At 36.3% G+C, this 530,699-nt stretch overlaps 3 protein-coding genes across 5 annotated transcripts; 2 read left to right on the top strand and 1 right to left on the bottom strand.

Moving 5' to 3' along the window:
- Nucleotides 1–96,959: 96,959 nt before the first annotated feature.
- LOC133525604 (connectin-like) lies at nucleotides 96,960–483,136 on the bottom strand. 3 transcript variants are annotated; one of them, XM_061861917.1, is made up of 6 exons: nucleotides 482,749–483,136; nucleotides 291,899–291,948; nucleotides 229,897–229,939; nucleotides 133,597–133,627; nucleotides 99,324–100,388; nucleotides 96,960–98,330 (listed from the first exon to the last, which is right to left on the bottom strand). In XM_061861917.1, exons 5-6 carry the CDS (start codon nucleotides 100,375–100,377, stop codon nucleotides 97,834–97,836), a joined length of 1,551 nt encoding a protein of 516 aa, XP_061717901.1. In that variant the 5' UTR covers nucleotides 100,378–100,388; nucleotides 133,597–133,627; nucleotides 229,897–229,939; nucleotides 291,899–291,948; nucleotides 482,749–483,136; the 3' UTR covers nucleotides 96,960–97,833. The 3 variants fall into 3 exon arrangements, with proteins under 3 accessions (XP_061717901.1, XP_061717903.1, XP_061717902.1); XM_061861919.1 differs by lacking the exon at nucleotides 133,597–133,627; XM_061861918.1 differs by lacking the exon at nucleotides 229,897–229,939.
- LOC133525598 (uncharacterized) lies at nucleotides 310,227–313,700 on the top strand. The gene is made up of 2 exons (XM_061861908.1): nucleotides 310,227–310,616; nucleotides 310,731–313,700. Exons 1-2 carry the CDS (start codon nucleotides 310,605–310,607, stop codon nucleotides 313,554–313,556), a joined length of 2,838 nt encoding a protein of 945 aa, XP_061717892.1. The 5' UTR covers nucleotides 310,227–310,604; the 3' UTR covers nucleotides 313,557–313,700.
- A 33,204-nt stretch (nucleotides 483,137–516,340) lies between the features above and the next one.
- LOC133525826 (uncharacterized) lies at nucleotides 516,341–517,168 on the top strand. The gene has a single exon (XM_061862218.1). The coding sequence runs from the start codon at nucleotides 516,341–516,343 to the stop codon at nucleotides 517,166–517,168; it is 828 nt and encodes a 275-aa protein (XP_061718202.1).
- The last annotated feature ends 13,531 nt before the right edge of the window (nucleotides 517,169–530,699 follow it).

Here is a 530,699-nt window from a genome sequence, read left to right as displayed (position 1 = left end):
TTGCCTTATGGTTGACTGGTAGAGAATGCCTATTGGCATTAAGTCCGCCTGTTGTACTCTTTTTTATGTGCAATAAAGTTTAAAATAATAATAATAATAAAGTGTTACCCCCTTATTCATAAAACTTTACGGGCCTGATTTAGTTAAATTATATGTTATCCCTTTCTTACAAATACATAAGTCAAAATGACAAATAAAGACAAACGATTCATAGCTAATTCAGGCCAGTAACGCGTTTACGCCATTAGTAACTTTATAATCATGCCAAACTTAAAATAATGTACATAAATATATTACAAATATATATGAATGTATGTTTTGACGACCGGTCTGGCCTAGTGGGTAGTGACCCTGCCTATAAAGCTGAGGGTCCCGGGTTCAAATCCTGGTAAGAGCATTTATTCGTGTGATGAGCATGGATATTTGTTCCTGAGTCATGGGTGTTTTCTATGTATTTAAGTACGAGTATTTATAAATATTTATATATTATATATATCGTTGTTTAAGTACCCTCAACACAAGCCTTATAGAGCTTACTGTGGGACTTAGTGAATTTGTGTAATAATGTCTTACTATATTTATTTATTTATATTATATATATCGTTGTCTATGTAACTACCACACAAGCATTTATTGAGCTTGCTGTGGGACTTAGTCAATTTGTGTAATAATGTCCTATAATATTTATTTATCTATTAAAATAATCTCGATATATTTTTGCTTCTCGATGGACATTTGTCGATAAAAGATTGTCATCTTGGCTACGACTGTCATGGGTGTTATAACACATATAACGATAATAATGCATTAACCAAATTGACTATTTTCCGTGGCAAAAATATAATTTCCACTTAAAATAAGGTCACAATCTGAAACCTCCATCGTAAAGCTTTCCAGAACTAAGTGCAACTGCACTTAGCCCCATGCACCCAGTTTTTAACGGCGCCCTAGTTACATGTCCAATTCCTAAATCAGCCTGAGTGTATGTATGTGTGTGCGAAGCTCCCGAACCATTTACCTAATCCTGTGATAGACGGCCGCACCACCGTTTTATTTTCTGTTCGACTGAAAATTTAAATGTGATCCTATTTTCGGTGGACTGCTGTATATAGGCAAAGGGGATGTTTCAAGGAAGCAAATTTATGTTTTAAGCGTTTAAGCATAGGCAATTATAAAGTAGTTATAATTTACGGAATAGGCAGTTGTAATTTTCTAGGTAGAGTAAACCGTACGTTCCCACGTTTGTAGCAATTTGCATTTGATAGCTCCTTACCTAATCCCGAAAATCATTTAGAAATTACTCATAATTATAACTTTGTAATGAGAGTCCCTTTTCGAAATTATACGCCACTTTCTAGTGTTTTTGTTTGGCGAGTATATATTTTTTACAGTAAATATGGTGCTACTTTTCCGCACTAGTGCGTAAATTAGCAAATTATGTAACTATGTCGAAAATTTAAAGTCACTAGGGTCACTACCCACTAGGGCAGACCGGTCGTCAAAATATACATTTATATACTCGTACATTTGTAAATATAATATAATTAAAATTTAAATACTGTAAAACGTTGTACGATACATGTGCGAATAGGTAATTCGCAACTAGAGTCGATTTAACTCCCTTCGGTCGTGTTTTAATTTATCGCCACTCGTTACGAATTTCCTATTTTTCGCACTTGTATCGTAAATAACTGTTCCCGATAAGTAGTTTGAATGACGATAACACGTTACTTATAATACTCATAAAATTATATTGATGCCAAATTGAAGATTGAAGCACTGAAGTTAGTACAGTCAGCATCAAAAGTAGCGGATCAAACAAGGTTTCAAAAGTATCTACCATTCTGGAATAGCTTAACAAAATGTGGTAGTTCTATATGTAGAACAATGAAGACGCTAAAAGATATACTTTTGGATGTAAATTTTAGAGATTTATCTATATTTAGAAAAGTTATCCGGAATATCAAATACTTTTGGCGCGTTGTTTCATCAGCTACTATTGATGCTGACTGTACCTATCATGATGCATCTCATAGGTAACAATCTACGAATAATAATATATACTCGTACATATCTAAAATGTATTTACCATTTATAATAAGGGACAAACTTTTCATTATTTCTGTACACGCCTAATTGCTTCAAACAATGTCTTTTGCAATTCAAGAACAGTTAACAAACTAAGTTTAACGCGACATATTTTACCCTAATCCCAGCTACAACACAGGGAAGTGGAAACAAAGAAAGGGATATAATAGAATATTCTTTATTATTGAAAAATAAAAAATAAAAACTACATTAAAATATACCTACCTTAAACAAAACTACATAAAGCTAAAAAGGAAAAAGATTAAAAACTAAAACTACAACTAAAGTTATAAATGAAAAATCGGCTCCAGCTCGTTGCCTTGTGGCAAGGTGCCTAGAAGGCTGGCGGCATTGCCGCGCTGGACAGCAATGCCAATGCGTTGTGCGAGGTAAGAGCCGGCCCTCTTGTCACCCGTTGCCTCCACGAGGCGCTTCGAAAATAATAGATAATAGAATATGTCCAAAGTTAAAGTTTATAAATGGAGTGGAGAACGGAAACAACCTTTAAATTGTCGAGATAAGTAACCGAAGTTCGCTGGACGATAACGGATCGTGCTGTTGAGAAAGGTAAGTTGGACTTGTTTGTTTTTGGTTTTCGTTACTATAGTACCCCTCTTTTTACAAAGTTTTTAACCTCTTTAGTTGATAAACTTGCGAAGGTAACCTATGTGAAAAATAAAACAAATCCTTTACGAATCCAACGCTTAAATAACGATATAAAAGGTAAGGTTATAAGATAAACAGTTTAAATTGCTCGGGAAGAAACAGAGGGTCTACCGCGAAAACCGAAATTCGTAAATTGCGGGGATCTTTCTCTTTTACTCTTACTAAGACGTGATTAGAGTGACAGAGAAAAATGCCCGCAATTGACGAATTTCGATTTTCGCGGTAGGCCCTCAGTATGAGGATTCCCTGCGAGTGTTTCTCTTATCCCATCTAACCTTGAGCGTATTGTACCTATTGAACTTGCGGTAGACCGATAAATACTACTAAATAAGTCAAAAAACCCAGGAAAGTAAAACCAGGGCTATCTAACAATACAATTGAACTGAATGATAGTCAACATCATAGATGAAAGCCCTGGCTATCAACCTGAATGGTGGTTTGGGCGTTGTTGGTCTAAAGCGACGTTAGAAGCTTTGTCCAAGAAATCGCACAAGGGTATATAATAAGTATTGGTAGACACTAGCGGGAAGATGTGACTGATTTGCGTGCTTGTAAGGCGCAAACTAACGGTATCACACTTGGTCTCTTTTAGGTAAAACAAGTTACAAAAAACATGTTTTACTTTATTTTATTCCAAGCCACCCACTCAAATATCTTACTTCGATTCTACTTAGATTGATTCGCGTGACTGCAGTTCATTCTCAAAGCAATTACGATTTGAATAGAACCAAAGACGTCTTCCAATTCAAGACGCCTGAGCAACAAAACTGATTCAAATTTGGCCTATTAATACTGTAGAAGTGACAAGCGCAGAGTTCTGCTATAAATTGCAATGGAGCTACTACATTTTGGAGCGAGCAGTAGTGTTGGTAAGAAATCAGAGTTTATTGAATCACCTCAACTTAATTTTTCTAAATCTAATAATTATGATTATACTAAACTTATTTGACAATTTAATTTTCTAAACTTCTATTTTTTTAACAGAGACCCCTAGTAAACACAAGAAACTACTTTTTCATCACACTTACTCGAAAAAGATCTTATTTCATGTACTTAAGGACAAAGGCCTATTTTGTTCCCGCGGGAGTTATGGATTGTAAAAAAAAAACTATAATTCCCCAGGGAGTTGTAGCTTTTTTTATTTAATTATGTCACTTATTCATACAAAGTAGCATAAACGAGTCTTACTTTTAAAATACTGACGTTTATAATTTAATAATTTTGTTAAAATATTGTTACATAATTTTTAATCGTGGCTAAATGCCAAATAGGTCTGTGTCTTCGATGCCTCACCTGTCCAGAAATTACAAAATGGGGCACAAAAGTTTGATATGTCACCGTATTTAAGAATTATTTCGCTTAAAATTTAGCAAGTGTGATGAAAAAAAACCAATGTAAACAAACGCAAGAATCACCTAAAGATGGTAATTTTGACAATATTTGCCGTTTATCACGCTTACTCAATAGTTTCGGTAAAGTTAAAAAGATACGGCTACGTCTCGTGTGACGTCAGGCTTGTCATTGCATAACGTATCATAAAGCGGACTTTATGATACGTTTGACATTTGTACATTTTTCGTTGTGCAATAAAGTTTATATAAATAAATAAAGTGAAGGTCAATAGAAAAGACAAATTATGTAAACAAACCAATTTACATTCCTTCGTAATTTTGCAATTTTCGTGGACCATACCATAATTTGTATTTATATTATATCAATTACTAGTTAAAACTATATATTAATTATTAATATTTCCATGAAAACACCCGTCGTAAAACATTTAGTTTATACGTTAAATGCTAACAAAAATTGACTGATTTGTTTACATTATTTGTGTTTTCTATTGTACTTCACTTTGTTAAACGTGTGGTTCATGATATCTACAAGTTTAAAATTTTAGTTCCTTAGGTCACTGCTAGAGGCCGCCACTGTACAATACAATTTCTCCAAATAAATCGCTTACGCCGTGTCTATCGAGTACGGGATTGCCATCTCATGGTAAGCGCATAGTTGTAGCTTTGTAAAGAGCATATTTCATATTCAAAAACGTTCGATTGTTTCCGTATTCTCTTGCCAAAAATTTCACGTTCAAGCTAATTATCCAATAGCACTTGACGTTTTTTACGAAGGGCAAAATGGTGCTTTAAAATTACCTAGATTGTATGTATCTGAGAACTCTCTAGATATTTCATTTTACTCCTTTCATAAAGCTTGCGGTACCTATACTTCCTAAGGAAATCACAAGTAAAATGACTTCTCCACTGAAACCATTACTAACTCCATTGTATCCGTAGTTGTCTACAAAATGTACCATAGCCGAGACAAATTGACAGCGGGAGTCCCGGCGGTGCCGGACAATTATTGCGTCCAATATGCAACTATCGGTAAAGCCCCCCCTCAAAACTACGACGTTTCAAACCGTTCGAATACTATACTAGAGAACGAGCTTTATATGGAGGCTAGTTTTACTTTAGAACAGATTCAAAGCGTTTTGAAATTGGAATTAGTTAATTGATCGCCATTTTGTTACAATTTGGCGAATGTAAGCATGAGCGGTAAAATTGGTCAGTATCGTGAAATTACCAAAATTGTCCTTGGCATGTTGACTCGTATTTTTGATTGATAGTTAGCGAGTATCAAAGAAAAATACGTATCCACGCGCGTACATCGGAAAATCATTACGCATTACTCTTAAGTTATTTACTCTTACCTAAGTATCAATTTTACATGTTAAACAACCTCTAGTTACTTAAGGGACTAACCCCGAAATCGCGAAAGCGTTTCAAACATTTCGGCTGACTAAATCATAACCATAATACGCACGACTTAATATTTGATAATATTAAATTACATAGATCCGTCAGATTTTGAAACAAACAATTTGACTTTCAAGAACAATTCCTAATGTTATACTATTATTAGCCCTTATTAAACCGCTTGTAACAACCAGAATTCAAATACCAGTACCCCTAGTGTACATTTATTCGATAGCGGATCGTGACTTACGCGTTTACAAAATGAGACTTAACGCAAACGCGTACGTCACGCTACGCTATCGAATAAATTTATACTAGGGGTTCAGGACTACTTCAAAATTCCATTTCGAAGTACGATCAAATTTGGTTAATAAACTTATAGTGCATTATCTACGTGAGTATGGACTATCAAATGCTTAAGATCGGTAGGTATTCTCATTTCAAATTTGAGGTGGTTTTGATATTGACATGATACGATCACTTGCGCTTAGGGTTTGCGCTATGGGAAGATCCGGGTATCCGGAGTCCGGACCTGGATACCGGATTGCAAACCCCACTCGCGCTTATCCGTGCGCGCCAAACGTACTTCGAATCGTGTCATACAAAACAAATTTATGGTAGTTTTGTTATTGATATGATACAATCACTTGCGCTTAGGGTTAGCGCTATGGGAAGATCCGGGGATCTGGAGTCTGGATACCGGATTGCATACCCTACTCGCGTTGGTGCGCGCCAAACGTACTGCCAATCGTGTCATATTTAAGGCATCACGCTTTTACTCAAAATAATCTTGTGCTCGTGAAATATACCTGCGAAATGGGTCGTATCATAACTATATCAAAATCAAGATCTGAATCGCTCCTGTTACCACGCAATTTATTCGTGATTTATTGATCCATGAATGTTTCATTCAGTGGAACAACCACAGCCTCATAAAACAAATACCCATTGTTTTAAAAGCCCAAATTCAACGAAGCAAATCAAAATTATGCAGATTTAATGAAAACGTTTGATTGATTGGGCTTATTCAAATGGTTTGAATGTATAATTTAAAACGCTTGTCAGTTGCGCTAGAATTATAAGAGTACAGAATTCTACGTCATATATGTGGCGTTCCACGGATAAGGGGGACGTCCATTAATTACGCTAGAGGTTTTTGAGGATTTTTTAACTCCCCCTGGGATGTCGTGAGATTTGTCTCGATTCCCTCCCAACCCCCTAAACTCACGTGAGATCTTTCAAATTTTGTGTTTCAAGTATAAATGAGTTTAATTTATTAACCATTTAAACATAGCAAAATTTTTTATTATTATTTTAATTAAGTGTATCTAGTAAAGACGACGCGGACCGAATCATTAAAATATCAATAGGTACTAAATAATTTTACATCTATTCATAGATTTATAGTATATTTATATAGGATAATTACGTCGATGATTTTGACGTTTCTCTCAAATTTTTACGCTATTTTTGCCCAAAAATAATTACGTATAATTTTCCGAATCAACCCTCCCCTCCATCTCCCCCACGTGAGATTTAGTAAGATTCAGCTTGCCCCAATTGAAACAGTAACAGCCACTAAGTAGGGTTTATCGTCTATTACCTTCCAAATTCTAATAACCTGGACACTTGACTGATTTAAACTTTCACAATTTTTACACATTTTTATCTCATAGAAACGGGACTTAATACTAAAATGGCTAAATAAGAATTTTATTTCCTAATTCACGCAATTCAAGTAAACCAAATAGGTAACATTAGTTCTGATTTACTCGGATTGTGTGAATATTAAACATAATCTTTTTTAGTATATGTTGTCCAATTATTAATCCATGTCCAGTTAGGTGACCAGTAATATGAAAGTTTGCGAACATTCATTTTATTACAGTTTAATCTATTTTAAATCAAAAGACGTGTAAAAAATATACCACTATGGAGGTCGTACGCTGGCCTACTAGAATTTGACTGTATCTGAACTGGGATCACACTGCTATCTTTACTGGCCATAAACAGGGCGAGACAAAGTAAGCTAGTTAAACTTTTGAGGTGTTCACGTCAGCAGACTCACTTCGGTTTAGTGATCGCTCAATTCCTGAGACCAATTTGGAAAAGGTCGTAAATCCCTTCAAGATGCTCCTACACTTAAATCTTTTGATTCAAACAGCTTAGATTTAGTAGGACCGTTTGTCTTCTCATCATTGGATTTAAAGTCTTTGTTAGAAAATTTATACTTTAAATAGGGGACTTATACTGATAATAAGGTTTTTGACTTCGTTTGGCAAAATAAATACATACTACTTCTTTCGGCCACCTGCAATGATATTTTGCACGACAAAGCGCGGAATAATTTCTGTAGTAATTATGTTCCCTGAATAAAAAAAAAGTTCAAGTGAGAGTTTATTTAACTCGTGCACCGAGGGTTCCGTACAAGCATTCATCTCATATAACTATCAACACGAAAGACTTATGATCTGAAATAAACAAAGCATATTTATGTACGACATCTATCGGCAAATTGGGTAACTAATTTGCGCGACCTGTATGTGTATTGGTTTTTTAGGGATAATTTATTTTCGTGTAAACCGAGTTCAACAATTTTTATTTTGAAATAAGGTGTTTTTAGTGAAATCTCATACAAATTAAGTATAATAAGCACTTCCAAAAGATGTTAAATTGCAAATAAAATTGTGAAATGATTTTGATAATTAAAAAAAGTTACCAAGATAGAGGTATCATTATATTCTTCTTGTAATATTTATGATAATGTGAATTTTATTTAAAGATTCCATAATGTTTTGTTCGTAACGTAAACTTCGGAGATAAGGGGGGGGGGGGGGGGGGAATGGTATTTGTTTTCACATTTACATTCATAAATCGTTTTTTTTTTCTCAATAAAAACCCACATTGGACTTTTGGAATGTACAATTTAAGATCTTTTAAATGATACCCCACTTGACCTAGTAACTAAAATTTGCCCCCACTTCATAATAATTAATAATAAAAAAAATACTTTCAAAGTATTTATTTGGGTTAGCGTTCTTCATGACTATTCAAAAATTCAAATCGATAGCTTAAGCAGTTCTCAAGATATTCAGCAATGTGACAGACGGACTTTTGTAACTTTTTGGTACGGAACCCTAAAAATGTTTTATGCTGATTAATTTACTAAAGAGCTTTAAAAGCATGTCGATTGATGTGGATTGTGGTTTGAACTGATATGCATGTGATATTAAATGATATCCGCATACTGCATATTTGTGACTTTGCCATACAATATTATACGGGTATTATGATTGGAATTGTCTACATGATAGTTCGATGATGGCAGTGTCTCTGTCAGTCACTCTGTGTTAAAAAGTAACGACTGCATTATCACTTGGATAACACCGTCCACCATAAGCTCGCTGGGGAGTAAATTTTACCTGTCAATGTGACAGCTATGACAAAACTGCCAAGGCATGGTGAATATATTGAATGTATACGGACTGTAAACATATTTACCTATGTCATACCTGTAATGTTTTAGAGTCAAATAAGTTCCTCGTAAAAGTAGAGGTATACAACATTACTGGTACTGATACTGGTACTTGGGGTAACCCCAGTCAGCAGATCCTGCAGCAAGGACTAGGAAAGAGCGACTACAAGGGGGAGGCGATGTTGATACGAAATATCACTGGTAAGCTCGCATGGCTCTGCTGCTTCAAACTAAGCGAAATCAAACAAAGTACGCTCGCAAACCAGCTTATTAAGCAACAACCCCCGCCACCCCGCCGTAGCCACCCGCAGCCTGCCCGCGACACGGGAACACCCAGTAGATAGGACTGGAGTGTAGGGTTTGTCAGGATAGTCTCTCCCAGACGGTAAATTTTTAGCCGACCCGAATACAAGGTATCGTGAAGTCAGCATAGGGTAAATAGATACTATACTTAGTGTGTGATAAATACTTTTTTTTTATTTTTTTTTATTAAAAACTGATCGGCGATTGGCTCTAGTCACACCTGATGGAAAGTGAAGACAGGGCCTAAGATGGAGCTCACCGATTCAGTAGTAGCCTATTCACTCTTGCTTTAAAGAGACCGAGGTCATATTTATCAGGGAATACAGAGGGCGGGAGCGCATTCCATTCTTTAGCCGTCCGTAACAAAAAAGAGGAGGCAAACCGTTTAGTGCGAACAAATGGAATGTGTACCACGAACGGGTGCATTCGTAACTTGGTAATAGGAATGTGAGAGAATATGACTGAGCCGGAATAATCTTATCTTTATTACGTAAAAGTTGAGGTGGGTATACAACATTGTTATTATTACTATATTTATGTAGAGAAGCTATACCAAACAATGAAATTGTCACAATCGCAACCAGCACCACGCGACCAAAACGTCGTAAGCGCCTTGAAATTTATGGTGCTTACACGTTATGGTCGCGAGATTCACGCCCCGCTTTCATAGTTTGCTGTCGCCCGGCAACAACTCATGGTGCAGAATGCAGGTTCTCTGTAATAAATGTTTTTTTACTAAAAATAAACCAAATAAGAGCCCAACGTCATTTATCAGGTACCTGCTCTAGCTAAAATTCTCAAAAATTTTGCTATTTGCTTACCTAAGCAAATCAAGACGTTTGCAGTCAGATATCCAATCCTTACCATTTCCTAGACCAAACTTTTGTTACATGAAAAATATTCTAAGGAATTGAATTTTCTCCTTCCACACAAGAACAAATATTCTTTGTGTAGGGTCGAAGTATTTTCGGTAATGTTTTTTATGTTTATTTTATAGAACAATGAAAATATCGGCCACCTGCGGCGGAAGTCAATTTGAAGTATTGAAAACAGAGATAAAAATGTAATAGTACATTATTTCGATTACTTTTAAGCTTTTTGTCATCATAAAAATGAATTTCGGGATCGCTGTTATTGCCTATAAATAAATTCTAGACATATTATTACTTTTATATTGAAATTTGATCGCAAAGGTACATTTATTGGCTTGCTAAAATTATTAAACGCTTTTGGCTTCTTAATTTGCAATTGTTGGCTATAATTTTCGCCCGCGTTTTTGCCAAAAAATCGATAAACTGACCGTAAGGTCTCTCCCAATTCACTCATCTTCCTCGCGTTGTCCCGGAATTTTTCCACGGCTCATGGAAGCCTGGGGTCCGCTTGGCAACTAATCCCAAGAATTGGAGTAGGCACTAGTTTTAAACCCAGAGGATAAACTAAGTCTTATTGGGATTAGTCCGATTGTCGACTGGTAAGAATTTCTAATAATATTTCGTACATAAGTTCCGAAAACCTCATTGGTTCGAGCCGGGGTTGAACCCGCGACCTCCGGATTGCAAGTCGCACGCTCTTACCGCTAAGCCACCAGCGCTAAACACTCTCGAAATAAATTACAAACCCCTCTTTCACCCCCTTAATGATGAATTCTGGGATTTTCAGGTTATAAACTATATCTTTGTAAAAATTTCATCGAATATACGTGATAAGCCATTTTTTTTCAAAGGCACATATTTTATGCATCTAAAAAGACGAGTAGGTACCGTACTTCACTTTACCGCATATGCAACAATATATGGATATTATAATACTCTACTCTATTAACAGCAATTCACTCTATTTGCGTGATTGACAAACAAATCTTCTTCTTCTTTCCATCCTGTTACCGCCTGTTGGGGTGTAAGGCTCGAATCATTATTGACGAACAAATATCCAAACATATAATATTCAATTACATTTTTAATATTAGTAGGATGATGCCGAATATCAAGTACCTATTTATAAGATAAAATTTCAGCGACACGGAAATTCAGTACTTTCTCTTTGTCTTTTAGGCAACCGACTCCCGTAAAGACTAGTGAATAAAAGATCAAATCGCTTAGCACATTTGCCAACGACGTGCATCCCATTCACTATGCAGCATTACAGTTTTCGACTGCATACTCTTCTTTTACATCAGGATTTTATTCGTTTTATTTTTCTACTAACGAAAGTGGCAAACAAGTAAACAATAGATTAGAATCAGGCATTACTTTGCGGAAATTCATACTAATTAAAATGAAAAAATATCATCATATATTGCTAATCCGCGAAAAATAACGTGCTAGTCAATAAGTGCTAACCCGTTATACTTACTTGCGTATTTTTACATGCAATTAATGTTCCTACCCTCCCCCCGCAAAAATAAATACGCAAATAAATAAAACAATCCACCACCAACAGTAGAAAACTCTGACTGACTTACTGTTGATTTTTATACTTTTTATAATTCCCGCGGGAACAATATATGCCTCTGTCCTTCAGTATATCTGTATGAAATAAGATCTTTTTCGAGGTTGAATTATTTAGTACCTCTCACGTCAAAATCGGGGCGTTAAAATTTAATTATGCGATTTCGCCTTCAAATTGCAAGTTGAAATGAAAAAACTTTGCTTACGCCTTTAAAAATACTGCTGAATTTCTCGCACTAGGTTATTGCGCGCTTTAAACTACTAAATCAATCTTTCTGCAGTTCAGAAACTGGGTCGAATTCATACTCGAATTCCCGCAGATATAAGAAACTAGAGGTGACAAGAGCGTAGTTCATTTTAATGACCCAAAAAGCATTGACTTTCGGATGGCAACTGCAGTTGCATTACTTTTACGACATCACTGCTGCGGCGTTGATGTCGCCGCTGTATTCATGATAAAATGAGTCATAATCGCGGCAGTAATGACTAATGCGACAGTGAACGTCACATTGACAAACACAGCGTCAAGGCTGCAGCAGTAATGTCGCGACAGTAATACAACTGTAGCTGCTATCTAAACGTCACGTTATAGGTGATGATTGCATTACTGTTGCGATGTTATTGCTGTAGCGTTGACACGAGCGGTGAAGCTGAAGAATTTCGCTTCGGTTCAAGTGTTTCCGTAAGTTGATAGTAATCTATAATGTAAGGAAAATAATTAAATTAAATGTAATCGATGTTGGCTGGTATTATAAATTGTAAGCAGCGTAATATATATTTTATATACAAAAAGTACGCTGTGCATATGGATTGTGCTTATCGGTGCGCTAACTGCACTGTGGATAATGACATATTTTAAAATCTAGTTGAGTATTTTAAAGTTCGAATAGGCCTACATGACACATAATTGCTGTAGCGATGATGCGGGCGATGTCACTGTCTATCAGGCCAATTCGAATGTGCACCTGACATCAAAACAATATTGGATAAATACTGAAATCATAGCAATGTGGATGGGCGTCTTGCTCGCACTAATATAAGTACGGTCAAGTCCGAGCGAATCGACCGTGCGAATTACAGCTAATTGATTTGATTCCAACATGATTCAAATATCGTTTTGATGTCAGGTGCACTTCCGAATTGACCTGTAACTCCTTGCTAAAATGTATGTTGATCCTTATGGCATTTAAATCGCGATGAGAAGGTTGAATCCATCATTTACTTAGTCAAGGAAACTGAAAGTGATACCGCGAGCGTCAACGCTGCATGCAACATTAATTCTATAAAACTGAAGGTACCGTTCGGATTCAGACTACACCCACATTATTGTAGCAGTATTACAGCGCGACATTACTGCCGACTGCGTTGCTGCTGTGAATGGGAAAAATTCGGACAGCAACATCGATTTTGACAATTGTGGCAGCAATGCAGTAGACAGCAATGTCGCTCTACAATACTTTAGTAGTAATGCTGGTGAAGTCTGAATGCAAACAATACCTTAACACGTTGAACGTCGCGCTTGTAATTGTGCATACTAAAATCATAAATGCTGGTCAGCAGTGAAAGGCTTAATGCTGCTGCAGTCGTCATCCGAGTGTCACCTTAAATCTCTGCTGTTAGTCATGATGTTTTTTGCATCCGAGTAATGACATACTATTAAATAAATTTCAAAATTGTGTAAGCTGTATGCTTGTAGTAACGAAGTACTTATTGTTACTTCTAGTGACGCTATATCCAGGTAAACCATGATCATCCATCCATCGCGGCGCTCGTCACCGAGTGTCCAGCACTAGATTAATGATTATACGCCGCACAGATGGACTGATGGAGAATTGTTTGTTGTGAGAATTAGTAGAGACAGGGGGCGTTCAGGGCTTGTTCTAATTTAGCTGTAATTTGAAATTTGATGTTTCATCAACGTCAAGGGATCGCGGAAAAATGATAGCGAATTTGTGTCTGACATTTCTTAGCGACTGGCGTTCGCAGGCGGTAGTAAGACAAGCAAAAAGGTTCGCCACATCAGCCTCTCCCAGATCTTTAGGGTCGATTAAAGGTAACTAAACCTGACGTCAAGAACCGGTTTTCCTAGTTTCAGCAAAGGGAGGAGCAGAAGGCAGTAAACCAACCGAAAATGGTTCGCCACAAGGGCTTTTTCTGTTTTAGGTGAAGCTAATTTTAAATTTTATTAATGATGAAAAATTCAAAAGTTATTTATGAGGTGACTGCTGCCGGTTGCATATTTAACGTGATCAGTAAAAATTGGTGCAACTGCAAACCATCTTTCGAGAACATGACAAACGCGATAACGAGAATTTAGTTCTCGAGTTAAACATAGACTACCTTAGTAGTATTAATTGATGTAGAACACTAGAGGATGAACACAAATTCAAAAGCAAAATAGTGGCTAAGTGTGATGACTTGATGGCTAACCAATTCACGAAAAAGAAGCTAAGCTAAGATTTTTTTCTTTAGCCTGTTAAGAAGTCTAGCAATATTAAATATTTGCTGTCTTTATAAGATATACTAAATAAGACAAAAGCTTTTTATTAAAAACTTGTAAGAAAAATGACACCGCTGCACAGCTTTGGCAAGCGCGTGTCGTAATAATTTGCATCAAATAAGCCTCTCTCGCTAACATGCTGCCTTATCAGGCTGTGCATATGAGACCGTTCCGTTTGAGTTATTGCGCCATTATTGTGCAAATTTTGTGCATTTACGTACGTATCGCATACCAAGGTGTACCTTAATGTATAATGCAGGGGGAAATATGCTTGACGCCAAAACTATTTTACGTTTACCGCTTAATCGTCGAATTTTAAATGCGACAAAAAGCTTTGTACGTCTGGGAATGTCGCAATTCGCGTTTTGAGTTGGAAATATTTCTCACACTGTTGAGTGAGTAATTCTCGGTATTTGCATACTTACAACATTTTGTGCTCGCGGAATCACTTAGGACATGAATTTTTAGCGGTACGGTGACACGGTGCAGCTCTTTTAAAAGGATTTTTACCCGACTGATGAAGAGAAAACGTAATGTTCCAAACAATGTTAATTGATGTACTATCTGGAATTTCGTGTATCTGGGTTTTATTGAGTATCAGATTTCATTTTATTACGTAGGTCTTGACGTAGGCATTCTAGTTGAACGGATTGTTACATGATAATATTATTTGTACCTTATTTTCATTGTTGGATAGTATAATGGTGTAAATTATTCAATGAACTAGTGTGACAGACTAAGAAGTGAGCTTAGGATACGAAAGGGAGAACACATTTTTAAGCAAACTATAATTGGTATATGAAATCGGATCGCAAAAAAGAGATGTATTACATTTTTTACAATTCAAGGGTCTCTAAAGATCTGAAATCGATCAAGCCAGGTTACATGTTAGGGAAAAAAATTGCAAATATTCACACAATTTGTACAAGGGAGTCTTGAGAGTAATCATGGCATATGCCACCACTTTATGTAACTCTTAAATGATTTGAAATTTCCAGAATTGAATATTTGATTTATCACAGGTAGTGAAATAGTCAGAACGCTTTGATATGGTGTGCATTTCGTGAATCTGATGCTCAATTTGATATTTAAATTGCATCGGCTTCTAGGTTCAGCAAATTGGAAGTTATTGTACGAGTGGATGCAGTGTTTAACAAGAATTAAAATGGCTCCTGAATTCGAGTATACAGTTTTGTTGGAGGGTGGATTGCAGTTTCGTAATTATTTTATGACTCGTTTAATACTGTTCATGGAAAAAGTTAATACACAATATACTTACAAAATACGTGTTCGGTACTTATTGTGTAAACAATGTAGGTTCCAAAAAGTCAAAAATTACATTTTACTGTGTTATAAAATCACATACACTTAATAAAAATATCCTTTCCACTAGCTAATGCACAAGTTATTATTCGTATTTTTTTATAATAAAAAAACTTTGTTAACAACAGAGGCAACAAAAAAAGTATGATTTATACACTTAATCAAACTAGTTTAGACGGCTTTGAGTTATCAGGGAACGTAGGTCTTAAAAATATATGTATATCTTGACGAATTGAGAATCTACTTTTTTTCAAGTTAGTATATTTAAAAAAAAGCATTTATTTTAGACTTATGGTCAGTAAACATTAAAATCAAATATTATTACTAGTGTTAGTATAATAAAAAACAGACATAACCAAAACTAAAAACTAAACAGTGACTGTTTGCAGTCTCTGCCAACGATTGAGCATGGGGCTATTTTCGCGTTCCACAAACACGCTCAGAATGCTGAAATATAATGTTACTACTGTGATTGTCATGTCATTTAGCGTCCTAGATAAAATAGGAAGAATAGGAAGAAAATTGCAACGGCAATAACGTTAAATTGCCTCAGGAAACGTCAGAAAGAATCAAGAAATTTAATCAAAAAGTTTAATCAAGAAATTTATATTCAATTTAACGTTTCCTGCAGTAATGCAGTCGGCAGCACTACTACTGCAGCAGTACTCGTATTGCAGGGTGACATTACTGCCTACTACATTACTGTAGCAAATGTCAAAATAGGTGCCCGGATTTTTGAAGATTGCGGCCGTTTTACTGCAGTAGTCTGGCACAAGAGTAGTCTGAATCCGTACGGTACCTTAATGCAGCAACAACACAAAAAAATGTCTGTGCCACCGCCCGCGTGAATGCGGCAGCAGTAAGGACCGTATCGAAAAGAAAGTAGACAACTACTTAGTGTAAAAGCTATATAATTAGATCGTGTTTTTGAAAAATAACAAAAGTAAATAGAAATATGTAATCTGAAAAAGGATATTTTTTTAGATAAACAACTGCAATGCCCCTACTTTGCCTGAAATCTGACTTTCCTTTTGATGTTCTGCATGAGGTTTTGGACGACTTTCTTGGTCACGCTTTCAGAAGCCATATGCCACTTTTTTTTAAAGTTAGCAAGGGAAGTTGTAGCCTTAGCATTTTTTTGAAGATATCTTTTCATAAGGGCCCAGTATCTCTCGATAGGGCGAACTTCCGGAAAATTAGGCGGGTTCATGTCTTTCTCTACAATATCTACCTTGTTGGCCTTATACCACTCTCTAGTCACTTTCGCATAATGACAGGAGGCCAAGTCTGGCCAAAATAATGTAGGCATCCTGTGCTTCTTGATAAAAGGCAACAACCTCTTTTGTAGGCATTCGTCGCGGTAAACTTGGGCATTTATAGTTCCCGTAGCGAAATAAGCTTTTGATTTCAGTCCGCATTGACAAATTGCTTGCCAAACTAAAATTTTCTATCCAAATTTTTCCATATTGATCGACTTATCTTTTTGAGAAACCTTTTTATTTGCCGAAACTGTTATAAATTGTGGGCCAGGTAGAGTTTTGTAATCGAATTTACAATAAGTTTCGTCATCCATTATGATACACTGCACTTTTTTTGTAAGAACTCGGTCATAAAGTTTTCTGGTGCGTTTTCGAACAGCAACTGTCTGTTTTTCATCACGTTTGGGCTGTTTTTGTTTTTTGTACGTCTTCAGGTTGCACCTTTTCTTGATACGCTGGATCATTCCTATAAAAGTTTTTGCTTTACGAGCAGCATCCCGAATAGACAGAGTTGGTTTTCGATTGAACATTTGAACGACTCTTCTTTGCAATTCCGGGTCGGAAGGGCCTCGTTTTCGTCCAGACTTTGGTAGATCTTCTAAGGTAACAGTAGTGCCAAACTTATTAATTAATTTATGTACACCTGCGGGGCTAACATTGTATTTTTTAGCAAGCTTTCTTATAGTTAACCCTTTATTTTTCCACCAGTCGTCCAAAATATTTTTTCTCACTTCTAAATTAATCTTCCCCATTTTGACAGATGTGATAGAATGTCCAATTTATTTTTAGTTTTAATAGAGTTAAGAAATAGGTTTATATTTCAATAAAACATATTTGTGTCTATGACGTCCGTGAAAAAAAATATGCAGTTGAAAAGTTGTCTACTTTCTTTTCGATACGGTCCTTATTCCTAATGCAGTAGTCATCCAAATGTCACCTTTACTCTATCGTAACTCAATTGTTTGCTCGGTTAGAATGAATACCGCCATTATTTTCATTATTTATACAGTAACATATCCCATCATTCATAAATACCGAACAATAAAGAAATTTGCATTATCATTTCAGCCGTCACGTTCCACATTCAGCAAAACCTAACGACGTGAACCGGCTTACTCTTTCAACAAAAAACCTGTTTATCAATAATGGTTTAGCTAATACCATTGTGCCCGGGATTAAGGCCAGGCTTATGAGCCACCATTTTGAGAGGAGTTGGATTAAAAATCGCTTTCAATTTATACGGGCTTTATGATATTAAATTTATTGTAATGTAGCCTTTTTGAAACGAGTATTACGGAACGTTTTTTGTCTGGATAGAGTATGAAATGTTTTACTTTGGATAAAATATTTCAAGTTTTGGTATAAATATGTAAAGCAACGTCCACATTAGTACACTTTCATCGTCAAAATTAAATTAGATTTTTATTAAAGAGTGTATTCCACATTGACACTAAATTAGAGCGTGCGCTGAAATGTTTATGACGCATTCATGTATAAAATTGCATGAGATGCATGCACACACAACACAAGGGACTCTGGAGACATTGTGATTATTAAACCGGTTATGAATTTGATCTAAATTGGTTTTTGATATGATTTATCGAAAATGACTACAATATAGCGATAGCGATAGATCATATTCATAATAAATCCCGACAAAAATCATTATCAGTTATTACAATCAGAATAAACTTCCAGATTCCTTTAGAGATGAATAAAACTTTGTGCATGCCTTCAAAAAGTCGTCACAAACTTTTTAAACTTCCAAAATGATTATATTTTGCAGTGCACGCACGCACCAATCTCTACTAATATTATAAATAAGAAAGTAACTGTGGTCTGCTGTCTATATATTAACACTTAAAGTGGTTCGTTGTATATTAATTTGAGGCCCGGGGAAAGACAGGGTACCTAGTTTTTATCAGTCATCATCATCATTCCACGGACACGGAGTCGCGGGCAGATGCTAAATATTTTATTTAAGAACGAGATACCTGTTAGTTCCAAAATTAAATCATTCGGGTCATTTTACTCTCATCCCCCTGGAATCTCATTCCCCTGGCTACACCTATTCGCAAATTTCCAGGAGATTCCACTTCGATGTTTCGGTAGATGGAACTTGACACGAGTTATATAGTCACCAAAAATGAGTAGCTAATAAAGCGAAATTCACTGGGAATTTGCGATAAGGTATGGCAAGGAGAATGATATTTCTGTAGAATGACCCACTTATTACTTTCTTTTTTATGTATCAACAATTTTTACTGTCTTGTCGGTTTTAGCGATAAAGCCGCCTGTTTTCTACGTTTTTATATTGTTTTCGTTTGTATTTTAGTTAACGATAAAAATTTTGTATCTTATTGTATTATTATTGTCTGTTCATATAAGCCTCTTATATTTTGTTCATTCATGACTGCGAGAGAGGCTTTCAAGGCTTATCAAATGGAGCGGAACTCTAACGTAGTAAATATCACGCGTGCCGTTCGTACAGACAAATATGCAAATATGGCGTAAACGACTCAATATATCAAGTTAAACACGCATTGTACTGAATAAAATATCAGTTAGGACCGAAGGTTGTTTATTTCTATACTAAATGGGAATTTGAAATATTTTATAATTCTGTTAGAAGATATGATACACTTGGCAGGACTACGGCAGAATAAGTGGAAATGATTCACAGTGATCGCAAAGGTTGCTAAAATTAGGTCAGTGGGCAAATAGTGGACGATGGTCAAAGTATGCCGGGAAAGTCCTGTCTAGTCCTACTAATAACTAATACTGAATATGTAGATCTAGTATTTCAACTGCGTTTCATTTTTTACAAGCAACGCGTCCAGCCTAAACAGCACGCATCCAGCGTATACAGTATGCGTTCTGCGGACGTTGAATTCTAGTGCCTGGGCGCTGTCAGTTAACACGTTCACGGACAGTCCGTCGAGAGCCGTAAATGGAGCATGGTTCCATTTTTATCACTTTTCACTATGTCCGTCACTTTCGCGCTTACATACTCGTTGGAACGGGACAAATGATATAGAGCCGGTCGGCCCTCTTATCTTAGCCACAGGGCACCAGTATAAGGCCATGGCGCATACTGCGGCACGACACGACTGAGGACGCACGCACGTATTGGGAGCTATACAGGACCATCATGCTATTTTGTGAGAAAACTGAGTGGAATCTCTATCAAACCAATAAAATATCATGCCAAAGAAATATTATTTTATGAAAAAAAAAACCATTTTAGATAAGTATCAGATTTTATCGTTGACTGTACTTTACTTTCGAATGCCAATCAATAATGAAGAAGAAGAAGAAAAATAATTGATTAGCACAATAACATAAGTTAACCAAAAATGATTACACAAAATGAAGAGTTGCGCTAAATAGTCCTCACTCAGCTTGGTGTCGCGGTATGAGCCACATGGCACACTCCGCGACGCTGATTTTCAGTAAGGCCCAGTGGATGGACTAGGTGGCAGTCTAAAGTAAGGAAAACTTAAATAAAATTAAAAATAGAATAAAATAAAATAAAAATTAGCCTATAAGCCGTCTGGATGTTAGTGTGTATGTATGTAAATGTCTAGGCGATTGATGTGTGTCTGTGCACAGTTGCCTAAGTGTTGCATTTTTGCTTAGCCAGTATGAATTTACGGAGGTGGATTTTAAAGTGGACACGGTATTATAATCATCTACAACAAATAATATGGACGCACAGTCTAACGAACAAACTTTAGTGCAATGGCGCCCAAAAATATAGCAAATATGACGAAACTCGTTCTCTCAACGGCTGTCCCTTCAAACTTTCATCAGATGGCTGTTCTCAGTAAAACACGGTCCAACTTGCTCTCGCAGAAACTTCCGTTCGAAACAACAGCTGTTACTTATGTTTGCCGTTTTGATCTTAAAGATTTTGGAATCGGTACCTTTTGCAGTGTTAGGAAATCAGCACAGATACTTTTAAACAAGAAAGCCGACTCTGTTTTAACATTTTCTGTAAACCCGAGAACTAATCAATGGCGTGTGAACCGCTCTCGCTGATTGGTGATCGCAAAATGCAATCATATTCGTGTTTCATTAATATTTAGTATACTTATTAAAACAAGTATTTAAAGTTTGACATTTTAATTACACATAGCTGCGCATAATTTTAGTTTTTTTTTTATAATTTTTATCTCATTTTAATGAATGATTTACAAATAATTTTATATTTTATTAATTAAACAAATGCAGTGAGCATATAAATGCTTTTTACTTCTTACGCTTCTCTCTCGCACTTATTAGTACGTGTGAGGTAGATACAAGTACAGCCTAGTACGGACTTGTGAAAACAACATAGGTATCTATCTTCTGCAGATCATAATTATATTCAAAAAACGTATTAAGTATTAGCTCTTATATTTACTTACTTACCTTCACTGGCTCAGCGACGCTAAGTGGAACTTCGCCTCCGACACTAGATTTTGCTATTCGTTCCTATTATGCGCGATCCGAAGCCATTCATCCGCTGGAATATCGCAAAAGTCTTTCTGGACCTCGTCGATCCCCCGGTACCTGAGCCTTCCGACCGACGCCTCCCAGTTGGTCGCCCCAGATAAGCTCTCTTGGCCACACGATCATCTCCCATCCTCTCCACATGGCCGAGCCAGTGAAGTCGAGTAGCCTTACTCTCGCCGATGATGTTGGGTTTGCCCACCAGTTCTTCCACCTCCAAGTTCCTTCCAAGAGCCATCCTCTCGTCTTGTAGGGCCTAAAATCTTTCTAAAGATTTTTCTTCTTATATTTAAGTCTACTTTATTCTTCTGGCCGTCCACAACACCTCTGGTCTGCAATAAAATAATTTTACAAAAATAGACGACTAAATTGAATAGAATAAAATACGCAAAAGTAGAAAGATTCAATGTACTTACAAGTTCAAACACGATTATTTCTCTTCGTAACTTTATGAACAGCTATGTAGTTTGAAAACTTGTAAAAGCCTTAGGCAATTTCATGTAGGGCTACAAAAAAAGCGATGTGTGTATTTCACAATAAGGGTTTTAAATCTTACATTAATATTAAATATGAATTAAAATTTGAGAACTTCACTCTAATTCCAATTGTCTAAGCATAAAGTCATATGTCATAACAATATTTGTGTAAAGTCAACAATTAATCTTATACCTTTAAACGAGCAATTCTTGTATAAATATATATATATATATATATATATTTCCGGGATCTCGGAAACGGCTCTAACGATTTTGCTGAAATTTGGTATATGGGGGTTTTTGGGGGTAAACAATCGATCTAGATTAGTCTTATGTTTGGGAAAACGCGTGTTTTCGAGTTTTCATGCGTTTTTCTTTCGCCGCAGAATATGGTCGCTAATTTCGTGTTGCCGGCCACTGTCCGTCTGGTCCAGCGGGTTAAGACGCGGACTGCTAAACGAGTGTTACGGGTTCGAATTTCGCCCGGTGACTAACTATTGTTTTTTTTTTATATGTTCAAGTTTATATATTTTTTTTTATTTTTTATTGTTTTAGACAAGTTTAATTTAGTAAAAAAATGTAGTTAAGATTATCACCTATACACCACCATATTACAATAAATTGTTATAACCGAGCAACGCTCGGTCGCCCAGGTACTAATTATATTATGTAAAGTGCCTTCCAGTCATTTAATAAAGCGCCTATATATTGTTGTTGTTGTGTGTTGTGTTGTTGTTGTTGTTATGTGTTTATTGGCAATATATTGTTTTATTATCGCTTTGCCCCGTTGGGTTGCTCTCAAACTAAGCGAGACTATTTTAAAATATTCATCATTTTGTTAGATCTTAAAATTAATCCGACAGTAAAAAAAAACAGATTGAGAATGTTCAGAGCAGTGTAGTGCTGACGTAATAACTTGCATGAGTAAGTAACCGTTAGTGTGGAAAGATTAACTTTGATTTACGAGGTAGGCTAAATTCCTGATACCATCAGCTCTATGATGATTCTCGCAGACATATACTTAAGTAGATCATTCTATTGCGTGTTCACATACCGTCACTTGCCTAAAGGTAATATTCGGACGGCAACTGCGGCAGTGCTACTAATGCAAAGTTACTGCTACGGTTGACGCGGGCGGTGTCACTGTCAATTTCCTTGACAAAATAGCGTTACTGCCCTTTCGCTGTTGCGATTGGAACGTTCAAGCTGTCACTCATTTTATTACAGAGATTGATGGAATCGCTGTGACGCGTCAATGTTGCACCAGTAACGTTGAAATTATAACGTTGGTGTAGTTGCAATATATGAGGTACTAATTAATTAGCTATCGATATTTTTATAGCTGATAGTACTCGGCTCCTGGAGTATATTTAAGTATGAAACATAGATTATGCTTTTTTTTTGATAAAAGCACCCTGTTAATGAGATAATTAAATGAGACCTCACTTAACAGATTCTAAAACCTTTTTTACCTAACGCTTACCTGGCCACTTCACGTTGATAAATCAAATGACACGATGATTTCACATGATGATTATTTTTAGATAAAATTGGAATTTATCGGTAAGTGAATTTATATTTGTGACATTATCTATGAAAAGGGACCTTATTGTCGATGGCGCTTACGCCGCACTGCGTAGCGCGGCGTTGTTTATAATATGGGAGCATCGGTGATAATGACGTAAGCGCCACCGACAATAAGGTCCCTTTTCATAGATAATGTCACATTTATTATTATTTATTATTTTATTTGATACACTAGCAGCCCTTGGAGCTGATGCGTGTATATCGCAGCACTTGTGTTTATTTAGCACTTTTTAATGTAAATTAGATTAAAAATTTAAATTACATTTAAAGTAAATTGTTTTACTGTAAATTACCATCTCTTAAAATATCGGTAACATATTTGTTAGCACTTTATATATGAGGACATGTTTGGAAGTTGTTGCACACTTCGCCAATTGCGCGAAAAACATAAAAAGTGCTAATAAAAACCTGCAAATAGTCTTTTTTGACGTCAAGTCTATCCCGCGAGGTTTTGTGACAGATATCTGAGAGAGAAAGTGAGAAGTACATTATGTAGATCTAATCCGGACAATATACAACCTACGTTGTACACGCGTCTGGTCAGCTGCTAGCACTACCGATAACTTGTTGTCACATTGGGCTTACACCAAGGATCAGCTTTAAGTCCTTATCTCGATTGAAGGGTATTTATAAAACCATTCTAAGACCTGTTGATACGTATGAATTAAAGTGTTGGGCCAAAAAGTTGACGGTCCTTAAATTCTAAAATCCTTATCAATTGCATCAGTTTTTTTTTCATTTGCAGTTAACATTTTTTTTTTCGGTACACCCCTTGGTAGTAAATCGCCTTGGTAGCAATAGTATTGTATGAATTTTCTGAGATGATTTTTTCAGCTCGGGTCCTAATCAGTTAAACAAAAGGCTTTGTTTTTTTATGCAGAGCCATCTTCGGCGCGTGTCAAAGCAACAATGTAATTCAAAAACAGCTATCATGATAGTATTAAGGTTCAAATTGTTATAAGAGCTCATTCGAAGTACAATCAGTCATGCGGGTGGCAAAAACGGCAGGTAATTTTTCAAATAGGCTGTTTCATGGATTTTAATCATATCAATAGAATGATAGAAGTCGTTTTTAAATGAATTTATTCCCGTTTACTTATGACGGGGTTATTAATAGTAGCAGAAGTACTCACTGCATAAAGGAAACAATACCTTTCGTTTAACATTATTGAAGATTAAGTGTTTGAACTCAAGAAATCACCTCAAAAAAATTATACGGTTTTGTGATGCTATAAAAAAGAAGTAGGTGAATGATGAGATGACGGACGATAGAGAGGTACCTATGAAAGAAAAACATGTACTGTGCCGACCACAAATGAATTGGAAAAGGCAAGCAATTAATGAGTCGCAATCTACATGTAACCTATGCGGTAAGTAAGCTGAAGCACGGTGGTCAACATGTTCTGCTATATTGTGTTGATATTTCACATTAGTTCATTATAAATTTGCGACGTCTATACCAATATATGTCTAGACTAATGCCCATTCAGCCCTTGTGTAAAGTAATATCTGTGGCTTTGCTTCCATCAATTCTGCTTGCTTCACGATGAAAACTACTCATATACATACTTGGGCCTGCGTTTATTTACGTAACTAAATGTCTTTTGGGATTTGATTTCAATATAGTAGAACATAAAAAATGTGTCTGTTTACGGAAAAATATAGGTCTTCAAAATAAATTAATACTTATATGTAGGAAACTTTATTTTTTCTTCCCTGCTAAATTAAGTAGCCAAAATACAAGAATAAAATGCGTCTCGCTCGCACTAATACTTACTTATGTATTATTCTGAGCAAAATAAATGCGCTAATGACAGCTAACTGATATGATTCCAATATCATATATTCATTATCGGCTTATATTTATTGATTAACAAATAACTACTTGATCATGTTTTTTTTACCAAGTATTATTTAGTCAAATGTATCATTTGGCTTAACATATAATATTCGCCAAGCTTAAAAGATTACGACCCAATTAAAAACTGGCGAAAAGAAATTTGGTAAGAATAGTTCGTCCAAACGGCAGTCCACCTAATGTCACGATTATTATACGTGGTAGGGGACGATTCCGTCTAAGGCAAAGTAGCAGAAAACTGTTACCTTCTTCCCTGATACGGGATCTCGTGTTAGTTGTAATGTAACTGTAAGCCGGAACAATAAAAATGCCAAGCCACTGTTTGTTCCATTTACGACTGCTATGAAACTGAGATTGGTTTTTATGTTGCATAAAATAGAAATATTACGAACATAAAACTCTAATCACGTTTCATTGTTATTAATAGGGAACTTTGTCAACAAAGCAAAAGTTTTCATTTCGTGAAATGTAGCTTTATTTGACGAAAATAACATGTAACTGATTTTTTTATTGCATCTTCAGTTGGGCTAATGGATGGGTCCATTAGATGCGAGATGAATTGTTGAGGTTCTGTGAGAGGATGGATATGCACGTCCTTCAACTGTTTGAATGTGGTTGTTATATCTTAGTGTGGTAACCTGCCTAGAAACTGTCGATGCCTAATTAGTAATTGTACATAATATTATTAGTTAACCTATTTTTGTTTCAATTTGTTTGTAGTTTTGCAGTGACTTAGTATATACTGTTATGCTGTACAACTATTTTGGAAATAAATAATAATAATAAATAATAATTAGCTCAAACTACAATGACAGGCCGATGTCGCCTGGAGAACTGGTAATCAGTGGGATCCGTAAGTCAAAAATTAGTATTATATAGGTTCTAACGCTCTGGATGCCATATAAACAGCGTCCCAGGGTTGTGTTTCTAGAAGGCGCAAGGAGGCGACTCTAACACTAGGCCCAAAAGGCTGTTGGTCCTGTCACGCACGCGACGCAAATAACTATGTGGCTACCACCAGTTCAGCAGTGACATAAACGCTATCCAGAAGATATCTTATTTTCTATGCATCTCGCTCGTACTCGCATATAAGTGCGAGCGAGATGTATAGAAAGTAAATTACGTTATCGATGGCGTATAAATCAGTTTTGACACTGTCAGTGACTCATGGTACGGGTACTAAAGAATGTAACTATGTACACAATCTATCGGTTATGTATGGTGACCGCGAGTTTTCATAAATGCTTCATAATAGCCTGTGAAGAGGTACTTCATGTGTAAAACAGAGTACCGCTGCACCGGTTTCCATAATTGTTTTCGTACACAACCAAACGAACTAGTTATTCCAAGCCAGCGGCGCGAGAAAGCACCCATTGACATTTGTAATTCAATAGAACGTATATTTAAAAAAATATTCCTTGATTGCTGAACCATTGCGTTATTGCTCAACGAATGCAGATTGGCTGAAAAAACAATTTTATTTCAATAACAACTGGTAAACGAACTAAAAATAAAAATATAATCAAACACAAAAATGTAGGAATGATTCATTTTTCATTTAATGTTTATTAATTATTTATTTTTGATATTCGTATTTAATAGGTATTCATGTAAATTGACACATCTTGAAAATATAAATATAGTATTACTTTTATGAGGTATTTTTTTTCTACATTTAGGTAAGATTTTTATTTATTACTTACATACATTTATTCAGTGTTAATTAGGAATATTTCGAGTCGTTTTTGCGACCGTGAAACATCTCCATGGGCTTTTTATTGACCGAGAGATGTAACGGTCACCGTTTAAGTCTGGCCAAAAATCTCTATAGGTCGCATTTTCCAACCGATTTTCGTGTAATTTTGTAAAGAAAATACACAATTGTATGTTTTTTATCGATATTATTATAGAGCTATATATTATTAACATAATCGGACAGATTTCAAAGAGGAGGGGGCGGGTTTAGGGTCGGCAACACGCATGTAATTCCTCTGGAGTTGCAGGCGTACATAGGCTACGGAGACTGCTTACCATCAGGCGGGACGTATGCTTGTTTGCCACCGACGTAGTATAAAAAAAAAATTTGAATCATTGTTCGGAAAAGTGTAGACATGACTCCAAAATAAATTAATAAGTTAATCAATTAATTAATTTCTTGAAATAAAATTTGAACTCCCGGAGATAATAATTTACACATGCATCAAATTACTAGCAAAATGTTAATTAAAGTGGCGGTTGTCATTTTCGTGAATATTTTTATAAAATAGGTAAAGAAGTTACAATTTTAAAATAACATGGTTATTTACACTAGAAATAATACACACCTTTTTTATACTACGCCGGTGGCAAACAAGCATACGGCCCGCCTGATGGTAAGAAGTCTCCGTAGCCTATGTACGCCAGGAACTCCAGAGGAGCACCACCCGCGTTGCCGACCCTAAGCCACCCTTCGTTGAGCTCTGGCAACCTTACTCACCGGCAGGAACACAACACTTTGTGTAGGGACTACTAGCGTTATTTGGATGCTGTTTTCTGTAAGGTAGAGGCACTTCCCCCAGTTGGGCTCTGCTCTAGATCTGGAATGACATCCACTGGTTGTGCCCTCCCATACAAAGCGAGATGACATTCACAATGCACACCTCAACTAAAAACGTCACATACAATACTTACATCGAAGTACATGGTAAATATCCCGTTATGAGATTATTTCTGACGAAGAAGTTTTCTAGTTCTATAGATATAAAACCTCCGTGGATTTACTTTTTCTTAAAAAATATATTTTTACATTGAAATTTGCCTAATTTGGAAAAGATACTGAATATTTTCTTTAATAAATCGACATTATAACAAACCTGTGTATTTATTGACTAGGAATAAAAATTAAGTTTCAGGTAAGCAATTAATTTAAATCAAGTTTAGAGTCATGTCCACATTATTGCGAGCAATGACGCAATTTTTTTCAATCTCTGATTATTAATTAAGTTTAAAGCTATGCAAATACAGACTTAGGTCTACAGCTTTTAGAGCTACTAGTTACTTTTATTAAATAAATAATTACTATAGTAAAAATGGAAAATATTCCGACTCGATGTTCTGAAAATAAGATATTGCGACCGTTTTTATTACATTATAGATCAAATGTTATATAGAATCGCAAGACACATTCATCTCCTATCCAATTACATAACTAAAAGAATGCTAGCCAAAATAAAGAATAAAAATAACTCTACTTATTCCAAGCGAAATAAACTAAGATTCTCCTACCTCACCTGACATAACAGGTCGAGTTAGGCAAAGTGAAACACGAGACTAAGTGGCTCACTCTAAAGATAATGTGATACTGTTTCATTCTCCAGGTAAAATAAATTACGTTTCACTTTATTTTTTATAAACCTAAACTTATCTCACCCAAAACTCGAACCCTTAAACAAAAATACAAGTCATATTTTTATCTTCTCCCGAGTAATTAACCATTGTTTTTCCGGGCCTTTTTTGTTCTATGAAAAATATCATGGATTAGTCCGGCTAAATTAATAAAGACCAACAATGGACCGAATCGGGCGTATATACTCGGACAATGGAGGAGGGTGCAGTGCTCGTGTATTGCTATTGTTTGGGAGAGTGCGAGCTCAGGCGAATCTACGAAACCTAGAATTATCGGTAAGAGATCGGGTCTAAAATAAGAAGTACCTGAATCAATATTTCGAGAGGAGCAGAGTCATAAAATAAGTTTCGAGTATTTTTTTTCGTGTCAGCGTTATAAGCGTATGCTAAAAACACGCTATACTTAGACGTCCGTCTCGAATTTGGTTCTTCCAAGATCGGTAACTATTTCTTTACTAGCTGTATGAAATCTTCCAATTTATGTTTGGCTGGAATGGCATCTTTCTTTTTTATCTTCCTCGCGTTGTCCCGCCATTTTGCCACGGCTCATGGGAGCCTGGGGTCCGCTTGGCAACTAATCCCGAAAATTGGCGTAGTCACTAGTTTTTACGGAAGCGACTGCCATCTGACCTTTCAACCCAGAGGGTAAACTAGGCCTTATTGGGATTAGTCCGGATTCCTCACGATGTTTTCCTTCACCGAAAAGCGACTGGTGAATATCAAATGATATTTCGTACGTAGGTTCAGAAAAACTCATTGGTATGAGCCGGGGTTTGAACCCGCGACCTCCGTAATGCAAGTCGCACGCTCTTACCGATAGGCCAACAGCGCTTCCTAGGCCACTTTTCTGAATAATACTTGTTGACTACAGTTTTTTTTTATTGCAAATTTAAGAAAAGCATTATACAAATCAAGGCGACAAACGGGGTTGCCGGCCGCGTATTCCCTATCCATGTATATCTACTAGTAATGTACTAATTCTTTTTGCCATTCACTTACTTGTTCTAAAACGTAATGTGTTTATTTTACTCTATATGTACATACGTACATGAATATTGAATATCATTTCAAAACGATAGCCAACTTCGTATTCACTGGCATATTAAAATACGCGTTGTCACAAAATAAAACATTTCAGTGCTGTCGTAAAACAAGTGACAGTTTAATACAAAGTAATGTTATCTTTTCTATCCTAAGCTATGTTCGCTCGCGGGCCAAAGCCAATTTTCATGTAAAAGCAAGCAGCAGGAGCGCTTGACAATATTTTGAATAGATACACTATCGTGCAAGATGCTCGACAAGGCAATTTATTGTTAAGTTACGCTTTTTCCGAGAAGCCTTCGGCGGTAGCTTGTTTTAATGCTATTTATTACAAACAACGTTAAAATTAGAGCGCTTTGTTGAATTTATCAATCTAAATGAATGTAGCAGGTACACACGATAGAAATATGGAAATACTTTTAAATTCATAATCCTTCGCTGTTTTAATACCTTTTAAAACATAGGATATATGACTATAGTTAAATCCTCCTATTACTGAGTTATGGACGTTTTCTATGTATGTATAAGTGTGTACCTACACAACTATCTAACTACGTATTCATCGTATAGTACCCAAAAAAACACAAGGCTTGTTGAGCTTACTGTGGAACTAGCAGGCCAATTTGAACTGACATCAGAATGACAATACATCTTAATGTCATTTAGTTATCGTGCATTGCGCTCGTACTTATTCGTACAAGGTATAGGCGCGACTGAGACGCACAATAACCAATTACCATAGGATTCTGGTTTTCTGGTATCAGTGTGTTCGATTAGGCCTGTAGATTGATTTGTTCAAGATTGTCCTTTAATATTTATTTATTTATTAACTCGAAACAAAGGTAAAACTAGGCCTTGTACTCTGTAGTGCCTACTATAGGTACCTAACTGAAATACCTATATCAAATAATATTTCGTTCATAAGTTCCAAAAGCCAAGTTTGAGCGTACAACCATCGCTTTAAAAAGCGTTTAGGTACCTATCGCTAGGTTACGAGGTACCGAATTTAGATTATCAAACCATCTGCACGTTTTGGGATGAACCGAACGAGATGCATGCTTATTCTTGGTATGCCATGTATCTAAGAAGTGAAAACGAGATTTGTCGGAAGGTGCGGTGATAAAACCGAGACGACAATGGCACCAATTCTTCGGAGCATTCTCCATTGTACAGTCAAAATAGAGCCGAAAATAAACATTGTGTTAGGTAGAACCCAACTCCAATATGCAGTGTGCACTTTACCGGTTTTATATTTTTAAATGAATCGCAAATCGATGTTCTATGGGCGACAATCACAGAGTATTGAACTAACCAGAGTAAGTCTGCGTCCGCGAGTGGGGGACGCGGACGCGAAGCGGTACTATGCGGCGAGAAGCGGCATCCGCGTCCTAGGTGAGCGATTTCCGATTTCCACGTGAACGCGAAGCGGCGCGACGCAGCGCACAAGAAACATAATTATCGTCGGTACCTATGGAAATGGTCCCATGAGAGCGATCTTGACGCAAGCAAAAGATCTTAATTTAAAACGATAATTTCCCTTACACGCTTTTTTTAGAGAAAATATTTATAAAACTTAAGAAAAAAAATAAGTATGTTTGTTATTATTCGCCTATGTTTCTTGCTTACACCAATATATGTGCAATATGTACGAGCAAAGTGCGAGCGCAAATAATAACCAAATCACATTATTTAGACAGCAAAATTGACCTCCTTGGTATGTATGTAAATAGGCCATTGTGTGGAAATATATCTGCGGTCGCCATACTCTTTAAAACTTTATTAAGTATTTCCCTAAAAACATTATTGCTAGTGCCGTCACCCTTAAAATACATTTTATGATATCGGGTTGATAAAAAAACACAAGGAATTATACAAAATTACCGGGCACAACCTTATTTTCTTTATATTAAACGGGTTTCTCTGATCAGTTATTTTATCTGTGATTGTACTATCCATAAATTCTAGTTTAAGAGCCAGTGAATTTACTTTGTTTTAAAATTCAGTGTAAATTGATTCGAAGGAGCGTGGTAAGAATACAAATAGTGGTTTTAATTTTTTTAATGGTACTTTAGGGTATAAACATTATAAGGTGTATTGCTCGTTAATTTCAGTAATAGGTATATTACTTATTTTCAAACAGATTTTCACGCGGAAGTTTTGAAGGTTACCCTAAGTGTAAGTATTTATTGTTTTTTTTTAGTGATCGCCTCTTTTGGGATTCAACCAGTGTTATTTACGTTCATATATCTTTCCTCAAAGATTTGTACTTCCATAAAATCAATTAAATGGTTTAAGTTTATAAAGGTTACATACCAAGACTGAGATTATCTTACGACTAAATTGTTTCACATTTTTAATGAAACTATCCAATGCCTTTGACTCCGTCAATGTATACATATAGAAGGCGTTTAAGCTATTTCCCTACCTTTCCCACCCTTTAATTATAATGAATTCCGGCATTCAAATTATCCTTTATCCTGTCTAAGTTATTTAGGTAATATATGTACGAGTATAGCTTAACGGCTATACTCAGATGGAGTCGAAGGCGGTGGTTAGTTTTATAAATATCTTCCCTGAAGATATAGATATCTGAATACAGAAATAATACATTTATAATTCCTATAATAATATTTATAATTTTTTGAAGTCCCCTTGTCCGAAATAAATGTTTTTTTTTTTTGAATATTCGTAGAATATGGAACGATATGTATTGGTATGAATAGTGTAGATTTGTTCATTTTTCTAGTTCACTTCTGATGACGAAGATACTGTTTTCCACCCACAGTAACCCCTTTACTAACTACTAACTTATCCCTCTATTTACCAAGCTCACAAACCGGGCGGTTCCCTTGAATCAAAACACCCATACGTTACTGTGTAGCCGCAGATCAAGACTTAGTGGGAAAGATTTTATACTCTACGATCGTAGTTCTTGACGACTGCGTTACGATCAATCTATTTTAATTTTAACGCTTGAAGCGTCTCCAAAGTTGAATATTAAATTTAAAATTCGAATAGCGCGCGTTTTAACTACTGGCTCACGTACTACCACTCATACGTCAATTCTATGAAAAGTAGAGGTAAGGAATGGAATCTCCATGTACCAAAAAGTGTTATCAAAAAACCTTAAATAGGTGGCGCTACAATACTTAGAATACTTGAAAAAAAAAAAACAAATTATAGACAGCGCACCTCACTCCGTCAATAACGCCTAGGTTCTTAGCTACTGTAGCGGTACTCTGAAGAGATTTGGAAGTATTATTTATAGCTGACAGCTGGACACTTTACCATAACAGATTTCACTCCTTTTAATTCCACACTCCATAGTCAATTACTTATTTATGGTTTTACTCTGTTGACAGTTATTTTTCGAGTTGTTTCTGTTTTTTCCCCCAATAAAGAAAAAAAAAAGAGTGTGAATTACCGTATGTTTTAGCAAATTATTAAAGTAATCCTGTTAGATTCCCGTTTATTTTGATTAATTTATCAAAATTATAGTATCAAAAAAGCTGAGCATTATGACATTGCTGCTGAAGCAACCTTTATATACTTAACTAGTTTTTATTATGAGCCTTTAATCTATAATACTTTTTCAATATGTAAAATATGTTTTAAAATATGTAAAAGGCGTTAAAAATGTTGATTTTTCTAAGATACGTAATAACTGACACGCTGGCGTAAAAAGGTTCTTGAGTAGCAACTGAGCGCCCTCTCATCAAGGTGGAAAGATTATTCGCTCAAAATTGCAGGAAAATACCCAATAGACTCGATTTCCATTCCATCCACTTCCCTAATTTGAATATAACAGAACCCAAGTACTGTACCATACGGGTAATGACAAAATCTTACTTTCGCTTACACTTCGGCATTCTCCCTATACTTTACATCCCGATTCGAGATTTTTAAATTTATTTTTTATGTCAGAAAGAATACGTAATGCCAAATTGTTACGAAGACGTAACTTATAAGCAGCCCCACCAGCCGACAGGGCAAAAGTGCGGAAAATGGTCGAGTACAATAAATAAGAGCTGCTCTTGGCTAATTGGGGGCTGGCGCATAAATCTGCGCCCGAGGCGAGAGGCGGTGGTGAAACATGTGCCAATCCAGCCAGGAGGAGTTTAAGAGAAAAGGGATGAAGTTATGTGATCGGTTCTCTGTACAAACGTATGTCTGTATGTAATTGCATGATTTCTATAGTAATCTAATGCATGTTAATTATAAGTTAATTGTAATGTTTTGAAAAGATGTGTCCCACCGAGTTTCTTGCCGGTCCATATTGGGATACCCTCCTCCAATTGAGGGGGGATTTAAATCTTCTCGGGTCAGAGGTGTAGGGTTAGAGCCGGTGTAGCTTTATTTGACGTTCATAAGCGCATTGTAATATGCCTACTTGAACAATAAACTATCTTTATCTTTAACGTACTGTCTGGATACGTGGATACTAAGATTATAGAAAATATTATTACGCAATTTGATGTATGTTAACCACAGCTAGGCTTCTTAATTTTATTATTTCTATTTTTAATAAGTTACGAGCTATAAATAAGTTATGTTTTAGTTTGGCTCGTAATTATTATAATAATATACAAAACCTTCAAGAAAAGAGCGTACTGCCATCGTCAAGGCCGGCAACGCACTCACAACCCCTCTGGTGTTGCAGGTGTCCATGAGTGGCGGTAATCGCTTACCATCAGGTGACCTGTCTGCGTCTGCTCGTTTGCCTGCTATCTAATAAAAAAAATCTAAAAAAAGTCAAACGAAGGGACATAGCTATGGCGGTAATGAAGCAACAAATTACGGTCCCATATAAAATGTCAAGGTCAGACAGCCAAAATGTATGAAACAGCTAATTTTTATTTCGTGATTTCGGGGTTGGTCCCATAGTAAAAGTTACTCAGTATAACCTATATATTCACCCTGTAAATTATTGCAGGTGACTAAATAAACAGTCTGTATATATTTTGTTTATTCCATATAAACGCATAGGTATTAAAAGAAACTGGTTCATATATCAGCCGAACCAGAGGCAGTGGTGACAACAATCCAGATACACCATTAGAAATAATTGCGAAGAGACAGAAACACGATGTTAATTTTGAAACATGAAATGTAAATCTGCTTTGCTGGTGTGATATTTTTAAACGTAAATATTTTATGTACCCATACTAAGAGGAAACGTATGTAAAAGCACTTCTCGTAGCTTATTAGAAGCCGACGAATAAATCAATGGCGCTAAAAGCAGTGGTGCCAATAGTAAAAGAGCAATCGCCAATCCAGACCGGGCGTGCCAAGCTTAGTGTGAAGATGAAATTTCGAACATTTGGTAAAGACATTCGATTAAACCGTTTAGAATTCAAAAATGTGAAAGTTTCTATGTTCGGATAATTTTAACGTTCACGCGAAATGGTTACTTAAATGGATTTCGATGAAATTTGGCACATATTTTAAAGCCTGGAAAAAGCATTGTATGTCTTTCATCTCAGAAATTATCTAGGATAAATTAAGGGCTGCAATTTAATGCGAGAGTATTAAGGGAGAGAGGATGGGGGTAACCGTTGGAAAATTTCCAAAGGGCTCGTTTTTTTTCAAGTTTATTTCGTAAAAAAAAACAATGCATATTTAATTTACTTAAAAATTTAAATTTAGTAAAAACTTCCAAAAAAAAGAGCTTTTTTAAACTTTACTGTATTTTTCAATACACCTTATTAGAAATTTTAACAGGTAGGTTAAGGTTGCACGTCTAATGCGTTAGTTTCTGACATTTTATTGACTAACACTGTCATCGGTCATCAGCGGCATTGTGTATGACGTATTTAATTTTTCTGAATAAAACTGAAAAAAACCGATGAAAACAAAGTTTTGTAAAATTCCCGAAAAAACTATTTTTTCCGGAATTTTCATCCCGAGTGGGGGTACGAATTCTACGCAAATGAAAACACGAGTTGAGACTAGCTTATCCTAAACAAATTAAAATAGGTATGTTTATTTGTTGCCATTGAAGCTAAAAAGGAAAACTCATATTTTTTAACCATCCGTATAAAAAATAAAAAAGACTTAATTTTCGATTACTTACTAGCCAGCATTAGCGTTCTTTTCTCGATCATAAGATTACCTCAATGACTGTATAAAATCTTTTCTCCATAGAATTTATGAAGAGGCCCAAATTAAACATTCAGTCTCCTGAAACGGCACATTTACGAGGTAATCCGCCGTATTAATCCCACTTAATGTTATCGCACACTTGTCCTGCTACGTCTATTCCTAAAGTTTAAATTAAACGGTGGTCAACAGTAGTTAAGAAAATTGAATAATAAATTCGTCGTTGTCGTCTCAGCCGAAAGACGTCCACTGCTGGACAAAGGCCTCCCCCAAGGATCTCCAGAACGAACGGTTATTCGTTGCCCTCAACCATTGGTTTCCCGCGATTTTAACCAGATCGTCGGTCCATCTAGTCTGGGGCCTTCCCACGCTACGTCTTCCGGTAATAAATTAATAATCCCTAATCTGAATTAAACATTTCTAAGTGGAAACTTGTATAAGAATTTTCTAATGAATATTTTTAAAAATTGCGGAAATTTAGAGCATGTTTTACAACTTGCACATTGCATACTATTTATTTTTACGTACTCCACTGCCCGCAACAACAAGACCATACTTTTATCATTATTTATAACTAATGTGTGGAATTTGAGAATTAGCTGAGGGTCTCTTGCCTACTGTTGCGACAAGCAAGAAAGTTTACTGAATTTCATGGTAGATGGCTCTGCTCTGCACACATTGCACGATACGAGTTATCGGCTGCGGGTTGTCAAGCTGGGTGACAGGTTTATTTGAAAAATATTTTTTAAGAGGGAAGAATACCTTTCGAATTTAACGAAATAACGGTAATTTTTCTATGAAATTCCATTTTGCTTTTTTGAAAAAAAAAATGTATCGCAAATTTTGAAAAATTGTGTCAATAAAAAAAACAGGGAGAATGGAAACTATTTAGAAGTGGGAAAACGTTTTCTCCTTTTGTATCGCTGACCACGTGGTATATTTCCCTCTTAACCTTGTTCTTCACTACCTAACCAGGTTTCATAACCTTTTCTTAGAGTTTTGACCGCATGTTAGCCAAGCTTGCGCTAGTTGTCTACCATGATTTGTTGTTAATATTCAAAAATTGGTAAATAATAAAAATAAATAAATAAATAAATGAATAGGACAATTTTACACAAATTGACTAACAATAAGCCCCACAGTAAGCTCAAGAAGGCTTGTGTTGGTACTCAGACAACGATATATATAATATACAAATACTAAAATACGTAGAAAACACCCATGACTCAGGAACAAATATCTGTGCTCATCTCATAAACAAATGCCTTTACCGGGATTCGAACTCAGGACCATAGACCCACTAGGCCAGACCATTCGTCGAATTATTTGAATCAGATTGAAGTTAATTAAAAAAATAACGCCGGTTTAAAGCAAAATAAGTGGGAAATAGATAGTGTTATAATTTCATTTATAGATCATAAATTTACTAAAATTTAGTTTATAGAATTCCGAGTTAAGTGAGACTAACAAGATATGGATTTTATGAGTCTGAAATAAATATTTTTTAATACAGTTGCTCAAAAAGTGCTACTTTACGTAGCTGTTTAGCGTGCGGAAAGTTGGATTTCGCGAACTAGTGCTTTTTACTTTTACACTTGTTCCAATTCATGACTACTTATTGATGAGTGTTAATGTTAGTTTCCTTTAAAAGTCGTCATCAACATAAAAACCTACTGTTAATGTAAAAATAAAAAATATAAGCATATTTCATATATTATTACTTACCTCTTCACCATTATAACACGTTTATTTTTTAATATTGAATATTGAAAAACCGTTCTTAATAAGTTGTCTGAATGGAACGGAATAGCTGCCGAAACGCCTGTCAACGCAGAGGCGTTTTTTTTATGGCAAGAATGTTTTAAGTTTCTAAAGGCAACATTCGATATTGTTTTCATACGATTTAAATATACGATACACAAATAATCGTAAATAACGATACTTAGGTAATAATAGTAATAATATTTTATATTTACAATTGTTTCCTTCTTATAGAACATGCATAATAAAGTACTTGTTGTTTTTCTTATTTTTTCGCAATTGTATTAAAAAACGTCGTTCGACTCATTATGCTATGTATTCAATTCAATATGTAGATATAGTTATACAGCTTAAAGGAGAAATCAGTTAATTGTATTCTACCACTCCAGCCTGCGTAGCCAACGTACATATCGTTCACGCTCCGTGGCGAACGAAACGCAACTGTCACAGTCGCACTAATATGAAAGAGTGATAGAGAGAGATGACTACGCCACGCTACGGAGCGTTAACGATTCTAACGTTGGCTACACGGCCAGAACTCTTATCGCTCCTTGCATGTTAATTAGATCACTGTCGCCTATTCCTGAGTTTCTTAGTCGAGTGCCATATTCGGTACGAGAAATCTCGCGAGCGTTGCTATACGGAAGGTCACATTTAGATTGATGTTCCAATTGACTTCTTACCAATCAAGTTTCAAGTTGATAAGTCTGCGCTAACCTTAATTCTGCTTGCAAGACAGCCTGTGTGTGCGACAAAGATGGAGCAACAGTAAAACCTTCCTTGATGTGATTAACTTGATTTACTGGTGGGTCATCCTGGTTTGATTTCATGAAATGGAAGTTTTACTTGTACCTAGTTTATCGACCAAAACCAATGAAATAGTTAAAAAGTAACGGGGTGACTGATGTGACGAAAAGTTACGTCTTAGTTTCCAAATTATTGTAAGTTTCGATTCACGTATTCTATAAAGCGCGCCGGTATTTTATGCGATAAACGCAGCGTTGAACGCATGCACTTAACGGAATGTAGGAAATATAACATTTTACATTCGGTACTCGAATGACACTAAAATGTTGTACGCGGTAAACGGAGCGGCTTAAGCGTATTGTAATTTTCCATAAGCTGCGTATATCGCATAAAACAATACAATACAATAAAAATTCTCTTTATTGTACACCTCAATACAGAAACAATACAAAAAATAAACTATACGCGCTTAACGGTTATCTCCTGGCTATGCCCTCAGTTCGACCAAGAAAAGAAACCATGGATTCAAGGCTCAGAAAGCCGGAGGGTGTGTGCTGAGGTTTTCTTATCGGACCTTATGTTTTAGGAAAGTCTAAAGAAGAAAGAAGTGAGACGACCCGACGCAGAAATATCGCGTGCAATAAACAGCTTTAAGTAAGCCTACGTAACCTACCTACCTACCTATATAAGTTCTAATTACGTTAGTGGTCACAGCTATAGTACAGAATGAGAGAATTATGTACACATACATTTAAAGATTTGAAAAAAAAAAGATTTTTTTTGGCGAAATTCACTTTATTTCATATAACATTTTTTCCTTCTTTTATCCACAGAAATGTGTGGTTAAAATCTTTCAGGTCCCTCGTATTACAGCGTGTATAAGATTTTTAATATAACACGAGTAATATTATATCATCACTAGGTACCACACCCTATTTAACCCAAAACAAAACACCAAAACCCTTAGTCCCCTCATCTTCGCAACCCATATCCTCAGCAATAAATAAATAAATTAGTGTTGCCATTTATGTCCTCGGATGACCACAAAGTTGCCCTGAGAGCACACGGGGGGTGAATAACGAAAGTTACGGGTTGCGCACTAATGTCCAGTTTTGTGGCATAGTTGTGGTGAAAGCAGTAAGTTAGTAATTTAAATTGTCATTTAATTATACCGTGACGCAGGTATTCAAGTGTAGGAACAGCAGAGATTCCAACTCACAGTGGCCGCTTCTTTGCGGTACAATATGTCGAAGTTTTGACGGTGAGAAAAAATCGATTATGTTCGATGCAAATATAATGTTTATGTTTCCTTATTAATTAGTAATTCGGTGTTGTTAAACTCTCAGCTAATACGGTCAAATAAAGTTTATGAACGATTTGCCGTGGATTGATTGTGAAACCATACAAGTATTAACAATTTCACAGCGTTAGTAATAATAAGTTATTGATATATAATTTTAGAAAATAGTTCCGTTTTATCTGTAAAATAAGGAAGCTAATTCAAATTTATATAGGAACATCAAAATGATATTTATTTTTTCGCTCGTACTTGTCCGTATGGCGTCGTCGTAATACAACGCGACTACGCGATTATCGCAAATTCACGCGAATTTTACTCGCGCGAACGCGCGATCAAACATATTGAACTCGAATATGTGTCCTAATTGACAATCGCGCGACCAAGACGCACGGGTAACTGACATAATTTAGATAATATTATGTTGTCACAATGTAAGTTTTAATTAACCGCAAGCTCCATAGAGGTACGCCTAGAATATCACATCTGCATGTAACTTTTAAAACACGCAGGTCAGCCTCTTTCTATTATAATAAGTTAAAAAGAGACTACAAGCTTTTGTATAATTAGTCTGAAGCCATTTATTGTACTACGTTTCGCAATCTGCCTGGACAAGTGGACATACATTAGGTACGTTACTTTTGACACAGATTATATTATAATCTGAATAGCTAAATATTATTGTGCTTACACTATATACTTACTTTACTCTTTGGCTTACACACACATAATTATAATTAAATGGCATGTCATGAATATAATAAATAATAGACCTTGCTCTATTTCTGGCTGTTTCCTCTAACATTGGCCACATTGTCACGTTTTTTGTGGTAACTAATATAGGTATGTGAATTGTCAACTTTGGAGGAAATAAAATTATTTATTTTCTTACTATTCTGAACTATACTGTGGCAAACATTATAACTAGCGTGGGGCGTGCAAATGCATTAACGCGACAAAAACAGATCTCTAGGGAAGAGGGAAGGAAACGGCTAATTATTGAGGCGTTGTGGGTATCAAAAGTTAAATGCATAGTCCGTAATAAAGCTAATTCCTTGGTCGAAGAAAAATTGCAGTGAATGAATTCTCTTGAGGCTACCAGCTAGAAGCGAACTTTCTGTGGGCGATTTTTATCCATAGATATCGAGTAAGGGGTATAAATACTTACTGTCATGAGTGACGTAAATCAAGAAGATATTTTATCGAAAAAGGAAGGTATTGTGAAAATTTAAATTAAAAAACAAGCATCCAAAGATTTTAACGCAGACCGTGGTATGCTCATCTAATCCGTTTGTTTTTTGGGCTTCCTTACACTATTATAGTTAAGACCAAAATTGGAGGACCCACGCGAAATCACCTTTTTATACAAACGTAGTCCCCATTTTCCTCTCTGGATATTAACATGATTGAAAATATTTTAACATGGTTGAATATCAACCACAGCATGCTCTACGTTTGATTTTTTTCGATTTTTATAATTCTTATAAGAGTGAGACTCATTTAAAAATTTGTATGAAATTAGTTTATAATCAAACGTACCCCTACCATAGCTATGGTTAATATACATCAAATTATGCAAAAACATTGTCTAGGATGTCAATATGCAGAGGGGAAATGAGGACTAAGTTTTTATGGAGAAACGTCCCCTTTTTTCTTAAGCTACATATGTGACATTATCTATGAAAAGGGACCTTATTGTCGATGGCGCTTACGCCGCACTGCGTAGCGCGGCGTTGTTTATAATATGGAAGCATCGGTGATAATGGCATAAGCGTCATCGACAATAAGGTCCCTTTTTTAGGGTTCCGTAGCCAAATGGCATAAAACGGAACCCTTATAGTTTCGCCATGTCCGTCTGTCTGTCTGTCTGTCTGTCTGTCTGTCTGTCTGTCTGTCTGTCTGTCTGTCCGAGGCTTTGCTCCGTGGTCGTTAGTGCTAGAAAGCTGAAATTTGGCATGGATATATAAATCAATAAAGCCGACAAAGTCGTACAATAAAATCTAAAAATTTAATTTTTTTTAGGGTACCTCCCCTACACGTAAAGTGGGGCTGAATTTTTTTTTCGCTTTAACCCTAAAGTGTGGGGTATCGTTGGAAAGGTCTTTCAAAACTAATAGGGGTTTTCAAGAAATATTTTTTGATAAAGTGAATATATTCGGAGATAATCGCTCCGAAAGAAAAAAAAATGTGTCCCCCCCCCCTCTAACTTTTGAACCATAGGTCCAAAAAATTTGAAAAAAATCGTGGAAGTAGAGCTTAAAAAAGACATTAAATGAAAACTATAGCGGACATGATCAGTTTAGCTGTTTTTGAGTTATCGCAAAAAGTTTTCCCTTCATAGTAAAAAGACTTACTTTAATTACGTACTGATTATGCAAATTTGCCTATTTGTTTAACTCGGGTGAAAGGTACCATTTACTACACTTTATGCTTCAGTTTAGCTTATTGTGACGGAAGAGTAACTACGGAACCCTACACTGAGCGTGGCCCGACATGCTCTTGGCCGGTTATTTTCTTTGCGATGAGCCATTTATAACTTTATAATTATTTTCTTCTGTTCAAGTTTGCAGTGGGCAGTCTTTGTATTGATATTGTATAAACTTAGAGAACCTTGATGTTATAGAAATTTTGTATACGACACTGTGCACTGCTGAATGAAAATTAATACGCAATGAAAATTAATATTCATTTAATATCTAAACATAACTAAGTGTAAGCCAACAAGAATGTTTTTGCGAAGTGTCACTAACCGCATGTCATTCAACCACAACAAAATGCCTTCGATTTACAAAAACTGTTCCTAATATAAAATCGCTCAATACAGTACTAAAAACTAAAGACGCCCATATAAAAATATGAGGGTTCCCAACATATGTTGCTGCTCGCCAGAATACGAAAGTAACTTTGAAGAAAATGCTCACTTACCTCAATCTAAACTTTTTCTTCAAGGCAAGATGAATTTTAGGCTAAATTCCCAAGGAAAGGCATTCCTGAATATTTGTGAAGGTAAGAAATTTGCATGATAATATCTTTTTCATTCCTCATGCTCGGAAAGAAGGACATTGTTGTTTTAAAAAGTGTGCAGAAAATAATACGTTTCTGCTTTAGAGCACTGTTCTTTCTAAGTACGTTTTTTTTCTCTTCTTTACGATAAACAATTAAAATTATAGTTTTAAATGGATTTGTTGTACAATTTTTATTCTGATAATTAACTCCCCATTCCATAAATCTCGCCACTCCTCCGCGTTATCGCTGCTGAATGCACTCTTGACATCAGCACCAGAGTGTGACTTGTTTGCGTGGAGATGGGCGAATGTGTGCCAGGAGTGTCTGAGGTTCTGTGAGATGATGGATGATAGGCTTTCCAGCACTTGCAATTGATTATTAATGAGTATCTGTTTTTTTTATATGTTTTGTATTTGTATAGTCTAATTATTCGGTGTATTGGCATATGCTGTAATGCCGTGTAAATATTTGAAAAAATAAATAAATAAATGACGATATTTTTACCTAAATTTTTAATTGAAAGGGCCTACCCTCTGGAAAACTTTAAACTTAGCCATGTTCTTTTATAAAAAAAGAAAAGTAGAGTGTTTAACTCGGATGAAAAGCACCATACCTTCCATACCTTGGTTAACAATTTACTACTTTTCACTGTTTAATTATAATTAAGAAAACATACTTCTAATTTTAAAATGACACTGAAACACAAATTTATTATTAATTAGTGTGGTACATCCTATTAATAAAACTTAGCAATCTCTGTTAAATTTTATCTCTTCCTCTCAAACAGGAATTTCAAAATGATGCAAAAGGACAAACGATCAACAAATTGTTGTTAGATTTGACAAACGATTATGAATAACGCAATTAGTGTGCAGATAGGGATAAGACGGAAAGATAGATAGGAATTTCAAGCGTAGCAGCTCAATCGCTGCTACGCATTGCTAACGAGCGCTACGGCGCTACGTCATTGCCGGTAGCATTGTTTTCTCACTACATAGAGGCGTAACGACAAATAGTGTGTCATGAGAGATGGGTAGGGGTGAGTAAATACTGAAGTTTTACTCTGTATTTACTTAAAGCATCCGATAAATATCCGTATTTACTCATTTAGGTAGTAAAAATGATTGCTAAGAGAAAAAAAAAGTGATTAAAGTATTAAATTGTTTTTAGGGTTCCGTAGCCAAATGGCATAAAACGGAACCCTTATAGTTTCGCCATGTCCGTCTGTCTGTCTGTCTGTCTGTCTGTCTGTCTGTCTGTCTGTCTGTCTGTCTGTCCGAGGCTTTGCTCCGTGGTCGTTAGTGCTAGAAAGCTGAAATTTGGCATGGATATATAAATCAATAAAGCCGACAAAGTCGTACAATAAAATCTAAAAATTTAATTTTTTTTAGGGTACCTCCCCTACACGTAAAGTGGGGGTGAATTTTTTTTTTTCGCTTCAACCCTAGAGTGTGGGGTATCGTTGGAAAGGTCTTTCAAAACTAATAGGGGTTTTCAAGAAACATTTTTTGATAAAGTGAATATATTCGGAGATAATCGCTCCGAAAGAATAAAAAAATGTGTCCCCCCCCCTCTAACTTTTGAACCATAGGTCCAAAAAATATAGAAAAAATCGTGGAAGTAGAGCTTAAGAAAGACATTAAATGAAAACTATAGCGGACATGATCAGTTTAGCTGTTTTTGAGTTATCGCAAAAAGTTTTCCCTTCATAGTAAAAAGACTTACTTTAATTAGGTACTGATTATGCAAATTTGCCTATTTGTTTAACTCGGGTGAAAGGTACCGTTTCATCCCTTGGTTAACAATTTACTATACTTTAAGCTCCAGTTTAGCTTAATGTGACGGAAGAGTAACTACGGAACCCTACACTGAGCGTGGCCCGACATGCTCTTGGCCGGTTATTTATTGAAACGTTTGTCACTGACAAATCGTATCTACAGCTAATTTGTGAAGTATCTTAAAGGTCGTATCGAGCCTTTACTTTTTAATTACTAATTATACTCTTTTTAATTTTTTTTAATGAACAATTAATAAAGCGTACACATACGCCCATAAAAAGGAAATGATAACTAATGGTACCTATATAATTTTCATTCCTAAATGTGTATCAAAAAGTATACCATAAGAATTTTCTTTCCATAAAAGCCATGTGAAAGGTCATTGAGACCTCAAAATCCAAAGGGTAAGACGTATAAGAGGCATTTGATTGATATCATTATAAAAATACGAAAGGGTTCCCAAGTACCCTTTCATGACTTCTTCCATTGTGCTCGTCCTTTTGAGGCCTTTTAGTGGCAGTAAAATAACATAAAAACCGGCCAAGAGCATGTCGGGCCACGCTCAGTGTAGGGTTCCGTAGTTACTCTTCCGTCACAATAAGCTAAACTGGAGCTTAAAGTATAGTGAATTGTTAACCAAGGGATGAAACGGTACCTTTCACCTGAGTTAAACAAATAGGCAAATTTGCATAATCAGTACTTAATTAAAATAAGTCTTTTTACTATGAAGGGAAAACTTTTTGCGATAACTCAAAAACAGCTAAACTGATCATGTCCGCTATAGTTTTCATTTAATGTCTTTCTTAAGCTCTATTTTCACGATTTTTTTCATATTTTTTGGACTTATGGTTCAAAAGTTAGAGGGGGGGGGACACATTTTTTTTTTCTTTCGGAGCGATTATCTCCGAATATATTCACTTTATCAAAAAATGTTCCTTGAAACCCCCTATTAGTTTTGAAAGACCTTTCCAACGATACCCCACACTCTAGGGTTGAAGCGAAAAAAAAATTTCACCCCCACTTTACGTGTAGGGGAGGTACCCTAAAAAAAATTAAATTTTTAGATTTTATTGTACGACTTTGTCGGCTTTATTGATTTATATATCCATGCCAAATTTCAGCTTTCTAGCACTAACGACCACGGAGCAAAACCTCGGACAGACAGACAGACAGACAGACAGACAGACAGACAGACAGACAGACAGACAGACAGACGGACATGGCGAAACTATAAGGGTTCCGTTTTATGCCATTTGGCTACGGAACCCTAAAAAGGGGTCTTTATTAATAAAATTGAGGTTTTTGTGATATAATATATTGTCAAGAATGTATTTCTCGTAGTTGTGCACTGTCATCATACTTAACCTCTTCGACGCCGTGTCAAACACAAAAGATGTCACTCGGACGCCGTGTCACCGAAGTATCAAAACTGAAATTGAACTTTATGCATATGCACGTAGGTCTATATTCTGTGTGGATTAAACCGTCGTTCGTGTTTGAATATATTCGTCGTTAGCGCCGAATAGGTTAAAACAGTCAACTGTTAACACCCTAACAGTTTTGAATGGTTCACGTTTAGGTTCACTAGACTTAGATCGACCGGGATATAAACCGTGATTACCTTTTATATTTTTTGAGCTCCCAATATTTCGACGTAGTTACATGCATCATGTTCACTGGTAACTATCGGTCGCTCAATAACAATATATGTAAAAAGTAATGACAGTTTATATCCCGGTCGATCGAAGTCTATTAACATCTTAACTGCCAGTGACCCGCTAGGCGTGTCCTCTGTTCGTAGGCGCTTGTCGCTACAAACCGGATAAACCATGTAATCGGCTACAAGCATAGCGTGTAAGCCCGCGCTGGCAGTGAATGCGCTCGTAATATCCTTGTTTCGTAAAGAAACAGATTAGTAATAAAGGAAAGTAGAAAAGCTTACCGTCTCGAGCTCGTCCGAAAGTCTCGATTCAAACTCGAGATTTGGGAGTACTGTGGGCCCACAGATCTACCAACTGACTTACTGAGATTTACCCTTTGACAGCAAATATTTCCACCATATATCCTACATATATGTGCCTTAGGGAGGCGCTTAGAGACATCTACCGTAAGATCATTACACTTCTTAAGTGAGTACCAGAGTTCCAAGTCATATTGGAAATTTACCAATAACGATGCGCCATACCAACTTAATTTTGTATTAAGCAGAAATGTCTGCAAACGAAAGTACAATGCTTAGCTAAATAAAAGATAAAGTTTATCTCAAATAATTAATAGAATCAGGCGTTACTTTGCGAAAATCCATGAACTGAACTGAACTGATTCAGTTGTCGGACGCTAGACCGTCAACATCTCCAGCATCTCCTGAGGATGCCTCGTAGAGAGGCGAAACACGTGTCGAGGTTTGTTCTTTTGGTGGTGGGTTTATATTTATTTGCGTATTTATTTTCGCGGTGGGAGGTCGGGAACATTAATTGCATGTAAAAATAGGCAAGTAAGTATAACGGTTTAGCACTGATTGACTACCACGTTATTTTTTCGCGGTGTAGCAAAGTAAAATCTCTTGTTTTAATTACACTATGTCGAGCGAAACTTTAACTCGCGACTTTGGGAAACCTGAGCCACTGAAACTTATCCCTTGAAAGCGAATATTTAGATCATAACCTTTATATGCGCCTTAGAGAAGCGCCTAGCGACATCTATAGTAAAATCATTACACTTCTTAAATGGTTACAAGGTCACAGTTCCAAGTCATACTGGATATTCAGCAGCAACGATGCCCCCACACCAAATTAATTACCAAAACGATAACGATAAATAATAACCAAACGATACCACAATGCTTAGAAATAAAGAAAAAGTGAAAAAGTGGTGGGGTGGTAAAGAATAGCTGGGGCTCTGCGGTGACGGAACACGTATTGGATTCGGATTCGACTCATTATATACGTTTCGATAAGGTAAAGAAAAAAGTGCTGGCGAAAGAAAAAATTGTGGTTCAGCGAAAAGTACGGGAGGATATCGAAATTAGTCGTCAACTGAATTTTAACCGTGATTGTGGTTGGTCGGTGCCTCCGAGTTGGAAAACCGTGTTGGGTGCTACGTCGGTGGACAGTGTGGACAAACGATTAGCGAATGACGTAGTGAGTGTTGTGTGCCACCCATTATTTGACAATAATGCCGTAAGCCCTCGCTAATGCAGTTTCTCGCCTCCCCTGCCGCTACCGGCGCCCACGCCGATTCATCGGGCGCGGAGGGCTGCGGCCCGCAGTCTGCGCTGGTCCGTCAACGCAAGCTCCTGACGATACTCCTCGGAACGGAGTGAAACATGTCGAGCGTTTTCGACATAAAATACGTGAGTGACCCGTTTTAACATATTTAATATGTCTGTGTCTCACGGAAGTTTTGTTATTAAAAAAGTGAAAAAACTCACCGTCTCGTGTGAGACTCGAACTCGCGACTCTGGGATACCAGCCCATCACTCTGCCAACTGAGCCACTGAGACTTACCCCTTGACAGCGATATTATATGAAGAATTCGGTGGAAATATTTATTATAATAGCCAGCTTTGGAAATTGATTAAAAATATAGCGTACCTATGTAATGCGAATAATAGCCCATGGAATCGATACATTATATCTAACATCAAATGAGGTAGTTCTGTTTTTTTCTGTTGCCTTACATCATTTGATGTAAGGCAACACCTCTTTTTTGGTACGTAAGTTCTGTACCTATAGTTTAAATACATTTGTTGAATAACACGAATCAAACATACCTACATATGAATTTTATGTGTTTTTCTTCCGTAGTAGGTTAAAATCAGCGTGCAAATGGCAAAGTGCTTTTAAATTAAAAACTCATTTCTCGCTGTTTGGTTTGCCGTATCCTGGAACAATAAAAATAGTTTTTATTGTGTAACTATGCATGCAAAAGTTACATGCGGAGTTTTAAATTAATTGTTCGAGAATGGGAGTTGAATGCAGTTAAAGTACGCGTGGAAAAAGTTTTGGTTGAATTTTTATCCTACAAAGAAATAATTCCTTGGTCCTCATAATGTTCCAGCCTATATTTTGAAAGGTTGTTAAGAGGGGTTTACACAACCTTTGTGTCACATTTTGAACTTGTCACTGTACACTAGTGTTTATGGGACCTATTCCTAAATCTATAAAGTGCTGATTTCAAACTTTAAAGACTTTAAGACACTGAAAATATATGTAAACGCCTAGAGGTTTTCGAAATAAGGGTTTTTTTTATACTACGCCGGTGGCAAACAAGCATACGGCCCGCCTGATGATAAGCAGTCTCCGTAGCCTATGTATGCCTGCAACCCCAGAGGAGTTACATGCGCGTTGTCGACCCTAAACCCGCCCCCCCCCCCCCCTTCCCCCCTCGTTGTCTACAGAAGAATCATGAAAGGATAGAATAACCAACGAAAGAGTTCTGCACTTAGTAAATAAAGTGGTCGAGGTTTTAAAGATAGTTAAAAAACGCAAGCTACAGTAACTTTTTCATATCATGCGAAACTAGAAGTATAAAGTATAAACTTCTTCATCTAATTATCCAAGGAAAGATCCAAGGGAAAAGATCACCCGGACGGAAACGTAACTCATGGCTCAAAAATTTTCGAACATAGTTTAGACAGAGCACACGTTCATTATTCCGCGCGGCTGTGTCTAAATAGCCCTCATGATTGATAGCCGGCCTCCGGCAGGAGATGGCAATCAAAAAAGAAGAAGAAGAATATCTCGGGAGAATGGGGACTACGTTTATTCTCGGGAGAATAGGTAAAAATAATAAAACATAATAATTGTATAATGCAGCTTTGCGTTGAAAATTCTGAGCCAAATAATGATGGATCAATCGAGTAGTTTTTGGTCTGAGCAGTATGAGCTAATGTTTAACCAACGTTTCTAATAAGTACCTGCTAGTCAAGTTTATAAAGGAAAAAAATCTGCATTCAATTTCAATTTCGAGACTATTTGGTTATATTACTGGAATTTCCATTTTTTTTTACATCGAGGGCTTCTTAAATTTTTCTTTTATTGGTGATTGTTAAGTTGAACATGTAGAATAAAATTGCATAATAAAAATAGCAATAATATTATATTATAATAAACTGAATAATATAATAGCTTAAAATTTTACATTAAAATGGAACTCGCTGAATAACTCATGACATGCAACCGTGCATATTCGATTCGTTTGGTATTTTGAGCAACAATGAAGGCATAAATACAGGTTGTTCCAATATTTGAGCACAAAGTTTAAGTTTGCATATGTTGAAAATGTATGGGCGCAAATAGTGATTAACATAACGAATTGTTTGCTAATAGCGAGTTCGGTTCAAGGATTTCATATTTGGCATTTTCATTTTGTTACACCTGTGGTAACTTAAACATTAAATTATGGCTGATTAATTGATTTTCTAAGATGTGTTAAGCTTAAAACTAAATCTCGCTTAGAATTTGACAGGTGATGTAGAATTGTAAATGACACTGCTTGCACTGCCAGCGACTCGCTAGGCAGGCTTTCTGTTCGTAGGCGCTTTTTGATACAATGCGGAAAACACGTGTTATCGGCTACGCTCGTGGCGCGCAGTAAAAAGTTTACATTTGACAATTTTAGTATTCATATGGCGTATAGCACCATCTGGTTCGGCTGCCATTTTAGGGGCATGGTTTTCTCTGAGACATCACTTTTTATACAATTGGTTACTCTTCAGATATGCTTAAGTAATGATTAATTAAACCCACGCATTCGATGCTGATAATCAGTTTTGTGTTAATCTGCCGTCAAAATTACTTTATTTAATAATAATAATAAAGCCTTTTATTCCATATTTCGCATATATACATCTAAATTTTGTTAGTTGGTTGTAGTAGAAGAAAAAAAAAAAAAAAAAACTACCGGCCTTTACCCAGAAGGGGTCCATATTACTTTATTTATAGGTGAATAATTTTTGTACATAAATTAAATCGTTTCTTTGTTTGCATACACAAGGAGAACCATCTTAGAGCGAATTGAACTTACGCTCCTTCCTTATCATCACATTTAAGTTATAAAGATTGTTTTGTATATATTTATTTAATTATTTAAATGTTTAAATGTATTTTATGACATGACGTGTAGCTAATCCATAATCACTAAATTATTTATTATTATTAGTATTTTTTAACATATATAATTATAATGACCTTAGTTATAAGAAATGTAATGTCTTAGGCTAGTCCTGTATTGTTACATTTTGTGGTTACTTGAATAAATTGAAAATTGAAATTGAAATTATATATTTAAACCTGACCTATTAAAAAATAATACGATAATACCTAATGGTACAAAAAAGGTTCAACTTTGGCCCTGTCTGCATACAAAGGTACAAAGGATTGTATGTAATGAAACCTGAATGCTAAACTGACATCTCTATGCACTTGTTTCGAACATACTAAGCAGACATTTCTCGAAGCCTCCGCCTTTACTAAGCGCAACAATATTTGCATACAAAGCCATTGCTTGTTCGACAATCACACAGTCTACCAAATTATAACAATAACCTAAAACCTAGTATTGCCATCCGTTATAATTAAAAGTGGACATGGACGTGTTTAGGTGTGGTTGGCGAGCCCAGTGCAGACTAAACACCACATTATATACATAATTGCCCGACACGGAAAGTCGGAGAGGCCTACTTTCACTCACCTAATGCAGACGCTGTCCAATGGGTAAACCCCTAGACCCTACTCATAGTGTTGTGTTCCTGCCGGTCAGTAAGGTTGCCAGAGCTCAACGAGGGGGGGCCGGTTTAGGGTCGGCAACGCGCATGTAACTCCTCTGGAGTTGCAGGCTTACATAGGCTACGGAGACTGCTTACCATCAGGCGGGCCGTATGCTTGTTTGCCACAGACGTAGTATAAAAAAATTTACGCGACTGTAAATGCTATACGAATAAATAAAGAAATATTGTAAAAGTAAAGTGGCGAAAGAACATGTAGACAGTCGTATGTAGCAGGCCAGTTGAGCGGAAAACGGGTCGCACTAATTAATACAAGTATGGACAAGCCAACGCGAAATGAACGCGCAAATGATAGCTAACTTCGGATATGATTCCAATATCATTCAGATAAGAGCATTCCACGAGCTGTCCCGTACGGACGCATTTTATTTAAGCAGTCAATTATTTTTCTGTACATATTTTTGACCATTAGCCACAGAAAAGGAAACTCTTGTACCTGCAAATCTTCAGAATATTCAACGGTGGACAATTTTGTGCTCTAATATCGGTTTGATGACAAGTGAACTTTCGAATTGCCCTGTAGGTTTTGCCAAAACAATAATGTTAGGTATCACTAAACTAGCTCGTAAATGCTCTCTTTATACTTCAAATACAGATAAGAAAGTTGTATTTTATCGACAAGAGTGGCAAAGTAATCTGATGAAAATTCTAGTTAGGTTTTTTTTAATACAGGGAAACAAAGAAACAAATATTAAAATTATTTTAATACGAATTTATTTAAACGCTATATCTTAACGTAAATTGCTAACGAATATATCGATCCAGATATTTTTAAGAGAAGACTGATATTAATACAGAACCACTGAGCAACATCTTTTGTCATCCATTTTTTCATGTTTGTATATTTTTACAATTGAATTTTGCCACTGAACGATAAGTACTTACTGTTACAATATATTTATTGTGTTTACTTTCATCCTTTCTGGAACTGAAGTTAACAGAACCTCTTTGTACGGTAGAGATATTACTTTGCTTTTACTGACATCCTTAAGTATGTATAATATTGCGAATGAACGGAGACAGTGAAAGACTGTAGTTTTATATCGATAATTTACATCGATAGTTTAAAAAATCATATTTTTCATTAAAAATGCAAACTTTAATAGAAATTTAAGAAATAATTGAACAAAATAGCAAAAATATTTTTCAGGGATTTTGGTATTGGAGAAAATATTTGTAAAAGTTTTAGTCGACTCGACTTTTCCCAAATGAAATATTGGGAATGAAAATGAAAAAATCGAAATTAATATTTTTAATGCTGAGAGCAGGCATCAAAGGCTCTTAAAATACAACTCAATGCATGCATGGCTTACGCCGTATAAAATGTTTTTTAAAAAACAGAAAACATTTTTTTTTTTGCAAAATATTTTATGCACTAGCATTAACTATTGAATAATATAGCGAGAAGGAATTACTGCAAAAAAAAATGGAATCATGGAATTAAAAATTCTTATGATGAGTAACTGATTACTTTGAAAGTTCAGTTTACTTCAGAAGGTTGAACTTTATCTTTTGTTCAACAAGAGTCATTATTGTGTTATCTGCTTATATTACTGGGTTGCAAAACTGCTGAACAGTTGACTGCATGTAATATTACAACTAATTAGTGGTTCTGTGAACTGCAGCCCTCACCATTACCAAGGCTGCTGATAAAAAAATCGAATAACTGAATCGACGAAAATTATCCATATTATAACTTGCCCGTTCACGAGAGTTTCAGAGAAATGTCACCTAGGTATTTAATAGAACAGCCGGGCATACGATAGTATTTTTTAACAATGCTGAAAATGAGACGCTTCGCGCCCGCGTGATCAATTATACAAATACTATTAGGCATTTTTTAAAACATGAACATGAGGCCAATTCAAACTCATATTTTGACAACAAAATAGTATCTAAAGGATACCAGTGCGTCCCGCTCCCACCAATACATGTAACGGACAAGTACATACGACTGCAATGAACGCGCGATGATGAAGATAGTTTATTTTCCAAGTAGGCATATTACAGCGCCTGTACGCTCTAGTTACTCATATTTTGTGAAATAAGAAACAAGACGCCATTTACAACACACTTTATTATATTTAAACGCGTATACATTTTCATTCAGTAAAGGATACTGCAAAAATAAAAAGCTTGACAATCCACCGCCGCTTGTATAGGTCGCTGGGAACGCAAATCGCGCGATGTGTGCAAAGCAGCGCCATCCACAATGAAATTGGATAAACTTTCTTGCTTGCCGCAACAGCGCTTATAAACGTCAAATTAAGCAAACCATTTTGATGTCGAAATTTACGTTCGAATCTGAACTGATCGAACTGATTGACGACATCTAAGTAACTGTCAAATAGTATCGATATCTAGTCCATCACTATCTACTTAAAGCGCAGCAATGTCGAATCAAGACCGGCCCAGGGTTAAATCGGGCGGCTGGAGACACTTGCAATTGTGAAGCTTACTTAGTTTGTTACTTGTTACGGAGCTCATCCTTTAGTAATGATGTGGTGTAGGGAATATTGCCGTGGAAGTTGCTGGCAGTATTGTTTAGGAGTGGTAATAAAAATGGCATTGGAGTTGTACTGATTCGTTTGTTTCTAAGGATTGACGTGTAATCGTGATAGTTTGTTACTTGGTACGGAGCTCATCTATGAAACGTGTTGGCAATATTGTTTAGTAGTAATGTGCATATGTGGCAGGACTAGCATTAGTGTCGGGAAGCCCGTTACATGGGGCAATAACTCTCGTATCACTATCTAAACGTCGTTCAAACACAGCCGGAAAGGCAGTCAGTGCTTCGGTCTTTCTGCTGTACCGATGTCATGTACGAGTAAGTATTATCTGTTCAACTACGCCCGGAGTCAAGGCACGTAACCGGTTTATAAAATACCGGTTTATTTCGGTTTCTTTCGAACTTTTATAAGAACGCGAACGTTTTAAGAACATTGTAACCTAAAAAAACGGTTTATTCGACGAGCGACTAAACGGCCTGCTAGACTGGTGGTGTGCCAACAAAGGAAACCGACACAGGAAGAAACCGGTTTTTATTAACGGTTTTTATAAAAACCGGTTTGAAAATAACGGTTATTCGAGGGAAAACGAAATTAAAAGGTTTTGCGCCAAGTACATGATAACGGTTTGGAAATTTAACCGGTTTCTGAGCCTTGTTGGAGCAAACGGCAACCGGAGTCAGATAAAAGATGTCATCTAGACTAACAGGCCAATTCGAACCTACAGTATGTAACATCATACCTGGGTTTCTGTTACTGCGGGCTGTTCCCTGTATCTGTTATAGTTTTAACTACGTTTTGGTTTTCCTTTCTTTTTTGATTATCAGCTTCCATTCCAACTAGTCCCAGCCTTGTCCCAGCAGGTCGTAAATAAGTAACTTATTGGCAACCGAACGGAAATTCCCTAAACCCTTCTATACTGAATACAGCCCTGAGCTTTCTTATAACTTACTGTTTGCTTATGGTTTCAACTTATTTAATGTATTTTATATTATTTTCCTCAATTTAGCTTATTCGTATGTTTGTGACATGTTTATTTACATTGCTGTCATGGAGACATAATCCGTCAGTTTTCCTTATATGTTTCCAAATTCACTATCAAAAAAATCATCATAGATTTGATGGAGGCCATATTCTTTTAGAAGACTATGAAGGTTAAATAGGTTGTCATTTTCCGAAATAGGTTATTAACTGACTACAATTTCATAGAAGGAGGAGGTTCTGTATTCGGTTGTGGCTATTTTTTAGGGTTCCGTAGCCAAATGGCAAAAAACGGAACCCTTATAGATTCGTCATGTCCGTCTGTCTGTCCGGTTATGTCACAGCCACTTTTTTCCGAAACTATAAGAGCTATACTGTTCAAACTTGGTAAGTAGATGTATTCTATGAACCGCATTAAGATTTTTACACAAAAATACAAAAAAAAAAATTTTGGTGTTCCCCATACTTAGAACTGAAACTCAAAATATCTTTTTTCATCAAACCTATACGTGTGGGGTATCTATGGATAGGTCTTCAAAAATGATATTTAGGTTTCTAATATATTTTTTTTCTAAACTGAATAGTTTGCGCGAGAGACACTTCCAAAGTGGAAAAATGTGTCGTCCCCCCCCCCCCCCCCCTGTAACTTCTAAAATAACAGAATGAAAAATCTAAAAAAAATATATGATATACATTACGATGCAAACTTCCACCGAAAATTGGTTTGAACGAGATCTAGTAAGTAGTTTTTTTTAATACGTCATAAATGGTACGGAACCCTTCATGGGCGAGTCCGACTCGCACTTGGCCGCTTTTTTAATAATTTTATGTTACAATATAACTGGTATAGAACAAATTTTAAAATCTAGAATGGCTCCTCTACATGATGGGCCAGCGTGTGGAGAGCGCAGTGGTGACGGAAGGCTTATGGAGCAGAGCGATGGCGATGGGATGGCCACGATGTAATTTTTTCTTCATGATCGTGTAAGGTACTATTGTAATTTCATACAGATTACAATAGTACCTTACACCATAAAATTCAAATGAGTAGACTCAAGAGTAATCGTAAATTAAAGTTTCATTTCGAGCCTTGTATGAAAACTTTCGTTAGTGCCTATTTTTACCACCTTAAGCGCTGCGGTCACTTTGCTTAGTATTTAATACAATAAGGATAGACTATTTAACTTAATTTTCTTGGAAACTCTTCTGTCACACCGTGAAGAAACCTTTCACCTGATAACCCCCGAAAAAGGTCGAAAAGAAGTAAAAATGTTTACTACCCAAGCCTTATCTCAGACTGCGCATGAAGCTGCGTTTTAAGCCGTTCTTTTTAGTTAGAACCGTCGTAGATTTACGTTATTTCCGTTTGACTGTGCCGTTGAGATTTTATCCGAGTTCTTATGTGGAAACAGTGCCCGTCTGTTTGGAAAGTAAAAAAAATATGGACTTTTGCCCTGCCGAAAGCGTAGCGTCGTTCGCGGTAGGCCCTCTGTTTGCTAATCTTTTAAGCTTAAAATAAATTTAAAAGTGGAAAAATTACTGTCTTGGGTGAGACTTCAACTCACGGCCTCTGGATCGATACTCCAGCGCTCCGGCAATTCTTTGATGTACTATTTGGATATTATTGAATAAAATTAAATATGAGAAATATATCCTAAAACTGCATTTGAAAACTGCATCAAAAAAATATTCGTAGTATTTGGAATCACGACCACTGCATCAGATATACCATAGAAAACAAATGGAAGAAGAAGGAGGAAAACACCAAGAAAAACTTATATTAGCCAAGTAAAAGAGCATATAGGGCCCGTGTTGTACCAGGAAATTAAAATGCTGGCTTCAGATCCACCAAGGTGGAGACAATTTCATAAAGTTGCACCGGCAAGAGCCCCAGATCATTAATAAAAAAAATTGAATGATGATGTATTTTTAATCATTGCCAAGGTGTCATTATGTGTTTTTCTCATTGTGTTAGGGGCTAGAAGCCTGAAATAAATGTTTTTTTTTTCATCAGTTACTTTATACCAAAAAGCGCTGGTAGCCTAGCGGTAAGGGCGTGCGACTTGCAATCCGATGGTCGCGGGTTCAAACCAATGAGTTTTTCGGAACTTATGTATGCGATATGATTTGATATTTACCAGTTGCTTTTCGGTGAAGGAAAACATCGTGAGGAAACCGGACTGATCCCAACAAGTCCTAGTTTATCCTCTGGGTTGGAAGGTCAGATGGCAGTCGTTTGCGTAAAAACTAGTGCCTACGCCAAATCTAGGGATTAGTTGTCAAGCGGACCCCAGGCTCCCATGAGCCATGGCAAAATGCCGGGACAACGCGAGGAAAAAGAGTTACTTTATACCAACAGAATTTGAAAAAGTATTGTAGTATAGTCAACTATTGCTCTCTTTAAAACAATTTTTAATTTTCATTCTTTCCATCTGTGTGTCTGAATATATCTTAAGACTAATTGTTTTCTTTTTTTTAAGTTCCCGACTCGACTTCCGGCCGTTGTCTCCGCGGTTCGTGGAGCAACCTGTACGAGAGCCTGTGCTTTGTTTTTAAATGCAACAATAAATAAAAAGGACACGGTGTAACACGAGGAACACGAAAGATTTTAACCACGCACTTCTGAGACCAAAAGAAGGAAAAAAATATTACGTAAGAGTTTAAGAAAATTTCGCAAATAAAAAATGACTTTTCAAATGTAAAAAGTTAATTTTATACTATAACTGTCACTAAAAATGTATTTTTACGATTTTTTTTAAACCCAATTGGGGACTTCACATACACCTTTGAATTTCTTCGCAGATGTATGCAGGTTTCCTCACGATGTTTTCCCTTCACCGAAAAGCTAGTGGTAAATATCAAATGACATTTCGTACATAAGTTCCGAAAAACTCATTGGTACGAGCCAGGATTTGAACCCACGACCTCCGGATTATCCGGATTGAAAGTGGGGACTATAGCTCGAGCCCTCTTCTACATGAGAGGAGGCCTGTGCCCAGCAGTGGGACGTAAGTATATAGGCTGAATTATTATTATTATTTTTTTTTTAAACCTAGTTTTTGTATAAGGTACTTGTCACTTTTTGATATCTACCAATAAGGATATTTAGACTACGCCCCATAATGGCATCATCGTCATCAAAAAGGTATTTTGCACTTAAGTTACAATACGAAGATGTTTTTTTTTTGTTAAATTGGTATTAACTCTGAAACTAGGCAAAATCCAGAAAAGTTTATATGACACTTTAGTCTCTAAATGTGATCAGGAATACACTGTTAAAATCTTTCGATTTCCTCATTTTAAACGGTGTAATTTAAGCTTCTGCTTGAGGCTTATTTACACCGTGACAAAGAATAGATAACAGCACTACGCATAGAATTCTCACTATCAAAGAATACCGACGTTGTACAGCGGAAGGTCACAAATCATGTTGTCTCTCCTTAACATACGAAGCGTTCTCTTTCTTGCTCTCTATATTATGCCGAGCTTAGTTATTGCTTTAAACAGTCGGTAACTATCAAGCGATATACCACCAATTAAATGACTTATTCGACGTTTTTATTACTGTGAATGGCTACATGCTTATTACGACTGAATAGAAAAGTCTCAGTTAAACGGTACATATGCCCATGACCAAAGATCAATTGGCGGACTCACCTTCACGGCTACCAGCGTACAAGTAGATGTCTACAGGAAATCAAATGATGTACAATATCTTGAATTCGGAAAAAGCAAATAACACTTCGTAATTAAACTTGAAATCGTATATACTTGAAAAGTGACAACCCTAACTTAATTGTTTGAAAATTAATATCTCGTGAATCCTGCAATATTTTTATCTGATTTTTTTTCTTGGTAATGGTGCTTCTTATATACTATTCGTTAGTTTTAAAATAAAATGCGACACTTGTAGGATTGTTGAAAAAAAATTTTTTTTTAAATTGTGAGAAAATTGGTGATACCGTCCTCTAGAGTCATCAATTTAGATTTTTAATAAATGATATCGGTGTATTAAAACCACTTTTATATCAATATGTAAGAATGATTTTTTTGAAAGAGGCATGAAATGTGAGTAATTACAGTTTTCAGGTTTCTATGGAGTTCTATGGATGTTTCTCTATTTTTCGAAAATATCCAAAACTATGATACATAGAACTACGGGAGTTTCAATGTTCGCTATTATTTGATATGGCAGACAAATTAAAGAATTAAACAGAGTTTCGCAAAATTGAGGAAAAATCCCACACTGTGCCCTGTATACAAATGCTGAATAATTGATATTCATCAAATTCTAGGACCATGAACACAGAACCAGTAAAAACGTGGAATACTGCTTAGGAAAGTAAAAAAAAAAATTGTGTCAGGAAAATATAGGTACAGTTTCTTTTGTCTAGTTGTTCGTGCAACCTAAGACTAAAGCAAAATTCACTGTTTGAAATTCACTCTTGAATTTTGATACCAAGTCGAATTCGCGTTTTATTCAAACGTCGGGAGCCAGCAAATGTAAAAATTGACCCAAAATGTTCTATCCAGACTAACTTCACAATAACTTACGCCCTTCTTACTTTCGTAGAAGTGAAGAGTGAACTTGGGCAATTTCGTAACGACTACATGACGAGATGAATTATGATTTTTATATAAAATGTAAAAGTTATTTATTAAGGTAACCAGGATCCACATATTACTTATATACATACCTATTCTATGTTTTACTTATAACTAAGGTTAGTTGTAGGTTTTTGTGGGGCAACACATTTTTTGAATAATAATTCAGCCTATATACGTCCCACTGCTGGGCACAGGCCTCCTCTCATGCGCGAGAGGGCTCGGGCTATAGTCCCCACGCTAGCCCAATGCGGATTGGGGACTTCACATACACCTTTCACATAGACATTTTTTGATTACTTTAATAAAAAAAAAATTGTAAGGTATTCAGAATAAAGTTCAAAGTAGCAAATTCTATTCCAGATCCCTGAATTTCACATATTAGCTTTAAACCTAATTATATGATACCTACAATCATGTCACTGTTGCAGTTTTCGTCGAATATCATTGCACTTTTTCCAAACGTAGTAATTTTAGTACCAATAATTCGCGTCTGTTTTATTATTAATAATTTATTTTCACAAGATACGGTACACAGGTGTTACATTGAATTACTTCTGCCAAACTGCGAAACAATTTGATGGCAGTTAGCTTCGCTTTTAATATAAATTTGTGTCATGTGTGTCAGTTACATATTATGGCTAAATAACTTTTTTTACCGTTAAATATTCATTCGTGGCCTATCAGATTAAATTTAGAATTTTCCAAGCACATGAAATGTCCTTATGCAGTACGAATTTTCCGTTTATAGATGCAAGTTACCAGGTAGAAAATTCGCAAACGTTGCGAATTTTCGAGTAGGAATATTGGACGTATATGTTAGAATTTTCGAGACGTAAATTTTAAACGTACATTTTATTAACATCCATATCGAAATTTTATACTTATTATGTTTAGTTTCTGGACGTTGAATTCATTATTTTTAGTTTAATGAATTTAAAATCGTTAACTAGATAGTTAACGATCTTCTTGTTAATAACCTCATATTAATATTTCATATATTATTATGTGTGTTTGTGACCTGTTTTTCTTTTCTCTATCTCGAATGATACCTATGTGTCGCTCCCTGATTTATATTTCTCAGCATAATATACTCCTAGCTCCATATTTCTAGCATACTCGTACATTTAATTTAATACAAATTTAGGTCGGGTCGTTCGTACCAAAGTTCGCACGTTTCTGAATTTATAGTACACTACTCGCGCATATTCAAAATATTTGTTTTCCGTGAAAATTCGGTTATTAAACTAGTTTTTCTGGCGTAAAATAATTAAAAAATGTACATTGTAATGATACACATTCTCTCGTTTTCTAAATAATAAAAGCATGTAAACATAATTTTAAACACCTTGCCCTCTTCGCAACTACTCATTCTGCTGACTATACCTTTCCGCAACACATTTTCATTCTCGACAGAATTACGCATTTTCCTTTCCTCACACAGCTTATCAACGGCATCTATCGAGCAACAACACTTACGAAAATGTAACGTATTAATCCGTGACATTGAATAACCGACCTTACCTTGTACAGCTTGGATTCCAATTTGGAACGCGGGCGAGGTTTAGCGCGCTACGTGGCATTACGTGCGTAGCGGTGTCGAGGCGTATGGTTAGATGTCGCTACTAGTTATACAATTATCATATCGCGGTCGTTCCGTTGCCTTGATTACTGTTGTTTGATTTTGAACCTTTTTATATAGACATTGGAGTTATATTTACTTTGACGGTTTAACAAGGCCCTAGGTTATTTAGATTTAGCTAAAAGAAAGTTTGTAATTTTAATGGCTAGCCGTTTCATAATGTAGTTTATTGTTTGAAGTTTAGACTCTAGGGTGTTAATTTGCTTTTTAGCTTGCAGTAACGGGATTAAGAATTTATGTGAAAAAAAATAGTGCAGTATATGTATAAAAATTTTGATTACCTGCCAAAAGCCGCTGAATAATTTTTCCATAATAAACTAACGTGGTCAATTTCCTCAATTTGTAAGCCTGTTATCGTTTGATGCTGAATATACAATCGGCATCAAAAGTAGCGGATCAGACTACGCATCAAGAGTATTTACCTGATAGAGATATTTTTTTTTTAGTATCAAAAGTGATATGTATCAATATGTATAACAATTAGACTGTCACTACTCGTTTTGAATGCATAATGGACTTAGAGATATACAGGGTGAAAATGAAGGTCATACTGAACAACTTTTATTATGGGACCAATACCAAAATCCAATGACCAAAAGCTTGAACTATGCTAATTTCCTTAAGAAATTTTTTTTTTAGTATTTTCCCTCTTACTAAAAAAGATTCAACTACAAGTTGCTAGTTTTAACTACCTCCTAGATACATTTTGTTTTAATTAACTTGAGAACAAAGTTAGTACAAAATAGTCTGAATAAAAAAACAGGTTACCCACCCCATAACGCAGTTAACGACTGGTCTCACCTAGCTTAACAAGAGCGTTCAAAACATAAGCGGAAGCGATTTTCCCTAAACTTACGTACGATACCATAATCTTTTATAGAATTAGAATAAGCGCCCCTATAGATAATCTAATTTGTTACGCAGATGACACAGCCGCCATATTTTGCGGCAACTCATGGGTTGATACCATGCGTAAAGCTGAAACAGGTATGAATGCCCTAAAAGTCTGGTTAGACAATAATTTACTATCTCTTAACGTCAAAAAATCCAAATACATTTGCTTCCACAAAACTAAGGCCTCTGAACCGAATTACGAAACGCCGCTGCGTATTAGCTGCTCCCACAACTCGGTCTCTAACAACCTAAGTGAATCGATTAGCCGTGCAGAGTGTATACGTTATCTAGGTGTAGACATCGATCAACACTTCTCTTTTAAAGAGCATGCAGCATCTCTATCTCAACGAGTCAGAAAGCTTGCATATGTGATGCGGCTAATTCGTAACTGTGCCGACGATCGGGTTCTAAGACTAGTATAGATTAGTATTCTAAGATAGTAAGAGTCTTTAAGACCAAGTTCGGCCTGGCCAGCCACATTAGGGCCCATAATCGGCGTAATCCTTAATTGCTGAGGTCGCCGTCATCGAAATCGATGAGGAGGACTATACGTCACATTGTGTCAATCTATTTTGGGGTATTGTATATCGGTATGGGGCGGGGCAGGTACTTCGACGATGCTCAATATAGAAAGGGCACAAAGATCCGTCTTAAAAACATTGTACAAAAAGCCCTTTCAATTTCCAACAGATCAACTCCTCATACAATCCAGCTCTCTCTCGGTTCGGCAATTGTTTATCTATAGGGTAGGTACGATAATGCATCGAAACACGATAAACTCGTCCGGCTTCGCAACTCTCATCAGCAAAAGGACTTTTCGCGTTCCACGGAACAGAACGGAAACGCCTTATGCACGTCGCTTCCCTCAATTCCTCCACCCATATGTGTACAATCACATAGCTAAACTATTCAACGTGCAAAACATGACACTCAAGGAATTTCAAATTGTTGTCCGAAGGTGGTTAGCCTCTCTCTCTTACAGGGAAACTGAAGAGGTATTGAAACCTTTGCAGTAAAATACACTCAGGCACACACCCACCCACCTACACACACACACTCACACACACACACACACACGCACATACACACACGCACAAACAGTAGTATTATTCATCATTATTAATATTAAGTAATGTTCTGCATCCACTCATTCTCCTTTTTATAGTCTTTACCTGCATGTAACTTATTTTAATTATTTTAGTTGATCACCTCATAGTTTGTAATTTTTTAATTTCTCATGTATTATATAGCACCAACTAGTTGTTAATTCGTTTTGCTGTTACTGTCTCACCAAAGTCCTCACGACACAGGCTTGACCTAGTGTGAGGGCTACTGTTAATCTAACCGCAATGTATATAAAATTTATAATTACCTACGTTTGTCAACCCTGCCTCTACCTTGTTAATAAAGAGATTTTGTATTTTTGTATTTTTTGTATTTTGTAATTAGATCGTACAAGCGCACCTGTACAAGAACCATGTAACATAACATAATACACGTTTTTAGTCACTCACGCGATATGTTTCAGAGAGTTTTGGTCTTTTAAGCACTAATAGTGCCGAGCACTGGTTTACAGATGTATTTTACGGATTTTTACGGAGACGCAGGAATGTGTTATTCCGAGATAATGCGATAGCAAAGGATTGTTTACTACATTTGTAAGTTACTGGCCTCGCAGCGCCTTGGGCGCACGATGAAATAACTGTTTGGGAATGTAAAAACGTTAGTTAAACCTTTAAACTAATAAAATTTAATGTTAGTATAATTCACTACAGTTTAAATTCGATTATCTTGCGTAATGTTTTGATATCTGAATTGCAGTAATGACTGCTCTGAAACCATTCTGATTTCCCTGACTTTTGGCGTTAGTTGTAGCCAAGTTTATAAATAATGCATTTGGAAAATTTAGACTATTTACACTTTGTACCTACTTTATGTCCGCTATTTCGTGGGTTAGATGCCCCCCCCCCCCCTCAATATTAACATTGTTGAAAATATGTTTACACAATTTGATTTATATTAACCACAGTTGTGCCTCTTCGTGAGACGATTTTAGATGTATAAATTATTACTAATATTTAGGAGCTTCCAAAGAAGCGGTAGTAGGCTATGCTTGTGGCTTGGTCTCCGTACCCCACCCCCACAAATTTTACCCCTTACGTTGCATTAAAAATATTGTAGGATAATTTTGCACAGATCGACCTAGTCCTAAAGCAAGCTCAATTAGGCTTGTGTTGCGGGTACTAGACGACGATATATATAATATACTCGTATAAATACTCATATACATAGAAATCATCCATAACCCAGGAACAAATATTTGTGATAAACCCAAAAAATCCATTACCAGGATTCGAACCCGAGACACTACCAACTAAGCTAGAAGGCCTTTAAAAGAAAAGCCTTTTCTTAATGGAGCTCAAAAACATTTTAAAACCATGGTTGTCATTCCTGAATAAGCTAAAATTCTGTAACTTAGACCAGCTTCCCAGAATAACTTCCACTTAACCTAGCTATACCGTTAACAGCTATTACGGCAGTTGCCTCCGCATTCACAATTAACAAGAAAAAAATCTATAGGGTAATTCCGGGGTAGATGGCCATAAGGGCGAGATGGCCAATCGAAATATTTCATGGTTCTACGGCTAGATGTCGCTAGTTTTTGTTTTAGTTCGCCGCGCGTCGTGAGTGGGAGCAAGGGTACGGCAAATATTTTGGCGAAAAAAAAGAAGAAGTAAGTAAAATCTGTGTTAATTGTTTTGACAAGTGAAAATATTTCAAAGGAGGTTCATGTTTTAACTTGTGGTGATGTTAGTTTCTCATAATATTGGTGTTTTTTGTTTTTATTGCAAAGTATACGGATGTCGTTATGTTCTAACCTCAAAATTATGCCGATCGAGTTTTGACTTGTTTTCTTTTTAGGTGTGGTCATCTCTCCCGGAAGAAAAGGAGAGATGGCCAGATTAAGTCGGTATGTCATGGCCATATGGCCACCATACACTGATGGTGCAATAATGATGCCTTATTCAAATAATTCATTTTTTTTTAGATGCCAAACAAGTACAAGAGAAAAGCAGTAGCTGTCAGAGGTAATTGGTCAGAACTTTCACTTAAGGCTGCTATTAGTGCTGTGAAAAATGATGGGTTATCCGTGCGAGCGGCGGCTATCCAGAACCAAATACCACGAAAAACGGTAGAAAGAAGATTGAAGAAGAACAATGACAAAAAGGGGCCTATGGGACCATCTTCTTTGTTTGGAAAAGAAAATGAGGATAAACTGGTAGCTCACATTAAAGCATTGCAAGCTAAAGGTTTTCCATTGACAATGACGGATGTTAGAAGAATAGCTTACGATTTTGCAGAGCAATTACAATTACAGCACAGATGTAATACAGAAACCCAGAAAGCATTTATTCCTCCGTCCCCATTTCACCATCGGACTACCAGACAATCGGCACTCCGGCATCGCTTCATGGTAGGTATTCCACAAATACGCACGAAGCGTTTTGCTTCAACATTTCTTAAGCGAACTGCCAAGGAGTGGAATGCCCTGCACGAGTCTGTGTTTCCGCATGAGTACAATCTGGGTCTCTTCAAGGCTAGGGTAAATAGGTATCTCATAGGTAAGCGTGCTCCACCGTAGACCGCAGCAGGATATGACTGGTTGCAAATGTTCCTAAGTAGACACATAGCTATTACACTTAGAAAGTCAGAAGGTGTATCATTGTCCAGGGCCAATGCCATGAATAGAACAGAAGTAAATGCTTATTTTCAACTTCTAGAAAGCGTTTTAATACAGGATAATGAGATGTTAGCACCAAATTGTGTATTTAACATGGATGAGTCAGGCTTGCAGTTAACTCGGGTAAACAAAACAAATGCTATCCGAAGGCTGTCGGATAGCAGTGGCGATGTCCCCCTTGCCATAATATCGAAAAACAAGAAGAAAAAGAACTTGAAAGGGGAGGATAACTGTCGTGGATGCGGAGAAAATTATTACGAAACTCTTCTTGTTGAAGATTGGCTCCAGTGCACGATTTGTATGTTTTGGGTTCATGAAAATTGCACCGAATTCGACGATGCATGCTCCAAATGTGGCCAGGAAAAGAAGAAGCGTCTCAGGGCCAAAAAATAAGACTGAAGAAATACAAATAATTTAGAGTTAGTTTATGGCCATCTTTCCCATAATGGTATGGTCATCATACCCAGATACCCCGGGAGAGATGGCCAAATGTGTTTTTTTTTAAAAACGATTTTTCAATCTGATCTCAAGAAAAAATATTTTTTGTTTGTTTAATTATCTAACGTTGATTGTTCAAAGTTTATAAATAAACAAAGATTTCTCTGATTACTCATATACTTTTTTTTTTATTACGTTCTAAAAAAACTATGGCCAACTACCCCGGAATTACCCTACGACATTTTATTACGCTCTAGCGTGCCTTGGCAAAAACGCGAGTAGTCGCGACAAGTTAATTTAAGAGTATTATTCTAATATTAATTTAATTGAGACTACTAAAATTACTAACTGTAAACGCTTTTGCAATAGGTATTACTGCAATGTTCTGCCGCCAGAGCGCAGCACTAGCACTTATCGTAAACTTTACTGTATCTTAAACAGTTTTTTGTCAAGATTCACAGATAATTTATTACGAATAAATATGATATTGATACATCAAGGCGGTTTGTTTACAGAGGGCCTGCCGCGAAACCAGAGAGTAAAGTAAGTATGCATTGAAGCATTTTTTGAAAACTCATTTCAAAGAGCTATCTCTGATTTGCATCCGAATCTACATATGCATCCGTATGTGTACTTTCGTTCTACATAATATTAGGTCTACTTGGGCGGTTTACAAGTAAATTTTTTGTTTGTTTTCTTGTAAATTATAACAGTGTTTTTGTTCACAAGATACCAAACAAATTATTGTCTTGTAAACCACCCATGTATATCTAATATTATGTAAAAAAAGGTTTTACAAGTATGAAATCAGAATACATAAAAAACAACATATTTTATAGAAAAGTAAGTATATTTATTGCTTTCAATTTGTTATACAAGATAGTAATAGACTAACTAGGTGTCAGTATTTGCAGCTGCTGATTGTTGGGACAGCTCTTTGGAATTGTTCTTCTTTTTACCTTTGTTCATCTTTGTGTAAAATGCTGCATTAGCCTCGTCTTCTGTGACTTGTCTCTAAGTCTGACCTAGAACTTTTTTTATATGAGCATAAACTTACCTGGTTTTCAACTGAGCATTCTTTATTTGACCGTAACATCCAGCTGGACTTGAATTCAAGATATTCCGGAGGTAAAATATTAAGGTTCTTGCTCAGTAGGAGTGATCTGTAGCTCCGTAAATAGTTTGCTTCAGAAATTCATTAAAATAAACACATGAGTAAGGATGTCGTGGTTCGGGTCCTTCTCGTAGCTGATGAATTTCAGGCATAAGTCGGATGTCTTTACGCACGTACCTCCATAGATGTACTCTAGTTCGTCTTACTCAGCGGAATCAAATCGCACAAATATTTGCAGAGTGTCATCGCCCATGTTTGTCGTAAAGAATATTTTGATTGCGCTTTTAATTTTCAGAATCTTAAAGGTCTTTTTGATCGCTAGTTGCAATGAGCGCCAAGGATGGTATTTGAGTATTGACTATTACAATTCTTTCCTTGAAATAGGGATTTCACTCGTGCTTCCTCCAATTTTACTCTGCTCTGATCTGAACTCTAAAATTAATAGAGAAATAATAAGTTAATATCAATCATATCTCTGTTTACATTTTCTTTTTGACAGTAAACAACAGTTGCTAGGTAACAGCATTATAATTAAAGATAGGTCTTGACATACGAGGTATATGCAACTTTCTTAATGTTGTATTCATGCCTTTAAATTGAACCGATTTTATAGTGACATCTGGTGATGTAGTTTGCATAATCGGAAGTCAACTTAACGCAAAAGTAGGTGTCTGGAATCAATTAATAGAAATCGCCTCCATCTTTACATATGTTAACTAAATTTCTAAGTGTCGCCCCCCTGCTAGAGTGATAGGCAGATAACGAAATTTCGATTTTCGTGTTCGACGGTAGGCCCTCTATACGTGCTAGTGGCGCCCCCTACGCCGAGTTTTGCGTAATATTCCCTATTTCACAAAATAATAAAGTGGGCTTTATGAAATATTCTGGTGGCGTAGTAAACTTAAATAATATGAATCTGTGGAATATTTATGTTTTTCTGAAATTCAATCATGCAAGTTAATTGAGTAAGTAGAATATTATTAATATGTATTGGGTCCGTAGCTTTCGAATAAATAAAAAAAGCTTGTGCTATGGGTACTTGGTGACAATTTACATACATACTTATATAGATTAATACATACTTCGATACATAGATAAAATGTTTAACTCAGTTGTCTTGTGTGAGAATAAAATCAAGTTTAGAAAAAAAGATTTTGTCCCAATTGGTGATTGATTCAGCCCATAAGTCATCTGTCTTACGGCAAACGTTTAACAAGTTCAAGGTATCTATATACCTCGCTAATATCATGCTACCCTTAAGAATAATAAACCCAACTTGCTAACGAAATCAAGTCTTTATTGTTTACTAGTCTTTAATGTCATATAAAATGTCGGTTTCCGCCATTTTTACGTTTCGTGTTTAATTGGAATTAGTCAACGAAAAGGCTATTTTGTTGGTCATGTTAGGCATGTTTATGATAACGAATAAATAAGTTATTTATATGATTTAAGACTATTAGTAACTCCTATTTAATATTTTAGTTTTAGCACAATTTTAGCCTTGGTCATAAAATAATTCACTTTTTAGCCATAACATTTTAACTGAAAATGTTTTGCGGCCAAAATTATTATGTTTGGCTGATTAACATTTCTTTAGCCAAAGTAAATTGCACACGAAATGAACTAGAATTAATAACTAGCTATATTTGCTATTTAGTCAAAAACTAAGACCGTATAATTTTATAACAAATAAAAAAAAACAATATAATAAGACAATCTTACACAAATAGTTAGAATATGTGGTTAAGTAGTGGCGTTCTTCTAATTTTTTTTATAAGCTTATAAGGTGTCCCACTGCTGGGCAAAGGCCTGCCCTCTAAAAATATTTTGTTTCTAATATTAAAATAATTTAAAAGGTATTTGGTCGAAGTCCAATTTGCGCAGATTTAAAACAAAAACCCGAATCTGTAACTTTGACTGTCTTACAGGCCAATTCTAACGTACACTGACTTGACTTGGCTGACTGGTAGAGAATGCCTCATAACATTAAGTCCGCCTTTTATACCGTAAGATTTCCTTTTGTGCAATAAAGGTTAAATAAATAATTACACTGGTATCAGAAAGATATATAACTGATGATGTCATTCAGTTATCGTACTTTACGCCCGTACTTGCCCGTACTTACCTATTGGCGCGAGCGAGATGCACGATAACTATCTTATCTTATCTTCTAATTTCCGGGGGCCCTTGCGGATACACTTCGACCCATAGGGATCTTTTGTGTAGTTGCCCCCTAAGGAAAGACCCATTAGCTACTCAAGAGCCTTTTTGACCATTTCCATGTGTCGGATGATGGAGCTTATGGGTAGCCTTTTGAATTCCTTTGGTTCCAGATAGCCTGCTCCAAAGTCCTTCATTCTTTGTCTGGCGAGGGCGTGACATTCACACAATAGGTGTGTTACTGTCTCTTCCTCTTCACCACACATTCGACAATCGGTGTTGTCAGAGTGCCCATCCTGGCCAAAACCCCTTTGACCCCATAATGGCCCGTAAACACCCCTGTTATAATTTGGAGTTGTCTCCTGCTAAGTTTCCATAGCTTTTTGCTCCAACCAGAGTCTACTCCTTGTATGAAGAGCTTTGAGTGCTTTAGACCCGTCAGACTGTCCCATTCTTTTTGGTGTCTGCACGATAACTAAATAACATGATTAAACTATCATTCTATGTTATTGTACGTTTGAATTGGCATGTTATTAGATTACCGCGAAACGTTTGTGGGACAGATTGAGCTGTTGTTACATGCTTATATGTGTAGGACCCTGTACCGTCCAGAATAGGATTTTTTTCTTATTTATCAGAATTTAGCTTGACAAGTAAAGGCAGCTTTTTTCTGCGAACTGTCAAACCTACCAGCTATAATATGTAGGTATGGAGTTTTAATTGAAGCGTGTAAAAAAATAGGTTAGTTATTTTGAATGTCAAGAACACCTTAAGTCGAGTGCTGGTGGCCTAGTGGTAAGCGCTTGCGACTTAAAATTCGGAGGTCGCGTAGTACAATCGGAATAGAACAAACCTCGAAATTTCTCGAACAGTCCTGAAATTTGGTATGTATATATAAATTAAAGGTCCCTTTTTCATGTCCAAACCATTTGATATTTGGGGACCTCGAGGAATCGCAGCCATCTTGGAGAATGTGTACCATCCTGGAGAAATTCGCATTTTACTCTAAATCTAGGTTATCTAGGAAAATATGGTGTAAGACAACATTAAAGCTTATTAATTTTTACACTAAAAGTATTAGATATCGTTGCATAAAAATACATCTTGTTATAGAAAATACGTAATGAAAATGGAGCCTTTAATTTACATACATAACAAATTTCAGGACTGTCCCAGAGATTTCGAGGTTTGTTCTAATCCGATTTTGCTACAATGAGTTTTTCGGAATTTATGTACGGAATATCATTTGATTCGGTAGTTTTTCGGAGAAGGAAAACATCGTTAGGAAACCGGACTAATCCTAACAAGGCCTAGTCTACCCTCTGGGTTGAAGGGTCAGATGGCAGTCGCTGTCATAAAAACTAGTGTCTACACCAATTCTTGGGATTAGTTGCCAAGAGGACCTCGGGCTCCTATGCCATGGCAAGAAGCCGGAATAACGGGTGGAAGAAGAAAAAGCCAAGAAAAAAGTAAAGTCGTCGTTATTAATTGTGCCCACAGCGCCAAAAACAACTATAGGTGTTATGACGGACGCTGTCAAAGTAACTACACTTTCGAGCAAGGTTTACATTAGCTCCCTTGCGCCCGGGATCGTGGCGTTTGAGTTACGTTTTTGTTTATGACAAGCTTTCAAAAATTGTGTGTATGAATTATCAATTGCTTTTTGGTGCTTCATTTCCTGCATGGTAAAATAAAGAAAAAAAAATGAAGAAGAATACTCTTATAACCTATGTAGATTAATACCGCGAATCATAAGGAACGCAGATATTTAAATTTGCACTACTGAATATTAAATCCAAACAGCTAAGAACAAAGGAGGGCAGCAAAGAAAATAAGATTAACATGTACATAAATTTTCCTCAGAATGATAAAAATAAACAGTCGGTGCTAGGGCGGCTATCCAAGCGTTATGTTTTGATAGTTCAGCGGTAAACAGCTGTGGTTAGAAGCTTTTCATCGTGCGGTTTCATAATTTAGTTTCTCAAAGCTATTTCTCAGTGGGAAGAATTGAGATCACAAGATTTTTTTTTAATGTCTTTGCTTTGATCACAGGTTCTCCGAGACAGAGAAATTTGGAAATTTGGAGGAGAAGGGAGGTGGAATAGATAAAATTAATGTATTCCTTAAATATAATGGAATACTTCAGCAGTGCATTAGACACTCCAAGTTTACTCCAAGTTCTTATCAATAAATTCCGATTCTACAACGATTACAAAGGGTAATAACCAGGGCATAGTTTAAGGAATATAATACTCCAAGAACTCACAGCTTCTATAGCAAATAGCCGTGGAGCGTCGACCACGGTAACGGTATAGCGTGATTATTCCTGAGGTCTGTTGATCTAATCAAAGTCTCATTTATAAAGGGGCATAGAAGACTGTTATTTGTGAATATTACAATTATTAATATCTTTCTGCTGCTATAAGAATGTTACAAAAACCTTGATCGTTACTAAATCATTCTCACGTAGTATGGTAACAAAATGACACCACCCTGAATACCCATCGTATTCGGATTATCTGAATCGTGAACTATAAATCTGCGTCTATATGTCTAGAAATCTGTTTGGGCACATCTGCTTGAACCCAGACTCAAAAGGACTTGGTGCCAAGTTCCAATCGCTTACCAAACAAGTCCCAGTATCGGTTTCTGACAACCAATTTTATTTTCCAGTCGCACATAGCAGTTACTGATCTCGAGTTCACATTATAGCGGTGGGCTGAGGATTTGAGTCACTAGCTCGCACTACGATGAGAGGTTGAGTTGACCAGGATTATGGGGCGAGACGTCTCGCGTCTGTGAGAAACGTCTGCTAAAAAGTTTACTATTATTTATTTATCAAGGAGATAACACAGAAAAATACATGGAACGTGCAGGTACAATAAAATGTTGGTTACATAATTTGAATACAGAAGTTTCCTTAAAAATATCTCTCTCACTCTATTGTTTACTAAGCGTGTTTTACGAGATACATTATGTTTGTAACGATCGTAAACTACAGTAAATATCTAATTTACACATTGCAAGCGTTTTGATTGCTATAATGGATTGTTTGGTGTTTTCTATAATAGAAGAAATCACAGCTCAAAACCATTGGCGAATAGAACTCAAGCTTGTTTTGCATTTTTTGATAAGTACTTTTGCATACCCCCTTGTTTGTTTTGCATACCCGCATATAATACTAGCCTGTGTTTTGTAATGGTATTTATTTTGTAGACATTATCTATGCTAGGATTTCTTCAGTATGTACCGTGTATATAATCGAGTTAAAAACCACTATCTACTTAATTCCTAAAGACATTTTTCCTTCCTCTAATTATCTAACAAAAGCGTCATGAAAACAAACTAATAAGTAAATAGAACGGAACAGGCCTAAATGAGTTTACCTTCAAAATCTAATAGCCAGAAGAAACACTTGGGAACTCGTAACGTGCACGCACGTTTTCCATTTATTCCCTAATTAACTTGTTTGGTCCGATCGATGCTAAATTATATCACGTATACGAACCAAAGTGTTTCGCTGGACATGTGTTGCGTTCGAGTTTTCGCTGACAGACTTTTCTTGGCGCGATGTGAGATGCGGTAAAATTTGGATGTGGTTTGGCGTTTTTAAGCCAGTCGTTAACAGGATGATAGAACAATGTTTCTGTAAGTAGGTTAAATACAAGCTATAACAGAGCCTCAATAGCGACAATTACCAGTACTCCTTTATTGATAAAACTTTTAAAATCTTGAGATTCTAAAAGAGAAATGGGATATACGATGCATGTACCAAAGTCGGTATGTAACTTTTATTGTATTATCCACAGATGTGATTTTTTTCTAAAGTATTACCACAAACATATCAAGAATGGCTAAGAAACGTCAGGATAATTGATAAAAACATGTTGATCTTTAAATCAATATAACTTTTTATTACTACAAGCTCTTTATATGTAACCTTCTCAACTCCTTGCTTTCAGTTCGTTGTTTTGTTTGGTTAGCACTGAACATATTTTTTCCTGTTATCTTCTCACATCCGACCAATGGCCACAGATTAGCCAAGATCAGACGTTGGATCGTAAGAAACTTATCTCGTTAGTAAGTAATGTACAAACTGACCAAGTCTTATCCGACGGATGCTTTAATAAATAGAGATTATTGGGCTGTTCTGTTTTATGAGGAGTCCATAAGCTTTAAGAAAATGAGGAAAGTTTTTACGATTATAAAGGTCAATGATGTTTTAGTTGGATCCCTACCAAATGACTATAGGTATAAAATAATGACACGTAGGGTTTTTAACACAGACTACACCAAATAATTTTTAAACGTTTTAGAAGACCTCAAGGTCACCACAAATATTCCTCTAAAGCACTCTGCCACAAATAGTAGTACTAATGAGTTGTATCCTATAAATAATTAATAATTAAATATATTTTTATCCAACTACGGCAAAGCAAAAGGAGGATTATTATATATATTTTTTTACTTACATGAGTAAGGATTGTGAACGTGGATGCGATTTTTTTGTCACATAATTGTATACGATTTTTATTGTGGGCAACAACAGAGTTACAATAGGCTTCAGCTATATTTTATAATAAAGGCTAGTTGTTATACGACTGTTTCCACTTTAAAATGTAAATATTTGCTTTGTACTTCTTTGATGGGTGATTATATAGAAAAATATCATTTAATAGCAGTGTCGTCAAAAGTTTCCATCACAGTCGTGCGGTTAATAAAAAAGACTGACATTAAAGTTACATATCAGCAGATTTTGACATTCCTTATTATTCCTATGACACCAGTAAAAAAACTTTGCATGGTTATTCGTGCGTAGAAAGATTTAATATCTATGGTTGGCTCATACATACAAACATCAGTACCCCTAGTGTAAATAAATTCGATTTCGAAACGTGACGTACGCGTTTGCGTTTAGTCTCATTTTGTATTGGATTTAGAAAGAGCGCGCCAAGCGGGACGTTTTGGAAACTCAAAATCCTATACAAAATTAGACTTAACGCAAACGCGTTCGTCACGTTATGATGCCCATTAAATTTACACTAGGGGTACTGAAGACCCAAAATTGCGTGGTATACAAAAAAAAAGGTTTGAGAGAATGAGCCGTGTCCATTTCAGGGTGATCCTGAAATGAAAATTTATACACGTATTCAGAAAAATTGTAAGCACGTATGACGGCCTAAAATAGTTCTTATTTTTAACAACGTGAATCGCTCCCCACCATTTAAAATGATAAAAGTCCTAGCTTTTATTTAATAAGTTTTAATATCCAAAAACAAAGAAATAAACATACATAATAAAACTTACTAACTACTTAAACTAAAGTCTTAGCTATTTTGAAATAAAATGTAACATCGATGGCGTTCCGATCCCATAGTTGCATTTATCCCGATTGAGTTTACAGTTTTCTTTATCCAAAAACTTTCCGTTTGCCCCGCGTATTTACTAGGTAAATTCCCATACTAAAACAGTAAGGAAGCGTATGTGGTAATCACGGATTGTGATAAAAGATCTACAACTGACGAAAAATACAATCTTGTCTACATTGGATAGCAATCTACAATGAGACGCGACAAAACAAAGGTAGACAACTTTTATTATCAGGGACACTTTGAATACTAAAACCCTATAAGCAATTCCAGAACAGAACAGTTGGAAATAAGAGCATGAAATTACCATCGCAATCGATTTATACAGTTATTTCGGGTTTAATAGAACCCTCAGTATTCTGCGCGCTGCCATATTGATATTACATGACATATCCACTCGATACAATATTGAAACTATGGACTTGTTCCGCTACTGTTGATCAAATAAAAGACTAATATACTTAGTTAGAACTAATATGAAAATATTAGTTGCATTCCGGGAATACCTTCTTTGATATTTTCATTAAACTGTTGATGAGAAAATGCCTTATTAACTTTATTAAGCAAGTTTGATTGCTATTAAGCCTGCTTTATTTGTTAGTTTGTTTATGTATAAGTCAATAAGATTATTTAATCTTGAAGGAAATATATCAGATTAACGAGTCTATTTATGAATATGGTACTATACTGTGCATTACAATTTTATAACGAAAAAGAAAAAATAATTTTAATTACTGAATCACAAAATACAATTTATCGATGATCGGAGCGCTCACGTCGTCAATAACAAAGATGGTCAAACTTAAAAACTTAAGCCAATTCACTGTAATTTATATATTAATTCAAGTCTTAACTTAGTTCAAGTCTGTTATTGTTGTAGTGCAATTAATAACATAAACCTTCCATTTGGTTTTACTATACAAACTAATTCAATAAATTCTAATTTAAATTACACGTTCACATAATTTTTGATCGAATATGAATTAAACTAGAAATTAAATTATTACTCGCTAAATTCAGGTCCCGTTATGTTAAACCGTTTAACTTCCAAGGACTTACTTACCTACATATAAATTTAAACCGGATCCCCATCAGGAAACACAACAAACAATAATTCCCGTTTAGACATATAACCCAAACATTAACGTATAATGAATTTTAGTCACCCAAACGTTTGCAAACCGAAATCCCTTAATCTACCTCACTTGTGTTTCCTCTATCCGACTGATTTTGCAAAATTACCTCTCCTATCTTCACTCAAAACTAGTCTCTATCCCTTTAACTTAAAGTCGAAGACAAAGGTATTGACAAGTTGGTTAGTTTCACGGACTAGAGACGCGTAGGTGATTTGTGATGTCACCTCTCGATTGTCGATAATCGAATCAAGGTATCGAGTTGATTATTTACGCCAAGTGCGTTGGAGCGTGGCTTTGAGATACGTGGGCCGTGTTGTGCATTCTGATTTAGTGGCTGTCATGTGCTCAGGTTAGGCAACAAGAGGGTTGGACTCAGTTGTGAAGGCTTTCCGTTTATAGGTTTTCTATTATTAAAGCTGAAGTCAATTAATATATTTGTCTTACCCAGTGGATACTTATCTATTTAATGGGTGATCTATGAACGAACGGGTCACATAAACGGTCACAGTGCAGATTATTGGGGTACCTCCGGTATCTGTTTTGACTGATATTATTATTATTAGGTACTATACTATTATTACTAGGTGGTTCTTTAGAAAAAGTGTCTCTAAATTTTTTACGTACAGAACAGAATACTTACCAATATGCTAGAAGAAAAATATACGAATGGGAAAACCCTTAAGACCATCCTCCTGGAACATACCAACAGAAAAATTCTTAAATAAAAAGGAAAAGTATTTACAATTTTTACAAAGGTACTTTTTTAGAATGGCTCACAGATGAAACAATTGAAATGCCTTAATTTGAACAAATTATTTCACTTTATGAAGTGATCACTCATTACTTAACGGCTACAGTATATTTGTGCCCCCTTAAAGAAGAAAACGATTGAAATAGCACAATTCAGTTAGTCTAAAGTTAATGCATTTTTACTATTTTTAGCAATATCGATAATCTTCATTCCAAATCAAAATATAGACGTCACTAGCGGCGCGTTCGACTGTGTTCGCATTCAGTTTCCCGCATATCTTGATTGTGCGCTCAAACAAATCGCGGCACATCGCTTTCTGCCTGCCCTTGTTAGCTTCGCTTGCAATATGAATGAGTCCAACGGTACGACAAACCAGTAGCCCGATTCTGTTTTAACGATTTGATATGATTTTCATTGTGATTGTAATATCAAAATTATATCTGAATGAAGTCCGTCACGCATGGATTTCATTCGTTTATGTCTGTAGATGTATTGGTGTGAGCGAAATGTATGTTTCAATTGGCCTATTGATTGTTAGCAACCTTCAGCTTAAAGCAGAGTGGTGCTGACGAAAGGAAATCAGGAGTCGTCACATATAAGTCATTTTGTTCGCCGTTATTAGTGAGCCTGAAATGCCTGAAATAGAGCAAATTGTTAAAACAGTTTCATTCTCCAGTAGACAGAAAGGAATATATATAGACGAAGCTCTCAACATATTTGTCTTTCCAAAACGGTCCATAGGACTGACGCTTATAAGTTAGTATATTTTTCTAGGTTGTCAAAAATGATATTTTTTTAAATTAAAGAAATATTGCATAATTTATGGGCACATGCAAATTTTAAAGTTGAGGTTCAAGAATACCGGCCCACTGCTAGACCAGCTAACCTTACTCGATAGTGTAACGTATCTCCCTAGAGATTATGTTACAATACATCCAATCCAGCCGAACGGTCAAATACTGCAATGTAATAAAACTCGCATGCGAATTCTGGCGCCCTTTAAATGAGCCCTTAGTAGGTTATGAGAGAGTATGTATTTATTCTTGTTTTCTAAGTTTTTTTCTAAACAATCGACGTGCTATTGGAATAACATGCCTGATTGTATCTACCACTGAGAACAACTAAATAGTCAGTTCAGTGGTTTTTATTATAAGGATTTTGTTGATGTCCTTTGTTTTTGTGAGTTAGAGCTATAATAATGGCGTATACTTAAAAATATGTCGACATGACATTTTCGAATCTAGTCATTTAATTAAAATATTGCTATTACACTATTTTTTTCTTAAACATAAAGATAACCGCCAAAAAGATTTATTTAAGCCTAGACTAAAACAGCGTTTTGAATGTCAGTCCTTTATTATTTAAATAATTTTAGTCTCTCACAAATAATTTATGACTCCTATTCACCCCTAGATGTCGTTCTAAATTTGCTTGTAATGAATGTTGGTCTATGTATTAAAGTATATGCGAAGAATCGTGAGCTAGTTGTCTATACGTACCTAATATGTATGCATGTATACGTGAAGTTAGTCGCAATCTGTCATTCGCGTTGATTGTCGTATGATAAATCGCCTGCGCTTTAATGTTAATAAATCACCTCAAATAGTGTTCAAAACTAGTGTTTTCTTATATGCCCTAATACTATGCTTGAATCACTAAATAAATAGTTGGCTCCAAACACTTACCCCCTTATTCATAAACGTGTACTAAAGTTACGGTGCCGAAATCATGTTTGTCCCTTTCCGACGTATTGGTATGATGGAAAGGGACAAACGATGATTAGCGGCATCGAAACTTTAGTACGTTTATGAATAAGGGGGTATAACTCTTAAAAAAAACGTTAAAAAAGTGCCTTTATGAGCCGCAGACCTTGAGATCATGGATCCACCATTTTGAAATGTACCAAAAAGAAATATCGATAAATGATCTATCGAACTAGCTCACGAAATTACACGCAAATCGGTTGAGAAATGCAATCTGTGTTAGAGGAGAATATCCAGACAGACATATGAAAACATTTTTGCCCAAACTGAAACGCAGACCGTATCATAGTATAACTCGCATTTTTTAAAATAATTACCAACGGAATTAATTAATTACAAACAAATCAGGAAGGGAAATCGCAACACGCCAAATCAACAATCGATGGAAGAGGAGGCTAGGGAAAGCTCGTAATGAGATTTGCCGATAATTCGATTCGTTTCCATTAGCTGACCTTAAGTTTGGAGCAATCGGTTTGAGAGAGGTCTATTCTGTGATGGCGATACTGTTTCTCATTGTGTCGATGTTATAATCAAATTGTCGATGGCTTTTATTTCATTGTCATACCTAATATGTAAACGCAATTCACCTATTTAGTTAAGAGTATGACTATGAATATTATAACTAGGTGTTACAATTGAAGTGGTAAATTATGGCTTTTTTTAATGCGATACGTACAAAAGAACAGTTTTGAATGATTCACGGTAAGTTTCACTAGTCTTAAACCTTACCAGTAAACAAGATACATGTACCTGCGTCGAAAGGTCACAAACAATATAAAAGGTAATCAGGGTTCATATCCCGGTCGATTTAAGTCCAGCGTAAACAAGAAGTAGGATTGCATTCTATTCGATTTATTTGCAAATATACTTTCTCAAAAGATAACTTATTTAAGTAGGTTTCTCAATATATAACAGAAAGGCAACTGTACCCCTAGTGTAAATAAATTCGATTTCGAAACGTGACGTACGCGTTTGCGTTTAGTCTCACTTTGTATTGGATTTAGAAAGAGCGCGCCAAGCGGGACGTTTTGGAAACTCAAAATCCTATACAAAATGAGATTTAACGCAAACGCGTTCGTCACGTTATGATGTCGATCAAATTTACACTAGGGGTACTGGTTGAGTTGGAAATTATAAGTCGCGAAACTAATCGGGTTTGAATTTGAATCCACTACCTGCATCCAGCATAGAAACCGCTTGCTTGACCGCCCGACTAACATTACTTTTTAGTTATACATAATAAGCGTAATAAATAAGTACAGAACAACGTTTACTATTTCCCATTTCAATAAAAAATAATTCCACTAAATCTACAAAGACAGCTCCTTCTCGCATCTAAATAAATCTCCAAATCTGAATAGGGCCTCCATGTCAAATTACGAGACGGACATTTTTCCTATTACTGAGTGACAAAAGCCCGTCTTTTTCGTCCATTTCCTTTTTTTGACGCTCCAATTTAATTGGTGCAAATGCTTGTGGTTTTGCCATGGCCTTTCTGCGAACGGTTTCTGTTGTTAGTGATGTGCTTGATTTAAAAATGTTTTTGTCGATAAACATTTAAAACTATTTTTACAGTACATATTATGGTGCTACTTTTCCGCACTAGTGTGTAAATTAGCACATTATGTAACTATGTCGAAAATTTAAAGGGTTATATGTACTGTAAAACGTTGTACGATACATGTGCGAATAGGTAATTCGCATCTCGTGTCGATTTAAAACACTCCCTTCGGTCGTGTTTTAATTTATCGCCACTCGTTACAAATTTCCTATTTTTCCCACTTTTATCGTAAATAACTATTAAGTACGCTTTAGTTTCATCTATAAGATGTGTATACCTCTAGGTCTGGGGCTCTAGGAATGTAATGTAAAATTTGTTTATACACTAACCCCCTTATTTATAAACGTGTACTAAAGTTACGATGCCGCTAACAATCGTTTGTCCCTTTCCGACGTATTAGTATGATGGAAAGGGACAAACGATTATTAGCGGCATCGTAACTTTAGTACACGTTTATGAATAAGGGGGCTAGAAAACAAAATTTTATTTGTGTTTTTATTCCTAGTCATTATGTAGCGAATGCAGAAGACCTGTTTCGATACCTGGCCTCCAGTAAAATTGACGAAGCCCTTTCTTATATGACATTTATTTCAATAATATATATTTAAAAAAAGAATGTGTAACATTAAGCATAAATGTTTCTTCTGTTCAGATTTTTTTTAAACAACCCGTTTATTTAAAGCAATTCTAAAGTTGATAATTTCTACAAAAAACTAGGTTAATGATTGAACCACCAGTGCATTTGTCCAACCCTAATAGTTTTATCAGCTGAGTCTTACACTCGTCGTGTATATCGAACCTTTCCATCACTACTACGCGAATATTGAATGATTCAACAAATCATTATTATTTTTCTTTGAGAGATTTTGGGAGCGTAGGTACCTACTCATATTTCGCCATTCCAGTTGACATTTAGATAGTTTTAAAAATAGGTAGATATGTAAAGTCAGCTGCAGAGATAACTGACCCCCATAGCACAGCATAGATTTTTTTACAGGGGGGGGGGTTAACTATACCTGCAGCTAACTGTACATATAAAACTTAAAAGTGCCCTGGGTTATATTGAAGCAGTGTTCTATATCTCAATTGTCATGTAAATGCTTTACATTTTGTAAAAATTTGACCTTTATTCCTGCAGGAAACGTACCGACCTACGTTCGTGGTGGCTAAAGGACGAACAACACCAAATACAGCACGGTTCCAGCAGTTGTGTGCAAAATGCGAGCAATCGTAGCTGACATTTATAATTCCACACATCACGACACATGGACCCGGGTACGTCCTTAAACTACGTTCAAAAGAGAGGTATGGGCATTGTGAATGTCATCTCGCTTTGTGTGTTAGGGCACAGCGCAGCGGATGTCATTCCAGATCTAGAGCAAAGCCCAACTGGGGAACCTTAAAGAAAACCGCAGCCAAATAACACTAGACCCTACTCATAGTGTTGTGTTCCTGCCGGTGAGTAAGGTTGCCAGAGCTCAACGAGGGGAGGAAGGGTTGTTAGGGTCGGCAACGCGCGTGTAACTCCTCTGGAGTTGCAGGCGTACATAGGCTACGGAGACTGCTTACCATCAGGCGGGCCGAATGCTTGTTTGCCACCGACGTAGTATTAAAAAAAAACCAGCGCGTTAGCGCCTGTGTACGCAGCGAACCGAAGCCACAGCATACATATCTGGTACGTATTTGCCTGAAAGCCACGCAAACATACGTAGCCGCAAAGTCATATTTTCCTCATCGGCTAAAAGGGATGAAGGTATTTTTTGACGTTACACTCGAGGTTATGAAATTGAGTACGAGTATATTTTTATACTGAAATGTATGCAAGTTATGACCGTGGCTGTATTCATCCTTAATTTACAAAGTAGTGTTTAAGAATGAATTATTGAAAATTTTATGCATTTCTGCGTAATATAAAGTAGGCATTATATATGGAAATTTATATTGGTCACAAATATTTAAAAATTCTTAGGTGTATGGAGATTATCAAGGCAATTCGAACGTGCACCTAAGATCAAACAGATATTGGAATGATATTGAAAATGAAATCATATCAGCTGTAATTCGTGCGGGCGTCTCGCTCATATATCGCAGACTCGTCGATATTACTCTACGATAAGTAATATGTGCACATTTAAATACTGTCTGAAATTTGTATAACACAAATTAAACTATACTAAACTTCCAAACAACTAAAATTTTATCATTAAAATCCTATTAATATATCTATTAATATCATCAAGTTAAAAAAAGTATTTAGAAAAGTTTACAGCGTTGGTTTCCATTTTTTGTTCAGGATCAAGTTACGTAAAACTTATTGAATTATTTCGTGTAAAATCTCTTCTGTTTTCAAATTCTCTAAATAATAATAGATGGTTTATATTTAACTAACACCGATTAATTTTCAGTTTCAGATTACAAAAACTTTGTTTATAAAAAATGCCAAGGCAATATTCTACTTACTCCTTACTTTAATTTTCAATGTTTTTACCAATATGACACGTGCAGAAAAGGGTGTATTTTATATCCAGTTTCTTTGACTTTTTTTCTTATTCTTTGTTTTGAAAATTTCACTAATTTAAACATTTTTAATGTTGCAATTAAGGTCGATGTGGAGAAGAGTATACAAAATATTTGTTTGGAAAGACCGTCAAATCAAAGGTCAAGAACTCTCGTATTTGTGTACTTACTTACTTCGCTCAGACGCACGGCCCAATTCGAAGAATAAGTTCTGGTTTAGATAATCAAGGGGATGAAAGTTTGTATATGGTACAGTCAACATCAATAGTAGGGGATGAAACAACGCGCCAAAAGTATCTGATATTCTGGATAACTTTTCCAAATATAGATAAATCTCTAAAATTTATATTCAAAAGTAAATCTTTTACCGTCTTAACCTTGAAACCTTGTTTGATCCGCTACTTTTGATGCTGACCGTACAAGATTTATTTAAAATCTAGGAACTCACGACTTCGTAACAAGATATTTTATAAAAATAGTCATTTCAGCGTTTTTAAAAATTCATCCCGTAATAGGATGACAACAATGTTGAATGTTTGTTTTGGGAACGGATTTTGTGATGGAGTGAGGCATTTGACACTTCTTAGAAAGACAAAAAATTTGAAAACAAGAAAAGTACGAGTACCTTCAGCGTTTTTGATAGTTGATCCACTAAGCGATTTAAAAAGTGTAAAAAAATAACATTATAAATAAATATCCACGCATACGTAGTCGTGGGCAACAGCTTAAAAGTGTATTAAACTTATGCTATGCTTACCTGCAATAGTAAACCGGACATACAAATGAAACTGCCAGATAAATTATAAGCTTGTTTGCCACCACGAAACAAAAAAAAAACAACATTTTACATTTAATTTTATCTGAAACAATAAGACAGCGATAAAAAGACAACTTAACGGAGCGTAAAAAAGAAACGAGACCAAAGAACATCATAAAAACCCCAATTATACGGAAGGAAATTAAAACGGCGACAACTCAATTATTTAGCTTGAACCTCATTCGAGAATAGCGACTGACTTATTGAAATTAGATTTAAATTAAATTAAAAAAAACCGGTCAAGAGCATGTCGGGCCATGCTCAGTGTAGGGTTCCGTAGTTACTCTTCCGTCACAATAAGCTAAACTGGAGCTTAAAGTATAGTAAATTGTTAACCAAGGGATGAAACGGTACCTTTCACGCGAGTTAAAGAAATAGGCAAATTTGCATAATCAGTACCTAATTAAAGTCTTTTTGCGATAACTCAAAAACAGCTAAACTGATCATATCTGCTATAGTTTTCATTTAAAGTCTTTCTTAAGCTCTACTTTTTTGGACCTATGGTTCAAAAGTTAGAGGGGGGGACACATTTTTTTTTCTTTCGGAGCGATTGTCTCCGAATATATACACTTTATCAAAAAATGTTTGTTCCTAGTTGACTACGGAACCCTAAAAAAACGGGTCAAGTGCAAGTCAGACTCGCGCACGAAGGGTTCCGTGCCATTACGTAAAGAAACAGCAAAAAAATCGCGTCTGTTGTAGGGGACCCCGCATAAATATTTATTTTATTCTGTTTTTAGTATTTGTTGTTATAGCGGCATACATGATCTGTGAAAAATCAACAGACAGACGGACAGTGGAGTTTTACTAATAGGATCCCGTATTTACCCTATAGGTACGAAACCCTAAAAAGACGGCAACAAGGTGCTATTTTATTTATTTATCGTCATCTAGAAAATATATATAAGGTTTATCTTTACCACCAAATTCGATTAAATACAAAAAATATCGCTACTTGCATATTGCCTGGAAATTTAAGTTTTTATTGAAATTGATGCACATGTAGAGTACGGGCTTTTTTTCTCTTTTTTTGTTTAAGTTATATCAACAATAAAAATGTGACAACCTACATCAAAAGGGACCTTATGGTGGTCGGCGCCTACGCATATCGGCGCTTCAATACTAATGCGGCACTACGTGACGTAAGCGAAGCAAAACTTGGTCCCTTACTAAAAACAAAGAGATAAACTTGCAAAGCGCCAGAAAGGAATGGAGAGGAGCATGCTTGGTGTAAAATTACAGGATAGAAACCGCAGCTCTGACATAATAACCAGAACAAAAGTAGCAGATATTCTACCCACATAGGTATGCAAAAATGGAGGTGGACAGGTCACACTATATGATGTAAGACAGAAAAGTGGTGCCAAAGAATTCTCATGTGGCACCCTACAGATGGGTCAAGATCGCAAGGCCCTCAATTAACATGATGGGAAGATGAAATTTAACGTACATTCGGAGCACTCTGGACAAGGGTAGAAGGAGTTGAAGGAGGCCTTTACCGACAGGCAAACTGAACTAAGAGACTTCGTATGACTATTCAAGACTAACTTACTATCAAAAAAGAACAGAACAAAGGACTATATAATAATAATATCAAAAATTAAAATGTGACAGTCCACATCAAAAGGGACCTTATGGCGGTCGGCGCTTACGCCGTTATTAGCAGCACGCCAATACTAATGCCCCTTTGATATGGACTGTAACAAATATTAAGGAACGAATGAGAACATCATATTAATAGACAGACATAACAATAATTGAAATAAGAATTGGGTGTGTAAATTATAAGCATACTTTTGACCAAAAATACACATCGGCCCGTTTCCTTTATCACGGCAGTCATGTACACTACACAATTATTTCCCCGAGTTAAATTTCAAGTATGCTGCCATTAATTAAATACATCCATCTTGTAAAATTGGAAGGCGCCCTATCAACGAAGATAGGTTAAGCTATTTTACGCTGCATTGCGGATGCACCCTTCACGATATTCATCACAATGCAGATCCCCTATTCTTATTCTAAACTAAATGACGTAAGGGGAAAACTTCGGTTTTGAGGATCTAATTTTGTTTTTTTTTTTTTTCTTAGAAATTCGACGCTATCTTTAAAATCATCGTTTATAATTTTATTACAACATGATGACTAACCGATTTGCAATTTTTATTGGTCATATTGCTTAAGTCAATATTTGACAAGGAAACATTTAAGCATCTAACGTTTCATTGAGCCGAAATTTCGTAAACTGAACTACGTAACTTTGGTGACTATTGTATGTTTAAAAATCCAGGGTCTTAAACATGGAAGCTTGGTGAGTAGAGGATTGAAAGTCAAGGGATAAACACTAGTAATCAAAAAAAAAAAAAAAAAAACGAATAAATGGTTGTTATCTAGACGCCCAGCTGATGAAAACTTTTATCTATACTAATAGATAATTAAACTAGATGCGTTTAATTGAGAAGGATAAAACATTCAAGCTACTGGATTGTTTTTCTATCTACTTATTGTAAGATTTACGGCGCTTACGGCTTTCTGCCTGCGAATGTTTTAAAGCACCTATCACAAACCAAACGATCTAATGAGACAATTCGTATCCCAGTACACCCTCGAAAGGAAATTTATGGGTGGCGCTTAATGGGATAGGGGAGTTACTTACTCGTTGAAGCGAATTTTGGATGATTTTCACTTGTTTTAAGTACCTATACGTATGAAATTATTGTTAACTACATGATTTTTATGTTACTTATTTTCCTATCTGGATATTACCATAGCCTACAAAAAAAATTTTTTTCACCACACTAACTGGTAAAAGCCCTCTTGTTTATTCAAAAACGAATGAGAAAGTTGCATTACGAGTATATCCACATGTGGGGCAAAGTAATTAGATGAAAATTTTGAGTTGTTTCCTTATGCTAGCTGCAAGCTGGTAGAATAGACTTTTAAACGATGGTTTTAAATGAAAAATTTTATATTACGTTCATTAGGATTTGATTTGGTTTGATTTTTTTTTTGGTATTTCATAGTTAGAATTTTCCTCCCGTTAGTGTGGTGAAAACTTTTGTGTTTCACTCGGAGGCAAAGTTTATTTAACCCTCGTGCCTTAAAACCCTCGTGACGCTCAAGTTTCCACTTCTCGAACTCTCTTGCTATGTTCGTGGTTCAATTTTGGAATCTTTCGCTTGCTCGGGTATCAATATTAGCACGAGCGGTTAAACAACTACTTTGTCCCCTTGTAAAACAACTATTACACAATTTATTGTATGTTAACCATAACTATGCCCTTTTGTTTGACTATTTTCGTTTGTTTGCTATTATTTTTGAGAGTTACGAGCAAAAAACAAATTCCATATAAATATTTAAAAGCTCCTAGTTTTTAAAATAGTCAGTCGTCAACTATCCCCTTAATAAACATATTTCGGCTAAACAAGAAATAACATTTTGTAGTCCAAAGACAAGTTTCGTTGGTAAATTCCACCATGAGAGCGATACAAAGTGTTCAAAGGGTATAAAAAATTTATGGCGGCCAGGAACCGTATTACGAAATGTTTTATTCCAATCCAATACGACTATTAGTGGCCATAGGCAAGAATCGTGCATTGACTAAAACTAATCGAAAAGTAAAATAAAGTATCGGGATGACAGATGTAATGAAGTGACGTCATTATTTCCCTACTTATTAAAGTTCCAAATCGCTATATGCGTGGCTGGAGCACCGCCTTGACGGGTATGAGAATCATTAATTTACCTGAACAGTTCAAAGTTGTCAAACAATATAAAGATGTCAACCTATGATACTTCAATTTTTTTCCTTCACGTGCGTGATTTTCGTTTGTATTTCCTCACTACGTACTTCGCACATAACCAATAAGTAAAATAAATAATTGTCATCTAGGAAGATCCCCAGTAGATCATGCTGGCACACACACTGTGCACCAAGCATATTCACCACACCAGCTCGTAAAGGTTCTCTTTACTTAAAAACTGACGAGTAAGTTGCATTTTATCCACAAGAGTGGCAAAGTAATTTGATACAAATTTGAGCTGTTTCCTCATGTTGGCTGGTGAAATTGACTTTGAAGTGATGATCTTGAATGATAAGTTTGTAATAAGATTCATTAAAAAAATTATTTATAGAGTTTTATAGTTGAAAAATTGGTTTCTCTTGGTAGCAAAGTTAATTTAACCCTCGTAACGCTCAATATTCCAATCAGTACGTTTTCCATACAATTTCGATACGTACGATAAATATAGCCTGAGACCATGGAGAACAAAAGATCGTAAAAATGGTGCAAACTCAGTGCAAATGTTGGGACGTAAAACTTATTCTGTCTTATTTACGTCAGATCTTTTCAACGTGGTGGCAGCAGATTTACGATACGTATAAAACATTTACTGTCAATATTATCTGTAAAATTGGTTGGGTTCCTCTGTCAGGGTGTAAAATATAAATTTCGGGTTTTAAACTTCCAAATGGGTTCCCTGCGGAAGAAAAGATGAAACTTGCCATGAATTTGATCTCTAGTTCCGTATATATCCATCTGTCTACTACATTTTATATCGTCGTCTAGAAGTCACAGCACAAGCCTCATTGAATTAATTTTTAAGAAGCAAAAACGTCTACGTATGATGCTATTAAGCTTAGAATTAAATTAAAAGTAGATTAATTACTGCCTTGGGTGAGACTTGAACTCACGGTCACTGGATTGAGTGGAAAACGCTGGAGTATCGATCCAGAGGCTGTGGAATTAAGTGCGATTGAAAACAATTATTTATTGTTATGTATGAGAAATTGAAAACTCAATGTATGTATTAGGTAATTCGTATTTTTTGACATTTAGATATTATTCTAGAAAGTTTATAGATTAGTATTTTTTATACAATTTTGGTGTTTGACGATCCTTTCGCGAAGTTCTCATTATTAAGTTTGACATATCTGTAATAATTCAATATTTTTTAAGAACAATAATAACTGCATCAATAAATTGCTCTGATTTTTAGATTAAGATGATATTTGTAAAACTTGATGATTTAAAAGTGCTTGTTGCTAAGCCTATTTGAATATAGAATATATTGACTTTGACTATGACCCAATTCGAACTTTAAGCTACGTTCAATATTAGGTCAAGATACGATATGAATCAGATATGTCAGTGTCAAAAGTGATGTTCTTCAAACAAAATAGTCACTTTTAACACTGATATATCGGATCCACATCGTATTTAGAGATATTTAGATTTAGAATATTTGACGTATCTTCAAGTTCGAATCGGACCGTTAGACTGAACAGTGAAAATGACCTTAATAAATTTGCCTGATGAATTAATCGAGAGCAGAGTTTATAACACACCCTTTAAAATCCGTCTTAAACCGTGACGCTAAGTGACCGGGACGTTTACAGTTCATTTATTTTGAACCATAGATTACTATTTACCTAGCACTAGATGGAGCACATGCCACACGATATGGTCTCAACGTTAATGGCTCGTATTTCTGATGATAGACAATCTTACACCAACCGACCAAGTCCCACAAAATACTTGGGTTGAGCGAGTGACGACGAGTGCTAAAGGACGATATATAAGTATTATTCATAAATATAAAAAAAAAACCATGATAAACACACAAATAAATGACGTTACCAAGATTTGAACCCGGGACCTCCTGCTTCGTAGCCACCATGACCACGGAGTACACCATGATATCTCGTTCGAATTTGATGTAGCCCAACTGAAAGAAGTACCACCACATAGTAATCATTGCTAGTTTTAGTCTGCCCGTATTTCATATTTTGATCCTGTTTTTGAGTAAGATTGCCAATGTTAGGTCGCCTGGCTGTGAAGGTTCCTTTATCTTATTAATACAGTGAATCCTTGTATATTTCCTTTACGAGTCATTGATTTATTCTACGCGAAATTTGATATTTACCTCTACAAAAGTATACCTACATGTAAATAGTGAATATTATGCGGAATATTATATATTTACCACTGATCTACATTTTTTTCCTTATTTTGCGTGTGTATATATTATAGATACTATAACAATACAGAGAAGCACTATATTTAATAAGATAACTTTAGCTTAAGGAAACACCGTAAGAAACCCGCTCTAATCGTCTTATAGGTACCTAATGCCTAATCTAGTAGTCAAAAATCTGTGTCCTTAACATTCGCCTATCTGGCTAGCCCGTTGACTAACGTTCCCTTTTCAAAAAGGCTTATGTAACAACACATTCAACGTCGCATAAGTCATCTTATTTACAAAAAGAGGCGACATTTCACAAATCCCGTGGATCCGGGGACTCGAATAAAATTTATGGGTCCCGGGTAATTTGCTATTCCGTAGAAATTAGACGGAGACGGAGGTATAAATCTGTAGTAGGATTATGATATTATTAGGGACGGTAGTTAGGGGTGTTTGAATAGTAATTTAATTTATGTCGATTTGTATTCGGAGTGGAACTGAGTGTTTCTTACTAAAAGATTTTTTATTCAAGCACACGAATGGATGATTTTTATCAACTTATATACTATGTTTGTGGCCTAGCGGTAAGAGCGTGCGACTGTCAACCCGAAGGTCGCGGGTTCAAACCCCGGCCCGTACCAATGAGTTTTTCGGAACTTATGTACGAAATATCATTTGATATTCCACCAGTTGACCAGTCGTTTTTCGGTAAAGGAAAACATCGTGAGGAAACCGGACTAATCCCAATAAGGCCTAGTTTACCCTCTGGGTTGGAAGGTCAGATGGCAGTCGCTTTCGTAAAAACTAGTGCCTACGCCAATACTGGGGATTAGTTGTCAAGAGGACCGCAGGCACCCAGGAGCCGTGGCAAAATACCGGGACAACGCGAGGAAGAAGATCTACTATTTTTGTATACTTATTTTGTTTCACCGTAACGTTATTTTAAAGATGAATGAATGTTTTAATTGATTTGTTCCTGTGGCATTATCATGCGTAGGTAAATACTTTATATCATACTTAACGAAGTTCCATTCGAATAAAATACAGAAAAACAGAAAATTATGCAAATTATATTATGTTACATTAAAAAGACGTCCCAGAAAAGAGCTCTGAAAATGTAAGTAAGCGCCATCTGCACAGTTTTGTACAAACTTGTAACTCTAATGACGTTAGTATCTACTGATACGTATTACTGTATATTTGCATTAGCTGTTAAATGTAGTTCGAGAGGGCATCGTCTAGGCCAATATAACGTAAGAACGGCCCGATAGTTGGTCTAGATACGATATAGATTTTGAATTTTGTTTGAAAAATGTCACTGACATATCCGATCCATATCGTATCTTGACACACTATTTGACGTATCTTAAAGTCCGAATCGGGCTGCAAGTATTCATGCAATTTAATTATACCTTGTACTTATTTTAAAGCTCGTCTTTAGCTATATTTAATGTGAATTTATTTCATCAAAATATCTAAACAATTTAATATGAATTTATCTTTATTTTATGTAATCAAAATATCTAAGCATACTAGTAAAGTTACATCATATTAAGGGATAATTAAAAAGTCTATTAACTTTCCCTCGTCTATATGAAAGTAGCTCGGTTCGGGTAGTCCTACTTTTAAGTGACCTCTCATTAAAGTAATACGTGCTCAAAATTAAATAAAAGTAACTGTCAGCTTTTGGGAAAATATCTTATAAATGCGTTAATTTATTTACTAGGTACATTAAACTGGGGCGTTATTTTAGTTTTTTACTTATAGTGAAACCCATGTTCGTAAAACTTTAGTTCAGTTTACACTTTATTTTTAAACTAGGTACATATATATATATATAAATAAATAAAGTCGTTAAAGGTAGCCATACTCGTCTAATATGCCAGTACGAGCCAGATGCATAGAAATTATGAAAAGAGAATGTCCTTACCTCCAATTGCGAATGCATTTATTATTTATTTATTTATTTGTAAAAAAATAAGTTCTGTTTTCAATAACCCAGTAACAGTACTTTTACCCGTGAAACTGTAAAATAATGTGCGTACTACTATATTATATTTCGTGGAAAAGTAATTTGTTGGTGGTTTTGTTTTTAGTGGTAAAATATTTAAATACAGAGAATACACGACCCAGCGGCGATGATGAAAAATATTCCCGTTTAAGAAGTGTTCATTTTTCCATACAAACAAGAAGAAAATGTCGACTTCTCTGGATTTTGGCCCCAGATGAATATTTTTTATTATGTATTCAATATTATTAGTACCTGTGTCTGTACGTTTCGCTTTTTTGATATTATTATTTTTAAACAATTATTATTATTTCAAAACGGTCAGAAATAAATATTTTCCTTTTTATTCTGTTTTCAAAATTTGGTTATGATTGGTTTTTGGAGGAGGAAAATGTCGAGAACGAAACCTCAATTTCTGAGATTTTTACGCAGAATTTTTCACTGCAGTTGTCGTGTTGATGGAGATAGTTATAATTACCTAAAATTGCCAAATCTGAGAGGGGGTTCAGCTAGTGTTTCGCCTTAAGGCTGGAACAATGCATTCGTTGTTTACGTTCAATGTCCCAGATCTAGAGCAGAGCCCAACTGGGGAAGTACCTCCACCTTAAAGAAAACCGCAGAAAATTAACACTAGACCCTAGTCATAGTGGTGTTTCTGCCGGCGAATAAATTTGCCAGAACTCAACGAGGGGAGGAAGGGTTGTTAGGGTCGGCAACGCGCGTGTAACTCGTCTGGAGTTACAGGCGTACATAGGCTACGGAGACTGCATACCATCACGCGGGTCGTATGCTTGTTTGCTACCGACGTAGTATAAAAAAAAACAACTCAGAAACTAAACAGTAAATTACTTTCCATTAAATCTCAACATTTAAATAATTAAATTCTGAAAAAAAAGGCTTTTTTCAGTTAAAGTAATTTTGTTCAATTAATTTGCCGTCAGAGTTTATTTGTATTAGTGTGCAATCAAATGTTAGCTGTTAGTTGCAGTTTCCTAAACAAGTAAGGTAGGGTCGCCTAAGATCGGACGCTTTTTCGTCGAGTTCGGACCATGATAAAAAACATTGCTTTTATCATTTCCTATAACTATTTTACAAATGGGCTGCTAGAGGAAATTATTAGCAATAAAACAAATAATCTGGTCACTTTTCGTTTAATTCAATACACGCTGTAGATTATACGAGACACGCCTTCAAAGTGACAGAATAGTTTTCTTGACTACTTTTCAAAAAAACCCCTTAATAATACCTTAATTAATTTCACCCTTGAAGCTGTGGCATTAGAGTGCACAAAAGGAAAATATCCGGTCTTAAATCGAAAACAACATACCACAAAATCGTCCTGTAATTTTGCTTGGTGTGGCAAACACAGGTAATTATTATTTTTTTGGCATTTTTAGTCCGATCTTCCCTCCCAAGCATAATATGAGCAAAATTGAGTTTCTCAAACTTTACTCAGTCAGCGTCGGGTAGCAATGTAGCATTCGGAAGATAGAGATTTAAGACCGGACGTAATAGTTGGTATGTGCTAAAATAGGGCTGAACTGAACTAAACTCATAGATAAATATAATTACACTATATACCTAATTCAGAACCCATGCAGATAAATGATGGAAGTAAAAATGGCTGCCTGACAGGTTTAGTGTTCCAGCGCTATTTGAAAATTTTGAGAACCACTGCATTTTTTTTTGTGCTTTAAGATCGGACTATTTTAGTCCGTACTTTGGCAATGGGAGAAAAGTCCGGATCTTTGTTTACAGACGTCCTAGGCGTAAACCAAGTATACAATCCTGGAGAGCACTTGCTAATTCTACACAGAATTCTACTTAAAAAGCAATAAAATGATAAATACTCACCATAATTTTGCAACGAACTTTTGGATTGAAGACCGGATCGCCAAAAATTTACTAAAAATGGCAATTTTTTTTGTCAGCTCCGCTACACGCGACCTGTCTTTAGCAACGCCGTTCGCGGTATGAAGGGAGGGGCAGAACAAAATGGTGGACAAAACTATGTTGCCAGCCGCGAAAAATGTCGCTTCTTTCGTGCAAAATTGTATGTATCCGGTCTTGTGGCACATCCGCTCTTAGGCCACCCTACCTTATTTTATACATTACTTGTGGCTTTGAGATGGATGTCTCAAGTTTCAACCAACCAGAGTTCTTTGCTATAACTATATTAGCTATTTTAATCATTTTAAGTTAAATTGCAAAACGACGGTACTTGAATTAGAACTTTAAAGTTATGGACGAAGACTTATACACAGTTATTTCACATCGCTCAGCTGATGTAGCCTTGTCAATATTTCTTGCAGCACTAAAGTGCAGTCTAAGGTTTTTGTATATTATACATTTGCTATTATACCACATACTAAACAGATATTTAAAACACACAGGCTATTATTATGGTTGAAATGGATCGTGGAATAATGACTCGTAACTACAGGAGTAGCTATTTAAATAAAATTTACAGTACATACTTTACCGCACATTACATAATACACTATATACAATTACATTACATTATGTAACTGTCTAAAATTTAAAGGGGTTTTTTTACTGTAAAATATTGCAGGATACATGTGCGAATAGGCAATTCGTAACTCGTATCGATTCAAAATACTCCCTTCGGTCATGTTTTAATTTATCCCCAATCCTTGCGGATTTCCTATTTACTATTATAAAATTCTTGCCTAAATCAAAACTTGTAATCGTGGTATAGGTTAATTCACGAAATCTGGCGCGGATCTTATATTATGAGTTTGACAGTTGAGTATTTTTTCATAACACAATTCTGTCAAAATATCCAAACTGTAGGTATAAGATTTAAATGAAACGAACGGGGTACAAAACTTTACATCCTTTATTTTTATTCATACAAAAACGCCATGTCAAAATACTTTTTACAATGTTAAGAATAATGATTATAAACGTACAAGTAATGGCGGTGTTATGATGCAAACAATGATAGAGATTTAGAATGGATTATATAGGTAGGTAAGATTTGTTTCGGAATGGGATGAGGTTCTAGACACGTTAGGCATGATTGGAACCTGGCTTGTATTTCAGTGTCTTCTTTGACAGTCAAAACTTTCTCGACGTTTCCCTAACTGCCTTACGGCCCGATTCGAACTTTAAGATACGTCAAAAATTTCCTAAAGATACGATATGGTTATGTCAGTGTCAAAAATAACGTTTTTGTTTGAGGAAAGGACACTTTTAACACTGACTTGTCTAATCCATATCGTATCTTTAGCAAATGTTTGACGTAAGTATCTTAAAATTCGAATCTGGCTGTTAATAGAGATTGGGTCTAAGTGTAAGGCCTGAGTGGACGCTCGAAGCGGAGCGTTCAGCGGGGCATGCAGCGTGGCGTCGGGCTCACAAGTGATTTCAGCAGCGTGCACTTAGGCCGCTCCTATACGTTTGCATTAGTTTAACATGCACACCGCACGCCCCGCTCGGCTGCGCTGCACGCCCAACTCGAGCGTCCACTCAGGCCTTACACTAACACTTTGATAACCATTATGCAAGTTCCACAATAGACAGTTCTCAAGTAAACAGAAAGCGTCAAAATATTGAAGTAGTCTAGACATGCGATTTAAGAAATGCCCTGGCCTTAGTTAACGCATATTATTCGAAAGATCGATTAGAATATAAATGAGTATGTTTGTACAGTCAACGGCAAACATAGGTATGTAACAATTTTCATCTTTTACCACTGAAATTAGCGAAAATTGTACTCAATAATTGTAGCAATAGTAGGTAGTAAAACACATTATTACACAAAATAAGTACATAACACAGAGAGGGTACGATTTATGTGCACCAAGGCGAAAAGGATCGCTTCTAGCTAACCTTTAGGCAACAGAGAGAGATAAATACGAGATGGTAGTCAAACCAAGAGTGGTATATGAAGGCAAGACTTAAAATTATATTTATTAAATGAAGGAGAACTACCTGGCAGTGTTTTCTGTATGCAACTACATAAAAGACAAGGGTACTTCAAGTTAAAATGTAGTTAAACCAAAAAAGTAAGGGCCATTCTAATTTTCTGGACATGTAATACGAGAAATGAAAATTTAATTGTTTAATTATATTAGTAACAAACATTAACGTTTTTTATCAGCATTAAAATTTTACGAAACACGATACAAGCGTATTTAAAATTTATGAATATTTTTTTTTCTTGTTAAAAATAATATGCTCATCCATCAATGCGATGCTTTACCATCAGTCTCGCACTTTCTAGTTATTTGCCATTACAATATCATAATGCAGTACAGTCAGCATCAATAATATCGGATGAAACAACGGTGTAAAAGTATTTGATATTCCGCTTAACTTTTCCAAATATAGATAAATCTGTAAAATGTATGTTCAAAAGTATACCTTTTATCGTCTTAATTGTTCTACATATAGAACCATAACATTTTTTTAAGCTGTTACAGTTTGTTCCGCTACTTTTTATGCTGACTGTAAAATTTTTGATAGTTAATGATTCGATGGTCCACTCGCTTAATACATTTATTTATTTAAACTTTATTGCACGAATGAAGAAAAAAGGTAAAAATGGCGAACTTAATGCCAAACCAGTCAACCATAGCGTCAAACAGAGACATTTGTGTATTTTGGTGCAGGAAAAATTAATAACAAAAAATAAGAAAAACTTTAAACGTGAAGTCAAATAATATTAAAAATATATGAGTAGTTAAATACTACTACTTATATAATGTATAAAAGATAGACTAATACATATAATTATGTACATATACATGATAGTGAACCTTATTTAATTTCTTATGACAGAAGATGCTTGCGAAGTAGTCGTTTGAAAACGTTAGTTCGTGTCATCCACGATGACGCGCAGAATTGTCAAATCTAACCTTTAATAGCTCACATGACAACACGTACGAGTTAAGCCACGCGTCTTCGTGAATGCCACGATCTATACCTTAATATACTTGGCTCGAGTTGGGTTATAATGTCGATATAACTTACTTAAAATGTAAATACATTATTATTATTATAATAGCGTTGCAAGTAGAATGGCCCGATTGTAATAATATACTAAATGACATCTTATGTATCTATTGTGCATATATATTATTTTACGAACATGATTGTGTCTCAGTGGCGTCTAAATATTACAATGATCATGAACTGTCTCGTCTTGTGACGCATCTGTATATATTATAAATATTAAACACTTGAATTTTGAGATAAATTCTATAATCAGTTCTCTCTACAGAACTATATAGTTATGCTGAGTACGGCTTTTTACCTATTGCGTATCTTTAAATATGACATTCAGTTTACATATTATGACTAGAATGAATGTAATTTCTATGATTTTCTTACATTAATGGCTGCAATGCAGTGTTGTTTTATTTCAACTTATTGGACTTAATAATAATTATGTACTAATTAAAACTATTTAACCTTAAGTATCTTATTTACGCCTAATAATACTTATTTTATTTTACAACATCAATTTTCAACGGTGAGTATATTTATTTATTTATTTATTTAAAACTTTATTGCACAAAAGACAAACTTAATGTACAAAAGGCGAACTTAATGCCATGAGGCATTCTCTACCAGTCAACCTTAGGGCAAAGCAGAAAAGATTGTAGGCGGCGCGTTTAAAACTAAAAGAAATTGTAATTGAAAGAATTAGAGTCCTAATACACATAAATTAATTATAAACTACTTAAATACATAAAGACACATACATACATTACATAAATAAATAAATATATATATACATATATATACATAATATACATAACCGATTCGTGAGACTGATACTTAATTGATCTTTAAACTAATCTTAATTGATCTTTAATATAATATATATTCACATTATTGTTTGAATATATATTATATTTATGTGCACTTAAACTAAATTTAATGGCCAATTTTATTTTAAATTGCACGTCTCACCTAAGATGTATTTTAAATGACTTTTTAATTTCAGTTTTGTGACGAAACTTTCGCGTCGTTTAGTGACTATCACTTACTAGGGAATGCCAAACTTCACACACACAGACTACAACCGGTTTCGGTTACGGTTATGGCCAAAAATTACCGATGATCGGTTACGGTTATTTTTGGCAAAAATTATAAGTACATATACATTCTGATTTGATTAAGAAAAAAATACGAAAATAAAGGAAATTAAAGATTTACTTATTATTAGGAAGTATTAGGGAATGTGAGTACATACGTATATTAAGCAATGCTTCGTTTTTAATAAAACACACAAAATAGTAAATGTGAAAATGTGTCCTTAATCATAATATAATATTCAATCAAAATTTTTCAAGAATAAGGGAAGTAAATTTGATATATTTTCGTTATTAAAGTTTACACGAATGAGAAAAATGATAGTCACAGACGTCACAGCCAAAAAAGGCTCCTGCCTTAACCGTAGTTACGAGAAGATCAATTCATATAATCTAAGTCATAAATAAATTACCGAAAATAACCGTAACCAACCGGTTACGGTAATATTCGGTTAACCGTTCAAGTTTACAATAATCGGTTATGAAATTATGTCAAAATTATCGGTTATAACCGATTATTTCGTTCACGGTTATAGCCAATTTGCATTCCCTATCACTTAGTACCGAATTGGTACAATTTAAAATAGAATGTTCCAAGTTTTGTTACACAAAAAGTAAGTCTGTATTTCGCTTATATTAACGACTAGATCACGAAATTGACGACATTTTAAGTAAAGAAGAATGACAAAACGGAACTCCATAATATTAAAATATTCACAGCAATAGCTGTAGCTGAATTTATGTCATGAAATCTGTATGTTTTCATTTCATTTTGTATTGGAATGACTGGATCGATCAGTTGAGGCAATTCAGTAGTCTTCTTAGTTTCTCTAGGGCAAGGCAAAGTGTCAGGTGGGATTTTGAGGACGTTTCTTTTAACGCCCTTTTTTGTGGCAGATATATTATTACTTTGAACATCATCTCCGTCCGTCAAATTAGGTTTGGAGAGCGCAGTTTCAATGGTAAGCCCAGCATGTAGAATGTCTTGGTTATAATCTAGTTTGTTGTCCATCGGGTCCGGAATTTTGTTGTAAGCCGAGCTGACGACGGGCGAGTCCATTTTGCAAGTGATTCCGTCGAGCGACGCTTTGGTGTTCTGGCTTTTTGTCTCGTTGCGGAGAGAGTGCATCCATTTGAGCCGGCAGTCGCATACAAAGTTGTTTTCTGTGAACAAATGAAAACATTACTTAGCTGTGAAATTAACAGGTACACAGATGCCGCTACAAAATGTCGCTTTATCCAACTCTTGTTTTAAGCTGAGTGTTTAAATTTGTTAAAATGATGCTTTTGTATTTTTTTTGGGCAGGTATAATATATATATTTGTGATGAATTGTTATTTTTAGCCGTTTTTAGGGTTCCGTACCCAAAGGGTAAAACGGACCCTATTACTAAGACTCCGCTGTCCGTTCGTCCGTCAGTCCGTCCGTCGGTCACCAGGCTGTATCTCATGAACCGTGATAGCTAGACAGTTGAAATTTTCACAGATGATGTATTTCTGTTGCCGCTATAACAACAAATAATAAAAGGTACGGAACCCTCAGTGGGCGAGTCCGACTCGCACTTGACCGGTTTTCATAAATCTGTTTAATCTGAGATAATATAAATCCAAAAAAATATTTTGAATTACTATAAATTGATCGATCATGACATAATTGATATGTAGTCAAATTCTCGTAAAGTACAAAAATGATAAAATAAGTTAAATATTTAATGTTTTAGATGACGTAAAAAAATGTAAATCTATAAGGATTAAGAATATAAAATACTATAAGTAGGTACTATTAACAATATTTTACCTTCACACCATACTATATCGTACCTAGTTATTCTACTCTATGTTAATTATTCATACTACCAACCTTTTTAATAATTACCTATTAATTATATAAATAAACAAATGTACTTAACTTGTCTGAGAGTACGATCGTAATGATAGCTATTATTTTTCCTATTTTCAAAACACTCGGTAGTACAATGTTTCCCGCTTTCGCTTACTCTCTGCCGCGGGTCTAAGAACACTCCGCGGGATCATAAAAGTAGAAACTTCCTAAGCATTATCAAACTTAATATAACGTCTCTGTTTCTGCCCGCTTAATATTCAACGTATGTTTTAAGTTTGTCAAACTCTACGGGACATATTAAATATTCATAATTACCTTCGAGGAGCAAATTGCTGTTTTGCGGCTTCAAGTTGTCGAATATGGGTCTGATGTTTTCGAAAGTTAATGCGTATAGTTCATTCGAGCGAAGATCCAGTGAGCTCAAGCCACGGGCCCCTTCCAGCCATCCCGAGGGGAGCGCAACCAGTTTATTATCATCAAGGGACAGCTTATCGAGTTGAGACAGCCCATCGAACGCCCTTTCAGAAATAAACTTCAAATCGTTCTTGCCTAAGAGCAACTCGTGCAGGTTCCACAGCTCAGCGAACGTGAATTCAGTGAGATTGTAAATGCGGTTCCTTCGCAGATCCAATTTCCTCAAGTTCGCCAATCCATCAAACGTGTGACGGTTCAAATGGAATATGTTGTTTTTGTTCAAGTCCAATTCCAGTAGGTTAAACGTGCGCTGGAAGGCTCCATCTTTTATCGATGATATGTTGTTTTTGGTTAGAACGAGTTTCTGTAGCTTGGGCAGATCAAAAAAGCAATCCGTACCGATTTCAATAATCATGTTATCTTCGAGATTAATAGTAGTAATGTTAGGCAAATGAGCGAATGCGTATTGTTGGATGGTTTCAATCTGGTTAGTAGACAGAGTGGCTTCTTTTAGATTGGTTAAGTTGGCGAAAGCGAAGGATGTTATTTCAACAATGTTCCCGTATTTAATATTAATGAAACGTAGCTTTTGTAGATAGTGGAGCGCTTTAGTGGGCACGTAGCCTAATGCGCCATCGACTCGGACATTAAAAGACAAAGTTTGGAGCGTCGGTTGCGACGCGAAACTCTGCCAGATGAGATCATCCCGCGGTATGCCGCCGTTGAAAACCCAGCATTCGGCCTTCGTCGCGTTTCTGAGCTCCCTATTATTTTCGCAGTAGCAATGCACTTTGGAATCTCTATCAGTGATATCGCAGATGTTTTTCTGAAAACCGCCAGTCTTTTCCTTGGCCCGCCTCTTATTGTTGTCCCTCGCCTGGACGTTAATTGACATCTCGTTGACCAGCGCAAAACTGATCAGGATGTACATAATTCCTGCAATGCGGCGCTTCATTTTCGTTTAACCTGAAACAAGTGAAAATCGATACGTTAATAAAACAAGAAATCGGGATTACTCTTTCTCAGTTTGTTTTGTTGGATTAAGCCGGATTCAAGTTTTGTATTGAATTTGGAAGAAAGGATTGATTCGACATCTAAAATATTCAACACGGAGATTGCAGTATCAATTTTTGATTGATTCTCGACAAAAGGAATGGTGATGGCGTTACAAAGAGGCTCCTGAACTGTTATTTTTTCAATTAAGTTTAAAATACGCTTGTGTCTGAACCTAAACTTATAAGATTGTGGAATTAGAGAAATATTCATTGTTTAAAAAACTAAAAGAAAACCATAACGATTTCATAAAAAATTGGAAAGAACCTCTTAATTTGCATATAGGTATAATTTTATTAATTTGAAGTCATAATAATACTTCATTAATGTACACATACGGCGATAAAGATCTGGTTTAGATATTCACGTAAGAACTACACGCTAAAACGTAAATTCATAGTTCAATTTACTAAGTTATTTTCGACATCATTGATTATTTAAAACGATTACATCGCGGCTTCCCACCAGTTCGTACTCGTAATACATTAAATTTACATTGAAATCTGTGTCGCCACATGGTTAATCCCTAGTGACGTGCCGCGAGAATTCCATCTTTATAATTCTGGGAATATTACCGATCCCTCGACATTCCCCAAATAAGAGAACAACACTGGATGTCCAAGGGTCCTACTCAAGATGAAAACGGCTGCAGAAAACGAAACGAAACGCTAAGATTAACGTAAATAATTTATAGAAATAATTTCTAGCTTTTCGTTTCGTTCTCTACTTACGATTGTCATCTTGGGTAGATCCCTGGTGTGAAGCTCAAATCATACTCGCACGAAGAGATATTCCTCATTTTCATCAACGCTAGTGAAATTCAGTCTCATCCCATATATTATCTGCTGTATGGTAATAGATATCTTTAACATGCTGCTACCGAACCTTTCCGATGAGACTGTAATAAATAGCTGTTCAGGTGGTAACATAAAGAAACAATAGATAAAGAGGGCATTCGTGGCATTTTTTTTAAAGTGTTACGAGGATAGGAATATAAAAAAAATTAAGAATATTTCCGCTACATTATAAGGAAAATTACTTTTATAAGTGACCTCGTAAAAAATGCACATAGTAGGACAGGAAAATCTTATGAATCGTGCACGAATAACCAAATTAGCGCTAATATTTTATTTATTAATATAATATGTTCCCGTTAACGGCCCAACACTAGTAATCCCTCAAAGAGATTATTTAGTAGGTATGTACCTAGGTAATACACGCGCTCTGGGAATTCGCTATTCCTACTGTTATGTTATGATTTTAATTATATAAAAATACGAATACTATGAGAGGCAATTAAATAACCCTTTTCTAAATTATGGAGAAGATTAAAATTGCATTATGTTATATAAAGTTAAAGTAAGTATCATAATTCTATTTGTAAAAGATATACAGTGTCGTCCCAGTAAGTAGGTGCTTTTTATTTAGGTAAGTAAAATTTTAAAATCAAAAAGTAAATAGTCTTTGATCCGAGTCTGATTTATTATTTTTTACTTTTTCTTTCTCTCCTTACCATTTTCCTTTACCTTTATCTTTTTTTTACCACGTACTTAAAACTGTTTTCTTTATTAAAAACTAGTAACACACAAATAGGTAATTAAAAACAGAACTATAGAGTGTAGATTTTTTTAAAGGGTCGGCAATGTGCATGTGTACCCCAGTTGTTAGGCTACGGTTTCCATATGTTATGTAGTATGCTTGTTTGCCACCGCCGTAGTGTATTAAAAATATATACACACGGTCATACGTATTTTTTGTCATTTAACGAATGTCATACACTCCATATAATTAAAATATAACAGTCCTCCTGGCCTACAGCTCTCTGTTTAGTATTTAGCAATATGCACCAGCTGTATCGCACTCATGATCGCTCTGTGGTTTAATTACATGCATAATTATTGAATTTCACGGTTTGGAATTCGCTTTATCCATTGCTATATACCAAAACAATTGTTAAATGTAATATTTATTGCTTTCGAGTGGCCTTAAAGTATTATTGTTGTGTTTGAAATTTTGTTACTTAAATAAATTGTTTTAATTGGTTTTGTAAAACACTGAATATTATCTCAGTTGTGATTAATTTCTGGAACTAACTGTATCAAAAGATGTATTTAATCTGAAACCTACTTTTGTATAGTTCCCAGTCTTTACGTTTTTATAAGCGGGGTTGTAGGTAATATTGAAAATAAACATGTTTTATTTATATTGTCTTACCGCGATAGTTATTCATGAAATAAAACAATTTAAACGGATTATATGACGTATAATGAATATAAAATACATCCCGACTAGGGTTTGCACGACGGATCTGAAATGTATGAGAAGATCCGTGAATCCGGATAGTTCCATACATTTCGGATCTGGATTGCAAACCCTAGTCCCGACGTTTTGTACGAGTACCAAGTACAGCGTTCGTTGTCTCCCGTTGACCAAGAACGCTATCAAAGCGTTTGAAACATCAAAAGGGTCTTTCCGCGTAACTCGGACATGACAACGAAAAAATAAACTATTGAATTTAGAATGTGTCTGAATGTAGAATAAGCAAATGAGGGTAGCAGAACAAATTTTATAACCTTAAGTCAATAATAAGTCAACGGTTGTCATAATTTCCGACATTGTAAGTGCTGCTTGCGGAATCAACTACGAACGTAAAATAAGTGATTATAAATATTACGACTTTAATTGATTTTTACGCAAAGAAGAGGTAAGTAACCTTTATTTATCTGTTGTCTATTAAATTATTCACGCGGTACTTTGATTACAATTATCATAAGTTGAAAGAAAATTATGTAAGAGGAGAATGAAAATTGCATGTCGTTGAGTAACGTGAGTAACGCAAAAAACAATATTTTTCATTTACTGTACTGAAGCTTTGGACAAATGAACTTATATTGAACACATAGTATATGATTTGGCTTAGATGATGTCATTCTCGCGGTTTATTTCTCCGCAAAAGTGTTATTTTAAAGAAATACTTGACTTGAGATACTTGTAACGTGAGTCACAGTGAATCGCGTTATTGCTACTGTAAAGAGAGTAACTAAATATTTTAATGTATTTTGGAGCTACAATGCCTCTATCAGCGGCAGAAAGGGCAAAAAGAAGAAGACAGAAGCTGAAAGACGAAGGAAAGTATGAAGAGTATAAGAAAAAACATAGGCTTGCCGTCACTGGCATATCAAAGTGTCATATAATGTATTGGCAGTGTGGTAAGTTGGAAAAAGCACAAATATCTCAAGCATTCGACAAAGGTGTAAAAGAAAAACCAGGTTATTAACCCCAAATTATACATTATACCGAAATGGAAAAACAAGATGACATAAACCCACTAGCTGAATAAAAAAATATAATTTATAGCCTTTATACAATTTATTTTATCTAATTCTAATAATAATAAGTAAAAAATATGCTATTTGTTTGCTAGAAATGATAAAAAAATATCAAAATATTCTAGGTAGTCGCAAGTAACGTGATTCACGAAATCGCTGTAACGTGAGTTCGTGAGGTTTTATAGTTTATTTTAATAAGTGTGTATCTTTGATTTCATTTGGTTAACTATTAAAGAAGCTTGATTATTTATGTAATTGTGTTGTTATTTTGTTAAAACAAATTCATTCAATAATCAAAGGGAAATCAATAAACACAAAAGGCGAAAAACTCCGTGTCCATTTCTTGTAACGTGAGTCACAGAGTTATTTTCTACTTTTCTCCAATTTCCATAATTTGTTGGAGAAAAAGTACTTCGACAATTCATTCGCAGTAATGTACTCTGTGATATTATTATCAAGTTTTCGAGGTAGAAAGCTCTTGATCTCAAATATACGACAAGATTGTTAGGAATAGTGACTACAAAGTAACGTGAGTCACCGTGGATTTACCCAAAAAATATTTTAAATGTTCTTTGATGTTATAATATATAAGTTGCACATATAAGGTATATTTTACAATGTTGTTTGCTTACATTATGTTACTGCCTATTTTCTAATTAAATTAAATTAAAAATGTTATACGCGTTATAATCCGTTATTCAAAGCTATTTTCATGTTTTATTAAACTTATTTTTATAAAACATTGAGAACTGAGCTTCCAAAAACTTACAAATCTACCATAAAACCATGACTATTACATCACAAACGTTCTAAACTCACCTCAGGGATGTGATAAGTTAAAACAAAAAGGCACCAGCCGCTCAGAGGCGTCGTTCCAAAAGCGCACTGAATGCTAACAGCGAGTCCAACCTTACTCCAAAGAATCAGTAAAAGAAAACGCCTTTCGATTACGCGTAGGCTCACTCTCTATCTCTCAAATCTATTTCCAAAATCAGTGGTCTCTAACTTACGGCAGGCTTGGATTCGCACCTTAGTTCTAAAATATTCGAGACCCTGTGTGTAGACAAGATGCTAATCGTTAACGCTCCGTAGCGAACGAAACGCAACTCTCTCAGTCGCATTCATATGGAAGAGTGATAGAGAGAGATAACTACTTTACGCTTTGGAGCGTGAACAAGAAATAGTCCAGGTAGCGTAGACAAGATGCCTGTTGTTGCTGTAATAAATCTCTCAATATCAGCCGACCTTTGCGTTCACTTTTTATCCCGTTTTTATCACGTTTAGTGCCATCTACTTCAGATTTTGACAATTTTACAGATGTTAGGACGTCTGCCAGCTGACGCGGTTGCACGAAGTGGGTCAGCGGGTTAAGGAAAAATAGTATGAGCAACGCTAACTGGCGCGGACGCATATTACGGATTTTACCATGTATAATGCACCCGCGTGCGTGTGTCCACTCCGTGCATTCGCGCCAGCTAGCGGACACCCTTAGTAATTTTTTTTGTCTTTTTGATAAGCCCTAGAGAGTGGTTAGGCAAAAATCGAGTTGTCTACTTTAAAATAGATATTTAAAGTTCAATTCACTAACGATTCCTAAGCGATTGGAATACATGGTCTGAAGCCCGCATCTTGATAAAAAGTGAACGCAAAGGTCGGCTGATACTGAGAGATTTATTACGGGGAATCTCTGGGGAGCCAATACATTGCTGGCTGAACTGTTTGGCTTCTAGTGTGACATAGAATGAAATGTACAAAGTAAAATTTAAGTGATAAATACATATACATATTTAAATAGTATATCAAAATGTTAATGGGCGATTCGAAAATATAGTTTTTACTTGAAAAAAACAAAGAGAAAGGTTTTGGATGATTTGTACTTAAAGTCAAGAGTAATTTTGATAATAAAAAACACGTGAATTTATAAGTGGTGATGGTGACTATCAACCAGAAAATATACGTTAGAAAGTTTAAAAAAAATGAGGATTGCTGATTTTGGCAAGTAATTACCGAAAAAAAATTAAAGGATTAAAAATTCTACATTCTTTTCTGAAGATGTATAAAATACGAACTACCCAGTATGTGTAATGAATTGAAATAAAGATTTTTGTAAGTAGAGTTTGGAGGCTATACGAGTAAAGCTTCTACAATAATCTTTAGTACGCCCGTATTCGTTGAGATACATTGGTAATTTTTTAGCATACATACTAGCGACATCTAGTTGAATAGTACGAAACCAATTACTTCAGACATTGTGTAGTAGTTATTACATTTGCCACTATATGTTATATAATTGAGTGAAACCTTTTTGGAATGGTGGGATAAGACGAACACTTGTTTTAGGAACGGGTTTACGAAGGTCAAGATAACATTTTATCGAATTTTTGCTGTTTCAGATTAATATCGAAGTTTTGTAAAGGGTTTTTGTGTATATGACGACCGGTCTGGCCTCGTGGGTAGTGACCCTGCCTATGAAGCCGATGGTCCCGGGTTCAAATCCTGGTAAGGTCATTTATTCGTGTGATGAGTGTGTGTGTTGCTGAGTCATGGGTGTTTTCTATGTATTTAAGTATTTATAAATATTTATATATTATATATATCGTTGTCTAAATACCCTCAACACAAGCCTTATTGAGCTTACTGTGAAACTTAGTCAATTTGTGTAATAATGTGCTATAATATTTATTTATTTATTTATTTATATCTAACAAATTGGATTAGATTGCAATTGGTGTTTTACCAAAAACACTTTTTGAGTCCTTGGTGCTTGTCATATCTGAAGTATATAAGTAGGCACACAAAAATACAGTCAGAAAAAAATGGAATGAGCTATTCGTAATGTTGTTAGTTTGTTGTTTGGGAAACCAAGATGTCGATATAGCACTACCAGCTTTAAAAAAACGTCTGGGTCAAAAACTTTTTACAAGTTACGGTTTTGAGTCTTTCCTATGGACATCATAAAATAAATGGACATTAAAGCCTATTTTTTGTAAATAAGGATAGCTATAAAGCCACTAACGCAAGTGTCGTCTTGTAACCGGGATGCTACTTAAAACATCTGACACAGATTTTTTTTATACTACGTCGGTGGCAAACAAGCATACGGCTCGCCAGATGGTAAGCAGAGGAGTTACATGCGCGTTGCCGATCCAAACACTCCGCACACTCGTTGAGCTCTGGCAACCTTACTCATCGGCAGGAACACATGACACTATCATGTGGGTATGTCATATCATATATCATATCATATATCATGGTCTAGTGCTGCGGTTTTCTGTAAGGTGGAGGTACTTCCACAGTTGGGCTCTGCTCTAGATCTGGAGTGACATCCGCTGTGTCCCTACCACACAAAGCGAGATGACATTCACAATACCGATACCTCTCTTTTGGACGTTGTTTAAGGACGTATCCGGGTCCAAATGTTAAAGGCCTATTATATAGGCATATTAAAACGATCACTGATTATATTCATGAGGAAAGTCCTAGAAAAATGTATGCAAATCGTTTACTTATGTAATGTTTACAGAAAAGACGCCGGTTTCCCAAAAGCTTTTGACCCATCTGTACTAAATAACTGAGTGATCGAGAAATCTTAGTCAAAATAATTTTCCGTACATATAAATTTCATCCTAATTGTTGGTCTAATCTAAATAATAAATAAGTAAATAAAAGAGCTTTATTTGTTCCACACATACTTTAAACAAAATAAATATAGAAATTAAAATAAAATAATTTAACTTAAAATTTGACTTAAAAAATATGTGGGCCCCTTTCGGGTAAAAGCCTACTTCAGTTATGGTCTACTTCATAATAAATCTTCACTTTAAAAACCTTAGCTTACTATTTTTATATCAAGCGAATAAATAGGAAACTACTACATTATTCATTTAAAATTCATTCTGCAGTAGAAAGACAAAAACTGACACCACGCTTGTACACTTTATTTCATAAGTCACACTTTGTAATTCAAATATTCATACATCGTCTTCCAGTCTTATCTTTATTCCATTTTACATGGGTCTCTGTCGTTTTAATCGCGGATTTAAATTTCCATAAGGCTGTTAACATAGGATTTTAGCTATGTCAGTTCATAGAATAAAATTAGCATATCGTATGAGGACGTAAATAATCGCTGCTAAAACTAGTAATGGCTAGAAGATTCTTTTACTATCCGGGGTGATTGAACTACTTAATAAATGTTCATTATTTCGAGGAGTAACGTAAAGTTGACTTCAACGCTAAACGCGACGAGCTGAAAGTACGCCAGACTGTTACCATTCACTACCCTACGTAGCTGGTGTCCTCACGTGCTCTCAATGTGCACAGGGATTTATCTCGAAAATCGGTTACGTCAGCCATCTTCCGGCGCACGAGAGCGCCGAGCTAACTTGGAGTCAAAATGGTCGTCATGGTCGAAATCAGCCAGAAGGATTATTCAGTATTTTATGGATGACAGTTTTGAAAACAGCCTAGTAATATAGTCGAGTTCATAAATACGTATACATTTCTTCACCTTAATACATTGCGATAAGTTGAAAAAATGTATACATGTTTTTGAACTCGACTGTGCAAGATAACAAACGGTTATTGACAAATACCAATGGAAAAGTAAAATTAAGACTTGACAGATGCGACAAAATCACGTTCTCTATTGTAAATAATGTATGTATTAAAATTTAGTTTTGCCTTTTTAGTCAAGGCAGGTCTAGGCCCTGTTATCTAGTTAAAGTTTCAAAATGACAGTTTGAAAGAGGATTAATATGAAGTTATGAACTAACTAAATTTTGTGAAAGACCAGCGGCTGTAGCACGGGCGCATTTTTATCACTTGTCACTATGCCTGTCACGTTCTAACAAGTGCGAAAGTGACAGGCATAGTGACAAGTGACAAAAATGCGAGCGTGCTACAGCCGCTGAGTTTCATAACAAAATGTGTATGGAAACTGGAAAAAATAATGTTCTCGTACCTCCTCCTTCATAGAAACCCGAATACGAGTACAATTCCCTACTCCCTAAGGTACTTATAAATATAGTCGGTTGATCGTACCGTGAATTATGCCGGTTAGTAATGAAATATAAGTAACGACGTAACGACTATGTATACAAACAAGTCATTAAAAATAAATAAAGACATGTTTATGGTAGCTATTCAAATATTATATGTCCCTCTACTTGTTAGGGGTTGGTTTTGAAATGTACAGTCGAGTACACAGATATCTTTACAACCCAACATTTCAAATATATGTCAACGCGACCTTAAAGTCAGTGTCATAGAGGTGTCGTGTAAATATATTATTGGCATGTTGGCTTGTAAAGATGTGATGGTGACGTCGACTGTACACTAGAATTTTTTCGACGCTTTGGTTTTTTTCCATCTCGAGCATTATTATTGTATATTGCTTTTACCCATAATTATTTTCCTACTTGATATTAATTTGTATAAGTAGATTAGTGTACGTGTAGAGTAATTCATATTGTACTTAATTTAATGTTAAGAAAGAAATAAATTTAAATCTGTAAATATTTGCTGAAATCTACTACCTATCTACCTACGTATATAAGGGTGTATGTATATTTGTATAAATAGATTAGTGTACGTGTAGAGTAATTCATATTGTACTTAATTTAATGTTAAGAAAGAAATAAATTTAAATCTGTAAATATTTGCTGAAATTTACTACCTATTTACCTACGTATATAAGGGTGTATGTATATACCCCTACCTCGGTCAAGAAGTAAGTATTTTATAAGTCAAGGAATAACTGGAATAAGTATGAAATTAACCAGTCACAAATGTAACCAATATAATATTAATAAAATAATCCGAAACCATTATATACAATCAAAATAAACTAACTAACTTCATTAGCGCGATGTAGAAATCGCTGTTTCCGGTAAAGCGCCATCTCGCGTAATATTTGATAAACCAGCAAAGGGTAGGAATACGGATAATAAGCAAGGTTTTGAAGCCGCATTCTGCCATTTGCCCACCTGTACTCAAAAACAAACAACAAAATAAGTTCGGTCGCGATTTACCAAATCAATAAAATGAAAAAAACACCATGTATTTTTCCTCAAAAAGATCGATTTAAAGATATAGTCAGTAATTACTTTAGCGGAAGTCACTACGCCATTTTGTAGATTGGACGTCAGGATTGACGGACCTCAGATTAGGCGAGGCAATTAAGGCGCGTGTGTAATTAGATTTTTGTTTTAGCTGAGTTGCTTTAGAAAATTTAAGAAGATCCATTAATTAAAATTTACAATACAATATTGCTTTTGATTTGCGCTTATTTCGCTCGTTTAAGAAATTAATTAATAAGTGATTTAGTTGCGTATTGATCATGCCATTCACGAAGACACATGTCTTGACTCGTATTTTGTCATGTCATTAAAGGTTAGATTTGACAAATCTGCGCGTCGTCGTGGATGACACGTACTTAACTAAGAAAGTGACCTACTGAGAGTAACGTCATCAAAAAGTCATCATCTACGAAAGTGGCTTCTCACGAGTAATATAACTTATTTTGAAAGTGAATTCCCAAGAGTGTAGTTTTCACTCCGCCAAAAGGTGTATTTCTATAAAAGTATTTTTTTACGTTTAATTACCTTCTACTGTTTTAAAGTTGTCACATGCGCTTTGCTGAACTTTTATCATAAGGATTCCGTAGGCAGAAATTTTAAGAGGCCGTAAAACAAAACGTTACCAGTAAGCGTAAAGTACGTTGTTACCAGTACCCCTAGTGTTAATAAATTCGATTTCGAAACGTGACGTACGCGTTTGCGTTTAGTCTCATTTTTTATTGGATTTAGAAAGAGCGCACCAAGCGGGACGTTTTGGAAACTCAAAATCCTATACAAATGAGACTTAACGCAAACGCGTTCGTCACGTTATGATGTCGATTAAATTTACACTAGGGGTACTGTTGTGTTATCAAATCGAACAAGTATATAATGATCACATTCTTTGCATGAACTAAGTAACCCCTTGCCGACCTAGAATTCCAATTCCCACTGATTTAACCAAGTCAAAGCAGAATACAATTTGGCGCACAACAAGTAACACGCAATAATAGCACTTAAAACAATGAACGTAAGACATTAAACGCCTGAAATTTGCCTCATCGGATAACCTCTTTGAATTTACACCACGTACCCGGTCGGAATCCAAATACGTTTAGGGCATGGGGTAGAGAATTTAGCGGAGGTGACAAAACTGTGCGAATTTTTTTACGAGACATATGACGGGATGCCACCGCACGCGTTCTCGAACAACAACGTTTTAGAACAGGAAAAAAGAACAGGAAGCAGTAAAGTTTATGAATATCAGAGATCGTTAAATTGGGATCTGAACAGTATTTCAGTGATGAGTTAGGAGCGAAGAACAAATTTTATACATTTTTTAATGCTCTTAAAAGGGACCAGTGATTAACAGTCCGCCGGACGGTATCGGCCGGTTAGTTGTTCCGAACTGTTAACTTTTTGTTCTAACTGACAGGCCGATACCTTCCGGCGGACTGTTAATCAGTGGGTCCCTTAACTCATACAATAATTACAAAATCCAAAATAATCAATAAAAGGGGCATGGCTATCCAAATAATTGAGAACAAAATATCTTCCATAATGTCAATATTTAGGGCAGAAAATTGAGACTAATTTGTATGAAGAAGCGATCGAGCCTTTCGTCTTAATACCTGCCTTTTAATCGAGTCCAAAAAACAAAAAGGAGTATGTTTTTTTTTTGACGGTTGTCAATGAGCACTTCATCTTGAGGCTAGCTGCCTGGTTACTTCCTACTTGGTAGGCTCTCCCCCCATCTCAGAGCTAGTTTCTGCCACTACCACTGGCCGCTGCTCTTGGCAGAATTGGAAAAATGCATTGCAAGGCTTCTTAGGAGCATTTGGATCTCTTTCAGGCTTGTCAGCTTTGCTTTTTCTTTTAGGTCCAGGCTTTTTGGCACTACCAGCATTTACTTTCTCCGTCTGTTTGAGCACTTTGATAGGTATATTGTAGAAATTTGCATTGTGTTTTCTTTTTTTATTCACAAACACAATAGATATGATGATGAAAACTCTTTTAAGTTGCTGCAAATCACACTATACCTTTTTGAGTCAGCTATGATTGATTCAGACTTATTACAAACCTTCTCCGCTCGTTCCTCCCCCGTGCCGCCGGTTATCATAAGAGTGCTCACCAAAGACAAACTAAGCATTTTCCGATAAAGACTCGTCGGTAATGGGAGCGGGCACGTACAGATAATGCCGGTACACTTTCATATTCTTGTCGCTTGTGCGATTGGTTGCGTTAATAAATTTTATTATACTTGTTCATAATCGAAACGGGAGTTATTAGGCGTTGATACTTTTATCACTATTATAACACTTCTGTAGTCAAATATATTATCAAGTCGAAATATTTATTGATTTTTATATATATAAATCAAACCAATTTTTTCTAAATTATAAATATTAGCCACGTGGACTTGGATCAAGTTTTAAAACAATTCGTTATTAATCAATCGCAAATGGTAATTATCCACTTAAAACACTACTGAACATGCTTCATTAAGTACAAAGTGACGTATTATACTATCATCTCGGTAAAAAAGGTCGTAGCCTAAGGTATTTTGCACTTCAGTGAGTCAAACCACGTTGTATAAATAGGACGCTTATTGGGGATGCGAGATTGGTAGAGGCTAGACTGCAGAGCCTAGAACACCGTAGAAAGGTAGCCTGTTTATCGGTATTCTACAGGATACATTTCGGGGAGTGTGCGATGGGATTACATAATCTTATCCCCCCATCTCCGTTCTGCCACCGTGGGACTAGACGCGGACTTGCGTTTCATCCTTACGTCGTTACTTTACCACTGATTCGCACTAAACGCTACGCATCCAGCTTTATCATGCGAACGGCTAAGGAGTGGAATTCACTTCCTGCAAATCTATTCCCAGTCCACTATAACTTGGACCTTTTTAAATCGAGAGTGAATAGACATCTTTTAGGTAAGCATGTTCCAATCTTGTGAGTGGTCTTCTTCAATTTGGCTTTTCCATACTTGAGCTAAAATTCTGCTGTCCGGTGTGCTTTAAACGCATGAGATCTAAATTATCTTTACAAGTCCTTCAATGGGGTCAAATCTGCAACCTCAGGCCAAGCACTAGACTGACCAACTTAATCTGATCCACCAAGTTCTAAGACTTCGCACAAGTTCACTATAACATCTGTAAAGCACTAAAACTAAGCCAAGAAACACTTGAAATTGGATCCGGGTTGAGCTGACTTATCGTCGGGCTGAAGGCAGTGTATTTAGGAAGCTTATCAAGTGCAGGCCAGCGTTCGTATCAATAAACTAGTCTAAGAGCAATGGGTATAAACATATGATATTTACCAGTCGCTTTTCGTTGAAGAAAACATTGTGAGAAAGCATTATTCCCGATAAGGATTACTGGTTTCCTTCCGGCTTAACAGAAGCAAGAATTAGTGCCTGGTACTAAGGCTTTCGTTGTAGTAAAAATCCAGGAAAACGCTAGGCAGATGATGAGCCTATTAACAATAAAAAAAGCTTTACACAAAGCTCTGCGAAATAGAATACAGTACCTTTATCTAAATCTTCAAGGTATCTTCAGTTAAAATATATGATAATTCATTGTCCTTAAGTTGCCTAATTTTAGTGGTATTGGATAGGGCACGTTGCTTGTAGTACGAACAAACCACTGAGTTTATTAATGGCAACCACGAAGTGCTTAACAGGTAGGCCTATTATCAGGATGGACTGATGATCTGTTGAAGGTTGCTTAAGTATGTTGGATGTTGATAACCAGTTGACGCTCTCCAAGCCTAGTCGGTGACGAAAGAACCTTTATTTGAATCCCGGCTAGGAAATATGTGTGTGATTTGCTCCAGAGTGGATGTTTTTAAGTGTATCTGTATCTATCTTTTAAATTCACAGTTGTCCAATACCCACAACACAAGCCTTATTGAGCTAATTGTGGGGATACTTCTAATAGAGTATATTTGTCTAGTAATATTTAATACTTATTGAGGTTCTTATTATACAGGTTAGCTCGCGTCGTCCAATAAGCAACATGTGAACAATACCAAGCTTGCAACTAGTCTTGTTTGTAACGCGCTGTGGACAGCTGCGGGTCTTGGACGGGCTGAAGCCAACGAGTCTGAATATATGGCTCTGTACCCCTAGTGTAAATTTTATCGACATCATAACGTGACGAACGCGTTTGCGTTAAGTCTCATTTTGTATAGGATTTTGAGTTTCCAAAACGTCCCGCTTGGCGCGCTCCTTCTAAATCCAATACAAAATGAGACTAAACGCAAACGCGTACGTCACGTTTCAAAATCGAATTTATTTACACTAGGGGTACAGAATAGGTTTGGAAATACTAGTCACCGATTTTTAGCATTATTAGTAATCATTGCTAAGTTATTTATCATTTCATGACAAGAAAATATATCCAACGTCACGGCAGCACACACTCACAATATTTTTATTGTTTACATATGTACACCTTTATAGGCAAAATGCGTTAAAGATAGGGCATAATTAAAATAATATTAGGTTAAAAAGAGACTAACTATTGTTTGTCACTTGCGCATCATAGTTGATCGACTAAGAGCAAACAATACAATCGTCACAAGTTCAATTTTGAATAATGTTTCGATAGTTATATATAATTGTTTGTAAAAAATAAACTCAATACTGACAAAGTATATTTAATAAATCGAAATAGAACGAAAAAGTCATATAGTACTTAGGTACTACTTAATAATAACAGTAAATGAAAATATTTTCATAACATAATATGATTACTTTTCTAGCAGCATTTTTAATATAACAACACGTTAAACATCTCCCTAAGAACGTTTTATTATGTCCTATTTTACTTTAGGTTTCCAAACGGCCAAGATATTTATAAGTTGTGAATGATAAATTTGTTTGTTTACATCGAATGTTACCAAATTTATGTCTCGTATTAGTCGGCCTTTTAAACATGTCATAAGATTATTATTTACCTATATTGGAAAAAATCTAAAACCCTTTTAATGTCGGTGGCAATCATATATAAAATAGCCTATGGATGCCTGCAACATCAGCACGTTAGGGATTGTGCACAAATCACGCGAGGTTTTATCGGCTACGTTTTAATCCCCCTCCCCCTTGGTGATATTTGGTGAGGTTCTTGGCGAACCCCCCATCCCCCACATAACCTCACGTGTATTTCTTGTTAATTTTTTTGATCGACCTAATTTTAAGATAAATCGTATTGTATAGAGTAAATCTTGTTTAGACTCGCTATTTTGAAGTGCCAAGTGAAGATTTATGTTTAACAAAACCGAGAAAAAGTATGTGGTAGATATTTTTTCTTAGTTTCATTCACCATAGAAAAATAAACGTGAGGTTTCCTTATAATCGCTCCCCCCCCCCCCCCCCACCCCAACGTGATCACTTGTGATTTTTTCGTGACCCCTCCCCCCCTATCGAACCTCGCGTGATTTGTGCACAAGCCCTTACTGACCCTTTAAAAACAGGTACACACAATTTTTTAAGAACCCTATATCCATATTGGGAATTATCAGTACTTACCTAAGTACTAGTATTTCTGTTAATTTCTAAACAAAAGACCAATTTCATAGCTCCAAGTGTACATCATTTATGCCATTAATGGCCTGGGCATAACCGTTCAGCCATAAGCAGAGCGACGGACGGTGAAAACTAAAATTTAATGCACAAAACAATCTCTTTGGAAATTAACCTTAGTGCACTTTATTTAATGTGGGAAAATTCACCTTATGACAATCCAGCAAGGTCTTTTATTGCAACATTTTGTAAGGTGAACTAAAGTTCTTTTTCCCACTGAATGAATAAAGCATAGGTTTTTCGGCCGAGCGCACGTTTTAGTGTTCCCTACCTAAAGTACCATCACGCATTACTTGTCAATCGTTTTTTTACCACTATGGTGGTAGTGAATAAACGTATGTCCCACTTTGCCATTGTTAGTAGGCGCCACATATACGATCATACCTTTGTCTCCGTCGGATCGGCCTGGTCAGAGTTTGGCGAGTATATAATATAATTTCTTACCATAATTATATTGACAGATTTTCAATATAATTATGGTAAGAAATTAAGTACACCATACATTGACAAATTTCTGCATCAGATAGATTTGTCTGATGCAGAAATAGAACTTCTTAATCACACAGGCCAATTTGAATGTACACTGACATTAGAAGGACATTTGAATCATGTGATTTAGTTGTCGTGCATTTACCTCGAACTTATCCGTTGGTATAGTATATTAAGTTCTTGACTGAATTTCAAGCTGCCGTAATCTAAATTACCATTATATTTCATAAACTAATGCCCATTAACCACACACTGTAGTTATATTAGCTACTCTGTCCACGAACACAAAGCAAAATAGAAAATAATGTCATGATAGTTTTGGCAACGCCCTTCCTACACTATGCCAAAGTTGGCTCACTTTAAAATGGCTGATGGCAGGCGGCAGTTGGAATCCTGTCAAAACGAACATCAGTAGGCTAATTTAAACTTGTATTGACGTTAAAATTATGACATTTCGTTATAATTTGCCCATGCGAATCGCTCGTGTAAATACATGATTGTACATGTACAAGTACGAGCGAAATGCACACTCGAATTGTATTTAAATTTCGATATTTATTTATTTATTTCAAGCAACTAGTGGCCTATAGATAAAACTAACAAACTAACCTTAAAACTGATATACATATTATGACAATATATGAATATATTTTAAACTAAATAGTACAAATCCAATTATGGTTGTGATACATTACGCAGTGTCAGGGAGCCAGTTTCGGAACTGCCGAAACTTGACACCCTTCGGTCAAAACTCCTCTTTGTTGAAGGGTATTTAGACATCATTCCGATATCAAAAGAACATTCGAATTATCCTCGTAGTTCTGGTCTTCAAGCTTTTCTATATCTATACTTTCTCGGTACAGTTTATCAGAGGAAAGAGAAGCTTTCTTGGATTTTGTGCCCTAAGCCAACGGTAAGCGAATAGCTATATCTTGCTGCTACCCGATTAAGATTTAGGTAAACAACTTGTTACGGTTTTTTTTAATATTACGTCTGCGGCAAATAAGCATACAGTCCGCCTGATGGTAAGCAGTCTCCGCAGCAGGCTATGAACGCCTGCATCTCGAGAGGTTACATGCCCGCTTCCAACCTTAACACTTCGCCCTCGCTGAGCTCTGGCAGAGTAGGGCCTAGTGTTATGTGGCTGCGGTTTTCTGTAAGGTGGAGGTACTTCCCCAGTTGGGCTCTTCTCTAGATATGGAATGGCATTCGCTGTACTGTGCCCTGCCACACAAAGAGATGACATTCACAGTGCACATACCTTTTGCACGTAGTTAAAGGACATTCCCGGGTCCCGGGTTTTGATCTTATTTCAATACGTTTTTGAAGATTATCCACGCTGATTGACGCATGCGAAATGAAGTGACAGTCGTGCGTCGGATGCGCGCCAATCACCATTACGAATGTGAAGGTCGTATCAAAACTAGTACAAAACCTGTCCAAAAAATGTTCAATTAGGGGCGTTTGGGAGATTATGCCCCCTTTGCCGCGCTCCTATTCCGCGGCCGGGAAGAATGCGTCAATACGTTTTCACGTAAAGAAACGGGTGTCCAAAGTATATGGTATAGTAAGTGGGCACGGGCTTGCAAACCCTTCCAATCCAGCTTTTGTAATGATGGTATAATGAGATAAAGCGTGACAGACAGAAGGCCTTGCCCGTCATAACGACAGCAGTGAAGTCATAAATGCCAAGTTTTGGTCCACACGAATTTACCCAATCTGCTCTAAAGCCTTCGAGTAAAAAAAACCTTTATCACTCTTTATTTTATTAGATTTTCTCAAGAGATTATAAAAATCTATGATTATGATTATGATTATGATTATGATTTGACTCCATTTTATTCTCAGCTAGCTTCTGTCCGTGACTTGATCTGCGTGGATGATGATGATGATGATGAGTGATAAAAACTACCCAATGTCTTTCTCCGATCCTCAAAGTACGTATCTTCATACCAAATTTTCATATCAAATTTTAGTTTGATTTGAATTCATTTGGTTGAGCTGTTTAAGCGTGAAGAGGTAGGGAACAGATAGACAGGCAGATTTACTTTCGCATTTATAACATGTATGTAAAGTAAGTATAGTAAGATTTCGACATTCTAAAATGCGGAGACTAATCCGAATTGGAAAAATCTTTTCTTATTCTCTTACTTATCGATATTTGTGCATCTTCCCTACATTTTTATATCGGTGAGATCAAGCTGCACAAATATCAAATAGCAGAATCTGTTATTTTCAACATTATCTGATAATGTTCAGGTTTTAAAATTTGATTGCGTTAAGATCTTCCGGGAATTCCTGTCAATAATCGGGTAACTTGACAGGTACATTAGACAGTGAGCCTTCTGTTCTTATCTTTTCTACGGCCCGCATAAGAATGACTGCAAAACGAATGCCACTTTATTTCCCCGATAGGTAAAGCTCCTATTTTTCACTGGAGATCTGCCTGAAACGCAGAAACCCTTGATTGAGTCGTTTCGCGCTTGACATAGTTTTGTACACTCTGCTTTTTCGAGATTGCTTTTGTCTCGCCAACCTTGTGGTATTGCTTTTAAATTACAGCTCTGTGGAAATTTTGTAAGTTTTTTTTTAATTTATTTAGGTAAACAGTCACTACAAGAAAGGCTTAAATATAAAGTATTTTAAACACTGTTTACAGTATGTTTGACCAACACCGTTCACCACTTATTAAGTTTGTCAATAGCTTAATAATGAACAGTACTAATCTAGTTTTAATCTTGCAAATTGTATTTTTTTCAAGTGTACTATAGCCCTAAGTTTTCCTATTATGCTTCAAGAAAGAAATATCACTTTTGCCTATCCAGTGTCATCACGTAGAATATTAGGATCAGTCAAACAAGTACTTTCTCTGACGATTCAAAGAGCGCTTCGGGGACAAAATTAAATGTTATTTCTGTCGAAGTCTAGACTTCGCTTTGACTAGTCAAAGGTCCCACATTGTCGCTTATCATATTATTTGAAAGCTGGCGGTGACAATGGTTCTTGCTGCGGATTATAACACGATAACATGTAATGATATTAACTACATGTTTATTACTAACACAAGTATTGTCATCCTAACTAAGTAGCTTCACTTATTCATTTGTTATTATGTGAACTGTGATCAGTAAACTATTTATCAAGAAATTTGCATTTTGATCAAATCATCGGAAAGTTGCATTTTTGATGAATTTAATTTATTATAATTATGGATTATTTATATTTTTTTAAATATAGGCTGCTGCAACAGTTTGTCTATTTTTATTGTAATATTTTACAAAAGTAGGAATGATTAATCAGAGTATAATAATGTTCTTTACAAACGTTGAATTCCCTCCTCATCAAACCTCAACGTCAACATTCGAATTTTAAATTCCATCGCCGTAAACCGAACCGTAAAACAGATAGAGCGCTCCAGAATCGTTCCGAACTCAAGTGTAATAAGTTTTTGATGGATCTTGAGCCATGATTGCGGCTTTGCTAAAAGGGGGCTGAGTAAGGACATCATCATCTAGTTATATATCGTTCTATAGGTTTTTGGTGCCAATGCCTTGTGCCTGAGCGGTGTGTTTGGGTGCAGTTACTAAATCTGGTTAAATTGATATAGTATATTTGATAGAGATATTACCTTAATAAAACGTTAGTAACTCTTTTAAAGAACAACGCAAAGTAAATATTTTATCGTGACAGCAAAAAGTGCTTCATATAAGTCTTGCTACTTTTTACAAATTTTACGATACCATTACTCGGGCTTCTTGGCCTGGCGACCTACCAAACGTAAGAGCTACTGATCTTTTGATGTATCGGGGTTCTACATTAGGCTCCCGACGCTATCATAAATTGACTAAAGTGGAAGAGTATGTGAAACTTATGATTTATAAAATAGTGTCACTAAATGGCATAAGTAGAAAATCTATCTACGAAATCAAAAATGGTTATGGTAAAAAAATATTTACATGCATCCTTTTCTTCTAAAGAATAGGCATATTGTGAAAAAGGGACCAACTTAGAAATATTTTGATTTAAAAGTAATAAATATTCATAATTTAAATTATTCATTCATGAACAAGAGCTGTATATATAAGTACCTAACATTATGTCTTTCATAAGTTACCCGGGATAAAAACTATTTGACGTCTTGTATCCCATACCAAATAAATTACGTTTTGTTATTTTTGTACAAAGCGAAATCGTGGTTTTAATAAGTTAATAATAACTTATTGATATTTATTACAACTCAAGTAACCAAAAGGTGTCATTACTTACGTTGTTTGCTTCGTATAAGACATAAAATAATATCGTACTAAAGTGGCCAGAAACAGTACAACGAAATTTTGACCCAAATATGTTAGAAAGTTTGTACACGGGTGAAACGCTCATTTTTCGAGCAATCTTTCATGAAAAGGGCCCCGACAGCTGACGACGTCCGTACACGTTATTGGCACCAATTCCCTGGCACGTGCCAAGCTTTGGCCAAACCGTATCGCGGGACAAATACCCGTGATGCACGAATAAATTGTTTTGCTTAAAAAATGTATGATGATTTGTGAATATAAACAAATTATTGTAGCTTTTGAGTTTTATGATTAACTATTAGGAACACGTCTAGCATACTAAATATCTTATGAAAGCTTATGTTCCTGTTGACAGAATTTCCTTTCATCACATGAGTGGTTTGCCACGTCCTCGAATGTTAACGAGTTTCCACCCGTAAAGTCCAATCTGAATTTCGCTCAACGACTTATCCATCCAGGAAATGTTCTCGTAGTTATAATGTACCTTCTTATATACAAAATATACTCATAGAAATTAAAAGTAGTATCAAAAAGGAGTCAATCTTTAAAATAAAATTGCCCAATAATATGGTCAATGGCAATAATTAAAACTCTCGTCTCTAGGTTGCTTAGTAAAATCAAACTAGTGGAGTTTGTAACGGACACTCTAATGAAATGCTAACTATATATGTGCATGAAGCTTACATTATAAATTCAAGCTGTAAATTCACCCTGTCAAGCCTTTCTCCTTTTAATATAACTGGACATATATCTCATATCCTTTTGTTGCTGGCATTTTTAAATCCGCCTGGTTGTATTGGTAGGGAATTTAAGTTTTTACTTTATTGTGCAAAAAAAAAATTCCTTTATACTTGTAACACATACCTTCACAAAGCGACGTCACCTATATATGCACTTTATGCATCAATATCAAAGGAAAAAATTGTCGATACATTTAAGGACAAAGTTGATAAACATATAATGTTTGCATGTGAAAAGTAAAGGCGTAGAAAATGCTTCACAATAAATAATAAAAAAATCAGAGATAAATTTTAAGTCAAATATAAAAATTTAAAAAATATAAATATAAGAACGTACCAACGTATCTGTTTTGCTATAACTATCAAACAAAAAAGCAACTTTTATTTGTTGTTCAGAGAAACATCAAAGCAGAAATGAAAACAAATTAAAACAAAGAATAAGCTAGAACATTCTCAGAATATTCGAATGAAATTGTTTCTGGAGATCACATAAATAACTCAAAGGACAGTGTTTAACTTATACAAATTGTTACAAGATTTTTTATAACAAAGTTTCACGGTTAGGACGATTTTTACAAGCTTTTATTTAACTTGCACTGTTAGTATGTATGCATGTATTGTATTTTAGTAAGTTAGTGTGGGTCATATGTTGGAAGCTAAATTTGACGTACTTCTCGGATGACAATGCAATATTTTGATAACATGAAGCTGATCTGATGATGGAAACAAGAGGTAGCCATGGGAACTAATTGCGTTTGGGGTTCTTAGAATTTTCTTGATGAATATTAAAAGTTGCTTGTGGAAAGAAAAGTACAGTCAACGATAAAAGCTTGTACTAAACATGAATTTTTGGCCAACAACTTATTTAATAGGTACCTATATGTTTTTGATTTGCAGACCATTTGACTGGACTTTGATGTTATCAATATAACTTTTATTCAAATGTGAATGTTCTTCCAGAAACTATATCCATTTGGTTAAATATATTTGCTAACATAATATTAAAGGCATTACAGATAAAGTGTTACTAAAAGATATTTTTATTTTGTTTTAGTGAACATAATATTTGCCTAAACCCTTAGGTTGAACCGCCAGGGTCACCATAAAATTTATATTTGCCAGAATCTCGCAAGTCCCCGCGTATTTGTACAAGTTCTAATCAAAGTCGAGTTTTAAACTCGTATAGAAATAAAGCAAAGATCCAAATGAAAAAAAACATGAAAAATTCCCTTGATTTTAGGAGATTAAAATATTTCTGCTTTTACATGTTGCTATTTAAAAGCCGCTTCTAAAATCTCAAATAAGTATCAAAAATTTAGAATACTAAGTGACGTTTATGACAATGGCTTGGTTGCATAAGTTGAGTTCAATTTGCCACCAAATTCTAGCACTTGTAATATAACTGCACCTAACAACCACAATGTACGTGACTGCAATGCGATATCCTAAACCATTATAGTGGTTGGACAAAGATATATTCGCTGGTCATACAAATGAATCTGCACTATTTGTGGTTTTAAAATTTATATAACTGCGGGAATGCTATTTGTCTGGTTTTTGAGTAGTTGGAATGTTATACAATGATCTACATACTCTTCTTCACAGGCACTACCGACTAGGTTAGACAGGAGACCGATTTTTGAATTTCGATTGCTCGATTTCCTCACTTGAAAATCTGTGTAAAATCGAGAAATGCTATTTCTGAAATACGAGCGATAGAAATTAGGAATCTTGGTATTGCCCACTCGTTTTAAATTTTATTAGTGTAATTTAAATGCCTTGTAGTGAAGATAGTATTTAATGAATTACACGAAATCAAGCGGTCGAAATTAAAAAATCTGCCCCCTGGTCTTCGTCTATAATGACACTCCCTAAGTTTGATTTAGTCAAGTCGGTGAAAAGTTAGCTTAGATGGACTCTTGTAGGTTTTGTTCTCCCTTAAAATACAATGATGGCATATTACCATAAAACCACCGCATGTACACATATACACATATATTAAAGTTGTTTGCTGAGTAAAATAAAATAATCGGTAAATCCGCGTCACTTTTGTTTGATTTGTACCCCAAAATAGCTCCGCAGTGTCCGCGGGCAAAATTCCCTTTTTATACCCCCGAAATCATGCGGAAAAAAGGATGTTCGAATAGAATACCAAGCATGGATTCGGACCAGTATTTAACTGCGCTCACCCGATTACTTCGCGCTTACGAGTCTACAGGTCATAATACGCTGGTCCGTTCTAGACATGAACTTGTTCGTCCTCTTAAATGAGAATAGCTGCCAGAAATTCAATCAACCACCCTAAAGTCGAATGGGACATCTTGGGGAATATTATTTTTCTCCGAACTGACAACCCTGTCTATATTTCATTATTTTATGATGTTGTTTAGTTGTTTAAAATTCGTTGGGGTAACTCAAAATGGTAAAATGATTATGGGAGAAACATATTTATGAATAATTTCGTTTTCTTTAAGGGAGAGGGAAAAAAGCTATATGATTTACAAGAGGGCAAAGTTTTTGTTCAACCCCTTGTACTAATATTGATACCCGAGCAAGCGAACAATTCCAAAGTGCCATGAGTGGTCCTAAAAATGGAATTTTGAGCGTTGCAAAGGTTTCAAGGCACGAGGGTTTAACAAAGTTTGCTCCAGAGACCTAAAATTTTTCACCGCACCAATACGACAACGTTTTAAATATTAGTCATCCGTTTAAAATCATTATTAACATTTTTATTCTACCAGCCATCATGAGGAAAAAACTCAAAATTTGCATCAGATTACTTTGTCACTTTTTGTGTTCTTGATGTATTTGTGTTTATGTATTCCGACTGGATCACGGAATCCGCTCCATGTTAGCTTTTTGCATTGTTATCAATATTACGGCAGTACTCCGAATTTCAACTGGATCAGATACCGGGAATTCGTTCAAATTTTATATCAGTCATCTTTAATATTTCTAATAAAATTATTCATTTGATCAAATGTATAATAATATACGTACGCAAGGCAGTGAAGCTAAAAAAATGTAGTAATAATAATAAAAAGTTTCTTCGAAAAAAATATTTTTTGTTACAAGCGTTTATCCCTTACTGTACTTTTCTTACCACCGGCAACTAATACTCATCGAGACAATTTTTAAAACCCCAGAGACCATTAGGTTGTGCTGTTTCATCACAGAGTTCCTATGGCCACCTTCTCTCTCCATCATCAGGTTAGCTAGATGATACCATTATATTGCATTGTCACTCGACTTACATACGTAGACAAATATTCAGCTCAATCGGAAATCGGGAAGTGGGTCAAATTTAGCTTCCAATATTTGATCCACACTAATACAGTCGCAAACTTAGATGCTAACAGGGCAAGTTAAATAGCTAAAAGATTGTAAAAAGAAAGTTATTTAATGTAGTGAGTACAGAAAGACCACAATCCTATCTATTTTGTGCAACAATATTGTTCAAAAGACATTAAGCTATGTACGTATCTTTAGTAGCTTCATTTCTAAAACCCAACAATAATAATAAAAACATCAGGATACAAAATACTTGCTCTATAAAGATTTCAATCCCGTCCAAATTGAAAGCCAAATTGCAATCTTCTCATTTTGAATAATACTTGAGATCTGTTAACGGATTTATATTCCGTTGAGACTGTCATTATCAGTGAATTCTCCCGATTTTCTGGTCCAATTAGAACAAGGCGATTAAATTTAATATTAATAGAAAAAGACATAGACGAGATTTTTTGGGTTAGCGACTTGTAAGAGATAAGAATAAGATATCGGTTTTGTGTGGATACTATGTTTTTTTTTTTAAATGGTGACTGTTTTCTGGACAGTTCTGGATATACGTTTAGGGCCGGAATCAGTTGGCGTATTTGAAGGTACTGTGAAGGTTAGAAACCTTCACAGTGTCGTGGTAGATAACTGGCAACGATTATTTGAATTCAGAACTATCGCCCTGCTGGCGGAATAAAGATCTGTAGGCGATTCATTCTGAAAGCGGCAAGCATTTATGGTAGTCGATATTTATGTTATTATTGTTTGAAGAAAAAATCAATATTACTATAGATTATCAGAGATCTACCTCGAGCGTTTACAGTCCACACCTCAGATAGACCGTATCCCTTTACAATACTCAGCAGTAGGCAAGGGCAACAAGCTGTATATGATGATGATCGAGTCTAATAAAACTAAAGTAACAATCAATTTATGCTCGTAGCTGGAAACGATAAAAATAAGTATAAACAAATAAATTACGAATCGTAAGCAGCCTATAAAAATGCAATAAAAGTCTAAGATATATGTGACCACCATGTAAAAAAATAGAAATAAAGTTGAGTACACTTTAAAAATTATATTGATTAAAAAGTGGCGTATTAGGTACTCGTATAGAATAGAATAGTACAAGATGATAACAGAAAACCGTAAATCGTACGTACCGTTGTTGACCACATTTGCACCGTTGTTGGCCAACTGAAATTTGAATCAATATAATAGAAACTTGTTATTTTAAACATATATTTTATTGAGTTTTCAAGACTTTGTACGGTAATGTGCCGAGTTTGTGATGGTATTATTATTTTTAATATGAGCGTATTGAAGAGCTTATTGGAAGGTGTTTTTAGTGTTCCATGCAAAAATATGCTCACGGAACACTTATGGGATCACTTCGGTCTTGCAAATGGGTTAAATGCGTTTTTTAAATAAATAGAGTTTTCAGAAAGATTGTTGTCATTCACGTATAAATACCTAAATATTATCAAACTGATTAGAAAACTAGATTAGTAGATTAAACGTTATTTGAACAATTTCAATGTGAATTTCTTTTTTCAATGTAAAATTTACTATTATAATATTAATAATACAAGTAATAGTAGTTTATATGACTGCTACATAATGAAAGGCATTAAAACACAAGTTTAATGTGGGTTTAAAAGTATCACACGAGTGTGTAATGCCTAATTACGCAGAGTTACATACACTATTTTATCTACACACATATTTTAAACTACCAAAGATATGATATATGCCAACATTGGGGCATCGTTGCTCTTTTGGCGGAACTCGGGAATATGTGGCATGTGGCGGCTTAACTGAAATATCGTTAGCGCTCATTTTATTTTTAAACGTAATTTTTGCTATAGTTACTTTAAAAACAACAAAACAAACTCATTATATACTTAAAACTAATTAATAGATAAACTGTACGTCAAATTGGCGGTAAATTAAAATTTAGTTTTTTTCACGCATGTCATGCATTCGTAGTTTTTTTATTTATTCAGATACAAACTAGAGTCGGGGGCATATTTCCGTATCGTTACACAAATTACGTTATATAAATTAAACATGCGAGATTTGTCAAAATTGCATGCAATTTACATTTCATGTCGAACAAAAAATCTCGTTTGATATTAGAACAGAGGTCAAATCGAATTTGCTTTTTTCAGAAATGTTCGAAAGTTGAATGTCATTACCAAATCGATTTTGATGTAGTAACAAAGCAATCACAACATTTTCACAGATAAGAAATTGGTTGTAACAAAACAGTTTAACTTAATGTTAGCCATTATTTACTGAATTTTAAGGCATCATAGGTTTATGATATATGTGTAGATAAAACATAAATTTTAATATTTCTAATTATTTTTTGATTGCTACAATTCTAAATCCACACTACCATACCAATCTCTGAACCATCCCAATGCATTATTGGCGCCTCAGGCGAAATCGATCGGAAGCCGAATTCAATACAAACGTAATAGGATCTGCCATGCACTATCAGATAGATCAGTTCGATTGCTTATTGTGTACGCAAGCGTGAGCGAGTCATGGTCTCACCTTGGACGATCCAATGTATGGTGACCTCGAGGTTAAGACGATGCATTGTAAATTTTGGCGTCAGGTATCTTGATTTATCTCACCACAAAACTTATGAAAGCATTGTTTGGTGAACTGGTTATTCAGGGCATCGACTTATTTCTGTACCTGCCGTTACACGATTGGTTAACTTTTATAGTAGAGAAATTCGTATCAAATTTGTGCAGCGTGCTGGGCGCGCGATGAGATAAATGGTTGGTCGTGGTTATACGCTATCGTTGTAGGCGGGTACGGTGGCCGGCCATTGCTATGCAAGCATCAACAACAACACTAAAGGTAAATCGAGGCATTCAGCGACGGACGATTGACTTGCCGCGAGTCATAGAGTGCGACGAGTGTGTCATTGTGCATTTGAATAAATGTACGGTTCGGGAACCTTTGGATATCATGCAGATAGTAAATGGGACACTGACTTCTGGAGGCCAATTGAAACGTACATTTCGATGTATAAATGCCGTCACTTAGATCATTAGCGCGTGCATTTCGCTCGTTCTTGGCCGTACATGTATTAGCGCGAGCGAGACGTACACCGAACGATAACAAACGGACATTATTGTGATCTTAAAATTAAGTTCGAATTGGACTCATGAATAAAATTATAGAATGAAATAGATGACTGAAATGCTAAAGACGCCGCTGGTTTGAATCTGGACTGGGGTATTCGAACTTGGTCGCTTATTTTTATTATTTTTAATGTTTATTTTCTTGTATGTTTACATACATTCATGTTTACATTTTGATTTATAATACTAGTGTTTCTTCCATAAAATAACACAAACGTAAATGTTAAATAGAATAATTTCAATTGTTCCTGAAATGAGCTGAAGATAAAAAAAAACTGAACTGTAAAATTTGTTTTTGATTTTATATTGAGCTGTCATTACACATTTAAATTGTACTACTAATTCATACGAACCGAGTAGGTATAAATGAGATTTACTTTTAAAATACTGACGTTTATAATTTTTTTTTATTGTTTATGTTAAAAAATATTAAATTTATTGATTTAATAGCCGTTTGTAATTTTTTTACGGAATGTTCAATCGTGGCTGAATGCAGGATAGATGCCTTCGATGCCTAATCTGTCTAAGAATGACAATATCTATGGCGGCCGAATGTTTGAAATGTCACCGTACGTATTTAAGAATTATTTCGCTTAAAATTTAGTTTCTTTACACGCAAGTGTGATGAAAAACACTGTGTGTGCCACGGGTGGTACAAAAATTACGAACTCGTGTTTATTATATGTTGGCCTAGTGGGTAGTGACCCTGCCTATGAAGCCGATGGTCCTGGGTTCGAATCCCGGTAAGGGCATTTATTTGTGTGATGCGCACAGATATTTGTTCCTGAGATTCCTGGTTTTCTATTGTATATAAATTTATATATGTCCTCAGACAATGATATAGAGTACCCACAACACAAGTCTTCTTGGTTTACAGTGGGACTTAGTCAATTTGTGTAAGAATGTAAATTCTTGTTTACCGCCCTTAATACATAATGTACTATACCGTCTATGGCGTTTATTTTGCACGCACAAATTCACCCCCTCTCGACCCTAAGATGCCTCGATCTTTAAGAGTAAGCCACATACACACACATACATGTAGACGTAGACGTAGTAGACATTTCACAGTCCGTACAGACCAATAGCCAGTGAATAACGATATAGATAACCTCCACTTACCCGATAACACAATTGACGACGTTAAAGAATGGGCGTATTTAAAATTGCCGCTAAAGCGCCCTAGGGGGCAGTAACGTTACCCCACTTAAGTTCCTGTTGGGAATATTGGACAGGTCTTTGAGGTGAGATAAACTTATAATGCGTTATTTTGTCTTATTCCACGTTCGTTAATAATATTGAATTTACTAATGGTATCATAACTATGTTACTGTAGAAACCTGTTTTTAGTGAAAACGTGTCTTGTCTAGTTAGAACTAGTTTTAGAAACGCCTTGGCAAAATCGCGTTTTCATATATGAAATCGTGCTTTGGTAAAAATATTTAAAAAATCTGTTAAATTTTCTAATACATGTTGATCTTTTTTTTTTCTTCTTGAATTGATGTCCAATCTTAGAATTGATGTCCAGTTGTCCACATCATAAAAAAGTCAAGCCTAACTTAACCATATCATGATGTGATCAATTCTAAAATGTGTTTTCATGAAATACTGCAGGCGACAGTTCGTTCCACAGTTTAGCTGTGCGAGGCAGGAAGTTTCTGGAGAAACGCACAGTTGAGGACTACCAACCATCTAAGTGGTGAGGATGGAAAAGCGGCAAGAATTTCGAAAAACGAAGTTCCTTGTCACGCTTTAAACATAACAAAATTCGGATACATTACACTCTACAGTTTAATTTTTTTGCTCCTCTAACACCCGGCACACCCGGTATAGATAGTCATAGTGCTAAATAAAGTATATAAGTAATTTTATTGTACATTTTAAACAAAACCGGACAAGTGCGAGTCGGACTCGCCCACCGAGGGTTCCGGACAAACTTAACCTATTTTTTATTAAGATATATTTTATTTTATTTATATAAGACGATATTACTTGCCAAATTTCATACTTCTAGGTCAACGGGAAGTACCCTATAATTTTTTTATTCCCTTGAGAGTGTCGAAATATACCTACGTTTTTTGCGGCATAAATGACCGTAACTTGTTTTTTACTTAAAAGTTTGATTTTTTCACAGCTTGATGGGACTTTACTCCTGAGAACCTATATGGTTATTTCAACTCGATATCTCCTCGTGTTCCTGAAATAAAGGGTCTCGACAGACATACGGACGGATGGAATACAAAGTGATCCTATAAGGGTTCCGTTTTTTCTTTTGAGGTATACAACCCCAAAAACGACCCCAACTAATAACAACTACAGATCCGTAAGTCATAAGAAGTTCAGACGAATCGCCTAATGGTAAGCAATTACTATCGTCCATGGATACCTCTAATACCAGAGGGGTTACAAGTACCGTGGGCGACAGTTCATTCCACAGTTTAGCTGTGCGACGCAGGAAGTTTCTGGAGAAACGCACAGTTTTGGACTGCCGCCCATCTAAGTGGTGAACAACCAAGCGCCTTGTCAATGGAAATAAGATTATTTAACTAGAATTCCATTAAGCGAACAAGCTGAAATTAATATGAAATTATATATTGACGTTATTGGTTTGCTCACTATTAGTACTCTTGAAGGAATTCATTGCATTTAGTTCCTCAAATTGCCGTTGGCGATAGCTGTAGCAAGCACTGACGCTGTCTGTATAATATTATCCTATTATTATATCATCTGCTATAGGTATACTGCCTATAGCTGGCGGACGCAAAGGCTTCGTCTCGTAATACAAAGTTTAGGCCTAAGTTATTCGACCGGACTAAAAGTAAAAACGTTTTATTTTAGTTAAAATTTGACCCAGGCAACATAGCCCATTGCAAATACAATTTATGAACTTAAAACTATTATTTTAAAAACATATGCTGAAAATTTCATATTTTCACGAAATATTTTCTAAACCGTTTATTTCGACGCGAACCATAAAGTTAGCGTACTAAATCACGCGCTATAATTGTTTTTGTTACACAATAGAATAAACTTCTCTGCACATTACCCGGCGCCCAGTTTTTTACTCGACTCATATTTCTTCATAGCACTTAAGTGGGAGTTCATTAAAATCCAGTTTTACTTTATTTAATGTTTTTATTACGATGTGCAAACGACAGTTTCAGAGTGTCGAGGGAACATGAATCCTGGATTTATGGGGCAAAGTTGCCGCTTTATGATAAAGTTGAGCATACTGGGCAAAGTGGACCATTGGCATGCGCTGCAAGGTCAGCGGGTGACTGCTGGGAATTGGGAATATTTGCTTTGTTAAGACATTTGCATCCATATTATGTTCAAGTTTGATGATGTTACAACGGTTTTGCCGTCAAATGCAAATAATGGCAAGTTCTATATGTTAGTTCCTTTTATTTTGACGACAGTGAAATTGACAGCCACTTTTTTAGAATTAGTTATAATGGATACCACGGTTATGGTACTTGCACCCTCCGTAAATAAATTAGGCTACTTTTACTTACTATGTATATACATGTATATGTATAAATAATATTATTTACTAAGGATGTTTGATATTCAACCCCAAAGGTGGTATAATTTGATTTTTTTTAATGATTTTTCGTATACAAAGTCCCAAACGAAGGTATATTTATATACCTATGCAGTTGAACTCCTGACTTTAGTACCTATCTCATAAGGGTGAATTGAAACTGCTTGGTAACTATTACGTGGGGCCACTAATTACCAGTTTGCTGGACGATATGGGCCTGTCAGTTATTCGCAAAACCTGACAATCGCGAATAACTGACAGACCGATATCGTCCGGCGAACTGGTAATCAGTGGGCTCCTTTACACTTATTGATAATATTTACTAAAATACTTAAATGATAGTTTACCGACACACCGTCTTACATGCATTTTATCCGACGATAGGGACAGTTTTCTCCTCAATATTCCGCGCACAATATTTTTCTTCGTAATAGCATGCATACTTGCAAATACTGTCATTAAAAAAAAGAAATACGAAAGGCCGTGGAACTTGTCGTATAAAGCTTTAGTAAAAGGCAGGGCAATTACGCAAAAACATTGTACCTATTACCGTAAAGAGGCGGGTAAAAACCTTTCGTTATGCCTTGCACATGCAAAACATTGCTTTTTACCTAAAATGATGTAGGAAATCTAATTATTAAGTCAAAGCACGTGAAGGAAAAATTGAAAATTAAAATTATGGAATGAAAGTGCACACTATAAAATATAGTACGTCGCTAGAATTACCTCGTAAATGGGTTTAGTTAAAAATGCTCTCTTCCTGGGGAATAAATTATGAAAATTCAATTCAATGTGCCAGTGAACAGACCCAGTATGTAGCTACATTTTGTTTCTGAAATAGTCGGAACTAATATAATAAGTACCAGTATGTACAAAAAACAGCATATATTCGACCAATAATTTAATTCCGATAGTATTTGTTTATCGACTAAACGGTTTTCCAGTTCAGTTACCAATAAATTGATACGTTTAAATTGTTAAAATGCCATAAAATCATTATGAACCATAAAACATCACTTACCATTATGAACCTTAATACATACATTTTTAATGTATATATGTAGGTACCTTTATGAGCATAATTATACACACTTATCCAAACAAATAAGCTTACATCCTTAATAGAGAAAGAAATAGCCTAAAGTGAAATACATATCAATAAATGGATTTCGTTGTTCATGTTTGTCTTTTGTTAGCAGTCTCACTTCATTTAAATTATATTTTGCGAGTTTAAGTGCTTCGCTTTTTAATGAAAATACTAAAATGAATATTTTATTGGCATTTGTCTATTGCCAATAAAAATACAGTTACTTCTCTTAACCTCAAATTAGCTCAAAACTAATCGAGTTCCAAGGTAAAACCTTTAAAAAAATTGTGGAAATATCTGGAAGAAAGTTTTCGACAGCAGTGATATTATCATAATTATTTACCATGAATGTGCTTCAGCCCTTCGCAGAACAACTCATCTATATTTACGCCGTACTTGTGGCATTAGGGTTCGTCCGTCGTTAGTGCCGTTTTATTGTGCATTTGAACAAGTACCAGTGAGTTATGGAGACCTAGAACTAATGCGGTTGTTGATAACGATCTGATGCTCAGCTTTTGTGTGAATGTGACATTTTAGAGGTACATACTTTTGGTTCTCGTGGCTTGATTGAGAGCGAAAAATAGCAACAAAAGAAGTTGAAAATCAGAATGATTTTTTGTGTGAGATGTAAAAAAATATGGATGTGCCCTTTTATACTTTTGATACACTTGCTATTTGCTTAATTTTATACTTTCATTATTGTATGTTTTATTTAAGAAAAATTCAAGTAATCAAGCTGACATGAAACACATTTCATTACTATGCATATACTACACATTACATTATTCCCATAACTCTCAATAATAAATCGACGAACTTTTTCAAGTTTCAAACTTTATCAGTTAACAAATAACTAACTTTTAAATTCTCAGATCATTTAGCTTCGAAAAATATTATTTCGGATTCACCTTCCAATTTGTAAAGCCATTTTAAATCACCGAAAAATTGCATCAGACCGTTTAACAAAATTGTCCCAATATCTATAACTCCAGCGCTCGCCCCGGGCAAAGTTACCTACCTCACAACTTTCGCAAACAAGTAGCGGATTCACTATTACTCTAATAGCAGTTACGTCTAATATAAAATTGGTTTCAGCTGAATGGGCATCGTTCGGACTCCTGTTATTGGATCAGATCCAAGCCGAATACTGCTTGCTTGCCTTTTTTCCTTCGTGATACTCATTTTTATGACGATTTCTGACGATGGACAATTTTCGCGAATAAATTTACTTATCATATTTTACTGCGGCCCCAATAGATTCGGTCTACTATATTCATGTTTATTTATTAGAGATCGTGTCATTCACGATGATGCGTGCCTTGACTCGTATGGACATGTTATTAAAGGTTATATTTGACTAATCTGCGCGTCATCGTGGATGACGCAAACTATAAAGCTCATACGAGTTTGGGACGCGTGTGTACCATATCCCAATAAGTTTGGTATCCTAGTAAATGGAGTCGTTTATGGTTTTATAACATTATTTTCTGGAAAAAAGGGGTAAGTGAAATCATCCAAGGCAAATAAAATAATGAAGGTTGCTTACCTTTTTCAGTTCGATTTTAGAAGGATTGAATCTGCAAAGAAAAAAATATATCCTGGTAAGTTGATATTAGCATGAAACATTTTTTTTTAGTGTTTACTTGGTATATTCATAAAATATATATATTTTATAATACAATACCCATACTCTTTATTGCACACCTCAATACAGAAACAATATACAGAATAAAGCACATTAAGAGTTAAACAGCAGGTGGTCTTATCGCAAAAAGCGATCCCTTCCAGACAACCTTTAGGTAGCGGAATAAATACATTAAATTAATTAATTATTAATAATAATCATAATGGCACATGTTTAGGGTTTATTACGTGACTGAAATCTATTTGAAATAAAGTAATGAAAATCCTAAGTGTCCTGATATTAGTAACTACTTATGATATAAAGGTCAAGACATATAGATATTTTTAATATTTCATACATTAAGGCCGGCGCCCCACTTCAGCGCACGCTATGTACACGACCCACGTTCCTATACAAAATTTCGTGGGCTTGCCCACGGTTTGTATTAAAACGTGGGCCGTGGATGTAGCGTGCGCAGCAGTGGGGCGCCGGCCTAAAGCTACTTCATAGTTTCTTATGAAATGTATACCTGTTTTAAAGCAACATTGCCTTTTTCCGATACATACTAAGATTTTTTTTAGATAAGTACATTATTGTAAAATGGGTTCGTACCAGGAGGAGAATGATGATGATGAGATTAGTGAAAATAGAAACTTGTTTCTCGGTTGAAAATGCGTTCTACGCGTATAATACTAACTAAAACACATCTTTTCGAATAAAATTTAGCATCAAAATTCTGTCCGAAACCTGTCCTTATCTAGAAAGTTCAATGGATCAGAAAATTCATCTTAGACACGTACAGTCAACCGCATAAACGCGCTCCGAGCGTGCACGTAAAACATGATCCAAGTGCTGGTAAATTTTTCATTCATGAACCTGTCTTAGATTCTAATTCACAATAATGGTTGCGTTCGCCCGCGTCATAACGCAACTGCTAAAGGATCCCGTGGGATCGAGGGTTTGGTAAAAATGTGTTTATACATGTAACAAGGACGGGTTACACTGGAAGAGACGGGAGCGAATAAAGTTTTCGAATCATTGACTGGCTCTTGCATCATTTTTCATTAAAATAATGTATTATGTAATACGTAAAATGTCAATTTGTAGTTGGAATACAAGCCTTCGCAAATAATATTCTTATTATGTGTTGAAAAGTATATTTTTTACCTTACTGCGTCAGAAGAAGGGGAATGTTTTTCGAGCTTATGTATGTCCATTTCTTTGGCACGCCCTACAGCCTAAACGGGTGGACGGATTTTGACACATGAGATGTCGTTGAATTTGTCAGAATTTTGGTAGTGACATAAGCTATATCAATTTTGAAAATTGCGCCCGCAAATGCTAAAAGGGGGATGGTTTTTTTCTTACCATAGCAATATGGGTAGCAAATGGAAGCTAGTGAAAAGACCATTTCAAAGGTATACGTAAGCAGTCGGTTTTTTTATGTTTATGATAAAAAATCCTCTTGTTTCTTATAATTTTTGTTGGGTAGTCAAATCTTTGTTTTGGTTTTTTGATTGGACATCAGTAACGAAACGTCAGAAATAAAGTTTACAAAATAAATTCGCGGTTAACCCGGTAAAAATATGTATCATTATTTATGTCAGAAGACGCATCTAGATGTTTACCATACAAACAATGTGTTTTCTAAAAAAAAATTATTAATCTAATTTAGCTATCCTTTTTAGCTATAAACCAAATTCATATTGTAAAATAAAATAAGTTTACATCAAAAAACAAGATTAAAAATAATGACACTCATATACTGAAATATTAAAAAAATATTAATAATTTTCTTAGTAAATGACATTTATTTCAGTATATAATTTATATAGTAGTGTTTTTACTTGAAATAAAAACAAATTAAAATATTTTCTGATATTAATTTTATTTGTTCTAACAATTCTAATTGTAATGTCATTTATTATTTATTTCAATTCAACCACGCTCACACAACAAAACAGGCCACTTCCATACTCTGTACATCATCACACCCTCACCTTATGTTAGCTTAAGCCAAATAATAAAGATCATGTTTTACGAACAAGATTTCACCCCACGTGGCTTCCCTTCGGCCCATCTTGATTGGCGAATACTTTATCTTGATGCGTACTTATTTTTTTAGGGTTCCGTGTTATTGAGGCAACTAATGTAATGAGTAAAATATCCTTATCGACTACATCATCGAACATACATATATAAGTTAGAATGGAATAATATAAAATATGAAGTATAAAGTTAACGATATTATTTTCTATATGTGTGAAATAAAACAAAATCATGTATTTAAAATTAGACATGTTGTTTATTAAGTTGTCATGAAATAACTGTTTTATATTCTGTCAGAGTCCAAACGAAAAACTTATTACACAATATATTTATTATTTAGTAGATTTTTTTGTCTTTCCCATCACCAGACCTTTGGGAGACGTGCGCGAAGCCGAAGCCAACACGTAGAAGCCCTTTTGACACTTTAATTAAAAGTAAGGGGTAAGTACGCCGAGCGGATGCGGATGCCCTGTGAGGGTGTAAAAACTAAGTATTTTGAGTTGATGGAATCTACAATTAATTGCTGTAAATGAAAAAAAGTACTTGGTAATTCAGTTGCTTACATTTTTTATACAGTAGATTTATTATTAGCAATGTTCAAAACATACATAATATTGATATTAGTAATTAAATTCAGCTGAATTTAACTTGAAGCTAGCTAGCTTATCAAACGGAACATTACTGAGTTTAAACCATCATATTTATTTTAATATAAATTAAGAGTAAGTAGGTAGATACAATTGGTAAGTTTTACCTACTTCATGTAAACTTTAATTTTTATGTTTGACAATATTTTAATAATTTTATTAGCGGGTTATCTTTTTTTCTATTATACATAATTAGGAATAGAGACTTAACAGAAAGAGAACCAAACTTTCCGAACCCTCGCTAACTTGCCCAACTTTTTTACGTTTCGATTTTAGTAGCAAAGCATTTTTTATGAACCCCATTTTGTAAATTAAAAAGGGTGGTGGGCTTAAGTTATTTATGAAAGCAATTTAAGTGTATACATTAAGCCAGAAATTTTGTTTATGTCGCACTTTTTGTTTCGCAAATTAATTTAGCGAATTACGGTGATTGGTTTATTACAACGGAGACTTGTTTGAATTAATGAGACAGTTGAAATGGGGCTTTTAAGAGTACTTAGCCCCTTGTCTAATTAATTACTAAGTTGAAGGTCGACTGTCACGTTGTATTGTGTATGCAACGGTTGTTGGATTTTATTATCCTCCTAACACTGAAAGAAGAGAGTTAGCTCCTGGTAGCGGAAAGAAAGGTGTTACGGAAGATCCTGGGACCTATCAAGAGAGATGACGGCACCTGGAGGATCCGTAAGAATGCCGAAATCGAGGAGTTAGTGGCCAAACCCAATATCATCGGCGAAACGAAAAGCCACAGACTTCGCTGGTTCGGCCATTTACTGAGGATGGGTGAGGATAGAGGTGTTAAGAGAGCTTATTTGGGACGACCGACTGGTCGCCGTCCAGTGGGTCGGCCCAGATACCGCTGGAGCGACAGTGTACAGGCGAATCTGTGCCAACTCAAAGCCGATAACTGGCAGGAAGTGGCACAGGATCGGGACAGGTGGCGTTCTCTCGTTTTGGAGGCCAAGACCCTCTTTGGATCACTGCGCCACAATAGTTAGTTAGTTAGTTAAGTCTCGTTATTCTTTCAAAAGGACGAATTTAGGTAAATCGAATTTGAAACTAAGATCCAATAATCGAAGGTTCCAATCCAAACTCAAAATTGCAAAAACAAAAGAAAACATCGAGAGGAAACCGGACTAATCCTAATAAGCCCTAGTTTACCCTCTGGTTCAGATGGCATTCGCTTTCATAAAAGCTAGTGCCTACGCCAATTTCGGGGATTAGTTGCCAAGCGGACCCTAGGCTCCCGCGGCTCGTGGGACACGCTTGGCTTGAGCCGCAGAATGCCGGGACAACGCGAGGAAGATGATGAGGATCGATATATAATGGTTCTGAGTAGACATTTAATATCATAAAATAAAACTTCAAAAGATATAAAAAAAATGTGTTTAGGTAGGTAAAACTCTCAGTAAAATGATCCAAGTATAAATTTTTTATCCCTAAATCTCAAGAATATTTAAATTTATTTTAGTATTGAGCAAACCTCGGGCTGTGTTACTAAAGTTAGGGTGAGAAACTCCATACGTTTGTTAGTGAGTTAGTTAGATATGCTGGGCATTTTCCACAAATCGACAACCATTGTGCCTATTTTGCGTGAAAACGAGGTAGCACTACTCTAGCCACCCCAACTCTTCCACGAAACCTTGTTCCTGTATACTTCTACCTGTTTACAGTCTAGGAGAATATGTTTTGCTGTTTCCTCTGCTTCCATGCGTTTGTTTATGTCCATTTAATTTGTTTTAACGGAAATACCACAACTTTTATAATGAAACTCGGTCAGCGCATTCAAGTGTTTTGATCTATTTTAATGCCCTACCATTCCCTAACCACAACAGTTGGTCAATGAAGTTTTTTAGTAGAATGAACCTGTTTTTTTTAATACTATGATGGTGGCAAGGAAGCGTGCAGCCCACCTGATGTTAAGCGACTACCTCAGCCGACGGATCCTTGCTACTGTAATGGTTACACGCGCTTTTTGTTTTCAAAAAGCTAAAAAACAGATTTGCGCTACAAGTCACTATACATTGTTAACCAAGGGATGAAAGGCACCCATTCCTGTCGAGGTAGTTTGGCCAATATTTCGAGGCTGAAGTAGGCACTATTCACCCGAGTTAAACACTCTAATTTTTATTTCGAATAGAAGGAAAGTAAAATACATGTATATTAAAAAAATAACATGACTTAGTATAACTACCGTAGTATAGACGACCGATCTGGCCTAGTGGGAAGTGACCCTGCCTATGAAGCCGATGGTCCCGGGTTCAAATCCTGGTAAGGGCATTTATTCGTGTGATAAGCATAGTACTTTTTATGGATACTTTCAATTCAATTAACAATTTAGGTAAGACTTTCGTTATTTATGGAGTGCGGAGTTAAGTATTAGAATGGAAACTGTCCAAGAAATCGATTTAAAACCATATTTTAATTACCTATCGTAAAAAAAGAACGTACTTGGAATATATAATGCTCTAGTGCAGAAAAGTATCATTCTCGCATACTTTGTAGAACAACAACGACCTACTTTCAAAGCATAAGAACCGAAATATTTTATTTTTATTTTATCACTTTGCAGTACGTATGAATATTTTACTATTAAACCCATTAAATAAACAATGAAACCTCTAAGGTTAAAACCCGATCCCAAAACTTCCAACTTCCCGAAACCCTAAAAACGTTCCGTACACTTACTTTATCAGCCCTTTGTGGGGTTCTCAAATATTGACGCGTGTCATGTCGAAGTGTTTGCGTACATTGTGCGGGGTGCAGGTTTGATTCCCCGGTGTAATGCAATAGTGTACGTACGTTTATTTGGAAACTCTTAGGCTTGGGGTTCTGTGAAGCATTTAGATTAAAATATATATTTTTTTTGTGACATTATGTTTGAATAAACATACAATAGAAAGCAATCGAGTATCACGGAATGCTTTAAAAGTGTGTCAAAATAAACGTTGTATCATTTAGGTACATCTAATGACTATGACAGTTCTCTCATTTTTTAATTTTAATTTGTCGTATAATATACATGAAGAACCAGAAACATTTTAACCACGCATTTTTTAAGCAAAAAGAAGGGAAAAATGTTGTATGTGTTTAGTCAATTTCGCCAAAAGAAATACTTATTTGTTGGATTTTTTTCGTTGTTTTTAATGTATTTGTACATAAAAATCAAACGTTTTTAGTGAACCTGTCACATAAAATTAAATTATATATTTTTTTAGTATATAGTATTTTTATAGTATGAACTGGACTCCTTCTTGAAGGAGTGGCCAGACATAGCACTGGACAGAGATCAGTGGAGAGATTGGGGGGAGGCCTTTGCCCAGCAGTGGGACACGACTGGCTCCAAATAATTATAATAATATTTTTTTTAGTAAAATCTAGTCATTTGTTATTTGTCACCTTTTTACATCTATCAATCAGAATTTTTTGAAAGCGCTGGTGGCCTAGCGGTAAGAGTGTGTAAGGTTTCGGAACTTATGTACGAAATATCGTTTGATATTTACCAGTCACTTTTTGGTGAAAGAAAACATCGCGTGGAAACCGAACTAATCCCAATAAGGCCTAGTTTACCCTCTGGGTTGGAAGGTCAGATAGCAGGCGCTTTCGAAAAACTAGTGTCTATGCCAATTCTGGGGATTAGTTGTCAAGCGGACTCCCATGAGCCGTAAAAAAATGCCGAAAAAAAAACACAGAATATTTAGACTACTTCCCATAATAGCAACATAGCTATCATAAAGGCGTTTAGCACTAAGTAATAAAATGATAAGGAATCCGATCAGGAATACACTATTAAAAAAATTCGGGTTTCCTGTGAAACACCGTGTATAATGATATGTTAAAAGAATTTTTTCATTTTATTTCTATTATTATATACAAAGCTTATAAGAAAACTTCTGAAATATTTCGACTTTTAATACTCATGGAGTAATAACTTTGTTACTGATATTGATAACTGAAAATATTAAATTAATCTTTGTTTTCCTAATTAATATCAACTGTTTTATAAGTACTTTTTTAAATATTTTCATAACTCAGCCCCCTTAATTGTAATGAGCCCTTTTTGGCAGTTTTTTGCCTTTAAACTATTTATAATTCGAAATTAAACTACCTCTACCGCAAGTTTTTACAACCGTCTCACGCCTGACGAATTTTATTGGAATCGACTGGAGTCTCCCGGGACATTGCAGTACCAGCAGTTTGCTTATGTTGAACTGTAAACTGGATGTCTTTTGGACGGAACATTCTGTATTATTCACAAACCGTATAAAGGAAAAGTTACATGTAAATATTGTTTACCCAGGGTAAGTTATTTAACTTATTGTTTGTCGAATATTTCGTCATGTTACAACCAAAACAATAATATATTTTTATTTAGAATAACAATAAAAAAAATTAACCGTCGTCGTAGCGCAGAGAAAATGGATATGGGTGGGGCACGTTGCAAGAATGGACGAGAGTCGCTGAATGGAGGCCCAGAGCGGACACCCGAGGGAGCGATAGACCACCGCAGCGCTGGGTGGACGATATCCGACGACACAGAGGTCGGGACTGGCTGAATCAGGCACAAGATCGATAGGAGTGGAAGAAGAGGGAAGAGGCCTACATCCAATATTGGATCACCAAAAGGCGGCCATAATGATGATGATAAAAAAAAATGAACCTTGTTTTGGTACTAGTACGTTTTACTATGGCTCTGTACCCCTAGTGTAAATTTATTCAATGGCGTAACGTGACGTACGCGTTTACGTTAAGTCTCATTTTGTATAGGATTTAGAGTTTCCAAAACGTTCCACTTGGCGCGCTGTTTCTAAATCCCATACTAAATGAGACTTAACGCAAACGCGTACATCACGTCACGTAATCGAATAAATTTACACTAATATACTGAAGTGATTAGTGAGTAATAACTTTCTAGCGTAATAAATAATTCTAATAAAATACAATATCGATCCAGAGGCTCGTATTCTTCTCTCACTCTCAGTGAGCGTAAGAGCGAGTAAGATGGATGTACGTACTCGGGACCATAGATGTCACGTTTCTGAATGTTTAATTGTTAAAAGTTAAAAAAAACGTATAGGTAATTTTGTGCTAAAAATGTTACAAAGAAATTGACAGTTACAGTGGCCACGTACACGCCGCAGCAGTAATGTCGCAACAGTAACGCAGCTGCGAATACCTTTTTTCAAAAAAGTTCAAGACAGTGATTGAATTAATAAAATATATAAATATCATTCTTGAGACAGGAGACAGCAACTTTTTTAAAATCCTAATTTTATATGAAGCAATAAAAACACGAAACAAACAAAGGAATTTCATAAATCCAAGTATATTATCTCGTATTAAAACGAATAAAAAATGAAATAAAACTCAAGCAATATCATACAGAAATACTCATAAAGCAAGCTGCGGGGGGTGCAAAGAGGGGTCCTTACTTAACTCACTAGCTAGTTTAAGTAGACCTCTCTTTCCCCCGAAAATTGTACAAAGCTTGCAGTAAAACGTGAATTATATAGATCAATGTATGTTGGTCATATTATATTTTGTTTTCTGGTTTTGTGAGGAAAATGGCGAAAAGGTCATAAGTCGCGGGCACGGCCCACGTGGCGGATCGTAATGAGAGTTGGGATTTTAGAGTATGTTCCTTAAGCATTAGTCAAGCAGGAGGGTGTATTAGTTGGTAATTACTATTTCTAAGCAATTCTATTTGAAAGCAATTTTGGCAACATAATAAATATTAGAAAAATATTTATTGACAATAACAATATACATAATGGATATATACAGATGATTAATATAACTAGCTTATATCTAAAATAGGCCCTTGAGGCATTGTACCAAGGATGCTGGCGGCATTTCCTCGTTGTATCGCAATACTGATACGTTGTGCGAGGAAGCCGCCAACTCTTCGGTCACCAGTTACGTCAACCAGACGTGTCGCGATTTCTCCAACTTGTGCGCGCTGGGACCCCATGGACCGAGAGTTTCAACGCCAAATAATAAATAAATATAAAATAAATATTATAGGACATTATTACACAAATTGACTAAGTCCCACAGTAAGCTCAATAAGGCTTGTATTGAGGGTACTTAGACAACGATATATATAATATATAAATATTTATAAATACTTAAATACATAGAAAACACCCATGACTCAGGAACAAATATCCATGCTCATCACACGAATAAATGCCCTTACCAGGATTTGAACCCGGGACCATCAGCTTCGTAGGCAGGGTCACTACCCACTAGGCCAAACCGGTCATCAAAATCGGTCGGTAATTTAATTATACTTACAATGACATTTCGCTCACGTTTGTACAGGAAAAATTCAAACTCTAGTTAGAAGAAGCAGCACCCCCTTATTTTGTTATATCTATTATGTTGATAAAATACGCCAAGTTTTGTCACTTTACGAGTATATCAAATACAATGGATGCTCAACCACTGAAAATTTTCAACGTTGTATGAAATAAATAAAAAATCTGTTTTGGATTTTTATTTGTTTTCACATTATTTGAAAATGTGATATACAATACAATAAGCCTTTATTTAACAATCTTTTTAACTAGTTTTACAAAATATAATAAAATATCTTTTTTCCTAATTTCGCTTATCTTAAACTTGAAAAACTATTGTTATATATCAACGTTCAGTTTCAGACATCAGAGTCGAGATTGTCTTGATTTCCAGCTTAGACCTCCCCCAAGTTTCTCCAAAGTTCCCGATCATGGGTTTGGGGGATAATGTGATATATAAGTTATTAAGTAAAAAATCTTTTTATTTCTATTTTTTTATAAACTTCTTACTTGAAATTCAATAAATTTAACATCAAAATTAAAAAAAAATAGAAATAATAATGTATTTCTACTTCAAAACTTATACATCACATGTTAAAATAGTGTGCAATTTTTTTATTCATAAAACATAAAACATTTGTGCACGCCCTTGTGATTGAGGTATAGTTACAAAACTTGGTGTATTTTATCAGCATAATAAGTATAAAAAAATAAGCGGGTGCCCAGTAGGAAAATAAAATATATTTTTTTTACCAATCTATTACTCAATAAGACACACTTGTATAAACGTATTAGCAATAAGATGAGATGGAGATGCTGCACACGTGCAGATAGATATGTTTTCTAAGTTGCTAAAAATTATTACATTTCATAAGCCAGCTATTGAGCATAAAGTAAACGTAATAAATAATCCAAATATCCCAAAACTCTTACTTTTTTTGCTATAAAGTCAAATACCTTCAGAAATATTAGATATGTTAAAACATTTTTGACGTCAAAATTTTTCAGAAAACAAAGTCATACCTCTCTCGCAAGATCATGATCATTATATTACCCGAAATAAAACTATACCTTCTGCTGGATGAAGAATGTTCAACGATCTGTCATTACAAATGAAGAACTGTTGGACGAAGGCAGCACTTTAATGACATTCATTGCATTCTTGACCAGATTCTTGGTATACCTTATTAGGAGTTTTTCCACGCTACTTAATTTAGTGTCGCCACTCACTAACCTTTCTGCCTCATTGACTTTTAGTGATATTTATTAGTTGTCAACCCTACCCCAACCGGCTGTCTAAAAAAGGTTTTTTCGCCTAAAAAACTATTCCCCTGTAAACATTTACTAATAATTAAATACAGTTTAACGCTCCACTGTACTATTCAATTCTCCGCTTAGTTGCACGAAAAACGCGACAAAGCATGAGTGATGTATGTACAGTTCACGTCGTAAATATCTGTACAATTTTGAATCTTATCGCTTCGTAATAAGGAGAATAGTGTCTACATATCTTTGACGTCGACCGCGCTATCCCAGTTTCCACTTAATGACCTCCGTTGCCACGCCAATACGTGCGCTATCGGAACGGAATAGAGTTGATAAATTGTTGGATAAGTTTGACCCAGATATCTACACTTTTATCGTCTCTTATAAACCTCAGGAAACGTAATCTTGTATACTCAAATGATATTTCGTACAAGTTCCGAAAAACTCATTGGTACGAGCCAGGATTTGAAGTCGGACGTCATATCCACTCGGCCACCACCGCTTTCTACCTACCTATTTTATATCAATATATTATTTATTTTCATTGATAAGAAAAATCTTAATATCATTGAATAGCATACCAACCTAAGCGAAATAACTTTTTTTGATTCCCTACATGCGCCATTAAGACAAAACATTCGCCATTTTTGGCCAGAGCCTAATAAACTACGGCGTGCATTAGTGTAATACGCCTTAATTCCGAGGCTGGAAACCCTTGCCATTTGCCACCGAGCCCTGGAAACCGCCGAGAGGTTCGTAGAAAACATGTTTCCGGGCGTTAGAGAGGTAGGATGGGGTGTCGTGTTTCGTTTTAACATTTTATTACTATTCGCTAGAGCAAGGTTGCAAGTTAGCATTAGCTGTGTGCACAACATGTTTTCTATGGGAAGAGGATTGGAGTCAGATAGTTTATGATAAGAACGCTTAAAATTCACATATTTGGCAAGTCAAGTGCGATCACCGCTTTTATTTTTTCCAATTGGCACTTCGTAACTACCTACACTAATATGTAAATGTCACAGTTTCATGTCATCTGCCTAATAATACATAAGTAAAAATGCAACTGTGGTTTATTTGTGCTCTTAACCCTTAAAATGAACGTGACTTAATTTTCATTCATCGATAAAGAGATCAGCTTCAAGCATGTGACACATGGCTGCGATTCTCGCTGAATTAGTAGATTGTATGCTTGTTAACCGCCGTTTTTGTTACAAATAAATGTTCCGTGAACAAAGTTTTGTACGGAATACCAAAAAACAGCTAGCTGTAGGCTGTTGTATTTAAAATGTTGCTATGTATTTTTCATGCCACTACGATGTCACTGTAAATAATGTATTGACTTGCAAAATGGCCCTTGAGGCCTACTTACGAGTACAGAATATTTTTTAGAATTTTAAAGCAAAATCGACGTTTCTAAGGAGTTTTTCTTTCATGTTCTTTTATGCAGCTATACCTCTTACATCTCCAACCTCAACCACACAACCTTTAACGTCTAACTTCAAATAAATCTTACCTCCGTAATCTTCAAACGGTCTAATGTTCTTAGCTACCTATAACTCAGCCTGCGGCCGTACACGCATGAAATTGGCTCATCCTTTGCGGTCGCCATGTGACTGTTTACGTCTTTGATCCTTTTGTACGAAAGGGTAATCAAGTGGATGGTACTGGTTCAAAGTTTAGAATCAAAAAGTCGTATTATTGATTTTATTTTGATAAAGGACTGGACAGATTAGTCTAATGTGTAAAGTTAAGTCGTCCAAAATAGATTTGATGTTTTATGTCAAAAGCAAAACAAAATGATGATGAAAATGCGTACCATACTTACCATCACACGATTTTGTTTATTTTTTCTGACTATACCTATTAAAAGAACATTATTTATGCAATTTTAAATAAATCAAGCTGATCTTTAAGTACATTTTTTTATTACAAATCAAGTTTTAAATATAATTTTGTCTTTTTTTCTTGTTTCAGAACGCAACCACTTATGACCGAATATTTGGATAATTGTATTTGTATCATTCACTTCTTTAATTTCATTTGTTCTTTCTCTTATTTTTCAACAACTCCCACGTGTAAGTAACTTCAATCAGTACCCCTAGTGTAAATTTGATCGACATCGTAACGTGACGAACGCGTTTGCGTTAAGTCTCATTTTGTATAGGATTTTGAGTTTCCAAAACGTCCCGCTTGGCACGCTCTTTCTAAATCCAATACAAAATGAGACTAAACGCAAACGCGTACGTCACGTTTCGAAATCGAATTTATTTACACTAGGGGTACTGTACTCCTAGTGTAAATTTGATCGACATCATAACGTGACGAACGCGTTTGCGTTAAGTCTCATTTTGTATAGGATTTTGAGTTTCCAAAACGTCCCGCTTGGCGCGCTCTTTCTAAATCCAATACAAACTGAGACTAAACGCAAACGCGTACGTCACGGTTCGAAATCGAATTTATTTACACTAGGGGTACTGTTCATTTATGTAAGTTATTAGTTATAATGCATACTTCTGTATTTAAAAGTAACTTTTCAATAAGTAATTCATCCACCAACAGTTCCCAACAACTAAACCGTTTACATAATTAATTAGTAACAATGAAGAACATTATTTTTTGTTTTCAAAATTTTGACTATACTTATATTCAATTTCTTTTCACGATACACTATGAATTATGATGCAGGTACCTTGATAATCGTGACAAGGGAAAATCGGTGACTCCTCCCTACACTTCAAAGAGAGGTTTCATTACAATATTTTCTATATAAAAATAAAACCTAATCCGACCTAGGCTGTAAGATGCTCAAAATATTTAGTGTCCGTCCATACATCATGGAACGAATGGAAAAACTTAACCCGGCCACTGGAACACATATTTCTTGCCTCTCGCAAAAGGGTAGCAAAAAATATTTCCTTTGCGATACAATCAGATGGGACTGTTACAGTTTTACGGACGTGTTTGCTGAGAATAGGTTAACAACAACAAACTTGAAATTATATTCCAAATAATACTAAATATTAAGCATTTCAGAATATTAAGACGACAAATAAAGAAATTCACCGTCTACGTCTCCAGAGCGTTCATCCTCACACCCTAAAGCCTAACTGACCTATAAAAAATTCAGCTTACTTTACATACATCGTTTGTTACTACCGTGTATGTGTGAGTGTGTGTGTGTTGTACTGTGTGTGTATATATAGTGTGATTTTGGTGCTGTGATCTAGGATGCCAAAAATATATTAACAACATGGTTTCCCACGGGACCGATTACCGATATGAAAATTGTGAAAAAAATATACCTCTGTTCCCGTAAGTTTCGTCTATTTAGGGCCCTCAAAGTGTCCATTAGATTTTATTTTCGCTATTTTATGGTTAGTCCTATAGAGAAAATTGACGACTATCTGAACACGATTTTGACATTCAGGATCACGACCTCAAAATCACCTAGTATGTATAGTAGTGCAGATGAGATGCACATAATAAGATCAGATACAATTTGGAATTGGCCTATTAATGGTATTCTGTTTCAAAGTAATTTCTTTCCGCTAATGCTCCAGCTACGCGGGCTTCAATCAAAATTGTCAAAGATTACAATACAGCTAGCATCAAGAAGTAACGACCAAAGCTCAAAGTGGCCAAATAAGTAACCCCGCCCAATCCTTATTTCTAAAAAACGCTGAACGCGGGTTCTAACCCTCGTAACAATGAGTTTTTCGGAACTTATGGACGATTATCATATTTACCCGCCTATTTTCGGTGAAGGAAAACATCGTGAACTCCATCGTGTATTAGTCCGGTTTACTAACCGGACTAATCCCAATTAAATGTAGATCTACGATAGATTCCCTTCTGGGTTTGAAGGTCAGATGGTAGCCGCTTTTTAGGGTTCCGTAGCCAAATGGCAAAAAACGGAACCCTTATAGATTCGTCATGTCCGTCTGTCTGTCCGATTCTGTCACAGCCACTTTTTTCCGAAACTATAAGAGCTGTACTGTTCAAACTTAGTAAGTGGATGTATTCTACTAACCGCATTAAGATTTTCACACAAAAATAGAAAAAAAAACAATAAATTTTGGGGGTTCCCCATACTTAGAACTGAAACTCAAAAAATATTTTTTCATCAAACCCATACGTGTGGGGTATCTATGGATAGGTCTTCAAAAATGATATTGAGGTTTCTAATATCATTTTTTTCTAAAATGAATAGTTTGCGCGAGAGACACTTCCAAAGTGGTAAAATTTGTGTCCCCCCCCCCCCCCCCCCGTAACTTCTAAAATAACAGAATGAAAAATCTAAAAAAAATATATGATATACATTGCCATGTAAACTTCCACCGAAAATTGGTTTGGACGAGATCTAGTAAGTAGTTTTTTTTTAATACGTCATGAAATTAAAAAAAAAAAATTTTTTTCATCATACCCATACGTGTGGGGTATCTATGGATAGGTCTTCAAAAATGATATTAAGGTTTCTAATATCATTTTTTTCTAAACTAAATAGTTTGCGCGAGAGAACCTTCCAAAGTGAAAAAAAGTGTGTCCCCCCCCCTGTAACTTCTAAAATAACAGAATGAAAAATCTAAAAAAAAATATATGATATACATTGCCATGTAAACTTCCACCGAAAATTGGTTTGAACGAGATCTAGTAAGTAGTTTTTTTTTAATACGTCATGAAATTAAAAAAAAAAAAATTATTTCATCATACCCATACGTGTGGGGTATCTATGGATAGGTCTTCAAAAATGATATTAAGGTTTCTAATATAATTTTTTTCTAAACTGAATAGTTTGCGCGAGAGAACCTTCCAAAGTGAAAAAAAGTGTGTCCCCCCCCCCTGTAACTTCCAAAATAACAGAATGAAAAATCTAAAAAAAATATATAATATACATTACCATGCAAACTTCCACCGAAAATTGGTTTGAACGAGATCTAGTAAGTAGTTTTTTTTTAATACGTCATAAAATTTAAAAAAAAAATTTTTCATTAAACATATACGTGTGGGGTATCTATGAATAGGTCTTCAAAAATGATATTTAGGTTCCTAATATCATTTTTTTCTAAACTGAATAGTTTGCGCGAGAGACACTTCCAAAGTGGTAAAATGTGTGTCCAAAGTGGGAAAATGTTGAACAAGATCTAATAAGAAGATTTTTTTTTAATACGTCTTAAATTGTACGGAACCCTTCATGCGCGAGTCCGACTCGCACTTGGCCGCTTTTTTAAAAATAAGTGTTTAACTAGTGTGTGTTAAAAAAGGAGTCTACAGATTTTGTAACGGTCAACAACACGCGTGTGATTTGCTTATAGTTGCAAGCGTTTATAGGTTCTAAACAGTTTATTTACCTCATGCTGAAAAAAGTGCCGTCTGCATAAACCTTTATCACAACACTCGATCTAAGTCAGCGCCTTGTTTCTTCCTTTGTGCAGTGTAGGGTTCTTAAGGTGACAGGAACTTAGTGAGGCTTAGGGAGACAAGTGGCGAGCCGTGTGGGTTTGTTTTTGTACGCTTAGATTCTGTTGGGTCAATTTCTGGAGGTTTATTTTTAAAGACACTTTCTGAACTGTTCTAACTCTTTGTAACTTGATTATTTCATAAAGTATGAATATATGTCTAATTATGCTTTTAGAAAATATTGGTCAGAAGGCCAGAAGTTACTTGGACATATTAAGCAAATTTAACCAAAAATTGTTCTATTGGTTATCAATGTTTGTAACTAAATTTGAATGATGTCTCTGAAAAATTGGGGTCAAATGGGTAGCTCTTAAGGTCCTCTGTAATTATCTAATAGGTTTAGTTATTATACACGCGAAAAATGTACAGAGCCCTCCAGTGGCTTTATTTGTATACAGGTATAATGTATTGTCATTACTTAAGACAACATGAATCAAAATATTGAACAAAAAAAGTATCTTGATTACTTCCCAATATACTCATTAATACCAGCATACATTTATCTCCCACCTATTTTTATTTTTCGTACAAATAATGGTTTAAAGGCATTACGACTTAGGATTAGCACGGTTTTCCCAGAGTATTTTCTTTCACCGAAAAATGACTGCTAAATATTATATGATATTTCCATGTTTACCATGTTTCCATGTCATTGTTGTTGCTGTTTAGCGGTAAAACCGCCTGTTCTTACGAGTGCCTCTGTTAATATGTATTATATGTGTTTCTTTGTTAATGATATTTTAATGTTGTGCAATAAAAATTATTTTATATTATTTGTACGTTGTACGATGTAATTATCTATCATATTATTATATAACAATATGATGTAAGCAACTGTACAAACAAGAGGTGATCTACTAAGACCAACAAGGGAGTATTTCTTGCCTTTATTACTTTGCAATGTTATAAATCCAAAATGTTAATAAAAAAAAACGCATCTTTCATAGTAGCGGTAAACCTTTCGCACTCTAAAATGAAATTTACTTTATTTGAAAATATGTAAATATATTTAAATTGAAAATAACTTATAATAAATTAAAATACATGTAAAATATTTTCAGTATATCTATCTATTCCATACATACATTCGTTAGTTTTCGACTTCTAATCGAGGAACTTGGTAGGAGTCGAGGTTAGGACTCCGATCTCTAGTTTCTAATTGCTTTTATCCTAAATTTCCGATAATTTACAAATTCCAGAAAATAATTAACTTTCCCCAAATCAACAGCCCAAATAACTTCCTAATAGTCAATTTCAAATTGAAAATCAGCTAAAAGCCACTCCACAATATCCAATCGAGGAACTGTTCCTTCAAACTGTCAATAGATGTCACTACAAAGCCCGAGGGCTTTGACCAGCGATGACAGGTACCTTGCCCGTGTAAGTCGAAATAACCAGTGTAAGGAGACCTTTAAATGTTGGTTAAGACTGCCTAAATAGTTTTTTTGAAGATTCAACTCAGATTTTAGGAGTTTTATCATGTAGTATTATAATATCATTATTTAATGCGATGGATTTAGCCGGCTGGACTAGCAGATTTTATGTATTTTAAATAAATAATAAATAAATAAATATTATAGGACATTATTACACAAATTGACTAAGTCCCACAGTAAGCTCAATAAGGCTTGTGTTGAGGGTACTTAGACAACGATATATGTAATATATAAATATTTATAAATACTTAAATAGATAGAAAACACCCATGACTCAGGAACAAATATCCATGCTCATCACACAAATACATGCCCTTACCAGGATTTGAACCCGGGACCATCAGCTTCGTAGGCAGGGTCACTACCCACTAGGCCAAACCGGTCGTCCAAATTTTGTAATTTAATTTATACTTTATTTTAATAGTTGTCTATTTTAACTTTAATTGTAATTAATATTACGTGGACCATGTTGTCTGTGAATAAATAAATTATATGATATGATATGATATGATTATGTCGAACTTTTAAGATCATACTTGTCAGAGAAGAAACTAACCTTATTTTCCACAGAAGACTAAATATGCATATTGTCGCGACAAATTTTAGCAATGCACGCAAACTGTCTTCATATTGATTTCTTAGTTTAGATAGACAAGGTATCACCTCTGTCTTCATGTATGTATGTATGTCTCTCTGTAAATGTTATTTTGAGGTTGTGCAATAAAGAGAATTTGTATTATATTGTATTTATGTTGCGACTTTTTTATATGTATGTCTATTCATGTCACAGCTGGCTGTTATTATAAGGGTTTAATTAAAATGAAAAAAACCTTTGATAAATATTTGAATTGTTTTTCTACTCAAGGACCGTATTCAATTTACGTCTTTGTACAAGAGTTCAGATAAGTCTGTCTGAGTCTATTGCTTGCTCGTGCTTTGTGAGCAATTGGAATGAATTTCTTGGAAAGGGCTTATCCTACAACGCAATTGCTGCGTCTAACTTCCTTTTGGGATTCATAGGCGAGCTAAGCCCTGTGAAATGTCGGTTTGGTTAATGTCAGTTGTCAGGCTGTTACGACGTCTATTAGCCAGCCAGTCGGTATTTTTTGCATATGAAGTAGACCTAGTGGTCTAGTTCATATACAGTAAATACCGTACATAAGTATGTATCAAATAATTCGATCCTTTTAAACTACTAAGAGACGCATAGCAAGCGCTGACAGATGATATGGTCGTGTTCATGGAAAACTAAATTGTTTTTTTTTCTTCATTAAATGAATTGCAGATTTTTTTTTTAATTTAGTTCGATTGAAATTCCGCACTATGGCACGTGTTCATATATTTATGGGGCACTGGTTGTCATTGCATGAACCAGTGTCCCATAACTGGGCTAAAGGACGTACCTGAGTAAGATTTTGGAATTCATTACTGTTGACATTTATAAATTAATCCTAAGCTATACATTTTTAATTATTATTTTTATTGTATTTTAATTTTCTTTTATTTTAACGTATATTCTGTATATAGTACTTATGCCATTGTATCGTTATGTGTTGTGTTATGGGCTAGATAAGCCTGAAATAAATGATATTTTATTTATTGATATTACTGGTTTTATAATATACACTGGTTTTAGCAAATTTTGCTTTTGTGTATATTATTTTTTCTTCGATATTTACTTTTGTAATGTTTAACATGTAAAGCCTGACCAGTAATATATGATCACGCGCCATATTGCGGAATTTCAATGGAACTAAATTTTTCATACTAAACTGTCACCCTATACATGAGAATAACAGCGCCCTCTTGACAATGATCTGAATGAATTTGGTCGGGCTTTATATTTATGTGTTATCATTCGCGGCACTAAAAAAATGGGCCCTACGGAAATCCAGTACTAGTTTTAAATATAGAATTATACCCGAAAGGCATTTCTACATTTAACTAAGTGTGTATCACGAGGTGTACACAGATTGTTACGATTTCACGAATAAGTGTCTTTATTTATATTAAAACTGTCAAATAAAGAATGATTCTGAGGGACATGGGTACAGGGAATATAATGACTTTCGCTAGAGTCAGGAGCACTAAACTGCAATTGGAAAAGTTCGTAGCCGTTTACCTCTTTTTTAAGTTTCATAGTGTTATATGAAAAAGGTTTTCAGAGCTCTCGCTCACACAGTGCTACCACGTGTGTTGGCAGAGAGTGGCCTGGAGACCAAATTGTAATTGCAATTCTGACACCTAACAGGCCAGTTGGAACTTACAATGACATCATAATGACATCTGACTGATATAATTTAGTTATTGTGCGTCTGCCAATACATGCACGGAGAATTACGAGTGAAATGCACGATAACTAAATGACATAATTCAGATATCATTCTGATGTCAATGTACGTTCCAATTGGTCTGTCTGACATATTAATCACATGTTTTGTTATCATTCGCGCGTGCATTTCGCTCATAGTTGTCCGGACATGTATTGGCGCGAGCGAGACGGACAGCAAAATGATACCAGTTGGATTGGCCTCCTGTTTTAGTGCCTTGACTTGTTATAGCGAATCCTTTTATAGCTATAATAAGCATCACGGGTTATAAATTAAGCATTCATATGAAATCGAGACTGCTTCAGACAGAACGCATACTTGTGTAATTTTGTTTTATTTTTATTTTTTAACTATCAAAATATGATATTAAGCAAAGTCAGTCAGATGATAGTTTGAATGCTGTTTTAAATTAGAAAAAAAAAACCGTCAGCCGGTTCTATCGCGGTCAGCTTAATAGCTCATGCATTTTCATCCACTCATTTTTTTTTATGTTAATACATGAACATGCAAAAAAAATATGCGCCGTACCATTTTATGTCCGCAAAGTATGCGTAATGTGTAAATTGCGTAATCCGTTTATTTGAAACGCGTGAAATGGACTGCTACATGCAAAGTTTCATGATTTTGTTTTACTACCTAAAAGGTAAAGCGCTTATTTTTTAAATGTTCATGCGACGAGCTGACGTTCTTATCACCGCGATAGAACCGGCTGACGATTTTTAAATTAACAATATCATCTGACAAAGTATCAAACGGGAGGCGATGACTGATTTTTTTTTACGTTGTTTGGTGGCTGCCATTCTTCAACCCACCAACGGAACGGCAGCGGACGTCCACGAGGGTTCATCATACATAGCCGTTAACCACTTTACGAGTTTTTACCCGGGAGGCGATTGGTCATGGACATCTGTTCCTGGCTCGCGGCTAAAATTGATTATTATTAATCCTCTGATGGTAAGTAATCATACAAGTGTTTGAAGCATGACTGACTTAATATCATAAAATATACATACATATCCAAATTCCCCGGTTGACATTACGTTAAAACAGAACGTACGCCAAAAACACGAAACGAATTGGTTAATTCTCACCTTTTCACCTCATAAAATAAAACCAAATTCATGTCACGTCATGTTTACAACCCTAAAATATTATAAAGGCGCGGCACACCAGCGGTACCTATGTACGTTTTATTACGGAATCATTGGTGCGAGAGTGATACACGGTAGTTTATCATTCCCCTGTCATATTTAGCTGTGTTTTTTTGCCAGAGGAAATACGTGGCGGTGCCAGGGGACTGTTAACTTGAGGCTTAACCCTGAAAGTTTATGAATGAGCAATGTTTTTCTTTTACCATGTTTTTGGCGAGAGAATAAAATATTATGGCATCAGCGTTATAGGTACTCGTACATTTTATTTAGTGTTCTGTAAACAGACGCTATACAAATAGCTTCAAATATATCTTCACTACACTAGACTATATGTCTAGACAAGAATGTCTAAAAGCTGACTTAATGCTCATGACATTCTCTACCAGTCAAACATTCTGCCCCACCGAGTTATACAAGAATCTATAAAGTATTCTTTCCGATATATGTATGACTGTTAACAGTTTAATACACGTAATCATTGACAAACCGGATGAATGAGTGGATGAAAATATCGTGTTATAAATAAATTATAAATATTATAGGACAATATTATACAAATTGACAAAGTCCCACGGTAAGCTCAATAAGGCTTGTGTTGTGGGTACTTAGACAACGATATATAAATATTTATAAAAACTGGTACTGATAGTGGGTAGTGACCCTGCCTACGAAGCTGATGGTCCCGGGTTCAAATCCTGGCAAGGGCATTTATTCGTGTGATGAGCATGGATATTTGTTCCTGAGTCATGGGTGTTTTCTATGTATTTAAGTACCCTCAACACAAGCCTTATTGAGCTTACTGTGGGACTTAGTCAATTTGTGTAATAATGTCCTATAATATTAATTTTTGAATATTTATTTATTTTTATTTTTTATTTTAGTTTGTGGATCATATCGGCGTACTTCTTACAAATAATTTAAATGATACTTTTTTGGTATAAGTAGTTACTATATAAGTATTTTTTTGGTACCGTTCGTTAACAGTTTAAAGGAAAATTCAAAATTGATTTCTAAAAAATCCTTATAGAACTAGGAATATAAGGAATGAAGGTCGTCTCAAAAGTTTTGAAATGAATAGCGAGTGAAGCCTCTATTCAGAAAAGTTTAAGCCGATCAGTAATTAAATTAATTACTTCCTTTTTTGTGAATGTAAACGATCGTTTTATAATAAATATTCCCAAAATAAGTAAAGGTAATTGATTACTTTATCGGGAATTTCTTTTTTTTTCCAAATATATCTCTATTTCTGTTTAGATTTATTTCAATCAAATTGAAATTCATCTTTACCGTCTAAAAAAATATTTACCTACCTAATTATTGTTATGATTTACCTGGACCAAAATATACCGACGTATTCTAGAATATGCGATATCTAGATATCAAAGTTCTAGAACTTCATGCAACAGTAAAGTTCAGATTCGAGGCTATTTACAGTCAGTAGTAGTCAGGGAAGCTGTCAAACTGTCAATGTGAAGTATTGGCAGGCTGATCTATGCTTGTGCCGCCTATTGCTCTGAAACTTTACATATAAATGTTAGATAGTTATGACAGCAGCAGCCTTGTGTCAGCGCTGCAGTGAAAAGCATTACTGCTAGGGCTTCTGGTTTCTCGACCTTTTTTATTTCTCGAGGCACGGGAATTCTCGACCAGGATTTCTCGAGTATCTCGAGAAATTTTGAATGTTTCAAAAAACACCATGTTAATATTTTATTTTTTTGCTTTATTACAAATCAGACGCATAGGAGTCGTAGGTGAGATCAATAACTAGATATGGTACCATAAATTGCACTTAATAATCAAAAATTCAACAACAAATAAAAAAGAACGTTCATTTTTTTAGGTAATTCACAAAATGTTAACAACTCACAATATGGTATTTTATTAGGCAAGAATATTCAAGTCAATAAATTGAACTAGAATTGACAAACTTAATGAAGATTTTAGTACCTACGTAATATAATTACTGAACGTAACAAAAAGCTGCTAAAATTGTGCTATTTTGCCAATAGGAATATATCAGGATGATTTTATTTATCAATAGTGTTTTAGATTTGTAATATTTATTGTTACATGGCCCTATAATTCGTATTTATTTCTCGCCTCGGCGAAAGACAAATTTCTCGAAATTTCTTGTCTCGAGAATTCTCGAGCAGAAACCCTAATAACTGTCTCTATTAGGTTTTTAATTCCCTCACTAATTTTATCAAGGAAATTAAAAGTGTACCGCTTTTCGGAGCTGCAATCTCGCAGTAGTAACGCTGCAATATTAAATCTGCAGCAAAAATGCTGTATCACTACAACGTTGCCGATGGCTTGTCTTTTTGGAACAAAATTCCTTTTCGGACGGTAGTCAAATGGGGGCTAGGCGAAAATCAGTGTAAGATTTTTCCATTACGGCCCTCTTTTGTTTAAATTCTTCCACGAGAATGAGTAGCCTAATTTCACTGATTTACATATATCTTATAGTGGCGCAGTTGGCAAATAGCACCTGAGAAACAGGTGGTAACATTGACGATCCGGGTTCGATCCCCGGAAGTGTATGCAGATTGCAGATATTACTTTTTGTATTATTTTTATGCACTTGAATTTCATATTTTTGATTGACTAAGCGAGTGTGAAACTCGAGCTAAGCGTATCGATTTCAGCTTGTACAAACATGTTTTCTTATGTTTAGTTGTTGTCGCTGCTTGTCGCATTTCTGAACTGATTTGTGAAATTTTGTGAGCAGTTTCTATAGTTATTATTTTGCTGATTAATATATATTTTTTGTACTTGTTAATCAATAATATAATATGTTTATCAATAATATTAAACTTCGGTGCAACCTGTTAGCTAGTAGAATTGACTTTTAAATTATGATGATGTTGAATGATAAATACTTATTTCATAACTTTAACTTAAATTTGATTTGGTTTGATTTTGTTTGATATATATATTATTTTTATTTTTATTTTTATTTTTCTGATAGTATTTTCCTCGTGTTGGTATGGTGAAAATTTTGGTATTTCACTCGGTGCCAAAATTTGTTTAACCCTCGTGCCTTGAAACCTTCGCAACGGTCAAGATTCTACTTTGTGTTCAATTTGGAATCTTTCGCTTGCTCGGGTACAAACATTAGCACGAGCAGTTAAACAACAACCTTGCCCCCATGTAAAAATAATAACTAGACGAACTAGAAACGGAGGCCAATTCGAAGATGCACTTGACTTCAAAATGTTGTAATTCACAGGCCAATTCCAACGCAAGGCTTGGAAACCAGTTAAATTTCCTATATCGGTGTCTACGTGTTTACGTGGCACACTAACAGGCCAGCCGGCCGTTTCGTCACTCGTCGGATAAACCGGTTTTTTTAGGTTACAAAAAAGTTATTAAAACATTCGCGCTCTTATAAAAGTTCGGAGGAAAACCAAAATAAACCGGTATTTACCGGTATTTTATAAACCGGTTCCGAGCCTTGTTCCAACGTACACTGACATCAGCGGTGGAATCATGGTTCCATTTTTATCGTCTGTCACTATAATATACTTGTAAGAACGTGACAAGCATGGTTACAAGCGATAAATATGGAACCATGCTGCCACCGCTGAATTATATTTGAGTCATATTATTTGGTTATCGTGCGTCTCGCCCGCGCCAATACATGTATTATTTATTTGGCTGCCGTTTTCTGTTAGGTGGAGGTACTTCCCCAGTTGGGCTCTGCTCTAGATCTGGAATGACATCCGCTGGGTCGTGCCTGCCGCTGCTGGATAATACACAAAGCGAGATGACATTCACCAAGCCCATACCTCTCTTGTGGAAGTAGTTTAAGGACGTACCCGGGTCCAGTCCCGTATCATTTTTTTCTAAAATATATTTGTTTTGATACATTTGATATCATGAGATATCATTTGGATGTCAGTTATATTATAAGTTTGAATTAGCCTCACGTCATTTAAAATACCGAAAGTTCGTGTTATTTACGACGATTTGTCCAATCTAACCTTTAATACTATCCACAATACGAGTCAAGAGGTCATCTCCCTTATGAGACTCACTCATTTTTACAGCTTTAGAACGCGTTATCATCTGATTTCGCGGTAGAAGAACCAAATTTAGTGGACTTAAGTAAAATGCACTGGTTTTCTTTGAGAAACAAAATGTAATCTGACAAATAGTAAAAATAGACAAAAACAATAAAAAACCAAAGACAAAAATAAGTAAAAAAAGGTAAAATTATATAAAAAGTTGTGCAGTCTTGCACAGCATGCGTCTTCGTGAATGGTGCGATCTATATACCTTTGCACTAGTTCTTTTTTTACACAAAAACATTAACATATCTAAGAGTAGATATTAGATATTGAAGTAGCTACTTGCAAGTAAACCCTATCCTCTATTCGCCGACATAATATTCAAATGTGAACGTACAAAAGTGTTTTTACCTCTACAAAAGATAAAAGTAGGTACTTATACAAAAAATACGTTAACAAGCGACCTGTGTTCCATTGATTTTCTTTTAGTATTTTTATACTGATCTCGACTGCTAATGAACGTATATAAATTCTGATGCTGATATCAATTTTTCTGTGTTCTTTGATCTTCGTACTAAAGAATAATATAATATGTTTTGCAAAATACGAGTATAGCATGTTTAGAAAAAAAAATGGATGACACTTTAGATTTCCGAAATGTAAATTTTGTTTTAATTGGCTGAACTGAAATCAGTTTTTTTTGTCTCGTAATCATTTCTTTTAGAGGCTTATGGCCCGATTCGAGCTTTAAGATATGTCAAATATTAGGTCTAGATACGACATGGACAGGATATGTCAGTATTTTGACATATCTTAAAGTTCGAATTACGAAGTACGAATAACGAAGTTATAATTAGATAATCAACATAGTACCTAAATATGTAAATTATAATAGTCGCAATATATGGTATAGTTTCTATTTTCCTCCGTGAGCTTCTACGGGTTATCGTCTTATCTATTGTTTAAAAACTGCAAAGGCGCGTGCCACTATGAAAAAATGGTTAGGCCGCATAGGTAGCGTTTATTGAATTACTACTCTATTGAGCACGGAATAAGATTCATTATGAACTAATACAGAATTCTAACAGAATAGCTGTCTGATCTCTATTGGTGCGTCTAAGGTAGGCGACTAAACGCTCTCAAACCAGCTTAACTTGTGACACTGCGATTCGAAACAAAGATACGTATTCGAAGACCTCGCTTGCACTGGTAATGCGAGCGCACGGCTAGCTAGCGCAAAGGAAGCAATGTTATGTTTCTCGAGGTGCAGGTAAAAAACAGGGCCGGATTTTCACACAAATATATTTGGGTGGTTTTACGTTGTTTAATTTAAAGAGATAAAACATAACACTATTTAAATAGTAGGTACACATCTAACAGAATGGGTTTGTGTAATTACAATAATAACGAGATATACTCATTTTTATAATCAACTGTTTAAACAGTTGTTTGCTAATTTTAAACTTTAAACAGGCTAATTTTAAATAAACAATAAAACAATGGTAAAATAGTAATAAATAAGTCTGAAGAGTTAGCGTTCTTTAGACTTCTAACAAACTGACACTGTTTGTATGGTTTGCTTGAAAGAGTTAGCGTGATTTGACTCTAAACGATATGCATATTTTGTTTTATATTTATTTATTTTATGCATACACTATTATGTATATGTTACTTATTTTTTTGTTGACTCATAATATAAATTTGTATAAATGTTTTACTAAATGTGTACTCTATTGTAAATAATATCTTTATTTTAGTGTACATAATTATAACATATAGGTCTATTTTAACATTAGTAGTGCGGGATTGTTAAATGGATATACATATTTATTACTATTTTACCATTGTTTTATTGTTTATTTTTGTGAAAAACCGGCCCTGTTTTTTACCTGCACCTCGAGAAACATAACATTGCTTCCTTTGCGCTAGCTAGCCGTGCGCTCGCATTACCAGTGCAAGCGAGGTCTTCGAATACGTATCTTTGTTTCGGATCGCAGTGTCACAAGTTAAGCTGGTTTGAGAGCGTTTAGTCGCCTACCTTAGACGCACCAATAGAGATCAGACAGCTATTCTGTTAGAATTCTGTATTAGTTCATAATGAATCTTATTCCGTGCTCAATAGAGTAGTAATTCAATAAACGCTACCTATGCGGCCTAACCATTTTTTTATAGTGGCACGCGCCTTTGCGGTTTTTAAACAATAGATAAGACGATAACCCGTAGAAGCTCACGGAGGAAAATAGAAACTATATATGGGTTAAAATTCTTTTCGTTGTATTATTTCTGACCACTCTATCACACTTGTATTTTCGTCTTCTATGAAATAAATAAAAGAAGTCAAGTGCCATCGCATGGCTTTCTAACTGTAGATTATCTTTTATATGAAAAAAATTAAAAACTAAATTTCATCTCATACAAAAAGCTTCATTCCGTTACATTTCTCGGGGACACAGAGAATTTTGACACATGTTTACCTTCAAAAGTCGTCTTGTACGGTCACGTCTGAAAATATCGATACGAAAAAAGTGCCAATATAATATGTATACACGACTTTATTGTCCATATGTTAAGGTAGTGTATACATATTTTTGTCATATTTTTCGTATCTATATTTTCAGACGTGACTGTATATTTGGGGAAAGGTATCATTTAAGCTTATTTTAAGCCTTTATCTACGCTTAGATAGATTCTACGCCTTAAGCTTTTAAAATTTCAACTTTTATACACCCCACGGCCCGATTCGAATTTTAAAATACGCCAAAATGTTAAGTGTAAGTGGAATTATTGTTTCCTCAAACAAATACGTCACTTCTGACACTGACATATCCAATCCATATCGTTGAAATCTAATATTTGACGTATCTTAAAGTTCGAATCCGGCCGCTTAACTGAACAAAACATTTCTTGTTATTGCCTTACCTAATTGTGACATTATACATCACCAAACTACGGACGTAAAACGTTACTACAGAAAATTCGCTCGTTATGTCATGTTCCCCCTTTTTGCCCGTTTACGACGCTGTTAAGGCAAGTTTATTATTTATTGTGTGTCACAACACAGCAGCGTTTAGTTTGCCCTTAATGTGCCCGAACGTACAAGGAATAGGTTTTTACGCGACTTTTTATAAGAAGTTGAAGTTTTACGAACCTACTTACACTTTTGCGCCGAGATTTTTGATACGCAAACTTAGTTTTTCGTAACTTTTAAGGGCTATTACTCTCGATATCGACGTTTTTGTGTTTATGTTTTGTAAATTTCGATTTTTATGCGAAATCATATTATTTTATCTTAAATATAGTTTAGTACGTTCTTAAAAGGTTAACAAAAGAGGGTTATTTTGATTTCGAAGGTTATTATCGCTCGAAGGTAATTATAATAAAAACTTCTCTGCCAGGAATAGCGGGAAAATATGCAAAAAAAAAAACTTTTTCTCCAATATGCTCGGAAATGTTCACCTTATTGTAGCAAAAATAGTACGGGAAGTTTTTCGTTATGGTCAAACACAAATTGACTCCGCTTCGCGTCGTCCGACAAAATCGAAACTCATCCACGAATTGCCCTTTCCCGGCCTCTGCAATAATGTTCTATAACAGTACATACTTTACCGTATTAGTGCGATAATTAGCACATTACGTGACTATCTCGAAAATTTTAATGGCCATATGTACTGTAAAACGTTGTAAGTACTATACATATGCGAATAAGTAATTCGCAACCTGTAAATTTATCGCCAGTCGTAAATTGCCTAATTTTCGCACTTGTATTGTAATGTAGGTACTATTATAGGGAGTAACGATAATTCTAGTGGTGTTCCACAAAGCTATTTTAATACGTTGAATTACTAGTGCAGGGCGTTAACATTAGCCAAGCATCGCTCTTAATGCAGTCATCGTCATCAAAAATCCTTTTTTTTATATTTACTGTGATCCAATTTTGCCATTCATCTCTGCCATCAAAAAATGGCAGATAAATGAGGTTTTTTTTTCTAAATACATCTAACAGTGGGAATATTACAACAAAACTGTAATAATCGTGTGTTTTTACACGTATTGTTAGCGAAATTAAAGCCAGTTTACACGAGCGCTGTCTCTGAATCACTGACGTTTAAAAGTCCCATATCCAAAATGGCTGCCACGTCAGGTCGAGTTGACATGAGCTCACGGAGACAGGCCGCGTCTCCGCCTCGAGAAAGACGGTTTTTATATTTACTTAAGTAGCTTGACACGAGGCGAGCTTTTATAATGTACAGTTGAGACGGCATCAAAAATACGTTTACATAACACTAGACCCTACTCATAGTATTGTGTTCCTGCCGGTGAGTAAGGTTGCTAGAGCTCTACGAGGGTGCGGACTGTTAGGGTCGGCAGCGGGCATGTAACTCCCCTGGAGTTGCAGGCTACATAGGCTACGGAGACTGCTTACCATCAGGCGGGCCGTATGCTTGTTTGCCACTTACGTAATATATAAAAAAACGCCTTATTGCAAAGGTGTAAGTTGCAAAAATGTAACCATATTTTTGACATCGACTGAACTATCAGCCGCAAAAGTGCATGGCGACTTTAACAATGAATTCTTTCATAATTTCTCCAATTTATAATAATATATTCAGCATCAAAAGTGGCATATCAGACTATACGTCCAAAGTATCTAATCTACCATTCACCGATAGCTTAATTACAAGTGATATATCTTCACATAGAACAAATTAAACTGTTCAGTACCCCTAGTGTAAATAAATTCGATTTCGAAACGTGACGTACGCGTTTGCGTTTAGTCTCATTTTGTATTGGATTTAGAAAGAGCGTGCCAAGCGGGACGTTTTGGAAACTCAAAATCCTATACAAAATGAGACTTAACGCAAACGCGTTCGTCACGTTATGATGTCGATCAAATTTACACTAGGGGTACAGGTATCTTTGAACGCACACTGTCGAGATATATATTTCTATTTGGAAAAGTAATCAACGGTGCCGATACTTTTGGCGCGTTGTTTCATATTGATACTGACTGTACCTATAATGACAGTAAAAACATAAATATGCAGTATCCATTTGTTTATTTGTAAATAAAATAAACAAGTGTAAACTTCATATAAACTCGATATAGTTATCTTGCCTCTGTTTTTTTTATTGTATAGAATCACTACAATTGTCTTGAATAAAGGTTACATTCGGATGGTTACTGCAACAGTGTTACTGCTGTAACGTTAATGCGAGCGATGTCACTCATGTCAGTTTCCTTCATAAAATGCTCTGCTGGTAACATTCGCCATCAGTTGACATCACCTAAGTAAACGTTGCAGCAGTCTTTATTCAAACTTAAGGCGTCGTCCTAATACAACGTGACTACGCGGTTATCCCAAGTTATTGAACTCGAATAGGTGTCCTAATTGACAATCGCGCCACGAGTTAGGACACCTATTCGAGTTCAATATGTTTGATCGCGCATTTGCGCGAGTACAATTCCCACGAACTTGCGATAGTCGTGTAGTCGCGTTGTATTAGGACGACCCATAAGTGGGTAACTGTAACTGGAGCGTACTCGTATCAAATAATACGATTTTTATCTTTTATCTGTCAAGTCGCACTCGAACAAAGTTCGTTTCGTTTGAAATTGGAAACACCTGTATTGGCGCGCTGCGCGCAGTCACTTGTATTTTCAAGAGATACTGAGGGCTCCTGTTCAAGAACGTTTAATGCCAAAAATATAACTAAGTATGTAATAATAAATAAATAAAAATCGACGCAGTTCCACAGTAAGCTCAATATGGCTTGTGTTGTAAAAAGTGCCTAAACAGTAATGTCACTATAAGCATATTTCTGTTTTACTTCAGGCGGGCTGTATGCTTGCTTATCACCAACTTTGTATTTTTTTTTATACTACGTCGGTGGCAAACAAGCATACGGCCTGCCTGATGGTAAGCAGTCTCCGTAGCCTATGTACGCCTGCAACTTCAGAGAAGTTACATGCGAGTTGCCGACCCTAACCCCACCCCCCTCGTTGAGCTCTGGCAACCTTACTCACCGGCAGGAACACAACACAAAAACGCAACGCAACTTAAAAACGCAAGCATTCTCAGAAACCAATTTTAGTAATAATTAATTTGGTTACTGAAAAAAATAATTACCCGGACTTATTGAACAAATAAAAAAAACTAAACTTAAGTAAAATAAATGTAGTCAATATCCACAACCGACTTTGTTGTTATGACCCAACCTCTTGGTTTATGAAACTAGTGTAAGACATACTTCGCAAGTCCCAATTTTAGTGTAAGTAGTTACAAAACATTTTTTTACTGTTATTTCTTTCGGTGTAGGTATAAACTAACCTAACCTACGTATAACCAAAGATATAAATAAGATATAACTCCGTATAAGATAAATAAAATCTAGGAAAAAAACGTGTCTCGAAGAATCAAGAAAAAAATATGCTCGTAAAGATGGCGATATACCTTTGGCCTATACTCGAGTAGATGGCGACACCAGTTAAACATATATCAGTGAAATAACATGGGTCAAATAGCCATACATTCATTGACTACAAAATTTACTGCGATGCGATATTCAAAAAGAAGCTTAAATCCCTTCTAATAGATCAGGCATACTATCGTATTGCCGACTTTATGAGTGCGCCGGTGCGAAATTGACCCAGCAGCGTTTGGAAAACAGGTTTTTAGTACCTAACCTACCTACAAATGTTAGTGTTTCCTTGTTTTGTTACTTATATATAATGATAAGGACATAGATAAGTACTCAATACAATAGTTTTTAGATTTATGACGTGTAAAATGTACTATGTTTATATTTACCAATAAAGTCTGTATTCTGTACTTTGAAAATAGGCCTCTATATTAAATTATCTTTGCTATATAACTTTGCTATGTTATGTTTATTCGAAAGCGCAAAACTACAACTATCAGAACAATTTCACGTGATATGAAGAAGTTTATGTTAATTTAAAGATACTCTGAGAAATTAATGAATTGCCTCGCTCCAGTAAACCGTTTTAAACAAGAGATATATTTCGAACAGTCCAGGAATCCACGTCATAATTTTCGTTTCCAAGACAGCTGTGCTCCAAGGAAATGGATGATGCATGGACTGTAAGTTTCTAGTTTCCAACAATTGAACAATTCCGTTCGAACCCATTGTGTTTGCAAACAAACCTGTGTTTTAAAAACACTGACCAAATGTAATGAACTGCAGTATTTTTGGGTGTTTACAATTGTTTTGTTAGGGTTATAATATCATATGATTTTTTAAATTAAAAAATCCAGTAATATATAAACAGTGACGGAATATACATAGACGAAGCCCTTAGTATAATTTTGACTTCGAAAAACGGTCCATGTTACTGACACTTGTGACCTTTTCCATGAATATATCCCGACCGCAACTTCGAATAGTAAACAATTTTCCGCTATTAAAAAAAAGTTTTGATTGGCTAAAATTTTCCGGCCTTATAATATTACAACCCGACTGAAATTTTAGGATACGTCAAAATTTTCCTAAAATTTCGATAAGGTCAATATAATAATGTCAATATCAAAAGTGACGTTTTTGTTTGAAGAAAAGTCACTTTTGACACTGAAATATATATCTAATCCATATCGTATCTTTAGCAAATGTTTGACGTGTCTAAAAGTTTCGAATTGGGCCGTTTGACGTTGTTAACATGCGCGCTGTAGTTTTTATTCTAAATTTGAGTCAGGCAACAAGGCCCATATTTTATTTAAAATATATATTTACATAATCAATTACAATAGCTATATTATCAAAAAACTAAGCCTAAATTAGCCTGAGGCATTGTTCCCAGGACACTGGCCGCGTTCTCTCTCTGCACAGTGAGGCTAAGTTTTTGTGCGAAAAAAGCGCCAGCTCGTAGGTCGCCAGACACCCAGACTAGTTTAGTAGAAATTTCTTTTACTAGTTTCTTGGTGTCGGACGACCAAGGACCGAAAGTTTCAATCGCAAGTGCCGCAAATACATAATTACTTTTTAAAAATGCATATTTGCGACACTTGGCAATTTGGGCGTCGTCTGCTGCCGTCCCCGGCTTCCTGGCAGAGCGCCGGACATGAGATGGGGCCAGCGTATCAACGCATGTTACATCCCACGCCAGGGGCCACCCCAGGAACCAAGGTACGAGCGAGCAGCCGTCGGGCCTTTTGATTACATATATTATACCTTATAGACAAACATACATATAAATTTTATAAACTTTAAAACTAAACACTATTTGGCGAGTTTAATTAGAAATTAATAACTATGATCTATACATTTTTCGGCACTGTATTGTAATTATTAAATGTAATATTTTTCAATGAAGCTCTTCTGTAATGAATGTGCCAACATAAAGAAAAATGTCGAGCGTTTTTTGACTTAATATACGTGAGTGACCCGTATTAATATACTATACCCGTATTTTGGCGATATGTTTATACTACATGTAAACTACACCGTATATAAAACCGTTGCTATCTTTATTTATACTATCGTAACACTGGTTTGATTTGGTTTTCTATGTGGTGCAATAAAGAATATTTACTTACTTACTACATGTATATAATTTTGTATTATGTGCAATAATATTTACGGCTAATTCATGGCTAGTACGTCCGTACTAGCCGGACTAGTACGGACGTACTAGCCATGAATATATGAATAATTTTATATATGAATACGGCCGGATTCGAAGAATGAGTAAGACACGTTAAAGATCACCGGTGTGAAGTTAGCAGCCAAAGTTAGCAGCCGCCGATAACCCAACCAAATTAAGAAGTCAAAATTTTAAACGTAAAAAATGTCATAGAGAACCAGTAAAAGAGCACCTGATGCATGTAATTACAAAGTAAACAGACCAAAAAGGACTAAAATTAATGCAAAACTAAAATATATTCACTTTCGTCAAAGCACTCATGCTATCTGTAATATTGCCTAGTAAAAAGGTAAGCAAGAGGTTTTCAAAACCGTTTCCATGCAGCTAGATAGCTACATAATCAAGCTAAAGAGCTGCTGAAAGCTTTAAGTGATACTCGACCATTAACTTGGAGAAAAGGGGAGACCAAGGCAAACTGAACACAAAATATTCGAAATAGTTGCAATATTCAAAGATTTTTAGCATGAAGAACGGCAAGCAAGGGATTATCGACCTATGTGATAGTTAGCTAGTAACACAACCTATAAATGATTGTGCATTACAAGTTGATACTCGATCGATAAGACTAGTCAATTTACTGAAAAGTAAAATATTTTGATAATCTAAGTTAAGCGGCTGCTGAGAGCTACAAGTGCTAAAACGGCCAGCAAGAGGTTTTTGAAACCTGAACTATACAGCTAGATCATCAGGCTAAAGAGCCGCTAAGAGCTTAAAGTGATCAAGCTACACAACTGGTCAGAGCTTTAAGTAAAACTAGACTACTATTTGGGGGAAAAGGGGAGACCAAATCAAATATACCCAAAATATTTCAAATAGTTGCAGTTTTCAAAGATTTTTAGCATGAAGGACGGCAAGCAAGGGATTTTCGACCTATGTGACAGTTAGCTAGTGTCACAACATACAAATGATTGTGCATCGCAAGTTGATACTCAATCGATAAGACTAGTCAATTTACTGAAAATGATTATGTAGCTATCTAGCTGCATGGAAACGGTTTTGAAAACCTCTTGCTTACCTTTTTACTAGGCAATATTACAGATAGCATGAGTGCTTTGACGAAAGTGAATATATTTTAGTTTTGCATTAATTTTAGTCCTTTTTGGTCTGTTTACTTTGTAATTACATGCATCAGGTGCTCTTTTACTGGTTCTCTATGACATTTTTTACGTTTAAAATTTTGACTTCTTAATTTGGTTGGGTTATCGGCGGCTGCTAACTTTGGCTGCTAACTTCACACCGGTTTAAAGATCTTGAAAAGATCGATAACTAAACCACATGTCAAAATTGACGTTTATTTCGATTCCGCTGTGATCCCAATAAGATCTATCTACGATATTTCTAACGTCAAAGTGACATTGGTTACCCGAATCGAGCTGCTTCTGACAATTATACCACATACAAATGATATCAAAATGAGAACTTATCTAAACCAGAACTTATTGTTATCGTATCTCATTCTTCGAATTGAGCCGTTTGTCACAGTGACAACAATATGAGGTCCACAGCGGCAGTGTTGGCCGAAAGGTAATTAGAATTGACCAATAACCATTAAAAATTGAACCGTAAACTGTAAACGTCCGGTACGGTTTACGGTTCAATTTGTAATGGTTAATGGTCAATTGTTATTAACATTCGGCCAACACTGCACAGCGGCTGTCATATTGATTGTCACTGACAAGCTACGAAATGGTACATTAATCAAAATCTTTGACTATACAGTCAGCTGCGGAGATAATTGTTTTGACGACCGGTCTGGCCTTGTGGGTAGTGACCCTGCCTATGAAGCCGATGGTCCCGGGTTCAAATACTGGTAAGGGCATTTATTCGTGTGATGAGCATGGATATTTGTTCCTGAGTCATGGGTGTTTTCTATGTATTTAAGTATTTATCTATATAAATATTCATATATTATAATTATCATTGACTAAGTACCCTCAACACAAGCCTTATTGAGCTTACTGTGGGACTTAGTCAATTTGTGTAATAATGTGCTATTATATTTATTTATTTATATTATATTTATTTAATTGTCCGCCCTTCTGTAAAAGGTATTTTTTTTGAGTGAATTTATTAAATATAATACATAAGTAAGTACGAAACAAAATCGTGGTAAAAAAACTTACCATGATTAAATATCGGATAAAGAAGGTTTGTAAATTAACTTCAAAAACGTGGTGTGACTTTGTTAAGTAAAGGAAATAAACTAGAATTCAAGAAAATAAATCCAATTTAACTCGTGTACCCTTTAATCTCAATCTATCGGCCCTTAATTGCCTTTACGATAAATCTCATTTTCTGGAGGAAATTAACTTGGCATTATTTTGACGGAGGATTTAGCTTCCGGCGTAGGTAATGTAAGTCTGCGTAATGACCTAGGGATTGTTAATTACGCTTTGTTCTTGATTGTTATATTCATTAATAATCGTGTATTGTATTTATATATATTGTTGCAGAAACGAGAGCAGAGCAATATCAGGGACAATCTGGGGCGATATTATACAAAGTGGCCTAGTTTCAAACTAAGTTTAGCTGATCTTTTACGTACAAACAAAGAGAATTTGAAATAGAAACTTAGTCGAATGTCAAAGAAAACTTTGTAGCCACAGTAAATTTGCTGCCCTCTTTGGACACATTCTTAAAACTTTTAGAACGCCATTTGAATATGATCCTTATTCTTTCACTGATATGTGTTACATTTGTTAAATATCAAAAAGTAGCGCCATCTACTAGATCAAAGGCCAAAGGTACATCTATATCGTTTCGAGCGATGGCACCACAACCTTTGGGCTATGCCCGGTAAGATAATATGGCAGTAAATTTACGTGCTTACAAAGTTTTCTTTGACAACCCACCTCTATTAGAAATTCTCTTTGGTACAAATCAATGAACTTGACGAACAATCAGATTTTACACGGTGATTTTTAAGTCGTGAACAGTAATCAAATTTCCCGATAAAACTCGGTGCATACAAACGCGGTGCGCTAATAATAAATCACAATTAATTAGCTCGTTTTTTGTTAGCCTAATTTAGTGTCGCTTTGCTGGGCAAGTCGCTTTCTCCACTCAACCCTGTCTTTTGTAGTTTCCCGCCAATCCGGATAACATACGTCCAAGTTTACCCTCGTGCCGCCCAATATATGAGGCATAATATTTTGAAGTATCTGCCACGCACTTAAAAAAAATTTTTAAAACCTCAAGCAGGATATTTTTTTTTCGAGTCTTTGTAAATAAAAATTAATACAATAAGTTGAATTCTAACTTCGTATTTTTAGTTTATTTAAATGCACATTGGGTTTTTAATTAAAATTCGACGCAATAAATATTACATATAAATATATATTTTTAATCAACTTTTATTTAAACTTTAAGGCATGTAATAAACTATTTCTATAACGCAGCCTCTGACAATTATTTTTCTTCTTTAATAGTTACTTAATAAGCAACGTAAGATGAAAAATATATTTAAAAAAATATTACGTACTATTAGTACTTACACAATTGCTTTACGTAAAACTTAATATAATTTTTATTTGTAATAGTACATTACTATAGAGGCCAGGAAACGTAGGGTTGCAGGCCAAGTAGATATGTAGGATAGAGATACGCTGCCGGCAACCCCGTTTCTCGCCGAGATATGTATAGTGCTTTTCTCAAACTTGCAATTAAAACAAAAAATTGTAAGTAGTCAATTTGTTTTGTGGCGACCTACTCGGCTCGCCACTCTACCAGCGGTGTACATCCTTACGCGCGTAAGTCCGCGCGCCAGCGCGATGCGCCACCGCCGTTGCTTAGCAACGAATATGCTAATGGTTGGATGCCAAGACGTTGTGTCACAATTTGACGTTAAAAAACAAAAGAAGGTTGCTTTACAGTCCTAGGTGTGTAAGGCTGTATGAAATTCCTTTACATATATCATCTTCACTCATCGCACCTGATATGTAGTATTTCCGGACCTAATTTGACGTAAGTCATGTCATCATTTCATAGCAAGTTTGAGAAAAAGTTATTGTATGTCTGTTGTATTTCAGTATAACTTTCTTCGGAGATTTATTTTTCACTAGGACTATAAATATTTGGTTTATCACCAGGCAGTTGGTATTCAGGATCACAAATTTATTTTGTGATGGCAAAAAGTCTTCCTGCTTGGTTTCAACAAGTAAATCAACACATACACCAAAAAATAAATTCTCAATAAATAACCTTTTCTTGTAGGTTATAGGAAGAAGGCAAATATAACTAAACTTTATTGGGACAACACAAAATGATAAAGTGCAGTAAACTTAAATAACAAATAAATAAACTAACTAAACTACCTATATTATAAAACTTAAAATAAAAACTTATGTATAAACAATTCTCCCAAAGGAGGTAAATTGATTGCACCACACGCTGTGACATAAATTAGAACTTGGTTTGACAGATTTCTTAACGTCGTATTTTAACAAGTCAAAAAAAAAAAAACGATATAAATATTGCACAATTTGGAATGTTTGACACCTATTTTGAGAAACATATGAAGTCATCACCTAAACTATTCTCACGTATATCTAATACTTCAAAGGATTTTATCCCCAAACGGGAACTGCCCACGTAAGCGACATAAAATGCTGTCAAAAGGAATCCCCGCCCTTGGCATGTGCTCTTAAATTTATATTATACAATAATTTTCTTAGGGACGAGCCCCTTTAAATGGGCAAGTGCCGAGGATAGAAAAAATATACGGGAACCTAACGCCCTTCGGAGACACGAGCCCTTGCGGTCTTCAGAAAATCAGCGGAGCGTTAAATCGCCTTAACGGATATACTTAGCGGCAGAATCACTAGCTGATCTTAAAATGTAAGGACTTATATTAAATCGGTTTAAGGAAACTCAAAAGCATTAAGTAGGTAGGAAAAAAAATGAGGGACGGTTAATGTGATTTCTTGGGGGTTCTAGGATTTAATGGTTGTCGAAAATGATGGTAAAATAAATTCGTTAGCAATTTAAGGGAATGATTTACGTTTTTAATGTCACTGAATTGAGATAGAAATTGTCGTGTCACTCCCGAGGACTCAGTGCGGGTTACCAAAACCTTTATCAGGGATTCAGAGTCACATTCTGATGGCAACTGCGGCAGCATTACTTTTGCAACGTTGCGGGTGCAGTATTAATACTCTGTTAATATTCTTGATACAATGAGTGAAGAATTGAATGCGGCATCGACATCAACGCAATTTATCACGCTGCAACAGTAACGTTGCATCAGTAATGCTGCCGCGGTCGCCATCTGAATGTTTCCTTAACTAAACTATATATGTAGAAGATTAACTGAACTAACTGACAAATATGCATACGGCCGAACCTGGCCGGAGAGCCTAGTCGACCAATCCTTTAGTTGCAACATTCCTTATTTAAAAGCAGCCATCCGAGTTGTTGACCAGAGATATCCCGTCCAGGTGTATAAATTCCATTTACAGTACATATGGGGCTACTTTATAGCACTAGTGCGAGAAGTAGCATATTACGTTACTGTGTCGAACATTTAAAGGGCCATATGTACTGTAAAACGTTGTACGATACATGTGCGAATAGGTAATTCGCAACTCGTGTCGATTTAAAACACTCCCTTCGGTCGTGTTTTAATTTATCGCCACTCGTTTCGAATTTCCTATTTTTCGCACTTGTATCGTAATGTACTATTAAATATATAAAGTTATTAGTATTTTTATGCTTTCAGTTCCTTTGGTTATCATTATTAACCTGCACTCCGATCATCCTGGTAGGTACCTACTAGGTAATTGCTGTTCGCTCCTCAGTATTTACGTATATTATATTAGCGCACGAAAGGGTGCACTACAATTACTATTGAATTGACAAGACTTTTTTAGGTATAAAATTAAAGTCTGCTTACCATCAGGCTTGTATGCTTGTTTGCCACCGTACAAACCGTACCGTTTTTTTTATTATTAATAAGTATTACTTTCAAACCGTACTCTGTTGCTTTATAAATCAATCCTTCAAACCATTTTTTAAGTATTTTATAGTGCCAAGAGCTAACGCAGTCATAACCTCAAAAACGCTTAAAAGAAACATTGAAACCATTCGCAAGTGTGACACAAAAAACTAACGACTTACTTGGCACAAAACATTATGGCGCATGACGCGCCGTTAAACTAATAAAAAGAAATATAATGCGGAGAGGTAAGTGAATCATGAAGCAGGCCAATTCGAACATACACTAACATGTCCATCCATTTCCGGACAGTTACGAGCGAAATTCACGATAACTAAATGATATCATTTCGATGTCAATGTACCTAACGTTCGAATTGTTATGGAGAGCTTAATGCAACCTAAAAAAATATTTCGTTAAATTTTGAAACTTAATCAGGTAAATGGTAGAGAATGCCTCATGGCATTAAGTTCGCCTTTTGTACATTAAGTTTTCCTTTTGTGCAATAAAGTTTTAAATAAATAAATAATCCATCTTATCTTCCTAGTATGTATAACTTTAGAGATTATATCAGTCCATGAAACTGTTTGGTTCAATTTTACCATAAGAGACGATAGGATCAGTGTATAGAGGATTTTTTATCCAAGTAGCAAACTATATATAGTCTTTAAAATAAAATAAGAAACGGTGAACTTTCAATATCAATGACGTACTTGGTGTAAGTTACTTACACTAAATATATTAAAGTAAAAACCTAAAAAAAAGTGAAAGCGGTGGTGGCCGAGTGGATATGACGTCCGACTTTCAATCCGGAGGTCGCGGGTTCAAATCCTGGGGTACCAATGAGTTTTTCGGAAATTATGTACGAAATATCATTTGATATTTACCACTAGATTTTCGGTGAAGGAAAACGTCGTGAGGAAACCTGCATACATCTGCAAAGAAATTCGAAGGTGTATGTGAAGTCCCCAATCCGTATTGGGTTACCATGGAGACTGTAGCCCGATCTCTCTCGCGCATGAGAGGAGACCTGTGTCCAGCAGTGGGACGTATACAGGCTGAATTATTATTATTATTTAAAAACCTTATGGGTTACCAGTTATTTTAGCCGAGCCCGAAAAACGCACTTACTATCAACAAAATGCTATACATATTCTGACATTTCCAATTATCGGTCAAAACGACCATCTTAAAAACTAAAACACTTAAGAAGCCTACATTTGCGAGGAAGCTCTATATATCTCCCAGCAAATATTAAAGTTGTGGCCGCGTATTGTCAAACGTGCTGGCTTGGCGTGCCGCCAAAAACGTCCGAATTAAAACACCCGTATATCACGGAAGAACTTCTAAGGTGGGCGGTGAGTTCAGATATTAAGTAGGTTATGTGGGTATAGCCAAATGTAAAGGCGTAGAATGCTTCGAACAAAATCACTTTTAGTAGCTTATTTTACTCATATAGTTTTTGGTGTCGGCCTGCCAAGAGTAGGAGAGATTTATTTTTCCAAAGCTCGAAAACGACTCACTGTGCGTAGATGGGTTAAAGTAAACAACAACGGGCCAATTTCTGTGTGTTTAATTCAATATTTAATCGGGCTACTTTTATTCATCAAGTAACTTCTTCGTCTGTCGCTAGTTCGCAACTTAATGTGTTGTAAATATGATGTGTGTTTGATACGAAATAAAAAGTTGGATTATGGATAGTCTTCGTTTTAAAATTAACATAAAAAACTTCATATTTACACTTAATATTGGTAGGTCAAAAATTGTTTATTTAACCACTCACATGCTTCATATTTTTGAGTGACTTCTATTATTATAATAAAATAAGGGTGGCAGCTGGTAACTACAGTTACCAAAAGCAAGTTAGTGGTGAATAATATTGTAAAAATGTCAAAAAATTGGGCCTCGAGCATTAAATGCTAAAAAAATTCAAATCGACAAAAAGTTCATTGATTGAGGTTTATTTGACCGCAATTGAGTTGTTTAATAAAGCACTGGAATAACTCAAATTCCATATAGATAAATTTCAAATCTGAGTGATCTATTGCAAAAGCACTAGTCGGTTACTGGTAACCTCGTTTTGCTGAAGTATTTTTAAAGTGTTAGAATGGATTTCATTTCAACAGTTTCATATATTAGTATATTGTCATAGTAACGTCGTTTAAATAAGAGAGCTTTTTGTCGAGACTTCATATTGCATTGTGTACTTTTAAGTTTCTCATGATATTTTCCTACAAGCCACAAACAATATTTTTATTACGAGATCACTATTACGCCCTCAAAAGAAAAAGATACCGCTGTCTTCTACGTAAATATTGGTTCCTTTGGTCTGTGGTCGTGACTATCGTCTCGTTTGAGGGATATAAGACAATATTGATGGTACGCCCGACGTATGACTTTTTACGGCCTACTTCTATTTCCCGACGAACGTCAAAGGTATAATAATGTAGCTATTGGTTGACCTGAATAGTGAAAGTATTCTTGTTGAAAATAATATGTGCAGAGTAGGTCTGTCTGTTTTGACAAACTTTAACCAATTATTCCTGATGATTAATAAGAGTAAAAATTAAACGATGAATACTTTAATAAATGCTTAATTTTCGAATAGAAACTACCTAATTAGTAAGATCGTGCGACTTTTAATCTGGAGGTCGCGGGTTCAAATCCTGGCTCGTACGAATCAGTTTTTCGGAACTTATGTGCGAAATATCATTTGATATTTGCCAGTCGCTTTTCGGTGAAGGAAAACACCGTGAGGAAACCAGACTGATCCTAATGGCCTAGTTGGCCCTCTGGGTTCGCAGTTCAGATAGAGAAAATAAAAATATAATTTATTCAGAATAAATAAACCCCATTTTACAAAACAACTCTTCTGCCAAACTGTTGGCAGAGGGACTATCGAACATAGATGGGCAGACTTAGCTAAATGGCTAGTTACTTGTTAAGTACATTTCATGCCGATAATGGCAGTGGCTTTCGTAAAAACTAGTGTCTATGCCGATTCTTGGGACTAGTTGTCAAATGGACTCCAGGCTCCCATGAGCCGTGGCAAAATGCCGGGATAAAGCAGGGAAGATAATGAGGAACTACGTAATTAGTAACTGAACATGCCTAATGCCTTTAGGCATTGTACATTTTTCTTTGTTTATGCAATAAAGTTTAAATAAATAAATACATAAAACATGCACGGAAGCTCATGCAAAATAATTGAACTTCATACGGCACTCTTTGTCAGTTGGCATACATTTATTTTACTCCAAGAAACCTAAGGTGCCGCCTAAAAAGAAATATAATTACCTACTAAATAAATAAATAATGAAAAACTTAAAACAATCTTAAGTTTTTCATTATTTTCAGTTAGAGTTATTAACTGGTTTGTCAGTAATAAAGCTATTATTGTTCAACATAGGAGACGTTATAAACCTAAGTAATATTATTACAAACTTGTTATTAAGCGGGAAGCGGTGGTGGCCGAGTGGATATGACGTCCGACTTTCAATCCGGAGGTCGCGGGTTCAAATCCTGGCTCGTACCAATGAGTTTTTCGGAACTTATGTATGAAATATCATTTGATATTTACCACTAGCTTTTCGGTGAAGGAAAACATGGTGAGGAAACCTGCATACATCTGAGAAGAAATTCAAAGGTGTATGTGAAGTCCCCAATCCGCATTGGGCTAGCGTGGGGACTATAGCCCGAGCCCTCTCGCACATGAGAGGAGGCCTGTGCCCAGCAGTGGGACGTATATAGGCTGAATTATTATTGTTATTAAGCAAAACACCCGTTGCGCAGCGTGGTTCACGCCCAAACTACTCACAAACTTATAACGTACCCGCCATTTTCCTTATTTCGGGTAATGCCGTAAAGTTTTTCTTGCCTATGTTTTTGTCGAACGCACTGAGCCAGGAAAGATATATGCCATTTTATTCCTGCTACCTGCGAATGACCACGGTTTTTTGGTACGAAACTAAGTTAGGGAAAGTTTAACGAAGAAAGTTGTTAGGCTGCTTTTTGCAAGTAAACTCTGTCGAAGTAACGTGTAACGTTTAAATATATTGGTGGATACGTAACATGTGTTGACTATTTTATAAATGGTAAATTTCAAAGGGAAAATACATGAAAAAATAAAAAAGGTTTTCACTTTTGTATCATAGGCTTTATATAAAACAGTCTTATTCAGATGTTTTCTGCCCTAAAAAATCTGATGGAGTCATATTTTTTGTATGTAAACATAAGGTAGACACCATCAATTTACAGCCAAATAATAAACGCGAAGATAACTGATAACCCCATACCAATACAGATACAAGGACAGACGGCCTAGCTAAGATGACAATCGTGTATCGACAAATGCCAAAGAAAAAAATGTATCGAGATGATATGTGGTACGAAAAGTCACGTGACTGTTTCCATAGATTATTTCAGTTTCGATAGGCGTTTTCTATCAACGTTTTCTATTTTTCTAGTGGCTAAGCCTGCATACCAGATAATAAGTATTGTTGTATATTGCTGTTGTTGTGTGTTGTTGTTTGTTGTTGTTTATTGTTGTTTGTTGTTGTTGTTGCTGTTTTGCAGAAAGCTTGATAAAAAAGTTGTTGTACCAAGCCCTATCAAAGATCTTGGAATTGGACCTTTCGATGGCCTCACGCCAAAGGTGTTTCCCACTTACTTGTAGCAGAAACCATATTGTAAGTTTTGAAAGTTAAGCTGATTGTTCAATACACATACAAAATAAATGTTAACTATTACCAAAGATTACCATGTTTACGAGTATGTTATCTTTTTAATTAGATTTTAGGTTAATAGTCTGTATCTTGACATACAGTTATCACACACATGTGTTACATGAGATACACACAGTTACCTACACGTAAGCCTAAATAAAAGCATCTTTAACAATACTGTTCACCGCTAGTATAATACAGGTTTTGAAGCACCTGCGTACACTAAGCCATTCATTTCCCTGAACTGCACGCGTATCTTACGTACAGTAATCGGCAAACTTATGTTTAAAGCTAACAAGACCTCTAAGGCCAAGTGTTAAGTTTCATTTTCCCGTAACAAGCGTATTATTTTAAATTGGGAATGTTAAAGTGAATAGAAGCTGTTTTCCACGTTAATCTACAAGGCTACTCAGGCGAGGTATTTTGTTATTCCTAGTCCTTTATAAAGTGACATGCCTTGTCTGTAAGATGCTTCAGGCGACTTTTCTTTGGGGATTTTAGCCATTTTATAAACGTTGTTTTCCTTTTTAAGAAATCTTTTTAGTAGTTTTGCTGAGTTGTCAGTTTCAGTGAAAGTAGATTAATTCAAAAAAATCTTGTAAAAAATATGATCAAAGTCTAATAAAATACCTAAGGAAACCTTTCACGGCCAAGATTTTATTTCAAGTAGTTTTGACGATTACCTAATGTCAGATTAAATTTTTTTTTTCAAATCAGGTTTTAATTCGTTGTTTTCAACCGATATCACTGAGACGTCTAGGCTCCGTTGAATTACAAAATAATACTCGTTTGGGCTCGTGTGTTTTGCGATCTGTCCGCTCGCTATGACAGTTGACAACGGACGGAGTGTCGTCTTACAGGTAGTTCGCATTGCACTTTTTTTGTAGTCACAATCACGATAATTGAATTTCTTAGAGCAAAATAAAAACTACATAAATAATTACCCTCGTATTGAATACTGTAAATAACACACTTACTTTAGGTTACACGAGAAAAACTAATCACAAAGGGCAAACAACTATCATCCTCCATCCTAATTTGCGCCCTAATAGTTCAGCCTAGAATCGATTTCAGCGTGACACCAAGAATGATGAGAGACCGCTTTGCCAGGGCATAAATTCTTGTTTGTAACGTTGGCCGAAGCCCGACAAATGGCACATTTACCTCTACTCTGGGCATGAGCAGACGACCATAAATTGTGGCATTTTATGCACATATTAATGATCTGTTTACTATGTGAGTTATGCATGTGTTTGTGAATCGTCGCTTAGTTCACATTTAGTGCCGAAGTTAAGCAAAGCTAGTAAAATGGCGCACGCTTTACAAGTTTACACTGAGATAAGAACAAGGTGAATATTCCAAAACGTTGAATAAGTTACTAATGCTTACTTATCTCAGTGCGCCCGACTACATATGTACATATGATAGATTATTTATACTTTGATTCCTGGCTGCTACCCCAGGAATAAAAAAATATCGATTTTTAAACTATAAAGCATTCGTTTCTAAACGCTCTAATCATGTATTTCTGTTAAGATTGCCAACCAGATCATAAAATTATTTAGCTCGGGTTGAAAAATCAACTCCCTATTCCTCAAAATCCTAATACTACTATAGAATTCTCACTGGCTACTAGGACCGATGTTTGATAGCAAACTCCAATTCGCATGGCGCCCATAGTGCGTTTTCTTACTCACTCACTAAACATTTATTTTAATGACTGTTCTGAACATCAAGAATAATAATTGTGTTAAAATACCACTGGCACATAGATTATAATATATCAAACTAAGCTATACTAACGAAGCTCTTCTTTTTGACGACCGGTTTGGCCTAGTGGGTAGTGACCCTGCCATGTATTTGTGTGATGAGCATGGATATTTGTTCCTGAGTCATGGGCGTTTTCTATGTATTTAAGTATTCATAAATATTTATATGTTATATATATCGTTGTCTAAGTACCCTCAACACAAGCCTTATTGAGCTTACTGTGGGACTTAGTCAATTTATGTAATAATGTCCTATAATATTTATTATTTTTTATATATTTACTAAACGATAATATAGTATTTAACTGTCGCTTCATCATTTAAAAAAGTTGTAATAGTACATTACAACACAAGTGCGAAAAGTAGGAAATTGTACAATACACGTGCGAATTACCTTTTAGCACGTGTATTGTACATTTTTTTACAGTACATAGGACCCTTTAAGAATTTTAAGTGCTAGTTACCGCACTGACCCATGTAGGCCCCAAGACCGCCAAGCTCAGGTGGGAATGGTCTGGACATGTCTGCCGCATGCAGCCGGAAAGGTGGGCCAGAATGGTTACTGAGTGGGACCCACGGAACACCATAGACGGTGCAGGACGGGGTACAGGCAGACCGAAAAGGAGATGGTGGGACGACTTGGACGCATTCTACCCAAAATGGTGGGAAAATGCCGACGACAGGGTCGAGTGGAGAAAACGAGTGGAGGCCTTTGCCCAGCAGTGGGACAATATAATAGGCTAACAAAAAAAAAGTTACCACACTTAAAAAGGCAGTAAAGTAGCACCATATATGTACTGTAAAAAAAGTTTCATCATTGAGGAGTACGAGTACAATCTAGGGTACTTGTAATTATTTGCTCATGTTGCAGGCTACGACCTACTTTAAATTTGATATTTTTCGTAAGTCACATTTGCGCATGTATACTGTAGTTATGTAGAACACATGGAAACATCAAAACATCATTATTATTCTAATACTGGTGTGACATAATAACTTATTTACATCGAGGCGTCGTCATAGCCATAATATTTTGTAGTGCTACTGAACCAAGACGACGCGATGGAGAGGTTGGTTGTTCAGGGCAGAGTGGATGACACAAGACCCAGATTGCGGCCCTCAATGCCATGAACCGACCAAGTGAAAGCTCTCACCGGGTCACCTTTGAATCTGTGCGTGCGGCAGGCAATAAACAGAGAAGCATGGCGGGAAACAGAGAAAAAAGCCGTACAACGACCGCAATTACCACGACTACTCTGACAAGAGTATACGACCACAGATATAATAGTTCTTACGAACAGCTACTTATCTCTCAAAGAAAACGCAACTTCAACGCTCCGCTCCCCACACCGCAGTTCAGTGATCTACTAACACAATTCTGAGATATTTTTATCTTAGCTAATTTTTATGTTGAAATTAATTTTTAATTGTGATTTATTGTCACCCTACCAAAGAAGAGTTTAAAATCTTCTGTCTAAAGTAACAGCAATTAAAAACACTACATCCCTATGAGTCAATTTGTCATTCCCATGTTATTTAATTCCCGTCAAATCGATGACGTACACCTACTTCCCTTTAATAAAAATAGGGTGTCCATGTAATCATTGGTTATTAATTATAAGTTATCTTTACTTATATTATTATTAAATGAACGGTGAAGTAAAGCATAGAATCTCGCGTATTGAATTCTATTTAGGTTGGTAATTACATATTTCAACTCCTGATCAAAAATTAAATTTCATCGTGTATTTAAAAGTAGAAAAATAATAATGACCATTTTAGCCTACTCGATCTCAAAGCCGGTGGTTTTGGTTTCAAATCTAAGTACGGACATATATTTTCGCAGATGTGACAGATATTTAACTACAACATTTAGTTACAATGTTTAAATAGATATATAAAGCGCGCGCACCTTTTTTTTGTACCTAGCAGTGGCGGATCGTTCAAAGAACTCGATTCCCACCGGCTTGTCTAATTTCAGCCCGTTGAGTACTTTCACGATCGGTTCATGGACGCTTGAATGATTGTCACGCGCCGCCACTGGTACCTAGTATTCTTTTGTGCTCCTTATAGTATACCTACCTATCTATACATGTAATTTTTTTTTTTTTCCTTTTTTATTATGGAACGTACCACATTACAAACTATAAATTGCATATACAAATGTCAATCACATTAAAAAAATCAACGGTTATGGAGTGTGGAATTAAGAGGAGTGGCATCTCTTATGGTAGAACTGTAGCAAAAGTGTCCAGCTGTCAGCTATAAATAATAGTTCCAAATCTCTCCAGAGTAGCGCTAGAGTAGCTAAGAACCTAGGCGTTATTGACGGAGTGAATTGCCCTGTCTATGATTTGATTTTTTTGTTCAAGTACTCTAGGTATTGTAGCGCCACCTATTTAAAGTTTTTTGATGACACTTTTTGGTACATGGAGATTTCGTTCCTTATCTCCACGTTCCGTATCAACGGTGATCAACTCTCACACTCAACTGTCACGTTGGCCTGAGTAGATCATTGTTGCTTTTTTGAATGTGATTGACATTTGTATAAGCAATTTAACCTATCTATAGTTATATCATATCATTGCTCCATATCGTCTGTCAGAAACAAACGTATTTAAATTTTTCCACTCCAAACATTACACGTATTTCAAAATCCGTTTTATCTTAGCAGGTTTATAAGCATAAAACATCGTATTAATAAATCATTCAATACCAACCACAAGCCGTCAAGGACAGCTCCAATAGCGGTTTAGATATCAACGAGGTTTTCATGCATCTCTGTCGTTTCACGTCAAATAGAGTGAGAGATGAGAGCGTGTTTCTTGTGATAGGACTAAGTTATTACTGGAACGCAACTTGGTGAAAACAGATAAGTTTCTGTGTAAGCAGTTTTGTTTTGGTTCCATGTAATTTTATAAGGTGACGCGTGCAAAAACATTCAAGTTTTTAGATTTAGGTATTTTGTATAAATATTTCTCGAGCGATGGCGGGGATTAATTACTTAAAAGGCTGGGAGTAGGAAATCTCCGACTGAATGTGACATAAAATGCCGAGCAAAGCAAGTTTAATTTTAATAATTATGTATTTATTAAAACTTGAATGATGACATGCATTGGAAATTTGCTAAAATTAAAATCAAAATCAATTATATTTTTAAAGTACATATTATGAATGCCAAATACAAAATATTGAGCGATAACTTAAATGTGATGCAGCCTTACCACGACTGCCTTTGCAGTGTCATACTGACATATTCGCTAACGTCTGCGTAACTTACTTTTTATACAGCTCACTCGCACTAATATGAGAGGACGAGCGAGATCCATAGAAAGCAAGTTACGCTCACGCTAGCAAATATGTCGGTATCAAACTGGTGGTATGGCTAATGGTGGCAAATTAATGAACTTACTGTGTGTATCCAAATAAACAAAGTGACTCAAAATTGCGTTACTAATAGCTACCTGAAACAAAAAAAGTTGTTGTTAGAAATACTTTCCAATTTCCTATGTATTTCAATTAAATAGGTACGTAATTTACAAGTGTAAAGGGAAACATAAACAAACGACGAACAGTTGCGCCCCAACCACCACTACTAACGCCATCTAGCAGGGAGTAGCAGAAACAACCCTCCGACGAGGACCTAATACTGGCAGCCTCCAACGACGAATAGTGAACCTAGTAGTAACCGAATATCCCGGTAGATGTCGCTTATACGGCTCCGCGCTATTCGTAGATCGCGGTGTTAAGATTTTTCCTGATTTGGTTAGGTCCGCCGACCGAAAATAATTTTGTATCGAATCGTAGGCAAAGATTATTGCTACCTATAGCCCCCTGCTTCCCCGGTGGAACTACGCGCTATAGCTAGTTATCGTCTTTGATAAACGTGCTTCCGTTCCGGCCTCTTACTCCTTGCCGGTTGGGGAACGCGTCGTGTTCGTCATCGTTGTACTACGCTGAATATAAGTCTATTCATTACGACGCATCTGGTGTCCCTTCTCTCCCCGCATGCACCCCCGCTACATCTGGCGCCCAACGTGGGGCGTAGCGAGCTCACGCACTCATTGCTGGAGGTGCCGTCGTAACCTATGAAGGAAGAAGGAAATCCGGAGGTGTCCACACCGCCATCCAAGTCTGTCTCACCGAAGCGCAGATCTTCAGGGCCCAGACTAGTAACCAAACCAGCGCGGGCAGTACGGAAACCGAGGAAGCCCGCGAATATGGCAGTGTCACTGACGGAGGAACAGTTTGAACGTATGATGGCAGCCATGGCACCGAAGCCTGGGTCCCTGACACGCTGCACACTCACATACGACGGAACGAAGGAAACCGACGTCGTGGAGGCATTTTTGGCTGCCGTCAACACGTATAAACGAGCTGAGCGCATATCGGATGAAGACGCGCTCACAGGTCTTCCACTCCTCCTTAAGGGTGCCGCAGCGACATGGTGGCAGGGTATGCGAGACAAGATCGTCACATGGGACGACTTCCAAGAGCGCCTGCGTAGGACCTTCGCACCTAAGAAGCCGGCGTACCTCATATGCATGGAGATTACGAGCGTCAAACAAAAAACCGATGAGACAACAGAGGCTTTCGTGTCTAAAAAGCGGATGCTGTTTTCACTACTACCGCGTCCAGAATTACTAGAGACCCAGCAGCTGGACCTCATTTACGGTCTCCTAATGCCGTATATTCAAGAGAAGGTCCCGAGAACGTCGTTCACTACGTATGACAAGTTCCTGGAGGACGCGGTAGCTGCGGAGCGACTGCGGGACACTTGGAAAAATGCCAACCCCACCTCTGCCTCGACTGCTGCCTCGACTGCTGCTTCAGCATCATCTGCGTTGCCGGAGGCTGCGCACGTTCCAGTCTCTTCGCAAAGAAAACCCAGACAACGCTGCCGGTACTGCAAGCTACCCGGCCATTCACTGGAAGAATGCCGGAGGAAGCAAAAGGCGGATGAACATGCCAAGGCCACGTCCAACGCACCTGCTGGCACCGATAAGCAGACATCAGCACCACCGAGTTCCTCTTCCGCCGCTCTCGTAGCACCCAAGTTTTCTTGCTATGGGTGTGGCGCTCCCGGAGTCGTCCGAAGCAACTGCTCTACATGTCACAAGACGAGGGGAAGCGCCTCTATTGGAACCAGCTTTAGTGCACTCGGTGTGCAACTGGATACCCGTGAGAGGCCGCTAGTTTTCATCTCGACCAAAGGGAAAACAGAGGGAGCCCTAGTGGACACAGGTGCCAAGTCGAGCCTCGCGTCGCCAGAATTGTTCCGCCACCTACGGCAGGCAGGGTGTACCTTCGCTTCGCAACGAGCCATCGTCACACTGGGTGATGGGATACCCCAGTCGCGACCCGTCCTGACGACTGTCGTCGACGTCGAGCTGGGGGGCCGAACAATCCCGACTATGTTCCTAGCCCTACCAGAATCCAGATCACACCGAACACTCTTAGGAGTAGGCTTCATCCAGGATGGACTCATAGTCCTGGATCTGCCTCAATTCACCTGGCATTTTAAGGGTGAGGAAATGAATCCGAACGAACTGTACAGCGAAGACTTTGCTACTTTTGGACCAGCACCTGCATATCAACCTACCGTATGGGAGATTCCGGCAAAGCCCGAAGCAAGCCGAACGGGTCAAGACAACCAGATCTATGGACCTCTATACAGGATTGATCTTGCGCCAACTAAAAGGAAAACTTATGACGAAAGAAACGTCATAACCTTCGACGGGCATCGCCTGGTAGAAGAAACTCTCTTTGAGGATGCGTGCCGTCAAATAGAAGAACAAACAGTTACGTTGTCGCCTGATTCCGCGAACTTATTCCCAGACTCGTCGATCTGCGCATTCGACGCTGCTCCGGATTCCGCCTCCGAGGAGAAGGTGCAAGCACTCATCGAGGCCAATGCAAGCGTTTTTGTGCCAAACGGAAAACCGACGACTCAGACGGAACACATTATAGACACTGGCACCCATGGTCCCGTTGCGGTACCCCCGTATCGTCTTTCACCTACTAAGACTCAAGTCCTGCGGGAAGAGGTTACCAAGATGCTGGCCGAAGGAATAATATCGCCATGTACCTCACCCTGGTCGGCCCCGGTAGTACTTGTCCCCAAAAAAGATGGCACCACCAGAGTTTGTGTGGACTACCGACAGCTGAACTCCATTACCACTCCGGACAACTACCCTCTGCCACGCATTGACGACCTACTACACAATGCCAAGCGAACTCCGTTTATGTCCACACTCGACCTCAAGTCCGGCTACTGGCAGATCAAAGTAAGGGAAGAGGACCAGCCTAAAACTTGCTTCATCACTCCGTTCGGGACATACGCCTTCAATCGCATGCCATTCGGGTTACGAAACGCCCCGGCGACATTTCAGCGCCTCATGGACCGATTCCGCATCCAGCTAAGCAACATCAAGCTGATAGTTTATCTGGATGATCTCATCGTCTTGTCCCCGACCTTAGAGGCTCACTTATCTGACCTGCAGGAGGTTTTCTCCCTGCTAAAAGAATACAACCTTACAGTCAATAAAGAGAAGTGCCGGTTCTGCTGCGCCAAGGTCAAGTATCTAGGCCACTACATAACGCCCTCAGGTCTGGAAACTGACCCCGACAAAGTAAGCGCCATTACCAGCTTACCGCCACCACGCAGCATGAAGCACTTGCTCTCGTTCCTCCAAATGTGCTCCTGGTACAGGAGATTCATCCCGAACTTTGCCAAAATAGCCGAGCCACTAACTCGACTCACGAAGAAAAACATGAAGTGGGACTGGAAGGAAGCGCAAGACCACGCCTTCAATAAGCTACGGGAGCTCCTGGCGACAAGTCCTGTGCTCGCCCAAGCCGACGAAACCAGACCGTACCTAATCAAAACAGACGCCAGTAGCTATGCTATCGGAGCCGTCCTGGTGCAGGGGGAGCAAGAGGACGAGCACCCGGTGGAATACGCCAGCCGCCTATTGAAATCTGCAGAGCGAAACTACACCACCACAGAGCGGGAAGCCTTGGCGGTAGTATGGGCCGTGGGCAAATTCCGAGGGTACATAGACGGGTGCCATACCACCGTGCTGACAGACCACCAAGCTCTTAGGTGGTTGATGTCCTTGAAATCCCCCACTGGTCGACTAGCAAGATGGGCTCTGCAGTTACAGGCTCAAGACCTCACTATTAAATATATAAAGGGAAGAACTAACGTAGTTGCAGACGCTTTGTCACGACCACACTGCGACCCGGGAGCCGCAGAAGAATGCGGAATATGCGCAGTGGCGGTCGACATACCAACAGTGCCCGCAGAGGAGATTCGGAGCAAGCAGGGGCATGACGAATCGCTTGCCAAAATAACCTCAGCGTTAGAGAGTGGTAACGAGGAAGATGCCAAGTATTGGTCTAAGAAGGGGTATTACCTAAGCAATGGGCTGCTATATCGTTACAACCCCTTTGCTGATAACGAAGATGGACAACTGGTCGTACCCGTAGCGGAACAGAAGAATATCATCGTTGTCTATCATGATCAGCCCACGGCCGGCCATTACGGGGCACAGAAAACGATTGACCGCATAACCAGACGTTATTACTGGAAAGGGATGCGTACGCAAATCGAAGCCTATGTCAAGAATTGCATACAATGCCAGCGATATAAACCCTCTAATGCTAAGCCTGCCGGTCTAGTCCAGACAACGGCGATCAATCAGCGCTTTGAGGTCATCGCCTTTGACCTCTTCGGACCATTACCAGAAACCAAGGAGGGCTACCACTGGATCCTTATAGTGGAAGACGTCGCAACCCGTTGGGTAGAGCTGTTCCCCCTAAAGCAAGCCAGCGCGGAAGAGTGCACGAATACCTTGCTAAACGAGGTAATTCTGAGATACGGCACGCCGCGCCGATTCATAAGCGACAACGGAACCCAGTTCGTTAGCCATGTCATGCAGTTAATGACTCACTGCCTGAAGATCCACCATGGTTTCACGCCGCTCTACCACCCAGAAGCCAATCCTGTGGAGAGAAGGAACAGGGATCTAAAGGTACAGCTAGCGATCCTAGTGGAAAACGATCATACCACCTGGGCAGCCATGCTTCCAAGCGTGAGGCTCGCTATGAACACCGCCACCTGCAATGCTACGGGTCATACACCTGCGTACCTGACGTTTGCGAGGGAACTACGTACGCCTGACGATGTGCAGCACGATTTTAAGCACATCATACAGAACGAAAGCTTTTTACCGGAAATAACCCCTAGACTGCTACTAATAGCTGACACTCTTGAAAAGGCTAGGGAAGTGCAGGAGATGACCGAGGAAAGGCGCAAAGAGCACTTGGACCAGAAACGGAGAGCGTGCCCAAAGTACCAGCCAGGCGATTTGGTGATGGTTGAACTACATCCGTTAAGCAAAGCTAGCTTAGGTTATAGCGCCAAGTTCGCTCCTCGACGAGATGGACCGTACGTGGTCAAACAGCGACACGGACCAAGTTCATTCCAGCTTACAAGCCCTAGGGACCAGAACCGCATCATCGGGGTATACCACGCCTCCGCCCTCCAACCCTATAAAGGAACTGACCCTGCGGAGCTACCAGAGCCGGTACGGCCGATTCGCAAAAGAGGAAGACCACGCAAAGAAAACGGAACGCGGTTCTCTTCGTCGGGTCGCCTTCAGGAACCGAGGGGGAGTCTGTAAAGGGAAACATAAACAAACGACGAACAGTTGCGCCCCAACCACCACTACTAACGCCATCTAGCAGGGAGTAGCAGAAACAACCCTCCGACGAGGACCTAATACTGGCAGCCTCCAACGACGAATAGTGAACCTAGTAGTAACCGAATATCCCGGTAGATGTCGCTTATACGGCTCCGCGCTATTCGTAGATCGCGGTGTTAAGATTTTTCCTGATTTGGTTAGGTCCGCCGACCGAAAATAATTTTGTATCGAATCGTAGGCAAAGATTATTGCTACCTATAGCCCCCTGCTTCCCCGGTGGAACTACGCGCTATAGCTAGTTATCGTCTTTGATAAACGTGCTTCCGTTCCGGCCTCTTACTCCTTGCCGGTTGGGGAACGCGTCGTGTTCGTCATCGTTGTACTACGCTGAATATAAGTCTATTCATTACGACGCATCTGGTGTCCCTTCTCTCCCCGCATGCACCCCCGCTACACAAGTTATTTATTATTTTAAGGACTTAAATAAGTCACAAATTCGTGAAATAAACTTTACCGTCTTAAGTTTCGAGTAAATTACTCATTACCAAAAAACGACACAAGCATCTCTCTCGAAACGTTCATCAACTAAGACATTAACTTAATTAAACCACTTTCTCTAATTCAATTTAAATTAGCCAAATGACTTGGCTGTCCTGTCGTCTGTAACCGGGTGGGATTCCAAACGCTCGAAAACGGGCTCAGGAAAAATGGTATTGTGAGGCCACGAAGGTGACAGACATGACATAATTTTGATATCGTAATGTAAGTTCGAATTGGCCTCAGGGTCAATAAAGACTTAGACTAGACAGGATGAACTATTCAACGCTCCACTCTCAATTTGTGAATGTATTTGTAAGCGTATCGTGCGTAGACATGAACATGATAGATTTGTCTTTATTGTTTAACATGTCTTGATTAAAAATTACGAAGAATATCTCTGCCGAGGTCGGAATTAGGATGTAACCTTGAGGTCAATTTTAATGTAAACTTGACATCAAAACTACGTCCTCGACGTCCTTGACGCGTTCATCACTCAGACATGTCCGTACTGTATTAGCGCGAGCACAATGCACGCGAGATTAATAACTAACTGACATCATTCAAATATGATTGTTGGCAATGATGGCGCCTAACGCTGAAAGCGCCATCTAGTGGCTCTCGAAGACACTACGAGAAACCGCTACAACGCCATCTATCGTAGGTTGCTACAACAAAGGACCAGATAGACACCTCCCCGTCAACCTGGACTGGCAGCCGACTTCGGCGGGGATACCGAGCTTATAAAAGAGGCTACACGACCTTCAGAGCTCTCTTGTTCGAGCGACGATAGTTAGGGTTAAAACAACTTTAAATTCCTATGCATTTTGATTAAATAAATATAGTGTATCAGAAGTCTTGTATTTTATTTCTACTTATCATTATAGTAAATTTGATAATATGATGTCAAGTGTACGTTTAAATTGGCCTGCTAATAAGTAACCGTAAGGATCTAAAGACCAACTTACATTGGTTTGCCATAAAGTTCTACTCGCATAACGCTCGCCAACGGCATTCCCGGAGCGATCATGGGACTGACGGCACGGAAATTACTGCCTTTGAATTACCGCAGGCGCATTCATCGGCGCTTGTTCGACGAACGGCAAAATGGCGGCTTTGACAGATTTTAAGACTGGCTGAGAAAAAGTGGAAGAATATTATTATCTATTTTTAGCATACATGCCAAAAGAGGAGGCGTAAAGCCAGGAAATTAGAAGGAAACTAAAAATAAGGCACGCCGCGCAGAATTTGCGACGGTAAATATGACCGTTGTGTGGGTTTTTTTACCTTTTATCCCACTCCACAGAAAATTTTATACCTATACCTACTTCTGTTTATACTTTTACTCATCAGATCCTGCGGCTATATCTCTAGATGTTTTATACTAAAATTATACTGCTACAGGTACTAAGTAGGGTAACGATATACAAGTGAAAATATATAAATGAAGAAATTCACTTTGGCAACTGATCTTGTCTCCAAGGAACACCGATTTATAGGGCCTACTATCCACCCTACCCTTCAATTAAAATCGTGAAAGTTTAAATAAATGTTTCTTTTTATTAAACTTAATGCTCATAATTTTTCCTACTTCGAGGGTTTGCGTTATTCTTTACTTTCTTCATTTTTTTAAGAAGTCTTCTCAATGGTCGCCAATTTGGCAACGCATCTTTTGGTATTACTTTTGTCTATGGGTAATGATAACCGCTTCATTACGAAGTCTATTCGAAGTTACAAACCTAAATTTGTTGATACGTGAAATATCAACTTTGAATAATTCAGGTCGTCTTCTGACTTTACTGAAGGTACCGCATATAGATAACTAGATGTAAACTAAGAGAAAAATGTCCTCTTCTCAAAATATAACTTAAGTATAAAAGCAGCTCCATAAACAGTATACACCTCTCGCCTCGTAACATGGATTCGTAATACATCGCGAAAGGGTGCAAAAAGGAGGTCACGATCGGCGAAAAGAGAAATGCGTTCGGTGTCAACAATGTTCAAGCTATTCTTTATTGGGTAGGCATTTTGAGGAAAATAGACGATAATTTACCGGTATGAGATTTAGTATTCATGCCTTTTACATTGTGCAGGTTGGTTATGATGTGTATCTGTTATACTTTGTTGGTGTTGCTTTTAAATGGGACATTGAGAGAAACCTAAATCTATGTTGGGTAATATATATTTAAGAGTCACGAGGCCGTGAAAGATTTTAGTTTTTTAAGGATATACAATTTCTCAAAATTAATGTGCGTCGTCTGTCAATTTATGACATAATTTTAGTTACATTATATAAGTTCACTTGATACTTATAATATTTTAATATACAGCATATTCATTTGGCAAATTTTATACTTTAATTATGAGTATCATACTGTGTAATTTTCAGTATAGTGAATAGTTCCGATTTGGCAATTCTAAAATAAGTCGTCATCTTCCTCACGTTATCCCGGCATTATGTCATGGCTCATGTGACCCTGGGGTCCGCTTGGCAACTAATCCCAAGAATTTGCGTAGGCACTAGTTTTAACAAAAGCGACAGCCATCTGACCTTCCAACCCAGAGGGTAAACTGGGCCTTATTGGGATTAGTCCGGTTGCCTCACGATGTTTTCTTTCACCGAAAAGCGATTGGTGAATATCAAATGATATTTCGTACTTAAGTTCCGAAAAACTCATTGGTACGAGCCGGGGTTTCAACCCGCGACCTCCGCATTGCAAGTCGCCCGCTCTCACCGCTAGGCCACCATCGCCTTGCAATTCTTAAAAAAGTATATTTGTTAAATAAAGAGCGCTAAAACATCATAATCGGGTCCCACTATCATCGAATACAAAAATATTATCATTACCAAAATGATAACGTCCCATATAAATTCAAAAGGTCCTCCAGTGCCCAGTTGACATTTGTGGTTTTGCAGTCCGTGTATGACCCAAAAGCCGACGACTGCCAACCGCTCAGTAAATAAGGTAAGAGCCAAACAACGGGCTGAAAGAAGTCTCATTTGGCGTGAGTGGCTCATTCGAGGGAGTGTAAAGGTCCCATTTGTTAGCTAGGATGAGTTTTCTAGTCCGTTGTCAGACCGAAACGGAGGTCAGATTTAAAACGGAAATCTCTTGTTTTCAAGATAAGTGGCGGAAGTATTTTTACGTCTTTTTCTTGTTTTAGGAATTCATGTACAAGTTCTTACAGTTACACTTTTCTTGGTGCTATAAATGTAATAGGTCAAATCATTTCAGTACAGTCACGTGCAGTAATATGTGACGCGCTCTTATTGCGGTACAAGCAGAAATAACGATACTTTTATATAACGGTATGACGTCATACCGGTTGAATCCGAAGTATTTAGGAAGTCTAATAAAATTAATTCGCTACCCGTAAATAACGGTACCGATATTTTTTCGGGTACATTAACCGCTTTCATAAAGGTACTTTATCAGCTTAGGCGTCGTTGCCAAGCCGCCCGCGCCTTGTGCCTACTTGGTTCCTATTGGATGAAGCTCTTTTAATTTCTAGCTCTTTTGATTTTATTTAATACTATCAGTTTGGCTATAATATCGGTTAAGGTATATACCGGAAAAATCTTTATTTTAAAACAGTAGCGATACCTTTATATCGGAGCCGCGCGGCCTTATTATGTATCGGTATCATAATTTTATACCGCTACCATACCTTTATACCGTAACCGAAAACAGTCCCTGGGTGTACCCAGGGTGGTTACTTGTAAGTAAGAACGTGTCATATTTTTGCGGGCCTCGTGTCATATTATTGCTGGTGATAATATACATATAATTAATAATTAATTATTACGACATACAGTGTGCGTAACTCAAACCAAGGCTCGGAGCCGGTTTATAAAATACGGTTTATTTCGGTTTTCCTTCGAACTTTTATAAGAACGGGAACGTTTAAGAACTTTATTGTAACCTAAAAAAACCGGTTTATTGGACGAGCGACAAAACCGGCGGGCCTGTTGGTGTGCCACGTTAACATAGGAAGAAACCGGTTTTTATAGCTCTAAACCGGTTAATTTGACAAGAACTGTTCTCATAAAAACCGGTTTAAAAATAAAAAAAATGTTGAATACATGTTTTTTTTTTAATTCAAGGTGAATGTCTCGAAAATATGAGCAACTAAATGACGTATTCTGTCATTTCAAGTCACAGAAAATAATGTGATGATATCAAAAAAATATTGACGTCAATCAGCTGACACGGCCAGTTTTTTCCCAATTTCAGTTAGTTACTCCCAATGTATGTATGTATGTCACTTTATTGCACATAAACAGGTTAACAAAAAACAGACAAAACAAAACAAATAAAATATGTTATTTACAAAGGCGAACTTATCCCTAAAAGAGATCTCTTCCAAAATTCTCATCTCTTCAAAGTTCACCTCTCGGAATAAAAACATAGCGAGGGGTTGAAAAATCATCCTACATTTACCACTCCGTAAATAACAATATAATAAATTCACAATAAACTGACCATGTAAACCATTTGAGACATCTTAAAGAAGAATAATGTAACGTGTAACCGTTACAAAACTATTTCTTTCCGGGCCCGTCCCTACGGGGCACTTGAACACATTTAACACCGTGGCCACTACGGCCCCGGGGCCCAATATGGCCCACATAAATAATGGCCACAAACCCTTGCTATGGTGCTCGGGACATTCACTGGTAATTAACATGGGTTTTTATAGAAAAAGGGGGCAAAGGGTTGGCAACACGCATACTCGTATAACGTAAAGCCTAAGGATGTATAGTCTAAAGACGTTACTATGCCGAAATCCATACTAAATAAAACAAAAATGTTACTTTGCTAATCCGCGAAAGCTATGCTTTTTTCACGGATAAGCAAAGTAATATTTTTGTTTTAATTACATTGAAGCTTTTTTGATACGTACTGACAACATATTCATTACATCAAGTCGAATGAAATTTTTAAGTACAACTTACAGATTTTTTTCTCGTCAGTATTTTTTCCCAACTCCACATTAGGGTCTGTTTCACACGGTCTGAGTAAAGTATTGGATAGCTGATTAATAAATAAATTAACTGCTAGATAAGACTTCATGCAAAACTTAGCACATTATCTACCAGGTAAGATTATTTGAAGATAAGTGACAAGTAGCTTATTCAGGACTTAACTTGGACATTGTGATACCGACCTTAAGCTTAATAACCGTAATTTACATTATAAAACCAGTTCAAACTTGGAATTTTTTATGTGAGTATAGTTCGTGTCATTCACAAATCTAACTTTTAATGACATAACTCTACGAGTAAAGGCACGCGTCTTCGTGAATGAAACGATCTATTTAAATTTGTGTTTTCGACTGTCATTTAATGTTGTTAAGCGCTGTGAGGCAAAACGAACTTACTTATACATAGTAAGTTAAGGTAAGCCACAGCCGGTTTAAAGTTGAGGTAGGTTCATGGCATGACAAAATAATATTAAAGTTTTACAAGAGCTACGTAAGGCAAAGATTATTATTACCATTCGTTGATCAGGTAAAGAGAGTCTGGGATTTGTCAGTATAGGGACAGCTTAGGCCTTGTCAGCATTCGACGCGCCTACGGAAGGTCCAACGCATACTACTTACATACTCACTCCTTAGTTGTGGCCCGTTCGCGATTATCTGAATACACGTTCTTAATTAAGTACTCGTGCATTTCTTATTACATACTCCAAGATTTCCCTATAGTGGTGACCCCGACGTGAACAAAAATACCTATTGATTTTTTCACTAATATTGCTTAACATTACCTATCCGTGCATGACAATAATTATATTTGGATTTTGACACTCATGTTATAAAATGTTTCAAGACCTGAGCAAGCCTCCCGGACTCCCCCTACTAACGTAAGTTCAGGTTATTGGTAAACTCTCTATAGATACTGCTAGGTAATATAGATAAAACTACTTAGTATTTTATATGAAAGAGCCCATTAGGGGCAGCGCAACATGGCTAGGAAAATGTATCTCAAAGTAAACCTCTTATAACTTTTAATACTAAATAAACCATAATCCGACTCAAGGCAACGTTTGTGGAAGGGGATTAAAATATGCATCTATTCATTCAGGCGAAAGAATATTTTGCTTGAATGTTCTAGAAAAGTAGCTTCTAGGTATCTTTTCTTACGGTAGCTTATATTACCCAAAAGACGTCCACTGTTTAAAAACGTATACACAACAATTGGTTATGCGCTACCCTTATTCTGACTGGACATTTAGTAGTGGATAAAACGAGACAAAGGATAAAACGAGACAAAGGAGAAAACGAGACAAAAGTGCAGATGTTGGAAGTCGGGAACATTCATTGCACGTAAAAATACGCAAGTAAGTATAACGGGTTAGCACTGATTGACTGGCGCGTTATATTTCGCGGATTAGCAAAGTACTATTTTTTGATTTTATTAGTATGGATTTCCGCAAATGAACGCCTGATTCTATTCATTGTTTTGTTTTGACGACCGGTCTGGCCTAGTGGGTAGTGACCCTGCCTATTGAAGCCGATGATCCTGGGTTGGAATCCCAGGAAGGGCATTTATTTGTGTGATGAGCACAGATATTTGTTCCTTGTATCCTATTCCTTGTTATGGATGTTTTGTAAGTATTTGTATATGGGCTGTCCAAATTTATTTTTTTTACTATTGAAAAAAACCTAAACTAACCTCTAAAAACCAGTCAAATAACCAAACCAACCAAAATTTGTATATTAAATATATCGTTGTCTGAGTACCCACAACACAAGTCTTCTTAGCTTCCCGCGCGACTTGGTCAATTTGTGTAAGAATGTCCGTATAATTTTATACCTTTAAACGAGCAATTCTTGTATATATATATGTATATATATTTCCGGGATCTCGGAAACGGCTCTAACGATTTTGCTGAAATTTGGTATATGGGGGTTTTTGGGGGTAAACAATCGATCTATATTAGTCTTATGTTTGGGAAAACTCGTGTTTTCGAGTTTTCATGCGTTTTTCTTTCGACGCAGAATATGGTCGCTAATTTCGTGTTGCCGGCCACTGTCCGTCTGGTCCAGCGGGTTAAGACGCGGACTGCTAAACGAGTGTTACGGGTTCGAATCTCGCCCGGTGACTAATTTTTTTTTATTTTCAAGTTTATATATAATTTTTTTATTTTTATTGTTTTAGACAAGTTTAATGTAGTAAAAAAATGTAGGTAAGATTATCACCTATACACCACCATATTACAATAAATCGGTCGCCCAGGTACTATTTATTTATTTCTAGACTTGTCTCAAATTACGTTTATTCTGTCCTAACTTATTGAAACATGATTGAAGCTCTTGGTTGCAAGACGGAACACCAAGAAACTGGGGTCCAAAGTGGCCGAACTTCCAACACCGATAGTAGTTTATCACCCACTAATGTAAAACAGCTAAAAAACAAGTCCCCAAGCTCGTCGCCGTTACTGCATGATATATGTGTGCTTTTATCTGGCCTAGTCAACCCTCGTCAGTGATAGAAGATTGGTGGTGTTTTCCGGTAATAAACATGTCTCTGTGAAAAACCCATTAGGCTGGTGATGTGACGAAAGGTGGTCGAGGTTCTAATGGGAAGTTTTGTTTCCTGTTAAAGGTTGGAAATGTTACTCGGGTTTTTATTAGGTGTTCAGCTGTGTATGTTTTCCGGGTTTGCGGTCGGTAAACATGTTGACACGCGTTACTGTGAAGATAGATATTTAAGCTGAAGTTACCGTCAACGTCAAAATCAAAGGACCATTTGGCAACTTTGTATGGAGCCTGGTCCAAAAACCCATAGAAATGAGAATTATGTCATTATATAGATAGGTACTGCTATGTACTTCATTTCTTTTCATGGACACCAAACGGAATTCTCAACTCTATTGGTTTTTCGACCATTTCAACGCATGAACTTTAATACTTATGTACACTTTTACTACTATACACTCAACGCACCAAAACCATTAAATTCCGCTCAAAATACATGGGGTTCAAATCGGTAGCTGTTTAATTCATTAGGAATTTATAATTTACCTTCGTTTGTTACGTACTAAAAGTGATGCCCTGTAATTATGTGACTGCAAGCGCGATGCACATATGTTACCTACTTAATTAATCAATATCTGATATAGAAAATTTAATCGGTTTCTAGTTCCGTAAACTTGCCGACTAACAAAAATGATTTTAAACCATTTTTTTTTTTACAATAATTTAAAATGTTATCACTAAAAAAATTGTAAAAAATGATTGTATTTATGTATGCGCCTAGCGATACATAGAGAAAAGCGCACAGAGTAACTATTCCTTAAGATCGTTCAAGAAATATCCAGATTAAAAAAAACAGGAAGAAAAGACCTAAAAAATCCTTTGTAAAATTATTCAATTGAGAAATTCCCGTCGCTCCCTGAGATCGCTTTGCGTAAATGATCTTCTGATTATTCTGATCTGATAGACGTTCTTTCGTAACAGCTAAACTTTTATTAACACAGTACACACAAGAGCTGGGGGCACAGATCAGCTCAAAACAATTATAAGACAACTCGCGGTCACTACACATACAATACAAATCCTCTTTATTGCACAACTTTAAAATTAAACAAAGAAACACGCATCATACATGTCAAAAAGACAGAGGTAAGCAATAAGCGGCCTTATCGCTTAAGAGCGATAACACACATAGATAGTAAATTAATTAGGGAGCACAACCGGTTGATGCCCATTTCGTTTTAACATTTTGTTAAGGTTATTATTTATTTTTGATATGGTTTTGAGTGTTGTTATCAGGAATCTCACGCGCACCGATAATTACATCACTCCTATGGCCACTTACAGCCCAATTCGAACGTACACTGACATCGTGACACTCAATTTAGTTATTGTGCGTCTCGCTCGCGCCAATACGGACAAGGAAGTTTATTGTGTACGTTCGAATTGGCCTTTAAGTCCACTTTTCTCATTCATCTACTCTAAGGTAGGTTTATGGCAGCTGCAGTAAGGCCTGACTAAATATATATATATGTTGTAATCAAATTATGTAGCGTTTGATGGTAAGTAACTACTGTAACTAGTATATTAGGCGACATTTTATTGATTAATATACTTAAAACAAAATTATTAATAATAAATCAAGTAAGAAGCGAAAAGAGTTATTAGACTCATGAGTTAAGACCTAGTTATAGTCGTTCGATTTGAAGCTGGCCCAAAGCGGCTAATCTTTTGTCTATTGTTAACTAAAACCGCGTGCCACTACCTGCAAAGCGCGGGCTAGTCCAACGCTCAAAAAACCAGTGTATGTGCGCTCTCCGATAACGCGCCTTTGTTACGCATATCGAGGACACATTTTAGACTGGTTTGGTAGCATTCGACTCGCCGGCACTCAGTAATCGTATAGAGACCACACAAGAAATCGCAAATTATTTTTCCATTTGTTCATTTTGAATCTTATTTCAATTACCATAGGAGTTGTAATTAAATAACCGGTTAAAGGGACCGAGCGCTTTTTATTGCAGGTAGTGGCACGCGCCGTTTTAGTTAACAATAGACAAAGGATAAGCCGCTGGGGGCCAGCTACAAAACTAACGACTATACTTCATGCAACTATTATTATCTTACGACCACAACATAACTTGTTATATACCTCTACTTATTAAACTAAAGAATTATTAAAATAAAGAATAATAAATGTTAGCAAAATGTACGGATAAATAAAATAACATAATAATATTGACACATAGTAATATTGATGATTACATATATTGTTAACCTCGAAGGACTGACTTGGTCTGGTTCGGCGATATTGATAGCCCAGTCGGTGCAAGTGTTATTTTAAACTTCAATCTCCAATGATATTACGACGTTTACTTAACACTTGCACCGTCTAGGCCATCAAAATCGCTGCCAACTTAGCTTGGTTAGACTTTATCAACTGGACACTCCCATTTTGTAAGTAGAAGTAGATGTTAAGATCCATTACAATCTGACGATCGTTCTGGCCTGCTGGGTGGTGGCCCTGCCTGTGAGGCCGATGGTCCCGGGTTCGAATCCCGCTGGGGACATTTGTGTGGTGAGCGCAGATGTTTGTTCCTGAGTTATGGGTGTTTTCTATGTATATATTTATATATTATGTATATCTTCACCTATTAGTACCCATAGTACAAGGTTTGCTTAGTTTTGGGCTAGGTCGATCTGTGTCAGACTGCCCCCAAATATTATATTAAATGTTATTTAGTAATCTGTAATAGGTATGAAAGTATGTTAATATTTTACAAATATATGATACGAGATCACATTGTTTCATGCAAAATAGATTTAATATTGTTTCAACAAGCAATATATCATATTGGGCGTTCTCATCAAAATGAGGCCCTGCCTGTTGACACAAGAGAAAATGAAAAAAGAGATGGCAATAATTCTGCGAAGTATGTAAGCAACTGGTTTCAATTTCTTTTTGTTTATATTTGCAAATAACGTCCTATTTTTAATATAATCTAGCTTCAAATAGCGTAGACATATAGTATTAAAATAATGGTTGGTGCTAACGGTGTACATATCAATGAAGTTGTAATAGAACAATGTTAGTCCGTCCGGTTCGAAGGACCATGTACAATTTTGGACCCTGGTTTCGAAGGGAAACCATGAATCAAACATCTTGTTTAATTAGAAACAAGTATGGTTAATCTGGCTGAACTATTATCCACACAAATCGTCTTACAAACACAAAACAAAATTAATATCTTATGAAATCCACGACAGACAACCGTTCGCTAGTTCTAGAAATAAAAGGCGACATCTACCGGGATTTTGAGTAATCACATGTAATTCGGCGGTGTATATATATATATATGTATATAGGTTTATTTACCCATTCAGTATGAACCGCGATGTTATCGTTTGCGAAGCTTTCCGCTACATACCGGGAAATCGATGTTATACATATATACTACGTGCTCAACATTTTTGACTGACGCTGTAATCTTCATACGTTTATGTAAAAATATTTATTTGGAAATATAGCTGGAAGCAAACAAAATTTATAAATATTTCTCTTTGTAATTATCAGTAACTTTACTATGCTATGAGAACATTAAATTTCTTTAAGTCGGAATGCTGATCTCTGTACAGGCCAGTTTGAGTTTTAGTTATTAAATTTCATTCCAATATGATACTAATTTGATACTGATCTGATACTGATGTGATACTGATCTGATACTTATCTAATACTGATATGGTACTGATCTGATACTGATCTGATACTGATCTGTCAGTGTCAAGAGTGACGTTTTTGGACTCGAGTTTTAGTTATTAGGTCTCAGTCCAATATGATACTGATCTGATACTGATCTGTCAGTGTCAAGAGTGACGTATTTGGACTCGAGTTTTAGTTATTAGATCTCAGTCCAATATGCTGCCGTCCTATCACTAAAACCTATCTAACCCACAAATTATAGTTTTGAGATATGGGCAAAAAACGTTCAAACCCATATCTCTAGAAAATGTGTACATTTCTTCCGGATTTCTTTTGTGCAAAAATTAAAACTAAATTTATCCTTACTTTGTTTGAAAACCATTTCCTCAAATATTATATTATTAATTAGAAAATCACAATTTTGTGTTTTAGTGTTGCAAATAATTACTAAAATATGTGCGATATTACTCCTAAAACACCGTTAAGTATACCTTAACCGTTGTTTAGAATTGAATAACATATAAAAAATAACTAAAATAACGGCCAAGTCAATTTACGTGTTTATAGTATCGTAATTGTGAATTGTGTAATAAACAAAACATAGCTTAATAACCGCAAAGGTACTGAACAATTTTATAGTATTTTATCTGTTAAAATATTACCTAGAAAACATTTGTAATAAACACGTTATTGGACTGTAACCGTTTTTTAGCTATGTAATGACTATACATATTGAAGTAATTTGTATGCATTCCTATACTAAAAGCCCGTTAAATGACGAACTAGTAATGCTCACTAGGTTTAAGTCTTGGAAATATTCACAAAAAAAGGTTTATTGTATTAACAAAATCATGTTAACCTGCGTTATACTACTAAGTTTTAAGAGAAATTCAATATGTTAAATCACATCTGTATCGTATATGTATTTATTCGCATGCAAAAATAAAACCAAAAACTTAAAAAATACTGACAAATCAGTCGTCAACTTTTTAAAATTTTAAAAACGCAAAGTGTGTCAGTCTCAAAAATGTGTTAAATTTTATATAAAAAAAATGTACGTGAAGAAGTAGATTACTAACCATTTTAAGGTGCCTGATCCATGTAAGGCCCAGTGTCTAATGAAGCCCACTTTTGAAAATGAGCCCCCCGCGCTTTAATTGCCAGTTCAAAAACCTAGTAAGGCTAAATGACTACACTAAAACCTATCATTTCTCAGATCCCTATCCCTACTAGTTTTTTATACGGAATTTGTGACTTCCTGAGTTTTACTACGGTAAAAGGTAAGTTAACATACTACTTACTGGGTTTAGAGGCATAGAAATCTGTAGTAATCATAATAATTGTGCCGATTTTGGAGCAGGTGTCTCTGTAATCGGGTGAGTACTTACGAGATGGATACAAATAAGATAAAAAACGAATTTCCAATAATTAGTTACCCACCTTACCTAGTAGGTTTTTATATAGGGCAGCCAAAATCAGCCTTTAACACCCTTCGCATAAAAATAAAGCATTAATCTCATGCAATATGGAATGGCTGTAGTACAATATGCGGAGATGATCAGAGGCTTCACTTTCATAATTCCGTTGAATTTGGGGACCCGCTAAAGTGTGGTAGTTTCTTAAGTTACTTGGAGTTAGTAAATATTACAAAGCTCAATTAATACCTTTTTTGATTTCGACTGCATTAATCTGCACTTCTTTTCTTCTGATTTTTTTTCTCGTTAAGTATAAAAATCTAAAACTTCCCTTCTAATGCATCTACTTAACTTTTTTTTAATGTTCGTCTCGTCTAAGGCCGTTGGAAAAGACGATGCGAGCCAAAACATGATCCTCCCTCTAATTGACCTTATTGATCATATCATCATATGTATCCTCGATTGCTCTATTCTTCTTATATTTTCCAGTCGCTTTGGTAAGATGCCGTTAGAAAGTCCAATTCCTTCTCCTTCTCAAACTACCGCTCTATTTATTTCCATTTATTTGTTTCCTCTCTTAAGTTCTTGTGTGTCTTTTGTACATAAACAGATTACCGTTTTGAACAGACATGCGCTCACGAACCTACGAGTATATTAACCCGGTTATCCTACTCGGCACAGTACAATTATCGCTCTTGTAAAAATACTGCAGATATGGTATATCACGGTGTTATCATTCTTGGATTTCGGTAATGCTTTCAACACGGGTGACTTCGACATCTTAGTAGGCATATTCCGTTCTCTTAATGTATCTCCTGTGACAGTGAACTAGTTTCATAGTTATTAAGTAGGGCGTCAACAGAGGTGGATTGCTCTTAATCTTCATTGTGCCTGCACAGGACGGGGCAGCGTGTTGTCTCCTGTTTCATTTCCTTACTTTATATACTCTAACACGTTATATTTCCTTCTTCTACCACTTTAAACATACTGTCAAGGCTCTTTTACTCATCTACCATAGACAATCTGCACCATGCACATGAACACTAATTTAGAAAGCATTTTGATTTGGACTTTCACGTTACGGTCTCAAGGTAAATCCACTGAAATTTAAGTTATAGTGATAGGTACCTAGGTCAAAGTGTTCTGCCAAGACTGATTTTAGTACCCTACCTGCCATTATTTTTAACGGTACCTATTTAGATTTCCTACTCTCCCCAGGTCTCTTAAATCTCGCTGTTTCTCTATCATGGATACCTCAGATGAGCGAGTTTAGAAGGATTTTTTTTGATATAAAAGCATCACTCCGCATAGTTCGAAACATTACCCCACTGAGATTGCATTAGCTCAATCCCTCTTACTTACTATATTAGTTTATGCTGACACTTGCTACTTAGACCTTTGGAAGACCAACTCAATATGTTTGAGCAATTCCAGCAACTCTCTATTAAGTATATAGTTGCTTTTTAAATTAGATCATGTCTTCGTAGTGGCCATGTTCTCGCTACGTAGAAATCCACTACCGACGTGAATTATCATTGGTTAATCGTTCACCATTTTTGTATGTAAATCGTAGCATTTACTTTCGGTTTTCGGTTTTTTTTTTATATAAGCATGCATCCATCAGTCACCGAGTAAAAAAAGACAACTTACAGCGCACGGCGCATTGTTAAACTCTATAAACTCGTCTGCCTTGCGTAATAAAATTCAAGGGAATATGTTTTACACTTAGCGGGGTTTTAGCGTGGCATTGTTGGTTGGCTGTGTTTAACTGTTGTATTATTATTCTTTTTCTCAAACATAATTACCCGTTAAGCACACTAAATAGGTTTTAGTGATGTATTTGTTACATGAATCGCAATAAAAGTCTTTTACACAAACGGTTAAAGAACGTTAACCATGTTTAAGCATAGTAACTGTTTTTTTGTGTAGTATTTAATAAAAAAAATTGTACTTGATAAAACATATTAATAGTTTTTCCAAGTAAATGTGTTTTAGCTATGTATAACGTAAAAGATTAATTAAAATAAAAAACTGGCTAAGCGCTTTTATATTACTTATAGAAGAATAATGTAGGTTTGCGATTTTATAGTATTGAGAAGTATCAAATTATAATGCAGTTAGCGTGTTAGGTCGAGTCTGTATCTCCGTAACTACAACAGATAAAAATATGATTCCGAGACCAGTCGATAGAGAATTCTTTTCTCTTTTAGAATATTTGTCCAAATGAAAACTGGTATTATGCAGCTTTGAGCGGTTTTAGAGATAGGACGGCAGTATGATACTGATCTGATACTGATCTGTTAGTGTCAAAAGTGACGTTATTGGTTGAAGATTGACATAATGCGCAACTCAGCAGGTCTTCCAAAGGAGATCGGAACCATCTCATATTCGATTAATTTCAGATTCATGTTAGATCGGTATCACATTATATTGTTGGAATTAGCTTGTCAGTTTCATTGTTTTTTTTTTCTTATTTAATGCATGTTAATTATAAGATGTAATGTTTTGAAAAGATGTGTCCCGCCGAGTTACTTGCGGTCCATATTGGGATACCCTCCTCCAATGTAGGGGGGATTTAAATTTCCTCGGGTCAGAAGTGTAGGGTTAGAGCCGGTGTAGCTTTATTTGACGTTCATATGCGCATTGTAATATGCCTACTTGAATAATAAACTATCTTTGTCTTTATCATTTAAAAATTACACTCCATTTTGGACAACACTCGTAGAGCGTTTCACTTGTATTTAATGATTGTGCAACAATCGATGTCACAATGAGATAAAGTTGTAAAGTTCGAATGAGGCCCAATTGCGTTTCTCTGTTATTAATTAATATGTATGTTGGTTTCAACAATGTCACTGTATCTACGGTTTGCGTGTACTGAAGGATTGGTTGAAAGCAACTTTGTTTCAGCATTTCAGGCTAAGCTAAAGACTGCACTCATAAATTGCGGGAACTTAACTTTTATTACAATTACTCTTTTACGTTTATATTCTAGTTGCGAGTAAAAATGTTTAGTGTAACTACTGTTGCAAGTTTGTTTCGTAAAGCAAAAAATATGCATCATGGTAGGCTTGGCAAAGTGCATAGCTATTTACAAACTATAGAAGAATAGCAGCATGTTCAAAAAAATCGTTATATTTAAGAAAAAAAATAACCTAAGGGAAGTACGTTACATAATTGCAGATCTACGTTAAGTTACAATACAATACAATAAGAGCTGCATCACAGAATTATTTTATAAGCACAAAACTAGCGATATAAAAGTGGTCGATTGTTTTAACGAAATCATTAATAATTTTCCTAAACGGCAATAGTTATTTGTGCAACAAGAGAGGAAAGTTGGTTTTCCTTGCGAGTGTTGACTCAAAAACACGAGATGTAAAATAACTTTGCTCTCGTGTGACACACAACCTTTCGCCTCAGTAGTGAGAACATATTAAAGGTTAAAAAAATTCAACATCAAGTAAAGTTAACCACATTTATTTACATTCATGAATGAAAGGCATCATCATTATGATTAAAGCTTGTCTCACTCCCTGGAGTGGGGAAAGTCGCACCTTCGTCACTCCTCGGAGTGAGGAATCACGCACTTTCATCACTCCCCGGAGTGAAGAAAGTAGGCTTTTTCGAGCTGCTGAGGTGAAAAATTTATTATTGACAATATGACACGAGTGTATTTCCTGGAACTTTGCGAATAAAATGCTTAAGTAAGTTCGCCTTAGAACATCAGCGTGCGAGGTGATAAAATATTATAATAATATATACAAGTACGGTACGAGTACAGTCCTTTTCATCACATTTGGAAAATTACCTTTTCTATCAGCATCCTCTTCAACCATTTTGTCCAATGCATTTCTTTTTTCATAAAACAGGGGCCGTAGCCGAGATGACAATCGTTAATATCGAAACAGTAATGCAGCTCCAGTTGCAGCCAAAACGCCTCCTTTAATCGACGAATTCTATTTGAAAAGTAAACAATATCACTTAATTAGGCCCCGACCCCGCAAGTGAACGGCAAACCAACATTACAATACAATACAATACAAATCCTCTTTATTGCACAACCTCTGAAAAAAAATGTACACGGAAAAAAAGCTGCGTAGTTACCTTGTAAACTGCATAAAATAATTATTAAGCATATAGAAACGAATCTCATTGTAATATAAATATAAATATAAAAGAGAGTAGAGACTGCACGATCCCACAGTCAAACCGTGTAAACTGTTTTGTGGGACTCCGTACCTGTTTGAGATGTATGATTTTATTGTAATAATAAATAAAAAAACACATAAAAACATGAAGATAGAGGTAAACAACAGGCGGCCTTATCGCTACAGAGCGATCTCTTCCAGACAACCTTTAGGTAGTGGAGAAGTGAAGCTTAAATTAACTAATACAACAACACAACAACACAACACACACACACACACACACACACAACATTCCGAAGATACGAATTCGAATTTCACATCAGTTGCTAATTTTTTTCATTCTTCTATTTTAAAAAATATGATCATCCAATGGCTCCTTATACACAACCGCAACCCTCCTATGTGAGTCTAGTAAAAAGGGGCTTTAATTCTTGGTCGTATAAAATGTCATCATCATCAAACAAGATTGCCGTAAGAAAATGACGAGTGACGATCACATTTAATAAAACCAAGCCTATTTGATGGTCGCTTTCATGTCGTTTACTGCTGTGGATAAAGCATCCGTCAGTCCTGCATTTACATAGCGATAAAAGCATGAAATGAGGAATAAAAAGAGAATTGTAAATCGTGGGATGTTTAAAACTAAATTTTACAAGAGAGACCCAGTGTACCCGGGTACGTCCTTAAACTACGTCCGAAACGTATCGAATTGAAATGACAACCATATACTCAGGTCATCATCATCATCTCAGCCATAAGACATCCACTGCTGAACATAGGCCTCCCCCTTGGACCTCCACATGTACCGGTTGGAAGCGACCCACATCCAGCGTCTTCCGGCGACCTTAATAAGGTCGTCTGTCCATCTCGTGGGTGGTCGTCCTACGCTGCGCTTGCTAGTCCGTGGTCTCCACTCGAGCACTTTTCGACCCCATCGGCCATCTTCTCTGCGTGCAATGTGGCCTGCCCATTGCCACTTCAGCTTGCTAATCCGGTGGGCTATGTCGGTATACTCAGGTATATGATTTTAATCCAACTGGATACCTCCACGCGTTCCTGAGATAAAGGGTCTTGACAGACAGAAAGACAGACAGACGGAAAACAAAGAGATCCTATACGATTTCAGAGGTTCGATTTTTCCTTTTGAGGTACGGAACCCCAAAAAAGAATATACTTATCTACTTATATTTGGATAAGGTGGTATTTAAGGAGGTTATACGAAAGTTAAAATCTTTCTCTTTTCTACTGATTTTATATTGAAGATATATTAGAAATATAACCAAGGATATAAAAAACGATTAAAAATCTGCGCATCGCATTTTCCGTTATATTCTTCATCTACGCCACTCGATTTGATGGTCTCTTTACAGTACTTTTACGACTGTAGTATAATGCATGTAGGGTAGGTATGTAGAATAATATAAAAGCACATTAACGACCTCATTTCATTATATTGACCTATAAAACTGTTTTTAAAGTTTTCTCGTCGCACTTGTAATATTACGATGGCAAATTGCATTTTGATATATGCGATGTAAAGTTGTTTAATAGCTTTTTTATGTACCATTATCAAGCGATTAAGTACAGAATGCATGTTAATGTAGACATTAACGTACGAAATTTACAGAATTTTATGATTATACATTACAATGTATAATCATAAAATTCTGTGTTATTTAATTGTGGTTTTACATGCCGTGGTCATTACTCATGTATAATTTATTATAATAATTTTATGACTATTCACCTTAGAAGCAATAAAAAAGGGACATTATGCATGTAAATATCTAATAAAGTTAAAGTTAAAGAGCATACAAAATGACAACATCTTCATAGGTTTCAAGTGCACCTAATATAAATACTTTTCACTAATCTGACAAAGATCAATAAATGCTATCTCTTCTCTATAAGTGTGACCGCGGCCGGCATGACATCCCACTTTGTCGCTTGCCATAAGGACGCCTTGTTAGGTTATTTGCATAAAGATACAAGGAAATCTAGTCCTTATGCTGGCAAGCGGCAAAGTAAGACGTTTTGTCGGCCGCGGTCACATATATACATATAAGCTGCCGCTTTCAATATTATCCAATACACAATTTCCCGGTATCCCGCTTTACAAAAGTTGAGTCGAGTTATAAGTTTTGATTGGCTAAAATAAAATGTAATACTCGTATGTGAAATATTAAATATGCAGCAACAACACTGCTCACTGGACAATCGAGTCACTCGCGGTAAAATTCCCGAGGGTAATATTTGAGCTTTAGACGGACTTCTGTAGTTATTCTAGTTCATTGGCCGTAAATTGATAAATATATCTATTAGACACCCGTGTAGCCAACGTGCATATCGTTCACGCACCGTGGCGAACGAAACGCAACTGTCACAGTCGCACTAATTTGGAAGAGTGATAAAGAGAGATGACTACGCTACGCTACGGAGCGTTAACGATTGTAACGTTGGCTACGCGGCAGGCCGCGTAGCGTAGTCACCTCTCTCTATCACTCTTTCATATTAGTGCGACTGTGACAGTTGCGTTTCGTTCGCCACGGAGCGTGAACGATAGGCACGTTGGCTACGCGGGCTGACCTGCTAGCATGAGTTGCATTCTCGCGCGCGACTCCATACATCTGAACGATCGAGCGAGAACGCAACTCATAGACTTTCCGATAGACTGATCTCACGGAGAAATTGAAATTGAAATAATTCTAAATATATCTGCAAAAATGCCTCAAGGACTTTCACAAGCCAATATAACATTTACAATCGTAACATGGACAATCAGCGGCTGTAGCACGGTCCATTTTTATTGCCTGTCACCATGCCTGTCACGTTCTTACAAGTATGCAAGTGCGAATGTGACAGGCATTACATAGTGACAAGCGATAAAAATGCAACCATGCTGCCACCGCTGTAGTCGCACATTACATTATTATAATGTTAAAACAAAACGAAACAGGATGTATATTCCCTAGAAATTGATCTAATACAACATACATCCAAATCATGCATTAACAGCTTTGAATGATTCACTTAAATCGGGAGCTCAATAAAAAAAAAAACAATATAAAGGTAATCACGGTTTATATCCCAGTCGATTTAAGTGTAGTGAAATCATGCATTGTCATTTTTTTTTAATGGTAAAGGAGGCAAACGAGCAGACGGATCACCTGATGGTAAGCGATTACCGCCGCCCATGGACACCTGCAACACCAGAGGGGTTGTAAGTGCGTTGCCGGCATTTAAGATGGGAGTACGCTCTTTTCTTGAAGGTTTGAAGGTCGTATTGGTCCGGAAATACCGCAGGCGGCATTTCATTCCACAGTTTAGCTGTGTTTCAAATTGAACTAAAATCCACGCACTACACTCCTGAAGCCTAAAATTTCACTTTAATTAGCACCAACTTCACTGCCGAAAGCCCACCGGGCCGGAACGCGCACAAAAAGCGAGCACGGCCAATTCCAACCGGGATTGTTTTGCTAAAGCACACCCTTTTTACGATTTCATGCAGTGTGGACGAGCCTCGGGAAATTGTGACAACAAATTTTTCGCATATGCCTCTGTTACGATGATAGGACGCGTTGGTATAACAATGATGGTAAATATTTGAATACACTAGAATATTCGTATTTCTAAATAGTGGTTGGTTTTTTTTTAGATCTATTTGGTGGTTTTGTGTGTTCCTAATTAAAAATGATTTAGAAATTTTAGATAAAGCATTGGAGATACTTTATATATATACCTCTTAAGAGGAAAGTGGACGACCGCGCGTGATCGCTTCTCCATATTCAAACGTAGTCCCCATTTTCCTAATATAGGGTACTATAATACTTAAATTGAATTGTGTAAAAACATTTTTCACAATGTGAATTTCTAGAGAGGAAAATGAGGACTAAGATTGTATCAGAAGTTGTCGTTCACTATCCCCTTAATTGTCTTATTGTCTTTTGATATTCCAAACATTTCTTGAGAAACTAACGCAATTTAAGAATTGCCCAGGTGTACATGAGCTAATAAGCTTAGACACTCCATTTCCCGTCGCTTTCGCACGCGCAAACCTAAGTATATTTCTTTCTCGCCTTTGATGCTGGCGTTATGCATGAACCGGCAGAACACGAGCACATAAAATCTGACGGCCCAATTCGAACTTTAAGATACGTCAAATATTAGGTCTAGAAACGATATGGATCGGATATGTTAGTTTAAAAAGTGACGTTCCTGTCTGATGAAAGTTTTCGTATCCAGACCTAATATTTGTTTTTAACATAAAGACTAAATGAATGTAAAATGGAAATTAAAAAGAAAAAAGTCTTAGGTTTCCTACAATACAAGACGTTTTCAAGTAAAAAGTTGATATTTTCTACTAACGGCCTAATTGAAACTTGAATATATGTCTAGATACGATATAGATCGATATATTGTGTCAGTGGTGGATATATTTATCCGATCTATGGATCGCATCTAAAGCTAATTTTTAAGGTATATTAAAGTTCGAATATATAACGAAAAATACTGGTTATGTTTGGTTATTAACAGTTACTGCACTCAGTCAGGAATGGTTTTTGTTTCGCGAATATTCATGGTGACAGAACTGTCACCCAACGTCAAAGGAATATACATTCCTTTGATATGGAGATTGCTATACCGTTGTAGCCTCCGCTCACGACTCCTCTCAGAAGTCATGTTACCCTTTTACCCAGTTTTCGTCACCGTCTCGTCACAGTTTTAGTCGTTAACGTTTGAATAAAAAATCTAAAAATAATTAAATAAGTTTTTGGTAAAAAAATCATTTCTGGTACAAGCTTTTATCGCTGACTGTACTATTCTTACCACAGGCATCAATCACAATAACCATGGAGGCCATTCTAAAAAACTCCAAACACAATTAGGTTGCGTTGTTTCATCAAGTTCCTATGGCCACCTCCTGTCTCCATCATCAGATCAGCTCGATGGCACCATTATATTGTATTGTCACACCTACATATCTATGTAAATTTTCAGCGAGACAGTCAAATCGGGTAGTGGGTCAAATTTAGCTTCCATGATTTGACCCTGACAAATTTACATACTAACAGGGCAAGTTAAATAAAAGCTTGTAAAAATACCATAATTATATTTAAAGTCTAATTAATATATCATGATATGTTTCAAGCAGGCATAAAAGTCCAAAGTTAAGTGTTTTGTGGCGGTAAATAAATATGTGTAACAGTGTGTATAATTTCCTTACATCTTAACATGCGAAATAGATTAACATCTATATTCAATGCTTTGTGCTGTGCATTGTCTGTTAGGATCAAAGTGACTGAACTGCTTTCAGTGTCCTGAAAATTCCACATTTATAGGTAAATATACAAGTTTTTACACAATTATTTTGTTTACAAAACAAATCCATATTCCATAACTAGTGCTTACTATACATACCTAGGTATTAGGCAATATATTTATTTAAGCATTTACTGGCCTTCTTTTCTTAGCTATATTAGTATTTAAGTTCTTTTCTAATCAAACTGAAAATGCTTTGTTTAAAACCGGTAGGATTTATAGCTATTCTTCGTATAACATGCATTTCTGAGACTAACCGTTCTTGTGCATTCTACCTTAACTCTAAAACGTCACATTATCAAACAAGCTAATATAACATACGTCCTTTTGCAATATTACTATATTACAAGCCTGGACGTAAGAGCCCTGACTTGCAAAACGAGCTGATAGCTATAGCTTGCGGGCGTCATAAAACTGAACAAGATGTTTATTTTAAACCTTCTTGATTCCGATAGTAAAGCTGCAGCGGTTTTATATTACAGAATGCAGTCAATTTCATAAAATATCTACATCATATATACACAGGTTTTTCTTACTTGATAAGAAATATAATGAAATAAATAAAACATAAATAAATAAATATTATAGGACATACTTACAAAGATTTACTAAGTCCCACAGTAAGCTCAAGAAGGTTTGTGTTGTGGGCACTCAGACAACAATTATAATATAAAATAAATATGAAACACCCAAGACTCAGGAATAATAAATATCTATGTTCATCACACAAATAAATGCCCTTACCAGGATTCTAACCCAGGATCATCGGCTTCATTGGCAGGGTCATTACCCACTAGGTCAGACCGCTCGTCATCAAAATATGTATTTTTTTTGTATATTCTACTAGAAACTAAAATAATAGTTCGATTGAGCTCATGGGCAATGGTACTGTCATTTTAGTATCTGGCATATAAAAACAGAATATACTCGTATAAATTGAAGCACTTTAGCAATATGAAGCGGTACGACTATCGAAAAATAACAAAGGTTTTTCGTGCATTTAAATTGGACCCAGCATTCGTTATACACTTGTCAGTACCTACCAATAGTATCTGATCAGACTACGTGTTAAAATATCTCTATTCTTTAATAGTTTTACAAAAAGAAATAATATACCTATGTCTCAATATCTAAAAAAATAGTGTGCAGATATTTTTGAACGCGAGCTGAAGGTATATGTTTCTATTTATAAAACTACTATATAGTTCATGACATGACAAAAGAAGTCAAGGTACGCGTCATCATGAATGACACGATATATAACGGAATGCGGACTGTTGTTACTTTGTTATTAATTTTGAACATAGTGGTTTATTTATTTTACATATATTGTACGAAAGAAAAGTTTATCGTACAAAAGGCAGATATTAATGTCTTAATTAATACTTTATTTTTATTTTTTATTTTATTATGGCAACAAACAGTCATTACATGAAAAGATACAATAAATGGACTACGGAGAAGACAAACAGTGCCGAAACATTTTTCAAGTTATATTGTGGAAACATAGGAGTTGATACTGAGTGGTAAATAGATTCATCGTGCAACACAACAGACAGGTTTACAGCATTTAAACTGATCCATTACTTTATATACATATATGTATATAATATATTTATATTGCAAACTTTACCAATCAACCTTGGCCAAATTCGTAAGAGGTGGATTTAATACCAAAATGAAAAGTATAATATAATACTCTGCCGCCCGCGCCCTAGTGTCATTCGATTGTATACCTTGTTCTCATACGATATGTTCTATAATTGTAAGATATTTCAAAATTATATAATATTCTACTTATATTTAGTGCGGCAGTAGGTACTGAGAGTTGTAAATCAGACTTTGCATTATTGTTTTCTCACGCAAATACAGAGCTTAACAACATTAAGACGTCAAAGGCTACCTCGTCGAGCCGACCCATACTGCCCGATTCGAAATTTAAGATACGTCAAATATTAAGTCTAGATAAGATCTCCTTCTTCCTCGCGTTGTCCCGGCATTTTGCCACGGCTCATGGGAGCCTGGGGTCCGCTTGACAACTAATCCCAAGATTTGGCATAGGCACTAGTTTTTACGAAAGCGACTGCCATCTGACCTTCCAACCCAGAGGGTAAACTAGGCCTTGTTGGGATTAGTCCGGTTTCCTCACGATGTTTTCCTTCACCGAAAAGCAACTGGTAAATATCAAATGATATTTCGTACATAAGTTCCGAAAAACTCATTGGTACGAGCCGGGGTTTGAACCCGTGACCTCCGGATTGCAAGTCGCACGCTCTTACCGCTAGGCCACCAGCGCTTTTTTAAGTCTAGATAAGATATGGATCGGATATGACACTGTCAAGAGTGACGTTTATGTTTGAAGAAATATTAATAATATATTTATAATTTGATGTATCTTAAAGTTCGAATCTGGTCGATATTCATCGTGGATCCCTAAATTGACAGTCCGAATCGTATTTACGATAAGTGCATTTGTATCAAGTCACTAATATTTCATGTCAGTTTTGTGCACAACCGTACATAAGTAGTACTTCCATTAAACTCGCTAGTCTTACAGCCTAATGCCTACCTGCGTTCCTTCCGGCTGGTCGAGCAAATGGACCATTAACCGCGACGTTAGACTTCGACTTTACGCGCGACTGTAAAAATTCCATGTCGCTTTAACGTCCTGTACGTGGTGCCGAAGGGAAATATCAGAAAGTTAATGCGACAAGGGGGCACTTACGATAGTATTGCCAATATTTTGTTGGTTTCTAAGGGATGTTGTTTATTTTAGTGCGCATGATGCGATATCGTTTCGTAGCGCTACGAAATATATTCGTTGCGTAGTGTAAAGGTAGTGCTACTGGTTACGATGTAGCTATCGTAGCCTGTATGTAGTGGCATTCATTCCTACCCACCTTATAGTTCGTGTCATCCATGATGACGCACTGATTTGTCAAATCTAACCTGTAAAAATATGACAATACGAGTCAAGGCAAGCGTCGTGAATGACATGATCTATTCAATGTCTTATTTTGACATGACTGTCATTCAGGAAAGACAAAATAATTTGAACCTTTTTTTATAAAATAACTTACGTAATAATAAAACATACAACTTAATCTAAATGTAGATCGTGGATTACACGAACTATATACCGTTTCGAATTAGTATGAACAGTTCACTCACAGTTAAGTAGTTCGCTAAGCTAAGTCGATATTCAACTAACGATTCCACTCGATTCATTTGCTACGATTTACAAAGGACGGTCTCAGTCTGATCAGGAAGACGATTCGAACATAAAAATATCATTGATCTCATTTTGACATGTCTCGCCCATGTCTATCACTTGTATTTACATATCGGTGCTAGCTGATATGTGTCGTTGATAAAATAAAAAAAATACAGATTCTCACGATGCAGGATTCGAACTGGTGTATTCAGCTACTGCGGCAAATGCCATAACCTCTAGGCCTCACAGTTACGGCAGCACACGTTGTATGACTGGTGCTGGTCTCCTTTTTTGGCTTTACTACGATACATTTTAAGGAATCAAATTAGTTCAAACGGCTGCCACTAGCATCATTGTGCGACAAATTCATAAGATTACGTGGGTTTGTGACAATCACCGCCACTTCTCCGTTAACCAACTTCGCACCTTGCCAATATGCAATCTTAATCTTTGAAAAGTTAGCCCTTTTGGTCATGGTGTATCGAATCGTATATTGATTCTGATATAGAGAGAGAAATGTCGATGCCATCTTCACGAATCACATTACGTAATAAAATATTTTAATTGTACTTTATTTAATTTGGACCGTGGGTTCAAGGCGCGGACAGCATTTATAAAGAGTTGGCCAAGCGCCTAATAGACGCAACGGGTGACGGGAAGGCTGGAGCACATCTCGCCCTACGCGTTCAGCGCGGCAACGCCGTCAGCCTTCTGGGCACCTTCCCGAAAGGCACAGACCGGGGCCAATTAATAGGCTTTTATTTTTTAGGTAGTTTTAATTTAATTTTAGTTCTTATTTTAATATATTTTAACCTGTTATTTATAATATTTGGGTAAATCAACTTTTTTTGTTATTATTTTGTATTGGGACTGTAGTGGTAGTTTGTTGAAAATAATGTTGTATCGCGTTTTACTAACATGCTTAGGTGTCGACCCATTATGGAAATGGCTTGTAATAACTAAGTATACACATAATGCATTGAAATTTAAATACCATAAAATTTGTGTTTTAAAAGTTGTCCAAGGGAACGTTACCATGGCAACAAGTAACACTAAAAAGTTGATCACCCCATTTAATATTGAAAATATTTTTATTTGTTTCTTAATAATATTCGTTCAAGTTTAATGTGCTGAGTATATATTTATCAACCGAAGAATTTCGAATGTCCCTCTTGTACAGCTGACAAATTAGGTACAAGTAAAGAGCTTAGTATCTTTTACAATAGTCAGTACGGTACGTTGAACATTTGAATAGCCATGAATAGATTTACACACAATAAGTATTAGAGCATTACTGAGATATAACTGTCAAAGGTATTATGAATGTTAGACATTTCAAATGTAATATTATAGCCGCATAAATAAAAAATCTATTTATAAGTGTGTTTATTTCGTAGTAGGTACCCATATTAATAGCTCTAATCATTAAAACATTTGTTATGACATATGTTTTAAAGATGACAAGGAAATAAAATAAAACTGATTTAGTTTATAACAAAATTCAAAGGTTATTTAGGTCCATTCAATGTTACACGAGCATTTAAAGTTATCCAAATTAGCATAACTTTGAAAAGGTCATTTTCCATTTCCAAGTTATAATTAAGTAAATAAAAAAAAAAAAACAAAATAAAATTTATTTCGTGAAAAAACACGTATACAATTCATACAAGTGTTGAGCCCTCCTAGTAGGTATGAAGACACCTGTGTCAGGAGGTGCCATTAAGTGATATCAAAAGCACATCCTAAATAGAACCAATGGAATACGAATATATTCATATATGGTTATCTTACAATTATTACTATTGGAGTTTAAGAACAAACCTGAGTAAACAGAAATACTGCTAATTTCCTTTCACGGTCTTGTATATTTAAAGATTTGGAGATATTTGTACTTCACACAATTGAAGGATGACTCACTATGAGAGCTGCGTCTCCTTTTCTATAACCGCAGCCGATCACGTGGTGCTTTCCATAAAAAAATGAAGCTAAGTTCTGGTTTAGATACGTTCTCATTTAGATATCGTTTGTATGTCGTATAATTGACAGAAGCAGCTCAATTCGGGCTACCAATCTCACTTTGACGTTAGAAATATCGTAGATAGATATTATTGGAATCACAGCGGAATCGAAATAAACGTCAATTTTGACATGTCGTTTAGTTATCGATCTTTTAAAATTCTTTCCAAGATCTTAAACGTGTCTTAAGCATTCTTCGAATCGGGCCGTCGGGCCCGGTACTGGCACGGTCTATGAGTCATCCTTAAAGGATGTTTTTACAAACTATGTTTATCATAATTACGGTCATTTTTAAGTAGGTAGTCTTTAAATGCTGCGGATTGCATAGCATTAGAATTGAACAAAAAAACAACACGGTCGTATTATAGGTAGGTGAGAAGAGATTTCTGCTGAGAACGATTGGAAATAGAAGGGGAAATATGTTGAGGCACCTGATACAGCACGATACTTAGGTACATGAAGACTATATTTGAAGGGAAAGTACAATAAAAATGAAAAGGCAGAGAAAAATAGTTATGCGCGTTTTGTACCAAGCTAAAGAGAAAATCAACGTAGTGACGTATCAGAAGCTTAAAACTGAGGCAAAGAGAAGGACGGAATGGCGAATAGTCCACCAAAAAGAGTCAACCTCTTAAAATTATTATGATCATGATGAAAAATTAACACATCTAATTAACAGAAACAAAAAAGTTTCTGTATCGTAATAAAATAAAATCGTTTGATATTTGCTCGGCAGATACTGAGCAACATTAAAGAACGAGGACTTTTTTCAAATAATTCGTCCGAGCTCAAAGAAAAGGCGAGGTAAATTGCTTTAACTCGTGAACTTTCACACAGGAAGTCAAACAGCGACTGTTTCCAGCAAAAGTGGAAATATGAGTCGCACAGCAAGTGTTGTGTAGACCAGGAGCGGGCGGAAAAAATAAAAAAATTGTTTGTACGAAACTTTAAAAACGTCCGGGTCTGGGTTTGTAAACAATTTTAGGTTGTGATAGAATACATAAATATAAGCATTTGTAATGCCTGGTAACTTTTTGCTATCTCGGCTCGGTTTTCAAGCGAGAGTTTATTGTAAAATATTACGTGTTTCTTAAATATTTCAAACATCAGTACCCAAGTACAAAACCTTTAATAAAGTCATAAAAAAATTGTTGTTTAATAAAACAAAGTAAAAATTTCATACCAACAAAAGACAATGTACAGTTTTTTTAGCCCAAACTCTTGACTCAATATGGTGGCAAAGGTGTGAGATTTGATTACAATAGTAAGAAAACTGACCAGATGATAAAGATAAATGGAGTTAAGAGACATGTTAAACAAGAAAAGATGTGGAAGGATAAGGATCCTGGATAACAAACGGACATAATTAATTGAAACTAATATTCTAAACAAACCAAACTGAAATAAGTGTTTGCATTACAGTAACAAAATATTTTGTTACTACTTACATAAAAAATGAGACAGGACTTAAGCAAAATTTATTTATTTATTACCTATACCGCGTGTTTCCTGTAACACGAGCAAATAATTAAACCATATATTGTACTCCTAAAGCGATATAGCTTTTGATTAACAACTTTTAAAAATTATGAAATCTTTAGATTTTATCTTTTTCATACAAATTTAATATTATTTTCAATGTACGCTGACATCAGTGTGTTTGACGTTGCTTGTCACACTTTAAAAGAAACAAAATTCGCAATACATTGCGTCTTAGAATTAACTTCAATGTGTAATAACAATTAAAACATAAGTTATTTTTAAAAGTTGCTGAACAAATGTTTGTGAGTTTGGGGAGTACAGCCTACAGTTTAATTTATTGCTCCTGTTACAGGGAACACCCGGTTTAAGTTCAGTTGTTTTGTTTTTCGTCAGTTATTGACTTTAGCTAATTTTTTTTTTCATATTTCCCAAGCGAGTCTTGTAGTGTAGCTAACTTAATACAAAAAAATTGCAGAAACGACTTAATTTTTTGCTTGCAGCTCCCAGTCTACAAAGTGAAAATATGAGTGCCTAATTCGTGGTGCTCAGGGAGCCGAGTGCCGGAACAGGAACCGGCACGTACCGTCGACATTCACAATCAGAACACTTTTGACTCCAAGTTTCAGTTGTAGATGCTGCTTATGAATATATTTTATTGTGTACTGACTCTATTGGAATTTGTCGGATGATAGTTAAAAAAACAATAAACTATAAAATTTTATTTCACTACGGACCCACGGACACATATGTAGGCAATCAGAACACTTTTGAGTCAATTGTCAAATTTCCTTCCCGCATTGTTGTTTTAGCCTACCCTCTAGTCGGTTTCATGGAAAAGTTAGAAATAAAATTTGAGCTAGAAGAAAAAAATCTATACTTGCATAGACAATATTACAAGATTTGCAATTGTTTGAAAAAAGGCATGCTAAATAAATGATAATGGGATGAGATAATAATGAGAAAGAAATATAGTTTATAAACAAAACGAATTGACGCTCTTTGACTTGAATAAACTTTAAACCAAGTGAAACTTATTACTAAATTTATTACTAACTTAGTCCAAAACATAAGTTTGACAGAAACAAAAGTTTTCCTGCAGCTCCCAATCTACAAAGTGAAAATATGAGTGCCTAATTCGTGGTGCTCAGGGAGCCGAGTGCCGGAACAGGAACCGGCACGTACCGTCGACATTCACAATCAGAACACTTTTGACTCCAAGTTTCAGTTGCAGATGCTGCTCATGAATATATTTTATTGTGTACTGACTCTATTGGAATTTGTCGGATGATAGTTTAAAAAACAATAAACTATAAAATTTTATTTTACCACGGACCCACGGACACATATACATATCGCAATCAGAATACTTTTGAGTCAGTTGCTAATGTTTTGAGTCATTTATCAAATTTCCTTCCCGCATTGTTGGTTTTAGACTGCTCTCTAGTCGGTTTCATGGCAAAGTTAGAAATAAAATTCGAGCTACACAAAAAATCTATACTTGCATGGACATTACTACAAGATGTTCAATTGATTTGAAGAAAAAGGCATGTTAAATAAATGGTAATAAGATAAGACAAGGATGAGGAAGAAATATAGTTAATAAACAAAACTATAGCTCATTGTCTTGAATAAACTTTAAACAAGTGAAACTAAGTTTAATACTAACTTAGTACAAAACATAAGTCTGACGGAAACAAAAGCTTTCCTGCAGCTCCCAATCTACAAAGTGAAAATACGACCCACGGACGCATATGTAGGCAATCAGAACACTTAGTCAATTATCATATTTCCTTCCCGCATTGTTGGTTTTAGCCTGCCCTCTAGTCGGTTTCATGGAAAAGTTAGAAATAAAATTTGAGCTAGAAAAAAAAATCTATACTTGCATAGACAATATGACAAGATTTGCAATTGTTTAAAAAAAGGCATGCTAAATAAATGATAATGGGATGAGATAATAATGAGAAAGAAATATAGTTTAGAAACAAAACTAATTGACGCTCTTTGACTTAAATAAACTTTAAACCAAGTGAAACTAAATTTATTACTAACTTAGTACAAAACATAAGTTTGACAGAAACAAAAGTTTCCCTGGAGCTCCCAATCTACAAAGTGAAAATATGAGTGCCTAATTCGTGGTGCTCAGGGAGCCGAGTGCCGGAACAGGAACCGGCACGTACCGTCGACATTCACAATCAGAACACTTTTGACTCCAAGTTTCAGTCGCAGATGCTCATGAATAAATTTGCTTGTGTTGCTGACTCTATTGGATTTCGTCGGATGATAGTTTCACGCCTGCATTGGGGACTTAAAATTAGGATTTGTGATATACGGGTGGATGGACATATTTACCGTAAAAACACTTTTGAGTTCATTTACACATTTTGCTCTCAGTTGCTAAATCATTCGGAAAGATGATGGTTATTTCAAGACTGCACTAGGAGCTTAAAAGATTTAGTCTGCTTAAAAAAACTGTGTCATATGTATAATATATTTAAACACGGATACGAAGGTACAATTTCTGATTAAATCTCAGTTCCCCGGCAAAGAATAAGAAGTAAAATCGAAGATGTTATAAAGTGGCTCATCTTGTCCTACTGACACAGGGAAGCTACATAAACTTACGGCGCCCATTATAATGACGTAACCGTAGGCGGTACAAATGAGTTTTGTTACGGACTAGCTCGGATAATTCGGTGTTGTTGCACTGTTTCTGGGCCGAGTTGTCCGAGTTTCAGATTTGAGTTTAACTATAGGTGTTCGGAAAAATAGGCAGACCATAACATTTCAAAACGAATGTGGAAAAATATCTATGTTTGATTTTATAATATAGGATAGACAGTAAAAAACAATTATACTAGTGCTTTGTATGCGAATTAAGACTTGTTTTATTTTGTGAATTCCTAAACACTTAACATACGTTGAAACGTAGTTATTTCTAAACAAATACTATGTCCATTTATGTCGAATCCTTAATATTCAAAATGTATAAAGTTCTTGATTTCTAACATTTCAAACAGCTACATTATAAAACCTCAACATTCTTGCCTAAAATCAAAAGTACTTTAAGTGGCTTAAAATTTAAGAATTATTAAGAGCATAAAATGTAGCCACCAAACCACCTTAGACACTAGACATAGAACATATTATATTAAGACGATCGAAGTTACCAAAAATAAGCGGTCCCGTATAAATTTAGTACGTGATCGCTTATTTCAGTTTCGCTTACAAAATTACGAACAGTATTTGTAAGTACTCGTAAGAACAGTAACAGCATGTACCAGGGGGCTTAGCCAAGATAAAAATCGTTGATAGAAAACGCCAATCGAATCTTTTTTTTATTTTGACACTTTTGTGGCATCTGTGTGGAGATCAAATATATATACATAGGACCCATTGCCTTACAGCAATACAAAAGTCGCAAATGATAGTCAAAGTCTGACAACGCTCGCAAATGCTCGAGCCTTCATATTTTACAAACACCTCTGTATGGAGATCTCGTCTTCAATGTAAACGCTTCATATAATGCGGTGTCTGTGTAGTCTGCGTATATAGATTTAATTTTCAACAATTTAATTAAACCATTTGCTATTAATAATAAATCGTGTCTACATAAACTTTACCGAAGTAATTTCTTCTGTATGGCTTCCAAATGTCAAACATAAAGTAAAATAATGTTCACCTTTACACTTCGAATGAAAATTACGAGATCGTGGAAATCTTTTACCCACCTTAAATAAACTTAACGGGTGATTATAATTTAATTTCGGTTTATCTAACCCGGGAGTTCGAAGTTCGACACGAGTTGAGGGCTGCTTGCATTTCTTTGCTTATAACTTCGAGATTTGAACTGTTGTTTTAAGCTTTCGAAATCTGGAGATATTTATTGGTTGGCCTGGAAGCTTCATTATTTATACGGTATCGACAAAATGCTTCTGGAAGAGCAACACAATGATACCGAAAGATATTGATAAACGGCAGCCTTACCGCAAGTCTTTTGAATAGTATGAACGTAGAACGTAGTTAATATGAACGGATGTGAACCTAAAGGTGACGTTGTGACAAAGAGGTTTGGGCACTGTGAATGCCATTTCGCTTTGTGTGGTAGGCTGATAGGGCACAGCACGGCGGATGTCATTCCAGATCTAGAGCAGAGCCCAACTGGGGAAGTACCTCCACCTTACAGAAAACTGCAGCCAAACAACACTAGACTAGACCCTACTCATAGTGTTGCGTTCCTTGCCGGTGAGTAAGGTTGCCAGAGCTCACAGACGGGGCGGAGTGTTAGGGTCGGCAACGGGCATGTAATTCCTCCAGAGTTGCAGGCACACATAAGCTACGGAGACTGCTTACCATCAGGCGGGCTGTGCTTGTTTGCTACCGACGTAGTATACAAAAAAACTATTCCGGCGTTAATGATACCGCTGTATCTGTCAATTTCCTTAGTAAAATGAGTGACGGATTGAACGTTATAATATTTTCTCTCAGACATTTTGCTAAATTTATTTATTTTATTTTTTAGGAACATTTACAGCTAGAGAAACAAAATAGGTTGCGACATAGTAACAGTAAGCCAATTACAAGCAAGCAACTTGAATTTACGGGAATGATTTTTACTTAAACTTGCTGTATTGTTACTGTATTGTTTTCATTAATAGTCCAATTAGCTATGATTAATATCATTTCAGAATAAAAGAAAATCTTATATCCATGAATTTGTTTTTGGCACGAGTCACTTTAAAACGATATAATTTTATCCTGCGGTCTGTATTCATGAAAATTTGCTTAAATAAATGTGAAATATTTTAACGTTGTTGAAAGGGTACAATTTGTAAATGCGATTAACGAGATTCTGTAATGAGTTTAAATGATGAATGTAATTTTAATCACGTTATTAATTTAATTAATTACACTCTGATATTTTGTTTGAGAGGTATTATCTGGTTTGTTATACAACGTTTGGAATATTTAACGATAATTATTACCTACTCCGGTCACTATACCGATCGGAAGTATGGCGATTTGTAAATAGGTGATGTTTCTAGTTTTTCATTTCATTTCATTTCATTTCGTTTATTTATAAACACAACATATTTACACGTCAAACAGTTCAATTAATCGCTTTTCGTTATACATGTAACACTTTATCTTAAGATAATTAATTACATTAGTAGAAATACACTTAGGTTAAGTTATTTTTAAAATAAGCCCACCAAAAAATAGGAGGTTGTTAATAATAAATAACTATCCACCTAAGCACATTTAGTTTTATTAATGATTAGAGTTACATTATACATATATATTAGAGTTATATATATATTCTTATTAATTATTTATTTTTGGTATTTGATGTGTAAGGGTCAACGGGTTGGTCATTTGCATAAACTCTGAGACAGTGTAACAAGCCAGGTCCATTAACATTGTCTTCAGTTTTTTAGAGAATATTGCGTTGCTTTTTGCCTCTTTTATGTTTAGGGGGACATGGTTATATATGCTAATGCGTTTTATGGATATATCATGATTCTAGTATTACATATTACGAACTCAAATTCAACAAAATATCGTTATTTATGCTTACCGGTACAAGTTTGCATGCACCTAGTAGAAATGTTTTATTCTGTAGGATTTTTATGAAAATATACTTTCTAAACAAAGTACTATTTACTTATTACTATTGCTTCCATAAAATTAAGACATGTATTACACTTACTAGCTTTTGGGCACATTTACTAGCTTTACATGTCTTCGCTTTTTACTGATTTTAGGAAAAAATAATATTTGTATTGTATTGTAAATTGTAATTGTAAAAATAATAATATTTACATATATGAAACAAAAACTGAGGCTGATTTTTACTTAATTCACTCTTAAAAAGTATGGGCTTCTTTAGGGTCATGTTGACATTTTTGGACTTGATAATACGTAATAAAATTATAGTTACTCAACTGTTGTAAATTTTGGATGAAAATCAATTACAATACATTATTAATTTACTGGTTTGGAAATGAAAGCACAGTAAGATGATTGTGTTATAAAATTAAGCATAATTTACCAATTTACCAAATTATTTATTTCATTCAAAAATAAGTTACTGCCCTGCTGAGTATCCTCCAACAAGTTTAGAATTTTCAATTTATTGCTCAAATTGAAATCATGTTACCATATTCAGCAGATTACCTTTTTGAGGTGCTAACACAAAATCCCGCCATTAATTACGTGATGATCAAAAGAGCCATAATGTTACTACGAAACATTTGGAGATACGGCTTTTTGGATCAGCACAGATTATTCTATACTTTATTCAAAGCGCGTCGGGATCCACAGGTCAGCCTCTAACCTTAACGGTCAAACCCTAGCTTCATGTTTCAGTAAAACAAAGTCGTAACTGACTAATACTTAAAAATAAATTGAGACTTTATTCCACCAAAAAGTTATGAACCTACATTAAAAATGTGAAAACGTAACGAGAATTTGAGTGGGATTTATGGCGACACGGTAATTTTTTAAGGTTGTGTTTTAAAATATGGCGAGGCTTGTAAATTAAGGGGCTGTTGTATTTTGACGCTCGGAATGGCGAGATAATAAATTGGACATGTTTTTAACGCTCCCTATTTATACTAAAGTTTTGATAGGTACACTTTTGCTTAGTCAGAGTTGAAGCTGTTTTCCAATTTTAAAATCTGTTAAGGATTGATACTTGATAAGCAAGGTGGTAGGTTCGCCGTGAGCTTAACAAAACACTTTTACTATTGCGTCGTGTCTAAAGTCCAACTTCCTCTCGAGCGCGTGTCTCAGGTGACGCTTCGGGCCCTCGGCCATACGCGGAGCTTGGCGCTATTTTACGATACGATCTGAGGGCCTACCGTGAAAAAAGAAAAGCGAAATTTCGTTATCTGCCTCTCTGTACCTCGAATAAGCAAGAGTGATAGAGATATTGGTTGGTGCACACAAATACACCGCGGATCATGTTATAATGCTTATATATAAGCAGATGACACACGGGTCCTGTCAAAATCGTGACATAACAACATCAAATATATCAATATATTAATATGTATGTATTGATAACTGCCTGCTAATTTAGAAAAAGGATATATCATATGTAGGTTCATATATTGTTGCAACTGCTGAGAACCTGGACCAGTTGGAAGTCCAACTAAATGTCACAGCCCAACAGATTCTCAACTGGTGTACCATGAATGGACTACTGTTAAACCAAACAAAAACGCAATTTATACAGTTTGATATATCAGGCAGGTAACGATGTCCGTTAAACATACACCACCAAGGCACTACCATCATCCAGGTGGCAACCACGACATTCTTGGGCTTTCAACTTGACCAGGGCCTGACGTGGGAAACGCAGATAAGCGCGGTATGTGGCAAGCTTAGCAAAGCCTGTTTTACACTGTCGAGGTTAAGCCAGACCTTACATAGCCAGGCGGTGCGCACATGTTATTTCGCGAGTATACAAGCGATTATTCAATATGGTTTGGAGTTCTGGGGACGAGCAGCGGAATGGCAGCGCGTGTTTCGACTGCAAAAACGCGCCGTGCGCACACTAGCTCGCGCTAGATACGACGACAGCGCTAGACAACATTTTAAAGCACTCGGGATCCTAACACTACCATCCCTATTCATTCTAAAAATAGCTGTATTTGCTAGGGAGAACATGTCGCTATACGGCAAGCGAGGCGATGGCGCTGCCCGGGTCACCCGAAACGCGCACTTGTTAAAAACAATCTCCTATAAAATTAAAAAAACCGGAAATACTGTGTATGTTGGTGGTCCGGTAGTATACAACAAGCTCTATCACAGAAGCGGTAAAGCTTAGTTCCTTCGAAATAAAACTAAAAAATTGGCTCGTCAAACAAAGCTTTTATAGTTTTCAAGAATTTCTAGATTATAAAGAATAGTGTAATATAATTAATTAATTTAATTTGATTTTTAGTATTAAATTGATAGATATAAGATATGTATAATTATGAAATTGTGATCTGTAATATCTTTTTACTAATAAATTATGTCTATGTATATGTCATATGGGCGTTAATATTATTATAATTTATATCAAATTCTTCATCATCTTAGCCATGCATTATCTACCTGACATCCTCAACATGATCTTATCTGACTTACCTGATATGTTAATGACGCAATATAAAACAGCAACGAATATAATTATATTTACTTAATTTTAAATAAGAGGTAACGCGGCCAGCGTTATGGGATCTTTGCCGCAGGCAGAGGCTTTAGAAGGGGTATTCTTTTTATAACTAATTTGTTAATTAGTATATCTTTTAATTTTAGTTTTATTTAATATTAGTTTAATTTTTAAGTAGTTTTATTTTATGGCTAGTTTAGTTTTAATTTTAAACTATGTCAAACTTCTAAAATGAGCACATTAAGAACTAGGTCGTACTATGAAAAGTCAAATGAAATGGTTGTTAGATCCTGTTTGCGTTTGATGACATAATAAAATCCGCCGAGACAGGTAATGCTCAATCGGAAAGTAATACTGCGATTCGAGGCACAATAGGTCGGCAATTACATCGCTCTAACTGGGACGCTCGTTTAGTTCACTTGTACAAAAGTCCGTTTTGAATAAATAAGTGGAAAAGTTGACCGAACTCATTTGGGACAAAAAAACTTACATTGAACGGACCACATTTCAAAAAATTCACGATTCAAGCCTCATTGCTTCTTTAGTCCTAAAATATCCACATAAAATAAAAATACAAAAAAATATGATGCTGTAGGGTTGGTTATTTTGCCGAATAATATTTAAAGAACTCATGTAATTTCTTCTTAAAAAATTCTGTCGTACCTATTTAACATGATATCTCATATGAGAGTTTATTAGTATAATATATTTTTGCGAATAATTTTATTCAAAATAATATATTTCTAGGGCCCTGGCAAACGTGTAGGTATAAAAATATTATGAATACAAACATATGTATATTTTTCCGTGCGTAATAATTTTACTTAATAAGTGAAATATTCATTTCCATTGGAATTTGTTACATCCTTTCATTATTTTGTCATTATTATTTGTATTACGGGTATGACTCGTAATCTAGTTTTGTTGGATTTGTTTAGAAGTCAAATATTTTGTTCTTTGCCACTTTATAGTCAATCGAGTATAGAAATTCTTCCCACGGAACCCGCTCCGGCTGGGGAATGAGCTCCCTGCCGAGGTTTTCCCGAGGGTCTACAGTATGGGGCTCTTCGAAAAAGGAGTGTACAGGTGTTTAAAGGGTCGGCAACGCGGATGTCACACAGCTGGAGTTGCAGGCGTTCATAGGCTACGGTGACTGCTTACCATCAGGGGTGCCTGCTTACCACCGACGTGATATAATAAATATAGACTTTTACTTACCACAATACAATTAAGGCCCAGTAACTGCACCTTACATACTATTTCAGTTCAACTTGAGTTCAAGTTAAAAATATGGTTGAAATCAATTAAAATGATAGCAATTTACTTGTACAACTAACTCACCCCGCGTGAACTCACGCTAAAGGTTAGCATTGTCGAACAGATTGATACGAAAGCTGCAATTTGCCCGCAACTCTGCCAGGCCTTGCCTGCGGGCATCGGTTCCCAATGAGACGATAACAAGACCACAATTACTGCGTATTACAGCCCAATTTGAACGTACGCTGGCATTATCGTGATATTTATTTTGAATCGTGTTATTTAGTTGTCCGTCTGGCTTGCGACATTACATGCGCGTATAAGTACCAGCGAAACGCACGATAATTGAATTTTCGCACTTGTATCGTACCTAATGTAATATTGTTTAAACACCATTTTATTACACGTAAGTATTAGTTTTAAATACTACTTACTACCAGTTTAACAACTAAACGAAGACGCGTTCAGGCAGAGGCTAGAGACTAGTAATAATAAAGCGTCGGTTCTCAAACATCTTTCATAATTTTTAAAAAAATGCCCAGAAGACTGGCAGTGCTGCCTCTTTGGATGGCCAGATTTAATCTCTGGCCGAAATAGCTGCCAGCCCTCTGGTCACCTGAAGCATCCCGGCATTTTGCGCTGGGCCCCCACGGTCCTAGAGTTTCGACGCCAAAGGGCGCAAATATGTAGCCCTCGCCGAGGACAGCATATTTTAACACATGATGGCGGCTTGGGGAACATTTTTTATTTATAAGTTTATTTTTAAGTCTATTTTAATTTTTATAAACAAGGACGTATAACAGGTAGTTTAGTTTTAATGATTAGTTAGTTTATTTAAGATTTATTAACTGTATATTTTCGTCTTATGTTGTCCCGATAAAAACGTATACTAGAAATTTAAAGCTACATTTTGTATCAACAAAGCGTTTAGTAAACTATTTACTTATGTGAAGTCGAGGCATACTGACCTGCTACGTATCTATAGTATGAATAAAAGGCGTAAAATCATTGCGAAATTAATTGTACCGTACTCTTGAGTAATAAATTCCAAATTGAAACCAGTTTTCAGTTGTTGTGCATTTTGAGACAAAATATAGATTATTAACTCCCATTGAGAAGCCGTTTGAATTGAACCTTTGTTGCATCAACTTTGTTCAGAGGCTCCTTTATAGTCCTCTCAACAGACGGTCGACATTGTAAGATATTATATAATGCTTCTATGATGAAGCGAACTGTAGCAATAGGTACATAGAATAAGAAGCGATACGGATAGGCTGTTTACTGCAATCTAAAAAAGCAAATAAAATGGCTGTTACTATTATAAACACTTATTAATTTAAAACTTTTAGGAAAATTTTAGTCAGCACTAGTCAGTACTAAATTAATGTCACATATACAATAAATATTTTTTACGATACACATTTAGACTTCATAGAAATAAAGATACGTTGACACTTTCACGGACGACCGTCGAGAGACGTAAATGGAGGGCCTCATGATATGGCACCACGTCTGTAGCCGATGATTTTTATTTTGACAAAACCGCTATCTCGTCCACAGTTTTCATAGGAACAAAAAGAAGACAAGTAAAGTCCCGTCCACAATTTTAATAGGAGCAAAATGAAGACAAGCCGTTTTAGGCCCATCAAAAGGCTTTAGAAAGCCTTTAAAGTCTGACTTACCGACGTTAATGCATCACCAGTACAAGGCCATGACGCATGCCGCGGCACGATACGACTGAGGACGTTAGAGCTATAGAGGAGATGCCGTATCACGAGTCTCTTAAATGTATGAAAATGTATACAAACTGAGCTATCAAAATGTGGCACATTTTTTATAGATAATGTAACGTGGCAGTCCGTCCATAAAAGAGAAATCATCTTGTATGGGATTTACCTGTGCTACAGCAGGCAATTTTGTGAATGGCGCTATGTCCGTAAACGTGTTAGTATAATAGTTACTTATACATATATTATTTAAAAACATCACACTTTTTGTCTGTAGGGTAAGAATAAAAGACTCGTTTAATTTTTTTCAACGCGGGTGATTAACAATATTCTGCACTTGAATGAACTTCCGAAACACGGGTATGTATTGCTGTTCTTTAAGATCGCACAAGCAAGGCATATTCTTGGGCCGATCAGTGTAATTTGATCTGTAGATCTATAATATTGGTAAGAGCGAGATACCCTGAGGGTAAATGTAGAACCTCTTATTGTATGGTTCACTCGTGGAATTTTATTGTATGTTTCCTGTAGACATCGCAAAATTAAGAGAATATAAAGCGAATTAATACGCTGCATCTTAACAGGCGTTATAATTTTTTTTAGTACTTGCGATTACAATAAGATAGCCCATATATACATATATTATGTACCCGCGTCGTTAAATTTTATTGTATCGTCCACAAAAGAGACCTTTTAGTAAAATGTTTATTAGTAACAGATTTTAGCTTGGAATATCAGTCCAATCAGTCTAATCTCAGTTGTACGTTGCTGTATAGGTATTGTAAGCAACCTGCGAGGCACGGCGTTTGGACGCTTGTTTAGTAAGCGATTGGAATGGTCAGAAAACTGTCAAAGGCCGTAACAAAGGCCCGTCCAGTTTGCATTCTGCTTACGTTTGTAAATCGCAAAGTCCTTTGTCGCAAATCTGAACAATGTCGTGCGTGTCGAATAGGTACGAGTATGGGATATTGTTGTTTTGTCGCATCAATTTTTGAGACGCTAAAAATTGGCTTCCGATAGGTTAAAAAACAAGTTTTTGTAGATTGTTTATAACTCGATTAATTAATTCTAAAGTTTGTAGGAAAAATGGAAAGTATAACTATGTTTTCAATTTTGAAATCAGTTCATGCCTCAAAAGCTTAGATACCGTATTGGGCCCTTTTTTATTATTCGGTGTCCTAATTCACTAGGTGAATTAATGAACTACTGTGAAAAAGTAATTCAAGTTATGTCAAAGTAATACAATGAAAAATTTTAATACCTAAAAGATTAGAGGTAAATGACAAATTGCAGCCAAGGATACCTATAAATTACAATTGTCAAATACCTTAGTCAATTTGGCTCCGTTCAATTTGTCTACTCGTAGATATCTGTAACAATGATATAGTACAATAAAATTAGATTAGATGACATTTTTTAAGTTTAAAATTAAATTTAGAATACGAAATAACATCTAGACCTATGTATGGTGGTTAATGATAGGGTGACTGCTATAGTTATAGGCCACTACTTAGAATTGACCACTCTTAATAACAAGACTATTGGCTTGTTTCTTTCTGATTTGTTAACAGTGGCCAATAACTATGTAGTGGCCAATAATTATATCAGCCACCCTATTCCTATTATCACTTGTACTTTTCGACAAGAAATTTATCATCCTTAATACTTTAATCTTCAGTCCAATCTACACCAAATCCCGGTTTCCCAAGATTAACTTCTGTCAAAAAAGACCAAAGCGGCAGCGATAATTTTCCAAACTTAATTATGCTTATTACTCAACCGCCTAAATGCCAGCGACTTATTATGGTGCCACATTTTCAAATAATTCAAGGTATTGTGGCATTTTTGTAATGAGGAACTCCAGACACGCTGTAAACTTTTTAATATTTTTGTGGCATTACAAAATTGGGCACAAATTCTATAGCAATTGTATAATTGGATTTGTACCGAGGAAAATTCTAAGGCAAAGAATTAAATTACTTCAGAGTGACAATTTGACGATCGTAATTGTGAGTTTTGTTACAACGCAAAATTTTATGTGTACCTATAATGTACTTTTATTTCATTGCAAGTTTGAGAAAAGCACTATACAAATCTCGGAGAAACGGGGTTACCGGCTGCGTATCCCTTTACGTCCTCGCTACGCTCGGCCGTCTACTACAATTTGGTTTTTGATCAGAGTATTCGGTATTTTTTTTCTTTTGATTTACAAAACACAAAGATACACTTCCGAGTGCTCGACATTCTATTGCCCAATAGTTGGCACTCTTCTGTCACCTCTGTTGCTAATGACGTAAGATTAAAGATTCTGTCGCTTAAAATTAATTGTAACATAAAATGCAGGTGTCAGAAAATAAATTAAATATGCCGAAAAAACATTGCTCTCTGAAACTGCACGTCAAATCGGCCCGTCACATGTAAATCGTTAAAACAGTATCGGAAACACATTCGATCAATCATCAACGGAGCCGTACGTGGCCGTGTGACAGGTAACAAATGGTAGAAAATATAACAAAAGTATGGGTAATTTGAAAAACATTCACCTGTTTAGGGGAGAGCTGGGCAAGTTGCAAAAAGGAACAGGTGTTTATTAGTCACCTGCAATAGTTTACGAGGTGAATATTTAAGCCATATTGACCATTTTTAGGCAATCCCGAAATCGCGAAAAAAAATGTCATACATTTTGGCTGCCTGACCTTGACATTTTCTATTAAAATTAAATTTATAGCCCTCCTGCAATCCTGGCAGGGTCGCCATGAAGTGTTAGGCGTTAGGGGTAGTAATTGATACTCAGGAGCTCGGTTCACTACTAACTGATTTATTCAAGATTAACAGGGTTTATATAGTAGTAATCTACGTGTACTGACATTTAGTTGACATTTAACATATGCATAAATAATTATTATTTAAGTCCTTCAATTAGGTCGTAACCTTTGCATACATTAAAACTCTACGTCATGCCTACAGTACACCATATGAGTGTTAGTAACATACAAAGTGAAAAATAAAAATTAATATTAAGACTTACAGCTATATAAAACCTAACATGCAAAAGGTACAGTGCGCTGCGAAATTGCATGGAGAAATTATGAATGAATTCATTGACAAAGTCGCCATGCACTATGGCTTATGTTTCTATGGGAATGTAAGTTTTTTTTTCGCGATTTTGGGGTTGGTCCCATAGTAAAAGTTGCTCAGTATGATCCCTATATATTCACCTTAAATTATTGCAGTTGACTAAATATACACCCTGTATTAGGGCTCATATATACGGTGCGAGAACTCTCATACGAGGTTCATTACATTGCGGTATTTGATCATTCGGCTGAACTTGATGTACCGCTAGTCCGCAATGTAACTAAAATCACATGCGAATTCGCATGCCGTCTAAATGAGCCTGACATCAATGTCTTAAAAACTGGGCACGCTAGAAGTGTAATGATTTCGAAAATGTAATACGGAGGCATTTTTTTATTTACCAAATTATTATTGATGGTTCATCTACAAACTCCCAAAGATGCGCTTCATCTATATTATGCCACATACCATCTTATATTCCAATAGGTATACATGTTGTAACACGAGGAACCCGAAACATTTTAACGACGCACTTCTGAGATCAAAAGAAGGAAAAAAAGTACCAAAATTTCGCCAAAAAATTTTTTTTGGGTTTTTTCAAAGTTTTGAATGTATTTGTACATAAAATGTTAATTTTATGGTAAAACTGGCACTGAAAATGAATATTTAATTTCTTTTATTGTAAAACTTAGTTTTTGTAAAGGTTACTTGTCATTTTTTGAAATTTATCATGATGACATCATCCATGATGAATCCATGATGGCATCATCGCTATTAAAAAAACGTTCTTTACAATAAGAAGATGTTTTTTTTTAATTGGTATTAACTCTGAAACTAGGCGAAATCCAGAAAAGTTAAAATGAAATTTTTGTCTCTAAATGTGATCAGGAATACACTGTTAAAATCGTTCGGTTTCCTCATGTTACACCGTGTATTATAATCCGCATATTAAGAGTCTAAGGTCACGTCAGTCTTCAGTCCATTTCATTACTATTAAAAGAAAAAAAAACATTCATATCTGACACAATTCGAGTATGAAGAAAATAAAGAAGAAAAAATCTTACTTACTTTATTTTCCCTGACCTCTTCGAATAGTTTATAAACTATACGATGTTCTGACTTCTTGTTTTCTCCTATCGCGGTACAAATAACATACTTAAACTTTTCTTCGAGAAACTAAAAACCTAGTTACTGTAGAAGATCGCCTGAACAGAGCTACTAAGTTTCTTGTACCTTACTGGCTCGCAAACAATTACGGATTTTTACGTGTAACTAATTTAAGGCACACTCACATTTGTGCTATGCTCACGAGTACTTTAAGAGAATATAGCAGCTGAATCCCTTCTCAAATTTGAGAATTTCAGGTAAATATCTCCGTCGTGCTGACGGGGACGGCTTCTAAAATTAGTGCGATAAGGACAACTGCAGCTCAGGCAAACAATCCTGTGTAGAAATTTCAGAAATCGAGGCTTGATTTTCGACATTTTCCTCCTCCAAAGCTTAACCAATCGTAATGAAATTTTGGAAAAAAATGAGAAAAAACCTATATCTGAACGTTTTGATTTTTGCGTTTGTTGTTGCCGATTTTGTATGCTAGACGTCTGTTTACGGCGCATTTATTTGGCCGTTTTTAGCGCAGTTTGAAATAACCTAGTTCCTAAAGAAGCAACAATATCAAAAAAGCAAAACATAGACACAGATACTGGTTATATTGAACTCATTTAAAAAAAAAACACTTAGGGCTAAAATCCAGAAAGTTTTGTCGAGAACGTTTGTATAGAAAAATGACCACTAAAGTATGCCCTTGAGTCACACGAACCTAGCCACCGTGATGAAATCGAAGCTACGCTCTCATTGTAAGATTCCGCAGCAAACTCAGCTGAATTTCACCTTCCCATACAAATGGAGAATCGTTCTCATTTTAAAACTACGCGTTGGATTGTAACTAAACTGCACATACAATGTCATGACGTCATGATATCTATGCTTGTAATTAGTCTATATAGCTCCTGCTTATAAAACAAACGAAATAGAGCAAAAACAAGTTGTGTATGAAAAACTTAAATTCACTGTTTTTTTTATACTACGTCGGTGGCAAACAAGCATACGGCCCGCCTGATGGTAAGCAGTCTCCGTACCCGACCCTAAACCCGTCCCCCCTCGATGAGCTCTGGCAACCTTACTCACCGGCAGGAACACAACACTATGAGTAGGGTCTAGTGTTATTTGGCTGCTGTTTTCTGTAAGGTGGAGGTACTTCCCCAGTTGGGCTCTGCTCTAGATCTGGAATGACATCCACTGGCTGTGCCCTACCACACAAAGCCAGATGACATTCACAATGCCCATACCTCTCTTATTAATGTCATATTTCTTGAAATGCTTACCGGTATTCAATTAATTATCTCCAACCAAAACTATGCTTCTAAATTTGTTGTAAGCTCCTCTGGAACATTATCGTAGCTACGCGCGTAATTTAAGGCGCTCTCAGGTTTGTGCTATACTCGTGTTTTACAACGTGGGGCTCTGCGGTTAGCCACCGCCTCGTGAGACTAATGTCGCGGGCTCGCTCTAAGGAATCGCCATTAAGTTCACACATTGTAACTTCTGCTAAAGCTTATTGTCCCGCGTCTGAAGGTACTCAGACTTAAAATAATTACGACTTGAGCGTTTGTAATTGTTGACAATTGTAAACCCTTCTTTACCTCAGTACACTGAGAAGAGAACCATTTAATACAATTGAAATTGCATTAACGTTTACTGCTTTTTTCAGTGTAAATGTGTCGTTTGGATGTCAACTGCCTGCTGCACGCTGCATTGCTGTCGTGGCGTTGTTTTCGCCACCGCACTACTGTATGTGTCAATTTTCTTGATGAAATGAGCGAAAGGATCAAAGTCATAATCGCGGCAGTAATGCGGCGGCAAATGGCATTCATTTATCAAGAAAAGTGACAGATAAATATAGTGGCAGTGCATCTGCAGTTGATATCCGAACGTCACCTTTAGGACGTACTTTAGCATTAGTACCTAAGCTAATAAAACATTTCTTTCTCAGTATTATTTTTATTTATTAACTGTTGCTTGGTTCAGAGAAATAGTCAAGTTGCTGAGATTCCATTACATATCTACTTCTTTGTGTAATGATTAAAACGTTATTCATAAAACTTTACGAGCCTGGTTTAGTTAAATTATGTTTTATCCCTTTCTTGAAAATACATAACTCACAATTACAGATAACGACAAACGATTCATAGCTGATTCAGGGCTGTAACGCGTTTATGAATAACGAATAAAATAACATAAGTGGTTAATGGCTGAATTATAAGCCGCGCGCCTTTTCGAAGCCATGTTTCTGTCGCGCTGCGGTGGGCGGGAGTGCGTGCGTGCGATAAGGACAACTGCAGCTCGGACTAAAATTCCCACGCAAAAAAATCAAAAATCGAGGTTTTGTTCTCGACTGTTTCCCCCTCCAAAACGTAACCAATCATTATGAAATTTTGGAAACTGCAAGGGAAATAAATAATCTATAATGCTATGTTTTGATTTTAAGGATATTTGTTGTCATATTTGTATACTACGCTTTTTTTGCAGCCAATTTAATTTAACCGTTTTTGCGATTTTCGAGGCGCTATAAGTTTCTTCAAAATAAAATAATTCAAAAAAGCAAAACATAGCGGCACAGATATTGATAATATTGATCTTATTTGGAAAAAAAATAGGTTAAAAATCCAGAGAGGAAACAGTCGAGAGCAGTATGGAAAAATTGCAACTAGGAATTCCTCTTACTTTTTGATTCCTACCAATATAAATTACAAAATAAACCTCTTAGCTGCGGATTTGAAACGAGATTTCTTCATTTCATTCATTTAGATACCTGCCGACTCTTCCAAATTAAATGTATATATCAGAATTACAGATGAAGGACTATTTCTTGCTTATTCGTGTGAAGCTATAAAAAATACGGACATGAGATCCAGTTACATTACTTGTAATGTTATAAAAGATAGAAAAAAGTTATTTCATTATTATTTCTAAATACTAGCTTCTAGGTACCTGAAATTTCGTCTGCATAGAATTAGTACCTCCAAACCTCACTTCATAGTAATACATTCCCCTCCTATATTACCTCCAAAAAGGGATGATTTCCGAGATAAAACTATTATTTGGCTTTCCCCAGATCTTGATCTATCTCCTTACCGATTTTCATATAAATCAGTTCAAAGGATCCAGCGTGACGAGGTAGCAAACAAACATACAGAGGTATTTTTTCATTCATAATATTAATTGAATAACTAACTAACTAACTGCTTTGGCTCAGCGATCCAAAAAGAATCTTGGCCTCCGAAACGAGAGAACGCCACCGGTCCCGATCCAGCGCGGTTTCCTACCATGAATTGGCATTCAGCCGACGCAGGTCCGCCTCCACGACATCACACCAGCGGTACCTGGGGCGCCCGATCGGTCGACGGCCGGTTGGTCGCCCCAAGTACGCTTCCTTGACTACGCGATCCTCCCCCATTCTGAGTAGGTGACCGAGCCAGCGAAGTCTGTGGGATTTAGTTACGCCTATGATATTGGGCTCAGCCACCAACTCTTCGATCTCGGCATTTTTCCGGATCCTCCAGGAGCCGTCGTCACTTCGGACAGGTCCCAGGATCTTCCTGAGCACTTTTCTTTCCGCTATCAGGAGCTGACTTTCCTCTTTTTGAGTTAGTGTCCAGGCCTCACAGCCTGAGATGAGAATAGGCCGAATGACGGTTTTATAGATTCTTAGTTTTGTACTCTTACTGAGAAGCCTGGACACCAACACTTTATGGAGGGCTGCACTACATCGTAGTGCGTTAATTGAATAAGTTAGTTTAAATTAACTCTTAAATTGCAACACTATCCGATATACAAAACTAATTAAATGCTGACGTGAGATTATACTCGCTTGAAATAATTTTACATTAGGTACGTTATTATCTACAGAACTAATTACACTACTAAGCGAAACGTAATCATGTCATACGTTTTAATTATATTCAACCGATTAAATCTAATTAATATTCATAGTGTATACAATTTAAATACTAATTTGTTTTTGCAACACGACTATAGATAGTTTAGGGATTACTGGAACACATCTTCCTTTAGTGTGAAGAGATCAGATAACATAAACTTTTTTTTCTTTGCCAATGCTTTGCCAAATTTCCACTTCTATCTAACTGAGAGAACATAGCTGGAACACTAAGTAATCATGAATATGAATGGTATGAATAAGAAGCAAAATATAAATCTAATATATCTATCTAATATCTAGTGCTTTTATGCTTTTGAAATATGAAAATTGACGTTAGCTAAAATGCCTAAAATAAACAAACAACCGTACATTTGTACATATTAAAGCGAATATAATAAAAACAAACGTGCCGTAATTCAGAAAACATTGCTAGTCTACATTCAAACACCGTATTGTCAACAAACGAAAGTTTATAAAACAAAGCGCGGACATAAAAATTCATTAGGATTTGAACAAAAAAAACTATTCCTAACTCATGAATGTGGCGAGCCATGACTACGGCAAGTACCGTAAAGCGTAGTAGCGTACGCTAACTTCATTCTGCGCGCGAGCCTGCAATGTGAGCCGAAAAAAATCAAAAATGAAACGTACACAGGAATTTTTAGGTGGAAAATATTTTTCGATGCCATTTTCCTGGTTTTGTTAAACAAGATTTCGGAGTAACGAATGTTTCTGACGGTTCGGCGTTTAAAGATATATATATTTTTGCAATTCTTTCAGTTTAATATTTAATTTGGTTAACCTCTGATCATATTAATTTCTGTTCAATTAAAGTAGCGATAACCTAGTTGATATTTCTAGCATATATCATTTAAAATATACAGAAACTTACTGAAGATTATTTACATTCATTACGTAAAATAAATTTGGTTATCAAAAAAAATAGATGCCCAACAGAGCAGAAAGTTAAATGCATAGCATATCAGGCCAATAATACGGGTATTAGTTGTGAAAGTATTAATCTGGTTTTTATTTATAACGAAACACAAATGGATAGAAACACAAACACTTAAATTAAAAACTTATTAATAAAAAATTGTCCCAAGTCGAGATCGCTTGGTGATTGAAATAAAATAAGAAATGTCCTATTTGCCTTGAAAATAAGGGTTATAACCGGGGACGGTTAATAAGGGTCCTGTGTTTTACGCGAAAACAGCCGTAAGGGAAAAGAACACTCACTGGGAAAACTATGAGGTCGCGCGCACGTTGCATCTCAAACGCATGCCGGAAACGAACTATTGATATGGCGCACGCGAGGTGATTGAGTGATTGATTTAGAGTGAATGTGATGAATGGTGAGTGTATGAAGATTAAGGGGTTCACAGACGTGTGTATGGTGAAGGTGTGTCTACACGTCTGTGTGGAATTGTAGGTTAGGGCGGTGCTACAGGCTCCCCCTTCGGGCCATGGGGACGTCCTCGCCCATGGGCCGACTCACAGGTTGCTTCTTGCGTGGTCTTCCTCTCTTCTTCTCACCAGCTGCAGGTGTAGTAGGAGTGACAGGTGTGCGCTTGGGCGGTCTACCTCTCTTCCGTTGTGGCATGACGGGTTCTGCAGGTTCATCACCACTCTTCTGATGGTATGTTGTCAAGTCTGATACATGATATTTACCAACAGTTTCACCATTGTTTGTTATTAAGTAGGTAGTCGGACTGACTACCTTTGATATAATGTATGGTCCGTCACGTCGGGGTGCAAATTTGCTAGTTATGCCTTTTGTTTGGTTACTTAAAACGTGTGTTTTCAAGAGGACCTTGTCTCCAATGTTAAGATTTTCATGAGGTCTACGCCTTTGGTCTGCATAGATCTTTCTGCGATCCTGTTGTTGGAGATTGTGTTCTTGGGCTTCGGCGAGGTTGTCACTGAGTCTCAACAGGTAGGGCGTTATCTGGGGTATAAAATTCTCAGCTTGGATAACTGCCCGTAGATCATGCTTATTCTCTATGGGTGATCGCATCTCTCTCCCGAAGGCGAGGTAAGCAGGCGACTTTGCGGTGCTTTGGGTGACAGCACTATTCATGGCAAAGCGTACAGCAGGTAGGGCACTCGGCCACTTGGTGTGGTTCCCCTCAACTATGATGGCAAGTTGACTCTTGAGGTCTCTGTTCTTTCTCTCTACTGGGTTTGCTTCTGGATGGTAAAGAGGTATCAGATTCTGCTGAACTCCTAAGGTGTGCATAACTTTCTGCATGACCTGGGACACAAACTGCACGCCATTGTCAGATATCACTCTCCTGGGAAATCCATATCTGAGGAAGACTTCTTCAACCAGGGTTCTGGCGCAAGCTTCTGCTGTTGCTGTAATCAATGGGAAGAGCTCAACCCACTTAGTCGCAGTATCCTCTATAATGAAAATCCATCGTTCTTCTTTTTCCCCAGTAGGTAAAGGCCCAAATAGGTCCATTGCGAGAACCTCAAATCTCTGAGCTGGTACAGGGGTCTGCAGTAACCCTGCAGGCTTCAAGTTGGATGGTTTGTAGCGCTGGCACTCATTACAATCTCGTACATATTCTGTGATATATCTCTTCATACCGGGGAAGTAATACCTTTTACTTACTCGCTGGTATGTTCTTTCAACTCCCATGTGTCCGGCTGTAGGAGCATCATGTAGTTCCTTTAGGATCTCCTTTCTCATGGACTGTGGTATGACTAACTGAGGGTCGTCACTCTCGACGTCAGGGTTAAAGTGGTATAGCACTCCCTGTGACATATAGTATCCTCTTTCAGTCCAGCGTGTAGCAGCCTCTATGTTGTCGTTTTCAAAGTCCCTGGCAATCTTCCAGATTTCTGGGTCCTCTGCTTGTGCGCTCCGTAGGTCTGTAGGTGACATGTGTGGTATATCTACTATGACGGTGCATAGGTTACAGGCATCTTTAGTAATATCATCACACACAGGTCTGCTCAGGGTGTCAGCAACAACATTCTTACTTCCGGGTTGGTACTCAATTTTCAAGTTGTAAGCCTGTATCTTCAGAGCCCATCGCGCGAGGCGCCCTGTAGGCGTCTTGAGGGTTAAAATCCATCGTAAAGGTTGGTGATCAGTGACGAGGACAACTTCTGAGCCTTCAATATATCCACGGAACTTGTCAAGGGCCCACACGGCTGCTAGAGCTTCACGTTCTGTGGTCGTGTAATTCCGTTCGGCGCTCGTAAGTAGTCTGCTCGCATATTCTACAGGTCGCTCGTCGTAGCCTTCCCCTTGAAGCAGGACCGCTCCTAAGGCGTATGCACTCGCATCAACTCTGAGAATAAAACGCAAAGTATAATCAACCTGCCGTAAGATTGGGGCAGATGCCAGACGTTTTTTCAACTCCTTGAACGCGTTGGCTTGATCTTCTCCCCAGATCCAGTTCTGGTTCTTTTTTAGTAACATTGTTAGTGGTCTTGCTATCTTGGCGAAATCTGGTATGAATTTCCGAAACCAGGAGCAAGTCTGGATGAAGGTCTTCAAATGTTTGTCATTGTGTGGTTCCTTCATCTCGTTGACGGCCTTAGTTTTCTCACTATCAGGTTGTATTCCATCAGCTGACAGAATGTGTCCGAGGTATTTCACCGATTCACATGCAAATGTGCTCTTTTCTCTGTTCACACGCAGCTTGAACAGTTTGAGTCTCTGAAATACAGCCTCAATATCTTCGAGGTGTTTCTCAAAACTGTCTGAGAGGATAAGGACATCATCAAGGTAGGCCAGTATTGTCACTTTGGGGAGGTTGGAACGAAATCTGTCCACTAGTCTTTGGAATGTCGATCCAGAGTTTCGGAGACCCATTGGCATCCGCTTGAAGCGGTACATCCCGAGTGGAGTCACAAATGAAGTTTTATCACGATCTTCTACTGCCACTGGTACTTGCCAATATCCAGCACGAAGGTCCAAAGCGGATATGTATTTAAACTTGCCGGTTCCATGTAAAATGTCATCTACTCTTGGTAGTGGGTATCGATCGGGCTTGGTTACCGCATTCAGCTTTCTGTAGTCAATGCAAACTCTTATGCTGTTGTCTCTCTTTGGTACCAGTACTACAGGAGCAGACCATGGAGATTCGCACTCCTCAATGATATCATCTTCCAGCATCTTCTCCAGTTCCACTCGCAGAGCTTCTTTCTTAGGTTCTGGTAATCTGTAAGGTGGCACAGAGATTGGCTGTATATTTTTATTGATCAACTCAATATGATGGACGGCATAAGTAGTTGGTTCTCCCCCTAGATTGAAAGTATCCCGATAACGGTCAAGGAGTGAAGACAACTTGTCCCGTTGTTCACTATTGAGTGTAGTGCCTTCATTATCACGAAGTGCCTGAGATGTCTCAATAGGTTTGCATGCAGCTATGGCTACTGTTTCATCTTCATACTGCAGTTCATACTGAATGTCCGGTTCACCTCTAAAGCTCCAGGTATGGTTATCAAAATCAGTCTTCAGTCCTGATCTGAATATGAAATCCATACCTAACAAAGTTTCATTATCAGTAGCGTCGGGGAAGATTATAAAACTCATAGGTATAGGTTTACTTTTTAAGACAACAATAGTGTCTATGGAGAGTATCTCTTCTACTACGGATCGACCTTTAGCATACTTAATATTTAAAGTGGAAGGGGTAAATGACTTACCACAGCTCTTCATTAATTTGTATAGACTTTCACCTGCAACACTCCTCTTCGCGCCCGTGTCGACGACTGCACGACCTTCGCGTCCACAGACGGTAATGGGAAGAATAGGTCGTGGCCTGTCAGATTGTTGTCTCAGTAGAAGGTAGTCGCTTGGTGTAAGTGTATCTGTGTGTGTGTATATCTCGCGCGCGCACATATCGACAGGCGTCGTAGCCTCCGTCGTAGCAGATGGATCTTCCGTAGAGAATGCGCAGAATGCAACACTCGTGCCGCTCCCCGCAGCGCCGGAGTCTTGCTTGCATCGCGGGCAGTTGGCGCGTATCACGCCGGGGGTTCCACATCCGTAACACGAGAACTTTTCACTTTTTGCAATGTCACTATTGTCGGTAGGAGTAACCGCCGTATCAGAACGTTTCGCGAGTAGCCATTTGCAATTATCTTTATTATGTCCGAATAACTTGCAATAATTACAAAAACGACTTGGTTTTGGTTTCGTACTAGAGTTCGTATCGTTCGGCACTTTATTTTCGCTTGTAGCACTTTGTCGCGTAAAGGTTTTTTGTTTTAATTGTTTACTATCGGAAAACGTGGTATTTGTTGACTTATTTTCGGGATTTCGGTCGTTAACGTTATTTCCTACATGTCGAGTGACAGATCGGCCATTGACAGCGTTGACGTTGACGTTTGGCACATTCGCGGACGTCGTTCCATTCGTCTCGTTCATTTCGGCCAATGAATCTTCGACCGATCGAGTTTTCCGTAGTAGATCGTTGAACGATGTGACGCTTTCGCGAGGGACTCGTTTCCGGATCCGCCGGTTTAACAAGCCATAGACAATGTCGATTTGAATGGTTTCCTCTAACGAATATGGCAGCTGAGCTATCAATGCACGAGTTTTACATATAAAAATTTCTGTCTTTTCGTCATTTTGTTCTTCTCGAAATATCTCTCGAAATATGAGGAAAGGTGCTTTCCGTTTGCCAAATGCATGTTGTAGGTCGGCAATGGCCTCGTTCCACGTTTTGACGTTTTTACGAACACCATTCCACCACGTTGCCGCGAGACCGGTGAATAAAAATGACAATCCGCGTAATGCATTTTCATCGGATATATTAGCACAATCTTTGTATGTCTGAATACCATCGATAAAAACCTCTAAGGCGTCTTCAACGGATTCTTCAGCTCCGCTAAAGCTGAGTTTGCAACCGGCAAAATGTCTGTCACGTTGATGCGTTGTAGCCTGAGTCGCCGTCACTAACTTCTCACACAATTCGTTGTGTGATTGTTGCATTTGTTGCAACAACATAGTTAGGTATTCTTGTGGCATCGTCAAATTAAAAGATGGCTCCGGTGTAGCTGACGTCGAAGATGTTTTAATCTTCGCACCGTTTTCGGTATTAAGATCAGCGGCAGCCATGTCTTTTTTGGGTGGCATCTCGTACGCGATTTCCACTCACTACACTATCTCACAACACAATCCGAACGCTGGGCGCCACGTATAACCGGGGACGGTTAATAAGGGTCCTGTGTTTTACGCGAAAACAGCCGTAAGGGAAAAGAACACTCACTGGGAAAACTATGAGGTCGCGCGCACGTTGCATCTCAAACGCATGCCGGAAACGAACTATTGATATGGCGCACGCGAGGTGATTGAGTGATTGATTTAGAGTGAATGTGATGAATGGTGAGTGTATGAAGATTAAGGGGTTCACAGACGTGTGTATGGTGAAGGTGTGTCTACACGTCTGTGTGGAATTGTAGGTTAGGGCGGTGCTACAGGGTAAGTTCACTTTCATAGTTTTATTTATTAAATTATGTAAGGTGCAAGGTATGGCACCGTTTGTACGGTAACAGCGCAAACAGCAATTATAATTTCACACTTAATTTTAATTTTTAAGGGAATGATGTTATTTTAGAGAAATGTAATTATGAGCGTTACTTTTCTAGCGTAGGTTTATTTTCTGTGCGACAATTATTTGCTAAAATAGACGCAAGTTATTAGTTTAGTTAGTAATTTAATTTTCCACTGAATTTCACAGTAACAAATTTCGGAATGTTATTTAAACGCGTATGTGAGGCATAATTTTATAGGTTTAGTGTTTTCACTTAAAACTTTATATTACTATGAACATCTAGATATATTGAATAATATTATTGCTGCAGACCTTTAATACTTTAACAATAAAAAATAAGTAATAAATACAGTAACAACACCAAAAAACAATTTTGTATTAATCAATCTTCTATTAAGTTCAAGACACAAGAGTTGCAAAAATGTACAGTTAATTTGTACATGATATATTATGTTTTAAGTAGTAAATATAAAAATAAATAGTTCTTACAACTCAATGACACCTATTCGTTTTTAATATCACGTACTGAATATCAGAATCAAATTGATATCATATTACACAATTCCTATGATGATTACTGTCATAAACTTGTTGTGAATTGTATTTCCAATCAACACTCGGACCGTAAAAAGTGTGTAAAAAAGGAGCCATTTCCCATTCAAATCCGAGCGACAACTAACCCGCCGATACGTAGTTAGGCCTGTGTAACCTAACTATCGCGAATACCGAACAGCGATCCCTTGGACAAATAGCTATTTGGAGGTTTGACGTAGGTGTTAAAACAGGCAGTTCACAATAAAATTGGGTCTTGGCTTGACCAACAACGTCACCATCGCCATACATTATGGCAACGGTGCGAGCGTGATGAACGTCATATTTAACTATGTGTATTTAAATAAAAATTTGTTATTATGAATTATTATTTTTTATATATTAAAATATATATATATATATATATATATATATAAATCCTCATATTTCTTCTGCAAGAAAAATAATGCCTATTACAGTATAATCCTTCTGTGCGTTTATCAGTGCAAATAGCGATATACGATATTATCTAAGGACGCACCTTACGGGCAATAAGAATGAGGCCAGTACAGCGGTGATACGCACACGAAACCGAGCCAATCGTGCAATCTAACGCCAGAACGCGATTGGTTAATGAGGTCGCATCACGCGCGCAATTGGTCGCAACTTGTTGCGTTAGACTGCACGATTGGTTCGAATTCGTGAGGGACACCACTGAACTTGCACCATTCTCAGTGCCCCTAAGCCCCGTCCTAGTATAGCAAAAGGCATAGGTGAAAACTTATGTAAAAATGTAATTGAACACTTTACTACTTACCTGTATACAGGACAGGAGAGAGGCTTTTCTTCATAGTTTACATAACCTAGCACTTAAGGACCCGGTTACATTTTTTTTTTACAGTTACCGAACATTAGGTTATTGTACTACTACACCTAAAGGCTCAATGATCCTTGCTATACACGAACCTGTCTCACGTTTAATTAATTACGTAGAATATTTATTATCCAATAACACATCGATTCTATACCTTCGCGACGATTCATTCTGGTTTTATTTCAACAAAAAAGCAGTGGACATTTTCTATGCGCCTATTCTGTGGTTTCGCCCATTGCAATCGACACCGGTTTCGATGGATTCCGCAAAAACCAACCGCCTCTGGCGTTGGCACTTTTTAATTTACACTGCCCGCGTGTGAGCCCCGAGTGTAAAGATTCAGGAATATATATTGTGTTGGGCATTTGAATTTCAAGGTACGAAATAATTACGCCAACATTTTTTAATACTTATAAAAATATTATACACGATGCTTTTTTAAGGTTTGGGTAAGAAATACATTTATGGAAACTGGGCATAGTTAAATGTCAGTTTTTTTTTCATAAAAAGTTATTAGCAGCGTTTTTGTAACACGAACATTATATTTAAATCCACCAAACAATTAAAAACTATGACAAAGTACTTGCGGTTTAGTAGCAAATGTATAAATTCAATACTAAGTACCAATCAATATGTAAACTGGCTCCAAGACAGGTGTTATGATTTATTGCATCCAAAAAGGAGTAAATTAGAATACCGTTTTTTTAAGAAAGTTACTTTATTTAAGCTCAAGAACAGGGGTCGTTACTAACTTATCTTAACGCTTATTATTAACTTAACGGACCTTAAAAAAAACACTTTGAGTCTATGAAAGATTATTTTACCAATAGAATTCAACAATTATAGTTTCATAAAATAATGCACTTTTACTTAGTATCAAAATTATTTCGATATAGGTATGTTTATTACATTTTTATTTATTTACAATTACAATATACTTAATGGATATATACAGAGGATTACTATAACTAGCTTATATCTAAAATAGGCCCCTGAGGCATTGTACCAAGAATTCTGGCGGCATTTCCTCGTTGTATCGCAATACTGATACGTTGTTCCATGAATATAATACATTAAAATATATACTTTAATTTTTAAATAACTGAGACACTTTAACAAGTTTTATAAGAGCGAATATACCACCGCATTACAAATAATTCAAGAAGCATTAGTTGAAGCAATGTATAATTTTCTTTCATTCTTGTAATGTTTACCTTAAAAACAACCGTAAGACCCTTGTACAGCAAACATATCGCAAACATTACTAAGAACTCCACAGCAGCTGTACGTTCCGAGTTCAAATATTTCAACGCTCAAAAATTTCACGAGACGTTGCACAAGCATCACATTTTAAAGAAAATATGTACTTTATAACAAACAATTTGACTCTTTTTGGATAAAGATAAAATAGCTCAAGCGACATCTAAACTGTTTAAGTTTTTTTCCATAAAGAAAAAAGCATATTATTCTAAGGAATGAAAATTTCAATTATCGTAAATTTGATTGCCGTTAATTGAATTGTGCCACATAAATATGAAGTCAATTTAGATTTTTGAAAATAATATCGCGTGCCAATGAATTTTACGAGCACATAATCATAAATATGCGAACTTGCCAAAAATTGTGTATTAAAAAATATAGGTACAGTCAGCATCAAAAGTAGCGGACGAAACAACGCGCCAAAAGTATCTGATATTCGGGATAACTTTTCCAAATATAGATACATTTCTAGAATTCGCGTTCCAAAGTATATCTTTTACAGTCTTTGTTGTTCTATATTAAAGGCATCACTTTTTGTTAAGCTGTTACAGAATGGTAGATACTTATGAAGCGTTATTTGATCCGCTACTTTTGATGCTGACTGTACACCCCTGGAAATTCAATGTCACTTGTCATACTGGAACACATGCAACAGCTAAAAATAAACATTTCCGAACGCAAGCGCCTCAAAACCTTTCATGTTCTTCAGATAAGAAAATTTGAAGCACCCGTCGGTTTCAAAGCGAACTCAACTATTTTTCAATAAGTAACATAACCTTGTATTCCATTTCTCGCGCGAACATGGATGCAAATTCTGATGGTAACAGGTTATGCCAAATGCATAACACCTGGATTAACATCTGGATTTGTTTAAAAAATTATATATTTTATATTTTACTATAGGTGATTTAACTGTACTTTAGATTCACCTAATGTAGCTATCATAATATATGCAGATGTTAGAAGCTCTTTCACCTATGACCTCAATATTGCATTTATTTTAGACGTCTTTATCCCGTGTAACTTTGCAAAAGCAAATTTCTTTTTCTTTTGATGTCAAGCATCATCAATCAGCTGTGAATCGAACCGGTTGGCCGTTTTCGTTCAGGAACACAGTCAGGATTTCTTCAATCGGGACGTCACTTTAACACTAACAGATCATATCCATGACAAATTTTTATCAAATTAATAACCTGTTATAACAATCGGAATACGCATCCCGGACGACTTGGGATTTTCAGCTATACCAGTATAAAAAGACCTTGAGATAACTAGCAACAGTGCGTAATCGAGGAGCTCCCATTTACTGGTTATCCTAAGCTTGCCAGTTTTGAGTAAGCAAAAGGAATCACATACGTTTGTGCCCAAGTTAGTGTTGGTTAAGACTGTAGTCCTTTGAGTCCTCTGCTTTGAAACTCGACTCAGTTTTTCAGACTCACATATTGAGTCTAAACTCGAGTTCTTTTCAACTTATTAGAGACTCGACTCTTTTTTAGAGACTTGAGTCCTTTTCAGAGAAATCTCTATCTTTTTGTTTGCGAAATTTCGAAATGTCTTTAAGTACTAAGTTAGTTATAGCACAATAATACACTAGCGCATAATTTCTTTACTTTTATTTACGTTAAATCTATGAAATTGTTGACGGAGTGTTTATTCGGAGGCTCGAGTCCTTTAGAGCTCTCTTAAAAAAGACTCAATAAATGACTCACCTCGGGACATATAAGACTCGAAAGTTTTTTAAGCGCCGAGTTTCGTAAAAACGAGTCGAGTTCTTCAAATTCAGACTCAAAAGACTCGAGTTCCAACACTAGCCCAAGTACTGTTTAAACATAGCAATACTACATATTGTGTGCCGGAAAACGTTTGCGTTTCCGGTTTTACTATTTATTTTCCTCTCTATTTTGCCTTGTCGTAAAATGTGGCAATTGTTTTAAGGCTTTTGTATATAAACTCGTAAAAACGTGATGAGGTGCGGTCCAGTATTAGGGATTCGATGTCAAGATACCTCACGGGACCTTGCAAGATTAAACAAATATTGACTTTTTGATAATTTTAATAAAACATGCAAAAAAATACGTTTATATGTCAGAATGGTAAAAGTGAATCCTTGTACAGTCAGCATCAAAAGTAGCGGATCAAATAACGTTTCATATGTATCTACCATTCTGTAACAGCTTAACAAAAAGTGATGTCTTTAATATAGAACAACTAAGACTGTAAAAGATATACTTTTAATAAAAAGATATCCAGAATATCAGATACTTTTGGCGCGTTGTTTCATCCGCTACTTTTGATGCTGACTGTACTCGTAAGTTAACCGTTTTTAATTGAAATAAATGTCATTTACTACAGAAAAAGTGACAAAGCCCTCCAGTGGTGGAAGCCGGTATTGACTCCGCGTCTTTAGCTATCGCGGCCAACGGCAACGCCATGAACCCCTAGGTCACACCGTCACGGCGGAACCAGTCCCAATTTACCAACTTATTGTCAGTGTTGGCGAACCGTAACGGACGGCTTACGGTTCAATTTATAATGGTTAATGGCCAATAATGTTTAATTGCATTAACGTTTCAGCCAACGCTGCTTATACTTTATGCGACCTCCGGCCGCAAAACTATTTAGAATTACTATAGGTCTTAAGCTAATTCAAATACTATATGTCAATGAATAATAATAATATTATGTGTATATATATGTATATAAATCTATTGTAGCTGATTTTCCCCAAATATTACACCGTTGTAACGGCGAGCAGTACGTGCTTGCACCTCCTATATGAATCCCATAGCATATATTCACTCGCTAAGTCTTCTCACTCGACCTGCACGTAATAATTTGAATAAGATTATTAGTATATTAATTATAGTGCTGTTTGTATTTATTTTTTTCATTCCTGAACTATATTATTATATTCTCTCAAATTAAGATTATATAAGTACCACTCATTGGCAAGGAACTTGAGTGGTGATTTTCTGGTGGAGGGTAACTGAATTCATGGACTAAAACCGAATTTACAAATAATATTCTCTACTCACTCGACATATATTATAAGAAATCAGCTCCACCCAGCCAAGCATTCACCGATTTTGTGGTCAACCACAGCAACTTCTCACCATCCGCCTCGGTAAAACCTTAGAACTACAACGTACTGTTTCCTATTTATTTATTTATTTATTTATTTATTTATACAAGGAATTCCAACAGCTTTAAAAAATACATTAAACTTTTTTGGTAGTAGTACAGAGCCAATTACAGGAACTCACAAATAGAAACTGTATATATAATTACAAAGTACACACTAGATACAAAAGCACATGTGACACAAGATATTACAATATGAAATATATCAAGGTTACAATGAATAAAAAGAGAGACCAAGAAATAGATATGAGCAATAAGTAAGAACACTTATAACTTATGAAATTACACTAAGATAAACAACTTATATTCGCATTTAGATGAACAACATGGACCGGGCTCAAATACATTAAAGTTACAGATCACACTCCATAGCATATCACTACCTGCAACATGTTATTTAGAAGCATTGATTGACTAGATTGCGCCTTACACTAGGGATTGAGCAATTAAAAACGTCAATATCTAGATCCTTCGACAAATTATTCAAGTTACTTTTTGAAGTAACTTCTAAATTACATCCATTGTTGAAACCAAAAATGTAGAAATTTTTGCGCCTTTTTCTATTACCATTTGTTTTCCAGCGACAACTTGTCCGAGCTATGATAATTAGATCAGTTCAACAGTAAAGCGAACAAAACTGCACAATCATAGCTAATTCCAAGTCACGTGCCCCCAAACGTAAAGCACCTCCTTGTCCTTATTTATAGTCTGCCATTTTGCTCATATCTTCATTCCGCCCGGCGTGTTTCCGCTAAAGTGGCTCGTAGCAAAGAAATACGACTCGGATTATGAAATTAGGAAAAGAATTGGTGAGATTTAGGCGTCTATGCGGTGTTGGAGAAAATAGGGGTATTTTATCTGAAGCCAGGTCTAAGGCTTTGTGAGGTAGCTCTTACTGACCTAATATTATTTTGGAGGCAAATACTGAAAGTTGCACCATAATCATTGAGGAATAGATTATTTTCGCTACTTAAAATCCGTATAAAGAGCAGTCCGTTATGAGGGGAGTTATATCACGTACTCGTCCAAACAAAACGAAAAAATGTTTTTCCACTTCTGAATATTTAATATTCTCCATATTTTTTTAGTATGTTATTGACTCAATGAGAAACTTCATAGGTTTTCCTTTTTTAAAGTTTTGCATTTTTTTTTTAAAACGAAGCCTATAAACCTATAATGCCTTAGTAAGAAGTAAGCTAGAAACTTCCTCAATCGTTTGGCATCCCTTTGAGTCGACGTATGCACTGCTACTTGAAAAGGTTCAAAAAGCCTTCTTGAGATTTTTTTACCGTAGAACGCATGGGTACTACCCCTTCCTATACCCGACGAAGTACCTTCTAGGGACTCTAGGTTACAACTCATTGGAGGTAAGACGCAACTATAATTTGTTGACGTTTGCGTGTAAGGTGTTGCGCGGTGAGTCGGACTGTCCGGAACTGGTGAGTCGCCTGGTGCGACTGCATGTTCCGGACGTTCCTACTGTTCCTAGGCAATCACTAAGACCACGGCGACGCGATCTGTTGGCGGTGCCGGCGGCGCGCACCGTGTCGCGCATGAATTCTTCATTGCTTCGCTCTCTCTCACAATTGAATGCGCTCTTGACATTAGCACCGGAGTGCGACTTGATTGCGTGGCGATGGGCGGCTGTGAGAAGGGAATGCCTGAGATTCTGTGAGATGATGGATGCTAGGCCCTCAACTGTTGTTGTGTAGTTTTACGCTGTTAATTTATATAATTTCATGACGTATTGGTTGCGACTGTAATGTTATGGAAATATGTTTGAAATAAAATAAATAATATATTTAGCTGAAGCCAACGGCATCAAAATTAAAGTGGTTTGTTAAGATTTACTTAGTGGAAATAGTTTTCTCCCTAGGATTGCAAAGCTATTCTTCCCTCTTAAGTAGGTTTTTTAAAGTCATGAAGGAATTTATCACAATGTCCATAAACCTTCACTAGTGTGTGACCTGAATGTTTTTTTTTAATATATTATACGAACAAGAGACGCATTATTGATTTCCAAACTCTACTCCGTACGTATTTATAGGACATTATTACACAAATTGACTAAGTCCTACAGTAAGCTCAATAAAGCTTGTGTTGAGGGTACTTAGACAACGATATAATTATTATATAATATATAAATATTTATAAATACTTAAATACATAGAAAACACCCAAGACTCAGGAACAAATATCCATCCTCATCACACGAACAAATGCCCTTACCAGGATTTGAACCCGGGACCATCAGCTTCGTAGGCAGGGTCAATACCCACTAGGCCAAACCGGTCGTCACAATGTGAAATGTGCATGCCGTATTATCTTTTCAAGTGACCTGCCTTATTTAGACAATAGATAGGTACTTCGTATATATGAAAAATGACAAAAAAACGATTTAATACTGTGAACATTATTAGGTACTTAAAGCAACATTATTGTAAGCATAACAAAATACTGGCAGCTGCCCCAGTCAGATGATTTCGACACACAATAAGTTTTTTTTAGTTTAAAGTAACCTTTGATTTTGCATTAGTCTTTCTTATTAGCTTTTTTCATGTAAATTCGCTTAAGTGGCAGTGTAATAATGCTAATGCTGCTAAATCTGGGATAAAAGGAATTCATCTGATGCTCACTAAGCTCTTTATACTTTTAAAAATGATACTTTATGTCTTGGATCTGTGTTCACTTAGCGACAGAACAACGTGTTGAATTGATTTCGCATGAGACGATGATGATAATCTTAGAAAATAAACAGTGGTCATTGTAATCTTAAATGTGAACTGTCTTTAGATGACTTACAAATTTTTAAATGTGAATAATTTTTATTTATTTATTAACTCAATAAAAATACATAGCAATACTCATTTTATATATTTTTTGCCCAACTGCATGACAGTTCACCTCTAAATAATTTTATTTTAATTTTTTTTTTTAAATATTATTAGGATTCTGAATTAAGGAAGATGTGTGAAGCACTTTACTATATTTTCTTTCGAATTATGTCTGTAGAGTCTCCAAAATGCGATTGCAGGGCTCCTGCGTAGGACCTCGAGCATATATCGTTCAGTACTGTCTACTTGTACTTACTTGTACTTAGCATATGCGACGGAAACACTGCACACTTGTTTACCTTCAACAATACCGTTATGCAATGGACACAGAGCCTTAAAATATCTTTATAATTATAAACGACTGAATGATTATGCCATACGAATACAAAGGCAAATTCTGTATTTAAATTATTACTGGACTAGTATGCTGGTATTGGTATTATTGCAAACATTATGACATATTTAAATGCATGCAACCTGCGTTGTGGCATGACATAAATGAAACATTGTATCAGTTAACTTCCCATATTATCGCCTTCCACTCTGCAGTAAACATGGCTTGCGGCGCCCTATCTACTGTCGACATTGCATTTGATGTTGTAGGTTTAAATTTGCATTAAGTATCCATACACAAAATATTTAACAGGAATCTTCACAGTAGGTGGCAAAGTGATTCTCAAAAGACGGTAGGCACTTTTTTGTGAGTATGAAATGATCATACTCGTATACTTATAAATACTTAAATATACCTATGCTTTACAGATACATATTTATCTTAAGGTAAATATAATAATAATTATAGCAGCCCGCGGCGCTATATCAGCCGACGATAGCTCAATGGAGAAGGCACCGGGCTGTCGCCACCACTCCTACTGCCAAGACCGTGACCACGGCCCTCTACGTCGCCGCGTGAAGAGGAGCGAATACGATGCGCGAGGAGATAGCTAAATAAACTACTGTTTCGCACAAACTGACTTTTATTACACGCGATACAAAGGTATAAAAATACTCCTACAATCCCTACTACGCGATTGAACCGCTTCTGGTTCTCTTCCGGTTGGTTTCTTCTTGAGGCTTCTGGTTGCTGGATCACTCGACGACTGACTACCATTTCTCTCCGTTCCTTCCTCGCTTATATACGAATTTCGTAGAAAAGGAACACCCTTACGATAAGGAGATAAGACGCGTTTCGATTCGTTCTGAATCAAGCCCTCTGATTGGTCGGTTACTTGATTCGGCTTTGTTCGGGTTAAATCGTGTTATCTCGTTATCGTTTACATAACTATAATTCTCACAAATATCTAATTATTGACTTAAATATTGCATAACACGCTAACTCGGTTTCTAGGTCAGTGAAACAAAACAATAACACCTGTCCGACTCGCTTACTTTACGAATACAAAGCCTATTGTTCGTCCGCACTCGGAACAATAGCCCGTTTCTCGACGGTTTACGGCATGCTATTATCTAATAGCTAGGATTACGATAATATGACCTATATTAGGGTGTTAAGCAATTCACGTTCTACGATTATACGTAACATTCATTAGTCTAATTAAAGTAATTACTGCGATAATAACCTAAATATGTGCGTCTCATAGTACAACTGAGCGTAATCGAATTCTGTACGGGAAATTGACTGACCAATCACGATCGAGATTTTCTGTCTCGCTGTTTTTTACCTTTCCTTGTCTTTATTTGCATGTGATTGGCTATAATTATGAACCAATGAATAAGTTTTCTTTATTTTCTTATTCCTTCGTTCATCTCGCTCTTCGAATAAGGAATTGGGATTTAGGGTTTGCGTGACCTAAATATCGAATAATACCTGATATAACGAACGATTACACAATTCTTATGTCTAATAACAATCTAATTATATCTTTGCCCTACCTAACGGATAAAATCTTTATTTCGAATACAGCCTTAATCGTATTTCAACTTAACTAATCTTAGCGTCATCTAAGTTTCCAGTCGCGTCGCTAACATTTTGTCCCCGCAGTCGAAGACTCCTGTTGCATGGGTTGCGACGCGATGACCGCCAGTCTGCAGCTCGGCCTGCGTAGCGTCCCGTGCCTCGTCCTGACGTCTGCGGAGCGGACCCGTCCATCGGGGCCTGGATAGACGACCTCGACGACTCCTTTGGGCCATACACTGCGAGGTCCATTGGGTTCAGCGATGATGACCACGTCTCCCGGCTGGATCTGTCGTCCTCCCTCGTCGGACGATTTACGTGGTGCTAACAGTGGGAAGTACTCTTTCGTCCAGCGCCGCCAGAAGTGGTCTGCGAGCGCCTGTGCAGCCTTCCACTGCTTCTTGTCGTTCTCTTCGTAGACTCCGATCATAGGTAGGTTTGCGTTGTGCAGTAGTAGAAAGTGTGCCGGTGTAAGACTTTCCTCGGATTGCGGGTCGACGTTAACGTGTGTGAGAGGTCTTCTATTAACGATATTCTCGATCTCTGCTAATAGTGTTTCGAAGACTTCTGTTCGCGGTGCTCTTGTATGGAATGTGTACGCCATTGCCGTCTTCACGGTACGCACCATGCGTTCCCAAGCTCCGCCTGCAGAGGGATTACCAGGCGGGATGAACTTCCATTCCATCCGATGATGTAGACCGTAAGCACGTAGCTGTGGTAGCCACTGCTTATATGCTTCTCGTAGCTCCGTTGATGCCGCCTTGAAGCATGTCGCGTTGTCGCTGTACATCGTGTGTGGCCATCCTCGTCGCGCAGCGAATCGTCGTAGGGCGAGTAGCGCGCTGTCCGTCGACAAACTATGCACGCTCTCCAGATGGATGGCTCTGGTGACTAGGCATGTGTATAAACAGACCCAGCGTTTTTCTCTTCGCCGGCCTATTGTCACGTACATGGGGCCTAGATAGTCTTGCGCAGTGTAGGTAAACGGTCGTTGATAAGCCTGTAGTCGCTCGGGGGGTAGGTCTCCGAAGGGCTGCGCTCGCGGTGAAGCTCGACGTAGCTTGCAAAGTGCGCAGTCTCTCGCTACAGCTTTCACTATCGGTCGTAGATGCAAAATCCAATAATCTTGACGTAACTGATTTATCACGGCTTCGTTGTGTATGTGCGCTGATCGTCTGTGGGCTCTCTGAATCAGCAATCGAGTAAATGAGTCTCTGCCGTCCAGTATTATCGGATGTAGTGACGTGTAGAGTACTGGAGCGTTGCCCAATCTCGTTTTCATACGTAGCACGCCGTCGTCGCATAACTCTGGTGCTAGCGTATATAGCTTCGATTTCCTGTCGATTTCGCGTCCGATGTGCAGAGTACGTATTTCGTCTGGAAAGCTTCTCCGTTGACTATTCTGTATCCACATATGCTCTGCTCGCTTAATGTGTTGCACTTGTAGCTGTAGTCTCCTATTCTTGGATTTCAGCTTATCGATGAAAAGTAGCACGTAGGCTGTCGAATTAATCAATCGATCGTAATTACTGAAGCGACGTATATCGGGTAATACGCTTGATGGCTCCATTTTCGATGTCGTAGTCGATAAAACGATTCCTGACTTGACTTTCAGCTTCCTTTCAGGAAGATCTTCGGTGCGGTTTACTGTGATATCTCGGCTCGGCCACTCCACCTCGGCTAGGTAGAGAAACTGCGGTCCTCTGTACCAATCATCCTGTATGTCGATCCTCCTTGTAGGCTTGCCTCGTGTAGCACGGTCTGCCGGATTAAGATCGGTCGGTACATATCTCCATGCTTGACGATTCGATTTCTCGGTGATCTCGGCTAATCGATGTGATACGAATGGCTTATAATTTCGTGCGTCGTCTTTGATCCATCCTAGTAGGACTCTTGAATCCGTCCAATAAATCACTTCATCGATGTCGTATCGTTGCTCGTTGCAGATTGTTTCTGCTAACCGTACTCCGATGACTGCCGCTGTTAGCTCCAATTTCGGTACGGATAGCACCTTCAGTGGACAAACTCTGCTTTTGCCCGCTGCTAAACTTACTCGAACCTCTTGCTCTGAGTTTTCTATGCGCCAATATGCTGCAGCGCAATATGCTTCCGTTGACGCGTCGGTGAAAATATGCAGAGTATATTTCGTAGCAGCTCTCGGTGTCTCGTACTGTCGCGGTATGCGTAGCGTAGCTACATGTTTCAGTGCATTCAGCCACTGAAAAAAGTCTTCAGCTTCTTGGTATGGTAGCGGTGCGTCCCAATCCGTTCCTTTTGACCAAACTCGCTGAAATATTATCTTCGCGCTTATCACGAATTGAGCGATAAGTCCCATCGGGTCGTAGATTGACATAATCGCGCTGAGTAACTCTCGTTTCGTCGGTGGTCGCTCGTGATTCTTTACTGCGTCCGGTACGCGCAGCATCTTCGTATTGTATCCTAGAGTATCGGTGCTAGGATCCCAAGTCATTCCTAGAACGGTCTGTTGCTTCTCGCCTAGATGCGTCGGTTCTTGTGCGTGAAGCTCTGGCTCGATGCTCGCTAACAGTCGCTCGCTGTTGCTCGCGTAGCCTCGTAGGTGAAAGTTTCCCTCGGCGTGAGAGTCTCGTACCTGCGATGACACTCTCAGTAGCTCATCTTCAGTCTTGTAGGACGCCACATAATCATCCATGTAATGATTATTGTGTATATCGTAGACCGCCTCTGGATACTTGTCCTCGTTGTCGGTTGCGTTACGATTGCGCACTGAATGCGCGAGAAACGGTGATGATACGTTTCCGAAACAAACTCTGTTTAGCTTGTAGACTTGCGGCTCCATGTCTCTTCTCGTACCTCGCCACAAGAATAGCTGGCTCTGCTGGTCTTCGGCTCGAATCTGGATTTGCAGAAACATCTCCTGTATATCTGCTACTACTGCGAAGCTCCATTCGCGAAACCTCAGTAGTATACCCAGTAGGCTTTTTAGCAGGTCTGGTCCCGCTAAAATATAGTCGTTCAGACTATTTCCTTGACTTTTCGCGGCACAATCGAATACGGCTCTTCCTTTGCCTTTATTCAAATTAAAAACACTAAAGTGCGGCAAAAACCAAGTCTTATCGGTTTGCGGTGGTTCCATAATACGCTCGGCATATCCTTTTTTCAGCAACTTCTGAATCTGGGCTTCGTAGTCCTCCGCGAAGTCCTTGTCGCGACGCATTCTCGCTTCCAAGCTATGTAATCTTGAACGCGCCATAGCGTAGCTCGGTGGTAGCTTCACGTCGTCTGACGCCCATAGCTGGCCAACCTCGTAGCGATTTCCAACTTTTCTCACGGTTTTATTAAATATATCGATGGCTCGTTGATCGCTCGGACTCACGTTCTCCTTTTGCGTTACGCCTAACGCCTCGATCGACCAATGTTTCTTCACTTGCTCGTTGAGATCTTCATTCCCCATACGGCAGTGTAACACGGTTTGCTCGTTCGTACGAATGATGCGTGGCATTCTACCGAAAAACGCCCAACCTAGTGGTGTTTTCATAGCGCACGGCTCGTTCTCGCCGCCCTGCCTGATTTCCGTCGGTGTAATCAAGTGACTATAATCACCTCCGATTAACATCTGTGGTACGCCTGTTCCGACGTAGCATTCGTCGCCTAAGTCCGCCAGATGTTTATATTTGAGTAGTTGCTCCTTATTGAGCGACTGTGACCTGATTCCTAGGCCATCTACGGTCTTGACGGTAATCTCGTGTTCGGTACCTCCTTTCGCCGGTCTCACGGTGGCCTTAACAGTCTGTGTTATCGACGTGTGCTTGAGATTCCTTATTCCTCGAATACATAACGGCTCGTCTTGACCCACTGCACCTATCTCATCAGCAACGTCTTGATCGATCATCGACAATGTCGATCCGTCGTCGATAAAAGCGAAAATATGCGCTGTTCCTTGCGGGCCTGTTACCGTTACAGGCAACACTTTCAACAACACGTTGTAGTTCGGGGTCGATGACACGTAGACTCGTGGTTCGTTGTCCTCTCGTGGCGTAACTTGCGTAGATTGCGGCTCTTGTGCCGCCGTCGGCTCGATCGATGCCGTAGTAACTCGCGCTACGGCCGCTCGTTGCGTAGCATGAGTCATCGCCATCGCGGTATTATCACGGAGCTCCTGCGTCGTCTCCGCGTGGAGCAGACGATGATGCACGTGCGGACAGCCTGCCACACCGCACCCTTTCGCCTTGCACTGTATTTTGAGGTGCTTCGCGTCCATGCACCTATAGCATATACGGTTGAGCTTTGCCCACTCCCATCTTGCGCCTATGCTTTGTGCGGCTAGCTTGCGACATTCCGGCGTTGAATGATTGCCGCCGCAATACAGGCACGTCGACTTCGATGTACTGGCTTGACGCGTCGCATACGTCACCTTCTGTGCTGTGGCGTATCGACCTCCGGGTGTGGTAGCGGGAATCGGATAACGCGGCGCGGATGTATTCGTACGAGTGCCGGTCGCGCGCGCGTTCGGTGCTGCTGACGGTACCTGCGCACGCCTCGGGGCTGCGCGGGCATGACAAAACGCCATTTCTTGTTCACTTTCCTCCATCAGAAAGTCAGCAAGTTGCAGGATCTCGGGTTCGTCGGTATCACGATGATTGCGTGCGTAGTCGCACCACCTGCTTCGAATATGGGGCGATAACCGGTCCGTTACTTCGCGAATCAGCAACGGGTTGTCGGCGTAGTGTCTCCGATCTATATCCATAATAGTGGACACTATGTTCATAATTTTGATTGCGAAGCTGTTGAGATCGTTCGCTGTAGGTCCCAACGCTGGCAGCTTGCGCAAATCTTCGATTGCTCTGTCTAGCAATACTTCGCTCCGACCAAACTGCTTTTTCAGTATTCGAATAATCATATCTGGACGAGTTGCGGTCGATAGGACGTGTGACACACATGTCTTCGCGTCCCCGCGTAGCGCCATACGCAGTCGAGCGACGTTCTCGTAGTCGGTAAACTTATATCTTCTCGACGTCTCGGTGTACGTGTTGTAGAAACTTCGCCACTCACTCACATCTCCGTAGAAGTGAGGTAGTTCGAAGATATCCTTCGGTGCCGGTCGAGCCGCCATTTGCATCTTCTCGAATAACTGCAACATAGACTCCGCTACGGTTCCTTCCTGAGTGAGCTGTGTACGCTCCGTGTGCGGCGTACGGGGCTCGATCGGTGGCGATAACGATCGCCGACGGTCCTCGCGGCTCGGTGAGCGACGTCGAATATGCCTCTCTTCCCGCGTGGAGCGCCTTGGAGTCTCGTAATCCGGTGGGGGCTCGTTGGCTAACCTCTTCTTGGACTTGACGGGCTCGGTTAGCGTCTTGTCCTGCGATTCGTCGATCCATGTCAGGATGCGCTGGTGTTGCGGTCCGATTTCGCTCCTATCGGATGCCGCGTCGGATTCACTGGCTTCTGCACGAATTTGCAGCTTCTGGGCTTCCAGCCTCTTCTTCACTAACTCGGCTTCTAACTGCAGCTCCTTCTTCTGAATCTCCGCTAGCCGCTCGCTCGCCTCCAGCTCGGCTTGCGAGAGTCTGGCCTCGATGACGGTACTCGCTTGTGAGCGCACGGACTGCGCACGGGTGTGCACGTGCGGAGTGCTCGCCTCCTTTGGAGTATCCTTCGGTCGTTGCGATGTGGTAACGTCTTTAACCACTGTCTTCGGATGACGTAACGGGATCGGTGTAGGTCTCGCAAGACGTCGCAGGCGTTTGTTCAGGTCCCTTCGCCATAGCAACATCGTATCTTGCGAGGGAGACCTCGGTGGCCTCTGGTAGACGTCGTCGATCGATAATGTAGCCGCTGCGCCTAACGGTTCCGCGCTAGCAGCTCGATGGGTGACCGCTGCCGCGTCGGCCGACTCGCCAGGGGGGAGGGGAGGGCGCTCCGCGTCGGCGTCCTCGGTCCTCTCAGCGTGTTCGCGGGCAACCTCACGATGTTGGGCCGCCGCCGCGCCTTCGTCTAGGAAACGCTGCCTGTCTTCGTCGCTCTGTACCGACGTAGCCTTCTTGGTCCGAATTATCGGCATCTTGACGATGTCGCACGATGGGGTTCTTCACGCAGAGTAGAAGCTGATCTCGACGGTCTTGATGGGCTGACAGTTGATCCGGTGCTCGAAGGACCAGGAAAATATAGCAGCCCGCGGCGCTATATCAGCCGACGATAGCTCAATGGAGAAGGCACCGGGCTGTCGCCACCACTCCTACTGCCAAGACCGTGACCACGGCCCTCTACGTCGCCGCGTGAAGAGGAGCGAATACGATGCGCGAGGAGATAGCTAAATAAACTACTGTTTCGCACAAACTGACTTTTATTACACGCGATACAAAGGTATAAAAATACTCCTACAATCCCTACTACGCGATTGAACCGCTTCTGGTTCTCTTCCGGTTGGTTTCTTCTTGAGGCTTCTGGTTGCTGGATCACTCGACGACTGACTACCATTTCTCTCCGTTCCTTCCTCGCTTATATACGAATTTCGTAGAAAAGGAACACCCTTACGATAAGGAGATAAGACGCGTTTCGATTCGTTCTGAATCAAGCCCTCTGATTGGTCGGTTACTTGATTCGGCTTTGTTCGGGTTAAATCGTGTTATCTCGTTATCGTTTACATAACTATAATTCTCACAAATATCTAATTATTGACTTAAATATTGCATAACACGCTAACTCGGTTTCTAGGTCAGTGAAACAAAACAATAACACCTGTCCGACTCGCTTACTTTACGAATACAAAGCCTATTGTTCGTCCGCACTCGGAACAATAGCCCGTTTCTCGACGGTTTACGGCATGCTATTATCTAATAGCTAGGATTACGATAATATGACCTATATTAGGGTGTTAAGCAATTCACGTTCTACGATTATACGTAACATTCATTAGTCTAATTAAAGTAATTACTGCGATAATAACCTAAATATGTGCGTCTCATAGTACAACTGAGCGTAATCGAATTCTGTACGGGAAATTGACTGACCAATCACGATCGAGATTTTCTGTCTCGCTGTTTTTTACCTTTCCTTGTCTTTATTTGCATGTGATTGGCTATAATTATGAACCAATGAATAAGTTTTCTTTATTTTCTTATTCCTTCGTTCATCTCGCTCTTCGAATAAGGAATTGGGATTTAGGGTTTGCGTGACCTAAATATCGAATAATACCTGATATAACGAACGATTACACAATTCTTATGTCTAATAACAATCTAATTATATCTTTGCCCTACCTAACGGATAAAATCTTTATTTCGAATACAGCCTTAATCGTATTTCAACTTAACTAATCTTAGCGTCATCTAAGTTTCCAGTCGCGTCGCTAACAATAATAATAATAAAATTCTTTATTGCACACTACATAAAAAACAGATACAGAAATTGATTACATATACACATTGGTAGGTAACAACAGGCGGACTTATCGCTAAACAGCGATCTCTTCCAGACAACCTTCAGATAGTGAGATGGCGAACGAAGTTAACGGGTGGTGCAAAAAAATAAAAATAAAGAAAAAAAGTAGTAAAAGTACAATATAATACATATACTACACATATAAAGTTAAGATAGACTACATTATTACTATATACAAAAAATATATACATATATATATATATATATATATATATATATATATATATATACATATATAAATGACAAAGGAAGCCATAACAACGACAACGAGTAAATATAACTCTGAAAGAAACTCTGTCCGTCTTTCTGTTATCGCTTCACGTTTAAACCGATGACATTTAGCATATAAATATTTTCGATCACAGGTAGGGGATATAACTCATCATCGGAATCTAGTTATTTTTATTAAATTATTTATGTATTTATTAAGTACTTTACTCAAAGCTTGCTCTTATTGCATTTCTGTCAAAATTGAATGTCAATAAAAACACTTGCCGAGCTCAATCGTTGATCCCTCGTGTGATCCAACGTAAGGATACTCCTCTTTAATTATTACAAAAAACTAAGTCAAAATAAAGTAGCTTGTCCTTCCACTTGGCTTACGAGTATTACCCGTAAGTACCTAACAGCCCGATTCGAACTTTAAGATACTTCAAATATTAGGTTATGGATCGGATATGTCAGTGTCAAAAGTGACGTTTACGTTTAAAGAAACGTCACTTTTGCCACTAAAATATTCTATCCATATCGTATCTAGACCTAATATGTGACGTATCTTAATGTTCGAATCGGGCTGATAATCTTGTTTTAACTATAAAGTACTACGCCATATTTTTTCTATGCAGGAAACAAACTATTTCCATGGGCAGTACTTCATAGTGTAAAAAAAAGATCCTATACGATCCTGGATTTAGTTTATGAAAAATAATCGAATACGTTGCGTCGCCAGCCTATGTGACAGGTCGTGTCGATCATAGACAATAGAATTGTGAAGTGAATTCGGGATTTTAAATGTCATATCCACATGACTTTTATTTTATAAAGTAAAAATATTTATGCCTATTCTTTTTAATTAAAATTCATTCTATGGCAACTGATTGCAACTGATCTTTGGAAATCGTTTGGACCGTACAGATAAAATTAGGGAATATAAAATATGTTAAAATCACTTATGCCGGTGTGTTTTGTTTTATAACAGTAAAACTTGTAGATTTAAGTCCCGTTTGGGTACTTAGTTTTTATTTTTTTATTCACTATGTAAAAACAGCGGTAGCTCACCATACAAAGAAAGTATTTGAAGATCTAAACATGCAATTTAAAAACAAGCATGCATCAACAACTCTCGATAATCTCTCATCTGACGAAATCATAATCCTAATTGGAAAAAGTTTACGTACTCAAAGGGAGGGCGAAGATAATTCACTATTCACATACGAGCTAGAACCCTCTGGAATTCAATTATGCTTTTGAAAAGCCTCCCAATGTATGACGGATTTCCGTTCTGAATCCCGTCTTAAATGATTTTGCTTCTTGAAATCTGTCTCAATTTCGTTTCGTTTCACTCCTCTTTGCAATTTCGCCCATATTAAATTGGAGCGGCCTGAGTGACAGCGGGCGCATCAGCGGTTCAAAGGATGCGGAATGATTGACAATTTAATTGGATACAGGATATTTTAGCCGGGCTATGTAAAGCGAGGTTTAGACTAGCTAGAACTTGCATCCAATTTTCATTACATTACGGTATCTGTGAAAACTTTTGAATCTTAAGCGAGGAGTAGACTAGCAAGAACTTGCATGCAATTTAAGTTACATTGCCGACTATTAAGGTAAACTGTATTCAAAAGTTTGATCAGATACCGCATTTTAATGAAAATTGCATTCAAGTTCTTGCTAGCGTAGACTCGCTTTATAGCAGAAACTAGTAAATATAATGACTTGTCTTTGTTTGTAGCGATTTTTTTTGTTTGAGTGGGACTTTTGATCTACAATATCTAGAGTAAATAAAACATCAGTTATCATTTTCGTATCATAGAGAGCTGGATACAGTGCCAGCCAAGAACGTAATGCTATAATGTGAAACTTTTGACACCATTGTCATCCTCTTATGACTTTTCATTATAAATGGTATTTTATTATTACTTACTGTTACCTACGCTACTCAAATCGAATACTGAAATTGTAATAATATATTGTACAATAATATGTTATGCATGCTCATCTATAATTAATTTAATTTAATTCTCATTTAAGTGAAGTTTTATATACCTTCTTTTGAGAAATAAAGTTCTTAAACCTTTATTTAAGATTTCCTTCTCTTAGATCTATCATTGATTACTGAATGTAAGAAAAAATAGGCAGACGAACTCTCCTTGGCTGTCTTACGAAAATTCTGAAATAAACTCTTATTTAAGTACGTGGAAATCTATACAAGAATGTGTATTGTTGTTTTTTGCTGGTTTGTAAATCAGTCTGGGAAACAAAACATGGGTTTTTGTATGTTGAAAATGGACTTTGGTAATTTTTCTTTACGCAACCGCCAACACTGTAGCCCAGCGCTCTCGACTATAACCATATTTTATATGTGTACGAAATTCGTCTTGCTGCTAACACGATTTGAAATGTCTTTACTGGATTATGGAGGTCTTCGAGTGAATGCCGTTTATTTATGTATCGTAAACATTCCAGTGTTTATGGGACTGAATGATAACTTGAGAGTTAAGATATGGATTAAGTGAATCAAATGCAATTTGTAACTTGAAATCCAAGATCGACAATTTTTAAAGGGTTAGAACAAAAATTACGATTGCAGCTGTTTATGAAGTAATTGCCTATATTTTAGTGTTCCGTACAAAACTTTGTTCACGGAACCCTTATGGAATCACTTCGGTTATGCAAATTGGTTAAATGCGCTTTTCTCAGAGATCGTTTGACGGAGACAACTAAAATTTGGAACAGTTATAGCAATTATCGCCACTTATATTGTAAACTAGCTGTGCCCGCGGCTCCGCCCGCGTGGTATTCGGTCTGTGTCAGTAACCGGCTCATTCACCGCTAATTTCTCTGCCTCTCCCCTGGAGGTGGAACTTGAAGTAAAGTTGACAGATGGATACGCTAGAGGACTGTAGTCTAGATAAAATATTTTACAATTAGGTACCACTTAATAAAACTACACTCCAAAATCAATTGTTATTTTTTTCAAATTCGTCCTTATTCAAATTTTTGACGTGATTTAAAGGACATAGAGTAGTAGATGTATATCGGACAATACAGTTCCACTTTTGTATTTTTTTTACGTCCTTGACTGTACCTATCCAAATCATGTCCATGGAAAATATCATCCAAATCGGTGCTCCAGACCAATCAGTCTAAGCATGAAAAGGTAAGAAATATACCCATAGAAATCCATACTTCCGAACACTATCGAATTTAGGTGTAATACCTATAAGTTAGAAGTAGGGTTAGAGGAAAGGAGAATACTCGTAGATATCAAAAACTTGAGGCCGAGTATTTACATTTTGTTTACAGTTATGTTTATGTATGCACAACTAAATGTATACATATAATTATATCTACAGTTACATACTAATAATTAGGTAATACTAATAATAGGTATGTAATAGTAGGTTCCGTTGCATAACTTCGGTGGCGACAAATTCCGAAGAAGCATGATTGGAACTCCAACTTTCAGGGTTAATGTGTGTGCTGGGAGTCCTGAAGCACTCAATGAGCTAAGGAACTAAGAAACTCTACCACCCGGTAGAGTTCCTTAGTTATGTTGTGACATTGCCTTCATCCAAGACAGTGTTAATGGAATTATATACTGCATGTTCACCTTCGATTTCCGCCTGCTCATTTTTCTGCGTGAGCATGGACCGTTCCTCTATGGGCGTGAGGATGGATCTCTCACAAACCCAAGAATGGCTCAGGTCTCCGTACACGCTACGAATGAAGTTTTCAATGGATGGAACGATCCTGCATAACGTCTCTGGTAGTTGGGGCTACGCCTAAGATCACGATCGTCGCTATAGTTTCGTAACGTCAATGCGTTGTGAGACTTTCGTGAAAAGTTCGCTTTTTTTCGGGAAGGCATTTTCAGTTTTTAGTTCTTATGGCATTTTAACGCGTATGAAATGCGAGTCCCAAATCGTTTGACATTTACACCGCAAACATCAGAGATTTTTTTTTTCATAGTACCCACCTTCGTAGCCATTATTAAGTGCTAAAAGAGGCGATACGTATGAATATGGATACGATAAAATGACGATTAGGTATAATTCATGACGGAGAAAATATTTTTTTAAATAATTATGCAGTTATACGCGTGCATTGATATGTGTGTTGATTTTGCCACTACTTAACTATGTAAGTAAACTCATTTTTAACCGACTTCAAGATTTCAAAAGGAGGAGAATCGAGGGAACTCTTCAAATATGAAAGTCATACATATAATGATTTTTGTATTTTCTTTAACAAATCTAGCATTTACATTTAAAAAAGTGACATTTGATGAAGTGGAACTGCTGATGATGATCAGAATGGAACTCTTCAACGATACACAGTACACGTTTGACGATTTGTCCTCTTCGCTGTGTTTGTTAAGTAAATTAGATTTTCAAGACAAATTTTTGTCAGGTTCGAGTTCTGACGATGGAGTCCATGAGGAATCGAGGGAACTCGTCAAATGTGAAAGGCATACATATAGTGATTTTTGTATTTTTATCAACAAATCAAGTATTTACATTTGTAGAAGTGACATTTGATGAAGTGGAACTGTTCATGATGAACAGAATGGAATTCTTCAACGATGCATAGTTCACGTTTGGCAATTTGTTCTCTGTGCATGTTTGTCAAGTAGTTAGGTTTTCAAGACACAATTTTATATTTCTATCCTATTTAGTTTTTTAAATAATTATCTGGTGCTTTATTTCATGCATGGTGTGAAATAATTTATCTTAAACTCGACATCGACTACAGTCAAATACCCTATTGCGGGTATCTTACCAGTCAACCATAGGGCAAATTTGAAATGTGTCTAGGTGGGTGCAGTGACAAAAAAAAACATGTTACCTCCTTTTCTACATAATTAGGCGTAGGACGCTGTTTTTTTAATTTAATTGTATGAAATCAAAAATCAACAATAATCGTTCTTTCACCGGTCTACCTCATTGAAGTCGGTTTTTTTTCTTAAAAATTATTAGTTTACTTGATTACTAAATTTTTACTCAGTTTCCCAAAAGATGGCACTCTGCAATGTATGGCAATTAATTTACTGTCGTTTAATTTCGTTGTATTATTACATCAACACAATTGAAATTGAATTGATATCCGTACCCCCCCTCTTCTAACTTTATAGTTATTTTGGCAAAATCCTTCCTCGGTCGCTTAATTTCAGCACCATATCTGTTAGTTTAGCAGGGTACTCGATACTCGTAGCACAAAAGTTTGCACCTCCTTCCTAAGTAGCGCCATAAGATTCAGGTGCAAACTTAACTCAATCGAGTGTAGTGGCTACCCCCCATTCTAGGGGTTGAATTTTTATAGCCTATAACTTGGCCGGGCATTTTCTCGACAGATTAGTAAAGTTTGCATCAAAATCCGTTCAGCCGTTTTCTCGTGATGCGAGGTCAAATAAACAGACAAACAGAAAAACAGACAAACAGACAAAAATTCTAAAAACTGTTGGAACGTGTTTTGTTAACGATTCTTAGTATCCCCAGCCTACTTTTTTTCGAATATCTTCCATGTACAGACTTTCGACCCCCTTCAGCTTTATTATATGTATAGATATAGATAAGTCAAAACTGCTTGTTTTTTATTTTAGGGGGGAATTTTGGGGGTTGAGAGGGATAAGCTGAATTTATTTTTTATTAGGAGGCAAATATGATCGAGCAGACGAATCGCCTGATGGTAAGCGATTACCGGACGCCCATGGACACCCGCAAACCAGAGGCATTGTAAGTGCGTTCCCGGCTTTAAGATGGGAGTACGCTCTTTTCTCGAAGGTTTGTAAAATATTATAACTTTTGTATGTATGTTTTCATTCAAATAACCATCTTATACCTATTATTTGAGGTTTAAGCGCGATATTACCTCATATTTCGTTTACTATGATAAAAAATAGTAATTAAGTGGGTTAAATCTTATTGTTTGATTGATGTTATTTGAAAAAATAATTTATGACACGCTCTACCCAACAATAAGACCGATGTTAATAACACAGCAGCATGGCTTCATTAATAAACGGTCAACAGAGTCTAATTTGTGTGAGCTACTTGATTATGTTCTGAGCGCAATGGACAAGAATTATCAAGTTGATGCTATCTATACCGATTACTCAAAGGCTTTTGATAAAATCTCACACTCGGTTTTACTAAAGAAACTTGAAATGTTCGGTATTCATGGTGACTTGTTGCGTTGGCTCACATCGCACTTACGGGATAGAACTCAAGCAGTTACTATTAAAGGGTACACATCTAGTTTTGTGCCTATTACGTCAGGGGTACCGCAGGGCTCGCATTTAGGACCACTACTATTTAACATATATATCAATGATGTGATTAACTGTTTCTTAAATTCTAAAGTGTTACTGTATGCTGACGATACTAAGATATTTACCGTTGTGAAGTCCGAGGCTGATTGCGTCAATTTGCAGGATGACCTTAATAGATTAAACAACTACTGTTTATATAATAACCTATATTTAAACATAAATAAATGTTCAATTATTACATTTACGCGGAAGCTTAACCCTATAACCTTTAATTATACCATTGGAAACCAACCACTCACTAGAGTTACTCAGGTTAGAGATTTAGGAGTATATTTAGACAGTGAAATTCAATTGGTTTCACATATAGATAAGATAACATCTAAGTCTTATAAAATGCTTGGTTTCATATTTAGGCAAAGTAAAGATTTCAAAAACCCCAAAACGTTACTTCTTTTATATAATGCATATGTAAGGTCGTATTTGGAATACGCATCTACAGTTTGGAGTCCTCACTTTTTGGTACACATTAATTCATTAGAAAGTATTCAAAAAAAAATTCTTAATCGTATGAAGTATAAATTCAAATCCTTTCAGCCTGAGAAATTTGAGTCCTTACAAGTAAGAAGAGAAAAGCGGGATGTAATTTTCTTGTACAAATTATTAAATAATTTAATTGATTCGGAAGATCTTCTCAGCAAGGTGTTATTTAGATGTCCTACGTCTCGTACGCGGTCCACTGCTTTGCTATCCGTTCCATTTACTCGCAAAAAATATGTAAACAACAAATTTTTAGCAAGATTATGCAATATTTACAACAAGAAATATTCACACATTGATTTGTTCCAGCATAAGTGTAATAAATTTGTTTCTGTCATCAAACACAAAAAAAAAAACAAAACAAATCATAACAAAAAAATGGTAATTCCGTTATCTACTTCGTAGCTCGTAATAAAATTGTAAGCTTGTCTTGTATTGTTATTGTACCTATTATTTGAAATTTCAAAGTCTAAATAAAAATTGTGCTTGTTATTTTCAAAATTCTAAAGTATGCTTGTTATAATTGTTAATCGTGCTCGTGTATTATCTTATTTACTAAATGTAACTGTTAAATTCAACTTTAAATTAAAAATACCCAAATATTGTACTTTTTTTCGGAGCAAAGGAATTTTGTATTAGCTGTAAGTGGAAACTGTTTTGGCTTATGTTCTAACTTTATCTTGTACCTTATTGTATTATTATGTGCTGTATGTTTCCCAAATAAATAAATAAATAAAATGAACGTTGAAACAATTTAAATAATGAAATGTCATTTTCTCAAATCTAACCAGTAAGTCTTCTTCCTCGCATTTTGTCACAGTTCATGGGAGCCTGGGGTCCGCTTGGCAATTAATCCCGAGAATTTTATTACGAAAGCGACTGCCATATGACCTTCCAACTCAGAGGGTAAACCAGGCCTTTTTGGGATTAGTCCGGTTTCCTCACGATGTTTTCGTTCACTGAAAAGTGGCTGGTAAATATCAAATGATGTTTCATACATAATTATTTTCCAAAAAAACTCATTCGTACGAACCGGGGTTTGAACCCGCGACCTCTGGATCGCAAGTCGCACGCTCTTATCGCTAGGCTACCACAAAGCTAACCAGTTACATAAGACGAGCGCCTCGACTGCCCGCTAATTGGGTACTGGATAGAGGTAGTTATTGGTAGGTCTAAGACTTAGACTGTAAGTAGATATAGGTATAGGTTACTAACATAGTGTTAAGGCTAAAATGGTACTAACAAAATATGGATCGCTTTGTGATCTGAAATAAAGAATTTTTAATTTTTTTAATTTTTTAATTTAATAAGTATACAATACAATAAAATAACACTTTAAAACAGGCTTTTTTTCAATAACCAAGTACATCAAATAATATAAAAAAAGTTTTGGTTATCATCATACATCCGAGAGTCTCTAACTTAATTAACTATAATATTTGTTTATTACCTCTACGTGTGCAATATGACAATACAATAAAAACTAAGTATCTTACAAATAACACGGAATACCTGGTATTTACGGAGCAGAAACTCCAGTATGTGCATTTAAGATAAGTTCAGCTAATATCACGTTAAAATTAATTATCTAAGATAAGCCGGCTACCTGAGTAAGGCTCTTCTTAATTGGTCCGAGTCCTCCTTATTTACCTGTATATTAGTATAAGAAAGATATTTACTTAAGAAAAGACACATCAGGTCTTTTAAGATTAGATTAGTTTTCTTTAATTCATGATTAAATACACTAAAAATTTGTATCATGACAATATTACTTTGATCGTGCAAACATTACATTATAAAATAAACAAAAACCAAAATTGTCTGTCCCAATAAAGATCGTAAAGCATTAAGAAAACCTATCATTTATTAGCGTATTAAATACCTATATATTGGAATTATATATTTATTATATTATATTATAATTATTATAACGAGCCTATTGTGTCCCACTGCTGGGCAAAGGCCTCCCCCCTCTTCTTCCACTCATCCCGGTTTTGAGCTACGACCGGCCAGTCCCTCAAAAAGGAGTCTTAGTTATCCCGCCATCGCCGACGAGGTCTGCCAGATCCCCGGTTTGAATCGTGGGGCACCCAATCCGTGATTATCATGGCCCACAAGTCATGCGGCAGACATGCCCAGCCCAGACCCACTTTAACTATAATATATTTACAACAACAATATACATAATGGATATATACAGAGGATTACTATATATTTCCTCGTTGTATCGCAATAGGAAGCCGCCAGCTCTTCGCTCATCAGTTACGTCAACCAAACGCTTCGCGATTTCTGCAAAAAAAAAACTTGTGCGCGTTGGGACCCCACGGACCTATAGTATCGACGCCAAATGGTACAAAATGGTACTCTCTATCGAGGCTCGGATATTTATTACGTTTCAAAGTTTCGGCGCTTTCCGCCGCTGCGCCAATTTTTACATTAGTCCGTTGGAGGTGGGACGATGCCAGTGTGTCTTGTAGCATGACAACCCGTCAGGCCTCTTGGCATCATGTCTTTATATATATATATCATGTCTTGAAAAAGGACCTGCACTTTTTTGACAAGATAATCCATGGCGTCCCAGTCGGCTCACGTCCGTGCCATAAGAGCATATATTTATTTCCTGTGTGTACTTTCTAAACATATCTATGTCAATTAGATATACAATATGCATCTGATCAAAAAGTCTGCACTGCATTTCTATTATATATATTAAGTCAACAATCAATAATATTACTTGGTATTTTACCCCTACAAAGTTTACGGTTAAAAACCGCGGCAAATTTCAACATCAATAAACTCACCAGCCCACAAGCGGCGCTTTAACAATTCGCACACAGTTCATACGCCGACACTAATCCCTCGACGCTAAAGAAGACGAACGATTGCTATAAAATAACCAACGACATTTTTATTGCGTTCCCAATACAAAAGTGAGTCGTTAAGTCTATCTAATAGCCTGTAATTCCTTTAACGATTGCACAAATAGGTGACGCGGCAGTTTTAATAAATATATAGGGCACAGCTTCCACAATTTATGCTTGTCACTTCGACTTTCATTATAGACTAAGTAAATCTTACATAGATTCTGATGAATAGTTAATTTTCAAAGAAAAGTTTTCTGAACTATTGTGTCCATTAAGACAAAATATGAGGATCATAATCATATTGATCCATCATATCAGCCAAATTACGTCCACTACTGGATATATAGTTCACGATCTGTCGCTGTCAGTCGCTGTCCTCATTTTTCTTTTGCAACTTTCTATATATTCCTACTACTAACCTAACGACGGGATTGCACCAGTGTGCGACACAAGTATTTTTGTACTGAAAAATGTTCGTGCCTCACAGCTCACAGTGCCACACACTGGTGGAAGCCCGCGTTAACGTTCGCATACTTATGTTCTGTATGCTGTTGGAACTAAGGCCCTGGATTATCTAGCATAGCGCGCTACTGTTTACGTGGGAACCGAGGTAATCTCTTTTAACAAAGGATGTCACTGCAATGCCCCAGGTATAGTATGGCCGAAATAAAAGAATATTCTGTCGTTTTGTATGAAAAGGCAAGCAACGGTTGGCGCTTATTTTATAGATGCCAGTATTAAATGGTGCTTCGACGCAAATGCAACTGAAAGGTAATATAAACGACGCATGGATATAATTCTCTATATTTTACAAGCAAATAAGTAAAATAAACAGTACAGAAAAAACAAAACATACAATAAAACTCTACTACTCCGTAGAAAAGTATCTAGTTTGTTTACTATAAACTTTTTCATTTTAACCAGCGGTCCTAGTGCTTGTAATAAAATCTGGCAACTGAATTTTTTCTCACTTTCCTGTTTCGGACTTCCAAAAAAGAGCTATTTGGCCACCCATAGTAAAACAACCTCTGGTAAATACAAGTTATGTACATGCGTTTGAAGTATTTGTGATGTTTCTAAATCAGTCTTTGGCCATGTGAGGCTAATATAGTACATTACGATACAAGTGCGAAAAATAGGAAAATCGAAACGAGTGGCGATAAATTAAAACACGACCGAAGGGAGTGTTTTAAATCGACACGAGTTGCGAATTACCTATTCGCACATGTATCGTACAACGTTTTACAGTACATATGGCCCTTCAAATGTTCGACACATTAACGTAATATGCAAATTTTCGCACTAGTGCTATAAAGTAGCACCATATGTACTGTAAAATATAATACAGTTGCTCAAAAAGTGCTACTTTATGTAGCTGTTTAGCGTGCCGAAAGTAGCATTTCGCGAACTAGTGCTTTTTACTTTTCCACTTGTTCCATTTCATGACTCCTTATTATTGATGAGTGTTAATGTTAGTTTCCTTTAAAAGTCGTAATTAACATAAAAACCTACTGTTAATTTTAAAATTAAAAAAATAAGCATATTTCATTACTTACCTCTTCATCATCATTATAACACGTTAATTTTTTAATATTGAATATTGAAAAACCGTTTTTAATAAGTTGTCTGAATGGAACGGAATAGCTGCCGAAACGCCTGAGGCGCTTTTTCTTACTGCAAGAATGTTTTAAGTTTCCAAAGGCAACATTCGATATTGTTTTCATACAATTTAAATATACGATACACAAATAATCGTAAATAACGATACTTAAGTAATAATAGTACTTATATTTTATATTTACAATTTCTGTCATGCATAAAAAAGTACTTAGTTGTTTTTCTTATTTTTTCGCAACTGTATTAAAAAACGTCCTTCGATACACGTACGGAAATGTCATTCTTGAATGTAATGACATACTTTCCGCACTAGCATCGAAATGTACTATTTTTATTACTTAGGCCATAAGATAGGAAAACTTTGATGAAACAATAAATATTTATGTTCAAAACGAATACTACAACTTAGTATTATTCATAAAGCGTTTGAATGTTTAGGTACAGCAAAATATTAATAACCAATTTGACAAAAACCAGTGACTTGTACAATAATTTACATATTCCTGAATATTCTAATTAAATTTTTATTGATTAAATTACCTTACCGGGTGCTATTTTTATTTTCATAAAAAATTGTGTGTTATTATTCGTTTTGTTTACTACTTGACTAAATGATTCAATTTATAACATAGCCAAAATGACTAATAACATTGCTTTCCAATGAAATAAATCTTAGCTATTTACGCAAATATTTTCTACAAATTGAATAAAATACCTATAAACATGTTTGTTCATTAAAATACAATCAAAAACTAAATATTTATCGGTAAGTAACGATCAGCATAACACGAATAAACAGACTGTTTTTTCGCCAATGAAAACATCCCGAATATCTTTAGGTAACCAGCCTATGCAGCCATGTACTCGTAGCTGACTGTACTCGATTAGGACGTGAATAAAAAGTTACAAACAAAAGAAAGAGTCAAAAAACGAACATAGACAAACTGTCAAAATACTAATCTGCATCTTACCGGGAACCTCCAGACTTTTACACGCCCAAGGCTTAAGCCATCGCCGCCGTGGGCTAACTGAAACGATATTAAAATCGGTTTGATACCTAAGTCGTGTTTAATTTGACATTTAAATTACCTAGATAAGTATAGCAAAAATAGCAAACGTGTAATACGGACCTTTTTGCTTCTATCACATTTATAATAATGGCCCATAGGCCCGTGAAATCCAAGGAGAGACAAACATAAAAATGTGTCGCTTCTATTAGTTTTCAAGCTGACATCTCCATCGCGTGATCGCGTCAAAAAACACTCAATAACTTAGTAAGAAACATTGTGGGCTCTATTTTCAGATGTCGAAGCAGTCTAGTTGTAACAGTATGTCCTAGATGACTTTGATATTATCAGTATCGTCTGCGGTGTAGACACTTTTAACCCCGTGGCAAAGATGTCTGACCCTTGTAACTGTGTTAGCTTAATTTTGTCATGGTTGGTAAGTGCTCAATCCGTTTCAAGAGCGGCTGGAACAACAGAATTATTAAATAGGTACTGTTGAAGATGTGTAAACATAATTATAGTTTCCGAACGAAGAAACGTCAGTTAGTGTACTAATATTGCCACTTGGTGTCGCTACTGTCAATGCGAAACTAAAAATTGCTCACATCACTGTTGTAAAACTTTTATCTTACATTAAAACTGTTATTTAACTAATTCTATTCGGCGTATTATTTCCTCAGGTTATGGGCCGTCCCATAAACGCAATATAGAACTGAGGTTAATTATTTTAATCGTAGTAAAGTCAGTACAACAAGTAATTTGCGAAATAATTTGACCCGGGAACAATGGCTACGTCTAACCTGCAAATTGAGAAGTTAGCCGGTCGTGAAAACTACTCGACGTGGAGGTTCGCAGTCAAATCGTATTTGGAGCACGAAGAATTATGGGAATGTGTTGATCCGGGAGATCAAGTGGATCCCAAGAAAGACATTAAAGCAAAGTCCAAGATTATTTTGTTAGTGGAACCAATCAACTATGTTCATATTGAAAACGCAAAATCATCACGAGATGTGTGGTTAAATCTACAACAAGCGTTTGAGGACTCCGGGCTGTCAAGAAAAGTGGGATTATTACGTGATTTAATCAACACGTCGCTCGATAATTGCTCAAATATTGAAGATTACGTGAATAAGATTATGAGCACTGCATACAAGCTAAGGAATATAGGCTTCGAAGTGGGAGATGAGTGGCTAGGCACACTCATGCTGGCGGGTTTACCTGAGAATTACAAACCGATGATCATGGGTCTCGAGAGTTCCGGCATCAAGATATCATCAGATTTTATAAAGACTAAACTTTTACAAGAAGTGAAAAGTTCAGAGTCATCTGCGTTCTTGACTAAAGGGAAGAGTACTTCTAACCAAAATACAAAGCCCAAAGGAAAAGGCCCGCGTTGCTTCGGCTGTAATCAATATGGACATTTCAAGAACCAGTGTCCAGCGAAGAAACCTAGTAATGTTCAACATGGTTTTTCAGCAGTTTTTTCAGCATGCAATTCGTTGATAAATAAGGATGATTGGTATGTTGACTCGGCTGCGACAATGCATATGACAAGATCTTCAGAATGGATGTATGATTTACAACCACCTCCGGTCCAAAAGATAATGGTGGCAAATAAAGCTTATGTCACGGTAGAGAAAATGGGTAAAGTAAATATTCAAACAGACACATGTAAAGATGGTTGTCCTATCCAGGTGAGAAAAGTTTTATTTATTCCTGAGTTGGGTGCAAACCTGCTATCGGTCAGTCAATTAACAAAAAATGACTGCACAGTGGAATTCACAAAACGAGGCTGTTATATTTTTGATGCCAACAAGAATCTCATAGCAACAGCACAGGCAATCAATGACTTGTATAAGCTAAATGCTGTAACTGGCAGTGCATGTGCTGTTTTTTGTGCAAGTAAGGCAGATATTGTCACCTGGCATAAGCGAATGGCTCATCTGAATATGGCTGATGTGAAGAAGTTAGAGGTATGTGCTGAAGGCATAAATATTACTAACAATAAGCAGAGTGATGCTGTATGTAAACCCTGTTGTGAAGCAAAACAAACACGATTACCATTTCCGCATTCTGGTTCTAGAGCTACTGCATTGCTAGAAATAGTGCATTCAGATCTATGTGGTCCGATGGAGGTACCATCAGCCGGTGGTGCTAGATACTTCATAACTTTCATAGATGACTATTCCCGCAAAGTATATGTATATTTTCTTAAGAATAAAATGGATATTACAATGGTTTTCAAGACATTCAAAGAAGAGGTGGAAAATGAGTTAGAAAGAAAAATAAAGGTATTTAGGAGCGACCGTGGGACTGAATACTGTAACAAAGATTTTTCTGGATTTCTAGCAGCTTCCGGCATCAAACACCAGACCAGTGTTCCATACACGCATGAGCAGAACGGATTGGCAGAGAGGATGATGAGAAGTCTGGTAGAGCGTGCAAGGTGCATGCTTTTTGAGGCAAAGCTGCAGAAAAATCTATGGGCTGAAGCAGTTGCCTGTGCTGCTTATGTCATCAACAGATCACCATCACGAGTTTTGGACGAGGTAACACCATACGAGAAATGGACAGGTAAGAAACCTAACATTTCACACCTTAAGATATTTGGAACTAAGGCTATGGTACACATTCCAAAAGAAAAACGCCTAAAATGGGACCGTAAATCACATGAATTAATTTTTGTAGGCTATTGTGACAATACTAAGGGCTACAGGTTGTTAAATCCTATTAATGGAAAGACCGTGATTAGCAGGGATGTTATATTTATTGAGGATGGTATAAGCACTGAAAATATGACACAGAAACCCATTTCAGGGCCACAGTCGGCCACAGTCCCTCTTAATTCAGATGAACAGACACAGGAGAGTGAAGATATAACAAATACTGATGATAGTAGCATAGAAACAATACAGGATGAAACTACATCATCAGATTCTGAAACATCCTTTGACAGCTGTGTAATGAATACTAATGATGAGACATATTACCCCAGCGGTAGTGACAGCAATGAAAGTTTTGAGAGACAAATCACTCTGAGGTCTCATCAGAAACATTTTGCCCCAGGTAATAATTTCATGTGTGTTCAGATTTCAGATCCACTGACTGTAGAAGAAGCTTTGTCGAGTGCTAATGCTCAACACTGGAAGGATGCTATGGATGAGGAGTATCAGTCCTTAATGGAGAATAATACATGGGAAATTACTACTCTACCACCAGGCAAGCGCCCCATACCATGTAAGTGGGTCTTCAAAACCAAGACAAATGAAAATGGAGCAATAGTGAAGTACAAGGCACGGCTCGTTGTCAAAGGATGTTCTCAAAAACCAGGCATAGACTACACAGAAGTATACTCACCAGTTGTCAGGTACGCTTCTTTAAGATATTTATTTGCCTTAGCAGTTAAATATGACCTAGATATTTGTCAGATGGATGCTGTGTCGGCCTTTCTTCAAGGCGACATAGAGGAGGAGATCTACATGAAGCAACCGCAAATGTATGGCAACAACGGTGAAGAAGTATGCCGGTTAAATAAATCACTGTACGGCTTAAAACAGGCCAGCCGGCAGTGGAACAAGAAGATTGATATGACATTGAGAGAAATGGGACTCTCACGTTCAAAATTAGATCCTTGTATCTATTATAAAATAGTAGATAGTAGTAATATGTTTTTTCTGGCCATTTATGTTGATGACCTCGTGTTATTCACCAATAATCAGGAGACAAAACAATACTTTAAGGAAGAGCTGCATAAAAAATTTAAAATTAAAGATTTAGGAGACATTAATTATTGTCTTGGCATACATGTGGAGAGAGATAGGACCAAAGGCATCTTGTACTTAGACCAAAGAAAATATATACAAGAAGTGTTAAACAAATTTGGCATGTCTGACTGCAAAAGTGTACAAACACCGATGGATTTGAATACTAAGCTGATTGGAACTACCGAAAATGCCGAGATTTTAGATAATGTTCCTTATCAAGAGATAATCGGTTGTTTGTTGTACATCTCACAAGTCACTAGACCGGACATAAGTTATGTCATAAATATGTTGAGCAAATATAACAAAAAACCAGAGATGCAGCACTGGGTTGCACTGAAGCGTGTTATGCGTTATTTAAAAGGCACCCTTGATTACAGGCTGAGCTATAAGCAAAACTGTGAGGAAACCATGGCTCATGGATACTGCGATGCAGACTGGGCGAGTTCAGGAGATGACAGGCGTTCCTGTACTGGCTACACGTTTCTGTTCCAGGGAGGAACGATCAGCTGGAACTCTAGACGTCAGCCTACCGTTGCTCTTTCTACAACCGAAGCCGAATATATGTCTCTATCATCGTGCGTACAAGAGGCTTTGTGGCTTAAACAATTTCAAGAAGATTTGTGGCCTCAACTGAAGAATAAAGCCTTAGTTATTTATAGTGATAATCAGAGCTCTATAAAACTTTCAGGTTCTGACGGATATCATTCTAGGACGAAGCACATCGATGTGAGGCATCATTTCGTCCGTGATAAGATACTTGAAGGAGCCATTGAGGTGCGCTACGTACAGACAGACAAGATGATTGCTGACGCTCTTACTAAAGCAACGTCGCACACAAAACTGGCATACTGCTCTTCCAAGATGGGATTATGTTTAAGGGAGGATGTTGAAGATGTGTAAACATAATTATAGTTTCCGAACGAAGAAACGTCAGTTAGTGTACTAATATTGCCACTTGGTGTCGCTACTGTCAATGCGAAACTAAAAATTGCTCACATCACTGTTGTAAAACTTTTATCTTACATTAAAACTGTTATTTAACTAATTCTATTCGGCGTATTATTTCCTCAGGTACATTTAGTAATATTGCACAGCGTTTCTGCACTCGAGAGCTAAATCGACGGGTCACATTGTATTGAAATTCTGTGTAAAGTTATCTGTTTCTATTGCTCTTTAGTGTTGAATTAATGGCTTAGTAAAAGCCTGTTTGTTTATTTGCATCCAGCTGACAAAACCTGCGTTGGTAATGCAATTTTAGTTAATGGATATTCAAGATATTAACGACATACAATATTTTACCAAGCAAGCGTGAAGTGCTATGTGTTTCAACTTTGGAAAAAATGCTTTCGTATGTCATGTTATGACGAGATAATTAAAAGGATATTTTTGTCGAATCAGTTTTTAGATTTTTCTAAAAATAGCAGAGCCGGGTTACAGCTCACAGAGAGTAAGCCAATTCTAAATAAGTATACTAATTTATAAAGACGTTAAAGAAAACATATATTATTAAATTTAAGTTTAGATGTAAGAGGCGTTTCACTCGATTTACTTTCATTATAGAAAAAAAATCTAATAAATCAACTTTTGGTAATGCTTTGCATATCATTTAGAAATGCAACAACAGTAATGTTGGCGTATTCAGTTGTGAGTAGTGGGAATCAAAATGGCTTCCACTCGTCGCTAAAAGCACAAGTTGTTAAAGGCAGCTTTGAGCATATTTTATCACTGTGTTTGCAGAGGCGGAATTATTATCACAGACTAGCTTTTGCTCGCGACATCATCCGAGTAGAAGAGGTATGGTATTTATACAAATTTGCTACTATCTTTACCTCTAGTTTTATCCGAATTTATCTAGCTTTGGGCCAGGTTTCCATCAAAAATTTTCAGCTGATTTTGCGTTTTTGAGGAACAAACACGAGATATAATTAAATTTGCTTCTCCCATACGCATTTTATACCAACTGACGAGATGACAAATAATAAGCCATCATGTGTTTGAAGAAAATTGCCCAGTTAATTGTTCGTCTGCGCATTTTCAAATCCATTTTCAAACACTTAGGAGTTGAGTTTCAAAACGTCATATACCTATATTATATGTATCAAATAATTTGAAGTGGGGGATCAATTTTAAATGTGCTCTTTTAGTATGTAAATTATAGTACATATGTGAATTGTATCTCCTGTCGGTGATTCTAATAAACAAATAACAATAAGTCTCATCTTGAATGGTTTAAGCATAGTGAAGTAAGTAAGCAATGATTGCTCACTCCGTACATCAGTTTTCTTGCCAAAATGCTTATTAGCGGATTTATCAGTACTGCTACTTGACAATAGATGTCACGACGAACGAAAAGTATAATTCTGAATAATTTTAAGCTAATATTATAACCGGATTAATCGGAACTCTATTATTTCATCTCTTTCTGCTTGTAATATAATATTAGTTGTAAATTGTCGAGCAATATAGTTTTCGTCAGTCGCGACACTCGTGACATCTAGTGTCAAGTAGCGGTACTGATTAATTCGCTACTAGACGCTAGATCTTGACTACGGAAATAATAAGTGTTTTGGTAAGAAAACTGATGTATGCAGTGAGCACTCTATGCTTTTAATTAAAAATTCAAAAATTTATTCCGCAAGTAGGCCTCAAGGGCTCTTTCACAAGTCAATACAACATTTATAGTAACATCATGTAGTGACATGAAATACAACAGCCAATACCTGGGTAAACATTACATTATAATAATCTTAAAATAAATAATTACTACAATACAATAGAAATGTATAGTCTCTATGGGTAAAAACACATTAAATCTGGAGATGTAAAAGGTCCCCAATGTCAGAGTACTAATACTAATAAAATTTGGAGGTGTAAAGTCTCTCCAAGTGTCAAAATAGAATGTATACTAAATAAATAAACCGCGTCTGGACTGTTAAACTAGCAGTCTCATAAACTAATGCTACAGAACAATAATTATTTATTTCTCTATAGTTTAAGCTATGCGTTTTCTGTCAATATTAACCAAACTAGGTATTTAAATAAAAATAATTTAAGCTTCTTCAATGACACAATTGTACTTATCGCTGGAAAAGTACACAAATATACACAGCCCTTTTAAAAATAACAACCCAATCTCCCAAACATTCCAGTTACCAAGACGTAAAACAATCAAACAAGTACGACTACGAGTGACGTGCAGATCTAATTAACACATCTGCCTCCGGAGCCATTAATCACGCCCGCGACTTAATCAGTGCCGACGATTGCCGGACGACAAGACAAGTGTCGTGGCGATAAAGGAATCGTCTTTTACGGATTGTACACAGAAGGGTGCCTAATCGGAATTTTCACTGATTGTAGATAAAAGCGTGGGCAATCCAGTTGTTGAACAGACAATTTAAGGGTTTTTTTAATTGATATCTTATGATTTTAAGAATCAAAAACCACTGATCGTGATCGTAGCTTAAATGAATAGAATTCTGCCTTAAATTTCAAGATTTAGTAAACTTTAACGTCACTCGATAGTTAACAAACTTTCATTAGTTGTGTTATTTAATTTAGGAAGGTTTACTTGTCACTGGTGAGTCATACTAATAGGTTTATTTACTGTTCCACCACATTTTTAGGGTTCCGTAGCCAAATGGCAAAAAACGGAACCCTTATAGATTCGTCATGTCCGTCTGTCTGTCCGATTATGTCACCGCCACTTTTTTCCGAAACTATAAGAGCTGTACTGTTCAAACTTGGTAAGTAGATATATTCTATGAACCGCATTAGGATGTTTACACAAAAATAGAAAAAAAAACAATAAATTTTGGGGGTTCCCCATACTTAGAACTGAAACTCAAAAAATCTTTTTTCATCAAACCCATACGTGTGGGGTATCTTATCTATGGATAGGTCTTCAAAAATGATATTTAGGTTCCTAATATCATTTTTTTCTAAACTGAATAGTTTGCGCGACAGACACTTCCAAAGTGAAAAAATGTGTCCCCCCCCCCCTGTGACTTCTAAAATAACAGAACGAAAAATCTAAAAAAAATATATGATATACATTACCATGCAAACTTCCACCGAAAATTGGTGTGAACGAGATCTAGTAAGTAGTTTTTTTTTATTACGTCATAAATGGTATGGAACCCTTCATGGGCGAGTCCGACTCGCACTTGGCCGCTTTTTAAATAACAGCCGAAACAGCTGTTCGAAAATCAGTTTAAATTTTGAATTTATTGCACGTGATACGGTAAGCGTTTTTTTTTTTGTAAATCTAGGAAATTAGAAGGGAACTAGAAATATGGCGTGCCGCGCAAACCTTGTAACAGAAAATAATGGCCATCTCGCGGGTTTTAACGTAACTCTATATATAAACTTCTGTTCCATTGAATATAATTATTTTGTGATCGCAATTTGTACGGAACCCTCGGTGCGCAAGTCCGACTCGTACTTGGCCGATTTTTATTATTTGTTGTTACAGCGGCTGTCACGGTTCATGAGATACAGCCTGTTGACTGACAAACAGATAGACGGACAGAGGAGTCTTAGTAATAGCGTCCCGTTTTTACCCTTTGGGTACGGACCCCAAAAAACTATAATTTAGCATTAGCCCCCGCTTCATTTTCATTTCATAAGCCGGCTATTATGGGCGGTGCGGTAGTACAGGTACATTTTAAGTAACCTGTGTAATGTTACATAATTCACAAAAAAAAACCTAATTAATATAAAATGATGTTCTTTCAACAGTTACCTACTGTGCAGCGTTGTGTTAAAATGTTTAACGTAAAAGCTGCCCAAGCAAAGAAAATTTCAAAGAAAACAAAACTTCCTAAAACGAGGTCAACTCGAAGTCCTCAAACAGAAAGTAAGACTTTCTCTGTTGATACTTGCTATCTCAATGAGTACTTTCTCGTAAAAGCTATCTTATTGAGTGGAAAAACTTTCGTTATAAGAACTTAGACTATTAATGTTGGTAAAACCGTCTGTTAAGAAAACACAAAATTACGTGCGTGTTTTAATAAAATACTACTTTAATGACCGAGTCTAATAAATTTTAATTAAATGTAAGTACCTGCCTGAAAAGTTCTATGCCCAAATTGACCTGACATTGATTGGGTACAAATGACGAATAAGGAATTCGATACTGCGTTTCCAGGCTCCTTGTAGTTAGGTTTCACTGTATAATACGCCTGTAACCTACGCACAACTTATAGGAAACTAAAACCGGTCTTAGTTTCAGTCTTCTACGAAAATCTGAACTTAGTCTAAGTATAATATAATTTAGTATAAGAACTTAGGTAAACTACAGGGTGTGGGTGGTATTGGCAATACGTAGAAGTTATGCTACGCTGAAGTTATTGGTAACAATAATAGGCAGTATAACTTACTAATTAGATTTATCTATTGAAAGACTATCGGAAACTTCACATTTAATGTTAGCGTTAGGGAAAAATATTAAACTTAGATAATTAAAGGGTAGACATTCGAAATTGAACCAAATTCTAAGAAGGCAACATACATAAATAAATAAATAAATAAATAAATAAATAAATAAATAAATAAATAAATAAATAAATAAATAAATAAATAAATAAATAAATAAATAAATAAATAAATAAATAAATAAATAAATAAATATTACAGGACATTATTACACAAATACATATATTATAGTAAACGAACACATGAAGCGACGAAATGATACTTACGAGTATATACATATTTACTTAATGTCATTAAAGGGTCTAACTCGGTTAAATTTCATAATTTCCTTTACCTTTTATCCGACGTTTCAGCCCTGTTGCACTGGTCACGGAAGACTGACGTCCCAGCAAAATGTCAATGGAGCCAGCAATATATCCTCATATAATTCTAATGTATGTGAGAAGTTTAAATTATAAATAAATAGTGACAGTCAAAGTGTCCACATTTATATTCTGATAACGCAAAGGGTCTTTCAATAATGTCGAATATCATAAAGTTAAGAATATGTTGCGATATTGTCCACTTTGGCTGTCACATTCTATTTCGCTATAGGTACTTATACGATGAAAAGAAACCTGTTTCCAGCATATGGAATAAGATGTATGTAAGTATAAGAAGTAAATATAAAAGGTATGGTGCTGTGTGATAAACATAATGAGTTGTCCGAAAGTAATCGTACCTAAGTGTAGTAAGCGTGTGTGTGTAAATCAGCTACACAATAGGTACACTAACGTATAGGTATAGGTAAAGTTTGTAATATAATTATAGTTATATAACTTTACCAATCAGTAAAACTTTTACTAGTTTTCTAGTTCCAATAATACTCGTACCATGTAAAAAAGCTCAACCGTGTAGTCTCGTAAACATTCACCCAAATTCTTGTCTCAAAACCTTTATTACAGCTAAAAGCCAATCGAGGAAGAGCTTTCGAAGTTTGTTTTGTACTTTAGTTTATGAACTACGTATGGACGTCGCTACGTCTGTTATATCAGGTTTGGTATGGTTTGTACAGTTGGTTTGGTATGGTGTGTATTAAATTCATTCTACAGTCAGCGTCAAATACTTCGTAGCAGTCAAAGTGGCCAAATAGTTCGGTACACCATACTAAATATATGGTGTACCGAACTATTTGGCTACTTTGACTGCTACGAAGTATTTGACGCTGACTGTAGAATGAATTTAATTTGGTGAATGATTTTATTTTGATAGATACCTCGCTTGCTGTAATATAACGGCCTTCTAATCTAGTCGGATTTTTAATTTTTATTTAAGTTTTTATTTTATTTGGGGGAGGTACCGCTGGTGTGATGTCGTGGAGGCGGACCTGCGTCGGCTGAATGCCAATTCATGGCAGGACACCGCGCTGGATCGGGACAGGTGGCGTTCTCTCGTTTCGGAGGCCAAGATTCTTTTTAGATCGCTGAGCCAAAGCAGTTCGTTAGTTTAGGGACTTTTATTCTTAAGACTACGCCTGTCCCATCGCACCTTAATCTAAATTACAATCATCTACGGCCTGACAGTATACTGACTAATATAATTATACACAAATAAATATATCTCCTTTGCCTCCTTCTGAGTTTGGTGTCGCCAAGATGCATTGAAATACGCCTGCATCTAACCATCTAAGATAAGATTGTAACCTGTTAAGTAACCTATGAAGTTACTTAGACTTCATCAATATTTGTCTTTTATCTTCTTTCGCACACATTCCACTAATACATGTTGAACATCTTCTACAATATTGCAAGCTTCGCAGTTGAGGGATAGCTCTTTTTTAGGGTTCCGTACCAAAAAGGTACAAAGGAACGCTTATGGTGCGACTGTCCGTCCGTCCGTCCGTCTGTCACAACGCTAAATATCTCGAGAACCACTAAAGCTATCGATTTGAAATTTGGAATTGTTATGAACAACGCTAACCCCGACACATTCAAAGTATATTTTTTTATTTTATTTTTTTATTGACTATGGAAAATACCCAATATGAAGAGAGGGCAATATTTCAAAGCCTAATGACTGAAATTGATTTATGGAGGTTAATGTGAAAAAAAACCATTCCTCCCCTTATCTCCGAAGTTTACCGAAGAAAAAATAGTTTTTTTTTACAAAATATTAACATTACTATAAATTTTACAGAAAAATATAATCAAACCTCTATCTTGGTAACTTTTTTTTTAATAATAAAAATCATTTCCGAATTCTGTTTGCAAATTAACAAGCTTTACGTGTGTTTATTACACTTGAAATTTCTATGATTTTACATTAAAGACACCCTTTTACAAAAAAAAGATCAATTTTTGAAATCGGTTCACATGATAGAGAATTATCCTCGAAAAACCAACATCATACGTGCACATCGCGCAAATTAGTGAGACAATTTGCCGATAGATGGCGCTGTACACAATATAGTATAGGTACTTCTGATCAGAAGTCTTTCGCCTTTATCGAGATCATTCAAAGTTTGTACGGAACCCTCGACGCGCCAGTAACACGAACTCGCACTTGACCGGTTTTTTTTTTCATCTTAAAAGCGAACTTTTTTAGAGGAATGTGTCCTGAACGAAGTCTTAATCCTATCTTAATCAATTTCCTACTTACCCTAGCACTCTAGTCGGATTTTTAGTGTCATGTGTTTCATCATAGAGTTAAAATTACGGAATCAACTTTGGCGAGTGAACTGTAAATCGATATATAGTTATGCCTGCTCTATGAAGCCGATGGTCCTGGGTTCGAATCCCGGTAAGGGCAGTTATTTGTGTGATGAACACTAGCTTGATCTGTGTAAATATTTTATATTTATTTCGTGTGCTCCAATCAGCGTGGGCAATCAGTAGGTAAGTTCACGGAACTTTTACTTAAGTTAGTACTTATTAAGTTTAATAATGTATTTCAAAGTTGATACTTTATAAACTAGATAACAAGGCTTTAAAACTTCGTTTACCGGAGATTTAGTGCAGAGTGCGATTAATGCAAACTAAGTCTACATTCTCAAGTTTGTTTTAGTTAAAATCAGGCGAAAGCGTAAGTTTTTATCACTTATAATCTAATAATTTGAAATATTAAACTTTATCATTTACGCAATTCTTAAAAACACAAGTAACTTAAAATACAACACGATACATTACTATACACGATACTTATAATACTGTTATAACTCTTTAACTTCTTTATATTTTCTAATGAAAAAAAAAAACTTATCACTTTTTATTAAATATTATTATTATTTTATTATTTAAGCCTTTTATTTCCAATAAAAAAGATACATGCACGAATAAATTATATAAGCATTTAAAACTATTTACGTTTTTCCTTAAGTCTCTTAATATACATAATTAAATTATATTATTTTGAAATTATTGGGTTTTGTTTTTTTTTTTTATATAAAAAATTTTGAATAGTGCGAAATAATTTATAACAAATTAAGTTCTATTGGATGTCCATTTATGGACATAGGCCTCCTCCATACTAGGTATGCCATATTTCCCGATCGATGGCGGCACGGGTCCACGTGACGCCGGCCACGGCCTGGATGTCGTCTCCAGGCCGTGGCCTGGTCTTATTAAATATAGCGCTAATCAACATCACTAAAATTCTTTATACTTAAGTAAAATAATTAATAAATACTACTAAATACATAATATTAATACCTAACTACGGCGCCAACTGTAAAGTAAGACCATTTCGAGCTTACCCTTGCGTCTCGATCCCGCAAAAACACCTTCATACAAGTACGAGTGAAACGCACGCGCATAACAAATACATCATTGAGGTATCAAAATATACGGTCGAATTGGCTTCAATGTATCTTTTTTATTTAATTTAACGAACCTTTTGTTCTTAGTTCAAAAAGTAAGTACCAAATTTAATAGTTAGGTTATGCATTTTCGTTGGCTAGTTTTCCACAACTCCATAATGCGGTTATCTAGGTTGATAGGTAGCTGGCACCCTTGCCAAGTCAGCTCTTTCAGTACGCCAAGTAAACCCTTAATAAGCAACGAAAATTGGTGACTTTGTATGGAAATATATACTCTCTTTTCATTGCTTTTAAGTGTATAGGTAGGTAGGTAGGTAGGTAATCTGTTTTTTTTTTTTTTTTTTTTAATTTGTCTTCTTTGTGGTGCAATAAAGAATATTTACTTACTTACTTACTTACAGCATTCCATTATTTTTTTTACAAAATATCTAATGTTTTTATTTTATTTTGTGGAGCAAATATAATATGCTCCAAATTAAATTGTATAAAGTTATTGCAATAAACATTTAAAATGTATCGACTTTGAAAAGATGAGAATGAAATGAAAAGATAAGAAAAAAGCTAGAATTCATTGGAAAAAAATTAAAAACTTTTTAGCTCAAATCTAAATCAAACACCGATTTTATCAGATCTGTGTTGCGTACAAATAATCAAATACGAGAGTCTGGTTGAAACTCGAAACCCTTTTTCAGTTGAAAACGTTTATGTAACAAGGTTTGGTAAAAGCAATTTTATTAGATGAGCGTTGCTAGGTATAAAACAGACTAACAATAGGTGCCCTATCACAATGGAGATGGAATAGAAGATACTTAATGTCTATAAAGCCTATTTACGAAAAAAGCTGCCGCTAAAATAAGATTTTCAAATTGATTTAGATAATTTTTTTATCTCTGCGTTAAATTTTTGTGGTATTATGACTTTATTATTACCTTAAGGGCATGCAATTCTATAACTAAAAATCACTGACATTTTTAGAATAAACCTCAGTAGACATTTGCTGCAACTAATGGTTAAATACAACCGCCTGGTAGCGGTAGGAGCCTGTGACTTGCAATCGAGTTTTTCGGAACTTATGTACGAAATATCATTTGATATTTACCAGTCGCTTTTTGGCGAAGGAAAACGGATTAATCTCAATAAGGCCTAGTTTTCACTCTGGGTTGGAAGGTCAGATGGCAGTAGCTTTCATAAAAACTAGTGCCTACGCCAATTCTTGGGATTAGTTGCCGAGCGGACCCCAGGCCATAAGCCGTGGAAAAATGCCAGGACAACGCGAGGAAGATGATGATTTGGTTTAATACAGCTGTCAACCGAGAGCAAGACACAAATGAGATTAATAATATTAATCGTTGATAAGCGTGACATTTTTGCAAGCTTTTATTTAATTTGCGCCGTTAGTACGTAAGTATGTATGTATGTTAGTGTAGGTTAATAAAGGGGATCTTGGAAGCTAAATTTGACCGACTTCCCGATTTCCGATTGAGCTGAAATTTTGCATACACATGTAAATCGGATGACAATACAATATTATGCGGTGACTGTTTACCATCAGGCGGGCCGTATGCTTGTTTGCCACCGTCGTGGTATAAAAATAAATGATGACACGGAGCTCTGATGATAGAGACAGGAGGTGGCCATGGGGATTTGGGAACTCTGTGATAAAACAACGCAAACTAAATGTGTATTGCTTGTCTGTGGAAAGAATAATACAGTCAGCGATAAAAGCTTGTACCAAAAATGCAATTTTTGCCTATAACTTATATTCTAAGAGAAAACACTCGCTGATTGCTACTCACTTCTTGCTTATCACCAGCGACAGGACGACCGAAATGGAACTACCGGGGTGACAGTGAAGACAAAACCACAAACACCGTCCCTGTTTCCGAGTGTATTCCTGTGCATTGTTAAACTTGTTATTTAAGTTCCAATTCCATCGCTAATCCCTTTTCACGCTGTAATATAATAGAAGTCAGCCAACCACCCTTACTATCGTAAACAGCGTATCGTAAAAGAAAATTCTTGGCAGTTAAGATGTTTTGTAAATAGGGATGTACCGCAGGCAAAGTTGTGAGCCATAAATGTGTCTAACAAAAGTAACAATGGCGGAGACGCCGCAAAGGGTTGACAACAATGAAAAGAACAAATACTTAGTTTGTCTTGGGAAATTACGTTTGCGGCGGATCGATGGAGGATGGGAACGATGTGTGGTTAAGTGAAAACTTTGTTTGTGTTATGGTGAGGAGATTCTGAATGCGAATTTGTCCACGTACCTAGAACTGGACTTTGTCCGTAATTTGTCTATGTATAAGCTTTCCTAGGGTTATTCATCCAGAGATAACAAAACAAATATACCTAATCTAGAACATAAGGCGTACGACGAGTAAACGATCTGTGTAAACTCCCATCCGATTTTTTAAAATATAATTGATTTTTTAAAATATTTATTAATATACGAGTATATTAATCATAGCTGAAATCGATGTATTCCTGATGCATTTTTTTTTTAAATAAAATTACCCAGTAGAATTAAATTACCAAATAAATATTTAATGATCTTGTAGGTATATCATTATGGTACTTTGTAGATAAAAAAGAATGAGCATTTCATGAGACCCTAAATGTGCAAAAACTGTTTTATTGCCAACTGCTGAAACTCGTATATTGAAAACTAGAAAACACAACCAAAAAACAAAAAAAAACTAATCGGTGTTTATTTTTAAAACACATTTTGATTATTTTTGATTAATAAACTCCATAATAATCGATACTTCAGCTGTATGAAAAAGAGCAAAAAAATACACTAAATAACATTTAAAAAAAGATTGTTAAACATAAGCTAAAGCTAAATACAACAAAACTCACTTACCCATACATAAAAATAAATTTACTTCTTCCGTCTGAACGAAACTTTACGCATTAACGTCACATCACTACGTTCTCCCCATCACATTTAACAGCCGTATAAGCCAATGGAATATCAGTTTAAATTTAGACTTTATTGCGTGAAAATACGGTATGAAATTGATTTGGTTTTCCAATGGCAGTTATGCTTTTGCACGATGTGCTCATAACGCAATGGATCTTTTGTTGAAAAGATAAAAGTTAATGAAGGAAACTCGGTAAGGGCTGAAGAATATTTACCTACTCCTAATTACATGTACGGGAATATTTCAAAGTATTTAAATTTTACAAAGTACATAAAAGGCTTAATTGTGTATGTTTGTATTATTGTATTGTAATGTAGAAGTAAGCGCTGGTGGCCTAGCGGTAAGAGCGTGCGACTTGCAATCCGGAGGTCGCGGGTTCAAACCCCGGCTCGTACCAATGAGTTTTTCGGAACTTATGTACGAAATATCATTTGATATTTACCAGTCGCTTTTCGGTGAAGGAAAACATCGTGAGGAAACCGGACTAATCCCAACAAGGCCTAGTTACCCTCTGGGTTGGAAGGGCAGATGACAGTCGCTTTCGTACAAATTAGTGCCTACGCCAAATCTTGGGATTAGTTGTCAAGCGGACCCCAGGCTCCCATGAGCCGTGGCAAAATGCCGGGACAACGCGAGGAAGAAAAGAAAATGTAGAAGTAATTACGGGAACTTGGTAATGAAATAAAAATATGACAGTTTTACAAATATAAAAAAAAACATGTAAAGTTATTTTGTCTTCAATGCGTTGGGCATTAATCATAAAAGTTTGCCTATTTGACTCTCAATAACTCGGATATTTAAGAGTGATACGGATACATATGTATACATTTCAACTATAAAGCGCAGTAGCGGTCCTTGGGTTTCTTTTCGAGTGATTTTATCTCCGCGGCTCTCAGTAAAGGTATGTATGACTGTTTTTAAAATGTAAGGAACTTGGATACGAAGAACATTAAAAAGTATGAATAATGCAGATGTACAATTGGCAACAAAATTATCTTCAAACTCCTGTATACCTACATTTAACTACATATTAAACGAATACGTAAAAACATAAAAAATATACCCCTTACTTTTTCAGTAGGCCAACTCTCGTATGACGAGAAACCAGCATAGAAATGGCAAAAGAAAACAGATAAATTATATCGGAGCGCGTCCGTATAATTATAGCAGTAGAGATTACTATGATCACTTGGCTATCACAATCTATCTGATGTTATGTAAAGGGCGGATTCTGATTTACCTCTTTTAGGGTTTCCATATTGTTTTGATGCGACCTTGCACTCTAATTAAGTGTGAGAATTATTTTTTTTACAAATGGTTAAATGGGCAATCGTTTTTTTGACATTTCAAAAATGCTGCTATTATTTCTGTGTGCGAACAGTTTTTATCAAAAAATATATTTCGTAACGTAAAGAAACGAGTTAAATCCGGATAACAAGGAAAATCGGCGGCGGATGGCTAATTCATTAAATCACGTCATCAATCATGATCTTTTGACGAATCACGACGCTGAGGTCAAAGCATTCTGACAGCATGATTAAACGAGACATTTTGGTCAGAGCAACAGTAAGAAATTAATAAATTGCTTCAACAAATCATGGTGTTTAGGCAGTCAAGTTTTTAGACGTCATTCGAGAATTACCAGGCTATTCAAGTATTTACAAAGATGAAAATTATAATCTTGATATTTAATAATAATAAGTATTTTTATATATGGTATTTTATAACTATATAAACAACATATACTTATATATAATAAATACCTATATCTATCCTGTCCTTCGCCTTGAAACAACACAACTGGGAACAATTATTGTATTTTTCTCATAGATGACAGCACCCAAGTGTCATCTCAATACAATTTTACGTTTTAAGGTTATAAATTTTATGCAGATCACAGCGGGTACCGTACCCAACTACTCAAAAAATATTAAAGCCAAGGTGACAATCGTATAATAGGCAAACTAATAGATGCGGCGGAAAGTAACGTTATCTTGTTTAACGTTCTTCGTCAAGTTTTGATTAACGTTTTTTTATTTTCATTAGGCTAGGCCCCTTAAGCAGTTTGACCATGGTTTTAATATTTTTTAAGTGTCGTTTTACAATTAATGCTTCGACCCGAAAAAAAAACTATTTACTATCGTAGACCCTAGAACCCAGTTCAAACTTATATTATGATATCGACATGATTTCAATTGCCTATCGGTCTCGCAACAGTACATTTACGGACAAATACGAACCAAATGTCACAATTTAAGTTCGAATTGTCCTCAGTGTCATGTCATAGATAATTCTCATTTAGTTATATCATTAAAAATGTACCTTTGAGGCTTTGAAGATCTGCTTTTGTTGAGACTTGAATACACTCGTATCTGAAACAATTAAGATATGATAAATAAGACTTAATAGATAAAGTTTTGCTGTGGGTAAAGTTTAACATTTTGGAATCATCTTTGACATCACAATTTTTAACATTATTATAATACGAGTACGAGTATGGGCCATTAATATAATCAATATATTCGATTTACCAACTGACGCGTCGAGTACCAAGTATCAAGATGACAAAATACATAGTTAAATATTAAAAAACCATACCTAATTTTATAAAATATATAAAACGGCAGGAGCATTCCGTATACTCATGAAAACTGGCCAAGCCGACGACACGACTCTGGTTGGTAAGTGATCCGTACCATTAGTATAGTTTCTATTTTTCTCCGTGAGCTTCTATGGATTATCGTCTTATCTATTGTTTAAAAACCGCAAAGGCGCGTGCCACTATGAAAAAATGGTCAAGCCGCATAGGTAGCGTTTATTGAATTACTACTCTATTGAGCACGGAATAAGATTCATTATGAACTAATACAGAATTCTAACAGAATAGCTGTCTGATCTCTATTGGTGCGTCTAAGGTAGGCGACTAAACGCTCTCAAACCAGCTTAACTTGTGACACTGCGATCCGAAACAAAGATACGTATTCGAAGACCTCGCTTGCACTGGTAATGCGAGCGCACGGCTAGCTAGCGCCAAGGAAGCAATGTTATGTTTCTCGAGGAGCAGGTAAAAAACAGGGCCGGATTTTCACACAAATATATTTGGGTGGTTTTACGAAATAACGCTAACTCTTCAGACTTCTAACAAACTGACACTGTTTGTATGGTTTGCTTGAAAGAGTTAGCGTGATTTGACTCTAAACAATATGCATATTTTGTTTTATATTTATTTATTTTATGCATACACTATTATGTATATGTTACTTATTTTTTTGTTGACTCATAATATAAATTTGTATAAATGTTTTACTAAATGTGTACTCTATTGTAAATAATATCTTTATTTCAGTGTACATAATTATAACGTATAGGTCTATTTTAACATTACCAACCAGATTTAAAATAAACATAATTGAAAATTATATCAAACAGTTTTAAGACGATAATGGAAAACAGCTTCTCCATACATTTATGGAAAATATTTTTACACAATTTACAATATAGAAACACGTTTAATTTTTTTTCGGTATTTTGATTATTATAAGAGGAAATATCGATAACGAAAAAAAAACATATAAATTTAGCCAGACAGGAGTCCATCAAGCAACGCTTATCCAAGCACATTAAACTTAACATCAATTGGACTAAATTGATACTGAACGTAGTCAAAATTTTAAATGGATCATACGACTACATGAATACTAAATTATATTATTATCAAGATTTATTATTACAGATGCATACCCTTCTAACTGTAAAAATAAAATAACTGTCCGTTACGGTTTACGGTTTCATTTGTAATGGTTATTGGTCAATTGCAATAATTAACGTTCGGCCAACATTGCTTTTAATTAAAATTTAATACTGATACCTAGTTATGCAATCATGTAGAACAAAACAAAAATATTCACAAACCGAAATTCAAACGCAGCTGCAATTGCGCTCTGAATTATTAGGAACTTTTGATACAATAAGCTCTAGATTAAATATGGTTTTATTTCCCATACTGAATATAAAATAATCTCAAACGCGCAGTAAAAAGGGCGCATAATGCAAAATGAATAAAAAATCATGAAACACATTTTAACGGGTGTTCAAACGATATGAACATAATATCATCAGCCTCTCAGTGGCATCATTTATTCAAAGCCTGGCACCTTTGGAATTGTTTTTATCATTTCATTTTTGGCTCGTTTCAGTGAAAATTTTGTCTTTATCATAATTCCTCTTAATATTTGGTTGGTGTGAGGATGTAAACCATATTACCTTTTTAAAATAACAACTAATAAAAACATTCTATTATATTATTCTTATGGCTATTTTGTAATTTCTTTTAATACTTATCACCGTTGAAGATAACTGTTTTAATACTATTTAATTGCTGTAGTGTACATATTAGAAGTTTTTAAGCAATCAATTTTCCTTTGTACTACACCACAATAATCTATCACCACTGACATCTTAATAAACAAATTTATTTCTCTAAATAAATAAAGAGAAAAGTCAACCGCAGTGAAAACCCACAGTCAACTAACTTTATTATAAATAATTACATAGAACCAAGAAACGAGTCAGGTATATGTAGTTTTTAAATATAAAAAGACACAGTAAATATTTTAGGTAAACTTGTATAAATGCAAAATAGAATGTAGGAATTTGCAAATAATTTTGTAAACAGTGTGCTGCGCTGCATCAGCAAATAATTGGCATTTTCCATTTCCTAGTATTTTTCTCAAAACTCTTATTGTATTCAATCTGAGTACAACAATGTGAACCATGATGACGCCATTACAGCATTATTTACATAATCGTTCCTTCTTTTTCCTTCCAAAATAAAATTTCTTAAATTATACCCTATCTCAAGGTCAAAAGGACTAAATTGCTACCTTTACGGATGATTTTGAAGATTTGAAATGGCAGCCGTTACTAAGCAGCCTATATTAAGATACTTTAACATTCAAAATGATAGATATTAAATGTACCTCGATTTTAGGGTGTTTTTATGCATATTTTCGACGTCGCCGACTTTCTTAATTTTCATAGAATTTTATGATAGCAATTTCAAAAGCTCGCTGTTATAAAAGTATCTTAGTTGACAAGATATAAAGATTTTAATATTCGTTGAATGTTACATATATTTATATGAAAAAGTAAATTTATTTAAGATGTTCATGATGAAGAGAAAATTACCGAGAATAATATCATATGTATTAGTAACAGATTTCCTTTAATCCGAATGCCGCCCAGGTTTAAATCAATGCTGAAGTGCCTTTTAGTAGACTGTATTTAAGTATAACGTTGTCTTTGTGCATTTCTGTTACGGATCATCTACTGCAGTAACCTACGTATAATGTCGTGTTTGGCCCATCTACTGCAGTAAAGTTGGTGAAGTTTATCTATCGTGGATTCCTTTAAAGATGACCTACTTTTTCCGTTTTACGACGATCTTGTGTATTCAATGCCTTTTATACTCTAACTTAAAGATACGTCAAATATTATTTCTTCAAACAAAACGTCATTTTTGTCACTGATATATCCGATCCATATCGTATCTAGACCTAATGTTGCACGTATCTTAAAGTTCGAATCGGACCGTAATTTAAATTTTGTTATCTTTGGTTTTTATTTACTTGCGTTGTTTCTTTGATTAAGTCGTCATATGTTTTCCTTATTTCTGTTTTAATTTATTCCCCTTATTTAAGCATATGAAGCAGGTACAATAATACAATGAATAACAGTTTTATATTACAGACGGTTTTAATTACGGAGTTTGTTTTACATAATACCTACGAGACTTCCTTGTTTACCATTCATATCGTATTTGTAAAATATAGACTTTAATAATCTGATGTTAAATACGGTTTGCTACTGCTTAATTACTTTTCATATGTATAAACTGTGTTCTACCGATTCTGATTGATTTATTAATTTGTTTTAATTTGCTTTTGAATCATGTTTATCTTCTATATTTATCTAACAGATACGCAATTTTCTCTTACCCAGAAAAAAACACATTGAGTTTACTCTTTAACTCAGTAGCATTATGTAAAATGTTACATAGGTACCTACATAATTAAAAAATATTTTTTATACATCGTATTAAGTTTCGCGTAACCTAGACTAAAGTTCCCTTTTAGCCCATTCAAGAAACTGTGATAACATTGAACTAACCGAATCAAGCACAAGTGTACAATCAAACAATAAAGTCTGTCCTCTCGCTCCACTGAACAGCTCGCGGAGTTTGCCAAAATCTATTACGTGTACTGTACACACAGCTTCGAACTGTTTGTGTGCCTGCTAAGAGGTTTACAAACAACCTGCATGTAGAATATAATTATTAGGTTTGAAAACTAGTGTTTAATTAATAGAGAAATGTAATGTGTTTGAATGAAACATTAGTGCTTGTTAATGTAGATTTATTGGTATAACTAGGTGCCAACGTATAGGTTTTATTAAATAAATAAACGTAGTATTTATTAATCTAGGAAACTTTGTAACAATGACTCATCAGGTTATAAACTTAGTTTTCGCACCTGCGTTGAGACGTTAATTATTGAATTAATTGTTTGTTTTGTTCAAAATAGACGAAAATGATATTTAGCTTTTAAAAATATTATTATTGTATGTATGTTAGTCCGTAAGGTATGTATATCTGTGGACCTTAGTTACCTGAAAATAAATGATATTTCTTCTTCTTCCTCGCGTTGTCCCGGCATTTTACCAGGGCTCATTGGAGCGTGAGGTCTGCTTGGCAACTAATCCCTAGAATTGGCGTAGGCACTAGTTTTTACGAAAACGAAAATAAATGATATTTTATTTTGTAAAATATAATTTTTACTGCTTCATTTGAAAACGATAAAAAAATAACGAAAATCGCACAAGATTTGATTAGTTATATGAAGAAAAACATACTAAAACTATGGACTATTTTAAATAAGTATTTTGATGGAAGATTTAACATGGAAAATATATTTTTAAAGATTGTACTTGCTGAAATTTTAATATCTGAGCAAATCTCATAGGTTGGTTGTTAAACCCTTGAAAAAATATTTTAAATGATAGGTACTTTTATTTGTGTCATATTAACCTCAAATCTGGCGCTAGTTTTCACAAAACGATTATTATCTTACCTCCCAACTCAGAGGTTTCCCTCTGAGACGTTATTAGGTTTTGTAAGGCTTCCTTACAATGTTTTCCTTCTCCGAAAGGCGACCGGTTAACGTCAAAACCGTACGCATCGTTGTAAGAATCCCATGTGGTTCATGAACGTTAGGTACTATTCACTTCATGACTATCTGTAGATCAAATTGCAACTAAGTACTTAAATCCCTAGTCCGTCCCAATTAGAACTAGTGCTCGACTGAAACCGTACAAAGCATGAGCGTCATCTGAACCGATCTAATTCCTTCTTCGAAGATAAATGATTGCGAACCATACTACACGAGACCCCAAAAAACCTACGAAATCCCACCAAATAGGGTTCTAGTTATTTGGATGCATGTGCAAATCTCACGTAGCTTAGTACTTTAATCTGATATGTGAAACTTGAACTGAATATCGCCTAACAGTATCTGAAATTCTAGTGCTGAGCTAAAATAGCTTGCAATTGCATTGCTAAGCAGTTTCGTAGATGTAATTTGATTTCTAAGTGAATAGACAATTTGTATGTAGGTGAACCATTTTATTTCTTAAACATCACAAGAACCTAAGCCACCATACAATCAAAGTTACGCTCTCGAACGATATTTCGAAACACATTAAATTTGTCAAGGACATTTAAGTAACATATATCCATGTCTGGTCAGTGGTCAGTCGGTTCTCTAAAATTAGTATCCACTTTTCTAATGGCTATTTGGTTACTTAAGTTGCGGCAACGACGGTACCATCGTCCACATTATTAACTGTCCATCGGTGGACCTTATTACAAAAGGCATATAGTTAACATATTTTTTGCAAGGTTACATACAACTTTTTCGATAAACACTGAATGAAAAATATTAAAACCTTTTCATTATTAAGTGATAGTCCGTGCTAAAACAAATCGTTCTTGGTGCACATAAATTGTGTTTCAGTATTTATGAGTAAACAAACCAATATCCGGTAGAACGTCAATAACACAAATCAGAATTTTGGCCTCGTGAATTTCGTGCTTATTTTTGTTTTGTTACTGGTCTATTTAAACATGTTTATTATAAATAACAAGTATTACAAATACAGTTATTCGATTTTATATGCATACAAAGAAAAAGTGGTATTGGGGATCAAATAAATACATTAATCACGATTAAACTTTTATATTACGTAAATATTTCGAACAAGTGAGTTATGAGAACATAAAATGCAATATTAAAGGTATAATATTATTTAAGTATGTTTAACTTTAAAAAAAAATTTTATGTAATTAATATTACGATCCGACATTGCAAAATTTGCTAGCCCAAAGTGGGGCTTTAACATCACAAGACAGTTCTAACTGGCTCTCTCTGGAGGAGGCCTTTACCCGAGAAGGATTTCTTGCTTCGTACGAAAATGCTTAGTGTTAATTTAGGTAAAAATAATGTCATTTTTAATTACTTATCATAATTACTTTGTATATTCTTTCCAATTTTCGAATTATGTTTACTACTTGCAATTAATAAAAAGCTTATTTATTTTATTTTATGAAATATTATAATCTAAGCTCTTCGTCCAAGAAACTTGAAAAGAAATCATACGAAAAAGTCACGTAGCCCTATTTACGATTTAAAAAAATCAAAATGCTCTTATAAATATGTAAACTAAAACACTGTTCCGGGAAAAATTCGAAACAAGGATACATGCAAAAACTTGAAGAAGTACGGAAGAAAGAATATTTCAGCATTATATCAGGCTGATGTGTTTTGCAAAAGTTCCGCCATATATCATTTTCTGTACTTTGGTTTGCCCCGGGATAACTTTGCAGAGAATATTATGTGATTATGCGATGTGTGCTTAAAGACGCTACTTTATACTTTTGAATTATTTACCTTTCAGAACTGAAGTTGTACAAAGTTTTGAAATGAGATTTCTATTGACTTAGCTCGTATGTTGAGATCGTTTTCTACACCAATTTCCATATTTAATGTTATAAGTACTTAACTTTATAACTCTTTTATGACGTCACGTGACTGTTCTGAGAATAACTGAACTCTTTGGTGAATAGACTTGCCAACAAAAATGCTACTCAACATTTATTTTTAAGTCTGTAAACAAACATAAACAAAGTATTTTCAAGTAGCTAAATGACTTATACCCTCTTGTACGAAGTAATTCGTTAGTTTCATTTAATTTTCTTTTATGAATCAAATTTAGTTTTTAGCTTTTTAGGGCATAATTTTAAGATACTTTTATATTTTATAGTTTAAAGATATAAGTGTTCAACTTACAAATTAGGATTTTGCAAACAAATATTTATATTAAAATGATATTCAAAGGCATAACTTTACTGGAACGCGATGAATAGAGAACAAGAACAGTGAAAGAGCAATACTAGACAGAAATAGTATTTCATTTACTATTGGAACGACTATTGTTTGGAACTATTACATGCAGTTATCACACTGAAAATAATATGATCTATCTAGCACACATTAAAGTGATTTTCTTTTAACTGCTTTATACAATATCAACAAATTTTTAAAAAACAGTAAAATACAAAACAATAACGTTATTGAATGAATGAAAAATTTCGGAACAGTAAAATGTATTGTTTTGTTCGATAGGCTCATGTCGAAATGTTTAAAGCATTAAACGTTAATGCAATTTCAATTGTTTTAAATGTTTTTTTTTCTCAGTGCAGGCTATACGTAGCTATGATGAAACTTTATCGTTTAGAAAACAAACAAAACCTCCTCCGAGACCTCGTTGCGTTCCGGAAAAGGACGATTTACGCAACTATCAAGACAATTCGGCCACTGACATCAGAATGATAATTGAATGAAGTTATTTAGTTATCAGTCGTCGCTCGCACCAATATTACGTGTGCGGACAAGTACGCGCGAAATGCACGATATCTGAATGAATCAGTGCACTGTCATTCCGATAACATTGTACGTTCGAATTGGCATGTATGTAGTTAAAGACTGACCAGTAATATATGATCATGCGCCATATTGCGGAATTTCATTGGAACTAATACTAAACTGAACTGTCACTCTACATGAGAATAACAGCGCCCTCTTGACAATGATCATATATTTCTGGTCGGGCTTTACTACCTACTCGGACTCTACATATTAAACTGCGAACGAACATCAAACTTCATTAAAGTACTTATCATTAGCTGTAATACTGCAAACCAACAGGCTATAGGCAACAAACCATCCACTGTGTCTTCTGGATACAATCGTATCTTATTCCAAGTAAAACTCCCAGCAGAATGTTTGCAAGTATTTTCCGAAGTATATCGAGCAAAGTTTAGACACATGGAAACTTCGATGGAATCCCTTCCAACGTCTGGGAATTTCCTGTTACATAATTATGTTTCCGTCTATTTAATCCTACAAAAAACATTGAACATGTTTTGGTGGGATTTCACTTCTTTTTGTAAGTACCAAAGTTGTTTATTCAGACTTCTAGCATCAAATTTTGCGGAAGTCTCATACAAATTCCCATCCCCTAGTATAAGTTTTAGATTTTTTTTGTTGTTTGTGTTACATTCTAATTTCAGCTTTGCAGGACTTCAGAAAGTACCCTAAAAATTTTGTTGATCATCAGTGAGTCATTAACAAAATCGGAGTTTTTTAATATCAATAAAATCTAAACTATAATAGCTATGCTATTGGAACTTTATACGTTTAATGAGTTTACTATGGACATCATATCCTGATTTTGTTTATCTAGTGTAATCTTAACCTAAGTTATAAGGGTTCAAAAATACGATTACATGAGAATTTGGTTATTTCAACATACTTATACACCGTGGGCCAATTAAACCCGACAGATTTTAACCACGCATTCCTGAGGTTATAGGGAGCGTGCATGAACTATAGGAGGCAGCACAGGAGCCGTCAGATTTTTGGCGCGAGGCGTAAATGTGATGTTTATTGTTCCAATGTAGCCCACAAGATGGCAGAACCTACCATGCACAACAAAACACGTGACGTGTAAATTTACATGTTTATTGTTCCGATTCAGGCTACAAGATGGCAGACCCTCCAACGCGCACGGTCCCTATAAGGAGCAAAAAATGTTATATGAGTTTTGGCCAAATTCGCCAAAAAAAAATTTTTTTTGACGAAAAAAAAAAAAAATTCCTTTTGCGTTTTCTGCACACGACACGTTATTTATTTTTACACCTTGGTGAAAACAAATCATTACAACGAATAAGTAAAGTTTTATTTTTATTTACAGACGAAAATTGCGAGTTTACTTTAAAACTTTAATATCTGTCAGTAGGTATGTCTAAACCAAGTCACATAGTGGCAGCGTCACAGCTAAAAAGGCGTTTTTAACTAAGTTATAAAAGAAACAAATTGTCATTATCTCTACAACAAGACCGATTTCAGAAAACATTGTATGACATTTTAGTCCCTAAATGCGGTCAAGAATACACCTTTGAAATCTGTCGGGTTTAATTGGCCCACGGTGTATAACTTTCAAATACATGTTTATTAATGAGTATAGGTACATAAGAATTTAATTTATGTTATACCTTCACTAATGTCGCTTGATATTAGGTATTTTTAACCATTTTTATTAAGATTTTAACTAATTTTCTAAAGGATTGTACTAAGCTTTCACAAGTTACTTTAACTATTTATATTTTGTATTTGAACGCATGTTTTGTTTGACTAACCGTTAATGTTTGTCAATCTCATTTAACGCTGTTGAAACAAGATAAATATAAACATTTGAATCCCCAGAATATATGAGGTGTTTAGATAGAGTCGTCATAATTACCAATCAACGTCATCAAAGAGATGCAATATTTACTTAAGAGTGATTCCAGTGGCTTGACGAGATCACAAGCGCGTTAATGGTTTCGGCAAACCTACGGGTTTGCCTGCGGGCTTATTAGAATTTCTCGATTGACCTCAGTTGGATACTATTTCCAGTACATCTTGCTCGTACTAATTATGCTGGTTATCACGAGTTGCTCTACGAATGATATCGAAATTAGTACCATTTTTAAAGTTCGAATAGGCTGAATGTGAAAGCGCGGTAATTTTATTGTTATGCCTTAAACTTTTTACCCATAGCCCTGTGCAAACAGTGAAAAAGCGAGGAGCAGCTTTATTATAGAGTAAGATGTAATCATAATCACTACTGTGGGTGTCCCGGCTTCGATTGTTCTGCTGGACGCACTTAGTCTCCTATGTGGTATGCGTTCTATGACCGCTGCAGGAGACCCTTTTCCAACTTCTGGCCGAAAGCTATCGTGGGATGTTTCGAGGTAAACTACTAAATCCGACCAAAGAGCAGAAGATTCCATGGACCAACGCCGTTATGTCACCCAAATAACATTTTATTTTGTGTATATGTAATATTTTTATATCTAGCCTGCTCTGAGAGGAGTACATTTGTATTAGTTTCCCTAACTCGCCTGCACTCGTGATACAAATATAATCGAAAGGCCAGTTTGAAACTTTACACACATTTGATCAATGCAAATTGATGTTCACTAGCTGTTCTCTACTCCAATTACAATCCAATTAATAATAATATATGACGTTAACTCTTGTTTAGCTGTCATGATGCTAAACTTGGAGTTTGTCGGGGTTTCAATTAGTACTCAGTCAACTCGATTTTGTTATTGATATGATACGATTCTGACACGGCTCGCATTTAAATTTCAACTGCACTGGCAATGGCGTTATTTTTGCAGCATTGCTGTGGATTGTACTGTTTGCAAAAAATGACAATTATCAACATGAACATTGATTTGGACATTGACTATTTTTCTTATTTTTAACATCGGCGTTGAGCGTTAAACGCGCTCAATAAGCTCGGTGCTGTACAACACTCCTGCGATTTGTTTGAGAACGGCTGGATGATTATTCTCAATGAGTGTTTAGAAATATGCGAGTTACTGACATAATATATAATATAGCGTATTTCTTGACCTGATCTTTATCATGATATTCCATTTGTTTGTTCTTTCCATATCTCAGAACCATGGGATTCCAGACAAAGGGAAGGCATGCATAAGACCGAAGCTAACAGCGCAGAGGCCCTTTTAGACAAACTTGATGTTAAGTAATACATCAGCTAAAACCCATTCTCGGGTACAAATAGATACCCGTAAATCGGTCCCAGTTGGCGTAGAAGGGGCTATTGTAAATAAAGTGGAGAAGAACCCCGGTTATGGTGATGAAGTATGGCTGGTCAAAAGATTGGGCTATTGTAAAGATATTCGAAGACCTGCCATAACAATGTTTACTCGTTATCAAGGCAGGCGGTGACTCCTCACTGACTAGATGGGCCCCTGAAACTGCCGTCTGTTGGTGTCAGCGGCTCAGGCGTGTTGAGAAGTGTACGCCGCTTTCTACCCAGTAGCTGTTAACATTCCAACTGTGCCAACTGGCGTCTGATGCATCTTTCACTTCCCCCCCTGGAGTATTTAGCTCTAACGAGACCTCTTTGGACGGCCACTGAAGGCATGCCAGAGCTGAGAGTCCTGAGCGTCCCCTTCTTTGGGTTTCACTCGAACCGAAAAAATACGCCGGAGACGAAGACCCTGACCATATCTTGGAAGCACTCGTGTCTGCGAGGTCGTTACTCCCATACAGTTCACCGCAAGCAGCTGCCCTGCAGGCCCATTCGTTTATTGTTTTAATTTTTTATATAATTGGTCAAACTATTAAAAAATTAAGGATTTAGGCTATAGCCTGTAAGTGTGGAAGTAGGAGTATACTCCTGTAATATATATAATTAAACTTCACTCTAATTGGAGGAAAAGAGAAAGACGACCGCAAATTGCGAACTTTGGTATAAGCAGTATATGCACAGCGATGCTGCATACTACATTACTGAAGCAAATATCAAAACCAATGTCATATGTTGCTGAATTGATATTTCCTGCCGCAATGCGGTCGATGGGATTGTTGTACAACAACGCTACAGCAGTAACGCTGGTAATCTGAATCTAAATGTAACCTTTACATCTAAGTATTAGCCTACTATGTAATATAAGGGACGGTACCGTTGATATTTATTGAGGTATTAACGGAGTATCACTCAGGTATATTATCTCCGTTAATTCTCTTGCTAATGTAGGTATATAATAGGTAGAATATTATACCCTGCATATACATATAATCTCATTACCAGGATTAACACTATCGACTTGCTTTCCTATACAGTCTTGTGAATTTTAAAGTGCCGTTGTACTAGGTATAGGTAGTCTAAGCCTAAGTGATTTCTTTAAATAGCTGGTAATATTTTTTAATTTAATTAATTTCAATTTCACAAAAGAAAATCTTACTGTAATAGTATAATAATAAATAATAACCAAGGTGGTTGGAAGGGTCAGATGCAAAAAGGCGGTGATCTTGGACACGGCGCGGATAGTCCACCGGTTCCTCTCTCTGCAGCCCTGACCACCGGCAGCTTGGGCCCTGCCTCGCTGCTGGCGGCACCCTAGGTTAGGTTTTTTATTTATTCTTTATATGTATTTTGTATTATTTTTGTATGATTTGTTGTATTTTACTTTTATATTCATATTATAAAATGCCTAATCTAAGACACAAGATTAATAAAGAGAATAATAATATAATAATAATAAGGCATTTTCTACCAGTCAACCTTAAGGCAAAACAGAGAGATTGGGTGATATCGAGAACCATTTTCCTAATGGTGCTCTCACATTGGCTGTTATAAATGTTATATAACATCGTGTGACAAGGACAACATAATCCATTACTATCAATATTATCATGATGTCCCTGTCACACGATGTTGTATAACATTTCATAACAGCCAATGTGGGAATACCATTACGAAAGTCGATCTGAATATCGCCTACAATCTCTTTGCATTACTTTAAGGTTGGTTGACTTCTTAAATATTGAATATGCCTATGAATTCCATAATACAATTTTTTGTGGGATTATGAAAGCAAAGGTTACTCAAGGGGAAATTATCATACGTATTTTTGCTAACCCCTACTTTCAATGAACTGATAACGGGATTTGATCATAAGTAATCCAGTACTGTATAGGTACATAATCTGAGGCTTACAATGCTCATGTAAGGTAGTGACAGATCGCTCTCAACGGAATTAATTATTCCGCTTGACACTGTATCTGCTCGGCTTAGGATCGAGTTGTTTGTCAACGTCGTGTGGTGGTGGCATGAATGGCTTTAAGTCACTTCATAAATTAGGCAAGCTGATAGCGTAGGTGATTCCATCGATTGAATAAAATTACAGTGTCTAATACATTAGATCTTACAGGCCAAATCGAATGTGAATGTGTGACATCAATTTAAGCTAAATCAAGGAAACATTGAGCCAAAACCGAATTTTCCAAATCTGAGGGCCTACCGCGAACCACGTTCGACGTGTTGCCTCTCTGTCGCACTTGTAACTTCGTACGTAAGCGTGATAGTGAGGCAATACGCAACTTGGTTCGCGGTAGGCCCTCTGTTCACAAGTGACAGATTTCTAAGATAAAAAAAAAATTACGATCTAATATCTTCTCCTTTTTATGAAATCGGTTAAAAATAAATCATATTTCTTCCGGGCGCAAAGGTACCGATTACGCTCGCTGTGTTGCCGCGTTGAATTGCGATGGATTTAGCTTTAGCATTCAGTTTTTTTTTCTATTTTTTTCTTTGCTTCTTAAGTGAAATGAGCTAAGTAATTTAATCATTTTTTCTGAATCACTTTAATAAGTACATTTTAATAGAAATAGCACTAGATGAAATCATTTTACCTAGAACGAATAGAACTTTTATAAAATAACCGACAATGGATTTTTATATCTGTAATCGAGTAGGTATTCTAATATTACGAGTATGTATTCTCGAATGTGAGGCAGTTGAATAGCTCATTTAATGAGCTATTGACTGATAGCAAGCTAACCTAGAGACCTAATGAATACCGGAATAATTCTTATTCTGAACTCCCGAAATAACGGAATAATGGCCGGATTTAGACGATATTTCAATACCAAAGTTGGAAAGGATTTATATTGAAATTCCGGCTTTGGACTTTTTTAGTTTCCATTAAAAAACAAAAAATTATGAAAAAGAAGACTGCTTTTGGTATATAAAAAATTTATAAATGTGTAACAAAATATTTAAAATGAACCATTGATAATTTGGCACATATTACCTTAAAAAAGATTATTTATGGTTATCTTCAATATCGGTATTCATTCAAGTAATGAGGGCTAATATCGGTATAGCAAATAAGTTTGGGAATCACATAATTTGAGGTGTCTTAAAATGGTGCGAAGAACTCTTTCAACAACGCAACGCGTACTTTGCTCAGGTGTGTTTGGAGTCTAATTAAGATTTACAGTATTTAATTTAGAACATTATTAGCTACAAATAATTATTAGGCGATGTGTCTGTTCGGCTTGATATCGAGCTATTAGTCAACGTCGCGTGGCAGTGGCATGAATTGTTTCGATGGAGTGACATCATAAACGACACAATATTGATGCCTTGGCTACTTATTTTTATATTATTATTGCCGCATATAGGTAGGTTATCCTGTAGTGTGGGATAGATATAAGAACAGGCGTGTCAATGTACGAAACTGTTCGTGCTTAGCGTCCTTACTTCACGATGCCATCAAAATACCGGTGTCTAATAATAATTTTTTTTTTCTGATGGCGTCATATGTTTTTTAGTTGCATCTTAATCCTGACCCCAAAAGTCGATAGAAGTGCTCATTTTTCAAAAGCGATAAATATCATGTGATAATGTATTCATATAACAGACCCGTTGAAAATCCAGTCTCATTTCATTCAATTTCAATCTATAACAGTATTTTATACAATCGTCATATAATAGAAAGCTTTTCAGTCGAGTACCGTGTTAAGGCAACGATGCTTGCTGACTTACACTAAGTAAGGTACGAGATTGAAACGTTTGATTGTATAACTATTGTACATACCTATAATACTTTTTCCACGAGTCATCTAAAATAATACTTTATACTATTCAATCTAACTAAACAATAAAAATTGGTAAGCATTGACATATAACTATCTAAGGACGGGCCTTACGGGCTATAAGAATGGGACCAATACAGCGGTGCCACGCACACACAATTTCGAGCCAATGGTGCAGTCTAACGCCACAACGTGATTGGTTGATTAATTCGCATCACGCGCGCGATTGGTCGCAACTAGTTGCGTCAGACTGCACGATTGGCTCGAATTCGTGAGTGACACCACTGAACTAGCACCATTCTTAGTACCCGTAAGGCCCGTCCTTAGATATATGTAAATGTTGGTAAGTATCTCAGTAGACAAAAAAATGAGTACAAAAGACATAAACGCGCGTTAAATGAATATGCTCATAAAATAGTTGCCCATTTACGTCTTTTCTATGGGAACGCGGCGGTACGGTGTGATTGACGGTGTGTGTGAGCCCATATATGAAAAGTTCGCAATTATAGTTTAGTATAAGAAATCTTAATTCATCCATTACAGTCCATGATTAGAAAAATATTCATTTTTAAGTAGGTACCTATTTAAATATTTACCTATATAAAGAGGTACACATCGATGTAATACGTACACACCCATGACAAACCGTTCACTGAGCAGAAAAAACGTACATTTCATGACAATACAAATAATTATTTAATAGTTTTACTGACGATTTTAACGCCCTTCCAATAAAATTATTCAAAAAACATTTATTTGACCATTTGGTAGAGAGCTGTTACTATTCAATTGATGAGTTTTTGACATTGTGTCGATTATAATTATGTTACAGAGAAATAGATTTATTATTGATACATTGATTATGTTTTATAATGTTTTTTTTTAAATAAGACAATTTGTTGAATGATAAATATGATGTGTTGTTGATATTTGACAATTTATGTTTTTTTTTATTGATTGTATTTTTATTATTTTTGATGTGACATTTTAATATAAATTGAATATTAGAATATTAGATAGTAATATAGTAATTAAAGAATTTTGTACGCCATTTATTATGATAAATTAAGGATTGGAAACAATATTATGTAATTTATACCCTTTTTTACACAAATAAACTATTAATTCATTCATACACCGAGGAAGATTTTTCTGCTGCTACACTTAAAATCAGGTACTCAAATTAAAGCATGTTTGGTTTTGGTACGAAACACGAAAAGTCGATACACACTTCCCTCGCACAAAGCGTTTTCATTATCGTCGTGAACAACTAACTTCACAGTTTATGCTTACACTTAGATTAAGTTTGCACGTGTCACAAGCTTCCAAGGCGGTTATACTCGTAACATTGGCATCAAAATACGAGTAGCATTGGTAGGAAATCTAGAGAATCTAGTGTAGTAGTGAGTGCTACCGTTCGACAGCAAACTGTCATGCAGTTTGGCACAAAATATGTAAAATGAATAATGCTGTGTATTTTTTCATTGAGTTAATAATTAAATTAGTCTAAATTTTTAAAAATCAAATCAAATATCAAATATCAAACATTTATTCAGCAAATAGGCCACAGGGGCACTTTTACATGTCCATTTTTACAGCTGACTTTTTAAGCAAATCTACTCTTTAAAAACTTTCTTAAGTCGAGTCAATAAATTAATCAATAATGTAGTGTCTATAAATTATCTGGGTGCTTAGCCAACGCGCTAATCGTTAAAAATCTGTAGCGTTGCATAGTCATCTCTCTCTATCACTCTCTCATATTAGTGCCACAGTGATAGCTGCGTTCCGTTCGCTGTGGAGCGTAAACTATTGGTACGTTGGCTACGTCTGATGTAAAATGGGTGTGCAGCAAACGCATCGCGTTTAATGCTGCGGTTATCGCATAAAACAACAGCGCGCTTTAAAGCAGATATCTGAAAGGACTTCAGTCTTAATTAACACTACGTCAAACCGTATGAAGCCCCAGTGTGAAGACCGCTTAATCCAGATTAAAAGTTTCCGAAAGCGCACTGTGCACAGCATGCAGTATTTGGAAAGAGGTAAGTTCTTATAGTTCGTTCGTGTCATCCACGATGACGCGCAGATTTGTCAAATCTAACCTTTAATAACATGACATTAAGAGTTATTATCGTTGTCAATGATACAATCTATAGCTGGACGATTTGAACGCGATTTTCACTATTACCCTACAAAAATACTAGCTAAGGCCAATATAATTTCTAGCTGTGCAATATATTTTTAAATAATAAAGGTTCAATCCACAATAGGTGTCTTTTGGGATTAAAAATAATTTAACGAATAAAATTTCAAAACCAGAAAAAACTTTTAAATATTTCAAAATTTTAAATAAAATTATGAAACCCTAAATTCTGCTGAATTCTTAGGCTGATTTTACATTTAAATAAATCCATTAAATGTTTTATTTTTTGTTCCATTATTTTAATGTAACACAGGTGTTATTTTAAGTTAACATTTATATTATAACCATAAATCCCAATGACAGTCTTTGAATTGTTGTAATTTTTGTCTTCGACTTGATGTATTTTTATGGTATGAGGTTTGGGCTAGTTACTAGCAATTCATATTACAGTATATTTATGGCCAATCTAATGTCATTATGCAACAATTGCATTTTATAAATATGTAAGCTGCAGTCTTTTTACAAACGTTTTAACCTCTTTTCCAAGAAACCTTATAATTTAGTTTAATTTGCATTCTTCTTTAAGTAAAATGTACGCGTTTATTATAAATGACCAACTATGTTTTTCTCTTAATTTTTACATATGAATACATCTTCACCTTGTCCTTGTACGAGTCTCTAGTATAGGTATATATAAAAGTATCACCGTCTGGCCCAGTGGGTAATGACCCTGCCTAATGAAGCCGATGGTCCCGGGTTCAAATTCTGGTAAGGGAATTTATTTGTGTGATGAACACACATATATATTTCTGAGTCACGAATCACTCATTTTCTATGCATTTAAGTATTTATAAATATTTATATATTGTATATATCGTTGTTTAAGTACCCACAATACAAACCTTAATGAGCTTACTGTGGGACTTAATAAATTTATGTAATAATATCCTATATATTATTTATATATTCATACAAAAAAACATATTAACAAAGAAAACACAAAAATCCGATAAAATTAAAGTATATCCGACATCTCTAAGTCTATATCTATACAAAAACACTTACTTTCATAAGCTTAACACTCAACAACATTGAATCCTTGAACAGGCCTAAATCAAGATGACGTAACACAGACATGTCGGACATATACAAGGATTACCGAGCCTGACATACGTCACTGTTACTCTTCATTATCATAAGTCAGAGCTATTCCCTTGGTATTTCAGATACCAGTAAGTGAGACCTCGAAACGCGTAAAGATCGTTTGTATTGGGAGATCAGCCTTATAATGGTCTTTGAAAAAGGTAAGGAAATAAAAATCTAGAAGAAAAAATAAATCAACCTTCGTGACCTTGAAGACGTAATATCAATACGGATTGCACTTAACGAGCGTGGAACTAAAGTGTATTTAGTAAAAAATTGATTGAAAAAACTCCTAGCAACACGTAAACAAGCACCAAAAGTATTTTCCGAAATATAAAATATATTTAATTATTTTATCCCATGTCTCATATTTAATCCAAGACCATTTTGAGACCCACAAATATAGACAACAAGTGAGCGTGCATTTCTCCGCGGAGACCGCAGCCCGGGCCACTCTAGGTAGTGAGCCGCAGCGCGCTCGAGGCGACATGACATCTGTCAGTACGGTTGTATCAACAACGAAAATGGTTTTTTTACATTAATTTCTACAACAGTTCCTGTTTTCATTAATAAACTACCGAATTTCCGCGACTAAGAGACTATAAATGTGCTAAGTGCCTTCAAGATTCGAGGTGGAATAACTCAAATACTTTTATATCCTTTTCTAATGTTTCTGTTTGTAAGTCGTCACTGTTAATTTTCTATAGATCTCTATTCTATTTAGTTTAAGAATTTGTACTTTTTACTTAAGTTTACTTGTTAGTTTACTGCTACTTAACTTTTTTCTATGCAGGCTACAACCCATTCACAATGCCCCCACTGCCCTAACTCCTCGCGCACCTTCACCGATCACGGGTTGAAGGTTCATATAGGGCGCTTGCACAAAACCCGACCACCCATCGTTTTCACTCCTACACTTACAGTGCAGCCACAGCAGCGGCAGCAAGCTCTCTCAGGTAACAATAGTAGTCTGAATCTTGATGACCTTGCCACCCTAAAGCAATCCGTGCGAGTGTTGCGTCACATCCCTAAGGGGGCTCGCAACTTGGCGGCAGGCAAATTGTGTGAGGCAATCGACCAATGTATTAAGAACAACGGTACACTAGAATGGTTCACTCTGCTGTCATTTGCCTACTCTGCTTTAAAGGCGCCAGAATCTACCAGCGCAGGCAACTTAACCACCAAAGTTAAGCGGAATATATGTTCTGAGGGGATTGATTCCCTTTTTGTGCAAGCAGAGACGGCCGCTTTGAGACCACCCTCGATTTTTAGAACTATAGAGTCCAAAGTTTACGAGGGTGACCTCAGAGGGGCAGTACGGATCCTCATGTCGGATGACGGAATAGCGCCGCCAAATCCTGAAACCCTTGCTACCCTAGTTTCCAAACATCCGGCCCCATCTAGACAGTTGGCATTTCCTCCCGAACCAGACAAGTCCTGTCCTGCTCTCTCGGTCAAGCCGGAAGAAGTTTCACAGGCTCTAGGCTCGTTCAACAACAGCTCTGCTGCCGGCCTGGATGGTATTCGCCCATCACACTTGAAAGAACTCACTTCCGGCTCTGCCGGCGAGAACGGACCCCGCTTGCTCGAATATTTAACCAAACTCTGCAATTTTCTACTCAGTGGCCAGTTGAATCCTGAAGTTTCCCCGTATATTTACGGTGCGTCGCTGTGTGCGCTGTCAAAAAAAGACGGTGGTTTAAGGCCCATCGCCATCGGCAGTGTATTCCGCCGCCTGACTGCTAAGTTAGGATGTCATGCTGTGCGTGACGAAATGTCGTCATACTTACAGCCTTGTCAATTAGGTTTTGGTACGAAACTCGGCTGTGAGGCTGCTATTCACGCCACTCGGGCCTTCGTACTCGACCCAAAAAATGCGGACTGTGTTATCATTAAGATAGATTTAAAAAATGCGTTTAATTCTTTAGAGCGGGATGTACTTCTGTCCGAAGTTAGAGACAAAATACCACTACTGTACCCTTTCCTACACCAAGTTTACTCCTCTCCGTCCAAACTTTTCTTCAATGAGTCCCTCATCCAGTCTCAGGTTGGGGCTCAACAGGGGGATCCGCTCGGCCCCCTGATCTTTAGCCTCGCCATCCAAAAAGTAATTTCCGGTCCTCAATCTCCTTTAAATGTTTGGTATCTAGATGACGGTACTCTCGGTGGTAAGCCCGAAGAAGTACACCAAGACTTGCTCACACTTCTCCCACTCCTCCGTAATTTGGGACTCGAAGTCAACACAAATAAATGCGAATTCTTTCCCTGCAGCACCAATTCTCATGCCTCGTTATCTTCATTTCGCAACCTACTACCTGGTCTCAAAGAGCTATCTAGTCAAAACTTTAATCTCTTAGGTTCCCCTATATTTCCCGATGCTGTTCCTGAAGCTTTTAAGGCAAGAGAGCAACTTCTCTTATCAGCAAGAGAAAGGCTTAGTAATCTCTCGGCGCATGTAGGTCTGACTTTGTTAAGATCCTGCTTTGCTGTTCCGAGGATCACCTACTTCTTACGCACAGTGCCTACTTGGCTTCACCCCACACACATGGACTCCTTTGACCTGGCGCTGAAAGAATCTACTGAGTGTCTTTTAAATGTGTCCCTCAATTCGGACCAGTGGGACCAGGCCTCTTTACCAATACGCAATGGCGGATTGGGTATACGGCGCTCACGAGACGTGAGCCTTCCTGCCTTCCTTGCGTCGGCGGCTGGGGTTGTGGATCTTGTCACTAAAATTTTACCTTTAGATGGTGCCAAGGTCACAATACCCTATGCCGCCGATGCTTTGTCGGCTTGGAAGGCTTTTAACTCTGATCCGCCTGTACCCGAAAAACCTTGCCGCCAGCGTTTATGGGACGACGTCGTGGTAAGGAGGCTATTCGATACTCTTATAAATGCCGCTTCTGGTGCTGACAGAGCCAGGCTAATCGCTGCCTCCAAGCCTGAATCTGGGGCCTGGCTACACGCTCTTCCCTCCCCAAACTTAGGCACCTTACTAGACAACGACTCGATGCGGGTGGCCGCTGCTCTCCGCCTGGGTTCTGATGTATGCCAACCCCACCAATGCATCTGCGGTTCCAATGTGGAGAGCAACGGCCACCATGCCTTGAGCTGCTGCCGCTGCGCGGGAAGGTTTCCACGGCACCATGCTCTCAATGATATCATTAGGAGGGCCTTAATATCAGCAAATGTCCCTTGCATGCTGGAGCCGCCGGGCCTCAGCCGATCGGACGGCAAAAGGCCTGACGGCTTGACCCTGGTGCCGTGGGAAAAGGGTAAGTGCTTACTATGGGACGCCACATGTGTCAGTACTTTTGCCGCCTCGCATCTTAGCCGCACTATGCGGTCGGCAGGAGCGGCTGCTGAGCACGCGGCGTCCCTTAAAAAAGATAAATACTCGGCGCTGAGCGGTTATTTATTCGTTCCTCTCGCTGTGGAGACTTCGGGGTGCTGGTGCGCTGAGGGTAAGTCCTTCCTCCGGGATCTGGGTCGTCGCCTGCTAGAAAGGGGCCTTGACCCCCGCTCTGGGTTTTTCCTGATGCAAAGGCTATCCATCGCAATCCAACGCGGCAATGCAGCGAGCGTGATGGGCACCTTTGCATCGGGGACGGCCCGGTAGCCAATAGGTTGGTAGTTTTTTTTATACATATTTAGTTTATATTTATATTTAAGTTCTGATTTATTTAGGTTTAGTTTTTAATTAGTTTTATGTTTAGATATATTTTAGTATACCTATATGTATCTTATTCGAATAATAAATAATATTTAGTAAATATATACCTTTAAAAAACACGACTGCTATCTGGATTCGAAACCGTTCCTCATCGTATATCTTTTTTTGGATTTTTTTTTTCTACAAAGGTAATCCACCACATGCTGCGACAAAACAAAAATGTAATCGTCACAAACTTCTTTTACATGAATAAAACAACCCATAATTTCTGCAACAAGCTTCGTCAAAAACATCTATAAACTAACGCCCATCCCCACCCTGCATCAGTCCCGGTCCGAAAGTTCCCATTATGCCCGCAGCATTCCCATGCTGTATGCCGATGGGAACTTGTTGGACCAACCAAGACCCAGAGCGGGGATCATTACCCTTCTTCCGTAAACGCCTGCGCAACACCTTAAAAAGATTCAGAGCCTCATTAGCCAACCAGATTATCCGATTATCGATTACCCGATAGTACTTTGATATATAGTTAAGCCGTATACCTACATTTACAGTGTAATTCATAAGTATGTATACATCTTCACCTTAATCCATTAACTCGACTGTACCGCTTCTCGGTCGTTTCCAAATCTAAGCAAATCAGTGCCCTAAAAATTTGCTAGGTAGGCGTTAGACCGGCGACGATTAGCGAGAAGCAAATACTGAGGGGCTAGGTGTCATGTTCTAAGAATTTCGAAATTTCAAGTATAATATCACTTAACGTAAAAGTTACCTAATTAAGTATAATTACTATCTGTCTTCAAAATATTTACGTGAGATGTCACTTTTAGCTTGCTCAACGGCAATTAAGTTTTAAAACTTCATTCAAACCTAAATTTTTATGTTTTCATTAATCTTATTTAATTTAATTTTTATTTTATTTATATGAGAACCGTACTTATTTAAACATATTAAGTTATTTTAGACCTAAGCCTAACTATTGGTAAGTAACTATTAGAAGTTAAAAAGGATTTTTTTTATTCATACAAATCTGTCACACTACTGATACTGAGGGCCTACCGCCGCCAACATGAAAAAGTCGAAAACCGTTATTTGCCTCCTTGTAGCATGAATATGCAATAGTGATAGAAGGCACATAACAATTTTCGATTTGTCGTTTTCGGTAGGCCATCAATTCACTTAAATATGATTTTGATGTCAAATCAAAATATACAGTCACGGGCTTTAATTGTTGAACTATTCAGAGTTTACTTTGGGATATAAATCAAATATTAGATTCTTGACCGTACGTTAAAATGGCCATCTGTTATTGGTTGTATATTACGATCGCTTGTTCAAAAATCTGTTTCAGAGCCCATCAACGTGCTAATATGATAATTGTGATTATTTGAATTTAACGATAGATATTTAAAAAAGGGGGCCGCTACGTACTGTATTTTGTATTTAAGTGCCTTTTGAAAACATCATAATAGTTTTTACGTTGCTGGACTCGTCAATCTAGGCGTCCAAAGATAAAACGGCCGTTTTTGTTTTGAGTTCATAGATCGACGAATCCAGCAATATAAAAACTAGTTTGATGTATTCAAAACGTACTTAACGTACAAAATACAGTACGTAGCGGCCCCTTTTTTAAAATATCTATCGTTAAATTTAAACAATCACAATTATTTACCAGTGGCGCTAGTGAGCACGTTGATGGGCTCTTCATGCCGCCGGTGAGACAGCTGCCTTTTATGTGGTCCTAGCAATGAGAATAATGCCCAGGTAGTTTAGATCAGTTTGGTTAAAACAATGGTAATTTCGTGAATGTAATTTGGACAATGAATTGCATGTGGATTGTTTGATTCTGATCGGAAATTCAATGGAATTTTCAGGCATAATTGGAAATGTAGTAATTTAGTGTCTTGTTTTGAAATATGCGTAATTTGAAATGTTCATTTGCGGTTGTTTATTACTGTAGTAAATTGTTAAACAGACATCATATTTCATTAGATACGTTTATTGATCATATTATGTGTAGTAGGCACATACTGAGGCATATTTTAGAAACGAACATTATCATACATATTAATTATGGTTTATGTAACATAATATTATATTCATGAGGTATTAGTAATATAATATATGAATAATACCTTATTATTGCATTTCGTGGTTTTCATTATTACATCAGGTCGTCGAATTAGTATAGTCAGCATCAGAAGTAAGGGATCAGACTACGTTTCATTCTCTAATAACTTATAGGTGCTAATCACTATAGTTTATAAAGAAAACCACTAAGTCCAAACAAGCGATGTAATGACAGAAGAAATTTACAATAGAGAGAAGATGAAACAGTTTGAAGAAGAGCTATAGAAAATAGGAAAGTTTAAAGCCGAAAGCAAAACGATATCGTATACGTAAGCGCGCGGGCAAAGCGACGTGCGTCGTGCTCGGAGTAGGGATCGGCACTGTCGGGCGCGAGCGCCGCTCGACTGGGAGCCGGTTCGTAGGCGCGCCGTCCCCTGCGTCTTGCCGCCCCCGCGGTGGTCCTCGCGTAGATGAGTGAGAGTGCATAGGTGTGCACCTCACCACCCCCCTGGGAGAATCAGCGTCCTGCGGAGAAATAATCAGGAAATTTTACATGTCTGCCAGACCGAGTGGTCCTGATCGGCGGAGGAGAAAGTAAATTAGGATTAGCAGGAGAGGTATTACTCAAAGTGAAAGCAGGTTTCACACGATCGATAGATACAGTCACCGGTCCTCTGGGAAGTTCTACGGTGACTGTCTTCTCTGTCCTTTTAAGAACACGATATGGGCCAGTATATGGCGGTTCTAATGCTCCTCTCAGAGAGTCTGTACGTAAGTAAATATGAGTACAAGACTTCAGATCTTTGTGAATAAATACAGGCTTTGATGCATGACTACTCGCAGGTACTGGTCTGATCTTTGAGATATGCTCTTTTAACTGCTTAACAAATTCTATCGGCTGTAGCGTGTCAGAGTTATTAGAGTGCAAGAACTCACCCGGGATCCTTAATGGCTCACCGTATACCATCTCTGCCGCCGAGCATTTCAGGTCATCTTTCCATGCGCTTCGCAGACCGAGTAAGACGATGGGAAGAACGTCAGTCCAGCGGGTGTCATTATGGGCCATGATCGCTCCTTTGAGCGTCCGGTGCAGTCTCTCGATGTGATGAACCGGGTATCTGTCCGGGATGGTTCGGGCATTAAGTGCACGATAATCCCCGCAGGGCCTCCAACCGTTCCCTTTCTTAGGAACTAGGTGGAGCGCTGACGCCCAAGGCGAGTCTGACACGCGTGCAACGCCCTCACGAAGCATCTCATCAAACTGGCTCTTCGCTATCTTCAAACGGTCAGGAGCCAAACGACGTGGCCTACAAAATGTCGGAGGGCCGGGCGTGGTACGTATGTAGTGGACCGTGGCATGCTCGACCTCCTGTGGTACACCAGACGGCTTCGTCAGAGTGGGATATCGAGCTAATAATTGGTGGTACTCACTGGTGCCAGAGATTGCCTTTACACTCGTCTGTGCGCAACGCCTGAGCTCCCCGGCTGTTGTCAAGGATGTGAGGGTGTCGACGAGCCTCCTGTTTCTGCAATCGACAACAAGTCCATAATGAGAGAGAAAATCAGCACCAATTATCGGTTTGTCAACATTAGCGACCACAAACTTCCAGGTTAAGTCACGTCGCAATCCCAAGTTCAAATGTTGAGTAATAGTACCATACGTATGAATTACAGATCCATTAGCCGCAGTTAAAATGTAGTTTTCAGACCTATTGCTTGCCAGTCTATATTTCTTAGGTAGAACGCATAGGTCGGAACCAGTATCTATAAGGTATTGAATTTTGCTAGCCTTATCGGTAATAAATAGGCGACTGGTAGCGGTGCGACAGCTGGTAGTCGCCTCGATGGACTGCCGCACTAGTTTTCCGCCTTGAAATTGCAAGGCGGTATGCATTTCCGTGCGTCGTTACTAAAATTGCTATGATACCAACACATACCTGGCTTCCTAGACTGGCTCCGACCCCGCGATTTTGATCGGCTGCGTGATCTCGACCTGTTACTAAAGCGCGCACGGCGACCGTTACCATTCAAACTCAACTGCGCAATCTGCTGCGACAACTCGTCCTGAATGCGTGACGTAATAGATTTTTCTAGACGGTCGAACATGTCCTCGAACGTACTGGAACTAGCGCTGGCTACTTGTGAAGAACCGGGGGCAACATCCATAATTTGGTCTGCTAATATTGCGATATCTTCCAACGTTGCAGATCTCTGTGACGCTATAATAGCTTGAACATTACCGGGTAACCTACTCGACCACATGGTACGCAATAAATCGTCATTGACGTCATCCTTCGCTAACGCCCTAAGATGGCGGAGAAACTGCGACGGCTTCCGGTCGCCCAATTCTTCGTGCATGAGCAATTGCCGCTTGCGATTTTCATGCGACACACACAGGCGATTGATTAACTCCGTTTTTAACTTGTCGTATTTACCAGACTGAGGTGGATTAGTTAAAATATCCCGTACTTCGCGCGCTGCCTTATGGTCCAACTCGCGTATAACTTGAAAATACTTCGTAGCATCTTTCGTAATTCCCGCTATTTCAAATTGTGCCTCCACTTGCGCAAACCAAACTTCAGGATCTTCTGGCCAGAACGGTGGTAGTCGGAACGCTATTCGATCAACTGACGCTCCGGAAACTTCTCGAACGTTCTCGCCACTAGCCGGCTGTTGTAGAGTAGCCGGATCGGCTGACGGTTGGTCAGGACCAGACATCTCGCTACGGCGCGTGAACTTGTTACTTATAACTATTGCGTATTGCAATAAACGTCCGCGGTCACCAGCTATAGGTGCTAATCACTATAGTTTATAAAGAAAACCACTAAGTCCAAACAAGCGATGTAATGACAGAAGAAATTTACAATAGAGAGAAGATGAAACAGTTTGAAGAAGAGCTATAGAAAATAGGAAAGTTTAAAGCCGAAAGCAAAACGATATCGTATACGTAAGCGCGCGGGCAAAGCGACGTGCGTCGTGCTCGGAGTAGGGATCGGCACTGTCGGGCGCGAGCGCCGCTCGACTGGGAGCCGGTTCGTAGGCGCGCCGTCCCCTGCGTCTTGCCGCCCCCGCGGTGGTCCTCGCGTAGATGAGTGAGAGTGCATAGGTGTGCACCTCAAACTTAACGAAAAAAAATTGTCTATGAATTTATTTATATGAATTAGAAAGTATGTAACATGCCTCGAAGGCTGTCGCTAAATGATCTAAGAAATGCCTGGGGCGTGGCCACCATGCCACCTTCTCCACAAAAACTAAACTGTCGTATCTCCTGCCGATTAAATATAAAAGGATCAACTATTTAGAAGGGAAAATCACAAAGAAATTATGAGTAATAAATTAAAGTACTCGTGTGCCTGGCAGAGAGCACTGATTCAGTAAGTATAAAACCAGATAGCGTCTAAGTGAAGCAAAATGGAACATTTAATCACAGGGTGGGCATGGTATTAAACAACTTCAATTATATTATCTAAGGGCCTCCGCTAGCTGGCGCGGGTGCACGGAGCGGATGAGCGGGTTAACGAAAAATAGTATGAGCAACGCTAACTGAAGCGGACACGTGCGGCGGATTTCACCTACAAATAGCACCCGCGTGCGTCAGCTAGCGGAGGCCCTAAGATTACATGAATCGGGTTGACATAAAGTCGTTACAGATCATACTAAACACACCGAGGCTGGAGCCTAACCACCACAGAAGGTGGGGTCAAAGTGTTATTTATAAATTTCTATATACTAGTTTCCAGTTAAACGTTAATCACAGTTAGGCACATTATATTTTTGAGACAGCTTCAGTCTTCAATAAAAAAGGATATCACCGACCTTATGAGGGCACACACTTGTTACCCAGGTATTACATGAGGCAGTCGTTATACATGGCGCGGCGAGAGTGTCATGGCGAACCGATTAGATGTTGGGAGCCCGAGGGAGCAGAGTGCACGCCGCTCAAAGGCAAGAGACGGCTGGCAATGTAATAAATACGTAATTCGGAGGCAAACTCGCATTGAAGTTAAATTCGCCTCTTCGGGAACATTTAAGAATGACGCTAGACCGAGCCGGGCCGGGCCGGAGCTTCCAGCGCTTCGTTTTCTATATGTAGAAAGCACCTCGTGATAAAATGACGTGTCGGACGCCTCGGCCCAAGCACGGCCCGGTCTAGCTTGAGTCATCCTTTATGCGGTCACGAGTTCGAAACTCGTAGTAGAAAAAGAAATCAAAATGTCGTTCATTCATCTAGAACATGTGAGGTTTGATACAATCTTAAAAACGGAAGAAAGGTGTTTACTTAATCCGTGACGAGTGTCAATACTTTGCTAATCTATGGAGCTAACCAAACGTCAAATGTATGTATGAAAAAATACGTGAATTTACGGAGAAACTAAACAAATGCAGGTTAAGTTACGGTATAATTTTATTTATTTCACACTAGCACGTAACAGTTATATTTGACCGCAAACTATACAGCGTGTATTTTGTACGACCACATAATCAAAGGGTAGTTAGTATAGGCTGTAATTAACACATTTTCATAGGTTTTATAAAAAATGGACAACCATTATTTTTTTCATACAAAATAATTCAGCAAGCAATGTATCACTACTTGTTTCAGAGCAATCTAGCTAGTCGTTTTAAAATAAGAGCGTAACTACGTTAGTATGGAGAACCATGCTTGCTGCGGACTCTTAATATGACGAATTTAAGGCATGATTTTAACTGTTTTTTCTTCTTAATTAGTATTAACGTCAGTAGCAAACAAGCATACGGCGCGCCTGATGGTAAGCAGTATCCGTAGCCTATGAACGCCTGCAACTTCAGAGGTATTATATGCACTTTCTTTAATATCAGCATAGTTGACACATGATAATTTAAATATAAATATTTTCTGTTTTTGTAAATTTTTTCTATCAAAATAGTATAAGCTAAATTGCTTACTTTAATGAAATAGTTACCAAGTTATGAAAATGTTTACTTAGAATTTGATATCCCCATTACCATAATTCATTTGTCTTAACTTTTAATTTATTCTCTCGAAAACATTCAAAACGTCACAATACGAGGGAACTCAAGTTTTTTCGCTCAAGAATCCGAGCAAAGTATCAAATAACTCTTCAGGCTAACAAACGCAATTTTTCATCCAAATCATATTTAGCTCGTTAAGGTCCCAAGTTATTACCTTTGTTACAAAAACTCGAGAGACGTACAATGTTTACTATAGGTAAGACTTCACAAGTTGTAATTAAATCCCATAAAGTACGATAATGTGTTTAGTATAATAAAATACATATATACAATACAGTTTTACTAATGATATTAAGGGCCTGTTTCACAATGTCCAGGTAAAGTATTGGATAGCTAATTACCAATTAAATTAACTGCCAGATAAAACTTCCTACAAAAATTTGCACTTTATCTTTGAAGATTGTGAAACGCCAACGATGTCTTTATTCGCCAGATAAGTGGCAAGTAGCTTATTCAGGACTTTACTTGGACATTGTGAAACGGGCCCTGACTGTAGCAAGTGACCGCTAGAGGTATAAAATTCTCCAACATTAATTATGCACAAAAGTCATTTGATATTAACCAGTTAGGTATACTATATGTAGTCAAGGAAAACATAGTGACAAAACTGCGCTTATATCAGGTGGTTGGTATACAAGTTGAGTTTAGGGACTACATACATATTTAGTAACTAAACATAATACAAATCAACTTCAATAGGTAATCTAGATTTAGCCAAAAAATTAAGCTACATCTTGCCTACGCGGAACGTACCACAAAACTTGTAAATATTCATTGAAAAATATTTACACGTCTATTCAATATACGTATGCTTACCTCGAGTTTGACACTGACATATTCGCTAGCGACTGCGTAAACTAACTCATAATGCATTTCTTTCATACTGACATTGGTACAAGCGAAATGCACTGCATTTGAGTTGACACAGCTAGCGTTAAGGCCAGCTAAAACTAATTGATGGTGGGTAAAGTAAAACCTTACCTAATAACTATTAAAGTAACACACACATAATATGTAGATAACCGTTGCCTAGACAGAAACGGCTTTGGACAGAGAAGCATGGCGATCTTTGGTGTCAGAAGCCAAGATTCACTTCGGGGTCTTCGCGCCACAACAGTAAGTAACGGCCCGATTCGAACCTCAACATACGTCAAAAATATTAGGTCTAGATACGATATGACAGTGTCAAATGTGACGTTTTTGTTTGAAGAACGTATCTAGACCTAATATTTGACGTAACTAAAATTTGAATTGGGCAGTATTGAAGTATTAAATACATATAATAAATAGGTATAGCAAAGCTACCATATTGTATGGACTACGCAATTTTGCTGCACAGTAAGCTGCAAAACTACATGGATTTATGAATGATATTTATTTATAACGTTGCCATGTACTTTTGCAAATGGGTGTCCATTATTTATATTGGCTCACACTGTAGCAACAGTGCAGGGGTCAATAACCTTTTCTTAAGTTTGTTAGCAAATATTTTATCAGTTCCTCGGTTTAATGACATCACTATAGAGGTTATTACAAATCGCTTGAATTAAGTGGTAGTCCTATATAAAATAACTCCTTTGTTTTACATATACCACGAACCGTGATTTCATTAGATCGTATCATTAAGTCTTAAATTAAACCTTTCCACATGGTGATAAAGTTCAAATTGCAATATCGTTGGTATGATAACTATTGGTTTATTTCTTATTAAATTTTCCAACAAAGCGCGTCTGACGTTTAATTTCCGATACCCTTTACAAATTAAGGTATCAAGGGGAACGAATGCTTTGAAATTCGTTAATGACCAATAAACAATATCCTTACCCTTTTAGGGCAAAATACACAGAGAGGTAGGGGCCAACCGCCATGGTTGAGTTTTGAAAATTAGGTAGTTTGTTGCGGTTTGAAAAATGGTGCGACATTACAAAACAGTAATACAGTAATACCGGGCGTATGATAGACACTGAATTCCACGTGATAGAGCAACTGTCACTTTTTAACTCCGCGCGAATGAAAGTGACATACTATTACATTATCGCACTGTCATGTCGACAACAGCGACCATCATAAACATATTCTGGTGCACACTTCATAGAAATGATATAGACGCCTTGACTTAGATATTTAAGTGAATTAAGTGTTGTAAATGCTATAATTATTAATAGTAATGCAGATTTGTCTGATGAAACAGAAAATTAGATATGTCGTCGTGATTTTTAGGGTTGGGAAGGTACGGACCTCAAATGGAAAAAACGTAACCCTTATAGGATCGCTTTGTTGTCCGTCCGTCCGTCCCTTCATCCATCTATCTGTTAACACTCTTTATCTCGGGAACGCGTGAAGGCATCGAGTTAAACCATTATTATTACAAATTAAAACTATACTCAGGTCTACACCCTCTTGAAGATGTGAAAAAATAAAACTTCTGAAATAACGTAAAGCAAGATATGGCCGTTTATACTGCAAAAATAACTATATTTTGACACTTTCAAGGGAATCAAAATTCATATGGTACCTCGTTGACCTAGAACTATGAAATTTGTCAAGTAATATTTTCATACACTATAATTACAGAAAAAAATCTCAAAAACTATAAATTTGTAAAAAATAAAAATTAATTAAAATATAAGTTAAATTTGTACGGAACCTTCGGTGGGCGAATCCAACTCGCACTTGTCCGGTTTTTTCTACTAAGTCAACTTTAACTTTTTAAGGTTTTGGATAGAGTCTATCCTAGAAAATATAGTCCAGTTTCCGTGTGAATTTTTTCATGGAATTTGCCTTTTATTAAAACGTGTAAAAATTCAACAACACACCGCTCCGTATACGGATATATTACGCATTTGCTTCCAGTAAATTGGTATATCGGGTATTGAATACCATCGGAAGCTTTTCGTGGCTGTTAATCAAATAAACGGTTTCGAACACGACGCTTTAATTTTGGAATACTGCTGACATGTAAAAATGTTCGGAAAGAATTAATAACGGTTTTTTTCGGCTTGCTGACCGAATTATTTACTGACGACGGATATACAGATTCAGGTTTAACTGGTCACTGAATGTCAGCAATTAAGCTTTATTGAAAAATTTTCAATAAATTTGTCAAATTGCATGGTCGACGTTTATAACTAGGCAGAATTAGGTTAGGTTAGGTAAGTTGCATTTGTTTTGTTTCGATCAATTTTCAAATAATAAAAAAAACTACTTTTTTCCTACACTATACTTTAGAAATTCACTGAGAAATTTAAGCTGGGCATAAGGAGTTTAAAACGTTTACCTTTTCTAGGGCAAAGCCAAGTGGCGCAACAAAAGTATACTCAACTTTTTTACCTGAATCCAAAAACCTAGAGATTAAATACGAAGCGTAAGTAAGGTTACAAGTTAAATTCAAGTACGCTTATCAAAATAAACATGCACTTAGTTAAATAGCACCTCATTCATTTCAAACCCATGCAGTGCATTCACCGTTTCCATATTCAAAAACTCTTCAACAAAAAATATTTCATCGGAACCTAATGGTAAATGATTCGGTGATTCTGATCCCGCCGGCTCCATGGTTGTGATGGATGGATCTATTCATAATGTTATTAGTTGGAGTGATTTGGTAGTAAGGTGGTGGTGTTTCCGCAAGCGGGCGCAACAATGACTACGAACTGGACCCTGGCTGCGACAATGTTGAAAAACTCAGGTCTTACAAAAAAAGTATTGATGCCGTAACTAACGACCCGATTCGAAGAATGATTAAGAGCTTAGAAAGATCTTTAAAAGAACGATATCTAAATTGACGTTTATTTCGATTCCGCTGTTTTCCCAATAAGATCTATCTACGATATTTTTACCCTCAAAGTGACAATGGTTGCCCGAATCGAGCTGCTTCTGTCAATAGTATACGACATACAAACGATATCTAAATGAGAACATATCTAAACCAGAAGTTATCGTTACCGTATCTCATTCTTCGAATCGGGCCGTAAGATAACAATTATTACCACTGCAGTACATCGAACGATTACCAATTACCTGTAACAAGAAGTAAAAATATATAAATGATCGCATGTAACACCTCTGGAGTAACAGGCGTCCATAGGCTACGGTGACTGCTTACCATCAGGCTTGCCGTATGCTTGTTTTCCGCTGACGTAATATAAAAAAAAAATATTATGAAATTAATTACATATATCGTTAATACGAAAATATTAAGTCATTACAATTATATACATTTCGGTTCAGTAATCCAATTATGAAAATACATGTAATATTGTGTACATAAATGTCAAGTTTTTGTAGATTGTTAGTATATAGCACTTAAGTGCATTTTATCAGCACTTACTTAATTTACTCATAGTTATTGCTCCATTAACGAATTTATTATCTATTGGACGAAGATCGGAACGTAGAAAGAGCGTACCTGGATCGCCTCGCAGGAGGACGTCCTATCAGACGCCCTAGGTATCGCTGGAGCGACATGGTGGAGGCAGATCTGCGCGAGCTTCGAGTTGTCAATTGGCGAGAGGTCGCACAGGACCGAGAAAAGTGGCGCTGTCTTGTGTCGGAGGCCAAGTCTCATTTTGGGTCGCTGAGCCAACGGAGTAAGTAAATATTTCTTGCTCTATTAATGGCCCCATCCTAACATAAGAATCAATTCGCCTATTCACTTTACTCCAGTTGGTCGTCAATGACTTATTAGTTTTTATTAGTGTCTTATTGCGTGATTTATTGTAGCCTATTGATTTGTCTTTATTGTCTTATATTACTTTTATTAGATACATTTCCTTTATTTTTCATTACGTAACAATTTCTTCACTTAACAATACGAAGCCATTTATGAAAAAAAAAAGACTGACGAAACATAGAATATATAAATTTTCGTTCGTTTGTTGTTTACATTTTTGTGATCCCAATACGAGTAAATTATTACTTTTTGATTGGCGTTTGTAAGTAGATGCTTGTTTTCTTAGTGAGAGCTTACTAAACTTTATAACACTTTTATAATTTAATCTTCTTTATAATAACGTAATTAGTGTTGATGGAACAGACGAGGTTACTCTCCAATGCTGTGGATTAGATATGGCCAAATAGTGGTTTTGGCCGAATACCGAATACTGGATATTCGGCCGCTCTCTCGGCCAAAGCGCCGAATATTCCGCATAACATATGAACATTTTGAGTCATATTAATTATTAAAACTATTCATCAAAAAAGCACGTTTTTTTTATTTCTTTTTTGTTGCTCAGAATCAGTGGAATTAGAGTCAATTGAATCAGAACCATGATAAAGATAAAATTATATGTAATCAACAAATGCTCAAAAAACGGGTATTATTAGTATTAAACAACTTTCCGTGAATATGTATTAAATATTAAATATAGTGGTTATCGGATATTTATATTGTGTATTTCTTCAATTTAAGTAGGTGCAACAGATATTCGATATTCGACCGAATAGTAGCCGACATTTAGCCAAATACCGAATATTCGGCAAATTGGACGAATAGGCCGAATACCTAATAGTAGCCGAATGTTCGTGATATCTGTGGATTAACAAGATAAAAGGGTCCAAGTTAAGTGATACATTATTAGACGATTAGAATAAGCCGTTAGGCATACTATTTAATATCTTAAGCACTAGTTTATTGAACCAGTTTATTAAAAAATCATATCAAAATGTCATCGATGTTTGTATAAAAAAGAATAGTAAAAAAACGAATGAATGAACAGATTGGTCTGTTTATATACCTTAAATAAATTATATATTTAAAATATTATATAACCCTACAGAAAAAAGTGACCCTTTCGGGATTTGAACCAAGGACCATAAAGAAAAAAATGCTTAGTTGTTAGTATTAACGATTAGTCAGTATGATTTAAAGCCCGAATATCAGGCAATATACGCAAGAGGCTCATAAAAGTGTACATCTGGAGCATAGCACTATACGGAAGCGCAACGTGGACAATGAGGCAAGGTCATAGGGAAAGGCTGGAGGCTTTTGAGATGTGGTGCTCGGCGAATGGCAAAGGTCAGTTGGACGGAGAAGAAAACAAATGAAGAGGTTTTACGCATGGTAGGAGAGAAGAGCAGTTTGTTGAGAACCAAAGAAAATAGAAGAGGAAAGATACTTGGACACCTGCTACGACACGACGAATATATCAAGAACAATTGAAGAGAGAGATAATTGAGAGTTGAAGCAAGGAGACGGAGGGGGAGACCAAGGAGAACCTACATAGATCAAGTAAAGGAGAAACTCAACGTCGTGTCGTATCAGGCTGTCAAGGAGAAGGCAGAGGACCGACACACATGGAAATCGCTCCACCGACATGAGTCTAACTCTTAAATATATGATGATGATGACGAGTAAGATTAGTTCATAAGTCACAACGCAGAAAATTGATAGCATGAATATATAATATATTTTTAGTTTTTAATTTATATGTATTATGTGTAATTGTGGTATTACCTAATAAAGTCCAATTCAAAATTTGTGTCATATCATAAATGGGTATATATTATTATACTCTCCAAAAGCAAACAGAAGAATAAACAAAGACTCCATCAGAACTCCATAGGGAATTTGAAAGTGTGAACACGGTCGATCACTCACTTTAGAAGAGATCTGAGAAATTTCTTGACAAACTATGCGAAAAAATATTAAACGAAATCGAAGACAATGTGTTCAAAAGGGATAAAAAAATGCTGCTCTTCAAAAAAATATTATTACATAGACGAGTTCGGTACCTGAATGATGAATCTTTGCCCAAATAAAATTATGTATAATGATAATTTAAATTAAATTATATTTATAATATTATATAAAAATAATTTGAATGGAATATACTTAATGCTAATTTATTCATGCTACTGTGGGAGTGTATTTAAAAATAAATAAATAAAAATAAATCTATAGTTACTATCAAAAATCATACCCAAATCAGTATTTTTTATCATAACATACTAAATAAATAAATAAACAGGACATTCTTACACAAATTGACTAAGTCCCATAGGAAGCTCAATAATATAAATACTTAACTTTTAATTTAAATACATAGAAAACACGCATGACTCTGGAAAAAATATTCGTGCTCATCACACAAATAAATGCCCTTACCAGGATTTGAACCAAGGTTTCACTACCCACAAGGGGCTAATATAATATAATAAGAATAAAATAACAAATAATAGTTTTTAATATTACGCCTCGAAGATAAGTACCAAAATGCGTTTATTTTAATGTATGTATGTGCCTGCACCTCCTAATTTAGTAGTAGTTCAGTTTTAAGAAATGCTTGCTGGGCCTTAACAGGGTTCATGCGTGAACTTCCTTTAATGTAATACCTGTTTTGTATCATATGATTAATATGCAATAAAAGAATTATTTATGACGATGATCGTTATGTAGTACAAAAAAAAACCTGTTAAATACTTGCAATCTAGCATACTCGTATATACATCTCGCGTCGAATGATGGTGCCAATGACAGTTTCTTCAAGTCTCTTTTGGGTGGGCTTGGTTAAGAAAATATTATAAATAAGTTCTACCATATTTTTATTAGGATCGGCCGTCCATCAGTTAGCCACTAATATACAAATAGTCAAGACTAACGCGGCATTTCCGCGCGGTGTAACCCTACATAATTCATGTGCTCAACTTCCAAAAAAGTCTACAAAATTTTTACGTAGCTGAATGAACTATTATTCGACACAGAGAGGGTTACTATGTTAAATTGCAAGTTTTTAATGTTTCGTTTGTAGTACATCACCATCATCGTCATAAAAAAAAACATAATTCATTTATTTCAATATACTCGTATGCCTGTTTTGTACGTCCCGATCCCGTTAATATTGTTACGGCTTCTAATCTCCGCGGTGATTTGACTTCGACGCACTGACTGGCTGACTGTCATACAAATTTGGAACGACTGACATTTTAATTTCTAAATCGACACGACAGAGGTAATAGTGGTATTATTGATTATCACTTCACTGTACACAAGTTTACATAAAATTTACAGAAATTGAAGCACAAAGGCGAACTTACAACTGTAAGGGATCTCTTCCAACTGACTTTAGTCAAAGCGAAGTGATTAATGTGAATATGAAGTCCAAATACTGATCCAATAGCACAATCAACAAAAATATTTGTTCAAAAAAATTTCTGCTCTAAAAGATTTTCAAATCTATGGAAAACTTATTAATTTACTACTTACTTGTCCATATAAAAAGAGAAAATGTTTTTCCACTTCTAAATATTTTCCATTCTCATTAGTCATTATAGGTTTTCCTTTTTTTTTTACATTACGAAAATTGTTTTTAAGTGAAACCTGTTAACCTAGAATATAAATATTATGCTGAAGTGGTCGACATCAAAATCAAAGTGATTTGTTAAGATTTAGTTAGTGGAAACCGTTTTCTCCCGAAATAGAATTTCATAGAAAAAGTACCGTTATTTCGTTAGGATCGCAAAGCTCTTTCCTCTTAAGAGCAGGTCTTTTTATTGTAACGATCGACACTTAGCGAATTGTTGAGTTTTAATGTTCTTAAAATCTACTTAACGGTAATCCACGCTGTCCATTAAGAAGTTTGGATCGTTTTAGTGTCTGACGATTCACTGCCGAGATTTAAGGGGTGGTAAGCGGACGGGGGAAACGCTGCATTTATTAAGTTATAAAATATTTTTAATAGCAAAAATATAAGTAATTGTTGCGAGCAAGGGTGACCGTTTGCTTTTTAAAACCTAGTACACTTATTTCTGAAATATACTTTTACAATAGAACTGTTGCATACCTCAAATAACAAAGGCCCAGATTTAGATATATAAATATTGCACGCTAGGCTAGGGGCTAAACAACAGGCGGTCTTACCTAGGGATGATGTTGGCAAGGAGATCATCCCACACCTAGAGACCGTTCGAGAGAGAAATCTCTCAAAAGCGATGTGACATAACAAATATGTTTTCACTACACCAACTGGTAAAGGCCTTCTTGATTTTTCAAAAACTAAAGAGAAAGTTGCATTTTATCCACATGTGAGGCAAAGTAATCAGATGCAAAGTTTTAGTTGTTTTCCCATGTTAGCTGGTAGAATTGACTTTTAAATGATGATTTTGAATGATACATTTTTTATTACGTTCTTTTGGATTTGATTTGTTTTTTTCATATTTCATAGTTAGTATTTCCCTCGCGTTGGTGTGGTGAAAATTTTTGTGTTTCACTCGGAGGCAAAGTTTGTTTAAACCTCGTGCCTTGAAACCCTCGCAACGGTCAAGATTCCACTTCTCGAACCACTCGCAATTTTGGAATCTTCATTGCAATTTCAATTAGGACGAGGATTTGGGGATTTCATCCGCATGGGATCTAGTCATTAATATATGTAAGCAGAAACAGTCGAAAAGTCGAATAAAGTGTTGTGTGTCGATCGAGCGGGCAGTTCAAAAACCTCGCGCGGCTAGAAAATGTTGATGTCAACCTTAGCCAGTCTTCTCCGAAACCACGGGGACAACGCCGTCCTCGAAACGTCGGAAGTAAATTAAAACATAATACGCGATTAAGTCTCGTTTCTATAATCTAAAAGTGTGTAAAGTGTTTTCTAAATTGCATTAAAACAAAAATATCGTGACAAAAGTATCGAAAATTACAAAACCTTCATCATCTGTGAGACAAGAACTTACTGTCAAAAAAAAAATATAGTCACGGTTCAACTCACATTATTTTCATGCGGCGATAACTTTTTTCACATAAAGATTTGGGACTACCCGCCATAGTAAAAGTTTTACAACTTAGAACAACCTATCCGATGAATTATCGCTTGTCTTAATTGGTCATAAGAGCTAATTAGGCCACGCAGTATTAAATTTACGCAGTTATATATATATTTATGAGATAGTGACTCTCACTGTTTCGTTCTAGCAGCTTTAAGTTATTTACAAATTGACAAATCAATCGGTGTCGGAATAATACAAATTCCATTGAAATATGCAGACACTACCGTCATTAAGATATCATGTGTCGACATGTTGTCGAAAAATAACCATCATATCGGTACTAATGGGTGCCGTTCAATTTTAATACAAACTTTTAGCATAATTTCATTTAACTACTATTGAAACTCATAATAAAAATTATGTATAAAAACAAAGCATATAAAGTTGTTAGTCATACTAATTTAATGACAGAATGCTCTATAATCATAAAAACATTCTTCATAACAATCCTTAGGAATAATTTTACTTGTTATAACATACATTTCGTATAATAATTAAAATATAGTACTAAATTTTGACGAATGGTGACATAGTGTTCTATGATATAAATAAATATTATAAGACATTATTACACAAATTGACTAAGTCCCACAGTAAGCTCAATAAGGCTTGTGTTGAGGGTACTCAGACAACGATATATATAATATATAAATATTTATAAATACATAAATACATAGAAAACACCCATGACTCAGGAACAAATATCCATGCTCATCACACGAATACATGCCCTTACCAGGATTTGAACCCGGGACCATCAGCTTCGTAGGCAGGGTCACCCACTAGGCCAAACCGGTCGTCAAACTATACTTGGTGTCAATCTAACTATAAAATTATACAACAATCTACCTTTTCAACTCCAAAGCTGGTCGCCGTTAGGTACGACGACGAGCGAAGCGAGGAGGAGTGTTAGGTAGAACTGCGACCATATGGGCAGAACCATATGTCTCGGAAATTGTATTTTTGCTTGTTCATTTTCACTAGGCGTTTATATGAAGTTTATCTGAATCCCTTAGGAACCACAGAGGTTCCAACTCACACTGGCCGCTGCTTTGCGGTAAAATGATATATGTCGACAGACGTAAAGTACGGATGTAGGTCAGTTTGACGCTTAGAAAAATCGATTATGTTCCATGCAAATATAATGTTTAAGTTTTTTTTTATTAATTAGTAATTCAGTGTGGTTAAACTTTCAGCATCAATCAAATAAATAAAGTTTATGAACGATTTGCCGTGGTTTGATTGTGAAACCACACCTTCAATATTATGCTGTTGGTTTTCATGAATAAAAAACGTTCTGAGTATAAAATAGTATACAGAGTGAACATTATACTGGTTGCCTGTTATGCAAATACATTACTATGCTACTAAACTATAATTACTTTCGAAATTATGCAATTCGTTTTTATTGTATTTGTTTTTATACCAAATCATAATTTCTGCATATCAAAATTATGCAATTCAAATTATGAAAAATGAAATTTCGCAAATTGTTATTATTTAAAACATTACACACCCGGTACTAATATAAGTCCTGAAGATGCGATATGCCGTTCCGCTCAACGCGGCAGACTGGTTTCAAAATATAAATCGCTATATGTAAAACGCATTCATCAGGCGCATTCATATCGGCATATTATAAATAAGTCGATGCCGATTTAAATACGCCTGTGAATAATCAATAAATAGACTATAGCAGCGCTGTATTTCTTTTTTCTACTTGTGGACTGTAATGGTTGAATTAAGATTTCGTATACTTACCAAACTATAATTGCGCAATTTTCATGTATGGCCTCCCAACTCAACCATAAGATTTATTTCGATACGCTGTACAAAAAAATACCAATCACCTGCCGCCGCGCTCGCGCTCCCATATGGGCGCGGGGCGCGGGGTTCGAAGCGCGGGGTGCGGGATCGCGTGGAGTCGCGCGTTTATGTATTTTGTACTACAATGTTGTCTACTGAGATACTTATCAATTTTCATTAATTATGTAGGTTTTATAGTAAAAAAAGTATTATTTCACTCAGCAAGCTTCGTTGCCTAAACACGTTACTCGACTGAAAAGCCCTCTATTATATTACGATTGTATAAAATACTGTTATAGTTACTCCTTTCCATTTGCTGATCAACAGAAGGGCATTGTTTAATTTGTCAACATAACGTTTAGTTCAGATCTCAAACTAAAATTTAATATCTCTCATTCAGCTTATAAAAGTTATACAACCGATTTACAAAAAATATTAAGTCCATTTCAGTAATAACGATAGAATATTTCACGAATTGAATTATGTTGCGACTGAGACTACGCAGAAATTCCTTTTTATCTGCGAAAAATTCGCGTTTCTAAAGGAATTTCAATAAAAATAACCTTAATATAAATAAAGACTTGTACTTACCTAAGTAACTAAAGAATGTCTCGTTTTCAAATAATTTAATTTAGAGAGAAAAATTAATGATTCATTTTAATGTTAGGCATTAATAAGTTAGCGTTGAAACGATTAACACATCATTACTTACAAAATTAACTGTTACATTGATATAGGTAAGAACTTTATCTTGATAGAGGTACGCACAGTGTACGCAGCACACGGCTATCGTGAGCGCAGCTCATGCACTGTTAGTGCTATGGATACCTAGGCTCTCCGGTACATACTTGTTACATGTTTAGATTTCGATATTAGCTTAAGTATAAGAGAGATCCTAAGGAAAGCGGCTAGTTTTTTGGGATTCAATTTCGATATTCAAACATGTCAATAACCTTGCAGAACGATAAACGTAATACCTAGAACTTTTACTAGCAAAAAGGAGGGATTGCATGATAAATAACTTAAATATAATAAATAATAATGGTCCTGTCTTTACAAAACTCAACTTCGTTTCGTTCTGTAACTTCGGCTCTTGAATTGTAAGTCCTAATTATGTACCATCACCCGAATTCATTCATAATTTCTTCATGCGATTACGCTCACTATACCATCAGCCGTAACAGTGCATGGCAACTTCATCAATAACTTCTCCGTGCAATTTAGCTTATTGTACTTTTAGAAGCAATATTTTTTGTAACATATTGCAAACACCTAAAATTATTAATATAATCAAAATAAACATTGATATTCCTGACAACACTAGACAGGGGCGCCGGGGCCCCACGTGCCGCGCTTTTTATTAAGTTGATTTCAATCTCACTGGCAGTTTAATCGACAAATAAGAGTTCAGGAGTAGAAAAACTTATGAATACAATAGTAAACAACCGTGTGACAACTAATAGTTATTAGGCCAACACCAAATAGCGTTTTACAATATAAGGAGTATAGATAATTCTGTATTTCCTTTTTTTGGATCCAGAACATCTACTCAGATAGTAATTTTATGTTATGAAACGTTATGGATATGATCTATCAGCTGTCAACAGCGATATTTCTGGTTAAAGAAATCATTATTATCGAATCATATCCATAACCGTTTCATAACAAGAAATTACTATTTGAACAGGCTTCTGTGCTATAAATGGGTATTGAAGTGCTCAGAAGCTAAAACGCGAGAACATCACAAACGAAATCTATATTCAAATGTGCTTCTAAATTCGCATGCAAAACCCAATTTCATACTGGAGTAGCTACTTACCATAGAAATGCAGTAATCTATACAGTTAAAATGAATATGCGCTCGGTCGATTTCTAATACGAGTTGTTCAATGCTCATTGATTGATTACATAGGACTTAATTATGAAATGGCATTGGTCGAGGTCTAAAATGACTTTTACATACCTTATATCGTAATTATTTTTATATTTACAAATTGCTCTTTGTTGAAGAGAAACATGTTGAAAATTGGTGAATTGATGAATAATAAATAATAATAATAGAATGTTCCATGTTCAAGAAAACATAAATTGCCTCGGGTCTTATGAGGTTACGTATTTTTATAAGAAATAATTAAATTGCTATTGAATATTGAGAAGGCGAGAAGATTCTCTGTTGTTCTAAAATTATTGTTTGATATAAATTACTGGGAAGTATTGTACTGAATAGCTTTAAGAGATTAAATATTCCATTGTATAGATAACATGTATTGTTATGTTACATACCTAGAATATTAAGGTTATATTTTTTTCTTTACCAAACCATTTGACATCGCATAAAAAGTAAAAGTGTGCCTATTAGTCAAGTTCCTTTTATGTACTCAATAGCTGTCAATAAAAACGAGGCTGTTGATCGAATAGCCCATCCAGGATTTTCGTTCCTTTAGCAGTGGCACGCGAATTTTTACTTTACAAAAACCAGTATGATCCTCAACTACTTATTATGCTTATAGATTGATAGGTCATTTTCCATTGGTTTCCAAAGGCTAATTCTGTGCTTCTATAAGAATACATAGAGGGATAGACCGTTCAGTCAAAGTCCCTTGGCGCTGTATAGAATTTCTTTGAACAGCGACAACAATAGAGATTCACAGCTCATAAAAAGCTTAATCTAAGAGATTACTTCGAATCCACAATAACAATGTTACCAAGTTGTTGAGAAATTGAGAGTAACAAGCTAATTCTATTTGTATCGGGCTGATTTATTATACTCTCAAGTTTTGTTATTGGTTTTGACCTCGTTCTTAATAAACAAAGGTTGGGGAACTGTCATAGAGAGAGCACTGTATGCGCTACGATTATATAATTATATTTTATGAACAAAGTCTTTGGTTTTTGGCCTTATATATAATGGTCGTTCTTGTTTAAGTCTTTTTAAGATTCTAACCCTTTTTAATGAAAAGTATATAATAGTAAAGTTATGCACGTATATAATGTACGTACCTAAGGAAATTGAGAAAATACCAACAAAAAAGTTCATTAAAGAATTAAAAAAATGGATGCTTAACCGATTTTTTACTCCACTGACGAATTCTATAAACATGACCAATTAGAAAATAATTAATTAAATCTATCAAGGAGTATTTAGTTTATTATACCTTTTTAATTAGTGTAATTTTTAATATTGAATTGTATACAGTGTGTTTTTGATATAACCACAAACTTAAACTAGACGTAGGTTTTAGTGCTATAAAACAATTCTGAATATTTTATTAAATTTATTCTTAACCAGAGCATAATATTGAATATATATTATAATTTCATAATATTTTTTGAAAAAAATTCCAGCGACAATGCATTTCGTACATCATGGTCACTTGTGACAGTTGTGACGTCGCGTCATTAAGCCTTTTAAGTTAAAACAAAAATCGTAATTTTTTATAAAACCTATGAAAGTGTGTTTCATTACAGCCTAAACTAACTACAAATTGATTATGTGTTCGTATTAAAAATACACGCTGTATATAGATTAATGGCCTGATTCGAAGAATGATTAAGACACGTTTAAGATCTTTAAAAGATCGATAACTAAACAACATGTCATAATTGACGTTTTTTGTCAAAGTGACATTGGTTGCTCGAATTGAGCTGCTTCTGTCAATTATACGATATTTGATATGAGTTGATTTTTTATAGTCATAGGTGTTTTCTATGTATTTAAGTATTTATAAATATTTATATATTATATATATCGTTGCCTAAGTACCCTCAACACAAGCCTTATTGAGCTTACTCTGGGACTTAGTCAATTTGTGTAATAATGTTGTATAATATTTATTTATTTATTTTATTTATATTTATACGACATACAAACGATATCTAAATGAGATCTTATCTAAACCAGAACTTAACGTTATCGTATCTCATGCTTCGAATCGGGCCGTAAGACCATATTAATATGTATAAGCCTGTATGAACCTGCATGTACACAATCTTATGCAAATAAATGAATTATGAATAGATATTTATAAATATTTTTTGCTTTCTAGAATGCACATTTTTTGCCATTAACGTAAAACAACCACCACAAGTTCAACAATACTAATATTCCCCCCAATACATTTACGTACGGACAAATACGAGTGATATGCTCGATAACTGTACCCCTAGTGTAAATATTTTCGACAGCGGAACGTGACGTACGCGTTTGCGTTAAGTGTCATTTTGTATGAGATTTTTGACTTTCCAAAACGTCCCGCTTGGCGCGCTGTTTAAAAACCCATACAAAATGAGACTTAACGCAAACGCGTACGTCACGTTTCGCTATCGACTAAATTTACACTAGGAGTACTGAATGCATCATTTAGTTGTCATTCTGATGTGAGTGTACGGTCAAATTGGCCTGAATGACATTGAAAAACTAGATTTATATAATAACAAAATGAATAATGCTATAACAAGGTTTTAGTCCTTATTAACAGTAATTTGATTATTAACAGTAAAAAATAAAAAGATTTTAAATTAGATTTTACAACAATAGAAAATTAGTCAACATTACTTTACATAGTGTGAGTTGCATTTACAAATCGCCAAAACATGTTAAAGAAAAAAAAAAGGAAAAGCCAATCAGCATCATGATTCAGCAAAGATCAGAATGTTGGTGTGCAATCTGGACTAATTCCAAACCGGCACCGAGCTTGCCAAGAAGAAGGCTGAACGAAACTACAGAAAGTAGGTAATTTTAATTTGACTTTGTCTAGATGTGAACAGTTGATAGTTTAAAGTAAAAAAGTGAAATGGAATTAGATTCCTAAATGACTGCCCAAAAAGAATCTATTTTTTTTTATCTATTACTAGAATTGTCGATTATAAGTATTATAACTATCTAATAATTTTAAAATTGAAAACTTTTGTTATTAATAGTGTGTCTACTTCAAGGGTCCTTAATTATTTTATAGTATTTGTAGCTTATCTCTATAAGTAAATTATTCATGTAATCATACAACAGTTTTCAAGTATATAAATTTATATGCACAAGGCTAAGGAAAATAATATTTTCCTGTGGGTAACTAATAACCCCCATATTCATAAAACTTTATGGGCCTGATTTAGTTAAATTATGTTTTATCTCTTTCTTACAAATACGTAAGTCAAAATGACAGATAAAGGCAAACGATTAATAGCTAATTCAGGCCAGTAACGCTTTTATGAATAACGCCGTAATAATATAACAAAAAGACCTTGTTTACACAAAATACATTGAATGGGACAAATATTATTTTAAGAAAAAATAAATCTTTTGTATTATTTTTCTTACTCCGATCTTGGCATGGTTGGTATGGTACACGTCAAAATTAGACCACTCTTTTTACTTTATTTGGTTTAATTTAAAACTGTACAGAGCAAACTACATTTTTTAAGGGCTAGTAAACAGTCTATAAGTTGTTTGTTAATATAGTCTTCATCATTCAACATAAATTTAGGTAAAATTCATGAAAATGTCTAACAAAATCATGGGACATGCCTTTTTCGGCCCAACAACTTTTTGTGAAAACGCCCATCTCTCTCATCGATGCCAATGATAAAATCCCGTTTTAATTAAAGTCCTCCATTAAAAGACCTGACTTACCTCAGAGCATGACACGATCAGTTTTATTAAAGTTCTGTCGACCTCAGATTCTAATATTTGCATATCTCGGAAGTTGAACGGTGAATTAATAGAATTGACGTGGAAGCAAGTTTCTAGAACACTCGGGGCTTTTGAGAAAGATATTGCTGTGATTAATTTGATGTACTTATTTTAATAAGTTTATTTCTACATAAACATTGTTCAAATTTAAAGTGCCGTGACGTTTTAAAATCACCCGCGCGACATGTTTTGGAAAGCCTAGCTCTTCATTTACTTTGTACAGTCGAACCGTATAATAAGCTTGATAAATATTCTTATGATGAAACTGATGATGATCATTGTATCTATTCAGTACCTATTTAATGTTAACCAACAAATCTATACCGTTCACGGAGGCCGATTCCGTTTTTAACAATTTGATATGTTTTTATCGTATTTTGTTACGAACTTGATCGTGAGCAACAGTTAGCATAGCGACACGTGCTGATTGGGTGGTTGTCAAATGCAACTAGAAGTCATCTCGTTAGGTATTTCGCTCGTACAGTTACGGACTTTAATTGTTGAGCCATTTAGGGTTTACTTTGCATTGGTAATTTCATACCGTTAGTATTGAAACCAAATTAGCTTGAACCCTAAATCCGTTCTGTGACCGTACTTGTGCGCGTGCGATGTCTGGTGACGCGATTCAAGGTATACGATCTTAATAAATACAACCAACAAGATGAAAACAATGAGGCCTATCTAACCGTGCGTTTAATGTTGAAAACGATGACAATGTTTAACTACATATCTAAAATATTGTCATCATTCGTATGTGCTTGCGCAAGCAAGACGCATGGGCGAATGATAAAAAAGGCACTATTACGGTATATTATCATATTCACATGAATATGAAAGTTCAAATTGGACTCCAAATGAAATTGTCAAAACAGAATCGGCCTCCAGCCTATCTCATGCACTATGTGAACCCGTAGAAGGGCGAGCACCGGACTTTGACAAACGGAATGCCATTATGCTCTGGTAATTACTCGGAAACCTCTGTATTGTGTGACTTCCATATTCTGATGTTTTAAACCCGATTGTAAATTTCAGGAAGGACCTGAAAAATTAATGGGAGAATTATAATTATATTGCTAAGGAGAGGAACATGAGGATATCTTAGATTCTTCACTGGGATAGCAAGAGACATTTTGAAACGGCGGGTATAACGAAAGCGCGTAAGTACTTTATACAAAAAGTCTTCTGTGTTTTTTTCTGTAGCTGCCAGGAACACCAACACAATTTTCAACTCATGGGCTTATTATTATAATTGTACTATGTATGTGCTTTTTAGCGTATTTGTCGCTGGTCGCTATTTATATTAATTCCTCATACAATTCTCAAGAAAAACTGAAAACTCACCAGATTTTTACAAAAACATCTAAGTATAGAGAATTTAGTTCTGACATTAGTACAATCATATGTATAGTATTAAGCTTTTTCTTTCTTTATTGTCATTTCATAAAATCATTTTTCTCTTCTAGTTCTGCCAAGTCAGAACATATCAGTGCCATCAGACTTATTTGTATACCTTTCTTAATTATTAAAATTACCTTTACCTATTCGTAAACTTGTAGAACGCAAAATAAACAGTAGTTGATGAGTGGTACTGAGTATACTTCATATTTTTTATTGTATAATTTTCTTCGTTCTATTCCTTAATAGAAGTTTTTCCATCCATCGAATAAAGATATTTGATATTTGAATATTAATATTGCTGTGGCCATCAATTATTTATCAAATTATTGAAAATGTATATTCTGATTGATATTGAAATGTCATCAAAACATAGTAGAAATAAATTTGTAGAAGTAATGATTATCGAACAGATAAGAAACATTGTTCATTGTGAAGTGATTTAAAAAGGGATCGGTAAAATTTTTCGACAGGAAAAACCTTTCAGCGGGTAACATTAAAACGTTGATATTTGGGCTTGGCTATGAGATTATAAGACAAAATATATACCTTAGATAAATATCCACTGTACTGAACAAAAGTAACGAAGAGGCTCGAAAGGGTTCGTTGTTTGTTGTAAATGTACAAACTGCAGTATCACACGGCTTTTTCTTCAAGCATGGATATCCGACACACTGCCTTGTGTGTCAAAGAAAACAAAATCTTCCAATGTAAAGTAATTTATAATATGGCTGTTCAAAAACATCCTAGTCACTGTTCCCGACCCGACCCTACTTGTACCTAACCTAATAGGTATAGTTACTTAAATATTTATACTAGTAAATAGGACGAGTATAATATTGCAGCAGTTGCAGATTAGAAAAGTTATTAAAGCGGTCGGTGTGCTCTAATTAGGAATCCACTTTTAATCTCGTTTATTTAATAAGGTGATACGTAAAGTCAAAATCTTATTACGTTTCTAGCAAAGTTTTTTTTAAAATAAATACAGACTGCCTAGTGTGTATACCACTATCTTAATTTGACATTATTCTCAATGTCCGATATAAATCAATTCTTATTTCAAATCAAGGGTTTCGTTTATCATGTCTCCAACGGACGGGCTTGAACAGATAACGTTATATATATATCTATTTCTAAATGTCTGGTTACTGCGATGCTTAAACAAAACGAAATGCTTTAATGTTATCGCTTTTAGACGTAGAAATAGATGTTTATCTTATCGCCTCAAGTCGATTCCACTTCAACAAATACTGTGCCACTAAGTAACTAACAAAACTATTTAACATTGAAGATAATCAAAGAATAGAATATAATAATATTTATTAGGCAATACATTACATTACAAAATGCATAAAAAATGTGAAAGAAAAAGTATACGTAACACAGCTTTACACAGATAAAGATTTGTGGCTGAAATGGTTTTCATTCAGCAATAAAGTTGGCACGACTTAGCGTTGTCAACAGCGCTGGTTTTCTGTGGATCCAGCGAGCCATCATCAGCGAGCGATCATCAGTAATTTATATATATATATATATATATATATATATATATATAGTCCTCCTCATCGTTTTCGATGACGGCGACCCCAAATAAACACATTATGGACGTTGTCTAGCATGAGCTCTAATGTGGCTGGCCAGGCTGAACTTGCTCTTAAATACTCTATTGCACGCGTGACAATAAAGTTGGCCAGCTGCGTTGAACGTGTACACGTAGGAGGAGGAGGAGGATAACCGCCTCACTAGCCTAGACATAAAACGCCAGTTACGGAAACAGAGACCTAAGCATCAGTACTTTACACGGAATTTCTACAGCATACTTCAATTTTGTAAGACATGGCTTGTGCATGGTGGGCGGGAAGGGTGACCAGAATTGACAGGGTGTGCAATGAGTGCATGTACTCGGGGCAGTTTAAGGTTGCCTATCACAACAAAATGATAGAGTTTCGCCTAAGATGGTATGGCCATGTAATGAGGCGCAGTGAAGACCGTGTGGTAAAAATTGCCGGTAAGTAAGGTTGCCAGAGCTCAACGAGGGGCGGGGGGGGGGGATGCTAGGGTTGGCAACGCGCATGTAATTCCTCTGGAGTTGCAGACGTACATAGGACACGGAGACTGCTTACCATCAGGCGGGCCGTAACTTACCAGAACACAAGAGAGGTAGCGGCCGCCCGCCATTAGCCTGGTGATCCAACATCGAGAAAGACCTTAAGAAAGCCCATAATCCGGGACCGACAGACCTGGCGCAGAAGTGTGAGTAGATCCAACCAAACGGGAGCAAGGACGGACAAAGAACAAGATGTCTTGTGCGTAGTCAAAATCACCATTTGAGGACTAAAACTAGTTTATATAATTATTTTATTTTTACTTAACGTATTATGTAGCAAGGCTTTTAGGCGCTGTAGTTAAACGGTAGAGTAGACCCATACCTCAATAATTACTCCCTTCTAATCTCCTACTTAAGTAGATCTTTTACAATTAGACAGACAACAAATAGCAAAAATCCTGTAATGAGAGCTCCTAATTACTGCGGGGATGTTCGTAGGGAATTTGTCTCGCCTTTTTAACACGAACCCGTCTTAATCTTAGCGAAAGCAATCCATCAGAGCCTTAAGGGCAGGCAGCAGATGTGTACGAGTTTGCCAGTTTGAAAAACGAACGTTGAAGAATTTACAAATTGTATTATGCGATGATCAGTACCCCTAGTGTAAATATTTTCGACAGCGAAACGTTACGTACGCGTTTGCGTTAAGTGTCATTTTGTATGAGATTTTTGACTTTCCAAAACGTCCCGCTTGGCGCGCTGTTCAAAAACCCATACAAAATGACACTTAACGCAAACGCGTACGTAACGTTTCGCTGTCGAAAATATTTACACTAGGGGTACTGTAGTGTCAGTAATTAAGTGTAAAAGTTATTTGTTATAACTGTAGCATTATTACGAAAATATTTTAACGCAACACAAATTAATCGTCTATAATGATTTTTTTTCTCCCATGGGCGAAAATATTGTCATCATGTTCTTCGTAACGCGCGGGCAAGTGAAGTTTCATACAACATGGCTGGCCAAGGCCATCACGTAGGTAACTCGCCCCACTCTGGTCCCAAATAGAAAAAAGTGGGACATTGCTTATATCGCTTTAAAAAATGCATTCGATAGAGAATTTGATTTAAAAAAATCATTATTCTTTGCAGTTTTTCAAAATGATGCGTATAAGTGGTAAAAAAAATGAAAATTATTGTATGGAGAAAAAACTTCAACATTTTTTTTATCTCAAACACGAAGCCGTACACTTTTTTTAAAGTATACAATGTTAAAGCACATACATAATGCTACCCAGGCATATTTTTGATTTTGTAAAAAATCTGAGCCATACGCTGGCTCGGGCAGGTCATAACCGTAATAATAATGAACTATTTGTTTAATAATTATTAGGAGCAAAGTAAAAATAAATAAAAACCGGTCAAGAGCGAGCTCGTTTTACTCGCGCACCGAGGGTACCGTTACAAACTTTGATTTACCTCGTGTAAATAAAGCAAAAGACTTTGAATCATTAAACGTTGTGAGTGTCTGCCCGGTTCGAACTTTAAGATACATCAAATATATTTAGATATGTTATCGATCGGATATATCAGTGTCAAAATTGACGTCATCGTTTGTTTGTAGCAATTAGTGATATGTCAATTTATAGTAAGCTATACAAGTCTCCCATTCAACCATTTTAGCATAGATTTTTTTTAACTTAAGACAGATTTGCATGCCCCTTAACATCCAAAGTAATTCGTCAAGGGTGTACTTAAGTATTTCCGAGGCTAATCGCCTTCGGGCAGGCTCGGGCACAGTCGGCTTTTGTCGTAAAGACTGCGTCCGCACTTCTTGCACGTTGTTACTAATTGCTTACCGAGGGTAGGCGAGGCGAACGCTGACGTAAAGCATCAGTTCGACTGTACATCCTGGACGTAATTTTTATTTGTGTGTGTCTCGCTTGCAAATATACTTTCGTGCGTACATTATTAAGAATTTACATTATTCGCATGTCACTCGTAGCTATTTACTATTGATGAAATCCTGAGCCAAATTAATTGTTGATATTACTTATAGACAATCTTTATTAAATGTGATGTTTTCAACTAAAAGGTACCATTATGTCGGTTATGAATCAATGCCGGTATCAATGAATGAATGTCCCAACATTGGTTTAAAATACAAATTATGTACTTAGTTTGCAATCGCTAACAAAGTATTATAATGATATATAAAGTCTCTAAATATGAAGTCTGGCCGGAAAACTTGACAGTAATAATAGAGTACTACATTTTAGCCTAACTCTCTCCAACTTCGCTTGACCCCGAGCCCTTGCCAAACTATAGGTCTTGAATGTAACCGTTACATACATTACTATTAGAATTTACTGCATGCCTTTCTAACTTGAGGGGTAGAAGGACCGAGTTACAATGGTGTGATAAAGTGTTGGACTCGCTCGCTCAGTGACCAATAGTGTACGGTCAGGCGTGAGATTGATCGTCTTGGCACGGGACAACAGATTGCGACCCAACCGGGCTGCAGACATAGCTCGATAGACGTCGCATGTGCCACGTTTGTACAAGTAACGAGTGTGCCAACTTAAGTGTGATAAATGTTAAGGTTTTAGCGGTGTACTGTAAGATTCCCATCGACCAGCTGGAGTCAGGCCGCACCGGAGCGCATTTGCAATATGCCTATACATCACGTAAGGCAGAAGCGATGGAATCTGACCGGAGCAGTCCGCGTCGGCGAGCGGCCGACAGGCTTACGGCCATACAAATGTGAAATGCGCTCCAACTCAACCGCCGCCACCGAACGTGGTGGGAATTGTACGCGTACAATATTTTTCATTGATTAATTTTAATGCCATCGATTTTGTTATTAACGGTTCATTTGTTTTTGTTTTTGCACATACACATGTATTGCATAGTTATTTCCATCGTATTTTCACGGAAACGTAAGAACGTGTCTTGTTATTTCAGTCAGTCTTTTTTACAAAAAGTACTGGGGTTGACTGAAGTAGTGAAGTAGCACGACAAATACGAACGTTTCCGAGAATGGACAACATTATGGACAACAATTATGTAATACTTGTGTATTCCTCAGTCACTTTAATTCATTTTTAATACGACTTATATCATTAAGTTTACGACTGAGACTTGAACACACAATAAACCACAACGTACGAACTGCCACTTACTGGAGTAAAGTAGTGACCAAATGACCAATTTGGTTTTAGTTTCAATTGGAGCGGCGGAAAGACATAATTAGGTACATGTACATAGCCCACTGCTTCAGCTAATTTATTTACTCTAGTTTTGAAGAGTTTGTGTTATTTTGAAATAAAACATAGGTACAAAATATTGAATAAACATTCGTTAGCCTTACGAATTAGAAAAAAAAAGTATGGGGTTCTTCAAAAAAGGAGTGTAGAGGTTTTTAAAAGGTCGGCAACGCGCATATAACACCTCTGTAGTTGCAGGCATAAGCTGCGGTAACTACTTAGCATCAGGCGGGCTGTATGCTTGTCTGTCTTCGTTGCGGTATTAAAAAAAGATACACACGAATGCATTAAGAAAAATGAAGAAATTTACATTTCAAATTCCTTTCATTTGGAAGGAAACATACAGGAAAAGCCATTTGAATTCAGTCCTGAAACAACGCTCATCTAATGACGCAGACAGGATTATATTCGGACTTGACCGCAACTCTCTGGAATATTCTCTGTTAAGGAGAATTCTTTAAAAGCGAAGTATGTACAGAATACCAATTCTATTTTAACAATTTTATTAAGATTTTATTATATTACGATACTACCGATTAACACTATTGATATTTGATGCAGCGTTGTTGACACCGCTGTATCTGTCAATTTCCTTGATACATTTAGCGGCGGATTGAACGTCATAATTGCGGCAGTAATGAGGCGGCGAACGCAACATAAGGTAGCGGACCCATATAAGGCCCACTTTATATATATTTAGATACAAAAATCAAAATATGAATTTTAAGAAAAATAAAACAAAATTTTATATTTTATTCATTGTATCATCTTCAACGCCACAAGGGCATTTTTACACGTCAACATGGAATTTATATTAAAAAAAGCACATCCACAATTATAAAATACATCGACGTATAGGTTTTGACTTAGAAAATAATGTTTAATATTATCAGCAACCGTTTTTAAAAAGGATCAAATATTTCAAAAGTGGGCTTTGTTAAGCACTGCGCCTTACATTATTTCAGCGTCCGCATCAAGGTCGCAGCAGTAATGTCGCAAAATCAATGCAGCCGCAGTTGTCATCCGAACGTTACCTTCACTCACACCACTCGTCGTTCATTTCGCAACCAACAGCGTGAACAATCGTAAAGATCACAAACAACATTGAAACCTTATTTACCCAAGTTGTCAACAGAATCGGCCTCCAGATTTTAATATTTTGAAGAGGTAGGTAAGTGAAGGAATTCACAGCCACAACCAAAACATTACGAGATTGTGGTTATATGTAACCTCTCACCACGACTCAGCACAAATATTATAATTATCAATTAAGTATTAAATTTTTTATTAAAGTAACCGATATTTTGTTGCCATTTTTTTATGATTAATATACTTACTTTCAGTTATGCAAAATTATCTACTAAGTATATGCATTATTAATATTTGGAAAATATATTTCAAAAAACCTACACACTAAAATAGTTAGGATCAGATATCCATTAAATGAATAGTAGAATTCTTTTTTTTTTCGATTTCTCATAAAATGTTTTAGAGATATGAATCGCTTTGTTTCTGTTTAAAATTTTTGTTTTGCTATTTTTGCAGTCTAGGTATTGTTAGCTTACAAAATATTTTTCACAAAAATATCACAAAGGCGCACAGTAGAAAATTTCACTCTAAAATATAGACATACATATATCCCTATATATTCCTATACAAACGTATGGACTGCAGTCTACAAACCCTACCGTGCTGTAAATGGACCAGTCCCAGGGCTATCGATAATTATAATCGGCGTGTCAAGTAATAATACGACCTTCCTATAGAACAGAAACTTGAAAACGGCAGATTGCGGGGACGGATGGCGTAACCGTTCCCTAGGTTGGTGTTCCCGAAGCCAGCCGAGCCTATCTTTATCCTACTAATAATATGACTATTAGAATGTGTTTGTTTGGATATTTGGGTGTTTGTTACTTAATGATAAAATGAGGGCATTAATGTAGCTTATTATCTGGATTAGGATACAGGACACTTTTCAACCTAGGTTTAACTGAAAGCATATCATGGTGAATTTATCCCTTCATGGAGTAAGAGAATTAAATTCGTGATAAAGTCAAGACAGAGAGTTACTAGAGTTCTGTAGTGAACAAGGAACTTTGCTATATTTATGCCAGTCAATATTAGTAATATAATGTAAAGAACCCCATTGGCCAAATAACATCTTAAAACCTGGATAAACTTTTAAAGTTGCAATATCTGTAACCCAAAACTGATACAGCGTTTCCAGAACTATTTTATAAGAGGCTCTTAACAATGAGGCGAAGAGCAAGAAACAAGATGAATAACACTTCTGTTTATGGATCATTTGGAGAACAGCTGTCGAATGAAGTTTGGACAAGATGGCGGATATGAATAATTAGGGCCGATGTGGGTACTTGTTAAATGAATTGTTATTGACCAGGGATACGTGGTAATTTTCGATAGAAATTATTTTGTCTAACCGTGTACCCCAAGGATTTTCAATAAACATTTTATAACCATGAGTACAGACGATAAATGTATCATTTTATCTTAAGATAATGTTAAAACAATTATGGAAATAATCAAATTATCTATTTAAATAAATAATTTGATTGGTGTTTTGTTTGTAGTCACACACACACACACACACACAAATTGATAATAGATAACAGTTTTGAATGATAGTAGATGTCATATACGAAACAACCCGCTCAAAATGTCTTGTATAGGTATATGCAATATTAGGCAACTTTCACCATATTTCTAAACGTAAACATGATCAACGTAAGACGTACAACTTTGACGACCGGTCTGGCCTAGTGGGTAGTGACTCTGCCTATAAAGCCGATGGTCCCGGGTTCAAATCCTGGTAAGGGCATTTAGTGATGAAGACGGATATTTGTTTTTGAGTCATGGGTATTTTCTATGTATTTAAGTATTTATATATTATATAAGTATATCGTTGTCTAAATACCCACAACACAAGCTTTATTGAGCTTACTGTGGGACTTTAATTTGTGTAATAATGTCCTATAATATTTATTATTTTAACTTTTGTTTTACAAAATATTACCAGCAACGTTAAAAAACTATACCTGTGCTCTGCAAGAAGTAAGGCATAGCCCGAAAATGGCGATAATGGAAACCCTTTATCCTATTGTGCTATCCGACCACGAGTAAGTTTTACGTTTTACCTGTAACAAAGGAAAATACACATTGAAAGTGCGGTATGCATTTATCAAAACCATTCATTCACGTTGGGTATACGTTATATTTATTGGATTATTCGTAAACCTTAGTTTTTAATTGCGTGAAATTCTGACGTCTCCTGGTGATGTCAGGCAAAAAATACTCCTTAAATTTATGGTGAGAATTACAAGCCAAAATAAAACATTGGAAATACATTGGGACATGATTATTTTTAATTTCAAACATAATAATACTTTATTCGTGAAAACAATGATATTTTAATTTTATAGTGCACTATTTGGACATGAGAAAATATCAGGTATTTTTCTGCTTAAAAAAATAATTGTTACTGGTATAATTCTAATGACTTTCATATATCGTAAACCTTTGGACTATAATTATATTTTTTATACTTTGTACTATCTCGTCTCGTTTTAAACAAAAAAATATGTTCAAATGAATTGGTTTATACCGTGGCAGCTCCAGCTATCCTCCATACGAACCCTCTTTTTAGCATATCTGGCCACTGCGATATAATTGCACATGCTTAAAATAATTGTCATTCTTTGTATTTTCCTAAAATTAAACAACATAATTGATTGAGTTTTATCAAGCGTTTTGATTTTGACGTAATCCGCCGTTTGTGCGACGGAGGCACCGGCAAGCGGCGTCCAGTGGGAACGAAAGGAAGGGTCGCTGTGTTCCACTCCAACCTATGGCCGCCGCTCGTCGCTGCTAGCACCGCACGATGTCGTGACCGAGCTGTGATAGTGTTCTCCTTACATCTATCTACCCTCCATTTCAAACAAATTGCATAATTGTTTACGTCATGACTCATGTCATTCGGCTTTCAACAGTTTGAACGTGCGAATGTGTTTGAAATTACGTTCAAGGGAACTGCCCACTTTGCAAATTTTCAGTAAAATAAGAGTTCATACAAGAAATATTAACTTCATATAAAAATAATTGATAAAAAATATGTTCACTATTCCTGAAACGTCAAATTATGACAGCTGTCAGGATTCCACGCAATTAAAAACAAAAGTTAAGGTGTTTCCACCAAGCTTGTAAGCTATGGTCAGCTATAAGTGTAAATGTATTATCCGTTGTAGATCCTTAAATAAATAAAATAAATATATAATATAAAAATAAATAAGTTATTGCCACAGATAAACAATAAATCCAGCTTTTAAAAAAACGTGAGTGGCAGATAAATATGTTTACAAGATTATTAAAACAACTGTACATGAATTTTTACTGCAAACATGAAGGCATTACAATCATGAAGGGGGCTCACGTTAAGAGTAAAATAATTGTTATGACCTACACTAAAATCTTACAAATTGATAGACGAAGAGATTGAAGACGTTATAGAATTTTCGATTCGGAAATATAAAAAAAATTATTTGTCTTTTTTTGCTCCGAAATATTAACTCTTAATTAAAGCTTGCTTTCATTCACTTTTGATTCGGAGAACCTTACTTACTGATTCGAGACGTACCTACGAGTATTTCGCAACTGAAACTTGACAAAAGCGGTAACCTTAGAGGTATACTTGGTGATTTGATTTTATTCTGTCAATTATATCAAAAAGCTAGATAGTGATTATAATTTTAAATTAATAGGACAAAGAAAAAGTTTCGCTGTTGTTTCGCACCACTCCTTATTCGTTGTCTCTCACAGTAGGAGTTATGTATGTATAATTGTGATCAATAAGTTATCTTTACACAAATATAAACAAAACTCTATGTACAATCGTACACACTGATTTGTTACCCATCATGTAACGTTATTACAGTAAGTGTCGTAATAATTTTATTTTTCTGACCTCCGGACGGAAAGCGTCAACTTTGCTCCCGCTGCGCTAAACGAAGTTGCCGCTTTCCGCCTCCGTCGAGCAGAAAAATAGTATGCGCAACACGGGAGGAATCGTAGGACATTTGCATCCCGTGTGTTTGCCATATCGGACAATTTTACACGCGGCGCGCAATGTCCTACTTTTCCTCCCTTGGGACAGAAATAACTATTTTAAATGAGGTAGTAAATGTGAAAATGTTAACAATGGGTCAGGAATCAAGTTATTAAATAGTGCAATAGCTTAACTCCAGGTTATGCCTAGCTATCGCAGTGTTAACTAACAAATGTACAAACGCAATGAAGTTGCGAGCCCGTTTTATCCCAAACCGAATTTCTATGCAACTAGTTCCCAAATCGGCGTATTTCACGAAGGAACTTGTTCTGAGCAGCCAATATCGCTAATTGAGTTACTTTGTTTGTGGAAATTTGTTGAATGCGTTCGCGAGTTTGTGGAAAAGTTTTCTTAGCGGCTATCTACATTTTAAAGCAGTTTCGAGGGTTTTGGGGGCGGCATTTTAGGCAAGAGCTTTTGTGCCTGAGGACCACACAGTATTTACATGTACATAAGTATGTCAGTTTGACATGATCCATATCGCAAGCCTTGCTTCGTTGCAACAAATTTGGTTTATACTGTTGTTTTAAACTGTGAAAAAAAATTGAAACTTAAAAAAGTTTACCGATAAGTGAACAATAATATTTAAAAAATTTAAAAATGGAAAAGATCGGTGAATTCATTTTGTTTCTTCAGACCTTTACATTTCTCGTCAGAGCTTAAAAATATAATAATAATATAATGTTAATCTAACTATTTATGATTATACAAAATAAACTATTTAGTAACATCACGATAGAAGATAAAGATTTACGTTAACTTTTGACTAACAAAAATATTTATTATCTTCTCAAAATTAAAGAATACTAGAAACATATTTCTAATGGCAATAAATAATTTGTGTCCCCACTTTTCTTACCTTTCTCTGTGAATGATCCAAATATCAAATGATTTTTCAAACATTACTGTAAACAAACTCATTGAAGCAGCTTTAATACGAGTATACCTATATGTAACGCTAATTCCAACGCTTATGTATGCATTCCAAGCAGCCCAAAGCCAAATGCCATGAGCAAATTAGTGTAAGTCTGGGCTCGGCCAGGCATCAAGGGATTATAATACTAATCCAAGATAACAATGCTTATCTCTGTTTGGTTAGCGCTGTATTATAGTAATGAATCGACTGATGTATTATGTATGGATAAACAATAAGCTAGTGTAGGGTTATGTTGTCAATGTGGTCAGGTAAGCAGTCAATTATTAATAGGGAGTATTACAGCAATGTTCTGCCGCCAGAGTGCAGCACTAGCACTCGAATTATTAAAAGTCTGACTAAAAATAGCCTGTACCTGTAATCCAGGCCCACGCGAACGGGTTACAGTTTACAAGATTAATTTCAATTTCAATTTATTTATTTCCTACAATTTTAACTTCACAGCATATTGAAATGATTCCTCCGTACTAGTAAAAACTGTATGACGGCAGGATGTACAGTCAGCATCAAAAGTAGCGGATCAAATAACGTTTTATAAGTATCTACCATTCTGTAACAGCTTAACAAAAAGTGATGTCTTTAATATAGAACAACTAAGACTGTAAAAGATATACTTTTGAGCGCGAATTTTAGAAATTTATCTGTATTTGGAAAAGTTATCCGGAATATCAGATACTTTTGGCGCGTTGTTTCATCCGCTACTTTTGATGCTGACTGTACCACCTCTCCCGGATCACATTTAATTAACGCTTTATTTCATTTCAAAATAAATAAACCGCAATAAAACCTTAAACGACCGGTCTGGCCTAGTGGGTATAGTGACCCTGCCTATGACGCTGACGGTCCCGGGTTCGAATCCCGTTATGGACATTTATTTTTGTGATGAACACAAATGTTTGTTCCTGAGTCATGGAAGTCTCATATGCCGCCAATTATTTTTCACCCGATTTTGATGGTAAAAGGCTATCGTTCTCGTCTCTTGCCTCTGATAGTGTTACTGGCAGCGTCTATTTTATGTGTTCTTCATTTTCAATGCTTGAAAATTACATTTTAGTCAATATATAAACTAAAAACATGCAAAATTATTCCAATTTTATGACAAATACGGAACACGGCTGGCGCGTAATTTTTTTTTTACGCGGGATCCAATGCAAGCGCAAGGCAAAGGCGCGAACGAAATCAACAAACAGCCAGTAAAATTTTTTTTAAATAGCTACTGTTTTCGTATTTTTATTCGACGGATGGAGATCGATATCGATAAAATATTATGTTTATTCATTAATGTAATTTACGAAATGATTTAATCTATAAATTATGTTTGGTGTGATAAAACCTCTTTGAACTAATATTTGAAACCTTATAGTTGGTTAAAAAAAATGTATTACTCGACTAAATTATGAAGGCTCCGTTTCCATGCATATTATTAGCAATCAGTTACCTTCTTAACTCAGTCGGATAATATAATGAAAAAGCACGAGTGTTATAATATACTGAAAAAGCACGCGTGTTTAATATATAGTATTATGAGCCAAAAATCGGTGGAATAAAAAGGTCGGTTTGAACAAGTGTGTTGAAATAATATTTGTTTAAAGAATATAAGAACGTGATACGAGTAAATTTAATTTCACGCCCTATTCATGCATTTGTACCTACTTTAATTAAGACATACAATAATAAGTAACACAATGGATAAACACCAAATACATAAACAAACACAGCATTTTAATGAAACGCTCATTAAGTATGTGTTAAAACCTACATTTCTAAAAGTACATTTTCCTCATAAATAATTTTCCACATTTTTGTAGACGCGAACACTATTACTTGCCAGAAAAAGTTAAAAACGATGCATAATTAAGAAAACTTTAACGATGTTGGCAGTACTCCGGAGAAGGAATAAAAATATAATAGATTTTCCTCGAGGCCGCAATTATTTCAACTAACTGATATTCATTTTTATTGTTTTATATTCGTTTATCTATTTTTTAGGGTTCGGTGCCTCAACTGAAAAAAAACGGAACCCTTATAGGATTACTTTTTTGTCCATCTGTCCGTCCCTCTATCTGTCGGTCAAGACCCTTTATCTCAGGAACGCGTCTTTTCGAGTTAAAATTGAAACCAACCAGCTCAAGTCTACAATCTCTTGAAACAGAAAAAATGAAACTTATATGTTAATGCAAAAAAGAAATAGCCATTTTTGCCGCAAAAAACGTATATTTTAACGCTCTGAAGGGAATCAAAATTCATATGGTACTTCCCGTTGACCTAAATAGAACTATGAAATTGGGCAAGTAATATATTATCTTCTTACACTACAAAGGAAAAAATGTCCCACACTAACCTTTTTTCCTCACTAACATACATGCATACTAATAGGGCAAGTTAAATAACAGATAGTAAAATGTAAGTAGTTTGGAAAACATACAAATAAAGGGGGCACAATGTAACTATCTTTACACTCACTACGAGTATAAAGCGTTGCTTTTTTAATAGAGCTTGGATTTGGAGCTATAACAACTTTATATTTTCGAAAAATTGTTAGCAGAAAGCAGAACTGGTAACTAAATATAGAATAAAAGCCAAGCAAAAAATAAATATGAAATTTCTACAAAGATTTAATTTCGAAAGGATTATTTTAAAGAAGGTTTTAACGAGCTACGGTAACGTTTTTTTTTCATATAGTTAAAAAACAGATAAAATTATACGTAGCGAAATCATTTTATGCGATTATATTTGCCAAAAGTAAGGGTATAAAGGCACTTTTAATTAAACCGGTTACAAAAAGTGTTATAAGTGGATTTGTGCATATATAATTAACATCAAAGTAAATAACTAATAAAACAGATTAATAACTTCCTTTTATGTTACGAGTATCATATATTTTTTAATAATTACCTATCGATTTGTGTTAGGTTTTTTTTTTAATATTATACCATTCCATACGAATAATAGCCATGGAAAAGTTTTTAAACGTTACACTTGTGTTAAATATACTGGCGGTCACACAGCTCGTTGCGTTGCCGCGTGGTGGTTACGTCGGCTTAAACAATTAACAAGTGCGAATAGTTACAACGAGTATTATTAGGTGGCGTCAAAAAATAATCGATACAAATATATCGTGGCTGATGTCTGGTCATTGTAAACAGGTATGTATTGTGGTAAGTTCTGGTTTATTGTACTACGTCTTCGCTTCACGCAGCCCAGGGAGAATAGCGCGCGGCTTATTGTCCAGAAATTTGACTTCTATTCTATGGAACTTGGTACGGTCATGGAATTTAATATCAATACTGTTACCTCGTTACAGTTACAATAGTACGAGGTCCCCTTAGCACCTTTCATATATTATTGATTGTCACTGTGAAAAGGTACAAAATGTTACTAAAATTTAATTATTTGACTACTTTACCACAGTGATAAAAATATGAGATTTCAAGCGGCTTTTAAATTAAGTCTGTAACAAGGTATGAATTGGCACTATAGTCAAATTATTTAACTATTTACAATCAGAGCTTTAAATATGATATATGTCGATCAGAATCGGTCCACAATGAAGGGCAACAACTACCGAGTGATGGAATAAATATAGATTCATGAAAAATAGAATAATAATATAATGTTTACTCAATAGAAAAATTGAACAACATGAATTTGTTTAAAAACGTAAAATGTTCTCAAAAAAATAATCACATAAATAATAAAATGTGATAAATTTTTGGTATTCAACACCTTTATTTGATTTCTTGCGTTATAATGAGAAACAAAATGTGTATTAACTGTACGAGTATACCTACTTAAACGCGCTAAGTTATGGCATAAATATATTTTAAAGGGTCGGCAACGCGCATGTAATACCTCTGGTGTTGCAGGCGTCCATAGGCTACAGTGACTGCTTACCATCAGGCGGGCCGTACGCTTGTTTGCCACCGTCATGGTATAAAAAAATAAAATATTTTGGCTCAGCGCAAACATGCAGACTGTGACGTCACAGGCCGCGCGCTTTTTGTATAAATCCTTTTATTAAGTAAACCAACTGGACATCTTTCTGTTGGTCATCCTAAATATCGTTGTTAGAGATCTCCATGAACTCGGCCTCGGCGAAAGCTGGCGTGATATCGGTTAAGATCGAGCAAAATGGCGGACTGTTGTGTTACAGACCAAGACTCATTTTAGGCCATCAACGCCTACTTTTATTTCCACAATTTGTAAGTTTTAGGGGTAAAATAAATAGCAAGTTTATTAGAAACGTTTGAGTCTCTCGGGAAGTAGGATCGATTGACACCTTCCGAAAAAATCATGCATGTAGCTCATTAGTGTAAATAAGACCATTTTCACATTTTAATAACGTAAACACAAAAAGACAATTCCTTTGCGTGTTTTAATTTAACCCATAGCATGTATATTTGAGTTGTGGAAATGCAATCTCAAACAAACTGTAGTCCAGTGTAGCCACTCAGGAGCAAATTGAAAAAGTTTTGGCCTTGCGTATTGGATCAATAAATACCTCTGTTACAATTAAAAAGAGTTCCGTCTTCTTTCGTTTTCGTATTCCGGCTATTTTAGCACTTTGGTAACTGTCATAAATCTCCAGCTAAAAGCCGTCCTATGCAAAATAGCCGTAGCTCTCTCGGAAAGCCATATTTTTAGCCTAGCAGCAGAGACCTTTATCTTTTGTGTAAACTCATAGGTTTCCTAAAACTACAATCGCATTTGCGACGTTATTATGAAACACCCACAGTGTTAAAGACATCTGCCACTGGTCACTTACGGCACAAAATAAAAAATAAACAGAAGGTCCGTTCCCGCCGTTCTTGAAAATACATACCTAAACTTGCCCGACTCACTAGGGTTGCTTCTGTATTACTTTCGAATTTTAAAAAGGAGTAGGTAATATAAGTTTACAGATATACATACATTCGTTTATACATACATCTTATCATGTTTACATTCCTTAGAGACTGCATTTTGACGTACATGACAGTAGGTACCTACGTAACAGCGGGGACGTCAAGTGAGCAACGCGCGCACAACCCGACTAGCTCAGCCCAAGAGTGCCCGAGAACGCCTGTAAATGTAACGTCTGTGTGCGTGCGGCGAAAATGGCACTTTGTACTGAGCGGACTCTGCTCCGGCGCCCGCCGCCGATATTTACTTTGTGCTTATGGTTACTACGAGTATAGAACCATAATGATATAACCATCGACAAAATAGGATATTATGCTGTATTTTTTGGGAACTTCATAGGATCTCTTATTTTTTGTCAGTTTGTTTGTCTGTTAAGACCCTTTATGTCATAAAGTTGTAAGAGTTGAAATGAAAACCTTAACTCTTCACAAATCTACAGGTTGACGTATATTACTTAGTATCAAATGATGTCATATAACAGCGATTATCGTTATGTAAGTGAATAGATATCAAGTCCAAAACGGAGTTAAGAATTATTTATGACTTCGTATTTTGAAAGCACATGCTCTAAACACTTCTTCTTGGAGTAATTTAAAACACTTTAAAAGTCACATGTTATATTTTTCACTATGAAGCATTAAATTACCTTTTACATAGGTAAAACAATAAAATACATTATCCTTACTAAGAATAAAATATCCGCAGCTCACGTAACTCATATTTTTGATGTAGCATAACAGATACTGCCTTTGTAAACGCATAGCAATAATAACTCTGTTTATCAGGCGGGAACCTCTCTGGCCTCTCCCATATTTCGCTGCGTGCCACCTTGCTAGGAAATTTAATTCAACGTCTTGTGCTTAGTTTGAGATCAAAGCCAGGCACGTGCCTTGTATTTTATGTATAGGGTCAGTGAGGTTTTCCCGGAATTATAAACGGGAGGAAATTTGAATGGAATTGTTTGAAGCACGTTAGAGAGCCGTGACAGATGCGAGCGGAATGTAAAGTAGTGACTTTTTTAAGGAATGTCAAAACGTTCTAAAATGTAGCATTTCCCAACGTATGTCAAAAACCTACCAATGATTTGCAAAAAAACTCATGTTCCAAGTAAATCGCTACTAATAAGGAACTCAAAATATTTATTTATTTATTATTGCGTAACGTTTGTTATTTATTTCATACCTACCTAATTCTGAACGCAAAATATATGTAATACGTATGTGATAATATTATACACTTTTTCAAGTGTTGGTATAGGTATAGGTTGGAGAGATTGCCTAAGAAATATATTTATTCACACAGGATTCCCCACACATATATCATATCTCTATACCTAACTTTTGGACACAGTTTGAAGCTTTAACATTTTGACTAACCGTAAGTAGATGTGTTTTTAGATTTGCGTTTATTTGGGAGTATTATAGTCATCATAGGGTCCTATCCTCATTCCACCCTATAGGTACGTTCTAAATACGACACTTTATTTTATGTAGTTCCTGTTCAGGATTTCCGAAATTACAATAAAAGTGCAGTCGAGTTCATAATTATGTATACATTTCTTCATCTCAATCCATTGCAATCAGGTGAAAAAATGTATACATATTTATGAACCGACTGTACGAGGCTGACGACGCTATGTACCTATCAGTTAGTTTGGGAATTAAAACTAAAATGTACTTTTTCGGTATCAACGTTATTTAATAATAATGACAATCCCCTTATTCATAAACGTGTACTAAAGTTGCGATGCCGCTAATCATCGTTTGTCCCTTTCAATCATACCAATGCGTCGGAAAGGGACAAGATTAGCGGCATCGTAACTTTAGTACACGTTTATGAATTAGGGGGAAAATATAAGGCCAAGATCCATTTTTAAAATAAGAAAACGAAACAGTTTATTCTACCATAGCAGCGTATAATTATATTATTCTGAATGGGTTAATTCGTTTCCGAGTTAAGGAATAAAATGGAATATCATTTCAGATTGCAGAATTACGCTCAAGTGCATGCTGCTATTTTGAATAACGCTTTAAATAGGCCAGTGGCACTTTAAAGTTCCCGTCACACCCAAAACGTTAAGTAAATTAAGTTTAAATTTAAATTTAAAGCCCTTTGATTTATAAAAAATATACGTTTCCCAGTAGGTATGATCAAATCCGGTTTTCAAGTATGGTAATTAATTAATTAAATTAGATTAAACAAATTAAATATACGTTTATTCCATGCCTGGAGCTCATAAAAATTGTGTGTAACTATACAAAAAATAATAAACTTGTGGCGAGCTGTTGGGGAATAACGACCCCACGGTACCGAATACTCCCGAGGGTTGGTCAGGGTCTCCGTCTCTGGCGTGTCTTTGTCGGTCGGAGTGGACCCTAAGGGGACGCGAGACTCTCAATTCTGGCATAGTGCCATGCATTGACCGTCCAGAGTGGAGTCATTAGAGTTATATGCCCTAACGGTAGAATTGAAACAAGCATAATACGCAAGTTGGCACAGGTGGCTGTTATGAGCCACTGGGTAGAAAGCGGCGACACCTCTGAACACCCCTGAGCCACTCACACCGGTGTTGCTCCTGGTCGTCATCACGACGGCAATTTCAGGGGCCCATCTAGTGGCCGGCAAGTCACCGCCTGCCTCGATAACTAATGGAAACATTCGTATGACGTCTTTGCAATAACCGTCTCATTGTCCACCTCAATTTCGATCCATAAACCGTTAAACTGTTCACTTTTTCTACAATAGGCCCAATGCCTGCTGAGACCGGTTCACGGGTGTTAATTGTTGCTCTTGTGAACGGGTTCCAGTGTTGGATCTATATCTCCACGCGAGCCTATCAAAAGACCGGGATTTACAGGCCCATGAAATCCAAGAAGATACAAATAAATTATTAGTAATAAAAGAATCTAATAAAAGTAATTTTCCAAGATAATCAAACAAATCAAAATAATTATCTTAGTTAAAAAAGAGTTTTCTCTTTGGAATCTATTAAAATAATCTTTGAACCTAAAATTGGTTTTCAATCATAAAACAACATATTACTGTTAATAAAACAACAAAGTGAATTAATTTCACAATACAGTTAATTCTTGACAAAGCAGCTCACGCACGCAGTAGTTTGATACGTTTACTCTGATTTCAAATGTACCACTTACGTCAAGACTCAACACTTCACATGCCATGCTCTTTACTGTCCCGGCACCTAATGTCTCGTAAATGCTCTAAGATCTCAAACTCATCGGTGCGAATCACCGTACCACGTACGGTGTAACGGGCGGCCGACACGGCTCAAGAAATACGCGTTCCTAGAACTAGAGCGTTTCAAAAAATAAAATAAAGAATTCGAGATTCGAATTTTCTTGGCCGGCATTTGTTTCTCCGGATGAAGTTGCTTACCGATTTCATATATCTAGATCTGTTTTTGTATAGGAGTTTCGATGTTCACTGGTCTATTTTATGTTGATGTTTGCGAAAAGTGTTTAACTGCGTACATTTATAGGTATGTACCTATGTCCAAACAAATCACCAATTTTGTGGAATCCCGTGTCATGGGAAAGTAAATCTCAGAATTGCCATGTCGTTGTTAATTAAACTTATTTTTACAGCTTAAACTCACGTGTTTTCAGTCACTTACGCGACATGTTTCGAAGAGCTTAGGTCTCCTTTCTCAAGCACTAACAGTGCGAGCAGCGTTCACGACGGCCGTGCTTCGCGTACTGCTGCGCGCCGCATCTCACGCTGCGCGCGCGCTTTGATAGCCGTTTGGGGGAGGTCTTGCGTTGTCGTTATAGGTGCGCATGGGTTATGGTCACTTAACACTTGTAGCAACAAACAGCTTAGCCAAAGGTTTTTAATGTATGGATTAACGATAACAATCCCTAGTCAGAGGAATCAGGTAAGTTTCCGTATAATTTGGCAGCTTCCTCGCTCAAAGAATTAGTCTTGCGATACAGCGAGGAAATGCTGCTAGCATCTACGGCACCATGCCGCAGGGGGATAGTTTTATTTTATTTTAAGTCTAGTTTTATTTATTTTTAGATCTAGGTTTTTAAGTTTTGTAGTTTAGTTTTTAGTATATTTACCAAATAAAAGATAACATTGTGCTAGCTCAGTTATAAACATACATTGGTTTACATATATTATATACCGACATTAAACTTTTCGGTTTTGCAATGTAAAGCTTATAATGTTAAGGCCCATTGAGCACTGATTTGGAATAATTCAATGTTAGCGTAACTTTAACATCCGTAATTATGTAATGTAAGCTTTGTAATTTGAAGTGACTTAGGTGTACCTACAGGTTGGAGATGATTATTCGGTAAGTAACAGGAATTAGTTAGCTTCCGAGTTATTTGCGTATTATATTTAGTCAGTCCCTTTGTGAGTTTCACGTTTTGTGCGGCAGGACGTCCGCCTGTCTGTTACTAACGTCTAAACTGAAACTTGATATCTTAATAACTATCTTCTTAGAAAGCAGGATGAAAATGGTTTCATCTTAACTTATACCTTAAAAACGTAACGTAACGTAAATATTAAACGGTTAAAGGAAATGTTAATAGAAAAATGTTATTATTCAATGGATGATTTTTTTAATGATAAAAGTCTGGATTGTGAAAAATGATTATTTATGATTTTATGATGTTATTGATTAATTATTATTAAATTTTATTTTCGTATGATTATGACTGATGATTACCAATGATTTTGTAAATATATTTCTGCATGAATTATTTATATTTTAATACTTATAAATACTTGATTCGACATTTAATTATTTCTAGAAATTAATGTAAACTAAAAATTATAATGGACGAAGATCGGAACGTAAAAAGAGCGTACCTGGGTCGCCTAGCAGGAGGACGTCCTATCGGACGCCCTAGATATCGCTGGAGCGACATGGTGGAGGCGGATCTGCGCGAGCTTCGAGTCGACAATTGGCGAGAGGTCGCACAGGACCGAGAAAAGTGGCGCTGTCTTGTGTCGGAGGCCAAGTCTCATTTTGGGTCGCTGAGCCAACGGAGTAAGTAAGTAAAAATTATAATTTTAAAACCTTAAAATCCTAAATTGTACACCCTAACAGGGTATCATGTACCTACTTGACCATATATAAGACCTTAATGTACAAATGAACATGATTTCAATGGAATAAATGCTATGATATGAATATGAACTACGTCGAGACACTATATTTAGTATAGGGATTTTCAAGTACTTGCTTCAAAGCGATCGGACTCGTGTTCCGAAAGGTCTCAAGTCTTACCGAAAGCGGCGAATGTAAATTTTTACATGAATATAAGAACCTACTACGCTTGTTCACCACCAACGTAGTATGGAAAAAACTGTCAGTATAGGTATGGGATGTTGTGAAAACGCTCAACTATTCGCCTGTCATTTAACAAAGGCCTTGTGAAGTGTTACATTACGCTCCAAAACTCCGCAAAGCGGGCCAATGCACACAAGTAACTACACAAATTGGGGCAAGTTTGGCGATGGCAAATATAGCGTTGGTGTAGCAATGCTACATTATTATTAAACGTCAGGAATACTATTCCTTCCTGTTTGTGTCCGGAAATACTGGTAACTGTAATGTTTGATTAGGTAGGTAAATAAAAATACACGTGTAGGTCTTTTGTATCATTTGTACAAGTCACCTTGAAAGACAAAGAGAATTATGCATGATAGTAAAAAGTTTTTTAAGAAATAAATATTATTTAATATTGTAGGACATTCTTGCACTAATTGACTAAGCCCCACGGTAAGCTCAAGAAGGCTAGTATTATGTGTACTTAGACAATGATATATATAATACACAAATTTCAAACCAATTTCTTATTACGGCTTCCCCAATCCGTAGCATGAATGATGTCGGAGTTGCAGCATTCCTTGCCTCCTCTCATGCGTCGACAGGTCTTGTCACTAAAATGCTATCTTTTAATAGTGGAAAAATTTGTCTTCCATTCGTAGAGGAGGCCTTAGCCGAGTGGGCGACCCGCTGTTATGGAGCCGTACGCCCGGACAACCCCGATCTGCAAAGACCTTGGGACGACACCTTGTGCGCATTTATTTCAGCCTATTGAACAGCGCTCCACAAGTAGAAGATGTGGCCAGACTAAAAGCCTTTAGGCAACCCGAGTTGGGGGCCTGGCTGCACGCACTGCCTTCACCGCAATTGGGTACCTTTTTAGACGATGACACAATAAGAGTCGGAGTGACCTTAAGACTAGGATGCAAGGTATGCAAAACGTATCGCTGCATCTGCGGGACGATGGTCGAGGCTAATGGGCACCACGGCTTAAGCTGCTTGCGATGTGCGGGGCGAATACCAAGACATAACGCTATCAACGAGCTGATCCGTCGTACCATGGTCTCGGCCAATATACCATGTATCCTGGAGCCGCAAGGTTTAAGCCGCACGAGTAAAGTTGCCACAGCTCAACGAGGGTGCAGAGTGTTAGGGTCGGCAACCCGCATGTAACACCTCTGGAGTTTCGGAGACTTCTTGCCATCAGGCGGGCCGTATGCGTCTTTGCCACCGACGTAGTATTAAAAAAAAAACACATTTCTCAGTTGATATGATTATGATGAGGATAAAATTACTGAAAATCACGTGTAACATCGACAATTTCTTCAAAAGTTATTATATCTTGTATATAACCTAACAAAAGCGAACAAAATAGTTTTAGCGTAGATTTTGAGCACGTAAGTACCTACACGAATATGCTTTTATGGAATCTCTAAAATGCTCTCCCAAATTAAAATCACACTCGGATGAACGGGACAGCGTCGCATTTAACTAAAACTGGAACTCGGATTTCATTCTGTTCGACAGTTGGACTGGAGACAGTAGGAGAGCTTGCCAACGAAGCCATACGATGATGAATTATTTGGTCCGTAACGTAAATAGCCATTCGTACAAAGTAAAAACTGATATTTCAAACGAATGTAAAAGTAATTTTAAAACAATTTTGGTAGTTTCCAGGAAAAAATGTTCCTCATTACGGTAAATTCCGAGCATATTTTCCAAGCAGCAAGCATTTTAGTAATATAAGAGAAAAATAAAGTTGCCTCGGAAAAACGTTGTTTTCGAGATGCTTGATATTCTCACTTTCATAAATCCCCGCTTGGATTAATGTATTTTCGTCATGACGCAGGTCAGGTCAGGCCTGCCGTATGCAAATATAAACATATCCTGACAAAACACCCGATATCCGCTAAAATCCGGACATTTTCCACAAAATGACTTTCAGGGCAAGTCTATTAATTTAAGGGCATATATTTGTGTGTTTATGATAGAGACAAGCTAAGACCCCCTTTGTCTGTGTAGTAAAACTGTATATGGAACTGTCATTGAAACTATCACTGTATCAGTGCTTGTTAAGCAGTATAAATAATTTACGCTTAACCTTAAAAATGACAAAGTTGTCTCGATAATGTCTTTGTATTTTGGTCATTAAAGTTATTTAAAGTAGAAGTAAAAAAAGAAGAAGAATTAGCCTCAAAACAAATTTAAATATTCTTTAGTCAACACCCGGCAATCCTTCGTGGCTATTTGTAAAGTTAAGATATCAAAGCTGCACGAGCACACTTTTGGCATTGGCCAAATCATCATAAAATTTTTGGAACCCTTTTTTTTCTAAAGAATAGAAACAGTATAAAAGGTTTAATTTTTCTACAATCCGGGTAAAGAACACAAACCGGATTTGCCTCCAGTAGTACAGATGAATCCTTGTTTATTACGAGGCCCGAGGCCTACTGTGCTCCTGTTTTGTGGTGGCGTGTTTCATTTCGCGTGTCACACCGCCGTCGCATTAGAGCCAGTTTTACCACGAACTTTCAACAAGTACGCAGTGTGCAATGCATTGAATCGATATGTGTACAGACGCGCGTATAGCCAGTTGCATTGAGATAGTAAACGACAATTCAAAGTGGTGGATTTAAATAACAACGGTTTGGACAAATTCAGCTTATGAAAAACCGGTCCTGGTACAGTCAGCGTCAAATACTTCGTAGCAGTCAAAGTGGCCAAATAGTTCGGTACACCATACTAAATATATGGTGTACCGAACTATTTGGCTACTTTGACTGCTACGAAGTATTTGACGCTGACTGTACATACATCTATGCAATGTTTAGTTGATTATAGCTAGGCTAAGCCCCCAAATGATAATTTTTGATAAGAAAAATCAATCGAAACTTAAATAAGTAATATATTGAAACAGTCACGTGACTTTTTGTGGCAATAACTGTTATCCCAATTTTTTTTCTTTTCGTTTGTCGATGTACGATTGTCATCTTGGCTAGACCCCCTAGAGTTGTAAGAAGTGCCCTTAGATCATAAATATAAATTATAGTATTAACCCGTTGTGTATCATATGTATAAGTACTACCTTGTATAATATTAGGAATAACGTTGATAAGTGAATATGACATTTAATTATTAGCTTCTTATCATATTGTAATGGTGTTAAATTAGATATGCATGAATTTATAAGTACTATAGTATATAAGTAAGTAATTAGGTACCTCATAAGTACTAACATTATGCGCCCTACCCGGGTGTCATGTACTGACTACATTCAACTAACATCTTCTGTAATGCACATGACTTTTAATGTTAAATGAAATGAAATGAAAAAAAATCTACAAACACCAAAAAGCACAGAACTATTCGTAGTAAATAAATATTTTATCCTACTAATATACATCATGACTATACATGTCGGGGTTACCAACGTCCAAATGCAAACCATACTCGTACATCAGTATCAAAGATACCAAAACCACAAAACTTCAGCTTTGAATACCTTCGGGCCTATATAAACGTCCCCTGCTCCTTGACTTTGGGCATAAATCCATTGACTGTCAGGTCCTTAGCCAAAGGCTTTCCCGCTTAGCCCGCTTAGTGATGTGCGGTTTAAAATATTCGAGATTTACGCCTGATTAAATTTCACTCAGAAAAGAAGAAATAAATCTGTCTTTTTAAATGTGTTATTTGGATTTCAACTGCAGCTGCATTAAATTTTTTTTTTTTTTAAATATACATTATGAGACAATTCTACACAGATTGACCTATTTCTTTTTTTACACAAATTGACTAAGTCCCACAGTAAGCTCAATAAGACTTGTGTTGTAGGTACCTAGACAACGATATATATAAATATAAATGCTTAAATACATAGAAAACACCCATGACTCGGAAGCAAATATACCTATTCATCACACAAATATAAGCTCTTACCAGGATATGAACCCGGGACCATCAGCTTCATAGGCAGGGTCACTACCCACTAGGCCAGACCGGTCATCAAGTAATAGGCCGCAAACGAGCAGACGAGCCGCCTGATGGGAAGCAGTCATTGCCGCCCATGGACATAAGCGACATCGGAGGTGCCACTTATGCGTTGCTAACCTTTGAGATCCCTAAATACCTGCTTCTTGAAGAACCCCACGTCATAGCGCAAGGGGAACACCTCAGAAGGTAGCTCATTCCACAACTTGCACGTTCTTGGCAAAAACCTAGTCCCACAGTAAGCTCATTAAGGCTTGTGTTGTGAGCAGTGTTGGCCGAACGTTAATTAGATACGTTGTGACCATCATATTTATGTGACCATCATATTAAAAACCTTTTTCAGTTATCCATGGGGTACACTCAATATACACATATTAATTCATATGATGGTTGAACCCTGACTGCACGACGCCATGCACTTGGCGAGGAACAGAAGCCCATGGAGGAATCTGGTCTTCAACAGAAGGACATGATGTCACGATCCTTAGCATTGAGGGACCGAATGACGAAGATGCACCCTGATACTGATGATGATACGCCCAGTGTAGGCAACTGTAGATAAAGTACGACTCCTTGCATAGAAGTTTGTATACAGGAAGGTCCATTTTCTTTGCAGCTGTCCGTACGGTTCCAAAAAATTCTCAAAAATACAATACCAAACCAGTGCCGGACGTGAGGTGCACCTCACTAATCCCGACGATGTCCCCGCCGATAACATCTGGCTAGATTTAAAGCTGGATAACTCAGACTAAACGAAACGACTACACCGTCTTTCTAAAATAAACGGACGTTATCTATTTAAAGAGACACACAAATGTTTAGGATTAAGAAAAACTTTTAAAGAAAAGAAAAAAGTTTACTGTATGTGAATTGCAGTGTATATTTTAAGCTATAGTTCTAACTTATCTCAGGCGATTGGCAAATAAATTGTGCAGTATTTTTCTAGTAAACTGCAGACCAAAACTAGTTTATATTGCTTACTTTACATAATACAAATCAGCTTCATACAGCTAAGCCTTCAACTATAATAACTTCTTACAGACTGCAATTTAACGGTACAATTGAAAATAGCTCTAAACGAGGGAGTCTAATAATTGTAGATCTAGTATAGAAATAGTAGAAGGGTACCATACAGGTTGTATGAAACTTATACTGTTTTTTCACTAGAGCTACAGAATTTTACGCTGCAACTAGATGTAAGAAGCTATTTGATATCGTATTCTATAAAAGTCAGGCCACACTGGACTTATACACAAGTACACAACACACCCATCTAAATTTTGTAGGAGCAGACAGCATCCGGTGTGCACTGGCCTTAAGCCAAACATTATTTAATTTATTTATTTACTCATGCGATCACCGCATTAAAGAACCAAGTGACATTTAAGAGTACCAAAGACTAAACAGAGTATATGGAGTACTGATCTCATCTCTGGTCTGGCGCTCCACAATACCAGCTCCTTCCTCTTGACTCCATCCAACGGCGGGCAGTTCGTATTGTCGGCGATCCCGAACTTACTGACGGCTTAGAACCTCTTAGTCTTTGGAGAGACGTTGGCTCTCTTTGCATGTTCTACCGTCTGTACAATGGGGAATGCTCCGAAGAACTTTTTGAATTGGTGCCATCGTCACGTTTTTATCATCGCACCTCCCGCTAAAGGAGCAAAGCTCATCCCCACTTCTTAAATACATGGTACACCAAGAATAAGCGAGCATCTCGCTCGTTTCTTCCTAGAACATGCGGATTGTGGAATGACTTGCCTCCTGAGGTGTTTCCTTTGCGCTACGACATGGGATTCTTCAAGAAGCGGGTATTTAGGGTTCTCAAGGGTCGGCAACGCTTAAGTGGCTCCTATGGTGTCTCTTATATCCATGGGCGACGATGACCGCTTCCCATCAGGCGGCTCGTCTGCTCGTTTGCTGACTATGCTAACATAAAAAAAACAGATCGCTATTAAGGCTGGAGCGTGGATAGGTTGCGCCTACGATACGCGCTTAGGAAGCCAACGCACGCTATGCTATTTGTAGGGCACGTGAGTCTTCGACAACTCACACTATTCGCCTAAGTAGTAAAATTCCTAGAACGCACAACAGCTAGCTAGCAAAATGCCTGAAACGCACCATGCCTGCTTTTTTTATTACCTAAATCGCATTAGGACCTAATAGCAAAATACCTGAAACGCACCATGTTTGCTTTTTTGATTACCTAAATCGCATTAGGACCTAGTAGCAAAATGCCTGAAACGCACCATGTCTGCTTTTTTGATTACCTAAATCGCATTAGGACCTAGTAGCAAAATGCCAGAAACGCACCATGTCGTCTAACAGGTAACCTACCTACCTTTTAGTCAGCGATATAGTTCATCCCTACAACTTGTATGGTGTGACTATTTTGACACTTTGACTGCTACGAACTATATGACGCTGACTGTACAGTCGCCATCAAATGTATCGGAGCGGTCAGTGTTGTACAATCAGCAAAAATGTACATACCAGCAGCAGCAATATGCAAATTAATAAAAGTAATTTATAAGATATTAATTGTGATAAGCCTATTTTATTGACTTTAAATTACATTTTAAATTTCACTACCTGCCAAACGCGTGGTACGGTCGCCATCAAATATATCGAAGCGGTCAGTGTACTCAAAAATATCAGACCATGATTTTTATAACCAAATAAAGGCTTTGTTAAGATATTTGTGAAGACCTTGGCCACTTCGATATGTCTGATTGCAACTGTACAACAAAGTTTTAATAGAACATGAATCCTGCGTAGCCTGCACATTTTGCGACGCACATCACGCTATGTGATGATGATGAGATAATTATCATGGGATTAACTGCGTATATGTAAACAATAAATAATACGAGTAAATAAATGGTTATTTTTGCAATTTTTATTTTCAAAAAATTATTCTAATGCAGATGCTGTAGTTAACTGCACCAACAGTAAAACACTTTTATAAATCTGCACAATATCAGCTACATGCTCTGCAGAAAAGTCCGAAACCGATGTGCTGGAATTAATTACATCCATCCAATTTTCGGCATCTATATGGTCAATGCACACACGTGTCTGAGGTGGCATGTAAAAATTATACCGCGATAAAACCATTGCCTTCTGCAGGTACGGAAGATAATTTAAGATAATTTACTTATTGGTGTATACAGGACAATTGCTTATCAGATATACTACAATTTTGGTAAATCTAATTTAAAGTATATTGCCATTCAGCTGTTTTGCGTTTTAGACATTACATAAATTAGGCAACAGCATATTTTGTGACTCTGCTACTCAGACATTTGACGTTTTGGATGATTTAAGTCTTAGGCATTATGATTGTAATGTATTTTACTTCTTAGGTATAAAGCTTCTTAGACATCCGTTTCAGGCATTTTGCTACTTAAGCATTTTGCTTTTTAGATGACCTGATCATGAGGGCACTATTCATACTTGCCACTCGTTTTACGAGAAAATTCGTGTTTTAGTGGTGTTAGTTTCTCATCTGCGTTATCAGGTGGCGCTAGAATCAACACTGAATTTTATGAAGGCCTATAACGCGCAGCCACGTTTTTAATATCAATGACATTATAGTTTGTTCGCGTTAAGAATGCAGTAAAATCGTCATTGTCTGCCTGTAACCAATCAAATCGTTCCTGATTATAAACTCTTGGTCACAGTGACCAGTTAAAGGTATAATTTCTAATTAGTACCGATTTGTTACGAGTTACGAGTTTCGGTAGGCCGGCCACTGAGGATTTTACTGCGCTCTTTTTTTTTTTACTTCACTCTATACAACTTTTAGTCAACTACTGGTACTGCAGTTCCCACAACATCCACAAAGAGAGTTTCTTTAAAATCTCTATTATAACGTCTACAACTTCTAAGGCTAAATGGAAATAAGAAGCCCCACAAAAACGTCTTCATTAAAGTCATGCACTGCCAACGCTCAATCTGCCATCCTTAATTAAGTTTGTAAACAAAGGAATTAAACCGAAGCACCTCATGTGAGGTGTATTTAATTTATCGTGCTGAGCAATTACTTATTACTCCATTCTTTAACAAATTCTAATAACCAGAACCAGTTTGAACCCTGATATAGTATAGTTGTTAAGAAACTTGAGGTCAAGTAACACTGGTGATGATAAGAGATGGAGACAAGTCTGAATAAGGCTGAGAATTGCCTTGTTAAGGCGAAAGCCTTAAATTACATGTTCCGTTCCGTGAGGGTGATGAGCTCCAGAAATTATAATAAGACTGCTTTAATCTTGAATTTTAGGATAAGATACAGTTAATACATTTTAATCAGTATTTTCACGTAATCTCCAGAAACAGTATTTTGACTTCAATTATTTTACCATGAATCAAAGAACGCAGTGACGGAACATTTGGGAGATTGATTGAGATTTTAGGTTCAGCTTAGTCATCATAAATCAACTTAGTAATCTTTAAAATAATATTTTTCATAAAATTTTGACTCGTGTCAAAGACACGAGACAGACAAACAGTCGCGAAACAATTTTGTTTATTTAATTATTGTACTTCAATAGAAAAACATCAACAAAAAATTACACTAATTCAGTTACTTTAAAGGAAATACCGACTTGAAGGAGCAGCCGTAGTCAATATTATTATCGGCAGAAGTGATAGTCGATACGAATATGTTGTCACTTCAAACTGCTATGTTATGCTATGCAAAAAAAACGTGCTATGGAAGCACGAACCGGAGGTCAATCGAAACTTACAATGTGATATAAAAATTATATCTAAATGATGTCAGTCGCGCATGCATTTCCCTCATACCTGTCCGTACATGTATTGGCATGAGCGAGACGCACGGACGACTGACATCATTTAGATATCACTTTGATGTTAGTCTGAATTAGCCTCTCAGTCAGAATACTGTTTAACATATTTTAACCGTAAATGTTGTTCTAAGATTGTCAGTTTGGTGATACGATTATGTGACTGAGAAACAAATGTGAAATAAGTAGTTTGCATGTTCAAGATGAATAAAATTAGGCTCAGTATTCAAAATTAAATGTTTAACAGAGAAGTAGGTTCTCATTTGACTGTAAAGTTCCTTTTGAGAACTCATATAATGTTTTAATATTTTTTATCACACTTGCTCGTAAACGGTGTTAATATGCCAGTATACTGGGATGAAAGAGCTATATTACGCTCTCGGGTGGTAATAGTTTTTTTTTTCATTATGGGCATATTTTTTATGTCACTAATTCATAAGAACCAAGTAGATATCAATAAGTTTTACTTTTAAAATATTGACGTTAAAGATTGAAATTTTTGTTTAGGCTTAGAAATATTTAATTTCATTAATTTAATAGCCGTTTACTCGTAAAATGTTTTTTACACAATTTTCAATCGTGGATGAATGCTGGATGGATCTGTGCCTTCGATGCCTAACCTGTATTATTTCGCTTAAAATTTAGTTTTTTACTCACAAGTGTGATGAATAACATTGTGTGTGCTACGGGCGGTACTACAAGAATTACGAACTCGTGTGAATTAAGCCCTGGCCTTCGGCTTCGGGCTACTGACGACCGGTCTGGCCTAGTGGGTAGTGAACCTGCCTATAAAGCCGATAGTCCTGGGTTCGAGTCCCGGTAAGGGCATTTATTTGTGTGATGATTGAGACTGCGATTTTTTTGGTACCAAAATAAAAGATTGTTAATTAATATAACACGGCCCGGTATACCAAAAAAGCTATGGCTCGATGTCGTGAAAGCGGATATGAGCGTAAACGGGCTCACACGAGAGGATGCCCCGAATCGTGCAAAGTGGAGGAAAGCAAGTAGGAAAGCGGATCCTGGCAAAAGCCGGGATAACGAGGTAAAAGAAGAATTAATATAACATAAGATCTTTAATCACGACAAAATGGGTCCATATTGCCCCGAATCTTATTTCATGCTAGTCCCCGATCATTTGCGCCTACGTATCGTATTATCTGTATCTAAATTAGATTTCCTTGCAATCCTTTGTTCCCGTTCTCAGTAAATCCTAAGTCATGCGTGGTGTTAATTATTGTACATATTACTCTGAATGGAAGGAAATTACTCCGTTACTTAATTATGTATGCTATCATTACTAGGAATCGTGAAATTTGAGTTCTCAGGTCGGGTTGGAGTAACTATCGTTTTACTATCATAATGAAACTGTGACACAAATTAAATAGAACTACGTAGTCTACGTAAATGCCGTTGTGCAACGAGGCCAAGTCAAATATTAAGTAATAATATTTCATACAGAATGACTATGATCCACCCCATCTCGAATGAAATACTCACCCCAGGGTGGTAGCTGTTGTTCAAGAGGCCAATCCTGACTAAATTGTGACAACAAAATGATATCCAAGGGTCGGAAAAACGCCCGTCATTTTAAAAACATAACCATAATTTAGGATCCATTTATGAGTCGAAAATGTTCGTCCATAGTCTATGGACGTCATTGGGGCATACTTAATCGTTGACATTGATAGATAGATAGATAAACCATTTATTCGCTTACCACTATACACACAACTAAACAAAAAAAAAGCATCAATAAAAGGTAATGTGTGCTGTGTGCGTTGCAGCAAAACAAATGGGGTTCTGGCTCAGTAATACGCTCCAATCTTTCGGGTGAAGCACTGATAATTCTGCTAGAACCCAGATCACGAACGATTCACGATGTAACAAAAAAAACATATATATACATAAATATTTAGTAGCATGCCTATAAAATAATAATAAGTGTCGTAGTATGGATTATGTAAAAGTGTGGTGAGTGTTGGTCTATAGTACCTTATTATATCAGATACAATAATTATTTAAAGAGTTTAAGATTAAAGAGTTTGTAAATATACAGACTAGATTCGGTAATCTGCAACCAAGTACCCGTGCGGTATTCCTGCAATTTGTTTATTTAAAAGGTACATTTTAAAATGAGACTTAAACGATTGCTTTGTTTTAAGGCATCTTAATGGTGGAGGGATATTATTCCAGCACTTGGTTGCGAGATACCTGAAACATTGGTGTAAGGAAGTCTCTGTTGTACGGAACAGGGTTATGTTTTCAAACTGACGGGCATTTTTCCGAGCCTTGATGATATCTTAATGAGGTCATCAGTCGCCAGAGTGCTTCGCTCGCGCTCATACCCTATTAATAGTACAAGCGAAATGCACTGACTGACATCATTTAGACATCACTCAGATGTCAAAATGTAAGTTTAAATTGGCCTCCAAGTCTAGTTGGTATAACCTTAGCACGCGAATGTCTACGCTACGAGTCGGAGTGCATCAGTTGCTGTGGTTTGCTTTCAATATACTGCTAACACAATAAAATTTAAATACAATTCAAATATTAAATAATATGTTAAAACGGGTCACTCACGTATTTTAAGTCTAAAACGCTCGACATGTTTCACTCCATACCGAGGAGCTTGCGTTAACGAATCGGCGCTGACTGCTCGACATATTTCACTCCGTACCGAGTGAAACATGTCGAGCGTTTTCGATTTTAAATACGTGAGGGAACCGTTGTAACGTTTTACAATTAAAATAGGTGATATACTCTTATTAAATGTATGATATTTTGAATTAATGCAATAAGCCAGTAGGCCACTAGGGTACAAATTCTTTTACCTTAAACCTACTCGTATAAACACAGTTCAAAATATGTAGCATAAAACAAAATTTTATTTATTTTGGGCTTTGACAAATTTTGTTATGGACAAATTGAATAACGTCATACGCATGATAAGAAGGGAAACATAATTTTGACATAATGCAAATTTATTTCGACGACCGTTCTGGCCTAGTGGCGTACTGGCTATGCAATAATAAATGATAATTCAAAATATAATACAAGGCAAAATACAAGGCCGTTTTGACATTTGGAATAACCCAATTCGGCTTGTCAGTCCGATTATTTTCTAGTTGACTGAACAACCCTGCAACAAGGAACTCTCTAAGTTGTTTACCGACGTTTCCCATTACAAGTCCCAAACAGACAAGTTAGAACCGCCGTTCCGTAATATTAATGCGGTTTACTTGTCTTTGTGGAGCCCGTTCATCTGTGCCCTTACCATTTACCGCGGTCGTCCGTTAGCGACTGTGTTAAACTCGCAGAGCGTCTGGCTTGTACTGGAGGTCAGTTGTACCTTAGTTTAAAATTAAAACTAGATCTATTATTGTTAAGATATACGTTTAACGCAACTTACAGTACCGCGCGCTTCACTAATATAAATACGAAGTTCTTTCTCACATGTCTCGTAGTGCATTACGCGCGTCAATGACCCAGAGGGATTGCTAAAAAAGATTTCAAAATCTGACTACCACTCTGTATTCCATAGCAGCTTTGTAAATTCCATGTTCATCTTGCTCATAACCCGAAGATCAGCAGGCATGTTTATCATGTTATAAACTAACCAGTTTGATCAACTAATAAGGCAACCGATACTGATTCAACAATTTCTTAAAGGTCTGATAGTGTTATGGGTTATGAAACGACCATGATACGAGTTGCAGTGATCTCACGCGCACCAATAATTGCAAGCAAGATGCCTACTGACACAACCACCAGTAGATTTTGCACGCGCAATAACAATTCAAGTTGAGATTTTTACTTAGACTCAGTCTCGCGGTCGGTAACTCATGGTAAGGGTACCAGATTCACCCTGTAGTAATTGCAGCGCGTCAGTGGTTAACCAAACCGCAATCTGCGACAGGTGAAATGAAGTACTGGAACGCAATTCAGCATCGCTTTTTGACGGATTATCACATTCTGTGATCCCGATATTTCGGGAATTGCAAATACCTTGGAATAACTGACGGAGGAAACTCGCAGCATATTTACACTCACTCACATACAGATACAGACAACTATCAGTTGTTTCAACTGCCTGCCTGATTAATAATTAATAATAATAATATTTGTTACTCTATGACGATGGTATTTATATTTGCAACAGTATAGTGTCATTCACGATGACGAGTGCCTTGACTCGTATTGTTATATTATTAAAGGTTAGATTTGACAAATCTGCGCGTCATTGTGAAAGACACGAACTATACCGGAGTGTTGAAAAATCAAAGTAACAATCAGTTAAAGTGAGAGATAATTAAAATACTCTTAACTTATAAACACTTCTTCTCAAAATATAAAACTATGTTTAATAAAAGGTGACATTCTGATGTCATCTTCAGTTACAGTTGCGACATTATGGTGGCGTTGATCTGTCAGTTTCCTTGATCAAATGAGTGACGTTCGCCGCCGCATTACTGCCGCGATGGTGACGTTCCATCGGACGCTCGAGCAATAAGACACAGTCACGTTCAATCGGAGTCTGTATTTCTAGATATTATCGCTATTGATGCCAGAAAATAATAACATAAAAATCAAGGAGACCACAAGAAAAAACAAATTTCTTTTTGAATTCTATAAAGGTAAATCTGTGGAAATATAGAATTGTCAGGTCCCTTAAAAATCGAAAAGAAAAATAAAAAAAGTTGGCGGTATTGAATAAGATTCATAATTTACATTATTTCTTTTTGCGGCCTCTCAAAGGTGTACTATATTCTTCGGGTTCTTTCGTATAGTAGGTAGTTTTAATATTAGATCAGAACAAAATTCTACCGCGTTACCGCGATCTCTTTAAAATCGCGATCTTTTTATCCAGAAGTGTAGGTAGTTACTAATATTGATCCTAGTAACCTAGCTCTTATTTTATAAAATCGCATTCAAAGTAAAAAAGCCTTCGCTGCCTTAACGAGAAAGTTAATAAACGGTTTAAACTCGTGAGATGAGATTCAAATTACCCGCTCAGGAATAGACTGCAGTGGATCTGAGATTTCTTTGTATTTGTCAAGCTGGGGAAAATATCTATGGAAGAAAATAATAATTAAGGAATATAAAAGAAATGCTTTAGAGCGTTTTTACATTGTCCGATGTTGATATCAGATATCGGATAGTAGTGTGTGTTTTTTGTGTTAATTTAGAAATCTTTATCACTTATAACAACGTTACCGCAAAAAGGCACACTTCATGTACTGGGCACTCTTTAATAGCTGTCTTCTCATTGGGGCCATCCGACGTCCGATATCGGATTGGCACTTCCGATAGTTACAGCCATCCTTTCCCTCCCGTCAATACTGCCTAATCGATATTTTTTATTTATGTTCATAGGTATGTGTATGCAAAATGTTTGTTTTACTCGTAGTGGGTGTGAACGCTAAAGCCGGCGCGCCCCGCGGCCCGACTACGCGGATGTACGTATTGTACACATCCGTTGTTATCTCATCATGTTACATCTCCAGATTCAATGTGTTTTTAACCATAGAGACTATACATCTCTATTGTATTGTAGTAATTATTTATTTTAAGATTATTATAATGTAATGTTTACCCAGGTATTGGCTGTTGTATTTATAAAATGTTGTTATGTATTTTTCATGTCACTATATGATGTTACTATAAATGTTGTATTGACTTGTAAAAGAGCCCTTGAGGCCTACTTGCAGAATAAATTTTTGAATTTTGAATTTGAATTGAATTTTTGAATTTTGAATTTTTGTAGATTCCTACATCCGATATCGGATCGGAAAATTTAAATACTTTTGCTAGGGGTCATTCTTGATGAAGCTTAGCCATCGAGGCCAATGTGGCAATAGGGCGAGCGTTATGGGCACCTTTGTACCTGGAGGATCGAGGACGATTTTATTGACTAGTAGGTGTAAGCAGATAATAAGTAGGAACTGAACTGACTTCAGTCAGGAGGGTGTACCTAAACTGGTTGGAGTCTTGCTGAAGGTTCTAGGCACCATTGGAGCGACACAATCCTATAACACCTGAATGCATTACGCATTTTCGACCCAACAGCAATTCCATAATTGTACATTGAGTTACGCACTCTCACATATACATCTCATAATATAATTTAGGGATGCGATATTCAAGAACACTCTTTTTTCCGTAGTGAGGCGTTTATGTTAACAATGATTTGTAAACTATGCAAGTTACAAATAGATCACTTTCTGATAACAGAGGAAGACACCATAGTAGTTCGCAATAAGTGCGAGAATAATATGCCTGCAGCAATTTAAACACGTAAAAAGCGTATGCATATTTATTTCGTGACAAAATATGAGTTTCAGTGTCTCACATTTCTGCGAATACGAGGAACATTCCTTGTTCTGTGGATGACCTAGAAACCTGTTTAATCTGTGCTGTTATTCACAACGTAAGAGCGCATCGCTGCGGGGGAAACAGAATATGTAGCATTGTTACGAATACATACATTTTCACCACAACACGTAAATGCCATCTGCTTTATACCTACTTCAATAACTAATGAGAAAGTTGTATTTCATATACACGGTGGTCAAAAAATATGTGCATTCCCGTTACCAGGGAGATTTTGGGATTATACTGAGCAACTATTACTATGGGACCAACCCCGAAATGACGAAAAAAATTTTTACCCTCCCATAGAAAATGGGCCAGCTGAAATGTATGAAACAGTCAGAATTTTCTTCGCGATTTCGAGGTTGATTCCATACTAAAAGTTGCTCAGTATAAGCCCAAAACCTCCCTGGCAACGGGAATGCACATATTTTTTGGCCACCTTGTATAAGTACAAGAGTGGCAAAGTAGTCTGATGTAAATTTTGAGTATTTTCCATAAGTTGGCTAGTAAAATTTACTTAAAAGTCATGACTTCAAAATCATGATTTTGAATAATAAATATTTAATAACGTCCATGTGGATTGATTTGTATTGTTTAACAGTTAGTATTTTACACAATTTGATGTCATGAAAATTTTTCACTCGGTGGCAAAGTTTGCTTAACCCTTGAACCTTGAAACCCTCGCAACGATTCCACTTTACGAACCAATTTTGGAACCATTCGCTTGCTCGGCTATCAATATTAGGATAAGGAGTTAAACAACAATTTTCCCCCGTTTAAAAAAATAGGTAAGTAAGATAGGTTGCTTTTATGTAACACATCATATGTACATTATTTTTGTACAAATGAGAAAACATCAGAAAATGCCCTAAATTGACGATAACATACGCGTTGCTTGTAAGTGGAAACTGCAGCCATAGACGCTTGCAGCTTCGGCTTACGTATTTAAAAACGCGTTGCCGACTCATTATAACTGAATATAGTTACATGATACAGTGCTTTATTATTTTAACCAGTAACCGCTTAAAGGAGCCTCTTAAAGATGAATGATAACAAAAACCTTATATCTAGACAACAATAATTTAGGTACTCAGTTTATATGCTCAAGGAGAGCACTATATCAAAATTATATACGACCCTTACGAGACCCATATCAGCCTGTCTGGTTCTATAAATCAGTCTTAAGTGCTCCTTAAGACACTGCCGGGCGTTAATAGCAATACTCGAAATTACGTATTCGGATTTTAATTTGAAAGCGGGGAGATAATATTACGTATTTCCTGTTTGAATATTAAATTATTTCTTGCTTAAGGTGGAGAATGCTTTTTCTGAAAGACGGACTAAGAGTAAAATAAATGAGCCTAAGTCATGGATAAAACACAAAGGTAGCTTAACAACATTTAAAATTTCGATTTTAAATGCAAGCGATATTCCAACTATTGAATAAGTAGTTTTTTTATAACATCAAAATTCAGTCCAAGTGCGACAAACAATTATAAATTTTGCATATATCTGCATCTGCAATAAGGACATATTTGGAGGTGTATAAAAAGATAATAATATTTGGCTCCTTGACGTATTTACTAATATCTAAATATTCCGCAACAGTATCTTTTTCTTATTTTTTTTTGTAAAGGAACAAGTACTCCATCTCTCGGGCAAGATACTGTCGTGACACTCTCGTGCTGAGCCTACTGTGACTGACTGAATATTACTTTAAATGCGACAAAAAGCGGCTAACCAGTTGCACCATAACACATAGCAGTAAAAACCTTGTTAACCAACTGCAAAGTTAAGTATGTTTTCACTATTATACCTACCAAGCAAGTTGATCCATGAACTTTTCGAACAGGTTTTACCAACTGCTTGCTGCACTTTAAAGGTTTTCCTGCAAAGATGCTGGAAAATTGAAATTTAACGCTTATTACACGTAACAAGATCCTAGCAAGTTGAACTAGTGTACCTGTGAACTACTAGAGTGAAGCCAGAAGACAGCAGGATTTTATTTCAAATAGTTACAAGCTTAAATGTGTAAACCGGCATTATAGTTACAGTAGCGTTTATGTCATGGTGACGTCACTGACACTTGCAGTCTGTCGATGTTAGACCGGCGAGCAGAGCGGTCGTTCCGCGTGATGTTTGTGTTGGCGAATCGTTGGAAATACTTATCGTATGGTTTACTGAGGTAAATACAGTACTTTACAGCTACCACTAACAAGACAAGATCAACCTTGATAAATTTATAAACCAGAGACTAAAAATAAAGCTAAGCCAGTAAGCTCCAGAAACCAAAAAGTAGGCGAACAGCCGGATATACCAAACGTATTTTTTCCCAAGCTGAAACGAAGAGGCTTCACTCACACATGGTACTTATTCAGTTAGTTACGGTACAGGATGATAAGTTTAGTAAGTATTTATTACATAAAATTTATCGTAACTTACAAATTCTATGTCATGCAATGAGAATTAAAAAAATAGTTATTTGTACAGCAGTGGGTACCAAAAAAATCTCTTTTAAATCATATCTGTCCCTCTGGTAAAAAAAATCACGTCCATAATATCCTTCATATTTATTACTTTGCAGAAAACAAATAATTATCATAAGAAACACTCAGAACGAGCAAGGAATATTCCACCCCTTGAAATAGGAAAATCAAATAATAATCTACGCAATGGCGTATCTCTCACAAGTACTTTTACGTACATTGAACCTTGCGCTCACAGCACAAAGTTTAAAATAGAAGTGAGTGAAAAGTATAATAGGGTCTGGAGGAAGCTGTCATCCAAAATGACCGGACCTCCGAAAGGGTTTGAATAAAATTTGTGGCTCTTTTTTTAGCTGCGTTGTGAATACTTGATTAACCAGCTGCTATTTCAATCGCATAGAGAAAACAGGCGAGTTTAGCAAGAAAACGAGTTAAAGGAGGCTATGTAGTATCTTTCAAGGTGATTGGGTATGCGGATGACCTTGCTTTGTTAGGGGAACGCCGTGAAGAGGTGGTTGAGGCGGTAAAGGTCCTCGAGCAGGAAGCAACCAAGATAGGTCTCAGGATCAATCAAGCAAAAACCGTATACCTTCACATGAAACGGTACAAAAACACGCGAGTTCGCCGTGACAGCCTTCATGTGGAGGGTTCCGTCTATCAGGGTGTTGACAAGTTCCGCTACCTCGGATGTACAGTCACCGATACAAACACCCGGGAGGAGGAGATTGCACTGCGTATTCAAAACGCACTACGATGTAGTGCAGCCCTCCATAAAGTGTTGGTGTCCAGGCTTCTCAGTAAGAGTACAAAACTAAGAATCTATAAAACCGTCATTCGGCCTATTCTCATGTACGGCTGTGAGGCCTGGACACTAACTCAAAAAGAGGAAAGTCGGCTCCTGATAGCGGAAAGAAAAGTGCTCAGGAAGATCCTGGGACCTGTCCGAAGTGACGACGGCTCCTGGAGGATCCGGAAAAATGCCGAGATCGAAGAGTTGGTGGCTGAGCCCAATATCATAGGCGTAACTAAATCCCACAGACTTCGCTGGCTCGGTCACCTACTCAGAATGGGGGAGGATCGCGTAGTCAAGGAAGCGTACTTGGGGCGACCAACCGGCCGTCGTCCGATCGGGCGCCCCAGGTACCGCTGGTGTGATGTCGTGGAGGCGGACCTGCGTCGGCTGAATGCCAATTCATGGCAGGAAACCGCGCTGGATCGGAACAGGTGGCGTTCTCTCGTTTCGGAGGCCAAGATTCTTTTTGGATCGCTGAGCCAAAGCAGTTAGTTAGTTAGTTATGTAGTATCTTGACAAAAAAATGTTTGATATGAGTTAGCACGTGAACTGGTGAGTTCTCAACACTTAAAACTTGAAAGTCCGGTGGCGTTAACGTAGAACATTCTTACATTAGATGCTGCTATGCGCCTCTCTAAGGCATGTAAGCAAAAAGAAAGGAATGCAAATGGAGAGATTCTCACGCTTCTGGTAGACTTTCGTAGCTCAGTTCGTAGTAGCAATCCGGAAGCGATTAATTTTTCCTTTACTATATTTTTTTAAATTTCTTGTAGACGTTACTGCTTGAAAAAAATAAGTGAAGTATGATCGTTGAGTATAAGTATACTAAGAGCTAGTCACAAAATGTGGTACATTATAATGACACCGACGAAACTGAACCGCTAGCTACAATATCCTTATTACTGGGTCCCGGTGTCTGGCAAATATTGATCAGAAGTCCTAAAGTTGCCTCATTTACATACGCATTATTTTGGATACAAAAACTGCAGGCAATAACTATGAATAACTTTAGTCATCTGACACTTGTTGCCTCCAGCAGAAACGTCTGAAAATTTATATGAAAATTGAAAGTTACATAAGAGTAAAATACATACTTAAAATAGATATCCCCATAATGCTACACCAAACTCAGAATTCTCGAACTTGCATCTTCCGGATAACTAGCTGGAGAAGGGATCCTCCAGCTATCAAACTCCTGAATCCAGTAATAAGTAAGGATAGTATAACAAACTAGTTGACAAAAAAGTTATCACGTAGAGTCAGTCCAGGCTAAGTTGGCACCGATTTTGATAGCCCAGCCTGTGCAAGTGTTAAGTAAACGTCATAATTTCATAGATGTTTGAAGTTTAAAATAACCCTTGCACTATTTTGGTCTAACTCTACCATTTTTTGGGGCTATCCCACTCTGCCTCTCTATCACTCTTGCATATTCGAGCAATAGAGGCAGAGAATGAAATTTCGATTCTCGCGCTAGACCCTCAGATCTCAATTATACTGGCTCGCCAGAAACGAACTTGCCTGTGCTCGCTGACCGATTGTAATACATTTTCTGAATTCGGACACTGTGATGAGAAAACGAATTTAAGTATTCAGAGGGAAAAGGAATATTTTACCCAATTGTTGAGGATTGAATAATAGCTTATTACGGTGATAGGCCTATTTCGGTGAATATTACCTGTAACAAATAAAATACAGATTAGAATTTGAATATTAATATAAGTGGAGCTGGGGCGCAATTCAGATTTAATAACTTGTTACGCTTTTGAACTGATTGTTGATACGACCTTGACGATCGTCCTGGTGATTACTAATCAATCCTGATTAGAGCGCATCTCACACATCATTATTGACATGCCAAGTTAGCAAAGTATATACGGTGAAATATAATCGGTGATAAGGAGCCAAAGTTTCTGATTCAGTCATCGATAGTGATCACATTTATGTAGCATTAGCAATAACACAATACTAAGTTATTTTTTATCATACCTAATTTTTAAGTTGAAATTAAATTTTAATTGGAATTTATTATCGCCCTGCCCACCCAATGGTTTAGTTCAGTGGTTCCCAAAGTTGACTGGGCTCCGACCCACCTAACAAAAACTGTCGAATCGTTTTATGTTTCAGGGCCCACACAAATTTCGCTCGCGACCCACCAATGTGTCGCGACCCATAGTCTGGGGAATGCTGGTTTAGTCTAAAGAGTTTAAAAAACTCTGTACAAAGTAACAGCCATAAAAACACTAAAGTGTTATGAGCAATAAGCTGCCAATTTGTCATTGTCAAATTGTTAATTTCCCCGCGAAAGCGATGGCACTTGACGACCACCTACTTCCCTTTAATAAAAATAGGCTGTCCATGTATCCAGTGGTTTTCAATTTTCACGATTTCATTAACTGTATTTAATTAGACCGTAAAGTTTGCATGAGATCTCGCGCATTGAATTCTAATTTGGGTTTGTAATTAATATTTTACAACTCCTGATCCCATAAAATTTCATCGCGTATTTTGTTTCATCCATCAATAACAAAATCTGTTTTAAAAACAAGATTTAAAGCATATCCAACTTCCTATAACACAAAACGCTCTGTTTCCTCAAGTTTTTCATCCGCAAACTTTTTAAAGGGCTCCTCGAGGATATTAGTTTCCAAGAACATTTTCCACTACCAAATAAACTAGTTTGTACTTTGTAGCCCCGACTCGAGTTTTATCAAATTTATTCCGGCTATTAGGAAGGGAATCCCGAATTCTTTTCAGTAAAAGTTCTGGCGAACTTGAATACAATGAGCTAATGGTGAAATGTTTTAGTTAGGAGTGTTTTATTTACTTCGGGTGTTTTTGTCTTTTATGTCTTTATTTTAAAATGGAAAACAAGACCCCCTCTTTAGTTAACTTTGCAACTATAAGTAAAAGTCACTAGTGACTTCTACTTTCACAATAGTAGGATAAATTTAATATGACATAAGGCAAGAAGGTAAAACAATCTTTGTTACCAAGTGAAAAACAAAATGTTTCACCACACCATAGCGAGGAAAATACTAACTGTACAGTAGAAATCAAATTCAAATTACCGCTGTTTAATATTTTTCACTACACAAACTGGTAAACGCCCTTGGTCTTGGTTGTTCAAAAACTAATGAAAAGGTTGCATTTTAGCCCCGTGTAGGGCAAAGTAATGAGATTATTTTAGTAGAAATGTCATCAACCTTATTGCTTACGCAATAAAGTCCACCGCTGGGCGAGCGCGGCGATTGGTTTCCAGCAATGAATTTACTTACTTAGACTCTATTGCCTAGGTGATAAGGGTGATGGAATTTCGATCAAAATCTATATATTTCTGTTTTGCAATGGAATACCGACTGGTGCCCATAGAACGAAATGAAGTACATAGAAATACCTATGTAATGACCTAGGTACCTCTTATTTCTGTTGGTTTTCGGACCAGGCTCCGTACAAAGTTGTCAGAAATAAAAAACAAACATACAAATACAGGGAAATATTTATCAATCACCATCATCATCATAGTTTCACGCAAACGAAGACGCGGGGAGAAGCTAGTTCCAAATAAATTAACCTGTATTTTAAAGGGCCACAACTTTCCGCCACTTTGCCTAATGAATGTTGAGGGAAGCGATGGCTGAGACTTCATACTCGTGAACGAGTGCTGTTTGTGGAGACCGGTCTGTTTAAACGTACACGGACTACATGTTATGATAATTATAAGTTAGTAACTTTCCTTTTGAGTGGCAATGACATTAACGTGAGACACTTCATTCGGTTCTTATGTTTTTTTTCTGATTTTTTGTTTATAATTGTTTATATAAGAATTCAAGTCTTAGAGACCCTTTATATCTCTAAGGATAATTTGATGATTAAAGAATTTTAGTATTTGTCTGTTGTTTTTTTTTATTAGAGTTTTTGTTTGAAATTCTACATTTAAAGACTATATATTTAGAAGTATCTAATATTTCAAAATAAATTTTAACCGATTGAGTTGACACCTCTATTTGAAACACTCCTATCTAGGTAAAACACGCATTGCCAAAGCTGTTAGATACTCGTATCGATTAAGTTCGGTTCGGGAAATGTAAATTTACATTGTCTCCCGTAATTTAAGACAAAACGCTCCGATTTGTATGCACATCTGTCTTGCACTTTGGGTCGGGATTGGATTCACGTAAGATTGCTGAGCTCTCAATTCGTCTGTCGTCTCAATACAGCAACTTGAAACAGCGAGGCCAATTCTGTGTTAACTATTTGATATAGTTTTCATCATTTTGATACAACCATATTATCATGAATCTACGCGCATCAATAAAAGCAAGTGATTGGATTTTGTTTTGTGATGTTATTTCACGAGTACCAGTCAGTGCTAGCGGGTGGAAAAATTTTCAAATTATTATAAAGCCTGACCAGTAATATATGATCACGCGCCATATTGCGGAATTTCATTGGAACTAAATTTTTCATACTGAACCCTATACATGAGAATAACAGCGCCCTCTTGACAATAATCATATATTTCTGGTCGGGCTTTAACAGAATCGGTTTCCTGATGCTGTAACTTGTAACAGTGTTTTGTTTTCGTTTGTACGAATTTTCCTTGAAATTGGGTTACTTTAATCCCGGGGTTTACTTTGATACTTGTTTTGTGATAAAACACAGATTTTAGATTTCGTAATAATTTCGTTCAAAAAATAGATTGAATGGACCAACGAATAATAGCATTATTTGTTATTTTTTGCTCTCTCATTTCATTTAAAAGAAACTCAAAGAAAATGGCCTTCCACAGTACCTACTTCAGATTTATATCAAAGTCCATCATAATCGGCGATGAGACCTGCGGTGGCAGCATGATTCCATTTTTATCACCTGTCACTATGCCCGTCGCGCTTACATACTTGTTAGAACGTGACAGGCATGGTGACAAATGATAAAGATCCGACCATCTTAGCCCTACTAACCAGTAGGGCTAAGATGGTCGGACAAAAATGCCGACAAGGCATTTTGAGTACTTTCCGAAAACTTCTCTTTTTAGGCCTGCGGTGGACTATGAGGTGTTCTGATTCTAATATTCGGTAATGAATTTGACCTGATTTGTTATGAATTTAATCTGTCAGTATCAAAAGTGATGTTCAGTTGAATAAATGTCACAGTTGACACTTTGAATTTGACACTGGCAGGTTACAAATTCAGATCAATCTCATAAACTGTTATTGCAATCAGAATATTATTAATCCTGCACAATAAACGAAAATATGACATGATGATAAAAAGTGAAGTGTCTGTCGCTTCAGCATTAGCTGTTCTTGATCTGAAAGGTTTTGCATTTATCTTAAAACAAAAGTTCTGGAAAATAGAACGTCTTTTGTTTGGCATGGCTGAATGCATTCGCTCAAATTGTTGCTTGAAGACTTTCTAGTGTTACAACGCTAGGGAAATGACTAACAACATAGCTAGATAGATATCAAAATGGTTTCATTTTGTTTCACGCTGCTGTATGTCAAATACTCGTAGTATTCGTACTCAAAGTGTTAGTGCTTCCATAATATTATTTAGTACCTACGATAACACATTTACATTTATTTTAGCTTATTTGATGACACGTCATAAAATATTTTAAATAAAAGTTTCTAATTGCAATACGAGTTATGTAATAATATCTTATGAGATTTAGTTGCTATGTAGACTAGATAGTAACTTCATTGAAGTCAAGTGAAAACAAATTAAAAATACTTTCTCAAAAATCAAAAGCGATAGTTTGCATGGTAGCAACACAATTTAAAGTTCAACGCTTTAACGTAATATAACGTTTCACCCTTAAAATACCACTAGTGGATCCTTAAAAGATTCCATCTCACCATACATCTTACGTTATCAAAACGGCTTTAGATAAAGCTAACCCCAGTTTCATCGACTCTTGAGAAAACCACTTAGAACGCTAAATAACTTTGGAAACATACAAACAAATATTCTGGCCAAAAGCGGCTTTGTTTTTGATAATTTAGATGTTTATAAATAAATTTTAATGCGACAAAGTGGAAATCCAAAAAGTCATCGTCGTCGCAAAAAAGAACCATTCCACTACAGTATTTTCTTGAAAGGAACGTAAGGGAAATGTATTTTACAATCAAACATTATACTATCTAAACTAAACTAAGTAAATAAAAGTTGATAGAATGATTCATTGTAACTTCCGAATAAGTATACCTGTTGTTAGTTTAGATAGTTTCCCGTTTTAGAAATATACGGCCCGATGCGAATTTTAAGATATGTCAAATATTAGGTCTAGATATGATATGGATCGGATATGTCAGTGTCAAAAGTTTCTTCAAACAAAAACGTCACTTTTGACTCTGGCATATTCGATCCATATAACATCTAACACTAACTAGATAATAAGGAATGGTTCAGTAAAATGGTGGCAGTGAATTATATAATTTTATTTTTTATTTTTTACTAATTATGTAGCAGTTTTTTTTTTTGAGTAACCTGTAGATAAAATACTATATAACAACAATAAAATCATATTGAGAAATATCAGATTGTTGGAGTTTTCTCATTTTTTTTTTCAATCTACTTTGTATAATTTGTACAACATTATTTGACAATTTTCACCTGCCGTTTTCTGCAATGCCACACTTGAATTTCAATTTTCACAACTAGTTGTATGCTTTTAGGAATATCATCTTACGAGTAAATTATACCAATAAACTAGAGTTTATCTCCGGTAGTCAGGAAGTCTCTCCAATCTAACCTCTGGGAGAGGTTTTTCTATGGGAGATAAATTTCGGTAAAAATCGCCAATACACAAAAATGAAAATTCCATGTAACTACCTCAAAGTGAAGTCAAATCAAAAAAGTGCAATATCGAACATAATTAAGACAATTTAATAATGTATTAAGTAGCTTATCAAAGAATCAAGAAGCATGTTAAAGAAAAAACTATTATTATGAGAAATACCTAATAAATTCTCTCAAAAGACGCTGTTCAAAAAGTATTAGGAGACATTTAATATAAAACGCAAAATCTTCAATTCGCCCTTTTATGTTAAATACGATTGTATTTAATTGTATAGAATAGTATGTACAGATTACTACAAAAATGCTCTACTTAAAAATTATCTCTAAATAAAATGAAAAATTCCACATAATGTGCTGCTACTTTTTTCTGAACCACTCCTTACCTATCTTAAAGTTGGAATTGGGCCTATATACTCCGGCTATCGTTGTTCCGTTAAAAGAAACATCAAGACAAACTACTATTGCAACATCTCACGTACCTTATTTGTCCAAGCTTCACACATACGAAACTCAACTTCGTTTGATGCCAATTGTTCTCTTTGTAACATCCATTCAAGTCGAAACTTGTCACAGCGGGCCGACGCAGCGAACTCCGCCGTGTGTTTCCTTAGTGACATCAAACACCAATGCACGTGGTATTTTGGCATTTGCTTGGATGGTAATTTTATTGTGCTTAGTCTTTGAGACGAAACTACTTCAAAACTCGTTTGGAACGGGAGAATTGAGTATGGATTGATCGACACGAGAGCCTTGGACAGTTTAATGTCGATACAGTCTTGTTTACGAAGATATTTAATGGGAAAGTATGATTTTATTACGTGAAGTTAAATTACTTTAGAAGTAGGATTACCTTCTTTTAATGTTTTCCTTACGATAACGATAAGTTCTGGTTTATATAAGTTCTCATGTAGATATCGTTTATATTTCGTATAATTGACAACCAATGTCACTTTGACGTTAGAAATATCGTAGATAGATCTTGTTGGGATCACAGCAGAATAGAAATAAACGTCAATTTTGACATGTCGTTTAGTTATCGATCTTTTAACGATATTTCCAAGATCTTAAACGTGTCCTAATCATTATTCGAATCGGGCCGTTCCTCATTTATGTATAGAGCATAGGCTCGAACTGAAAGCAATTAGGCATCTATTGACTTTTTTTTCATTACAAGTCATGAAAATAATCAGTCACAAATTACTGGTATCTTGCAGTTTAGCTGAAGAGACAAATGACAAAATGTGATAAGAGACGGAAACACCGAGAATTTCAAAGAGAACTGTCTTTCTTCTTTTCATGTCTTCTTGTACGTCACTAGTGCAGCAGCGTAGATCACAATAATGGCTTATTTGACTTGTCAGAGGAAAAGCAAATATAGCTTTCACCGAATCACCATATTTAGTTGCGTTTTACACAACAAAAAAATCTTACTTACTTACTTAAGCTCCACTTAAATCCATCCTTGGGTCCTAAGGACCAATCCTGCAAATGGAAATTTTTAGTTTACAAAATACCGTATTTAATCGGCTGCAATTTATTTGACTAAAACGGGGACATGGTAGCTACGTCCCAGGTTAGTCAAATCAGCCCGTTTGCATGTATGAAAAGATTTCAGCGCTAAGGTGACAAGCTACTAACACGTTACGATGCACGTTAACATAAAAGTCAAGTTCAAATTTTTTGTACACTGTGTCTCAACATTTAAACAGCTTTAAGGGCTCCTTAAAATGTAAGAATTTTTTGTCACAATTTACTTGTGTCTTTATCAGTAGTTCATGTTCATCTATTCGTATAAAGCATATATAGTCAAAAATATTACATAATAGATAGCTAGAATACTCTTTATTGGTACACCTCAGTAAAAGATACGGCTTAAAGAAAAACAATTGATTAGTGATAGAGGCAGACAACAGGCGGTCTTAACAATACTTGATCAAATGGCATTTTTTGAACGGAAATGTTTAGTTTGTTGATTAAAATATAAAAATCGCTTTATGTATACCTCTAACATTTGAAGAGTATCCTTAATTCCTCATGAATCCCAGCATCAGAACTGAATTTTGACTAAATGGGACTCTATATTATTTTATGTCTATTTCCTTCTTGTCTGTTACCTCTCGTGATTTCTCTCACTTGATGGTTGATGGTCTCATCGGAAGATCAGCGCTGGAAGCCACCAACAACATCCTGAGATGAGGCCATTTCGTGGCACTTTATACTTTCTTTGTTTTTGTTATATCATGTAATTTAATGTGTCTTGTTTGTGTTTACGAATAAAAATTATTCTATTCTACTCTATTCTAATATGGGAGTATACAATAAAAAAAAAAACAAATCTCTTTAGAAATGACTGAATTCTAAGATAACATACCTACTTTAAATAAAGCGGTCGATTGATAATCTCTTTATTTTAAAGTCGGTTAATAAACAGTGAGCAAGTAGATAAAAAATATGCTGCTAGTTATGATTTCAGCAAAATTATCTTTTCCTTTTAAATTTCCGGGAAGTATAGCTAGACTTTTCTAAAAAACAAAATATGAAAATGCTGCTCAACCTGAGTGTATCTTTTTTCATTGGGGATCAGGAATAACCCAACGCCGATATCGGAAAATATTTTATTGAAAAAATGCCTCCAGTGTTTTTATTTTTACGAGTACATTTACTAGGAGCATTTAGTCACTTTAAGCTGTTTTTTTAAACAAATACACGTATCAAGCAAAAAGTGCATGCTGAGATATTTTTGAGCACTTTAGTTACTACATCTGATGGCAACTGTACGCCATACCAAAGCGAATAAACCAACATTTTACAAAGCTCGTTTTGCGAGAAAACAATTTTATAAAAGTGGAGATTTTAATTCTGCGAAGCGCTCCTGGGCTTGTCATTATAACGCGCCTGGCTAAAGGGGCATAAGTGACAATGTCAGGGTCCTGTACCCAAAAGGAAGCAATTGGTTCTCTAATACTATTAACAGTTAAATTAATAATAATAGAGAGTGCGGAGAGCATGTGAGGTTTATAATTAAAGCGGAATTCAATAGAAATTGTAAATAACGTAAACAATCCAATTTACCGTCATTACTTCTTAATCGCAACGTTTTAGGAAAATCATGATCCTATTAACAATTTAACACTCTTCTTTTATTTATAGCAATTTCTGGTATGATAATTGTAACACAAACCCTAAACTGGGTGTGACAAATAAAATAAATAAATAAATATTATAGGACATTATTACACAAATTGACTAAGTCCCACAGTAAGCTCAATAAAGCTTGTGTAGGGTACTTACACAACGATATACATGTTAACCTGTTTATGTGCAATAGAGTGACATACATACATACATACATACATATATAATATATAAATACTTAAATACATAGAAAACACCCGTGACACAGGAACAAATATTCATGCTCAACACACGAATATTACAAATGCCCGTACCATTTGAACCCGGGAGCATCGGCTTCGTAGGCAGGGTCACTAGTGTCACTACCCACTAGGCCAAACCGGTCGTCAATTACTGCATACAAAATATACTGCACAACAACAGATAATACAAAAACAATGAAGCATGATCCGGTATTAAGAACAAGTTAAGCGATGTAATAATTATGTGTTGTGTACTGTACTTTACGGTAAAGACAAACAGCATGAGGAAATTCAGGAAATCTGCGGATGTATGATGCACGTGAAGAAATGCAAAGGTGTATGTGACGCAGAGTTGGCCGAACGTCAATTAAAATTGACCAAAAACATTATAAATTGAACCGTTTATCCATAACGGACGGTTACAGTTTACGGCTCAATTTGTAATGGTTAATAGTCAGTTGCATTAACGTTTCGGATAACACTGATGTGAAGTTCCCAACACACTGCCGTAGGGATTATTCCTCGATCTCTCTTATTAACCTTAAGGGGATGTGCAGTGCCAAGTTCCGAGCATTCGGATGTATATAGGCTGAATCATTATCATCATCCAATAATTATGTGATATGTGATACGTACCTGTGAGAAGCGATTCCAACTCGCACTTGCCCGTTTTTTTTATTCTTCTCTTTCTGTGTGTGCTGATGTTTCTGAGCTCAAAGAGTTTCATTTCGTATTCATTATGTTGCGATAATGACAAGCTTTGTGCCCGTGTTAAGTGTGTTTCGGTTTCAAAGGATTTTGTTGTGTGAACAGTACAATATTGGGCTTAGCTACCAAAAGTCTAACAAATGCTCCGGATTTATTTTACTCCAGCAGTAAAAAGGAATTCAATTAACGAAAGTAGTTTAAATTGATCGAGTGCTTTGAAGATAAATAAAATTGTATTGAATTAAAGTCTAAAGAAAGATATGTCGAAGAATTAGAGACGATTGAAAGGCTATCAGCCTGCTCGCTCAATACATTAGTGTAACAATCCAACGATGAAATGCTGCCAGCCATACCGTAATAGTGGCGTTTGTTTGATTTATTTTAGTGTTAGTTTGCCCAGTTTCTCTGTACCTAGTTGTTATGTTGGATACCGTACCATTAATTTACTTTAGTGTCGTATGTATTGAAGTTCAATTAGTTCATGGATGTGATCCATACTTGAACATTTCACTGTCACTTTTTCACACTTTGTCACATTTTCATAGGTATCACATATATCAATTCAAAATTAATTCTTTAAATTCAAAATTTTGTAGGCACAGATTTGGACAATGGTCCAAACTACATCAATGTATGATAATAACCTATAATTCATGCTATCGGATTATTACTTGGTGGTTAAATAACAGAAATTATCATTGAACCAAATATAGTTCGTGCTATCCACGATGATGCGCAGATTAGTCAAATCTAACCTTTAATAAGATGACTTTACGAGTCAAGGCACGCGGCGTCGTGAATCACACGATCTATAACGAGCAGCGAGCATTATGGTTACATTAAAAATGTACTTCTATTTATCCAGTCCATTTGGTCAGGATTTGTAATGGACCTGCGTCTATAAGTTATTATCTAGTTAACAAATAATAATGTCTAGTTAACAAGTTAATTTGATTTGCCTTTGTTAGTCGGACTATAATATTAAATGTAAAAAAATATTGTTGACTTTAATTCAATAGTTATTTTGATTTTCCTTGTTAATCTGATACGTATAAAAATAATAATAAATATTAATTGTCATAGGGCTCATTGAATTATGAGTGAAGGTTATTTTTATGTCTTCTGTTTAATTCTACATTTAGCTATCAAATGCCATCCTCGATTCTCCCTGTTTGGAGAGAACATCTTTGCTATTATCATTAAAATTGAGCCTTTACTATTTCGTTCTTAAATGCCAAATAAGCTTGAACCCTAAATGGTACCTACTTACAAGTTACAAATCGTAAAAGAAGAGGTAAAATAATGGTTGGACTTTTCGCCATTATATCGATATTAATAGGGATCTCGTTCAAATAATCTTTGGGTAGTAAGTTTAAACATATGCTGTTGTCACTAGATGTGGCATCCGTGTGTCATCTAATGGGCATAATTAAGCATGATGAGCATTAAGACATTTATTTTACATAAGATCAAAATACTTATTCATCTGACAAGGTATATACACCCACGTCATATTATTACTGTGAGTATTGAAAGCCGTAGCTTCCACATTGAATGCGGTAGCTTCTGTACAATATACCGGCTTAAAATCAGAAGCAATATTAAAGGACATATTGTTTGGTCAGCTCAATCGATATCGTTTCGTTCACTCTTCAATTATTCACGAAAATATTGAAGAGGATATTAAAAAGATAGACAAACAAGCATATTAGCATGATAAATATTAAAACTTTATTATAATATTAATAGAAATATGCCTGTACTATATTAAATCATGAGGCTGATTGTAATTTAAGAAATTCTTAAGGTTTTTATCGTGTTTTGATACGATCGTTGGTTGTCTTATAAGGTATCTGAGATGCATCGTATGATAGCACAACTTTGATTGCTTGCGGTGATTGTTGTGACCGAAATTGAATAAGAGACGTATCATTACGAATTTATTTGACGAAATTTAATTTAATGCTTTAAATTTTAATATTTTAATTTAATTGTAATTATTATGTTATATTATTTAATTGACAATTTAAATTACACCAAAGATAAATTATTGACATTTTATTATTTTTATGCTCATCCGGTTATGTCTGTATGTACTAACAATAGTCTTGTAATTTATGTTGTGTAATTCTAACACTTATATGGGCTTTGCCTGAAATAAAAGATTTCATAATAATAATAATCAGGATTCTCTGCCTCTGGCTTGCCTTAGCCGGCCGGCCAGAGTGGAATCGTTAGAGCTATAAGCTCCAGGGATGAAAGTCAAAAATTGCATAAGACGCGAGTTGGCACAGTAGTTGCTAGCAGCCACTGGGTAGAAAGCGTCGGCGGCGTACAGCTCTCAACACCCCTGAGCCGCTCACACCGGTGTTGCCCTTGAGCCATCCTAGATGTCGCTTTTTGTTGGGGCCCACCGTGTGGGGGCGAGTCACCGTCTGTCGGAAATAAAATTGAATACCGTTTCATTAGACAGGCGTCCGGTTTTTTATGCCATATCCCAGTATTTAGTCCATCGCTTTCACCCAATAGCCCTGTTCATTTTAGATTCCATCAACTCTTAAATAGTCCTTACACCTCCAGTCCTTACCTCTGCGTACGTCCCATGACACGGGCAAGGCTCCACGCACGTCTCCCAAAGGTCCGGAACACCATTGTTCCGTGATGGGAAAGACATACAAATAATAATCATTAATCATATTATAAAATTATGAATCGTTGTTATTTGAAATAAATGATATATAAAAAAATATAAAATGCCTAACTTAAGACCCAAAATAAATAAAGATAATAATTACTCATCATGCACCAATAAGTCATTTTATCAAATGAATTGACAGTGACGGCGCCCGCGTCAAGGCCGTAGCAGTACTGTCGCAACAGTAATGCAAAAGCAGTTGTACGTCGTCTTAATGGGCGATTCATTTGATCAGGTGATCACTAAGCGTGAAAATGAACCTATTTACATGCACCTCTATATGTATATAATGGAATTGGTATTATATTTTTATTAAATAGCCTTTGTTGAATATGTCTTCGGGCGCGGAATGAAGTCACGTAGCAACTTTATGCAAAAAATCTCATAAAACGCGATATCCGCTGTTTATTAGCATTCCCTTTTTATTTGCCGACCCAGAAAGGCCTGTGACATGTGATAGAGCTGCTCTAGTAGTTTAATTGCATCCTTTTGTAGGTTCTGTTACAGATTAAATCTTACTATTGGAGAATAAGACACAAAACAAGTAGGTAACTATCAAAAAATGTTTTTGTGACACACACTTTTATTGCTGACTAGATTGACCGACCGGTCTGGTTTAGTGGGTAGTGCCCCTGCCTTTGAAGCCGATGGTCGCGGGTTCAAATCCCGGTAAGTGCTCATATTCGTCCTTATATTTTTACACTTGACTGTATTATAATTATAATTTCGTCTCTTGCCTATTATTTCAACAGAATCGGATACCATGAAGTGATAGATATCTAAGTCACAAATTGTACGTAGTGAAACTAAGTAAAAGTGTGTAATAAATTTGTGTGCATTATTAATCAGGTATTTATTATTATTTCTGTGTATAGCATTTTACCTGTAAACATAGTACGTAAAGTAACAATTTTACTAATCATCCTTTGCAAACAAACAACTCATATCGCAACTTACGCATAAAAACCCTTAAGGCATTAAGTGGACCATTTGTACTTATTATTTTATGTGTAATAAAGTATAAAATAAATAAATAAAAACTACGATATTTCGATTAGAAGAAGAAAACGTACCTCATGGCTCAAAACCCTGAGGTACTGGTTCAACATGAACACCAGATCGCTGTTTTAAAAATTTGTTGTAAAAATAGCCCTAATGATAGCCACCCTCCGGCAAAAGACGGCGCCATAAGAAGAAGAAAAAGTAAAACGTTCTACATATCAACAGGTGCCTAACCTAAATTCACCTAAAGTAATATCTCATCATTACGTTATTGTCAATACAGTTGAGAGCAGGGTGTCATCTGTTGGGTGGGCATTAGCATGTAAAACATTGGGACATTTACCTAAAAATAAAAAATAGAATACATTAAAAAAACATACAACACCTGGAATAATAGAAGACCACCCGTATTTTTCAACTCATTCCGAAAACAATCCGGCTCGTGTGTATGTTACTAAATGTATGTAGGACTTGATAATTCCCGAACAAAGAAGCGAGGGTTTTGGTTTTAAATCCCGCATCTTTGTGTGTTTTTCCGAGCGTAAATCATTAAGAGGCCTTTTTGTTCCGTAACGATACCGTTCTTTTACATATGCATGTATTTTAGGCATAATATATAATTAAATTGGTTCGAGATATACTTAGGCAGAAAAGTTGAACATAGATGATTGTATATGTGTGAGATGACGTTTTATTCAAAACTATGTGTCAATTTGAAAACAATTTTAGCAAGTCTCGCATGTATCGGACGAACGATATAGCAGTCAGCCAGCTCCCAACTCTAGTTTCTCTCTATATAAAAAAAAAAACTACGGATGCGTGACATGCGTAAAAAGTTGTCATTTGCCGCCATTTGACGTTGAGTTTATCTTATAATAAGTTTAGTTTTTGTTATTTATAAACTAATTATAGTAAAACTTTCGTGTAAAATAAGCGATAAAGATATTCTGAGTTCCGCGAGAGAGCAATGCCCCATTATGTGTGAAGATAAAATAGTTTATGTAACTGTACATAATTAGGCATTAAAACACCCGTGTTGACGATCCTTTTAATCCCATTCGTTTCATAAACCCACACTCGTATTATAATGCCTTTCATTATAGGTAATTATAGCAGTCACGTAAACTACTATTATTACAATTCTTTTAAAAAGTATTAGTAGTAAGTAGTAGTATTATTTTAAAAGTAGTATATTAAGACAAGGCTGTCATTAATACTAAGCATAAAGTAAAGTAAAAGAAACTAATCAACTTGTCAGATAATAAATTACCTAAGTTCCAGTTTCCAAATTAATTATGAAAATCTCATCTAGTTCCAACGGAGTTACGTTTTCAAAAGTTTTTTTTTTATGTCAAACTGGGGACTGGCACGGATTATCTTGAGGCATCATCTGATAAAGTTTACTGAAAAAGGAACTGCAAAAAGTTGGAAGGTAACCCTTTAAATAAGTCAAGCGAAATGTACTGGTGATAAAAATGGTTTATGTACTGATACCGTTACTTTCTAGGAATATATAAATTCCTTTTGTTAAAAAAATCATTTTTCATTTAAGCTTTATTGCTCACGGAGTCTTTGTTACAACTGTCATATACTAACCATTAAGATAATTCTAACAAACTATATTAAACGAGGTCGCGTTTTTTATCACCTATGACTGAAATAAATGTTAGGATAACAGTAACAATATATTTTGTTAATTCGTAGTTACCTACATAAAATTTATCATCATAATACTTAAGAGAATACTCTTGTTGGTGGAGCAATTTCCATGTTTGGCGGTCCTCTGCCTTCTTTTTGACAGCCTGATACGTTATCCGTTATTTGGTTCAAGTACGCTCTCTTTCGTCTCCCCTTCTTCATGTTTGCTGCAACTCCCCCTTTTAGGATGTTTTTGATAAATTCGTCTTATCTATTTATTATCTATAGTTCTTAACAAACTCCCTCTCCTACTATATGTAAAACCTCTTCTTTGTTGGTTTTCTTTTCAGTCCAATAAAGTCGGGCATTGCAAACTATGTGTTACACCGAACAAACAAAAACAAAATCAGTTTTAGGATATTGATCAAAATGTATTCTTCATTACTCAAGTTCAGTTATTTTTTAATTACTGAATGAGTTCGGGAAGTTATTTCACATTAGTTTCTATGGCCATCTTTGGTCATTTTGGTAATATATTAGCTGAATGTTACCATACTTAATACATATTGTTTGCAACGTTTCCTATGTTTACCTGCACATGCCAGTATTAGAAAGTGTGGTGTAATAAGTTGTGTTGGCTATAAAATATAACATAAACCGTATATAGCGTAGAAATACTGCTAGTGTGATGGGAACCTTTCGGCCGGATGCGATTCGGGGCGGTCTTTTAAAATTACTTTGGTAAAATAGTTAACATAATTAAGGGAAAATGACGAAGCCTGTTGCTGATTTATGGTTGTACCCTCTTGACGAAACCTACGTTGTGGATTTGAATTTGTCAATTAGTTTATAAGCATTATTATGTACGTATATTCAAATATTGTGATATTTTTTTTTCTTATTTAAAACAATTCAAGACATAGACCTGTAAGTGACATTTGTTTATCAGGTGGATAACCCCGTGTACGCCAGCAGGTACGACTAATTGTAAGTTAACAGATGGGTAATTTTCTACAATGTTAAACAGAGATGAAATGGAGGAATGTAACTCGGGCATGTTTTCCTCCCTCCGGCAGTGCACATCCCCCACATTTTACTTTCCTGTCCCGCCCCTGAGTCCCAAAAGCGATCATGTCTCTTTTACGTATTCTGACACAGATTAAATATAGCAACCGTAAGTATTCTAAAATTTTAATATTATCTAAAAAGGTTGGATTCAACATTTTTGACAGACTGCAGCGTCTGCATTTTTGCAGACGCTGGGCCATGGGCACCGAGCGGAATGTCAACGAATGTCGTCTCACGAGACGACTGCGTCTCACCGCTGGGCCATGGGCACCGAGCGGAATGTCACGAAGCTTGAGTTATCTAAAATAATTATCACGATGCCAAATTTCTCGATCTTTTTAAACTTGTTTTGCAAACGTGTTGTTCGGCTGAGTTACAAAAGCGTACTGAGGAGAAAGCACCCGAGCGCTAGGTACCAGGCTACATTAGTACTGGAGAGGCGCGATAGATGGCGCTACTGGTAGATAAATTCACTTAATTAGGGCTGAGTTACAAGGGTTATACGGGTTCAAACGGGGGTATGACACCTAAATGTTTGTTCCTACACTGTTGCATGTTACAGTGCTTTGTGTAATCATTGTCGTTTTTTTAATTATTTTTCCGTAGATAAAAATTAATGTAGTAACGACTAAATAATTCGAATACATATAACACCCAGTAGAAAGTTTCCTAAGCGAGAAATGCTTAGTAAAACTACCTAATTCCAGTTCATTCGAAAGTGATGTATCTACTTTTGGCATTTCAATCTATGATCTCGTTACTAGCAAAATCTTCTCTTAGAGAAATCGTTAAAAGTAATCTGTTTTGTTCCCTAGCTTCGTTATTGTAACTTTTCTTATCTGTTACCTCCAGAGACCTTATTTAGGGAGATTTTAAATAAGACGGTGGCGCTCTGCCTATCGTGTTTTACATAAATTATTTAAAAACCTCTATTACTTATTAGTAATAAAATCAAAAGTAGTGTCAAAATTTTATATAGGTATATTTACCTATATTAAATTTTGACACCTCAAACATTAGGGATATACGTACAAATTTGTGTTCGTGAAATTCGTTTGGCAGTTATGTTGGCAGTTTTCCTTACGAAATTACCTGCGTTACAAAACTGACAATCACAAGTGGGACACTTTTTTATTGCTTAAATCGATAATGCTCGTGATTCTGAGTAGATATAACTCAAAAATTTTAAGTTTAAAAAAAGCACACTTTTTTCTGAAAATGCCCTGTACCTCATTCACGCCATTCATTGACAGAATTGTCGACCAAACAGATTCAACAAACACATTAGGTAGGTACGTTTATTTAAGAAAACCTTGTTATAAATTTTAACCAAACAACAAAATATGAATTGCAATGCCGATGTTTTTTTTTTCCAAAAAGTAACGTGTACTGGATAAATTATTTAATAAAATACTCGTACATGAACAAAAGAGGATGCAAATTGACGTCGCTGTTTAATATTATAAAATGGATTTTTGCAATTATAATTTAACTGCTGACGCATATCATCAAAATTGACATGTATTATTCGAAACAACAAAAAGGTCGAGAAACATAAATCCAGAGAATATTTGAAAAAACATGACGAGTGAATTAATTAATTTCAAACCTTTGCTCAACTGAACTATTGTGTAAATGTTTATGCAGCTTTAACATAAACATGAAATTCAGTCTAATAGTTTTTCTTTGAGTTTTGTTAAAATAACAATGTTATACTTTTGAATTTGAAGTGGAAAGATACTTAGGCAAGTTATTTTCTAAAGTTTCATTTTCAATTACAAAAATGTTAATATAATGAATGACAAATATTTTGTTTTAGAATTGAATTGATTACGCGAGGTTCTAATTGCAGCTGCAGCTGCATGTTGTGACATCACTGCTGTGACCTTAACGCGGGCGCTGTATCTGGCAATATCATTGATAATATGAGCGACGGATTGAAAGTCATAATTGCGGAAGTACCTGCGTCAAAATTATTTTCGTTGTCTTGATTTTGTCTCCAAAATATGTGACGTAATGGAGACTTTTTTTGGGGTGAAATTTAGTTTTTAAAATTTCTCATAAGAATTATCAACGAAATTAATAGATACTGCGGCGATATCAACGCCAGTAATTATAAAGAAATTGTTACTTAAAAGTAAAGCGCAAAAAATTACTTGGATATTTGTTAGGTTACAATTTTAACCAACTTTGATTTTTACTATACCACTACAGATATGATGGTCGTTCTTGTCTACGTGACAACGTGATACGACGGTGTCCGTCACTTTCTAACCCGCGGTGTTAAAAGTGACAGTTATTTTATCACGTGGATAAAGCCATCCATAATACGCCTACCTGAATACGCTGAATATTAAAAAAAAACACATAATATTTATATACGTATATATATTATATATATTTTTCATTTAACGTTTTCTACTGTTTTGTTCCTGATATATGCAAATAAGATACCTAAATTATAATTTCATTTTCCTATACTACGGTACTTACGAATGAAATATCACCTAGCAATTTGCAGTACCAGTTACCAAGATTTCAGCGAACTGTGCCGAAATTAATATTTCGCCGACGTTATTTAAACGTGCCCGTGCAACTCGAGTGTGTAACTTAATTTGTGAACTGTACACATTACTGGCGTTGCGAACTACTAAGGTGGAAGAGATAACTAGAGGAAACTATGTATGAAATGGTTCTAAACCTGTTTTTCGTGTTGAATTACATGCCGCTACGGTTGAAAAGTAGGTACTTGACTGGCAACCATGTTGGTAATAATAATAATTGTGCTGCTAGTTCATCATGATTACAGAACACATCTGGTCTAGATCTCTTGAAACCATTAGGTGCGGGCCCGAATAGTACCGGACCTTTGGGAGGCGTGCTTTGGGAAGCCAACAGCACAGAGGCCCTTTACGACATATTTGATGTTATGTTATTAGCTGGTGTATTCGCAAGCTAGAACCCATTGACAGTACAAACAGATACTCGTTAATCGATCCCAGCTGGCGTAGGGGCTATTGTAAATACAATAGAGAAGATTGACGGTTATGGTGTTGAAGATTGGTCTATTGCTGAGAGGTCCGGACACCTGCCATAAAAATGTTTGTGCACATTATCGAGGTAGGCGATGACTTGCCGCTGACTAGATACTCCCCTAAAACTGCCGTCTTAAAGACGACCAGGAGTCAGTGTGAGCGGCTCAGGGGTATCGATACATCATAGGATAAAATCCATCAAGCCTTATATTAATACCAAAGATGCTGAAAGTCTAACAAAAAGAAATTCATTACGCTATATTTCCCAATATACCCGTGAATATTGCACGCCACTAGTAATTTACTCTATACCTAGGTATTTACTAAATTAACACTAAAGTTAGACATGAACACGTCCAAACTTTCTAATTAACAACCACAATAATACACCGTAGTACATTATGTTAATTAAAACAATGAATGCATCACAACATTGAAAACTCACTACCTGTTTACTTCAAAACTAGTTGTGCATAAATTACAAGTTATGGTTGTTAATATTGAAACAGCCGACGGCGCGCTGCAAACTTCCGTGCCATGTTTTCCTGATTATACAATCTTATAAATAGTGGTATAATAGTGGTATAACTAACTGACTTAGTAACCAGCCGTATGAACATTCTTAAGGCATACAAATAATTTGAATAAACTTACCGTTGTAAAGTAAATAGAACGTTAACTTGGCTGTACAGGGAGCGCTTGAGAGAGCTTGTTTACCGACTTATTTAAATTGAAATTGTTTAAGCCTGATTCCGGAAATATGTGAGGCCCAGTTGATATTTTGCGTGGAAGTTTTTGATTTACAAAAATTTGGCTTGTAGCTTTTTGAAGAATATGATCTTGAAGTGTATAATGAACTGAAATGAATACTAAATGTAAATTATATATAATAATTTATATATAGTATTCATTTTAGCTCATTTTTAAACAAAATGACTGTGTATTAAGAATGACGAAGCCTGTCGCGGATAGCTTTATTGTTTGTGTGCAATGACGGCACCTGTTGCTGATTTATGGTTGTACCCTCCTGACAAGCCTGCGTTGCGGATATGAATTTGTCATTATTTTATTAATGCTTGATATTTATTAAATAAAGGTTTATGTATTCATATTTTAGCTTGTATTGTTTTTAGTTCTGCTATTATTAAAGTAATAATTTATTTTAAATATGTACCTTTACGTCTATTTTCACTTTTTATTGGGTCATTTGTGACTTTAAGATATAAATCTAACATTCGGTTCAAATCCGGAATCGGCTTTCGGAGTCCGGACAGGGCTTGGCCACGCTTTCTATAGTACATTACATCTATTTCAGTACCCCTAGTGTAATTTTAGTCGATAGCGAAACGTGACGTACGCGTTTGCGTTAAGTCTCATCTTGTATGGGTTTTTGATCAGCGCGCCAAGCGGGACGTTTTGGAAGGTCAAAAATCTCATACAAAATGACACTTAACGCAAACGCGTACGTCACGTTTCGCCGTCGAAAATATTTACACTAGGGGTACAGTTTACAAATGTCATACAAATGAAACGTTTTTTATACATCGAAACTAACTTGACTACGTGAATCAACTTACCCGCCCTCACTAATGCTCGTAATTTTTCGTTATTTTCAACTGGAATTTCAATCGTAAGATCGTAACCAAGCCCTCTCGGTTGCTATCCCCGATTACACTTGAGGAAATTCGCTGGAATTAACCACAATGTACAGTCAGCGCGCGTCGTTACTTAGCAGATACGGCAAAAGCTTCCCTTAATTTTCTCTACATTTAGGTACGGAATTGTGAATTGCCTTTTTTCCAAGTCAGAATTCATTTTGCGACTAAACCATATTTATTTTAAAAGTTGATTTGTACCCAAGTTAAATTCAATATATTCTTTATTCAAATAGGCCTAGCAACAAGCACTTTTAAATCGTCAAATTTTACAAATATCATCTTACTCGTAATCTAAATATCAGAGCAATTTATTGATGCAGTAATTATTGTTCTCAAAAAACACTGAATTATTATAGATATGGCAAACTTAATAACAAGAATTTCACAAAAGGATCGTCAAACACCAAAATTGTATAAAAATACTAGTCTAGAAACTTTCTAGAATAAAATCTAAATGTCAAAAAATACGGTATATATACATTGAATTATCAATTTCATAATTATTAACATAACAATAAATAATTCATTATTTACAATCACACTTAATCCCTTACCTTTGCTAAAACTAGCAAAAAACCGAAGACGAGAATTTTTAAGTAATTTTAATTGAAAAACTAGTTGAACTCACTTCAGCAAGGACTTAAAAGTTTTTTCCTGAAAAAGCTTACATTCGAAGAATTATAGAAAAAAATATAATTATAATATGAAAGAAAAGTAAAAGAAAGAAAGTAGTAGAAACTCTAGCAAAACATCCTGATTAAATAAAGAGTACACTTAAGAAAGCACTGATTAACATGAATTAATGTACGATATGTTACAACTGATATTAAAATAACTTGTGAGCACTAACTATCTAAAACAAAACTAAGTATTTATGATTATAAGAAAGGCTAAACTTAGTTAAGATAATCTCCAAATATAGAGATTTTAAGTCTAAGTTCGGACTGCATCTCTAACACTGAAATGAAAATAGACAGTTTTTTTAGATGCCTGTCACTGGCAAGTGGTTATCTATGTAACTCAAGCGCCTTATGAAGTCGAGAACATAGATATGTTAATTCTGTTAATATATATATATATATATATTATATTATATAGAAATAAACCATATATTTCAATATGACAAGTAATGTTGGCGGTGTAATTTGTGTGCCCATTCCATACAAAATAATTTCATTTCATTTCTTCAATTCGCTCCATGTTTCCACTCAGCTATAATAATGCATCCTAATTCCGAGATGGATAAGTACGTCTAGAAAGAGATCCACCTTTTTTTTCACAAGTTTTTTTGACGAATATCAATAAATTATAATAGCAATCATTTCATAGCAAGTAAAATAAAAAGCGATGAATGTATTACCAAAAAACTTTGTCAATTTTACGAAAAATTGTGATATTCATAATATCAATACTAGAAAAATAAACATCAAAGCTCGCAGTGCCCTTCATTCGGTTCCATTAAATATAATAAACTTTCAAACAACATTACTATTTTTTTTAATAAAAATAATTAGATAAGTAAAGCGTAAACTCGTGACTTTGACGTTGACTTATTATACCACACATGAATGATAAATCACTGAGGGATTTAATGTGATTCGAAATTACAAATTATTTATTATAGTTATCTGAATAATGATGAAATTGATGTTCATTATTTCTTTTATTGTGTTTTTGACATTTACATTATGACTGCTATTTTTATATATTTTTTTGAGGTTTGTTAAATTTTACCCGTATAACAATTAAGTATTTTAATAAGTAGCCTAAGATTATTTATTTGTTTTAACTACTTATTTACAAGTGTTTGTTGCTAGGCCTACATGAATTCAATATTTGTAGTGTGAAACCGGCAATGTGCCTTCATGTTGTGTGCGTGTTCGTTTTTATGGATGATTTCTATGTATTTTATTATGTATTAATTATTTTTGAATGTGTGTGTTGCCTGCGTGTCCATAGTATTAACTAGATTTGGATCTAAGTTGGTCTATGTATGATTGTCCCCAAATATTTATTTAATCAAATTGAAATTAGCTATAATACCTATACTTTTATCGCAACTACACCACCAAGATAATTTTATCAGCTTAACTATACTCGTAAGAGACTTACCTGCGGTCTCGCACTAACTATTTGATGTGTTTAGATTTGTTTGAATTGAGCGTAACGAGCGTGCATTCACCTAAGTCTGAGCGCAGTCAGAGGACGTCCGGAACTTCCACTACGGTAAACCTCACCTTAATTGACATTTTGGTAACGACGGGAACAATAACAAACAGTTACGGCAACAGTTATTCAATTGATTCAGGTAATAAAAATAAAATATAAGTAGATACAAGTCCATTCATAGTTCGTGATCAGCAACGCAGGCAGGTCAAGTGGACACAGAAGCAAATCAGCTACAGGATTCATCATTTACTAACAAATGTATGACATAATCCGCAACAGGCTGCGTCAATCTTAACCACTAAACTAACGCAGACATTTTCAATAAAAGTTTCCAAAAACAAATCCTTGAAATTTTATCTGAGACAACTTAATATCTTTGTGCAATTTGTTTCATTGCCATCTAGTCGCTAGAGTGCATTTGGTTTAGTTTAGTGTACTGTAGCATTACCCTATCTATATTATGTATAGTTCTTAGTGAGAGCGTTTTAGGAGGTAGGTGCACGTCTATTGCACTGTATAACTTATCATTAATAGTATTATTGTACTTGCTTCTGTTGTTTCTCCAATAAAGAAAATAAATAAATTAAACTAGACTGTACCGTTTCGGTAATATATGTTGATTTTGTAGCATTCAAAAGAACTATATTTATAAACCAGTAACAATTTGTGGTCGCGGCCGGCAAAACGTCCCACTTTGTCGCTTGCCATAAGGACGCCTTGACAGGTTATTCCTATAAAGATACAAGCAATTAGCCGGCCGCGATGACATTCATAAATTAATAAATAAAAGAAATGATAATTAAAAACAAGCCATGATTTCATAGAAGGTAAAAGAAATGGATGCTTAGTTTTTAAGTACGCCAGTTTTAACCTAGTCGGTATTTTTTATCATTTATTTTAATGACATTTCCAGTTTTAATCTCGTAACACGGTTTGTGTTCTATACGTCAACATTTTGTAGTTATAACGGTTCTTAAGGTCTAGTTTCCCAGCAAAACAAGTGAACATCAAAAAAATACTAGATCATTACTTCACATGTCCTAAAACAGACTAGGTCTTATGAGGCTATAACTAAACGCACCATAAAATTCACAGCCACTCCAGCAAAAAACCTGTCCATAAATGTGATTTAGAACAAACGCTTAAATAATGACCCTGGTTGAATAGTTGGTGAAGACAAATTACTTTTCTATGGACCAGACTAATGCAACTTACGCTGGAGACACCACCTGCCTTTGCAATTTTTCCCGTCGGCCATATTTAATTTTCAGGATTTAATATCTTTTGATTAAACTTGTGTACCGCTCGGTGGCTTCCTACTTTATAGCAAGGATATTTATCATTCTGGAGTAAAAGAAAAAAGTGGGATGAAATCGGAAAACTAAATGAAATGAATCGGGTCAAGTTTTTATTATGGCGCTTGGTTTGTTTTAAAATTGCATTCATTCGTCTTCGTGGTTGGAACTTATCAGTTCATTTTATAGTTTGAGACAGATGATGTTTTAGCGTTTTGAATATGTTTCAGCATTTTCAGATACAGCGAAATGATTTTATTTACGTATGTTACACATTTGTTAGAAAATATATCGTGTGATATTTTACCTACTTATATTCAAAAACATCTGTTACGAAAAACCAATAAGCGTAAGGCTGCGTTTCCACCAGAGATGTGCGAGGATGCGTAACGAGGGATGTTATTTTAAAACCAATAGAGTCACTTCATTTGTTTACTCGCTCAGTATGTAGTGATTTGATTGGTTCTTAACAAACATATCCTTCGCTATGTATCGTTGCTCATCTCTGGTGAAAAAGCAACCTAACAAGCTATAAAAATCACATTAAGATTTTTACTAGCAATGAAGAGAACTGAGGATGAAAATATTTCGCCGAACATCAATATTTCAATGACAAACAAAATTGTATTTTCTTTTCCCAAGAGTCAAGAGCCTAAGTTTTCTCTTTGCCTGATATTTGTATCATAACACAAATCCCAAAGTGTTTTTTCCCTACGCTAAATTAAACATGGTATTGTACCGATTGAACAAATAAGAATTATTACCAAAGTCAATAGAACAATCGGCTTTTTAAGGAGGAACAATTAATTATGTAAATTAATAAACAAATACAAATCTTAAAGCAACTTGATTTCTTTAACATTTATCACCATTTATCAAAATATAACCTAAACAATTACAAATTTAACAGATATAATTTAGATTTCGCGATCATTAAGTTAGTACCTATAAAAATCAATCGCGCAATTCTAAAATAGACTTGCCCTATAGTTACTGTCGACAGCGCTATCTCGAGTAAAATTTCAAACTAATCATACAAGCATAGCTCATGACTACTTGCATACAAAATGGCGCACGGGGAATACTAACTGCTCCTTCTAAACTCCAACAACAAAAAACTTTGGCAGACCCGCAACTCACAAGATCTGTTAAAGCGGTTATGATCTTAATAACAGCTGCAACTTAGAAGAAACTTCCGTTTGAACACGTACGGGAAGCGCCATACATTTCCTATGGACGTATGATCTTTTGTGTATGGACTGTGGATTTATATTCCTTAGTGCACTGTAAGCTTTGTACTACTATATGACCCGTGTGGCGACGCGAGCTAGACCCATGGCCCGATTCGAAATTTAAGATACGTCAAGAATGCGGTCTATGAGATACGATACCTATAAATAAATAAATAAATAAATATTATAGGACATTATTACACAAATTGACCCACAGTAAGCTCAATAAGGCTTGTGTTGAGGGTACTTAGACAACGATATATATAATATATAAATATTTATAAATACTTAAATACATAGAAAACACCCATGACTCAGGAACAAATATCCATGCTCGTCACACGAATAAATGCCCTTACCAAGATTTGAACCCGGGACCATCAGTTTTTCAGTTCCATTCGTAGGCAGGGTCACTACCCACTGGGCCAAACCGGTCGTCAAATCATGGATCGGATATGTCAGTCAGCCCGATTCGAAGAATGATTAAGACACGTTTAAGATCTTGGAAAGATCTTTAAAAGATCGATAACTGAACGAAATGTCAAAATTGATGTCTATTTCGATTCTGCTGTGAGCCCAATAAGATCTATCGACGATATTTCTAACGTCAACGTGACATTGGTTGCCCGAATCGAACTGCTTCTGTCAATTATACGACACAACATACAAATGATTTCTAAATGAGAACTTATCTAAACCACAACTTATCGTTATCGTATCTTACCCTTCTGAGTGTCAGTGTATTCTGTTCTGAGGTCGAAGAGCTTTCTGTAATGTGACGAAGCCTGCGCTGTGGATCTGATGGTATGCTATTTTTTGGTAATAAAGGATACAGGGTGTCAAAAGTGACGTTTCTTCAAACAAAAAGGTTGCTTTAAACAAGAATGCACATTTGACACTGACGTATGATCCATATCGTATCTAGACCTAATATTTGACGCATCTTAAAGTTCGAATCGGGACGCCAGAGCCTGCATCGGAGTAAGAATTTACTACGTGGTTGTAGTTCGTGTTATACTATTTATTTTTACTTACGGAACGCCGTATCTTAGCGGCTTATTAATTTTTCTCTCAAAGTAATCGGCTTTTGCTTATAAGTATACTATAAGTAGCAGTTAAAGATAAAATTTTCTTTAACGTAAATGTATGTGTTTAAAAATAAATGTATTTTATGTCTTTAGACATTAATCTATGCTAGTTGAACATACTTAATTATATTATTTTCAGAGGGGTGTATCGGTTAATGCAATCTGTGACTTAATGAACCAATAAATTTATCAAAACATTTCATCAACCTTGAAGTTCCCCATCTTCAATGCAAATTGTATTACACGTGTAACATATACGGAGTTACGGCTGTAATCAAATTATATAGCTGATTGTAATATGAGCGTATGATATGACGTAATTACGCAAATTCCACGTACACGCCTTGTAATAAGGTGTTTGGTAGATTTAATTGATATTTTAATTAGATGCGCGTAGTTTGATTATCTATGAAAGCTATTAACCCTAACCGACATACAATACTACTACTTACTATGGGACCAGTACCCCTAGTGTAAATCTATTCGATATCGTAACGTTTGCGTTAAGTCTCATTTTGTATGGGATATTGAGTTTCCAAAACGTCCCGCTTGGCGCGTTGTTTCTAAATCACGCTATCGAATAAATTTACACTAGGGGTTCAGAACATATTTTAATATGAGACCAACCTTGACTTATTCCGAAAAGATTGGTATAATATAAATTGTCAAAGACAGAGACGCGTGGAAGAAAAAGACTTCGCCCAGCATAAGATAGTGCGACACAATTAGGCTAACAAATAAAAATTAAAAATATAACATAATATTATAAATATAAATAAATGCTATAAAGACATTTTAAATAAATTGACTACGTCCCGCGGTAAGCTCAAGAAGCCTTGTGTTATGGGTACTTAGACAACGATAGTATAATTTATACAAATACTTAAATACATAGAAAACATCCATGAATGTTTGTTCTTTAGTCATGACTCAGGAACAAATATCTGTCCTTATCACACAAATAAATGCCCTTACCGGGATTCGAACCCAGGACCATTGGCTTCATAGGCAGGGTCACCCACTAGGCCAGACCGGTCTTCAAACATACTCGTTTTAGCTACACTGTAACACTTAGGTATACCTGCAAAGGAAAGACGGAGTGAAGGAGACATTTTGACAAGCACTGTGTTATATTTACCTGAGCATATTGCACAACGAAGGCTGCAAAAATATATGAACAAATAAGAATAAAATTGATCCCGCAGAAAACCGTGCTATGAACAACAGAATTCATATCAGTAATTTCAAAGTTTTCTAGAATTTTAGCATATTCAACGAATAATGTAGAAGTTGGGTAAGACAAACAGATTTAACCATAAACTAGTAAACTATTATTTTCTTCACTTTATAACAGGAGCTTTAACAACGTGCAACGAATTTAAAACTGCATAAAAAGCTTTAGTGCGCGTTTAAGACTGAGAACCTCAGTGAAGAGTTGAGAAAACAGACTTTTCACTCAACGGTTAAGTGATTAAGTTTTTTAGTGCATTCATCTTAATTAGATAAATCTTTTGATTGTTAGCTAGCAAAGTCCAAACTGTGAGTCGCGAAGGCTCTATAAAAGCCCGCGTATAGGTAGAGCGGTCAGGAGAATGCCTTTGTAAAACCGCTTGATATACGAATGTGTTCTTACTCACCCAGTGTCTAAACGCCTCCTGCAAGCGTTCTAGTTAGAAGTTACCTACATTGGAAAAAATGCAGAACTCTGGACTGGACGTGGAACTGGGAATTCAGAATGCTCTCTATCTGCGCGGGCTAAAGGCAGAGGGGTGCAAACCTCAGTAAAAAAGTTAAATATTATAAGATTACAAATAGCGAAGATAAGGAGGTCGCGCAATTGTTTTTTTAGAGGGTCGTGAAAACAGTTGAAAAACGTGTAACTAGAGATAACGACGAAAACAACATGGCGATAGCGAGAGTATTAAAGTGAGGTATGATCAGACCGTTTTTTATCGAGGGATTTATAAGCGTTTGATTTTAATAGTTAGACGAGTTCGGAACTTCAGCTAGCCACTTGCTATACAAGAACATTAAACCTAAAATAATTTGAAATATTTAGATACACGTGTATTGTATATATAGTGTGTAGATCTTTACGGGCGATAAATCAAACCAGATAAAAAAAATATCCGAATAATCATCAATTAAAAAGTTTTTTTTTTTAAGTTATACAAGATCCCGTAATTATTTTTTTGAAAATTAACCGACCAGCAATGAACTGCAAATATTACGACACATAAAATGATGACATTGTGAGATACGACCTTTATATAGTAATTGCCAACAAGCGTAACAGTTACTTTAAAACGCTTGTATCTCGTAACCTGTTGTTTCACATGGCGGGGTGATTTTTTTTGTATGGTTAATATATCCATTGTACTTTTTAAATTAATATGGATTTTTATTTAAATCATAAAATAACATAAAGTGGTACTTTCTTATAGAAATTTTATCCATGATATAATCGCTTATTTTATAGTATGCTCGCGAAATGAGTTTTTGCTTAACAACAGTTTTGAATTTAGAATCTGTAAGTTCGGTGACATTTTTTGGTATCTTATAAAATATATATAAAATTAAATTTTTATTTATTCGTTAGCATACATGCTTTTTACAATAACAGGATAGATGTCTCTTTCTAAGTATTCAGATATACTTGTGATAAGAGACACCGCTCTTCCGCAGTAAAGTATCTTAACTAACAAAGGTGATACAAATTAACTTAAAATACAGAAAATGCTGTATTACTACATGAGTTGAGTAGAAAATAGAAAAGAAAAATTAATAAATTTACAGGGTAAAGATGCCAGGTTTCCAGTTCACTTAAGAGGGGAGTAGGGGGAGGGGTGTGTGTATGTGTGTGTGTGCGTGTGCGTGTATGTGTGCGTGTGTGTGTCTGTGTGTGTCTGTGAGTACGCGCGCGTGTCCGTGTGTATGGGAGAGTATCTGAAATGTCTATAGGTAAATAATATTATCTATGATAGCAAATAGTGTATATAATAAAAAGCAACAGAATTTATCATATTACACAGAATTTGATTTTATGTTTAATGTATAGTATCTTACTTATGTTAAGAGATCTTCAATTTCGAGATAGCTTTTATCTTTAAGCCAGTTGATTAGCATTGTCTTACACTCTTTGAGCCTCACAGGGTAGATGTCACATCTACTTTATACCTTGACGCTCAAGTGCTCAGTGTTCGAAAGCTATATATAATAAGGGTTGCATTACATGTACATAAAAAAGCCTTAAACCTCCCCGAATATAAGACATTACTTACAAACAGAATATTCAAAGTACCTGTCACTTCCGTCAACACTTCATTTTCACACCGCTTTGCAATTTTCTTGTATCCCCGTATTTACAACCGATTAATCAGGCTTTATAAATTTCAGGAACACTCAGTAATTGAAGCAAAAAAGCTACTAATAAAGTGCATGATGCACCTATCCTATTCAGAGACAGAGAACCTCATAAGGATACCATACTGATACACACTTGCATACTCATATGAACACAAACATATGCACTCCTATGCATTCCAGTCCCACACACACTCGCACACAAAAACACACACACACACACACACAAGCACAACTCTTATTCTATCCTAATATTTTACTTTATTAAGTTAATAGAAGGCAACAATTTTATTTTACTTTAACTTTATCTCTATTTCTCTATCTTCTTTCACTATATTAAATATATATCGTCTAGTTTTACAATTTAGTCTTCCCTGTAATAACGAATGTACCTACCCATTGTTCAATTCTCTAATACTATTTTGTCTAATAATTTCATTTAAACTTGTTATTCGTTATTAGCATTATTGTATTACTAGATATTTAGGGTTATCATTCTCTCCTCCACGGGACAGGCAAAGCCTAGTGTGGAGGTCAGTAAAAACTGTATCCAAGTGAATATTTTTTGAAATAAACAATTTTTACTTTTACTTTTGTTAATATTTTTATTTACCATATTATATAATCTTGTAGATTGAGCAGTAAACTGTATTTTTGCATATGCTGTGTTGGTGATAACTACGGGAATTACATTAGGTTTTCTACATGAAGTGATAGGGTTATTTTTATACATGGTATTTTTATGTTTCTTTAGTATGACATTTAACACGTAAAGTTTTCTTACTGTCAGTAAGTACTTCTAAGGAAATATTACCGAAATATACTTCTTATTCTTAGGTCCTATGCTAACTACCGTTTAAATATTAGCCCGTATTGAATTTACACTCTGTATATGTAAAGTCCACTTCACAGGAAACTACTCGGTAAACAGCAAATCAGCCTGGATGGATTTTCAGTATTCCTGATAAACAATAGTCCCGAACAATACATTCAACTTTAATAACAAAACTTCCCTGAGACACAGACATATCGTAGTTTATGTGACTGCTACATAATGAAAGACATTAAAATACGAGTGTTGGTTTATGAAAGGAATGAAATAAATTTTATAAAAGGATCACACTAGTATTTAATTGCCTATTTATGTACAGTTACATACACTGCTTTAATTATCTACATCAATTGATATCATAAATTTCAACAAAACAAAGTAATTTTATACTTACAAACTAATTAAACGTCAAATGGCGGTCATGCAAACTTTTTCGCGCATGCCACGCATCCGTGGTTTCTTTTTTTATTCAGAGATAAACGAGAGTCGAGGGGCGAAAATTGTCCAAATTGTTTGCAACTGACACTTCATTTCAAATAAAGCGTCATCTCGACTGATATTAGAATAGAGGCCAAATAAAATTTCTTTGTTTCTCAGAGATGTTCTAAATTTTAATGTAATTAAGGTATCAGTTATCAATAATGTAAAGTTCAAATTACGATGCACCCACTAATACATGTTTGTTAATATAGGCCGTTAGCTTATCGTTTCTGAATATATTATAGAGAGGTTATAATTTAGATGTAGATGAAATAGTTATATTAACACGGGGAATTCAAGTATTTTAAGTTGTAGATTGCTCGTCACATTTCGCACCATAACCAATGTATAATATAATAAGCTCCCGTTGATGCTCCGCGTTATGGAGCGAAACATGTTCAGCAATCATCAATTCAAAATACCTACGTAAGTAGGTAATCTGTATTTAAATTTTAATACATACAAATTTCACTGAATCTTTCTAACGATATTATGATTCATTAATAGAACTTCACCAATGTCAGCATAGGTATTATTTTTCTATTTCACTTTACCTGTTTTTTTAGATTTAAATAAGTTACGTAAATAATTATCTTTCTGTATTACCTAAACCGTGTTACGGTAATAATAATAAACAAATTTAATATTGAATTGAAAAATAGACAAAGAAAAGTTGATCAAATTATTCGTATCATACGACGGGCGCCATTTTAAATTTATTCTTATTTTATTATAGATTGACTCGAATTTATTTTATTCTAAGTACCGTTTTTATTTTTAGATTTTATCATCACATTATTTAATATGTTGGTGAATGAAAAAAGTCCAATATTGCATTGTTCAGATTGAACAACGTAGTTAAACTACTCTATAGTGTACATTGTATCGATACGACACATGTCATCGTTTAACAGACAGTGCATACATTATCACCGACTGGTACCAGAAAATGTACAATTGGGCTACATTCTCGACTGCGCATTATATTCGACACATAAAAATGATGACAAAAGAAGATATCTATGTTGCTTATTATTATAACTTTAAAAATCCTTACTTAAAAGTGCATCTTGAGCCCAGAAATAAGTACCAGCGAACTAGACTGCTAGTAATAAGATAGGATAGATAAGATTCATTTATCGTCAAAAGTGTGTACAATGAGATCGCATGTCAAAATAAAAATGTCCTACAATTTGTCCGTTTCGGGCGTACAATATTATAATACACTAAAATTAAAAGTAATAAATTCAAAACAACAACAAAATAATGTATCTACATATAATATTCGCTTAGCTGTAAAAACATTTCATTAATAGCCATTTCTTAACAGAGGACGGACCGACGCAGATAAACACAAACGGCCACATTCGAACTTTAAGATACGTCAAATATTAGGTCTAGATATGAGATCGGATATGTCAGTATCAAAAGTGAAATTTTTGTTTGAAGTCATGTCACTTCTGACACAGACATATCGATTCATATTGTATCTAGACTTAACATTTGACAAGTTCGAATTGGTCCGAATGGTTAGCAATCTTCGATTTAAAAAACGCAAGTTTTAATATGTCTTTGTTTTACGGAAGTATTGTTATGTTTGATCTTGATTTGATGATGTGAATATATCAAGAAAAATCAGTAAATTATAACTAGAGATAATGGTTTATTTCTAAAAAAAACACTCATATTGTTGATGCAACTGGAAAGATTGGCCAAAATAGCGCACTGAATGTGCACCGCAGATCGGCCGAGGCATAGGCAGACCAAAAAACAAATGGCGAAACGGCCTGGACCTGTGGCGACAGGCAGGAGCATGCACAAAGGCATGAAGAGAGGCGGAAGACAGGTTAGGCTTCTGCCCAAAAATAGTGGGACATAATGTAGGCTACAAAAAAAATGCTACCTATTGAATGTTGGTTTCCGAATATGGTCCCAGGACAATTGTAGCGTGGCATAAATTTACGAATGAGCCTGTAATAAAATCAGCCCGAATGGAAATCGCCAGGACCGGATTTACTCCGATCCTTTGTGAATTATCCCTGAAGCAATGTGGGATAAACGCTCTGCATAGTATTTAGTAATGTTTAAGCTTATAATTGTGCCTGAAGACTAGATATTTCGGAGTTACCTAACAAGATTATCATCAATCCGGGATAATTTCAGTTACTTACTCGTTTAGAATATGATTGAAAATTCTTAAATCATAACGCAGTATGCGTGAAGGCAAATGGCTCCTTAGCATTAATTTTCAAACTGTTGTCATTTTACATTATGTAATTCTTAGTACCATTTTACTGACGCAGCGGCTTACGTGAGCGAATAACTCGCGAATGCAATGCGGCGCGGCGCGGCGGCCCAACGGCATTCGCGTTCACAACGAGATCGCCCACGTAGGACACTTTCATAGGTATCAAAGGATTGAGTCGGGTGACAATGCAATATTGTGGTACCATCAAGCTGATCTGATGACGGAGACAGGAGGTAGCCATGTGATAAAACAACGCAACCTAATTGCGTTTGGGGTTTTTAGGATTGTCTCGATAAGTATTAGTTGTCTGTGGAAAAAAAATTAGTCAGCGCTAAAAGCTTGTACCAAAAATGAATTTTTTGCCAAAAACTTATGTTACACAAAGAAATGAAAAATAACTAAATGCTATTATGAATTTATTCCTATTTAAACAAAGAAGTTTCATTTGCTTTTAGACTCTTATTTTTGCATACTTGCTTTATAGTTCGTGTCATCCACGGTGACGCGCAGATTGGTCAAATATAACCTTTAATAACATGACATTACAAGTCAAGGCATACGTCTTTGTGAATGACACGATCTATACTATTATGATCTAGCTTTCAATTTATTCTCAAAATAATCTTCACTATATCCTGTGCTCTTAGTTTGAAACAGCTAGACATCATTAGAGTTACCAATCATTGGTTACATTATCTGATGGAATAAGCATTCAATGGTATAATAAGATGTCCAATTATGGTAGCATAATAGACCGACCTAGAGATTTAAAACTGTTATTTTCTCGAGTTTTCTCTTTACCTCTACCCTCTATAGTAAAACGTGTCCGCCCAGTGACAATTCGTTAATTTTCGACATTCCTAACCATTCCAGCAACACATTTACGCACCGGATCAATGGCGTAGCAGGCGATGATGCGTTAAATCGTAAGCACATTATTTGAGCCTTCAACGTCCCGTGTTGGTCCCGTGGGGTGCTATATAACCGAAATTCGAAGGTTATTCGCAGGGAAATTAAGGACAGGTTTGTCATTTTGAGACTGGGTTTAAATATTTGATTTGTAAAAGGGCCCGTTGGGATTACAGTCCATTTCGGATTGGATAAAAATGATGCAGTAACGAACTAACGAAGTTGTCGATAAATGAACGTGTAATTCGGATAATTTTGAAGTTTTCGGTAAATTGACAGTGAGTTTCGAGAATGTCTATATTATTAAATATAGTGTGCTAACTTCTTCGTCAGACTTCCCCGGGCTGAGTGAAATTGCACACGCCGAAAGACCAGTCGAACGCCAGATGCTTCGCTTTAAGGATTCCTGCATGCAGGATAAATAAATAATAATAAATAAATATTATAGGACATTATTACACAAATTGACTAAGTCCCACAGTAAGCTCAATAAGGCTTGTGTTGAGGGTACTTAGACAACGATATATATAATATATAAATATTTATAAATACTTAAATACATAGAAAACACCCATGACTCAGGAACAAATATCCATGCTCATCACACGAATAAATGCCCTTACCAGGATTTGAACCCGGGACCATCAGCTTCGTAGGCAGGGTCACTACCCACTAGGCCAAACCGGTCGTCAAATGGTGGACATGTTGTCCTTTGGCATCGGGGGAAACGGAAGCCCTTAAAAGAGCGGAATTGCATCGCGAAACATGACGAAGACTAGCTCGATAATAAAATTCAAAGCAGAAAAGACTTCACAGGAACCATCAACAGATTCGCGCTTCACCTGCAATCTTTGTGGCAGGAAGTGCCGTGCTGAGATTGGACTTTACAGCCCCAGGAAAGGATGTGGCGCACCTTCGATCTCCGATGGCGTACGGACCTCTTCTTCTTAATTAACTGTTGCTGCAATAATTATCTGTCAAAATGCTGCGGTCAATGATGAACGTGCTAAGGTAGACTTAGCCGGGTAGACACAGACTAATTAGTTCCATACAAACTACTGCTTACTTAGTTGCTTGCTTAGTTGTGATATCGCAATTAGTATTGCGAGGAATATCTTCATTCCTCACCTACGGCGATACGGGCATCATCTTAACTAAATCAGTAACGTATAACTTATATCACGTGCTGATAAAATTCTGCTGACCGGCGCAACGTTTTCTGATGAGAAATAAAATAATAAGAGAGGGAGAATGAAAGAGAGAGAGATATAGAGAGAGATAATATAGAGTATAGCAACATGCTGCTTGCATTTACATTTAAATTTGTAGGTTTATGTCTTAATTCATCACCGAAACGAGTTTTATACACGACAGCATGCTCACTAGAGCACTAAAAATATTACACTGTTTAACGATAAATTGAACTGTTATTGTAACCGAGGATTACGGTTCAAGCAAAATTTTTAATTTCGACTATATTCGTGTGTATAACTTCCTGAATCTGACTGTCGTCAAACCTAACGAAATAAACCATTTAATTTACACTTCATGTTCCCCGTTCATCAGCTTAGTTCCCTGAATAGTTACAAAACTCTTTATAACACTTACAACGTCCCTTTTAAAACACAATTTTTCCCCGAATTCACACAAAGAGCGCGCAAACGACTTTCAAGTGAGGTTCTAAAAAATTCCGCTTTGAATTTTTATAAAATCTTTTATTGAATGAGATTCCTCTTAAGAGGGAAGAAGCTTTTTGAATCTAACGAAATAATGATAATCGTTCAATGAAATTCCATTTTGGGAGAAAACGGTTTCCACAAACTGAAGGGGATACGGGAGCTGAAACAAATATTTAAATGTGAATATATCCGTCTCGCTAACGGAAGCGACTTCTAAAACTAGTGCGATAAGGACAACGCCAGGTTAGGCGAAAAATTCTGTGTAGAAATCTCTAAAAACAAGGTTTCATACTCGACTGTTTCCTCCTCCAAAACTTAACTGAATGTAACGAAATTTTGAGATCTAACTGGTAATAAAATTTGCTGTGTCGGACTGTTTTGATTTTTAGGCTAATTCATATCAGTTTTGAATACCATGCTTCTCTTTGCAGCCTAGTAAATTAGGCTGTTGTGCGAATATTTGAAGTGCACTAGCGCCTTAAGAAACAAAAATATAAAGAAAAAGTAAAACAGTCCGACACAGTCTAGCTTCAAAAACCATGGAGGAAACAGTCGACTACGTTTGTATGGAGAAATGACTACTCCAGCCTGTTGTTTCTTAACAAATCATTTTGATTTTGATGGCTTCGCTTTAAAAAGAAATGCTTTTTGTGTTGCAAATATTGAAAAAAAGCGGCTAAGTGCGAGTCGGACTCGCCCATGAAGGGTTCCGTGCCATTTATGACGTATTAAAAAAACTGCGTATTAGATCTCGTTCAAACCAATTTTCGGTGGAAGTTTGCATGGTAATGTATATCATATATTTTTTTTAGTTTTATCATACTGTTATTTTAGAAGTTACAGGGGGGGGGGGGGCAAAATTATATAAGAAACCTCAATATCATTTTTGAAGACCATAGATACCCCACACGTATGAATTTGATAAAAAAAATTTTTTGTGATTCAGTTCTAAGTATGGAGACCCCCCAAATTTATTATTTTTTTTTTCTATTTTTGTGTGAATATCTTAATGCGGTTCATGGAATACATCTACTTACCAAGTTTGAACAGTATAGTTCTTATAGTTTCGGAAAAAAGTGGCTGTGACATAATCGGACAGACAGACGGACATAACGAATCTATAAGGGTTCCGTTTTTTGCCATTTGGCTACGGAACCCTAAAAAGGAAAACCTATAAACCTAGTTTTTCATTGTGTCAACAACATACTAAAAATCATGGAGAATGGAAAATATTTAGAAGTCGAAAAACGTTTTTTGTTCTTGTATACTTCCCTCTTAAGCCTACGTTTTGCAGCGGGGAGCCTCGGACTTAAGTGCGTCTTACGATCGGGACTGGACTAAGATTAAGGGTGCTCGAGAACTGTGCATTTGAAATGACTTGAATTAAAAATTACCTACCTACTGACGGTATAGTACATTCGAGTTCATAAATATGTATACATATCTTTACTTTAGTAACTATTTGCAATGAGATGAAAAAATGTATACATATTTATGACCACGACTGTACCTATAGCCATTAAGAACAAATATGTTTGAGAATGTTTTTGTACTAAAATTGTTTTTTCATCAATTTATATCTGTGTGGTTGACTTCTTTTTACTGGTAGGTGAAGGCCTTAAACCATATTTTTCTTATATTTTGCAATATTTAAAGATTAACATGAAAAATTATATAGTAACGAATAGCAAACGAAACGCGTGGTGTTCAAATTGTTACCTAAAATTAATTTTCTATAAAAAACATCCTTAACCGCATCATTAAAAAACAATTTGAGTAATCACAAACAATAAATAAAGTTAAAAAAAATTACTTTTCAACTTCAAACGATAATGTTTATTTTTCGTTCAGATTTACAACTTCCCAGTGTTCCAGTGACCTTCGTTGCTCAGGGCAAGTCACATCTAAGCCCCGGCCAACCAATTTGCTCTCTGTTATGGTGAGCTTCGGAATTAATTCTAATGACGCTTCCTCTCAAAGATTATTGTCAGTTCAAATAGAAACGATCTGTAGGCATATTTGCGAGCACAGATCTCGAAATTAGATCGATTATATAGTTTTTACCGACGTATGGCAACATTCTAGCTTGTATACTTATATGTGGCAGCCTATATTAAAAGGGACCTTATGGCGGTCGGCGTTAACGCCGTTTTTAGCGGTCCACCAATACTAAAGCGGCACTACGTGACGTAAGCGCCCTTTTGATATGGACTGTCACATATTATTACTTGCTTGTATTCTTATTATTATTTATACAGTTGCCAACATAAAGAATATAAACCTATGTAAGTAAATATACTTTACAGTACATATGCTGGTACTTTACCGCACTACTGATAGTTAGCACATTACGTTACTATGACGAAAATTTAAAGGGAAATATGGACTGTAAAATGTTGTACGATACATGTGCGAATAGGCAATTCGACCCTTTGGTCGTGTTTTAAGTTAGGGTTCATCCATTAATTACTTCACACAAATTTCGAGGTTTTTTGACCCCTCCCCCCCTCCTTGTCACACTTGGTCACATTTGGCAAACCCCTCCCACCCCTGGTGCAACGTCACATTTTTAGCAATTTTGTTTTCAACGAAATCGGAAAATCGAATTAGGTATTATTAATATATTATTATTTAATCGAATGGCATAACAAAAAATCACAAGTAAATCGAAAATATATCAGGTATGTCACAAGTTTGTATCCAAGGTTTTCAGCCATTGGGCTACGTCAGGAGTAAGTGAGAACAGGTCATCGGGGCTTCCAGGATAGGCTCTGAGGGGGCACTCCTGTACCACGTGTTGGACAGTTTGAGATTCAGCGCCACAATCGCATCTGGGCGAGTCGATCCATCCACAAAGATGTTTAAAATGTGCGGTACGGCCGAACCCTGTCCGCAATCTGTTAAGCTTGCACCATTCATGTCGCGGGAGGCTGAACCCCTTCACTTTCACGCCGGGTGAGATTAGGCTACTAAGAGATCGGGCTGTCTTTGACTGCCAGTCAGAAGTCCATTTTTCTTTAAGACTGAGTCCGGATTCTATTAGGGCCTTAGCCAGCTTACAAGGTGGGTGACGTGATTTGAGTCGATGGTGATAACTGGGGTTAAGGAACTCTTGGCGCCCGGGGAGGTCTACTCTAGCTATAAGTTTCTGGGTTTCCCTTAAAAGTGCCTCTTCCCTTCTCAGTCTGGGAGGTGCAATGTTACATAGGACCGGGAGCCAGTAAGTTGGTGTGGGAAGGATGGTGCCTGAGATGCATCTCATCGACTTATTGAGTTCCACATCGACTCGGTCCGTATGCACGCTTTCCAGCCACACCGGTGAGCAGTAATCAGCAGTAGAGTAAACAAGGGCCAGGGCTGAGGTGCGCAGGCAGTCTGCGTTTTCTCCCCACGAAGTACCAGCAAGTTTATTGAGGATGTTGTTCCTGGTTTGCAGTTTTCTAGCCAATTTTGTAAGATGTTCTTTAAATGTGAGTGAACGATCTAAAGTGACTCCCAAGTACTTAGGGGCAAAGTTGTGCGTCAGTCTTTTTCCCTGCCAGTGTACATTTAACTCGTAGTTTGCCAGTTTGTTGTGGAGATGAAAGCAGGTGACTTCAGTTTTTGCGGGGTTAGGAGTGAGTCGCCATATTCGCAAAAAGGAAGCCAACCTCTCCAAGTCTTCAGACAAAACTAACTCGAGGGAAGCAAAGTCTTTAGCTTGGGTGGCCAGGGCTATGTCGTCCGCATAGATGAACTTTCTGGCGTTGGTGATGGGAAGATCATGGGTGTATAGGTTGAAGAACGCAGGAGCTAGAACCGAGCCTTGGGGGAGACCATTATTTAATTTTCGTTGTCGGCTTGATTTGTTGCCAAGGTGAACGGTAAAGAGCCTCTGCGCTAGCATGTTTGAAATGAGTTTCATGATCTTCATATTTGGGACTACGGAGAGGAGTTTAAATAGTAGCCCTTCTCGCCAGACAGTATCGTACGCGGCCGTAAGATCGATGAAGGCGATGCCCGTTTTAAGCCCCTTCTGGAAACCTGCCTCAATATGGGACGTGAGGGCTAGTACTTGATCAGCGCAGTTTCTACCAGCCCTGAAACCAGCCTGCTCGGGTGGTAGTATGTTTTCTATCAGGGGCCCGATGCGCTTTAGCAGCAGATTTTCTAGTAGCTTATAGCAACTGCTCAGGAGTGCTATGGGTCGGTAGCTTGAGGCGTCACTCGCAGGTTTTCCCGGTTTGAGGAGAGCTATGACTTTGGTCTCTTTAAAAGCTTTTGGGAGGGAATTCGACGACAAAATGTCTGAGAAGAACGCAGCCAGCCAGCGGCGTGAGTTTGGGCCCAGGTTTAGTAGAAACTCGTTGTACACTCCGTCTGTACCAGCCGCCTTTCCCAGTTTCAGGTTTTTAATTGCTTCCGAAACTTCTTCTATGGAGAAAGGTTCGGCTAGACTTGGGTCCGTAGTAAAATTTTGTTTTAGGGCTCGAAACTGATTTTGGATCATCCTGGTGTCTGTCTTCAAACTTTTTGCTCTAGAAGTTTCCACTATCCTGCTGGCGATCAGGTTAGGATGAATGTCTGAGCTAGCAGGTGGAGTCGATATTCTATTTCCAGTGAGTTTATTTAATGTCCGCCAAGCTTTCCTGCTGGAGTGTTTAAAGTCCAATTTAGAGACAGTGTCTTTCCATTTTTCCTCGCGGTTTTGATCCAGTGACAGAAGTAACTCAGCTCCAACATCACAGTCGCCCGTTTTGATGAAATTGTCATAGAGGCGTTCGCTTTCCCTGTTCCATCCGGGAATGTACTCCTTCCTATAACCACGCTTTATATAAGACTTGGCAGTTTTTAGCAACAGGCCCACGAAGCGTCCGTAGTTTCGGGCGGTAGCAGGAATAAAGCGGATGCAGGAATCCACTTTCATCTTATAGGCTTGCCAATCAGCCTTGTTGAAGTTCCATCTTGGAAGTGGCATGGAGTTGACCACAGGTATTTTGATGCCAACTTCCGAGAGCACAGGGCGATGTTGGCTATTGGGAAAGTCGTGTAGGACATTCCTGGTGGTTGACAAGGGGTGACCATTGCAGTCCCGAGTGACGAAAGTCAGGTCCGGGTTATAATCTTTTTTCCACCGCGCCGAGTGAAAGGAGCCTTTGTCTTTGGCATTGAAAACTAAATGTAGGTTGTTACCCTCAGCCCATTGAGCAAGGGCAATACCGTTGGCATCGTCGTTTTTGTATCGCCAGTTAGTGTGGTGGCTGTTAAAATCGCCTGTAAAGATGCAGGGGTGCTCGAAAGTAGGGATAGAGTTATCTTTCCATGATGCACTCGGCGATTTGTAGATGTTGATTACACGCAGACCGTTGACTTCAATGGCAATTAGGCTGTAATTCCCACCATCGGCGTGGTGGATGAGATTGACATCTTGAAAACTGCTTTTGACGTAGGTAGCAATGCCGTACTTAGGGTGATTTATGGCCTTGATCAGCGTGAAACCTTGGATGGTTGCCCGGGATTCGAAGTCCTGATCGTCCTTAGTGTGGGTCTCTTGGATTGTGACAACGTCAGCTCTAATATCGTACAGTAACTTTTGCAAGTAGTCCGACTTAGCTTTACTAATTCCTTCCACGTTTAGCTGACATATCCGGATTGATGGGCCGATGTCTTTTGTCGAGTGGCTCTGTAAAGAGCCGTTCGCATATGGTAACATTCCGATTGCATGTATATCTTCGATTCGTGTGAAGCGCTGCGAGGTCCTTCTAGAGAGAACAATGTGCAGCGGCCAAGAGTTGTTGCTCGTTTGGCACCACCCAGGGGACACGTGCAGCCCGTGCAGGGCGACTAAGGGTATTCTTCCTGCGGACGTGAGCAACATTCATCCCCCTATATATTATTGATAAAAAAGATATTAGAATATTTTTAATAAAAGAGATATTATTATTATACGGGGTTACTGATGAAGTTAAAGTGACGTCACAAGGTTTGTCACTCCCCCCTCCCGTTACAACATTTCACATTTTCTTGATGCAATAAAAATTATGCACCACAAGAAAAGGAAAATACGACAAAAATACCTGGAGGTTAACTGTGTTGTTAACTGAAATAAATATAGTTAGAAAAATAACTGATATCTGTACCCCTAGTGTAAATATTTTCGACAGCGAAACGTGACGTACGCGTTTGCGTTAAGTGTCATTTTGTATGAGATTTTTGACTTTCCAAAACGTCCCGCTTGGCGCGCTGTTCAAAAACCCATACAAAATGAGACTTAACGCAAACGCGTACGTCACGTTTCGCTATAGACTAAAATTACACTAGGGGTACTGTACTTATGTACTAAAACAACTTACGTTTAACTGTATTTTTTAGACTAGCCAACGAATTTTGAAAGCAATCTACTTCGAATAGATGTTTATTATAGTAACTATTATAGTAAGATGTAATAATAATTAGCACAATCGTTTGATTAATAAATATTTCCTAAAACGAAAAAACAACGGGTTGCACTCCGGGAGTGCCGGCAGAAGTGATAACTTCAATATTAACGTTGTGCATTTTTGATATTTTGGAATAGTTAGGGAATAATTTTGCACGAATTGCTTTAATTATCAATATAAAAGTACTATCATTTATGTGGTAAAATACAATATTCATTTATTGCGCTATCGTACACAAAAATGACAATTTATATGACATAAAAAAAATCCTACATCGGAACAAGGAGATCAAAGTCCAAGCTTGATAATAAACACTATCATGTGATGTAAACTAAACTAACTCCCGTGAGAAATATAATTAAAGTTACGATATGGAATAGATATGTTAGTGTCACAAGTGACGTTTCTTCAAACAATAATGTCATTTTTGACACGGTCATATCATTGGATATGTCAGTGTCAAATATGACATTATTGTTGTGCGAGTAATATATGGTTTGCCATATCATCGGAACAAGGAGATCAAAGTCCAAGTTTGATAATTACACTATCATGTGACGTAAACTAAACTAACTCCCGTGAGAAATATAATTAAAGTTATGATATGGAATAGATATGTCAGTGTCACAAGTGACGTTTCTTCAAACAATAATGTCATTTTTGACACTGTCATATCATTGGATATGTCAGTGTCAAAAATGACATTATTGTTTTGTGAGTGATATGGTTTGCCATATCGTCTCTAGAAAATTTCGACGTATCTTAAAGTTCGAATCAGGCTGTTGCGTTATTTTGACCCTCAGCAGATGGTTTACGAGGTAAACATCATTACCGCTCAATTAAGATCTGTTCCAAATTAAACTTTGTTAACAAAATTGCTCGAGTAACCAAGATTGCTACAATATTAAAATCTACAATATAGAGATTTTGGGGACTTCTAGTATCTTAAAGACAAAATTGGCTGTGATTCTCCTTTTACTTATGCCGTTTTGACAGACAGGGTAGCATCTATTTATAGAACCGAGCGTTTGATTGAAAAAAAACCTTTTCCTCGAAGCGAAGGAGATAATTGATTTTATGGAGGCTAATGTATGGAAATATTAACTTTATCGAATCAATTCTGAGGTGAAATGATTAGCATATAGAGAGGATCCGTGAAGTCAGATAGGTCGATCATTTTAATCAATTTGTAGGGGTTTTGCTTTGAAACGGAACCGCCTGACTTCCGCGCCGCTTAGCGAAATTAAAGAAACGAAATATGTTCTGACTTCACTTCCCTTTTTATTTGAATGAGAAATGTTATGTCCTTAATGAGCCGTTGTCTAGGTTGGTTATATAAAGTGAAAATACGGGATAGAATTTTGTCAGTAGAAAAACTTACCTACTTATACTACCTAAGTCCGAGTCATTTATGCGATTTTAAATATGAAATTCTCTTCTACTCCATTACAATTCTAAATTTGATTTGCTTTTGTCCTTTAAAAAGGACATCGGGAATAAAGAGGATAGTTCTCAATCAAGTTCTCTAAATATTTTCTGTCTGCAATATTGAACTAATAGTGATATTATATTTCTTAAAAATAATCAAGGCTTTAAACAAACATAGAAAAGAACATAGGGTTTTAAATAAATCATATTAGATACCTATATAGTTTATAGAAAAGGTTAACACATTTATATAATTATGACTAATTCTGGCCGAACGGCTGCCCTGTGGCTGAGTATGTAAAAAAAAGGTAAAATTCAAAACATTCTTCTATAAAATGTAAATGGCAGTAATTTAATTTAGAAATTAGATAGAATACGTCCACTAGAAACCCTCAAATATCTAATATTTATTTACAATAACAGTATTCATAATGGATGTATACAATGGTTTTACTATAACTAGCATAAATCTAAAATCGGCCCTTGAGGCATTGAAATTGAACCAAGGATGTTGTCGGCATTTCCACGTTATATCGCAATGCTGATACGTTGTGCGAGGACGCCGCTAGCTCTTCGGTCATCAGTTACGTTTCATTAGAATAATTTTATTTTACATTTGGATTGAATTGTTTTTTTTTTCTAACAGCAGGTACCTACGTATAGTTCATTAGACACGTTTCAAACAAGAAGCAAATATAAAACAATCATCCTAATTCTATCAGCAAAACCCTCTTAATTGCAAACGAACATGAAGACTCCTAAATCTTCCAAATGAAAAAAAATATGCAAAATAAAAACACTCGCGCCTTAATTTTCACTTCATAAACATTCTCAAAAGAAAATGATTATTCCCGCGAACAATAAATCCCAAAAAGTGACGGAGAAATTCTAAAATCCCTTCCCTATCCCGGTAACAATACGGGAATTTCCTGTAGGAAACGGAAGTGGGGAACAGACGCTTTGGCGAAATCTTTGTTCACGGACAATTTCGCGGTTTGCCGATGATATCTTTTTTTCATTCAGGTGACCAGGGCTCCGTTCTTTAAGGCTACAAGTTACATTTTTATGACTTTAGACTTAGATTATTTTTGATTATACAGGTTTAAGTTAGGAGTTTATGTTATGTGCTTAATTTATAAGCCCCTGGCGTCCGTTGACACGTTGTGTGGACGACATTCGGAAGATTGCGGGTCACTTCTGGATGAGATTAGTTCAGGACCGGGACAAGTGGCGTACTGGAAGAGAGGCCTATGCTCAGCAGTGAGCGATAAAGGGTTGATATAATGATGATGATGATGCTTAAATATATCGGTAAGCAATAAATAATATTTGTATTATATAGTATTGTATGTCTTAGATGTGAAATACTGATATGATAACAATCCTTTATATGTTTATTTGACGAGGTAATTGATTGTCGACTAGTTTGTGGAATTAAGATACATGTGTTGCAAATACATGACTAACAGCTGGTCGAAAACTTTTTTTACGCTGCTAGACATAATTTTGGCACTTCAATATTTTACGTATTAAATAATAGTGAAGACTTAGAAAACTGTGTCCCTACAAAAAAAAATACAACTTTTTAGGGTTCCGTAGCCCAATGGCAAAAAACGGAACCCTTATAGATTCGTCATGTCCGTCTGTCTGTCCGAATTTTATATCAGCTTGCAACCGTAACATACATAGATATTAGTATCTAAAACTATATAGACACTCCCTTACAATGGATACTGTTCCTTTTAGTATTATCAAAACATAATAATGTAATATGTATGGCATAAATACGTTTATTGTACCTATATATTGGCGTTATTTGTCTCAAAATGCACACAAGCCCTTTATCCCATACCGAAACCCTAAATTAAATCGCTACTTGTAACAAAGTGAGTTTTTATGTCCCATCCCATGGATAGCCTTGTCTGAAAGAATTAACCGAAGTGCATTAACGCAAATGGACAGGTGGTGTCCGTGCTCGGGGCTCTGTGCCCGCAGACACGCCGTGTTCGGCACGTGTTAGAGAGGGTGGAGTAAAATAAGCCTTTTTGCCTAATGTGTTTATCTTTCAGCCATGCTGTTTTCTAAGTGAAATAATTTTAATTATATTTGGGGACAATCTTACACAGATCGATCTAGCCCCAGACTAAGCACAGTAATTTGTTGCCACGAATCTAGTGTCGATACAAACAAACCCGACAGGGCTTCACGGCGGTTTTCTGTTACTTTAAATGTATTATTTTAATCTAGAATAAAAAAAATAAAATAAAAAAAAAAATAAATAAAAAAAAAGCTTGCTACGGGTATAGTCAGTCAGCATCAAAAGTAGCGGATCATAATACGCTTCAAAAGTATCTACCATTCAGTACAAGCTTAACAAAAAGTGATAATTCTATATGTAGCACAATAAAATGTAAACCGTAAAAGATAGACTTTTAGATGTCAATTTTAGGGTTCACTAATGTTTAACCAAAACAATGTTGGCAAATTTTCATTTTACAAAAAACGTTTCACCAAAGTATTATTTGGCAAATATGTTATTCCGCAAATGTATCATTTTACAAAAAGTCACTTGACAAATAATCATTTAGTAAATAATACATTATTACAATATGTCAAAATACAAAGTATCAATTTTATATTTTTCATGTCACCTAGTAATATGTTTAGCAAATTTATACATTCACCAAACTTTGAGGGAATAATTCTGCATGGTTGCAATTTTCATTTGGGCCAGATTATTTTGAGGTAAGTTACTTAGTTGCAAGACAAGCAAGCAATCGTTGCTTACATTTTTCGCGTTGTTAAAAAAAAAATAACCTCGAAGCCTAAGGCGGGAGCAAAGCTCCCGCCTTAGGCTTCTAACCTAACCTATCCGAGTCGGATTGCCCCGACAGGTCTGGCTCGCTTACAGTTTATTAGTACAGAAACACATGTCAAATAATACATTTTAGCAAACATTTTTTGACCAATGATAGATTTATTTGTTAACTTTGTTGTTAAATAATCATTTGTCAAAAAGATCTGTTATGAAATGAAATTTTATTAGTTAATTATTTGGTAATAAGAATAATTTGTCAAAAATATTGTTGTAAAAAAATGATTTGCTAAAATATAATTTTGCCAGTAGTTGGTTGCCAAGTGTCAATTTGCTAAACATGTTTTGGCCAAACGATAGGACACCCAATTTTAGAGCTTTATCTAAATTTAGATTTTTTTTCCGGAATATCAGATTCTTTTGGTGCGTTGTTTCATCCGCTACTTTTGATGCTGACTGTACTCAGAAGACCGGAGATGGCGGAACGAGCTTAATGCCTTTAATTAAGACGCGTGGAAAACTTCCCAGGAAAGAATAAGAATATAGAATAAGTATAATTATTAGAAGCAGGACACTCTAGACTAGTAAATAAATGCAAATTAAATTAAAAACGTAGGTATTAGATGCGTGAGCGCGCTTTAGTACCTACGCATTGACATATATATCTAAAGGACGGGCCTTACGGGCACTAAGAATGGTGCTAGTTCAGCGGTGTCACTCACGAATTCGAGCCAATCGTGCGGTCTAACGCAACTAGTAGAAACCAATGGCGCGCGAGATCTCGCTCTTCATTCATGTTATTGACGGGATTTTTTTATTACAGACAACACTATATATTTATTACTTTATGATAGTAAATTGTAGACTTCTAGAGTAGACCGTGGTAAATCGGATCACAGTGCGAATCGCATAAGACTACAATATATGATGATAATTTAAATATTACTCTAACTACAGTGACACCAAACCAGGTTAAATGACACCAATGCGCGAAATTCGGTTGCCATTCCACGTCCTGATAAAATGGATTTTAGTTAGCTGTGTCGGCTTAGCTGACAATCGAATTTGAAGGATTTATTTGCATTGAAAAAGCGTAATGGTGTTTTGTGAAATCGAGTTATCCCAAAAAATTTGGATGGAAAGCCCTGATTTAAAGATAGAGCATAATAAATCCAATACGGGCGATAAATTAAACCAGATACTTATAGTATTTATCCATGTAATTATTATTTCACAAGGTTTTTTTTAAGTTACACCTATTTATGACCCTGTAATTATTTTTTGAAGATTTACCGAACAGCAATGTACTCGTACCTACTGCAAATAATACAAGACACCATGACATAACAAGATACGAGCTTTTTATCGTAAATGTTAAAAAGGGTTGTCAGTTACTATAAAAAGCTCGTATCTTGAATTTGAGTGTTTTTTACATTGCGGGCCGAATTATTTTGTATGGTTATTGTTATCTTTGTATTTCTAAGCAAAATTTATCTCAATATACGTTTTAGGTCCTAAGCTAGCCACCGTTTATACATTCACCCGTATTGATTTACACACTTAAAATTTAGGTAGGTAAGTAAATAATGTTTTTGAACTAAAGAAAATACACTCCACGGTCAGTATAAAATAAAAACACAAATCGCTTAAGAATTACATATGTATAATTAAAGTAAAGTCGAGGAAATTGATTCTTTAGCAGTTAACGTGTCACGTTACAATGGACAGCTCTTACCATAAGTATGTACAGCCAAATTTACTTGAACCGCAAGTTGCTAAAGAATCAATTTCCGCGACCGTACATAGAGATATTGAGCATGTTTTTGCAATGCGAATTGTTAGGTTATGTTAAACAATTAACAAAATATAGTCTGTCAAGCAAAGTATGTCAGTAGCAATGTACTGCAAAGTGAAGTAGGGCAAAGCTCAAAAAGCAGTATTGCGTTGGTATTGCCCTAAGAAAAGCAGCAGTGTACATCGAACCAAAAAATGTTAGTATCATAACCTAAAATTTTACAAATATTTGCGATCAACGAGCGTGATTGTATATTGTAGGCACCTTGACTTTGCTTTAGTTCATGCACAAGCTTATTTAATATATTGGCATTTAATGGTGGCAGCAGAAATTTCTCTTGAAATAGCAACGATTCAGAATGTAAACAAACATGATGGCTGTCATTCACTATCCTCATTCCATAGATAAAACACGCTTTTTTGGAATTATTCGAAAACAGTATTGCTAATCCGCGATTTTTCAAATTTGCCGCCTTTTGCTACCGATAAGATTTGCTTGACTAAGTATATTATAATCCAATCTAACAAACAGGCCTAGTATAGGTTAAGCTCAAAGATAATGTACCTATGTGCGTGATAAATACTCCAATTTTGGTTATCGAGTTTCGAATTCAGGGTCTCCAACTTCACAGGTCACATTACTAAATGAGCTAGTAAGCCGTCACCACTGTCACCAGATACTGATGATATGAGAAAAGTTCGAAAATTTTACCTGAATGAACATTCAAACTTTTTTTATATACCACGTCGTCGGTGACAAAAAAAGCATACGGCCCGCCTGATTGCAAGTCACCGTTGCCTATAGATGCCAAATTAATACCACTACTATTTGGCATTTCGAATTTTGGCACGGTGCTATTCTGGTTGTATAAACCACTTGACAGTTCCGTGATTAACTTAATTTAATGACTGAGCGGCGAGGCCGAAACGAATTAAATTTAAATCCAGCTCAAATTTAGCCCATTTCGGGATTTTTTTAATCACCGCATTGTACTAAATAACTTTAGTTTCAGCATATTATTTTTAGGGCCTGTTTCATGTCCAGGTAAAGTATTAAATAGCTAATTAACAAACAAACTGCCAGATAAAGCTTCCTGCAAATCTTTGCACTTTATCTACCAGTTAAACTTATTTAAAACATGTGAAACGCCATTGATGCCGACTTTATTCGTCAGATAAGTGGCAAACAGCTTATTCAGGACTTGACTAGGACATTTAAAACAAACTCTTGATGATATACAAGGTGTACACATAGGTACTTAGATAAAGGGAATAACGGATAAGTCCTAAGTACAAACAAATGTAACAGTAAGTAATCATCAGGACCTCGAAATTGTACTATCACATCCTATTTTTGCAGAGCCTTCAGTCAGTTGAGGCCAAACAAATTTATTTATTTGTGTTAGACTATTTAAGTAGATATAAGACTATAACATAAATATTGACTGTAATATTGATTAAGGTACGATGGGGCTGACATAATCATTAAGGATTGTAAGTCCCTAAATAATAAAAGAAAAAAAATCCTTCATATGATGGCACTCTAAATCTCATTACTATTGTATTTATAAACCGAAATAGATGAGGGGACAAAAAGTGACAGAGGTCTTAACCCAAATAAAATGATTTTATTTTAATAAAATAATTTCATTTGTTTCTGCTTTTGACTTCATTAATAATTCTCAAATTATATCGTGAATATAAACGAAATATCGTAGGCAGCTTAACGAACGTCTAATTTTGTACTTGTATTTTTGTTTCCTATCTTCAATTTACGGATTTAATTTAGCAAATGCTTCCCAATTTAGAGAATCCCATTTCCTGAATTACTTAAACGAAACGAAATACGTAAAAGGCGACACGTGTTTTCAAAATAAAATCCGTGTGCAAAAAGTTTTCCCACGTAGGGGAAGCGGGGGAAGTTGGAACACAATAGTTGAGGCAACGTAATGTTGTTACTTCACAAAAGCGTGGAAGCTCGCTGGAACAGGAGAGGCGGGATACTGTTTCAATATTATTTGTAAATAATAAATTTCTGTTCATGGCAAAATACTGAGGTAAATACCTTAACATTAGAGTGCACAATAAGCTTTTATTTTTCTATTTGAACGGCAACGGCGAACCTCACTTATTTTATGAAGGAAATTGTCAGATACAGCTGCGTCAACAACACCGTTGCAACAGTAATGCAGCTGCAGTTGACATCCGAACGTAACCTTAATACTCAGTAGAGTTCGACTGAAGATTTGGTTTCGGTTTCGGCCAAAAAATTATGCTTCGGCCGTAGTTTCGGTTTCGGCTAAAACGGCCGAGCGCGCACCTTTTGGCCGGGATGAAACTTACGAATTGGTTCTTCTTACTATGAAACTAAACTATGTAACAAAGAACAAAAGTTGGGGAACAAGTAGGACAAAAATACTTATATACTGATTTATACAATACAATACAAATCCTCTTTATCGCACAACCTCTGAAAAAAAAAATGTACATGGAAACACATAAAAACATGAAGATAGAGGTAAACAACAGGCGGCCTTATCGCTACAGAGCGATCTCTTTCAGACAACCTTTAGGTAGTGGAGAAATGAAACTTAAATTAACTAATTAGGAGATGCAAAAAAAAACTAAATAGCAAACTAAATACCTACCTACCTACCTACCAGAAATACAGCCTACCTACCAGAAATGCCTACCTATACAGAAATTAATTGGTTTAATTGAAAACATAATTCCCCTAATGAGAGCATCAATTCACTGGACGGTCGAAGCAGTCTTAATATGTGTATAAAAGCGGTTTTATAAAAAAAAAACAACGATTTTAACATAAATTAAAATTTGGTTTTCGCCGAAACTAGAGCCAAAATCGTTCGATTCGGTTTCTGTTTCGGCAAAAAAATATGTATCGGTCGGACACTTATGCTCAGTTAATAAGCAGGTCAGTCAATAAAAAATAATATAGTCATTCCTATCCATTCGTAAATTAGGAGTAATAAGGTTAACGTTCCCGTTCTGAATATGTTAATGCCCAATAGATGACACCGTGACCACTATTGTTTATAACGTAAGTTTAAAGATGACACCTATTAACACCTAGACGACTTCAAACCAGCAAGACTAAATTCAAATATAGAACTTCAGATTCCACTGAATAACGTATACACGTTATTCAGTGGAATCTGAAGTTCTATATTTGAGCATGAATACACAGGAATCCAAACCTAGCATTTCCCGGTCCCAGGAACGAATGGAAATGGACAGGAATGGAAGGAAGCCCGTGCAGAGAGATTTTTCGGTAACTTGTTTGTTCCCTAACTTGGACGGGGACAGCAACGCTTTGAATGTATTACGGAAATAAAATGTGTTGTAATATATACAAAATAAAATATCAAAAACTCGATCTCGTTTCGTAACTTATTTTTGGCTAAAAACTCATTCTGTACTTATAACATGGTTTGTTTGCCTGTCAAAACATAGAGGTAATTCTTTTATAAAATTAAAGGAAATGAAAATAACTTAATTAATTGATAATAATCGTGAATTTAATTACGTAATTCTCGTAACAGAATAGTGTTTTTTCATAACGAACCTATGTACTCACCTCGTACTTGCCAAAATGTTCCCGATTGACACACAAAGCCACATTATTAAATCGTTTTCGTAAAACAATGCTTATTTTCATAAATATTGCAATTTTAAAAGCTCTCAGGTATCTTTTAACTGATTAAATTGAAACCCTTTACGACATCCATTATTTACGCTAATAATAAGGGTCTTCAGTGTCACATCCATTCGCAGGAAAAAACGAAATGAACTTCTTTCTAAAAGTAATTTAAACTTCGAATCACTATGCAGATGCGGAGTACTCACAAGAGACCGAGTGAACGAATAAATGAGCGAATGGTCGAGATGAACGAATGAACATTTTGATTTCAATGGACCGTCTTCGCTAATTTGATTTGACGTTCCTTAAGCTATGACGTAATACGTAAAGTTACCTACTGCGTTAATCATGTTAATTTGCTTTATTCAATACTCGGCATTAAATGAGGGGAACTGCAAGATAACTAAGGGTCTTTGAATTAGTTTTTATAATTGCCAGACTTTGAGGACAACCGCTTTTCCGCACAAACGTAGTTACCATTTTTGCGTCTTTGGGTATTACATTACCTACAGAAAATGTTTTCAAACAATTGGATGTATATTTATCACAGCTAGTCTCTTCATTTGCCTTTTCTCATTTTTTAAATTGTTATTAGAGTAAAAGAGCTTTCAAAAATAAAGTTGCCTTTTTTTCGTTTCGAGCGGTGGGGTGCATATTGCTCGTAGAATGTTGACCTCTGGGGCAAAAACGTGGCGACAAATCCTAAGAACGAAGCAAAATAAGTACCCCAACAAGTTGGAAAGTGATGTAGTCTACCCCACGATCGGTCGCTGTTGAGATTCTTGGAGGAAGCCTTTGCCTAGTAAATGTATGTCGTGATGCATAGGTTCAAAAGAAATTCGGAGAAAGACAAATGCGGAATTCGTTCTGAACTGTCTAAATTGTCATATAAGATCCACACCAATCTTCGAAAATCGGCCTATAAATGTCATAACTGCGGGTACAGTAACTTTTACTACTAAGACTGAAACAACTATATGTATAGAACATGTATAGGCACGGTCACGTCTTAAAATATTGATACGGACGAATTGCCAAAAATATGTACACACTACCTTCAATAAGGTCATGGATACATATTTTTGACACTTTGTTCGTATCGATATTTTAAGATGTGACTGTACATGAAGATAATGAACTGAAACCGACACTCGTCTCAACTTTCTTTAAAGCTCAAATTATACAAAAACTACTTACAACATAAAACAAAACGGATTCCCTCGTGTCGCCAAAAAAATAACTTCACACGAGACAGGAGGATCGATCGGCACGGCTTTTCGAGACATTATATTAAACCTCAGATCACTTTAGCAGTAGATGTTGCATGTACCTTAAGCGATTTGCGTTTATTTAACAGTAGCGTTCCAGTAGGTAATACATAAATCAATAAAACTTGAGTGTAACAAATATAGTCATTTTGTTAATTTGTTTTTTAATCCTTTATAGTGCGCAATCTGTATTGTAAGGCTAAAATTACCACGCTATTACATCCTGTAATCCTTTTGTACGACTTTGGCCTAGTGGGTAGTGACTCTGCCTACGAAGATGATCGACCCGAGATCAAATCCTGGTAAGGGCATTTATTCGTGCGATGAGCATAGATATTTGTTCCTGAGTCATGGTTGTTTTCTATTTATTTAAGTATTTATACATTATATATATCGTTGTCTAAGTACCCTCAACACAAGCCTTATTGAGGTTACTGTGGGACTTAGTCAATTTGTGTAATAATGTCCTATTAATATTTATTTATTTTGTATTTTCTTTTCTTACGTATAATTTTTTAGGATTAAAAAAGAACATTATTTCATTTGACAGTACTATTGGGGGAAAGATGTGTCCGTTTCCAGACATCGCGCTGTTCCGTTCCATTTGCGCGAAGTTGTGGGAACTGCTTTCACAAAGTACTTGAAAATTTTGACCACATTGCTACAAAATACAATAACCTTGAGACTGTTCTTAACGTGTTTAAGTTACGAGTATTGCTGGTTAAGTAGATAATGGGTTGAGACGCAAGAGTCTCGATACACTGCACTAACTGAGTTCACTTAGCTCAAGTCCTGAATGAGCAGTAGAGCTGAGCGAGAGAAAAAGAGATAGCAACAGATTGTTAAAGAAAACCTTTGAAATGGCTACGACCCGCAGTGATGAGGAAAACGATGAAGGAATAAGGAGTCTGTAACAGGTGGTCTTTGTATTAAACATACTCCACATTTACCCAAGGAAATTGGTTCTTTAGCTTATCTCGGTTATTCGTTTTTATGCCTTGTTAGTAATTTAATGCGACTGTGGCACGGATTATCACAAATTTCGGAGGTATATAATGGGTGCGGAACGATCTGTAAAGCTTTGAAGTTAAAACCGTATGAAGTATGGAAACCGAGATTTGATATGGCTTCCTGTGCTATTTTTATTTTGAATAATGGTTATAAATTGCGATATAAAAATATGAAGACGCAGTCAAAGGGAATTAATAATAATAAAACGGGGATTTTTTTTTATAGGACGGTCAAAAAACAATAATTGGGTGTGTTGAGTTCTTCGTACCATAGGAATTCGAGGAAATGCCGTTTTTCGTCTTTGATGTATTTTTTATGCTAATAAAGTAGGCTTGATTATTTCATCGTCTTACATTTGAAAAGGTGTACAAAAAATAAGTTAATATTGTAGCGCCATTTAATTTAAATTATTGGTTGTCATGTATTATGACAATCAGTCATTAAAATTATTTTATGTATTATATTATTATACTACCAACATACATGTAAGGATAAATGAAAAATTGCCATAAATGTCAACGTCAATCAAATTATTTTCATTACTTTGAATTCATTATTTAACTACTTTCTTAGAAATATATTTTTAATAGATACAGTTAGCATGAATACAAAAAAGTGTATTCATGATATCATTATCATGAATACACTTTTCGAACTATCTTTTAATGACTGTATCTATTAAAAGTGTATGCATGATATCATTATCATGAATACACTTTTCGAACTATCTTTTAATGACTGTATCTATTAACAGTCTAAGTGACATAGCTTTGAACTTACACTCCCACCTTAATCCACAGCGAAGGCCTCGTCAAAAGAATAGATACTAAACAGAATCCGCAACAAACTTCGTCCAATCTACATAAGTGATAATACGCCACGGGCTTCGTCATAAATGTAGGTACAAGAATCCGCAACAAGCTTTTTCCAAAAACCTAACACTACCCTACTCCCAGTTAATCCCCGAAACGACAGGTACCCGGCGCAAAAGTTCCAAAAATACTGGCCGCATTACCGCGCTGTACTGCCAGTGATATTTGCTGGACAAGGGCCTCATTTCTCAAACGGTATAAGACTAATATTATTAGTCCACGAACTGTCAAATCGTATGGGTTACCATGGCAACACACTAATAATATTATACTAATACCGTTCGAAAAATGGGCCCCAGGTGGACTTACACTTGTGTCTGTTTGAATAATGAATAAAGAACGTGTACATATGGACGTTAGTGCTAAAGAAGAGGCGATAACAATAATATAAATTATTTAGCTACTTGCTTACATTATTAATTTCAATCAACAACAAAAAGTTTTGAATTGAACGCCCACTAATTCCAGTATTCCGGGAAATGTCAAGAAGATTAATCTTAATCTTCAAGTTAAAGAGGCTGTACTACAATATTGTTAGAACGGTTTCAGACTAGCGTATTTTTCTGAGCGTATACGGTCGTTTCCACGTTATGAGCTTACATGCGTGATACATTTTCGTACATTTGTTTTTTACACGCACGTTACTTTTGCCTAAATTTGATCTATACGAGCTTACACGCGCGTAAGAAAGGCCTAAGTATTTATAAGCGATATACATCGTGTCATACTATTCCGTTTTTGTATCAAATGTCATATACCTAGTCTAGTACATCTACATAAACCAACTTCGTTTAACAAAAAGAGGTAGAAAATTTCAGAAATTTTGGCGTGATCATCGATTTTATATACAAATTTTGAATAACCGCCTTTTCTCTACACGACAAATTGTTTTGCTAGATTATATTTACACACATACTTTCGCAAATGTAATGGAAGACTTTTCTTCATTAATCAAAACCCCGAAAGGCGAACCTCCTAAAACATCTTGAAAGAGAACATCTATATTTTATTCAGATTACTACATGTCGAAACTTGGAAAAAGTGTTCCAACCTTCAAACTTTAGGTCTTTATTACTGTTTGTGGACTTCATTTATTTACAGAGTTAATTTAATTTAGGGAAGCGAATATATAAAGGGCTAAGGAATATTAATGTCTTGAGTTTAAGATGGAGTAAGCTTATTTTAATATAAAGGGTCAACGTAAAAAGTTTATTGCGTAGAAAGTTTCGCAGGAGGCAATAAAGATGTTCCTTAAGCAAATTAACCCAACACCGGGGATGACCGTTTTAGGAACTGGAGCGGGGGTTACCTTTTTAATGTTTATGTAGGTTACTTCGATAAGACAAGACATAAACTCAGGAAAGACAACTGTGTTTAAAACAGGAAAATAATAAATATTTTTATATACTAACTTCGAGGCGGTGGTGGCCGAGTGGATCTGACATCCGACTTTCAATCGCGCGTATACAAATCCTAGCTCGTATGAATGAGTTTTTCGGAACTTATGTACGGAATATCATTTGATATTTACTACTAGTTTTTTTGCGAAGGAAAACATCGTGAGTATACATCCCTCCGCATACATCTGCATACATCCGCGAAGAAATTCAAAGATTTATTTACAACCCGCATTAGACCAGCGTGGGGACTACACTGGTGCTCTCGCGCATGAGAGGAGACCTGTCCTGTGTCCAGCAGTTTGATGCATGTCGGCCAAATTATCATTTATTATTAATTTATGCTAACTAGACTCAAAATTTTCTTAATAATTATTTATTCACGGCGTTATAAATAAATCAAACAGTGGATATACACAATATCTTTAGGGGTTTTTTTTTGTTATTAATTATAGACCTATTCGTATTTTACGGATAATCTGCACCTACACCTATAGTACCTACACCCACTTGGAGTTCCTGTTTGGCGCTGAGTTCAATTGGTAGAGAACCTCTAAAGATATTGTGTATATCCACTGTTTGATTTATTTATTACGCCGTGAATAAATAATTATTAAGAAAATTTTGAGTCTAGTTAGCATAAAATTAATAATAAATGATAATTTGGCCGACATGCATCAAACTGCTGGACACAGGACAGGTCTCCTCTCATGCGCGAGAGCACCAGTGTAGTCCCCACGCTGGTCTAATGCGGGTTGTAAATAAATCTTTGAATTTCTTCGCGGATGTATGCAGATGTATGCGGAGGGATGTATACTCACGATGTTTTCCTTCGCAAAAAAACTAGTAGTAAATATCAAATGATATCCACTGTTTGATTTATTTATTATGCCGTAAATAAATAATTATTAAGAAAATTTTGGGTCTAGTTAGTATAAAATAAGTATTAAACTGTGATTGTTGCGATTTTAAGGCGAAAATGGTGATATTTCAAACGAATTTCACCTGAAACCAAACACAGACAAAATGTTCTAAATAAAGCGCAACACATAATACTTATTTAGGCAGCTTGAACCTCAACCTCTCAAGTGTGGGTCAACTACCCATTTAATAAGGAACTTTGACCCACGGGGCATTATTAGACCCAAGGGTGGCCCGAATGCCACAACGCCATTAGTGGCCTTACCGAGATGTAATTGAGGGAAAGTGCCATGTAACAAAGGTGAAGGAGAAGATAGAGCATAGTGAAATAATAATATGTAATTGGTAGGTACTTTAAGGGCTGGTCAACTGCCAATGACCTTCAAATAGCGTACCGTACGGTAAAGCAACGAGAAGCGGTTTAGCCTTGTGTGAGTACCTTTTTTTATTACATACAATGTATTTGTCTACGTACAGTCGAGCCATTAACCACGTATAGTACGATGAATTTTGTCGACAAATCACCCCCCATACCTATGTTTTTTCTCAACCATTTTAAATATGCACCCTTTCAAAGTTTTATGGTACCAAACACTACTGCACTTGATTAATGTGATCCAGAGGCCGTGAGTTCAAGTCTCACCCAAGACAGTAATTTTTCCACTTTTAAATTTATTCTAAGCTTATTAGCATCGTTCGCAGACGTTTGTGCTTGTTAAAAATTAATTTACTTTAATATGGTAGGTATTCCCCTTTTTGGTGCAGTTCTCCTCAGTCATTTCATCCAAAGCAACTACCGACTGCGAAGTAAAACGAATGAAGTAAAATACAGATGTGAATAATTGAAAAATTAAAAAGAAGCGCGTATGTCTAGAACGTAGAATAATTATATAAGACTAACTACACGTAACTAGTTTAATTTAAAGTCTTTGTCGTCATGAGTAAATAGCTAATTTTTCGAGATTGTTTGAAGTTTTACTCAAGACATTTACTACTCAAGTCTCTAAAAACCGGCCAAGAGCATGTCGAGCCACGCTCAGTGTAGGGTTCCGTAGTTACTCTTCCGTCACAATAAGCTAAACTGGAGCTTAAAGTATAGTAAATTGTTAACCAAGGGATGAAACGGTACCTTTCACCCGAGTTAAACAAATAGGCAAATTTGCATAATCAGTACCTAATTAAAGTAAGTCTTTTTACTATGAAGAGAAAACTTTTTGCGATAACTCAAAAACAGCTTAACTGATCATGTCCGCTATAGTTTTCATTTAATGTCTTTCTTAAGCTCTACTTCCACGATTTTTTTCATATTTTTTGGACCTATGGTTCAAAAGTTAGAGGGGGGGGACACATTTTTTTTCTTTCGGAGCGATTATCTCCGAATATATTCACTTTATCAAAAAATGTTTCTTAAAAACCCTTATTAATTTTAAAAGACCTTTCCAACGATACCCCACATTCTAGGGTTGAAGCGAAAAAAAAATTTCACCCCCACTTTATGTGTAGGGGAGGTACCCTAAAAAAAATTAAATTATTAGATTTTATTGTACGACTTTGTCGGCTTTATTGATTTATATATCCATACCAAATTTCAGCTTTCTAGCACTAACTACCACGGAGCAAAGCCTCGGACAGACAGACAGACAGACGGACATGGCGAAACTGTAAGGGTTCCTAGTTGACTACGGAACCCTAAAAAGGACCAAATCACTAACTTTATTTACACATTATTTCCCAACACTAATTTCAACTTCTTTTACGACACATACCTTTTCTATGATCTGACGTACCTAATTTGTTTCACTGCCTTCCTTTAAAAGTCATTACCTGAAAATAAAATAATGATACTTAATCCAATTTATGCTTCAAAAGTTAAATATATAAGAAATAAACATGAAAACATCTTGATTTTATTACCAAACTTTGTCGATAAATGTATCGTCTTCGCCATTTCATTTGATCCGTGACCGAAACGCTTTCCGAAGGCTTTGGCGCTTAATATGAAGTATTAGAGAACTAAGACCGGTTACTTATTTCGGCACAAATTGTATTTTTAGAGTTCCTTAGGAATATACCTAGTATCCTATCTACCTGGTTTCAACAACCATTATAATAATGGGCAAAGTTGAAGGCAGGGACAACAAGGTCTTGCTTGATGGTGCGCCCAAATTACAACCACACGAGGCCACGTGCTTGGCGAGGAACAGAAGTATATGGAGGGATCTGGTCTTCAATAAAGGACATGACGTCACAATCCTCAGCAATCAGGGAACGACTGAACAAGAAATTTTAACATGTCCGTACGTCTACGGCTTAGAAAAGTAGAGAGTAGGTTTTGATTTAGAAACCTCGTTAGATTTAAATGGATATATAGTGTTGACTTACATTTGGGGATCATTATGTGCCAGAGAGTATTATTATTTTAGTGTGTCTCCATTTAAAAATCCTGGTCACTTAATAAGGCGTGCGTGGGAATAGAGATCCATCACGTAATTCACGTAAGTAGAGGCCATTTGGAGAGCTTTGATGTCATGTAGAACGCCTGTTGAAACCTATTCAAGGAATCATGAATAGGTACCCTTGAATTATTTTATTATTATTTAAGCTTAAACTCCTCGTAGTAAGTAAGGATAGTGGACATCGATAGATGATAATGTTAATGGATAGAATGGTAATGTGATAACATTACCGTATCGATTAGTCTCCGAGATTTGTCAAACAATATTTCATTTAGTAGTTATTAAAGACAGCAAGATGGCAGGGCCGACCTGGCATAGAACCGCCGCATACAGAACAACATGGAAATCTATGAAAGAGGCATATGTTCAGCAGTGGACGCATATATGCTGAGAAGAAAAAGAAGAAGTCATTAAAACCACTTTAGGTGAAATTCGGATGGCAACTGCTGCAGCGTTACTGTTGCTACGTTGCTTGTGCAGCGATGCAGCAAGGGGTTATAGGCGATATCACCACCACACGTCTAATTTCTTGATATATTGTGTTACGGTCGTAACAGCATTGCCGTTACGATTATTTAACAATGAATACGACACAAGCGTGGAGTAATACAACACTACAGAAATAATGCTACTGCATCTGCAGTCACCGTCCCAATGTATGTAGTATGTTACACATACTAGTAGTTTTGACAACCTGTCTGGCCTAGTAGGTAGTGACCATGTCTATGAAGCCGATGGTTCCGGATTCAAATCTTGGTTAGGGCATTAATTTATGTGATGAGCACGAATGTTTGTTCCTGAGTCATGAGTCTTTCCTATATACAATACAATACAATAATACAAATATACTTTATTGCACACCTCAATACAGAAACAGTACAAATAATACAACACATAAAGAGGTAAACAACAGGCAGTCTTATCGCTAAAAAGCGATCTCTTCCAGACAACCTTTAGGTAGCGGAATTAAAAAAAAAATGTTATGTCAGTAGGTGTTCCAGATGCAATAAAAGAAGTCTAGCACAGAATAAACACAAAACTAAACATTATATCATATACAAATATAAATAAAAAAGATATATAAATACATATACATACATATATTAAAATACATATTATATATATATATATATATATATATATATATATATATATGGAAATACATTTTATATATATATATATATATATATATAAGTATGGACAAGGAAGCAGATAAAAGTATTACGGAGCAGGTAAAAAGTGAAGTTTAATGAGTCTCTTGAAAGAATTAGGACATTGAGCGCGCCTTAAGTCTATAGGCAGAGAATTCCATAGTCGGATAGCTTGAAACGTGAAAGAATTATTATAAAATTTAGAAGAGGATGATGGTACCAGAAAGAAGCAAGTTCTGGGAGCACCTAACAGAACGGAGGTAGCTGAAACGGTTCTTGAGATAGCGGGGAGTCGCGGGGTTAAAAAGAATGGAATACAGAAGGGACAAAACGTGAGAGTTACGACGTAAGCGAATAGGGGGCCACTTGAGCTGCGAACGGAAGTGAGAGACATGGTCATTTTTGCGCTAACCCAAATATAAACCGTATGCACACATTTTGGATACGCTCAAGCTTATTAAGTTGCTCCTCAGTGAGATCGAGATAAGCAACGTCAGCGTAATCCAGAATAGGGAGGAGAAGAGTTTGTGCGAGAGCAATTTTCGTAGGAATGGGAAGGAAGTTCTGTAATCTTCTGAGTGAGCTAACTGCCACGAACATCTTCCTGCTAACTTCGGCCACCTGTGGTCCCCACGATAAGGTTTTATGAATTTTAAGTGTTTATAAATATTTATGTATATATTATATATATCGTTGTCTAAGTACCTGAGTACAACACAAGTGTTACTGATTTCACTGTGAGACTTAGTCAATTTGTGTTATTCTGTCCTATAATACTTATTCATTAATCTAGATTAAATAGTAGGTAATATGATATTATAACCTACCTATATTTCTATGTGGCGCCCCGAATATAGGCACAAAGACAAGTAATTACCAAAGTTATAAATTAGGTAGTCTTTCCCGAAACGCACATCGTTCCTAAAACAAATCCGTTCAAGATTTTATTAGAAACCTAATTTCTGTAGATAGCAGACTTGACATTATTTCGTTAACGGCAATTACCGTCCAATATCTGGCCGTTGAATTAAAAAGCGAACTTTCTCGAGACAAAAGGGCTAATTTGTCCGAAATTCCGTTGACAAGAGTTATTATTCGCGGAATCTTTTCATTCATTATTTAAAAAGCGAAGACAATCGGTATTTCCAGGGTGGCTGATTCTTTTTAAACAATTTTTAAGGTTTTTATTATGTTTTGACACCAACCTGAGTCGTGTCATCACTGTTATCAGGCATCTGACACGTACCATTAAGAGTCCACAGTAAGCTCGGCTGAATTTCACCTTCCGACACAAACGGAGTTTTCTTCTCATTTTAAAACTACGTGTTGGATTGTAATGAAACTTTGCACATACGGTCGAGGAAATTAATTGAACTTACTTGAATTTACTTGAACCGCAAGCTGCTAAAGAATCAATGTCCTCTACTGTACAATGACATGAAGTTTACCAACTATGCCTGTAATTAGATATAGCTCTTTTATGAAGGATAGGCAGGCGTTTGACCACGATCTCATCAGATGGTAAGTGATGGAAGCTCCTGCTTATAAAATAAACGATATAGAGCAAAAACAAGTTTTGTATGAAAAAAAAAATTCGCTGTTTTTCTTTAACTATGTTATCAGATGCTACATAAACTAATTATAGGTATAGATAATTAGATATACCTTATCCTATTGTAAGTAGAAAGTTTCAAAGCAATATAGCTAGTTGTTTTAAAATGAGAGCGTTACTACGTGTGTATGGAGAACCAAGCTTGCTGCGGACTTAGGTGCGAGCGATATGTCTTATGATACGACACCTGATCGCATTTTGTGAGCACCAACCAGCGTTAATGGTTCATGCTGGTTGGTGCAGTGGCACTCGCTGACTCAAGGTCATGTAAAAATAAAATGAAAACAATATCAAAACGATAAAACAGAATCAGTCTTCAGAATGGCGGACGGGATATTAAAGTGCGATTTTTAACTCCGCGAATGAATGGACAACTTTTAGATTCTGTCATAATTAATGTTCAGAGTCGACTTTTAGTTTCAGCTTTATCCATTCCTATGTAATATTGAGTCGCTTTTTAGTTTTACCATTGAGTTTAATGTGTTTGTGTTGATGTTTTTGTTTAAACATATTTAAATCGTCTTTTTCAGTATTTTGCAAGCTTTATAACAGGTTAAATAAAAATGTTCAGTGAAAGATCTATCATACAGATTATTAAAATTTTACTCAGGTTTCGGAAAAAAAAATACGCAACGCCAATACCGTAAACATTTGAATTTCAGATACTTAAGTCCAGTAAATGTAATTCTTATGCAAAAATCGCAAACGCGTACGTCACGTTACGCCATCGAATACACTAGAGGTACAGTTACTTACCGGGCGTTGACAGGAGTTGTGATGCGTGTTAGATTCAAGTCCCATGGTAACTCTATTCCTAAACTCCTGGGTGTCCTAGGGACACCTCAGATATATGTACCTAAAATAAAATTTCGTATTTTAATTTGAATGACAGTATAACTCCCCGATGTTTACATTTTGACTGAAATATATTTTCGAAACTATTCCTACATAAAAAAAATCAAATGGGTAATATATTAGTATTAAATTATATTATACATTGGGCCCCTTAACTTTACTATCTCGAACAGAGAATGCAGATTCGAAACTAAGACCTTCAACACTTAATATTTTCTACCTTATATTATTTCTGTGTCGTAACAAATACACAAGCCAACCAAAACACCTACTTTGATCACGCTGTCATCAAACTTCACATGTGTCCCGTGGAATTTCCGGCGAAACTCATAAAGTCCCCCGAGGCGGTTATGATAAACGTCAACTGTTCGCAACGTTATAACGTTTGACGTCCAACTTATAACGTTTTAACGTTAAACGTCTCAGGGGTGACGTTTGAGGACGGTCGCGTGACGCGTGTAAACACGATGGAGGGGAATTCGACTTGTTTTTAATGACAGCTCGACTTTTATTTTTATCAAAGATATAAAACTTGGTAACGTGCCTCGAAAAATCGGAGATAAACCTTTGGCCTATAATCGAGTAGATGGCGACACCGTTTGAAAAGAACATGGGTCAAATAGCCATATGGCCTTCTAAGAGTTTTAGTCCTGTGTCGAAAGATGGCAGTAAATTTAGTTGGCTACAAAATTTACGTTAACAATACGCCTCTATACTAAATTCTCGCTGGCGGATCAAGTTTTACACTTTGATAAATATTAATTCATTGATAAGTATAGTAGAGAAAGTGGAAAGGAACCATTGACATATATCCTTACCACGAGCCTTATGGGCACTAAGAATGGTGCTAGTTCAGTGGTATAGTGTCATTCGAGCCAATCGTGCAGTCTAACGCAACTAGTTGCGACCAATTGCGCGCGGGATGCCAACTGATCAACCAATCGCGTTGTGGCGTTAGACTGCACGATTGGCTTGAATTCGTGTGCGTGACACCGCTGTACTGGCCCCATTCTCATTGCCCGTAAGGCCCGTATATATAATATGTTAATAAAAGGAACATAAAATACTCATGGAAAATCTTATGCCGGGCATCGTGTATAAATAATTTTGTAATACGAGCTATAAGAGAACAAGTTTGAAGTTGAAACAGGCATCCTGCTCCGAGGATTTCCAAGTGCAAACACGTCCATATGTGTGTGTATCATATTAGTAAGATAGGATGCAGACGGCTATTTATGCCCCAAAGTATGACGCAATACTTAGATACCGATAGCATCTACATGGAGACCTTGACCTCGACCATCATATCTTCTTTTTGCTGCTACAGCCTCTTTTCTCTTTGGGTCATTAGTCTGATTTCTTGAAAACCTTAATCGGTTGTTTGCTTAGTAAGATATCCTTTTAATTTTATAGCTGATGGCAAATCCTGATTATAAATTATAAAATATACATTATAAAACTACTGTTTCGTTCCAATCTCATACCAACAAAAGACCGCATCTTCTCGGCATTTACGTCTATTTATTAAAGAAGTTCAGAAAAAAACTCATTAATGAGTCACCCGATCGATATTTTTATGTGAAAAATATTAATTAAGCTTTATTTTCTTCATTTTTTCTAGTTTTTTATACACGCGGTTCACGACGCACAGACAGACGGACATGGCGAAGCTATCAGGATTCCATTTTTGCCATTTTGCCTATGGAATCCTTATAAAATGGTAGATATTATATTTTTCCAATTTAAATATGCCTTTTGCAAGTAAAAAGCTAGGTCCTTTATACACAGGCAAAAAAACAACGCCAATATATATTCAAAGCGATTCGAGCTCTAGGACAAAAGCTTCACGAAAACGAGGCTCGCCGTCCAATATACGGACTTGATCTCAATACGTCAGATAAGCGCGTTCCATGGTCCCTAGATGATTGGCATTTTCAATTTGGGTAATTATTTTTCAAGGCAAAGGAAAAGTTCAATATTGAACCGTTTTTATCACAGATAGATACTTGTGGATAGAAGTACAGTAATTATATTATAGGTCTGTGATAATGTTGTCTTTAAAATGGTGTACCTATGTTGATGTTTGCGCATGTTATTTTTGTCACAATAGTGACATTAACAAGAGCGTGCTAGCAAATTAGTTAAGTTTAAATATTATCACAAAAATAGAAACAGTGACATGATATATCTAATAATATCTATACAGATTGGTAATGTAAAATTGGTATGTGTTCAGAACGTTAATACATTCATACTCGGACTCATGCATGTGATGTGATATACCTATAAACTAAAAATACTATTTAATTATTAACTAAATTATTGTTTTATATGTAAATATAAATTACAATTGTAATTTGAATGATGTGACGTGCAAAATTATTATTTTATAAATAAAGTAATTGAATAGAATTGAACGCATCTTTAATTACGTCACGGACGACCGACGGCCTCCGAAATTTGAAAATCGGCGAAATTCGAAAATCAGTGTTTACTAGTATTATCTGCCATGTACGTTTTGGAAAACGCAACGACGACTTGTTGTTCGACGTGGCACTCAAAGGCCCGCATCACCCTAATCATAATAAATACTTTGACAATATGGCTACTTTTATTTGCCTCAATTCCTATTGTATTAGCAACATGATGCATAAAAAATTATTCTCTTTTTACTGATCTCGCTTATTTGGTCATAAAGTCTTAACTATTCTCAAAGTCACATTATCCTTTTCCCCAAAGATTTTCGCTTAAAACTTTCATGCTGCCGATATTACTTACTTAAGCAGTTGTTTTAATTAAAAACTGGTTTAATCAGGATCTTACCGTGAAGGCTACCGGACCGTTAAGAGAAACGTCGAAGTATTCCGCTTTTACTTAGTATTCATGTGTTTCTTTTGAATGCAAAAAGATCTGCTTACTCTTGAAATTTTCTTATGATTAATAATTAAATTTTAAAGTCGATTCAGTTTAAGCGGGAGTTACGGATTTATTTTTGTATGTAATTGGCCACTTGACAGTTTTTTGTAAATAATGTCAAACGATCTTGATTTTCCTGAGGATCAAATGTCTATATGGGACTCGTGGCATTTAAGCAACACAAAGGTCAGAAATGAGAGTTAAAGTCTGACGCTCGCACTCGACGCCTCTAACAAAATTATAATGTGCTGTGACGTCACATCATATAAGTCTGTCCTAAATGTATGGCAGAACAAGGAAATTGCCATTTTGACCCTGAAGTATTGCGTTTATGTGTATAGACGTCATACAATTTATTTTTCAATAAAAAAATTCTATTTATGAAAGACAATTTTAGTATTAATTATTAAGTTGGAATTGCTTAGTCAGTATTATCGTTGTAGCTTTAATTCGTAAGAAAACGTTGTTACACCAGTTGTCATTTAAAGTAAGCAAAATTCAAGTAAAATCGTGTACATTATGCTAAACGTTTAATACTTCTAAAATTCTAGTAAGCTTTTTTTAGCTCTAATTGTTTAATTGACCGAAGATCTTCGTTTTGACTCGGGCAATCTGCTTTCGTATGTCCGGATGTGATCCTCTACAGGTCGCAATTCTCAACCCATTCTTGTAAGATGTGCGATTTGTATGACCAGATTCCATGATGAAAAATATTTTTAGTCGATCCAGAATGAGATATTTTTAAATACGGAAATTCTAAAGGACTAGCATCAATCAAAGAACTAAGTGTTTTTCACTTGTACATTTTCTAAGCTTATTGCAGGTCTACAGCTTACAGAGTCACCTGCATAATTAACCATTCTCTCATAATACCTATAAAAATAAAATTTCAAAAGTATAGGTACACAAACTCAGTCTAAATGCTTTTAGGTACTTTAGAAACTACATATTTTGTGAGCGTTATTAAAGGTGACATTCGTATGGCAACTGCAGCTGCATTACTGTTGCAACATTACTATTAATTACGGTCTTGATGCAAGCGCTGTCTCTATCACATGCCAAAATAAAATAAGTGACGGATTAAAGGTTTGAATCATGGCAGTAATGCGGCGGTGAACTTGGTCATTTTATTTGTTTTAATTTTCTTATATTTCATTAATTATGAAATTGACGGCGCAACAGTAATGCTGCCACATTAATGCAGCTTATTTAATAAAATTGTCCTCTAGATAAAAAAATATCCCACCAATGCTTCAACCCTAGATTAACTTAATGTTGTTTATTTCGAACACCAGTCCATAATTAAATACATAAATTAAATTAACTATTTCACTTACTAAATATTATTGAAATATCCGAATGTAAAATATTCATATGTTAAAGACATAAAAACCAAAATTGTGTAAAGTAAACAAAATATTTTCAGATTTAAATTACTGTTACTGATCGCATCTCGTAAAAAGAGAAGTAATAATTGGAATATTAATTAATTTGCGGTTATGCATACCGCTACGTGTAAATTAACATTGTGGTCATTTACAAAGTAAATTGATTTCATGTGGTAGATAATGCAATCAATTCAATCGATCAAATCAATTACCGTATGTTGGTATTTTTTTACCACCATCGGAGCTCTGACGGCATCATCATCATCAACTTAAGAGTTATTCTCTTGTGGGTACAGTATCTTTTTCTCTTTGACTTTTTGATACGACACGACCCCTACTCTTTCTTTCACTGTCTTGGTCTAAGTAACTGCGTCTGAGTTTTCCTACCTCGCTTGCGTCCTATCCGCCCCTCCAGGATTGTTTTATTATTTTTCTTATTATTCAGTCGTTTCCTTATGCTGAGGATCGCGACGTCGTGTCTTTCCCTATTACCAGGTTCTACTAGGTTCTAGGCTTCAGTTCCTCGCCAACTGCATGGCCTATGGCATTTAAGGTGAACGCTATTATTTCTTTTTATGCTTTTGCATATAAATGAATCCTCACATGTATCTCTTCTTGGGTTGCAGCTTAACGCCCCGTAGGTTCGTGTTCTTTCACTCTCACTGAACATAAGCGTGAGCGAGGCGGAGGTGAGGTGTGAGTGTTATTTTTGAATCATATTAGATTTTTTTCAATATATATGTATATTTTAATAAGTACAGTAAATAAAAATACATTTCGTGGATATTGGGATCAAAAATACCAAAATTCACGCACAGCATACCAATCTTCAAACTAAAGTAATTAACTGTACATTTAAAGCAAGCAGACATTTTTAGACCCCAAAAAATCAGCATAAACACATACTCCGGTCATCAAAAGGCTCGCTGTAATCTTTGATATTTCAATCCAAACAAGTCACATGAAGGATTTACATAGTCCCTATTTGCATAACCCTTTCAAACCTAAATCTACGCAACAGAATATTTGCTAAGCGCAATAATGATTTCAATATAGGAGGGAACGGAAGGACCCGTTTAATAGAACGACCAAAAACCCAACAAACGAATTATACAAACAGCGAATGACATAAATACGTTTGAACGGCGTTATAATTGCCGGGGGCCTTTACCTTTGAATTTGAGAGCTTCAGTCACAGAGCCTGTTAAAAATAAGGGATTTTGCTTTGTCCTAATGGGACGGTCGGAATGAAAACGTTAAAATACGGCCCCGGGGCAATAGTCCATCAGGAATTTACGGATGTGTGTAAAGATCTCGTGTTTTACCAGACTGACAAAAAAAACCATTAGACTGTGTTTTAAGCAATTTAAAAACGGAAGGTTTTTTTTATGTTTTATCGCATAACTCCGCCTTTTATTAGCCGATTTTGTTATTGGGTCTGTGAAAAGTTTTCCCATACTGTCCCTAAAATCCTAATAATGAAGCGAGATATATTTTGGTATTGGGTATTCATAATATAGTCAGCTACCTACGTCTAAAAGTTTGTTAATAGACACAATACGAGTACAATGCAAATACAAATCCAGCTGAGTTTAATGAATTCATTATATTATATTTAATAATCAAACGAACTTACCTGTGAAGTTTGATTACAATTATGCGAGTATCCAAATCCAAGACAACAAATATAATTTACTAGCAGCAGTACACGTTATCGTGCAGTCCAAGTCACACATTTTAGAGATATAGTATTTAAAAAACAAGTTCGCGCTGTCCCTCTCACTCGCTACGCTGCGTTCCTGCTTCGACATCGCTCCTCCAGTACTCATTATTTCAGAGTTATTTTTGTGTTATTAACAGAGACTATTTTATTTTCATTTTTGGGGATGGGGGGCGGGTCTTTGTTGTCTTGGATTTGGATACTCGCATAATTGTAATCAAACTTCACAGGTAAGTTCGTTTGATTATTAATTATACTTCGTATCCAAATCCAAGACAACAAATATAATTTACTAGCAGATGTTCAGAGCTTTGTATTTAAATTCAAATCCTGAATGCGAAAATAAAATAAAATATCGATATCAAATCAGTATGTTACGAACATACTGATATTATTGATTTTGACTAAAGAGAACAACGTACCACCTAGAAGTTATTAATTTATATCCAATTTAAATAATTATTTATGTATCCACATAGTATAAATGTAAAATGTATGTATAGCATAATAAAATTAAGGAGTGAAATTGCTCTTGGTATTTCATTTCGTTAATATTAAAAAAGTATAAAACTTTCTTTGATTTCACTGTAGTATATTGATAAAGTTGTATATATCTTAATATTCACAAGGTACAATTATTTTTATGTCATTTACAAGCCAGGACGCCATTAAGTGTAAATGTGTTTTCAAGCTTTAGTTGGCTCTAAATAAGTTTTAGATGGGCATTTTCTGTCTGTAACCATATAAACAAACCATTTTGTATAATTTAGAATTTATCAACCATTCTCTGGATGTAATTACAACGGAGACAAACAAGCATACGGCCTGCCTGATGGTAAACAATCACCGTAGCCTATGAATGCCCGCTACTGCAGAGGTATATTACATGCGCGTTACTGACCCTAAAATATAATCTAATTTTATGTTACGACACTTTAAAGTTAATTTTGAATACAGCAATCAATACTTTCCTCGGTAAATAGCCTTTGAGTGAGGTAGATAAAGGAGAATTTTCTTCATTGTAAAGCTACCATAAATATCGAGTATCAAGAGTATCCTGTAGGTATTAAGTATTTGAAACTTATCACTTTGAAAATATAGATGGACTAATTTTAGTTATTACCACAGATCAAGAAATAGTAATATGATATTATTTATAACTAAATAGCTAATCTCATCTGCTTATGCGTATCTGAACGATGATGGCTACTACGCTAACAAGTGGCAAGGAACTTAGGTAGATTATGTGTTGAGTTATGATATATTTGTGAACAAAATATCTGGCATGACTTGTAACTTGTACTTCATTTTAAGGAGTAACATTTTTTAACGTTACCTACAATAAAACTGTACAGTGTGCATTGCGACGAAAAATGAAAACTATTTAAGCTTTCTTTTACAGCAAGACAATATGACAACCCGAGCATTTACATTTCAGACAATAATAATGTTATTGTTAAAGGATTTCAACCCTTTATTGCGATTATTAATCTAGCTACTTAGCGCAAGCGACTGCAACACGTGGCAGCATAACTCTAGTTGCATGGTTGCACAATTTACAGCACTTATTTCGCGTCGCGGGATAGTGCATCAACGGCGGTTCACCTCTTGTTTGATGCGGCGATGTTCCCCTGAAGTTTGGAGCTGAGAATCCGTAAGTAAATTGTATCGGATTTATTACATTAGGTATATATGTCAAGAATATACCATATCGTTGATATGGTATATTCTTGACAGCATATCAAAGCTGACGTTTGAAGTTATTAGGAGTATATAACAGCGTGATATGAGTACGAATCATAAATTTGGGTTAAAGGGTTTACAGATATATTTTTTCCTATATGTTGTTTACATACAGCATTTCTTTGTCTGTAAGGGCAATGACATTGCGTACATTTTGTTTAAGGTATTTTAGGCCGCATTAACACCTATTAAATTACCTCAGCGTAACAAGAACCTCCTTTATATTTCATTATTTTTACAAGTCCTGTAAACTTTAGCTCAACCTTAAATATTTTTGCTCTTTAGTCCCTTATATTTACATGCGTAAAGCTACTTCCAATACTATTAAAGTCTTCAATCATTACATTGGCATCAACACTGTTATAGTAGAGCAACGTTATATATCTTTGACGATATCATTTTGAGATATGTATAATGACCGACTGTAGACCGAAGAGCGAAGTGACCGAAGAGCGTAGCGACCGAAGTGCGAAGCGACCGAAGAGCGAAGCGACCAAAAGGAGCAAAGCAACCGAAGAACCAAATGACCGAAGCATTATAACCTCGACACTTAAAATGAAGCACATATAGCCTCGACGCTGCGGAAATGGAGGCCTCGATACGATTATTGTGGAATTGTATAGTACATATAACTTAAAGTGCGGCATATATCTTCGTCACTGCGACAGCTGCGACAGCGGACCCCTTGACACAATTATTGTGGAGTAATGATAGCATCCTCACTATGACGTGGGGCAAACTTAGCCTCAACACTACGACAGCAGAGCCCTCGACACAATGATTGTGGAGTAATGATAGCCTCCTCACTATTAAAGTGGGGTACATATAGCCTCGACGCTGTGAAAGCGGAGCCCTCGACACAATATTGTGGAGTAATGATAGCCTCCTCACTATTAAAGTGGGGTACATATAGCTTCAACGCTGTGAAAGCGGAGCCCTCGACACAATGACTGTGGAGTAATGATAGCCTCTTCGCTATTAAAGTGGGGCAAATATAGCTTCGACGCTGTGAAAGCGGAGCACTCGACACAATGGTTGTGGAGTAATGATAGCCTCATCACTATTAAAGTGGGGCAAATATAGCTTCAACGCTGTTAAAGCGGAGACCTCGACACAGTGATTGTGGAGTAATGATAGCCTCATCACTATTAAAGTGGGGCAAATATAGCTTCGACGCTGTTAAAGCGGAGCCCTCGACACAATGGTTGTGGAGTAATGATAGCCTCATCACTATTAAAGTGGGGCAAATATAGCTTCAACGCTGTTAAAGCGGAGCCCTCGACACAATGATTGTGGAGAAATGATAGCCTCTTCACTATTAAAGTGGGGCAAATATAGCTTCGACGCTGTTAAAGCGAAGCCCTCGACACAGTGATTGTGGAGTAATGATAGCCTCATCACTATTAAAGTGGGGCAAATATAGCTTCAACGCTGTTAAAGCGGAGCCCTCGACACAATGATTGTGGAGTAATGATAGCCTCATCACTATTAAAGTGGGGCAAATATAGCTTCGACGCTGTGAAAGCGGAGCCCTCGACACAATGGTTGTGGAGTAATGATAGCCTCTTCACTATTAAAGTGGGGCAAATATAACCTCGACGCTGTGAAAGCGGAGCCCTAGACACAATGATTGTGGAGTAATGATAGCCTCTTCACTATTAAAGTGGGGCAAATATAGTACCATGTCGACATCTCATTTATAAGAAAATATTTATTTAATATGTGTTTTAATTTTGAACTATTAATTAATGTGCATTATAAAATTACATTAAAACTTTAATCAACACAGTTAATACCGATTTTCTGTTTGATGAATATCTTGTTGCACAGTAAACCTAAGCTTCTAAGTACTCACGGAAAGGAGAATTATTATTAGACGGAGTCCACAATATTACACAAATCAAGTATATCTTTCCATAATATATTTCATTTTAAAATTATATTATATTATGTTAATCAAAGCTGTCTAATAATAACAAAGCGGGTAACTAACTGATGATCAAATTTAGGAGGCGACCACATCGATTGGACCCAAGACTCGACGATACCGCGATGTCCGATTAAAGCCTACTACCTAGTCCGTCATGATCCATACGATAGATTCACTATGGCCCTCATATGGGGCATGGGGCGCACGGTATCGGAGCACGCATAGCACGTCCCGTTTGTATACGTCGATTAATGGCATTAAACACTTTAAACTGTCAGTCAGACTAAATAGTCTTCCAATGTCTTATAGATTGTGTATTGATTGACATTACTCCTGTATATTTATACCTATAGGTATCCTCATAAGACGCTCATTAAACTTGTTGGTACTGTGTATGTACATTTGCATAAAGACGCGTTTTGTTATCATTCATAGGCACTTATTACCAATCGGCAAGGATTACCATTGTTATCTGTTTTATTATATGGTAGGGTAGATCGGACATGGTAAAAGCCGCTTTCGTGAAACGATTACCTAGTATATATTAACTTTATTCAGATATGGTTTGTATATTTAAATCTGTACGCGAAAGCATCTCGTAAAAAAAAATTGTGAGTGAACATTGCATTTTATGCAATCATAAAATGAAATCTAAATAATATTATATTAGTAAATAATACTATAATAGTACGTATTACAATTATTTAAAGTTCAAATTGTAATCTATTTGTAGCCCCATACTTATTTTTTCCGTAATTTATTTATTCAAAAAAGAAGGTAGTTGTAGTAAGTGATTTCGTATGAACGTAAAAATTACTTACTTGATTTCTTAGGTAATAAGTTTATTACGCTAAACGAATATACCTACAATTTCAAATTGAAAGTTTAACTGCCATGTAAGTATGGCAAACGAGACTAGACTTGCCGAGCTGAATAAACATCAATTTTTCGTTCGAGGGTACGGCGGTCGGCAGTTCAAATAATGTTTTGATTCTATACTTCTTATTCAGCGCACAATAAACATTAATCGAAACACAATTAGGTACACATATTTAGAGGAACACTATTTTGGCGAAAATACGTGTGACTCGGACTAACACAAAAACATGTAATGAGTACTGGAGGAGCGATGTCGAAGCAGGAACGCAGCGTAGCGAGTGAGAGGGACAGCGCGAACTTGTTTTTTAAATACTATATCTCTAAAATGTGTGACTTGGACTGCACGATAACGTGTACTGCTGCTAGTAAATTATATTTGTTGTCTTGGATTTGGATACGAAGTATAATTGGAATATATCATACTTGCGGTAAGAGCGTACGACTTGCAATCCGGAGGTCGCGGGTTCAAACCTCGGCTCGTACCAATGAGTTTTTTGGAACTTATGTACGAAATATCATTTGATATTTACCAGTCGCTTTTCGGTGAAGGAAAACATCGTGAGGAAACCGGACTACGAGTAATCCCAACAAGGCCTAGTTTACCCTCTGGGTTGGAAGCTCAGATGGTAGTTGCTTTCGTAAAAACTAGTGCCTACGCCAAATCTTGGGATTAGTTGTCAAGCGGACCCCAGGCTCCCATGAGCCATAGCAAAATACCGAGACAACGCGAGGAAGAAGAAGAGATTTGGAATATATCATACGACTAAAATGCCTGCTGCAACTTGAGGAGCTGAAAATTGTACAGATTAAAAATCCAATCCCTCCCGTACAACCCGCTAATAATAAAATAATTGCTTTATTATAATAGCCAAATAATAAGACAAGTAAGCTCATCATAATAGTATTCTTTGTTTCGTTGAGCTCGAGATAAGAATTGCGAAGAAAAAGTCTCGTAGTAATTTCCATGCATAACTACTTCTAGATAGATAAATCATTTATTTGGCAGCTGCAAAAACACACAATATAAAGTTTAAATCATCATAAAGAACACAAATTATTACAGGAACAAAATAAAAATGGCACAAAAGAAAATTGAGACAGCAAAACAGGAATAATTAATAAAAATACCTACCTACATACTGTGTGCGTTGCAGCAGGACAAAAGGGTCACGGCTCAGTGATACTCTTCACTTTTTCGAGTAAAGCACTGGTTTTCTGCCGAAACCCAGGCAACTTCTCGTTTGGCGTTGACGTTTAACTATTATAGCAATATCGTGGCATTGGCACAGCTTTCACACATACCGATGTTGTAAATGCTAAACCTATGGCCCTATGAAATTGGCTTAGTTATCTTATCCAGTCCACCAAATTGGAAGCAAAATTACCGGAATACTTTACTAAAGGTATGTGTAATGACGTTTTTGTTTCAAGAAATGTCACTTTTGATACTGACATAATATCTAATCCACATCGTATCATTAATTGGCTAGTCTAAAAAAATATAGTTAAACATAAGTTCTTTTAGTATCCAGGTACTTATATATTTATGTTGCATGCAGTTCATTTTGTATATGATACATTAGATATACTTGTACGAGTATCTACCTATAAGTACTTATTTCAGTTAACATTATTTATAAGTATGAACCTCCAGGTCTTTTTGTTGCCTTGTTCTTTTGTTGCAGTACATCTTTTGTATTTCCTTTTTAATGTGTTTATATGACTGTTTGGTTTCTGAATAAACAAAAAAAAATTAAGTAGCAAATGTTTGACGTACCTTAAAATTCGAATCGGGCCGTTAGTAATGTAGCCAAAAAGTTGTTTGCCACCGACGTAGTATAAGTACAGCAAGAGTTTTTTGACACTAGAGCATAGGAAGAGATAATCATAATGTATTTTTTTTTTGCTTATGCTAGTATTGTAATCCCAAAAAGAGGGATGTTTTATTTATCTACTGTTATCGACAAAACTTATTTGCCAGACTACGCTATTAACTTTTTCTTAGGAAATCCTATGAAAAAGCCGCGAAGAAGTTCCGTGTATTCGGATTCCATGTGATTGAGCAATAAGACAATATGAACTTTTTCCTTATTGGATTCCTTTAATCGTTCTATTTTCAGGACTCATTAACCATATTATTATCCAAAGTTGCAATCAAGCAAATTTATTCGTTTTGTGTGTTTTCGTGAATTCTAGAGCCTCAGGCCAATTTGTACTTGCACCTGACATCAAAACGATATTGGAATCATATCAGTTAGCTGTCATTTGCGCGTTCAGTTTTCTCAGATTTGTACGTACATGTACACCTAACTGATATGATTCCAATATGATTAAAATATCGTTTTGATGTCAGGTTCATGTTCGAAATGGCCTGTCCGTCTGAGTTAATTCTGCATCGAATTTGACAGAAAAAAGTCAGTGTTTTATAAACGTCATAGTTTCATAGAAATTTGACGTGTAAGAAGTTTCCACTTTGCTATTGCAAAGACCGTGTAGTGTTATCATGGTCCAACTCTAGTGTACGGAGAAAAGAAAAACTTTTTTGGTTATGACTTTGATTGCACATATCTGATATAAATATTATGTTTTCTAATACGTCAAACTGAGTAAATAGGTACTCAAACAACTCAAAACTAAAAGCTGTTTTAATTTTTGGATAGGTATGTACCTACTAAAATTCTTATACAGATCTTTAACAAATTTTCCATATGAAAATGAAATTATTTTTTTTATTCCAGAAAAATAAAATTAGACTATTGAATTAAAAAATATGGGTATTCTAAAATTTCTAAAATCTATTTGCTTTTCATACTGTAGCAACACATATATGTTTAAATCGTTTTTGTTGTCAATGTTAGTTGCCTGCGCGCCGCGCTTCCGCGCCGCGCGTTGTACCCAAAAGTAACGGTCCAATCTTCGGGCGCATACGTGCGCGCTCGGTTTTCCTAGCCAACTCAGTCATATCCGATACTTGACGCCGGGAGGCTGCGCGCAGGCCGATCGCTCTCGCTTGCATTTTTATTACGTTTTATGTGTACTTTTCTGTATTTCTTCTTCTACGGTGTTCCGTGCTATTTTCTTTCTTCTGTACTGTACTGACTATCTTCTGTGGACTGTGTTTAACCTATAATAAACTTTATAAATGTTAAACTACAGCATATTATTTAATAGCCCCATAGCTACAAATTTGGTGACTTTCCGACGTTAGAACTGAGTGCAGTGCAGTGTTATAGTATCTGTGTGAACTTTGATCGCTATAATAAAGTGCGGAATAAGTTATCATGCCAACGACGGCAAGTGATACTAATACTACGTCTACTCCACCGGTTGTTAGTTTGCCGAGGACATTGGATTCGACCGTTAGTGCAGTTGGCGTTAAAGTTCCGCCATTTTGGGCCGAGGAACCGGCTTTGTGGTTTGCCCAGTTGGAGGGACAGTTTAGTTTGGCGAATATTGTGTCCGACTCGACCAAGTTTTACCATGTCGTCAGCAACCTCGAACATAAATATGCAGCGGAGGTCAAGGACATAATTACCAAGCCGCCGGCGACGGAAAAATACGACAAACTAAAATCTGAGCTGGTTTACCGATTGTCCGTGTCCAAGGACAAGCGGGTGGAGGAGTTGGTGTCTCAAGCTGAACTGGGTAATCGTAAGCCCTCGCAGTTTTTACGACACCTACGTGACCTGGCCGGTACGGACTTATCGGACGACTTTTTGCGCAGCATATGGGCTAAACGTTTACCGCCGCATGTGCAAACCGTTATTGCTACGATGTCAGATGCCAGTTTGGACAAGGTTGCCGCGCTGGCCGACCGAGTGAATGACATTGTGGTACACACACCTCACGTTGCGGAAGCTTCTGGGTCAGCTGTTCCTGTTTACGTGCCGTCATCTGCACCGAGCACTATGGAGGAACGTCTCAACCGCCGTATAGATGACCTTGTGCGGCAAGTAGCTGCCTTAACGACTGGAAATTCCCGTGGGCGAGCTACATCGCGCTCGCGCTCCAGGGGACGTCGCAGCTCTCGCTCAAGGAGTCGCGCGGGGGACAACGGCAGATGCTGGTACCATGACAGATTCGGCCCCCGTGCAACTAAGTGTCGTGCGCCGTGCAGCTGGACCGAGGGAAATGCCAGTGGCGGTCACTAATGACGACGAGTGATTGCCAGGTTTCCCCAGGTCGTCTTTTCGTCACCGACAAGAACACTAAACTGACATTTTTAGTAGATAGTGGCTCTGATCTTTGTGTTTTTCCTTTTACTTCTGTAAATCCTCAGTACCGCACTAAAGATAAATACCAATTGTTTGCTGCTAATGGTACCCCTATACCTACTTATGGCTCAATTAGTCTTACGCTTGATTTTGGCTTACGCCGTGCTTTTCATTGGCGTTTTATCTTGGCCGAAGTGACAAAGCCTATTATCGGCGTAGATTTTTTAGCTTTTTATAATTTGGTAATAGATGTTAGGCATAAACGGCTTATAGATTATTGTACTCTGCTTACTGCTCGTGCTTATTCAGCCTGTTCTTGCTCTGTGAGCAGCATTAAGTCGATTGCAGGTACAACGGCGTATCACGAAATACTGCAGCAGTTTCCTGAAATTACGAGGCCTGTGGGTGACCCGACGGAGCGAACCGTGAAGCACAATACGGTTCACTATATCCGTACCACCCCTGGTCCGCCGGTGTACTGTCGTCCTAGACGGTTGGACGCAGAGCGGCTCAAAATAGCCAAGCAGGAGTTCGACGATATGGTGCGTACAGGTATAGCACGTCGCTCCGATAGCCCCTGGTCGTCGCCCCTTCACATGGTCCCCAAAAAGAGCAACGGCTGGCGGCCTTGCGGCGACTATCGCGCGTTGAACGCCCGCACCATACCAGATAGGTATCCTGTTAGGCATCTTGCCGATTTCTCGCACAACTTACACGGCTGTCAGATTTTTAGCACATTGGACCTGGTTCGTGCCTACAACCAGATTCCGGTGTTTAAGGATGACATTGCTAAAACAGCCATCACGACGCCGTTTGGGTTGTTCGAGTTCAGCTTTATGGGGTTCGGGTTACGCAATGCCGCGCAGACTTTCCAGCGGTTCATTGACGAGATCCTCGGTGACCTGGAATTCTGCTTCCCGTATTTAGACGACATTCTCGTGGCATCTTCTTGCGCGATCGAGCATGAGAAGCACCTTCGGCAAGTATTCGAGCGACTGCGTGAACATGGTGTTCTAATAAACACCGCGAAGTGCGTATTTGGTGAAGCTGAGGTTACATTCCTTGGCCATCGCATCTCCAGCTCAGGCACGTCACCCTTGCCTGAGAAGGTGAAGGCCATCATGGACTTCCCTCGCCCCACCAACATCAAGGCACTCCGTCGTTTCTTGGGCATGCTGAATTTTTATCGGCGTTTTCTACCGCACGCAGCCCAGAAACAGGCACCGCTAAATGGTTTGTTGGTCGGTCATCACTGCAAGACCTCAAGCCAACCAACGCAACGCAGCTTTCGAGGCTTGCAAGGCGAGTCTAGGTGAGGCTACACTTCTTGTCCATCCACGTCCGAATGCTGAACTGGCTCTGGTCAGTGACGCCTCGGACATAGCGATCGGTGGTGTGATACAACAATTGGTAGGTAACACGTGGGAACCACTGGGTTTTTTCTCGCGTAAGCTGAACCCAGCCCAGCGCAAGTACAGCCCGTACGACCGCGAGTTACTCGCAATTTACGAGTCTGTCAAGTACTTTCGGCATATGCTGGAGCTGAAGCCGTTCAGAATCTACACCGATCACAAACCAATCGTGTATGCCTTTAGCAAACCCTTGGACAAGTGCTCACCTCGCCAGTTTCGGTACTTGGATTTCCTTGCGCAGTTTTCCACCGACATCCGCCACATAGCAGGTGAGGAGAACGTGGTCGCTGACGCACTCTCTCGTCCTGTCGATGCAATCAGCGGCAAGGCCATTGACTACAATGCGTTAGCTTCTGCTCAGGAACGCGATGCTGAGTTCCAGCAGTTGCTAAAGACCGGATCATCATTGCAGCTTAAAAGGTTGGTTATTCCTGGTACGACTGGTGACGCTGCAGTTTATTGTGATACATCAGGACCAATGGCTCGTCCCTATCTGACTCCCAAGTTCCGTCGACAAGCTTTCGACTCGATACATGGACTTAGTCATCCTAGCGCTAAGGCTACGACGAAGCTTGTGGTTCAGCGATATGTCTGGCCTGGGGTAAATAAAGACTGCCACAATTGGTCTAGAGCTTGTCAACACTGCCAGCGATGCAAAGTGTCAAGGCATGTGCACTCGCCTGTAATGTCGTTTGCGACCGAGACAGAGCGTTTTACACACGTGCACATTGACCTGGTCGGTCCGTTGCCGTTTTCACAGGGTTTCCAGTACTGCCTAACGGCATTGGACCGCTTTACAAGGTGGCCTGAGGTGATGCCAATTTCTGACATTAAAGCAGAAACCGTCACTCAAGCATTTTTCTCCGGGTGGGTGTCGCGATTCGGATGCCCCAAGCGTATAACAACGGATAGGGGGAGGCAGTTTATTTCCGAGACTTTTCGGCGCTTAGCGAAGTCCATCGGAGCTGAGCATATACAGACGACTGCCTACCACCCTGCAGCGAATGGCATACTGGAGCGATTCCATAGACAGATGAAGGCTGCCATTAAATGCCATGCGAGCGAGGATTGGGTTGAAGTCCTGCCTCTGGTTCTTTTAGGAATCAGGACGGCATGGAAGGACGATTTAGCCGCTTCCACCGCGGAATATGTGTACGGCCAGCAACTGCGCTTGCCAGGGGATTTCTTTGAATCCTCGGGTCAAGATGCGCCAGTTGACTACACAGACTTCCTCTCTCGCTTGCAGCTTATAATGCGCAAATTACAGCCTTCACCAGTGGTTCGCCATGGTTCGCGTAAATTGTTTGTTCATAAAGACCTGACTACGTCCACGCATGTGTTTCTACGTAACGATGCCGTGCGAAAGCCCCTGCAACCTACGTATACTGGGCCTTATCAGGAAGTTGAACGGGGAGACAAGTTTTTCAAGATCCTTATTAAAGGTAAGCCAAATAATGTCTCCATCGACCGGCTCAAGCCCGCGTACATGCTAAGCGAACCCGATCCTAGTCCAGTTTCTGATCAGCAGCTCGTAGCGCCACAACCAGCAAAGACTGAACGCAGAACTCGCTCAGGACGTGTTGTACGTTTTCCTAGCTACTTGTAATCGACCTAAAGGTCTCCGAAGGGGCTGATGTAGCAACACATATATGTTTAAATCGTTTTTGTTGTCAATGTTAGTTGCCTGCGCGCCGCGCTTCCGCGCCGCGCGTTGTACCCAAAAGTAACGGTCCAATCTTCGGGCGCATACGTGCGCGCTCGGTTTTCCTAGCCAACTCAGTCATATCCGATACTTGACGCCGGGAGGCTGCGCGCAGGCCGATCGCTCTCGCTTGCATTTTTATTACGTTTTATGTGTACTTTTCTGTATTTCTTCTTCTACGGTGTTCCGTGCTATTTTCTTTCTTCTGTACTGTACTGACTATCTTCTGTGGACTGTGTTTAACCTATAATAAACTTTATAAATGTTAAACTACAGCATATTATTTAATAGCCCCATAGCTACAATACAGTTTTCCCTTTAGTTTGTCTCGGGATAGTAAATTTTGAAACTTTAAACGTATGCCTTTTTGCTCTACTTTTGTAACAATTCAATATCGTCGACAATACGGACCTCATTTCATTACCATCATAATCACCAATTCCTGAACAAGAATAAACACAAAAGCAACACAGTAAATATAAATAATAATACGAGAAATGCGAAATGGCTGAGAATTTCGTTGTATGAACAAGAGAAGCACATTAACACGATTGTTTAGTTTCTTCATTAGAATCGCGTGTTTGCCACATTCTCTGTATTTGCTTGCTCCCAATGTAAACAAGCTGTAGGCATGTACGCTTTGATAGCGTCTTATATGTTTGGTTTAGTAGTGTCACAGATGATTAATGAAACCAGAGTAACCAGTTGTGTACACTTAGATGAGCGTGAACTTTGCCTACTGTAAGCATACTGGCTGCGCACGCTTAAGGCAATGTTTTGTGGCAATGTACTATGATTCAAGCCGACTTATATTTAATGTCAAATATCATATTTTAATTGCTTATCATAATATAAACGAAAAACTCATATTGGGAAAGTTAAATTCTCTACTGCAGAAACATGTCATTTTCTGCATCCTTTTCAAAACAACAACTACCCTCTTTCAGGGCATGAAAAATTTAAATACCTTTAAATTGATTTCGGATATGGTCAAACTACCACCCTGCTATACTTTTCCAATTAGAGAAATATAGTCTGTCAAGCAAAGTATATCAATAGCAATGTATAGCAAAGTGAAGTAGGGCAACACTCAAAATGCAGTATTGCGTTGGTATTGCGCTACGAAAAGCAGCAATGTACATCGAAGCAAAACATGTAAGTGTCATAACCTCAAATTTTACAAATATTTACAATAAGTATATATAAAAATATATTTGAATTAAAAAAAATTAATCTCTTCGCAGAATTTCGATCGGGAATACAAATAATAGGTATTTATGAGATAAACCAGGTACTGCGCGTATTGTAGCAATGTTTTTACCCTGTCGTAAGGCATCTAATTAACAGACACCATCTGTTTGATCAGCGTCGCTGTTGCTCGCCGAAATTACTTTTAAAGGACAGCCAGCGTTATTTTGGCTTTTTGTGCGTGCATAAAAACTCTTAGCATGATATAAAAAAGAGAACTATATGTGATGACTTTTTAGTTTTCCAAGGATCCAGTTTATGATTAGAATTCCATAAGCCCATGATTACAAATATTTTCTTACTATATCTTCTATTTATCTCTATCAGTTGCTTAAATGTTAGCTAGAAGAGATCCCTTAAATGGATAAGTTCGCCTTTGTACACATTTATTGTATTCGCTATTTGTCACATACTTGTTTTGTGCAATAAAGTGTTTAAATACTACTAAAGAAGTGTAAAATTAAATGTTTAAGACTCGTGACTGGCAGAACTATTTAATAAAATCTTCTTCTTGAACATCATCTTGACAAAGGTGTTCAGGTCGATGTCATTTATTTCGATTTCTCGAAGGCTTTTTTCGATCGCGTGGATAACGATGTGCTGCTTAGGAAACTTGATGAAATTGGTTTCTCTCCCAAGCTACTAGGCTTTTTTGCCAACTATCTGCGCGATCGGCAGCAATTCGTCCGACATGGCTGTTTTGTCTCGACTCCTTACCACACCCGGTCCGGCGTGAGTCAGGGCTCCATCTTGGGACCCTTGTTTTTCGGCATCATGATTAACGATCTCAAATCAGTTCTTCGGGCGGCTCAATGCCTCTTGTATGCTGATGATCTGAAGCTGGTATACAGGATTGAGCAAAGAACTGATTGCGAGACGTTACAGGAGGACATCGACCTGGTGTTTCGGTGGAGTATGCACAATAAACTTCATTTCAACCCAGTCAAGTGTTGTGTGTGTACATTTAGCCGCTCTCGTTCCGCTATATATGGGCATTATATACTGGGGTCAGAGCCGATAAATCGTGTCTTTTCCGTCAAGGATCTGGGCGTAGTTTTTAAGGTTCCTTTATAAAAAAATATTCGGATTCTATCCGATCCTGTACCCGACAAAGTATCTTCTCGGCTCCCTCGGGTACAATTCCTTGGAGGTCAGGCGGAATTACCAACTCCTTGTCATGGCATGCCGAGCCTTACGTGGGGAGTCAGACTGTCCCGAAGTTGTTTCTGGTCTCGTGCGCCTGTTTGTTCCGGACGTCCCGAGAATGGCCCTCAGACCACGACAACGCGACCTGTTGGCCGTGCCGCCGGCGCGCACCGTATCGCGCAGGAACTCGCCGCTGCCCCGCGCCCTCTCACTGCTCAATGCGCTCCTGGCATCGACGCCTGAATGCGATCTATTTGCTTGGCGATGGGCGGCAGTGTATAGTGAATGCTTGAGATTCTGTGAGGCGATGGATGCTAGGTGCTCAACTGTCCCAATTTAATTTGTTAATGTGCCATTATTGTTTTATAATTGTTAATACTTATAATTATTAGTTAGTTTCAGTTTCGTGACGCATTGGTTCAACTGTAATGTCATGTAAACATTTTTATCAATAAAATAAAATAAATAAATAAAATAAAATAAAATAAAATAAAAGCTGTTACTGTGTTCACTTCAGTCATCTGTATTAGTGCCTCGTCGACAACTGATGTTTGATTTTGTCGGCCCGACAGAAATTCTAAATGATCAAAACAAATGTTATTCAATTTGATTCAATTCAATGCATTTATTTCAAGACACATTTTACTTATTTTTTATTAAAGCATATACCACAAATAATGAGGCAATGTTGAAAATCGTTAGGAAGTAGAGCGGATTGCCTTCCAATTCCTTTGGGCGGGCCGGGGCAGATTCGTATTGAGACAGTTTGGTTTTGGGCCGGAATCTGAGTGGGCCCGACTCTGTGGAGGTCAGATTCGCCATCATAGGCACATTTCTGAACAAAACAATATCGACTTACGACTCATGATATGGAAGTCTCTTTCTTTTGAAACCAATTTCTGAGTAGGACAGATTCGCACTAAATCAGTTCAGTTTCATGCCAGAATCTGAGCGAGTACGACTCCAAGGTTGCCAGTTTTAATTTAATTTGGATATTTATTTTTAATTTAATTCCATATCAGTCGTGATTCAGAAACATACCTATGGAATCTGACCTCTACAGAGTCGTACTCACTCAGACTCTGGCATAAAACTCAACCGATCTAACACGAATCTGATTTATTTATACTTAGGGTAAGATAACCAACAATCAGCTATATGGAACAGAATGAAAAAAATTAAATGCATTAACTATTACTTCAACATCTACCTATCTAACAACTTTTAGTATGGAGTACCCCGAAATCGTGAAATAAGCCTGATGTTTCATAAAAAACATCGATATAATGTTTCGTAGAACCGTTTATCTTTTTAATTAGTTCTTTTCAAAAGCCTTACGTAATTGGTGATAGACCTATAGGGACCGTGCGCGTTGGAGGGTCTGCCATCTTGTGGCCTGAATCGGAACCATAAACATGCACATTTACACGTCACGTATTTTCTTGTGCATAGTAGGTTCTGCCATCTTGTGGGCTACATCGGAACAAAAAACATCACATTTACGCCTCGCGCCAAAAATCTGACGGCTCCTGTGCTGCCTCCTACAGTTCATGCACGCTCCCTATAAGATATTGAAACAAATGGAAGCAAATGGTACTAAACATAGTTCTAATTTCAAAAATCCTTGCTTTCCTTTGTTCTTCAAAAGTAGCATACACATGAATTTTGCTTACAACTTCACGAGCCACTCAGCCATAATGTCAAACCTCTTACATTAGCATGTCGACGCACCCTAAAAACATTTCCTTCTGCCACACGTGTACGACTTTATATAGACACACGGAGCGGTACGTTAAGCGAACGCGATCAAGCGTTTCAAATTGTTCTTAACAGTTCACAGGACAGTGCAGGACTAATTTTGTTTATCTTTACTCTTAGTGGAGAAATGTCTTCCGTCAAGACTTCCGACAAGAAAAAAAGACAAGTCCTTTCATTTTATATTTTTGGTATTTATGTATCAGGAATAGGTTTTCTTAATCAACAAGTAGTTGTTGTTCCTCCGTAGGTAATTCAGCCTTAGATAGTAAAATATTCTTCTTGACCTTTATTTAATAAGAATCCAAAATGACTGAATTAATCTAGTTCAATTCTAGACTAGCAAAACTTAAACCTACAAAACTTCAATCGAAACGAAGTGACGCCCCGCCACGTGTGTTTTGCCAACATACTGTTAGTTGAGGAATGTTAGGAGTGTTATCTCATTTTACGGAGACCTGAGATTTTTTAGAAGCTGTTTGTCCTGTTTACAAAAGACTTTTAGGTTAATGTTGAAATTTGGTTTTGTGCGACACACAAAAATGTCTGACATAAACTTTTATGATTTTTACTTTATTTATTCACTAAAACGGGACGTAATCGCGTAGTATTAGCTTGAAAGTTACCTCCAATGTTTCGAAGATAGCACTGTCTTTCTTCCAAATATGAGCAAGTTCTTTACGAAAACAATCCGTTTCGGAGATTATATATGAATTTGATGACTTATTATTGGGTTACTGTTTATAATCATATAATCTCTTTTTCTTCTTTGTCGGTCCCTCATTACCGAGGATCGTGACCCTTTTTTTTGCAGCTCCTGTGATTTGTGTCCATTCGTATCGATCTCCCGTAGCCCTCACTGCTTGATGGAGTTTGCCTGAGGTGGCCTTCTTAACTTGGTTGGACCATCTAGTTCGTGGGAGGCCCCGAGGTCTTTCACCTTCCACTTTTGCTAGCACGACCACTATATCCAAACTTTCATCACCTTTACGTAAAACATGTCCAAAGTAAGATAACATACTCGTAGCGATGTTGGCATATGGTGGCCAGACGTATTTTGATGCCAAGCTGCGGGAGAATGAACAGAATTATACAATTAATAGAACTTATTTTAAGATAATAAACATACCTACTTCAAATGATGGCTCAAAATGCCCTTTACGGTACCAATGTAAATATCCAAATTAAAACGCTTTTCCACGTTGAACTTGAAAATAGGCCTTTGAATATGTTGACGGTACTTTAACCAAATTAGTTCAGGCCATTAAAGGGGATAATGATCCTCTTCAATACGGTCCATTCTTAATTAATTCGAATTAGGTACTAGATATCTATAGGTTTCAATATAAAATTAGAAATGAGATTCTCGCGAACCAATGTTACTGGATAAATGTGTTCGCAATCCCGAATGTCAAAAATATATGAAGATGGTCACCACTGAAAAAGGTTTCCAACCGATATGAACATCATAAAAAATATACCCCTGGGCCCATACGTTTCGTCTACTTCGGACCCTCAAGATGTACATTAGATATTTTTTCGCAACGGTTTTTTTAGTATGACCATCTTAACATAATTTTGACATTCAGGATCACGACCATAATATCCCCAGTAATATAAGATAAGATAAGATAATCATTGATTTCAATCTAAGTTGGTAAATACACAGCGGTCGAGTCCTCTTATTAGGTATGAAGTACCTGTGTCAGGAGAAATATAAGGAAGTATCCAACGGTAAGTAGCAGTGGACAGGGCACGTTGCTTAAACTCAGAACCAGTGGTTGCTCTATAGAAAGGTTCTCCAGTAGCAACGCTCACGTAGACTTCTTCCTTTGTCAGTGTGATCAAATTGAAAGTCACTAGAAATCTCACTGTGTCAAAGTACGAGGTAACATAGAAATCAAACCCATTAACGGTACCAGATGACCCGAGAAAGTCCCCAAATGTACAAACAACAATCTAGTAAAGATTGCAGAGATCCTTTATATGAAGGAAATAATGGTTAAAGCAGATTTAGTTAAATGGGATGCCAATCGATTCGTTTTTGTGATCCTGGTAGAACATTTCTGCCTGACTTCGAAAAATATTTAAACTTTGCAAGTCGCACGCTCTCACCGCTAGGCCACCAGCGCTAATATAAACATAAACTGATTTTTGGCAAAACACATTTAATGAAATACAAAAGGTACACTCAAAATTTGGTCTCAGTTGTTTCTAAATATGCACCTACTTTTATTATTTAAAAAATCCTTCAATAAGCCTGTTTTATGTACAAATATTCAATTTGGTACCAGACATGTAATTTGATTTTTTACCTGCCAGATTGTCTTCTTAATATCAACCCACGTCAACTTACTGTTGAATACGATCTAAAACGTCTTTCGTTATAAAACCTTTCGGTGGCACGCATTTTATCGGACATTTTTAGATAACCTCTAGACGCGATACGTGAGTAGGTAGGTATGTAGGTATGATATTTAATCTTATTGTTTTTAACCATTCTCTCTTATGTAATATTTACCTATACGTTTACTGAAGAATATTATATCATTTTAACAACTACAACACAGCGACCAGACCGGCTTTTCCATTATTCCATTAGTTTCTTTAGCGGGCTACTTTGCTGAACGAACAAATTTTTATTTCACCATCCCGGCTCATAAAGGCTCTCTTTATTCTTCAAAAGATGATGAGAGTTGCACTTTATCCACCATAGTGACAAAGTATTCATTTGATATGGTGAAAAAACTTGTGTTTCACTCAATAGCAAAGTTTGTTTAAACCATCACAGAAAAAAAATAGTTCTCCAGCCAAGTAAATACTCTTGTGTCAAGACGTTTTGTGTTTCCTATATAAGGAAACAATAAAATTCTTGCGTCAAGATATAAAATATTTCAAAGTTTATTATTTAAGCTAAAAAATTAAATTCTCTATCCGAGCTATAAAAAGTTTTTTTTTTAAAAAAGCTCATTATTCTCACCAAGAGCGTTTACGTTTTGTTTTAAGTATTGTATTTTTTAAATTAAACCTAACTGTCTTAGTGCAATACCCAAATAACCTGTGCCAAGAAACTTTGTTTCTTGGGGTTAGATACTCATAGTTGAATTGAGAATTATATTTCTCCATAAAAACAAGAAAAAGTATTGGTTCAAGAGTGCATTACTCAATGTAAAATATGATATTATTTATATCTAGAGCTGAAATCTCTTAGCGCCAAGTTTAGTATGTCTTGAATAAAGAATGAATTTTCTTATACCAGCATGGTTTTCGTCATTCGTTGAAATCTTTGTAGTTTTCAATAATCCTCTTCATCTTCTTCTTCTTCCTCGCGTTGTCCCGGCATTTTGCCACGGCTCATGGGAGCCGGGGGTCCGCTTGGAAACTAATCCCGAGAATTGGCGTAGGCACTAGTTAAACTAGAGGCCAAATTCGGATTAGCCCGGTTACCTCACGATGTTTTTCTTCTTCACCGAAAAGCGACTGGTGAATATCAAATGTTCGTACAGAAGTTCCGAAAAACTCATCGGTACGAGCCGGGGTTTGAACCCGCGACCTCCGGATTGCAAGTCATACGCTCTTACCGCTAGGCCGCCAGCGCTCTTGTCCCCTTCATCAAATTTATTGATACTATTTTATGTAAAAGTCTCAAACCAAAGTTTTGGTGATTTTTCTTTTAAATAGCTATGGCTCTTGACTGTATATTGACAACATCAAACCAAGAATTAATCGCTTTTGCGTAAAAACTTAAGTCTCAAAGCAACATTTTGGTGCTTCTTCTTTGAAATAGCTTTGGCTTTTGACTGTGAGTTGAAAACATCAAACCAAGAATTTATCGCTCTTGTCTATAAACTTAAAGTCTCAAAGGAAAATTTTGGTGCTTCTTCTTTGAAATAGCTTTGGCTCTTGACTGTAGGTTGAAAACATCAAACCAAGAATTAATGGCTCTTGTATAAAAACTTTAAAGTCTCAAACCAAAGTTTTGTTGCTTCTTTTTTAAAATAGCTTTAGCTCTTGACTGTAAATTGAAAACATCAAACCAAGAATTAATCGCTCTTGCCTAAAAACTTTAAAGTCTCAAAGGAAAATTTTGGTGGTTCTTCTTTGGAATTTGGTAATATTTTTGGTTTGAGGTAGAGTTACTCAAGATAAAACCGTTTTTTAAGAGCGTGCTTTATCTCTTTCTAAGACTTTTTTTTCTTGCGGCGAATAATTAATATCTTAACTCAAATCACTACCATTCGCTTTAAAAATGTGTAAAGATAAAACTAAATAATTTTTATTCTCCTTTAAAAATTATGTTGTTTTTAACTCAAGGCATATTTATTGGACTAAGCAATTTATTATTTTATTTAAGCAACCGTGCGCAAGAGAGTTTTGCGTTTTGAATTAAGATATCTTTTTTATCTGTGCTCGTTCCTTGAAAACCTCTGAAACTCTCAAGATTCCATTTACGAGTACAAAGAGTTAACCAACAACTTTACCCCCTTTAAAACAAATAACTAGTTATTTCAATTGTACATATGAATATTAAATACTTTGTTCGTTTACCTGGTGTATGCTGTTGAACGTAACAGAAAATTAAATGCTTAAATAACCAAGAAGATTCCAAACTCATCCCAATAATCCGGAAGACACTTGCTGCGCCGTTTAATATAACTTTTACCATGCCCTTCAAAAGCTTACCCTTTCATAACAATTAATTAAACATAAAACCAATGAAAACAAATATGTAACTTACTGTTACAATTAGCAATAAGACCCCTCGCATGTCGCAAAGTACTGACTCTTGCTTAATACATTTCCAACTCTCACATAATCGCGCCACCCTTCAAATCGGGGAAAGGTTTATTGAGTAAGCGAATATCCCTATTTCCCCACCTCGCTCGTTAATAAAATAAAAGGGATTTAGGGTACGGGACCCTCGGATTCCTTTCGGAGGGGATTACAGCCCGTTGACATCTTATGTGAGTTAACTGTATTTCTAAAGACTTTTGCGTTTTTTACCCAAGGGAAACCAATTTGTATGACCAATTCGCCTGACAAATGCAGTTCCGTTTGTTAATTGAGTTCATTTGCAGAGTTGGAGGAATTTTGTGGGTGAGTGCCCTGCTGTTTTGGCTGACTAGCTTGGTGGGACTCTACTAGGTTTACCTACTCACGATTAATTTGAATATTTTAGATTCTTGTGTTGCTTTGAGCATTTAATGTTTTTGATGACAAACTATTTTATTTTACAACAGTGCCAGATTATCTGAAATTTCCACGGCAGCTGGCGGGACCTCTATACCAATTTGACACCGGACGCGATCATTTGGCTGCGTGGCCTGGATGTCGACTTATAATCATTTATCCTATTAGTATATATTATATTGCCTACGATACGCCATACGCTTAAATTCATACAATAAATAAACCTGACATTTGACATGCTATGACTATAACGCCATTTCATTCTACACTAGCATCAGAATGTTATTTAAATCATGTTATTTAGTTATCGTGCCTTTCGCTCGAACTTGTTCATACATGTATTAGCGCGGGCGAGACGCACGATAACTAAATAACATAATTGAAATATCATTCTGATATCAGTGTACGTTGTTCTTGTTTTCGATATATCCTCAAAGCTTAATGGAATTAAAATCAACTATCCCATTTAAGGTATTATTGACATTTGATCGGTACTCCAAAAAGGATTGTAAACATTTTAAACTACCCTTGTAAAATATACGTACAGAATGACATTTTAAACTACCTTCGTAAAATGTACGTACAGGATGCTACATTATTTTCACCATGTATCATGTTTTTCATGCCTTAATAGTTTTATAGTTATACTCCACTGGATATAAATATCACATGTGAATGCTGGGCTTCATAACGGTTCCTTTTGACCGCCAAAGACGTCATATGACGCGCGCGGCTACAGCCCAATATCAACCTTCATGCGTACCGACAAGGTTCACGATTACGCGCCGCGTGCGATAGGCGTGGCGTTCAAAAGGTTAAATTTTGCATATTATTCAGAGCTGTATTGACAATTGCGTTTGTTTGATACATAACAAAGCGTTCATTAATTAAATGAAGCTTAAGGTCCATTTTTTAAATCTACAACTAAATTATACCTACCTAAAGAGAAAGAAGTTTAAAACTTATTCTAAGATTTATCCATTCATCCATTGTATCCATTATCTATTTAAAATACTTACATATTTATTTGAAGTAAACCTATCGATAAGGCATCAATGGTGTATTCCTTATAGAAAACTGAAATGAAAATGATTTGTTCATCCGTTTGGAAGCATAGTGACCATAAACATACTGACGTTAAGTTGAAACCCCTAACGTAAAAAGGTATGTTCCAAGTTAATAAGACCCCTATTTTACGTCAGGGGTTAAAAATCTATAACGTCCTTTTTATCAGCGTTTAATTAAGACAACGCAGTAATCCAATCTAAAATCAATTGAGCGAGAATATTTTAAACATTTTTTCATAATAATAGTTTCAAAGAATACTTCAAATTCAAAAGTCAATCAATCAAGTTTAACCAATTACACTTGTCCACACTTCAAAAACTTTAGTTTATCTACTCGTAGCTCAGAATTGATACTAATTAGTTTTCTTTCTTAGTTTAAGTTTTAGTTTCATTTTATTAATGTTTTTAGATAGTCCGGTGTTACACCGTTTTAGGGTTCCGTACCCAAAGGGTCAAACGGGACCCTATTACTGAGACTTCGCCCGCCCCCGTCCCACCGGCCCGCCCGGCCCGTCGTTCCGTCCGTCCGTCCGTCCGTCTGTCACCAGGCTGTATCTCATGAACCGTGATAGCTAGACAGTTGAAATTTTCACAGACGATGTATTTCTGTTGCCGCTATAACAACAAATACTAAAAACAGAATAAAATAAATATTTAAGGGGGGGCTCCCATACAACAAACTTATTTTTTTTGCAGTTTTTATAAATAATGGTACGGAACCCTTCGTGCGCGAGTCCGACTCGCACTTGCCCGGTTTTTTTATAAGAATAATGATAGAGAACAATATCATATGATATTTTTGTAACGTAGACCTGTTTTTGTGTCCTCATCCTTATTATCTTCAAAATTACAGTTATCAAAATCAAAAATCAAAAAATCAAAAATGACCTATATTAAAAACCGATTCAATAACGAACATAATATAAGTATTCATGTACTCAATAAACCTGAGTAGTTAGTACCTAAATTTCACAACGTACGCAAAGTTTTCATTAATAGCGAAACAAACTAATCTCACGCGGAACGTAGTTCATAAACTTCAGACAATGCCTTGAAGAAATTTACGTAGACTGGAACGTCGTACGCTATTATATTCCAATTTGAAAACAAGGACTAAGGACTAAACACGAGCTTAAGAATTTCAATATTAATATCCATAATTTAAGAAGTACATTTAGCTACCTGTACCCCTAGTGTAAATTTATTCGATAGCGAAACGTGACGTACGCGTTTGCGTTAAGTTTCATTTAGTATGTGATTTAGAAACAGCGCGCCAAGCGGAACGTTTTGGAAACTCAAAATCCTATACAAATGAGACTTGCGTACGTCACGTTATGCCATCGAATAAATTTACACTAGGGGTACGGCATCGATGAAGGCCGATAGCAATTTTTATTTATATTTGCCTTGCAGTTATTTGGCTATGGTACTAATTATTAAAGAACATGGTTGTAAAATGTGACGGCGGCCGGCAAAACTTCCCACTTTGCGCTGACCATAAGGGCGCCTTGGCAGGTTATTCGTTAATTCGTTAATCATATCTCGTTCTTATGGTAAACGACAAAGTGGGACATTTTGCCGGCTGCAGTCACAAATTTGAACCCATCCATACTTATAAAAGTATAATTTTTTTAAAGTCGGCAAGGTTATGAACCTTAAGGGGCCTACCGCGAAAACCGAATTTCGCAAATTGCGTGGATCTTTTTCTTTGACTCTCACTAAGACGCAATTAGAGTGACAGAGAAAAATGCCCGCAATTGACGAACTTTGATTTTCGCGGTTATAGCCCAGGCCTTCTTTGGCACAGGCACCTTAGTCAAATAAACAGTATACATAACTAGAGCGGTTTAAAATAAATGTTTAAATGTGTGACTGTGAGATGAAATAATATAGTATTCATACCTATATAATTTAATAATATATTGCTGCAGGAAATGTCAAAATCAACGTCGACGTTCTAGATAATTAACATTTCCTGGAGCTATGTAGTCAGCACCAATGGTGCTGTATGTTGCATTTGGCGGGGCTCATTGATCGCAATGCCGATGGCTGCTGGCGTTTAGTTGGAGTAAAGTAAGAATTGATATTTGACATTTATGAATTAACCGTTTAAGCCTTAGTTACCATATTTAACCCTTCAAGTGGCGGCATAGAAAAAGAAAAAGTTTACTGCTTTTCAATCCGACCATTTACAGGTTAAGCGCCACTTGAAGGGATACAAGGTCATAACTGTAATGTTAAATATCAATTCCTACGTAGCGCCGACTGAAGACAGATCCTTACGATATACTATATGATTACATAAATCATACCCAGGTATTGGTTGTTGTATTTATAAATCTTGCTATGTGAATGTCACTATAAAATTAAAACTTAACATACTTAAAGTACTTGCTGAATAGTATTGTAATGAAAACAGTTTCCAAAATTTGGCAATCTTGGAGCCGATTCTGATTTACGCATTTGTAATAGTTTTGATCTTCTTATGATAAATAAATAAATATTATACGGACCTTCTTACACAAATTGACTAAGCCCCACGGTAAGCTCAAGAAAGCTTGCGTTGTGGGTACTCAGACAACGATATATATTTATTATATACATAATATACAAATACTTAAATACATAAAAAACATCCACGACTCAGGAACAAATATATGTTCATCATATAAATACATGCCCTTACTGGAATTCGAACCCAGGACCATCGGCTTCATAGGCAGGGTCAGCCACTAGGCCAGACCCATCGTCAAAATCTATGGTCGTTATGATTTTGTGATGACACGACTAACAATGCATCCCACGTTCACTAATGGGCGATAGTCAGTCATACAAAAACCGTAACAAATTATTTAATCGAAATCGGCCTCCTTGTTACGAGTTCACTTCGAATTTTCCCTCGACGCTCCACTATCATACAAGTTATTTGGCATAACAAAAGTTGAACGTATATTAAATGAATATTACACGAGGGGAAAGGATTTTACGCACGTGTGTTTCATCGAGTCGAGTTACGTTTTCTTAGAATAACAAATGTTTGTTAAATAATAATAATAATATGTTTTTTTATTCGTCAGGCTGACACTACCTACAAGTACTTGGCGGGCCTCAACAAGGAAGTGGAGCTACTTGATAACGATCCTTTGAATGACGTAAAGGTGAATAAAGTGTATTTTTAGTTTACTTAATTGACCCAGATGATTTGAGCTGGGTGAACAGAGTCAACTACAGGGGAATCGAAGCGTCAAATTAGATTTTTTTTTTTTGCAATATATATATTTTTTCTAACTCTGTTTTGGCATTTAAAATACATCCCCACGTTTCAAACCCTTTAAAGCATTTGTGGTCAAAGGGGTTCGAAATATCGGGATGTATTATAAATTAATTACATCCGTTTATATAGTTTTATTTCTTACCTAACAAATCTGTAATGCAATCAAGATGCCAATCTCTCTTTATCACTTTTCCATATTAATAAAATATGTGTATTTCAAAAAGATGTGTGCGGTTAGGTAATTTTTGTATAAACGTATTAAGTATATAGTATATCATCATCATCATCATCATCTCAGCCATAAGATGTCCACTGCTTAACATAGGCCTCCCCCTTGGACCTCCACATGTACCGGTTGGAAGCGACCCACATCCAGCGTCTTCCGTCGTGGACGTCCTACGCTGCGCTTGCTAGTCCATGGTCTCCATTCTAGCACTTTTCGACCCCAACGGCCATCTTCTCTGCGTGCAATGTGGCGTGCCCATTGCCACTTCAGCATATAGTATATAGAATGTATTATATATTATAACTACATATGACTATTTACATATTGTAGGTTATAGGACTTACAGATTTTTATATAGATTATCCAAAATACCTAAACGTTACTCACTTGCATCTAGTTATTAAGTTAATAAAAATAAGATAGTGTTTTTTTTTAAGTTTTTTAAGTGATATATCACACAAAAAAATTAAAACTAAGATACACCGCTGAAACTTGTAAGAAGAAGTTTATGCGTGGTGCAAATGCATCAGTCCGCTCAACTACATGCTTAATGTTTACTAGATACGTAAGTACAATTAAGATAAGGAAGGTATAGGTAAGCAAACGTATAGTAAGTAACACCCGCCATCACACATTCCCATCCGTTATATACGATGAAATTTCTTTAATGCGTTTTTACAAGTGTGTACTAGAGTTTCTTCATTCTTCACCAGAAGAGGAATTTTGGCTTTTTTGGCTACGGAACCCTAAAAACGCAGCGTCTTCTGATTTACAAGTAAATTCGCCTCCAGGCTACCTGGTACAGTCAGCTAATTAAGTCCCAATCCAGCAACGTACAGTATCCGGCCCAAGGGCGGATTAATCCAGCAAGATGGGCCCGTGACGTCATCAGTCCTTTAATTAATTCGTGGCTCCAAATTGTTCGGTAAGCACCTGGGCGTGAAAATATGAAGGAATTTCATTAAATTTTTTGTAACGTTAAATAATCAAAATTCGCGTTTCACCTTTATATTTTTTGACTGACATAAATACGGTTGAAGAGGGAAGAATAGCTTTGCGATCCTAACGAAACAACGGTACTTTTTCTATGAAATTCCATTTCGGAAGAAAACCGTTTTTTCTAACTAAATCTTAAACAATCACTTTGATTTTTATTGATGTCAATCGCTTCAGAATAATATAGGCTTGGTTTTTTTTCTAAAATTATGACAAAAGGAAACCTATAAAAAACCGGTACCGAGGGTTCCGAACACACCTGTAGGTATACTTTACGGTTTTCGAAATTTTGGTTTATCTGTGCTATAAAACGTAACTTCGAATCAAATTTCAAGATTCTGAGTTTAAGGGAAATACCCTGTAAGTTTTGATTCCCTTGCGAGTGTCGAAAATTTGCAGAAATTTGCGGCATAAACGGCTGTATGTTTTGATTGCGTTGGCTTAGAAGTTTTATTTTTTCACTGCTCCAAGGGACAGTAGATCTGAATATTTGATATAAATTCCAGCTTGATACCTCCACGCGTTCCGTAGGTACGGAACCCTAAAAGTCATGGAGAATGGAAAATATTTAGAAGTGGAAAACATTTCCTCTTTCTGTAGGGACGAGTATGACGTATACCTGCTTCCCTTTTAAGCTTTAAATAAATAAAAATTGTAATCTTAAGACCGTGATACTAATAACTTCGCTAAATTGACTTGGAGCTTTTCGAGAGCAAAAATCTCTCCGATTGTCAATAACAGGCCAATTCGAACGTACACTGAAATCTAAATTTCATCATTTAGGTTATTAAATAAACATTATCGTGCATTTCGCTCGTACTTGTTAGGACCTAGTACATACATTGGCGAGCGAGACGCAAGATAACGAAATGACATCATTCAGATATCGTTCTGATACGTTCGAATTGGCCTCTAAGTAGGTAAAAAGCTGTAGATACCGTAGCCAAAGTCCAAATCAAAGTTTTTCATTCTACAATATGACATATAATAGGTACTTAACACGTCTAGCGTCCAGTCGAATACTTTAGCATACAACACAGCCATATTGTCCTGGAATCTTCAAGCTCCCGCCGCGGGATATGTCGTAATGTAATATTCCATACATACAACTCCGATATCTGGCATATGAACTGCAAAGTCGTGTCTAAGCTGTTGCAGTGGGATATGTCGTAATATAATATTCCATACATTCAACTCCGCTTTCTGGCATAAGAACTGCAAAGTCGTGTCCAAGCTATCGCAGCGGGACATGTCGTAATGTAATATTCCATACATAGAACTCCGATTTCTGGCATAAGAACTGCAAAGTCGTGTCCAAGTTATCGCAGCGGGATATGTCGTAATGTAATATTCCATACATACAACTCCGATTTCTGACATAAGAACTGCAAAGTCGCGTCCAAGTTCTCGCAGCGGGATAATGTATTATAGAACATTATTACACAAATTGACTAAGTCCCACAGTAAGCTCAATAAGGCTTATGTTGAGGTTACTTAGACAACGATATATATAGTATATAAATATTTTATAAATACTTAAATACATAGAAAATACCCATGACTCAGGAACAAATATCCATGCTCATCACACGAATAAATGCCCTTACCAGGATTTGAACCCGAGACCATCGGCTTTATAGGCAGGGTCACTACCCGCTAGGCCAGACCGGTCGTCGGTCCTCCGGTCGTTAATGTAATATTCCATACATACAACTACGATGTCTGGCATAAGAACTGCAAAGACGTGTCCAACTCTCGCAGCGGGATGTGTCGTAATGTAATATTCCATACATACAACTCCGATTTCTGGCATAAGAACTGCAAAGTCGTAGACTACTGTAGGATACTAGACGATGCCCGCACAAAAAATATTTTGTAATAAATTTTTCATTTCTCATGCTCTAAAATCGTTCGTTGATCGTGGATTGTTGTTGTTCTAAAAAGTGTGCAGAAAATAATACGTTTCTGCTTTAAAGCACTGTTCTCTATAAGGTATTTTTTTTCTTTTTTACGATAAGCAATTTAATTTTTGGTAATAAATGGATTTGTTGTACAATTTTCATTCTGATAATTAGATAAATCCCCATTTAATAAATAACGATATTTTTACCTAAATTTTCAATTGAAAGTACCCTCAAGAAATACTACTGAAGTTAATACGTAGCCGTGTTTTTTTAATGCACGTGACTTTTACCTTCCTCGTATTCGAACTAAAAAGTAGAGTGTTTAACTCGGGTGAAAGGCACCACTTGATCTTTTGGTTAACAATCTACTATTTATACTGACCTTGGATACTGAACGCATCCGACATATCGGTAGCTGCTTGACGAGTGAATCTACTTATTAATGTACTCGTAAAAGCAAATAAATAATTCTATTCTATTCTATTCTCAAAAAATGTGCCAATATGCAAAACTTTTTTAATAATTGTTATTATGAACACATTTCTCTAAAAAACTTTTTACAAAAAAAAAGTAAACCGACTTCAAAAAGGATAAAATAAAATATTATCCTATGAGTTATGCGTTACCAACTGATATGTTTGAAGTCGGCGCCAAGCCAAGTACCAATACTGGTCAAAAATATTCAGCTTTACGTCTATAAATCACATTACAACTGTAGTAATAGGTATTGTAAACGTCGCACTAAAAGGATTCCAGTACGAGCAAGATATATAGGAAGCAAGTTACGAACACGTCAGCTAATATGTAGAGTTAAACTCGTGGTAAGGCTACAGATGCACTACATCAAATTGATAGTTTTCGGTAGGAAATGCTCAAGTTGCTTAAGAATACAGTCATGTACCCTTAAAAAACGAGGAGTTCCCACAATTCCTCGTGGATCCCACAATCAGATCAGAACCAAATTTAAATGGGACCGCCTTGAAGATAATCGGACCACGGGTTTCGGAGTAATCAGTGAACATACTCCATTTAAAAAAATCATCATCATTATCATCACCGACATCATCATCAGATCCAATTCATCAAATTGATGGTTTTAGAATGAAAATGCTCGAGTTGCTTAAGAAACCACCCAAATTACCATACATGTGCATTTAAATAATGAGGAGTTCCCTCAATTCCTCGTGGATCCCATCATAACATCAGAACCAAATTTAACTAGGATCACTTTGGAGATAACTCCTTTCAAACAAAAAAATAATTACTCAAATCCGACCACGGGATCAGAGTAATCGGTGTAGTAAAAGTAGGTACATAAAAAAAAATTGCTACAACCGAATACAGCACCTCCTTCTATGAAATTGAAGTCGGTTAAAAACTATTATGATGCGTATCTACCCGAATTTATAATGCCATTTAAGGAGCAGCATTAAAACAAAAACTAACCCTCTTATAAATAAAACCACCCTATTTTTATTTATCATAGATTTATCAGACATTACCTACAAATAACAAATAAGAATTTGTCGTATGCTTGGTTACATTTCGGAATACAGCCATATAACGAAATTTAATTTAGATATGATATTAATTGAAACCACAGAATGGAACTTATTTCGCATGGATAATTGGTTTTGTCAATTTTAGTAAATTTATTGTTTGCGGCGTAAGCCATTCGTTTCTTTTAATTGAACTTGTTATAATTGTAAATCCTTTTTGTCTATTGTAATAATGTAGATATTAATTTATTTTATTCATAGCAAAGTTTATTTTGTATATAACTACAAAAAACAGGTGGTTGTTTTGTGAAATTTGAATAAGTTCTTTAGGGAATTCTGATTAAATATATATATTTTTGATCGTACACTTACACTTTTTAATCCTCATACTATACCTATTTTAATACTATTTGATGAATAAAAACCTTGTTAATATTTAAAATGTGCATGAATCTATAGACCCATAAACAATGAAATCAAGTCAAATTACATTAAATTTTCCCTTAAAATTGGTCTGCTCATCCCGCTTAACGTAAACGGTCCGTAGCGACGAAACCCAACCGTCACTGTCGCACTAAAATGGAAGAGTGATAGACAGAGATGACTATAATACGCTACAGAGCGTTAACGATTGTCAGGTTGGCTTCGCGGGCTGAGAATAGCTCTTGGCTGTATGGAGCTGTTACTCGCACAGAAATGGCCATGTTCCGGTGAGTAAGGTTGCCAGAGCTCAACGAGGGTGCGGATTGTTAGGGTCAGCAACGTGCATGTTACTCCTCTGGAGTTGCAGGCGTACATAGGCTACGCAGACTGCTTACCATCAGGCGAGCCGTATGCTTGTTTGCCACCGACGTAGTATTAAAAAAACGTAACCCTTAAAGGGTCACTTTGTTGTCCATCCGTCCGTCCGTCTGTCTGTCGAAACCCTCTCTGGAAAGCGTGAAGGTATCGAGTTGAAATTAAAATCATAGCACTCAGGCCTACAGTCCCTTGAAGCTGTGAAAAAATTAAATTTCTAAGTTAAAGTAAAAAAAAATACGAGGAATAAAAACACGTATACATATTTCGACACGTTCAAGGGAACCAAAATTTAAAGGGTTGACCTAGAACTATGAAATTTGGAAATTATTATCTTACACTACGAGTAAAAGTACAAGAAAAAATCATAAAACTATAAATTTGTAAAAAAATAAGTTAAATTTGTACGAAACCCGCGGTTGTCGAGTTAGACTCGCACTTATCTCTTTTTTTCTTTAGAGTCTATACTCTAATAGACGCTATCATCTATTTCAGCCAATGATTTATAATTATAGTAGTGTACTACTTAGAAAACACAAGTCTACATTTTAGATAATTGTTCCCAAAGTTGTAATATCTACTGTATAATTTGTATTTGTTTCCTTATGTACCTATAAATATTCCTTAAAATCGGCTCCAACAATTTCAAATGTTTACAAAGCGGAAAATCCGTCTCAGTAAGTAAGCTAGGGCTAAAATCCTCGGGGAGAATTCCAGAGTAATAAGTGCAATTTAACGCAAACGACACTTAGATAGTCAAGTTAAATATGTATTGGGCATAATGAAAGGTAAGAAGTTTTATTTTTAAATACACGTATCACGTATTTATGAAAAAAACCCTTGAAAAAGGTTTTATACAAAAACGTTGCTTTAAGGATTGACTAAAACTTCAATAACAATTCACACAACGATTTAATTTTTTTATAAATGACTCAGGAATTGCTGTATTGATCAAGCTTTCTGTTTAAAATGTATCCCTTAAAAATTTAATAATATAAATGAATTGACTTTTATAAGCCTAACGCAAAACTGTTTAACATAACGTAACCTTATACTTAAAATACAACCTTTTTACTATGTAAAAAATTATGACCTAAAGAGCTACAGATTAAACAAATACTTGAATATTTCTTTTTAAAATATGATCGTAAAAGTTTAAATAAAAAAAATAAAAAAATATTTTTATTCAGTAGCTTAAAAAACAAATTACAATATCTGCGCTGGTGCCTCTTTTTAAGTGAGAAAACACTTGTGCTAAGAGAGCACCGCTCTTCCACGCGGTTAATTTACAGTAACTTAGATGTAGAAAGTATGTTAAACTATAGTTTATATCGCTTAAACAAAAATAACTTCGACAAAGTTATTTTTAAAGATAAAAAGAACTTACGGTTTTAAGCTTAATAATCTATATTTGTATTATTCTAACAAAACTGTATTTTATGTTAAAACTTACCTCAAACGTAACGGCAACCAGCCATAACCTCAAACTCGAACAACACTCACAAACTGACACATCGCGGCGCAGCCGGCTCGGAGCGCGACATGCCTCCTCCGCGGCAGTTTTGCGACTGGCGAACATTCGTCTGTATCGACGCTTCCTGTGTCAACGCCATCTGTGCCACTCAACTTTTGTTGCCATTTTCGAAAACGGAATGTTTTCATGACAAAAGTTTTGATTGGTGTCATTTTGAATTTGGAAAGGAAACTTATTATGTTAATTCTTGCTTACTGCTTTAGGTTTGTGTGATTGACACTGACGTCGGTATTTAGAAGAAAATGAAATGGTTTTTTATGAGATTATTCTCTTTGTTTTTTTTAATACTTTCCATAGTTGGATTAACGTAATAATTGTTTAATGACAGTTATGAACTATGATTCTTACACGGGGATGGGGGGAGTGTTTATAGTTCTTACGTAAGATCACAAAGATGCGCAAAACTAAGATTACACTTTGAAAACCTGTATATGATACAGTCAAATTTTAATTAGTCCAGGAGCTTAAAACCCACTTTCCGAGTGGGTTTATCAAAATTGATAATTACCAAAAACTTAAAGTTACTTTAGATTCTTATATAAGAAATACCCATTAGTAAATAGGGGGGAGGGGGTCTTTTTACTTAAAAACTAAACTGGTAAAAAACGTGTTCCGTGCCTTAAACTGATAGACTTATTTATTTACTTTCGAAAATTAATGCTTACTTTACTCCGACTATTTTCGTGAAAGTTCAAGTCAAGAGGTATGATATTGTTTTTTTCTAATGGTGTTGTCGTATGATCACGCTTTGGGTGTGAAAAATAACACGGAGAACATAGCGAAAATGCGAGTTTTCCTCGTCGAAAATATATACCTTCCGTTTGTCGATAAATCTTGTTTAAGTTACCTCTTTCTATTATGTCACGGAACAAAACCAAAATATCTACATTCTTTATACGTATGTAGATTTTTTTAAGTGTGAAAAGATATAAGTGTTTCATTTATGTGTGTGTATGTATTTACTAAAACTTAAATGTTCAAAATACAACAATGTACAATGGACTTAAGGATGACTGACGCTAGAACGGCCCGGGTCCAGGGCGAGGCAATCGACACTTCTTATTCTATTACAGTTGACCGGTGATCGTGTTGCTTTCTATAGAAAACGAAGTGTCGGATGCCTCGGTCAAGAATATGTGACGTCACACCAAGGGGGTTGCCAAATGTGACCAGGTGTGACAAGGATGGCGGAGGGGTCAAATATTATGAAATATCCATAGAATTCGATGTAACTCGTTGTGTAGGAACTTTAAACTGTCCGAAAAACAGGACCTCCGGTCGGCAGTTAACATAACAACCCACTCAATTCAAACAATGCTTATACTCGTAAGATGTCACAGCGATACGATACCGATCTGTCTGTGCCAAAAGTGAAACCAAAAACGTCATAATTATAAGCATTGTTCGAATTGGGCCGACTGTCAGCGACACGCTAGACAGGTTTTCTGTTCGTAGGCGCTTTTCGCTAATATGCAGGTTTTCCCAGGTTATCGGCTACGCTCGTAGCGCGTAGCTCGCGCTAGTACTGAATTTGTGTTAACACAGACAGTGTCGTAGCCGATAACATGGAGTTCCCGGTATGTAGCGGAAATGCTTCGTAGAGGCAAAACGGCAACGTGTCGTGATTAGCGCTAAATGGATTAAAACTATCTTCAATATAAAATATATTATTCTTAGTTATCAGACAGAATATTGTTTTTGATTGCTCCTAGCCCTAGTTTTGTTTAACTAAAACTGAGAATTTTCGATTACAGTATTATTTTTATTTGTAAAACCAGTACAGGCAGCTTTTTATTTTAAATTAACTTACCCTCTAATATTAACTCTATCAACTTATTTTCGCAAGCACTGAAGAGTGTAAGCGGATGAATACTAAAACAATGTTTCAATATTCAGGCCTGACGATGTGTAACGTCGCCACTGACTTAGCAAAACGTGCCCTGCCTTGCCTAATGAATTGGCACTGCGGTTATATTAAGTGGGGTCTGAAATGGGAACAAAAATCTAAATAGGTCACCTGGATGCCATTTTGATTGCTATAGCGGGTTATAAATTTGATCTAGATTTGTTTTGACGTTTATTCGGTCCAGTTAAAAAAAGTGTTAGACGTTACGTAAACAAACCCGGAACCGGTAGTTGTCATAGAAAAGTGATAGGTGGACTGGAAATAACAAGTGTTGCCTAACAAATGGTTAAACGATTTTCAAGACTTAAGTATTATTCATTAGCTTCTTCTGGACCCGACCCCAGATAACGGGACCAGGGACGGAAGAAGAAGAAGTATTATTCATTAGCTGCACATTTCCACGTCAGTTTACTGCATAAGCTATAAATATTACACGTTAAATAATATTAATGAGCAAAAAAACAAAAAACTGTTCTAAGATGCCTTCGCAATTTTAAAGTTCAATAGGAAAATTATGGTTATGGTTGAAGTAGTCACTTTTGACATAACAAATCTAGATCAAAGTATAACCTGTTATCACTATCAGAATACGTCTCTCCGTTACGTTTGTGATTCTGTGGTCTACCAATAGTTTCATTTAGATACTTTTTGTAAGTATACTGTTTCACCCCCCCCCCCCCCCCCCCCCCTTCCGTCATAATAAAAGTATCTACTGTTTTATTTGTTATATGGTGAACAATAATAGTACATTACGTTACAAATGCGAAAAATGGGATTGATTGAAATATGAAGTGATCTATTCGCACATGTATCGTACAACGTTTTGCAGTATATATGGCCCTTTTAATTTTCAACATAGTTGTGTGCTTATTATCGCACTGGTGCGGTAAAGTAGCACCATATGTACTGTAAAGAATATTTGTATTGTAATCTGTTATTTGCTGTAGATTGTCTTCATTACGCTCTAATGGTTCCTCATTTAGAAACTCCTAAGATCCAGGGTGACCTTTGTGTTTATGAGTTTGAAACATTCCTTATACAAGTACTAAGGAACTTCGAGGATATGATTTTCCGATACAAATCGTCTTTCTTAGTGAATAAGATATATGTTAGTGGGTCATCGGGCACTAAATCTATAAATATTAATGCTGAAACCAGTTTTATTTAAAGTGAACTGTTTTCATAACACTATGATATTAAAATTGAGACCATGTAACACACGTAAGACCCAGCGCGAAGCAGTACGCGAATCACGAACGTCGTGAACGCTGCTCGCACTGTTCATAATGCTTGAGAAAGAAGAGCTAAGCTCTCCGAAACATGTCGCGCAAATGTAGAATTAGTTAACTGCCTCGAAATAAGGTTGAACATGTTATAGTTTAAACAACATTACTCGTAACAACTGTACTCCTTTGTTTTACCTAATACAGCTGGCTGTTGTTGTCAGGGCCAGGGTGGGAGCAGCAATAACAGAATCGGTCATCAACACGGTCCAAATGAGAAGAAATGACTCCAATGTATGAGACTGCAAACATTAGCTTTTATTGCAAGATTCTATTCTGAAGGTGTTCGTGTTGATTTCAAATAGGTATAAACATTTTTAGGTATCAAATTATTATTGTTAACATATCAATCAAACACGATAAAATAATAAACTTTAAAAAAACCGCAACCACATCGAGTAAACGCTCATAATAGTAGTTTATGTGACTGCTACATAATAAAAGGCATTATAATACACGAGTGTTGGTTTAAGAATCGAACGAAGTGAGTTTCTTAAATGGATCACACGATGTTTTAATGCCTAATTATGTACAGTTACATACACTATTTTATCTACACACATATTATAAACTTTCTATGATATATTCACTAACCCAAATTACACTCAACGTTGGGGCGTCGTTGCTCTCTTGGTGGAACTTGCGAATATGTGGTGGCGTCACCGAAATATTTTTATCGCTCATTTTACACGAAACTTTTGCTATAGTTACTTTAGAAACCACAAAAAAAAATCATTTTATACTTAAAACTAATTAAAAGATAAAGTATACGTCAAATGGCGGTAAATGAAATCTTTTTTCACGCATGTCACGCTTCCGTAGTTTTTTTTTAATTCAGAGACAAACTAGAGTCGGGGGCCTATTTCCTTATCATTCGATATAAGCTAACATGCGAGATTTGTCAAAATTGTATGCAATTGACATTTCATTTCGAACAAAAAGGCATCTCGACTGATATTAGAATAGAGGTTAAATCGAATTGCTTTTTTTTCAGAGATGTTCCAAATTTGAATGTCATTACAAATCGATTTTGATGTAGTTATGAACCAATTACAACATTATCACAGATAAGACATTTGTTGTAACAAAACAGTTTATCGTAATTTTTAAGGCATCATAGAGGGTTTATGATATGTGTGGAGATAAATTAGGTAACAAGTATATAATGTCATTAACTAGGTCTAACGCGATTAAATTTCATTATTTTACCTTTTACCCGACGTTTCAGCTAGGTTGCAATAGTGGTCACGGAAGACTGACGTCCCAGCAAAATGTCAATCAAGATATAGGTAAAGAAGACTAAAGCAGTTTAAAGTGTTATATTGCAAGCTCATAAAATAAGCCTCGAAGAGCAAATTTTTCATGTGTAAAGTGTTGTAGGAGAGTTTCGTGCAGTCAGACTGAGATTTAGCAAGGTTGCTTAGGTCACGAGGGCATAGTGCGAGCTTATTAACTCTCTAATATAACCTCTCTGCACCTTAAATACACTTTTTATTTTGTATTACGATCTTCTCCATAGATGAATTGAAAGATCCAAATTAACTACAAAGAAGAAACTTTTGTTACTTTTTACGGCCTTTATTTTACTCTCTGTGACAAAAAAAACCTTAAATAAGCTTAAAGGCTTCGGAATTTGCCCGTTTAAGGAAAAAAAGCTCCCTTCTGTCTCATTAATTAATTCTTTGGTCGATGCTGATAAATAAGGGTATTTGGAACTTCTTAAGTATACTTTTTTTGACTTACCCTTTATTGGTTCAAAGGAAAAACGATGCCGAAGGGACCAGTTTGAAATGTTGTATGAATCTTTTCTGTGTTTAAAATTAATTAAATATACTTAGTTGTATATAGACTACGCAGAGAAAAGAAATTAGCAAAGCCCATCATTATTATTAACGCCCCAGGCATACCTCTAATCGAAACATAACACTATTGTCTCTGTGACAAGTAGACCTTGCGAACGTCCGCCCACAATTATGCCAAATTTAAAACAAAGATATCCAAATTTTCCAACGTGCATGATCGCTTTTTAGGGTTCCGTAGTCAACTAGGAACCCTTATAGTTTCGCCATGTCCGTCTGTCTGTCTGTCTGTCTGTCCGAGGCTTTGCTCCGTGGTCGTTAGTGCTAGAAAGCTGAAATTTGGCATGGATATATAAATCAATAAAGCCGACAAAGTCGTACAATAAAATCTAAAAAAATTTTTCTAGGGTTCCTCCCCTACACGTAAAGTGGGGGTGATTTTTTTTTTTTGTTTCAACCCTACAGTGTGGGATATCGTTGGAAAGTTCTTTCAAAAGTAATAGGGGTATTCAACAAACATTTCTAGATAAAGTGAATATATTCGGAGATAATTGCTCCGAAAGAAAAAAAAAGTGTCTACCCCTCTAACTTTTGAACCATAGGTCCCAAAAATATGAAAAAAATCTTGGAAGTAGAGCTTAAGAAAGACATTAAAAGAAAACTATAGCGGATATGATCAGTTTAGCTGTTTTTGAGTTATCGCAAAAAGTTTCCCCTTCATAGTAAAAAGACGTACACCCACAGTTCATCCCTTGGTTAACAATCTACCATACTTTAAGCTCCAGTTTAGCTTATTGTGACGGAAGAGTAACTACGGAACCCTACTGTGAGCATGACCCGACATGCTCTTGGCCGGTTTTATTTATTATTATAAACTAATCGGCGATTGGCCCTAGTCACACTTGATGGAAAGTGAAGACAGGGGCTAAGATGGAGCTCACCGGTTCAGTAGTAGCCACTTCACTCTTGCGTTAAAGATACTGAGGTCATATTTATCAAGGAATACAGACGGCGGGAGCGCATTTAACCGTCTGTACCAAAAAAGAAGAGGCAAACCGATTCGTGCGAATAAATGAAACGTTTATCACGAACGGGTGTATTCGCTCCCCGTGCCTGGATGTCCGATGATGAAAAAGGGAAGGTGGGATCAGGTCGTGCAGTTCTTTTGCGCACTCTCCGAAATGTATACGATAGAACACCAATAATGTCCTATAATAATATTTATTTATTTAATAGCATCGCTCGCAGACGTTTCTGCTTGTTAAAAAATAATTATAACACCAATACGACTCAACGGCGAAGCTCAAAGCTCTGTGCCTTTGACTTGATAGATAGGTCATCGCCAAAGAGTCTATGAGCCCGGCACTCTATCGAGTCCAGGGCTACCGGCTGATATTTGGCAGAACCGTCCCATAGGTGGCAGCAGTATTCCATGCACGATACTTTAGGAAATACATTCCCTAATACAAGAATAATAATCTATTTTTTATAACGTTTCTGATGGTCATGTGTCAGAAGAACTAATATTATTGCTCCGCTGACAGCAGTAATCAAAGAACGTAATCTCATTGTCTGGGAACTCGAAATACTTATGTTGTAATACTATTACATCACAAAACGTCTCACTAATAAGACGAACAAGGGCGAAAGTGGGCATAACGTGGGGCACTCTTGAATAACAAAATGTTATATAACTTTGAGGACTAATCAAATTATTTTATCAAATATTTTGATTTGTCTTTGTTTAGTAGACACACTAATACACAAATTAAATTATATCCTAAACTTAGTTACGTTTTCTTTATTATATGACATTTATTTCATTCCATGCAAATATTGAAAGGTGGAAAAAACAAGCAATACAATTTAGATATTTATATTTTTCAAAATAACTAATGATGATTCGTTCCTTAAATGAAATAAACAATATTTATTAAATGTGGAACACGGGATGTGTACCCGCAGTGGAACACTGGAACACTGTACAGGCTTTTAAAAGTAATCATAATAATAATGGTTCGCGTGGGACATGAACGGCAAAGAAACATTGACTTTTGTGACACAAATGTGCTAAAATTAGCAGCTTTTGAAGTTGTGCACGCAACATATTCTCTAAGCCAAATTTTTTCATAAATTTAGCACGTTAAATTTAAAACTTTTAGACGTTTAATAAATAATAATAATAATACATAAATATTAGGAAATTATAACACAAATTGACTAAGTCCCACAATAAGCTCAAGGCTTGTGTTGTGGGTACTTAGACAACGGTATATAATAGTACATTACGATACAAGTGCGAAAAATAGGAAATTCAAAACGAGTTGCGATAAATTAAAACACGACCGAAGGGAGTGTTTTAAATCGACACGAGTTGCGAATTACCTATTCGCACATGTATCGTACAACGTTTTACAGTACATATGGCCCTTTAAATGTTCGACACAGTAACGTAATATGCTACTTTTCGCACTAGTGCTATAAAGTAGCCCCATATGTACTGTAATAATATATAAAATTTCCGTTTTCAAACGACTACTTCGCAAGCATCTTCTGTCAGAAGAACTTAAATAAGCTTCACCATCATGTATATGTACATAATTATATGTATTAGTCTATATTTTATACGTTATATATAAGTAGTGTGGTGACCATAAACTCCACAGTAGTATTATTTAACTATTTATATATTTTTAATATTATTTGACTTCACGTTTATTTTTTTCCTTATTATTTGTTATTATTTTTTCCTGCACCAACATACACAAATGTCTCTGTTTGACCCAATGGTTAACTGGTAGAGAATGTCTTTTGGTATTAAGTTCGCCATTTGTACATTTTTCTTTATGTGTGCAATAAAGTTTAAATAAATAAATATATAAATCTTTATAAATACTTGAATACATATAAAACACCCGTGACTCAGGAACAAAATATCAAAATAATACTACCCACTAGGCCAGACAGGTCGTCGAAGGTGTCCATTTTGACTCGGGAAATACGCTTTCGTATGTCCGGATTTTCTCCTCTACAGAACCCCTAGTGTAAATTTATTCGATAACGTGACGTGACGTACGCGTTTGCATTAATTCTCATTTTGTATGGGAATTAGAAACAGCGCGCCAAGCGGGACGGTATGGAAACTCAAAATCCCATACAAAATGAGACTTAACGCAAACGCGTACGTCACGTTTCGCTATAGAATAAATTAACACTAGGGGTATAGGTCGCAATTATCAACCGATTCTCGTAAAATTTTGTGAGCAGGTTCAGTAGTTACATAGAATTTTTCTGTTGTTTCGTTTTTTGGAAAATGTTCAAAATGGCATAAAGGGCTTAAGTGCCATTCCATTAGTACACTATAATAATGACTCAACGAAGAAAGTATTTGTCGTTTTTATCTTTTTTAAGCTTATGAATCTTATCGCGAGGCGAACAGCTCACAATACCACTAGTTTATTATTTGTTAAAAACAACTTTAAAACAATCTAAACACTGACATCGCTTTTAAATATCCCAAAATATATCATTTAAAATTCGAATTTCAACGGACTCGGGCAACAAAATAAAATACTTCTAAATTTCGCATGCGACTCAATAAGGAAGACCCAGGAAGTTTTAATAGGGCCCCATCAAGGGATGTCACTCGTGAAAAAATAACTCCCGTCAGCTAGGAAAGTTCCATGCGAAATATGTCTAAAAATGAACATTAATCTGACTGATGTGAATAGGGACTGGGTAAATGACATTTTTCGCTTAGAAGACTATGTAAAGTTACGTTTGGGAAAAAGCGCAGACATAGTACAAGCGGAAGCTAGGAGAGAGACATAGTCTTCTTCTTCTTCCTCGCGTTGTCCCGGCATTTGCCACGGCTCATGGGAGCCTGGGGTCCGCTTGACAACTAATCCCAAGATTTGGCGTAGGCACTAGTTTTTACGAAAGCGACTGCCATCAGACCTTCCAACCCAGAGGATAAACTAGGCCTTGTTGGGATTAGTCCGGTTTCCTCACGATGTTTTCCTTCACCGAAAAGCGACTGGTAAATATCAAATGATATTTCGTACATAAGTTCCGAAAAACTCATTGGTACGAGCCGGGGTTTGAACCCGCGACCTCCGGATTGCAAGTCGCACGCTCTTACCGCTAGGCCACCAGCGCTTCCAGCGCACCAGGAGAGAGACATAGTAGTAATTATTAATAAATGAACAAACATTTTTGACGACCAGTCTGGCCTCGTGGGTGCCCTATGAAACCGATGGTCCTGGGTTCGAATCCCGGTATTTATTTGGTTTTATACCATAGTTATTTGTTCCTGAATCATAGGTGTTTTTATGTATATAAATATTTGTATATTAATTATATATATCGTTGTCTCAGTCCCACAACATAAGCCTTCTTGAGCTTAATGTGAGGCTTAGTCAATTTGTGTAAGAATGTCCTATAATATTTATTTATGCATGCATGAGATGAGCATGCGGAAACATTGATTTTTTGAGTAAAAGCCGAGTGAAAGATGGCACATCGACCATGTGAAAACTTCTATAATAGTACATTTCGATGCTAGACATTTCTGCACGTGTGTCGAACGACGTTGTTTAATACAGTTACGAAAAAATAAGAAAAACAACAAGTACTTTTTTATGCCTGTTCTATAAGACAGAAACAATTGTCCGATCCGTTCCATTCAGACAACTTATTAAGAACGGTTTTTCAATATTGAATATTAAAAAATAAACGTATTATAATGATGAAGAGGTAAGTAATAAAATATGAAATATGCTTATATTTATTATTTTTACATCAACAGTAGGTTTTTATGTTGATTACGAATTTTAAAGGAAACTAACATTAACACTCATCAATAAGTAGTCATGAATTGGAACAAGTGGAAAAGTAAAAAGCATTAGTTCGCGAAATACAACTTTCCGCACGCTAAACAGCTACGTAATGTAGCACTTTTTGAGCAACTGTATTAAAAAAGCATTGACGTATATATCTAAGGACGGACCTTACGGGCACTAAGAATAGCGCTAGTTCAGTGGTGTCACTATCGAATTCGAGCCAATCGTGCAGTCTAACGGAACTAGTTGCGACCAATCGCGCGCGTGGTACGAACTCATTAACCAATCGCGTTGCGGCGTTAGACTGCACATGCCCCATTTTTATTGTCCGTGAGGCTTGTCCTTAGATATATATATATATATGTCACTGATAAAAAGTGACATAAGCAGCAAAACTTTGAAAGAAGATATTTTTAAAAGGATATTGAACTAAATCTCAAGTTTTAAAAGTACTGTCACGATCAAAACTTAGTTACCCACAAGTATTGAGAGTTTGCATATAGGTCAGCAAATTGACATTAAGGGTATTTAGGGACGGCTCTTCACACGCCTAAGTGTTCTTAGGAGGGTAATCCTCATTTAAGGTCTTTACAAACTAAACTACTCTCGAAAACAATTTTAGGCCATTAAGACAAACTAGAGTGATTAAGGTTTTTTTAAAAGGACTTTGTTTTCTGACTTGAACTTGGTTTATCTTCCAGTTTATTTAACGTATAAATTTTGTATGTATGTACATAATACGTAAGTATACTGTATGTAAGTAATTATATACCAACATATTAAATCTGATATTAACAATATAAAATTTTAAAGATATTGATTAGGCTTATAACTCTATTTTGTTCTTGCCCGGGACTTCTTTTGCGTGGAATTATGATTTCAGACAGACAGAGAGATGTAGTTACTTTCATTATTAATAATACCTATACAAGGTATTGTTATTTCTCAAAAAACCTCTTCCAACTGCTGAAACACAGTAGACGTCAGTCTAATTCACCTTCAATTTAAGTTTCTAAATTTAATAGAGAGAGATCCCGGTAATCGTTGGCTTGGAACTTTATTAAACGGTTCACTTTGGTATAAAACGACCCAAACTCGTGGCTGAACCTTTTGTGAAATCAATATTCATTATTTCATTCTAGACCTGTCAAGAACTGTGTCGTATGATCGTATACAATTCTATACATAATTATTAAACCGCAGTTTGACTTCTGATCCTTGCAATGGTGTTCAGGCTTCAAGAACCCCGATGTGGCCTGGCTAGAAAGTGGTGCCGTTACCTCCATAAGCTCCCTAAATTATCCCCTTTATAGTTTTCATACACTCGTCGTCAAATTAAACACACCTCAGAAAATCACACTCAATTTCAACCCAGTTTTTCGTGTCTTAGGGATTGAATTACAAAAAAAACCTTTCTTAGAGGTCCAGAACATTTCAGAATTGTTTTATATACCTATTTAGATCGAAAAACGTTTTTACTTTGAATATTATTCAAATTCAATTCAATTTTACCAAAACTACAAGAATGGAGTATCTACCTACCTACCTATCCAGGTTGTTAAGTGCAAAACTTAAGAACAGGTTTTAAACGTTTTTCTTCGGATTTAGTCAAGATTGCTAAGCTGTAATTCCCACGGCTCACAGTATACTCGTAGATGAATCATAAAGTATCTAAATAACTGTACGAATTTCTTGCTCCGACTTTCGATTGTAGAGATATTGTAATATTGTAAATCGTAAACTACATGTGTATTATAGTTCGTGTCATCCACGATGACGCGCAGATTTGTCAAATCTAACCTTTAATATCATAACAATACAAGTCAAGGCACGCGTCTTTGTGAATGACACGATTTTTTATAAATTCATTCATAAGACAATGTATTTTTTTTCTCGAACAAGTAACCTGACTCTTAAGAACAAATTAAAGTACTTCCCATGAAAATAATTTAATTTGTTTTAATTCAAATAGAAACACTGTTCTACTTTTGAAACTATAAGCCGAAATAAATGTCATTAACGAAGGAAAAAGCTGGTACAGAAGAAAGTTCAGAGCTGGAATCGAACCAGCGTTCTCCGTTTTCGCGACAGATGCCTAGCTAGACCGATCGGCTATCCGGTCACAGTGGCATGAGTCGGAATTTCCAACTATATTTTATTTGCGTAGAAAAGTTTTTCTGGGTAGTTATTTTCTAAGAAATGTATTCGTAAAACTACTCTCTTTAATTTCTCTTTAGCGTTGGTGCAATGTCATCGCCAAAGATTTAAACGCCTGTCCAGGATAGAGCGAAGTGGAAGGAGAAAAGTAGGAAAGCGGACCCCGTCACACTACGGGACAAACGCTAGGAGGATGATGATGACTCTCGTTAATTTTTATCGTACGGGCTTACAATTTGAATAATGTATTTTCATGTCCTCATGCCTATTCCAAATTTAATATTATTAAAACATGATCTCTAAAACACGCATAGCTGACGTAAGGGAGAACACCGCCATGCTGAAATGAGACTGGGCGGGTCACTTATGCCGCATGCATCCGGATAGGTGGGCCAGTATAGCCATCCAGTTGATGCCGCAAGTTAAGCGCGAACGTGGCAGGCCCAGACGGAGATGGCAGGACTTAGACACCTTCATCAGTAACTGGCCGGAAAAACTCAAAATAACGGGAGTTGTTGAGACCAAGGGAAGATTTCTTTGCCCAGCAGTTAGATAGTTTTAACAGGCTAAGAAATAAGCTAACAATACTCACATTGAATTTTCCAATTTTCATGAACTAAGAATCATAATTTCCAAATTGAAATTCCGCTGTAGAACTGTTTCAGATCTTTTGATTGAACTAACCAATTGTTTCTGTAAGTCCCTTCCAAATTGACCCAATCTGGAATGAACCCGGATTACAGAAGTGTTATTTCGATTGACTGCGTAGCGCGAGAGAATCGAGGGCTCAGATAACCCAGTAACCCAGTTTTGGCTACATGTGTCACAATGACATTGCAGCTAGGCAATCCCCAGTAAGTGTAAAAGCTATTTCACACTTACTGGAGATAACGACAAGTATCATGGGTTGTTATTTTTTATTATGCTATTTGAAAAGGCGGTTCTTTAATGATAATCACAAAAGAAAATCTTATAGTACAATATTGCGAACATTCTGCCACGGGCCAAAAGGCAGAAGGTAAATTTTTCATTTAATTTTACTTCATACGCGAGATGAATTGTAGTATGACTTCTAAATTAAACATATTTCAACTTTACTTAAAACTCATAGACTCCTTCTCAAGTAAATACAATATTTACAGTGACACCATTAAAGTGACAGGAAAATACATAGCAACATTTATATAGGTAAAATAAATATAACAGCCTATAATAATTTGGTAAATAAGATAATATCAATTTTAAAATTATTGAAAAATCGTAAAGTTTTTTTAGATTACAATAAAATTAAAATAAAAAGCCTTTTATTTCTTGGATTGATACATTGTTTACGTATTTGTTATGTTTTTGGCAAATTATTCGAGAACCCCACTTTCACAGGTGGCATCCTTCAATATCCAGATTACAATACGGTTGCCAAAAAGTGATCAAATTCGAATCCTGATTTTTGCTTTCGTTCAATACAAAAAATCACGAACGTAAGTATAAAACGCATTTAAAAAAAATTGTAACAATTTATGCACAAAAGCTAAAAATATGAAACTTACTTCTATATAAAAATGTGCAATTTGATTTTTTAGTGAACCCAGCGATTACTTTTTTATTTGTTAAAACTAACAACACATTAAAATTCAAAAACATATATCCGCGGTCCCGACCACGCTCATCCATCTCGCTCACACTCCCGTTCAGTGAGAGTGAGAGAAAAACACGAACCTACGCCTTAAAGTTCACACACCACTTCTAATTTTCCCGCTCTCGCGCACCAAAAGGAATGTAAAACACAGCCTCATGAATTCACCGTGACAAGTTTGGACAAGACGCTTCATCCGACGCCATATTTGAATTGCAAATGGCCGCCGGGAAAGAAAACATGCCAATTAGTATGGGCCCCGTTTAATCAGTTAAGTAGGTAAGTGGTCGATTCTTTCGTGTCCTTTTCTCATTGGATGTTTTTTTATAGTAATTACAAGTCTTGTAGACATAATTATTAGCTAACTGACTACCAGAAACGCCAGTTATGGAAAGAGTGGACATGTTCAACGCAGCTGGCCAACTTTATTGTCACGCGTGCAATAGAGTATAGGAACAGTTAGCTACGTCAGCTCATATACAAGTGCGCGTGCACCGTGATATGAGCTGACTAGCCAAAAGCTTCAAACAAAAACGTCACTTTTGACACCGATTCGAACTTCATGATACGTCAGATATAAGGCTATAGCTATATAGATCTTATATTTGACGTACTTTTAGTTCGAGTCAGGCCAATAGAATACCTATTAATATAGGTCCCGTTAATTTTCACACAAACAAATTGTATATTTTCGAGTTGCATGCATACGAAATGCGTATTTATTCATAAAAGGTTAAGACTGAAAATTTAATCTGGGTATTCTAAAAAGGTAGTGTTTTCAGTGCTTCAATAAATTAATTTAGAGTAAGGCTTTTATATAAGAGTTTTCTTACAACGAAAGACCACCTGTTGCCTGGAGCCAGATTAAAATTCAATATTAAAATTAAATACAAAATTATTACTTTGCTAATGCCTGTATTTACCAACTTACAACTTCATATAACTTTAGCAGTCCTATCATTCAAGTTCATTTTTATGCTCCTAACTATCTGTTCCATATTTTTCAAACGGCAAAAGTAAATTGGTAATTTACCAAGCACTTACACAGATGACTAGATTAACCAGAGTAACAACCGTGCACACTTTTGCAAAGACATTTTAGCAAAAACATTATTACAATAACAGCTGCTGATGTGCTGTCGGAGGAAATTTGCAAAAAAATCGGAAGTATAGCAATCAAAACCATCAATTTCCTAAATCAAAGTTTCCTTTGTAAGCACAGGAGGTTTTCCTTGAAATTTCCGAGAACTTTTCAGAAACTTTCCGCAACTAACACTGTAATGACAGCTAACTTAAATATACGCTGTCGCTGTGTTACATGATGGTACTAACCGCCCGATTCTAACTTTAAGATACGGCAAAAATTGGCAAAAGATACGATATGGATTGGATATGTCAGTGTCAAAACTGACGTTTCTTCAAACAAAAACGTCACTTTCGGAAACGGAAATTTTTGACGTAACTATATTTAAGTTGGAATCGGGCCGTAATACGTAATTACTATTCGTAGTGATAACGTACTTCAAGATCAGCCTAATAATCGGCATACAATACAAGTGACCTTATGGTCAATGTAGTGTGTACTATCTGCTTGGAAGAAATTATTATATGCTGAAATATAAGATACCTTCTTCTGTAAGCATAGTGCCACTTAGGAACAACTTCTAACACAATCCATACAATTTACAACAAATTTCAAGAACTGGGTACTTTACTGTGTTATGGAGAGTTTTTGTTATATTAAAGAATGACGGATGTTCTTTAGTATAAAAGATGCCTAAGCAAGTCAAGTCCTAGATACTGGAGGCTTTGGTCACTTTCCTTTTGTTTATGACATCTATTTCAGTTTAGGTCATAATTGTTATCTGATGTGTGACTCTGTTACTCTGTTAACTTTTATCATCTGTGTCACCATTTTACTGCCCTGTTATTCGTTACTTTTGTTTTATGTCACATTTTCGCTAAGTCATAAAGCCATGTAGACAGAGTTACGGTTTTATTGCGACATGAAAAATTACCCTTTAGGATATTTTTATGTTCGGTAAAAATGTCTTTGTGAATGGTGTTATTGTTATGAGTACTAAAAATCTCTTGCCTTAGATTATATATAGATATCTATAATCTAAGGCAATCGATTTTTGGCCAGATGGCCTTGATGCTATTTAAAACTATGGCGGCTATCTAAGCCATAAAATTGTTTAATAAGAATGAATAAATGAATGAAATTGAATGAATGTATGGAATTGGATGAATGAATGAAATTGAATGTATGAATGAAATTGAATGAATAAATGAAATTGAATTAGTGAATGATAATGAATGAATAAAATTGATTGAATGAATTAGAATGAATGAAATTAAATAAATGAATTTATTTGCAAGAGACATGGTTAATATTAAAACAATTTACAACAAGTATAGGTTAGCTCATACTCGTATCTCGCAAACAATACTGGCATGCAAACAATAATTATTATATGGTTTTTGAAGCCATTTCTGTCTGTAGAAAAAAAACGACAAATTTAAAAAGTGTAGGGTTATCGTCCAATAGAAAATTTAAAATTCGCCACTTTTTCTACTGACAAACTTGTATGACCGGCTATACTAACTATACACAATGTATTAAAATATACATCATACAATTATACAACAACACAATTCAATTATTATAAAAATATAAACTTACATAAAAAAAATGTTAATCTGCATATTAAACGTCAAAATAAATTTTACAATATGTTAAAGTTTTGATTTTGTGATAGCGACTGTTAGCGATAATCAAGGCCATGTCAAAACAAGTTAAATATATCAATTCCAGTGCTCTGGCCAATTCAAACTTAAATTTGATATCAAAATAATTATCTGAATGATGTCATTTTTTTCACTCACCCATTTCTCTCTCTCGCGCCAGTACATGTACCTACAGTGTAAGTGTCAAAAAGTGTACCTCAAACGGCCCTATTCGAAGAATGAAATGCGAAAAAGATAAGATAACGTTAAGTTCTGGTGTAGATAAGTTTTCAATTAGATATCGTTTGTATGTCGTATAATTGACAGAAGCAGCACGATTCGGGCAACCAATGTCACTTCGACGTTAGAAATATCGTAAATAGATCTTATTGAGATCACAGCAGAATCGAAATAAACGTCAATTGTAACACATCGTTTAGTTATCGATCTTTCCAATCTCTTTCCAAGATCTTAAGCATCTCTTAATCATTCTTCGAATCGGGCCCAAAGTGTACATTCAATTTGGCCTCCAGATGTAATATCTTACTGCGTCAATCTGCCTCTTCGCTATTCCCTTGAAAAAACTAGATTAAATTTCACGGAAAAAATACGACGAAATTGTTTTTTCTTATGTATGAAAAACGAGACAAAACTACAGAGAATGTAAACAACTAAAGAATAATCCCCGAGAATCAGCTGCACGCGGAAACAATCTGCTACGACGGCGTAGACAATCCGTAGCTCGCAGCTACGGGCTGTAGCGCTACGACAAATGCTACGAATTCAGGCTTCCAAAGCGCTTGGACACAATACGACGCAAGCGTCAAGGGTTTTCTAATAAAAATGGATGTTTTGAATGTGGGGGGAGGGGAGAAAGGAGGATTTAAGGCAGTCACATACTTTAAATCAATAGAAAGCGCCCTTAGAATGCTTTTAGAAAGAATTCCTCCGACTCGACAGGTGAAGAAGGAAGGGTATTGTTTTTAGAGTGTCATTTATTTATGTTTGTATTTAGTTGTGTTTCTTCGGTAGATATACCTACTCTGTGAAGATATGAGTAAAGAACATAGAGTAAAGATATTATCAGAGGTAATTTGACTTATGACAGACTGTGACACTGGAATGGCGGATGGTTTGAAAGTGTGCATGTAGACGAGTGATACCATGTAAAACATATTCTCCCTGAAAAATAATTATTTTCCAATTATTTTTAAAATAAAAAAATTGCACTGTTTTATGTTTGACAATAAATATGTACCTGATTGAATAGGTCTTGAAAATGCGTAATGTTGCATAATTACTTAATGCAAACATTATTTAAAATAATAATATTTAGCATCGAAATGATTTCAGTTCGTTTTTTTTTTTAATTTATACATTTAACTTGAAACATATCTTTATAAGTTTAAAACAAAAAATATGTTGCAGATTGGAAAACATGATAAACAATGATCGAAAATTTATAAATATCGATTATTTATAAATATATAAATAATCCTGAAATATTTTTTAAACAAATATTTTATAGACTAAATTTACAAATATCTACACTAAATTTATAAAATCATAATATTTAACATTAGAAGAAATCAATTGTTAATCCTGGCAGCTTCCTCGCTCAACGAATAAGCATTGCGATTCAGCGAGGAAATGCTGCCAGTATCTTTGGCACTATGCCCCAGGGGCCCTCTTTAGACGTAGATTTTTAGTTTTTAATTACTTTAAGTTTGTATTGTTCCTATATTTACATTTTACTCTAATTCATATTAATTGTTAATTGTATAAATAAATTGAATCAAGTTGTTAGTTTAAAAAAAATGTTAAAAGATATTAGAGATATCTGATTTTGAACAAAAAATAATATACATAACAAACAAAGGTTTACTATCAAATATTAGTCATAAAAGCATCATTAATCTCCTTATTTTCGGGAAATTACCATACCGGCCTAATTTAAAATTCACAATCCATAATTTAACCATTTACCAAAATAATCTCTTATACATAACAATTTAATAAGAAGGGCATCAAATACCCTACTTTCGGGAAATTACCCTATTCAACCTACTGGTCATACTCCTGTTCCGCAGAAATTGAAATGAAAATATCGTGATTTTACGTACGATAACATGATAATTGATAAACTTACCTATGAAAAGTTATCCCATCTTTTTTTTCGTCCGATCTGTATAATTCTTACAACACTTGACCACGCATATTTTATATTTTTCTTCCACCAATTTACTCAAATGAGATGTCGATCCGACTGACGGCAAATTGGTGGATGAGGGCATAGAGATAACTGTCAATGTCTGTGTGTCACGCGTAAATACTAGGAAATTGGTGAATGATGGAATCCTAGTTGTGTTTTACCGAAACTCCGTCCGCAGAATTATTAGTCTCCTTGGTTCGTATGAATTAGTGACATAATTTAAAAATATGCCCACGGGCATACTGAAATTTAAAAAAAAATATCACGGCCCGTGAACATATCTATATTATTAATATAGCTCATTCCATCTCACTATGCTGACATACACAAACACTGTTTACGAGCAAGTGTGATGAAAAGATTATTTATTATGTTGTATTCGATCAGACGACTAGATGGTTCCGTGCATAAGTAATAGTTCGACCACACCGCCGACACTGGACGGTCCCTAAAGGCCGCGCATTCACATAGGATGGGCTAACGTTTGCCAGTCGACGCTTTGGCCAAAATAGTGTAGACATTTACGGCTACTTGCATTACATGACATTACATACATGACTTGGTATTTGACATTTACTGATAATTAATAGAATCAGGCGTTACTTTGCGGAAATCCACACTAGTTAAAATAAGAAATATTAGGGGGTGGGGGCTGGTGAAGGTATAAATATGGCCGACCATTATAGACAGCTCATTCAGTTGTCGAGCATCAGACCGTCAACATTTCCGTCACGTCAGTACAGAGGCGAAACACGTGTCGTGGGTACCAGGGCACTGCGACATTAACATCAACGAAGATGTGGACGAACTTGCTAGAAAGGGCGCAGACACACCCTTGGTCAGCCCAGAACCGTTCTGTGGAATCACAAACCTGGATGCATATTCTCTGCTTAGCAACTTAGAAAAAACAAGAGCAATAGATTGGTGGAAGTTCGTCAAAGGACAAAAACACTCGAAAGCTCTAATCAAAGGGTCCAACAGCAAAACTAGGGAGCTTCTAGGACTCAAAAGACACAAAACCTGCGTGGTGACCAGAATATTGACTGGACACTGTAAGTTGAACAAACACGTGTTTTAAATTGGAAAGGAACAAGATGCGACATGCAAGTTCTGTCAGGAGTCAGAGGAGACTGCAATGCACATTCTCTGTTGCTGTGGACCACTAATGTCAAAAAAGTACCCACTTAGGGCGGCACGTATTGCAACCCTATGAGGTACAGAACATTACGGAAAGAATCTGGAATTTCCTGGATTCAACGGGCATTAGGAATGAACTTTAAAGGGCTATCACAATAGATCACTGCCTAATAATAATAATTATAACTTGAGACCTGAACAGAGCATGAGATTGGAAGACAATTTTTTTTTTAATCTGAGAGTTCATGTGTATTTAAGTAGTCGCCTGAACTCTTTAAGCGTTAGAAATATCGAGCGTATAATATTTATACCTCTACTCACTAGGAAATGGCTACGAATTGTTTTACACGGTAGATGGGGAAGAGGTTTTATTTCAGCAAATGGGAGAATTTCTGTGCGCTAAATTTGCTTCCCAAAAGCGATAAACAAAAATACGCATAGGGGAAGGCGGGATAATTACGAACACCTAAAGGAGTTTTGGAATAAGTCAAAATATAGTATTTGTAAGTTAATTGTAATAGCTTCTTCTAAAAGGTAAATTATCGTACTTTAACCTACTATAATTAACAGTATTTATGTCAGTATACGTTCAAATTGGTTTGGAGAGTTTTGAGAACAACAAGCATAAAAAAAAGAATTAAGAACTTTCTGCTTTTGGATTATAAAAAAAATGATTTTGGTCTTTTCATCAACAAATCAAGTCATTTTTGGTACAAGCTCTTATCGTTGACTGCACCTTTTTTTCCACAGGCAACTGATACTCATCGAGACAATGAAAAAACCTCAAATACAATTAGGTTGCGTTGTTTTATCACAGAGTTCCTATGGCCACCTCCTGTTGTGATCATCAGATCAGCTCGATAGTACCATAATATTGCATTGTCATCCGACTTGCAAGATTTGACCCATTCAAACATTCATAGTTACATTGCAAGTTAAATAAAAGCTTGTACAAAGTGACATTTGATGAACTCAACAACACATACTTTAAGTCTTTGGGATAATAGTAACTGTCATGAGATGCACTATGGTTTGGTCAATGATTTTAACGACATTTTAAACTGTTTTGTAAAGTAATTTTTTTTCTATTGGAGATTATTTAAGAACTTTCCTTTTCATACTTAATTTTCTTGTGTGTGTAATGTCAGTCATTTATTATTCGTTACATTCATCTTTCTTCAAATTACGAGGCTTTAATTTATAGCTAAACATTTTTGTATGTTCACCTATTTGACTTCATCGTCGTCCGTAATGTCCTATAATAAATATTCATTTATTTATATCCGCTGTTCTTTTATTACACACAAAACACACTTTCGTAAACTTTCCTAAAGCATTGATGGATGATGTAATCTCTCACATCATCACTAATATAGTTAGCAAACTACATTTGCTCTTAATTAATTTACTAGTTAACACAAGTTGCGCAACTTTGCCTTTTTCTTCCTGCGGGAGATTTTGTTCGGTTTTGTTTTCGCCGGAACTTTACCGGAGATTCGTGTAAAGTTTTAACGCTAGTTAATAAAAGTTTTAGTTAATATTTTTATTAAGTCAATTCGAGTTATTTTAAGTCGGGCGATTCCGGAAGATTTGATTTCATGAAAAAAGTGCTAAAGTCAAATTATTTATTTTATCAGCACTCCAATATCACCTAACCATAGGTCTATATGGACATGACACGTGCATGCTAATGCAATGCAATTTTGACACTTTTTGTTACAATGGTTCAATCCCACCTGGTCAAGTCTCCTGGACTCTCCCTATAGGATATTGAAAATGTAAAGAAAACTAAGGACATTAAGGGCCACTGGCACCATCCCACTAACCCGTGAATAACCGGTCAAACCGTTAACCCAGGGTCAAATTGTACTGTTAATCATGGTAATACCACTTGCAGACGTGAAAAAAATTAGTTTACGAAATTAAAAGTACATAGATGTAAGAGAATTACGTCACACATAAATAACTACGAAAAAATATCTAATTACTAAATACTACCGCAAAATATGGGTTACATCTTACAGAAAATTAAGGAAAGCCAATTAGAATTTTTTGAGATTCCAACTTAACTGCCACCTTAGTACTATTTGGTACTATTGAGACAATAATTAAGAAATATACAAAATACACAATTGATAACACATAAATATTATGAATACAAAATACAGTACTTAACATTATTTGCCTGCAAAAAAATCAAACTTAACCAATGACAAATATTAAAAAGCCAAATTTTCCAAATACCAGATAATTACCGAACGTTGGACTACTTAATAACTATCGAAAATCGATAATCGACTCTGTATAATGTCTACAGTAATTCACTTACGAAAGTCGAATACGGCTGCCATATTTGCAATGCAGATACGTTTTCAATTTACAATCAACAAGAACAGAGGCCCTACCGCGAAAACCGACAGTCGACATTTCTTTATCTGACTCTCTATCGTTCAAATAAGTAAGAGCGATAGAGAGACAGATAACGAAATTTCGATTTATGTTTTTCGCGTTAGGGCCTCAGTACAGAATTAATTCAATAGGCCAAAGAATTCTGTGTAGTCAAAGGCTGTTAGGGAATGAATGAATTTATAATCGGCTGTTGTGGCAATTTATCAAAGGGTTTCGTAGGGAAATTGAGTGCTTAGTTATTCTGAACACGGTTTTGAGATCGGTTAAATGATTTTAACAATGAAATCCTGTTTGATGGTTTTCAGGTTGGATTTTAAATGAGGCAGGGCTATTAAGATGCACCGCGCTCAGCCAGCAGTTTTTGAAAATTCGTGGGCCTTTTTTTTAGATTATAATACAGATGCCAAAAAATATGAGAGCAATATTAAGGCCTTTGTCTAGTGAGTTGATTGGTTTAAAACCTGATTAAACGACTTTCGTTTGATAGAAATAATCACGAAAATAGGTCTAAAACGCACTATTAAAAATGTGCAGGTAGCAATCTTTGCAAAAAAGCTAAAAATATGAAAATTGCTTTAAAAACGGCAATATAATGTTTGAGAAAACGTATTGATAACTTTTTAGGGTTCCGTAGCCAAAGGGTAAAACGGGACCCTATTACTAAGACTCCGCTGTCCGTCCGTCTGTCTGTCTCTCACCAGGCTGTATCTCATGAACCGTGATAGCTAGTTAGATAGTTGAAATTTTCACAGATAATGTATTTTTGTTGCCGCTATAATAACAAATACTAAAACTTATGGAACCGGTTTTTTATCTCTTTCAACGTACAAAAAATTCAAATAAAAAACATATCTGCGCTCCGAGGTATGCTTTTCCATCTCGCTCATATACGCTCAGTAAGAGTGAGAGCAGAATACGAAGAACACAGTCACAGTTTCAAGAACACAGTGTTAGTAAGTTCAAAGTTTAACCAGAACACAGTCCAGAAGCATTAAGATAAGATAAAGATAGTTTATTTTCCAAGTAGGCATATTACAATGCGCTTATGAACGTCAAATAAAGCTACGCCAGCTCTAACCCCACACATCTGACCCGAGAAGATTTAAAACCCTGCTAAATTGTAGGAGGGTATCCCAATATGGAACCGGCAAGAAACTCGGCGGGACACATCTTTTCAAAACATAACATCTTATAACTAACATGCATTAAATAAAAAAATACAGTTTAAATTAATATTGAATTAAAAAAGAAAGCATAAGATAATATACAGTATGTAATACTTTCTTACCTATAGATTTGTGTACTACCTAATAAAATCACACCAAAACAATCTAATGAAAAATCGCGCGATAGTTAAATGGAGCCGCACTCATCCGAGCCTACAGGGGAGCTATTCGGTAAATTGAAAGAATAATTCATTTTTCCGCCCGATGGCACACGAAAGAGTTCGCTCGACGCCGGAGGCGATGCGCGGGCTATACGGAGGTCGGTTGTGTCCGGTCCCGCTGTACTGTTGAATTGGGTTCCTATTTGGTGAACTATAATAATATATTAAAATGCTGGCTCACTTTTACTCATTTTTTGTACTTCTACAAACAAGACACGATCCGCTCATGGTAAAAAAAATGCGCGGAAAAAAGAGAGGGCAAGCACACAGATAACAAAAATACGTTGTGTGTATGCGTACCACAGATAATACAACAAATTCTATTTTTTATGTTGACAATGCTGGCAACATATAGAAAAAAATGTTTTGACACTACAGAAGCGCGTAAGATTAGATAAACTGAGAGCAATTTGAACATTTTTACAAGCAGAAGCAGCTTTAAAGTCACTCCTTTAACGAGAAAGTTATTGAAAAACGCATTAGATTGTACGGACATATACAAAGACGACCCTAAGACCATATCGTCAAATCAGCCTTAAACTTGCCGACGACGAAGCCTGGAAGGCCGATCCCAAATAGGGATAAACGTCCAAGATGATGTTTGAACATTTTTACAAATTTATTTTAAGTCGGATTATTTGCTATTCGGGAAGTTGGACAGGTTAAATCTTGCAAACAATGTCCCCGATATCCGATATTAAAAATCAGTACCCATATTTTTTCTATATTCAGGATATGTGTCGAGAAGGCGGGAAGGGCTTCCCAGTACTAGTTTTGGATACAAACTCAGTCCCGGAATTCTCGGTTCACGCCGTACACATTCAGTTCCGGGAGCATTCCCTAGTCTTAAAGTTAAGGTCTCATTCGTTTAAAATATCATATTTATTTAATTTATTATTTTATTTTTTTATTAGTTTTTTTCGATTGGTCTCATTATTTTATGTATACGCGCCCACGCACGAACGCGCGCGCACGTGCGTGATATCATCCCGTATGTTCCACTCTAACGTTTATCGTTTTAAAATCACTACCGTAGTCTGTTGTCATAGATTTTTTGTATATCTGCCATTTTCCAATATTCGCCATCTAGCTTTATCCAAGGGCTAAGCATCCATGTTTGTATAATGTTTTTTTCCCGGATTTTTCCTCAATATTGTTCTGCTTTATTAAGTATTCTGTGGAACATCAAACATTAACTTTTCATTTTATCTTACCGTGTAATCCAACCATTTATATTTTACACGTCGACACGAACTGCATAAGTTTTTGCTCTATAAACCAATCTATAAAAAATAACTTAACTTAACTTGACTAATTTAACTTATTCTGACTGTAGATCTGTCAGATGAATAGGTACATGTGTACTTGGCTATAAGACAAAAATTACCTAACCCGTTTAAAAATAAATCTTATATGTGTAAGTGTTTTTTTTTAAGCCCGTTTATTTCAAAGGTGCATAATTCCTGAGATTTAATTAAGTAACTTTCTCAAAGAAACCGGTATTCTAATTAACTCAATTTTGGAGATAATCAATGATATTTTTTTTATCTGATGAGATCCCTACAAGCGTGTCGGTACACTTGCATTAAGGCCTGTTTACATATAGATTCGTGTTTAGTATGAGTTTATACATTTGCTACTAAACACAAGTACTATCTCGGACGAACGATATTCTTGTCATGAAATGTCATTGATGTGTCATAGTTTTTAATTATTTGGTGGATTTAAATGTAATGTCCGACAACAACGCTAGTATTTAAATTTTACGAAAAAAAAACTATGCCATTCAGTTTCCTTAACTGTACTTGGCCATACCCTGAAGATTCTTTTTGATATTTCGGAGATAACGCAGAAACAACAACAACAACATACATGAAACAATCATATAACAAACATGTGTATATACAGATGTTGCCTTCGAAATACCTCACTAAGAACACACGGCTCGATTCAAAGAATGATTAAGACTCGTTTAAGATCTTGGAAAGATCTCTAAAAGATCGATATCTAAACGACATGTCAAAATTGAAGTTTATTTCGATTCCGCTATGATCCCAATAAGATCTATCTACGATATTTCTAACGTCAAAGTGTCATTAGTTGCCCGGATCGAGCTGTTTCTGTCAATTATGCGACATATAAACGATATCTAAATGAGAACTTATCGTTATCCTATCTCATTCTTCGACTCGGGTCGACAAAGTATATTTAGATGCTAAATATTCAAACAAAACCGGGCATTAAAACCAATAGTTTGTAGCTGAATTGTTATATGCTAAGGAAATCAAAAGGATAAGCTTACATTACTAAGATGATAGAAAAATGATAAGAAACATTTAATGATATATTTTAGTAACACCAGACTTGAAGTTAACGGTTTTAAAAAAAACACCGTGAATAGTTACACTACTAGATGAGATAATTAACTAAGTCGCTTTAGCTCCGTAAACGTTATCAATTTAACACCAGACTGCCTATGCAAAGACTGTAACCCTTTATAGCAGGCTATGTTTGGCCGAGCCAAGTCGCAGACGTATACAAACCTAGCAAATATTTACGCAAAGTGTACTGATTCTCCTATTTTAGCAACGCCCTGAATAGATTCCGCTAAGACTTTAGGTGCTGAACTTGGACTTCGTGCTTTGAGTATCTAGTTTACATTCAAAATTTGACCTTAATATCTGGGTAATAAGGTTCAGTTTTCTAATTTGATTTGACACAAATCTAATTTTGAATATAAGGAATTATCTAAACATTGATGCTGGTGACGGTAATTTGCTTACAATTATTAGTGTCCTCTTAAAAGAAAATGGCAATTGCAAGTCTAAACATCTTCGTATATTTATTTAATTAATAAAATTCGTCGTATTACTTAATTGTTAAACTGTTCTATAACAGAGCTAATCAACTCTACGCTACACATAATATCATGATCATTTATAATTCCCATGGCACACTAGACTGCAACCACGCTAAGTTTGAGACACAGACAAAATTAAATGTAGATATGCGTTATTACAAGTACATTAAGTTCACCGTTGGTCAACTAGGAGATTTGCTGTTAGTACCAAAGTCGTGCTTGCCTTGGATATAGTTCCGGATTCGGTACGCAACTATTCAGAGTCAAATTGTTCGATATTGACGCCATCGTTTGACAATGCACAGGTGCCTAAAGACAGATAAGAGACACAACGAAAGGGAATTCAGAATAGAGTTGTGTGTACTCGTTCACTGAAAAGATCGCTCCACACTAGTACGATCTTACAAATATACCAATTCGGTATTTCAGTACAGTAGTACACCGAGACAAACTGAGTATAATAATGTAACTGAACCGTTTTTGCGGACGTTTTGTAAAGTCGTACAATTCAAAATTCCCTGTGTCGCTTACTCCCGTGAGTTGCAACGGAGTGACGGCTATGTGCTGTCTCGCTCATATTAGCCGAGAGCCGTTCGGTCGTCATCGCACGCGCTCGGTGTTAGTTCGGTCGGATCACTCGGATCGCTTTGCTGTCAATGTCACTCCTCGCTCCCGTTCCGTTTCGCGTGTAGTGTACTAAAATGTACTAAGAGCAGAATCAATTCGGTCTAGTACACAGTGGAGGGAATGCGTCTTTTTGACTTTAGTACATGGAATTAGGCGATTTTTAATTTCACCAAACCGTTTATTTATTTTCAAACTACAATTCTCGTTCCTGATATTTCTAAGTGTTCGTAGTTTTGACATATAAGCTTGCAGGGTGCATACTTGCATATTCAGTCGTCTCGAGCTAGTTGCATCACGTTAACGATGCTGTGCCACTGACATCTTCCTGTGCAAAGTTTCAAGTTAGCTAAGTTTTGATACTTAGTATGCGCAATTTAACAAGATGTAAATGTATATATTACATGATACATGATATTAGAACAGGTTGTTTTAAAATTGCCTGACATGTTTCACTCTATAGGTGAGTGACTCGTTTTAATGTCTTACGTAAGTTTTAGAATAACTAATAAATGGAGTAGATACATAAATAAAAATGTTACAAAAAAAAAATCTAATCGCGGTCCGAAATGTCAAAATTAAGCGTCTTAGGAATCTGTCCGCGCAAATAGTATGCGCAATTTAACAAGGTGTAAATGTATACTATATATTACATAATATTAGAACAGGTTGTTTTAAAATTGCCTGAAATGTTTCACTCTATACGTGAGTGACTCGTTTTAATGTCTTACGTAAGTTTTAGAATAACTAATAAATGAAGTAGATACATAAATAAAAATGTTACAAAAAAAATCAAATCGCGGTCGATATGTCAAAATTAAGCATCTTTGGAATCTGTCCGAACCAAAAATAATATTTTAGATTAGAAAATCTAATAATTATAGTTTTGATATCGCTCGTGCTTATTGGTGTGTTTGAAATGCGTTGCGAGTTGCATAATTATCTTACTGTGAATGTATCAAGGTCAATTCATAATAATATCAAAACATAAACACATTGTGTAAATAACAAATTCTGTAGCATTCGTTTATAAGAATTATAAGCTTAACGGTCTTAACGCGATTTATTTCATATAAATTTCATTTTGACACTTGGAGAGACTTTACACCTCCAAATCTTATTACTATTAATACTCTGACAATAGAGATCTCTTACATCTCAAAATGTAATTTATTTTTGACTATAGAGACTATACATCTCTGTTATATCGTACCTAGTAATTATTTATTTTTAAGATTATTACAATGTAATGTTTACCCAGATAAAGTTCGTGTCATTCACGATGACGCGCAGATTTGTCAAATCTAACCTTTAATAATATGATAATACAAGTCAAAGCACGCGTCTTCGTGAATGACACGATATATATTGGGCTTGTATTTATAAATGTCGTTATGTATTTTTCATGTCACTATACGATATAACTGTAAATGTATTTTGACTTTTAAAAGAGTCTTTAACACGTTCACTGCGTTACGGGGGTTTTTAAGCCCCGTACGGTGTCGTCACTTAGTGCGGGGCAGAAAACTACCGTCTACCCGCAGGTGCGGAACCTGTAACTTCGGTATTTTTACGCCTTCGATAGACACAAATATATCTTTATAATTCGGTTTTAAAATCTAATCAGATGGCATTTAAAAAATGAACGGGGTCTTATGAGCCCCGTACCGACCACAAAGCAAAAATTGCCTTCTAGTGCGGTACGGGGTCCAAAAAACCCGTATCGTGATTCATTCTCCCGTACGGAGTGTTTACGCTTAGTGCCTCTAGTGCAGTCATTAGTGCAATACGCTGTTATCGGTATCAGTAATTATTAATTCAGTGCAACAAGTTCGAGTGCAATGAAGCGATCACGACGCATGTTAGAATTGTCGTATTCCAAAAACGATGAAGAAATACCCACATCGACATCAAGATCAACCCGGAGACAGTCAACATCGTCGCCTTTGTTTCGCAAGATTTTTTAGCGACAAAATAGCCATAATTACGAAAATGTTGTCACTAGCCCCAGTACAGGGCAAACGTTCCTAAAGCTTGTTAAGATTTTTTTTTTTTTGTGTTATAACGTTTCTAAAGTTACTTAAGAATGTTGTTTTGGTTTTTGTTTTATTTTATTTTTAGTGTTTATTTACATAACAAATGTTCAAAAATATATTTCTTTTAAATATCGTTTGTTATCTTTCACATCACTATTAATTTATCGACACAAATACGGCGTGTGCGTTACGGGGTTCGATAAACCCCCTGTTTTCTTCAACTCTAGTGCGACATGGGGTTAAAGCAACCCCGTATTTTTCTTTTTTCAATAACTTGATAAGTTTTCATCAGATCCAGATACGGGGGCAGAGTAACATAGCAGCATTCGTAATCTTTCAATTGGCATATTTTTTTTTTACATTAAATATGTTTTGGGGACTTTAGAACATCCTAAATGAAGGTAGGTGTGCGGGGCATATTGAAACCCGTAACGCAACATAGTGAAACCCTCTACGGGGTATATTAGGCCTCGTAACGCACTGAAATTCAGGGCATGGTTTTGGGTTGCCGCAGCGAACGTGTTAAGGACAACTTGTTGAATTTTTTTTTTAGTTTTGTGAAATCTAAATACCGCTTTACGTAGGTTATAATAACTTCACGCAGTATTAGAAAAGCAAACAATAATTACTATACTTAAAATAGATTACCTAAAAGCGAAGCTAGAAACAGCAATAACAAAGGCTCTCTTTGGTAAGCTAAAGCCGCACTAAAACAATATATGAGGTGCATTGGGATTATTCCGTATAATCTGATTATAGAGTTCGAATTGCTCTCCAGGTCGCGATCTTAAAAGGCTGTTATTAAAATTTGGGATTGCTGATTGCTACTGTTTGATGTACATACAGCAGAATTTCAAGTAACCCATGGCATATTAATGGCATATAATTGTAATTGGTAATTATGTTATCCTCCGACCGACCGTCCTAGTCTGGGACCGGTCTGAAAACCAGCGCCGGGCATCTCAGCCCAGCACACGCTGAGACTGGAACCCTTTGCCCAATATTTCTGCGTTATTCATATGTATAAATTATTATAATTCTTTTTCTTCTTCTTTATTATGTAATGTTTTATTTTTACTTTTGTTTTATAGTGAACCTGTAATATGTGGCAATAAAAAAATTCTTATTCTTATTCTTATATTTTTATTTCATTTCATAACTTACAAAATAGTCTTTATTTTTTACTGATTTTATCACTATTTAATAAAGAAAATCCGTAAAACCCCGTATTCCCTAGTTAAAAGTAACTACACTACACTAGCGTTGTCCATAAGACCACACAGTAAAAACAAGTTATAATTCGTAATCTTGGTGATGGGCGATGGTAATCGCTCATCATCAGGCGATCTGTTTGCTCGTTTGTCTCCTGTATTTTAAAAATAAACACAATTCTTATAAAGCATAGATAAATATAATGAGCAGAATGCTATTGAGAATATGAGAAAAAAATACTTGTGATATTCAATTCAAATCGCGAACATTACAAAATTCACAGCCAAAAACTTTTTTCTCGTAACTGATATAAACCCCTTTTTCAAAGAATCGTGCTGCCTGTCGAAATAACCCCAAAACACCTTACCTATTCCGTAAGCCATTTGAAGCTGCAATAATGGCTGAAGCAGCTTGTCTTTAACTTGGCTCAAATTTCTCATCCCGCAAGACGGTACGTATGTTCGAGTGTCGAAAGGAAATTATTTTTTCGCATCGTTTCACATGTGGGCATAGAGTAGGATATAGACTAGAGTATCTATTATAACTTAAATATAGATGGTTGAAGCTAGTCACGTTATAGCAATCTGAGGGCCTACCGCGTACTACGTTGGATGTGTTGCCTCCCTGTCACACTTACGTACGAATTTACAAGTGCGACAGAGAGGCAACACGTCGAATGTGGTTCGCGGTAGGCCCCTCTGAATCCAAATGTAGGTAACATAGATAGACACGTCATGCATGTCTATTATGTTGTTACCGTAAAAAAACTGGGCTATTCCCTAAGGTTAATAAAATTGAAAAGATATATACAATTTAAGGAATATTTAAGAAAGAAAGAAAGTCATTCATTATATAAATCACACATACACGGGAGAAGATGCTAGACAAAAAAAAAAGAAAAAGTGAATTAAACGGTATGCCAATAAAAACACGGACACCTTTCGACTTACGAGTTATATGGAATGAGAAAACTATCTCAGCCGTGATTTCACAAATCACATAAGAGCTTCTGGGTCAGGTTTGGTGTCAGTTAGAACTAAAAGACCACCGTCTACTATTTTACTAAGATGTACTGAATTTATAAAAATGAAATTATTACTGTTGGGCGCCGTTATATTAAGAAAATAATCATTCCAAGCAAACAATCAAGAAATTAACTAAGCGCCATCAATTGACTACACTTAACAACCAGTGCGATTTTGAGCAAACTTGCTATCGAATCTTGCGCACACGCCCGCACGACACCTCTGACCAAGTTACATGAGGATTCCGCTTGACGAAGATAAAATTAAGGTTACAGGAGATAAAATTATTATTAAGTACAATGTCAGTATCACCAAAAAACTGTCTGTTATTCTGAACACTATTTGTCTCTGGTAGATTTCGTAGTCCTACGGCCCGATTCGAAGAATGATGAAGACACGTTTAAGATCTTGGAAAGATATTTAAAAGATCGATAACTAAACGACATGTCAAAATTGATGTTAATTTTGATTCCGCTGTGATCCCAATAAGATCTATCTACGATATTTCTAACATCAAAGTGACATGGTTGCCCGAATCGAGCTACTTCTGTCAATACGACATACAAATGATATCTAAACCAGATATTATCGTTATCGTATCTCATTCTTCAAATCGGGCCGCTATTATTCCTTGCCTGCTTAGCAGTCATTATAATTCACTAATCAAAAAAATTTTAAATGCTTTAACAAAACGCAATCAAACAAAATAATACAAAATACAAAATACAAATGTTTTATTTCCGAAATAAAATAATAACAGTATTACAGTAATACAGTGGAAATTAAGATTGTCATACTTATACTTTTCAATACGTTAAAAATTGTAAGGTCAACGTGTTAAAGATCATCTACACGCACTTTCGTCGCTTCTAACTGTTACGTTTGTACACATACTCCAGTAGTTAGAGAAGGCCAGTCGAGCAAAAGGAGCGAAGCTCTTCCCCTCTTATTTTCATAGTCGACATCTAGCGTCAAATAGCCGATTATTTATCAGTACTGCTACTTGACAATAGATGTTGCGATGAACGAAAAGTCTAATGCCCAAAATGTCTAATTAATGTTTTTAATGTGTAATGTCTAATTTCCAGCTAATATTATAACCAAATTAACCGGAACTCTATTTTCAAAAAAAAAAAAACTTTTTTTTTTGCTTTTTTCCTTTAGCTTTTGTTGTAAATTGTTGAGCAATACACTTTTCATCAGTCGCGACACTCGTGACATCTAGTGTCAAGTAGCGGTACTTATAAATCCGCAATTTGACGCTAGGTGTGTCGGAAAATAATAAGCGGTTTGGTAAGAAAACTGATGTATGGAGTGAGCACTCTTTGCTTACTTATCCCTCTATGGTCTGAGCGAAGTACTTATACAAATACTTATGAAGATTTTCCCAACCAAACATTTTATATGCCGGTCTTTTCCCCACATTGACCTTAAGGCAAATGTTGGATGCCAATACATCATAAGACATTGTAGTCTCTGGTATATATTGTAGTCTATAACACCCCTTCCCCGCTCTGCACGTCGCGCGATCACGCTTCACGCGACGTCGCATCGCAACGATATTAGAGGTGCCGCTGATTGTGATGCCGCTACAACACTCTTATTTATTTGCACACAACTTTACATTGCACATTTCCGAAATGTTCCGTTTTAGATTTTTGATCTGATACACCATTCGCCAATTTATAATTTATCTATATTTTAAATTAAGAAAAGTACATTTTTTCGACTGAACTATTATTACTACGTATAGAATCGGCACAGAGTTACTGGTTATTTTGCCATGAGTTGTTGTCGGCCGACAGCAAACTATGGAATCGGAGCGTTAATCTCGCGACATAAACGCGTAAGCGCCATGAATTTCACGCGTGGCACAAGTTGCGATTGCAACAATTTCATTGTTTGGTATGTATTCTCTCCAATGGTTTTTTATGATTTTTTCTGAAGGTTTTACCAAACAATTATACACTCGAGAAAGAGCAATAAGTATGGGGCGGGCATTATTTTGTACTAAGTGAGATATTTTCATTATATATTATCAGTCCGCTCCTAGCCCTCTTACGGATAACACGCGTGCAGTTCCCGACAGCAAAGTCAGTGGTCGCCAAACTGTGTCAATACGATTTTAATTTATTAATTGCTAAAAATAAAAAAAACAGTTAATATGCTTTGTGCTCGGTGTCATAGTGAAGTGAATGACTGTGCCCAATGCACTACGTGCAATAATTTAATTGGTTTTTGTTGTGCCGGAGTAACTGAAATGGGCTACCGTAAACTGGGTTCGCGTAAGGCCCAGTGGAAATGTCCCGATTGTCGAGTTTTGGAGCAGTCATCGCCGTTAAAAAGTGCCGAGGCTGCTTCACTTGATTCTATCATGCAGGAACTAAAATCCATCCAGCGTCAGCTTGAAGGTATGCCGGGCCTTGTGCGAGATGTCAAGGATATAAAGAAGGAAATCGACGAGCTCAGAAAAGCCTGTGATTTCAACAGCGCATCACTAGATGACCATAAGAAGCGGTTGGACAAAACTGAGAGCAAATTATCGGAATTGACGAGTATTAAAGGCGATATTCAGTCTATAAACAAAGAGCTGGACACCCTCAAGGGCGATAATCTAAGTAAGGACCAGTGGCAGCGTCTTAACAACGTTGAGGTAAAAGGAGTACCCCAAAGGCAAAACGAAGATTTGTTCAAAATCCTCGATCAGATATCAATAGCGATTGGCTACCCAGTCCAGAAAACAAGCGTTAATTACATTTCTCGGGTGCCAACATACAATAATAAGGAGAAACTGATCATTGTAGGATTTATCCACCGCTACGTAAAAGAGGATTTTGTCGCTTCTGCTCGTGCAAAAAAGAAACTTATTGCTAGCGAAATCGGCTTTGTTGGGAACGCGCAGAATATCTTCATAAACGACCATCTAACCCCAGATTACAAAAAGTTGCTTACCTCTGCAAAGACGTCACTAAAGCCGAAAGGTTATATGTATATATGGGTGAAGTACGGGAAAATACACGTGCGGAAGGACGATGCGTCTAAAATATTCGTTATTAATAATCAGGCAGATTTAAACAAACTATTGTAGTGTGTGATTATTATAAATTAGTACTACACTATTTAAAAACACATATTTTCTATGCGGTTTATTTTCCTATAGATTATAGTAAAACTTTGAGAACCGTACGCTCTGTGGAATGCTGTTTGTTATCGCTGCCTATTGCCCGGCCTGTCACCTGCGCTTATTACTCGTATTACCAGAATGCGTTTGATGTTTATGTTATGCTAAATATGTTTGTCTCCTTTTTGCTTATAGCCAATTATTGCGCTTACGCGTCTTACTATTGTTACTGCTTGCCTTGTCACTCTTATGGAACAGTTTCTATGCTTGGTTGGGATTATAAATTTCTATACGTAAATAATTTACTGTTATTGCTAAGTACCTTGTATAAAAATGAGGAAAATTATAAATTTAACACTATTGGGACGAAGTTTGCTTCCGATTGTTATCTGTTATATAATTGTTATTATGTTTTATCTTTAGTATCTTGTAATGTCTAGTAACTATAAAGGAATACTTTCTGTTTACTATCAAAATGTTAGGGGCCTTCGATCCAAAACTATAGATTTCTATCGCAACATTCTATTGGCCTCCTACGATATAATATTTTTATCAGAGACATGGCTTGTTGACGGTATCGCAGATTCAGAACTTTTCGATAACAGGTATGTGGTTTGGCGGCGCGACCGCGACCTGGCGCTCACGGGCCAGAGTCGAGGAGGTGGTGTTATCATTGCTACGCGGAAAGAATTAGCCGTCAATCCTCAGCCTACCTACCATTCTTCGGCGGAGGACTTATGGCTCACTTTATTAGTTAATAATGGAAAGATTAAGCTACATTTATGTGTTGTTTACTTATGCAAACAAGGGCAGGGCTATTCTTTTTCTAGTCAGCTTTCTAACTTTCTTGATAAACTTGGGGAAGTAATAACTAATAATCCTGAAGATAAATTCCTAATTATCGGTGATTTTAATCTAAGTAGCATTGTGTGGACGTCAAGTAACCGACATTTGTTGCCATCTAATTATACTTCCATAGATGAGTGCAATTTGATCGATGAGCTAAATTATCTTGATTTGTACCAGTATAACGGAGTGTCTAACATATATGGTAAGATATTGGATCTTGTGTTGTGTAATGACGTAGTGACTGTGTGTGAGTGCCAGAACCCGCTTGTACCCATAGACCCTTATCACAAGGCATTAAGCATTTATGTAACATTCGTTTCTTGTACATCTCTAAAATCCGCACCTGTCATGAAATACTTTTATAACAAAGCCAATTATGATTTAATTAATCTAGACCTTTTAGAGACAGACTGGGATGTCGAGTTCTCTAGTCGTACTTTTGACCAGTGTATTGATTATTTTTATTCTAAATTTAAAGAGTTAAGAGAAAGGTATGTACCTCATAAGTTGATTTCCAAAAACTCCTATCCAGTTTGGTATTCATCCTCGCTAAAGAAAGCCATCAAAGAAAAACATAAGTACCATCGTAGATTTAAGTTATATGGTAACAGGTGTGATTTGCTATCCTTTGAGTGTCAGAGGGAAAGAGTTAGGCGTATGGAAAAGCGATGTTTCTTGGATTATATTGAAACGATTGAAAATAATATGAGTAAAAATCCAAAGCTATTTTGGTCTTTCATAAAATCTCGTTCAAAGTCCTTTGGAATACCAAGTTGTATGCGTTATGGTGGCGTTACTATGAATTCAGGGATTGATATTTGCAATGCGTTTTCTGATTATTTTAAAGCAAGTTTCCTAGATTCTGGAATCCCTGCCGCAAGCGATCCGCATGGTTGTAGCAACGTTAATAAATATACCGACTCGGCTAGCGATATAGCCAGTATCTCTATTGATGGTGACTTGGTTACCCAACTCTTGCTAAGCCTCGATCCTAATAAATCAGCTGGCCCCGATCAGGTGCCAGCCTTGTTTTACATAAACTGCGCCAAAGCATTAACCAAACCCATTTCACTACTGTTCCGTCGTTCATTCGCGGAATGTACCGTTCCCGCGATCTGGAAATCGGCTTTCATAACTCCAGTTTTAAAAAAAGGTTCAAAAACAGATGTTTCCAATTACAGACCGATCTCTAAATTATGTATCTTGGCCAAGGTATTAGAAAGAATAGTCCACATGCAGATTTCGTCAGCATTAAGAAATTGTATAGATAACACTCAACATGGTTTCATACAACGTAGGTCCACGGTGTCTAACCTGGCTCTGTTCAATGACTTTATCTCTGAGTCGATGGACAATGGTCATCAGGTGGATGTTATCTATACAGATTACAGTAAAGCTTTCGATCGTATTGACCATGATATTCTATTATCTAAGCTTTACTTGATTGGTATTAGAGGGGATCTCTTAAGATGGTTTAAGTCGTACATAAAAAATCGGTGCCAGTCGGTGGTGATTAATAATTATATGTCGAGCTGGGTATCTATCCCAAGTGGAGTCCCCCAAGGGTCTTTATTGGGCCCACTTCTATTTAACATCTTTGTTAATGACATAAGTAGCTGCTTCCAGTTCTCTAAGTTGCTCAGTTTTGCTGATGACATGAAAATTTTTGCTAAAATTAGCTCACCGGCTGATGCATGTGCACTACAATCTGATCTAAGAAGGCTGGATGCCTATTGTATTATAAACAAATTAGATTTGAACCCCACTAAATGTTTTACAGTAACCTTCTCTCGTAAATTAAATAACATTTGTACCCCATATTCACTAAAAAGTAACATTCTTCAGCGAGTTGGAAGCATGAGCGATTTAGGTATTATTCATGACTCCAAACTTATTTTTAGTGAACACATTGATAATATAGTAGGTAAAGCTTCCAGGTCACTTGGTTTTATAATGCGTAGTTCAGTTTGTTTTACCCATCCTAAAACTCTGAAAATCTTGTATTGCGCTTACGTGAGAAGCAAACTAGAATACGCATCTCAAATATGGAATCCTCAGTATCAAATTTATGTTGATAGGGTTGAGAGATTACAGTCAAAATTTATAAAATTTCTTTGTTATAAAATGCGAGTCAACTATAGTTCTATCGACTATCTCAAGCTGTGTAAGAAACATCATTTGATCCCACTTGTTAAGCGCCGTGAAATTGCAGATATAGTGTACTTAGTCAATATTATTAAAGGTAATGTAGATTGTCCAAATTTGCTTAATAAGATCTCTTTTAATATTCCGTCAAGGAGGCTAAGGCATTTTCGTCCCATTAGTAATTACCAAGCTACTACTAGGTATAGGAAAAACAGTTTCATATGCAGGGCAGGCATGAGTTTAAATAAAGTTTCTATAAATTGTGATATCGACATATATAATGATAGCATAGCAGTAATAAAAAATAAATTAATTAGACACTTCATGGGTGACAATAATTCTGGCGCAGGACAAGGCTCGGTGCATTGTTGAATATGTACTCACAGGATTTAACTACTTTTTCTTTTTTTAATTTATTTTTTGTAAAAATAATCATATATATATATATATATATCTGTTCTTATGCTGTAGGAACTTGTATGTGTAAATTAAGATAGGCAAAAACTTTTTATAATTTATTGTATTTTTATAAGTGAGAACCTGTAATTGGCTCTGTAATTCTATTGGAAGTTCTAGATATATATAGCGCTGTTGGTTTTCCATATACTAAAATAAAAAAAAAAAAAAAAAATAAAAAAAAAATATATGATACCTCCTTCTAGAAAACAGCAGCCAAATAACACTAGACCCTACACATAGTGTTGTGTTCCTGCCGGTGAGTAAGGTTGCCAGAGCTCAACGAGGGGAGGGAGGGGGTTAGGGTCGGCAACGCGCATGTAACTCCTCTGGAGTTGCAGGCGTACATAGGCTACGGAGACCGCTTACCATCAGGCGGGCCGTATGCTTGTTTGCCACCGACGTAGTATAAAAAAAATATATAAAAAAATGTCTTAAAATTTTTGATTTGATACTGAGTATGCCGTTTGCGACAATGAGGCCAATTCCAACGTAGACTGACATCAAGATGATATCTAAATGATGTCATTTAGTTATCGTACGTCTCGCTCGCGCCAAAAAATGTACGGACAAATACAAGCGAAATGCATGATAACGTCATCATGTAAATATCTTGATGTCAGTGTCCGTTCGGAATTGGCCTGAAATCATCATTAAATTCGATAAACCCCTCTAGTTGGTGAAGCATTTTTGCATTACCTGGGTACTTCCCCTTGACAGCCTGGGGCCCATTTATCGATCGGTATTAGACTAATATTACGAGTAGCACACGAACTGCCATATTGTACGAGTTTCCATAGCAACATACGTACTAATAATATTAGTCTAATATCGTATCGCAAAATGTACTCCTGATACGACCCGACTTTCACTTTCTCCTATTAGCTAAGGAGGCTAATTCAAACGTAGACTTTGACATTATACATCTAAATGATGACATTTTGTTTTCATTCGTGTGTGTATTTCCCTCGGACTTATCCGTACATGTATTAGCGCAAACGAGACCCACGGCTGAATGATAACAAAATGGCATGCTTTATTTAGATATTTTAATTGGCCTCCATATGTGCTCTTCTTGGCTATTCCCTCTATTCTGGCACATCTGTGATTAATTATGATAGGTGACACCCTACATAACTCGTATTAAATTATATAAAATTTTCAAGCCTACTAAAACCGATATCGTAGTTACTTCAATACATATATAAGCTATATCCTTATACGAAATACAATAAGCTATATCCTTATACGAAATTTAATGAACAATTTGATAGGATATTATATTTGTAAAAGACGAATTTTCTGGAGTTTCTTTTTTTGGGCGTGTCAATATCAAATGTAGGTGCTTTGAAACGTTTCCAATCTACTGAGGATTTGGACGTAGGTTTTTATGAGGAACACCTTTTTTCAATGATAGTTGAGTAGTAAACTACACGTAAAAGATAGGTTAGCTTGTATTGTTTTGGAAGAGTTCAGAATTTCATTTGAAAAACGGCTGTGAGCCGGCTCAAGACGATCTCGTGTTGGGATCAGTCTAATACTAACAAAGCCTTTCCTTTTTGGGTTGAAAGGTCAAGTGTACGTCACCTATATAAAAATCGAAGGGATATCAGTGTTTCGTCTCAGGCCTAAGCTCTGCCTAGAAACCTCACATCCATTGTTTTAAGAATGTGATCTCTAAGTTACAGATTAAATAAAAGTAAGTAGATTTACTGGCAAAAATCCTATTAGCATAACTTTTTACTTGGGTGACATTATCAAATATGATAAAACCCCTTTATTTAATAAAGATTTAAAAAAAATAAAATCTTTTTACTTCACATGCTCTGAAAGTTACTTATTGTTTATCTATAAAACGGATTGAATGTGCATCCCGACCTTAAAATATCTCGTTAGAAATATTTTCTTTTCATCCCTTAGTATTCAAGCTGTGGATACGAATATTAAGATTTAATTTATTTTGTTTTGTATTTAAAAGTCAAGAACACTTGACAAAAGCTATTCACGAGGCGGTTTAAGACTATCGCGACCGGTAAATAAGGTTCCAGTGTAAGGGCAAAGTCGATTATTAGGTCGAACCATAGTAGTCTCATTCGATATTTAATAACACCATTAAAGTAACAAGAATAGACATATGTATAAACAATAAGGTAAGAGTGAGACAGCGCTTTACAAATAAAAGTCACTTCCAATATGTCGTTGTTTCAATAACCACGTCCTTGATTTTAACTTTTGTAAACAGAAGAGACCTTTCTTTAAAAAGCTGCAGCTGCAGCTGCGTTTCATTAATACGAAAGTGGAGGACCCGCACAAAGTCCCCTTTTCATACAAACGTAGTCCTCATTTTCCTCTCTGGATATTAATATTATTAAAATATTTTAACACAATTTGTTGTATCAACCACAGCTATTATTATAGGAGTTAGAGGCATTTAAAATTATGAAAACTGTTTTTCGCTCCTATTTTTTATAATAATACAAAAAGTCAAAAGTAGGGGCATAGCTGTGGTTAATATACATCAAATTATCTAAAAACATTTTACAAAATGTCAATATTCACTCAAACAACATTATTTATCTCTCCCTTAGTGTTTATATAGTACATAGTTATTATTACTCTGTGGCTAACAAGCTGCTGTCATATTTAGCTATGTTTCGGTTAATTTTATATATATTTATATGTATGTTTATGTATGTCTAAATAGACATACACATATAAGAAATACAAATGTATTCCTTATGTGTATGTTTATTCACTGTAATTGTGTGTGTGAATGTAGGCTTCATAACGGTTTAGCAACACCTACTTTTTCGATTAACTTCTCTATTTCCGCTACCCATAGGCTGTCTGGAAGAGATCAGTTTTTAGCGCCTGTTGTCTGCCTCTACATTTAATAAATTGCTTATTTTTCTTGTATCTTTTTACTGAGGTGTGCCAATAAAGAGTATTCTATCTATCTATCTATCTATTCACAGAGGAAAATGGGGACTACGTTTGTAAGGAGAATCGGCCGTCCTCTTTCCTCTTAATAAAGTAAGTAACAGAATGAATGTAATATTCGCGTCAGTAATGCGGCGGCGAAGAAAATAAAGAGGCTTTTTATTATTATTATTTATAATGCGGCGGCGAATTTCACTCATTTTATCAAGGGAATTGGCGGCAACATCGACGCCACAACAGCTGCCGCTGATGTCAGCTGCTCCCAACGTCACCTTTACTGTCGATGTCGCAGCCCACAGAAATATGAATTCGCAGCCCCACAACACGGGCGATGTCATTTTCAATCTCCCTGATAAAATGAGTGCTAAAAAAAATTCAAAACCTTGAAGAAACTTTATGGTCCATGTTGCAGTTAGCGGTTCGACTTGCTATCGGTAAAAAAATATCATCATCATCATCATATCAGCCTTTTATCGCCCACTGCTGAGCATAGGCCCCTCTTCTTGTATGCCACTTATCCCGGTCCCGAGCCAGTCTCATCCAGAAGTGACCCGCAGTCTTCCGAATGTCGTCCACCCAACGAGCCAACGGACGCCAAGCACTCCCTTTCGTCTGAAAGCGGCCACCATTCCGTTAGCATTTTGGCCCACCTGCCATCACTCTGCCTGGCAACATGTCCCGCCCAGCTCCATTTTAATTTGGTAATGACGTGTCCGACGTCTTGTACCTTGGTGCGACGTCGGATCTCGATATTCCTCACTCGGTCTTGAAGTTTGATGCCGAGCATGGCGTGTTCCATGGCTCTCTGTGCGTGACTATCCCTATATCTACTGGCATGATGTAATCTATGCTAGTATGCTCTAACCATGTACCTACATATATAACTCAAAACCCAATTCATCGAACTATGCGAGTCAGCGTCGTCCTAAGCAAACACAAACTGACAAGTGTCACGACTCACGCCGCAGGGCAAATAAACCTTTTCCGGAGTACAATAAATCTAGGGGAGCTCTATTAAATTTTTGTCGAACTTCACGTGACGTGTGTCGGCGGGAAAACACGTTTAAGTGTTTGGAAAAAGAGCGAAGAAAGGAATGTTTATCTAAACTAGTGAACGATAAAACGTGATTCATTGTGAGGCCAATGGCCGATTCGAAGAATGAAATATGATAACGATAAGTTCTCATTTAGATATCATTAGTATGACGTATAATTGACAGAAGCAGCTCGATTCGGGCAACCAATGTCACTTTGACGTCAGAAATATCGTAGATAGATCTTATTGAGATCACAACGGAATCGAATTAAACGTCAATTTTGGCATATCGTTTACTTATCGATATTGTAAAGAACTTTCCAAGATCTTAAACGTGTCTTAATCATTCTTCGAATCGCCGCAAGTATCTCACAAAAGCAGCCCGATTCGAAGAATGATTAAGACACGTTTAAGATCTTGGAAAGATTTTTAAAAGATCGATAACCAAAGACATGTCAGAATTGACGTTTCCGCTGTGATCCCAATAAGATGTATACATATACGATATTTCTAAAAGTGACACTGGTTGCCCGAATGGAGCTGCTTCTGTCAATAATGCAACATACAAACGATATCTAATCGAGAACTTATCTAAACCAGAACTTATCGTTATCGTATCTCATTCTTCGAATCGGGCCGAAGGAAACTAATGCGTCTGAAGTGCTATTCAGATTGAGCGATCCCTACTAATATTATTAATGTAAAAGTAACTGTTTGTCTGTAATCTCTTCATGCTTAAACCGCTGAATCGAAAAAAAAAATTCGAATTTGAAATTCGATATGGATATAAGTTTGAGGCCCGAGAAAGGACTTGATTCGATGTCAATGAGATCCCAAAATAAGCTTTTACAAAAAAGGTATTTTTGGTACAAGCTTTTTTCGCCGACTGTACTTTTCTTTCCACAGGCAACTAATACTCATCGAGACAATCCCAACAATCCTAAATACAATTAGGTTGCGTTCTATTATCTCAGAGTTGATGGTATAAACACATGAGGTGATGGTATGAGAAAGGAGGTGTCTCCTTCATCAGATTAGGTCCATGTCAACATAATTTTGCATTGTCATCTGATTTATATTAAAGATGTAAAATTTCAGCTCAATCGAAAATCGGGGAGGGGGTCAAATTTAGATTCCAAGATTAGATACTACTCGTACACACCACACACTTCCAACTAACTAGGGCAAGTTTTTTTTTATACTACGTCGGTGGCAAACAAGCATACGGCCCGCCTGATGGTAAGCAGTCTCCGCAGCCTATGTACACCTGCAACTCCAGAGGAGTTACATGCGCGTTGCCGACCCTAACCCCCCCCCCACCCCCTCGTTAAATAAAAGCTCTTAACAATCGTCCCAATTGAAATTGCTATGTTTTACGCGACTTCATTATAATATATGTGATTAAGACATGTCTTCGTAATTACAATTCCACGATTACTGAAGACTCATTTCAGATTTAGTACTCACTACAATGTTTTATCGAATTGCGGCAAGTTCCTAAGAATATAAAGTAGTTTTTAAGTGCATAAATAAGTTTTTAAGTGCGGTTGGCCTCAGCATCTTAAATATGCCTCTCTGATTTGTAACGAAAGTACAGTCAAATGCAGAGAGGTGACCCCCCCTGCATAGACTTATTGTATGCAAGGGGGTCACCTCTCTGCAGCTGACTGTACAGAAGAAGCCATAAACCCTGGATAAAGGACTTAAAGAAGACTCACGCTAGGCCAGGCCAGAGCTTCTGACGCTTCATTTTCTATGGGAAACACCACGTCATCACCGATCAGCCGTCATAGAAAATGACGTGTCGGACGTGTCCAGTCCGCGCCTAATAGATATACATATTTGTTACTATCTGAGTACAAGTTACTCTATGAACATTTTTCTTTTAATGGTGTCGTCAAGCTCACCATACTTATTAACCAATCGAATGAGCTAATGCTTTTACGGATACTGGAAAGCGATATGTAAACATACTACATACCTATACGAGGCCTGGACGTTAGTGAGATGACGATATGAGTTGTGCTGGTGTCCGACTTTATTACCTGCATGTAAATGAGTTTCACATGATTATCCACCTGGTTTCTTGAGCTTAATAGTCGCCTCCAAACCGCCCCTTATAGCGACCCCTTTCCTCACACAAAGTTTACTTTAAGTTCATATTAGCCTCACTGGATCACTGTTCACTCTGAGAACTGGTAACGTTGGTCACAATCTACAAGAGACACATCATTATTCTATTAGTACCATAAGAACGTCCTTGACTTGATCTAAAAGCAAATATCACTCCGCCGTAGATTTGTTCCACACAACCTCCTTTTTCCTACTGTCGTTCTCATCTACCCTCTCAACTTCAGCCAAAAAACTTTTAACTTAAACGTGACTACTAGCGCCATCTACTCCATGACGTTGGCAAATATTAGCCGGTTCGCAATACGTTCGCGACAAATGGTATGATTTCTGTCTAAGGTATCCCATTTGCTCCCCTCGAAAAGACAAACTGGCAATGGGTGCAGTAGTGAAAAGACCTTGTCTTAGCATATTGTTGCTATTCTCAAACGAGGCAAATTGCAACGCTATTGCAGCGCTTATTCTGCCAAGGCCTTAAGGAGTGACATATATAATATAAATAGGTATTAAAAAAAAAAGTTATTACAATATATGAATAGTAATTGTGGAATTCGAATTGAATATCACTCTATTCGCTGTACCTGTACCTCTCAAATATAACAATGTTTCCACAAACTAACAACCTTAGAGAAACTTGTAGCGCATAAACTGTATCTGAAATAGGAATGGAATTTATTTGATTTAACTCAATGTTGAGTTCCTCGAAGTTGAGCCTGACTCGATCAATTAGTGTTAGTTTAACTAGAACTTGGCCTTAGCACTTGCGCGCACGATCACGTACGTTGAATGCTGATGGCTAAAAATGGCAATTTGATATACTCGCAGACATATTTAGATAGTCATCGTATGTTATTTTTCTGTAATCCATCGATTAAGACCTACTTGCGCCAGAGAACATAAAAAAAATCTTTATTGCCACACAAACAAAATTTACATTTCCGTGAAAATATGGGTATTTCGAGAAAGCTAAGAAAATACAAAATAACTTAAACTTATTAACTTAACATAATAATAATAACTTAAATCTATGATGTAACATCTGTGTGCGGTCTGGCGTAATTTTTATTTTTCTTAAGTTTCAAATGAAATCACAATATTTATGCTACCAGGGAACATGGACACAAAATTTGAACCCATTCACACTTAAAAAAAAGCATGAAATTTTGAAAGTAGGCACGCTTAAGATCCGGGCCTTCTTTGATGCAGGTACCTCAATGCGCTGTGGCCAGGACAGGTTAAAGTTTTTATTAAATAAATTTAAATTTCCCATGTGTAATGGGCTTAGTTGGCCATATATTTGCACAGGTGTTAGTGAATTTGAAAGCCGTGTGTGACTTTGACGTAGGGAGAATTGTCATTGTCGCTTAGAAACAGGTGTTTTTCTTAAAATGCTTATTGACCGTAGTTAGTGCGTTTTGGTTATCTGTCTATTTAAAAAAAACTACTTTGAAAAAGCTGGAGTAATAGAATCCTGTAGTTGAACTGTGGTTCTTACATGACATTACTATACGAACACGAAGAACAATTATGTCATTCGAGTGGTCTACTTAAACATGTCTGTGGCTATATCACGATGTGGCCTGCTTAGTCCGGGCATGTCCTAAAGTGCTATTAAAACTTTTGCCCGATTTGCAGAACGGTAAACTTTTAACGATGTGTGCTTATTTTTAACGGCATTCCAATACGTGTTTTGAACTTGTTTACCGGTAATTATTCATGTTGTTCGACTTTTAAACTGTCATTAAAATGTGCCAATTTGTTGTTTGTATGGGAAAAAAACATTAAAAAGTTTTTTGTACCAACACATGATGTTAAACAAAAAAATTTTTCATCCAAAATGTTGCAGAGTAACAACAAAATGAAGGCCAATAAAATATGTCGTTTTAATATTTAATTTTTACGTTAAGTAATCATATTTGGTAATAAATTTCAAGCACTAGTTTGCGAACATCATCTCAAATCATTTTTCTATTCAAGACAATCCATAAACCATTTCAGTCTTAATGCAACACAAAACTATACCACGTATTCATTGTATTAAGATATTATTCTACGAAGCAGTATAAAACGATACGATCACGATATAGGGAAAATATCCCTTTCTGGCCGGAATCACCTGTCAATAATGGGTACGGTTATTACGTTACCGAATAATATCCATTGGATAACCCTTGGAAAATTATTTGGTTAAGGCAGAGTTGTGAGCGAGATAATACGACAAACTAGCTATAATCCGCGACTTCACCTGCGTGTACTTAGATACTTAAATTCATAGTAGAAGTTTAGTAAAAAATCTAGAGAAAGTGGAATAATCCCTGGATTCAAAGGTAAAACAGCAGTGGCTTTTGTAAGAAATAGTTCGTAGATTTTAGTGTTACATAGCTCTCAAATTGCCTGAAATAATGAATGGTTTATTATCATGATAATAATAAGCTGAGTAACCCTTAATTATTATCAATAATAGCCCAACGGACCCCGAGCTCACATTGTTTCCTTCCAGGAAATACCCTTCCGATTTTATTTATACGGTTTCAGCACAGTATACTTATTACAAAGGAAAATTCGAATTTGTATATGAAATACATATAATTATACACGGTGCCTGTGAGCATTGCGAGATATTTTAACAGTATATTCCTGATCATATTTAAAGACTAAAATGTTCTATAAACTGTTTTAGAATTCGCCTAGTTTCATAGTTATAAAGCCACGTATAAAAAATACATTTTTTTTTGTTTCTTAGTGCAAAACGCCTTTTTGATGGCGATGTTACCACTATGGGACCTAGTCCAAAAAGTCCAAATATCCTTATTGATAGATGTCAAAGAGTGACAATTAACACTTTGCAAAAAATAGGTTTTACAAGAAAAAATTCAAATCAGTTTTGGTTTACATTTTATGTATTTTTATTTTACATACAAAAAATCAAAAAATATAACTACTTCTAAGTTGCCCAAACATAGCATTCTATTGGATGAAGATGATAGTATACGTTGTATCAATTATTATTTCAATATAGTTTAGTACACTATAATTGTTACAAACTATTATTCCCCCGCCATCATTAACTGCTAAGTTTTTGTTACTTGTGATAAAAACGCCGATTTCTCGCTGGTAACAACCCTCGTCCTTATTGAGATAATTATGACGATATCATTATATTACTACAAAGTTAACAATACCGTCGGCAAAATTCGAATCTAACATCTTACTTAGAGCCTAGTAAGACATTAATGGGATAGGCGATTTAACGAGTGAAAAACTTAATTTTGCATTGCCATTACGAGAGCAGAGAGCAATATATGAACATCAAAAGCTTACACTTGGTAACAAAACTCATTTTGTTACTCTAAAAACGTAATTGGGAAAATGGCCTGTATGATTAGCGTTTAAGGTACAACTTGGCTTGGTTTCGCAAATAAGTGTAATTGTAAGATAACCTATGAAAACAGGGGCAATTGGAATCAAATGTTTTAGTGGTCGGCTTAGTTTGAGGTCCTAAATAAATAGAGGAACAGTATAAATCCTGGGATTTGAAACAATATTGGTGCTTAGTTGACAACACCACTTGATGTCAGTGATTTCGTGCCTAGAAATATAGGTTAGGAAATGCTGAATTTGGAGTGCGCAAAGAAAATATTTGCTTCGTTTGTGATAAGTAAACGGGACAAAAAATATTGTTTGTCTTAAGAGGGATATATACCATCGTCAATACAAACAGAGAAAACTTTTTCCACTTCTAAATATTTTCCATTCCCCATGATTTTTTGGTATGTATTTAGCGAAACCGAAAAAAATGTTTATTTTTAAGGTTTATAACCTAGAAAATATTATGCTGAAACGATCGACATCAAAGCAAAGTGATTCGTTAAGATTTAGTTAGTGGAAAACGTTTTCTTCCGAAATAGAATTTAGAGAAAAATCACCGTTATTTCGCTAGGA

The sequence above is a fragment of the Cydia pomonella genome, chromosome 15 (genome assembly GCF_033807575.1).
Source record: "Cydia pomonella isolate Wapato2018A chromosome 15, ilCydPomo1, whole genome shotgun sequence".
NCBI classification, from domain to species: domain Eukaryota; kingdom Metazoa; phylum Arthropoda; class Insecta; order Lepidoptera; family Tortricidae; genus Cydia; species Cydia pomonella.
The sequence above is the reverse complement of the archived record's forward strand: the minus strand, read 5'-3'. Positions and strand labels throughout refer to the sequence as shown.

Excerpts from the sequence above, each read along its gene's own strand:
- LOC133525826 (XM_061862218.1), top strand. The coding sequence starts at position 516,341 with ATGGGCTACCGTAAACTGGGTTCGCGTAAGGCCCAGTGGAAATGTCCC.
- LOC133525604 (XM_061861917.1), bottom strand. The coding sequence starts at position 100,377 with ATGAAGCGCCGCATTGCAGGAATTATGTACATCCTGATCAGTTTTGCG. Across the intron at positions 98,331-99,323 it reads CAGCAATTTGCTCCTCGAAG|AAAACAACTTTGTATGCGAC; the intron begins GTAATTATGAAT and ends ATTTGTTCACAG.